At 46.4% G+C, this 576,716-nt stretch overlaps 1 protein-coding gene across 6 annotated transcripts; it reads right to left on the reverse strand.

Annotated features, from left to right (window-relative positions):
- Positions 1-31,209: 31,209 nt before the first annotated feature.
- On the reverse strand, positions 31,210-439,971 carry RARA (retinoic acid receptor alpha). 6 transcript variants are annotated; one of them, XM_086924234.1, is made up of 9 exons: positions 439,803-439,971; positions 267,985-268,742; positions 82,774-82,922; positions 61,178-61,319; positions 45,099-45,262; positions 44,077-44,253; positions 43,123-43,327; positions 36,912-37,070; positions 31,210-36,205 (listed from the first exon to the last, which is right to left on the reverse strand). In XM_086924234.1, the coding sequence occupies exons 2-9, from the start codon at positions 268,229-268,231 to the stop codon at positions 36,000-36,002; spliced, it is 1,449 nt and encodes a 482-aa protein (XP_086780360.1). In that variant the 5' UTR covers positions 268,232-268,742; positions 439,803-439,971; the 3' UTR covers positions 31,210-35,999. The 6 variants fall into 6 exon arrangements, with proteins under 6 accessions (XP_086780360.1, XP_086780359.1, XP_086780361.1 ...); XM_086924233.1 differs by having other exon boundaries at positions 439,711-439,924; XM_086924235.1 differs by having other exon boundaries at positions 439,799-439,915.
- Between the last annotated feature and the right edge of the window lie 136,745 nt (positions 439,972-576,716).

A 576,716-nucleotide genomic window follows, 5' to 3' on the forward strand; every position in this document is an offset into this window, starting at 1 on the left:
GAGGAGGATGAAGAGGTTGACCAGGGCACAGAAGGGGGGGTGGAGGAGTTATTCCACCATGAGGGGGAAAACTTGCTCACCGGACCAGTGTCCTATTCCAGAAAGGGCAGTAGCATTTCTGGGAGAAGCCTAACAGAAGCTGAGCTCACCGACAGGAGGGAGAAAAGACAACTAAAGTGGGAGCTGGCTAAGTTGGAACAGGAGAAAGAGGAGAGGAGGATGGTCCATGAGTTTAGGCTAAAGGAACTGGAGCTCCAAAGTCTACAACGGGGGTCCTCTCCTGTTAGGAATGGTGGCAGCGAACTGAAAGAGTCAGCCAGGGAGACCAAACCCTATATCCCAAAGGACCTGATAGCGAGCTTCAGTCAGGGGGATGATGTTGCTAAGTGGCTGGCCGCTTATGAGGTTTCTTTGAAGGTTCATGGAGTGCAGGAGAAGCACTGGGGGGGTAGTTTGTACAAGTACATGCCTCCTGCTGGTCGGGACACTTTGTTGGCCCTGGAGCCAGAGGAACAGACAAACTACCCCACCATGAAGCTGGCGTTATTGAGGAAGTTCGGGCTCACCCCAGAAAGGTACCGACAGAAGTTTAGGGGGAGCCACAAGATGGGAACTCAGAACTGGGTGGACTTCCTTGATTACGCCAGAAAGGCTTTAGAGGGTTGGGTCAAGGGCAGTGAGGTAAAAGATTATGAGGGGCTGTATGATCTGTTTTTGAGAGAACACCTCCTCGAGAAATGTTTTCCCGAGCTGCGCCAACACCTGGTAGACAGCAAGCTGACCAATCCCCGGAAGCTTGCAGAGGAGGCAGACATCTGGACAAGTACCCGGGTGTCCACCAAGGGGACTGGAGGGGAATCTCAAAAAGCCGGACAGGGCGCCCCCCAGAAGAAGGAGGGGGGGGAGAAAAAGAAAGAGTTCTCTAAAGGTCCCCAAAATAACTTCCAAGGGAAGGGAGCAGGTTTCACCCCTAGGGCAAACCCGCCCCGGAACCCTCATCCTGGCCAGAGCCAGCAGCCCAGGGTTCTCCACTGTTTTGAATGCGGTGGCGTTGGACATTATAAGGGAGATGTCAGATGCCCAAAGAGACCACCCCCTCCCACCGGAGGAAAGTCACCGGGAGTAGCTAGTGTAGCGCTCGGGAGGAGTTGCCCTTAGATAAGGGGGGTGAGTGGGCGGGTGTCACCTTAGTGTCCCTGGGAGAACGGGAGATGGTGCCAAAGATCCAGGTGCCCCCAAATACTACAAAGTATGGGCAATGGGTTACCATCAATGGCCAGAGAGGGGAGGCTCTGAGGGATACAGGAGCCAGCATGACTATGGTGAGAAGTCAGCTGGTGTCCCCAGAGCAGGTTGTTCCAAATGTACTCCACCCCGCCGCGATGGCTGACGGCAGAATGGGCCACTATCCAGTGGCTGAGGTTCCCTTTGAGTGGGAGGGGGTTGCAGGTTCACTTCGAGTTGCCGTAAGCCCTGCCGTGCCAGTCGATTGCCTGTTGGGGAATGACATGGAACACAATACTTGGAGAGAGGTGGAATACCGGACGCATTCTGCGATGCTGGGTACACCTGACTGGGCCTGTGTCAGCACACGGTCTGCGACTGCCCGGAGAGGGAGTTCGCCTGGGTTGGAGCCTGGAACAATGGCCCAACCCGCTGCTAAGAAGGGACAGACCCGGAGACAGAGAAAGCCTGCTCCGGCTTCCACACCCCATGAGACAGATCGGCCACCTGCGGTGGTGGACCAGGAGTCCGTGGAGGGGGAAGTAGACTCTCTGGAGGATTTGCCCATCCCTGCGGAGTGGCATGTGGAGGGAGGTCCTACCAGAGAGGAATTCTGTAAGGGGCAGAGGGAGTGCCCCACCCTTGAGGGACTGAGGCGACAGGCTGAAGCCCAAGCAGCAGGTGATGTTACGGGACATTACCATATTTACTGGGAGGATGGACTCCTCTACAGTGAACCCAAGGTACCCTCGCCTGGTTCATCGAGGGCCTTGGTAGTCCCGCAACAGTACCGAGCCTTTCTTTTGGAATTGGCTCATGCTATACCCCTGGCAGGACACTTAGGCCAGGACAAGACCTTCGCACGGCTTGTTCTCCACTTTTACTGGCCTCAGATGAAAGCGGCGTCCAACACATACTGTAGGACTTGTGTAACCTGCCAGGCCAGTGGGAAAACAGGAGTGAAGCTAAAAGCTCCCCTGGAACCACTTCCAGTCGTTAGCACCCCCTTTGAGAGGGTGGGCATCGACATTGTAGGGCCTTTGGATCCACCAACAGCAGCTGGTCACAGGTTTATCCTGGTACTGGTGGATCATGCCACACGGTACCCAGAGGCCATACCTCTGAGGACAGTCACTGCACCTGTAGTGGCAAGAGCCCTAATGGGAATCTTTACCCGAGTGGGATTTCCCAAGGAAGTTGTGTCCGACAGGGGGACCAACTTCCTGTCAGCTTACATGCGGGCCATGTGGAAGGAGTGTGGAGTGACCTACCGGTTCACCACTCCTTACCACCCCCAGTCGAATGGACTGGTTGAGAGGTTCAATAAGACCTTGAAGGGCATGATCAGAAGTCTGCCCGAGAGCCTGCGGAGGAAATGGGATGTCCTCCTACCCTGTTTACTTTTTTCCTACAGGGAAGTGCCCCAGAAGGGAGTGGGCTTCAGCCCCTTTGAGCTTCTGTATGGGCACCCTGTACGTGGTCCTCTCAGCCTGGTGAAGGATGGTTGGGAGAAATCTCCCAGGAAACCCCCCCAGGATGTGGTGAGCTACATGCTGGCCTTCAGGAGCCAAATGGCGAAGTTGTGGAAGCAAGCTTCTGACAACTTGGAGGCCAGCCAGGCAGTCATGAAGGAGTGGTACGACCACAACGCTCACCCGGTGGAACTGGAGCCTGGACAGAAAGTGTGGGTGATGGAACCTGGAGAGCTTAGCGCCCTCCAGGATCGCTGGACAGGCCCCTTTGAGGTGTTGGAAAAGAAGGGTAAGGCCACATACCTGGTGGACCTTAAGACCCCTCGACAGCCCCTACGGGTGCTACACGCCAACAGACTCAAGCCCCACCATGAGAGGCCCGAAGTCATGCTGATGATGGTGACTGACGGGGGAGAGGAAGCGGAAAGCGAACCTCTCCCAGATCTCTTTTCGTCCCAAGAGAAGGATGGGTCAGTGGAGGGAGTGAATCTCTCTCCTACTCTCACTCCTGAGCAACGGGAGGACTGCCGCCAGATACTGGAGCAGTACTCTTCTTTGTTCTCCCTTGTCCCGGGAAGGACCCACCTGTGTACCCATGATGTGGACACAGGAGACAGCCCACCAGTGAAGTCCAAGACCTACCGGCTGTCTGACAAGGTGAAGGCTAGCATACATGGAGAAGTTGCCAAGATGCTAGAGCTGGGAGTAATTGAACCTTCCAACAGCCCTTGGTCCAGTCCGGTGGTGCTCGTGCCAAAAGCCGCACCACCAGGCACCACACCTGAACTGAGGTTCTGTGTGGATTACCGAGGACTGAATTCAGTGACAAGGACTGATGCTCATCCGATCCCTAGGGCGGATGAATTGATTGACCGGCTAGGAGCTGCCCAATATCTGAGTACCTTTGACCTCACTTCAGGGTACTGGCAGATCTCCTTGACAGATGGAGCAAGGGAAAGGTCAGCCTTCTCCACGCCTGAGGGACACTACCAGTTCTGTGTGATGCCCTTTGGGCTCAAGAACGCCCCTGCCACATTTCAGCGGCTGGTGAACCAGGTCCTCTCTGGAATGGAGAGTTTCTCTGCTGCTTACTTGGATGACATCGCTGTCTTCAGTAGCAGTTGGGAGGACCATCTGCAGCATTTGCAGGCCGTTCTCCAGGCACTGAGACAAGCTGGATTGACCATCAAAGCCAGCAAATGCCAGATTGGACAGGGGTCGGTTGTGTACCTTGGACACTTGGTGGGTAGGGGGACTGTGCAGCCCCTGCAGGCGAAGATTGAGGCAATCATGGCCTGGGAACCCCCCAAGACACAGACTGAGGTCCGAGCTTTCCTGGGCCTCACAGGTTACTACCGTCGCTTTGTGAAGGGGTATGGCACTATTGTTGCGCCCCTCACAGAGCTCACCTCCAAGAAACAACCTCGACGGGTAGTTTGGACCAAGGCTTGTCAGCAAGCCTTTGAAAAGTTGAAACAGGCAATGTGTGCGGCACCGGTCCTGAGGGCCCCAGACTTCTCCAAGGAGTTCATTGTCCAAACGGATGCATCAGAGCATGGCATTGGGGCAGTGCTATCGCAACTCAACGAAGAGGGCCTGGATCAACCTGTAGTCTTCTTATCCAGGAGGCTGCTTCCCCGGGAACAGAAGTGGAGTGCCATTGAGAGGGAAGCTTTTGCGGTGGTGTGGGCTCTGAAGAAGCTGCGGCCATACCTCTTTGGCTCGCACTTCCTGGTTCAGACCGACCACCGACCCCTTCGTTGGCTGATGCAAATGAAGGGGGAAAATCCCAAGTTGTTGAGGTGGTCCATCTCCCTACAGGGAATGGACTTCCGGGTGGAACATCGGCCTGGAGTGGACCACGCCAATGCAGACGGTCTCTCCAGGTACTTCCGCCTTAGTGATGAGGACTCCCAAGGGGTTGGGTAGTTCTCCCCACTTTCAGCTGGGGGGGACGCATGTTAGACCTGTCTGGCTTTTTGGCGAAGTCCCTCCTAATTTTTATTTATTTTGTCCCCTTTTTGCCCCTCATACCCTTGTTAATTTTTGTGTCTACTGACTTTGTGTAGGTGTTGGTCAGGGGGATAGGTGTTTCCTTCCCCCCTCCTAATCTTTTACCTCAGGTCCAGAGGCCTGTTCTGACAGGAAAGTTGGCACCACCTAAAATGGTGGCCACCAACTGCCCCAACTGTCACCAACAGAACTTGGCCATAGCCTAGAATAGGGCATTCCAGAACCTTCTGGTCCATTCTGGACCACTGAGAGGGCAGCCTATATAAGGCGGAATGCTGGACAGCCATTTTGTCTGTCAGTGAGGAGCAGCTAGAGTGAAGGTTGAGGTCTAGTAGGGGTAGGATTCTGAAGGGTGGTTCCCTCTACAAGAGTAGCCCCCTGTCAAGACTTTCCCACCTCCTAGTCCTGTTGTCCTAGCCAGGTTAGCCCATCCTGCTGACCCTGGATAGAAAGGTTAAGGGGTTAACTTTAGTAACCTTGGGAGCTGTGAAGTACCCTGCCTTGGGAACTGACCTAAGAGTTCCCCTGTGTCCTGAATCTGTCCAGTAAGGAGGGTTAGGGGTCTAGTGCTGAGGAAGTGCCCTGTGGACTTGTTCTGAAGGAGCCTCTCCATCTGTAACCCCCCTCCTCGTCATAGTGAAGAAAAGAGGGTCTGTCATTGGACTACCTCAAGATCTGCGTTTTCCTAAATTGAACCTTTGGAGTGTAGCAAGTTCCCTCACCTGTGGGTCGGCAGAGAGAGCTGAGGAACCTGCATCCTGTGTGCCATCGATAGCGGGACCCCTGGGGCACTTGTCGCGCTATGTGGCAGCGCCCCCGCAGGTTCCACTGAGCCTGGGAAGCCTTGCGAGGCTTCCCTGTGGGAACGGGACCCCAGGGGCGCCTGCCGCGCTGTGCGTGAAGCGGATCAACTCCGTGTGCTGAAAGCGCCGTGTCCTGTCAGCGCTGTTCCGGTGATCGGAGCAGGTTTGCCGGTCGTTTGAGGGCGGGGCTGGAGGAAGCCGAGTGGAGCAGACTCCGGAGCCAGCCACTGCTCACTCGCGCATGCCCGCCCGCGCCACGCCTCTCCAGGAAGACGGAGGCGGGATTAGTCTGTGAGGCGCCGGGAGCGACTGAGGAGTCAGGCATCGTCTCTCCCTTTCCCCGCTCGAGCGCCTCGGAAAGGAGCCGGCGCGAGCGGGAGGGGAGAAGTAGGCAGAGTCCTTCCTCCACTCGGGCACCGCCAGAGGAGCTGGCCGAGCCCAGAGGAAGAAGCGGAAAGGCCCGTTAGAGGCTTGGGGGCAAGTGCGAATTTGGCAACCCTTCCCCTCGAGCGCCACGCAGAGGAGCTGGCCCGAGGGGGGAGGAAAGAGCAGGGAAGCCTGTTCGGAGCGTCGTGAGGCGTGAGAGCCTCGCTTGCCTTGGTTCCCCGCCCCCTTTGCCTGCAGTCCCCTACCAAGCCTGGTGCGAGGCGATCCCAGCCATAAACAAACAAGTAAGGAGTGGAAATACAGGGGGAGTGGCGCTAGTACCTACAAAGCAGTAAAGTAATTACTGGTCAGTTAATCCCTGCTACCCTCAGGTTGGAGAGTAACAGAAGGAAACCAGATCTAGCCATTGTGGTGAATTGATTAACTGAATTGTGTTCCTAATTTAAGTAAGCTGAGTACGGTCATTACCTAAGCGAATCTTCACAATTCAACTGTAAGAAACTGCACTGTGATTCTCTTTGAAACTGGTTTAATGACAAAAGAACTGTAATGTTGAACCTGACTGACTGAATTGCTTAACAGTTTAAATGTTATTGCTGTAATGTTATCTGCTCTTGCTTATAGTGAGGTGTAGTCTTCTCCCAAGATTCTAGCGGAGTATATCTAACCTAATTAATTCTAAAGTACAGTTATTCTACTGAAAAAGCGTGATCAGAATCCAGAAGTACAGTGACAGTTAGTACTGTAAAAAAGTGATTATCTGCTGGTAATTTAAAACGTGTAATTGCTGACCCTGAAAGTGATCTAAACTGATTTGAACTATTTATATGTGAGTTACTGATACTTGACAACCCAGAGCATATTATTTTTATATAAAGCAACACGTATTTTCATATAATTTTGGTGTAGTGTTTTTCTTTTTGAGTGCTATTGCGTGAAGTTACTTTTGGGTGGTCTGCAACCTTTACACTGTGCCTCTGTATGTTAGTCTTGCCCTAGGCCAGGCTACCTAATTCCAACAGGCACCAAGTCATGGAATGAAAGAATAGAGCGCAGCTACTGCAAGCAAGCCTACAACCAACATAACAGCCTCCCTGATGGCAGAAAGCGTGTGAAAAAGGGCACAGTAGACGAAGAAGTCTGCAATGACCGCCCGGAGCCAAGAGGGGGTCCAAGGCCAGATTGGAAGAGCAATGAAAAGTCATCCCCCAACAGCACCAACAGGGGGATCCCCTAAAAGAACCAAGGGTCGAGACCCAGCCAGGGGACCTCAACCCCAAGGACTGTAAGTGCAAGCAACGCAAGGAAGCAGGGCACAAACAAACCCTACATTGGAGACCAAATGCATGGGCACCGAAGCACCCAGGCATTCGTCACCCAATCACCAGAAAGAAGGAATGGAGCAACAATAACAACTAGGCAAGCATCCTCCTAGGGAGGGAGTAAGAAAAAGGCACTTGCAGAGGAACGCCGAGCTGAAGCATGAGAATGCAGAAGACCGAGAAGGGTCCTAGCAGAAACGGGAAGGAAGGGCGGGTCGTGAAGGAATCTGCGGCTAGAATCGTCTCTACCAGATGCATTGTTACCGATGGTAACACGTACATCTGATAGAGACTACTAGCCGCAGATTCCTTAACATAGAATAGATACCCTAGCCATACCCAAAGGGGAGGAGGGTCTGAGAGAAGACCTCTCCAGCTCAGACGAGCACATGACCCCCAGCAGGGGACCAGTCATGGGGACAGGGAAAATAGCCCGCCCACCGCAACAGGGGATGAGTCACAGGCCCTAAGCCTAAGAGAACCTCAGCATCGTGGAGGAATACATGCCCCTGAGGGGATGTATTAGAACAAAACAAAACAAAAGGGCAACCCAGCCTTCACCAACAGGAGAAGCAACGGTAATACGAAGGAGGCCAAAACACCTCAAGCCCAGTCAACGTCCCAAGGACCTCCACCGGAAGCCCCAAGGTACTGACAATGCAGAGGAAGAAGAGCCACATACAGACTCCAAGGAGAAGAGGCAGAAGCACGGCAAAGCCCTCTACCAGGAAACATACCCAGTGGCGAGGGCAGCCGAGCCCATCACAGCCTGAAGACAAGACAGAACGGCGTCTCGGCAATAAGGCAGGCGGAAGAATAAGAACATATTCTCACAATGGCCCACCGGACAGAAGCAGGAGAGCCAGGGCTCACGCCAAGGCCTCCGGCCACAGAACAGAAGAGCAGGTAGGGCAGCCAGCGGCTAACAATGCTACAAAACTAAACCCCCGGACCACGTCGGGCTCAGAACACAGGCAAGGCCAGTAAACCATCACGAACGGCCCCTAAAGAGAACCGCCCCGGACAGAACCGATCCACGAAGCAGTGTGATCAGCTAGAAGAGAAGAGGAGAAACAAGTAGGACGGACCAGGCCGTCAACACAGGAAATGGCAGGCAAAGGGCAAAACACCCTGGCACAATGCTGTAGACGGCCAAGCCATGCCTCAGTAAGGGCCAAAGACTGCACCATTGTAATACATACAGCCACACCAGGAAGGGCGACGAACACGCAAGACAGGGCTATACAATAGCTACATGTACCGCACATAGGGTAGGACACGTCTCAAGAAGCATGGGAACCACTCTTAGGGAAAAACAATCCCACATCAGAGGACACAATAGACCTGCGGCAGAAACCACAGAAGGTTTAGTAATCAGCCAGAAAGCACAGGCTTACCAACAAAGGGGGGCTGGACCAGCAGCCAACTGAAGAGTGGGGCAAATCAAGGACCCCGAGGGCACAGTAACCCTCACAGAAAGTGTAACAGCCACTCCAAAAACCAAATACCTGGAGCAAGTGGGATAACGCCTCCCACCGAGACCCGGAGGATCAGCAAACCAACTTACTGAGGAGGAGGAGGAGAAGGAGGACGGAGCCCCGCAAGAAGACGCTGAATGGCGGAGTCTGCATGAGTATTATACAGCAGGACCCTGTCAAAAGGGAGGTCGACCATACGTTCTCTAATATTTTCAGGAAAAACAGCATTGTGTAGCCAAGCATGGCAATGCAGAGCCACAGAAGTGGCCATAGCATCGGCAACAGCCAAAGCCGCACGAAGAATAAACGCAGCCAACTCTCTACCATTCAACACATGGCCCCGCAAATCAGCACGGGCACCCTCATGAGAGACATGAGAAAGAAGGGACTTCACAGAATTCCACAGGCTAGAAATAGCCCTGGTCAGAACACACAAAGTGTTAAGTGCCCTCAAGGCAGCACTGGAAGAAGCGAAGACATAACGTCCCCATGAATCTAACCACCTGGCCTCCCGAGACAGAGGGAACAACACCACAGGTAAACACGGAAAGGTACTTCACAGTAGAGCTCCTTGAGTAGAAGGGTGGAAAGAAAGACAGACCGGGTCGTGCAGAACAGGACGATGACGGTACAGTAGTGCCTGAGGCACCGGAACACCCATGGCAGGGTGCCCCAAACCTCCATAAGAGAATTGTGGAGTGACGCTTCAAAAGGAAGGTGGACTCCCGTCCACCAGAACTCTGGTGGAAAATCTTCAAGAGGTTATCTGTAGGAAATGGAGTGACAGGTTCACCCATCCTCAGAATACCAGCAGCCATGGAAATAGCCCGAACAAAGGCAACACTGGCCTCAGCTGGGTGCCGCGGAGGTGAAAGCAATTCCTCCGTGGGTGATGGTTGCAGACTGAGCCGCCCATCCCCAATTCCAGGGGGAAATGGCCAGCCCCGGCATAGAGGGGGATCCACAGAGGAATGAGGGGCCTCAGGGGAAGGTGGAGAGGCTGGTGGAGTAGCAAGCCGCGAGCCAGGGAAAGAAGGATTCGAGGATTTTGGCCGTGGGGATGGCGAAGAGCCCTAGCTGGAAGATGCCAGTGAAAAGGCAACTACACGGCGCCCTGTCTCTGGAGAAGAACACACCAACAGATGACGGACCTCAGGAGACGAAGGGGCCACAAGAGATGAATCCAGAACCCAGCGCCAGCGCGGCTCCGTGGAGTCTGCCATTGGCGCCTGATCAGCGTCGACCGGTGCCGGAATGGGCCTCCGTGGCGCCGGGGCCAACTCCTGCCAGCACGTGCTCTCTAGGAGAATGGGGCGAGGCAGACGCCGGACCGGCTAAGGCATGGCCCTGAAAAGGCACCGGCTCGGCCTCGGATGGAGCAGCAGCCCGCGCCGAGGACCGAGAGGGATTCGGGAAGGTGCCCCAGGTCCCGGCCTCCACCCACTACTCCACCGGAGATGGGGAGGAAGGTTCCTGGCACCAAAACGGTGCCAGCTCGGCCTCTGGTGACGCAGCCGCCTGCTCAGATGACCGAGGGGGCAAGCCCAGAGTTCCTGCGATCACCTGCGACGCCACAGGGAGCCCCGTAGGGATTTGCGGCAAGGCTGGGACTCTAGGTGCCGAAGAGGGGAGCCCCAAAGGACCACACCCTGACGACACCACTCTCCTACGACCTGGAGCCGAAACCTTCGGTGCCAGGCCAGAGCCACCGGCTACTCCGCGGAAGTCCCCACGTGAGGCAAGGGATCCGCGGACATCTCAGGAGGTGGAGGAAGGGCCAAAGAAGCCTGCAGAGCCGCAGCGTAGGCTGTCATTTGGGCCCTAGTCGCCTCCGCGACAGGAAACGGCGGGTAGGGAGGCGTCAGGCGTGGTCACCTGTCCCGGGAGGAGACGGCACCCACCGCAGAAGGAGGACAGGGCCTTGGAGACAAACTGAAGGACCTACCAGCCGGTGAGCCATGCCCAGGGGAGTGCGGCGAACGAGTAGGTCACAGACGAAATCGGCGACTCCTTGCCTCCGAGGTAGGGGACGGACGCTGTGATGACACCAACCTGGACAAGTGCGCCAACCAACTTCATCCGGCACTACTGCCGTGATTTAGACTTAAGGTGCTGGCAGGCGTCGCAACTCTCCGAGTCGTGGCGCTCACCCAGTCACCACATGCAAATCAGGTGTCTATCTGATAAAGTAAATCGGAGAGGTTCTGTATTTGTCTGTAAGAATCAGTAACCATAAAAAACTGGGAGCCTTAATTATATTATTCCCTCTTGAACGGAAGGTTGACTCTCATCCAGAAATGTGCAGGCTGGTTTACCACCTTGAGTTAGCTTAAAAGCACACAGATGAGCTGGAAAATAGAGAAGCATTCTAGAAGGAGTAGGAGGATGAGGAGCAACATTCTATGGAACAGTTCCAAAAACTACTTCCTCTTCTCCTAAAATGGTGCTTATGAAAAAGATCACTTTAACAGCATGCACGGGAGCTAGGCCGACTGTCCTCTAAATAACAAGCCTCTGGTGCAGCATTCTGGTTAGCAGAAGCAAACCTCGGTCAGCTGAAGAGGGTTTTCCAATGAAGAGCTTTGACAGTCTAGGAAGTGGCCATAGTGTGGGTAGGACAGCAGTGGAGCGATGCTAGGGGAGAATTATGTTGAATAAGTGCAGTGGCGCATCCAAGCCAGTGCTTTTGTGTGTGCTCTGAAAGCCTCAGAACGAGACAGCATGTATGACTTGCCTCAGAACGGAAAGGCTGCTAGCCCATAAGGATACATACTATGAATGAAGCCAGGGAACATTTAAACATATGTTTATCCTTTTAAATAGGGTATTTAAAACCCATGGATTGATGTCCTAGTGCTGTTGGTAAAAGAATGTGATTGGGTTTCTCGTTGATGCCAAATAAGTCTAAGTAATAACTAACTTAGTAATGTTATTAAAACTAGAGGTAGCAGGGGCACAGCACTGCCAAACTTGGCTTATGAAAGGAAAATGTGGTTACATCAAGAAGTTTTGAGGAATTTTGCATGCAAAAACCTCCACCAAGCTATGCTACCCAAGAAAATAAAAGAAACTAAGGGCACTCTCAATGTGCATATGGAGTCAGAAATCCCCAGTGAGGTGAGAAAAACAATAGTCAGTAGTGAGACTTTCTAAAAATATGTAGCAGATCTATCTGGGAGAGAGGAGACCACAGCAACAAGTTGTCCTTGATGAGGAAAATCCTTACTCCAATAGAATCTAAATTGTTACTACCTCATCCTGAATGATTGAGCAGTGCCATTGTCACAATAACTAATAGATGTAAAGAAGTTGGCTCTTCAGGAAGCTGATATAAGACAAGAGTTTTAGGGTGCTAGCGAGCGTTGCCATAAATTTGGCAAAAAGAAAAAGGTTCACACATTGCATTTGTTTAATGCATGGTGGCAATTTCAGTTGGCAAAAATCTATTTACCCAAAAGTGTTGAAAATCCTCACATGGTATCAATCAAGAAATGCGGCCCAAAATGGGTTCAAACTCAATATTCTACGGTTCATGAAGGACCTTAATGAGCTGAATCCGGGCTCGGGGAATAAGAATATGAAGACCAAAAACACAGCCTTACCGAATGGAATAGGAAATATGCCTTCCCAATTTTAGGGTTAAAAAAGTATTCACTAAACTACCAAAATACACTCCAAGAACAATGGTAGCCACCTAATATTCAAGTCTTCCTACTACCAACTCCAAGGGTGTCAGTCTCTACTCCCGCAGAGTCTCCCTAGAATATCAGCAGGATTGTGTTCAAAAACTGGAATACGCGTGCAAAACATAAGAACACATATTACGAGCCATTCTAACTGTAAGAACTCAAATTGATCAGCTTCGCAGTCCAGGTGACCATTGCAACACCCCCAAATGGTAGGAAACATGTCATCAAAGAATTTGCTTTCATGGTCAGCAGATGGCTGGATGGCTGTAAACCCTTCATTACTACACATATCGCCAGTAGGCAGTCAAAGACTATGTATACACACTGGAATCAGAAATAACTACACTAGTCTGTGTTTTATTGCCAGTGATACATCCTTAAAAGACTGTTTGAGTCTGAAATTAGCATGAACACTTAAATAATCCATCTTAATCGAAAAATCTGTCATTACAAAAAAAATTCTAAAACTTCACAAACAAGAAACAAAAAAAGCTCTGCGGGAATCATAGGGTTAAAAAGAGATGGTGTCGAGATTCCTTATTTCGATAGGTAATTGGTTCTATGTTGACACTGAACACCCTGAACATTTAAGACGCATTTCTTGAACTGTTTTCTATGGCAAAATAATATCAAAGCAATTATTTTAGTATTTGAGGAACTCCCTTGAATAGGCTGCCCAACTGTACCTTGTTCTGTGTTTTGTTTAACCCCTTCGATGCTCATGACGAGCTCAGCTTGTCATGAGGTACACCTCTGAATAATTCATATTCAGCACAGGATGGGAATACCATCAGCATTGATGGTGTTAAACTTATCTGTAAGTAAAACATGATTGAAGGTTATTCCTCTTGATACTTATTTTGTAAATTTAAGGCGGAATTTCTCTTTTTATTTACTGTTCACTAACACCCTTAAGTTCTTACAATTAAAATCTCTGTTACTCTTGCGCTCGGGTGGTCTGTCGCAGGTTGTCGGCCATTGCAATGAATGGGAATGCAGCTCTTAGATAGTTAATAGCTCACTGTTCTATATTATGATTTTAACTTATAAACTGCATGTAACAAAAGGGGCTCTCTGACAGAAGCAGTAATGCACTGACCTATTTACATTGCATGCAAATTGTGATCTGCAAGGTTCACCAGCTTTTTTACATCAGACATTTTAACCTCCTCTGCTACTTTATGATGAGTCAAAATTTCCACTAGACAAAACTCAGATCTCTCTGCAGCAGGTCCATCAATCTTAAGAATTATGTTGACATTCATTTTGGTGGTTGCCTGAAAATTGCTAGAGTCTTTATCATATTTTTTGCACACCACTGCCTCATCTTCAGGTGGGATCTTTTGATGGCTTGTGTGCTGCTCACTTCTCCTTGTGAATTTCCTTGTTCACCCAACTCAACCATTTGCACAGTTTGAATGCCAGGGAAAATCTGCATCACAGAAGGTGTAACACCCAATACAGATTTATAGACCATTTCAAGATAATGGATGCTAATAATCAAGCACATGGGCACGTGCCTGTTTGGCCTAAACTGAAATCCCTGGTAACTATTTGGTCATTTTTCCTACTGGAGTCTCTAGACGGGTCTCATTCATAGTTTGTAACTCTTCGAGCGTTTGCTAACGATCTTGTCTTCAATTGCAGGTTTACAGTCTGTAAGGTATTTGGATTTGAGTGGTCAGGAGCGAGTATCCACAAAGACAAGGTAATTCTGTTTACGTTTCTCGTTGGGTTGGGGGTTGCTGGGTAAATAGATTCACAATCTGCACCCCTTCTCTTTTGCAGGTTTGTGAGACCGTACTACGAATACAATTGCACAGGCTGACGGGAGTACTGGCAGAACAAACAGGTAATTGTTTGGTAGAGTTAAACTGATGCATCTTGTACATTGTAGTATAACATACCTTACCCATGTTTCTTCTGTTGCTGGTTTCGCACACAATACCCCACACATTTAAACAGGCGTACGTGAGTAGAAGCAGAACAGGTAATTGTTTGGTAGAGTTAAACTGTGGTGCATCTTGTACATTGTAGTATAACATACTTACCCATGTTTTCTTCTGTTGCAGGTTTTGGACAGTACCCTACACATTTAAATGGGTGTATGTGATTACAAGCAGAACAGGTAATTGTTTGGTAGAATTAAACTGTGGTGCAACTTGTACATTGTAGTAGAACAACATACCTTACCCATGTGTTCTTCTGTTGCAGGTTTCGCAGACGGTACATCACACATTTGAAAGGCAATACGTCAGTACACGCACAACAGGTAATTGTTTTAGTCGAGTTCCCTTATGGTGCACCTGGTATATTGCTGTATCACAATGTGCTGCATCACACTGTGCCATAACAATCTTTACTTCTATTGAAGGCTCTATGGACAGTGCTACATATAAGTTTGGAAAGGCAGAAAACAGAAAAATCCAGGTATTTAGACTCTATGTTTTGCCGGCGATGCCTCAGTACTACATTACAGTTTGCATTCATGAGCATAGGCGTCAACGTAAGCCATGTTCCATTATTTTGCAGGCTTTGAGGCACAGCAGGTTGAAACGGACAGGCATGGAAATGTTCAAGCGCAAAGCTGTAACTTCGGGAGAGTGCGGTGCTTCACCACAAAGGAAGAAATGTTGCCTTGCATTCAAGGAAGAGTGGATTAAAGAAATTGTGGAGGCTTAGACACCGAAGAAAAAACCTATAAACCAAAAATCATCAAAAAAGGGTAAAAAAAAACTGTAAAAAAGGGACTGAGGATAGCTCTCTTCACAGATCTGTAGTAGCTGGAGCGGAAAGAAAGAACTAAGTCAGCGCGCTGAGGTGGCGCTTATTTAGAGGATGCAAATGTGACATCCATGATGCAGATGACATCCAGACAAGCCAACCAACGCCACCAACCTGCGCACAAGTGTATTGCTCGAACAAAAATCTTCAGGATCTGCCCGACGCTTGGTATACTGGAATATGGAAGTGGATTTGTAGAGCCCGTAGCTACCCGTGGGCGTCCCAGCGCTGGACTCGTGAGATTATATCTGGAACAGAGTGACCTAGGGGAACAGCCAGGTCTTCAAGAGCCAGCGGAATTTTAGTAGATTGGTCTCCCTACGGATGTTGAGGGGTAGGAAGTTCCAAAGCTTGGAGGCATTGTATGAAAATAGGCGTCCCCCTGATCGTGCTTTCTTGATTCTGGGGACGCTTGCCAGGGAGAGGAGGTCAGATCTTAGCTTCCTGTTAGCTTTGTATGGTTTGATCAGGGATCTCAAGATTGGGGGTACCTTGTCTTGAAGGATTTTATGTGTGATGCAGAGGGTTTTAAAATTGATTCTTTCAGGGATTGGGAGCCAGTGTAGGGAGTTTAGGGCAGGCTTCGCAGAGCATCAGTGTTTTGTTCCAGTTAGCAGCCTGGCTGCCGCGTTCTGAACATGTTGGAGTTTGTTGATGACCGATTTCGGAGCGCCAAGGTATAGAGCGTTTCCGTAATTTAGTCTGGACATGATGAGGCCTTGAATGAGGAGTTTTCTGGAGTGAGGGGGAGGATTTTGTGTGCAGTGCGTAGGAGGCCAAAGCAGGTTCCCGCGGTTTTCCTTGCTTGTGTTTGGAAGTTGAGATCCTGGTCGAGTCAGACACCTAGGCTCTTTATTTCTTTTTTTGGGGTGGGGGTTAGTCCCATGCATGATGGCCACAGAAGTTTGGTGGGGAGTTTGGATTGATTGCTTAGCAGAAGGATCTCGGATTTGTCACCATTGAGTTTGAGGAGAGATTCGCTCATCCAATTGGAGATGTTTTTGAGACACAAGTATAGGTTTTCCTGGCAATGGGCAGACTGGTTTAGGGAGACTATGAGTTGGGTGTCATCGGCATACATAATTAAGTTTATGCCAACGGGGGCTACAATTTCCTCCAGAGGGGACATATATACATTAAAAAGTGTGAGGCTTAAGGATGAGTACTGGTGAACCCCACATTGGAGAGTAACAGCTCTGGATCGTGGGTTTCCTTAGGCGACCTCAAAGGTTCTGTGTTCTAAGAAGGATTTGAGCCAGGATAGGGCACAAGACCAGTGACCAAAATTCTGCTTAGACAGTGGACGAGGATGGCGTGGTCCACTGTGTCGAAGGCAGCACTGAGGTCCAGGAGGATCACTGCTGCCGACCCCCTGCGTCCAGGATCGTTCTTGCCTCTTCAACCACTGCTATCAGGGCGGTGTTGGTGCCCTGGCCTATTCTAAGGTAAGTAATCTGCAGCTAAGTGTCTCTATCAGATATCCTCAGTTGTGCATCTGGTCATACTTAACAGTGTGGACAAAAAAATTATACGGACCATACCATCTTCCACAGTCTCAACCAAAAAAGTCCTCCTCATCAAGGAGCTTGAATTTACGATAATCAGCCTTTCTATGTACAAAGCATGATAGTCTGTTGTGTAACGCTGTGGGGATGCCTTGACTGGATAGGGCTCTTGATATGTGTCATTCTAGGGTCAACATCGTAGTCCTGCGAGGGATACTTCCCATCTTTCGGTCGGAATGTGTCAAAGTAGGAGTACTTGGGTAGATATGACACTTGTGATCGGAGTAGTTTAGTCTGTGAACTGAATCCTATGGCGAAGGTGACATATGTTGTGACTGTTGTGTTGCAGAAGTGGGGTTCGGTAGAAGTGGAAGATCTGGGCTCAGTGGTGGCTGGTGACATTTGAAAGTGGTGGGGCGTAAATACTGCACTGTGGCGAGCGAGTGTAGCGCGCAATCCTCAACCACCTAAGGAGGGTTCAGAATTTTGTAAAATAACCATGTTTTAAGACTTACAAAACAGACACAAGTGTGTGCATGTGTGTTTTAGTCTGGGCGAATATTTTAAAACCCCAGATGAAATCCGAGCGACACCTTTCCATTCCCATCTGAAGGCTCCTGTACCCAACTATTTATTAAACAATACATTTATTAGGGGAGGTGTAACACCCCAACCTCCCCTCCCTGAAGCTACGCCCCTGTGTGCACTATTCTTTATCTCGCCTCTGTCATGCTGCATCTGCCACCCCCTCTCTCTCTCATGCTTTTTTAATGTATTGTAATGATTTTTAATAATTGAAAACAATAAATTTTGACTTGACTTGCCTTGACTTGACTCTCTCATGCTGTGCCTTTGAGAGAGCCCTATGCCTGCTTTCTGAGTCTGCCCCATGGCTGTGGGTATTGATGGCTGAGCCTGGCAGAGGTGCTGACTGCCCTATTTCAGGAAGGGTCCGGCCCTGGGGAGTAGGGCAGTACTGTGCCTAGGGATGACGTCAAGACGTTGCCCACTGGTGTTGTGTAAGGCTCAGATTGAAGCCAACACGTGTCTCTGGTCAAGGGTGGCAGCCTGCACGGATCTGAATTTAAATGTCCTCCTGGCAATATAGCAAAGTCAAAATAAAGACCACCAACATACTCCGAAAATAACTACATTTACCTTCTAGGCACATAGATTTAGACAATAATAGATCTAAACTTAGCTACACCTACCTTCACGGTATTCTGGAAGAGGGTAATTTTGCCAGGATATTTTGACAGGTTGATATTCTTTGCCTTACTTCTCTGACATTCAGACATTTGAGTAGGAGCAATGAAAGCTGAAGTCAGTCAATAGAAAAGTCAAATGAAAAAGAAATGCCCTTTTTGAGACGCTGCCTCCTGGTAAATCCATTTTAAATTGCTTTCATGTGGCTGATGCCCCTGTGATTGTGTGTGTGAGTATGTTGTGTTGGGCTTTGTGTGCTGCTCTGTCTGCATAATTGACCCCCGGATGCTACTTTTTCTCCGACTTCTCTGGAGCTGTCTCTGTGTATGGATGCTCCGAGACTGCTGCGTGTGTGGCTGCTCTGAGACTGGTACGTGTGTGGCTCCTCTGAGACCTCCTCTTTGTGTGGCTGCTGTGAGACGGTTGGGTGCGGCTGCTCCGAGGCTGACTGTATGTTCTGCAGCTCTGAGACTGGCTGTGCGTGACTGCTCCGAGAATGCTTCTGTGTGCGCTGCTCCTCTGAGACCGGTGTGCAGTTTGCTGGGAATAGCTCAGCTCCTCAAAGACTGCCTATGAATGTGGATGCTCTGAAACTCCTCTGGGGACGGCAGCTCCTATACTGTCCTTGTCTGCCTGCTTAGAGACTGTGCCTGTGCGCGGCTGCCTGGGAGCGTCCTCTCTGCGAGGCAGCTTAGAGACAGCCTCCTTATGCAGATGTTAGTAGGCGGCCTCCCTTAGCAGTTAGTTAGAGACTGCCTCAGTAGGTGTCTGCTTTAAAACTGACACTCTATGCTGGTGCATTGCGATTGCTCTTGCTCCTCTGCCTGTCCCGCGTCGCATCACTTCTCCAAGTCCTCTCGTGGCAAATCATGTGACTGGATGCGACTGGGGCAGATACTCAGCTGTATCCTGCCATTTGACAGGGCATGGGGCGACCATACGTCACCGCCCGAGCAGGATCCTATCTTTAGACTCCTGTACTACATTAGGCATGCGCAGCATGCCTAATGTAATGTCAATGGAGTCGGGGCTGAAATTAAAAGCGCCCCTCGCAGATGCGCAGTCGGAGTCCAGTTCTGGACTCCTGCTGCTCTCGCCTGCGTGCGTGCACGTTTATTGTTGAAGGACTGACTGTGCTCATGCGCACTTGAGGCTCTGAAGCAGCTGCCAGCACAGGCCAGGAAATGTAAACAGACGAATTGCGTCTGCTGTCTGTTTACATTTCCTGCTGCCCGTGGGCAGTTTTTCTTGTTGAATCTGCTAAGTAGGGCGCTGCCCCGACGCCCCTATGGACCAGCCGCCCCTGTCTGGGCTACATGTTGCTACCTCTGGTTTTTAGGGATAGAATAAGAGTTGCGCTCCTCCGTAATTGCCTCCTCAAAGGCGAGTGTAATGCTTTTGAGGGGTGTAGGGGTCTGACTCCTGTTATGCACATCTAACAGGATCTTCCCTGTGGGTGGGTGGGTGTAGAACTTGAGTTTCATGGCATCAGGCAAGCTCAACAGCGTATAGTTTCGTACCTGTCGGTGTAGTTTTGCAGCTTGAGGACTTTCTGGATTCACTATGCTGTGCATTATTCCTCCATCGAGTGGTTGGATCCGGAATGGTCTTACTACTTCCTTTTTTTTTTTTTCGTGGCCTAGGTGTGCGTCGACATACCACCTCTTCGGTACCTCTTAGTGACGTTGACGCGCTTTAATGGTCTTCCTCCGGTCTCATCTTTCTGGCGGAGGAGGGTGGGATCGCTAATTAATCCAGAAAGTCTATACATTTTGCAGCGTGAATCTTTCTGGATTCACTTTGCTGTGCATAGACTTTGTAGGAGTTAGCAAGGTTTGTGGTGGCTGGGTGGAAGATGAGCGTTGATTACTGAATATGTGTTGTAAGACCTTCTGTCCCACTTGTGCTTCCTTGTTCATCTGAATATCTACGCAGTAGTGCTTAGTGAATATGTGCACTGAAGACCATGTTGCTGCTTGGCAATGTCTTGAATAGGCGAATTTGCTAGAAACGCAATTGTTGCTCCGTTCTTCCTTGTTGAGTGAGCATGTGTTGCTTCTTGTGATTCTTGCCCTGCTGTTTGTGGCAGAATTGTATGGGTTGTGCAATCCATCGTGCAATGGTATTTTTGGTAACTGGTCGTCCCAGAAAACTTTCGGCAAAAGACACAAATAATTGCTTTGTTTACCTGCATTCTTTTGTTCTTTCTACACAGTGCATTACTGCCCTCCTGGCGTCCAGTGTGTGTAACACTCTTTCTGTGCTTGTGGTTGTTTTTTGGAGAAAAAAAATGGTATTTGTATTGTCTGGTTTATGTGGAACCTGGGCACCACCTTTTGCATGAAATGTGGGTCATTCCTCATTATGATCCTGCCTTTGTGTTTTTGTAGGTAGGGCTCTTGCAGTGTTAGCGCTTGTAATTTGCATACTCTTCGTAGTTATGCGATAGCCACTAGGAAGGCTGTCTTTAGCATGAGCATATGCAGGGTTGCTCTATGAATAGGCCCAAATGGTGTCTTCATCAATTGAATCAGCACTACATTGAGGTTGCATGCTGGAGGTGGCATTCTGTTTGGAGGTGCGATCCTTTTTGCTCCTTCTAGAAACATCTTTACTACCTGGGAAGCAAAAGGAACTTTTCCCAGTTTCTCCTCTTGTGTAAGCCACTATTGTCACCAAGTGCACTCTTAGTGATGTGTAGCTTAGTGTCTCCAGTATTGGGGTGTCTTTCATAGATTCACATGCTTGAATATTCCCCGTCGTCGGAGTGGGAGTCCCACGGTAAATAAAATAGCAATAAATACTAAATATATAATAATATATAATAAATATATATATACATAATAAGGAAAAACCCCAAAAATGCATACAAGAAGCATAGGGTACCTAACCAAAAAGTTCTCCATAGGAATGCATGGGAATAAAACAGTTCCAATGCAGCCTATCCTTGTCATTATGTTAGTCCAAACTGCAGCCAATCAGGCGCCAGCAGCCCTCTAGAACCTTCAGAGCTCAAGCCCTCAGATTTTCTACCGCACGTCGTGTGTAAGGGAGTCTCCCTGAGCTCTGCTCAGTTTTCGTCTCTTTTCAGAGCTTGTTCCTCCTGTGGAAAGCTGAGATTATTTCATGACGACCCTCACAGTAAGTGTATTTACTGCCTGTACCCGGACCATGAAGTGGGAACCTGTAAGCTCTGTAGAAAATTCTCAGAGAAAACTCTTAAGGACAGAGAAGGCCGCTTACTAGTTTGGCTTCAAAGGCTGAAGGACAAAGACAATGTACTTTCTGATGCTGAAAGTCTTGTTTCAGGCCGATCTAAAGCAGCTTCTAAGCGTGGTAGTGTGCAGGAGGTGCCTTCCCCATTTCTTAAAAAGAGGAAACTATCCCTCGCTTTGACCCCTGCGGTGTCTTCCCCATTACCTACCACGTCTGGGCCCACGAGACATGGCTCTCAGGCTCCTTCTGCTTCAAATTCCAGTTTTTCTGTGAAGAAAACGGATTTTCCGTCGACGACGGTAGTTTCAGCTCCGTCGACGAGAATGGCTGTCTCTGGATCAAAATCGACGACGACGCTGGCCTCTGGATCGTCGTCGGCTTCGGCGTCGACGTCTTAGTCGTCGATGAGAGTGGTTCTCAGTTCTAAGACCGTTTCTTCTTTGATTCCAATTTCATCTTCGTCGACGAAGAGAGTTCACTCGTCGACGACCCGGTCGTCGTCGACGAAAGGAACGAAGACTCTGCCCTCGACGACGAGCGTACCGTCGATGTCTGTCCCGTCGACGAGAGGACCTGTTCCATCTGTCCCGTCGACGACCGCTCCGTCGACGACCGCTCCGTCGCCGACCGCTCCGTCGACGATCGTCCCGTCGACGACGGCTCCGTCGACGAAGACCTTGAAATTGAAGGTTCCGTCGACGACGGCGACGACGACGATGCCCATGAAGATTACTCCGTCGACGGTCTCCTCGTCGGCGACGACATCCAAGCCAGTTCTCTCGCAGAAGACGACTGATGTCATGCTGTCGACGCGTACGCAGGACACAGTTTCCACGCCAGCCTCTTCATTTGCTTCAATGCCTTTATTGCCTCTACAGTCCAGCAAATCTGTCCAGTTCGGGACTTTTACAGAAGGAGAAATGGCTAATCCTCCATCTCCTTTGTTTGCAACTGATTCAGATCAAGAGTCTGATGACCAAGCTCATAGTCTTTCGGACTTGAACATAAAGTGCCAAGACTTCAGTAACGATGAAGAGGATCAGTATGGCCAACATCAAGCAACTCACCCTCAAGTACCAGCTGCGATGTTGCCTATATCAATGATATCGAACCTCCAAAGTATGTTGGAAGATTACAATCGACGATTCCCACCATCTCCACAGGTTGCCGCTGTCCCATCAGTGTTGAACCCAGTTACGGAGCCGGCACTGGCTCCTTCACACCCGGCGCCGCCTGTTACTGTTCACAGGAGTACATCAGTTCGAGTTCACACAACAATTTATCCAGATGATGATGATGACGAGAATCCTCCAGAGCGTGAGGATGGAGAAGTTTCTGATGTGGATGAGGATGGTGAAGAACATTTAGCGGAGTGGGATGACTATCGTGCTCAGACACCATCCCCTTCTCAGGTGCCGCCAGGGGATTCTCCTCCAGTGGATATTGCAGGCTTCCACCAATTAATGGACAGGGCGGCGCAACGGTTCAAATTACCACGAGCCCACAGAGAGGAAGATTGCTTCCTATATGATTTCAAGAACCAATCATTAAAACAGATACACACAGTCCCGATTATAGACTTCATCTGGACTGAAGGGGTGAAATTAATGAAGACGCCTAACTCTTTACCAGCACAACTGCCGAGGTTGGAAAAGAAATATAAGGCGCCAGTGGGATCTCCAGCATGCCTTACAGGTCAACCTAAGCCCAATTCTGTCGTTACGCAGGCAGCTCAAAGAGGTTCGAAAAATCCAGCATCTACAATCACCGCTCCTCCAGACCGAGAGGGTCGTCGCCTTGATGCTATTGGGCGTAAATTTTCCTCCATGTCCTCTACAACGGTTCGAGTAGCTAACGCTATGGCTATCTTAGGCCGTTATGATCGTCAGGCTTGGGCTGATATGTCCGCCTATGTGGAGTTACTCCCGGATGCTTCCAAAACAGAAGCACAGAAGATTCTGCAAGAAGGAGAAAGAACTGCAGAGGAACTCATTGATTGTGCAGTGGATGTGGCCTGCACTGGTTTTCGCCAACTCGCTGGAGCGGCCGTCCTACGTCGACAAGGTTGGCTACGCTCAACTTCGTTTCGACAGGAAGTTCAGACAAGAATCCTGGATATGCCATATGACGGCGAGTCATTATTTGGAGCGCATATTGATGAAGCGCTACAATCCATAAAAGGATACGGACACTGCACGTGCCTTGGGTACCCTTCAATTTAAGAAGCAGCCCTTTCGGGGTGCTCGAGGACGTGGCACTACATCCACTTTTCGTGGAGGAAGCAGTCAATATCGGTCCTATAACCAAGGAAACCAACGCTTCACCGGTAACCGTCAACAGTCTTCCCGTCAGCAACCTGCCAGAAATTACAGAGGAAAGTCCACTTTCAGGGGACAATCCAACAAACGTCAATGACTTGTCTGTCGAACGGAGAATTGGAGGTCAAATCTCTCTGTTTGGTTCTCAATGGTCCTCCATTACAACGGACCGTTGGGTACTCGACATTGTGAAAAAAGGCCATGCATTGGAATTTGTCGAGGTACCTCCTCCAACGCCACCTTCCGGACCACCACCTCCGCACCTCAAGGAACTATTTCATCAAGTTCGCCTTCTCATTCAAAAAGGTGCGGTGGAAGTAGTACCAAAGTCTCAGAGAGGGAAGGGGTTTTATTCCCGTTTTTTCCTCATCAAGAAGAACGGAGAATGGAGACCCATACTGGACTTGAGAGCACTCAATCACTATCTCAAGGATCAGACCTTCCGTATGCTAACGCTTACAGAAATCTTGCGTTTACTCTCTGTCGGAGATTTCATGACGACCATCGATCTCCGAGACGCCTACTTCCATGTCCCAATACTCGCAGGTCATCGAAAGTTCCTGCGCTTCAAGGTGGGGCACCTTCATTTCCAATTCAAGGTCCTTCCATTTGGCCTCCGGTCGGCCCCCCGAGTCTTTACAAAAATGTTGGCTCCGGTCATGGCTTTTCTTCGTCTCCAAGGCATCCAGATATTCCCATATCTCGACGACTGCCTCCTGAAATCGCAATCCCGCTCACAACTCCAACACCATACTTCCATTTGTCAGACAGTATTCCGTTCCTTGGGTCTGTCCATCAATCTGGAGAAATCTCAATTGCAGCCAACAACTTGCAAGGATTTCCTAGGAGCAACGCTGGACACCAACTAGCAAAGGCGTTTGTCTCCCGGGAACGTCAGCAAAGGATTCTCCGATTAGTTTCACTACTTCTGGCAAAGAGGTGCGCTTCAGTCCGTTTGTTGAAGTCCTTTCTAGGGATGGCTTCGTCGTGCATCGCTCTTGTCCCTCATTGCCGACTACGAGCGCGACCTATGCAACAGGCTCTGGACAAACAGTGGCGTCAAGTCACCGGTTCCTTCAACGATCAGGTTACCATCACCGTCCCCATGAAGAAAGCGCTCAGATGGTGGGCACAACAACATCAGCTAGCGGCAGGCACGTCCTTTCTGTTCAACACCCCGGATCTAACTTTAATGACGGACGCATCTCTGGAGGGTTGGGGAGCTCACCTCCAAGACCTCTCCGTCAAGGGGAAATGGGCTGTGCATCAAAAGACCTGGCACATCAACAAGTTGGAGCTCATGGCTATCTTTTTGGCCCTGAAGTAATTTCAACCAGTGCTGCAAGGGGAGTCGGTTCTCATACAGACGGACAACACAACCTGCATGCATTACATAAACAAGCAGGGCGGAACAAAGTCTCCGGTGTTATCCCGCCTGGCAGAGGCGATTTGGGACTGGTCCATCAATCATCAGATCACAATCACCGCAGTTCATCTTCCGGGGTTGTCCAACCTTCTGGCGGATTCCCTAAGCAGATCCTGATCATCCAACCACGAGTGGGAACTCCACCAGCCAACACTCAATATGGTCTTTCGTCGTTGGGGATTCCCGGAAATCGACCTCTTTGCAGCTCCAGAGAACCGCAAATGCCCCGCTTACGCAAGCTGGCATCCCCACAAAGGATCCCAAGGCAATGCCCTTTTGATGGATTGGTCGAATCTCTTCGCCTACGCCTTTCCTCCGATCCCTCTAGTGCCACGAGTACTTTGGAAGATTCGGAGAGAACCCTGCCACATCCTTCTGATTGCTCCCAGGTGGCCACGACAGGCGTGGTTCTCGGAGCTGCTACTCCTGTCTCAATGCAAACCCATTCTTCTTCATCCTCGAATGGATCTTCTCTCCATGAACAGGGGTCAAATCTACCATCCAGACCCCTCTTCTCTGAGCTTATCAGCCTGGAACCTGAACACTGTGAATTTGCACATCTAACCATCCCTCAGGAGTGTCGTAACATCCTTGCTCAGGCCAGGGCTCCATCAACTATAAAGACCTATAAGTTGAAATGGAAACGCTTTTGCCACTGGTGTGCAGACGCCGGAGTACATCCTTTGCGTGCCACGCCCGCTGAGCTCCTCCCTTTCTTTTTCCAACTGGCTCAGTCGGGTTTGTCACATGCTACTTTAAGAGTTTTTCTGGCGGCAATATCACGCTTCCGCCATGATGGCTGCCCCTCCCTATGTTCATCCAGGTTAATACGTCAATTTTTCAAGGGACTTCTTCGGACTTTTCCTCCAGTTCGGCGTCCCCCTCCCGAGTGGCGCCTCAACATTGTCCTATCACAATTAATGACTGCACCTTTTGAACCAATCCATAAAGCAGACCTCAAGTATGTCACCTGGAAGGTCGCGCTTTTACTTGCTTGGACGTCTTCACGTCGAGTGAGTGATATGCATGCATTCACGATCAAACCACCATTTCTACAGTTTAAACCGGATTCTGTGCTTTTACGCACTAACCCTACTTTTCTTCCAAAAGTGCCTTCAGACTTCCATATTAATGAGCCTGTTATACTGAAGTCTTTCTTTGTCACCCCGCAATCTCCTGCGGAACAACGCTTGCACTCTTTGGACATTAGAAGATGTTTAAAGTTTTACATCAGCAGAACAGCCCAGTTCCGAAAGTCGGATCAGCTCTTTGTGGCCTATGGTCGCTTTCAAAAAGGGCGGCCAGTCACCAAACCTACAGTAGCCCGCTGGGTGGCTTCGGCGATTGCTTTCTGCCATCAGAAAGCGGGAAAGCCTTTACAGACTGCAGTACGGGCCCACTCTACCAGGTCTATGGCCTCTTCGACTGCACTCTTTGCCGGAGTTCCATTGCATCAGATTTGCAGAGCAGCCACGTGGTCCAGCAGGCACACGTTCACAAAGCCCTACAATCTGGGTGCCATGGCTGAAGGAGATACCGCAGTGGGACAAGCTGTGCTCCGTAATCTTTTTCAATAAGGTGAGCCTCTATTCTACCCTCCTCCTAATAGTTTCCAGTTTTATGCATGTCTTCTCTATGTATACATATAGTTGCATAACTTCTATGGCATGGGTTATTACACCCGTTGATTCCAACCTTTTGTTTTTACATTGCATTCTGGAAACTTTGTGTTGGGATACGGACTGCTAACTATTCCATATTCAAGCATGTGAATCTATGAAAGACACCCCAATACTGGAGAAGAACAATTGTTACTTACCTGTAAACAGGTGGTTCTCCAGTATTGGTGTCTTTCATAGATTCACATGCGACCCTCCCATCCTCCCCTCAGAGGCTCTCTTCTCCTCATAGACTCTGTGGTCACTCTTGTGCTACGAAAATCTGAGGGCTTGAGCTCTGAGGAGAAGGTTCTAGAGGGCTGCTGGCGCCTGATTGGCTGCAGTTTGGACTAACATAATGACAAGGATAGGCTGCATTGGAACTGTTTTATTCCCATGCATTCCTATGGAGAACTTTTTGGTTAGGTACCCTATGCTTCTTGTATGCATTTTTTGGGTTTTTCCTTATTATGTATATATATATTTATTATATATTATTATATATTTAGTATTTATTGCTATTTTATTTACCGTGGGACTCCCACTCCGACGACGGGGAATATTCAAGCATGTGAATCTATGAAAGACACCAATACTGGAGAACCACCTGTTTACAGGTAAGTAACAATTGTTCTTATTTCTTAGTAGATGTGTTAAGTACTTCAGTACTGTTGATTCCTTTGTAATCCTTCTCTGTAGTTTCTCCTAATGCACCATTCAGAGAATCTTTTCCACTTTGCTACATAGCACTTACTTCTGGTAGGCCTCCTAGCCTCTCTTAGTACCGCCATTGTGCTTGCTGGTAGTTTGAGGTGTGCAAAGTCTTCAGGAGCCATGCTGCTAGGCTGAGGCTCTCTGGCTCTGGGTGTAGCGCCTTTCCGTTTTGCATCATTAACAGGTCCTTTCTTTTGGGGATACTTGTGCCATCTCCATTATCAGTAAGAACCAGGTTTCTCTGGCCCACTGAGGTTCTACCAGTATTAGCGTCATGTTGCTGATTCTGCAATTGTTTAGTACCCTGCGTAGCAGTGGTATCGGTGAGAAAGGGTAGGCAAATGTCCCTGACCAGCTTATCCATAGCACATTCCTTAGAGACCGTTTGCACGGTTGTCTGGATATGAAGTTTCGCCATTTTGGGGCTATTGCAAATAGGTCAGTTTGCAGAGTTCCCCATTTGTCGAATATCTTCTGGATTTCTTGTTGACTGATCTCCAATTGGTGGGATGCCGACATCTGTCTGTTGAGCAGGTCTGCTTCCACATTGTCCTTTCATGGTAGAAGTCGTGCTAGCAGGTCTATTTGCCTTGGAATTGCCCATCTCCATATTTCCTGTGATAGCACCGATAGTATCACTGATTGTGTTCCTCCTTGTTTGTTGATGTAGAACATTGTGGTTGTATTGTCTGTTTGGATTAGTACTCTGCTTCCGTACAGTTGCTTTGAAAGACTTTTTAGGCTAGGAACACTGTCTTCAGCTCTAGGTAGTTGATGTGTTTTATCGCATTCTGTTGTGACCACAATCCCTTTACCTTGAAGGTGCTTGTGTGTGCTCCCCACCCAAGCTGGGAGGCATCTGTTGTGATGGTCATTGTAGGAGTTGGTTGTGTGAATGGTTTCCCTCATTTAATGTTCTTCTTGTTCTACCATGCTATTTCTTGATGTACTGCTTGTGTGACAACCACTAGATCTTCCCAACTCCCTCTTGCCTGGGACCATTGTTGTTGGATCCATTCTTGGAATGGTCTCATGTATAGGCGAATATCTGGGACCAAATGTATGCATGACGCCATCATTCCCATCAGTTTGTCCACTGTCAGAGCTTGCCCCTTGTGGTAAAGAAGTGTCTCCTTCAATAATGCCAAATGTTCTTTTCGTGCTCTGAAACACCTTGCCCTGTATGGTGTTGATCTCCACCCCTAAGAATATCATCACCTATTCTGGTTCAATTGATAATTTTCCCCAATGGATTGAAAACCCTAGTTGGGCTAGTGTCTGTATGATCTCTTGCAGGTGCCACTTGCATAGGTTGTATGAGCTTACTTTTACCAGCCAGTTGCCGAGGTATGGGTATACATGTATTCCTTGCCTCCTTAAGTGTGCTGCTACTACTGCAATGCATTTTGTGAAAATCCTTGGTGCGGATTGAGTCCAAATGCCAGCACTGTGAACTGGTAGTGAGTCTCGTTGATCACAAATCTTAGTAGATGTTTGTTGTTGAGGGGGATGTGTAAGTAAGCGTCTTAAGTCGATAGTTGCTATGTAATCCCCTTCCTGTATCTGGGGTATTACCTCTTGAAGAGATGTCATTTTGAATCTTTGAGTTTATGACCTTGTTTAAGAACTTTAGATCCAGAATTGGTCGTAAGGTTTCGCCCACCTTTGGCATGAATAACTAGGTGGAGAAGACACCCTTGTTCTGTTCCTTGTATGGTACTCTTTCTATGGCCCTTTTGTTTAGAAGTTCCTGTGCTTCTTGTTGCAAATGAGAATGCTCCTTTGCAGAGTGTACCCTGCTGTTCGGTCTCTTGTTTGGTGGTTGTTTTTCTAGCTCAATACAGTAACCATATTGTATGAGGTTTAGTATCCATTTGTCTGTTGTGATCTTCTTCCACTCCTGGAAGAAGTGTTTTATCCTGCTTCCTACTGGTGTTATATGCTGGAGGAACTGTTCGTTTGGAATTCATTTTTGTTCTGGTCTTATTTTTTTGCTGCACCCCTAGAGATGCTGACTGGATGTGCGTTGGTCTTACAGCGAAGTCACTTGGATGAGGGTTGTTGACCCCCTCTCTGTGCGTTTCCTCGTCCTTGTGTGCGCCCTCGAAAGGATTGTCCTCGAGCTGGAACTGCTAGTTTTGCTGCTGCTGTCCCTGCTGTTGGCCCTGGTTACCTCGATAACCCTGTTGGAAGGTTTGGTGCCACAAGTTGGTGGCTCCCCCTACCTGCTGGTCTTCTTGAGGGTGTTCCTCTTCTCATTCCTCTGAACTGCAGTGCCCCCATGGACCTAGCCGTTTCATTTTCCTTCTTGAGCGGATTGAGTTTTTCATCAACTGGAGCACCGAAAAGCTGTTCCCTAGTGAAGGGTGTGTTAAGGATGTTTTGGACTTCCGTCTTGAAGCCTGAAATTCTTAGCCAGGCATGCCTTCTTTCTGTTACCCCAAGCATCATCTGCCTGCTCAATGTCTCCGCTGCATCCAGGGCCGACTTCAGAGATGTATTAACCATTTTCTTTCCTTCCTCTACCAGGTGGTTCGCCCTTCTTTGGTATTGCTCCGACAGATTTTTTAAGCATTTGCCCACTTACTCACAGTGCCGTTATGCGTGCCTGTTGATAAGCGCATTAGAATTAACAATGCGCCATTGGATCGCTGCACTCCTTTCCAGTTTCCTCCCTATTAAGTACATTCTCATGCTTTCCTTGTCTGGAGGTGGCCCTGTATTTGTGGGTATATTGGCCCTTTTCGTAGCCATGGCTGTTATGATTGAATCCGTTGGTACCGATCGTTTAATATTTATAGGGTCTTTAGATGAGTGCTTGTATTTCTTTTCAGGCGTTGGAGTTACTGCTTTGCACATAGCAGGTTACTTGAAGGCCTCCTTCCATTAGTCCAGCACACTTGGGAGCATGGGTAGGAACTGGCTTTTTGTCTGGGATGGCAACAATGTCTCCAACAGGAAGCAAGTTTGAGGTTTCTCCTCCTCTAGCTGCACTCCATACTAGTCTGCAGCTTCTTTATGAAACGGAGGACCCCATTATTAATTGTCCTGAGGAAGGTGTGACCCTATCCACGGTACCAACACCGAAACGCGTCGACGCACAGAAAGATAGAGAATCCAACAAAGCCTAGAAGATACTAACTATATGTAAATTTAACAACTGTGGTATTAATATACGAATTAAGTAAGGCTATTGGATCCCACAAATTGGTTGAAACAACATTCGAGCGAGTACTTTTACTGGGGTCTTTCTGTAATTCTGTACATTTTGTGTTATTGAAATTCATTGTACTGTACTGTATATGGTTTGCACTAAGGTTCTTATGTAGCTTTTTTAATTGAGTAAATGTCATTTATGTATTTTAATTCTTAAAGGTATGAAATGTTAATCTACATTGTCTACACAGTATGTTTTCAGAACAATTGATTTTTTCTGAAATTTTAATTCTGTAATATTATGTACTTATTTTAATAAAAAGACTGTAAACGTTAGACTTTGGTTTTTCGTCTGTCCCTTGACAACATGTTTATGGGTGTCTTGGATACAGAATAGTATTTATTCCTGTGCACACTGTGATCTCCATTACCACTCCAGGGAAATTCTCTAGACTTGCTTGGTCACTTATTACCCTGTTCCCTGGAACAAGAGGGGTCTTCTCTCTTACCTTGACTTTTGGGTGCAAATACTGCAGATGGCAGGAATATGTTTAGAAAATCTTTGAAAACATGGATGTTTGTAAGTAAGCCTTAAGCCTGTGTTTGTCCCTCTGCTCGATCACAAACACAGCCCTAGTGCTATGACGCCTCGGCACACATGCACTTTATAAAAGTTTCATTCATTCAATATGCAGAGCATGTGAGCTGAAGCACCACATGCTACAAATGTATTGTTACTGAAGTAATAGGTTTTTTCCAGGAGCTGATCTTGAGATGTTGCCCAGTTCTCACCCAGGCAAAGCCACTGGCTCCCGAAATGAACCACCAGAAACCAAAGTTCTAGAATAAATATAACTTTATTCTTTAGCCAATAGAGTTCATGAAAAGTCAAACAGTAACTTTTGCACATACAAAGCCTCACTGAATGCTTGGAAACAGTTTCATAGTATAATTTTGAGTGGATGCTTTGAACAAAACACTTTGAAAGGGACGAAGAGATACATAGGGGAGGATTGGGGGGGCACATAGAGCAGAGGTTTGCCCTTGGGGTGTAGACTCCATTGCTTATTTTGAAACAAACTGGCATTCTTTGAAAACTCTCTCGATGAACAAGCAGAGGGGCTATTTAGTGCAGATAGCGCAAATGGCAAAAGAACCACAGCCGTCAGGGACAGCAAAACGTGGCAACATTTTCAAACAGAAAAACAAACTTGGACATTTATGTTTTCAATCAACTTTAGATAGGACTTATTGCTATCCTGAACACTGTACTTTACAGGGCACTCGGCAGGAGATGGAGCAAGTGCTTACATGTACTTATGTGGCTTTCTCAGGTAGAAGACATGAAAGCACAACCAATATGTGGCTAACCTTTCCAGCCCTACTGGCATTGTACGATATCTACTGAACAACGAACTGCACAGCCTTCCTCTTACACCAGTCAGGTTAATGTATAGACTGGACAATGTTTTCTCCGCAAATGTCAATGAAGAAACTGAACAAACCGCATATAAGGACTAATCCGGCTGTCAATGTATCATCTCCTTGGCACTGTGATGTGAAACTTTGGGCTGTCTACTGGTCCTCATGTGCAGAGATAGTGGCCCTCTTTACCAATTACTCACTTGTCCACAAAGGGCGGACACTTATCTAAAATTGATGGAAACGGCTAGTGAGACTTAGCTGCTGGCCATCGACACAATCCCCAAACTTTTCATCCAACTTGATTGTTGGGTCAAAATAATATGAACCAGGAACCAAATCCAATAGAAGTGCATAAGATGTGGAAGATCAAAAGCAGAGATAAAAAGTCCCTGAGTGCTAGCAATGACAAAACTCTTGCTCAATTTCCAACCTTACATGGTTCACCAAGGAGAAAAAGTATGCCAGTTTGAAATCGTTTGCAAGAATTTGATTTTAGGTGCTCTTTATGTGCATTCGTTTTGCCAATGCATGTGCCCCACGATTCCACTCTACCCTAACCTCATCCCCCTCAGCTCATACACGTGCATCCGAGCGGTCATCTTGGTGTGCAGCACAAATCCTTCAGTAATGCGCCGAGAACAGAACAAAAAAATAACATCTTATGAAAAGAAAAAGGCATATAACAAGTGGAGCCTTAAACTCTCCAAACTTTATAGGAAACAATACATTTTTATATACATCAGTGACATCACGCTGTCAGTCCATTACTGTTCATGGGGTCTGGGCATTAAAGTCTTCCAGAAAAAGAAAAAAAACTTTCTAAAATTCAGTGAAACCCAGACTCCAGAAAAGATGCCAACCTCAACAAGCTTTGTAAAAACCTTTCCAACATTTTCTGAAAAAACGAACATTTTCATTTATTTTATTCAACTTGAAAAAACAAGAAACAAACGTGAAGTGGTTTTGCTGGTGATTGTGTCTATGTGTGGTTCATCTCATTGTTCGGTTGTCAAAGATTCCGGCGGCCTTCAGGGCTGCAAACAGTACAATTTCTTTCCTCATGAGAACTTTAAAAAAAATAAAAAACATACTGAAATGTAAAGTCGACAGAAACGGTTCATATTTTCCTTAAAGTACGTTCATTCACAGGTCTTTGAGTTAGAAACGTCTGGGAAGGGAGTTTTCCATAATTTGTGTAGGTAGAGTGGTGTGGAATACCCTAGCTCCTTTACCCCGATATCCTTTTTGCCATGTTTGCCGAAGAGCCCATTTTATCTAAGCTTTCCTGATGTCACATAATTTCTCTTGGCTTCTGTTTTAGTCCTCAATGTAAATGTCCTCGATGCGGTTCAAATAGAATCACATTTGATGGCAGCTTTTTTGTAACCTGTACAAAATAAATCTTTAAAACGGTTTCTTTCCAATTCAGTTGAAAGTAGTCCCTACCTCTATAAGAAAACAAAAATCTGTTATATTATTGCCCAAAATAATGCTTGCATGAGACCAAGAATTAATTTGACCACCCAAAAAGAAAAGAGATAGACAGTGTTCCAGATGACGAGATGAAATTACTTTTTCCTTTCCTACTGGCACAGTTTGATCATTTTAAAGTACGATATACTTTGGACTTTTGAAGTTGGGGTGTAGTTTACAGATTCACACGAGACCACAGACCCACTATGGAAAGTCCCTGAAGCATACCGAGAGGTTTCCGAAAATATTTACTACCCATAACTTGAATACTTTACAGTTAAAATGTTTTTATTACTGCTTTGATTATATGGCGCACTGTGCATAAAAATCCAGTTTCCGACATTAGACCCTGTTTTTTTTTAGCCATGGTATTAAGAGGCTGAACATCAGCCACGGATATCCTGAAAACTCTGCCCCGAGTTGACAAATCCGTCAGACAAAGCACAAGCCAGCCACAAATTTTTCACAGTATAGCAGAGTAGCCCCGAATGTACTCTCGTTGGGAGGTTCGAGAGAAATGCTTACATTGAGAACAATGAGCTGAAATGCCAAGTGTCTCGTTAATCCTGAACTCACTCTGGCAAAAGGGGTTTCGGGAGGAGAACTGATAAAATACAGGCTTCCCCGATCTCAGAGATGATTCCCTGATCTCAGAGATGAGACTGAAAGGACTCGATGCAATACCAGGGGGAATTGTAACAACAAAAAAGAAAGTGCATTAGAGGATCTCACAGTGGCATCCCCTTTAAGAACACCCAGTCCATTATACGAAATTAAGAGGTTAAGGGCGTGTGAAGTGAATGTTCAGTGTGGCTTGTGAGGTGTGTTGGAGATTGAGAGGTGTGTGCTAAAAGCAACTGGTTTTGGTAACATTTAAAGCACCATCAGCTAGATTCATCATTGTCCCGTTTTGCGAGTCCTTAATAGCGATTATTAAGGAATCGCTATTAAGGACTTGCAAAACGGGATTCATGTAGGAATCGCTAAATAAATTGCGATTCCTACACATTCCTTATTTGCGATTAGCAATTTGCTAATCGCAAATAAGGATGCGATTTCAAGGGTGCCAGGGGTGTCCAAAGGACACCTGTAACACCCCTGAAATGTAATCTAAATTGGTGTTGCGCACACACATGTCCAAAGGACATGTGTGTGTGCAACATGCAACTTAGAAAAATGCATTCAAAAGCAGTTTTTCTAAGTTTTCGCTATTTACCACAAGGTTTGACCTTACGGTAAATAGCGGCCTGAAATTGCGATTTCGCAATTCAAAAATGGTTAATGAATTGCATTTAAGGAATCTCAAATAGAGATACCTTAAATGTAATTCCTCGCAATTTACCGAATTCGCAATTACCGATTTTTGCATTTGGGATGATGAATCCCAAATGCAAAAATTGCTCTCGCAAAGGGCCAGATTCTCAGAATCTGGCCCTTTGCGAGCCCATTTTTTTTCAATGACGAATCTGTCTGCATGACCCCTCGGTCACGATCCTCCCTCCAGATGTGGGACAGTGGTGTACAGACCTGCCTCGCAGACTCATGTGTCTGTGTTCGGCTTCATTACTAATATTTATTGTTGCTAGTTCGTGAAAAATCAATTGCAGATCAATGAAGACAAAACATTACATTCTTCTGAAAGTGGGCTCAAAGTATAGCAGGAGTGGGTGTCACATTTTGAAGGTCTTTCCTTCAATTTCAGGTAAACCCAGGAAAATCTAAGTTTATGTTTACACACTGTGGGTTGGAACATCTGAAGCATTTATCTGTGTGGTCCCTGGAGTACAGAATCTCTCCACACCCGGCGGTGGGTACCCTAGGACAATGCAGAAGCTGAGAGAAATGGTGACCAGGAAAGCTTGTTCTAATTTTAGAAATGTTTATGTAAGTGGTTATAACAAAAAAAAAAAAGAAAAGAATATTGTTCTGGGGCAAGGTGTCTCTGAACGATTCTGTCGATATTTTGCTTCTCTCTATCCCTACAGAAAAATACTAGAAAGGGAATAGCAGCACAGTCCACAGATAAATCAGAGGCAACCCCCTCCCTACACAGCACCAGATCCAATTAGGAAACAGAAACTGACGGGACAGTCTGTTACTGTCCGGTAATGACCTGCTTGGGGACTTGAGAGTCCCAGTGCCATTAACAAACAGGAAGACACTGTCCTGTCGGTCATTACTGTTATTCTATGCAGCCAATTTATTGAAGGGAAAAAACTGATATTAGAAAAAAAATGGCAATGTCTTCAGTGGAGCACAGTGCGTTGTCCTGGCTACTCAAGCTGCAGCAGTCCGTGTGTGGGGGCGCTCTCCTGCCAGGCATGCCTCGGTAGGGAGCAGCAGATTCCCTCTCCTCAGAAAACGAGAAGAGAGGAACATTCTGGATTGTGCCAGCGTCCATTCCAAGCCACCAACCAACTGTATGTCGTAAGTCCAAAGCATCACCCTGTAGCCAAATATCTAGGTCAGGAGTTTGAAATGCCGGATGTTGTGCATTGAAAACGTAGGAACTCAGCTCCCTCATTCACAGCCCCCTGCAGGCCGCCCAGTTTCCGTTTGCTGTGCAGTGCTTTTGACACCGGCTCCAGTTTCTTTCGCTAGCCCGGACCGTCACTTCACCCCAACACTGTGTCCCGGTCTGCCCTGCGGAGGAGACTGGGGTCAAGGAAATGCAGTCTGGGCTGCTGCGCCGGGCCCTCTTGTCCTTCGGTGGGAACCACGCAGCGAGCGTCAGGGGGAATGGCTCGTGGGGCTGCTTCTGTTGGAGCTGGGGGACAGGCTGGGGCTGCAACTGCCGGGAGGGGGCGCCAGGCTACTGGCACGGGGCGCCTGCCCCGTCAAACTGTCCAGACCCTCAGAGTTCTCCAGCATTTCCTGGATGAGCGGCGGCATGGAGCCCGGGATCTCCATCTTGAGCGTGATAACCCGTTCGGCACCTGCAGCGGAAGAAAAGACATGAAAGACAGACTCAGTATGGGGCAAATGGCGGTGCATACAAGGCTTCAATACGAGGCTCTCACAAAGTTCACACCACACGAAGGGGGGACTGCATAGCTGCCAGGTTTCCCAGGGAGCTGCCCCAGGCCACTTCTTTTGTTTGAATTCTGGGACTATTGGTCCTCTTTTATAATAGAATAAGAAAGATTGCAAGTTCCAGCTTTATATACATTTAAAAAAAAAACTGGACTGGGGACAGCAAGGACCTGAGAAGCTTGTCAGAGCTCACTGAATGAATGTTACTTCTGATGAAACTTTTCTGACTTTCATTCCAGAAACGACCCCCAAAAGTTCCTTAATGTTGGTCTGATGTCTCATGTACCATATGTTTTCCAGCACATCTCTAGAGGGAGCTGGGCTGAAGATAATGGAGTACCAGAGGGCCAACAACGGCTGGTTTAGGCCTTCATCACCAACATGCCAAAGTGTCTCTTTCAATGTATCTCTGCTGAGAACATTACACCCTCTGCTAGTGTTTGTAATGACGCGAATCTATTCACCAAACAATTTGCAGATACATTGGAAAATCCTCCCCAAAGTCCTCCCCTTTAAGAAATATTGCCACAGAAGAGATGAACTGACTGAAGAAAAAGAATGGCTGTGCAACTCGAGATACTTTTTTATTTATACAAAAAAGGGACACACCCTTGGCGCTGATGCTGCGGAGGTCTGTGATCTTCATTAGCATCTTGGGGAACATGTGAGGCTTGTTCGGTCTCCTTTTCCGGACGTAGATTTTTAGCGCCTCCAGCAGCGGCTCCTGCAGCTTGTCCACCTTGTCAGGCTGCTCCAGGTCCTGGCGGTCTATAGGGAGAGGGACGAAAACAAATGTGGTTTAAAACATCAAAGCCTCACTCACGGCAAAGGAGGCGAAAACACACTATAAGGCTATTCAGCAAGATCGAACTCATTTCACTTTCACATTAGCCAACAAGATCCATGAACTCCCTTGGTCTGCAAATGCGAACTGGCAGCAAGGCAGAAAAGGAACACTCCTCGGCTGGCCACCGGGTGTCGCCCTAGCCTTGTACACACGCTCCTCCCGCTCGGTGTCTTGGGCCTCCCTCCCACTGGCCTTGTGCTTTGTTTTGTAACTCAGTAGAAAAGCTCGGGATCAGTTTCCTTTCATCCTCAGACAATCCTCCCTCTTGTTCCAGGCCCTTTCATCTCGGAGCTCAGAAACGAGGTGTACCTTTCCCAAGCCAGCCTTCCTGAGACCAAGGGGACGGGAGGCTTTCTCAAGCCAGGGAGGGGAAAGGAGTGAACGAGCAATACTGAGTCACACGTGAACACCGGCCAGACAACCAGTTGCAAAGCCAATAGATCTTGCATTGGAAGCCACCCTTCTGTCTTGTCCATACTGGTTTTGATATGGCATTGGGATGGCTGCTTGGCCCACATCAATATTTAAAAAACATTATTTTTTTTAACTGGCTGAAAGCAAAACCTTTTTGATCTCAAAAAGCACACGTTGCTGTAGTTGATCCTGGCACTGAAAGGAAATAAACAAACACGCCATTTCCCCTTGGTAATGCTCTTTCTGGTCGATATTCTATCTAACTGCAGATTCCTCCCCATGCGAATATCCCGAGGCGCCGGGCTGCGCGCCGATAGATGGTGCCGTGCGACTCCATGCGGACTGGACTGTGTGTGGACACTGGAGTGGCCGAGCAGCATACACGTGCCATCCAAACGCACAGACATCAGTTTCTTTCATAAGCTTTTGAGTACCTTTAGATGCAGAGTCCAACAGAAAACTGAAGTACCAGAATGCAGATTCCTAAACGGGCACCTTTTAGATGGGTAAAGGAGACCAGGTGGAAGGGCAGTGAGAGATCTGCAGTTAGAGCGAGTATCCACTCTAAAGAGCACTACCAAAGGCAAGTCAGTTGTTCTTTTGATGGACTTATAACTGCAGATTCCTCGCCTTGTGAAGAGATACCAAATCAGTACCTCCCAAGGTGGACAGGTTTGTGGGATGGCTCAGATCAAAAGGTTCCAAGATCAAAGGGACCAAATGAGCAAAATGCCCATCTCGACGAATCCGACTGTCAAGGTAATAATGCTTCATGAATGTGTGTCTCAGCATCCTGACAGATATCCAGAACAGGCACTACATGAACCAAAGCAGAGGGAACAGCCTTGGCTCTGGCGGAAATGACCCATCAGACATTTCTTAAATCAGCTCCCTAGTAGAACGGGAGCAAGACCTAGTGGCATGGTGACGTTCTTGCGTCTTCTCTGGATATACAAGAGTTGCAGAAGAGGCTGAGTCCCACTAAGACTTAAGTTTTTTATTAGACCTGGACTTTCTCCAAACCCTTCAACCAAGATGACGATCTGCTGTGGGAATGACTTGAGGAGTGAGTGAGTTCTCATTCTTGTCTTCAACCCGAAGCAGGACCCGCGTGGAGTTTCGCAGTGCTTTCCTACGGAAAGCTTGGTCTTGCGTTCTCGGATGGCCTTCAAGTGAGCACAGTGCTCACAAGGCTTAAAGTTGTGAGCCGAAGCGAACACCAGAGGCACAGCTCATCGGGATCTGTGAAATATCCAGTCTTGCGTTTATGGATGCTCGCACGATGAGGAATCTGAGGTTAGCGATATCGATCAGAATACGAGTGTAGATGAGCTCCGTGTGAAGGCAGCATTCCATCACTCAAAGTGAAGACAGCCAATGGCTGAACCATTGGCCCATGCTGTGTGCATGTGAATGATATAACAAACAATAGATTAAGAGGGCCGGCTGGAAGACTAGAAATCTATATATTTAATTTTTGTGAAATCAAAAGGTCTTGGCTAATGTTACCTACGAAATGCACAGAACCTGCAAAAAAATTAAAGTGTGCAAGTTTACATGGCACGATGATAAGCATAATATGGAAAAAATAGGGTAAGGAAATATGGAGTGAAATGGCAGGAAAACAGTGGCATAAAATTTGCAGGGTATAGGCTTGTGAAGAGGTAGACGGTCACATGGGTTTACAAAGGTTGGGTAACATAATGAACGATGCAGAGGGGAGAGTGGCTGATACAGAAGGGGTGGGCGACCAGATGCCTCAAGGTTATTTTAATTTTACACCCTAACGTAGTCTGGTAGCTGTAATTTTGATTCACATCAAAGTGCCTTCAAAATCACACTATGCGGTTGTGTGATACGCAGTTTCATGGCTCCTGACGGCCACACAATGAGGAGGCAAAAAAAGCTGGGTAATCTGGAAATTGACAGCTGGACACCCATGTAAACCGTCCCAGGTCATGGGAGGTGGCACAGATGAGCTCCTTTTTGCTGTGGGGGAGAGTAGCTGTGGCTGGTTAGGTAGAGCAGTAGCTCCAACGCGCTGGAATGGAAGGGCAAGATCACACAAGCAACATCTCTCTGAAACACAGTGGTTTTGGGTTCTCTGGGGAGACAACCAGGTTTCGACGAGAAGGCTCTTATTGGCCTAACCCGAATTGGCGATTTATGGAATCGAGGGGATGTCATTCCCTTTTTAGACTAACAATATTACAAATTGGCCCCCTTCGAGAACTTTCGTTACCCACAAATTGCGCACACACTTAAAGCGGGTGCCGAGAGGGGCGGAACTCCCTAAATCTTCACCCCTAGAAGACAGACTGCTAGATGAACATATGCTGCATAAAGCCACATTTGTGACATAAAAAGTTGATCAACAGTGCCCCTGATGTATTTACGGTATAGGTGGACTCCAGATTCGGAGGCCTGGAAGAGGACGAGTGGGGGAGGTCCTAGCGTACCCAAGAGAGGTGGCCATATGGGTGAAGATCCGCCATGTCCAACTAAAAATACTACAGCTCTATGTTCAAAATGGGTAGATCAACTGATGAGTGTTGTAGGCGTGGCTGTGAGCAGGTCGGAATCTTTTCCCACACTGTCTGGAAATGCCCACTGCTACAATGGTTTTGGAACCGGATTGTGAGATGCAGGAGTTACATATGCAGTAGCACTGTTACCACCTCTGCTAAATGGTGTTTAATCAAGATTTGGGGAGAATCAGACCATTATCGCATGGAGGGGACATGGGTTACCTTGGTGCCGAGTGTAGCCGAAAGAAACATTGGACGACCAGTGGGTGGACCAGGTGCCGCAACTCAGGCTGGCAGAAAGACAGACTAGTGTATGGTGGCTGAAAGGGTGGTTTACGAGGGCCCTGGCTGCCCACAGAAATGGGCTAAAAGGTTGGGGAGTTGGAACGAAAATCGAGGTTTTATCTGGGATTCCTTTCCTCTGGATGCTATGGAAAGATCTACATATGGTTATTTGGGATCAAATTCAGGTATTGTCAGTGCTAGGTGGGGGGGGCGGGGGGGACGCTGCTAACAATATTGTGTGCTGAGATGCCATCTACTTTGTTAATCATGCCCGCACACAACCATGTTTTTTCCTGTATTTTTAATACGTCAATAGTAAAATTACCAAAACAGTCACTAACTAGTGCACTTAATTTTTGTATATGATGCGCCGGAAGGTGTGGTGTAAAGGTTTTAAAAAAATATATATTTGAATGTATGAAATTAAATGTCATTTACTATTTGTGCTTTGAAAATCAAACAGCAAATACATACACATGGATTGATTTTAGGGGATGCTTCGGTCTCAGACAAGACCGAACACAATCTTTCTGCACAAAAACCGTCAGCATTGGGGTACTACACCAGCTAAACTTTAAAGTGCAAAAGAACTCTGAAAGGGGCAAACCCCTAGTGCGAGTGTAAACCACAGAGGAGCACCTGGCTCTCTGAATGCAGATGCAAGACACATTACACCTTTAGCAAGATGCACTAGTTTTGCACTGTACATTTACGGGCATCTCTACACGTACGCTGAAGAATGCTCGCCAAGCTAAGTGGAGCTATAGGACTCATTTCAGGTCAACAGAAAAGGCTTCACTTTCAACATCCAACTGTGACTCACCTGCCCAATAGCTATTGTTAGGAGATGAAACTAGGTTAGTGAAAGAGACCTGATAGATACAAAAGATGTCCTGCCATGGTCATTCCACCGTAAAATCACAGGCCAAAACAGTTTGAAGGCGACAGAGACCTAAACCTTTGCTCACTGACTTATCAGTGCAGCTGGCTTTGTTAAACGAGAATAGTAGACTTTTTTTTATCTAACATAGAACTCCACTGTTCAAACAGTTCTGCAGGTGTGTATTATCTTCGAAACTCTAAAAAAGGTTTTCTTTTTGGCTTTCCTAGAATTAGGTTAGACCTTAGAAGCAGGAAATGAGTGTCTGGTTGCTATAGATTAATAAAAGCAATCATATTAGAGCGGAATCTATTATTCACGCTTTTCATAACCATTGCTACTACCATATTATTTGTCTTTGTTGTGGTTACAATTCATATAATGTTCACTTGACTGGGATGTTAATGTTAAAATAAATACTTAAAATGTATCCTTTGTGTCTAGTGTTCATAAGAGTATTACTTCTTGATAAAAGAGGATTTGGTGTTCCTCCACTTGTCCCCGTAACATCTCATGTGATTGACTGTTCCCTAGAACACATCTCACACAAATATTGCTCAGTGTGTTGTGGAATGGTAGCAGTAAAACTGGTTTTCTAATTCAGATTGGGACATTAACTAAGAGACTAAGGGCCATATGTAGGTGGCCCAATACCGGTCGGTAACTCTGAAATTCGTTAAATTTCACCGTTACTGACCGGTATTTAGGCATTTGAGATGTAGGGAGGATTCGGTATTAAGGAATCGGAAATACCGATTCCTTAATACAGATTCCTTATGGCCTTGCATTTAAGGAACCGGTAATACCGATTCTTTAAATGCAATGTAGGTAGCACTTAAAACCGTGCACCTCAGCCTTAAGGAATCGCTATTTACCACCAACTCCAAGTTGGTGGTAAATAGAGATTTCCTTTCAAAAAGCACTTTTTTGCTTTTTGAAATGTTCCATGTGGCACACATCCATGCCCTTAGGGCATGCATGTGTGCCACATGTGCACACATGCACATTTCAGGGGTGCAACAGGGTGTCCTTTGGACACCCTGGCACCCTTGAAATACTTCCCGGTATTACAGATTCGGTAATTCCGAATCGGTAATACAGAATGTCTTCACATTCTTTCCTATGGGCATCCAAGCCCAAAGGAATGAATGGGTAGGTATTAGTTATTACCGAATCTCAATTACCGATTCCGTAATAACCAATATTAAGAATTTGGTATTTTTTAACGAATTCTTACCTACATCTGAAATACCGATTCCTAAATACTGAATCGGTAAATTTCGGTATTTAGGAATCGGTATTTCCAAGTTACCTACATCTAGCCACAAGTCCTTAGTGCCAGGGGGGCTAGATAACCAACCTTTGTGTCTCTAGAAAAATCCAGAGAAGGTATCACTAATTTTTATAATTGGCTTTGAGGAGGTTGCATATTTGGACGAAAAAGCACAGAGAGAGATTAACTCCTTTCGCATCTCTGAACCTGGACTGAGAATTTGGATCTTGAATTCATCCTTTACAGACAGACCAGAACAATAAATGACAGTGACTTCTGGGAAAACATCCACCATCTTACAAGCCATACCTTGCGTAACAAATGGCAGATGCCATGGTGAGAAACCTTGTATATAAACAGCAACTTGAATGTGCCCATAACATTTGATTGGTGCAGCACCTGATCTATTGTATTTCAGAGGCAATTACCTACTGGGAAACCCCTCAATTTCCCCAACACCATTTTGTCTATAAAGTATAAAAACTAATTACAGGATTACACTGTCACAATAAGGAGCATAGCATCTTTCCAGCCTTTGCTCATTTGATCATGCTACATATCACCACATGACATATATGTGCCCATATACGCACCTCCACAGATCAAACAGATGGCGCTGAGAAGACCCGTCTCTGCGTCATCCATTTCTAGTGGTAGCAGCTGATTGGCAAAGGCAAAGACCAGGTCCGTCAGTGGCCCAAAGCCGGCATTGTGCATCTGAGTGCGATTCAACGTAAGCCCATCTGAGAAGGTCATTGTGTCCTGGTCAGGCGTATACCGTGTGCAGATTCGCAGAATCTAAAGGTGGATACAGATAGAATCATCAGCTGTGACTGCACATTAAACCTGTAAAGCATGGTCTAGCATGACTGAGAAGTCGAAGCATACCTCTGAAGAACTTTTACTCAGCAAAACACACTCTGCACCTCAGAGGAGTAGCGCCGCAAACACATGCATCTCAGAGCCAAGAATCAGCACAACAGAGAAGCCGCAGCTTGTTACAACTCAGTGGGGCCACTACTTAGCCAAGCGGAGGTAGGCCTCAAATCAATACAATATGGTAGCAAAAAATAAACATTTGATCCAATTTTTGAATAAATGACTGGCTAGGACTTCGCTCTTGTGATATGCCTCAAAGCCAATGGCCACCGGGTGATTATTCTGTGATAGGCACTGTCAGGTGAAACTTTGGGCAGCCCATAAGTACCACGTGTGGAGGACCAAGATATTTTATGCATGTCCCCAGAGGCAAAATCTAACTGGACATTTCCTGGCCGTTTAAAATCAAGAGGTTAAGCACAGACCAGGAACCGATGAGCAAAAAATTACAAACCCAAGGAGGCCCATGCTCCAATAGCAGGTTTTGTGCTTGCCTAATTCGCTTTCCTGTACGGGTTTTCCATGGAAAGGTTCCTTTTGGTGACATTTGGGAAAAGTTAAGTGCACCTGAATTAGCAGGAGCTGCCGATGCACCGCACCGCTCACATCTTAAACAACCAGTATTTTACACAACACAAGTGAAATAGGGAAACCAGGCTTAAACATACCAGGATATCGAGGCAGGCGGCTTTGAGAAGGGTGATTTGGTCGGCGATGGTGAGTGTGGTGAAGCCGGGTAGTTGTTTTGCAAACTCCACCGTCTTGATGATGCACTTGGTTGACAGTTCACTGAACTTGTCCCAGAGGTCGATGTCCAGAGACACCCGCTCTTCCGCACTGTTATTCTGAAAGGAAATCAAGCAGGGATAGATAGACGGTCAGCAGGCATCAGGTACCGAGACGACAACGGGAAAGCAGGGAGGCAGCAAAGGGTTAGAAGGATTACAGGAAAAGAGGGTTTGGGATGCGGAGCACAAAACGGGTCTAATTTTCTAGGAAACGGCCCATGCCCGGTAAATGAGGCTGCCACAGTTGAATAATAGGTATTCGAATTCTGGAGGACTGTAATGAATAAGGGCAGACAGGCAACAGATATTGCACCCATCATGATCCGACAACAACCCATCATTAAAATTGTGGAACATTCTTAGTAAGGTTAAATAGGGAAAGCCAGCCATTCATTGTGCCAGTAGGACACGGAGCTAGCTTTAGTGGGCTTTTTTTCTAAGCACGCTTCGCAAAATATGACAAACTGGAGTCGTTTTAAACGTTGCCAATACGGTTAAAATGGGCCGTGCTTTTTAAAGGCATGCACTGGAGTTTTATAGCTGCTAAACTGGTTTGGTAAAATCGAAAACAATCTTAGTGATAGGCACTAGTATTTTTGTTTTATTGAGGAGATTCTATTTAGGAGAGAAAACGTTACCTTTCCAAGATGGCCGCCACCCTTGTAAGCGATAAAAAGAGGCTTAACTACCCAATGAATGGAGGGGCCAAAGGGTTTAATAAGTATTCAGGCCGACTATGGGGAAATGGACGGTACAAATGGTGGAAGGAAATAAACAAACATAAGCATATCAGTGAGGAAACAACCAACGAGACAGCTTTAGGTGTCCAGAATGGGAACAGTGAGGAAGGGAAGAATGAGAACGAAGTGAATAAAGCAAGGCTAGTGCTACAGCCAACTCACTGTAGTGTATTTCCCGAGCTGGCAGAGGGCTGGGAAGGTTTCCTGGTGAGCCTTGCGCACTTTCTCCACAAGATCCTCCACCTCCGGGGTGATGATGTAGCTCTCGGTGCACTCCTGCTTTGGGGCCTCCTGCTTCTTCTTCTTGTTCCGGTCGTTCCTAACGGCTGGAAAAAGCACTAGAATTACAAAGGCTTCACTCAGCGATCTGCTGATAGACGACAATGACGAATACGAATAGCCCTTCCGCCCTGCCCTTTACAATGCCCCTCTGCGCACATTTAACTAAACGACGATATGAAAGAAGGACAAAAGAACAGATGTGAAACTGCAGGACTAGTCTTGGTCCGGAAAAGGAGATGGGGTTGAACAGACCAATCTTATGCGCGTAGAATTTTTAAGTTTCATGCAGTTCCACTACAGCGTGCAGCATTTTTACGCCCAATTTAACATACTAGACATTTTTTTAATAAGCAAACACGCACATTTTGTTTTGGAAAAGAAAAACGTTTTAAATAATACCTGGTCTTGAAATAGTACAAACTAGATTAAACATTAAAGGATTCTGTCACGCACAAGAGCCAGGCACCTCGTTCCTTCAGACCAAGTGCCTGTTGCATGAAGTGATTTCCTTAATACTCACACCCACACATTCGCGCTCGTTCACAGTCCGGCCCAAGTTGTTCCCGCTTGTGTTTTTAGGTCGAGGTATATCCGGTGGATGTAAAGAGATCTTATGCTGTGTAGTAGGGCAGTTTAGACCCGCCTCTCAGCTCCGTTCGCTTTCATTGGCTGGCTTCCTAAACAGAGGCCAGCCATTGGAAGAGAAGTGAGTCATTCCAAACAAGCCCCGTCTTTTTCGGATTTGGGGGCGTCATTTTTGCTGTTCTTTAGCTCGTGACGTTGTCCGTCACTCAGGACAGCAAAACACGCCCCCAAATCCGAAAATGGCCGTGCGTTTCTCCAAGGCATTTTCTCCTTGCCTCGGAGAAACGTGGTGGTGTTTTTGGAGCTGCTCGCCTCCCTAGAAGCTGCTCGGCTTCGCTCCTCTCCTCCCTTCCCTCTGCCCTCCTCGTCGCGCTCTCGCCTCCCTCCCCCCCGCCCCCCCACCCCCGCAGCTCTCCTCCGTCGTGCTAAAAATCACATCGGACCGCATTTGGTCCACTTCTTCACTCCTCCCTAGGAGCTGCTCGGCTCCGCTCGCCTCCTCCCTTCCCTCTGCCCTCCTCCGTCGCGCTCTCGCTTCCCCCTCCCCCTCCCTCTGCTGCAGCTCTAAGCATTTCCCACGGGTCTTTTGCACAAAGCAGCGATGCTGATCAGACATCTTCTCCTCTTCCCCGTTTCATACTTCCATTACCCCTATCATGTTTCTTCCTGCCCATGCTTCCATCCGTTTCCATTCTTTAGTGGGCGTGGCTTGTATAGGGCCTCTTTCTTTTGCTCGTTGTGCTTTTTCCAACAGGCTTCTGAAGTTGGTATTTTATCTATAACGGACGGCTGCAAGTTGGGGGAGGCGGAAACACGTCACGGTACTATGCTGGTGCGCGTCCGCAGGAAGCAGTGGAGCCGGAGTTTGTAGCCCGGAGCCTGGGAGAGGCCGAGGCGGTTGCAGGTAGGGGAAAGCAGGAAGGTGGGAGAATGGTGGCAAGAGGAAAGGGCGCCCCTAGTTTCCTTGGTTGTAAACACTGGAAGGGACTCCTGAGCTTTTAGTTTATTTTCACCCTGAATCTCCTACCTATAAAACACCTCTCTACTTCCTATTTGATCCCAACCCGCTCTGCCCGAATCCAGGGCAGCTCCCCAACGAATACTCAGCGCTTCCTAGTTTACTCCCACGTTCACATGACAGCCCAGATCCATTCATGTCTGACACCTTTGTGTAGCTTCTTAAGTCACAGCCTCAGACGGTACACCCATACTTCAGATATAAATTCTAGATGCTTCTTTATACTTTGCTTCTTCCAGCCGGCTTTACACTTTTCACCTTCCATAATACTTCTGACTTTAACCTTCCTAACTGCTACATAACTCGAACCGCGGTTGCTTCCGTCTCATCACTATTCGTGACAATTTTCAGATTGCGCCATACCGGACACCTCCCATGCTGTTCCATACCACATCACACACTACATAGGCTGCTCCGTACCTGACACCCGCAGGCTGCTCCGTACCTGACACCCGCAGGCTGCTCCGTACCTGACACCCCCAGGCTGCTCCGTACCTGACACCCCCAGGCTGCTCCGTACCTGACACCCCCAGGCTGCTCCGTACCTGACACCCCCAGGCTGCCCCGTACTTTCACCCCTCGCACCTAGGCTGCACCGGACCTGGTACCCCAAATGCTGCTTCAGAAGTGGCACCACCACAACTTCTCCAAACTTCACAAGACGACTTGGTAGGCTGCTTCAGACTTGGCCTCCTTCCCTCCGGGCTATTCCATACTAGGCACCACCACCAGGCATCTTCGATTTGGTACTTAGTTGCTCCATGCTTGTACCCAATATCGGCTGCTCCAGACTTGGCGCTACATCCCCCCGGCTGCGCCAGATTTGGCCCGTCACCCACAGGCTGTTGTATTGTTTTGTAATGCAGCATTCAGTTAGCACGCAAGTCTTTACAACAACTTGCCTTAGGGAAGCAGTGGACTTTGAATAGTATCATTTACTATTCCAACTTCAGTCTGCGCAACATAGGGAAGGTGTTGTACTTAAACATCAACCCCACACCACAAATGGGCTCCCCTAAAGCAAGTCGTTGTAACAACTTGCGTTCTAAAATAATGCATGGCAATGACACGTTTGGTCTATTGCTAGCACTGTAAAGGCACTCCATGATTCCGGGATCATTTTAAAGGATGTTCCCCGGGTAGCACCCTACACATTGTAGGATGTATAGTTGGAAGGATGTGGTCTTTGTTTTGATCTTATGTGGGAATTGTTTCCATGTTGTGTGCGAGGACAACCAAGATGCGGTTATCATGTATTGGGATGCAGCGAGATAAATGAAGTGTGAGAGACAGATGCACATATTTAAGACTTTCAGTATGCAGGTAGCTTTGAACAGCTCTTCATGCCCCCTTTATATAATTTTTAGGTCGAGGTATATCCGGTTTTGCCGAAGGCAAAACCGGATGTAAAGAGATCTTATGCTGTGTAGTAGGGCAGTTTAGACCCGCCTCTCAGCTCCGTTCGCTTTCATTGGCTGGCTTCCTAAACAGAGGCCAGCCATTGGAAGAGAAGTGAGTCATTCCAAACAAGCCCCGTCTTTTTCGGATTTGGGGGCGTCATTTTTGCTGTTCTTTAGCTCGTGACGTTGTCCGTCACTCAGGACAGCAAAACACGCCCCCAAATCCGAAAATGGCCGTGCGTTTCTCCAAGGCATTTTCTCCTTGCCTCGGAGAAACGTGGTGGTGTTTTTGGAGCTGCTCGCCTCCCTAGAAGCTGCTCGGCTTCGCTCCTCTCCTCCCTTCCCTCTGCCCTCCTCGTCGCGCTCTCGCCTCCCTCCCCCCCACACCCCCCACCCCCGCAGCTCTCTCTGCTAATGCAATAGGTATCACATATGCAAAAAAAGCTAATGCCGATAGAAATGACAATGCCATTTATTTAGGGATACAAAAAAGATAAAAAAAATAATGAGCAATACCAATAGCTCTACCTATAATATTGCCGAGACCATTGCATTGTAAATGCTTGTTTCATAAACCACCCACAAAAGGCAACCTACTCTCGGCTGCATCCCCAGCAGCCCATACAGCCGTAGGTGGCCAAATCTATCCACTTAGGATGCTGCTCACAGGGAGGCCCGAGAGGACTGCTGAGTAACTGTCATTACTGAGCGGGCCTGAGAGGACTGCTGAGTAACTGTCGTTACTGAGCGGGATCGTATTCGCGCACACAGGTCTGCGGTGACTGCTCAGTAGTCGTCTGAATCAAGAAGGTACTGCCTTCTAACACGCGAGAGAGCTACCCAATAAGTGTGTTTTTTGCGCAATAGGAGTAAAGTGAATCAATTAATTAAAAATATAGTTTCTATTGTGATTGGTCTTGTGATTTTAAGAAAAACTGCATGCATTTACTCCAGCTACTTTGTGATATATTCATTCCAATTAAGTGTGATTAATAGTGGGGCTATTTGGTTTCTGGTGAAAGATTGGTGACAGATTCCCCAAACCGGTCCTGGAGGGCCGGATCCATGCCAGATTTTTAAAATAACTACATGTATCTCAATGGGGATATCCAAAAAATCTGGCATAGATCCGGCCCTCCAGGACCGATTTGGAGCCCCCTGGTAGATGGTGGAGATTAGGTAATGTTACTTTACAGGTATAGGCAGGGCCACTGGAATTATGCAGCAGGAAAGGGCCAAATTATACGGCTGGATTGAGTAAATTATTCGGCTAGAAAAGGCAAATTAGGCGGCCTAATGCAGCACATTTTGTAGTAGTATAACTTCATTATTTAGTCATTTCTAAACTTGGTAACACTGTCCGGGCATTGATTGCCCCTCATTAGTACCAGTGACTCAAATATAGCAATAAGCAACAGAAAGGTAACCATTCCAGTTTTGTAAAGGGCCTTCCAGCACGTGGCAACACTTGTCGCTATATTTTTTGTAACTTTTGAACAATTTGAGCTAAAAAAATGTTTGGGTTAGAATCTGCAGACTATGCAGCAGATGATATATTAAGTGGCAAATCTATAACTATGCGAAAATCGCCACAATCACATAATTCTAGTGGCTCTTGGTATAGGGTTTTAAAGAGGAGAGTTTGTGATCTATGAAATGAGGCATCAGCCTATTTCAGAATTACAATAAGGATTAAGGCACTAACAAGACTTTGAGAAGGCTATCCTCAGATATAGAAGGCATGCAGAGGATGGAAGGTTAGAAGAGAGTAACTGAAGAAAGAAAAGCGAGGAATCGAACACAAGTACATCATGGTCAATTTTTCATGCAGGGTTTCAGCAATATAGCTGGGTTTGTAGGATCTTTCTGAGATAGCAAGCAGTCAAGTGTTGTAAACTGTTGAAGGAAGGATGTAAGCTGTAGAAAAACATTATACACAGAGCTCCATATCCGGGGGATAAGGGGGCAGCATAACCTTGTGATTCTGAGTGTACACATCATTTAAAGACACATTAAAAGCGCTAGCCTATTGTGTGACAAGCCTAGGGCAGCCCTTTTAACCCCTTCGATGCTCATGACGAGCTCAGCTCGTCATGAGGCACGGTTGAGCTGTGCTGATGACGATGCTGAGCTCGTCATGAACAATGGTAAAGCATGGAAGGCAGCACAGGAGGGGAAAACCATCAGCAGCGATGGTGTTAAACATGGTCTATAGTATCCCACCCTGGGTACAGGGTTTGTACACTGCGTGATTTTAGGAAGGCTATTAAAACTTACCTCTTTCCTCTAATATAGTTTATTCTGCCACTGCTATGTTGAGCTTTCCGCCGTTGCAATCAGTTCTAGCTCTGTTGTTGGAAGCACCAGGACGCCCCTTTGCTGGGGCAGCTGAGCGCTATAATCCTCTATAACATAACATGGGGATTTGGCACAGAAAAAAAGGTCTCACTATTCCGTAAATAAAGGTTTCCGCTCGCTCACTAAATAAGAGTTATTTGGCACTGGCTGAGTGTCTCGTCAATGCGCAGTCAGATTTATACTTAGTTTTATCATCGCATCCCATGCAAATGTATGTTGTATGTGTTAGTATATGTGGCTATTGCAGTATATGCATTGTACTGATTATAAATGTTACACTGAGGTGTATGTTTCTAAATCTCCATATGCAGTGTGAAAGGTCTTGATATCAAACAAGAAAGCTCTATCGCAACCAGCTAAAAAGAGGATACAGACAAGCTTTAGTTGTCTAATGCTACCTTCTGGGGCTGCATAAAACCACAACCATTTTATCATAAACAAACCTTCATAGAAATGCAGTCCCCAACTGCTACTTCTTCAAAAGAAGGTTGTGCAAGCAGTGCAACATTTCACAACACCTTGGTTTCATCTCTTGCTACAGCAGCTGGCACTAGAACATAGGAAGTGGGGCGGATTTCTGTGGAGCCATGTATTGCGCAGATGAATCATCAGTAGAGGAAAGACCTGCACAACGACAAAGTCTGTCCCTAAGTAAACATTGCCCCTTATGTTTAATAGGTGGTGGCAATATCTTTGCTATATGTTTGGGGTCATACTGTGTGAACTCTCTAGGCTACAGATCTCTGGCTTTCACTTACTTGGATAATGGAAAATCAAATCCCTACCCTGAAGCAGAAAATCAGGATGATGGCCAACTTAAACACTTAATTTTATCAGCATGTTGTGCCTTATTGCACCACCTAGTAGTTGGGTATTGACCATCATGTTAATCCCGAGCAGACTCAAGCAGCCAAACTATGCAGTGTATTGAATCTGATACGAATGTTCGCACCACCGCCTAGGAGAACTTGACTACTCGCCGAAGTAAAGTGAAGGAAACTATGGGTTCCTGTCTAACTTTGAAAGGCCCAGTAGCAGACAGGTGCAGCACCAGAAGGCACAGCATGATACACCAACTTTGCAATGGGGAGACTTTTCGTTTAGATCTATAGGATGGGAAGGAGCATCAGACATCCTGATCACTAGGACAAGCTGTCCACAGTAACCCTGATGCTTTACTGCCAGGTTCCCATCAGGACAGTGGCAACCCACCTGAGCCCACTTACCCCTTGCAGCGAACACATCTCATCTATGGAAACTACTGTGCCCGAGCCGCTTACTGTAAATCAACCTCGCCCTTGATCCGCCCCCTCCCCCACAGCTTCCCAAAGACAGATGCTAATGTCTAAGGGCAGAGATGCTGAAATTAAGGTGGTAAATGAAATACTCCACATGGCTGTGCAGAGCTCGCTGCAGTGGCTGTTAATAACTCTGACAAGCTGGAGCCAAACAGCAGCATTAATAAAGTGGGAAGGCAAGGGGAGGGTGGGGAGAAAGATGGGGGAGTGAGACAGACCTACTGGATTTGAGAGAGAGAGAGAAACATACTTCCTGGGGGCTGCTGGGCACAGTCGGTCTGACCTTCTCAAATCGTGCCCCTTTTTCTAGGCATGGAGAAGAGAGTCCATTTCTTACACCAATTTGTGAGGTTGGAATCAAACTAGCCTATCTGCAAGGCCATTTCCTATCAATGCAATACAACTATGTTGTTACTCCCGAAATCCCACAACGGACACCATTTTTGAGGGCAGCGACGGACTGGACACAGGAAATTCAAGAATTTTGCTACACACCGGTAGGTCTGTGACAGAGTGAGCTAGACACATATTGCTCTTCACTGCTCACATGCTGGCCCGGATTTACCAGGTTTATTAAATCCTAATGGCGATCGTTTAGACGCAAGAGAAACACTCCGGGAAAACCTGCCAGACAAATATATAAGCCACGAGCGTTTGGGAGATCGAAATTTTTGGAAAAAATGACCCCAAATAAGATATAGTCCGGATAAATCTTAGTCACCCAGATGCATTTGCATAGGTGAAATATTGATTTTGGAGAAAGTTATAGACTGTCCTGAGGAAGGAGGCCATAATCATCAAAGGTTTCCGAAACGCGTCGACGCATTACAGAAGGGTTACATTTGGAGTTGTCAGCTAATAGTTGGGTATAAGGAATGGAAATCTTACCAATGTTGTCAAAGTGTCCAAATTAACAACATTAAGACAAAGTTCATTGTTTTGTCCCACATTTCTCCTATTCCATACTAGGTGGTTTTAACATGTATTGTGTAGGGTTTTAATGAAATTGTATACTGATTTATGTTTTTTATGGAAAATAAAAAGTATATTTTTTATAATATTTGTTTTTTTCTTTGCTGAGTATTTCCCAAATAATAATTGGATAGCTTATAACTGAGTGAGAGATTTTGACTGAGTGAGGTGACTGTTTGAACTGGAGACCATTTGACCTCCCAAAAGGAAAAATATTTTTTTACTTGACAGTATATTGGAGCTCTATTTCCCTTTGGGTTAGATTGAGCCCCTCTCTTTGGTTTAAGACAGGATTTACTAAGCCTTTGCATTGCCATAGCGCCACAAAGACTTTAGTAAGATTTACAAAGCCATGTAAGGGGCGATGTGCGCAGCCCTGTGTGACTTTGCAAAGAAATGCAACGCAGTGGTTAGTGGTAGACGTTCCATGGCATGTCCAGGCATCCACCAATGTAATCTGATGCAACCCCAGATTTACTGAAATTAGCAAACCTGGAATTGAGCCAAAACAGTAGACCACCTTAAGAATGGCGTAATGAGGAGAATTCGGTTTATTTCTCTTTGTTACTTCCTCTTTCAATGCGTGATGCACTCCACATCACACATATAGGAAATTGCCTCGGCGTGTTTCTGTGCAGGAAGGCAGCCAGCCCTTACTATACAAAAGCATTCCTGCCCGTAGCGCAGGCACCCTTGCACCATGGTGCAGGTAGAGAGCTGAAGAGCGTCATAGCTTAGGAGATATGGCACTGTTCAGCGCTCTCCCATTCATGAAACAGCGCAGCACATGTGCTTGCCCCCCTGCGTGAACTTAATAAATCTACCCCTCTGTTGCTCTGCTCTCCCAATGGAGACCCAACAGCGTAAACGTCATATCCTTCATTAAAAAAAAGTATAAAGACACGCTGCGATCAGTGCTGAGGCACACCGGGTCGAACAGTTCTCCAGGCAGCAAGTCCCGTCCTGAGCAGAAACTTACCTTTAGTTCCCCACACAAAGTTGCCATTGTGGCGCTGTTGAACTGAGACGTGGGGCACAGGGGCGCTTTTCTGGGGCCACAGTGATGGGGGATGCTGGGGCTTCACCCCCAGCCCCTTGAGGCGACGAGATTACCCGAGCTGGAGCCGCGGAGCGCTCTCCGTTAAAGAAGGGATGAAGCTATTACTAAACCATTACTCCAGACGCGTAATCAGTCACTCGCGGCCCGGAAAATTTAATAACAGAGAAAAGAAAGAGATCGAGGAAGAGGGGGGGAAAGGGTAGGAGAGGCAGGCAGGCTGGAATAATTCAGAAATCACTCATGTCCCCTCTGCAAATTCAATAAAGGGGAGAGGAAAAAAAATGCAATGATAATTCGGGAATGGAAAATTGCAGCCGTGACAAGACATCCGTCAATCGGGTGGAGGCGGGGGAGGAGGGAGCTTTAATTCTATTGAAACCAAGAAAAATGAAGCAGGATAAAAAGGAGGGGGTAATGGGGTACGCACAGGAAAAAAATGAAAAATGCCGAAAGCCGCCAGGCCAGGGTTAAGGAAAGAAGTGAGACAAGAAGGCGGTCCTAGGAAAGGGGCGGGGAGGCTGGCAGGCGCGTCACCCAGCGACTTTCCTGGATACTATTATTGTCTGGATGCTGCCAGCAGGGAAAGGAGCGCTACACCATTGCAAAGGAGGCGAGGTCGGGTTACTGCAAGTACAAACATTCAAGCGTGCAGCATCACAGCACGGTGCCCGATCCTGGCACCAAGGAGCGATGGGCACAGAGCCTGGTATGAATCTGGTAGGAGATGGGCACTTGCTTCGGCCTAGGCCCACACGCTCACAGCCCAAGTCTGATGCCCCGTGCAGCGAGGGGCACAGGGAACTAGGCAGAGGCTTATGCAAGACAGGCGGGGTACAGTCACCAGTTTAGTAAGAAAACAAGAGGGGCGGAGACCCCAAGGTGTGGGAGGACGAGGATCAAGGGATTTTGTTTGAGGATATAGAAAGCTAGCCATAGCGGTATGTAACGTTTACAGCGCGGTTTTTATCTAAGATGGACGTTACACCACAAGTCTTTACAGTCTGAAGTGTTCTACAAAGCAGGAAAGTCCGTGCTGAACTTGAGCTAGTAGCTCCCGGTGCTCGGCACTTAATTGTCAACACCTACACTTATGGCAGTCTGCCACATGGTGGAGCCGTTTGCCTAATTTAGAGACAAGAACATCAACAGTTGTTTATTAAGTCAATATACATTAAAAATGACATACCTGCTGCCAAAGCCATTCTTAGAACTTCTGGGTCCTGGAATAGTTAGGATTGTCACACTTGTAGGAGTGTGATGGTTTGTAGTTGTAATTGGCAGTGCTGACCACAGCAAAGGGCGGTGCAAGCAGAAATGGCCTTCTGAGAGACCCTTGCATTTATTTATCTATTTTTTAACGAATTAAGCATGAGGGTCAGCATTTTAAAATATAATGTGTTAAGAAAAATAAGAGGTGTAAGTAATTTTAAGGGTTCGGTGATGTGTAAAGGTACAGGGCAGTAAAGTTTTCCAGAGTGTTTAAGGGTTTAGGTGTAGAGCAGGGGCAAATAACGGGGTGTGGGGGTTTAAGGTTTAGGGAAGGTAAGAGTACAGAGTATTACGGGGTTTTGGAATAGGTAACTGCACAGGGGTATAAGCAGGGCACAAGTCGTAAAAAAAAAAAAAAAGAAGTGGGGGGACGTTGTTACCGGAAGTGACATCACAACAGGAAGTGATGTCACGAAAGGTGCCGAGCTCCTCGTCCCAGAGAGTCCAAAGAGTGAAGTCCAGCTGTTCGGCAGGGGGGATGGCATCCACCCGGTAAAATAAGTGGGGGGACACCGTCCACCCACGTGGTACCCCGACTCGAGCCCTGGGTATAAGGCGTATTTATGGTTTCAGGGAAGGGTAAGGATATAGAGTAGGAAAGGACTTTAGGGTTTAGTAATGGGTAAGGACACAGGGTTTTAGGGGGTTTTAAGGTTCAGACCGGGGTAAATAGCAGGTTAGAAAGAGTGTGAGAGTATGTGTAAGTAAAATGGGGATTAGTGCCGAACCAAAAATCTAAGCCTTTACAACAACAAATGCGTAGTAAAGGTACAACGATGTAAAAAAACGCTTAGTAAGTAAAGGTCAATGGGTTGTAAAGTCTAATATTCGACTTCAGCAGTAGGCGTTTTATAGCAGCACAGAAGGAAGAGTTTTCTAGAAGTGCACTCTACCAGCGCGGGGAGTGGGGGGAAAAGAAAGTTTAAAAAAAAAGAGAGTAGTTGAGCGCTGGGCCAGTAGAAAGAGGCCCACATCCTCGCATAGCATAGAGTGCACTCGTGCAGTAGCTTGCCCGAGTGCACTCCTACTACTACAGATCGGGGAAATCAGAGCATGGAGTTTCAGGAGGGAACTTGTTTAAGAAAAATCGCCCAGAAGAGAGCAAAAAGCTCACCCCACGCGATTTACTAGCCCAAAGGGTGCGCTCGTTTCAGTGCACTTTGCCTGCAGGAATGAGAAAGCACAAGTGTTCTCTTGCAGCATAGTGCCACAGAGAAGAGAGCGCCCACTTGACAGCACTCTACCTAGTGTACAATTTTTAGCACAAAGATGCGAGTGTTCACTCAAGTATGTACAACGTGCACTATTCTAGCACTCTTGCATGTGTATGGTTGGTAGGGCACTCTTGCATGCAGAGATGGGAGGGTCCCTCATGTTCACTTCTGCATGCACCGGAATGAGATGGGAGGACTCACTTGTGTGCACTCTTAAATGCAAAGAGATTGTAGGGTTCACTGCGGGCACAAAAGCAACACAGAAATGTAGGTCTCACTGAGCCCAGAGACTCGAGTGGGAGGTTACTCATGTACAATTTCTCAGCAGAGATGGTAGGGCTCCCCTTATGCACAGACAGTAGGGATCCCCACGTGCACGGAGTAGTATGGTTCGCCACATGCACAAAGGTATCACAGATGTAGCTCTCACTACCAGAGATGGAGGTAAGTAATGCAGGTGCACTTTGAAACAAAGATGGCAGGGCTCCCCGCGTGCACAGATAGAAGGGCTCCCCGTGTGCACTGTTGCATGCACAGAGGCAGAAGGGTTTCCTGCACACTTGCATGCGCAGAGATGTTGCATGCACAGAGATGGTACGGCTCCCTCCGAGCACTCTTACGTGCTAAGGTATGCCACGTGAACTAAGGCAACTCAGATACAAGTAGCACTGCACCCAGAGATGGGGGTGGGGCAGGCGTACTTTTGCTGCAATGTTCGTAGGGCTTCCACGTGCACTCTTGCATGCACAGAGTTGGGTAGAGCTCGCCGATAGCACTTCTGCATGTACAGAATTGTCAGGGTTCCGCGAGTGTAATTCTGCATGCGCAGAAATGGAAAGCACCCCGCCCCCCTTCCGCACGCGCTCTTGCATGCGCAGATGTGGAAGGGACCCCGCGCGCGCTCCCCCCCCAGCACAAGGAGGCGGCGGAAGGTAATCGCCTTGGCAGACGGCCGGGCTCGGCGCGGAAACATTCAGTCACAGGGCTTTATTCCTTCACATATCGCTCCAGGCCCCTCGGGAGCTGAAATCCAATCTCCTCGCCCAGTCACCGGGGAAGAGGGTGCGGGGAGGGCTCCTAATGAGGCCGTATTAATATAACGCGCACAGCGTGAAGTGCCACCGGGCCCCGTCTCAGCTAATGAGCGCGGAGCCCGCCGGGCACCGTGGAAGCTTCTGGCGGGCAGAGTACGGGAGAAGAGAAGGATGAGCGTGAGGCGGGCAGGAGGAATGCAAGGGAGGCGCAGCGGAGTGCAAGGGGTGTGGGGGGGATTGAGAGAGGCGGGCCACCCTTGTGCTGGGAGACAAGGGTGGCAGACTATATGAGGCGCTATGTATGGAGGGGGCACACTCCACCAGGAAGGGCTGAGAGGGGGCGGGGGGAGCATCCGATAAGGATGGCAGAATGTATCCTGGGTGGAGGGGGCAGAGGTGGCAGAATGTATGCGAAAACGGCGCAGATGGCAATACATTACTTGGAGGCAGAACATAGGGAAAATTGATAGCATTGTGTAAGGGTACGAAGGATGACAGGATGTAGGAGTAAGAAGGATGGCAGGATGTCTGAGTAGGAAGGGTGGCAGGATGTAGGAGTAAGAAGGATAGCAGGATGTCTGAGTAGGAAGGGTGGCAGGCTGTATGAGGGGAAGAACTAAGAGGAAGGTGACACTAGGATAGGATCAGCAGTAAAAGTGCATGAAGAAACGCATGGGGAGGTGTTCCTGACGACAATGGGGGTGTGGTCAGCGAGAGTAGAGGCGGGGTCACAGTCGGCTAAAAAGAACAAAATATTTAATCTGCCATGTTTAGGGTGGCTTTTTATCTACAGATAAAATGTATACAATATACACACACCTCAACATACAAATAAATGCAGCTTAAGAGTATCTGTGGAAATGCATTTTTCTGGTAGGACAGCTCGTTGGTTAATGTGATTATTTCAGACGTCTGTGGGTGTAACTGGACGGTCACCGATTTAAATCCCAGTGGCTGCACTGGGGAAAGTGTGTGTGTAACTGTAAGTGTGTATAACCCACACTGTGGGGACTGGCTCCACCCTCCGAGTGGATTGACCTTGACAAAAACAGACAAAGACTATCTCAGTGAGGGCAGGTGCGTTATAAGGACCCATCACAGTAATGTGTTTAGGTACTTTCGAGGAAGTGTATAAAAAAAAACCTAAAAGTGCAGTTAGACTTACTTCGGCACACTTCATAACCAGTGGTGGCTCCTCGACTAAGGCGGAGGAGCGTCGACCCACTTCTTTTTGCAGCGTAAAAAAAGGAAAAATAAAATGATAACATTATCATTTTTTTCCCTGCTGCCGCATCTTGTATGTGCGGGGTGGCTCAGAGCAGAGGGGAGGAGTGGTGGGCAATGACTGATTGGCCAAACAGTCATGCGTCCTTTGCATGTTCTTCACCCAGGCTGCATTAAAGCCTGGGTGGAGAACATGCCCAGGCTCCTATTCCCTGGCTGAGCGCGGAACTACAACACTCAGACCAATCATAACGCTGAAATGCAGAGTTGTGATTGGCTATGGGGAGCCTGGGCGCTTGCTGTTTGCACAGAAGAAGCCAAGAAGAGGACGGAGAAGAGGCGGCAGCCAAGTCAATTTTGTTTTTTAACCCTCCTCACCCCACTGCTGCTTCCCGGGAGCAGCCGCCACTGTTTATAACCTACCCTACTATCAAAGAGCACGTGGAGTTAGAATAGTAATTACACACTTCATTACGGTCCGTTGCTGGCCCTCCTAAGTATAGGTAGGTTGTGTGCATGTATGAGATACATACTTCACCTACAGCCAGGGATAAAAATAAAACAATTTGATTTACAAGTCTTGACCCATTCAATAGGTAGCAGACTAATGTACCGCACGCTAATCTAGAAAATATTTATGTTGCAAAGTGTAGAAAAGGTGCAGAAAAAAAGGCAATACAATCAGAATGTTCCCATATTCCACTGTTCTATAGGACCAATCAGCAGGTCTCCGACCCTAAAGGCCTTATGAGGTTGAACAAGTGACATATTTACAGAGTGCACTAGGATTCATCTACCAGGTGACAGGGATCCCCAGTTAACAAACAGAGCCTCCCCCCCCCCCCCCCCAAAAAGGATAACAAGTATCTTTCATAGAAAGATACAGGATGGTGGACAGGAAGAACTTTCTGCAATTATAAAAATAGTTCAGGAAAAAACAAATTAATGCAGCAATTTCTCAAATGTATCCGGTTATGTCCTTGGATATACAGTTAAACATGGTTGCCTATAAAGGCACCTCCATTGCTCCTGAGGGGAGGTATGTATTGTGGATCGGGCTGTTCAGGGCTGGCCGTACTGGGCATCGGGCGTTTCCCCAGGAGGCTGAAAGGGTGGGGGCCGGCTTTGCTGTGGTGGAGGTCAGTTTTGTTTCTGTGGGCTGGTTTTGCAGCAGTGCTGAAATATTGGTCCCCAGTAAGAAAAACACAGAAAGCAAGCATTTCCAGCGTCCCGAAGCCAGGCAGTGCCTCCTCCGAGCAAATTGCCAGGGCCGTTCTAGGTTCCCAGTCCTGCCGGCCCTGGGGATGTTCCTCCGGCCCACTTTTATCTGACCCTATAGGTAAACGCCACAGAGACTGATCCTGGATGCAGAATCGCTCCGAGTGCGTAGAATTTGCTCCTGAAGCAGGAGGAGGGTATTTCGCACCTTTTGGTGGGGGCTGCCATGCTTATGATGAACAGAAAGAACTGTAATGTGAAATCAGGTAAACCATTGAGCCACTGTGTACCATCGAGCCAGAGGACCAAATGTGCACCCTGAGTGTGTGTCTGTCCCCCCCACCCCCGCCTAGGCGGTCGATATGGGATTGGCTGCGCCGGACTCTGTCTGCTATCAATGCTAACAACAAAAATCGATTTAACCCACCGCCCCCCTTTATAACTACATCTCACGTTATTAATATAACCCCCGGCGACGTGGTCATTAGCGCCAAGACTTCTCATGCTCACTCCGCGACAACCAAGCGCCAGGGACCTGTCAGCGTCATTTATCTCTGACATCATCCATCAACAGTTTCCATGGCAACGCCTGCAATTCAATACCCGAGGATCCCGCCTTCCGCCATCTATCCTTCAGCGGTCTGTAAAGTTATCATGTTGAGAGAACATGTATACTGTTGGGAGGGTTTGTTGGGGTGGTGAGAGAATAATCGTTGCCTTAGATAACAACAAGATAGCTCTGGAGTGCACAAGGTGCACCAATTCAACTTCATGCCCTCTTACACTGTTCCAACGACCCCCCCTGCATCCATGCGCCCTGATCTGAAAAATCCTCACAAGTGCTCTTATGTGATGATCCAATCAACTGCCATCACATACCAATCCAAGGGACCTCTAGTATCTTTGCACGCCAGGTACCTTCACATACAGAGAAGCAAGGGACCACCTTAGTGTACTCCCACTGACCCTCAACTATCAACCTAGCAGCAGATCCAGGAGATGCGCAGTGCCCTCAAAGCCTGATCTCAGGCCCATCAAATCACTTTCACACACTGATCCAGGAAAAACCCCAAATCGTTTGCACACTGATCCAAGAGACTCCTCTAACAAGGATCCAATGGTCCACTGCACTCACATGCAGATTACCAGCCACCCCCATAGCGCGCACACACCAAAATAATTTGACAGCCAGCACCCCTGATCACCCAGACTCCATATGCTGATCAACAGGTTCTTATGGTTCTTATGCACTTTTGCACCTGGTCTCCCACATGGCTAGAATCTACTGTGCCCACAAGGCTTCACTTACACTCTTTGGACATGCCCACTTCGAAGCACTTCTGCAGCCGGCAGTACTGGCAGCGGTTCCGCGTCACCTTGTTGATGATGCACGTCTTGTCCCGGTGGCAGGTGTATACCATGTTCTTCTGGATGCTTCTCCGGAAGAAACCCTAAATGGAGGACACAGGAGTGTTTACTCAGACGGCAGATTCGAGGGAACCAGTGCACACCAAACACTTCTCTTTATATCGAGGTTTTCAGACCCCAGGTTCCCGGAACCAACCCACGGTGTGAAAATCATCATTTGTGGTGCTTGCTGCATGGCCAAGCAGTGCGGTGTTAATAGAAGAAGAAAAATAACTTTGACAAGCTTACAAACCGGATTGCAGAAAACTGAATTTGAAGAAAGAGGTCACATTGTGCGGCCTTGTGGCTTACAGAGCCCAACAGACTTAAGCCTTTTATCGCTGCCCAACATTTTTAACTTACATTTTATAAGATGTTATTCAAGATATCAGCCACTAGATGGCGCTATCATGGCTAGCGTGTACATCCAGGATAGTCTCAAGCTGCAAAACAATGTATTGTGTGGACTAGACTGGAAGTTTGTTAATATTTGAACAACTAACCCAGACACAAGGGGACTGCCATTCGTGGCCACACCTGCAAGGACAATGGGAAGTACAAGATAGGCTCTTCTGGTTAATTAACACAAGAGTGCAAACAGTTTCCCGATTAAAGAATTGATTACTTCAATTCCAACTGTCCTAATAAAAGTAATCAATAAATTAATAGGAAATGTGAAGAACCACTCGGAGATTTTTTTTAAAATCATAGCTTGGTGGAATAATGCACTTGCTGTAGGTGATAAGTGTGCAGCTTGAAGGCCAAAGGTCTGAATCTCACTGGGCAGACTCAACCTTTAATTCCTTCTGAATTAACTAAAACAAGTACCCAAAGAGAGGTTCAATGGTAACGCCCACTCCTAAAGCAGTAGGGTCCCACTCAGGTTGTAATGTGTCTTACATTAATGAGCGTGCACATCTCACAGTACTATTTGTTATGGGCTGCTCACAAGTTTCTCTCCTGCCCTCCAAGGGACCCCTCATTTCCATGTACTTAGCTCTGTGAGAAGGAAATGGGGAGGAAAGGGGCGGATATAAAAAGGAAGGAAATAGGACCATAGTAGATGAAAAGTGGGAAAAAAATGAAAAAAAGCAGCAGGAAGAAAAGTACAGGAAAAAGAAAAATCAACAGCTAAGAAAGAAAAATATGTAGAACCAAGCAAAAGAACACCCAGGCAGGTTGACAAAAGGGAAATCAATGAGAAATAAGTTAAAGTGGAATTTAAAGAAAACATAAAAAGTAGATAAAACAGAAATAAAGCAAGAACACAAAAGGGGATTCTGCCATACTTTACAAATGTCTGCATTTTCAAGTCGACTGGATGAGTTTTTGAATTAAATCATCAACTGTCCCAGTGACGCCGATGGGGGGTTTGTATAAAAGCACCCAGTATGACTGCGATGGTTTTATAAATACAGGAAGCGTCATGCAGTGGTGCAGGAGTCACAGTACACTAGTGCCGACAACAGCCTGGGTGGCCAATATAGAGTGCACTGTAGCTTTTCCACTGCAGAGGCAGCTGGAGTCCAACATCCTCTCGAAGGAAACTCAACGGCATTTCCTCCCTATGCAGTCTGCTTGTATTCTTCACGATGAGGGCAAATAACTGCGAAAAAAGTAACTAGTGCAAAAAAACCAAACAAACAGGGACTCGCAAGGAAATGAATACTGGCAGCAGACAAGGCTTGTGAGGGGCCAACTTGGGCCAGGGCTGGGATACATTTCAAACTTCCAGAGCCAAACTCCTGCTTAGGAACAACAAGGGGCCGGTCAAACCCCAGAGACTTCCCGCAGCACGGACCGGCTCCACAGTGCACTCTGCACCTTGGCCTCCACTGACTTCGCTTTACTCCAGCCGAAGGGGAGTTTTGCTTAAAGGGAACGGTGGGACTAGGTCTGCTACAAAATCAGTTTTTAGGTCTCGTCTAATCTATCCCGTAGGGACGGTGGGCGAGATTATAGTAAGGCTTTCGAAAAAGTATCCCCAAACTGCGGATTAGGTACAGTTGATGTGAGCTGGGCGTGTTCACATTGCCAGCCACATCGCACACCCACACCATTTGTCTGAGCCTTGGCATCAGACTTCAAAGAAAGCCGCTCCGCCACCCAAAGCCGCTCCCTTGCCCCCACCATGCAATGCAGAGAGCTTGTTCGTAGTGGCGGGAGGAGTAGGGGGAGGCGGCATGTAGCCAAAAGGTCGCCATGTCGGGACTTTTGTTTGCTTGGGTGGTACGAGTCCCCAAGATCAAAGGGCATTTTCCGTTGCAGTGTCAACTGCATTAGCCCTGCACATTATCAGCTTCTGGGGAGCTACATTGATAATATGGATTTGTTTCCCCCATCCTTCCTCCCCTTCAGGCAGTTCTTGCTTCCACATACACCCACCCTTCCCCCATCTTTTTATTGCTGCTTCCCCCTTCAACGCTGGCTGTAGTCATATCGCTTTTTTTCAAAGCAAAGTGTCACTTAATTACATTTAAAATGTTGTCCCAACGAATACACAAAGAGTGTTCGGCGAGACGGTATGCCATGCAATTTTACAGAGTTTGGTGCTTAGAACTGGCTTGAGCCACCTGGGACTGTACTCTATTATGTGATACGTCACTGCTCCATGCCTTCAGGGAAGTGACGCCTTGTTTCACTTTAACCGACCAGCATGGGTGTATTCTTCCACCACCACCTTTTCCCCTGTTTGTCAGCTCCTTGTTGCTACTACCTATTCCACCCTCCTGCGGTTGCCTCCCACACCCTATCTTTGCCCTGTTGTGCGTGAGGGGCGATTTTGCCTCAGTGGAATGCAATCATCAGGCACAGAATTTAGCACTCGGAGGAACTGCACGGCGCTTCCTCCCCCACCCCCTGTGAATCCCAGTGTCGTATCTCCCTCCCACACCTCCTGAGTGTCGGCTCCTCGTTGCTCCTGGCAGTTAGTCTCTCTTGTTGCTTTTAGTGTCTATAATGAATGTCATCCCTACTATGGACTGAACTGTCAACAAATTCATACCTGCCTACACCAACAGGCATAGGTCACAACATAGCAAAAACATTTCAAATACACATTTGCTGTCTGTACGGTTTCACCACTAATTTCTTTTAAAGCTGAACGTACCACCTTTTTGCAGATTGTAAGCGCTGTAAATAGCCAATACTGCTATTACCAGCTTTTAATCTTACTACTGGCTGCACATCATGGCAGAGGTGCAAACCAATCTTTTAAGTGACAGAGCTAAATTGGCAACAATTGCTAATCTGCAGCCCTCTCCCTCTCCCAGCCTGCTGTTCCAACTCCCTGCACTCTTCTCCTGTGCTGATCTGCTGTTCCCTTTTCACTTGCCTCCTTCTCTAACTCACTGTTCTCTTCTCCTGTGCCGATCTGCTGCTCTCTTCCACCCCACCTCCTTTATCGCCCTGTTCTCTTCTCCTGTGCTGATCTGCTCTTCTCTTCCACCCTGCCAAGAACGTAAATTGGCTCGAATTAAATTAAGAGCCCCCTAATAAGGTCAATAACAAAGGCACACAAAAAAATTAGGCAAAGTCCCTAGGTGGAGTCATTAACAACTAAAGCAGAGATTCGAATAAGATGGTGACAGCAACGAAAGCAGACAAATACAAATCGTCAACCACCAAAGTAGCATAAGTTGGTACAAAAAAAGGAAAACAAGCTTTTGCAATGCAATAGGTCTCGCATTTGCGAAAGTTTGAGCTATTGGCATTGTAAAGGACCATGCGTTTTATTTAGGCGTTTGAAAACCTGCAAGCTGTGCCTAAACAAGCACTTTGTACTTCTAGTCCTTGTTTATGAGAAGCAAGGCTGGCAGTCTCCTTTACTGCAAGCCTTGCTTCTCGTAAGCAAGGACTATAAATACAAAGTGCATGTTTATTCGCCGCTTGCAGGTTTTCAAAACAAATGAATAAAAGGCATTGTCATTTACAATGCCAATAGCTCCAACTTTAACAAATGCAAGACCTATTACATTGCAAATGCTCGTTTATTTTGGGCTGATTTTGAAGGGCAGACAGGATGGAGTGTGATTGGTGTAGTACAGGCGTTGACAAATGGTGAAAATAAAGTCCAGAAACCTAAATGGCATGTGTGTCAGTAACTGCATGCGGTGGTGGCTAAAAGAACATGAATGGAGATTTGTTGGTGGGGTTTAGAGAAAAATAATGGCCAGGATTGGTGGTTGTTTGAATTACAAATAACACAGATGACAAAAAGTGCCACGTGCCTGGGTCGATATCAGAAGCATGTGGGAGACTGAACAGTGGAGCACAAAAGGGGGTAGCACACGAAGGACACAGTTAAAATGTAAGACAAAGGCCTGGGGTGGGGGAGCCGTGAATCTTAGTGGGGGGCTGTTTCACGATGACCACTTTGAAATGGCATAGCTTGTACCTCAAACGGAAACCAGTATAAAGTGCGCAGAGTGGTTTCCAGTGTGCTGTTGGGCCCAAGTGCAAGGAAGGGAATAGGCCCCTTGGTTCCTGCCCAGTGTAAAATAAAGAAATTATCTGATTTAATGGATCCCTGAGGCCTGTGTGCCGTTGCCACTGCACCTGCTGCACGAACGGAAAGCGTGTCTCTGAAAGAGCGGGTGCAAGGGAGGGGAGAGGCATGGTGAGCTGTGGTTGGTGTTTACTTAGAAGCACCCTGTAGGACGTTGTAGGTGACAGCGCAAGTCACCACAAAATATATATTTTAAAAAAATACGCAGTGGCATAGTCAATGTGTCATGGGCTGCATGTAGTACAGGGAAGGAAATGGGCTCTTGAATCTGCTTGAATTATGAAATAAAGCGTTAATTTGGATTCAGTAGTTTTTTGGTGCACAGGGCCACTGCTTCTGCTGCACATAAGGAAGGTTCGGCCCAGGAAGTGCAGTTGAATAGGCTTAGACTTAGGGATGGGGAAAGGGGAACCAAAAGTTATGTTTGGGGTGGGAAGGCTGAGAAGAACACATCTTGCCCGGAGATGTAAGGAAAGGACACAGCTGTGAAGGAGCATACTTGGTAATTTCGAACGGGTTGGAAAGGCAGGCAGGATGGAGTGTAGTTGCTATCGTTGGTACACAATTCAACAAACAGTGAAAATAAAACCCAGGAACAAAGCAGCACGTGAATGTAGATTTAAAATGTAATTGCCGTTGTAGATTAAAAAAACACGAAGGGAGATTGTGAAGTTTACAAATGAAAAGGAAGACAGTGAGTCAGAGTGTGGGGGGCGGGCAGGTGGTGGAGAGTTTCTGAAATTCTGTGATCGGGGTTTGTAGTTATTTAGAAATAACAGGGGTGACTAAAAGCACAACTGGCGTGGATGAGATCAAAAGCACACCGGAGCGAAGCTGACCATGTGGGGAGTAAAAAGTAAGTGGTAAATTGTGAGGCTGGATGAAGAACAGACCATGAAAACAAGTAAATAAAGGCTCACGAGAGCGAGGCCAGTAAGTTCGGGAGCGCATTCCTTTGAAGTCTGATGGCAGGGGAGCGGCTTCCTTTGAAGTCTGATGCCGAGGCTCAGACAAATGGTGGTGTGCGAGCGGCTTCCTTTCAAGTCTGATGGGGGGAGCAAATGGTGAGCGCGCGGCCGGCGCACATGCACTGGCCAAAATCCGCATTCCAAGCCCTCTGGCAGGCTTTCCTGGAACCCCTACATCATTCTCGCCAGAGCAATGCGCAAGCGCATTGGCTCAGCGAGACCTAAAAAGAAGACTGACTGAAGAACGCAAACAACCAACACATACAGGGATCTACGATAGGCCACATGGAAAACACTTAAGATTAATGGGCGATTTCACTTTATGCTTCAACAGAGTTCACCTCTGAGGATTATCAGCTTCCCCTATGAAACGACACGTTCAGAGCAAGGCAACAGTTCCAGTCTCTACAGCACAGAGCCAAGAAATATCAGCAAGCAGGAGACCTTGCCAATTCAACAAAGAGACGGGGGACGAATCAATAGAAAGTCAAGGACGCTACCTCTGAAGGGCATGTGAAGATTGTACCACATCTGAACTCATCTTGGGTAGTGTGTGATGACATGGACTATACCCCAGCCCAGCAGACCTTTCGGATTAAAAAGACTTGCCACTAAATACATCCATTTTCCTAAAGGCAAGTTATTCATTGCTTCAAAGGCATACTGCTACCTCTATGCAATCTCTTATGCCATGGGTATGAGATATAAGACGGGTCCATGGGATACAGGCGAAAGCCAGCCTGCTGTTCTGCTGGCAGAATTTAAAGTTTGCTAATGCAGTGCCAGGCTTGTTTGTGCTTGCATCTCACGGTAATGGTCGGCTTCTATTTCAAGGCGTCCCCGAGGGCCGTCTGTGTGCACTAACGCAGAAGCAAACTGGAGGGTGGGGGCAGCTCACGTAATCAATGTTAGTTCAAGTTCTTTTCATGCCAGAGGTAAATATTACTGCATGTTTATATTGATTTGGACACCGATTAGAAAATCCTGAGCAAAAACTTAAATCTGTGCAGTGAGCTTTTGTAGACATAATTAAAATGGGCCCCAAGTGTGATCTACGTATCTTACCTACGAGCAGGCTGAATGCAGCGTGTACCCCTTCAATCAGTCTAGCTTAATTTTAACTGCAAATTGTGGTTTTCTAGTACTTAAACTTACATTATTTCTATTGCTGTGGCCCATAATTACTCATGATTTTCATTACCCAAAAGCTAGCAAGAAATCCTAAAGGAACCATGACAAGGTCACATTCCAAATGCCACACCTGCAAGAAGATACCATATATGCACCCACAGGCATCGCTTGACACATCTTAAATGCCATTTTTGCAAATTCGGAACTAGTTACCTTTTAAAAGGTTCTCCAGTCACAAGCTCAGACCACCATTTGCTAGCTTTCCAAAATAAAAACACCACAAAGCAACACAATCACCTTACATACATCCACTGATCGCCAATGGAACAAACTCAATTTTGAATACTTAGAAACACAACTAACATCCAACACAGAGCTAGACACAATAAAAACTGTTAAAAAACGGAGTGGCTGCAGGAAGCTTTTAATATCCTAGTACCACCCAGAACAGCAAAACAGAACAAAAGAAAACAGGCATCTTGGAGAAATACAGAACTAAAAAAAGATAAAAACAGAAAATTGGCTGCAACACACCTGGCTCAAAACAAACAGCAATCGAGACAAACTTCACCTACAGAAACGTAACAGATTATACAAGTCAACAGTCAAAAAAGGTACTATTCAGACAAAATTCAATTGCTAAATGTACAAATAAAGAATTTTACAAAATCCGCACAAATTTCTTAAACCTAAAACCACAGAAGGAACATATCCCATTACTCAAGAATTCACTGACAAATTGGCTAATCATTTCACAACCAAGGCAAAAACATTGGACTCCTATTTAAAACAAAGGAAAACCACCAGCACAAACCCATTTCCCCAAATCCCCTCAACAAATAAGCTATCCACAACGCTGCATTCCTTCATACAAATATCTCAAACTGAATTTATAGATCTGATCAAAGCAAGCGGGCCAGCCAGTTGCCCTTCCGGCCCTAGTCCACCACAAATATTCATTAACATTCTTTTAAGTACCTCGGCTGCCACACCAGTAAAAAGAAACATACATACTTAATTAACTATAGGAATCTTTCCCGAAAGCCTTTAAAAAGACATACATATGCCCATTATTAAAAAAAAAAACAACAAAAAAAACACACATACCTGGACCTACAGGACCAGACAACTACAGACCAATTACAAATGGCCTTTCCTGGGCAAACCGCTGCATTCCAACCAGATGTCACAATTCATTGCAGATAACTCCATACTTTAAGACGTCCAAATCGGTTTCTGCCCTGAAGAGGCACAGCATCTGCCCACCGCCATCTGGGGGGACCTTAAAAACACCATAGACTGCAATTGGGTCACTGCACTACTTGGACCTCTTAGCTGACTACGACACAGTTGACCATGATATTCTAATACAAAGACTCTATGGAATTGGCATAGAGGAGACTGATCTCAACTGGATTACATGCTACCTTCAAAGCAGGACTAATGTCATCTATACGCCACCTTTCTCATCCAAACAGTACTTCACAAAAGGAGAAGTCCCTCAAGGCTTTATCATCTCGCCCAATGCTTTTCAACATCTACATTAAGTAATTACCGGCAATGATCAATGAATTCCAGCTCGCATGCTATAACTATGCAGATGACACAAATACTCCTTAAACTAGAAAGCCCAAAAGACATTGAAAACTCCAAAATCTTCAGGTGCCTTAAAGCTGTTGATTGGTGGAGGACATGAAGTCATCTCAAATTGAATGCTCCCAAAACAGGAATACATGTGGCGACTGGAAAAATGATGACCCACTCAGCACCTGGCCTGACAATCTGGGACAACCTCCTAAAGTATCTAAGAAACCAATGAATTACCATGGACTTCAAGCTTTTAATGAACGCCCAAGTGGACAAATTAACAAGATCAAGCTTCATAACTAGGAAAACTCCACAGTGCATCTTCCCCCACCTGGGATTTCCAAAAATGGAAAAGGCTACTATCGCTCTTGTACGGTCTAAAATTGATTACACCAATGGCCTCTACCAAGGATCATCTTTATTAACCATGAAAAGAAAACAACAGATTCAAAACTCTGCTGCTAGACTACTCCTATATGTACAGCCACAAGCCCACATCACCTCTGCCTTGAGAGCCCTACATTGGTTACCGATTGCCAGAAGATCCACATTCAAGCTGCTTTGTATCACCCACATAGCAATACATGGAACAGGACCGCTTTTTTTCAGGTATAAAATCACCAGATACATTCAAAGGAATCTCGTGTTCAGATCGGCACCTCGCCTCAAAATCCCACCATACGAGAAAAAACCCATAGGTGCCACATCCTTTTCTGACCAAGCAGCCAAACTATGGAACTCATTACCCCAAAAAATAAAATCCACGTAGAGCGATCTTATCTTTCGAAAGACTACTCTAGAGTTGACTCTTTCCTACATAACTACCATACTCAAACACAAATGTACAGCATATCCCTGGGTTTATGAACATTTATTTGATTATATGTATGTATCTATATAGGTGTATTTGTTTGTATAAATATGTATAATAATTAGGTTTTAAATGTATAGATATTCTTTAGAAGGCCTCCAAAAACCTACTTAGGATGGGGAGAACTTAAACTGGAAAGTAACGAATAGTTTCTTACCTTTTGGGTATAGTTTTGCAGCTTGAAGATCTTTCTGGATTCACTATGCTGTGCATTATTCCGCGGTCTAGTGGTTGGGTCTGGAATCGTAGTCTTTTTTTTTGTAGCCCAGGTGGGCGTCGACGTCCCACCTTTTGGTGTCCTTCCGTGACGTCAGCACGCTTCCTGCGGAAGCTCCCACCCTTGGGCGCCATCTTCGGATTCTTTTTTTCCTTGTTTTGTGTTTTTGTGAATCCTTGGCAATGTTCAAGTAAGTTATTTAATCCGCTGTGTCATTTAAGGTATCTGTTTCAGTATTGACCTCGTCTTTTACCACCTGATTCTCCAGCCTCATCTTTCTGGCGGAGGTGGGTGGGTTCGCTAGTGAATCCAGAAAGATCTTCAAGCTGCAAAACTACACCGACAGGTAAGAAACTATTCGTTTTACAGCGTGAATCTTTCTGGATCCACTATGTTGTGCATAGACTTTGTAGCGGTTTGTTACTTTTGTGGCAGCTGGGTGGAAGATGAGCGTTGGCTGTTGAATATATGTTGAAGCACTTTTTGTCCTACTTGTGCTTCCTTGTTAATTTGTATATCCACACAGTAGTGCTTAGTGAATGTGTGCACTGAAGCACATGTTGCTGCCAGGCAAATGTCTTGAATGGGTGTGTTAGCCAGGAAGGCTATTGTAGCTCCCTTTTTCCTAGTTGAGTGGGCACGCGCCCCCTCCGCAAGCGCTTGGTCTGCTGGTTTGTGGCAGAATTGAATAGTCTGTGCGATCCATCGTGCGAGGGTCCCCTTTGTTACTGGTCTACCCAGGAAACTGCTTGCGAAGGACACAAAGAACTGTTTTGTCTTCCTTTGTTCTTTCCATGTAGTGCATTACTGCCCTTCTAGCGTCCAGAGTGTGGAGTGCCCTCTCTGGGCTTGTGGTTGGTTTTTGAAAGAAACTTGGTATTTGAACTGTTTGGTTGATGTGAAACCTCGACACCACCTTTGGCATGAAGTGTGGGTCCGTTCTCATCACCACCCTATCATTGTGAATTTGGATGTAGGGTTCTTGTAGCGTTAGCGCCTGTAGTACGCTCACCCTTCGCTGGGAGAGGATAGCCACCAAGAAGGCGGTTTTCATTGTTAGCATTTGCAGGGAAGCCTTATGAATCGGTTCAAAAGGCGCCTTCATGAGCTCTGTCAGGACTAGATTAAGGTTCCACGCTGGTGGCGGCATACTCTTAGGAGGCGTGATCCTTTTTGCCCCTTCCATGAATCTCTTTACTATCTGTGATGCAAAGAAACTCTTGCCAGTCTCTCCTCTTGTGTAGGCCACAATTGCTGCCAGGTGTACTCTCAGCGAGGAGGACCTTAGCTTTGCCTTCAGCAGGTGCGTGAGGTACCTTAGCACGGTTGACTCCCTTGTCATCTTTCTGCGTAGCTTCTTCTTGCTGTACCATTGTGTGAACCTGGTCCATTTCGCCAAATAGCACCTTCGTGTGCTAGGCCTCCTCGCCTCTCGCAGTACCCGCAGGGTGCTCTCCGGTAACCTCAGGTGCGCAAACTATATGTCTTCAGGAGCCATGCTGCCAGGCTGAGGCTCTCTGGTTCTGGGAGTAGTACCTCTCCGTTTTGCATGGACAGTAGGTCTTTTCTTCTCCCGAACTTGTGGGGTGCACCTTATGCCATTTCCATTATCTGTGAGTACCAAGTCGGCCTGGCCCATTGTGGTCCCACCAGGATCAGAGTCATGTTGCTGGTCCTGCACTTGTTGAGTACTCTGTGTATCAGGGGTATCGGGGGGGGGGGGGGGGGAGAGGCGTAAGCAAATCTCCTCGACCAGGTTATCCATAAGACATTCCCCAGGGAGCCTTCCCCTGGTTGCCTGGAGGCGAAGCTTTAGCATTTTGCATTCTGGTGTGTTGCAAATAGGTCTACAGCCGGTGTTCCCCACCTTCTGAATAGCCTTAGCGTTTCCTGTGCATTGAGCTCCCACTCGTGGGACGCCGATATCTGTCTGCTGAGCCAGTCTGCCTCCACATTGTCTTTCCCTGGTAGGTGTATGGCTAGCAGGTCTATCTTTATTATCCACAGACCCCTCACCCTGAGCTTGCTCATGTGCGCTCCCCATCCTTTCTGGGATGTGCCTGTGGTGATGGTCACCGTTGGGGTCGGGGGTGTTAGAGGCTTTCCCTTGGTTACGTTCTCCATGTTCCACCACGACATCTCCTCCTGCACTGTGTGCATTACAACCACTAGATCTCCCCAACTCCCTGTAGCTTGTGACCATTGTTCTTGCAGCCATTCTTGGAATGGTCTCATGTGGAGGCGTACATTTGGTACTAGATGTATGCATGACGCCATCATGCCCATGACCTTGCTCGCTGTCCTCACTGTCAGAGCTCGCCCCTTCTGGTAGAGGTGAGTCTCCTTCAGTAGCGCCTGTGTCCTCTTGTCGTTGGGGAACACCTTGCTCTGTATGGTGTTGATTTGAGCCCATAGGAAGACTTTCACTTGCTCTGGTTCAATAGAGGATTTCCCCCAGTGAATGAAGAAACCCAGGTCCATCAAAGTCTTTGTCACGCGCTGGGCATGTTCCTTGCATGAAACGTGTGAATTTGCCTTTATTAGCCAGTCATCCAGGTAAGGGTATACATGTATCCCTTGCCTTCTCGGGTGCGCTGCCACAGCTGCGAGGCACTTGGTGAAGACCCTTGGTGCGGATTTTAGTCCGAACGCTAGGGCTGTGAACTGGTAGTGATGTTTGTTGATGGTAAATCTGAGCAGATGTTTGTGCCGCCTGTTCATCGTGATGTGCAGGTAGGCATCTTTGAGGTCTATGGCGGCCATGAAATCTCCGTCCCCTATCTGGGGAATTACCTCCTGTAGAGACGTCATTTTGAACTTTTGTCTCTTTATGTTCAGGAACCTGAGGTCCAGGATGGGTCTTAGTGTTTCGTCCACTTTTGGTACCAGGAAGTAGGTGGAGTACATTCCCTTGTTCCTTTCTTGGTATGGTACTGGTTCGATGGCCTCCTTTTGGAGCAGTTCCTCCGCCTCCTTTTGAAGCAGTTGCAGTTCCAGTTCTTTTCCTGACTGCGCTCTCTTTTTTGGTCTTTTGTTTGGCGGTGTCCTTTCCAGTTCTATACAGTATCCGAACTATATGATGCTCAGTATCCACTTGTCTGATTTTATCTTCTTCCACTCTCTGAAGAAGAGACTTAGCCTGCCCCCTACTGGTGTTACATGTTCCATGGTATTTGGTCCGTATAACCCTGTGTTGGTCCTCTTGTGCTCCACCCTGGGAGGCGTTGTGTGGGTGGGCCCATACTGTGTGACGGCGTCTCAGAGGTGGCTTGATGGCCTCCTCTTTTGTTCTGGCCACATCCGCTTCCTCCCCCGCGAAAGGAGTGGCCCCTTTGCTGGCTGTGCCAGGTTTGTTTTTGGTGTCCCTGCTGTGCCTGGTTATCTCATTGGTTGGACTGCTGGAAGGTCTGGTGCGATGTTCCAGATTGGTTCCCCCCCTTCCGTTCGGTCTCCGTTTAGGGGTACCCCTCTTCATTCCTCTGAATTGCAGTGTCGTTTTCCTTTTTGAGCTGGGTCAGTTTGTCATCCACTGGCGCTCCAAACAGTGTCTCCCCATTGAATGGGGTGCTAAGAATTTTGTGTGAACCTCTTGTTTGAAACCTGAGATCCTGAGCCAGGCTTGCCTTCCTTCAGTTATTCCCAACATCATCAGCCTGCTGGATGTATCTGCTCCATCCAAGGCTGTTTTGAGGCAAGCGTTCGCCACATTCTTACCCTCCCCTCCACAAGGTGTGAGGCTCTATGTTGGTACTCTTGTGGGTGGGGCTTCGTCAGCTGCCCAATTTGGTCCAGGATTTGGTACTGGTGCCTATTCAGTAGGGCGTTTGAGTTCGCCATGCGCCAATGCATTGCTGCATTCCTCTCTATCTTTCTCCCAGTCAGGTCCATCCTCCTGCTTTCCTTGTCTGGCGGTGGCCCTGAAGTCGTCGGCACATTTGCCCTCTTCCTTGCGGTCGCCGTGATAATAGAGTCCGCCAGGACTGTCCCTCTTATGTACGGGGGATCTTTCGTGGAGTGTTTGTATTTCTTCTCCGTCCTCGTAGTAACGGACCTGCATGTCGCCGGTTCCTTGAACGCCTCCTTCCCCTGAGCCATGACGCTTTCAAGCATTGGGAGATACTGGCTCCTGGTCTGCGTGGGGAGTAGGGTCTCAAATAGGAAGTCAGACTTGTGTTTCTCTTCGTCAAGTTTGACTCCAAACGCCGTTGTCGCTTTCTTGATCACCATATTGTACACCCCAATGTCATCTGGCGGCGAAGGCCTCGAAGGGTACGTGTCTACGCCCTCTTCTGGACTTTCAGTGTCGAGGTCCTGCCATTCCAGGTCCTGCGTCCCCGAGGATGCCGACCAGAGGATCGTCCTCTGGTCGTCGTCACCCTCCTCATCATTATAGAAGTCTTCATCCTCTTGATGTTCTAGAGTTTCGGGGCTTTTCTGCGGCTCTACGGCCTCGAAATCCTCCTTCTCTTCTTCTTCTACTTCGACGATAACCGTCGGTGCCGTCGACGGAATCATGAACTGCTTGAGTCGTTCATCGAACTCCTTTCTTTGTAGGATGCTATCCATTTCGGCCTCGAGACGTCTTTTCTTCCTTTCCAGTTCGGCGGCCTATTCGGCGTCGGGCTGTTCTTCTGGTCTCTTTGCCGACTATTTCGGCGCAGACGTCGAAACGGGCCTCGTTTCCTTTGTCGACGTCGAGGCGGCCTTTGGGGCCTTCTCTTTCGAAGTCGAACGTTCCTTTTCGGGGATGTGCTTCGACGACCTTGGCTTTTCGCCGGTCTTCGCCGCCTGGGAGTCCTTCTCGAAGGATCCGCTGGGCTCTCTGTCCTTGGATGCAGCTGCGGCAGACGGAGTTCTCAGCGCCAGTGCTCCCTGTGAGGACTTCGACTCAGTTTTTCGAGAGTCTGATTCAGACCTTCGCTGGTCTGTCGGGGCTTTTGGGGTCGGCGACTCTCCTACCTCTTTAGAAGTTTTCTTATCGGTCTCTACGACCGTGTAGCTGTCATCTTCTCCGGTGACGTTGTCTTCTTCGTCGGTCGAGAGTCCCAGGTCTCGAAGGGACGTGGTTGGCCATTCCCCTTCATGGTGTAGTTGGCCCTTCTATGTCGCTCTATGATGCGGAGAGTCTTCGGTGTGAAGGCAGAGCAAGCGTTGCAGTCCTTGCTCTCGTGGTTGACCGGTAAGCGGAGGTTTCAAACCGGTGCTGGTCCTTCTGCGCGTACTTGTGGCGGCAGTTACAGCAGAATTTGAAAGGAGTGTTGTCCGTTTCTCGCGCTCAGGGGACCCCCTGTATGTACATCCTCCGTTGGACGTCGAAGTTCTCGAAGTTCATCCTTCTTTTTCGTCGTCCCGGCTTCTATAGGTTATTCCTCGTCGTCTCAGTCTTTTCCTGCAAAATTAGACTATTCTGCGTCTTTTCCCATCCAAAACTCTGGAGCCTCTCAGGAACGATCCAGACCCAACGGCGGGAAAAAGAATCTGAAGATGGCGCCCAAGGGTGGGAGCTTCCGCAGGAAGTGTGCAGACGTCACGGAAGGACACCAAAAGGTGGGACGTCGACGCCCACCTGTGCTACAAAAAACAAAACAAAAACAAAGAAAAGACTACGATTCTGGACCCAGCCACTAGACCGTGGAATAATGCACAGCATTGTGAATCCAGAAAGATTCATGCTGCAAAACTATTGTTCTGTTCATTCAGAAAGTAAAGGAGCACTAAAGATGCCACTGAATCTTGTTTTTCTCTTGACAATTGCGGTCAGTTCAAGGAAAAAGGTCAAATATTAATTTGTCTTTTTATTAATTGCTGCTTGGAAAATTGAGTTTATTAGAGGTTTTTGTCAAGTGAGCTATTTGAAGATGTTAATTTTTTTCTAACACAACATTTAACACCTTGGCTGCTATAGGTTTTCCCTCCCCCGGTGCTGAACTATGAATAATCCCCTTTTGCATGACGAGCTCAGCTCGTCATCAGCACAGCTCAACCGTGCCTCATGACGAGCTGAGCTCGTCATGAGCATCGAAGGGGTTAAATAGCTTGTAAGTGAATAGTACAACATTTATCAGGAATTACGAAAGCACACTTTTTTGTGATTAAGAAGTGTGATGCAAACAAAGATTTAAATAGGAGCAAAATAAATCAGAACTCTTTACTTGGTAGTGTGCAATGACACATTGGGGCAAAAACTTGATTTCCAAACGTTGTTTGTACACTATATATTTTTATCTATAAAACTGCATGCCAGTGGGAAATGTAATGGTCATTTCAATGTAAAATCTGCAGACTGCAAATTACAGTGTGCTACCACTTCATGCTTTAGTTATGTTTTTATTAAAAGTTAGTTTTCAAACATGATTCTTGAAATATTCCTGACCCTGCCCTTATGACAATGCTGTTAATAAATTTAGAGGCAAGTCAGGGGTCATGTGTAATCTATATGGAGCAATCAAAAGCGTTTTTGTACAGCAGACATGTTGAAGTCCAATATTTGAAGGTGCTTTCATATGTGAAAATAAAGAACATGGCAGCTCAATTAATTAAAATATATGTCCACGATCACATCATTTGAAACCAGTTTATAGGTCAAGAGTATTACAATGAGGTTGAGTAGATTATTTACGAGTCACGAGACCCTTAGGCCTACAACATTTTAATGAAATTTGAGGCCTGCTTTAGGTCTGCTTAACAAATGTACATAGTACTTTACATGTATATAAGTCACTGTGTAGTTTTTATATAAGTTACTTGATTAGATACTTCTGGTTCTCCACTTATTTATAACTATTTCATCTCCAATTGCTTCACTATTCAAAGTCTGGGTTTATTAAATACAACTTAATTCTTGATATATTTCCTTCTTTATACAGGTATACCCTCTATGTATCCATATATTTATTACTTTACTCCTACTGTAAAAAAAAACGGAGTCCTTCTATTGCACTACCCTACGTTTCACCCTAGATCTCTCTTAGTATATTATCTACCTCCACTCGGACTCATCCCAAAACTCATTCTACCACTATGATCTTCAAAATACCCCTTTCTAGACTCTTCCCTCTTCCATCCCTCCTTGGCTCACTCCGAACCTCATTTACTACTATGATCTCCCAAACAACCCTTCCTAAATGCTTCCCTCGTGTATCCCTCCTTAGACTCATCCCAAAGCTCATCTTACTACTACAATCTATCTAATCCATTACTAGATGCTCTTCCCACCTCCATATCTCCTTTACCCATCCCAAATCTCCTCTTACTACTATGATCGCCCAGTAAACACTTTCTAGACTCTCTCTTCTATCCCTCCACTATCCTTTTCAAGCCAACTAACAGACGCATTTCCACCACTCAAATGAAATCCTATTTCCCTATACTAATTCACCACTAATCCTTTTTGGGTTCCGGAATAGTGTGGTACTCGCCGAAAAGCGCTTAGACGCCTTGTCTGGGGTAGTAAGCACTCTATAAGTTCAGTGACAATTACAGCACTGGACTGCATTGCTCCAGGGGAGGAGCACTACCTTTATCCGAACACTGCATCCTTGCACCAGCTTCTCGCATGTGCAGTGCCTCTCACATGTTCAAGTGTCTTCAGCAGCGACACGCATCTGTCTCGAGGTCTGACCCTCTGCCTATGCAGAGATCTGCCAGTGTGCTTTCCCAACATGCACAGGTATCCGGTAGCAGTTATGTCGTCTGTTCAGCAATCTTCAACATCGAGACTTTCACTAATGCACGTGTTTTCAGCTAGGACTTCTAACCTGTAAAGGTATCTACAGGTGTGATCTTGTCACATGATCAGATCTGCCTATCTGCAACACTATCACTTGTGCAGCGGTCTCTAAATGTTAATTATGCAGGTGCACAGCAGTGGCCAGATCATCTGTGCAGCATCTACAGCAGTGGCTCGATCACCCGAGCAGCATCTACAGCTGTGGCCAGATCACCCGAGCAGCATCTACAGCAGTGGCTAGATCACCTGTGAAGCATCTACAGCAGTGGCCAGGAACAAAATATAATGATGGACCCTTCCTAGAGTCAGCACCTGACTAACTTTCTCCCCGTAATATTAGTTGACCTTGAATTAATTAAGGGGATTGTGTGCACACTGGATGGCACCCATCATCACTATGCCTATTCCCTAGGGAATTTTAGTGAAAATAAAACAACCGCAAAGGTGCACCACAAAAAGCAAGACAATAAGTGCAAATGGTATTCAAGCACAATGAAGAAATATTTCTCAAAGAGATGTTGATAGTCTTCTTTTAATCTTTATTTTCAGTTTGCAGTGAAACATATACAGCCGACGCGTTTCGTCCCAAGCTGGGACTTCTTCAGGGCTTTAAGTTTATGATACGTCGCTTTTGGAGAGAGTGTGAGAGGAACCGGGGTCCAAGGGGCGCCTTCCCGGATACTGTAATCCTGTTGTATATTAGTTCATTCCAATGTCGAATTAACAGAGTTGGACCTGAGTAATTTATAGAGCTAGTGGTGGACTGATGGTCCTATTTGTCCAAGGGAAGAGGGTGTAGGCACTGTGTTCCAGCAGGCCGTTCCTGGTAAAACGGCCGGCGCCCATCCACAGCCCTCGTCCCGCCGAAACACCCACAGCGACGTCGTGTTTGGCGGTGGCCAAATCAGCTGTGCAGCATCTACAGCGGTGGCCTTATCACCCGAGCAGCATCTACAGCGGTGGCCAGATCACCCGAGCAGCATCTACAGCTGTGGCCAGATCACCCGAGCAGCATCTACAGCAGTGGCTAGATCACCCGAGCAGCATCTACAGCGGTGGCCAGATCACCTGTGCAGCATCTACAGCAGTGGCCAGATCACCCGAGCAGCATCTACAGCGGTGGCCAGATCACCCGAGCAGCATCTACAGCTGTGGCCAGATCACCCGAGCAGCATCTACAGCTGTGGCCAGATCACCTGTGAAGCATCTACAGCTGTGGCCAGATCACCTGTGAAGCATCTACAGCTGTGGCCAGATCACCTGTGAAGCATCTACAGCTGTGGCCAGATCACCTGTGAAGCATCTACAGCTGTGGCCAGATCACCTGTAAAGCATCTACAGCGGTGGCAAAATCAGCTGTGCAGCATCTACAGCGGTGGCCTTATCACACGAGCAGCATCTACAGCTGTGGCCTGATCACCCGAGCAACATCTAAAGCTGTGGTCTGGTCATCCGAGCAGCATCTACAGCAGTGGCCAGATCACCCGAGCAACAGCTAAAGCTGTGGTCTGGTCATCCGAGCAGCATCTACAGCAGTGGCCAGATCACCCGAGCAACATCTAAAGCTGTGGTCTGGTCATCCGAGCAGCATCTACAGCTGTGGCCTGATCACCCGAGCAACATCTAAAGCTGTGGTCTGGTCATCCGAGCAGCATCTACAGCAGTGGCCAGATCACCTATGCAGCATCTACAGCAGTGGCCAGATCACCTGTGAAGCATCTACAGCTGTGGCCGGATCATCTGTGAAGCATCTACAGCTGTGGCCGGATCACCTGTTAAGCATCTACAACTGGGGCCTTATCACACGAGCAGCATCTACAGCTGTGGCCTGATCACCCGAGCAACACCTACAGATGTGGTCTGATCACTTATGCAGCATCTACAGCTGTGGCCGGATCACCTGTGAAGCATCTACAGCTGTGGCCGGATCACCTGTGAAGCATCTACAACTGGGGCCTTATCACACGAGCAGCATCTACAGCTGTGGCCTGATCACCCGAGCAGCATCTACAGCTGTGGCCTGATCACCCGAGCAACACCTACAGCTGTGGTCTGATCACCCGAGCAGCATGCACAGCTGTGGCCATAAAACCTGTGAAGCATCTACAGCTGTGGCCGGATCACCTGTGAAGCATCTACAACTGGGGCCTTATCACACGAGCAGCATCTACAGCTGTGGTCTGATCACCCGAGAAGCATGCACAGCTGTGGCCATAAAACCTGTGCAGGTATCAGCTTGAACTCTCACACCTACGAAGGTTACCTGCAACATTATTCTTTCATGTACAGGTATCGACAGCTGCCACCTCACCTGCGGAGGTGTATTTAGCTGCAAATTCATTAGTGCGGGCATGTCTCTCTCACCTCCCCTGCACAGACGTTCCTTGCTGTGGCAAACCTTTGCCGGCATTTCTTTCTGTCACCTCACCTGCTCAGGTGTCTCTAGCTTTAAATCCACAAGTGAAGTGAAGACACATGTCAGTCACCTCACCTGCACAGATGCTAGATTATGTGGCTAAACCTGTGCCAGCATCTCATTCTGGTGTCTCTAGCTGCGACCTCACCTGTGCAGGCATCTCTGCCAGCCACCTCAGTGTCTCAGGCTGAGTCCATACCCTGTATAAGCACATCTACTTGCATCTCACTCAAGCAGGCACCTCATACAGCTTACCTCACTCCTCTTTCAGCCATGACTTCAGCTGCTCTATAAAACAACCCTGGTCCGCATCCGGTCCTGCTCTATAGCAGACCCTGGTCAGACATAGGAACGCTCGTTTCTAGCTGGGGGCAGTACAGTCGCTTTTCTACTCCAGGCTCCCACAAGACAAGAGAGGTGCACTGACGGGGGATTTTGGAAGGGATGGAAAGGGCCAGGTCTCACACTAAGTACTTAAAGAATTACAATGAAACGAGTCTCTGCCAGGCACTACATTCACGTTTTTAACTTTACAGAAAACACTGATTCCTCAAAAATTAAGTAAAAACATACAGGGTAATTCATGTCATTAAGCAGTTCTTGTTTACAAGTCATGTTTTACTTCATCTGGCAGTCTCGAAGAGCATTTGCTTTCTTCCCAGATTATATATTTCTAGAGCTTTATTTCATGGAAAATCGGGCTCCTAAACAGAGCATACAGTGAACTGAGCGACCTCTTGGTGGCCTCCATTCGGATTGTGGGTGGGTGTTCATGCTGGGGCAAGCTGAGAGCGCTGGAGTAGGGGTGGGCGGAATACTCTGCTCCGCTAGCGGACTTCGCTGAGTTTTCCCCACTCTGCGCTCAGCTTGGAGCGCGGAGTTCGGCAAAAACTCTGCCAAACCACTGCGTAGTGAAGTTTTTCTTGCGCACGGCTCATCAGCGTTAAGTTGGTTGGGCACGAGCGAGAAAAAACGAGCACTAGACCGCTTCCCGGCGAGACTTCTTAATGCAGGCAGTCAGTCGCAGCAGGTCAATGCTGCTTGCGCTAAGAAAGTTGCTGCTCGTCCTGCGAAAACCACCGCTCGAGAAGAAAATCTACTCCAGTGGCAGAAAGAAGCAGGGCCCTCTGGCGCACCGCCTGGTGCAGTATGCGCTGATTTTAAAGCGCAGGATAAGCTCTCAATGCTAAAAGTGAGCAGAAGTAGGAAACAGACTGGAATTCCGCCGCTCGCGGAACCCCGCTGAATCTCACAAAGTTGTTATGTATCCTCGCAGAATTCCGAAGAGTAAAATTATGTGGGGTCTGCTCTACGCTTTTTTGCAGGTGAGGCTGAAAGCAATGCAAGCTTCTCACTATGTCTGCCAGAGGGTTATGAAGGCATTCAAACTACATACATATCCGATCCTTGGCCACAGTGGTTGAAATAGTCGGTGTCAAGAGCAAGAGAAACAAAAATGCTGTTGACAGGTGAGGAAAGAGAGCAAGAGTGTGCTTGTGAGAGAGAGGGGGCATAGAGAAGGGGAGTAGACACAGGAAATTACATGCAGAAGAACAGAGTGATGAAGTCAAGGAAATGATGCGAGATATTCAGAAGAAGGATTTCAAAAAGGTGTTTAGAGGAGGAGGGTGTAAGTGTCTTACAGAATGATATCATTGGCAGCGATTAAGACACTATGCAGGCCACTACCCTGTACACAGACCTTGGCAATGTTTAATTCAAATTTTCTGAATTTAAACATTTCAATTATTAACATTAGAGTCATTGCTGTTACCTATTTAGCAAATATCCCTAAGAAGCATTGGCAAAGTCAATATGTCGGGCTTGTTTTATGCGTATGTTTGTTGTTCTGCAGTGGGTCTGGATGCAATAACAGGAAATTGAGAGACACCTGAATACTGGTAAGGTAGCATGCACCCTTTGTGAAGCATAGGATTTGAGTTTATATGTAGTAAGCTATACCCTCTTTGATGGGATGTCCAGTTACACTTCTTTGTCCAAGTCCTTTATAGAGACCCCCGCAACCCCAATTCTTTCATCCCACTTAAGCACTGGCCAGTGGCATCACCTACCTTGCACCCTTCGCAGGCACTGACTCCATAATGGTACCCAGATGACTTGTCCTGGCACACAAAGCAGGGTTTGTAGATGCGGGGTAGAGGGGGAGGCGACGGGGGGCTGGGCACAATCTCTTCCGAGCTCGTACTCTGAGTCTCTATTGCTGAGGAGACAAAAGGCCAAAAGGTTACTTATACAAGGGTAGATATATAAATATACACACACACACATCATCTACAGCAACACACACACACTGCAAAAGTTGTGATGTATTATTACCACATTCACTGTAAGATATCCACCATGTCAGGCAGGGCCGGATTGGTCATAGCGGGCGTTGGGCGTTTACCCAGGAGGCTGGAAAGGTGTGGCCCGTTTTGCAACAGTGCTGTAATATTGGCCCCCAGTAACAAAAGCAGCAGTGCTTCACACATCAACCGTACCCCACCCCCTCCCAGGGCTGGTCCAACAAAATTGCCAGGGCTGCTTCTGGTTCCCAGTCCAGCCCGATGCCAGGACGTCTAGGAGTTACTAGGTAACATTAATGTGGGTTGCCTACTTCAAGCAGCATCTGCTGTAGTGACAGGATGGAGGGAATGGAGTGTTGCGTGGAGGGTGTCACACGCTGTGACAACTACCCTACTTAACCTCCATCAAACCCATAACTCTCCGCTGTATTGGGTAGTTAGACACGATCTACAGAGGTCCAGATGGGGTTTGTTAAACAGGCTATAATGATGATAGCGGAGACAGGGAGCACATGGAAGGTGAGAAGAGGGTACCCATCAGGAAAAGACCTTATCCTAATAAAAAAAAAAGAAAAAACGAAACGCAGCGTCTACAGTGAGGAGGCATTCGGGAATGAATAAACAGACTCTTAAAAAGTCTCTTCTGTCTGTGGGGATCCCTAAAGAGACAAGGGCCTGAAATGACGATAGAGCGATGTTAATGTCAACAAGGAGGAACACCTCTCTCGAGGTCATTATCGACACTTTTTCAAGTTCTAGACTACCAGTGGGCTACACTAATGCACTCTGGCTGTTGTGGACTTGTTTTTTATTCCACTGAATTAATTAGACTAACTTGCATGAAATCAAGGTTTTGTGTGTGAACCGTTCAGGACCGTAGGTAGTGTGTTCCTAATGACCTGGAGTGAGGAGGTGGGCTGAACCTCTAAAAACCACAACTGCATGAAGAGGTCAAGCACTGAATGGTCACGAACTACTCTCGCTCTCCAAAAAATCAGGAGAGGATGGGGCGGGCGGGCGTGGGGTTTGGAGCAGGTGTCTTCCCCGATAGCTTCAGCTGTGGTGCAAGACGTCCAAGAAACTTCATTGCAGGGACTCGTCTTGGGCTAAATCTAGAGCCTAGAAGAAGCCTTTCCCATCCCCGAAAATACAAACAAACCCTGCTAATAATAATGAGGGGGGAATTATATCAGAGGCAGGCAGGCTGCATAATGCTCTTTGTAGAGGCAGCCTGGGAGCCGCAGCTGTGCCAGCACTATCGGCTTTCAGCCTGACCCAGTTCTGCTTCTCCCCGGCTCGAGGCCTCTCTCTGAGCTTCGGCTCAGGAGGCGGCTGCAAGGAAAAGGAGAGATTTGGTTACTTACAAGCTCATTATATATAGCGCTGCAGAGCAGTGCATCGGGGCACTTTGCAGTGCAGGAAGAGGGGGGAGGACAAGGTCTCAACTTGGATGTAGCAAATGGGCATCTCGTACATGCCTGGAGTGTAGATACATGAACAGACGACAAAGCCACAAACCAGACTCAAGTCATAACAGTGGGAACCGTTTTACTGGAAGAGAGTGGCTGAATGCCTCTACTCCTCAAATAACACACAGTAACCTCACATTCTATAATTAAATGCTCCGTGTACAAGCAAGACATAATTATGGTAGGTGTAATGGCGAAAACATTGGCACGGAGCCTGGATTTCTAGAATAATGTAAATAAAAAGAAATGCCAGGGGAACTTCATGTTGTAATAGTGTTCAGACCGTGGATGTGTCCTCGTTTAAAATACAAAAGTAATGAAAAAAAACTGCAGAACAGACTGAATTACTGCATTAATATATTTTATGTTTTAGAAGTAGTCGCTAGGCCTGGGCATAGCAAAATTAACACTAAATTATCGAGATTACACCCATTATACCACACCGTGTCATTTTGGGGACATTTTTTAACAATAAAACGTAGCATTCAGTTAATTTTTTTTATGCGAACAGCATCTCAGGTAGATTTTTTTATCCATTCGGGTAATTTTTTAGTGCGAACCTATTAATTCAAATGCAAACTGCAGTGTTTTCAATGCGAGCAGCAGTTCTTTTAACCCGTTCCGTGCTCGGGCCGACACGAGCACCACCTTCGGGGTGCAGCACACGACCGTTGGCCGATGCAGCCCCGCCCACCCATTAGAACGGCCGCACCACGGCGGAATGTCCCCTGTGGTAAATGGGTTAACATGCATGGCCAACAAACATTACAAAATGTTTTTTTTACTTTTTAATACGAGCAGACCCTTTAGGTAATTGAGCGTAAACCTACAAATCTGAACCCAAGCAGCAGCATTTTTAACACGAGTGACGAACTCGAAATTACATTGTCAAGTTTGTTTTAACTATACGGACCATTCGGGCAATTGTTTGAGTGTGAGGCACATTTTGTGCAGTTACACATAATTTTGCGGTCATTTTTCACTAAATTAAGATAATGCAAACTAGGCCAGTTTTACATATGCCTAGTAGTAGTATATGTGCACTCATTTCCTCAGGTGGTAAATCTATCAGAGAAAAAAAAACACAATATGCAATAAGAGGTGTCAAATACTGCATTCCTCAAAAACAATAACAGTACTGCCCAAGTCAAAATGGCGGCAACAGCAAATACAACTATTCTTGTTCAAGATCTGAATGATAATCCAGTGAAAGAAGTGATACTGTTCCTCACAACGCACAGTACAGGTAAGTCCAGAGGCTTTAATTACCATGATTAAAATACTATAAATAAAACAGTGATGGATGGTCTGCTTGAATTAATCTCAGCCACTGGTAATCACTCGATCCGCGTCCCAATCCATTGTTATTTTGCAAACCATGCCACCTCAGTCTGGACCAAGCTGTATGCAAATCAATCTTGGCCCTGCTCCAATAGGACCGATCCAGTCCAAACTGCCAAGCGAGGTCCTCCCTGAACATGAACACAAGCAATCCAGAACCGGTTTCGCCCTAGTTATGGACTTATGATTGAAATGCTGTCCTGCGATAGTAGTTATTGTGAATCAGTACAGACTAAAGATCAGGTGGTGTTAGCATACCTGCTTAATATGTGGTAAAGAACTTGTTGCATTTACATAGATTGTGGCACATCCTCAAGCAGGGAAATATCCATTACAACGCAGTCATTACAACAACCTACCTTTACAACGCAACTGCCTTTACATCGCATGTCACTACAAAGCATACCACTACATCGCATGCCACTACAACGTTTTATAAGGTAAGTAATAGCGATTTTTTAGTATTAGGATGGGTATGGGTTTTGGGGTACATGGGAACAGTAATTTTTACCCCTACACTATCCATCACTTTCCCTACTGTTGCACTCACTGGAGAGGGAATAGTAATTTTTACCCTTACACAATCCAACACTTACCCTACTGTTGCCCTAAAAGTATTATGCGCTGTAATGGTAGTTTTCAAAAATGTGTAGTAATGACATGCATTGTAAAATCATACAATGTAATGTCATATGTTCCTCAAGCTAGGCCAGAGCATTAAGTATAAATACAGTGATTTGTGCATATCTTTCTGATGTGGTAGTGATGTTTACACAATGAGAAATTTAACTCTGTGTTGCATTAAACTCTTTACGGGCCCATAGTACCCAGATCTTTGCTCCACATTAAGAATGCCAACCCCCGCATCAAATCCAGTTATTCATTTTGCCACCAACCCCCGTGCTAGAAGGCTGTTTTATGCAGTGATTCCTCTGGTTCTTCTGCTCCAACTCCGGCAGAGGACATCTCTTTAGGGTGCTTATCTTCTTTTCTACCCCTTTCATTTCAGGAATTAGAGAACCTCCTAAATAAGACCAGGTTGGGCTCCCCTTTGGATCCCTACCCTCTTAAGCTCCTTAAACAGTGCAAGGAGACCTTTTTGCCTCCCCTCCTGGATAATATGAATAGGGCAATGAGGGATGGTATTTTCCCCTCGCAATGGAAGTGCACTGCCAATGGAATGGCAGTGGTAAAGCCATTGCTTAAGAAGCCAACATTGGACCCAGGGGTTCTTAAAAACATTTGTCCTATTTAGTTGCTCCCCGCTCCTGCTAAGATGCTGGAAACCCATCTCAACCAGCATCTTGCAGTCTTCCTGGAAAACTCTAGTCATTTGGATCATTCGCAGCATGGATTTAGGAGGGGGCACAGCACCGAGTCGGCCCTTACCATAGTGTTGGACAACATCCGCACCCGAGTTGATAGGGGCCAGACCACCCTCCTGATCCTGTTAGATCTTACAGCAGCGTTTGACACCCTCTCTCCCTTGGTGCTTACATCTCGTCTGAGGGAGATTGGGGTAGAGGGGTCCGCACTTAGTTTGCTGACCTCCTTTCTTGACCAGAGGGAACAGAGAGTAAAGCTGGGGGAATTTCTATCTCCATCCCTGCCTGTGCATTGTGGGGTCCCGCAGGGGTCGACACTAAGTACGACCCTTTTTAACATCTATGTGACCCCACTTGCCAGACTTATTAGATCTTTTGTGATGGACGACACCCAGATCTTGGTCTCTCTCTCCCAGCCTGTCAGCTTGGCTGCCTCCAATTTTAGACTCTGTATGGAGGCAGTCGCTCAGTGGATGATTTGCAATTCATTGAAACTAAATGGTGAGAAGACGGAGATCCTGGTGTTCGGAGGAAAGGAGGACATTTGGTCGGCAAACTGGTGGCCCGCATCATTGGGAGCATGCCCGGTACCTGCTGCCTTGGCTAAAAATCTGGGAGTCCTGATCGACCCTACCCTCAGTATGCGTCAGCAGGTGAATAGAACAATCTCTACCTGCTGGGGCTTAATCTACATCTTGAGGAAGATTAAGCACACCTATCTCAGCAGGCGAGAAAGCAAGTCGTGGTCGCACTTATAGGCTCCCGACTTGATTATTGTAATGCGCTGTATGCAGGACTCAACAAGGGGCTGCTGCAGTGCTTACAAATGGTCCAGAACGCGGCGGCCAAGTTCGTGCTAGACCTACCCAAACGTGCGTCAGCCACCTCTGCAAGGAAATCTCTACACTGGCTCCCGATTGAGGACAGGATTTCCTTTAAAATAATGTGTCTGACCTATGGGGCCTTAACAAGACATAGGTCAGGGGGGATAAAAGACCTTTTGGTTCCTTACACCCCCTCCAGAAATCTGCGTTCCACTAATAAATCTCCGCTATCTGTACCCCGCGTGCGCAGAGTCAAATGGGGTGCCAGAGCTTTTTCTAGCCTAGCCCCGAAAATGTGGAACGCTCTACCTGTTGAAATTAAGTCCCTCCCCACTATGCAGTCATTCAGAAAGGCCCTGAAGACTCAGCTATTTGCTAAAGCCTACCTGTAGTTTTGTTTTGCCTCTTTGAAATTTTTTGATAGGCGCCTTGATGCCTTCGGGTTTTAGTTGCGCAATATAAGTTACTTTTTCATTTCATTTCATTTCACCGCTGTAAATATGTTGACTTTTTTAAATGTATTCATTTTTTTACAAAAAGGGCGGAGTGGAGGGTGTTGGCAACATTAGGCTAGATGTGGTCTGAGGACAGTGGCCATAGGGCAGATCAGAGTCTGTATTATTGGAGGCTGAGGGATTTACAGGCTGGGAAGTAGTATGGGTAGAAAGTCTGCAAGCACACCCTGTTAATGCAACTGCTTAAGAGGCTCGTTAAAGACCCACCATGGCCGTTTGTAGTTATCTGTGTGGGGTTTGCCCAAGAACGGGAGGGACTGGGTGGTGGCCTCATTGGGTGGTGGCCTCATTTAAATCACTGAAAGGCGCACCATTTGGACTCATTACAATAAGCAGAGTTTGACCTCCGGAGTCCTATGCATTAAGGAGTTACACTAGTCAGTCCACGAGAAGTGCCCAAGAGCGGAGGCCAGGAGACAACTAGTGAAGAGCCTTTCACTATACAGAAGTTTTGGGGCTATCAAGTACAATCTTTTGAGGCTGAAACAACAGCAGGATGGCAAAAAAGTAATTTACTAGAAGACTGGTTAGTGGAAAACACAGCTTCAGGCTTGCTAGCGACCCACAAGAACCAACACTCAGAAGTGTTAAAAGTCAAAACTGTTTGGAGACTTCCAGTAATCAACGTCTGTGTTTAATAAAGAATACTTGAGGTCCTTGGATTTTGGAATTCGCACAGTTTAATAAAGAATACTTGAGGTCCTTGGATTTTGGAATGCGCACAGTCTCAAAATGGCTAATGCAGGTCTTTACTCACAATGAATGTCAAATGGAGGATATCTTTGAGGACACTGGTGTTGCCTGGGCTAAGAGGTCACAGTGGTCAACGAAGACTTGCAAGGCCATCAAACACTTCTGCAACTGATGTATTAGTTCCTGGCCAAAATAAGACTTCCTATTTGGTGGTTGTCAAAGGTGAACGTCTTCTATCCCACAGAGATCTTCCTGCCTGAGGGAGGCCTTCCAAAGGACACTCTTTTGCGTTACAACTGAAGCTTCTGTAGACAACTGAGAACTTCTAGGCCAAGTAAGCTGCTCTTGGTCTACAATAGCTTTCTATGTTAACAGATGTCCTACCCACTGAGGTGCGGTGTGGTCTCTGTGCCAAAACCCACCTTCTGGGTCGACGGATGGCTTCCCCTGGTTGAGAGAGATCTTCTGTGACAATTTGGAGCGACAGAGTAGATGGAACCCTTTGGTTACATGCCTTGCACATACAACTGGAGTTTTATTACGACAAAAGTCACAAAGATTCTTCCTACAATAGAGGCATGGTTGGGGATACATTTCTCGAAAGGAACTTCCCTTTGAAAGACAGGAGCCATTATGGCCAGCGGATCTATCTGCTTGTTAGTGACTTTACCCAAGGCCTATTAATCCGATGCACCAAGCCATCTAGAAATCTATAATTTTGATACATGCTGGTAAACATCCGCAGGACACTTTACCTCGGTATATGTTAAGAAACCTTTTTGACTTGCATCAAAATAAAGGACCAACCTATTATAACATCAAAGCGCCTGACTTTACACTTTTGTATGCCAAAAGGCATGCAAAAGTGTTAAGTGGAATGCTTCATTAGAAGGCACATTTTGTGTTGAAGGTACAGGTAAATAATAAAAGGAAAGTGGGGGGAATGCAAAACTAGAATTTCTTCTTAAAGGCGTCCTTCACAAGTTAAATGGTCTTCATTAAACAGAACACATACAGGAATGGAAAGCAGCGGAAGTCTCATGGAAACGCAAACAAACAACTCACGTTAAGCTTTCTCAATTCTTTCCCGTTCAAAATGTTTCACAACCACTTATTACTACATAATGTAATCGGCACCAGCTGCATACTACGCTTCTCGTATACTCCATAACTTCCCCGATGAGACTGTTCTCTTTAACATGATATCTATAATGAATAAGAATTATTTCGTTGACATCAGCATTGTCTTCAAAAATTTAGATAACCACTCTCCCCAGCCATATTTGCTGGTAAGTGCTTTGATCTGGTCACGGTTTCCGCCTTACCAAAACTATTTGATATTATTACGCTCACTATAATGCAATTTGTTTACTAATAAAGAACTGATTTCTATTATGCCTACATTTGCTGATAATGTTTTACTTGTCGGTCTTTAAATTGTAAAACACGGTGGCGCCTTTTTGTTTGGGTCTGGTTCGCGCTCTACAAGTACTAACTAGATAAATAAAAATATACAGAAAAGCTTGCCCACGGCAGTACAAACCTCCTACCAAAACACCTTTTGAGATCAATTAAATTTGTATAATTGAGGGGGGAGCAATATTAACCCTTGACATTACAGCGGTGCGATGTCACAAGTGACCGTCATAAATCTCTAATTAGAAGGGGGAAAGTTGTTACTATGATTATCTAAAAACTGCGAAGAGCACGCGTTACCTGCGTTTTCAGCTATGTGGCGCTGCAGGCAAGCTCTAGCGCTCTGAGTTAGGAGAAGTCAAAACTGTGACACCAGCAGCAAATTACAAGGGTTTCGGACATTACTGTAGTAAAGTGGCTACATGGCCATCTATCTAGTAGAGTATACAGATGCGTCTATGCGCGCTGTTAAAGTGGGGACGTCGTGCCAAAACCAGTATACAAGAGTAGAGTATGTTTTTAGCTTAATGTGCTCTACGAAAAATCGTTATAACCCTGTGAACCAAACATTGTCCGTGTCTAGAAAAAGAACAAAAAAATAGGAATACTCCGTCAACAGGATTACACAATGCTCAAAACAAGCGTAAATCGAGCAGAGCCAAGAGCTCGTCGCAGTCCCAATGAGAGTGCTTCACAGAAAATATTGAATGCGTTCACAAATGCTCGTCGGTCAATAAACAGTATATTAACTACCTAATAACGAAATATAACGTTCGTTTTATTGGTTTGAGACGGTTATTAGCATAGCAAAAAAAAAAACGGTTATTAGCATGCCACGGTGGCAAGGGGACAGGGCAGTAGTGTCTAAATCTCAAAAGTCAACTAAATTTGGGGGAGTGGCAATTTAACAGTCGGGCGACTGCTGGGCTGACAGCTCACCGATTACAGGGAAAGGCCCTCGTGTGGAATGGTTCAGACCAGCGTGGCATGGGCAGGCTGCTCCCTGTCGAATACAGCAGGGGAAACTATAAAAACAGCGATGACGGACAAGCGCCCATGGGCCACTATGGTGGCTCATTCCGCACAAATACCGTAGCTCGAAAATGGCGCCAGTGAATAAATAATGCCCTCACGTCACTCTGCATTTGCTGATTGTCGGACGTCCATAAACCTAAAAGCTAATTTCGCTTTCGCCATCAAACCAGGACTCTTGGCATGTTAAACAAATCCCTCCACTGGCAACAAAATGCACTGTGGCAGAAAGACTGCAACATCTGCAAGGCGGGTTGGATCCCCCACAAGAAGACTCTAGCGGCCACTGTCCTACATCTGACATAAAAACAAATAATGTCAAGAGCGCCCAAAAGACACCAAAATACTGACAGTAATGTCAAAAAAATTGTAGGTAAGGCTTTCTCAGACTAGGCACCAATAATCTGGTACAGCATCTCACCGTGTACCTAGCACACCCCTCCCCATATTACATTAAAAAACAAAATAATATTTCATCAATGAAAACCCTTAAAGTATCCGTCTTAGAGCACAGGAGATGTTACTTCTCCCAACACAATATGTTCTTATTAAATGGATCAACATTGACATTCGGATATGTTGACATTAAATCTAATCTGTAAATCCTGTTTGTGATACCAGCAAGCTGAAGCTGAATTGTAGGCTTTTGAGGTCTGTAGAGTATCACCACACTTGGTAACAGTAACATCTGTTAAATATAAGGTGAAGAAATGGCAAACAAATGCAATATCAAGCGCTATTTGTTTTTCTGGAAGAGCAGATAACCTTGCAGGCACTAACACTACTGCTAATGCCAGGAGGTCGCAGACTGATATCGCACTTATATCGCGCGCTGAGAGAGGATTCGCCAAGGATAGTGCCCATGGGAAAGGGGAGGAAGTGTTAAGTGAGACCGTGTCCATGCGGTATTTGGAGAAGGTCCACATGGGTGTGCGCACCATGCTCCAACCCACACTTCAAACTGATGCAATATAACTACACCCACCAGGCGTATTTCTTACCCAAGACTACACAACATATACACCACACAATCAGTCCAGTGTGCTATATGTGAAGCTCCTGCTGTGGATTTTGTACATGTGGTGTGAAGCTGATCCGTTAGCGCCCTACTTGGAGGAGGTGCCACACACCCCACAGGCAGTAGGTACTGGTGGAACTGATTCTGTCCAATTTGAAAAAGAAACTTAGCCACAAGTTCTTACTGTTGAGCTTGTGCTTGCAAACTGGGGTATTGCTCTGAAATGGATGGGATCGCAGTCCCTCCGTTATGCCCACGGGCTGCGCGATGTGCCCAAATGGGCGGTGGCGGAAGAAGTCAGAATGAAACATGTGAGGAGAGATGAGCGTCTGGGAGATGGTTTGGCTGCATGGGCAAAGATGCTGTCTGACCTGCGTGCCACAACAGCCGAAGAAGCAAAGTCAAGGAAATAGTAAGCTGAGAAATGGTGTGCGTACGGGATGAGACATTCTCTTTGCGGGCTTCCTGAATCGCGTGCGTCAACAAGCGCTATATAAATACAAATCTTTGTCCTCCTCTATTCTTCTGCTATCATTCCAAATCCAAATAACTGACTAACCTATCCACCACTTAAAATGTATTTGCATGTTTCACTATACTAATTCAACACTAATCCTCTATGGGCCCCGGAGTAGTGTGCTACTCGACGAAAAAGCGCTTCAATGCCTCATCAGGGGTAGTAAGCGCTATATAAATGCAATTACAATACAATACTTGCTGGGGCAGAGGAATGACTTCTGTGGAACCGGGAACCCATAGAAACGAACCAGGGTCTGAAAAGGGTGGCTACACAGACCGCAGATAGAGACACCAGAGACTACGGCAATTGTTTCCAAGTAGGAACAAGCATTTGCAATGCAACAGGTCTCGTATTAGTTTGAGTTATTAGTGGTGAAATGTAATGTTGCTTAATGGTGTCGTTTTGTGGATAGTGTATGTATTTGACATGTAAGTACTGGTATGTATGCGTGTAGTAAGTATGTGGATGTATAATTTATGTTGCAGGTTGTGATGGTGGCAAGAGCATTAAGTAGCTTTAGTGTGTAGTGTTCAACTACTGCAATAAATAGTTCCTGCGGAATATTTTTTCAGCATGGCACTTACAAAGTATATCAGCCATCCTTCATTCCAGGTGGTAAATTTCTGCTAAAATCTTGGTGGTGGTGGGGGATAAAAAAATAATCAGAATTCCACCATATAGCTTATACCAGAGAGAGATGTGGGTGGGATTTGCGAAGTAGTGTGGCTCACTGGTTAGAGGCGGCAGACCCGAGAGCAGAGGACGGCCCGGGACCAGGGTTCGATTCCCGGCGCGGCAGGTTTCTAGACCAGGGTCAGCGGACTCGATTATTCTCTCGCCTCGGTGCCCACTCTGATCAGCGATCACACTCGGCAACTCTGGGCATTAGCTTGCCTCATCTTCACTAACGGCCCCACCAGACCGACGGGGATGCCTGGTTTCACCCTGGAGATACCCATTAAGGGACCAACTCTCAGGGAAGCCAGGAAGGGTTTCGCAGCGGTCGAAGCGCCTTGGGACCCTACGGGTAAGTAGTGCGCTATATAAATGCCAATACATTTTGATAACAAAGGGGCATTTGAAATGCATCATGGGGGTTTACCGGAGTATTGAGGGGGAAAAGGAGGGGTGGGCAGAGATAATGTTCTGGGAGAAGTTGAGATACTTGCTCCACAAAATGAATAGTACTCAGGTTTATAATAACTTCAGAACAACATTAAAGGTCAGTGCTTTGAAAGTAGAGCAAAGTATTGGTAGCAAACTTCCTCATATCGTAAAGCAGGGAATACAAATTGAGGCCCGCAGGCAGTGAGTTGCAATAATCCAATTTACTAATTACTTGAAAATGTGTGTCATAGTGTTTTAGGATATGTGACATGGCTTTACGATTATATATTTTTTTAATCTTCATTGGTACTGTACTGCAGAGACGATGGTAGTAAAACAATTACATGCACATGGAATTTTTTAAGCACAAATATAGATTTCAATAACTCAGTAGGGAAGAGGAGACAATTAGGTGAGACAATGGGAGCAGAAGTGGGTGAAAAGCACGTTATCTCCAATTTGGAGGAGTACAAAAAGGTACCCGAGGGCAATCCAATGTCAAATTCTGATGAGTGTCAGAAATGCCCAAGAGACGGTAGAAAAGGATAATGGGGTGTGCTGTTAATATAGACTATGTATAGTCCCACTACACTGAGAAATATTGTCTAAGTAGATACGAGGCACACAATCTTTAATTCCACATGATAGAGGGAAGTAATGCGGACAGCCCTGGTGTCAAACAAGAATGCGGTTAGACAATGAGTGATTCTGGTGAACACCGGTTTAAAAAAAAAATGTATTATGTATGTTATGTAGAATCAATCCTTTTATATGTTTAGGCCTCCACAGCAACGTTTACCCTTCATTAATACAGGGCTCCTTTCGGTTTTGCTTATGCAGTGCACTACTAAGCTCAGAGCGTTTTGGTTTCCCTGCTACAGTGGGTCTTCTTGATCATGTCAGGACGATACTCCTCTGGTGACCACAAATGTGAGCAAAACATGCCAGGAATCACTTCCTCTTTTGTCCATGTTAGCTTCATGGCTTCTTATTAATTCATCAACTGCAAGAATGTACCTGGAATGTTGAATGTGCATGTTATGCTCTTGCTAGGCGTGGATGGAGATACACTAATCTTTAGAGTTAAAGAATTTGCACGAACACAGATAGTGAGTCACCCGTGAATAAATTCACTAGGAATTATCTGCCTAACAAAGGGAGTCTCTCCCCCCCCTTCTCCAAGACACAGCATGCTTCTCTTTCTCAATCCGACTCCAGGGAGTCCCACATTCTCTTATAACACAGCGGCTGACCCATGAGACAACCCTGCCATTTGGACACGGAATAGGACTTGTGCCACATTTGGCTGCACCTCAAAGCTTGTTGTCTTCCGCAGCCGTGTTGCGAGCAACGCTTCTCATATCAGTACCACACCCAAACCGGAAGTAATTCTAGCTGGCTATGTGAAAAAAACACTGCATCTTGATAAAATCACTCACTATCCTCAGACGACCCAAGGCTCCCAAAACACTACACCACTTGTCACAAAGAGTAATTCACGTGGTCCTAGGTAATCCCCGACAGATCCCTGGCGGCTCTACTCTAAAGACTTTGGAAATTACACAATAATCTTATGTCTAAAAATAGCCATAGAAAGGAATCCAGGAGAGTGGGCAGTAGGGGTTAAACAGTGTCAATGTATTACGCTGCAGATAAGTAGGTTTGAGTACACAGCAAATCGGCAGGAAAGAAGTAAACTGGCGAGGGCATAAGCCGGAGTGGAGAGTAGCCATATACATTGTGCTACCAAGAAACGTGCACTGGTTGTTGGTGAAACCCAGAATAAAACCGAATCGTCTTTGTTTGATTCAGGCGTGATTGTGTTCGTGTCAACAGAAAACGTCCCGATCCGTGTCCAGCACCACACAAAGATGGCCCCTAACAGGCTGGCCAGGTGTCAAACTCTGCAATGCCCTACACTGCAACGCTCTCTCCCGCACTTTGGGACCGAATTTTCACACTCCAGATTTCACGAACCCTGAAAATATATTTTATTATAATTTTAGCCCATGACTCCTTTCACTTGAAACCAGCAATTGCAACAAAGTGCCTTTAATCCGACCATTCTGCCTAGAGTGCTCACTGGTGACTGGTTAAATGGTCAGGTCATTGGATAAAGCCTCGCGCTGCTCAGAGGTGCGACTGGCCAGCCGGGTCCAAAGAGGACTGACACGGTCTGGAGAGGGGGGGGGGGGGCAAGAGGGTAGCCAACGAGCCCTACCCGAGGTGCCTGGAGAGGTGGGCCCCGAGAGGGCACTCGATAAGCCATTCCCACGGGGCACAGAAAGGTACGGCCAGAGAGGGCCCTCGATGAGCGCGGCTCGGGGTGGTCTGTCTCGGGGTGCCTGCATTGGTGGGGCCAAACAGACCACCCGAACAGCCTTGGGTCTTGGCAAGGTTGATCAGGAAGCCTGCCCAGAGCACTCCCGTGATTAGCTCCGTGACCCACGCCAGTAGGGTCCGAAGCCCCAGGTGGCTGTGTCCAGCGAGGCGGGCTCAGGTGGTGCAGAGTCGGGTCAGTGGGCACTTGCTGCACAAGCGAGCCCCGGGGAAGCAACTCATACACAAGCCTTCCTGCTTTCCAACCGCTGTGAGGAATCCGAAGAGATCACAGCATGCAGAAACAGGGAGGTTATTCCAACAAAAATGCTAATTGAGAGAAGGAACGTCATATTAGTACTAGTTGTATTCAATCAATTATTGAATTCTGGCGTCTGGACTGGACCTTTAAGAATTCAATAATTGATTGAATACAAAGAGTATTAATCTGACGCTCCTTCTCTCAATTGGCATTTTGTGTAACTATGGTGGTTCAATAGCGGGTCTCCACAGGAAGAAGAGCGTGATCTAAGGATTGAGCATATTTTGAATTGGACAATAAAGAACACTTACCAGTGCACACATGTGCTAAGCCCTCACCGCTTAGTCTTGTATCACTAGGTTATTCCAACAGCAGTTTTAATTTTAGAATGCTTTTCATGGGTCAGCGCAACCTTATTAAAAGGAGAGACGCCCAGGACCCTCCTTTCTCCACCCTTTCATTTAGTTTTACGTTTCTCCTCCTTTTAATGCAACTTTTCACTTAGCTTTTCACATTACTCTCAATTTACGCTCTTAATATTTTTATTCTTTTACTCTTTTCGTCTCCCTGTATCCCAGCACTCTTTTTTTTTTTTTTAATATTTGTTCAAGGTAACTTGCTCTATTGCCTTGTACTTTTTGCTGGTTTCGAATACATTTCTCATTATTATTACCACATTCATTAATTCATATTTTCTTTCTCGTTTAAAATTCTGCTCTTCTCAAACTTTTCCCCTCTCCGTTTCCCGTTTTTATCTTTTCTCTGCTTATTTATCTTTTCAACTCAGCACTGTTTCTTCAACTTTACTCCACATTCCACCGCTCCAATTTGTTGCTTACATTCCTCGGGGGGGGGAAAAACAAGACTTTCACTGAACAATTTACTTAAGTGCTGGGAAAAAGAGATTGCAGCTGATAACACATTCCTTTTTGACTTCAACTATACTGAGGTGATCAGAACGACCTACCGGTTTCTCTTCCCACCTCATACTTCGGTAACATCAAGATCACTCAACTCTGCTTGAATCCTATGCACACAAATGAATCCGCATTGGATCCTTTGATAGCTTAAGAGATTAAGCCATACTTTCAGGACAGTGTTCACACCATTCCATAATCCTCTTCTCGCTCCCCTCTATGAAAATTACAACCGACGGCCAACCACAAACGCCAACATATTGGGGGGCGTGGCTTAGCAAGCCACGATGGCGGCTGTGTCCTGCTGAGGCTCCGCGATCGGGCTAGCATCTTGCCCAGTTCCTGGATCGCAAGGAGCCTCAGCTTACCCGATTCAACACTCGGGATCCCCCTGCACACCGGGGCACCCCTTGAGTGACCGGCAGCTTCTGTGGAAGAACGGCATGAGCCAAACTGCTTTCCACCACGACCGAGGGACGCCTACCCTAGGAAATGGCGGACGCTACTGAGCCCCGCGGACCCGTGAATCGCCGAAATCCGGCTTGCTAGAAGACGACCCCAGAAGCCATTACCAGAGACGCCGGCAGTGAGCCGGCGGGAAAGCCGGCGACGACCCACCGAGATACGCGGTGCACAGCGTCTCTCTGAGCTCCGGAGCCCCGACGCACAAGATGGCGGCCGCCGCCCCGGGGCTCCGATCCACCGAGGCTGCATTTATGCCAGAAGCCTGATCGGCTCCCGGACTCGATTTCCCTGCCACCACGCATCACAGGGAGCCAGCGGGCACTACACTTTCACGGAGCCGACAGCCCCAGACGCCCGGCACCATTGTTGGGAGCGGTGAGTGGAGATCTCCCCATCCCCCCCTCCCCCTCTCCCGGGGGTCTTGACTGTGACGCCCCGGCCTCGGCCCCGCAGGCCGCCATCCCACAGAGACTGCGCTGCCATACGGCGCCCTCCTCCACCCCGGAGCTCCGGCTCGCAAGAGGGCGGCGACCACCCCGGGACCCCGGCGCCTTGACGCCGGCTCACTGCCAGGAGCCTGATCGAGCTCCGCGAGATCGGACAGCTGGTCATCGCGGAATACTTCCCCCCCCGAGGACCTCCTGCCGGTGCCCCGAAGTTCTCCATCTCACGTCCACCATTGTAGGGAGCCATTGGACACACCGCCACCTGACCAGGGTGCCTGGAACGCGATCACTCCCACCAACGGTGCCTGACCCTAACATGGCGCCCATAGGAACCTGACGCCAAGAACGACCGCTCTGGGGATAGAAGCGCCCTACCTACACTCCAGCCGGCACCAGCCCATGCCTCCTGGCCCTGCCCTACCAGTCAACGCGGGCCCCTCCACGCAGAGAAGAGAGGACCCCCACGCGACCGGAATCGCCGACCCCGGCAACGGCGCACCGCCCCTGGCACCCCTGGCAGAGGCCCCTCGAGGTAGAACAGGCCTCGCATTACACCCGACAGGGGCCGGAGGACCTGACTGGCACTCAACTACCGCTCATCCGGGGTTACTGTTTGGCCTACCGCCCTCGAGACACACGACGACCACAGGGGGAACCCCCTCTCCCGTCTAGCAGCACCCATGGGGAAACCGAGGGCCACCCAAACAGTCCCGGAAACAGCTGTCGAGAAGATGCCGCAGACGAGGGCATGGACGCAGACTAATGCATCGCAAACCGACCCTACGCTGTCAGCAAAGCTAGATCAAGTGCTGGCGGCAATAGAAATGTCCCGCCTCTCGATGGAAGAGAGATTGGGCACCTTGACAACAGACATCAGCCTGGTTCGAGATGAACACCGAAAACTGGCAGACAGAGTGAAGGAAGGTGAACGGAACATGACTGAAATGCTACCAGCGGTGAAATCACAGGAAGCAGATATACAGGAGATCCTGCGACGCGTGACGACCCTGGAAGAACGCACAGTGGATTTGGAGGGACGCTCGAGGCGATGTAACATTCGCGTACTGGGCCTGCCGGAGGGGATCGAAAACTCTGACCCCCTGGCCTATATGGTATCCTGGACTAAATCGTTTACCCCAGACTGCGACCGGTCGCCGTACTTCTCCATCGAAAGGGCTCATAGAGTCCCAGCCCGGGCTCCCAAGCCTGGTCTCCCACCACGGCCCATGCTAGCCAAGTTCCTGCACTTCCGAGACCGGGATGCGGTCCTCCGCGCGGCCCGGACGGCGGGTCCCCTGCAGGTTGAAGACCAACATGTTATGGTGTTCCCAGACTATGCCCGAGAGGTCCAACAGCGACGTTCCACGTTTCTGGAAGTCAAAAGGCGCCTCCGCGCGAATGATCTTCAATATTCCCTGCTGTTCCCTGCCCGCCTTAAGGTGATCCACAAAGGGAAAGCTCTCTTCTTCGACACGGCAGCGGACGCACAGGACTGGACCGAATTTCACTGCCCGATTATCCCTAAACCAGGACCCCAGAAGAAACGCAACAATGACTCCGGACGATCAAGGAGACGGGGCGCAAGCCGCTCGCGAGCTAGCCACTCCAAGAATCGAGCGTCCTCCCAGGCGGGCTCGCCCGATCTTGCACAAATCATGCAGGAACGACGAGACGCTATACGGGCGGCCACCGGACTACATCAGTCACCCCCGGCTTCGGACCTGGAAGGTCACCCGCACCTGTTCACCCCAGAGAAAGACCGGGACAGTGATGGGACTATGTCAGGATTTGGCCCAATCTCTTCCCCCCTTGTGGTGACGCACACACTGGACGCTGCCCTGGCCAGCCAGCCTACCACCTCTTCGTGAACACCTGGACTGTCAGCTGACATATCCTTTTCATGATTGCCTGCTGTAATGCGCGACGTCTAGACGCCTAGACTGCTCTACCAGATAACTGCGAGCTCCAGCGAGCGATACACACTTCTCCTGCTAGAGCCCGACCCGCGCACAGGCCCAGCAGCGACACACGCTGCCACCCCCGCGACTTTCTGTTGGTTTTCTCCCCTAGTGGGACACTAGTTTGGATATGCCACCCCCAGTGACGTATCCCCAGAATTGGGACAGTTGCCCACCCAAAGTTCTAGTTGTTGTTAACTCCCCCAGTCCCCCCCCCCACGTTTAAGGAAGCTTGGCGCGCAGGAACATACATGACACGCACTCACGGGCGGCACACGGGAACTGCAGGGGTGCCCCTCCCCCAACCACGTCACCCTAGAAATGGCTGTCCCCCACTCTGACGTTAGTATCCTTACACTAAATGTACGGGGCCTCCACACGCCCAGCAAGCGCTATTCTGTATACTCCTACGTACGGCGCATGGCGGCCAACATAACGTTCTTGCAAGAGACGCACATTAACGCCACTGAACTCATTCGCCTACAGGCCAAATGGCGAGGGACCATCTGCGCCACACAATATTCAGCGTTTGCACGCGGCGCATTAATCTGGGTGAGACCTGGCACTCCCTTCCGGGCGCTCCGGCGAGTAGTTGATAGAGAGGGCAGATACGCGCTACTGGAGGGAATTCTTGATGGGCAGGGGGTACTTCTTGGCAGCATATACGCCCCTAATACGGATCAGGACCGGTTTTGGGATCACCTTACGGGCGTCCTGGCCCAGTTCACCACAGTCCCATGGGTGCTGGGAGGCGACTTTAATTGCACACTAGACCCCTCGCTAGACCGCTCACATCCCCCCCGCGCACTCCCCAGCCCCCCGGCAGGCGGCCCTTTTCAGGGCATGGACCACACACTGGGCGCTCACCGATGCATGGCGACACCTACATCCACTGGCACGCATCTACTCCTTCCACTCGATACCACACAACCTTCGGGTCCGCCTAGACCGTTTCCTCTGCTCTGCTCCGATCCTTCCTAAGGTTACATCTACAGATTACCTGGGACGGATCCTCTCAGATCATGATGCCCACATAATACGGCTTACCTGGCGCCCCCCGCATCCACCGGTCCCCACCTGGCGCCTCCCCAGAGACTGCCTAACAGACCCGGTCTTCACGGACGCGCACAAAACCAGCATACGCGACTACTTTATACACAACGAGAACACAGCGTCATCGGTACTAGTGGAGTGGGACGCGTATAAAGTGGTGGCGAGAGGAGAATGCATCAAACAGATAGTGGGGGTCCGCCGCACCTTAGAACGGTCGCTCTTAACGACGGAACAGGCTCTAGCTGCTCTCACCAAACGGCCGGACGACTCGGAGGAGCACGCCGTACTCACGGCGGAGGCCAAAACGGAATATCAGTCTGCCTGTGCTGACCTCCGTAAGTATAATTTCAGGGCATACGCCTCTCGGGTACACAAAGACAGAGACAAAACCGGGGCGCTTCTGGCCTGGATGGCGAAGCAGGACACCGAAATTAAGCCGATCACGGACATTCTCAACCCGGAGGGTGTACTGGTGCAATCACAAGCTGAGATTCTCCTAGCATTCCACCGCCACTATGCACGAGTGTACGAAGCCCCGGCATGCTGTACCCTGTTTACCGCGGATCAGTTTTTAGACCCTCTAACGCTGCCCACGATATCGGATTCCGACAAGCGCACACTAGACGCCAAGATAATTCCCTCTGACATCACCCGAGCGATACGCGCCATGTCCCGAAATAAAGCACCGGGCCTGGACGGCTTCCCACTAGAATACTACGCAACATTCTCTCCCCTGGTGGTTCCCCGTCTGTCACGGATGTTTGGGGCGTCACTACACCTGGGGAAACTACCCCAGTCGCTGCGGGAATCCGTGATTATCACCTTTCTTAAGCCCCACAGAGATCCGCTTCACATGGGGTCATACCGGCCTATCACTCTCCTGTCGGCTGATTGTAAGATACTGGGGAAGATCCTAGCTGATCGTTATGCGCAGATCATACGCCCGCTGGTCCACCCCGACCAATGCGGCTTCGTCCCCGGGAGGAATACCTCCCAGAACCTCCGCCGAGTCTTCCATATTCAAGATCAGGTACGCGACAGATTTCCCCGCGCTGCCTGCCTTATTATGGACCTAGAGAAGGCGTTCGACACCCTCACCTGGCCCTACCTGTTTTCGGTCCTGCGACGCCTTAATCTCGGCCCGACGCTCATGGCATATACCCGCCTCCTATACACCGACCTCACTACGCGAGTTCGTATTGGGAAACGCATCTCACCGGCGTTTGCAGTCCGACGAGGCACACGACAAGGCTGCCCCTTGTCGCCCCTCTTATTCGCACTAGCGGTCGAGCCGCTGGCGGTTCGACTGCGTCGGGAGGGTGTGGCCTGGGGAGTACCGCTTGCAGACGGGACCCATTGTGTATCCATGTACGCGGATGATCTCCTCATATATGTCCGAGACATTGAAATGGACCTAACCCCCATAGGGGCCACATTGGCGGACTTTGCGACTGCCTCGGGTCTACAGGTCAACTGGGACAAGTCCGCGGTTTACCCCCTACACCCGGACCTGCCCCCCCGGGACATCGACCTCGGACCGCATAGTCTTTCATGGTCCGCGGAAGCTCCCCGATACCTTGGCGTCCGCTTATATCATTCTCCGGCGGACATCCTTGACGGTAATCACCGCACGGTACTCGAGAGTCTGCGCCCGACGGTCGCCTTCTGGAATAAACTACCACTGGCCCCGATTGGACGGATAGCCCTCGCTAAAATGGTGATGCTCCCCCGGCTCCTCTACCATTTCACAAACCTGCCGGTGATACCACCCAGGTCCTTCTTTCGCGACGTTGATTCCCTCTTAGGAACTCTCATTTGGGGAGCGGGCCGCCACAGAGTCGCCCTGAAAACTCTTCAACTCCCCACAACACAGGGGGGACTCGGAGCTCCATCCTTCGAGGCATATTTCCTCGCAGCACAGCTCCAGTGGCTGTCCTACTGGACAGCGGACCGTTACCCTCAGGAGACGGTTACTCCTACTGGTAGAATCACAACTCCGGAACTCACCCGTCTGCTTCTCCCGGGCACCAAGCCGCAGCGCACTTACCCTCTCCAGGTGACGATAGCGCGCCGATGTATGCTGCGGATACACCGGCTGTCCCCCGCTAGACCCCCATACTCCCCGCTGCTGCCGTTAATAGGCGGCCCCAAGCAGGATTCCTACTTTGCGGCCCCACTACTCGCCGACTGGTCCCGCTGTGGTATCACAGATCTAGAATCACTCTTCGAGGAGGGTCAACTGAAACCGCTGGACCGCCTGATCGCAGAATACGGGCTCTCCCCAGGCCAATTCCTCAGGTATAGGCAACTACTCGACGGATACCGACCCCATTTCAATCTCCAAAATGGCGAGCCAGACACGCATCCAGTAATACATACTATTCTACATATGGGGGTGGGTCGCCACCTGGTCACGTGGCTATACAAATCCATCCGGGAACTCTCATACACCCCCCTGGCGACCCTTCGAGCCACTTGGGAAGAGGACATAGGCCGTGTTCTGCACGACTCGGAGTGGACTAAAGCTCTCGAGGCCCCTAAACGCGTCTGTAGGAACGCCCGCTTCAAAAATATTCAATATTATATATTACACAGGGCATATCTCACCCCAGCGCGATTGCAGAAGTTCTACCCCTCCACGCCATTCCTATGCCCCAGATGCTGTTCCCCGGCTGCGAACTTCCGTCACATGTTTTGGGACTGTCCCAATCTTCAACCTTTCTGGCAGGACGTACATAACACACTGCGGGAACTCACGGGTCTCACTACACTAGCCACCTGGGAGTCCAGTGCATTAGGCATCCTCCACATATCTAAACGTGAACCGGTGCATAGGCGCTTCGTGTCCTTAGCGCTCCTACTAGCCAATAGATGTATAACCATGCGCTGGCGATCCCCAGAGGGTCCCCCCATAGCACACTGGAAGGGAGCGGTTAGCAAATGGGCGGCAGCGGAGGAAGACGCTTTAAGGGAAGAAGAAGCCAAGGGCGCGCGCAAACTTCCCATCTCCATGGAATGGGCCATGCTCCTTCACAGCTTCCGCCAGTCCACGCAGGCTGGAGACCCGCCTGACCCTTCCCCCCCCCCCCCACCCAAGAAGACCGGTAGCCTTCCCCTGAAGTGAGTCACCCCAGAGTCGGGCCCCGATAACTCCCTACGTCCAGGGCGACCTCTCGCATGCCCGGCCATCCGTGGGCTTCTCCCCCCCCCCCCACCCCCCCTCGACACCCGCCGCCATCATCCCCCTGCTTAGACCCTGCTAGCGCCTGCATGCTTCCCTCCCACAGTTCTGTTACCCCCCTGTTCACTGGTAACACTTATGTGCACTGTGCAGATCTAGATCCGGCGCTGTTACGGCACGAGAGTGCCCATCTGATCTTATCCGTCGCCCCTATGGCGATACCGTCCCACCACCCCTCAGCCTGCAGGAGCCTTTCCATGATTATACTGCACTGATTCACCGAAATCATGTTTATGTGTACCAGTTCTATATAGCCAGAAAATGTTGCACACATAGCTGTTCGTGGCTGAATGTTGAGGCCACGTCGGCGGACTGTTTAAGCTGTACTGAAATACTTTACTGCAACAATAAAAACAAATTTAAATAAATAAAAAAACGCCAACATATTGGGTCAAGGAGTTCAGAAACCTAGACAAAAATCAATCCAACCACCAATGTGGCCATAGGATATTTAACACCACCCAACACACAAGATCAATGATCTCACAAATTATTACACAGAGAGACCATGAACAAGACTGCCCCAAAAACCTTAAAGATACAGAAATTTAAAAAATATCTTACCAATCGGTTTCGAAGGAACTCAACTAGGAAAAGAAAACCCTCAAAGAGAAAGATCTGGTGGCAGAACCCTGCACCACTAACCCTATCACTACTCAGTATAATCTGACTTACCGCAGTTCTTAACCCATTCAGTGCTGCGAACGTCCAACGGTCGTCGCGTGCACTACCTCGCTAGTGCTGCGCACGACCGTTGGACGTCCGGATCCCGTTAGCGCAATCGAACGTCGCACTGGGGCGGAATTTGCGGCGCGCTTAACGGGTTAAAGGATATATCAGCAAAATTGCTGCCTACCTTAACAAATGGTAGTGTGGCTCTAAGTGGGAAAGATGCTGTGACCATTAATAATGCAGTATTTTTAAAACCCTCCTTAATTTGCCTAATAATACATCCCCAGCACAAGTAAGGCTGGAGTTTGGACTAACTAACCAGCTATATGCGAGAAAAGGGCAATTTATTAAAGTATGGAATAGAATAAAAAATGACCACGAAAACCAAATGTCTTAATTATAATGGCAGGAAATAAGTGAAAACAGGAAATCACAGGCCTGGAAATACTTAAATGCAGTGTTAGAATAATTTGCTGTGATTCCAATCTGGGGAACTACAATAACCCCAGAATCATTAAAAAAAAAAACAATCAATAAAATAACAAATCATCTATCGCTGGTAAGGCATAAAGACATACTAACAAAAAGAAAACACGAGTGGCCAATAATGAATGGGTTTTCAAAAACAGAAGGTACACGCATACTTAGAAACTCCATGGTTGTTGAAAAATAAACACATTTTTTTTAAAAAAAGCTTGTTTTGGCGTATTACCGGGCCTATGTAATCTCCCACAGTGGATAAAGTCAGAAGATACATTATGTAGATCAGGAGAGGAGAACATTATTCACCTACTAGGTCTCTGCTCAGAACTGAAAATTGAAAGAAAAATCATACTCCGGAAACTTTTCAATGCTCGAGGAGTACAGACATGTAGGCACGCTTTGAGAATATGTCTACACTTCGATGATATACTAATGAATTCTGCTTTTGCAAAGTTTTTTGTAAGAATAGGATAAAAATTAGAAGAGCACAAATTAAATCTTAAAGTACTGTATGATCTATATTAAAATGGAAATAGCAATATGAAATAGATTTTATCAAACTTTACTCAGTTAAAAATACTGCACTATTTATTCTTGTTTTTATTTGTTCTACATTTATGTATTGGATTATTATGGTTGATTATGTATATTGCCTCATTGTAAGATTTTAATTAATCAAACAAAAAAAATAAAAAAAAATACTCCGGATAAACAGAAAAGTTCAAGAAACATGTCTGAAGTAAATTAAGCCAAGAATTGGATGAAAAAACTATTTGGAAAAGTTTAATAATCCACAATGCCAGCTCTAAAAGCGAACGCAAAGTCATACAAAAAGCAAGGATTTCTTTTTCTTCACTAAGCGTCAAAAACATAGTTATTCCTATCTCCACGACCAAAGGACCTGAAGCACACAACCCTAATATTTAAGTCAAAAACGTTGTGGTCCACATTTATTGTTGTTACAGAAGAAGCCTAATCAAGGCCATTTCTTGTCAGTGGATCTAGGAATCAATAGTGGTAGAAACACCAAAGTGCCACCGTTTTAAAGGGGGTCTCTTTTCTTTTTGTTTTTTATCTTTATTACATGTGTTGTCTGTAGTAACAAAATCTTTGTGTTTATGATATGCAATGTAATGTGAATGTACTCATATGCTTTACAGTTTTATATTGTTTACTGATATTTTGCTGATTAACTTTTATCTTTCAGGGAAAAGTTCCTTTGAAATTTTAAATGTGTGCATTTTTATTGTAAACTTCTGTTTTATTCTAATAAAAAATCTAGATTGTTAAAAATATTTTTCGTTGTGGGAATCATTGTAAAACTCTGTTCTTCTGACGGTGTTCTATAGCAACCTGTTATCCGGGGGCTATAGTGTAACCGTGTGGGTATTTATACCAGTGGTTAATTGATACACTCCAGGGAATTCCTTTTTGACTTTTTGAAGCCTAATCAAGGCCATCGCCAAGACAAGGCCTTCCACTCTCTTCTCAACAGTAAATAAATAAATTGATACTTGTATAGCGCACTACTCACCCGCAAGGGTCTCAAGGCGCTTGTACGAATACCGCTGTGGAACCCATCCTGGCTTTCCCTGTGAGGCGTGCAGTCCTGGGCACCCCCAAGGTGGAGGCCAGGCATCCTTAGCGTTGTGGGGGCCATTGTGGAGATTAAGCAAGCTATTGCCCAGAGTTGCAGAGTGGGACTCCATGATTGGAATAGGCACCGAGGCGAGAATTATCAGGTCCGTGGAATTTTGAGCCCAAGACCCGCCGAGGCGGGGAATTGAACCCTGGTCCCGGGCTAGACCTCTGCAGCAGGGTCTGCCGCTCTAACCATTGAGCCACACTTCTCCACCAACAGTCCATCCCATCCGCTCTACACAAGAAGGTAAGTAAATCCGTGCTGCTCTATTGCTTGTACTGCAGAAAAATCTCCATGGAGATTGGACCTGCCCCGGACTGGCTACAAAAACCTGAAGATTGTTCAAGAGGACTAGCCAATCTCTAATTTACCATCCCTTGCCCAAATTCTGGAAAGCTGTGTGTGAATCTCAACTCACAGTAGACCTTGAAAAGAATGATCCGCTAGATAAACTTCAATCTAGTTATAGAGAAAGCCACTGCACTGAAACCTGAATCTTGAAAATGAGGCCACTTCAGACACACAACTAAACTACATCAAGTCCCACGTGGCATCAAACTCTCGCTCACTTTATTCGATATATACTTTTGAACCACATGCTTCCGTTGTTAATCAGTCGAGCATTGTCTATCCCTCCTACGCTGGTGACAATCAGCTCCATCAGAAAACGTAATCTCTAATGATAAGATTATGTACTGGTTTTGCAAATTCCCCAACGAAACGTAATCCTAGATGACTCAACACCATCTCAAGTTAAATCCTCCAGTGGCCACCCCCTCAACTGCCACATATATGCTCAAAGAAAAAATACTTCACAACAACCCAAACAGTTCAGAATCAAATCTATGGACTTCTTCCGAGACAAACACCTAAACCGACAACACATCAATAACCGCGCAAAAGGAGCCCAGTACCAGCCCAAACTCCTATGAGGGGCGAAGCAATACATCCCAGAACCTAATTTTATACAGGTTGTAAACATCTCGCCCATTTGTATCTTCAGGAAACTGCTTCCCACTGAAGCAAAAACGTATTCAAACATGTCTGTAAACACTCATAAGGCACTACATGGGAATTCCCCAAACTACTTAAAACAAACTCCTGTTCACTGGAGGGCAGCGCCAACTGAGAACCACAGGCCCTCTGCGTCGAAATCCCAACCTTGAAGGAATCTAGAACACAAACAATATTTGTATGGGAGCGCTCTACCTTCAGCCATCATGACTGTCCCGTCCAACGATTTATTCTCAAACCAGATGAAAACCCTATTACTGGAAGATTACTTTCCACAATAGTCACCGTAACTAAATCTCTGAAACCATCCTTCTGTTCACTTCTAACTCCTTTAATGCAAACTGTCCCAAGCTCGGATTTTGCAGAGTGTGTGTATATATATATATATATATATATATTTCCCCCTTCCCAAGAAGGCAGACTGTAGCCAATTCTCCCCATGATGCCTTTACATATGATGGTTTTCTATATGTTGTGGGAACAATCGTCTGTTAAAGTCCGGGCCACTTACATTATGCAATTCTGCGGCCGCATTTTAACCCGCATATTTATGGATCTACATAATTTGCTACATAATCCATCATTTACCAGCACTGGTATGCCCGCCTTGTTCTCCTTTTCTAAAAGTGTAAGAATGTTCTGATATAACAGGCTATCATTGTATGAAGAGTTTTCTTTCTTCTGTTCTCAGAGCTGTTGCAATTAAACTCGCTACAAAAAACAAAACTGCAGAAGGGAACCAAGAAATGCGAAGGGTCTCGGGGAAGGAATGGGTTAAAGGTGCCTCAGGATGCACAACTTCTGGTTTGATTTAAAAGCTCAAAGAGCTGGGATGAGGGGCGCCTGAAGCGAACCATTCCAGGAGGATATTAAATCGATGAAACTATGCGAGGTCAGGCCCCACCCAGACCCTCAGGTTACACCAGTTTCGAGATCTATCCTCCTTGATAAACCAAAGCGGTGCAGCCTCTCCTGCCCATGCGTGGGATGGCACCGTGGGCACGACATTATGCTGCTGCGTGTAGATGGCATGGTGTGCACACCTGGGCAGAAAGCGTCACATCAGAATCTATTGAGGACATGGCTTGTCCCCCTGGACACAGAACATCTCATAGGGCATGGTGTGTCGGTAGAGCAGGACACATGGTGATCTGGAGTTACTACCATTTTCAATTGGTCAGCACTTTCCACTGGGGCCACAGCACATCTCGTGGGTACCAGAGAGCTGCATTCACTAGGCATGGCACCGTCAGCTATGGTGCTGCGCCCACAGTGCATGCCTTCCGTTTAGGAGTGTCAAAGTAATTCTAATGTCCCTTTAGCCGTAATATGGCGCTTTCGCCAAGGCGTGGTGGCATTTCATTACATCCATCGGTTTTTTGCTTTTCTCAGAGCAACCCTAAGTGACCAGAGGACTGCACTGTACCTCCCTGGCGAGGCCTATCTAGGCTGAAGCCGGCCTGGATATGTTCTTGCTCAGAGATGGCCTACCCTGGCAATTCGTGCTGCATTGTTCATACTGGAACAACCTCAAGGCTAGTTTACATACGGCTGGTTCCGGTGTGAAGACAAAAACGGATGGCCTTGGATGCATCTCCGAGCACTTACTGGTGGCTCCGATTAATGCAAGCATTTAACCCATCAAAGATTTTATTCTTCCCATCTCATTGGATATGGAGTGTTTGATAGGCTATGGTCTTGAGGCACATAGTGGCTATAGCACATCTCCCTGTGCATTATATATTCTGTTTCCCTAGGGGTGACTCATCGCATGGCTCGAAGCTATGCATTTAGGTAATGCATATATCATCTCAACCGTAATTCCACTCCTGTCACAGCACACAATACAGATACCTTAAGACAACACTCTGCCCCTAAGCCCACCCCTGATGCCGAGCAATAGACAACCCTGAACCCCAGCAAAATGAAGCCAACAGCAATGCCCTTCAGCACATGCATCTATGCAACGTAACACGCCACACAGGCCCAGAAGTGGATCTACCCGTCCACTGTCAAACATGTTCCTGAACTACACAATACAATTAATCAACTCCAACCTTGCGTACCCCAACCCAACACGATGCACTTGTTAACGACGCGAAACCTGACCAAAACATACCAACAGATCACTCCAGCTCAGAATCCCAGAACCGTAAGGCCATCCAAGATCCTTAGAATGGGGGAATGCGCTATATATCTACAATACTGGGTACGATATGGCAAAAAATGACAAGGCCAGCATCGATCACATCATTCGATTTTGATGCCGGCCAAACGAACTTCTAAGCACTACAGCCAACTGTTCAAAATGACAAAGATGGGCATTGAGAAGCAAGGGGAAAACCAGACACCACTCTAGGTTTTAAAGGTCGCTCATCTTCTGAAGTCCTGAAGTCCTGCAATGTGATACAAACCACTCGAATAATCGATTCAATGCATCGGCTGTTCGCTCATCAAGTGAGGGCATCTACTGTACAAGGCGCTCATCCAATCAGCGTAAAGACCAGCCCGGGCAGAATCCCTTGGCTCTGCCCTCTTCACAACACTACAGCTTCAAGTGTTCTTCGATGACCACTTCTGTCTGTAGTGCTGGGAGGAAGGGTGCTGCAGACGGAGCGCTAAGTGATGCCGTGCCCTCTGCGGCCCAAACTCCACCCAGGAGACAAATGCCAGCCCTGCTGAGCTACAATGGGCCCACTGATCAAGCCTCAATGGGTGAACTGTCCACACAGCCCTTGCCGCGCGCCTCTGTTAATTCCGGAAGGAGGAATGGCTGCATGCACAGTCCGGGTGACCCGATGCCACTGCCGACAAGGAAAGGATTCTTCCCAGCATCCTTGGATTACCCGGAAGAGGCTCCAGTGCCAAATGTGCACCAGAAGATGCCACAGGGTCGACTTTCAGCCAAGCAGGATGTCGGACTCCATTACAAAGGGTTGTCCTCTATTAAGTAACCAAATACAATTATTAAAAAATGACGCGAGTGCTGTCATGACCAGGCTCATAAATCTGCAGAGAAGACTGATGCATGTGACAGAGCGAGTTTGGACTGAATCTATAGCAAGAAGGGGGATGGGGCGGGGTTGTCCCTTCTGTGAGTACTATACGGTGGCCTTGCCCTGAAGGCACCCAGCGCAGTGAAACTGGAGATTTTTTTTTTTTTTTTTTGCACAAGAAAGTAAGGCAACAAACACAATTGAGTATGGAGAAACAGTCTGCATAAATGAAGACTCCTAGCTCCTTGCTACAGTGGTAGTTTTTCTTCTTTCTTTACGTTTTTTCAACCACACTATAAGCACGCAGCCAACGCGTTTCACCTTAAAAAGGCTTCATCAGGGCAAGATTGTAAATCCACCTTTTCGCCACACACTCGTAAGGGCACAAGGGAAAATATTCCCAAAAGTTTACTGCAATTCGCTGCTGTCAATCATAGGAATATTTCAGTCAGAACGCCTTATTATTTAGATGTCTTAAGAGTCCAGCACTGCACCGCGATCCACTATCCACAAGCGCAGTGTACGGCATAAAAGGAGTGATGGCCCACAGTCCTCTCCCATCTTCTCTAGGTCTCTGAAATACTTTGGAACTGTGACAATCACTGCACTCCTGCGCGTGTGACAGACAGACTGACCCACCCACTCACCCTCTGCTGGGAGGGGAGGTAGCAGGGGCAGGATATGGGAGAAGTATCAGGAGCTGGAGCAGTGGGAGGGGAACGGTATTTCTGAGCAGCGTGAAAGGCAGTGGTACTGCGTGAAGCAGCCACTGGCTGGCAGTGCCGGGAGTTCCTACTGCTACGAAGGCCTCCGGTCAAACTGGCGTTTTTCACGGGCACCAAATTCACGCCCTAATTTCTGCTAAGTGTCCAGAGGCAACTCAAAACACGGGAATCATGGAGCCCAAAGGGCGAGGCCGTCACTGAGGTCAAAGGTCGGCAGTTGCTGAACAACAAAAAACAATGGGTGAAAGGATTTGGAATCGGTCAAAGTTCGTGCATTTTGTCCGGGGTGACCTCGAGTTGTAGGTCAGAGGGCGGTCACATAATTAGGATGCCCTTCAGGGAAAGGCTGCTACTTGCTGCACCCTTCTATGGTTTTGGCGGGATATCATCCCCAGTCCTACAGGACACAGGTTCGAATCCCGCTGAGCGTTCCGCCTTTAATCAACAGGTTCAAGGCCCTATCACGCGCTGGTCAGAACTGAGGAGATGTTACGATTTAACAAAAATCAGTCTGGGCAAATAGGAATCAAACCACATTTTCAATCATTCTCAACACACTGACCTAAAACTCGTCAAAACAATTATAGGGTACCTTTCCTCAGTACTGGTCACATCTTAAACAATACCTAGTCCAAGTCCCTGCAGAACAACCTATAAAGAGTACATGACAGAGGGTACTGAGTAAACACGGGCAAAGCTGAAGTCCATTGCTGTGTGCCTTGGTAAGTAAGGGGACTGAGCAGCCTGGAGAGGCCTGGGGGCTATTCAAGTCTCCCCAGAGACTAGGATTGGGGTGAGGGGCGGCTCAGACAGTCCTACGACCAAAACGTATGTCAATACTTTCATATTCGCCAACTGCGTGCAAACACGTAGGGGCAACCCCATAAGCAGGGCCACTGAAATTATTCAACATGAGTGGGCCAAATTATGTGTCAGGGTTGAGTAAATTATGAGGCAAGAAAAGCCAATTTATGCAACATAATGCAGCACATTTTGTAACATTTTACCTAATTTTTTCATCATGGTATACATTTTGTAACATTTTCTGGGCCTTAGATGCATTACATTAATACCAATTTAACACTGACCAGTCCAGCTATGGAAAGGTCCTGCCACTGCGCAGCAACGTGTTGTTGCATTTATAGTAACTTTTCAACAGTTTGAGCTAGAAACACATTTTTTGTTAAAATCTGCACATTTTGTGGCAGATGATTGATTACATAGCAACATCAGCATATTTATGATTATGAGAAAATCGCATAATTCCAGTAGCCCTTCCCTTAAGTTAAAGACAAAAGTTCAAGCCAGGGCGCGGTCCACCAAATGCACAGTATGGAGGTCAACAGCAAAAAGAGAAACTTTTTTGCTGGCTTCCTGATGGGGGGGGGGGGGGTCTCTTATTATCGGCCGACACCTCCTTCAGGATGACCCAGAGCCTCTATCCAGAAATATTAACATTTCAATCAAGGTCCAGGCCAGATTTGGAGTACTCTTTAGGCCTACTGTGCAAAGCCCCTCACCACAGGCACTCAAAAAAAATATAGAATAGAATCCAACCGAGGCAGACAGGAGAGACAATGTGATTGCTCTATGAAGCAGAAATATCACACATTACCATCACAGGCTAAAAAGAGAAAACTTCACAAAGTACATTTATTACACTAAAACAACTTGAATCCTATCATACTATAATAGGATATACAATAGAAACAGTCCTTAAAACGTTAGCGCTTTCAGAAAAGTGGGGCTCGCTCAGATAGCATTAGCGCAATATATAACATTAGAGTGCATTTTCCTCGGGCTATAACGGATATTAAGGGCCTTGTAAACCGCTTTAAGAACCAAGCCACCAGCTCCTAATAAAGTTAACAACTGGCATAGGGTTGGAATGGGGTACATACAATGTGACTTTTATGACTGGAACAAGAGTGTGGAAGGAAGTTTGCCTAACACAAATCACTATGGGAATCTGCCCATTCTTTCACTATATTGGAGTGTCTGGCAGCCACATTCATAAGTATTAAAGTACGCTACCCCAGGCCCCACTGACCTCATACACTTTTCAGGAGGTGGGCATAGTAAACTTCTAAAATAAATTATTATTGCTTTTTTCAGCTATAGGGAGGGAGTGGGCAGACAGTCACCTCACTAGGATGATAGTAATTTTCCAGGCATGACACAGTGGAAAGCAGTGCCCAATTTAAATGATGTGAGGGAGCCGCTGGGGTCAAAGGAACTGATCTCTGAAGGCAACAGCCGTAGGCAAATTGATATTCTATAAAGGCACCTCACAAGCGTTATCCTCGCCACATCCCACCACCCCAGCGCAAGTGTGACTTCCCAAGTCCAAGGCAGGAGGGCCAAAGGATGGTGGAGCAACAGCTGTCACAGGGGACGGGAGGGGGCGCGGCGTGGGGGCACAGAGCATTAAAGGAGGACGCACAAAGGGAGCAGGCTGCATAAAGGCCCTTTGTCATGTTAACGTTTCCAGGAGGCTGGAGAGGAGCAATGGGAGGGGGAGGGCTTGGCCCCCACCGCGCCTGTCCTCCCCATTATGAAAAATTAAGTGGGCTGAAGGAACAAATGGCGCGGACGGGCGTTGTAACTCCATCGGTTAACCTCGCCTTTGAAACGGCCCTGACTCGGGGGGAAGTTAACATTCCAAGACGGCCTGACGTGAAGACGGCAAGACGTCAGCCGTGCTTGACCCGGAAGCAGTAACATTCCGGCGAAGATGGACCTGGGATGGGAGCCTTTAGTTTCCTTGAATCCGGGTAAAGGACCTTCGATACACCTGTGAATGTCGCTGCCCCCAAGCTAGGCCTTGTCGGAATGTTAGAGCACCAATTTGAGATTTATGAAAACAATTCCTCCTTGAGGCAATCTCTATGCCCTCTGCTACTTGCCCCGGAGCACTGCTTAGAAAGGAGGGAAAGGTCAGGGTGCGAAGTATTTGAATGTTTTTGTCCCACAAGATGACCTTTCCTATTTGAATGTTTTTGCCCTACCAGACGACCTTTTCAAGTGCCCTTCTAACCCTGCCCCCGCCCTTTCCCCATTCTTTGCAGTCTGTGGCCTCACCCCTCACCTCTAGGAGGGAGGCTGATCTGTAGACACCCGAGGAGCAAGAGCTTCGAACGGGGTATGACGGATCGGCCGACTCCGGAAAGAGAGGTGGGGAGAGAAGCAGCTCTGACACACCACATCATCACCGGGCAGCGTTGTGCGCCCCCGTTCGCCTCAGCCAGTGGTCAAAGTGCAAAAATGCAACAACAACAAAAAAATGTGTGGGAACTGTGATGCTGTGCGCAATGGAAGGGGTGAGTGAGAGTGGGGGCGGGGTCAAAGGCGTGGCTACAAAAAACCAAAATATTCTATCACTTTCTTCGGTCTTTTACCTTCAGATAACTTGCCTTTTTTATGTGTAGTTAAGCCAATCAGTGGGAAAATCTCTATTAGCTAATGCACTGCAGAAGTCTGTGTCTGTAAACACAGAGCCACAGAATTAAATCCGGGTTGGTGCAGTGGAGAATAGGGACTGGTGTATGTTTTGTGCGACGAGGAGTCAGTCAGTCTGTGACAGAAAGCACTGTCATTATTTTAAAATTTAATTAACACAGTATAAAATAGGCTTCTGGCAAATGCCCAAAAAGATTTAAGGTAAAAAGTGCTTCCAAAATATAGATTTAATACCCAAACTGTACATAGAGCCATTCTTATAACTGTCCTTTAAAAGCACACTTCACAGCTCACCCGGTAACTCCCTTGCAATGCCAATCATTAAGAATACATCACTATCAGGAAGCTTCACGTGGTTCCATTAATTAAAACCAATACCAAGTACTGTTTACATTTGCAGATTAACCAGTTGTGCACAGCTACATTTCTTTGAGGCAAGCAGGCACCCTGTCAAGAAGGCTTATTTAGCTCACTGCCCCTCCCTTGGTTTCACAACTAAAGCATTTCAACTCTAAGAATTAACTCTCCAAGGATAGTTGTCTTTACACAAAACGGAGAACTGTTTTTCTAAAGTAAAAAAAAGCATAGGCACCAGGGCTTTAAGTGGGATGAAAAAACTGGGAGGTCTCTCAAAGGGGCGCCACGTGGCTTATGTAATGAAGGGCGTGGCTTAAAAACACGCAAGCTAAAAATCTGTGCTTAGCTTAGTGTGCCATCCGACTTGTATTCTGCAGTTTCTGTCATTGCATTTAGATAAATTATACAAGTATCATCATACCTACAAGTTAGGACTATTGGCTTAGTCTTTGTTTGGCCAATAGGTTGTTAGTTGCATAAGATAAATAAAGCAACAACTATGGCTTGTATATAATATTGAAAAAGCTTCCACTTAAAGCTCTGGTGACACCACGACAATGTTGCTGCTCCTGAGTTTCAAAAAGAGAAGGGAAAGCCAGAGAGAAAATGGCTCTTTAAATGATTTCCCTTCCCCTACAATTCTCGCCTGGAATGACGTCATGCCGTAACATCTCCACTAGTGAGAGGTGAGGAGTGTGAGCACGCGCACATAGATGTGCCTGCGGTCACTGCAGTCCGGAAAAAAAAACGGGCCGCCTGTGCCAGGGCATCAACAGAGCCCGATAGAGACCAGTTTCAAGGCCTCCTTTTAAAAACTGCCAGTGCTCAGCACCGGTGAGACATGGCCCACTTAAAGCCCTGATAGGCACACCGCTTCCCTCAAATCCTGCCCACTTCCACCACCAGCCTCAGCAAGCACAGTTACTCAGGAGGAGCGTGGCGTGATGGGAAGTTTGGAGGTAGGACGGTTGTAGAAGGTCAAGCACCTTCAACGCAAGACGTTTGGGTACAAGAAGCTAATGTAGGGAGGGAATGTAAGTGTGGCGGGGAAGAATAAGAGCTAACGAGTAGGACCTTAAATTCTCTCCATGCGTGTGGTGAGCAAGTTAAAATACCATTATAGAAGAATTGACAGTAACCCAGAGTATACAATAGCTGCAACTTCCAACAAAAGAAATGACCACCACTGACAGAGTGGCACAGTAGCAGCCAACAAAACATCCACCACTAACCGTGAAGTCCATCTCCTAAGGATCAATGGGTGCTCAAAACCTCTCAAAAGCAACAAAAAAACAACAACAAAAAACAGTGACGGTTGTCAATTCCTCTAAAACTAACCATCCTGAAGGGAGCAATTTAACATCTCCCCCAGCTCTCTCCAGTTGACCCAGAACAATCACCCTTTTGGTGGTGGTGGTGGTGGTGGTGGTGGTGGTGGTGGTGGGGGGGGGGGGGGGGGGGGGGGGGTGTTCGCTCCTAACTGAAACAGCAATTTCTCAAAGGGAATAAGGATCAATCATCCAGGGGCGCTCAACATTTTCCAAAAGAAAAGCCATAAACAGGCTATCAATATTGCTAAAATCCGCCATTATCATAAATCGGCAGAAATGCTACTGTTTGCCTCCCCTTCTCCAACACCTTCAATACATTCATGTACAGGACGCCCAACACCTCTAAACCCAAACCTATTGGCTTTGCCAAGACTTGTTTTTGAACATGCACATTATCTTATTGAAGCGAGACAGATGGGAGGGAGTCAGCAGGAGCAGACAGTGGACAATAATTAAAGCCGTCCCTCATAAAAAGAAATGCAAGCAGTCAGACTGAGGTAGTAGGACACACCTAACAGCCAATAACATCAGGTGAAATGAATAATCCACAGTGCCGGGCCAAGACACGATTGGCAAACGTTCAAGCTAACGACTGAAAGATGCAGATCAAAGAAGGCTAATGGTTGAAAGGGGCGGACTCAAAGCCCCATCTACCAACAGTGAAGAAATAGGTCTTTTTAACAGCAGCACTGCCAATAGTCCCCTTCCCACTGTAAACATAAAGACCAAGATCCAAATACAAAGACTTATTTATCGAGTTTTGTAGAGCGCGAACTTGACTCGAAGGTATCAGGACGCTTTTGCAGAGTTAGTACAACAGCAATAACACAAGCTCTATAAAGAGTAAATAAAATTACATTGAAACAGTATAAAAAGGAAAAGATATGCAGTGGAATATGTAAATGAAATCGCAGCAATTATTCGAGTTACATAAAGAGTAAATGAATACACAGTAACAATATATAAAATGAGTATATGATAAGACAGTAGGGTATGTAAACGATAGAGAGTTACAAGGGTGGGAAGAGCAGAGTCAGAGTCTCCCCCCCAACCCCCGAGGTAGTGTTGCTCAAATTTACATGGAGGGTGTAGGGTAACAGCATCACCAAGATGGTTGGGTATTTATTGAGAAGCAGAAGTTTAAGTTTCTTCCTGACACGAAGGAATGAATGAGCGTCACGCTAATCTATACTACTATTATAAAGAGAGAACAGAAACCTTTTGGCAAGGTAAACTCGGGAACCACAGCGCCAATCCACACACCCAATACATTGTTGTAATCCTCAGGGTGTGTAGATGGACATAGGCTGCATAAAATTTTAAAAAAACGTAAATTAAAAAATTAAAAACAAAGTAGTCTCCAAAACTAGCGCCGGCCGCGACGTAGCGCGGACCGCGACCTACACCTGCGTGATGACAACAGGCGGGGAGGAGCGGTGACGAGCGGCGAGGAGTGGCGCGGCGGCTCAGGTAAGGCGAGGCGGGAGGCGGTCCAGGCAATGTCGGGGCGGGCGGGGGCCCGGGAGTGGCGTGAAGTCCGGAGCGCGGCTGAGGTAAGGCAGAGGCGGGAGGCAGGCGGGCCAGGGGCGGTATAGGCAATGTCGGAGCTGGCCGGTATAGGCAATGTCGAGGCGGGCGGAGGCCGGTATAGGCAATGTCGGGGGAGGGGCGGGGGCCCGGCCGGGACTAAACAAAATGCTGCCCCCTGCCCCCTTCTGCCCCCGTGCAACGCCGAGGCGGGCTGCTAGCCCAATATACATAGACCATCATCGCTTTCTTTGACTGTGCGGCACTGTGCATAGTTGACAAGTTGTCTAGGTCCATGTGTGATATGCTATTCCGGTCCAGGTTTTTTTCCTTTGAATTCTGGGACTTGTGGTCCTGTTTTATAAATAATTAAACAAGAGTATGTGTCATAGAATTAAAAGACAAAAACCTGGACTGGGCATAGGGCTGTTAGGTGTCTGCATGGGCACAGCGAAAAGATTAAGTAGCTGCGGGGTCCGGAACGGTGTCTGTGGGCTCCAACAGGGGGTGGGAGTGCCTGTGGGTGTCTGGTAAGGATGAGAAGGGTCCATGCGCCGCCCCGCCTGGGAGGCATCTCTGCATTGAACTGTGAAGGCAGGCAGGTTGCTCGGCATGCGGCACTACGCACTGCGCAGGGAGGGGGAAGAGGGATCACAGAATCGGACATCTTTCTTCCAGACGACGGGAGGCGGGATCCACGCCACACGCCATTTCCTGGCCGGCTCCCGAATCAGACGGCTCTATCAACTTTGGGGAAGGAAATAACCGCTTGCAGCAGCGCGTCCTCACGCCGCTCTTCCTACCGTGGGACCCCGGGGCCCCTGCCAGGTGGGCCAAGGAAAATCCGGCTTAAGCTACATCATACACTATCTGACATGGATGCTGCGCTCTAGGAAACCAAGGGAACTGGCAGGCCCAATATCACGTCATTGGCTCCGAAGAAAGAGAAATAAATTCTCCTAAATGTTGCTGGGTGGATATTTTTGCAAAAAAAAAAGCTTCTTCCTCTTAATTACAATTTGTCAAGAAATTGGTGTCGACAATATGGCCCCTTTACCTTTACTGTATCTCCTCCCCCTTTTTCAGGAAAGGTACTCATGGCTTATATAAACTGAATGGGACAACGTCTCTGAAAGGCCAGCAGAACTGAGACAGCGACAGTCATGTCAGACATCAGCTCAAGGGCTCTCCTATGTGAATGGTCCCAATTTACGAACAAAGCAGGTCGGTCTCCGGCCTCCCCGCTGACCCCTGCCGCCACACTATAGCACGCTGAGCTATCTCGCACATTGCTTTGTGCCAATTATTAAAAGACCCACAAGTGCACTGTTTCTCTGTCTCGAACAAGTGCCCAGGGGCTGATGATGAAGACTTCCGGCTTCTTGGCACCTTTCCCCTGGGCCTGACTAGCACGAGGTACCTAGGGGACAGACACACATTGCGACATCGCGTCATAACAAGCAGCTAAAAGGCAGCCAGCAACGATATTCCGGAATGTAATGCAGCTCTGAGCACCGCCAGAGGAATGTGATATTATCTACGTATGTAAAAAGACTTCTCTGCACGTTGCTCATCCTGCTCCAAAGGCAAACTGAGGCAGGTGCAGAACTATCACAGAGCAGGCCTGAAGCAAGAGACCTCAAGCTTCATGTCTGGCCTTAGCCAAGACCTTTAGTTTTTCATCAGAATATATATTACAAGTTTACAAGTCTGCCCCCTTCCTCCTTTGCTGCTGTGTCATTCACATGTGCTTCTACCCACAACAGTGTACAAAACGAGGGACAGGGTCAGCTCACTTCAGCCATTGGCTTATCTGACCGCCAATTACTGCATTCTGCTCTAGCACCATCTGCAAATATTCACTCTCCTGGATTATCCGAGCAATGTGTGCTTTTTCATTTCAAAGTAGATTTTGTTTTTTAGCCAATGCTTGCTTTACTTTAGGCGAGGCCGCCCAGCTTTCCCTACGCTGCTACCAGGATTCTTTTGTGTCACACAAAAACATTCGCCCACAAAGTAAGCACTGTAGGACTCAAAAGGTCAGCAGCCCAGGCCAGGCCTACTGGTTTTGCCAATGCTCGTTAGGCATTGTGAGGTCATTCCAATGGACGGTAGGAGGACCCTGGACACGTGGGCAGTAGGATAGCCTAGAACAGGTGAGCGGCGGAAGGCTGTTGAGAAGTGAGCGGCATGAGGGTTGAGGAGAGATGCAACATAGGTATAGTTACCTTTTTTTATTTACACAGAATGTCGCATCACACTTCTGCTGTTTAATAGATATTACTGTTGCAATATTTAATGGTTTTCAATTTACTGGAAGGAGTAGTAAGACATGGTGAACATCCAACTTCTGACTTCCAAAGTTATTAAAGATCCATATTGTTTTATTAGGATTCCACTAATGTTTATCCTATAAGTTTCTGGAACTCCTATTAACTAGACTAGAGTTCCTGAAACGGGCCCGGACACCTTGAATGATTCCCCAGAACAAAGACCAGGACAGTTTATGTAGAATTAAATATACAAGTTTATGTTATAACCAATTTTTGCATCTAGCAAAATGAAAATTCCGAAAAAATGCAGTGTGATTAACCTCGATGTTAAACGTGTGCTCTATTTTGTACATTTCTTCCTGTTACATATCCAGATGGTTCTCTTAACTCTCAAGCCATTGATACAAAACCGAGTGTACATTTTCTTTCAATATTTTGAGACACTCTGACACCCCAGGAGACTTGGTACATAGGAGAACCCTTGCCATGCATCAGGATGTTGCATGTCACTGAGGAGTGCCCTGACCATATGCAGTACCGCGGAGTTACTTTGTAAGGTCATAAACCTTGAAGGTTATTTGCAATTCTATTGAAAGCCCAGCAGAGGGTATTTTATTGCGTATATTACACGGTCACACCATCACTAAGCACAAACCTCTCAAATCCTTGGGTGTTACTCCTTCATATGAAAGAAAGGGTATGGTCCAAGACACGAAGAGTAAAAGAATCTAAAAAGACAGTGAAAAGAAGTATTTTGTTGCAAAAACTTTCAAATCGGTTTAGAGTGAATCAGATTTAAAAAAATAAAAAATTACTGTAGCTCAAAACGAATATTGAGAATCGTGCTTTCCTGACCGATGTGCACAAAATAAACATGATGGCCTAAATCTACCCTTTCTGCTGATCACTGCTCATTTTAGATCAGATCAAAATGAAAAGCCAGTTCTTGTATTCTTTAAATTATAGCTGCAACAATGCTCCATAACCGGCCTTTTAACTTGGCTGCTGGTATTAGGATGTCATAACTCACCTGTAATAAGTGATTACATTTGAGCAGCTACGTCATTTTCTTATTACGGGTGACTAGCGACATCACAACTCACCTGTAATACGGAAGTTGGAGGCTTTTACATTGTGAATACAGGCTCCCACGTATTATAAATAGGGCAAATGGGCACAGATAGAATACTTTAGAGAGCCCCACCGCAGGTTGCAAACAGTCTAGGAAGCTGCCCCTCTGGAGCTGATAAGGCAGGTATGGGCACCTAGTGCCAGCGGACAAGAGCAGGCGGCACTGGTGCCCTTTGGAGCCGACGAGACACGGAAAGGCCGGCAGGGAACAGGTGTACCACCCTAGTGCCAGCATGTAGCAGAAGGCCGGGCCGGTATTCATCGGAGCTGGTATGTAAGAAAATGCCAGCATTGCCACCCGGAGCTCCCAGGACAGAGAGGGCGCAAGGAACGCGTATACCGATCACCTCGACCCTCTCTCCCCCTCCCAGTGCCGGCGGTGCCTAATCTCTGTGGCTGGCAGCGAGAGAGGAATGCGAGGATAGAAGGAGCGGCCGGGAGAGGAGGGCTCCGAGGGCCGGAGTGGGTTCCCGATGCCAGCAGGCGGCAGTAGGCAGGGCCGGTGCCAGGCGCACACTGGGAGACACCCTGCGCCGATGACAGAGCGCTGGCATTTTTAACAAGTGACAGGCATGAAGCAGAAAGCACGCCATAATATCCCCCGGGCGGCCATGCTGAATAAATTAGAGGCTGCACTTGTGGTAAAGGAGCCATTAAAGTGAAGGAGCGGACGCCTTCTATAATTTACCGCCTTTCTTCTATATAATTTAAGAACTTCCTTGGTGCTGGAGAGGAGAGGAGTGAGAGGCAGCCGCGGATTCTTCAAGGATTTTCGCGCCATTGTCTTGCTGCCTAGCCTCTCCTTCCTCGCTCTCCATTCTTGAAACCCTCTGGCTTTCTTTTGTTTACTCACACCTCACCCACATGCCACCATCACAAAAGGCTCGTAAATACAGGATTATGGCCTACGCCGATCTCAGACAGAGGCCAAGCCAGAACCCAGATTGTGGCGAATGAAAAACACCGATCGAGGCCTGCCCAAGACAGATAAAGGCCTATTCAAAGCACATTTTGAGGGCTACCCTAGATACAGGCTGCCACCTACTGAAGCAAGTACTAAGGCCTATGAGGCCAAGACAAAACACAGCCTGAGGCCTACCCAAAATACTGACTGAGGCCTACTAAAAAAAATACACTGAGGCCTACTCAAAACATACATTGAGGCCTACTCTAAACGAAGACTGAATTAAGTCTACCCAAAACGAAGAGTGAGGCACAACCTAAACTCAGCCTGATGGCTTCCATAAACACGGAACAGAGGCAGACGCCTAAGCAAGAAGAAGGCTGAAGCCTTCCAAAAACACACAGACCGAAGCCTACTAAAAAAACCACACAGGCCTTAAAAAACCACACAGGCCGAAGCCTACTAAAAAACACACAGGCCGAAGCCTACTAAAAAAACCACACAGGCCCTAAAAAACCACACAGGCCGAAGCCTACTAAAAAACCACACAGGCCGAAGCCTACTAAAAAACACACAAGTCGAAGACTACTAAAAAACACACAGGCCGAAGCCTACTAAAAAAAACCACACAGGCCTTAAAAAACCACACAGGCCGAAGCCTACTAAAAAACACACAAGCCGAAGACTACTAAAAAACACACAGGCCGAAGCCTACTAAAAAACACACAAGCCGAAGACTACTAAAAAACACACACAGGCCGGAGCCTACTAAAAAACACACAGGCCGAAGCCTACTAAAAAACACACAAGCCGAAGACTACTAAAAAACACACAGGCCGAAGCCTACTAAAAAACACACAGGCCGAAGCCTACTAAAAAACACACAAGCCGAAGACTACTAAAAAACACACAGGCTGAAGACTACCCCAAAAAAAAAAAAAAAAAACCCTTACGCTGACGCTTCCTACCAAAAACAGATTAAGACCTATCCTATTCTCAGAGTTAGGTCTTCTAGTAGAGTAGCTTGAGCACTACCTGCACAACACACACCTACCCGCATAGCACACCCAGACTTACCAGCACTGAAGGCTAAGATTCACCCACAGATCAGATTTTCAGGCCTACCCGGATCGCAGGTTCAGCGCCACCAAAATTGCAGTTTGGGGCATAACTGAATTATACATTTTAAAGTTTACCCAAATACCACTGCAGCCTAAATTAATCGGATTATTAACACTAGTTGAATTATATTTTCAGGCCTACCCGGAGAGGGAATTTTGGACTTTGCAAGTGCCGCCAAAAATTCAAAATCCAAATTACTTCCCTTTATACTACTAAAGGCAACACAATGGAAGCGTTAATACAAAAAAAGTGCGTGCACAAGGCTGCTCGAGGCAGAGGCACTCTGCTTCAAGGACGCCCAGATATATTCATTGGTTTGTCCGGGCAGCTTTGTTCGTCTCAGTTTGGGTTCCTCCACTGTAGATAAAGCCAACTTAAGTTACCCTACGTCGTGTTACGTATTCACGGGATCTCGGTGTCCACTCTGGGATGCGGTTTCAGGGCAGCTTGTGTGGCCCGAGACAAGGGGACAATTCTACGTCTATCAGGTGGGTACGTGGGGGAGGGAGAGAAAAGAAGGGCCCGAGGGATCATTTCTCCGGAAACACCAGCCTTTCTGTCCGGAGCTCAACCTCGGATATGCACAGAGGGCAGTGAGTGCAACAAGCTGCCGGGGTGCGTGGGCAGAGCGGAGGCGGCTTGTGCACTTCGCCCTGCCTCGTATTAGACGTGGCTGCGCAAAGGCGCATCTTTTCCTGGCAGCTCAAATAATATAATAACAATGCTTGGGTGTTAAACTTTGCTGGTGCATCAGTGCTAAAACTATTGTAGGGACGCGTGCTAAAATGTATCATTCAAACAGTTTAAAGTGAAACCAGTAATAACTGTCCGTAAGTACTAAGAGACTGGGGTACAGCAGCCACACCGCCATCTTCAGTCCACTTCCGGCTTCGCTGTGCTGTGCCCACTCCGGCCTCCAACCTTCAGAGCGCGGTGACAAGACGACCAATGTGATGGACCAACAGGAACACCGTAGAAGAGCAAAGCTGCGGCCAGGAGGCAACCAAAGGTACTAGCAGGGTTCCTCAGTCAGTGCACAGACCACTGCCACTTGCTGTATTTGCTGTGTACAGTTCATGGACACCTGCAGTGCTTGCAGTGTACCTGCACCAGTGTAAAGCTCATTGACACACAGTGCTTGCAGTTTACGGTTTATTGGCACATGCAGTGCTTGCAGTGTACAGTTCATGGACACATGCAGTGCTTGCAGTGTACAGTTCATGGACACATGCAGTGCTTGCAGTGTACCTGGACCAGTGTACAGTTCATGGACACATGCAGAGCTTGCAGTGTACCTGGACCAGTGTACAGTTCACTGTCCCCTGCAGTACTGTTGGTGTACCCGGCCACATGCAGTGCAGGTGGTGTACCTGGACCAGTGTACAGCTCATAGCCACACGCAGTGCTTGCAGTGTACTGTTCATTGACACATGCAGTGCTTGCAGTGTACCTGGACCAGTGTAAAGCTCATTGACACATAGGGTGCTTGCAGTTTATTGGCACATGCAGTGCTTGCAGTGTACCTGGACCAGTGTACAGTTCACTGTCCCCTGCAGTACTGTTGGTGTACCCGGCCACATGCAGTACAGGTGGTGTACCTGGACCAGTGAACAGCTCATAGCCACATGCAGTGTTTGCAGTGTACCTGGACCAGTGGCAGGTGGACACATGTGGTACTAGCGGCGTACGATGTACAGTCTGGCTTCATGCAGTGCTTGCAGCGTAACTGTGTCAGTGTGTAGTCTATGGCCACATGTAGTACTCGTAGTGTACCTAGCCAATGTACAGTCCAGGACCATATGCCATGCTTGCAGTGTAACAGGAACAATGTACACACCTTGGCCAAATTTAGTTACCTACAAAATGTCTGCATCATTTTTCAAAAATACAAACATTCATAGCGTTATATCCTCAAATTAAAATGCAGGCAAATAAATCCAGTTATCTGCACGTATACACTAACCTTTTCTAATTTTATTTTTACAAAATGTGCCTAAAAAAAGGAATGGGTTGATAGGATTAGAGCCCACCCACTTTACGCAGTGTACCTAGCCAATGTACAGTCCAGGACCATATGCCATGCTTGCAGTGTAACAGGAACAATGTACACACCTTGGCCAAATTTAGTTACCTACAAAATGTCTGCATCATTTTTCAAAAATACAAACATTCATAGCGTTATATCCTCAAATTAAAATGCAGGCAAATAAATCCAGTTATCTGCACGTATACACTAACCTTTTCTAATTTTATTTTTACAAAATGTGCCTAAAAAAAAGGAATGGGTTGATAGGATTAGAGCCCACCCACTTTACGCAGCAATATTAAATTAGCTCAAACGAAACCAATCCTCTTTAGGAGAGGAAAAAAGCCTCCACCTTTGTAAAAAGGCGGTGATCTAAATGGTTGAATGATAAATTCAGCAGTTCTACTACATTCCACATGCTGGGTAGGGCATCTCAGGGCAAACACGCAACCATGACCAGGAACGACCTTTCACAGTGAAGAAGAAAGCACGTCTCTGACAAAGGGTGTAACAAACATGAATGACCTTGAATACCCCTCGGAGCGTGCACCACATGACAGTGTACGGCAGCACTGAGGGCCTGCTACATCAGGCTAAGAAGAGACTGAGGTCTGAGTACAGGGACTTCTTAATGATTCCGAACAACTTTGAATGTCCAATGATGCAATTTTATGTCTTTCATGTCCTTTCGCAGCGTCACTGACGGCACAGAGGCACACATATTCAAATTCAAAATGTGTTTTAAATCGAAAACTCAGGCATGGTGACGGGTTTAAAATACTGTAATAGAGCAGCTGCTCATCAATATTGTTGCAAATAATCTCTTTGACGCCCTCCTAATTTTCAGATGTGAGGTCCTGTTTCGATCTAAAAGACATTTCTTGTTGAGAGTGCAAGGTGTTGAAAAACATACATAATATTTCTCTGCAAAATGTAAGGAGGAGTCCCAGAGATCACCTATATTAAAAAAAAACCACAGGGATTTAAAACAATTCTGTATAAGAATCACTCATGGTCACCAGGGAGGACTGTCTGGTTAAGCGCTTTCTTTTCCTACATAATAGGGCTCAACAATTACAACTTACAGCAGTACAGAGACCAAGATACAAAAAAAAAAACAGAACCCTTTAGCTTAAGCTACAGGCCACAACAAACCATGTATCCCAGAAGAGGAAACTCCAATTTTAGAGGATCCAGTCAATCTCAGAGGAACACCCAAAGCAAAACACCCAGAGACTTCAACAGACTGAGTTTCACTAAAAGAGCGCACAGATCTCTCTACCGAAATAGATTTGTGTTTGCATACATAAACATTGTATATGGCAGCACGTGGCATGTATGCATATTTGTGCACCAAGGATATGTGTGTCTGCATATGTAAATACTGTGTAAGTAGGTACATCTGTGTGTGCGCGAACACACACATATATATATGTGTGTATATATATATATATATATATATATATATATATATACACACACACACACACACACACATACATACATACACACACTCCACCACCCATCCTGATTGCGGCCTACGTTTTACATCCGCTCTCATGCTTCGATCACAAATCTCACTTTCTCCGCTCTTTAGCTCATTCTAAGCTTTTCAAACTCTTAGAACTAGTTTCAAACCTCTCCTACATGAGTAGATCTACTCATTCACCTAACATGGACAGATATCACCGTTTTCCACCAATGACTTGCATTTCCACTGTTATTTTTACTTCTACTAGTCCTCTTCTGTCATAAAACTGGAGGAAATACGGAATGTCTCGAGAGCACAGGCACAGCCCAATCAACCTTCAGTGAATGAGGAAAAAACTAATTATTTTCTACAAAACTTCCTCTAACCCCTTGGGTTCCGGGCCAGCATGCTACGCACCACAAAGAATTACAATGTCTCGTCATGGGTAGTGGGCGCTACATAAGGGAAATTACAATGCCCTGGAGGAAAACCTGCCGTTTTCTGAAAGAAAGCAGAGATTGGCTCGTAGTCATGATGAAAGGTGACTCTTTTCCACAGGAAAAAACATCTAAGTAACAAAAGGGTAAGTACCCTTCAGTGATCTTTTCAGATGCCTGCTCCTAAATTATTGAAAATGTGTAGTGTGTCTGCAAGAGGTCTCCCAGGGAACTGGCTATAACTTGAACTGTGTGGATAAAATGACTGAGTAAATATCGCCAACGGAAAGTCGCGCAAAGTTTGAGATGTCACACTTCTTAATGATTCATCAAGTATTAACTATGGGGATGAGTACTTACCCAGTGAAGATATTTCAGATTTGCCTTTCTAACACTCCTTATTTCCACAATAACCTTAAATGTGTGTAGATGTGGCGTGTAAAAATTGTCACCCAACTAATGAAACGTTATGGAACTGACAAGAAGATGTAAACAAATATCTGAAAAGGTGTAAGTAGACTTTCTATTGCTGGGTGTCCACCTCACGAGGAGTGTCGAAAGAGACTTCAGGTTGAGTCTCAGTCTGACGTCAGTAACCTCACCTGGCATGACTGACGTGTGCCCAGCTCTACTGGGCTCCTACAGAGGAGTCAGACCCTCTAGAAAGCGCCAACTCGAGACTTTACACCTCTCCTGGATGCACCTGGCTTACACCCAAGCTAAAGGCTCCTCTTTCTCCTCCATCTTAGTTGTTTTGTACAACGCAAAACACGTGGCCACGTGCAACTGCTTGGTTAAGAAAGTTCAGTGACCTATCCACCTGTAGCGGTCTTACCGCACTTTTAGGGGTTTGAATCCTGGCACAGGCTACTTAGCCAATCAATCAATCAATCAAAAATCTTTATTCGGATTTCAAAAATCCATAAAAGCACATTTTAAAAACAATTTAACATTCACAATTACAACTACAAAGGTACAATAGATACTATCAAATACATTATTAGGGCATTTACTAAGTCACGCATTTCAAAAGTGCAAGAGAGGAACAATAATCATTAATAATTCAAGGGTTTTCCATACTTCTACGTACGTTAAAAATGACTTTTAAAAAGCAACTTGTCCTAAATATAAGTTCATCATCCTCCAGTTTTAAAAGCATCAAATAAGACTGATTCAGTGAAATGGGTCTGCGTTTTTTAAAATATGGTGCTAGGAACCATTTAATGTATTTCTTATAAAACTTGCACATGAAGAAGAAATGTAGATCATTTTGTTTGCTTGTTCCGTCACAAGGACACAGAATCTTGTCATCTACGGTGTGTCCCAGAGGAAAACAAAGTAAAAATTTTACCGTTCCTGCTTTCATTCTAAACAATAGAGATCTTTCCCAGTAGCACATTGGTAGTGTCAAATACAACGGAAATTGCTGGGTTAATAAGCCATTGTTAATATAGGACACAACAGTTTGTTTCTTCATCTCTTCTGACAATCTTTTTTCCCTGTAATTGGCATACAGTTCAAGTTGGACTACTTTTTTGTCAGTCCTCTGTATTTGAGATGGATTCTCAAAGAGGTTGCCCCTGTCTATACTAGACAGACTCTCTTGTACGCCACGGAACCATGGGATCTTATTCCATTTATCACAAGCTAAACATTCCCTCAAAATATCATGTGTTAGGCTAGCGTATTCATTTACCCAGATGGCTAACCAAAATAGTGCAGGCCTGGCTGCGATAAAGTCACTAATATATGGTGCATACTTAGCATTTTACCCACTTAAATGCAATAAAACGAGTGTCCTTGCGGGGCGAAAAGCTACTATCAACACAATGACACAAATAATTCAGTTTGCATGTGCAGTGTTCTCTCAATGCTTTATGTATACAGTCGATCAGACTGCTGGTCCATCTGTTGTGAGGAGAATATACAATTGTAGTTGGTAAAAAAAAAAAAAAGTCCGTTCGTAATCTGCTCTTAATATTTTTGTAAATTATATAATGGTGTTGACGTCTGCTGGACTAAGTGGGATTAGCATCAACTGAGTAACTGGTCAGTGGCGCTACCCCAGGTCGCCACAAGAGGCCGCTGTTGTGTCAGTCCTCTCTTGCAGCGCACCCCCTTTTCATTATAGGTAATAGTCACCCTCTCCCTAAACCCACCATTCAAAGTGTACCTCTGTTAATGCACCCAGATAAAGGACTGCTACGACCGCCCCGAAAGACAGCATACATATCTTTATTATATGTCTGTCAACAACGTGCCTTGGTTCTGCAAACCCCTGGGGTCCAGCAGTCTGCCCGGTAGCCCCCGCCTGATATATTTTCATGGACCCCCGGAGCGCTACCAAGGCAGAGCAGGAGACACAAACAAGAAAGGGGGAAGCCTGGGGAGGCGGGGGCGCGGGGGTAGATATTTCGAGACAGTGATGGAGCGAGAGCGAAAGAAAACACGACTAAAGATGGATGGAGCCCGGCTGGGGCCGTGGGAGGGGTAGCGAGATCGGAAGATCTCCAAATGTTTTGGGTCAGATAAGGATCTTTTTCTCTTAGCGGCCTCACATGTTTCGCATTCCACGCTGGGCTGGGAGCAGATAACCTCCGTTTGGCGAACAGCAGCTTCAAATAAGCCTCATGGGCCGAGACTCTGCAAAAAAACACGCTAAAAGCCTTCGGCGACTCCCCAAGGACTCGCAAAAGTAAACATTTCCACTGGGAGCGATTTGAAGGGATGCAGACAGAGCCAACTTGGGGCTCTTTCAGCCAAATGCACGGCTTTGGGAGAAACTGTTTTTTCCACTCCTCCAACATGAAAATACTGCAATAGCTTGCTTGAAACTGCCTTCTAGCTTCACTCTCAGAGCCCACCATGTTACATCGGATTTCACGTCACCTTTATTTATTTTTTATTTTATTTAAATGCTTATAGAGCGCCAGAATCGAACCCAAGGGTTATCTCCGCGCTATGGCTGCAAGCACAGGTGACAGAATAGCAACAGTACCGGTGAACTGATGATACGTAGTGAGGAGGTGAAAGGCTTATAAAGCAGTGAACAGATTGGTTTTTAGTGCTTTCCTGAATGTAAGGTGGTGGGAGATCTGTCTAAGGCTAAGGGGCAGATTGTTCCACAGAGTTGGCCCCACTGAGGAGAGGGCGCGGCTACCTTGTCTGGTCTTTTTAATGAAAGGAGAATTAAGCAGGAGCTGGTTGCTGGACCGTAGATCACGTTCCGGTCTGTAAGGATGAAATAGTTGGGCTAGGTAGCTGGGGCCATTTCCAAAAAGGCATCTGTGGACAGTACAACAGATCTTGAATTTGATCCGTTGGCGTACCGGGAGCCAGTGAAGTTCTCTCAACAGGGGTCCAGAAGGAGTTCTAGGGGGGGCGTTCAGAATCAATCTGGCCGCCGTGTTCTGGACCACCTGCAGCCTATTGATGGCATCCTCATTGGCTAGTATCAGGAGCCCATTGCAATAGTCAAGACGACTTATTACAAGGGTCTGTACCAGTGTCTTCCTATAGATGTCAGGTAAAAGAGGGAAGATACGTCTGAGTAAGCCAATGGTATGGAAACAGGCTCCAGCAATCACGTTCGCGTGATCCTTTAGGGTTAGGTTTTGATCCAGTTTCACTCCTAGGTTTTTTATAGTAGACTTAGGGGAAGGTACTGGTCCCAGGTCTTGGGGCCACCAGTCGGGAGACCAGAGCATGCTAGCTTTACCGAAAAGCATCACCTCCGTCTTCCCGACGTTGCACTGGAGGTAGTTGGAGGCCATCCAGTTAGAGATGGCCCTCATGCCTTCCGCAAAGTTTTCCCTAACATTAGCATTGAGGGCATGGAAAGGGAAGAGGAGTTGGGTGTCGTCGGCATACGACACTGGTGTGAATCCGTACTTCCTCACAATCTCAGCAAGGGGGGCCACATACACATTGAACAATGTGGGGCTTAGGCATGAGCCCTGTGGCACCCCTTTGGTGAGCTCCCTAGTGATGGAATGATAGGGGCCCAAGCTGACAGATTGTGTACGCCCAGATAGGAAACTCTCCAGCCATGCAAGCGCCTGGCCACTAATGCCCACTCCTTGTAGTCTGTTCAACAGGATCTTGTGTGACACAGTATCAAAAGCTGCTGACAGGTCTAACAGCACCAGAATCATTGATCCTCCTCTATCCTGTGACATCTTGATGTTGTCGGTCACGGAGAGGAGAGCAGATTCGGTGCTGTAGTTGGGCCTGAACCCAGATTGAGATTGGTCCAGGCCCCCTGTCGCTTCTATGAAGCTGGAGATCTGAGAGTTAGCAAATTTCTCAGCCAACTTAGTCAGGAGGGGCAGCAGAGAGATAGGGCGAAGGTTGGAGAGTTCCGTCCAGGGGGAGGTGGTGTTTTTGCGTATCGGATTCACAACTGCCTCTTTCCACTGTTGCGGGAGTTTACCCTCTGTGAAAGAGAGATTGAGGATCTTCATGATGATAGGACATAGTAAGCTGCTCAGGTTATTAGTTACTCTGTTGTGATCGCAGGTTCTGGGTTAGGAGCACCAGGAGACGGAAACCCCCTTCGAGTGCTCCAGATTCCTAAGCAAGGTGCTTTTATAAATGATGGAGCTGCTGAGCGATTCATCACTGGAACTCAGGCCACAAGGACACTGTTGATGCGTGTGCAGGGCTGGAAGCAACTCGCGCGCATCCTACCATGCTGCCTCACTAGAACCACCTGTGTGGATGCATCGGAGAGCAAAGGGCTCTACAGAGATACATCAGGATGCTGCTGTTCTAATCCCCATCAGACGTGGAAACAGGACCAGAATCATCATGTTAATCCGCTAAGAATAGTTGAATCAGGAGGCTCCTCACTGCCCATCCTGAAGGTGGTCTGATAACCCTCAAGCAGTAAGAATGACGCTGCGAAAATCAGAGAGCAGCTGTAATATTACAGAGCCCATCACATAGGAGCGGTTGTTGTTGCATGCTAACATGAAGGCGAGCGGCATTCACGGTCAGGAATTCATTCAGGTTCATTTGGAAATCTGCGGTGCGACTCAAACATCTCAAGAGAGACATCCAGACTACTGACTTTGCACCATAAACGCACTATAGACAAATGTGCATCTTGATATACAGATGTATACTCCTCCCTGCACACATACACGATTTTGCGGCCACATCGGAAGCCGTGTAAGAGAAGCAGGCAATACGGATAGAGTGCAGGGTCTCTGTCTGGTGCGGGGGAGCGGCCTTGGCCAAAAAGCTAACACTGTGGCTGACTACCAAGCCAAAGAAAAGTTTCAGAAAGAAGGGTGAAAGTTAGTAGTGTGTAATTTTTGTTGACATATTGAGCCCACGTGAGGCATGCAAGTAGGGAGTGGGGAAGATGCAGTCACCAACTAACACTCAAAGCAAGACCGGCGGCGCAGTGTGTGAACCCGTCTCCGACACAACATGAAACAGGCTGCTCCTGTGCGGCTCACCATCACCAAACACCACTACAAGCGGCTACTGGGCCTAGGTGAGACAACTGCGAAAAGATGCATGTTCGGAGGCGCTATATAAATGCGATTATAAACTGCAGACGGCTGCATAGTACACCTTTTATGCAGGAACAAAAGCCATCATGGCTGCACACTGTCACCAGAAACCAACACGCACAAGCATTTCTGCATCTCGGTGCATGCACTTGAAAACCTAGCCGAGGCCAAAATTGAGGATCTGCAAATCCCACTTAGATCACTGGAGCCCAGGGTTCAACATTACATGTTTATGTAGGTCACGTCCTCACAATGCCATGTCAACGTGACAGAGGGCAGCTGCTGTTCGCAAGGCCAAGGAGAACAAATATGGAAATGCTTGTGTCGGTATGAGATGTACCCACATAGTGGGCCCCCGGACCAACAGGAGTCCCAAACGTCCACCATTGGGGTATCTCTTGGACTGACATCCATCCATCCATCCACTCCGACACGCGTCGCAGTGAATGGGAAGAGTAAGACTGGCCGTGCATCGCCAAAGGCTCTCCATAGCGCGCGCCTCCTACAAATACCGACAGAGGGGAATATCAGGGGTCCCTACTGACTCACCCCCCAATCGAACACACTAAAAACCCCTTCCGTTCTTTCTACAGGAGGAAGGACACATTTCCTGTACTTAACCGGAATTGTACTCCCTAGCACGTGCCCCTGCCCAAACAAAAGTACAACAAGCAGCAACAGACCTAGAAACATCCAGAGGGAATGCAACCAAGTGCTCAGGGGGCGGGGGGTACGGGGTGCCTTGAAAGTACGTGTTGAATACAAAGGTGTATTTTATTTAGGCAAGATAAATACTGTGTGAAGTAATTATTTGCTTAATGATGCTGAACGTAATACAACAATAATCAGTTAAAACCGGTCAGTACTTGAGGGCTACAGCATGGGCAGCAGATTCACTGCCAAGATTAGAATGTGGGGGGCGGGTCACCGGAAGAGACTACGAGAGCATCATTTTTGACCAAGTAAGGAGAGGTGTGAAAAAAAGTATCCAGCTGTGCCTCGTTTTTAGTGAGATCGGCTTTGTGTGGGCAGTGCACACTGACATTACCCAAGGGCCACTGCAAGTAAGAGATCTGAGGTCTTCTTTGGCGGCCATCTTGAGATCAGGCCAATAATAATACAAATTGGGTTTGCATCACAAAGCACAACTACTTAGTGAGTCTTAGTTCACACAAGATTTAAAGAAAAAGAGGTCCTTCCAAGCCATCACTAAGTCTACCAGGTTCCACATTCAAAAACTCAAGATAAAACCTCCTCCCACTGGGATTTGAAACTCGTGGTTTTAGCCATGGTAATTTCTCAGTGCGAGACTATGGCTCATCCTTCCTCAGTGGCTTAAAAAAAAGCACACATCCCCATTAATATGTGTTCATACTGCTGCTTCTCTTTCAATGTAGAGAACAGGAGGTGCACTGTAATAGCATCACTTTTATTATTACCATCACCCTTGGCTATTGATTCGCCATATATTTTATTCCTTCCCTTGGTTCAAAGAATGAGAACTTCACTCACAATATTTGAGTGTCCATCTGTGGAATGGAGAAAAAAAAACATCTTTTGTTGTATGGGCAAACACAACGGATTTACCCACCGATTTTCTTATAGGGAAAGTGTCTGACAGAAACCACAAAAACTTTCTGTTGTAAACATGCAGCGCTGACATCGCATTAGTGACCTATCAATGTGAGCCAGACATTTTTGTGCTATGCTAACTGCACGAGGATCCCCCTCTCAATGGGAGGCACCAATAGGTTTATAAAGATAGTTCTAAAATGTATCAACAATTATTTTTAAGGCCAGTATCCAAAAAGGTTTACATTCATTTCAGAACACAGGGAAGCAGAATAGTCGCCGGATGCGCTCCCTACTTTCCAATTACCTAACTCTGCCTCAAAACGCTTGGTCAGTGGAGTGAGGGAGATACGAATGGGGGCTCCAACTGGACCCCTCTATTCCCTTTTCCCCCCAGGATTAACTGGTGTAGGCCTGTTCCTGCCAACATCACTCTAAGAGGCATACTGTACCCCAACAATTACAGGAGTGGTAATCTATGTGACATTTTCTATAATCTTATGTAATTCCGCACGTGGGTGAATTTCTAATCTTCTTCTTGGGTGAACACTGTGTCCCTTAATGTTAAGAGTCTTAGCCACCGAGTAAAGTATAATAAAATCCTGCACTACTGTTCCTGGCTGAAAGGGAGAGAAATGAGTGGAAATTAGATCCTATGATACTTTCTACTGAAGGAAGAACATTTATCAATTTTCAGATTCTTGCGTTTTATGGAATTGAGAGTGAGATGACAATGCAAGATCTCGGTAAACTCCAGACCGGTCATCTAGACTTACAAGCCATTCGGCATACAGTCAAGTCACCAAAAGAGTACGAAAGGCTTTCACTCAAAAAGGCTTTCACCCACTCCGTAAAGCCTCACCCTTGAGGAAAATTCCTAACAAAACTGGTAAACATGTATCTTTACTCTTACCTGCACCAAAATTATCCTTTTCGATCACAGAAAAAACACATTGAGCCTAGACGTCAGTGTTTCACAGAAAATAAATGAACTGAAATGTGGCCAAGATCACCTTGAGACACAACCTCATTTAAAAGCAGCAGCTTAACCAGTAAACAACTGTCAGGAAATGGGTTCATGAAAAAAAAAAACAGACTTACATTTTAGGAACAAATAAGAAAATCCGAGGCTAAGCACCTTCCTTCAAATTTTACCACAGTTTCCAAATCTTAAAGACTCAGACATAATGGACCTGGTGAAATCTGGTACCAGGAGGGCCCCTCCTAATCTGTTCTACAAAAAAAATGTGAGTGACCCCCAATCAAAAGACAGGAAATTGCCTCCATTTCAGCAATTTCGATGAAAAGTGTGATTTATGCAACTGCAGCTGAAGAGAGTGATAGTAATTCCTACATACAACTGAAACATTTTACCAAAGCTCTGCATTTCTGCGACATCCAATCTTCTCCAGAGCGAACAGGCCGTGTCGAGACCAGACTATCAAATGATAACACAACGCTCTTCCAAGTATTAAACAATGTTGCTCCACAGCCCCTTGTGCTGTGATTGTTTTGACACAGAGAGGTGTTTGACAATGTGTCAAAGCCGTTCTTTCAATCCGCCATGGAGGAATTCTAATTAGCTCTCCATGTGTGAATGGCGCTAGATGATTCCCCGAAGGCCTTCATTAGAGTAAACGGTTGTTCCTGTGCACACAGCTTCACCAGGCACGCGGCACCGAGGCCTCCGCTTCCGTCTTCTCTTTTTACTATCCCCAGAGGCCCTGCCAGGTATGCTCCGTAAAAGCAGAAGGTGGGCCATGGTTCTCAATCTTGTAGGATGAGAAGGGCAAGATCAAAGATACAGGATTAGACTTGCATCTAGGCCCCTAACAAATGTGGGCCCTTTTCACAAAGGTAAATTTGGTCATAAATGTACATTTAAGACACAATGTACCTGTTTTACACCAGACAGGAACTCACAGCGAGTACTCCGCACCCATAAACCCCACTGAAGTGGTGTGCAAATGGGCATTTTAAGGCATTTCAATGTCTGGTTAACCTCGAAAGTTGCTGTAGACTAAGATACAAATACGTTAGGTGGCATACACAAACACCGACCCTTCCCCATTGCTACCCTGCAAAGGGTTGGATTTTTACTTCAGCCAAGGGCTTGCGTAAATCCCATCCCAAGGTGAGAAGGGGAACGGATCACCCCCAAATCTGGTGGAGGTGGAGAGGAAGGCGGTTTCTGAATCGTAGAAAAATAATTCTCCATAGATAAAAGAAAAGAAAAAAAATGCTGTGTTTTGCACAGAGGAGTCTTAATCCAATTCCCCAAAAGGAGGACGACGCCCACAATTCCTGATGGGAATGTCACCCCCCCCCTTCCCCATAATCTGTATAGAATACTGAGCCTGGATTGGCTGGGCACCCTCGTCTTTTTCCCTCCTAGACACTATCACCTTATATACAGAATGCCCATAGCTTCAGACAGGCCACTAAGGTCAGAGACGGACAAGATTCCGCAGGTAAACCGGATTCACGTACAATTCTCAAGATATCACAACGTTGCCCGCTACCCTTCTATTTCTTTATTGCTCTTCTTTGGGTTTGTACCCAAAATGAAGGACACTTTTCGAGTGGGAGGTCTCTGGATACTTTCCGCAACAGGGTTGCAGACTGCTGACAGAAAGGTTATCTTAATTACAGTTGTTGAATAAATTAAGAAAAATTCTCAATGAACAAAAATGTATCTGCTCCAAACACAGTCAGTCCATTTTATCTACTCCCTTGGCCTTAAACCTGAAGAGTTACTTTAAAAGTTCTGAAACACCACAATCAACCACACTAACTACTTTTGCTAAAGCTTGCACCCCTAACTCAGTTAGTAAGAGTAAAGTACTACTGCCGCCACTAGTATTACCATTAGGAGTAGCTTCATTATTATTACTACTGGTGTTACTAGTTCCTCTATTAGAGATAGTACTGCCAAACCAATAACTTCTACAAGTAGTGTTCAAACTACTACCATTACTTCAATTCAATGTATAGCATTGTCACTGCTGCACAATGTTTTTAATGATAATATTGGTATTCATGTGTACTTGTCTTTTATGATCTGTATATACCGAACAAAGAATGCTGAATTGTATAATTGAATACCACCATTACCAGTGAATGACAGTACTTCAGACAGACTCCTTCGTGCACATTTGGCCATCAAACAACTTGTAGACAGGAGCCCGGGACCCAACCATGTTTGGCCTCAGCTTTAGGATTACAGAAGCTCTAGTGTCCAACTCTCCAACTAACAATGGCTGTCAGAAAGAAACAATCTGTGAGACCTGGTCTGAGAACATTGACACTGGAAATGTGGCCCTAAGGGGCAGGATTAACTTTCCCCACTCTTACGACAGAAAATAATGATGATTGCCAAATTATGGATTTCAATTTCTACCATGAGAAAGTAAGTAGCAATTTTACTCACTACCAGCAGAGTTCGCTGTTTTGTGGTAAGGCCACCAATCAAGTAAACAATGTAGGTACAAAATTAACATCACTTTCACAGAGGCCATTGCTACCTAGAACTGCTCTTAGTATCTATGCAATGGACTAATACTTTCAGTGGGAGAGGGGCGGTCCTGTTTGGCTTTCATATTGAATCCCTTTTTATTAGATTTATTTGCCCCCACATAGCCTATGAAAACGTAACTTTAAAGAAACAACCAATAAACACATCACTCTATCAAACAGATTTGAAGTTAGATGTTCTCAATGAGTTGACTGAACACCATTTCTTCATCTGCCGCTAATAAATATTTTATTCATATTCATTAAGCGTGGGGCCGGTACAACTGTGTACATTAGGCAAGAGTTCTGCAATATGTCCATCAAAGTTTATTTTTTACTCTGCACAACTACATGAAATGTTTTGCAATTTCAGTGATTCTTTGCACTATTACACAACTTGTGTTAAGTTGGTGGAGGTCTCTAGGTCAAAGGTCAGCAATTCTGATAAATAAATCTAAGAAAACGGTCTAATATTTTTTTGCTAAAATATTTCAGGCAAAGGATGCAAGACGCTAGCTCAACGTGCTCTCATGACGTATTGTTAACATTATGCATTTAATAAAGCAATTTTTCAGCCATGCCCAAATAACAAAATCTATTTCTATTAAAATTAGGGAATTCGTGAAATAAGCCCCCCTGTCCAAATGTTGATTCAATGAACATGAATCACAATGCAAATACTGCTAGCACCTAGCAATAAACACACTGCAAATACTAGTACAGCCTTCAGCAGTAAACAAGGATAATACTGGCTTCACTGAGCAGGAAATAAATAATGTGACACTGGAAATACCGCCGGAAGTGAGTAGTAAACAACCTGCTAACATGGCAACCAATGAACACTAACCATAGTGCAAACACTGCTAGTACTCAGCAATAAACACGCTGAATAAAACTGTTTGCCCCGAGTAGTAAATACTACTAATACTGCTAGCTCTGAACAGTAAACACACTACTATTACAGCAAGCCCTAGGGAATAAAAAAACGCTGCTAATACTTCTAGCCCTGAGCAGTAAATACACTGTTAACACAGTGAGCAAGGTGCAGAGGTCTGCTACTAATGTAAAGCGCCGAGAAGTAAGCACACTACTAATACGACTAGCTCTAAGCAGTAAATACACTGCCAATACAGGAGGAAAACAGACTCCTAACGCGGTCAGCGCCAACAGGCAAGCATAACTCTTTACTGCTAAGTCTGTTCAGTAACCACACCAACGAGCACAAAACACACGCACTGTGACAAACGGTCAGCACTGGGCAGTGAACTTATTGCCGATTCAGCACCAAAACACACTGCTAGTGCTGCCTGCACCGAGCAGTAAGCACACTGCTAGTACTGCCTGCAGTAAGCACGCTGCTAATACTGCCAGCATTAAGCACACTGTTAGTACTGCCTGCACCGAGCAGCAAGCACACTGCTAGTAATGCCTGCACCGAGCAGTATGCTGCCTGCACCGAGCAGTAGGCACACTGCTAGTGCTGCCTGCACCGAGCAGTAAGCACACTGTTAGTACTGCCTGCACCGAGCAGCAAGCACACTGCTAGTAATGCCTGCACCGAGCAGTATGCTGCCTGCACCGAGCAGTAAGCACGCTGCTAGTACTGCCTGCACCGAGCAGCAAGCACACTGCTAGCAATGCCTGCACCGAGCAGTAAGCACACTGCTAGTACTGCCTGCACCGAGCAGTAAGCACACTGCTAGTGCTGCCTGCACCGAGCAGCAAGCACACTGCTAGTAATGCTTGCACCGAGCAGTAAGCACACTGCTAGTAATGCCTGCACCGAGCAGTAACCGCACTGCTAGTGCTGCCTGCACCGAGCAGTAAGCGCACGGCTAGTGCTGCCTGCACCGATCAGTAAGCGCACGGCTAGTGCTGCCTGCACCGATCAGTAAGCGCACGGCTAGTGCTGCCTGCACCGATCAGTAAGCACACTGCTAGTGCTGCCTGCACCGAGCAGCAAGCACACTGCTAGTAATGCCTGCACCGAGCAGTAAGCACACTGCTAGTACTGCCTGCACCGAGCAGTAAGCACACTGCTAGTACTGCCTGCACCGAGCAGTAAGCACACTGCTAGTACTGCCTGCACCGAGCAGTAAGCACACTGCTAGTGCTGCCTGCACCGAGCAGCAAGCACACTGCTAGTAATGCCTGCACCGAGCAGTAAGCACACTGCTAGTAATGCCTGCACCGAGCAGTAACCGCACGGCTAGTGCTGCCTGCACCGCGCACACTGCTAGTACTGCCAGACCTGAGCAGCAAACATAATACGAATATTGATGTAACTGAGCAGTAAACATGCTGCTGCTGATACCGCCTGCGCCGAACAGTAAGAACTCGGCCTGCACTGACAGTAAACATGCTGCTAATAGTCAGTCAGTCATGTACAGTAAACATACTGGAAATGCTGACGAAACTGAGCGATAAACACACTAACCATAACGTCAGCACTGAGCAGTAAACTCCTGCCGTTACTGCCAGCAGCAAATACTCTGCTAATACCGTAAGCACCGACGGCATGCGCATGGACATCGTGACTGGGAAGCCCGCGACGTCCTGAGATACTATACGAGTCACTAGTGGGGAAAGGCCCGCCCGTCTCGCAGAGGGAGGGCCCTGCTCTCATCTCTCCTTCCCCCACCCCCCAAGACCCTGGGAAGCTACCACACACTAGACGCGACATACCTTTTTTTGTCGACAACGTTACAGAATATAGCGCGGTACCGTACATTCCAGCATCCCTTCCTCCCGGGGGTGTAAAACCTGCCCACCGTCCCGGGCCAAAGCATGGCCTCTGCTCGGAGCTAAGGTAGCACGTCAGCCTCTAAATGCACCCCCAAACAATATGCATTATTATTACACACGGGCATACGACACAACATGGACTACCACTGAATGGCACTTTCCACGTGGGCAAACTGCCCCCTCCCCAAACACAATCCCTTCTTCCGCAAGGCATGTCCTTACGACGTGGACAAAGCAAGAGAGCGCCCTGCCTCTTATACTGAGGGACATTTGAGCTCATCTGACGCCAAGGGCAGATATGAAGGGGGGGGGGCGATCTACTCAGACCCCAAGGCCCTACCTAGACCTGAGGGAAACTGTGGCCATGGGAGGGAGGGGGTGTCTTCCTCACACACAATATTGTACCAAATATAAATGGCTTTACTGTTGTTGGCAGACTCAGCTGAGAGGCCAATCACTGAATGGGTGCGTGCGAGGAGTCAGGCCTCACCTTCCGTCACGCACTTCTGTTTCTAACGCTTACTGTGCTGCTCCCCCTCCCACATTCACACCTACTCTAAGGCTCTTGTGTTCAGTACCCATGTGTCCACATAGAAATCCAGAAGCCTACGTGCAATACAAGAACGCACACGTGTAGGTACCCGCTGCCCGAAAGCCTGCAAGCAGAGGGTCCATACCGCCAGCCACGACCCCCACGTGATATACACAACTAATGCAGAGTTCCCACTCGGCGAGCACATCTGCTCAAGACGGCACTTGCGGGCAAAGTTAGAAGCGGACTTTGGAGGGCAGTGTGAGAATAAAGCGAGGGTGGGCGATTTAAGAGGCAGACCCCGCGGAAAGTGCAGGAGACGGACTTTCGGACACTGGTGTGTGTGTGTGAGAAGTAGACGGCGAGCAGCGATGGCAGTGTGAGAAGCAGACACGAGAGGGCAGAGGCAGAGATGGGCAGTTGTGGGGCCTGGCACAGAAGCTCGGCGTAGCGTGACGTGAGAGGAGACAGTGGTGGGCGATGTGTGGAACAGACAGTGGTTAGTAGTAGTAAGTGCAGATGTCGGTTCGAGCGTGAGAACCAGGCACTGGTGTGCGGTGCACGGCGAGGGCGGCTGTTAGACGTGTGAGACAGCCTGAGGTGGGCCGGGTGAACAAGCGAGAAGCAAATGTTGGTGGGTAGAATGCGGTAACGAGACACCGCGGGCAATGAGAGGCAGACCGAGGCGAGCAAAGTGGGGAGACGCTGAGCAGGGTGAGGAGAAACAGCAGTCTGAAGAGACAACGTCTGACTGCCCGACATGGAAACCAGGCTGATAGAGGAGTGTCCAGGCCGCCTTGCCTCTTTCCGGTCCTGTTTCAGAGTCTAGAAGCAGGTTTCCACTGCTATGCGCCGCATATTACTAGAAACATTGCCTGCAGCCAGTCTCCCGTGCACCTATATACACAGACATCATGACTTTACAATGTCAAACTGCCACTGTGGGCAGTGTGAGAACCAGCCCTGTGTGAGGTGCCAGAGGAGAGGCTGGACAAGGGGTACCTACACAGCGGCACGGTCAGCAGCAGGCGGAAGTGAACAGTGGCAGAGATACCGGCGTGAGAAGCAGGCACTAGTGAAAAGCAGTCAGAGGTGAACATTGGTGAGAGATACCGATGGGCAGTTTGAGCACCACCGCAGGACAAAGTGGGGAGGGGGTACCGCTACGAATGTCTCTAAACCCCCAAGACCCTCTCTCCAAACACACTCACCAAGGCAACACTTATACACATTCGATCAGGCGTTTTGATGGCACAAAATGCGCGGCAGAAGGAAACTCGGGAGGCGCACTGTAATATACATAAAAATAAATAAACTGTAGATTGGGTGGCACGTGGGCACTCCCCCATCATCCTGGGCCCAACACTGAGGGAAACTCTCATCGCAGTCGCCCCATCAATGGGAGAAGTCTAGCTCACACAAACAGGACAGCGAGGTACTCACAGAGTATTCAATACTCGGTGACAGTTGAGAGCTACTCGCATGCCCATCAGTACACACAATGGCAAATGTGTTCACGGGTACTAACAATACGATAGTCAGCGTCATTAGAACTTACAGTGGCAGGCATGGACAGCGAGATACTCACTCGGCCATCAGTAACGAGTCACCAGTACTCGCAATGATTGACATGATCACAGGAACTGCGGTACTCACACCAGGAGGCAAACACTTACAGATCCATACTACGGTGCTTCGAGTAAGATGTACTCGCCTGGCACCAGCACACATGTGCCCACCCGGCTCCCAGTTACCCCGGTACTCACAGTGGCTGGAGCTGCTCCAGTGCGGGTTCCGAATGGGGGACCCGAAGGGCACGGGGTGCCCCATCCCCTTGTCGGCCATCAGGCAGGCCCGGTTCTGGCTGTAAAAGTCGATCATGATGTACGGGCTGGGGCTCGACACATCCACGCTGTCGTACATCCTCAGAGCCCCCGAGCCCTTGCGGGGGAGGGGGTGCGGGCGTCCTGGCCCTCAAGGGAGGGACCTTTCAGGGCGAGAAAAGTCCAAAGAACAGAACTGTCCACAGCAGCACAAACCCAAAAAATCGAAAGCAGTCCTGTGGGCCCCGGTCGGCTTGTGTTTTCTCTTTCAAATCCAGTGTCGAATCCATTCAGATTATTGTGGATTTCCAGTCCCCGGATATCCGGACAATCCAAGCTAATTTCCTCACTTTCAAGGAGAAGGGCCTTCCATTCTCTGCCGAGGAGGGCCGATCCGCTTCCCTCCAGTGGCCCTCCACATCTTTCCGAAAACTGGGGGAAATATAAAATACTCTGTTTTTTTTTGTAAACCCGGGGTTCTGGTTTGTAATATGAAGAGGGGGCCCTCTTGTCCCCTAAAACCGGGGCTCCCTTGCTCCTACCGCAATGGCAGAGGGGTACTCACCCTAAGGACCTGGGTGGTGGTCTTTAACCCTGGGGACAGGGGGTGGCACTCCCGCACCCCGGTAATACGAGCCTTCTTGCACGGGCCGAGTCTTGCAACGGGCAGCCTCCTGCAGCAGAGGGGCAGCGGGCGCCCAGGGGCAGCCTCCTCCAGCAGACCCTTCTCCGATCAAGACCCCTCCACCTCCGCTGACAGGCGGCAGCAGCTGCCGGATCCGAGCTGCGGACACTCACCGTCGCCCCCGCGCAGGAATGAACCCTTCCACGGGCGAGGGGGAGCTCCGGGTCCGGCCGTTCCTCGAGCCTCGGTAGAGGGGTGTGCAAGAAGCACAGCACGGGCAGCGGGAGGCACGGGGCCGGCAGTCAGTCGGTCGGTAGAGTCAAGAGCTCAGCGCACTGCCCTCCGTGCGAAGAGCCGGGATCAAGTGTTGAACTGTTGGTATCCGAGCCTCCTCTCTGATCTCCCTCTCTCTCGGAGGTGGGATCTCCCCCCGCCTTCCTTCTCCTTTCAACCCCCCACTGTGGGATTTTTCTTCTGCTCCAGCCTCATTTGCCTAATGAGATGCGGGTGAACTCTCGCTGAACCCTCCCCGCGCACGCCCCCTTCACCTTCCAATGACCCACAGACGGCTGCTGGTTGGTGACTGTGACGTCACAAGTCAAAGCCACGCCCCTAGTGGGCTGCCACTCACCCGCACTTAGCAGGGGCAGGGCATTGCCTGGCCGAGATATACCAAGTGTCCCTGCTGGTAGGGGGTGTCCCCATTCAACACCTCCTATCCCCTCAGGGTATGCAGACCTGTGATCCTCTAAGCCTATTAGGATCATCATACAGGAGGAGCAAAGGGCAGGGAACCCCCTGCCCCCACCCCGGAAGGTGAAGCCTCTGGTCCGCTTTCCTATAAATAACCGGAGTAAGCATCTATGTATACTTAGTGTGCTTAAATCCGCAGGAGAATTAAAGCGCTATACAACTATATATAGTGCATAGGTCTGCGTACAGGTATTCTCCACTAAAGTATACTTTACTGCTCATGTGTTGTTGTAGAAATGTTTCTCCTTGCTCCACACTTCCTCTGTACAGCACTTTAATATCCCCGGAGATAATGGCGTTGCAAATAAAACCAGAACACACACAATATCTATCTATCTATCTATCTATCTATCTATCTATCTATCTATCTATCTATCTATCTATCTATCTATCTATATCTATACTACTATTATAAAGAGAGAACACAAACCTTTGAGCCAGGTAAACTCGAAAAGTACACCACCAATCAAAACACCCAAGACATCTTTGAAAACCTCAGGGCAAGCAGAAAGACATAGGCTATTAAAAATAAAAAATATACGTTGTTTAAAAAATGTCGAAATAAAAATAAAGTAGTCCCTTGCAAGTAGCGCCGGCCGCGACGTCTGCGTGATGACATCATTTGCGTTTGCGCTCCCTGGCAAGACTTCCGGAAATGGCGCCGAAGATCGCGACCTGCTGGGAGGACTGCCGCGGCCCTGCTTGCTGCTGGGCGAAGTGGCAGCCTGTGCGGGCGGGGCGCATGGAGAGTGGCGGCCTGTGCGGGCGGGGTGCCTGGAGAGTGGCGGCCTGTGCGGGCGGGGCGCCTGGAGAGTGGCGGCCTGTGCGGGGGGGCGCCTGGAGCGGGACCCGCTGCTGAGGTAAGGATCAGGCTCTCCGGGACACGGGCGGGAGGGGCCGGGCCGGGGCAGGAGGGGGCCAGGGGCAGAAGTGCACGCAAGCCTCAAATGCTGCCCCCAGCCCCTTTCTGCCTCAGGCGGGCTGCTAGTATATATATATATATATATAGAGAGAGAGATACACACCCACACCAGAATTCAATGGGTGGGATGGAATATTATGCAATGTTATTAGATATTATTATAGTGCTGGAAGTGATATTTTGGGTACAAATATAGTGTTCTGTGTTGCAGGTATGTGTTCATGGACTGTCACAGGATATTAATATAGCACACAGTGTTGCTGGGTTTTAATTACTGTACACATTACTAGGTGGGATACATGTGCATGTTATATTTTCTGCATATCAGGACAGTGCTATAGATAATATAGCTAGTTGTTAATATATGGTTACATGCTTCTCTTTAATAATATAATACTACATGTTACTGGATAATAATAGAATGCCCTGTACCTCTCCACTCACCAACCACTTCTCAACACTGCATCCTACAATGCTCATCTTTTCAAAGACCTCACCAACATCCGCCTTTGTCTCAAAGCCACCTGTGAAGATGATGTTTTTTACCAATATCCTTCATTAAAGCTCTCTGCAAAAGTTCTATCACCCCCATTCACCCTTCTTCCCTCAGGCGCTTCCAGAAAGCTCTCAAGACAGACCAGGTCCTCCCATTCATGAAGAAACCCACACTAGGCCTTGAGGACCTTGCCAACTACTGAACAATCGGTCGTCTTCCCTTCAGCAGCAGAATAACCCAAAGAGCTGTATATGCAGCACTTCCAGAACCCTCTAAAACAATGTTGCCTTTCTACCAAAGGAAGCGAAACCATTCCTCTCAGAAAGCAACTTTAGAACTGCTGTTGAAGCCCTTGTACTTTCACATCTGGATGGTGGCAATGTCCTATTTCACGCTCTCCGAGACTCCACAATGGCCCATGTAATTTAATTTTGCTTGCAGCACCATGCCTCCTCCAGGGCTTGAAATATAAGACCAGATCACCCCCAACCTTAACTGATCTCCACTGGCTGTCCTTGCCAGCCTGCACGAAGAAGCAATTACAACTGGCACCACTGCCTATCTGGCTGACAAGTACCATCTCCAGAGGATATTTGCAAACCTGCAGCCATAACACCATCAGACTGGAGACGAAGTACAAAAAAAGAGAACATAAGGTAACTGTCCATCTCAGTTCATACACCCAGGATCTGGAATGACATCCCAAAACCCACAGGACTGCACCAACACTGATCCGATTTGAGACCCTCCGGGTGAGTAGTGCGCTATATAAATGCTGTGATTGATTGATTGATTGATTTAAAAAAAAAAACTTTTTATTGACCATAAAAACAAGCTTCAGATCATCATCAATTACATGTTTGTGGTATAGGATAAACATTATTACAGGCGTCCCACAACATGGCAAAGAACATTTACACTTGCTTGCTGATATAATTCGTGCCATCTATAAACAAAGAAACATCTCACCTCTTGGCAACTGCAAGCAAAGCCCCTAGGCCACTGTCCACTGGCCTCAATATTTCGCCCATTCCCCCCATATTTTTTCACCTTCACGTGGGCAGCCCCGACTCTGGTATATCACCCGCTCCGCACCCTGACACCAATCCAGATCTTTTTTCCAGGCTGCCAGTGTGGGGGTTGTCACTGCCCCCCACGCCTGAACAATGTTTCTCTTGGCCTCCCACACCAGCCAAGGCCAACCAAGTCTTAGCCCATTGTGGCCAGGTCGTATCTCCCCTTACTCCCAGAATATGCCACCTCAGCTTAAGCGGGACGTCCCCTCCCGCCACCTTCGCCATCACTCGGGTAATACCCTCCCAGGATGTTTGGATTTTGGGACAGGTCCACAAGATATGAAAGAAGGACACAGATTCGCCACAACCCCGGACACATTCTTCTGTTGTACATTTACCCATGCTTATGAAAACCATGCGTGAGGCATATGCTCTGTGAAGAATACGGAGCTGGTCAAGCCTAGAGCGTGCCCGAATGGCTATTTCTCTGGGGCTCTTTAAAGCTTCGGCGCCCAATCATCGCCCTCAAGCAGGCCCACGTCCGACTCCCAGGCCTCACATAGGAGGCCCAAGCAGTCTGGGGAGTTGTACATAAGCTTCGTATACATGAGAGATGTAGCCTTGTCAATCATGGGCTCTAAGAGGAGGCGGTCCTCCAGTGGCGAATACTCCGATATCAGGGTGCCCTCCTTCAAGTGATAGTGAAGTGCGATTCTAAGCTGTCGGTATCGGAGGAACTCCTCCCTCCCCATTTCGAACTCCTCCCTCAATGTGTCAAAACCCATCATTTTGCCCCTCTTCCAGACATCTCCCAATAAATCAATCCCAATGAGGCTCCATTTCCGAAAGCCCTTTAGTCTCCGCAGCTCGCCCATGTAGTCTCCATCCCATAGAGGGGTCTGTTGCGTAAGCTTAGTCTTCCACTTGGTCATTTTATTCGCTTTATGCCATACTTCAATAACTGTGCGGGTGTGTACCGGAAGGAGTGGGTTGGTTACTTCTGCGTTTCCGGTGCAATTCCGCACAATAGTTACCATTAGCCATTGATAGCCGGTCCACTCTGTACGCCGGCCTCTCAAGCGACGAGAAGGCCCACCCATTACATTTAATGATTTGGGAGGCCCAGTAATTGTATCTAATATTAGGAACTGCCAAACCCACATCATATATCTGTCGCTGGAGTTTCTTGAGCGCAATCTTGGGTCTGCCACCCCCCACAGCAACATGCGTTGTTGGGATTCAACAGAGATGAAGAATGTCTCCGGTATCCGAAATGGTGTATTTTGAACTATATATAACAGTCGGGGGAGAGCCACAATTTTAAAGAGAACCGCTGTGCCCGCCAAGGAAACAGGCAGTCCTCTTCAGTGAGTCACATCATCTCGAAAACACTGCTCAGATTTAGGAAAGAGTTCAGAACTCACCTTTTTAAACAGAACTATATCATCATGATGCTGTAATAGTCCACATTCACTCCTGGACATTGCGTACACTCCAATCATATGTGGGCAGTGTGAATGGATACAGCATCACTACATTGCCCTTCTTGCTAGGTTTGTGCACTGAGGCAGAGACCCAGGGTCTTTGGCATCAGAACTGCATTGAGCTTTACACCAGCTGAATGACAATGGGGAGCAGGTGTGTTCTTCCCAGTGATCTTCTTGAGAAAAGGAGGCAGTCCACTTACACATGTGTGCACCAGTTATATAGTTTTGACCTGACTCTGTCCTCAACAGGAAGCTAATAAGGATAGGAACATGGCAAAAGTGTGGCATAGCAGGACTGCTGGGCACCAAGTGTCATTCTGGCTGCAGTACTTGCATCGACCAGAGATGAGTAATCAAATCCTTGCATAAGCCCAGGTAAAGGGAGGTCCAGTTATCCAGTCGCTATCTAACAACAGAAGAGACAGCTGCTTTCCTCCCATTTAGTGTAAAAAAAGGAATGTAGGTCTCAGTTATTCCATATGGAAAAAGCAAGCAGAGCTAACTATATCGCGTTGTGCTGCCATGGTCAAGTCTATGGTAAATTGAATGCATAGGTACTCAAAAACCACTGCTGGAAAGGCCCAAATCCAAGGGATGGAGGTGGTTACGGTCATCGAAGGGCCAAAGTAGCTATGGCCATCCACAAGCAGGACCTCTGTTTATATCGCGTTGTGCTGCCATGGTCAAGTCTATGGTAAATTGAATGCATAGGTACTCAAAAACCACTGCTGGAAAGGCCCAAATCCAGGGGTTGGAGGTGGTTACGGTCATGGAAGGGCCAAAGGTTGCTATGGCCATCCACAAGCAGGACCTCTGTTTTCTCCATCTGAACCGCAGCCAATCGGGTCCATCCATTCCCACACCTTAGGCATACACGTCTGCAGATGAAAAACTTGACCATCGTACCAATCCAAATGTAAGCTGATTTGGATATCGTAAAGGTTCATAAAAAGCAAAAGGTTGCTGAAGTGGTATCCTGGACACGCACACAACCATTTCCCCTTTGCAATAGGTGCTTACAGTTCAGAGAGAAGAATCTGCGTTTTTTCGAAAACAGAGGAAGCATACATTTCCACAAGGTGCACATTATTCATGGTTTACCCTGACTATAGTGAATTTATACCTCACTGCTTCTATATGATCAACCTCAACTCTATGAAGTAGAACATATATACTGCTGTGCAATGCAGCACATGTGCGCTCCAGGTGTGCACGTCCATGACCCTATATAACATTTGCTGGGCCCATATAATAGATATTGAACACACAGGAAGTCAGTGATGCACCCTGAGGTACCCCCATAACAATGCCATGAAGTGCATCAAGGAGAAAAGAAAAAAAACCCTTGTGGCTCACTCATCTCACAAAGAGCTTCACCAGTCTGCCATTTTTCCTACATCTGCTTAGTGACACCTGCCTAGAAGAATGACACGGCTGACTGTGAAATGTTGATCAGCGATCAAGTAAACTAAGAGTGGTAACACCACTGCCAACTTCCATTACCAGCTGTTCTTCAAAAGCTATCGGGGCCCAGCAACAGCACTGAGAAGATTGACCATGGAGAACTCTTATGGAGGAACCCTTCCACTGCTGCAGAGATGGTCAGTTTCTCATAATTTAAGTTTTAGACGCCTTGCAGTACAGTGGATCACTCAGACTGTGCCAACTTGGTCTGGACTCAACCAGGGTGAAGAGAACTCAATTATGTTACAATCCGAATCCCCATACCTATGGAATTAGGAAAGGAGAGCAAAGTCTCAGGCACTGAGTGTGAGCGGAATGGTATATAAATCCAAGAGCAGCAATACGAACCTTTGGCACAACTGCGATCATGCTATCGGTTACATCTAGAGCGCTCAATCCAATGTTTTTTTCCGATGATGGTAATTGCGAAGTGCTTAACAATATTGTAAAGATCCAATTTCCAGTCAATTTGATGAAGATCAGATAGCTTTATTTGAGAATCAAGGCAGATACCTCCAGCACAGCTTCACAGCTCAAAGATCAACTCCTATAATCAAAAGCTAACATTCTATCCTAGCAACATAGCTAGCATTCTTATGATGACATGCAGATGCACTCAACTCTACACATCTCCCTACTTAACATACACTAAATAAATTATAAAAAATGTTTTCTTCATATAAATCATATTTAAGGAATACAATACATTTCCATTTTTTATATTCAAAAGACATCAATCTTCAGAAACATGAACCGGAGCACGGCATTTGCATAGGTTTCCAGTACTCCACGCTGATCCATCGGCTAGGATAACAACATTTCTTTTTATAGACTTCACTTGAATCGGTGCAGAAAATTTGCTGCCACCCATTGTAGTTACACCACCACGTTTTATGGTCACTCAATCACCAATCTCAAATTTTATATCTTTCACACTCTTCCTATCATAATAATATCTAGTAAATTTACTTATCTTCCACAGCAGTTCTGTCCACCCACACCAATCTTTCAACCAACCAGGAGCCTCTTTGACACAAGGTTCACGTCTCTTTAAAGATATAAATGGAGAAACCCATGTTATTGAATACGGTGTAATCCTGTAAGACCACACCGATTTTTTTTAATTCTTCACGCCAAGACAATCCATTAGACAGAGACAACTGAATATTATCCATAATCAATCGTTTAATTCGCTCCACTAAACCATTAGCTTGTGGCCTAAATAGAGCAACCCTCTCATGAATGATCCCAAATTTAGAAAGAAATGCCTGCGTTTCTTTCGACACCAATTTCACAACATTATCTGACAATAGTGTCTTGGCTATCCCTTCATTCATAAACACCCTTTCCATAAAATCAACACCTCTTTGAGTATTTATAAATTCTGTGCTTTCCACTACAAACCATTTAGAATGGTAGTCAACAATGACCATCAAAAACTTGCTACGAGTACCAAGTTTAACAATTGGCCCAAGAAAATCAATCGCCACTCTTTCACATGGACGTTTGGGAAAAGTTGTAGATACCAATGAAGGCTGCATTACAACTTTAGTTTTATCCGCTTGAGCACAAGCGTAACACTCTCTTACTGAATCCGCAATCTCTCTATCCATTCCAGGCCACCAATACGATTGTCGGACCCTTCTCTTAGTCATAGTCCTGCCTAAGTGTCCCTCGTGAGCAATATTTTATAATTTTCCCTCTCAGACTTGCTGGTGGTGCAAATTGATATCTCCTCAATAGTTTCCCTTCACTTACACTCAGTTCAGCCTCAACATGGTAGAAACTTCTGAATCTTACATCTTCAATAATGTTTTGACGCTACCCTTGAGAAACACAAGTAATCACTTGTTGTAAAAGTTCATCATTTGACAATGCATTTGTCCATTCCTCCTTGCTAGAAGCATGTTCAACTCCTTTAACATCATGTACTACATCAATCATGTTGTCCATATTATTTTCCACACCCTCAATTGGCCTTCTAGATAAATAGTCTGCTACTACATTCCTGAGACCCTTAACATATTCAACAAAAAAATTGAAATCAAGGACAGACAAGATCCACCTTGAAATCCTAGGGGTAACATTTCCTTCTAATCCTCTGCCTCCTTTGAAAAGATGAACTAACGGTTTATGATCAGTTCGCACATGAAAAAAGGAAGACCCCATACAAAGTACTTAAAGTGCCTAATCACCCAACAACACGCTAAGGCCTCCGTCTCTATCAGAGAATATGATAGTTCCGCATCTCGCAATCTTCTGGAAGCAAATCCAATGATCTTTTCCTCACCATTACTCAGCTGAGTCAAAACAGCTCCAACCCCTACTGCACTTGCATCAGTAGTAACAAAAGTCTTATACTTAACATTAAAATGCCCAAGAGTAGGAACACTAATGATGCTTCTTTTAATGTTATTAAATGCCTTGTCACAACTCTCATTCCAAGTAAAAATAACTCCTTTCTTCATCTGCAGTCTCAGTGGTTCAACAACTTCTGTAAAATCCTTGACAAATTTTGAGCAATACTGAGCAAGTCCTAAAAACGACTTAAGCTGATCCTTATTTTTTGGAATGGGAGAGTCTCTAACTGCAGCAATGATACATTTTTTAGGCTTAATACCATCTTTGCAAATGTTGTGTCCAAGATACATCACACTATCTTTTCTTAACTGACATTTTTCTTTCTTTATGGTCAGTCCATTATCATCCATTCTTTTCAATACCTCATTCAGAACAATATCATGGTGTACACTGTCTTTTCCTACAATTAAAACATCATCCTTAAAACACAAAACATCATTCATGTCTCCAAAAATCCTCTCCATCACTCTCTGAAATACCGCAGAGGCGGATGCTAAGCCAAAAGGCATCCTACAATACCGATATGCCCCTAACGGCGTCACAAAAGAGGTAAGATGTCTTGATCCACTTTCCAAATCTATCTGATGATATGCCGAAGACATATCGATCACACTGAAAACAGAACCACCACCCATAGCTGTTAGCATTTCAGAAATATTTGGCAAAGATTGTGTATCTACCCAAATATTTCAGTTTAAATCGCGTAAGTCCACACACAAACACATTTTGTTTCCATCCTTTGGCGCTACGACAATCGGGGTCAACCACTCGGAGGCCTCGATTGGTTCAATAATTCCTTGAGCAAGGAGTTTTTTAAGTTCACATCACAATGGTTCTCTCATTAAATGGGGTACATTTCTAACTTTGTGTACTACTGGAATAGCATTTCTCTTTAAAATAATTTTGTGAGAGAAGTTTTTCAATTTCCCATGGTCATCAAAGCACACTCTTGAGTACTTTTCAAATAAATAATTTTGATAGATAGAATTAATATCGTGCACAACAGCAGACATAACAGGTTCTTCAGCATTAAGGTTGAGGACAATACTTAAATACTTTTTATGGCGCCAGCCCAACAAATTCGAACCTTGTTTGGTTAAAGACACTCTTCCATATATTTTCTTTCCTTTAAAGAATATTAACATCCATTTGAGGCCAATTATATCAATAGTTTTTCCTCCATGCCCGACAGCTCTGATGTCACTCTTATTCCACGAGTTAACATTAGATTTACTTTTCCACACTTCATTACACGTTTCCATGGATAACAAAGTGTAAAGACTCCCTGAATCTACTAGCATATTAACATCATATGAGTCTAATTTTATGATGCAGTGAGGCTTGGTCAAAAATTCTGTGCTTTCTCTAACCACATCACAATCCAAAACTGAATTTTCAGAATGTGATTCTAAATCATTACTGTACACTTTATCATATTTAGTAGTCACTGTAACCATCAACACATAATATAAGCTCCCACATGTTATCAGTAACATCACCCACTTCATGTACTTGATCTGATTGCGTCTGTCCCGACTGGATCTTGGTCCTACACGCTTTGGCAAGATGTCCCCTTTTTCCACAAATTCTACACAAGGCATTCCTCGCAGCACAATTGGGACTAGAAGCAATGTGACCAAGTGCCCCACAACGGTAACACTTAACAGTCCTCATGTCAAATTTTGGAATATTATTATTATCTACAGATCTATCAGTTTTGACAGGATTTTTTATAGGATATTTCTCTATTTGCTTAACTAATTTAGTTTCATTAACATAGGCTTGAGTTTCACGTTTCTTATTATTCTGATCTCTATTAACGAATCACTACAAACTTCCATTTCCTTAATCCGTATCCGAGTATGTTCTAGACTTTTAGCGATTTGAATTGCCTCTTCTAGAGACGGATCTTTAATGAGAAGTTTTTCTTGTATTCTCTTATTGTTAGTACATCTTACTATCTGGTCTCGAATAAGAGAATCTGCTAGGTTTTCAAATTGGCATGTAAGAGATAGACCCCTTAATGCAGACAACATAGGTACCAATATCCTCATCAACTTTCTGTTTGCGACTAAAAAATGTATGCCTCTCAAGGACCACATTCACTTTAGTAGTAAAGCGTAACTAACATTTTCATTGACAATCATATAGATTAATTGGTTGAGCATCTCCCATTCCTAGAGATCTCAGGCAGATCTTCATATAATCGATTCCCTTCAGCTCCAAAATGATGGAGTAATATAGCTTCTTTTCTCATGGGCCCATATTTATCTGCCCCAGTAGCCAAAATGTAAGTCAAAAATAGTTTTTTCCAATCCTTCCAAGGGATCGCCGGATCACCTGGAGTAGGAAGGAAACTTGGAGGAGCAGACATGGATTGATCACCCATAATGATAAAAAAAAAAAAGGATTAGAATATATATAATACAATGTACCTGAAGGGAAAGTGTTTGTTAAGAAAACAAATCAAAACAATAAGTTAATATAAAAAGATAAAACAATAGTTTAAAATAACAAACCAGAATATTTGATGTCTTCTATTTATAATTCCTTTCCAGTCCTTCTATTTATAATTCCAAAGAATTCTAGTTCAATACTTCCAAACTATAGAAAACTACTCATCGCCAATGTAAAGATCCAATTTCCAGTCAATTTGATGAAGATCAAATAGCTTTATTTGAGAATCAAGGCAGATACCTCCAGCACAGCTTCACAGCTTAAAGATCAACTCCTATAATCAAAAGCTAACATTCTATCCTAGCAACTTAACTAACATTCTAATGATGACATGCAGAAGCACTCAACTCTACAAATATCCTTCAAAATTAGAATCTTTACAGAGAGCCACAATGTTTTCCTTTTTCGGCAAAAACTTTTTTAGAAGGGGTCTAAGTCAACAGGGACTAAATCACCACGGTTGCTAAGTCGGTGGCGTCACTGATGACGTCGCTCGTATGGCACCATGAACAGTAAGTGGAAAATACTTGTTTTTCGGTATTTTAACGGAAACGATTTCACGGTGGCTCACTTGGACTGCGCAATGTTGTGGTACTTCCCTAGTTGCAGTGTTTCTTCAGAGGCAGGGTGTTTCCCATCGCTTACAGTTCACAGGGGACATGCTGCTGTTTCCCTGATAACAGAGGAAGCACACTTCTGCTTCAGAAAATATAAGGCATATATGGTCTTTCCTGTGGGGCTGTACTGAATCGGGGCTTCTGTTGAGCCCTGCTTCAATGAATGGAACTTATGTTCTTAGTGGCGGAACACATTCGTCCTGTAGTTGTGCATATCTATGATCCTATTACAATTTATTTATTTATTTATTTAATGCAATTTTATTTAGCGCAAAAATTACCCGAAGGTGTAAGAGCGCTTTACAAAAGAACTAGTTGCGTTACATAAGGACTTTGGATTACATGAGTTACATACCAGATACAAACAGAAAAAAATTGCAATGTACAAGTTGTAAAGTCACTCCAGGAGGAGATATAAACAAGAACAAATTGCAAATGTACAAGTTGTAAAGTCACTCAAGGAAGAGATACAAACGGAAAAATCTAAAATCACATAGGAATGGTAGTAAGTACAAAGGTCTACTATATATATACTAGTGGTTAGAGTTCTATAGATACAAATAGTAAGTTCACCCAGGATTACATTTTAGCAGCGATTAGGCTAGGACAATTGTATATTACATAATTATATATGTAATTATGTAATATATATGTATTACATATTTCTAGGTCTGAGCCGAGCCCTGCAGGCTACATGTTTTTTCCCAGAATGCTGTGTTGGCCGAGGAATACCAGCACTGAACACTGAGGCCTGCTGTTCGAGCCAGTCAAGGGCTCTGAAGTGGCCAGGTGAACGCACTACCTGTCCACAGCAGAAGTCGCGTGCTGTTCGAGTATGAAGAAAACTTCTGCTGATATTGGCTAGAAACAGCAGCAGCTCCTTGCTATGGCGGAGGAGCGTCGCCCCCCTGCCAGCACCTGAAAACCGTGAAAAATAAAACAATAATAAAATGGGGTTAAAACTCGTTTTATTTTTCTTGTGCCAAGGCTTGGGGGCGGGGCCAGTGTAATAGCCTTGAGGGGGAGGGTTGGGCACTACTATTCACTGCGCATGTGGATTTGACCGACAGTCTCAGGCCAGCCAAACCCACATGGCAGTGAGGCTCTCTCCAACCCCAGCTGCAATGCTCCTGGATGGAGGGTCCAGACCTTAAGCAGCCTTAAGATGTACTCAAATCTTGAGGAAATTTGCAGCATCAGAAAGAATATGTTCGTTTGGATGGAAGTAAAGAAATGACGACAGAAGAAATGTGTCGGGTCAGAAAAAGTTTGCTTCATGATAGAAGGCTTGTGCTAGACCTGTAGGCGTTATCTCATGTCTGGATCGGGAACACGTTTTTTACTACCTGAATGAGCACACAACACAGTCTTTTTCCATGTTAAAAGTAATGTTTAAATTTCCACTGACACCTGTGCTCCCGTTAAGTCTGAAGAACGTTTTCTGTTAAATATAATCTTCCAGGCTACATCGGAAGCCATGTCCTTTGGTTGGAGAAAGCTTCACCAATTCAAAATCAATATTCCAGACCCCATTGACTCAAAACAAAACCCATGTATGTTTGTAAAGATCACGTTCAGCCCTTGTTTACTGTCAAGCCAATAGTAGTCACTGTGACAAGCTCACAAGGATGAAAGTCTGACAAAAACCCGCCTCAACTCAAACCTGTGATCATGAGGTTACGTTATGCATATTTGTAGAGCGCACTATCACCTGCCAGTGTATTCTGGTACTGAGCAGGTGTGAGTCTAGACACACCTAGGACCTAATGGGACTACTCAAATAGCCAGGTCTTCCACTTCTTGCAGAATTCAAGTGTTCTTTTGTGTAGTGGCAGGTCATTCTAACCCTTTAGGAGCGATTCCGGAGAAGAATTGACCGCCTGAGCTGGTTTTAAGTATATGTGGGAGTCTGGACGAGTGGAGGTGCCTGGAATGTTTGTGATAGCACATGCGATTGTGGAAGCATCCGAGGCCAGTTATGTAGTGCCTTGAAATTATGGGTGAGGAGTTTGAATTGTGCGTGTTTTTGGTGAATTGTCCGTAGCCAAGCATGCTTGTGACCTGGCATGCTTGACAGTTTTCAGTGTGCTGATTGAGAGCTATTTCAAAATCTTTCTCAGCATTTTCAAGCATGAGGCGGAGTCGGCACGGACTTGAGCGGTCATGTAGAGTTTGCTATTGATGATGATCAGAAGGTTATTGGCGTGGGTGGTGGGGGTGAGTGTTGATCCTAGCTTTGGTGGACACCAGGAGGATTCCCACTGTGATGTGCGCTTCCCAAAGATCATGATTTCGGTCTTGTCGATTTTTAGCTTTAGACAGTTGTTTTTCATCGAGTGGGCAATAGCAGTCATACATGCGTTGAACTTGATCCGGGTACTGGGAGTCTTGTCTGTGAGGGAGATATTGAGTTATGTGTCATCGGCGTAGGACAGGACGTTGAGCGGAGCAGATGATGCAGGCTAGAGGTAGAGGGATCATGTATGCGTTGAAGAGGGTCAGGCTCAGTGACGATCCTTGCGGGAGTCCTCAGATGAGGTCGCGGGCGTCTGAGGTGGATGGTGCCAGGCTGACTGACTGGGTCTTTCCAGTAAAGAAGGAGCAGATCCATCATATTGCCGGTCGTTTGGTTCCAATGTTGTGTAGGCATTGGATTAGGGTGGGGTGAGAGACTGTCAAATGCTGTAGAGAGGTCCACTATGATGAGGGACACCGTGTCTCCCCTGTCCAGAAGTCATGTGGATGTCAACCATGGCAGCAGTGAGGACAGTTTCTGTGCGGTGGTTGGGTCTGAAACCAGACTCAGTGCTGTCGAAGAGCAGGTGGTCATTGAGATATTTGGTGCAGTGTCTGTTAATCATTTTTCCCTAAGACCTTGGCCTGGAATAGATGCATGGGTATCAGTCTGTAGTTGGCGAGCGTTGAAGGGTCGGCAGAAGGTTTCTTCAGCAATGGGAGAATAGTTTCATTTTTCCAAGCATCTGGTAAGATTGCAGAAGAGGTGGAGAATTCAGAATTGTTGTGAGCATGGAACTGATAAGCTTCGGCCCTCTGGATAAGGCGAGGTGGGGGCATAGATTCAATGGGCATCTGAGTAAATGGGCCTCATGGTGGTGATAGTTTCTTCCAGGGTGATGATGGGCCATGTGGTTAGCAGAGGTAAACGCAGAATCCGCTGAACAACCAGAATCAACTCCATACGCTTTGATGAGTCTGGAGAAAGCTTGCTTCTTCTTAAGAGGAATTCCCCAGTCCACCTAAGTTTGGTGTTCTGTTCTATTATAGGATTTTGTACAAATCATAACTTTTGGTATTCTAGTGTTTACTGGCCAAATGGTTCCAAGTTTTCCATACCATGACCAGAGACATATCTAGCATGTGTTGCTATGCTATTAGCGGTGTGAAAAGGGATGGTTCAATGTCATGTGACGTGTCAACTTCAGTGATCTCTGAGTGGGCGTTCATGGAGGTTGATGGGTTAGACTGGAGGGATACACTGAATCACAAACACATGTATTGGGGCCAATTTACAACAAATATGTGCTGTTGTGTCCAGTCTTGTTGCTTTTTGTTGTAAAACAGCGCACATTGTGCTGTGGTCGAAGGTGCTGTAACGTGGACTGAAACATGATTTGGGGCAATATGTAGGAAAAACGCATTTTGCGATTCTCAATTTGGGATTTTAAGGGAATTGCAATTAGAGATTCGCAAAACGTTATGTATGTAGGATTTGCTAAATATTCTGCGAATCCTACATATTCCTTGTTTGCGAATCGCAAAATGGGATTCTTTAAAGGCATTCGCAAAATAAGGAATCGCTAATTTTCCAATTCCTTATTTTGTGAGTGGGTTTTTTTGTGTGCTACATTGCACACTGCCTAAATTGCGATCGCAATTTGGCCTTCTACATATGGCCCTTGGTCTATCAATGCTGTGTTGGATGGGTGTGCATGTTACATCTAAAGTATGGTGTTGCATGTTGTAAAATGCTGGTGTGTACTTCGAGATGTGTACTATTGTGAGCAAGGTGAGGTCGAATTAAAGGGCAAAGTTGTGCTGTTCGGGGTGTGTGTGCAGTGTTCTATCTAACGGGTCCAGTTGAGGGAGAAAGCTTTCCTCGTGCTAAAAGATCATTTTCTTCTTGAGAGGGGATTTGTCTGTGTTTAGAGAAAGTGGTTTAGTTTCAGGAGAAGTAAAGTCTTCCTTCTCTGTGAGGAGCTGCTCTGCACACAATGGAGAAGTGAGTGATAGGGTGGGAGACACAAGTCAGGGAACTACATTGAACACTCCTAACAATATAACAAACACTGTTTACAGCAGCTGCGCATGTGAGGGGCCTCCTGAACAGATGGTTTCAAAAATAGCCTATTATGCAAGTGTCCAGCGCAGGACTGCTGCCTCGAGATAGGAACCGCACCCAGAGTCAGGGCAGCCTGGGCCTTGGGAAACAAAAACTCACCAAGGAGAAGGAAGAGAGGGCGCAGAACAGCCCCTCCGCAGCTGGAGTACAGGAGGCAAAAAGTGAATTCATTCAATACTGGCTCTCAGCATACAGAGCAGGGCAAACCTGGAGAGGGGACAATGCATGCCGAGGGGGACCATGAATGCCAAGGAAGACCATGTATGCCAAGGGAGACCATGCATACCAAGGGAGACCATGTATGCCAAGGGAGACCATGTATGCCAAGGGAGACCATGCATACCAAGGGAGACCATGCATACCAAGGGAGACCATGTATGCCAAGTGAGACCATGCATGCCAAGGGAGACCATGCATACCAAGGGAGACCATGAATGCCAAGGGAGACCATGCATACCAAGGGAGACCATGTATGCCAAGGGAGACCATGCATACCAAGGGAGACCATGTATGCCAAGGGAGACCATGCATGCCAAGGGAGACCATGCATACCAAGGGAGACCATGTATGCCAAGGGAGACCATGCATGCCAAGGAAGACCATGAATGCCAAGGGAGACCATGCATACCAAGGGAGACCATGTATGCCAAGTGAGACCATGTATGCCAAGTGAGACCATGCATGCCAAGTGAAACAATGCAGGCCAAAGGAGATCATGAATGCCAAGGAAGACCATGCATGCCGAGGGAGACCATGCATGCAGAGGGAGACCATGCATGCCAAGGGAGACCATGCATGCTAAGGGAGACCATGCATACCAAGGGAGACCATGTATGCCAAGTGAGACCATGCATGCCAAGGGAGACCATGCATACCAAGGGAGACCATGAATGCCAAGGGAGACCATGCATACCAAGGGAGACCATGAATGCCAAGGGAGACCATGCATACCAAGGGAGACCATGTATGCCAAGGGAGACCATGCATGCCAAGGGAGACCATGCATACCAAGGGAGACCATGTATGCCAAGGGAGACCATGCATGCCAAGGAAGACCATGAATGCCAAGGGAGACCATGCATACCAAGGGAGACCATGTATGCCAAGTGAGACCATGTATGCCAAGTGAGACCATGCATGCCAAGTGAAACAATGCAGGCCAAAGGAGACCATGAATGCCAAGGAAGACCATGCATGCCGAGGGAGACCATGCATGCAGAGGGAGACCATGCATGCCAAGGGAGACCATGCATGCTAAGGGAGACCATGCATGCCAAGGGAGACCATGCATGCCGAGGGAGACCATGTATGCCGAGGGAGACCATGTATGCCGAGGGAGACCATGCATGCCGAGGGAGACCATGCATACCAAGGGAGACCATGCATGCCAAGGGAGACCATGCATGCCAAGGGAGACCCATGAATGCCAAGTGAGACCATGTATGCCAAGTGAAACAATGCATGCGAAAGGAGACCATGAATGCCAAGGAAGACCATGCATGCCAAGGGAGACCATGCATGCCAAGGGAGACCATGCATACCAAGGGAGACCCATGAATGCCAAGGGAAATCATATCTCCCAAGGGAAATCATATATGCCAAGGGAGACCATGCATGCCAAGGGAGACCATGCATGCCAAGGGAGACCCATGAATGACAAGGGAGACCCATGAATGACAAGGGAGACCATGTATGCCAAGGGAAACCATGTATGCCAAGGGAAACCATGAATGCCAAGGGAGACCATGAATGCCATGGGAGACCATGAATGCCAAGAATTACTATGTATGCCAAGTGCGCAGACTGCCATCCTGTCACCAGGTTCTGTTGCAGTCAGTGAGTGTTCGGCAGTATCCATGATAAACACTGCTTGACACCAGTGTGCCATTGCCACAGGCAATATTGCAGCCCAGACGTAAAGGCGAATTTCGGCCTTTACGAATGCGAATTTGCTTGATACATATGGCCCTTAATGTTTTAAAAAGGCCTCAAAGATGAAAAACTCATTTATTAACTGGTAGGGCTTTAAAACCTCCTAATACAACCAACGTCCCATGGGTTGGAGACACAGAAGAGCGGGGCTTCGGGAATATGTTAGTAGTAGGACCTTCGCTGGAGGAACATAATTACAATTGTGAAGCCCACTTTTAAAATATGCTCTCCTCCAATGTATTTCCACTCAGAGCCTAGCCTGGGCCCTCTCTCTGACCCCATAGTTCCTTCCAATTAACTCTGTAATGCTGGCCGATAACGTGTTAAATTTGGGTGCTGGATCCTGGTCTGAAGCATTTACAGTTCACTATAAAAAAAAATCAGTGTCTCTAGGATTTAGGCATAAGGTATCTGAACTTGAAGAATTTTGTGTGACTGCAAGACCATCACTTTGGTCAAAGGGAGATTTCTAAAGCACTTGCCTTTTCAGAACATAACATGTACTTTTGATAATTCTCTGCCAGGTTCAACACAAGGGGTACAATTGCCAGCCGTGGAGCGAAAAGTGACTGCACATCTATCAATGGCAAATTACAACTACACTAGAAGTAGACGAATCCCTACATTCAGAAAACCTAAACCTCTACCAGCTCAACAAACACTCAATAAAGAACAGCATCAAGCTGCGGTACGGTAACCAAGTAGAGGTACACCATCCATCACACTAAATTTCCCACCTCTTGTAGCAGTAACACTGTACATCAGAAGAGATACTCTGTGCTCGAACAGGATTGATCAGGTCCAGCATGGTCAGGTACCAATGAGCCATGAAGAACTAAACCTATTACAAAAAGTGCTGATGGGCTCCGATGAGCCAGCGGCCTAGGGCAGCGTGCTGACATTGCCGCTGTGATACAAAAATAGAAAGTACACTTTGAACATGAGTCATGATCTATTGAGCAGCAGTCATTTTCTAACTATGTATACTGTACTCTGTTTTTCTATAAACTTTACAGCCATTCCTCTTACAAATTCAAATTAAACTATGGCCATTTTATGTACACAGTTTCAGATTCCAATTTCTAAAACAAATACAAAATGTTCACAAGTGGACATTTTCAGCATTCCACATAAGTATACATTACAACGTAAAATTTGGGGACCTAATAAGAATTCCATTTGATTTCATCTCAATTTTTTATATCAAAATGCAACAAAAATGTATTGTGAGAACTTTAATGTCATTCTATTTTAGCACCATATTAGAGTATTTTTAAATTAGGAGTCAGCAGCACGTCAGCCGTGCTCTAAAACAGTCAGCTCTGTGGCCTTACGAAACAAGCCAATCGAGTATCAATGGCGATCTTGACAAATTTCCATTGAGAATTAAATGCGCAGATATCAATACGACTAATGGACAGATTAACAACTCCTAATCCATATCTCTGATGAAAATCATCCACCAATCTCTTAAACAATCAGCACTTGCAGGGAAAGATCAATTCTAGGCTTCATCCATGTTTTCCTAGGTTACTGTCTATTTCTGTTTTAATCATACAGGGGTCGATTCTCTAAGCTAAATGTGCAAATTCTGTAATTTCTCTTTTCCTCTTATGTTATGTTATGTTATGTTATGTTATGTTATGTTAGAGACATTTTTATAGCGCACGGCTGCCCCAGCCAAGGGGCGTCCCGGCGCTTACAAGAGTAACAAACACAACACAGCAGCTACAGAAAAGAAGAACTACAAGACGGCTAAACTAAACAAGAAAAAAGACGGGTTTTAATGGCCCTCCTGAACTGCAGGAGCTCACCCATTTCGCGGATATGGAGCGGGAGAGAGTTCCACAGTTTTGCAGCCAATACCCTAAAGGACCGACCGCCGGCTCTACATAACCTGAACCGAGGGACAATTAGGAGATTCTGTCTCAGAGATCTCAAATTCCTGGTAGGGACATAGGGCCCCAGGAGATTCAGAAGATTCTGGGGGGAAGCCAGCTTGAGGATCTTAAAAGCGAGGCAGAGAATCTTGAAATGGATCCTTTGTGCCACAGGCAACCAGTGTAGCGAACGGATGGTACTGTCCGCCGAGCAGAATCTAGGTAGGCCCACCAGAGCTCTGGCTGCGGCGTTCTGGACGCATTGCAACTGAGTAATCTCTGCCTGATTGGCTCCCAATAGGAGCGAGCTGGCATAATCAAGCCGAGATAAAATAGAGGCCTGTATTACTAGCTGCCTGGTGGAAGGATCAAAAAACCTCAAAATAGGTCTTAACCCACGCAGAATGCCAAAGCAGGTGGCCGCCACTTTTTTTAGTATGCCCAGAAAAGCTAAGGGCAGGGTCCAGCCAGACCCCCAAGTTTTTTAGCTCCAGGACAGGAGTGGGAGTCGCACCCAACTCCGGGGGCCGCCATATGTCACCCCAGAGGTCGGCCCGCTTGCCCACAACCATGACCTCAGTTTTTTTAGCGTTCAACTGGAGACAGTTGGTATTCATCCAGCTGGCAACTGCAGAGTGTCCATTCCGGAATCTGGGAGCATCAAGGTTAGAGTTACCACTTAGGACGACCGCCAGCTGAGTATCGTCAGCGTACAAGACCATAGTAATGCCCCATTGCTTGATGACATCAGCCAGCGGTCTCACATACAGATTAAATAGAGTGGAACTCAGCGACGATCCCTGTGGCACACCCAGCTGCTTATGATTTGAGTAGATGCCCAACATTTCCAGGGAGTACTGTTAAGAATCTGACTCATTTGTAGATTAAATAGTTAAAGAAGTACTCCTGATGTCACACTCTAAGTGTTCAGAATTGTCTTCAGAATGGGCAATCCTTGAAAGTATGTGTGGTGGAAATGTATCTATTTGCTTTCACCAGCATAATATTTTTCCTGGTATAGAAATCCATTTCCTTACATCAACCCCTTTGGAGTGCTTTGGAGTTTGATGTACACAATTTTAACACATTCCCTGACATTTTTGGCATTATGTTGAGGTGTGCAAATTGTGTGTGTAAAACAATTAAAAGGTGTATACATTCACAGAAGTTTACAAGTTTGTGTATCTTCATTATTACCCTCTCATTGGTTGCCTCCTGCTACCCCCTCGCCTCTGAACATCCCTGATTCTGCCCCACTTCTACACTTAATACTGTATAAAATCAGTCATGTAATGTTTTTTCTGGTAGTGCATTATGATTGTAAGACCAGTGCTTTGAATGGGCCGGAGTACCGCCACTTTTTAATTTTGAGAGGGAGGGTACCTGCACTTTTCAAGAGAAACGTAATACTTTTAATTGGCGAGTACCAGCACTTCTCAGAAACAAACAGGTACTCTGCTACAGAGTACCTGCACTTCTATTATTCCATTTCAAGCACTGTGTAAGACCATCCAAATTAACATAACTTTGCAAGTATTTCATGAACACATTAGCCAATCAGGAAGTCAGCAGACAGCCCTAGTGGAACTCACTCTTAAGCCGCATAAAGAGCACTGACTGTACAGATCGCCATTTCCATATTGTGGTGTCGGAGTATTCTGTGTTGGAATACTGGGGGCATCACTGGGAATCTGGAGTGTTGAGGGTGGAATGTACGGGGAGGCTGGAGAGACGGTTGAGGAGTCGGGGATTTGAAGAAGTGGATGTTGTTTTCCCCTGACTGCAGAGTTGCCAATAAAGTACTTAAAGATAACAACTGACTGAGACCAATCTCTACACATATCTATCATTTGGATTGGCTTCAATATGCTGGATGGGATCTTTAAATGTGATCATTGAGACCACTGTGAGGCTCTATGAAATTTACTGAAAGTATATATGAAGTTGATAAAAGGACTACTAAAGCTATGCTTTATATTCATTCTTCCTTCAGTTAAGTCCTTTCTGGATGTTCGCAAGCCCAGGAAAAGTCAAGAAACCTTCAGAGATATGAAATGGCCGCCATGGACTTCCATATATTGCGCTGTGTTAGGCTTACGACTTCAAGAATCACCCACTGCATTAGAACATCTACAAATCTCATTGCCTTCTCTGACTTAGGCTTATCTCTCTGAAATAAAAACATAAATCCAAATGACTGCACCAGGAACTTTATTTAACTGTAGACTTCTAGGCTTTTTTTTAACTGGCTTTCATTTGCACCCAGAACCGTAAGCATAGACATATGTAGACTTCCAAAAATGTTGACCTACTGACAAAAAAAGCTTGGATTTTTAAGACTTTTTCCAAAACAGTTTACTGCAGCCCCGCTTACACCACATTGGCCATTATATAAACACTCGCAAAAGTGGTTACAAACTTTTGGTTTCTCAGAGGACAACATTTTCCAGAGTCATACACTTTCAACCTTGATGAATCGTGTCATTTAAAACCGTCAGTACCACCAAGGAACCCAAACACAGCAATAGAAAGTTTTCCAACATCAAAAAAAAGGTTGAAAACATTTGCCAGAAAGCAAGCATGCTGGTCCATACCTGCCATTCGCCACAATTAGGGCTCCTGGTGTAATGGTATTCAATTTGTTTTACATTTTCGCCTGTATTTACTTTTTTTGTGCTAATTGTATTTGCGTCTATCCATATTTATTATGAGGACTGGGTTAAGAACCTAAAACTAGCATATTTCAACAGTTATTCAACCGATAAATGTACATTCACACTGGACTGCCCCACAACCTTCAATGATATGAAGACCCGCAGATGACAAATCAATGCTCTAGTATGAAAACACCAAGCAGACTTTCATATTGCATCAGTCTTGAGCACACCCACAGCTGTTCAACCAATAAAATACGTTCTCTCTTTGATTTACCCGCATGCCTACTGGCCTGGCAGTCGTGACTGACAGCATTTAGAATTGCTAAAAAAACACAACATACGTTTTAAACCACATTTTTTAAACAATACATGCAGGAAAATATATAAAGACAAGGACTCACAGAAACTGGACCGTAGTAGACCCACGGATATTAAGAGAGACACTGAAACCCTGGGACAAGGACTCATACATTGGGATTAAGACTCGCAGGCATTGAAAAGGACAGTGAGACACGAGGGTCACAGACACTGAGACAGAGCTAACAGACACTAATAGGGCAGTGCCACAGAAATGGGACACACACTTACAAATACTGAGAGGAACTCTAGGACAAAGACTCACAGACACTGGGACAGAGAAACACAGACTTTGAGAAAGAACCTCACAGTGGGACAAAGATTCACAGGCAATGAGCAGTACTGTGTCACAGACTTACGACAAAACCCCCACAAACGCTGAGACAGACTCTCTAGGACAAGGACTCACAACAATTGGGGCAAGGGTTCACGAACATTGATGCACAGAATCATAGATTCCTGGACAGACTCACGGACATTGAGATAAACTCTCTTAGACACTTGGACAGAGGCACAGACATTGTGAAAGGCAAACACAGATGTTAGGGCAGGGACGTACTGCACCCAAGCTTTGGGACAGGGAGACGGGCAGTGGAAACAGCTGATATGAACACTGAGACGATAAAATGAGAGCTGGACTAGAGAAACAAACACTCCGACAGGCACAGACGGGCACTGGGACAGGGATACATCAACACTAGGACAGGGAGAAATGAAGGCACTAACACCACTGGGACAGAGAGATGCTAAAGTACACGTTGGAACCGAGATACACGGATAGGCACAGCCCCGCTGGGGCAGCGTGACGTGGCATTAACAAAAGTGACCAACATGCACACCAAGATAGGGGCACATAATTTAGTACACAGAGAATTTTGCATCTGTCGGACAGAGACACGCAATGAGACACCCAGGCCAGGCAACGAGCCTTCCAGACCTAACAAAAACAGTCATTTCTACCTCTCTAACCACCTCCAAATCCCAACCAACCACAATATACAGCAGATGGCCAAGCCACCCACCCATGTGTGACTGGCTACCCACAAGGCTATGATGGGGAAAAAACAAGCAACAGAGGGAGGCCGCCGACTTGGAAATGGGCAACCAGGTCCGAGTCTCGGCGCCGCCTCAACATCTTGTGATTCTGGGCACATCCGTACCTTAAAAACAACAAAAACAAAAAAAAGACGTGTAATGCAACTTGTGCTCATCTAAAAAAAAAAAATATTATACAATCATCTTCGTCATCGATTTGGGGAAGCCACGATTCGAACTCGTGTGCACCCAGGATACACAGATGAGGATGTAGCTGCTGACCACACGCACCTGATCTCGGTCCACTTTCACAACTGTCGACAACAAGCTGTGGCGGTGGGTAGCAGAGGTCAGTCCGGGGTTTTATGCGTCGCGCTTTACATCACAGGTCATAACGCATGATTAATTAGGGCGCACGCGCGCTCAAATTGAATCACATAAGAATGGTAAGCGGTATAAATCACGCCATATTGGATTGGGTGACCTGGGCCGCCGCTCTGTGAATCCTGATTAGAAGTATTAGGGCGCGACTGGAAGACTAACCCAGTTAGGCCTGCAGCACTAATGTCCGCTAATAAAATCAAAGGTCTTGGCTGAGGCCGGAAGACAAGGCCGCAGTGAATTGGTAATGAGTTGGACGTAACCCATTGTCTCGCGAGGCCATCAGGCATGCAGGTGCCCCCCTGGACTGCCCTTTGGTACCCCTGGCACTGTCCTTCCCACCGATGGTCTTAGACCAGAAAGTAAATGTGGTTGTGAGAGCTCAGTCTGTAGTTACCAAGCAACAAGCCGGAAGCTGCTGTGGACAGGTGTGAGTCAGTCAGTCCAGAGGTGAGAGACGTGATGTCATCAGTGGGTTAAAAAGAGCGTGATGTCACTTTTACTCTTCCTGGAATATTGGTCCATCGTTGCCCATGCAAAGATAGTCAGAGTTACTATCATGACCCTATGAACCTTCAGAAATCTTCAGAAATAAGCACAAACCCACCTCTTCTGCCAAGCCGGTTTCTAGTCAAGAAAGCATCTTTGAGAAATGGGGCACAGCTGCTCCATCGAAAACGATTTATTCTTTCCAATACTTTGTGCACTTATATTACGCAATACACTTTATTTTGCCACATTACATCATTTTTGGGTCTCACTTACAAAAACCTTTTAGTTTGTACTTCAGTGCCAGTTTTGATCTCTATTTTTATTTCATTTTCCAATTACACCTTTTTTTTTCTAAACAAAAAATGCTATTTTTGGTGAGGAACCAGCAGCCCTCAATAATAATTTTTATTTGAAAAAAAAAGTCGTTTCGATTACTTCTGCTTGCAAACAAAATTCGCTTCAGGCTTGCCAAGTTGCATTTGCCAATGCTTGTTTCTTTTTCTCAGAGAACCTAGGTCATTCAGTAAGCAAAGCATTGCAATAATCCTCTAGGATTTTGGGCTCAAGCCTCCTTTTGTGCAGAGAAGTGCAGTGAGCTCTGGTTTAAACATCATGGTTACCACTGCCCCAGATATTCAACAGCCTTCATCACGCCAAACAGGGACCATTCTTGAGAACTGAAATTTTGAGGACTGACTTAGGATGAAAGCGGCCTGGTAACTAAGCACCCGTTTGTGCTCAAATATCGAATCTGCTTTAACCCGCCCATCAGGTTATCTTTCTGTGGAATGATGTAAAAAAACAAAACAAAGAATGTGTACCTGCTGGCCACCGCAATCTTTTCTTTCTATCTCTAGGGTCAGAGTCCTGCAATGGTTCATACTTATCACGTTCCTGTCTTAGGATAAGCCATTGCAAGGAGGAAAGTCCAGGGCTGTTTTTTATCAGCTGTCCTACCATGTGATGTTCCACCCTTTTCCTTAAAAGTCGTCTGCCGGATATTTTTACTCTGTGGGCTTGACTGATCCAAAGGCATCCGATGGGCACACCAACCGAGGGTGGGGTTGGTGGTTAATTATGTGGCATCAGGGCCTAATTTGAGCAGTTGATTTAAGGCATCAGACACATTTCTAGGTTATGTTATGTTATGTTATGTTATGCTATGTGGCGATCCCGCCCGGTAAGTCGTCATCCTACCCGTTAGACCAGGGAGTCCCACAGGGGTCATCACTGAGTCCCACCCTTTTCAATCTGTATGTGAGACCGTTGGCTGTGGTCGTCAAGCGGTGGGGCCTGACCATGGTCTCTTACGCAGATGACACGCAGCTGGCGGTCACACTGAGTGGGGACTCAGACCTGGAGGCTCCCAGGTTCTGTGATGGTCTGCGGGAAGTGGCTAACTGGATGAACTCCAACTGTCTCCAGTTAAACACCAAGAAGACGGAGATTATGGTGGTTGGTAAACAGGTGGCTTTGTGGGGTGACAAATGGTGGCCTTCGGAGTTGGGTGTGACTCCCCTCCCAGCAGCAGAGATAAAAAACCTGGGGGTGTGGCTTGATCCTTCTCTGAGTTTCATCTGTCATACCAAGAAGGTGGCGGCTTCTTGCTATGGCATTATCAGAGGACTTCGACCCATCCTCAAATTCTTTGATGCACCCACAAGACAGCTGGTGGTCCAAGCATCAGTGCTGTCCAGGCTGGACTATGCCAGCTCCCTACTGGCGGGGGTTAACCAGTCAGAATTTCTGCGGCTCCAGCGGGTTCAAAACACTGCGGCCCGACTGGTGACAGGTCTGCCTAGGCGGTGCTCGGTGTCCAATGCCCTGCGCTCTCTCCACTGGCTCCCTGTGCAGCAGAGGATTAGATTCAAGGTTCTCTGCCTTGCATTTAAAATCCTCAAGGGTACTTCCCCACAAATCTTGGAGAAACTGCTGATCCCCTATGTCCCCTCTCGCACTCTTAGATCGCTGGGCCAGAACTTAGCAGTGGTCCCGCGTTTTAAGTTGAGCAGAATTGGTGGCCGCTCCTTTCGAGTCCTGGCAGCGAGCTGGTGGAATTCTCTTCCTCCACAAATCCGGGCCATCAATGAGCTCCTTCAATTTAGACGGGCTATCAAGACCTTTTTATTTGTTTAGCTCATCTGTTGTGTCTCTTCTCCTTTCTGCCCGCTTTTAATGCTGTGTTGTGTTTACCTTCTCAAAGCGCCAGGACGCCCCTTTGCTGGGGCAGCTGTGCGCGGTACCAATAAAAATAACATAACATAACATAACATGTTATGTTATGTTATGTTATCAGGGACTTATAGTGCACGGCTACTCGATTGAGTGTCCTGGCTCTAAAATTCTGGGCGAGGCTAGCCGTGGGCATTATCATGTAGAAGTCACACTATTGCTGAAAAAGCCAGGTCTTAAATGACTTTCTAAAAGAGAGAAGATCCTGCAACTGTCTGAGTGTCAGGTGGAGACTATTCCAGAGTCGTGCTCCTTGCACCTGGAAAGAGCGGGCCCCGACTCGAGCATAGGAAGATTTAGGGATGCGAGCTAACTGAAGTGCAAGAAATGGGATTGAATGTTTACTGAGGGCTGTGGTAAGAGCCTCGGCTGTGATTTGGTAAAAAGGTCTTGAACTACGAGAGGGTGGTCTTCCCTGAGAATTGCTAAGGTAGGGCACCTTCTTAATCATAAAATCGATCATGGCGTAGTCGGACCATACTAGCGGGACCGGAGCTGAGGTCACTAGTGTGTCTGTGGCGAAAATCTGGTCCAAAATATGTCCTTTCTCGTGCGTTGCTGAATGGAGAGACAGTGACATTTTAAAAAGAGCTAGTGAGGTCTTGCTTGCAGACAGATTCAGCGGTTCTCCTCAAACCCATCAAGTACAATACCAGCATATATAGATATTGAGTGGGCTTAGGGTCAATCAATTCATTGGCTGACTTCCTGTCAATCCAATTTGCTTACTTCCTATTAAATGGGGTTCCTTCCATTTATTATGTTTATCTCACCCTTGGCAGCATATTTTTTTTAATCGTCTTTCTCACTGGATGGGATGATGTATATCCTTCCACTGCTTACATTCGGGTAACTACTTTTTATTTGGAGTTGAGTTTCCATGAGACTGCATGTCTTTCCTTGCTCTCTCCTCCTCTGCCCCTTTTGGAGTTTGTCCATTCATAGCCCTCTGCACTCTGTCCTTCAGCTCATTTTTTAGTTCCCCTAATACTCCCCATCTGCTGAATCCAGATCTTAGCTTTTTTTTTTTTTGCTGATGCTGTTCAGCAGCGACAACAAGCATTTTATTATTTTTGCTGATTTTTTTTAGCATCATCAACAAGCACTAGCAAAGCTAAAAGGTTGGCTAACATCTTTCAAAGGTGAGATGTATTGGCTTTGCCAAGGCTAGTTTGGGACCTGTGATTTATTTTTGACCCAGAGCTTGGCAGTGATAGGCTGAAACGGGAGAAGGATGGAGAAAGAGAAAGATATAAAACCATGAGGAAGGGAGGAAACAGGAATAAAAAATAACATTTAGGAGTAAGGAAGTGTAGGATGATGGAACAGAGACTCGGCATCCCTTGGTGGCTGCAACCCTCAGCATCTTGCAGCAGTGGTGGAGGGCTCCCGAGAAAGGCTGTGGGCTCCAGACTTATTTTTTATGTATTTATCTTTTACAAATTAAGCATTGGATCTTCAGACTTCCTCCACGGTCTATGGTAGCCTGTTGAAGTCAAGGCACGGCTCAGGCGCAGTGGTGTTAGAGTTTAGCTAGATTCGACTACGCCCCAGCTTCATCAATTGCTAGCCTTAGAACGCGCCATCTTCTTCTCCAAATGTAAAGATCATTCCTGAGTAAGAGCTGTTGTTCATACTCTCAGTCAATGCATTAGTCAAAGGGATCTAGTAAAAACAGCTTGCAGTCCTCTGAAAAATCCCCGTCTTGTCTGGATCGATCACGGTGTATAGCAAATAAGTACGCTGGTCACGGCACAACCGGACTTTGTAATGCCGTCCCCACAGGACTCCTAAAGAAACTCCTCTACAGACTACAAAAGCTGCAACACCAGGCAGCCATGATGTGTATGGAACTTTGAAACGTGATCCTATGAACCCAGACTAAAAGTTCTCCACTGGCACCAGGTTCACTGAATGTAATGTAATGTAAAAGGCATTTCTAAAGAGCACTGTTACTCCGAGGAGTGTCCTGGTGCTCCGCACCACCAGTGAGGCGTAGCTGAGATAGGCACCAAGTGCAAGGTCTTCGGCACTCTGCACCATCCACTAAGCCTACTGGGGCCAAGGCACAAAATACCGGCAGTCTTGCACCCCCCATTATGGGTCAGTGAGGAATCCTTGTTCATCAACTGCACAGCTCATCGCCCAACAAACCCAACAATGCCTGAGACCTGGAGCCAAACCCCTGGAGTTCAGGGCACTGGGGCTGTGGAATGACCAGAACCCAAAGCCCAGGTCAGAATTAAACTGCACACTGTTAAATCTCAAATGTAAACTTTTCAAACTTGCCTTCAACCCATTTCTATGCAGGGAACGGGTGGCGATTGAAAAACATCCCATGATGTCGCAGTTCACCACGCCCTACTGAGTGGCCAAATCAGTTAATGAACAAATCACCACACATTCTCTGAAGGGTTAATTTACTACTACACAAATGGCACAGATTATTCTGTTTTCAACTCTTATTTGAGGGTTGTATTTTAAAATTGCAAAAACAGTGTAGAAGCCTGCACAAGCGCAGCAATTGAGTGTTGCCATCATTATTGTCCATTCTTTCATGAAGAGGCGTGTCAGTGGCGATTAGAAACATTGCATCCTATTGTGCTGCATCCGGACTCATACACCCTTCACCCCCCACCCCAATACCCCTTCTGATTACCTAGTGTGTCTACTGTGTGTCTGTGCTCCCTGGTGCTGTGCTCTGCCTTGTGGGGCATGTCTGACTGTGAAGCTACTGTCGTCAAGCTGATTCTTAAGTGAAGACCACTGAACAAAGAGTTGTGTAAACAGCGATGGATGTCCGACAGCGGTAAGCTACGGAAGGGGCTTAAATAGGTGATGCCCACTGCAGGTCAAGGAGAGGCAGACCATTAACAGATTTTCTGGACAACCACCAATTATGTAAATACATTCAGAATCTGGAAATTTATCTTAAAAATATATCCTGAAAAATCTCTTCTGGTCCCGGCTGACCTGAACCTCTCTGGTTTAAATTGTTTGGAAACAGCCCTCCTAGACTGACCCAGCGATGGTTGTAGGAACGGAGATCGGGCAACTGAAGTAAGACCATCCCTGGTTTTTTTTCTTAGTGGACATCCTAGGATTTATGGTGGAATCGGAGTCATCCCTAGTGCCTTGGAGAGCAAACGTGGTGAAGGCTACTAGATTAATCTTCTAAAAGGAAGGGGTCCACCAAACACAACTAGGGGAATCGGGGACCACCATGCCCTTTTGAGAGGACCGAGAAAAACCAAATGAGGAAAGGAAGGATCTCCTAGATGGCAGTCACCGTCATTCCCAAAATACCAGGCAATGAAGGCCACCAAGACCTACCAGCAATACAGAATCACAAAAGCCTACCAGGAGGGTGGTGTATCAGAAATGCTACTTAGAGGACAGACTAAAATACAAGCTACCAGGAAAACGGAGGGCCACCAGGTCATTAAGATGAAGGTTGAACAAACCTAGTCAAGAGGATGAAGCTGACAAATGCCCCCGCATCGCGCCAGTCCTTGTTTTCAGGTAACACAACTTTTACTTCTGATACTGGTAATTTCACTTATCCCACCGTAAGTGTGAGAGCACAGGCGAGCAAAGTGCAGCTGACAACAAACAAACCCATGACTAAAGGTGTCACGACCAACACAAGGACTCTTGGAAGTCCTAATGAGATGGAATGGTGGCCGAGGAGAGGGTATTTATTGTATTTTAGTTTTGTGCAGTGCAACCAGGTGGATGTCAGAGCAATTTACATGGATGGGGCACAACATAATTTTGGCGAGTGAATTTAAGACTGACAGCTAAACAATGCACATAAATGGAGCAGAAAAGTAATAAGTATAATAGATGGGGAAACATGCTCGAGTCACGGGCATGAGAACAGAACATCAATCCCAGCGATGCTTAGGACAGATTTGTAACGGGAAGAGATAGCACACTTCAGTACAAGGGCATCCGGTTAGAGTGTTAAGTGTCCAGTTGTTGGAAACACAATATCCAATGCTTGAAAATGAATCTCTCGGAGAACCTTTTTACTGTCGAGAGGTGCTGGTAGTCGCCCATTAAAAGCATTGCATCCCTACTGAGAGCCTGAACTTCCTACTGGGGCAGGATAAAAGCTGATTGTCACATGGCTGGTTCCTGACTGGGGTGGCATGGGGGACAAAAACATGTCTCACTGAAATGCAGCTCCAAGTAATTACCAGTGGCTGAGATTTACTCAAGCATCTTTGCTGCCCTCAGTGCGACAGTATCCCCAAACAGGAGTCCTGTGTTCACTGCCCTATAGGACTCACCCTGCATCTTATGGACTGAGCCCAATCAGGAGGGACTCAGTCTGGGGTTGCTTGTATTCCTCTTCAGAGGGCACCTTGCTGGATAGTTTGGGATGGACTGTTACTTTTGGAGGAGGACCAAGGCTGCTTTGCATATGGCTTGTACCGGCCTAAGGAGGCATGATGGACAAAAAAATGATAGACTGGAATGCGAGCTCACGTAATCACCAATGGCTGAGATTAATTCTATCATTCCACCAATCACTGTTTTGTTGTCCTAGGTACCAGTACTCTTGTTGCAACTGAAGTAGTGCAGGTACTCAGTACCTGCCGATACTCACACATTTAACACCTTGGCTGCTAGAGGTTTTCCCCTCCTGTGCTGCAAAGTGGGATTTATTATTGCTCATGACGAGCTCTGCTCGTCATGAGCACACGAGCAGTGTACTGCATGACGAGCTGAGCTCATCATGAGCATGGAAGTGCTTGGGGATCCTAGCTTTCCGGGTAGTGGTCTGTAGAGCTGAGAAGAGCATTGTTGAGTTAGTTTACCGAGATCTGCGCTTCGGCAGATGGGAGAGGAAGAAGGAAGACGGGAGGCTGACAAATGGCTGGGGTAAGGGAAGAAATGCTTGGGAATCAGAGAGAAATAATGAAACGAGAGTGCCCTGATAAGGTACAAGAAAGGCAGGAGATCCTATACAGAGGTCAGGTCAATTACTGTAAAGACTCAAGACATCAATGGGGCTTGGAGGGGAGGGGAGGGGGGGTGCGGTGTTCGCTGACCTTTGGGAGGTAAGCCCCCTCCGCCCCTGCGGGGATATTGGGCTAATGGTCAGCCCAAGACCATGTGGGCTATGACAAAAAAACACCAGAACACATCACGTTTTAGTTACTCTCGTCCTTGATTACGAGATATATTTTTTATATACAATTTGCAGCCTTGAGGAAGCCCTGGTAGGGCGAAACGCACGTCGGCTGTTGGAAGTTGTGCTGTACAAAGAAATAAAATCTGACTGATCTACAGCTACATGATATTTATTGATGGGGAACTCTATAACACGAGAATAACTATTGTAGAAGAGTGCTTAATGCGCGAAGGATGAGAGTAACTAAAACCTGATGTGCTCTGGTGTTTTTTGTCATAGTTAGATCTGCTTCACTTATTGTGGATTCAGAATTTGGCGCTCTAGGTGGATGAGCATTGGAACCCAAGGTTGCACCTGATATTTGATCTATTTTACTGTTGCTGAACTAATACACTAAGGAGACATTTTGATGTGCAGGCCGTTCAAGGCATATCCACTTTGCTTTACATGTTGTATCATGTGGGCTATATTGGGTTATACTAGGTTGGGGTTTCAGCCCAATATATATCCAGGCATTTTTGAGGTCCTGTCATCATTTTGGGAAGGTGCCACAGAGGTCGGATAGTGCCAAGTATTTTCTGTGTAATTGTAAGGAGTTTAGCGAGTAACATTAGCAACGTAGGACGCAAGGGTCCTGGAAGCCGTGCGTCCACTCCCTGAGGCAGGATGCATGGAACTACTTACACCAGGCGCGTGTGTGGTGGCGTGCCGATGGAGAGCGGTATTGACCTTAGGGGACTTAATGTATAGTGAGGTTTCGTTTTGTAAAGCAAAGGGCAAGGATTTTGATGTTGTGATGTACACCTGTCTACAAAAAAGCAGCCTTTTTCACACAATAGAGTGAGTATGTGGTTTGTGCTGCTCCCCTTTGGCCAGATGGGTGTTTGGGGGGCAGCCGACCGTTGGGAGGTGTGCCCCACACGGATATTGGGCTAAGGGGTCAGCCCAGGCTCATATCAGGCGTGCAACACCCTTTGGACTCAAAGAGCTTCAGCCCCCCCTGTCGTGTGTGGCAGCCCGGGATGAGAGCTTCCCGGGCACACACACAGCCACACCCGAGCACTTCACAGGTCTTTAAAAGACCATTTGCATGTTAATGAGGCCTTGCTGTTGTTTCACCCCCTCTAAGAGCGCCTGTAGCTCCACTCTGCATGTCGTTTAAGGATTCAGCCCCCTGAAAAAAAAATTCTTAGCCCCCTCCCCCCCGAAATTTGGCTCTAATTGCGCCTCTGGCTATTATGGGCTATACTAGGGCGGGCTTGCGGTCCAATATATATCCGACCATTTTAGAGGTCCTGTCACCATTTTGGTAAGATGTCACGGTGGCCAGATAGTGGCGCGTATTTATTCCGCCCCCCCCCAACCCCCCCCCCCCCCCCCCCCCCCCCCCCCCATTGATTTTTGGCAATCCATTTCATGTTATTGGACACCCACAGGCTGTTTTTTTCCCAGCAGAAGTGCACAGAGTGGGTGTTTTGTCTATGGTTGTCGCTTGGAATAGGTGCAAGGAGCTTGGCAGTTAAGTTGACATGGTTATAGATTAAGAGAATGGTTGTGAACATAGGTGAATCAGGACAAAGGGGGTGGTAATAAAGCTATGCAAGGACGAAGCAACAAATTAAAAGTTAAGAGTTAGGCTACTTAACTAGATTAGATGTGAATAGATACAGGTAAAAGTGTTAAGGAATTTAAAGGTCAGCAGTTCAACACCCGGGTAGGAGTTACACAGTTGCAAGATTAGGATGTAAGGGGCGTGGGGATATCAGGGGCAGCGGGATAGGTGGCCGCCGGTGACTTATTGTATAGCGAGGTTTCATTTTGTTAGGCTAAGGCCACGGTTTTTAATGTAGTGATGTGCACGGATCTTCAATAAAGCGCCTTTTTTTCACACAATAGAGCGAGTAAGTCGTTTGGCCCACATACATTGAGAAGATGCTACTTGCTGTGAAGGTTAGACCAGCAGACAGGTTTGTGAATACTCGAAGAAACCGGAAACGCCACTAGGAGAGCAATAACATGTAACAGGTGTACCCCAGGGATCAAGGCTAAGCCCGGTGCTGTTTAATCTATATATGACACCTCTAGTTGAGCTAATAACATCATTTAACATCAATACAGTATCATACGCAGATGATACTCAGCTCATCTTAGTCTTAGACAGCAAATCTACAAGAGCGGAGGAGAATCTTGGAAAGTGCCTCACCGCTACCTTTAACTGGATGAAGACTAACCATCTGAAATGTAACACGGGCAAGACTGAAATTCTCCCTGTGGGTCCCCAAAATCTGTTCTCCCCCCAGCTATGGTGGCCCCCAAAGGAGGAAATCCCGCCAAAAACAGTACTATCCGCACGTAACCTGGGAGTCAGATTTGATGAAAAACTCTGTTTTAAACAACAAGTGAATGCAGTGGTAGGATCGTGTTTCAACATCATACGTGGTCTTCGAAAGTTTTTCAACTTCATCCCTTTGGAAGCAAAGAAGACAGTTGCAGTGGCACTAATTTCATCACGTTTAGACTACTGCAACAGCATATATGCAGGAGTGAACAGATCTACCCTGCACAGGTTGCAGGTTGTCCAAAATGCTGCTGCACGCCTGGTGCTTAATCTTCCAAGGAGATCTTCTGCTTCTGCTGCCTTAAAGCAGTTGCACTGGCTCCCCATACACAAGCGAGTGCTCTTTAAGATACTGGTAATTACTTTTAGAGCATACCACAAAAAAGGGCCTAAATATCTGCTCCCACGGTTCAAGCCGTACATACCAAGTCGGAACTTGAGGTCATCAGACATGTGTCTCCTAACAGTCCCCAGATTTAGATTAGCCACCAAAGGAGGAAGATCTCTTGCCGTCCTTGGTACTAAAGCCTGGAATAAACTCCCACAAAGCCTACGGCAAATCCCCACTGAAATCGAATTCAGGAAAGCCCTGAAAACCTGGATTTTTAATCTACCAGACACGGCTAGTAAACAGTTAGTCTAGGCTCAAATAAACCTTCAGGTACTTTGAAAGTGATGTGAGTAGTATTTCCGGCCCACCATTCTAGGCTACGGTTTTTACAGCGCCAAGATGCTCCGTGGAGCGATAGCATGCGCTCTATAAAAACTATTTTACAATTACAATTACAATTACAATAAGTAGTGCGGGTAAAGCAGGAGGCCACCGCAGACTGGATTGCTTCCACTGCAGACCCACTCCTGTCCGGCCCTTTAACCCGAAGGACCCTCACACGGTCTCACACTTTAACCCTTCGTTCCCCGCCCGGCAGTCTGTAAACAACGCAAGATGATATGCTCCTTAGAACATAGGGTGTAATCCCGTGGCCTTCCCTGCATGCACTGCGGCTGCAGTAATGGCGCCTTCTGTCAGCCCCTGCCCCGCCCCAGGCTTCAGATCTTCCACACCCGGTCTTTCATCCGGTAATCAGGTAAGGCCCTCTATCCCTGGGCAGCTAATAAGGAAGGGGCCGGTGCGGGCTGCCTTTGAAGGCCCCAGTGGGTCTGTTTGGTGCCATCTCGGTGGGAGGGAGGCGGTGGGACCCCTTAACATGGGAGCTGTGGGAAGGCATTTTTATAACCCTCGCCCCACACCCCGAGAGCCCCGGAACCCCCGCAGCATCACAAAGCGGAGCAGGGAGGCCAGGGGGCCATAAAACCAAAGTGCCTGCGCTCTCTTTTGGAAAGCAGGGACAGGGCAGGCTGTTTCAACACAGCTGAGATATACGGCCTCCGAAAGCACACAAGCGCTTTATGGCCGGGCGATTGTGTGCAAAAAAGCATTCCTGTATGTGTGAGGGGGGATGGGGGTCCCCGCAGCATCATTCTTCAACCAGGTTTGGGCCCTGGGACAATGCCCCTCGGCACTAAAACGAGGGAGGAAAACGTCTCTAGGCCAGCACGGGTTGTAAAATTGAAATCCAGATACAGAGCAGTGATAAGGGTCAGGGGCGCCACGCCCCCAGCTCTTTGCCTTTAGTGGGGGCTCACTGGGATGCATGTTTGATATTAACTCTCCCTTCTCTCGGTTTCTGCTGATAACGGGTTTCTTTTCTTCTTGAAGGGGATCAAACAGCAGGCCATATAGTGTTGTGGCCCTCTGATGCTTTAAGAGGGGGAGGGGGGCGGCAGTGAGAGAAGGAGAGAAGTGTTGACAGATCCCATTCAATACTTGAGTGGCCGTGTGTGTGAAAGAAGCCAGGTTTGTCTCCGGCCTGGGTTTTATCTGCCCCTTCCCTCCCTCGAGGGCCTCTGTTTTCCTTCCTGCGCACCTCTCATCTGACACCACCCCTACCTCCCCCCCTCACCGCCACCTCTCACGCAAACCTTTTCAATGTGAAGATTTATTGAGCATTTAATAGAAAAAAATATCCGGTGGGGCGGGTGCATTCAAGGCCCCGACTTCCTAAAGTACTTTAGCTGTTGATATATTTTCTCTCTCGGTTTTGTGAGCAGTCCTGGGTCTGGCTCGAGGTCGCGTGTGCATCTTTCTGGCTGCGGGGGTCGCTCTAGAATCCCAGCCCTACCGCCTAGGTCTATGAGCCACTCTAGGATTGTTTCACTATTGTTGTATTTATTTTATTTATTTGCAATTTTATACAGCGCGGACACGGCCCAAAGGCATCAAAGAGCTTAACAACACACAGGATACAGGGTTACAGCGGGTTACACAATGGACAGTTACAATGATTGGGCAGCAGACATACAGAGTTAAAGCATCGATTTAGATGGTTGGATAATATAAAGGAGGCAGATCAGGGCTCAGCAGATAGCGGACTTAATTCTGGTTGAGGGTGGGTTAACCAAGATGTCCCCACAACCTTGGCCTTGCTCCCAAACCCCCTCAAACAGCCTGGAATTCAATCTAGAACTCCTGAACTAAAGAGTCGAACTCTAGAACATGCATATACGTTCTCTAACTACTCTGTACAATCTGCACTCTGCTATGACATCACGGCCCTGTCTGTAGACTCTGGGTGACTTTACAAATGGTGTTGAGGTTTACACCTCCGACCGGAGACTTATGGGCTGGTTGGCACGGCCATTGCCTGGCAATATTGAATGTGTGTGTATTGGATGCACATTTGTCATGTGCTAGATGATTGTTAAGAGTTGTGTTAAGCTGTGCTGTTGTAAAGCAGTGCCTTGTGTGTGCTGGTGGAGAGTAGTCGTGAGCCCGGTGGCACCTTGCTATGTGATATATCTAGGTTGTGTTGTATTTATGTGTGCAACGTTCCGTCTAAAGTGTACTCTTGTACGCGGAGGGGGCCTCAAACTAGAACTGTTATTTGTATTCTATTGTTTCACTTTAAAACATTGTACAGATTGGAGTCTCAACTCTACAACTGTACCCGTTGAGACATGAGGGATAAAATCACGCCTGACATTCAGTTACCCGAATAAGAAAAATTGATCCACAATGTGATTTACAAATCAGTGGTTACCTGGAAATCAAAGCCATGGATGTTGCAAACACCCAACTCCAAATGACCTGGGTGCACAATTATGGTGATCAGATCACTACAAGTCACTGAGACATCAGAATTCCAGGCCTGAACATCCCTTCTAGAAATGAAAGCTATCCACTGAGCTAGTCCAATTGGTTCAACTAAAGAGAACAGAGACTACAACTCCCAGAGCTCATTACTTTAAAAAACGGAAGCAAAATACTGGAAACATGATGCGCAAGTCTTATGAAGTCACCTGGCCACTCGGCTTTACCATTATACACATTATGTTAGGTTATCGATTTGAGATCACAGGTTCAACTCTTAGGGCTTTCTAGGTGCTAAATAACATGTTTATGGCTACCCATGAGGTAGTCATCTGTGATGGAATACAGTGTGTGGTATCACTCTATTGCACAGGACACAGTCCTCAGTGTAGAAAACTGCACTGTCCGGGTCTCTACTAGAGTTGGGTAGAATTTGCGTAGTCGCTCTACGCAAACCTCCACGAAACGGTAAAAAATTTCCACGAGCACGCAAAAGTTCAGTGAACACACGGAATTGCTTGTTGCACCCGTTCGTGATTCTTTTTTCCTGTTTGCAAACGCTGTTTGCGTGCTCGGGAAGAAATATATTTCGAACACGCATTATGAAAGCGCAAACAAGCAAAAGATTCCGCAAAGCTGCGGGTCGCAGACTTTTTGGCAATTCCGCGTTCTCCGCAGAACGCAAAATTACCCAAATTCCGTGAGAGGAACGGAATTTACCACCCAGGCCTAGTCTCTACAACACTCTACGCACTCAGGGCATTACAGCCACACCATGCAGAGCACAGGGTCAACTCTTCATCGTAACACTCTATGCCGTCTGAGAACTATAGTAAATGGCTGAAGGTTGTAATGTGGTGCTTCCAGTTAAAGTGAAAACTAATTGGTCGGGCAATGACATTGCAATTTTCAATACATAAAGGATATGCAAATTATTCAAATTAGATTAATTGTACGTAAATGTATTTAATGAATGTTGTGAAACTGACCAAGCCCCGCGTAGACAAGTTAGGTGGCCCAGTAGACAGACGGCGCAGTATCTAGGACCAGTTAGTAGAACCGCCTAGAAGTGGATTCTGGAGAAGGATTGCATTGGACTCAATCTTTTTTTCCTCCTGGATTATCAATGGCTAATTGAAAAAAAAAAGAATATTATACAAACGTCTGCTACCAGGGGAACAAGAACGGCTCTTGCTTTGAAAAGCCAATGTAATTACAATTGATTAAATGTCTATGGCGTGAGATTGATACATGACACTGTTTCCAAAATGTGTTGGGTCCTTGTGAGAGATGAAGTCTCTTTGTCACCCATCGACCTTTGTCAATAAAAGCCTCGTAACAAGTTGGTTTTGATTTGCTGGAGAGCGTGAGCGAAAAACACAGTAAATAATTCAATAACTGAGAGGCATAATTCTGGTTTGAGCCAGGAATGAAAATCTAAATAATATGTGTTAGATTGTGCCGGCAGGTCTCACTTCAAAACCCTTGTCGCGAGTAAGGGGATAACACGGTTTTAAAATGTTTCGTTTGTGTGTTTGAAACATGCTGTGTCGTTCTATGCAAGAGTGCATGATACCGCCCAAAACAGACACCTGCCAGGACAAGAAGACGTCCCCAAACCTCTATCGATGTATAAGGCAACGTAGTCTGCAGTGGAAAGGGGGCAGCGCTGTGCCTTAGACGGACGATTGGCCCTGTGGAGAGATGTTCTTATATAGGAAAGAGTTCCTATATGAGAGCGTAGCTTTATAAAGAGGGAGACACAGAATGTAATTGTATTTATATAGGGCTTACTACCCTTGACGAGGCATCGAAACGCTTTTCGGCGAGTAGCACGCAACCACGGAACCCAAAAAGGATTAGTTGTGAAATTAGTATGGTGTAAAATGAATTAGTCTGAGCGGTGGACATTCAAGTCTATTACTTGGATTGAAAGATTAATGGAGGGATAGAAGAGGGAAGGGCTTAGAAGTGTTCATTTGGAGATTATAGTAGTAGGAGCCAGTTTGGGATGAGTAAAAAAGAGATGGGGGGGGGGGGTGGGGGGGTCTCCAGAAGTGGTATTAGGTAAAAAGAGGTCTTGAAAGAGTTTGAGGAGGGATATATGCTGGAAGGGTTTAGAAAGGGTTGCTTGGGGGATCGGAATAGCAAAATGAGGTTTGAGGTGGTGCAAATAGGGATAGAGGGGAGTCTAGAAAGGGTTATTTTGGAGAATCAAGTAGAGAGTGAGCTCTGCGATGAGTCAGTGTGTGTGGAAAGAGGTTGTTCTATACAGGCTGGCCCTGTGGAGAGACATTCTTACTACAGGGAGGTAGTCTAATGACAGGCTTACTTCTATAAAGAGGGACACACAGGGTGTGAGGCGAAATGGTGCTCTGTACAGGCTGGCCCTGTGGAGAGATGTTCCTATAAATCGGTTTCTTCAAAACAGAACTTATTTCTATAAAAAGTGACTGAAATAAAGAGGGTTGCAGTGGACTAGTATGGGGCGAAACATAGAGAAGGAGGATAGGCATTATAAATGACTCTGCAGCACAGAAAGGCAGCCTTGTCTGACATGGGATTCATGCTAAAGGTGTCCACTGTTTGTCCACGAGAGCTTGTGGTACTCTGAAGCGTGCCATTGTCATCATGCCAAACAAGGCTTCAAAATTCTCTGCTTACTTCTAGTAAATACAAGGATTAAACTGAAGCCACGCTGCATCATCCACGCGGCCTATTGGGAAAAAGGCCCATCGGACTTACAGAGGCTGGCACAATGCTACTACCCCACTAGAAACCTCCAGTCAGCATCATCACACCTGACCCCACCTTGTTGCTTCTGCGATCAGAAACTCAGTGGGTACCCCCAGTAGTAATCGACCCTAAACTGTGGAATGGGCTGAACCCCATTCCAAGACACAGCTAACCACCCCCAAGTCTGAAAACGGGTTAAAAAAAAAACATGGTCCATAAATGAAGAACGTGCGAGGCTGATGCCTTCTACCAGACTGTACTCAAATATCTATACTTTGTTAGAGTTTGTGGTTTGCGTGCTCATTTCTGTACAAAGTAGTACCCCGACAAATACATTATAAGAGAGCCTGCACTCTGGGGGCCCACATGGAATACTTTACATTTCAAGCATGTAAATATCAATGAATTTCAGAGTCATTGGTTACTGTGGAAATCGGGTATGGGTCCAGTGTTCAAGCACCAATGCTGGAGAGCTCCAGCCCCAGGACGAGTCGGATGAAATAATATTGGGAAAACTTGTCTCAAAATGTAATATTTTAGTAAACCCTTCTGAGATGATTTTAACAATTAAAGCCTGTGTCAGCAGTGCCGGCATTCCAACACGTGCCCGACGCTCACGAACCCGGATAGCTAACTTGCTGGGTACCACGGGGTCATTGAATTGTAGTCTGCAAACAACAACAGGCTTGGGAAGGGATCTACGCATGCGTGGACTGGGACAATAGAGCGCACGAACCACTGCTGCGCCAGCATTACTTTTCTTTCATTTTGAAACAGAAGGGACTAGCATTCCAGGCACCTCGTACATGACAAATGCCCACCAGGCCACAACGCGCAACAGCCAGGCCAGTGGTGGGGACGTGGCGAGTTCCCGCCGCTAAGAGTGCTTACCGCCAGCAAAACGTTCAAAAGGCAGCTAACAAAGGCTGGCGCGGCCCAGTGCTGCTGGGGCATCTGCCCTCATCCGTCACCCGCGTACGGGAGCCGGCAGGGAACAATACCCGTGTCTAGCTGAGTAATTGTCAATCGCCGGCTGCAAAGGTGGGGGCCCGAAGATCCTTCCAAAAGGACCGGTCCCTGGGAGCCAGGCCAAAAGTTCAACTTTATCTATTTATAATTTACCCAAAAAAATATTCAAAAATATTTCAACATTCTTAAGCACTGGGATGCAATTCGATCACATGGAAGTTGTCAGTATGCAAGGGTATGCTGGTCCAGCCTTGGGGAGTATCTATGTATATGGTATTTGCATTGGTCGAACTCCATTGAAAAGTATGGGAACCGTGGTTCAGAGTACAATCCCTTACCAGTCAAGCCATTTCTTCCCTATCACCATGAAGCTTAAACATATCAATACAAATCCCAATACGGACTTCCAAGCAGCCTTTAGCTTTGCTGGTAACATATTAAGCTACTTACCTTCGGCAAACTTCTTTTTGGTGTATACTCTAACTGCAGATTCCTCTACTTCTGAGTTCTCCAGGAGTCCGGCTGGATGCTGAAACTTTTTCAAGCAAAGCCTCCCGCTCAGTAATAGGGGGCGCCATCAGATGGCGCCGTGGGCCTCATCCTGCTCTGAACATGACAGCGCAGAGGTGTATACGGGCACCACCCGTGCACGCTGAAATCATTTGTTCTGAGTGGACGCAGAGAGTCAATAACATAGTGAAGATCATGGAATCTTCGTGGAGAAGTGTGGCTCAATGGTTAGAGCAGCAGACCCTGATGCAGAGATCTAGCCCAGGACCAGGGTTCAATTCCCCGCCTCGGCGGGTCTTGGGCTCAAAAATTCCACAGACCTGATAATTCTCGCCTCGGTGCCTATTCCAATCATGGAGTCCCACTCTGCAACTCTGGGCAATAGCTTGCTTAATCTCCACTAATAGCTTGCTTAATCTCCACCAATAGCTTGCTTAATCTCCACAACGGGGGTGCCCAGGAGTGGACGCCTCACAGGGAAAGCCAGGATGGGTTCCACAGCGGTATTCGTACAAGCGCCTTGAGACCCTTGCGGGTGAGTAGTGCGCTATAGAAGTATCAATTTATAATTTTACATCTCATATAGGGCTTTATTAGCATCTAAAAGTCCACTTCATTGAAGCAACGAAGGGAGAGCGGGAAGGAATTTGCATTAGATGGAGTACCCACCAGCATGAGCGTTACTGATGGCGAGTACCCTGTTCCTTAGATGGATACTTCAAACTTCAGATTCGTCACCTTTTGAATCCTGAATTTCAAAGCACTGCCCTCCAAAAGGTGGTGGTTCTGAGGAATGGACTTTACATCAGGAAGTCTTGCAGTACCAACTAGGCAAAATGGACTTCCCTGCAGATTTCAGAGTCAATGCAGTAGTACCTAGTAAAGGTATAGACTGATGACAGACCTAGCCAACGTGGCACTCTGACAGATGTCCAGCACAAGAACACCCATACATAAAGCCATAGTGGTGGATATGGCTCTGATGGAATAAACCCTAGGGCCATCAGGAGGTTTCTCCTTGGCCAAGGCTTAGCACACCTTTATACAAAGGAATAGCCATCAAGACAAGGTTTCTGGACTTCCCTTCCCTTCTTCATGCTGGAATCCTACAAAGAGCTGGTGGTGCAGCTGTGCCCCTTAGTCCTGTTTACATAGAAACTAATGATCCTCTTTGGATCCAGACTATGAAACCTCTCCTCTGCTTTAGATGGATAAGGAAGAGAAAAGAAAGCAGGGAGCATGAAGGCCGCCCCACAGAAAGAATGCCCTAGTCCCGAGTACCACCTTGCCCAAAAAGATGACATAAGGTAGTTGTACCAACCGCGGCAAAAGTACAATGATGCAGAGCGCGGAAGTGAATGCAATGAGGAAAACAGTCTTAAAAGTCAGGAACTTCAATGACCAAAATGTTCATAGGATCAAAAAGTGTGTCCATCAAGAACATAATAACCGAACAAAGGTCCCACTTTGGCATGAAAAACGGCGCGGGAGGAAACAAATTTTTACGCTCCTTCAGAAACACATCAGGTGACTAAAATCAGGCAAATGTAGGAAGTGCCCTACAAGTAAAGTAGGCTTTAACGGTGCCCATGGCAAAGCCTTGGTAAGACAAAGACAGAACAAATAAAAGAACATCACAAAGCTTCACCTGAAGCAAAATCGACCTGCCGCTCTTTGCACCAGGCCACAAAGTTTTCAGAATCTTTAACTCTTGTGTGGCTGGCCAGCAGGATCAATGCTAGTCCGCCTTCTCCCCCTCAAGTGTTCACGTGAAATTCTAAATTTTTGTTTCAGAATCAGAGGTGGTTTTGGAACAATGAATCTCTCATCCCCATCAGCTGTGGGTGGAGCTATCCACAACAAAGCATCAGCAGTGCCATTCTCTGGGCCTAGGCGACGGCTAATGGTAAAACTATAGTCTACGAAGGAGAGCACCCAATACAGTAGATGTCACTGAGCAGCAAGGCGATGGATGGAATGCTTGAATTAATCTCAGCCACTGGCAATTGCTCGTGCCGCTACCAAGTCCATCATTTATTTTTCCCCACCGTACTATCTCAGATTAGACCTAGGCTACATTTGTGAGGTTTCTGGTGCTCCGCATCGGCACATAATTGTCAGGGGCTTGTGAAAGTATGCCATAAGGTGGCGCTGTCTGGCTAATTTACACAACAACAGTTAATTAATAATGCAATATACATTAAAAATTACTATTAGCTGCTACCCAAGCCATTCGTATAGCTTTGGGGCCTGAAATAGTCTGAATTGCCACACTTGTGGAGTGTGATTGTTAGTATTTATTTGTCAAGTTTTGTATAGCATGATCTTGACCTGACGGTATCCGAGCGCTTTACAGCGTTAGTACAATAGCAATAACACAAGTTACATAAAGAGTAAATAAAATTACAAAGTAAGGAAATGATATACAGTGGGATATGTAAATGAAATAGCAGTAATTATACAAATTACATAAAGAGTAAATAAATATATAGTAACAATGAAAGTATGACGTTACAACTCATACATTAACAATGCATGCCTTTACAACGCAGTTTTTACACCGCAACATCCTTTACAACGCATAATTTTACATAGCATGCCATTCCATCGCATTTTCAGAAACTACCTTTACAACGCATTCCATTACATCGCATTATACCTTTACAACGCATACCATTACATTGCATTTAAGGTAAGTGTTGGATAGTGTAGGGGTACTATGCGTTGTAATGGTATGCGTTGTAATGACTTGCGATGTAATGCCTGTGTTGTAGTGACATGCATTGTAGTGACATGCAATGTAATGGTTGCGTTGTAATGACATGCGACGTAAAGGATTTTGCGATATAAGGACTGCTATGTAAAGGTAGTGCGATGTAATGACAACGTTTTAAAGGTTATTTCCCAGTAACAATACATAAAAGGAGTATTCGATAGACAGTATGATATGTAAATTATATAGTTCTGAGGTCGTTATGGTAGGGAGAGTAGAGGCACAGACCCCCCCCTCCCCCTCCAGTAGTGATGCTCAGATTTACATGGAGGGTGTGGGGTAAGAGCATCATGCCAATCAGGATGTTTTGGGGAAGGGGTTTAGGTATTTGAGAAGCAGAGGTTTAAGTTTCTTCCTGAAATGAGGGAATGAGTGATTAACATGCAAATCCTGAATCAGCAAATTCCAGATTCTGGGAGCGTTTCCAGAGAAGGAGTGGGATTTTTCTTTCTTAAATTTGGGCGGAATCAGGAGTACACTGTTGGAGCTTTTTGTCCAGCTTTTAATAGTTTGTTAGCGTGGTAGATGGATTTTTGTGTGTAGCTTTGTGGGTTATGCATGATGTTTTGAGTTTACATCTTGTCTCAATTGGTAGTCAGTTGAGATTCTTGAGAGTGGAAGTCGTGTGGTCAAAGTGACTCTTCCCCGACAATAGTCTGCCTGCTGCATGGAGTGTAGCTTTCAAAGGGTCTAAATGTGTTTTTGTGATGCCTATGATCGTTGTATTCACGTAGTCCAGCTTGGACACGACTAAGGATTGTACCATAGTCTTTAGGTCTTCGATAAGAATGGATGGTTTGATTTTAAGGTGTTTCAACATGTAAAAGGCACTTTTAGCTGAGTCATTAATATGCTCTTTCATGTTCATGTCTTTGTCAAGTGTAATCCCCAGAGATTTGACAGAGTTGGAGATGTTTAATGCAGTGAGTATGACGAGCCAAACATCTACAGGAAAGGACTTTTCTTTCGGTTGGATGAACAAGAGTTCGTTTTACTGGGGTCGAGCTTGAGATGGTTGTTAGTCAGCCAGGATTGAACCATGGAGAGCGTACTGTTTAGGTGCTGGATGCCTTTCCCTGACGTTATTTTAATGTAGAGTTGATTGTCATCTACATAGAGATGTTAGCCAATTCTAGCTTGTTTTAGGATTATTTCAAGAGGTTCCATATAGAGGTTGAATGGGGCAAAAGACAGTAATGACCCTTGAGAGACTCCTTGTGAGACTGGTGTTGCTTTTGAGGGGGAGTTGTTTAGTGTGATTAGCTGTGAGGAAAGAAGCAAACCACTGAAGGAGAGCCCCATTGATGCCTGCATGCTGTGAGAGTGTGTTTAGGAGGATGTCATGGTTGACAGCATCAAAGGAGGCTGAGAGGCCCAGGAGGATTAGGAGGCAGGCCTGGCACTCACCCAGAGATCTGTGTAGGTCATCTATGATGTTCAGTATTGCAGTCTCTGTACTGCAGCCTTTCCTGAACCCAGATTGGAAGGTTTTGTGCAGGTTGTATTTTTCAATGTGGTTGTTGTGTTGTGAAAGCACACATTTTTTGATGGTTTTGGCAAGGAGAGGGAGGTTAGTTATAGTTCTGTAGTTGTTAAGATCGTTCTAGTCAGAGTCTCGTTTTCTGATGATATGGGGGTGACTTTGCAGAGTTTGCCGCTAGATCAGGAGGAATTAATGATTTTGGTCCATGTCGGAGAGATGATGTGGCTGAGATTTTTGACAACCGCAGCTGGGAGGGGGTCAGAGATGTGCGATGTCTGCTTCATGCAAGCGAGTAACTTGAGGACTTCTCCTTCAGGGATATAGTTGAATTCAGTCCAAGTTGCATAGCTTTTCAATTGTAAGGGGTTGAAGTTGGTGTTTTTGATTGCGGAGTGTGAGAGATTGGGGAGACAGCCATTAGTCGGAGGTAAGGACTTGGATGGCCCTGCATTGCAAGGGGGGCATTCTTGGTGTAGGGTGGGGAGATGGGTGGACAGGAGAGAGTTCGATATTAGGTATTTTTTCAGAGAAGAATGTTGCAAACTCTTCACAGCGCTTGGTAGTCATTAATTGAATGTTGAGGGAACGAAGAGGTTTGCTGTTTGATGATATTAAAAAGGTCTTTAGCTTTGATCCAAGACTGGTCAAGTTGGGCTCGGAAGAAGGAAGATTTTACTCTGAAGATGTGTTTTTTGCATAAATTGGGTGAGGTCTATACATGGGCCGACGTGTATGCACAAAAACGAAGAAACCGCCCATATAACTCCAATACAGATACCTCTTCAACAGACAGCGAACCAACTCAAAGACCACGTAAAAGTCAACCCACAAGAATACCACAAGAACAAACCTCAACTGTGGAAGCTACCACCAGCCAAACACATGATAGCAGTCCTTTTTTAGACCAGGGCCAAGCGCAAAAAGGAGACCCAGGAGAGGGAAAGGAAAAAGAAAAGGAAAAGGAGAAAGAAAGGGACCCACCGACCACTCGGAGTACCACAGCAACAACCAAGGTGACGGAGAAAAAAACAAAGAAGAATTGACCACAGAACATTTAGTGATTAACATCAGTGACCAACACTTTGATGCACACGAACTCAAACTATTGGAAAAAGGAACTTCATTTGTACCTACCACCCACACAGATCTCCTGGAACAAGAAGTGAGCTTCTTTAAATTAATGCGGAAACTCAAACTTAGACATTTTTTTGATAATATGGTACCAGAACGTCCTCCACAAGAGAAAGACCAACTATTAGGACTACGTCCACAGAGCTCGTTTCAAGCACCCACAAGTCACAAGACTTTGGACCTTTTTGAAAATCTTGTCAAACAAGACCTCCACAAACTAAAATACAGTAAACCCAAACACAGAAATATCACGCAAAAGGATCTGGATACATTGAGAAGAATAGCAACCGATGGCCAAATCACCTTCACCAAAGCAGACAAAGGGGGAGCGATTGTCATTATGAATACCTCAATGTACAATGAAAAAGTAACTGAGCACGTCATGGATAGATCAATATATAACGAATTGGATTCCAATCCCACCGTGGAATACGCTAAAACGTTAAAGACCATTATTGATCGGGCACACAAACAGGGAACCATCACTGAAAGGACAAAGAACTTCCTTATAACTAGCAACCCAAAAAGCCCCACATTAAGAATGGTGCCCAAAATCCACAAAAACCTCAGAAACCCCCCCATGAGACCCATCGTTTCCACCAGAGGGAGCATACATCAACCAATAGGACAACTCATCGACAAGTATCTCCAACCATGGGTACAATCTACCCAAACATACATAAAGGACACCACGCAATTTTTGCTCAAACTACAACAAATCCAACTCAACCCCGACGAAAAAATATTGCTATGTACTGCCGATGTTAGTAGCCTATATACAAACATACCCCACAACATGGGGATTGAAGCAATAGAAACAGCCATTTTGAACACGGATGTAGACCACGATTTTCAATCATTTCTGATGGAACTCATGCAATTCACCTTATATCACAGTTACTTTAGAGCTCAAGACAAGTGGTACCAACAACTTACAGGGATGGCAATGGGCAATTCGGCCGCACCTGTGTACGCGAACACGTTCATGCATTGGTACGAAACCCAACACATACTAAATGACACCAACTGGACAAATCATCTGAGAATGATAACAAGGTATATTGATGACTTTTTCATCATATGGACAGAATCGGAGGAGAAATTAAGAACTCAACTCAACACTTTCAACTCCATTGATCAAAGGATCCAAATCACTTGGGATATCTCTGAAACATCTGTGAATTTTCTAGACGTTAAAGTCACAATAACCCCAGATGGATTCAATACAGACCTTTATGTCAAACCAACGGACAGGAACAACATGCTATTGCATTCTAGCTTCCATGAACCAAACCTGATCAGAAACCTACCTTACTCGCAAATCGCAAGGGTCAAAAGAATAACTTCAAACCAAACCACCCCCAACATAAGACTTAGAGAAATGTCAAACAAGTTTTTGAAAAGAGGGTACCCAAAGAACCTAGTGGAAGAAACCAAAAACAAAATTGAGAACATGGAAAGAACAAAACTTTTGACACCAACCCCAAAATCTGAGCAAACCCAGATAGTTGTGGTCTCCAGATACTCCACTAACAGCAGAAAATTCAAACAAATAATCATGAAACACTGGACTATTCTTAACTTGGAACCAGATTTCAACAAAGCATTCAGTCAACCCCCGCTATTTGCTTATACAAGAGCCAAAAACCTAGGTGAAATTCTACAAAGCAAACCAGAAGATCCCATCATATATCATGGAACTAAACCTTGCCTCAATTGTGGCAAATGTAATAACATTATCAGAGGACACACCATCAACCATCCAACACAGGGTTACCCAATAAAACTACGAGTTAATGCTACTTGCGACTCCAGTAACCTAATATACGGGATCAAATGCCCGTGTGGAAAAATGTACGTTGGTAAAACGGAGAGACGCATCAAGGTGCGACTGACAGAACATAAATCGAATATCAGACTAAAAAACTTGAAGTCAGCGCTTTCTGCACATTTTGTAGAACAACAACACAATGTGTCCCAAGTTAAGTTTATCGTTCTAGAGACTGTGCACAAACACGAAGGGACAAACAACAACAAAATGCTCTTAAGACGAGAGAACCAATGGATCCATAAACTGTCAACCCAGAAACCCATGGGGTTAAATGAAAGAATAGAATTTTCTTGCTATTTGTAATAGAATTGCTCTGGAAATCGATCTTTATGTTAATGTGTTCGCTCCCAACACTACTGACACTACATAACTTTGTTTTCCACCTGACTATATCACGTCCACGTTAGCTCAACCATTAGCACACCCCTCTACATAACCACCTAGCAGGCAGTTCGATCCCCCAAATTTCACTTCTTACGTTTATTTTCAGAATTATTTCTACCTTCCTCTGAATGTTAATTTTTTCACTGGAAGATTGAGAATCTACACAGAAATTATTCTGACGGTTTTTAGCATTCACCCGACACTATACTCATCGGAACCTGACTACCCGGCGTTTTCTAACATGAAGAAACTAGACCGTAAGTCTTTCTTCACTTGCGCTATCACATGACCACGGAAGCCTTGAATGTAGCACCGCGGGAAGCTTCTTGCTTTACCGGCGAGTCAAAGAGACGAGTATTGGACAACACGCCAGTTTGCAAACCGTTCAGGTTAGTTTCGGTGCACATATTAGCATATATTGGAGCGCACGGCCAAACCTTGGGCGCTTATCAGCTAGGACGCATTTTTTATGACGTATATTTATTCTTTACAGATTTTCGACCACCGTGTCACTACAGGCATGTAAGTTAATCTTTGAACCCTGCAGTAATTTAACGCACGCAGCACAATCACAATCCCCGACATTTTTTCCACATTACTGTTCACTTTTAATAATTGCATGACACGCATGTGATGTAAATTATGCAACTTTATTGACATATGATTATTTTGTGGTACTTTAGAAGTGAATATGACGAACAGCACATGGACCGCTTATTCTAACATTTACTTATACTATTGTTTTTAGTGTCAAATTCCCTGATGAAGGGCATGCTTTTTTAATGCCCGAAATGCATTGGACACGCCTTGATATTGCCTGATTATGTATGCGGACAATCATGAAGAGATTTGAAATGAAATGATCTAAACCTAATTTGAAATTACGCAATAAATGATGAACTTGAATGAATATGGAATGAAAGTGTTTTCTTACACTAAGGATACACAACATCAGTGTGTGCCAATTTGGGATGACACCAGAGTTCCTCTGGTCTCACGTATCAAAGAGTTTATCTGACGTCGTAGGGCCCTCGACGCCTCCACATTGAGCACCACGAAATCTAATAAACAATTTTTCAACCAAGACAAAAATTGAATTAAAACTAGCTGTGCATCAACCGAAATATTACTATATTTTTTGTATTTTAGGCATTCAGATCGGAGGATCGAGAGATGAGTTACCAGTTGTCTCTAGTTTCTTTCAGCCAATTTGAGTTGTTGCCTCTCTTTGTTAAAGTCTTTGTTAAACCAGGACCTGGAAGGGATACTCCTTGATTTCTTGAGGTTCCGAATGGCGACTGTGTCCAGGAGTTCAGCCATTTTTGTGTTGTAGTGGGTGGTGAGGTGGTCAACGGAGGTGAGGTCAGGTGGAGGTAGAATTTGGGAACTGACTAGTGCTTCTAACTCTGCCTATGGGATTCAATGTGAGTTTCTCACCCCGTGCTTGGGACAGATAGTTTGGGGTGGGCCTTAGGTTGGAAGCATTGAGATTGAAAAGGATTAGGTGGTGGTCAGTCCAGTTGGAGCTTAGGATAGAGTAGAGTGAAGGGATACGGTGTTAAGCACACTACTCATTTCAAAAGAAAAGGAGGGCCCCACACAGACTTGTAAGGGACGGGGGGGTAAAAGTTTGTTATAAAAAGAAAGAAGTCCTAATTGTATGGACAGTACAGGATATGTCCAATTTCAATATTCACTAATAGGGGTATATTTATCAGGACAGCATGCCATCAAGTGTTAAGTTTTAAAGCACACTACTCACCCGCTAGGGTCTCAAGGCATTTGGAGGGGTGGGGGGATGTGCAGATCCATTTGGGTCATTTAAAAAGCCAGGTCTTGAACTGGAGCAGTGTTGGGCTTTGCTGGAGGGGGAGGTTGTTCCAGGTCTTGTCTGCGAGGTAGGACAAGTCAAGTCAAGTCAAGATATTTATATAGCGCGCTACATACCCATAGGGTCTCAAGGCGCTTGAGGAAGGGTGGGGGAATTACTTGTCGAATATCCAAGTTTTAAGTTGCTTTCTGAATGCTAGGTGGTTCTGAGTAAGGCGAAGGTGAGTGGGAAGAGAGTTCCAAGTTTTAGCTGCCAGGTAGGAGAAGGATCTACCTCCCATGGTGCTTTTGTTGATGCGAGGTACAGTGGCAGGGGCTTGGTTGGAGGATCGTAGCTGACGGGAGGGGGTGTAGAAGGACAGTCGTGTGTTGAGGCATTCGGGTCCAAGTTCGTAAAGTGCTTTGTGTGCGTGGGTTAGGAGGCGGAAAGTAATCCTCTTATTTACGGGGAGCCAGTGGAGGTTTTTCAAGTGACCAGAGATGTGTTCTTTACGCGGGATGTCTAGTATGAGCCTGGCTGAAGCGTTCTGGATGCGTTGGAGTTTTTTCTGGAGTTTTGCGGTGGTACCGGCGTATAGGGTGTTTCCGTAGTCCAGGCGGCTCGTGACCAGTGCGTGGGTGACCGTTTTACGAGTTTCGGTGGGGATCCAGCGAAATGTTTTTTTGAGCATGCGAAGAATGTTGAAGCAAGATGATGAAACGGCGTTGACTTGTCTGGTCATCGAGAGTGAGGAGTCCAGGATGACGCCCAGGTTCCGTGCGTGGTCTGTCGGGATGGGTGCTTTTCCAAGGGCTTCTGGCCACCAAGAGTCACCCGCTCTGTGCCTTTAGAAGTGTGGGACGGTTGTTAGGGAGAGGTTGGCTTAACAGAGGTTTCTCTTGGGGGCGTGGAAGGAGAGACGGTTGTTGAGGTATGGTCATCAGATGTTGTGAAAGGCCTTGTACGCGTGCGCGAGCAGCTCGAAAGTTATCCTTCTTTCGACAGGGAGTCGGAGTTCGCAGAGGTGTTAGGTGATGTTGAGGATTAATCTGGCTGAAGCGTTGTGAGTTTGCTTATTAGAGTGTTGGGTGAGATAGTTTGCTTCTAGGAGGGTGGATAGGGCTTCTACTATTGGATCTTCTGCATTTTTCAGGGGCAGGTTTAGGTCTCCCAGTATAAGGTCTGTGTTGACTTTTAGGGAGTTGTGTTGTTACTATAATTGGCGGCATTACGGAGGCAATGTGTGGTGCATGCTGCAGTCGCATTCTGGCAAATATATATATATTTTTTCTTTTTACACATTTAGCACTGGGCCCAGCCATATGGAAATCCGCTTTCGTTCTGCTCTAACAGGAACAGTCCAGCCCAAACTACCAAGCCATGTCCTCGCTTAACAGAATACAAGCAACCTAAGACCAGTTTTGGCCTATTTTGGATTTGCATACTGCTGGATGTCTCAGAGAAATTACTCACCAATAGCATACTGTGATGCATCAACCTTCACAGTAACATAATGTCTGGATGTCTCAGTAATGGTGCAGAGTTAAAACAATGTATTAGCTGCAGTATGGTAATGTTGAAATCTGCTAACCATGCAAAGACGGTTCTTGTACACAACAATCATATGACAGATTGCACTGTGGTGGAAAATCTTTGTATAAAATGTGTATGAAATTGGGAAAACCTAGGAAGCATTGGAGAGCTTTCATTTGCCATTTTGTGTTAAAAGATAACTTTGTCATCTATGAGAATCCCTGAGGGACGATGACATACCCTAGGAACTCAATAGTGTCTGTACAGAAGAAGCCCTTTTCAACTTGGCAAAGAAATGGTTTTCAGCTACAAGATTGCCTTGACATGGTGTATGTTAATGATTGGACTAGGAATTTGCCATTTATTTACACTACAAAGAAATGTGCAAGTACCCGTCTCAAAATACCATACATGAAATGTTGGAATACCGTCAGGTCATTAAAGTCCAAAGCACATGGCCTGGTATTCAAAAAGACCGCATTTGGTCCTAAACACAGTCTTCCATTCATCGCCCTATCAATCCCTGACTAGGTGGTAAGTGCCTCAGAAGTCCAATGTCGTAAATAGCATAGCTCCTCTGACCTGACCGGGCAACAAAGGTATCAAATCAAGTGGGTATTAGATTGTTATAGCGAACCTGTTAAGAACCTGGAAATGTATACAGGCATCTAATTCAGAACAAAGAAGAGAGGAGTCAAGAGACTGCAACAGTCAAATTAAGTCAATTGAAAGACTTACAAGGAGATACTGTCTCTAGGGTTAGATCTTTGGTTCAATGACAACGTAAAGCCACTGCCAAGGGATAGGAGACTCAGGTTGCAAGTAGATTCTTCAATCATACTCCCGATGGCGAGGGTGGATACTCACTTTTTGTCTATCTAGGACATCCTCAAACTCAATAAAGCACTTAGACATTGTTACTACACATCTATAAAAGATGCCTGGGTTACGGTCGCAAGATACTGGGCTGCATTGTCATAGTTTATCATGGAAACTGGTCTGAAACAACACTCTCTATAATAAGTAGATGCTATTCGAATTACCTATCCACTCAACTGGTGGGTCGTGTTGTGTTAGTCAGGTTATCACTAAAGTGAGTTTGAACTGAGGTGCATCGATCAGGTCAAAGCCGATCACTTCACTATAATGTCCAAAAGACATACTTTGAAGTTGGGTATATATGATACCGAACGGGACCACAAAATAAAGCCATTCCATTAACAGCTTCTGTGCTGGCTCAGGATTGCTCTTCTCGATAAGAAAATATGCAATAACTTGACAAACTTCAAGTCCTTAACATTACCAGGGTCCCCTAAATCAAGGGGCTTGCTACTTCCTTCTTTACTCGAGAGGGTAAAATTAAGTGATCCATTGTATTTGAGGACCTCTGTAGGTTCTTGAGTATCGGCTAAACAGCTTCAGACGTTTGTGATCAGTTAGTTATCCGACACAGTATAGGCAGTGGTCCGCTTTCTAGATGTCTGACTTTGTCTTCTTCCCCTGCACCAATTACAGCCTGAACTCTGACAAATGTTGCAGTAGTGGTGGGGCGGCCACCGTATCCAGGATATACCTTATAAAGGGAATCCTGTGCATTCACGGAATGTGGGATTTCAGCATACTGATGGAGCATTCCACTGAGGACATTCGTCCGGAGGCAGTCCGCGATTGACTCGGGTGAGTCTGCCTTCAACAACCAATCGTTAATCTGCGATGATGGGTCACTACCAAACCATCACCTGTGTGAATATCTGGGGCTGGCCCTGGGGTGCTGGTTGTGAAGGCCTTGTAATGATGCTGCTGGGTTTGAAGATAGGTTGGGCTTTCAAGGGGCTCATTGGGAGGGGGGGGTGGGGGGGGAGTAGTCCTTTATTAGGATGGAGGTGATGTGGTGACTTAATAGAGTAGTATACTGGTCCTGTCTTGTGTAGGCCCCTTATAAACATAATCTATTGTGTGTGCCGCAGAGCAGCAGGGTGTCTGTACATCAGGGTGAGCAATCCTGTGTGATGCAGAACATCTCCGTTAGGGGTCTGTACACCCTGCTGTACACGCTGAGTGTATGACGTGTATGTTGGTCAAGTCTAGCACAGCCATCCGGGGCTGGCGGTAGGTTCACAAGTGTATCTTTGTCATACCTAGTGAAGCCGCGCTCAGTGTGCTGTATGTAAAGAGGGGGAGGCTGGCTCTGTCAAGTGCAAGTAGTGTGTCAAGTAGTGTGTCTCTACTAGACGGCGCTTGTCCTTTCAGCACATTCCCACCAATGGAGACAGGTAAAGGTGGTCCTGCGAGACTCCCACCAGTAACGATATACATGAACACAGCATGCTGTCCCTGTCCTGTGCAGTCTCCTTTGTGGTGTCTGACCAGAGGGGGCGCTAGCCCTCTCTGGTGAAGGGTCCCCAGAGTACAGTGTCTGTAGAGAGGGGTACACTGACTCTATAAAAGCAGGTTTCCCTCCTGAGCACAGCCTGTACACAGTGGTTCGATGGCCCTGCTTGCTGCAGGGTTCCTGGAATACAATATGAGCATATTCTGGGGTTGGGGTCTCTTGAGCACAGTGTCTGTATTAAGGGGTAAACTGGACTTTCCAGTATAGGGTTCCTGAATACCTTGTAAGTACACATGTGCACTCCAGCCCGACAAGACGCTGGGTCCTCCGAGTACCATATCTGTATGAAGGGGTATCCTAGTGCTACAGGGTCCCACGATTGCAGGGTCTGTATCCAGAGGTAAATTAGCCATAAACAGTACAGGGGATGAGTACGGAGAACACTCAGGCCTAGTCAGCTATGCGTGGCAGAACTCTTCCTCCACAAGGTCCCCCGCCCCACCCGTCTGGCCAGGGACTGAATTTCCTCGTTAGTTTTATTTAATGTACTTAAGTTATTTATTCTGGACAACATCCACGGGGATGTGAGGACCCCAGAGCAGCTAGAAACAGACACACAGCGAAAAACAGGATATTGCCAAGCCAGGCTGACCGAAAAAGCACTTCCATTCAAAACAACCACACGAATTCCCAGAAAGACTAGAAAAACAGTTATCAAATATTTAAAGTGTGATGCTTTTCCTCTGGGTTAAAGGCTTGGTAAAAATCTGAAATATTACTGCACAGCCATTCCCCACACCACTAGCCCCACAGGCTCCAATAGAAGGGGAGGGCTTGCGTCACTCAACCCACAATAAGTCCATAACTATACGCTTCAACAGGGGTTGTTGCCTATTTCGCTAAAAATAGTCCCATACACTTCATGACAGCAGCCCCATACACCTCACTGGGGCATTCGGCTTATCCTCCAAGCCTAGCCACATACAATTTAATGGGTGGCTTGCTGGTTCCCCACAACACACCATCCACTTCAGTGGGAGGGTTGCTTATTCCCCCAAACACAGTCCAATATCCTTATTGGGGGATACAGACTCATCACAACATGGCCCCATACACCTCAATGGGGAGTCGAGGAGCTTCCTCATTCCCCAAGCAGTGGCCACATCCATTTTATTGGGGACAGGCTGTCGCTGATTCCCAACAACACTGGCCATATACAGTTCAACAGAGGGTTTGCTGATCCCCCCCCCCAAAACTGTCTCCCTGCATTTTTAACCTGGTTTCTTTTTACCAGAGATCAAGGTTGATCTTTGACTAAAGCTAAATCTCATGAGCGATACTTGGAAGAAAACCATAGAGACTCAAATAAAGATGGAATGTCCCACAGAACACTGAACTCCGCACCACTCAAAATCCATCCTCTTTAGAAAGCTGCTCCACAGAGGGATAAGCAGTATTCTCTGTCTCTTTGGAAATTAAGATGGAGTCCGAAAATTAGCAACAAGATTTAGTTTTGAGACAACAAGGGATTCCAAAGTATAAATTGTAATAATGCACACACTGTACCTACATGAAACTTGCTTTGTAACTGTCCACTGAAAGTACAATTCCAAATAAGCTGGTAACACCCTAACAATACCTCCGAAAAAGAAAAAATTATTGTCACGAATTGTCAAGCGGCTCCAGCAATGAAAGCTAATAGGGGCTTCAAAGCAGCCTTTCCATTGACAGATTAACCAAACGCGCACATGTACAGTTACTGATATCTTTGAGAAGCGCTGTGGGTTGGTGCCTTCACCAACCTTCTTGAGTTCGGTCAAAGCGGTGATGGCTGGGATTTGCGTGGATGGATAGGTCTTCTTTTACCGGTCACTCATGCCTTGGGGCAACCGTGAGGCTGGTGTCTTTGAATGCAAGAATGTAACAGACTGGTCGAACACTTTAAAAAAAAGTCTATATAAGGCTAGGTGTACATGTTTCGGCCGCAGCCTCCAGATGCTTCAAACATACATAATGTGACCTTCCATCATTGACATAAAACAACGATTCTTCACTCGAGTGCCAGGAAAATCGAGATATTAGTAAAAACACAGACCTTCGTTATCTTAACCTACCCATCTTCAGCAGTTGTTTTGAAGTTAGACATTTTTAGAAAAAGGGAAATTTGGATATTGGGCAACTTAATTTTTTTTAATTATAATGTGCCTTTTTAGCGTGGATTCTATGATTATACGTACGTTTTTGGAGCATGTTGGTGGTCGGTATTTGTAGTGACTGCTGGGGGTCTTTTACCGAGGGATAATTTCCTGATGGTCGGTCAGGAAGTTGCCGGAGGGCTGGATAAATTAATTTCAGGGTTTATGGTGAGCAGGCTGAAGCTGAAGCAGCTTATCTGTGTTTAGAACACTCCAGAGGATGGATTTGGAGTGAAGGAGAATGATAAACTGGTGCGGGACATCAGCCAACGACTGGCATATTTAGAGAGTAATTGATAATGCTAAGTTGCATGCTCGTTCACTACCTCGGGGACACCCTGCATCTATTCTCCCCCCTCTTGGCAACTTCTCCCTTTTAACTACCTTGTAAACTTAGGTCCGCACATCCTACTGTCTTTATGATGTTTCTTTTATATATGTTGCTATGTATTTTTATTCACACTTGATGTAACTCGTGCACCTGCTATTGTCTGTTGGATTCTTCTGTTATATAATGATGCTATGTATTTTATTCACGCTCATGTAACTCATGAAATTGCTGCTTTTTTGCTTACAGTTCCCACTGAATACTGTTGACTCTTTTTACTGTTACCATATATTTGATCTACTCTCTATGTACCTCTTTCTGCTGTTGTGATTACTCTAACGCGCTCTAATACCTTTGGGTCAAGTTTGCGCTAAATAAAACCCATGAATAAATAAATAATAAAGAAATGCCAGTGTACTTTTATTTTTGTGGATGGGAGGGACCTAAATAAGGCCATAATGTTCTGTGGGACAGTATCTCGATTTGTTACTCCACATTTCTTTTCTACATGATGATGATTAGCATTAAAGGGATCACTACATATTGCTTGATTCCGCATCTTAAGTAACATTAAGATTCGCCCGGCAGACATTTAGAGAAATGTCATTCTCCACGACATTGGCCCGACCAGCATAAAACAAGCCTTGTTTACGCCCACAGCTCTGCCTACAATTAAGATCTCACTAATTCTCACACCACCGCCCCCATGCACATCCATGGTGTCTGGTGCGTGCTTACATCGCTTGCCCCGGACAGTTCAATAGTCATGTGTGTCCCTACGTCATTGGCCTCAGACACTCAGTGGAGTCTTGTGTTCCTGCGTCATTGGTCCATACAACTCGATGGAGGGTCATGCCGTTCTGTTATCACTGGCTCTTCCCATACACTTCAAATGGAGGTTCACGTATTCATACATAATGTGACAAATACATGTCAATGGTCTTCCGCGTTCATACACCACTGACCCTATGCTCTTCAGTGGAGTTTTATGCGTTTCTAAATCATGGGCCCTGTGCACATCAATGGAGTCTCATATGTTTCTACATCGCTGGCACCTATACACTTCAACAAAATCTTGTGCGCTCCTACATCACGCGTGTCTATATGCTTCAGTAGTCATGTGAATTCCTATATCACTGCCCCCCCCCCACCCACCATAGAAACAAGACTTATACGGTGTCCTGCACTAAAAGACACACACTAGATAGTTTACACTTCCATAATTTATACAGCCATCCAATAACTCAGTCTAATTAAAGGGATCATGTGGTCTCTAGCAAAACACCATACACCCATTTACCACTGACGCAGTTTAAAGTGGGAAATGCAGATTCCAACTTTCTGAGATGGCAGTCCGCCCATTTAGCAAAGACCTGCAGCTATGCACGCCAAACACTAAACACTGAATTAGATTATGAATTCAAGGATTCGAGAAGCTGAACGCATACTCATGCATTTCATTGTTTTTTTAAATTACATTCAGTCATACTGAGCAAAATTGCCTCCATTAAACCCACTGCATGATTTGGAAGACTACTGTGAAGTTCAGAAAAATAAGTTTTTAAATCGAGAGGGATGGTCTAGGCGTGGATAGTCCCAGGTACCAATCCACAGCAAATTGCTTACTTCCTACGACTTTGGACATTCTCCAAATTTTCCCTTGCAAACAATGAAACTAGGTTATGGTTCAGTGACAGACAGAGAGTTTCCTAGGGTTTGGCTCTGGTTTTGCTCATTAGGGATTCAGCTTTTATCCTAGAAAAGGATCCCACGTCCATTTTTAGTCTTGAGGAAGCAAGGGGGTAACAGTCAGAAACTGGGATAGAGGTTGATCTGAGGAACTGGAAGTAGAGCCGGACCTGGAGATAGGGAGTAGTCGGAGATTCTGGAGTCTGGGATTAGCGTGGACCTTGGGATTAAGAAGGAGGGAATGGTGAGGAGAATGAGATCTTGGGCACAGAGGAAGAGGTCTGAGAATGCTTGATTATGGTGCACCTTGGATATCAGGGTACAGGGGAAGACCTTGGAGTTTAGGGGCTAGAGATAGATCTCGGAGATAGATAGTCTGTGGTAGACCTTGGACATTGTGATATAGAGCTATACCTTGAAGTCTGAAAGCTAGAGGTCGACCTCCGCGATTGGGGTTTACATACCAGGGCCTTGGAGATTGGGTGCTAGAGGCGATGGGGGGGCGTGCCTTGGAGGATGGGAACTACTTACAGCAAGAGGACATAGACAGACCTCAGATATTGGGGGACAAAGCTAAACCTCATTTCACACACATGCGTCCACACAACACGCACCATACCCTTTTTTCAAAACACTCAGATGAATCTCGCTCAGTCGCTAAACACCAAGGGCCAGATGTACAACCATTTTTGCATGCGCAAACGGGTTTGCGAACTAGTTTCGCATGCAAAAACATCATGGGGAATGTACAAACCCTATTTTGCGGGTCGCAATTTTTTGCAACTCACAAAATAGGGTTTTGCGACTCGCTATTTTAAAGTGGCATTCCCTTTCTAATAGTGAGAGTAACCCTATGTAAGAATGATTTGTGTCCGCAATTGCAGGCGCAAAACACTCGCCGATTACCACCCTCTTCAAGAGGGTGGTAAAGGGGTCGCAAAAGGGAAGCGGTCCCCAGGGACCACTGCCTGCCCTTAAAAAATTAAACAAAAATGTTTCCTTTAATGAAAACTGGTTGCATTTAAAAAAAAAAAAACTGCTTTATTTAAAAGCAGTCCCAGACATGATGGTCTGTTGAGCCCAGCAGGCCACCATACCCGAGAGGGCCTGCTATTCCCAATGGGGTCGCAAATTGCGAGAGGCTCATTAATATTCATGAGCTTCTCTATGTGCGACCCTGGGAATCGCTAAAACTGTGTTACACACTGTTGTACATCCAAAATAGCGCCTCGCAAATTGCGAGTCACAAAAGATTCACAATTTGCGAGGCGCTATTTCGGCCATCGTACATCTGGCCCTAAGCCTCATAGTTCATTCTCACTTTAGCTTTGCTCTCACTTCCTTCACCCCCACTCCTTCCTTCACACCTGTCCTTTCCCTCTTTCACAGCCACTTCTTCAATCCTTCACGTCCATATATTCCGTCCTTCACATCGTCCCTTTCCTTCTTCTTTGTCCTTGCCACCCACCCTCTCTGTTCTTCCCACCCACCCTCTCTGTCCTTCCCACCCATCTCTTCCCTCCATCCTCGGCACCCATCTCTTTAATCCGTCTTTGACATCCTGCTCTTCCATACTTTTGACTTCCTTCCTCAAAACCATCGCCTTCTTCTTTCAGTCCACCTCCTCCATCCTTCACATTCAACCATCCCTTCTGCCCTTCACTCCAGCTCTTCCTTCACACTCGTCTCTTCTTTAACATCTGTATCTTCTTTCCTTCACATCCATCTCTTGCTTCCTGTATCCTACCACTTCCTTCCTTCACACCATTCTCTTCCTTCATTTATCCCATCATTTCCTTCCTTCACACCATTCTCTTCCTTCCTTCACACTATTCTCTTCCTTCCTTCACACTATTCTCTTCCTTCATTTATCCCATCACTTCCTTCCCACCATTCTCTTCCTTCCTTCACATCCGTCTCTTCCTTCCTCCACACCCGCCACTTACTTCCTCCACACCCGTCCCTTCCTTAGTTCACACCCATCTCTTCGTTGAGACCCATCTCTTCCTTCCTTCACACCCCTCACGCCCAGAAGTTGTCCGTGGGGAGAGATCGGACCACCAGGGGCCGGGCCCCGCTGGAGAATCCTAGAACTTCCCCCATACCTTCCTGCGCCATCTCTACTCGGCACCTCCCGTTAGCACAGCCGCCCAGTAGGGAGTAATATTTAACCCTTCAGGCTACTGAGGAGGGCATCTGTTGTCCTCCCCCACCACACGCACACACTGAGGTCGGGGGCTATTGTCATGTGTAATTCTGCCCTCCTCAGGGCTTTATTTATAAAGCGTTTTCTGATCAGATATTTGGGCCTTTGTTCTCTCTCCTTTCAGCCCGCAGCGACCCCCCCCCCCCTTGTCCCCACCCGACTTCAAAAGAGGAGGCCCATTTATTGGGGTTTAAAGGGAGGGAGTGCAGCCCTGGAGGTGCCCCTCGGCCCTGCATCCTGGCCCACTGACAGCATGACGGAGGAGCCCTAATGGCTTTTCCCATCCCTTCTGCCAGGGCAAGCAAAACAGCTCATAATTAATCTCTGGCTCGCTGCAAAAGGGAGACACTACAGGGAGTGGGGGTGAATGAAGAAGATGGGGGGCTGACCCAAGCATGTGGGGTGAGAGGAGTGGATGCTAGGTTGTGATGTCACACGAACTACTTTCACTCCAAAGCCACTATGCATTCCATGCTGTTTATGTTACTGAGGGATGCTCAGCAACCTGCTTTGTCACTTCCTGGTTTAATTTCAGTGCTTTTCAGTATTGCTCGGTAACTTTACATCTGCAGGTTTTACTACAGGGGTGTACCCCAGGCCCCTGCAGTGGAAGGGGGGCAACCACTCAAGCCACCCTCTTCAAGCCTAAGGTCAATGAATATATGTGAAAGAGGAAGACACAGGGCCTCTTCTTTACATTGTGAACGGGGCCCCGTCATTTTGCTGTACACCTGAGCGCAGGGGGTTGGGCCACATGGGGAAGTATGAATCTTAAAATACACAGAAGAGCTCATTCATACAGTAGTTTTTTTTGTTTTGTTCTGGAGTCTCCAGCATACTACACCTCTGTGTGTCCACCAGCCACTATCCAACATAATCCATCACTACACAGACATGTCCTTCCTACCCTATGAGTCGACTTTGAAGCGTTTTACATAACACAACCTACTTATGCGATATCTCGGGCCACTGGAATTATGGGATTCTGCGGATGCAGCTTTTTTCACATAATTAAGGATTCGCTGCACGTGCCACATAATCTATAGACTGCTCCATACTCTGCAGATTAAAAAAAAAGTTGTTTATAGCTTAAATGGATCAAAAGTTACTAAAAACGCGGTCACATGTGTTTTCGCACTTTGGAAGAACCTTTGCCAAGGTTAACTGGTCATCTTTCAATTGCTTATTCATAAATTTGTTTTTTTTTTTTTTCATAACCAATTTTATTATGAGTTCAGGCAAAGTTCAGCACAGCCCTCCACAGTCAGGAGGAGACTGCCAACAACAGATAGAAAGAGATACATCATCAATATAGCATCGAACTCAGCGTTATATAGAAAATGACATCAAACTACCCCCCCCCCCCCCAACCCCACAACTACCCACCCCTTATCCCACCCTAACCCAGTGCACGTGATCACAGTCTAGCAACATGAAAAAGCCTACCAAGGTGGAGCCAGCCATTGGCCTAGGGTGCGGGATCCCCATCCAGCCGTAATGCATCATCAATGTCCATAGGGGGGTCAAGGAGCAGGCCCCGGTAATCCGCCCACCGTTTCCAGATTTTGTAGTGTTTGCGGGGACATCCCCGGGCTTCAAAAACAGGTTGCTCTAGACCCATGAGGAAATCCAGGCCCGCCCTCCAAGCCCCGAGTGGGGGGGCGCGCTCGCTCTTCCAGGCCTGTGCCAGGTCCCTCTTCGCCACCACTAGCCCCAACAACAGCAAATGGCGTTTGTAAATATTGCCCCCAACGTTCTCGAGAACATGGAGAAGGCCCAGCTTGGGGGTACGGGGCAGTTCCCAGCCCAACACTTCTGACAGGCAGTCCCAAACCCCAGCCCAGAATCGAGTCAGTCTCTCACAGGACCATATCGTGTGAAACAGGGTACCCTCTTCAGAACCACACCTCAGGCATTCCGGGGACGCAATAAGGCCTGCCCGCCATAGGCGGCGTCTAGTATAATACGCCCGGTGGAGGTATTTGAACTGGATGAAGCGAAGGCGGACAGCGATAGCAGCACCTCGGGGAGATTCCAACGCCTCACGCCAGTCATCATCATCCAATGGACCAATATCACCCTCCCAGGAGGCCCTCAGCGCTGCGAGTGAAGGGGAACAGTGTGTGACCAGAGTGCGATATATCTGCGAGACCTTCTTGTCACCCAGGTCTCCCATAAACAGTTTAGCCTCGATAGGACTAAAGTCAGGGAGCTGGTCCAGGCCCACCAGACTAGGGGTAAGGGCGTGGCGAAACTGAAGATAGCGGAAAAATTGTGTCTTGGGCATGCTAAATTCGGAGCTAAGTTCCTGAAAGGACTTTAGGGTAACACCAGAGAGGACATGGCCTAGGGACGAGATCCCAATCGCATCCCAACCGTCAAATCCGGATAGAGATGCCAGCGCCGGTAACAAGCCATTGCGCCACAGCGGGGTCTCAGCTGTAAGCCGACCCCACCAGCCCACCCGATGCAGAGCCCGCCGCCAGACAGCGAAAACCACCTGGGTGACCTGCGGAAGCAGTCGTCTCCGCCTAGCCGAATACAGCAGGGTGTGAAGGGAGGCACCACCCATCAGTGAATGCTCAAGAGCATAAGCCGGATCACTACGGTCTCCATACCACCACTCGTTGAGCACAAGGAGATGAGAGGCCTGATAGTAGGATAAAATATCCGCGGCCGCCAAACCGCCGCAGTAGGTTGAGAGGAAGCACGTGCGCAGCGCTACCCTGGCGGCACCGCCAGCCCACAGAAACCGGCCCAGCACAGAATTAACCGTACGGAACCACTGCGGGTCAATCTGGAAGGGATGGTTCTGCAGTTGATATAGCAGACGGGGCAAAGCCACCATCTTGAAGATGGCCGATCGGCCGTAGATATTAAGTGGCATGCGTGTCCAAGTCTTAACGTCCAGCTGGACCCGGTCCCACACCGGCAGGATGTTCCGGTCCCAAGCCACTACAGACGAGGTGGAGAGGTAGACACCCAGGTACCTCACACCCTCTACAGCCATCCGAAGGGATGCAGCCCAAGGGCAGTCCACCGTGGCACTCCCCAGCACCCACAGGGTCGATTTGCGCGGGTTGAGGAAGAGTCCCGATGCCCGGCCAAACTCGTGCATCAACTCCAGGACACGAGGACCCGTACGCTGCAGGTCAGTCATGAAAAACAGCACATCATCCGCGTATAATGCTATGCGGTCGGAGTGATCCGCACCCCAGACGAAGCCACGGTAGAGCTCATCGCGGCGCACCCTGGCGGCCAGCGGCTCCATGGCCAGCGCAAAAAGGTAGGGGGAAAGTGGACACCCCTGACGCGTGCCCCTGGACACCGGAAAGCGAGCAGATGCCGTTCCCGAAATACGTACCGAGGCCGTGATCTCAGTGTAGAGCAGCCTGACATAGGATAGGAATACCGGGCCAAGATTCAGCAGCGGCAACAGAGCAAAAAGAAAGGTCCAGCTGACCGAATCGAAGGCACTATCAATATCAGCCAGTAGGAGCGCCGGCGGGTCCTCCGAAGACTCGATCGCTTGTATCGCAGCCTGCGCCCGTCGTATATTGTGTCTCGTTGCCCTGCGCGGCATAAAACCGGCCTGATCCGGGTGGACAAGGGCCGAAATGTGCGGAAGTAAGCGGTTCGCTAGCGCCTTTGCCAGGAGCTTGGCCTCGAAGTTGATGAGGGATATGGGGCGATAAGAGTCATGGCGATCGGGGGGCCTACCCGGCTTCGAAAACACTACTATTTCGGCATGACGCCAGTCCGGTGGAAGGTGACCACACTCTCGTGCCTGTTCCAGAGCCCGCAAGTAATGCGGTCCGAGCTGTAGAAAGTACTTCTTATAAAATTCGTTGGGGAAACCACTTGGCCCCGGCGCCTTGCCTACATTCAACTGACCCAGTGCATCCCCTAACTCCTCAACCGACATGGGGTGGTCCAGGGCCTCGCGCACCTCATCGGACACAGCCGATGGGGGAACCGATGCAATATAATCTGTGATAGTGGCAGGGGAGAGAGTCTCCCGTGAGGCATACTGGCGCTCATAGTAGCGCGCAAAACTCGTTGCGAGAGTTGCCGGGTCCGTAATCGCCACTCCGGCACCATCAACAAGGCCCGGCAGAGTAAGAGGCTGTAGGTTCTGTTGACACAGCCTATGGAGCATGGCGCAGGACTTATCGCCCCACTGGTAGACCCGACTACGAGTGGCCAGCCACGCCTGACGAGCCTCATCCAGCAGGACCGAGGAATAAGATTGTTGCGCCTGCAGGAGTAGGCGCAGTGCCACATCATCGGGTGCCTCGCTGTGCCGAGCCTCGAGCTCCTCCACCCGCTCCGCGGCCGCAGCAATGCCTCCCAGCCTAGTCCGGCGAGCAGACGCACACCAAGCAATATCAATGCCCCGCAGAGTGGGTTTCATAGCCTCCCAGACTGTCACTACATCCATCCCCCCGGTAAGGTTGTCCTGCCAATAATGGGCGATCGCGCTACGCAGATGCTGGGAATAGTCAGGGCGCTGCAGATGCCACGCTGACATTCGCCATCGGAAGGGGGATCGTGCCCTGCACAGGTCTATTTGTACCGCCACTGGGGAATGATCAGAAAGCCCGCGAGGCCGAATCGCGGCCCCCGTCACCCTGGCCAGGAAGGCCCTCGGGACAAACACATAATCCAAACGGGACAGGGAGCCATGGACCGCTGAGACAAAGGTGTACTCTCGCCGTTCCGCATGCATATGTCTCCACACATCCACCCAGTCCAGCCCATCAGCCATAGCCCCCAACCGTGTAGGGGAGGATACAAGTGCCACTCCCGGCCTCCTCTGCCGGTCCAAAGCCACATCCATCACATCATTCCAGTCTCCGCCAATCACAGCCATGGAGCGGGGGAACTCAGCCCATAGGGCAAACAAACGTTCAGCTAAGGCCCACTGCAAGGGGGGGGGGGCATACACACAGCCAAACACAACCTGCTCCACCCCGACCTTCCCTTGCACAAAAACAAAACGTCCCTGGGGGTCAAGCCACTGACGCTCATGTACATATGCCAGCCGTCTATGAATAAGAATGGCCACACCCCTGGAACCCCTGGTAAAACCGGCATGGAACACTTGATGGAAGCCAAAGCGCTGCAAACTCAGGGCTTTCGTACCTAGCATGTGTGTCTCTTGAAGGAGGAGCACATCTGCCAAGTCCCTCTTAGCCCAGCGAAGCACTGCCCCCCGTTTAATCTTGTCCAATAGTCCTCGTACATTCCAGCTAAGGACACGTATGGAAGCGCCATTAGGCGCCAAGTGAGGAACATCAACCATGATCATAATTCTCCCAGTCCCACTCACCCCGGCCCCCGGCCCATGTCTCAGACCCCACAGTTGCAAAAAACCCCCAGACCACGTGCACCCCCAGAACCAGAACCCCAGACCCCACAAACCCAATGACCCCAACCCCTACTACCCCTCCGACCCTTACCCAACCCTCAAGCAACCAAACACCCAGGTCCCCCCCTCCCCCACCCCTATACCTCAAGGAACAATGAAGTATCTGTCGCGGCATACGGTACTTCAGGCCCAAAACACAGCGCCTAAAGCCAGCCATACCAATGGATCCCAACTAGTCCCCCCCCGAACTAATCAGACACACTACCAGAACCACCCCCCGGTCCCAACAGAAGGAGGCAGCCCAAAGTACGTGTCCTGAACCCCAACAAACATACAGTAGAGTTATAGGCAGAGTACCACAAGAAGGTTATAGCCCATAAAGGCCACGGCAGTTGCCAAAAAGGAGTCAATACTGCACCAGCCAAAGTACATCCCACCAACCACGGTTCAGCTTCTGCCAGGTGTAGTCCCATATAGAAGGCAACCAGCAGGCAGCTCCCACGATAGGCGATCAGGAGCCTCCATCAGATCCATCCGCCTCAGGCTGTGTGTCCCCCAAGAGGGGGTCCCGGGACAGGGACCTCCTCCGGGAGCGGGATTTGCGATGACGTTTCCCCTTGCCAGACGAGCTGCTCCTGTCCTGAGACGAGCTGCGCGATGATTCAGAGTGCAGCCCCGGTTGGACGTGAGGTCGGATTCTGACTGTTTCATCGGTCCAGGCGAAGACGGCCTCCGGTGTATCAAAGAAGAGGGTCTTGGAGTTGAAGATCACTCGGAGGCGGGCCGGATAGAGCAGCGAGTACTGAATTTTCAGACCACGGAGCTTGGCCTTGGCATCCAGGAAGGAGTGTCTCTGTTGGTGGACCAGCTTGGTATAGTCCGGGAAGATCATTATTTTATGATTGTCATACAACAGAGTGTCCTTCATCCGCGCCTCTCGGAGAATGACGTCCCTGTCGTGGAAATTAAGGAGCCTGGCGATGATCGGGCGGGGCCGCTCCCCGACTGGCGGCTTCTGAGTTAGGGCGCGATGGGCACGCTCCACTATGAAGCATCGCGACAGGGAGTCCGGTGGTAGCCAGCTCTCCAGCCACTGGGACAGAAAAGCCTCCATAGGCCCCTTCTCGCAGTCCTCCGGAAAGCCAACGAAGCGCAGGTTGTTCCGCCTCGCCCGCCCCTCGGCATCCTCCACACGTAGCGCCAGGCCCCGTTGTACCTGCTCCATATCGGCAATCTTCTTCTTGAGGGTGCCAACATCTCCCTCCACCGTCGTGACCCTGGTCTCAGTCTCAGCAATGCGGGCGACTGCATTGCGAAGATCTTGACGCAGCAGCATCACATCGGCCCCCACCGCGCCAATTTTCGCATCCAGCATGTCGCGGGACTGTGTAATGGCCGCCATCAAAGCCGCATTGTCAGGTCCAGCAGGATGACTACCCCCAGCCCCACCGGCTCCTCCACCGTGGCCCGTGTACTTGTCAATGGGTCCTGTCTTAGCGGCGGCCGAGCCCCTCGTCATGGCGGCCGCCCAGAGGGTAGAACGATGACACGCACCTGCAGTTGGGCCGCTTCTTGCAATAGTCCCCCAGCTAGGCCCCGATCGAGGCGTCCCGAACACACCAGGTCGCGTGAGAGTCCCTCGCCACCGGTCCACAGATCAGGTACACCCCAGGCAAAGCCGCTCCGCAAATGTGTAGGATACGTCGACGTGCCCACCGGTACTCCTGGCACGGCGCGGTTATGGGCCAACCCAGCGCAAACCACAAGTTCTCCAGCCGCCGCCCCAGGCACCACAGGAGCAGGATAGGGCAATTCTCCGGGTCAGGCGCCCGCCTGACCCCTCAGTACCCGGGGGGCCCCCTGCCGTGTCCACCCACCGGGGCAATGGATCTGGGCCGGGATCGCCAACTCAGAGGTCCGACTGCACCAGGGCCCGGTAGGCCGTAGATCTTCCAATATCCCTTCCAGTCGCGGGCCCCGCCGCTCACACGGTGAGGAAAGCAGGGGATCCCACCGCAGAGTGTCAGGAGCAGGCAGCCCCGGAACGTGGCCGGTCCCGGCCGTAAGGATCAATGTCCCGGCCGCGCTCGGACACACCAGGCCGCCCCGGCCGCTCCGGCCCCTTCGCCGCCTCCACACCACCTGCAGGTCCAGCCAGGCCCTGGGGGGGACAATCGGTATTCAGATGTCCAATGTCCGCAGCGACCCCCTCCAGCACATCACTCCACAGCGCCGGTCAACAAGAGCGGAGGATGCAGCCCTCACCAGCAATGGAGCCGCCGCCAGTCCCAGCAGAGGGCACCGCGTCCGCCGGCGGCGAGGGGCGCCGCGCCCCCGGAAGGCGGAGGGCGGCGCAGACAGCCACAGCAGAGCGAATGCCCTCGGGCGGGGGCCGCCAAACTCGAGGCCCCGGCTCCGGCAAGTCCAGGTAGGCCGCAGCCCCCCAAGGGCCTCCCTACTGGCCCAGGCCCCCACCGCCGGCAACGCAAGGACAGACAGGGCACCCCGCTGTGAGTCGCCGACAGCAGGGAGCCCCAGAGCACGGCCAGGGAGCGGCAGCGCCGGCTCCGGGTCAGGTCCCCGGTCGGGGACGTCAAAATCGAGGCCCCTGCTCGGCCGGCGGGCACCAGGCCGCTCGCTGCACCAACTCGTCTCACAGCCTCCGATGGTCTCGGCGCGGCAGCTCCAGCACCGGACGGCTCCCGGTGTCCTCCGCTAACACTCCCGTAAGTGTGGTGCACTTTGCAGGGTTCAGGGCCAGGATAAACGCAGGATAATCGGCGGGCCGGCGGGAGCTCTTAGGCAGCCACGTCCGCCATGCTCGCCAGCTAAGCCCCCATCATATAAATTTGTTTTTTTTTAAACTGGTACTTATAAGGTGATACATTTGCCCAGACAGCATTACCATGTGTGAAAATTACAAAATAATGAAGTAATACTATTAAAAAATGCGTCGCGTTATGCCAGATAATTTGCATTTCCTTGGCCCATAATTTAGTCACACTTGCAGCATAATTTGGTGCTCCCCTGCTGCACACTTCCAGTGGCAATGACTGAATCCACTGGCCTATGTAAGAAAAGAGAGGGCCTTGGAGCACATCAAGGTGCAGTATACATGCTCCAACTGACTAACTCAATTCAAGGGGGTATGCAGTTTCTAATCAAGGGAGCGGTCTACACAGGTCAAGTAAGTTCCACAGGGTATGCCGGGAGCATCTCTCTGTAGGAACAAAAGCCCTCACACACCTGCATAGGTGTCATGCTTCATCATAGGGCTTTTGCTCCCCGTCGGGCCGGGCTGCAGTGCCCGACGGGCACCCTCAATGGGGGAACATTAACGGAGATCTTTTCAAGTAGGATTGAGTCCTCCTGCCTATATTAAAATCTGTCGTGCTATCTACTAGAACTAATTATCTACGACAGCTGTAGGTCAAAATGTTTAAGCCTAATTCAGTCATATAAATGACCTAGTGGCTCTTCCCCAGGACCAGTATAGCCTAATCTACAAAGTGACTGGAGTTTCAAAACATGGGTTCCTATATCTATTTCCAGTCACATATACCTCTCTGAGTATCAGTTAAAAGTTAGATTATTGCCAAGACCCTGATTGGGTATATTTTTCGACTCCTCGAGTCATGTGAAGGGGCACACTCATTAGTGTGAATTTGTATCGGGTCAGCGCACTGGACAACCTGCTCCCGGTGGCAAACTCGGAAGTTAAACACTTAACCAAACGGCTTTTGAAAAGATCTCCAGAAAAGAGCCCCTATTGAGGGTGCCCATTGGGCATTGCAGCACCTGTCCGACGTGGAGCAAAAGCCCAATGATGAAGCATGACACCTATGCAGGTGTGTGAGGGCATTTGTTCCTACAGAGTGATGCTCTCGACATACCCTGTGGAACTCACTTTACCTGTGTGGACAACTCCCTTGATTAGGAACGGCATACCCTCGTGAATTTAATAAATCCACTGGCCACCTGGCTCCAGTCCACGACCACCCTAGAACCACAAAGGGCAGCCATATTTTGAAAGTGTTAGAAGACTACATCAAGAGACATATGCACCACACAATGCACGTAATATAATGCAACCCTCTAATCCACAGAGCTCTTCACCCATCACAACCCACCGCCTGCTTCCCAGACGGGCACTCTCCACCTGAACTACAGGCCTCTTGATCAACTTAGACTTCATTTAATAACTATCACAAATACTAAAACAACCTACTAGATGTCTGCCATCCCGGGAACATCCAACAAAAGCAAAAACATCTTGAAAGCCACCATACACTGACTCAACCCTCTTCCTCACTGGCCAAAACTCCAAAGGCAGATGCAATGCAAGGAACCAGTCCTTCACACAGAGATAGAGATAACTAAATCACCACCCTGACTTGTATGCCACCAAGAAGCACCCCAAAGTGGACACCCTTCAAACCACTTAAATATGGACATCAATAACCTGCACAAAGCTTCTCAGAACCACCCCCTTTGAGGACAGTGCTAAAGTCCCGTGCTCCTCAGCATTGTCAAGGTCTCCCTCCCTCAATGGCATCTTCAACTACACGCTCTAAACTAGACAGTTCCTAAAACTCATAACAACCTCAACCTTTTACACCAGCACTAATCAGACTTATTACACATGCACAGGAAAGATAAGGGAGAAACCTTCCTTCCACCAGATGCATGACCAAAGCATCTAGCCTGGCACATACCATCCAAGGCGTGCTTGATCCCTGTGGTCATCTATGACAAGACAAAGGCAAAACATGTCAGTTGACCTCGCTCAACCGCTCTGGTGCCGTCAGCCATTAAATGCTGAGACACAAACCCTGGAAACTTATGTAGGATTTTCGTACAGAGTATTTGAATGTATCACCTCCTACCTATCAATCGGTCATTAATCCGTCCAGATAGACACAGCAAGAGCCCAGATTTTGCCAGCCCCTTGCAGAGCACTCTAACCCTCTGCCATTCTTAACTTTATAGGATCCTATTCACAAAATTAACCAAATTGTAGGTAAGACATGAATGTACCTAAAAGTCTGCATCAGGAATGCTTTAACTCAAGATATGGGTCTCAAATGTACAAATTCATGTCGAGTGGCTTTCTAAAATCAAAGCCTACCACATCCAAAGGTCCTTTACTTCACTCACAACAGACAAGCAAGTCTCCAGGACTGGCAAAAGGACAAGAAGATGGATAGTATCACCCCATCAGCTCGCCATAAACACCGAATCGCTTTGATTTACTCCTTCAAGACGCTTATTTCCAAGGCATTACAACCTCTCACACTGCAGAAGAAACTGAAGCCCCTCCCCTCACCAAAGCTAACTCCAGGGTGACCCTCCAAGCCCGGGCTCTCTCCCTCACCAATGGGGTGGCATCATCCCCCCTGGAGCCAATAGCTTCACTCTGACTCCTCTCTACGCACCACCACTTGTCGGAAAAAATGCAACCCACTGCCTCCTACCTTGAAATACCCACATTGTGTTTAAAGCTTTTGTGCCACCTATAAAGCAGAAATCAGGAAGTGAAAAAAGGGTGGAAAAACAGAAGTCAGGACTTCACACGCGACAGCCCGACTGCGTAGAACAGCACTCAGTCTACGCCCCACTGTCAGCTCGCACCATCACTCCTGTAGTTCACGAAGGAGAGTGCAACCCACCTCTTCAAGAAGCACGTCACCGAATCTTGCTCATCCGGCCTGAACTCTATGTACCCAGCACCTTCACTCTATAGAAGAATCCGAACCTCAACTCCCACATGTGTTTGTCATCGTCCTGGTTGCTATGCTCAGTGCTCTCTCGCTTACGTTTTTAGAAATGTATCAAAACATTTGCATATGAAAAGTACTGTGAAAGACACAGAATTGTTGTTGTACACTGGATGGCTAATGGCGAAGGCGAGAATTCGCAGAGGACATTGTTCAGTCACTCACAGGGGACTGCGATTGCTTTAGACCTGCAAAAGACAGGTTATTTCAACCCGTCTGATGACGTGTTTCTGCAATAGCATTCATTAAGTGAGCGACTGAAGCATGTGATGTCACAACACCGATCGAGCCACCCCAAAACACACTGTTAAACACCTATCTTAAATCAGGGGCGGGCCCCATGTCATGGTACTCCAAAGTCATCCCCATTTCCACACTCTCGGGGCATCACCACCACCAGACCTCCAGCCCTCTGCAAGGACCTGTCCCGGGGGTTAATAACAATAATTCGCAGAAGAGGCTGACAAACACCAGGCCTCGCAGGGGTCCTCCTCTGGTGATAGGGGACAAGGACGTCCAGCGGGCCCGGGGGTGACGAGACCTACACTCTTCAGTCAATGGGTCTAAAGACAGGGGTGAAGTTCGTCAAAACAAGGCCGCAGCTGCCACACAGACCTGCATGGGCCTTCCCAGACAAGGAAGCCTGCTTCCTGGTTCAGACTCACTGCTCCGAAAAAGACTGCAGCTCCCAAACAGAGACAACTCCCTAAGAGTTGGTCATAAAAACTTGGCTGACGCCTGACCCAAACAAGCAGTGGCAAAGCCAACAGCTGTAACCTTGGCAAGCGTGCAATGTTTTCATGTCATTATATATCTTTTTTTTTTTTTACTACTTGCACTATTCCAAAAATGTGCTAACCTGCAAAAATTAAGGAGTGTCCCAGCGCTTCACGTTCAGCAGCCCTAACACTGAAATGCGCTCCTTTTCAGGCGCCTGTCCACGTGATCAAACAATCAAAATTCTGACATTCGCAGTGAAAGATAACCAATGGATGAAATGGGATGGTCCACTTCCCCAAGATGTATTCTGTGATGGACAGAGACAAAAATGAGTGTCAACTGAGCAGATCAATGGATGTATGTGGCTGAACAGAAACCGGTCTATGCATGTATTTTTATTATGATTTCTTTTTTAAAACACTGACTAGCAAGACCACCAAAGCAGTCTCTAGGCCAGACCTAAACATGCCTCCATGCCAGACCTACAAATGCTAACTTGTTCTAATATGGCGACTCTGGCCACAGCCCTTATCAGAGCTTTCCATGGCAGGTGTAATATTCCCAAATTAATGTTATCGACTTTAGAAGATGAAAGAGTGAGTCGGTCTTGACATGAATTTGGAACTGAAACCTCTGCCGAAGGCACACAATCCAACGAGCTAGTTTACCATAGATTGAAAAGAACACACACACTCACCCCATTACCCCAAGTCTCATCCATCATGGGATTGTGGTGAGGATGGGGGTGTTAAATGGGGCTGTGGGGGCCACCACAGAGCTGGAGGAGGAGAGTGCCCTCTCACAAGGTTATGCCGGGAGCTAAGGCACAATAAGTTTGCTGCAGGAGGGCCCGCACAGCTGGGTAGGGGGGAATCAAGACTGCTGTATATGAAAGACTGGAACAGATACCCCTTAAGCCAGTGCTTGGTGTCTTTCTCATGGAAAGAGTCGTCCTAGGTACACAATTGTTATGCATTAGCCGTGAAACAGAGAAGCGGGCGGCAGGGAGGCACCACTTCTGTTGGGGGAGGGCTCAACGAGGAGGCAACGGCGAGAATCAGAAAAAGAGGGTTCAGGGCACCAGGGGAGGTACAAGGCCTGACACCCAAACCTTATATATGATCGCATTGCCCGCTTCACCCTGCGCTGTCACGCCAATAACACATGCACAGATACAGTCACTTTTCCAGCGTTACTGGTTTCTCCCGCCCCGGAAGGATGAACCTTCGAATCCGTGGGATCCGCAATAGTTAGTTATCCATTCACTGGACGAGCTTACCAGCTGCGTTTCAGCACTGAGGGGTGAGCCAGCGAGCACTGGAAGGCAGTGCAGCCGGGGGGAGGGGTGGGGGATGCTGTGGGGAGGAGTGAGGTAAGTTGTCAGACTTTCAGCTGCAGACCGTACTAGCATGGCAGTGACGTCAGCTGCACTGGGCAGGGCTGCTAACCGTACTGGAATGAGGTCACTGACGGAGCTGCGGGTTGACTACAAGAGCTGCAATGACGCGCACTGACAGAGCGGCCCGTGCGCTGCAGGCTGTGCACGAGGGCCTTCGACGGAGCTGTGTGGCCTGCAGGGCTAGAATGACCCAAGTTAACGACAGGGGGGTGGGCCACGGTGCAGCAGCCCCAGGCTGCAGTGCTAGAATTGCTGCTTATCAGGAACGAGGTCCATTGGCGGAGCCGGGCAGCAGAGGGTGGAGTAGACCAATGGCTCTTCACTGTCCCTTAAAGGTCAAACGAATAAGGTGTTTCGAGGGGTGGGGGCGGGTATAGGGCAAAGAGAAGGAGAGAATAGAATGTCGAAAAAATAACCGAGCGAAACGTAAATATAAAAACATAATCTTACTTCTGAGATTAGCTAAACCGAGAATAAAGCCCATTCACAGCCCCGAGGCACTGGAACTTCCATCTGTTATACCAGTTCAGCGGGTGGGGGCTTCTGCTGGCTCTGCGCTGCCCCCCTCCCCCCTCACCTCATGGTATCCCCCACCTGATAAACGATGGTGTCAGTACTAATGTAATCAGAGGAGCTGTAATGATATTCATCACTTTAGCTGATGGGGCTGGAGGTGCGGGAGGGTGGGAAGGGGGTTCGGGGATGAAACAAAGAACTCCAGTGAGAGACTGGGGGTGCAGAGGGGGTCTTTTATGTTTATTTTTTATGATTATTTTTAAGATGTCCCTGCTCACCTGAGGGTTGGGCACTCCCTCATCCTTCAACGAGAGATCATTATGTAGACCTATTAATGGACACTGGCCATAAGGAGTGCCTCCCTGTGTAGTCCTTCTAATTCTAATGGTCCCGCACTCAGCATTACTGCATTACGCACTCCTATTACCGACCGTGCACGAATGAGAATGACTTCATTAAGTTGTATTGATGGCCGTGCACTCAGAAGATTGCCTCATTATGCAGTCCTATTAAGAGGCCGGCCCCCAGAGGAGACCCTCGTTATGTAGTCCTATTAATGGACACGAACCAAGACCTAAGTTGAACAAATCTGTAGTCGTGTTAACCCGGCAAGCACCTACAGCATTACTGCACGGTGTAATCCTATTACTGGTCTAGGACCCACTGTAATAAAGCATTTTACTATTCCGGAACTCACAGCATTACAACATTGTGTAGTCCTATTACTCATTTTGCAACTATAGGATTGAGGTGTTCTACTTTCTATTGATAGCTTTGTATTGTGCCATCCTATTACACTGTCTGTATTCTATAATGCGGCATCATTTTTCAACCGACTCATTCAATGGGTTCTAGACCCCATGTGCTAGAAGACAATCCGCCCACACTAGGCGCTAGAGGAAAATAAATCTCTGCTGTTTGTTCAGCCGGCCCCTGTCCTGCTGTGCAGTTCGGCGTCCCCGCTTGGGTCCTCATTACGAGTTGCACAGGGCCTCGCACACATTTTCTGGTTTCTTCGGGCCCGGCAGGACCAGATCTGCAAACCCTGGCCTCGATCGTTCTTGCTGTGTAGTCCACTGACTGGACTTGGCTGCTGCAAGGCAGTGTGAGGAGAGAAAAACATGCTCCTCCCAACCCCTGGGAAGACGGCAGTCCATCCAGGCCCCCTTCACTGCCTCAGGACACTCCTGCTGACACTTTCCATCTGCTCAAAAAGGCGAAAGATTTCAGAGGTTTTCTTCACAGAAATTGGTAAACCCGCCCTTGAATGAACCCTGCATTTGTGTTTCCAAGCTCTTGTCAACCTTGCTGGAGGAAAACACAGAATAGCTGGAATTTGTTGCAGGGATGTTGGCTCAACCGGACATTCCGGCCCCAGTATCTAGCACTATATTCTGGCCTACTCGGAATATTGTAATTGTATTTATATAGCGCTTACTACCCCGGACGAGGCATCAAAGAGCTTTTTGGCGAATAGCAAACTACTCCGAAACTGAAAAAGGATTAGTGGTGAATTAGTATAAGGAAATATGAGTTAATTTGAGTGGTGGACGGACATGCAAGTCTATTGGTGGGATTGAAAAGGGTAATGGTGGGATAGAAGAGGAAGAGGAAGAGTCTAGAAAGTGCTTTTTGGGAGATTTGGAATGAGTAAAGGAGTAATTGAGAGATGGAGGAGGGGAGAGTCTCTAGGAATGGATTAGGGAGGTCCCAGTAGTAAAACGAGGTCTCAGATGAGTCGACGAGGGAAGATTTTAGAAAGGATTGTTTGGGAGATCTTAGTAGTAAATTCAGGTTTTGGGTGATGCAAGGAGGGAAGAGAGTCTAGAAAGGGTTATTTTAAAGATTCATTCCTCCCCACCTCGCTCCCCTACCTCTTCCCAAGCACTGTCTGCCCACCGCTCCAACTCTCCGTTCATCTGATCTAACTCTGCCCCTCTCCTCGCTGTCTCAACACTCTTACCTCTTCCCCTGCTTCCCTTCCCCCTCTCGCCTCTACATCTTCCCACCACTGAACCACCCTCACATCCTCTCCACCTCCTTCTTTTCCTTGTATTTCCCCACCCACCTCCTTTCCCTGCTGCCTCTTACCCTACATTCTACGCTGCCTCGCCGCCTGTACACACTCTATCTTTTCCTCTCCACTCTATATATTCTCCCCCCTGCATCCTCTGCACTTCTGTCCCCCTTTTCTCCCCCCTCCCCTGCGTCCCTTGCCCTACTCCATCCTCTGCAGGGCTGCCTCACTCCCGGGACAGTCTACATCTTCTCTCTCCCTGCTAAAGCCCTCAGAAGATGAAGCTTGCATCATAAGTAGTGAACTTACAAGGATTACAGAGCAAAACCACTGGATAGTAGATATGTTTGACAATGGGACAGTATTTGTCTTGTAACTTTAAGGATGTCTGTATGAATAGACATCTTTATTTTGAGAACAAAAAAGGCGAATCCATCATGAGATCATGACTGCAAAGTGGAACACATGAGCAAGCGGGGGTGATTAGCACTCTGCACTTCCTAAACCAAAATGTCTTAAAAGAGCAACTAAAATGTTGTTGTCGACAATGTAAATATATCAAATAATAAATGCAGGGTCTCAAGCTACACGTTCCATTTGCAGTCTAACACGAGCATTTGCAATGCAACAGATGTCAAATTTGCAAGAGTTTAAGCTATTGGCATTTTAAATGACAATGCCCTCTATTTTTCTGTTTTGATAATTAACACATAAATAAAAGGGTTTGTCATTTACAATGCCAATATCGCAAACTCTTCTAAATGCAAGACCTATTTCACTTCAAAGAAGCGTCCACCATTGACCGGGCTGCTTGGAAAGTGAAAGCACGCATGCACACTGAATGTTGCAGGAAAGCATGGAGTGCCTGCAGTAGGAAAAACTCATTAAAAAAAATAGTACCTAAAAGACTAAATAAGACCTACTGTGTAACAACCAAAGTAAAATGGCCAGTCCTCATGGGAGGTTACAAATGAAGAAGAGGTGGTGCTAAGGAGGGACTAACAAGCCTATTAACGAATCAGAAGCCAGCATTTACAAAGGACAATGACACAAGCCAATAACAAATATGGGCGGAGAGTGGGCTGGGCTTCAGGTCCATACTCCAATACAGCATGCCTCACAGGGTAGTGCATGCACTGCCCAGGCTGGACCTAAAAAGGACTACTGGAGGGCTCTATAGCCAAAAACTTAACGTCAAAACAAATGGGACAATTTAACCAAGCGCAGTATGCCAGGGCCTTGATAGACATTCGATCCAACCAGTGGCAAATCATGAAAAACAGGAAAACACACAAAAGCCAGTGATGTAAAGGGGACTGGCTCGAAGCCCTCTCTCCATGTACTACTTCTTATTGTACTTTTCTTAAGAACTGAAAGCATGAGGAATTTCAAAATGCAACACTGTTTGTAGCCAGACGTAGAAATGAGAGGATTCCACAGGGGCAGGAGCTTTGTATATCCAAATAATAACAATGTGTTATTATTAAAGATTAAAGATTAAGGGATCGAAATAACAGTTGGAAAGGAAGTTGGTCTACAACCGAGAATCAACCAAAATGCACTTCTATAGCCTTCTCCTCTGTAGTTCATACACTTTGTCAATTCCAGAACATTCTCTACCTAGACATAGTACTGTCCAAAACGTACCCATTAATCATTAACATTAGTATTCACAACCTTTTAATGATAATTGAATTTGGAAATTAGTAATTAAACAGAGGCATACATGAATTACGCCTAAAGCGTCTGGTTTCGCCTCATTAAAAGCCATATTAAGACCTCTTACTATACAGCTAAGGTTAATTGAATGGAACAAATGCACAAAAATGAGCAAAAACAAAAACACACAAAGAGGAAAGAGCACAAAAAACATAGAATGAAAATAAAAACTCAGGAAATAAATCTTATCTTCTCTCTATAGAAAAACGAACATTATTTATGAAACAAAGGAAGACGAAAATCAAAGCAGCATGAAACAGCCAGCACACATCTACTGACAGGCAAACCAACTCTACATACAGGAAAATCACGACTACATACAAGGTGAGTGGCCGTGGACTAAAGGAAAACTGATAGATTGACAAAACTGACAACCCTTAAATGGCCAGTGACAATGAGCACGCACAGACGAGATAAACGCAGGCTGGAGACACACCGCAGAAACCAAACACAGGAACATATTGTCCAAATATAAGGACATGGACGATGGGATCTTTGGATACTATAAACGGGTACATATATATTTTGGGCAAATAATGAGAATAAGTGCTAACTATCGAGTGGCAGAAAAGAGGGTGGAGAGCGTGAGATCTAAGACACACATTTATAAAGATGACATACAAGCTGGTGGTTAGCCGCCATAGATAAGAACATGCAGACATAGGCGGACATTGGGATCCAACATACAGGGGCATGACGATTAAACACAGGATGAAGGGTTATAGGACAGAGACAAAACAAGCATTTACAATGCAACGGTCTCGTCTTTGCAAAAGTTAGAGCTATTGGCATTGTAAATGAATCATTTTTTATTTATGTGTTAGTTTTGAAAACAGATAAATAAATGGCATTATCATTTATAATGTGAATAGCTTAATCTTTCGCAAATGCGAGACCTATTGCATTTGCACCCATACACACACACACACACACACACACACACACACACACACAGATACACACACACAGATCCACACACATACACAGAGCCACACACACATACACACATAGATGTGGTGGATGTGGTGGTGTTGGATGTGGTGGTGTTGGATGTGGTGGTGTTGGATGTGGTGGTGTTGGATGTGGTGGTGTTGGATGTGGTGGTGGTGGTGGATGTGGTGGTGGTGGTGGATGTGGTGGTGGTGGTGGATGTGGTGGTGGTGGATGTGGGGGTGGTGGATGTGGGGGTGGTGGATGTGGGGGTGGTGGATGTGGGGGTGGTGGATGTGGTGATGGTGGATGTGGTGGTTGTGGTGGTGGATGTGGTTGTGGTGGTGGATGATGTGGTGGACGTGGTGGTGGTTCAAGCTCCCATGTGCTTTCTCCACAGGCCTCCTTTTAGAAACTCCTGAAGGATGGAGGAGCAAGTGAGCGTGCAGGCAGCCTTCCTGAAGAGGGCAGTCTGGGAGCTGGATGACTACCCCTCCAAACGTCTTCACACGGGCACCGGCCCCGAGAAGCCCCCGTCTCTCCCGGTGCTGCGCGTCCGCCAAGACCTGTACGACGCCAACTTCCCCTTCTACCAGCAGCCTGTGGAGATCGGGGTCTTCTCGCTGGACGCCGAGCGCCGCTTCTTCAATGACGCGCGGAGGCTGCGCTACTACCGGCCGCCCGCCAACGAGAAGAAGCCCGACTTCGACCTTCGGGACGGATACCACGACCGCTACGTGCGGCGCAACTAGGGCGTCAAGGAGCAGCTGGCACACCTGCTGAGATGGATCACCCACACCGGCACCTCCTCCAGTCCCGGAAGGACGCCACTGTGGCGGCATCGAGGCGAGGCGCACACGCAACAACCGCTTTTGGTGGAACACTTTTAGTGACGAATCTGGGCATTGATTGTGTGACAAATGAGGGGTTTTCCTTCTTATTTTGTCGTTTGTTTGATCCCAAGCATTACCCGAGCTTTGTTAACAAACTGCATCAAAGCAGGGCAAACAAAGTCTGTGTTTGCTTAGCAGCTATGAGAGGTGTTTGAAGTCATGTGTAAAGTGACGTTCCCAAATACATGTACTTGGAATCCCTGTAGCTTCATGGTGAGCGTTCCATGTGAGAATTTGCATGCTCGTGCTTGTATTTTTTTAAATCTTGAATATTGGGGTGAAGGTCCGCGTGTATTAAGCAATTTAGTAGTGGCACACCATGAGATTTAGTAAATGACATGCTTTATGGTCGTTAAATCATTTATTTGTACAAAATCCATTTCACATTTTTGAAAACTTTTTCCAGTTTGTAAAATTCTGCGGCGTGGAATTGACTTTCTTTCTAGATTACAAGTCGGTATGATATGCATTGGTGTTGTCCGACTGTCATTGATCTGTTATGGATTCCCACATTGGGGTGGTAACTGACTTGCAAAGGGGAGACATCCCCTTGGGAATCAGGTTGGAGCCCACATGGGGATTGTGCAGTGGTCCAGGGGATACGCTGCCTCGTTGCAGTAAAGTTTTAAAACATTGAACACTTTTATTTCTCTTTAAAGAAGCCCCTCGTGCGTAAAAGCAGAGTTTTCCATTTTGGAATTTAGTCACAGAGATGTGCTCTGATGTCCTCTGAATGCCACACCACCATTTTAGCAATTCGGCAAATGTCTCTAAGCGCCGTCCCTTTCAGACTGGGGGGCGTGTTTTTGACTTTCTTTCTAGGATGTAAACAACAGTCAAAAACACCCCCCCCAGTCTGAAAAGGACGGGGCTTAGAGACAAATGGTTCTTCTTTCTATCTAAGCCCCGTCCTTTTCAGACTGGGTGGCGTGTTTTTGACTGTTGTTTACAGCCTAGAAAGAAAGTCAAAAACACGCCCCCAATCCGAAAAGGACGTGGCTTAGATCCAAAGAAGAACGTCACTGGGACCTCTTCTCCAATGGCTGGCCACCGTTTAGGAGGCCAGCCAGTGGAGAAGAGGGGCGGGGCTTAACCTCGCTACTCCAAGTCATTAAATCTCGCGAGCTCGAGTGCGCATCCGACGCCACGCGAGACCTAAAAAAGGGAAGAGATAGAGACGAGCAGACAGACCTTCTGATCTTATATACAGATACATGATAAATACATATAGGGTGGAGGGTCAGAAGAAGGAGATAGAGACAGCTGGCGATGGAGCAGGAAATGGACACAGGCTCACATCTTGGGATACAATTTACATGACCATAACGATTACATTAAGAAGCAATTAATGGTCAAATGTACGGTGATAGGCAGGAAGATGCAGATGGAGACGGTACACCCAGGAATCCAATACAAAGGTACACAACGATTCAATGCAGGGAGACAGATGTATAGACGGAGATAGGCAAAGACAGATCACAGGATCCAATATATATGGGTACATAATGGATATAGTGTGGTTGGCCAGGAGACCGAGAAAGAGACTGGCAGACACGCAGACCGTGGGATCCAATGCACAAGGACAACATGATCAAATATAGGGCGACCAGAATAACGAAGAGCAAAACTAAGAATCGAAAAGACGGTCATGATCTCAATATTTCGACGCGTGATGTCATATCATTAGGTTTGGATACAAAAGCTCAGTCTGATATTTATTCAGTTAATGAGAACAAAACTCTACGTACAATAAAGATTTGCACAAAGGAGTGTACAATGAGAGATGGAAAGGGAAATCGGCCACCTTTCATACTATCTAAATACAAGCAGCGATGCAATCTTATGCACATGTTGACTATGCGAGTCTCAAGCTGAAATGTAAATATTAGCTGCTTGGCTAAAGACCTAATCTTGACAGAGAGATAATTCAATTCATCATAGTAAATAAAGAAGTTTGACATGTTTGCCAGAATCCCCCCGTGTGAGTTGTGCACTACACAAATATACCTACCAGAACACAGGTCATGCACTGTCAAGAGAATTGCAGGTTATATAGCGTCACGGAGCAGTCCTCAAGGGGTCCAAGAGCAAACTGTTCCAAAGAGGAACTACAAAATGAACAATTTGTATATTACCCGTCTGTCACCAAGAACAGAAAATTACAAATTCATCTCAGAGTTGTGTTGTATAAAGTTTTGAGCCTTCATTCTGTTACTTCAAAGTGCTACTAGAAATAACAGCCTTACAGTGGGTAGCTCGAGTCCAATTGGTACTAGGGGCTGGAGAAAGAAAGACATAGTCCAATATTCTTCATAGCAGTTCATCTGAAAGCAAGCCAGACAGTGGTTTTCAGGATCTTGCATGACCACGTGTAGTTGGGCTCTGCCCTGAGACCTGGGCTCTGTCTCTTCCACAGTATATGGCCGGAACACTCTGGGACCTGCCTCCATGTTTGACCCTAGTGAATGCTCTTTGAGTTATAAGACACGAAGATCTGGAGCGCAGGGTCAAGTGCATTTAAGCGATGTTGGTGGTAGTGTTTGTAGGTATCTTGGTTCTCTGGATCGGTAGGCCTTAAGGACGTTGAAGAGCGCCTTAAACTTGATCTTGGCTGCGACTAGGAACTAGCGTATGGCTGGCTTTATGGAGTCACACCACTTGCGACCCTGGCAGAGTCTGGCAGACTGGTTGTGGAGTCTTTGCATCCCTACAAGCTTTTCTGGGAGTAGTATGTACACTGTTGCACGCTGGGCTAGTCTTGCCATCAATAGGAATCTTGTCGGCTCCACAAGAGGGTCTGGCCAGAGGACCGGAGGGGCTTGCGGAGGGAAGAGTTCCAGGAATAATCTCCTCGACCACGGTATTCATTTAGCGGAAGAAGCAAATTAATGCAACAAAGATCTCTCCCAAGCTCTGAACTTTAAATGCAGGGGATGTTGAGCACATACTCTTGGAGGCTAATTTAAGCCTGCGGCCCTGATTTATGTTCAGCCCAACACCAAAATCTCATGTTTGCCTCCATTCAGACAGAGGACCCTCCCCTTCATCCTTTTTAATGCTTGATACAGACACATGGAAGTGCCGACCTGATCTGGGGACCTGTTTTCCAACTGAAAATGGGCGTGAGTATGATGGGCGCATATCTGCTGGCTTGCCTCATACTGTTCTGGGTGCGTATCTGCAGGCTCACCTCATAGTGTTCTGAGCGTATACACAGTGAAAGGTGTGGCGCAGCGGCAAGAGCGGCTGACTCCGGAGCGTGGGGATCACAGTTCGATACCTGGCAGCAGCCCAGCTCAGCATCACGTGACACTGGGCACAAGCTCATTTAATCTCCCCGATGACCCCCCACCGCCTGGATACACTTAGGGGTGATAGGTTCGCGATTTTCAAATGTGGAATAATATCTGCAGGCTCAACTCATACTGTTCTAGAAGCTGGGCCTTGAGATGCACATATATGCTGAAAAGGAGGCAGGATAACTAACCTAATGGCACTCTGCGCGCACTGGGTGAATTGAGGATTCTGTTAATCCTCTTCGACCTTGTTGGATGCAGCTTGGGAGGAGTGATCTTATTTAGTCCAGAGATCCAAGTCCATCGCTCAATTCTATTCCGCAAAATGGTGCAGTCCATAAAGTCTTAGGATGCTAGGAGGTCAACAAGTAGGAGTGCAGGCTCCAGGTTTTGTCCATTGGAGGAAAGGAGTTATTCTCAAGTGTAGTTATAAAGACTGGGGACCCTTTTGGGCCTTCATCGCAACTGGTGATCGGGCAGTATGCGGTTGTGCTCAGTGCATCCCTGAAGCTCTCAGCTTTGCTTCCTCTTCCACACTCCTGCTGTGAAAAGTAAGATGCAGTGGTGGGTAGTTTGAAAGGACCTTTGAGTCCTCTATGAGTTTCACAAGGAGGAGTTTGAGGATAGTACGTTTCCAGGGTTCTGGGTCCACTCCAAGATGAAAGAACTGTTGATCAAAATAGTAAGGGCCTCCTCCAGAACTTGGAGGCATTGTTTCATGCATTCAGAAGGGAAAAGATCTACCTGTAGATTTGATGCTTACATTTCTTGTGCAAATCTGGACCTATTCTTCTAGGTCAGTGCAAAGAAGGTGGGGAGGGAATACTGAACTGGAGAAGGAGAGATATGAAGAACAATTGAAGGTATTATACTGCAAGAGGTGGAATTTCAAATTTTGGATTTGAAGAACACAAATAGGCCCTTGGGATGCTTAGTTGGCTGGTCACGCCATATTTACATTTTTGGCCTTGTGGCTTGGTGAGTGCAGGCATTAAGTCTCCTTTGGAAGCAACTCGATGTTCTTTGCAAAATATGCCTGCTTCTCTTGCTAGTCCGCTTTGCATCAACATCTCCTCTATTCCTTACATTGTTCCTGGGCAGGGACCAACAATGCCTTGCACCAATTTCATCCAGGGTACTGCAGAGTCTTCTGAACTATGCCCGTCTTCTGTACAACCACTTCCCGGAGGTTTGGATTCCTGTTTTAGGTTTTCTTATTCTTTGGGAGACCAATTTATCCACTATGGATGAAACACTGTTGTAGAGGTTTCATGGTTGGAAATGTTGAGGCAGGTACTTCATTGAGGTGTCTGCTGTGTCAAACTAACCAGCACTTACAGTTGTATAGACGCCGTCAGAATGGGACATGCAACAGCTCCTTACATGAGGCAGCCATACTGCAATCTTAAGAAATGAAAGGAAATCAGACAATGGTTCGACCAGGACTCAATGCGCATCTACGTCAATAGTTTCTATACTGTGAGTGAACGCTATGTCTAGCATATGGCCCGTTAGTTCCATCAGGCCAAGCACTGCCTAGGTGGTACCTAGCGCCTGAACCATGTCGGTAAGATGAAAGAATTAATTAGACCTTGGTACGTCAACCTATCAATAGAATTTGTTTAGGATTAGAATTTCCTGGAAAATGGATGCAGATGCAACATAAGTGCTATTAATTCCTAATTGTCGTTACTAACCAATGTGGTAGTGATGCTGGGGCCAGGAGCAGTTACAGGAATGCATGACAGAAATACAAGCCCTGTAAATAAATGGCAGAGGCTCACAACGTATGGCATTCAAGAGTGTTACCTACCTTCAGGAAGAGAACAACAGAAATTCCAGCTAAGTAGAGTGTAAGCGAGATGGAAACTTAACTTGAAGGGGACAGACAGGGATCAACCGGTGCTTTGAATGGGCAGGTGCTGTCCGGGACTGAGTAGTACCTGCACTTCTTTCATTTTAAATGGACAGTATTTGCCTTTCTCAGCAGTTCTGCAATACATTTAATGGGAGAGGACCCACACTTTTCAGGAGCAAAAGGGTGAGTATCTGCACTTCTATATTTCACTTTAAAGTACTGGATTCAACCAACAGCTTCAGTGGGAATATCAGGGGCCGTATGAGTATAGTGCCCGGTGTGGGGGGGAGGTGGGTGGGGGGGTTGGGCATGTGCACCCTCATAGCAATACCCACCAGATAGTAAAGCTCAGCTTTTCCTGATAGAAAGGTTGATGGAGGTATTTTAAAAGCGCTAGTGCTGCAGTCCTAAAGGTGGCCCTTTCCCCCTTGGGGGGATACTAGAAACTTTTGTTCAAAGCAAGGTCTCTGTGAAAGGATCTCTCTGGATTCATGAAGCAGAGTGCTACATAACCAGGTGTCTAATTGATTAGTAAAATAATTGGACCAATGGGTTAATAAGTGTTTTGTGCATGGAAGACAAAAACCGATGCTTTCAGCGGACTGAGCCGCAGAGCAGTGCAGGGGTTCTGGTCTGCACGGCAGCTCTGCATTTCTGTTTTACGCGGAGGACTGAAGGAGTAATTCTGTGACTCAAAAATGTTCATTTCTGAAATTGCAATCCATAAATGTCTACTGACAATATTAGTGATTGTTTTAAGCCTTTTCTTCTTCTGGCACGTTTAAAATGATGAATGCTTTTACCGGGGATGGCGGCAAGGGTACATTTATTAAAGTACATTTGGAAGTCCAAGCAAATAAAGCCTATTGATTGCTGGGAGTCAAAATAATGAACCGTAATTAAAAGAGATGGTGAATTATGTATGTTCGGTATGACTAAAAACAGCTAATGGCTGCTGTTTTTGTCCTGTTTGCAAATTGTTTTCTTTTTGTTCGGAGTATGCAACACCTTAATTTATAGGGCTGGCTCGTGAAGACCAAACAGAATGAATGCTTTATTAGTCCAGCCTGGGACAGTACAGAACGCCTCAAACACACGGACGAGCTGCAGAACACCGGGCAGCCTAGGACAGTTTACAACGCCTTACACCCTCGGGCGAGCTGCAGAAAACCTGGCAGCCTGGGACAGTATAGAGCGCTTTACCCCCACAGATGAGCTGCAGAAAACCTGGCAGCCTGGGACAGTACAGAGCGCTTTACCCCCACAGATGAGCTGCAGAAAACCTGGCAGCCTGGGACAGTACAGAGCGCTTTACCCCCACAGATGAGCTGCGGAAAAACAGCCAGCCTGGGACAGTACAGAGCGCTTTACCCCCACAGATGAGCTGCAGAAAACCTGGCAGCCTGGGACAGTACAGAGCGCTTTACCCCACAGATGAGCTGCAGAAAAACAGCCAGCCTGCGTCAGTACAGAGCGCTTTACCCCCACAGATGAGCTGCAGAAAAACAGCCAGCCTGTGTCAGTACAGAGCGCTTTACCACCACAGATGAGCTGCAGAAAAACAGCCAGCCTGCGTCAGTACAGAGCGCTTTACCCCCACAGATGAGCTGCAGAAAAACAGCCAGCCTGGGACAGTACAGAGCGCTTTACCCCCACAGATGAGCTGCAGAAAACCTGGCAGCCTGGGACAGTACAGAGCGCTTTACCCCCACAGATGAGCTGCAGAAAACCTGGCAGCCTGGGACAGTACAGAGCGCTTTACCCCCACAGATGAGCTGCAGAAGACCTGGCAGCCTGGGACAGTATAGAGCGCTTTACCCCCACAGATGAGCTGCGGAAAAACAGCCAGCCTGGGACAGTACAGAGCACTTTACCCCCACAGATGAGCTGCAGAAAAACAGACAGCCTGGAACAGAACAGAGCGCATTACCCCCACAGATGAGCTGAAGAAAACCTGGCAGCCTAGCACAGTACAGAGCGCTTTACCCCCACATATGAGCTGCAGAAAAACAGGCAGCCTGGGACAGTACAGAGCGCTTTACCCCCACAGATGAGCTGCAGAAAACCTGGCAGCCTGGAACAGTACAGAGCGCTTTACCCCCACAGATGAGCTGCAGAAAACCTGGCAGCCTAGCACAGTACAGGGCGCTTTACCCCCACAGATGAGCTGCAGAAAACCTGGCAGCCTGGAACAGTACAGAGCGCTTTACCCCCACAGATGAGCTGCAGAAAACAGGCAGCCTGGGACAGTACAGAGCGCTTTACCCCCACAGATGAGCTGCAGAAAAACAGGCAGCCTGGAACAGTACAGAGCGCTTTACCCCCACAGATGAGCTGCAGAAAACCTGGCAGCCTAGCACAGTACAGAGCGCTTTACCCCCACAGATGAGCTGCAGAAAAACAGCCAGCCTGGAACAGTACAGAGCGCTTTACCCCCACAGATGAGCTGCAGAAAAACAGGCAGCCTGGGACAGTACAGAGCGCTTTACCCCCACAGATGAGCTGCAGAAAAACAGGCAGCCTGCGTCAGTACAGAGCGCTTTACCCCCACAGATGAGCTGCAGAAAACCTGGCAGCCTGGAACAGTACAGAGCGCTTTACCCCCACAGTTGAGCTGCAGAAAACCTGGCAGCCTAGGACAGTACAGAGCGCTTTACCCCCACAGATGAGCTGCAGAAAAACAGGCAGCCTGGGACAGTACAGAGCGCTTTACCCCCACAGATGAGCTGCAGAAAAACAGGCAGCCTGGGACAGTACAGAGCGCTTTACCCCCACAGATGAGCTGCAGAGAACCTGGCAGCCTAGGACAGTACAGAGCGCTTTACCCCCACAGATGAGCTGCAGAAAACCTGGCAGCCTGGGATAGTACAGAGCGCTTTACCCCCACAGATGAGCTGCAGAAAACCTGGCAGCCTAGGACAGTACAGAGCGCTTTACCCCCACAGATGAGCTGCAGAAAAACAGCCAGCCTGGGACAGTATAGAGCGCTTTACCCCCACAGATGAGCTGCAGAAAAACAGACAGCCTGGGACAGTACAGAGCGCTTTACCCCCACAGATGAGCTGCAGAAAAACAGACAGCCTGGGACAGTACAGAGCGCTTTACCCCCACAGATGAGCTGCAGAAAAACAGCCAGCCTGGGACAGTACAGAGCGCTTTACCCCCACAGATGAGCTGCAGAAAAACAGCCAGCCTGGGACAGTACAGAGCGCTTTACCCCCACAGATGAGCTGCAGAGAACCTGGCAGCCTAGGACAGTACAGAGCGCTTTACCCCCACGGATGAGCTGCAGAAAACCTGGCAGCCTGGGATAGTACAGAGCGCTTTACCCCCACAGATGAGCTGCAGAAAAACAGCCAGCCTGGGACAGTACAGAGCGCTTTACCCCCACGGATGAGCTGCAGAAAGCCTGGCAGCCTGGGATAGTACAGAGCGCTTTACCCCCACAGATGAGCTGCAGAAAAACAGCCAGCCTGGGACAGTACAGAGCGCTTTACCCCCTCAGATGAGCTGCAGAAAAACAGCCAGCCTGCGTCAGTACAGAGCGCTTTACCCCCTCAGTTGAGCTGCAGAAAAACAGCCAGCCTGCGTCAGTACAGAGCGCTTTACCCCCATAGAGGAGCTGCAGAAAAACAGACAGCCTGGGACAGTACAGAGCGCTTTACCCCCACAGATGAGCTGCAGAAAACCTGGCAGCCTGCGTCAGTACAGAGCGCTTTACCCCCACAGATGAGCTGCAGAAAAACAGACAGCCTGGGACAGTACAGAGCGCTTTACCCCCACAGATGAGCTGCAGAAAAACGGCCAGCCTGGGACAGTACAGAGCGCTTTACCCCCACAGATGAGCTGCAGAAAAACAGCCAGCCTGGGACAGTACAGAGCGCTTTACCCCCACAGATGAGCTGCAGAAAACCTGCCAGTCTGGGACAGTATAGAGCGCTTTACCCCCACAGATGAGCTGCAGAAAACCTGCCAGTCTGGGACAGTATAGAGCGCTTTACCCCCACAGATGAGCTGCAGAAAAACAGCCAGCCTGCGTCAGTACAGAGCGCTTTACCACCACAGATGAGCTGCAGAAAAACAGCCAGCCTGCGTCAGTACAGAGCGCTTTACCCCCACAGATGAGCTGCAGAAAACCTGGCAGCCTAGCACAGTACAGAGCGCTTTACCCCCACAGATGAGCTGCAGAAAACCTGGCAGCCTGGAACAGTACAGAGCGCTTTACCCCCACAGATGAGCTGCAGAAAAACAGACAGCCTGGGACAGTACAGAGCGCTTTACCCCCACAGATGAGCTGCAGAAAAACAGACAGCCTGCGTCAGTACAGAGCGCTTTACCCCCACAGATGAGCTGCAGAAAACCTGAGAGCCTTGCTAGAAGAAAGACAACCAATACTCAATGGGGTTGGCTGTTGGGATTGTGTATAATGTATAAAAAGGAAAAATTGTTCCTTTTTTAGGTGTCCCCTCACTCACCGGGGTTGCCCCACGGTGACATGCTTCATCATTGGGGCCATCCCAGTCCTCTACGGGCTGGGGCGTGCTACGACTTGCGAAGTTACGTAGGAGCACTTAAATGGACTATGTGTGGTGCATGTGTATTTGTGGGGAGTGGACTATGTGTTGAGTTAAAAAATACCTGCCCAGTAGGTTACTAATAAACTTTATTCTGGCCTCTAGGTGGTAGTATTAAAAACGGGGTAGGGAGATAGGCTGTCCTAAACTTAATGTGTCCAGATGTACCTATCAACTCCTAAGTCGACATGTTTCGTGCATACCCCAAGCACTTCTTCGGGACTACACAGGGACCAGCCCTGTGTTCGCCACTCCTTAACTCTTTCACTGAGATATTTACAAAAAAGTCTTTCGACTGCAGCAAACTCTGCTAAGTGCATGCATTTATACCTACGTATTTTGTTCCAAAAACACGTGGTTCCTGAAAGATAGAAAACAACTTTAAAAGTCAAGGGGTGATTAGCCCCATTAGTTATCACACACAGTTTTTTGCAGAAGTGATGTACTCTGTGAATTCGGAAGCGGACTCAATGGCCGTGCTTGTTTTCATGCACAAAAACGTGATTCCTTTCGTGCATTTTTGAACGTGGTTTTTAAAAAACACCTTTCTCAGTGTCACACCCATACATTCATCAGTCATACACACTCATACATACTTTTTACGAGACCTAACTGGGCCCCATGGAGTCGGAGGGGTATCGGTATCCTAGCAACTCTAATGGGAGAGAAATAGAGTTGTTAAGTCACCCAGCACTGCACGTTTTCTTGGCGATGTTCCGTTTCCACATCGGCAGTCCTTAGTGCCCTATTTTCACTTACTTGTGCTCTGGTTACCTCCTGCATTCAGGCACCTACTCTGTCTCCCTCCGGTCCGGATGTTATCGGACTGGGGGTTCCATGATGTTTATATGTTGATGCCGTTCGCGGTTTCCCAGTGCTGGCGTGGGAACGCCCTTACGCACGCTAGAGCGTGTAGTTCTCTACCCGTGTTCCGCCTACATGGCGGCCATCTTAGGGGTATCGATCTTCGCTCTTTGGTTTTATAAAGTGTCTAGTGTGACTATTTTCACATTAACACACCTCTAAATAAATTTGGGCTGTTATACAGGGTACTTGGAATATTATCAGGGTGTTAACCGGCCGAGTTAGAAATTCGAAAAAAAGGTGGTAATTAGTTCAAAATTAAAGCGACGTACCGGGCTCGCTAGTGCTACCCTCAGAGTTGGGTGCAGAGTATCACAACCATCCAGTGATAGTTTTAGCTAATAAGAACAAACTTCAGTATTTCATCAGGGATCATAACTATCCAGTGATGGATTTAGCCTATAAGGATAAACTTCAGTATTTCATCAGGGATTGCACAGTTAATACCAATAAATGGTAAGACTTATACTCGTGAAACTTCATGAGTTTTACACATTATGGGTCTGGTTTCATGTTGTCTACATTTGTCATTTATGTAAACTGTCCCCAGGGAATGTCATCATTCAGTCCCACGATATGTGAACGAAGTCTAAACACCCAACGTTGCTCCTTTTCTAGTAGTTTCTTTTCCATGTCAGCATGGGGTGGTTGGGTTTCCAGCACTACCCAGCGCATGTAAACGACCCCTGATGTATTGCAGTTTGAGAAGTTTTTTAAATCCCATGTGAGGCCTGTGTTACAAATCACCTGTTTTGTGGACTTCTCAAACTGCAATACATCAGGGGTCGTTTACATGATCACATGCGTGTGCAATTTGCATTACATAGGAATGACAACCAGAAAGGTTAATACGAGAATGGTTGAACATCGCAGTAACTTCAGGTGCAAACACTCGAACACCAAAATGACAACACACTTTTTGGAAAAGGCACACACACCCAATGATATGCGCTGGGTAGTGCTGGAAACCCAACCACCCCATGCTGACATGGAAAAGAAACTACTAGAAAAGGAGCAACGTTGGGTGTTTAGACTTCGTTCACATATCGTGGGACTGAATGATGACATTCCCTGGGGACAGTTTACATAAATGACAAATGTAGACAACATGAAACCAGACCCATAATGTGTAAAACTCATGAAGTTTCACGAGTATAAGTCTTACCATTTATTGGTATTAACTGTGCAATCCCTGATGAAATACTGAAGTTTATCCTTATTGGCTAAATCCATCACTGGATAGTTATGATCCCTGATGAAATACTGAAGTTTGTTCTTATTAGCTAAAACTATCACTGGATGGTTGTGATACTCTGCACCCAACTCGGAGGGTAGCACTAGCGAGCCCGGTACGTCGCTTTAATTTTGAACTAATTACCACCCTTTTTTTCGAATTTCTAACTCGGCCGGTTAACACCCTGATAATATTCCAAGTACCCTGTATAACACCCCAAATTTATTTAGAGGTGTGTTAATGTGAAAATAGTCACACTAGACACTTTATAAAACCAAAGAGCGAAGATCGATACCCCTAAGATGGCCGCCATGTAGGCGGGACACGGGTAGAGAACTACACGCTCTAGCGTGCGTAAGGGCGTTCCCACGCCAGCACTGGGAAACCGCGAACGGCATCAACATATAAACATCACGGAACCCCCAGTCCGATAACATCCGGACCGGAGGGAGACAGAGTAGGTGCCTGAATGCAGGAGGTAACCAGAGCACAAGTAAGTGAAAATAGGGCACTAAGGACTGCCGATGTGGAAACGGAACATCGCCAAGAAAACGTGCAGTGCTGGGTGACTTAACAACTCTATTTCTCTCCCATTAGAGTTGCTAGGATACCGATACCCCTCCGACTCCATGGGGCCCAGTTAGATCTCGTAAAAAGTATGTATGAGTGTGTATGACTGATGAATGTATGGGTGTGACACTGAGAAAGGAGTTTTTTAAAAACCACGTTCAAAAATGCACGAAAGGAATCACGTTTTTGTGCATGAAAACAAGCACGGCCATTGAGTCCGCTTCCGAATTCACAGAGTACATCACTTCTGCAAAAAACTGTGTGTGATAACTAATGGGGCTAATCACCCCTTGACTTTTAAAGTTGTTTTCTATCTTTCAGGAACCACGTGTTTTTGGAACAAAATACGTAGGTATAAATGCATGCACTTAGCAGAGTTTGCTGCAGTCGAAAGACTTTTTTGTAAATATCTCAGTGAAAGAGTTAAGGAGTGGCGAACACAGGGCTGGTCCCTGTGTAGTCCCGAAGAAGTGCTTGGGGTATGCACGAAACATGTCGACTTAGGAGTTGATAGGTACATCTGGACACATTAAGTTTAGGACAGCCTATCTCCCTACCCCGTTTTTAATACTACCACCTAGAGGCCAGAATAAAGTTTATTAGTAACCTACTGGGCAGGTAATTTTTAACTCAACACATAGTCCACTCCCCACAAATACACATGCACCACACATAGTCCATTTAAGTGCTCCTATGTAACTTCGCAAGTCGTAGCACGCACCAGCCCGTAGAGGACTGGGATGGCCCCAATGATGAAGCATGTCACCGTGGGGCAACCCCGGTGAGTGAGGGGACACCTAAAAAAGGAACAATTTTTCCTTTTTATACATTATACACAATCCCAACAGCCAACCCCATTGAGTATTAGTTGTCTTTCTTCTAGCAAGGCTCTCAGGTATCTGGAAACAGAAACCTTTTTTGTTTTTGACTTGTATGACTGGAGGGGGAGCCTAGCTAGTAACCCTCTAACTCCCTTAGTTTTTTCCTGCAGAAAACCTGGCAGCCTAGGACAGTACAGAGCGCTTTACCCCCACTGATGAGCTGCAGAAAAACAGCCACCCTGGGTCAGTACAGAGCGCTTTACCCCCACAGATGAGCTGCAGAAAAACAGCCAGCCTGCGTCAGTACAGAGCGCCTTACCCCCACAGATGAGCTGCAGAAAAACAGACAGCCTGCGTCAGTACAGAGCGCTTTACCGGCACAGATGAGCTGCAGAAAAACAGCCAGCCTGGGACAGTACAGAGCGCTTTACCCCCACAGATGAGCTGCAGAAAAACAGCCAGCCTGGGACAGTACAGAGCGCTTTACCCCCACAGATGAGCTGCAGAAAAACAGCCAGCCTGCGTCAGTGCAGAGCGCTTTACCCCCACAGATGAGCTGCAGAAAAACAGACAGCCTGGGACAGTACAGAGCGCTTTACCCCCACAGATGAGCTGCAGAAAAACAGACAGCCTGGGACAGTACAGAGCGCTTTACCCCACAGATGAGCTGCAGAAAAACAGGCAGCCTGGGACAGTACAGAGCGCTTTACCCCACAGATGAGCTGCAGAAAAACAGCCAGCCTGCGTCAGTACAGAGAGCTTTACCCCCACAGATGAGCTGCAGAGAACCTGGCAGCCTGCGTCAGTACAGAGCGCTTTACCCCCACAGATGAGCTGCAGAAAAACAGCCAGCCTGCGTCAGTACAGAGCGCTTTACCCCCACAGATGAGCTGCAGAAAAACAGCGGCCTGGGACAGTACAGAGCGCTTTACCCCCACAGATGAGCTGCAGAAAAACAGCCAGCCTGGGACAGTACAGAGCGCTTTACCCCCACAGATGAGCTGCAGAAAAACAGCCAGCCTGCGTCAGTACAGAGCGCTTTACCCCCACAGATGACCTGCAGAAAAACAGACAGCCTGGGACAGTACAGAACGCTTTACCCCCACAGATGAGCTGCAGAAAAACAGCCAGCCTGCGTCAGTACAGAGCGCTTTACCCCCACAGATGAGCTGCAGAAAAACAGCCAGCCTGCGTCAGTACAGAGCGCTTTACCCCCACAGATGAGCTGCAGAAAACCTGGCAGCCTAGGACAGTACAGAGCGCTTTACCCCCACAGTTGAGCTGCAGAAAACCTGGCAGCCTGGGACAGTACAGAGCGCTTTACCCCCACAGATGAGCTGCAGAAAAACAGCCAGCCTGGGACAGTACAGAGCGCTTTACCCCCACAGATGAGCTGCAGAAAAACAGACAGCCTGGGACAGTACAGAGCGCTTTACCCCCACAGATGAGCTGCAGAAAAACAGCCAGCCTGGGACAGTACAGAGCGCTTTACCCCACAGATGACCTGCAGAAAAACAGACAGCCTGGGACAGTACAGAGCGCTTTACCCCCACAGATGAGCTGCAGAAAAACAGCCAGCCTGGGACAGTACAGAGCGCTTTACCCCCACAGATGAGCTGCAGAAAAACAGCCAGCCTGTGTCAGTACAGAGCGCTTTACCCCCACAGATGACCTGCAGAAAAACAGACAGCCTGGGACAGTACAGAGCGCTTTACCCCCACAGATGAGCTGCAGAAAAACAGCCAGCCTGCGTCAGTACAGAGCGCTTTACCCCCACAGATGAGCTGCAGAAAAACAGCCAGCCTGCGTCAGTACAGAGCGCATTACCCCCACAGATGAGCTGCAGAAAACCTGGCAGCCTAGGACAGTACAGAGCGCTTTACCCCCACAGTTGAGCTGCAGAAAACCTGGCAGCCTAGGACAGTACAGAGCGCTTTACCCCCACAGATGAGCTGCAGAAAAACAGCCAGCCTGGGACAGTACAGAGCGCTTTACCCCCACAGATGAGCTGCAGAAAAACAGCCAGCCTGGGACAGTACAGAGCGCTTTACCCCCACAGATGAGCTGCAGAAAAACAGCCAGCCTGGGACAGTACAGAGCGCTTTACCCCCACAGATGAGCTGCAGAAAAACAGACAGCCTGGGACAGTACAGAGCACTTTACCCCCACAGATGAGCTGCAGAAAAACAGCCAGCCTGCGTCAGTACAGAGCGCTTTACCCCCACAGATGAGCTGCAGAAAAACAGACAGCCTGGGACAGTACAGAGCGCTTTACCCCACAGATGAGCTGCAGAAAAACAGGCAGCCTGGGACAGTACAGAGCGCTTTACCCCACAGATGAGCTGCAGAAAAACAGCCAGCCTGCGTCAGTACAGAGAGCTTTACCCCCACAGATGAGCTGCAGAGAACCTATCACCTGCGTCAGTACAGAGCGCTTTACCCCCACAGATGAGCTGCAGAAAAACAGCCAGCCTGCGTCAGTACAGAGCGCTTTACCCCCACAGATGAGCTGCAGAAAAACAGCGGCCTGGGACAGTACAGAGCGCTTTACCCCCACAGATGAGCTGCAGAAAAACAGCCAGCCTGGGACAGTACAGAGCGCTTTACCCCCACAGATGAGCTGCAGAAAAACAGCCAGCCTGTGTCAGTACAGAGCGCTTTACCCCCACAGATGACCTGCAGAAAAACAGACAGCCTGGGACAGTACAGAGCCCTTTACCCCCACAGATGACCTGCAGAAAAACAGACAGCCTGGGACAGTACAGAGCCCTTTACCCCCACAGATGAGCTGCAGAAAAACAGCCAGCCTGCGTCAGTACAGAGCGCTTTACCCCCACAGATGAGCTGCAGAAAAACAGCCAGCCTGCGTCAGTACAGAGCGCTTTACCCCCACAGATGAGCTGCAGAAAACCTGGCAGCCTAGGACAGTACAGAGCGCTTTACCCCCACAGTTGAGCTGCAGAAAACCTGGCAGCCTAGGACAGTACAGAGCGCTTTACCCCCACAGATGAGCTGCAGAAAAACAGCCAGCCTGGGACAGTACAGAGCGCTTTACCCCCACAGATGAGCTGCAGAAAAACAGACAGCCTGGGACAGTACAGAGCGCTTTACCCCCACAGATGAGCTGCAGAAAAACAGCCAGCCTGGGACAGTACAGAGCGCTTTACCCCACAGATGACCTGCAGAAAAACAGACAGCCTGGGACAGTACAGAGCGCTTTACCCCCACAGATGAGCTGCAGAAAAACAGCCAGCCTGGGACAGTACAGAGCGCTTTACCCCACAGATGACCTGCAGAAAAACAGACAGCCTGGGACAGTACAGAGCGCTTTACCCCCACAGATGAGCTGCAGAAAAACAGCCAGCCTGGGACAGTACAGAGCGCTTTACCCCCACAGATGAGCTGCAGAAAAACAGCCAGCCTGTGTCAGTACAGAGCGCTTTACCCCCACAGATGAGCTGCAGAAAAACAGCCAGCCTGCGTCAGTACAGAGCGCTTTACCCCCACAGATGAGCTGCAGAAAAACAGCCAGCCTGGGACAGTACAGAGCGCTTTACCCCCACAGATGAGCTGCAGAAAAACAGCCAGCCTGAGTCAGTACAGAGCGCTTTACCCCCACAGATGAGCTGCAGAAAAACAGCCAGCCTGCGTCAGTACAGAGCGCTTTACCCCCACAGATGAGCTGCAGAAAAACAGCCAGCCTGCGTCAGTACAGAGCGCTTTACCCCCACACATGAGCTGCAGAAAAACAGCCAGCCTGGGACAGTACAGAGCGCTTTACCCCCACAGATGAGCTGCAGAAAAACAGGCAGCCTGGGACAGTACAGAGCGCTTTACCCCACAGATGACCTGCAGAAAAACAGACAGCCTGGGACAGTACAGAGCGCTTTACCCCCACAGATGAGCTGCAGAAAAACAGCCAGCCTGGGACAGTACAGAGCGCTTTACCCCCACAGATGAGCTGCAGAAAAACAGGCAGCCTGGGACAGTACAGAGCGCTTTACCCCAACAGATGAGCTGCAGAAAAACAGGCAGCCTGGGACAGTACAGAGCGCTTTACCCCACAGATGACCTGCAGAAAAACAGACAGCCTGGGACAGTACAGAGCGCTTTACCCCTACAGATGAGCTGCAGAAAAACAGACAGCCTGGGACAGTACAGAGCGCTTTACCCCCACAGATGAGCTGCAGAAAAACAGACAGCCTGGGACAGTACAGAGCGCTTTACCCCCACAGATGAGCTGCAGAAAAACAGCCAGCCTGGGCTAGTACAGAGCGCTTTACCCCCACAGATGAGCTGCAGAAAAACAGGCAGCCTGGAACAGTACAGAGCGCTTTACCCCCACAGAGGAGCTGCAGAAAACCTGGCAGCCTGGGACAGTATAGAGCGCTTTACCCCCACAGATGAGCTGCAGAAAAACAGCCAGCCTGCGTCAGTACAGACCGCTTTACCCCCACAGATGAGCTGCAGAAAAACAGACAGCCTGGAACAGTACAGAGCGCTTTACCCCCACAGATGAGCTGCAGAAAAACAGACAGCCCGGGACAGTACAGAGCGCTTTACCCCCACAGATGAGCTGCAGAAAACCTGGCAGCCTAGGACAGTACAGAGCGCTTTACCGCCACAGATGAGCTGCAGAAAAACAGCCAGCCTGGGACAGTATAGAGCGCTTTACCCCCACAGATGAGCTGCAGAAAAACAGGCAGCCTGGGACAGTACAGAGCGCTTTACCCCCACAGATGAGCTGCAGAAAAACAGCCAGCCTGGGACAGTATAGAGCGCTTTACCCCCACAGATGAGCTGCAGAAAAACAGGCAGCCTGGGCTAGTACAGAGCGCTTTACCCCCACAGATGAGCTGCAGAAAAACAGACAGCCTGGAACAGTACAGAGCGCTTTACCCCCACAGATGAGCTGCAGAAAAACAGACAGCCTGGGCTAGTGCAGAGCGCTTTACCCCCACAGATGAGCTGCAGAAAAGCAGCCAGCCTGGGACAGTGCAGAGCGCTTTACCCCCACAGATGAGCTGCAGAAAAGCAGCCAGCCTGGGACAGTACAGAGCGCTTTACCCCCACAGATGAGCTGCAGAAAAGCAGCCAGCCTGGGACAGTACAGAGCGCTTTACCCCCACAGATGAGCTGCAGAAAAACAGCCAGCCTGGGACAGTACAGAGCGCTTTACCCCCACAGATGAGCTGCAGAAAAACAGCCAGCCTGCGTCAGTACAGAGCGCTTTACCCCCACAGATGAGCTGCAGAAAAACAGCCAGCCTGGGTCAGTACAGAGCGCTTTACCCCCACAGATGAGCTGCAGAAAAACAGGCAGCCTGGGACAGTACAGAGCGCTTTACCCCCACAGATGAGCTGCAGAAAAACAGCCAGCCTGGGACAGTGCAGAGCGCTTTACCCCCACAGATGAGCTGCAGAAAAGCAGCCAGCCTGGGACAGTGCAGAGCGCTTTACCCCCACAGATGAGCTGCAGAAAAACAGCCAGCCTGGGACAGTGCAGAGCGCTTTACCCCCACAGATGAGCTGCAGAAAAGCAGCCAGCCTGGGACAGTACAGAGCGCTTTACCCCCACAGATGAGCTGCAGAAAAGCAGCCAGCCTGGGACAGTACAGAGCGCTTTACCCCCACAGATGAGCTGCAGAAAAACAGCCAGCCTGGGACAGTACAGAGCGCTTTACCCCCACAGATGAGCTGCAGAAAAACAGCCAGCCTGCGTCAGTACAGAGCGCTTTACCCCCACAGATGAGCTGCAGAAAAACAGCCAGCCTGGGTCAGTACAGAGCGCTTTACCCCCACAGATGAGCTGCAGAAAAACAGGCAGCCTGGGACAGTACAGAGCGCTTTACCCCCACAGATGAGCTGCAGAAAAACAGCCAGCCTGGGACAGTACAGAGCGCTTTACCCCCACAGATGAGCTGCAGAAAAGCAGCCAGCCTGGGACAGTACAGAGCGCTTTACCCCCACAGATGAGCTGCAGAAAAACAGCCAGCCTGGGTCAGTACAGAGCGCTTTACCCCCACAGATGAGCTGCAGAAAAACAGCCAGCCTGCGTCAGTACAGAGCGCTTTACCCCCACAGATGAGCTGCAGAAAAACAGCCAGCCTGGAACAGTACAGAGCGCTTTACCCCCACAGATGAGCTGCAGAAAAACAGCCAGCCTGCGTCAGTACAGAGCGCTTTACCCCCACACATGAGCTGCAGAAAAACAGCCAGCCTGGGACAGTACAGAGCGCTTTACCCCCACAGATGAGCTGCAGAAAAACAGGCAGCCTGGGACAGTACAGAGCGCTTTACCCCACAGATGACCTGCAGAAAAACAGACAGCCTGGGACAGTACAGAGCGCTTTACCCCCACAGATGAGCTGCAGAAAAACAGCCAGCCTGGGACAGTACAGAGCGCTTTACCCCCACAGATGAGCTGCAGAAAAACAGGCAGCCTGGGACAGTACAGAGCGCTTTACCCCAACAGATGAGCTGCAGAAAAACAGGCAGCCTGGGACAGTACAGAGCGCTTTACCCCACAGATGACCTGCAGAAAAACAGACAGCCTGGGACAGTACAGAGCGCTTTACCCCTACAGGTGAGCTGCAGAAAAACAGACAGCCTGGGACAGTACAGAGCGCTTTACCCCCACAGATGAGCTGCAGAAAAACAGACAGCCTGGGACAGTACAGAGCGCTTTACCCCCACAGATGAGCTGCAGAAAAACAGCCAGCCTGGGCTAGTACAGAGCGCTTTACCCCCACAGATGAGCTGCAGAAAAACAGGCAGCCTGGAACAGTACAGAGCGCTTTACCCCCACAGAGGAGCTGCAGAAAACCTGGCAGCCTGGGACAGTATAGAGCGCTTTACCCCCACAGATGAGCTGCAGAAAAACAGCCAGCCTGCGTCAGTACAGACCGCTTTACCCCCACAGATGAGCTGCAGAAAAACAGACAGCCTGGAACAGTACAGAGCGCTTTACCCCCACAGATGAGCTGCAGAAAAACAGCCAGCCTGGGACAGTGCAGAGCGCTTTACCCCCACAGATGAGCTGCAGAAAAGCAGCCAGCCTGGGACAGTGCAGAGCGCTTTACCCCCACAGATGAGCTGCAGAAAAACAGCCAGCCTGGGACAGTATAGAGCGCTTTACCCCCACAGATGAGCTGCAGAAAAACAGGCAGCCTGGGCTAGTACAGAGCGCTTTACCCCCACAGATGAGCTGCAGAAAAACAGAGAGCCTGGAACAGTACAGAGCGCTTTACCCCCACAGATGAGCTGCAGAAAAACAGACAGCCTGGGCTAGTACAGAGCGCTTTACCCCCACAGATGAGCTGCAGAAAAGCAGCCAGCCTGGGACAGTGCAGAGCGCTTTACCCCCACAGATGAGCTGCAGAAAAACAGCCAGCCTGGGACAGTGCAGAGCGCTTTACCCCCACAGATGAGCTGCAGAAAAGCAGCCAGCCTGGGACAGTACAGAGCGCTTTACCCCCACAGATGAGCTGCAGAAAAGCAGCCAGCCTGGGACAGTACAGAGCGCTTTACCCCCACAGATGAGCTGCAGAAAAACAGCCAGCCTGGGACAGTACAGAGCGCTTTACCCCCACAGATGAGCTGCAGAAAAACAGCCAGCCTGGGACAGTACAGAGCGCTTTACCCCCACAGATGAGCTGCAGAAAAACAGCCAGCCTGCGTCAGTACAGAGCGCTTTACCCCCACAGATGAGCTGCAGAAAAACAGCCAGCCTGGGTCAGTACAGAGCGCTTTACCCCCACAGATGAGCTGCAGAAAAACAGGCAGCCTGGGACAGTACAGAGCGCTTTACCCCCACAGATGAGCTGCAGAAAAACAGCCAGCCTGGGACAGTACAGAGCGCTTTACCCCCACAGATGAGCTGCAGAAAAGCAGACAGCCTGGAACAGTACAGAGCGCTTTACCCCCACAGATGAGCTGCAGAAAAACAGACAGCCTGGAACAGTACAGAGCGCTTTACCCCCACAGATGAGCTGCAGAAAAACAGACAGCCTGGGCTAGTACAGAGCGCTTTACCCCCACAGATGAGCTGCAGAAAAGCAGCCAGCCTGGGACAGTGCAGAGCGCTTTACCCCCACAGATGAGCTGCAGAAAAACAGCCAGCCTGGGACAGTGCAGAGCGCTTTACCCCCACAGATGAGCTGCAGAAAAGCAGCCAGCCTGGGACAGTACAGAGCGCTTTACCCCCACAGATGAGCTGCAGAAAAACAGCCAGCCTGGGACAGTGCAGAGCGCTTTACCCCCACAGATGAGCTGCAGAAAAGCAGCCAGCCTGGGACAGTACAGAGCGCTTTACCCCCACAGATGAGCTGCAGAAAAGCAGCCAGCCTGGGACAGTACAGAGCGCTTTACCCCCACAGATGAGCTGCAGAAAAACAGCCAGCCTGGGACAGTACAGAGCGCTTTACCCCCACAGATGAGGTGCAGAAAAACAGCCAGCCTGGGACAGTACAGAGCGCTTTACCCCCACAGATGAGGTGCAGAAAAACAGCCAGCCTGCGTCAGTACAGAGCGCTTTACCCCCACAGATGAGCTGCAGAAAAACAGCCAGCCTGGGTCAGTACAGAGCGCTTTACCCCCACAGATGAGCTGCAGAAAAACAGGCAGCCTGGGACAGTACAGAGCGCTTTACCCCCACAGATGAGCTGCAGAAAAACAGCCAGCCTGGGACAGTACAGAGCGCTTTACCCCCACAGATGAGCTGCAGAAAAGCAGCCAGCCTGGGACAGTACAGAGCGCTTTACCCCCACAGATGAGCTGCAGAAAAACAGCCAGCCTGGGTCAGTACAGAGCGCTTTACCCCCACAGATGAGCTGCAGAAAAACAGCCAGCCTAGGTCAGTACAGAGCGCTTTACCCCCACAGATGAGCTGCAGAAAAACAGCCAGCCTGGGACAGTACAGAGCGCTTTACCCCCACAGATGAGCTGCAGAAAAGCAGCCAGCCTGGGACAGTACAGAGCGCTTTACCCCCACAGATGAGCTGCAGAAAAACAGCCAGCCTGCGTCAGTACAGAGCGCTTTACCCCCACAGATGAGCTGCAGAAAAACAGCCAGCCTGGAACAGTACAGAGCGCTTTACCCCCACAGATGAGCTGCAGAAAAACAGCCAGCCTGCGTCAGTACAGAGCGCTTTACCCCCACAGATGAGCTGCAGAAAAACAGGCAGCCTGGGACAGTATAGAGCTCTTTACCCCCACAGATGAGCTGCAGAAAAACAGACAGCCCGGGACAGTACAGAGCGCTTTACCCCCACAGATGAGCTGCAGAAAAACAGCCAGCCTGCGTCAGTACAGAGCGCTTTACTCCCACCGATGAGCTGCAAAAAAACAGCCTGCCTGGGACAGTACAGAGCGCTTTACCCCCACAGATGACCTGCAGAAAAACAGCCAGCCTGGGACAGTACAGAGCGCTTTACCCCCACAGATGAGCTGCAGAAAAACAGACAGCCTGGGACAGTACAGAGCGCTTTACCCCCACAGATGAGCTGCAGAAAAACAGCCAGCCTGCGTCAGTACAGAGCGCTTTACCCCCAGAGATGAGCTGCAGAAAAACAGGCAGCCTGGGACAGTACAGAGCGCTTTACCCCCACAGTTGAGCTGCAGAAAACCTGGCAGCCTAGGACAGTACAGAGCGCTTTACCCCCACAGATGAGCTGCAGAAAAACAGCCAGCCTGCGTCAGTACAGAGCGCTTTACCCCCACAGATGAGCTGCAGAAAAACAGGCAGCCTGGGACAGTACAGAGCACTTTACCCCCACAGATGAGCTGCAGAAAAACAGACAGCCTGGGACAGTACAGAGCGCTTTACCCCCACAGATGAGCTGCAGAAAAACAGCCAGCCTGCGTCAGTACAGAGCGCTTTACCCCCACAGATGAGCTGCAGAAAAACAGACAGCCTGGAACAGTACAGAGCGCTTTACCCCCACAGATGAGCTGCAGAAAAACAGACAGCCTGGGCTAGTACAGAGCGCTTTACCCCCACAGATGAGCTGCAGAAAAACAGCCAGCCTGGGCTAGTACAGAGCGCTTTACCCCCACAGATGAGCTGCAGAAAAACAGCCAGCCTGCGTCAGTACAGAACGCTTTACCCCCACAGATGAGCTGCAGAAAAACAGCCAGCCTGGGACAGTACAGAGCGCTTTACCCCCACAGATGAGCTGCAGAAAAACAGCCAGCCTGCGTCAGTACAGAACGCTTTACCCCCACAGATGAGCTGCAGAAAAACAGCCAGCCTGGGACAGTATAGAGCGCTTTACCCCCACAGATGAGCTGCAGAAAAACAGACAGCCTGGGACAGTACAGAGCGCTTTACCCCCACAGATGAGCTGCAGAAAAACAGCCAGCCTGGAACAGTACAGAGCGCTTTACCCCCACAGATGAGCTGCAGAAAAACAGCCAGCCTGCGTCAGTACAGAGCGCTTTACCCCCACAGATGAGCTGCAGAAAAACAGGCAGCCTGGGACAGTACAAAGCGCTTTACCCCCACAGATGAGCTGCAGAAAAACAGACAGCCCGGGACAGTACAGAGCGCTTTACCCCCACAGATGAGCTGCAGAAAAACAGCCAGCCTGGGACAGTACAGAGCGCTTTACCCCCACAGATGAGCTGCAGAAAAGCAGCCAGCCTGGGACAGTACAGAGCGCTTTACCCCCACAGATGAGCTGCAGAAAACCTGGCAGCCTGGAACAGTACAGAGCGCTTTACCCCCACAGATGAGCTGCAGAAAACCTGGCAGCCTAGGACAGTACAGAGCGCTTTACCCCCACAGATGAGCTGCAGAGAACCTGGCAGCCTAGGACAGTACAGAGCGCTTTACCCCCACAGATGAGCTGCAGAAAAACAGCCAGCCTGGAACAGTACAGAGCGCTTTACCCCCACAGATGAGCTGCAGAAAAACAGCCAGCCTGCGTCAGTACAGAGCGCTTTACCCCCACAGATGAGCTGCAGAAAAACAGCCTGGGACAGTACAGAGCGCTTTACCCCCACAGATGAGCTGCAGAAAACCTGGCAGCCTGGGGCAGTACAGAGCGCTTTACCCCCACAGATGAGCTGCAGAAAACCTGGCAGCCTGGAACAGTACAGAGCGCTTTACCCCCACAGATGAGCTGCAGAAAAACAGCCAGCCTGGGCCAGTACAGAGCGCTTTACCCCCACAGATGAGCTGCAGAAAAACAGACAGCCTGGGACAGTACAGAGCGCTTTACCCCCACGGATGAGCTGCAGAAAAACAGCCAGCCTGCGTCAGTACAGAGCGCTTTACCCCCAGAGATGAGCTGCAGAAAAACAGGCAGCCTGCGTCAGTACAGAGCGCTTTACCCCCACAGATGAGCTGCAAAAAAACAGACAGCCTGGGGCAGTACAGAGCGCTTTACCTCCACAGATGAGCTGCAGAAAACAGCCAGCCTGGGACAGTACAGAGCGCTTTACCCCCACAGATGAGCTGCAGAAAAACAGACAGCCTGCGTCAGTACAGAGCGCTTTACCCCCACAGATGAGCTGCAGAAAAACAGACAGCCTGGGGCAGTACAGAGCGCTTTACCTCCACAGATGAGCTGCAGAAAACAGCCAGCCTGGGACAGTACAGAGCGCTTTACCCCCACAGATGAGCTGCAGAAAACAGGCAGCCTGGGACAGTACAGAGCGCTTTACCCCCACAGATGAGCTGCAGAAAAGCAGCCAGCCTGGGACAGTACAGAGCGCTTTACCCCCACAGATGAGCTGCAGAAAAACAGCCAGCCTGGGACAGTACAGACCGCTTTACCCCCACAGATGAGCTGCAGAAAAACAGCCAGCCTGGGACAGTACAGAGCGCTTTACCCCCACAGATGAGCTGCAGAAAAACAGCCAGCCTGGGACAGTACAGAGCGCTTTACCCCCACAGATGAGCTGCAGAAGACCTGGCAGCCTGGGACAGTATAGAGCGCTTTACCCCCACAGATGAGCTGCAGAAAAACAGACAGCCTGGGACAGTACAGAGCGCTTTACCCCCACAGATGAGCTGCAGGAAAACATCCAGCCTGGGACAGTACAGAGCGCTTTACCCCCACAGATGAGCTGCAGAAAAACATCTAGCCTGGGACAGTACAGAGCGCTTTAACCCCAGATGAGCTGCAGAAAAACATCTAGCCTGGGACAGTACAGAGCGCTTTACCCCCACAGATGAGCTGCAGAAAAACAGCCAGCCTGCGTCAGTACAGAGCGCTTTACCCCCACAGATGAGCTGCAGAAAACAGCCAGCCTGGGACAGTACAGAGCGCTTTACCCCCACAGATGAGCTGCAGAAAAACGGCCAGCCTGGGACAGTACAGAGCGCTTTACCCCCACAGATGAGCTGCAGAAAACAGCCAGCCTGGGACAGTACAGAGCGCTTTACCCCCACAGATGAGCTGCAGAAAACAGCCAGCCTGGGACAGTACAGAGCGCTTTACCCCCACAGATGAGCTGCAGAAAAACAGCCAGCCTGTGTCAGTACAGAGCTCTTTAACCCCACAGATGACCTGCAGAAAAACAGCCAGCCTGTGTCAGTACAGAGCGCTTTACCCCCACAGATGAGCTGCAGAAGACCTGGCAGCCTGGGACAGTATAGAGCGCTTTACCCCCACAGATGAGCTGCAGAAGACCTGGCAGCCTGGGACAGTACAGAGCGCATTACCCCCACAGATGAGCTGCAGAAAACAGGCAGCCTGGGACAGTACAGAGCGCTTTACCCCCACAGATGAGCTGCAGAAAAACAGGCAGCCTGGAACAGTACAGAGCGCTTTACCCCCACAGATGAGCTGCAGAAAAACAGGCAGCCTGGAACAGTACAGAGCGCTTTACCCCCACAGAGGAGCTGCAGAAAACCTGGCAGCCTGGGACAGTATAGAGCGCTTTACCCCCACAGATGAGCTGCAGAAAACTGCCAGCCTGGGACAGTATAGAGCGCTTTACCCCCACAGAGGAGCTGCAGAAAACCTGGCAGCCTGGGACAGTACAGAGCGCTTTACCCCCACATATGAGCTGCAGAAAACAGCCAGCCTGGGACAGTACAGAGCGCTTTACCCCCACAGATGAGCTGCAGAAAAACAGACAGCCTGGGACAGTACAGAGCGCTTTACCCCCACAGATGAGCTGCAGAAAAACAGCCAGCCTGGGACAGTACAGAGCGCTTTACCCCCACAGATGAGCTGCAGAAAAACAGCCAGCCTGGGCTAGTACAGAGCGCTTTACCACCACAGATGAGCTGCAGAAAAACAGCCAGCCTGGGACAGTACAGAGCGCTTTACCCCCACAGATGAGCTGCAGAAAAACAGCCAGCCTGCGTCAGTACAGAGCGCTTTACCCCCACAGATGAGCTGCAGAAAAACAGGCAGCCTGGGACAGTACAGAGCGCTTTACCCCCACAGAGGAGCTGCAGAAAACCTGGCAGCCTGGGACAGTACAGAGCGCTTTACCCCCACAGATGAGCTGCAGAAAAACAGCCAGCCTACGTCAGTACAGAGCGCTTTACCCCCACAGATGAGCTGCAGAAAAACAGCCTGGGACAGTACAGAGCGCTTTACCCCCACAGATGAGCTGCAGAAAACCTGGCAGCCTGGGACAGTATAGAGCGCTTTACCCCCACAGATGACCTGCAGAAAAACAGACAGCCTGGGACAGTACAGAGCGCTTTACCCCCACAGATGAGCTGCAGAAAAACAGGCAGCCTGGGACAGTACAGAGCGCTTTACCCCCACAGATGAGCTGCAGAAAACAGCCAGCCTGGGACAGTATAGAGCGCTTTACCCCCACAGAGGAGCTGCAGAAAACCTGGCAGCCTGGGACAGTACAGAGCGCTTTACCCCCACAGATGAGCTGCAGAAAACAGCCAGCCTGGGACAGTACAGAGCGCTTTACCCCCACAGAGGAGCTGCAGAAAAACAGCCAGCCTGGGACAGTATAGAGCGCTTTACCCCCACAGAGGAGCTGCAGAAAACCTGGCAGCCTGGGACAGTACAGAGCGCTTTACCCCCACAGATGAGCTGCAGAAAAACAGCCAGCCTGGGACAGTACAGAGCGCTTTACCCCACAGATGACCTGCAGAAAACCTGGCAGCCTGGGACAGTACAGAGCGCTTTACCCCCACAGATGAGCTGCAGAAAACCTGGCAGCCTGGGACAGTACAGAGCGCTTTACCCCCACAGAGGAGCTGCAGAAAACCTGGCAGCCTGGGACAGTACAGAGCGCTTTACCCCCACAGATGAGCTGCAGAAAACAGCCAGCCTGGGACAGTACAGAGCGCTTTACCCCCACAGAGGAGCTGCAGAAAAACAGCCAGCCTGGGACAGTATAGAGCGCTTTACCCCCACAGAGGAGCTGCAGAAAACCTGGCAGCCTGGGACAGTACAGAGCGCTTTACCCCCACAGATGAGCTGCAGAAAAACAGCCAGCCTGGGACAGTACAGAGCGCTTTACCCCACAGATGACCTGCAGAAAACCTGGCAGCCTGGGACAGTACAGAGCGCTTTACCCCCACAGAGGAGCTGCAGAAAACCTGGCAGCCTGGGACAGTACAGAGCGCTTTACCCCCACAGAGGAGCTGCAGAAAACAGCCAGCCTGGGACAGTACAGAGCGCTTTACCCCCACAGATGAGCTGCAGAAAACCTGGCAGCCTAGCACAGTACAGAGCGCTTTACCCCCACAGATGAGCTGCAGAAAACCTGGCCGTCTGGGTCAGTACAGAGCGCTTTACCCCCACAGATGAGCTGCAGAAAAACAGGCAGCCTGGGACAGTACAGAGCGCTTTACCCCCACAGATGAGCTGCAGACAAACAGCCAGCCTGGGACAGTACAGAGCGCTTTACCCCCACAGATGAGCTGCAGAAAACAGCCAGCCTGGGACAGTATAGACTCGAGCTACCAGAAATAAAGATGCAGGAGAGGCATAAAAGCAAAAGAAGACAAAATGTACTATTGTATTAATACCCACTAAATGACCACACTGCAGTGGGGCACGAAAAGTAAGACTACTGAAACCTACAATCATGATGCAACAAATTAACTGTGAAATCGACAAACCAAAAAAGAGACAATTACACTCATGGTAATGCTGGACAACAAGTTGGAGGGTAGCCTTAACAGTGCTTTGCGGTCTGTGCAGCTGTCTGCCTACTACTGTTACCAGTTCTATGCTCTATAAACAGAGTGGGCTTTGGCTAGACACAAGAGTATATATGTCTAACCCACAACATGCTATTTCCTGTTTAGTGTCAAATACAAACCGTCGCTCTTCCAGGGAGTGATTGCGCTGCAGTGCACGAGGCACTGTTTTACATTCCTAAACCCTGCCGAATCGTCACACTTTAAATTATGTATGGCACGCCTGCAATGTATAAACAAAACCAACTTTGACATCTTTTTTCACTGTAGCAGGCTTTTATAAAAAAAATGTTTAGTCAGGGCTCGCATTTTGCCTGCCGGAGCGTTCCAAATATACTAATAAACAAGCATTGGTAAAATCAACATGTATGGCTTTAATATGCATTCGCGAATACAGTTTGTATCCTTGTACACATTAAAGTCAGACTGGTTGGCTTTGCCAATCCTTGATGTACAGAGCTGCAGAATACCTGGCAGCATGTGCCCATGTACTGAAATCCAGCAATATGCAGCATAACTAGATACTGCTGAGATCCTAGTATCAGCCCCTCCCCTATACGGTAAAATCAGATGAATATATGGTCGAATCCGCCAATACACGAAGGACACATCTGTCCGCCTCAGCTTCAGCAGCGCGTGCGCTTGTAGATATGCTTATCTAAGACTATCTAAAAGTACATCCATTCTCGGCCATTCGTCCCCGTGGCTTACCAGGGTGCAGCGCTTCCTTTGTTTACATATTCAGAGTGATTTGTTATCTTCATCAACATCCCACGCGGGCCCTGTGCTTTGGTGCCCCCTTGTGGACACTAACGTACCTGCAAATAATTGGCTGCAATAGGCGCATTCCGAAGCACTGTCTCCCCCACAATGAAACGTCTCCTACGCAATGTAACCGCACATGTGCTAAGAAGGACATGAGAGTGACAATAATGCTAACCAATGGAAAGAAACAAACCAGCTTTAAGCCTACTGTAGGTTTTTGGTACGGCCCAAAAGAAGTCCGTCGCAAAAATAAAGGTAAAGGGTCTCTATATGCGAGGCCTAAAAGCCGATGAAGAAGCAGATCTACCAATGCACATAGACACTATCCCGCAGCGTCGTGCTAACATGGCAGGTCACCCCCAATGCACCCCAAGCTGCACTGCTCCAGCCCCTCCAGGGGCAGTCTCGGGAAACGACCTATCCACCCCCCTCCCCCTCCCACACACACTCACCCGAGTCTACTATCGCAGAATTTCCACCCACACAGAAACCACCTAAACCCTGCCATACGGCCCCGCCCCCTACAGGCCACCATCAAAGAGCTCCAGACAGACACGGCTCGCCTGGTCCAGAGCCCAGTCCCGTGCGCCCTGGCGCCGTGCCCGCGCCTGAGCGGGCACCACTTACTGCCCGGCCCTGTCCCCACACTTCCGCGAACACCTATCGAGCGGGTCCCAGAGGCGGCCGCTAATTAAAGCAATACCCCCTCTTTTAAACTGGAAACAGCTGCTCTGGTAATGTTCGCGGGGCATAAACACGGCAATTATCAAATCAACTTGGCCAATTTTATGGCGCGAACAGGGACCCAGGGAAGTGCTTAGCAGACAGCCTTTATTAACTGGCACCGCCTTCCCCGTGCACCAGCCGACCGGGGCGCGGTGTGAGGGGAGAAACACCCCCGCGCTGCCAGGGGCGCATCCACGGGGCTCACCGAGGACCTTTCCTAGCGCCGCCCAGGGCGATCTCAGGGCTATGCCCAGGGCGTCAACACCCGCATCTATGGGAAACTGTACTCGGCTAACCCATCACCACAGCAACCAAGGGTGACAACTTCTGCCATTCACAACTTCTCACCCACCTGTCAGATGGCATACTGGAATTTTTCAGCCACCCTCAACTCTGGGCAAAACTAAAGTAAAATCCCTAGAAGTTATAGTGGTGATAATGATTAAAAAAAGCAGAAGTGAATAAAGGTGCAACACGGATGAGTCCACCTGGTCGGTACACATGGACCCCTGCCCTCGGTTGTGCTGCACAAGTCATGCTGATTACGCCACATGGTGCGCTCCATTCTTTCAAAGTATTATCTCTCAACTGTGACATTTGTAATAAACATTAATACTATCTGGGCAAATAGCCTCATCTTATCAGTCCCGGTCATTTGGATACAGCCTTGAGTAAGTACAAAGTGACCATTCAACCTTTCCAACAGGCCTGACTCTAAACAGCGAAATATATGATGCACTTTTTGGTAACTTTTTAAATCTATTTGAATAAAAAAAAAAAAAAAATCTAGAAATCTGCAAATTATGCAACAGAGGGTGGATTATGTGGGAAATGAATCAAATACTGTGCAGAAAACTTTGCAGCTGCAAAATTATGGTCATATTAGAGTTGCTGAAGGTTTCGTCTTCGTAGTAGCGACAAGCAAAGCATTTGATCCATATGCCAGCCTGATTTCAGTGCATGCAGCAGCCACACTCCAGGCCTATGCCGCATACTGGAAGGCAGCGGGCCCCATGTCTACAAGAACGCAGATTTGGAGCTGACAATGCTGCCTACAGCAGAGGATTCCATGTACAGGAACACACAAACCCACGCACACCATACTTTACCCCCTCCCATGTCTCAAACTGAAGCTAATATAAGTTTAGTATCCCAGTAATGGCACCCACTCAGGCTGGGGTCCCTATGTACACAGATCTGCACACTCCGGTATATAAGTCCTATTTGTCCAGTCTGGGGTAGTAGTTGTCTCGAGACCCAAAAACACTAGACCTAAGCTGTTCAAGCCTATGCTGGCTCTATGCTCCCAATACGAGGCACACCCGGCCTATGCGGCACAATGGAGCCACTACTGACTTTCGATTCTAAATACTATACATATACACGTGGCCTATGCCACATATCATGGCTGCTGCAAGCTGTGTGTTCTCAATATTATAAGTGCACACATAATACCAGCCTATGCAGCATGTAAGAGGCGCTGTGAGCTATGTTATCAATACTGTGAATATACACCAGGACCCTGCACATACCACCCTATGCAGCATGTAAGAGGCGCTGTGAGCTATGTTCTCAATACTTTGAATATACCAGCCTATGCAGCATGTAAGAGCCGCCGCAAGCAGTTATCTACACCAGCCTATGCAGCATGTAAGAGCCGCTGCGATCGGTTATCAATATATATCAGCCTATGCAGCAGGTAAGAGCCACTGTGAGCTCTGTCCTCAATGTTGTGCACAGACCAGCCTATGCAGCATGTAAGAGGCACTTTGAGCTCTGTCCTCAATTCTGTGCACAGACCAGTCTATGCAGCAGGTAAAGAGCCACTGTGAGCTCTGTCATCAATGCTGTGGACACACATTCCTATGCAGCATGTAAGACATGCTGTGAGCTCTGTTATCAATACCGTGCAGACCAGCACAAGGGAAGCACCAGCGGAGCTGCACACACGCGGCCTCCGCAGAAGAGTCGAGCCGCTGCGAGCTCCACGTCCCCAGATGAACCTAGCAGGCCTGGTCTCGGCCTGCGTGCCTCCCATCTGCTCCAATTCCCCCTTCTTTGGCACGGTTCCTGTTCTCTATTAGTCTTTATTCACTATTGACTTCCTGCTTCCTGGCTTTCTTCCTCACTTGGTTATTCTTATTCAAGTTCTATTCGTTTTTATTTTCTCTTCCTCCCACTGTCTCCCCTATTCCACGTCGCCCTCTCAATTTTCTGGCTTTCTTTTTCTTAAATGTTGCCTTCTATCGGGTTCTCCTCTTCCTTGGCTCGCCCTCTGCCACCGGCTGATGTTTTTTGAGGTACCCTATGGTTCCCAGTTTTTCGCCTCCAGTTGCCCTCATTCCCGGTTCCCCACGTTTTTCAGGCTCTCGTCCTTTGACCAGTCTTACTTCCGGTCCTCTAATTTCCCATCGGTTGCTCCTCTTCCCTGCTTCTCCTCACGTTTCTCTTCCCTCTCGGAAGTCCTTTCTGCTTAGTCTTCCTGTGTTTCTCATCTCCCGCCTTCTCTCATTTACTCCTCTGATCATCAGCTAAAGTGCGGGATAATGTTTCTCACACAGAACTTAAAATTTGAATGTATAGGTGACATGTAATGCCGCCCCAGCCGTCTCCTACTTGCCCCAGCCATGAAGAGAGCACCGCACAGGGCTGAAACTGCCCTTTGGATTCCACTGATAAAAATACTTCTAATATACACAATACATGTAGTAGTTCAGGGGCAATGCTCACATGTCAAGAGTTCTGTTGCCCTTGTTACTTGACAATTTTGAGAAAAAAACACAACTTATGCATAGCAAGGATTCTACTATAAAAACGTCTGTACATGTTTGCAAAGTCTACTGGCAATTTGGAACGGTAATAGATGATTTAGAAACACATGGAAGCAAGATTGGAGATGGTTTGCTTTCAAAATAAAATCTGCACAAAAAGATTTACAACTTGAAAAAGGTACCTGGAGGTTGCGGACAGTTTAGTTAAACTACTGGGAACTTTTTATCGATAACATTTAATACAAATCACTAACGCACGATTTAAAAAAAATGTTTGATGCATGGAAATAGGTTAAGGTTAGATATTAATAGATACGCTGTGTGAAAATATTATGATTAACATGTAAAAACACACAAACCCGGACCCCATTAAAGTCACAAAAGTACACCTGCAGCTTGCATGGGTGCAGATGTACAATTTTCAGGAATTAAAGGAACTTTACAGAAAGAGGCAAGAAAGCGTGAAATAGTTGCAGGTTTCCAGGTGTACTTCTAGCAAACATTGGTGAATCCGGCCTGATGCGTGCTTCAGCTGCTAAAGGTAGATCAGCTCACACTAAAATCTTCAACCGAGTAAACTGTAATCAAACTTCATAAATAGCCTTGAGAATGAGGCCCATAGCGATTTCTAGGACTAGACTCTGAAGAGCTCATCTAATTGTAAAATGGAATTCAGCCATAGATAAAACACTTGGTTTATGGTCACAAACATGGCTATCAAGGGAACTGAAGCTAGTGAGAAGAAGGATTTGCCCAAGAATTACAGTGTTTAAGTGGAGACATGCAGTCTCTAAAAGAATCAGAAAAGGAAACAGAAAAGGCATTAAGTTGGGAGGAGTCTGAGTAAGCAGATCAGTCGTGGGGGGATCATATCTCGCAGAAGCAAAAGACCCCCCACACCCATATGGGTGTCATGCTTCATCATCCCGCAGAGCCTCCTTTGGTCGGCACCGCACTGCCCAACGGGCCCCACGAGGAGGCTCTTTGCCGGAGGTCTTTTAAAATAAGAGGCCGGGATGAAGTGGAAGGGCTATGTGTGTAGATTGTTGTAAGTGTGGTATAAAACAACTGAGACCCTGAAAGTTTTAATAGGTGGGACCTCTTGTTATAAATAAAAAACAAAGGGTGGCTGTGTTGGAGACAATGATCAGGGACAACTCACAGAAAAGTGAGCATGTCGGCAACAGGTTTCATGCCATGGAAAGTCCCTGCAGATCCGGGCACTTCGTCAGGACCATGTAACCTAATCTATCAATGCCCGATGATGAAGCATGATACCCACCTGGGTGTGTTAGGGCTCTTGCTTCTGAGCAATCAGATACACCCTGATCTGCTTGCTCGGACCCCTCCCGACCTACCGCCTTTTCGGTTTTTTTTTTCTCAATCTTTTAGGAACGGCATACTCCACCTTTATACATGTTCATTTAGGGAACTTGTATGCTGGGCCTAGACACGCATCCAGTCCCCCCCTTGTTCTGTTTTTTAAGTGGAGACGGCCAGACTGTGAGCAGTCTAGCTGGTCCTCAGTTGGCAACCTAGGCACTGGACCACACATACAATGTGGATTATTTACGGTAACATTTTTCAAAATGAGTGAATGCTTGATAGTAAATTTGTCAAAGCATTTGTGAAAACTCTTCCTCTGAAACTAAAGCAACAAAGAGCAATAGTACAATGAAAACAGTGATATATTCTGAAATCTGCTATAATCTGAACTCTAGCACAATGAAAGTACTGGCATATTCAAAAGCATAACATGATCAGAAAGCTGGCCTAAGCAGAGCCCATGGACAGACCCTCTATTCGCAGAACCAGCGAATATTCCAGGATTTGAAACAAAGAGAGCTCTGGGAAGTTCAGAATCTGAAAGGTGGCACAATCACACCTGGTTAAAATCCAAACCACAACATAATAATATGAGCCGAGGCATAGTCAGAGAGGCGATTATCAGATCTCTGATACAATGAGAATGCTGCTGGAATTGGACATCTCACTGCATGGAAATTTGTCATTCACTCCATGGAACTGCTTAGAACAAGTGGATAATTTCTACCGGGCAAGTAGTTTTCTAAAGCATCACGCCCCGCAGACAAGTATAAATGTTATAAAATTGCACACCCAGCATAGTAGCTATATGTACACTACCAAGTCAGCAGGCAGTATGTTGTTTTTACCTACATAGATTTAAAAGTACAAAATAATCAATTTGGTTACACTTTAACTGCAACAGAAAGCAAAGATATGCTTGGCAAATGGCCGAATTGTTTTAATTGCCTTATTTTGGCTAGCAAGATTACGTAATAATTTTTAGAAGAAGACACTTGTGTCAAATACTCCAATTACATGGGCATTAATTAGGTCCTCCAGAGCAGAGGATGTTCTAGGCTGAGAAATCAGACTTTATGCTCTCTTGTCCCACATGTTTAGCCCTCCTCCCTGAACTAAAGCATACCAAAAGATCCCCTAAACACGGAATCAGTTGTTGCCTTTTAGGATGGGCATCAACCCAAGCAGCAGGCTATGGATCTGTAATAAATCATTTCAAAGAGCTGCCCACTGTTTGGAAAAACAGCCTGGTCATCAATTGATATCAAAACCCAGCAATCTGTGGTAATACACGCAACAAATCTAGCAGTGTATTTGACTTGTACAATCTTCAGATAGTTAATTAACATCTTCAAATTTCTTGAAGTAACTTTTTTATAATGATTTTCTGTTTGCTAATATTTATCAGAATGTATCAAGTATCCATGGGGTACCTTCTCACTGAATTCCGGGTTCATTCTTTACGATAATCCTCAAACCACGGGTGTGCAAGTTGTCAGGATCTGCTGATTTTTCAGAGATGTAAAGCAAAGGCAGCTTGGGAGACTTTACCAATGATATCACAGAACAAGGCGCAACACTTTCTTTGGTGATCTGTCTCAAGAAGACAACTGATGGGGACGAGCGGGATGAATACCGATCCTCTTGATGCTCCCTCCCCTTCTATCGACAATTCCTTCAATATGATCTGTCAGGATCTGTTTTCCCTGACCAGAGATAGCTTCCAATTTCACGGCGAGAGGACCACAACCACTTTTGTTCGTCGGGTAGACATAGATGTGTTCTGCTATTTAAGAGACCACAGTTCAGGAGGATGTAGTTGATCATTCATGACCTTTCACCAGGAAAGTAACTGAGGCTTAATCATCATCACAGCAATAGCCATGAGTAAATTTATCAAACTGAATGTGCCTATATACTCAATTCACAGGTATGCAGTAATTTTATAACGCAGTTCAAAAATCATCATCATCATCCTCCTGAGGGCGAAAGCTCTTCGAAAACCTGGCATTAAAGTCTCCTTTGAGTCCAACCACCTGACAGTTCCGATTTTAAAGGGTGTCAACGATCTCCAGAATCAGGGGTATACAGAGGGAGTGTCTCTAATGTCTCAGGAATCAGAGTATTCGATTCTACAATTTAAGTATTCTAAATTAATCATAATCCACTTCAGTTTTAGCAAGACTCAAGGATTTTGACATCTTAACACAACAGATCAAACGACTTTTCGATGGACGTTGTATACGAGTAAATTCTTCGTAGCCGGGAACTCAAGGTAATCATGAACCCCGTTTTCTGCATCACTGTAACATCAATATTAGAGGAAAATATACACGTAATATGTGAAGTCCATACAACCTAAGTATGTAGATGCATACAGGCTTGAGATAAGTCTGACAAGCAGGTCTTCTCAAGTTTACCATCAATACAGGCGGGGATCTCTCGTGTCTGGCCTGATGCTTAGCTAAAGCAGAGTTATTGTATGTATCTTTAGGGTCGAGTTCTCTACATGAGTTAATGATGTGTTTTAAACAGAGTTCTCTGCACATATTGGTGTGTGTTAACGCAGAGTTCTCTGCCGTGCTGGTGTGTGTTAACGCAGTTCTCTGCCGTGCTGGTGTGTGTTAACGCAGAGTTCTCTGCCGTGCTGGTGTGTGTTAACGCAGTTCTCTGCCGTGCTGGTGTGTGTTAACGCAGTTCTCTGCCGTGCTGGTGTGTGTTAACGCAGAGTTCTCTGCCGTGCTGGTGTGTGTTAACGCAGTTCTCTGCCGTGCTGGTGTGTGTTAACACAGAGTTCTCTGCAGTGCTGGTGAGTGTTAACGCAGAGTTCTCTGCCGTGCTGGTGTGTGTTAACGCAGAGTTCTCTGCCGTGCTGGTGTGTGTTAACGCAAAGTTCTCTGCCGTGCTGGTGTGTGTTAACGCAGAGTTCTCTGCCGTGCTGGTGTGTGTTAACGCAGAGTTCTCTGCCGTGATGGTGTGTGTTAAAGCAGAGTTCTCTGCCGTGCTGGTGTGTGTTAACGCAGAATTCTCTGCCGTGCTGGTGTGTGTTAACGCAGAGTTCTCTGCCGTGCTGGTGTGTGTTAACGCAGAGTTCTCTGCCGTGCTGGTGAGTGTTAACGCAGAGTTCTCTGCCGTGCTGGTGTGTGTTAACGCAGAGTTCTCAGCTGTGCTGGTGAGTGTTAACGCAGAGTTGGCTACTTTTGTCAATGGTGTGCATTAAAGCAGAGTTCTCGATATGTGTTGATGGTGTGTTTTAAAGTGGGGTAGTGCTTGTGTACATGCATCAGATCCGCATGCTGAGTCGTGCCTTATTGTTCTGCAGAGCACGCACTGTGCAAGGCTGATGCACACATATCTGCGCCTCCTGACAGTGGTCGCATCTTTTTACCTGCTTAGCACATCTATGCTGCTTGTGCTTTTCCTCTTTGAAGGGTGCTTAGATTAAAACTCTTACAGAACATAATTTCGGTCAGAAGCGAAAGCCACTGCGGAGAGCCGGGTTTGCTGTCTGCTGGTCCTGTTTTGTTCCAATATTTTGCACAAAGAGCAATGTCTGTTTTCTTCTGTGTACTGTGTGTGCCAGAAGCGCTGCTGTTAATGTATTATAAAAATAGATGGACGGGCAGGAAGCGTAGTCTGAGACAAACAAACCTCTTCAGATGGATAAGGAGCACTCGGTGACCTGCGAGGAGAAGCCTGCCTGCATGCAGGACGCAGTAAGGGCCCTTGTCTGAGCGCCAAGCTAGGAAGGGCCCCGTCTGTGCGCTAGACGCAGAAGGAGTCCTACCCAGAAGCAGGAGCGGTCCTGCCTGTGCGATGGACGCAGGAGGCCGGCTCTGTCGTTGCGCTGGGAGCAGGAGATGTGGACTCTGTATTGGATGAACCAAGGGTTCCGTATGTGCGCCGGAAGAGGAAGTCTGTGAGCCGGATCCCGAAGGGGGCCTGTCTGCCCTCAACGCAGTAGGAGCGCTGCCTCTGTGGCAAATGTAAGAGGAGAGCTCGGTGACTTAGGAGGGGAAGCCTGCCTGTGTGCAGAACGCAGTGAGGGCCCTTGTCTGAGCGCTAGACCGGGGAAGGTCCCTGTCTTTGCACTAGGTGCACAAGTAGTCCTACCCGGATGCAGGAGAGGTCCTGCCTGTGTGCTGGGCGCAGAAGGCGGGTCTGTCTGTGTGCTGAGCGCAAGAGATGGGACCTTGCCTCTGCACTGGATGTACCAGGGGTTCTGCATGTTCGTCAGAAGCAGAAGGGAACTAGTCTGTGCAATGGCTTTCGGAGGGGGCCTGTCTGTGTGAAAGATTCCAGAGTGCTGTCTGTTTGACGGATGTCAGAGGGGGCCTGTCTGAGCGACGGACGCAGGAAGCGCCCTACATTTGCGCCAGACCAGTAACAAAGGGCCCTGTCTTTACGCTAGTTGTAGGCTAGAGGCCCTACCTAAGCACAGGATGCAGATGGTATTCCTTTTTAGGTCTCGCCTGAGCCAGCGCATGCGCTGCTCTGGTGAGACTTTTAGTAAGGGGGCTTCAAAAAGCTGACCACAGGCTTTGCTTGTGGCCTAATGCTTGCGGTTACGCGCACAGGCACCATCTGGATTTCCTTTCTTATTCTTCCTGTGTCTCACCCCTCCCACAACACTGCTAGCAGGTCCCTTGCCTTCCTTTAATCTCCCCGTGCACCCCCCTCACACCTCCCACCTCACCACCCCTCCGAGGCCAAATGTCCTGGGTTTATGTGGTGTTTATGTTGTGAAGGGCGGGGCCTCTGCTCTTTCCCTGGATATCTTCTATGCTCTGCTTCCTCTGGCCTTGCCCTTTAACCCCATCTTCGAGTTGCAATTACTGGTTTTGCGATAACTTAAAGAGAGGTACTTTCTAATTATAATAGGCACCATCTGTTTGATTTTAAAGAAATATATTGAAGATCCTATCATTTACTGTGCTCACACCGGGTCAGCAGTTGGTTTATTGGAGTCAAACCAATCATATCCTAGCCACAATGCACCAATCTGTTTAATTAAATTGCTGTACTGAAAACCTGTTGTCCAAGTGACATTGATTCCTCTGGTTACCCAAATCTTGATACTTACACCATGTGTTTGGCAGTATGTGCCTGCATACTGAGGCTCTCTGTGCATAGTTCATCCATGTATGTGTAATTGCTGTGCAGACTAGATTTGCTATTCTTCAACCTGTGAGATGTTTTGCATGTCATTATATACACCCTGTATGATGCTTGTTATAAAGGTAGATTCAGTGCATGCTCCCATTTGTGTGTCATTGTCTTTATTTTCTGTGTGTTACTATTTTTTCCCAGTATGTGTCACAATCACTACTCAGTGTGTCACTGTTCCTTTTGAGTATCTCTGTTTCCAGTCTGGACTGAGCGCGTGCATCTTTTGAGTTCTTGGTGAGATACAATCTCTGCATCCTTTGCGTGTAATTGCGTGCATTCTAAGTGCTGTCACTGTCCACATTCTGTTTCATTATATTCTTAATTAGTGTTTTTTTCAGTATTGTCTTCTTGTGTGTCAGTTGTGAATTTTCTGTGTGTCACTGTTTGCATTATGTTAGTATGTTGTACTTTCTATGTGTCCGCAGTACTCTGTGGGTTCCTATCACTTTATACAGGCTATATATCAATTTGTTTGTGCTTTGTGTGTCTGCTGTGCACCCTGAGTATTTTTGTGTATTTGTAGTATTTGTTTTTATGTATTTATTAATGAAGAACCTCTACTGAAAACACTGGGGCCCCTAGCATGATCGTACATTAGATCTCTGTCGCCAGAAACGTTTGGCACATCGTCAACAAGTGGCACACCATCAACAAGAGAACGCTACTTTATGGCACACCATCAACAAGGGAACTCTGCTTTAAGGCACACCATCAAGAAGAAAACTCTGCTTTAAGGCATTCCATCAATAAGAGAACTCTGCTTTAAGGCACACCATTAATAAGAGAACTTTGCTTTAAGGCACATTGTCAACAAGCCTAGAGAACTCTGCTTTAGGGCACATCGTCAACAAGTGGCACACCATCAACAAGAGAACGCTGCTTTAAGGCATACCATCAATAAGAGAACTCTGCTTTAAGGCATACCATCAATAAGAGAACTCTGCTTTAAGGCACACCATCAATAAGAGAACTCTGCTTTAAGGCACATTGTCAACAAGCCTAGAGAACTCTGCTTTAAGGCACACCATCAATAAGGGAACTCTGCTTTAAGGCACACCATCAATAAGAGAACTCTGCTTTAAGGCACATTGTCAACAAGCCTAGAGAACTCTGCTTTAGGGCACATCGTCATCAAGTGGCACACCATCAACAAGAGAACGCTGCTTTAAGGCACACCATCAATAAGAGAACTCTGCTTTAAGGCATACCATCAATAAGAGAGCTCTGCTTTAAGGCACGTCATCAATAAGAGAACTCTGCTTTAAGGCATACCATCAATAAGAGAGCTCTGCTTTAAGGCACGCCATAAATAAGAGAACTTTGCTTTAAGGCACACCATCAATAAGAGAACTCTGCTTTAAGGCACATTGTCAACAAGCCTAGAGAACTTTGCTTTAAGGCACACCATCAATAAGAGAACTCTGCTTTAAGGCACGTTGTCAACAAGCCTAGAGAACTTTGCTTTAAGGCACGCCATCAACAAGAGAACTCTGCTTTAGGGCACATCGTCAACAAGCCTATAGAACTCTGCTTTAAGGCACATTTTCAACAAGCCTAGAGAGCTCTGCTTTAATGCACACCATCAAAAAGGAAACTCTGTTTTAGAACACATAGTCAACAAGTGTAGACAACTCTGCTTTAAGACAAATAGTCAACAAGAGAACTCTGCTTTAGGGCACATCGTCAACATGTTTAGAGAACTCAGCTTTAAGACACATTGTCAACAAGCCTAGAGAACTCTGCTTTATGGCACATTGTCAACAAGAGAACTCTGCTTTAAGGAACACCATTAACAAGAGAACCTTGTTTTAAGGTACATCGTCAACATGTGTAGAGAACTCAGCTTTAAGACAAATTATTAACAAGCCTAGGGAACTCTGCTTTAATGCATACCATCAACAAGAGAACTCTATTTTAGAGCACATTGTCAACAAGTGTAGCGACCTCTGCTTTAGGGCACACCATCAACAAGAGAACATTGCTTTAGGGCACATCGTCAACTAGCCTAGACAACTCTGCTTTAGGGCACATCTTTAACAAGCCTAGGGAACTCTGCTTTAGGGCACATCATTAACAAGCCTAGGGAACTCTGCTTTAGGGCACATCATCAACAAGCCTAGGGAACTCTGCTTTAATGCACACCATCAACAAGAGAACTCTGTTTTATGGCACATCGTCAATAAGTGTCGAGAACTCTGCTTTAAGGAACATCGTCATCAAGTGTATAGAACTCTGCTTTAATGCACACCATCAACAAGAGAACTCTGTTTTATGGCACATCGTCAATAAGTGTCGAGAGCTCTGCTTTATGGCACATCGTCATCAAGTGTATAGAACTCTGCTTGGCAGTACACCATCCACATGCCTAGAAAACTCTGCTTTTGCACGCATCATTGCAAGCGTACGGAGCTCTGAATCACGCACGCCATCAGCAAACGCACGGATGCGGTTTTACAATCGGGAATGAATTACCGCCCTCTTTAACACACTCAACATTCGCACCACTCAGATGTGCATTAAACTGATGTCATCACCCAGATATGAATGAAACTATGCTCTCCCAGGAGCCTTTAACTGCATTATAATCTGCCTCAATATACAACACCATTAACAGTTGCATTAAACTGTGCTTTAACACACACCTCAAGAAGTGCAGTACATGCTGCCTAAACACACAGCATCAACATATGTATTTACTCTTTGCTTTTACCCACACCACCAGGACCTGCATTGGAGTTGGTTTATGCATACAGTGTGACATGCATTAAACTAAACATCATTACACAGCATGAGAAGCATATAAAACTGACATAATCAAATGTGACTATCCGGATTTTGTGGAGGGCGGGGAGTTTTTGCCAGTTATAATATTCCACAACATATATTTAGGTGATAAATATAATAGGAAGAATAGTTGCATTTTAAGGGAAAATACTGGGCTTTCAAAAGGCCAGGAACCCCAAAGAAAGACTGGTGCCTCGTGATTTCAAAGATCCCCAGATAGAGGCTGGAGCCCTGGGCTGGCTAGGAAGGCTGTGGGCGAGTTAGTCATAGTCTGGGCTCCGGCCTTAACCTCTACGCACAACGTGGGCTTTGGACACCCCACTGCCTAAGGCGTCAATGGAGTCATGCAATGCGCGGTTGTATAGATGGCCAGACCCGTCAGCAACCGCAGGGCACTGGTATCTCGCTGACCTGTTCATTACAGTGGTGTAACTTACAATAAGGCCTTACAAAGCAGCGCGTGCGCCATGCTACTTACTGGCTGGCGAGGGGGTGCTGTACCCGCTGACCGGCAGCGGGTGTGGAATCCCTGCCAGAGATCCGGGTGGGGACAAGCCCCCCAGCATGTGCGGAAAGAAGAAGGCATAATGGGGCACTGGGTAGCCGTTCATGTGCCCTCCCGACGAAGGGCACGAGCCCCCGTTACTCGCCATCGACAGAAGCCCTTGTCGAACCCCCTTATCAGTTCCTGTCGCGCAATCCAGGTGAGGGTCACGTTTGTACATTTGGGGTGTGGAGGGGGGAGAAATCACCAGTTAGTTGTGCCCCCCTCCATTCCCGAAAATCCAACTCCACAAGGGCCAAATAAATGGAGCAAGCAGAAAAATGTATAATCACATTCCTCAATTTAAGACCTTCTGCTCATCCAATCAGGTGCCACCATCCCTCTAGGTGCATGGAAAGAAAAAAAAGACCATCCAAAGAATGAGGGCTAGAAATCCAGAGTAAACCACAGGGCTCCCAGATCCACGGACATGTGCTCCAAAAGTAAGAGATCCCACCAGGACCTCGATCCTGGGCCAGGATTCTAGGCCACAGTTGTAGGCCACGCTTCAGGGTCCCGAGCCACCATTTTAGATAACGACTGTGATCCAAAATCCTAGTCTGCGCCCCTCTCGTGTAGAGTCCTTCCCACTTTCACCAGTTCCGTTCAGTAAGGATGGTGACACTTTGCTGATGCGGTGCTGGCAAAAGTGCTATCCCTCCAGCTCAGATATGCTAGATCTTCTTTGCGACCTGTAAGACAAAACAGAAAAATGTCAAAGACGAGAAAAAGGAATCTAATTAATTTGATAATTATACAGCAGTCCAGTTTTCACAAGGCGGTGCCATAAAAAAACTCAAATATAAAGATTAGGTCAGCAGGTAAGGCATCAGGCCTCATTTTATCGACCTTGGAAGGATGAAAGTCTTCCAAAAGTGATTATACCCCGGAATCTTCAATCCAGCAGAGTGCTCCGTCTAACAAGAAACATATATATATATATATATATATATATATATATATATATATATATATATATACAGTGAGTACCATAAACTTATGAAGAAGCTTAAAGCAAACAAACATTTGGTGGTAAGACAATCTGATAAAGGTGGCAACGTGGTCTTATGGCCGCGTAAGATGTATTTGGATGAAGCTCTTAAACAGCTCAATGACAGGGACTGTTACAAGCGTATTACTATGCAGGATGCCCATACGGCCAGGAATAAAATCTACTCCAAACTCTCAGCTTGGAGGAGCAAAGGCCTGCTGACTATGGATGAGTTCAGATTCCTGAAAAAGGATTACCCAGTCACCCCGGTAATCTATTTCATACCAAAGGTGCATAAAAACTACCAGCAGCCACCGGGCAGGCCTATCATCTCAGCCTGTAGCAGCCTGTTGGAAAACATGAGTGAATACATCGACTTTTTTCTACAAGAGTTTGTGAAAGGGCTGCCATCCTTTATTTTGGATACAAGTGACTTACTAAGGAGACTTATTGATTTTAGATGGAATTCAAACTACATCTTGGTGTCTATGGTTGTTACCTCATTATACACCAGTATATTCCATCAAGATGGACTCAAAGCTACTCAACATTTTCTTGGGAAGAGAGAGGAATGCTTCCAGGAACATTTGAAAATGTTGTTAGATATGATCTCTGTATGCTTAGAGAATAATGTCTTCTTGTTTGCCAAACAACTATTTTTACAGACCAGGGGATCGGCAATGGGGGCCTGCTTCTCACCCAGTTACGCCTGCCTACACATGGGGGACTGGGAGGAGCAGGTCCTCATGACTGATTATGCTGCCACAATGAACACCAAAGTGAAACTCTGGTTAAGGTACATTGACGATCTTTTTTTATATGGGATGGCACCGAGACTGAAGTGACGGATTTTATAAAAAGAACTGAACGTTAACAATCTTAATATTCAGTTCACTAGCAGCGTCAGCACTCAATCCATTGTGTTCCTGGATGTGGAAATCTTCGTACAGGATGGTAGCCTCCATACTAAGTTGTACCTCAAGCCCACAGCGGGTAACACACTACTGCACGCTGGTAGTCACCATCCAACACACCTGATACGGAGTATCCCCTATGGGGAGATGCTCCGTGTCAGGAGAATTTTCAGCAGTGAGGAACAATGCCGGCTGGCACAATCCCAATGTAGGGCCCGATTCCTCCAAAGGGGTTACAAACCAGAAACTATAGACAGTGCCATACAGAGAGCCAACAGAATGGACAGGACAGTACTCCTGGGCTCAGGAGTTAAACAGGTTGAGTCTCCCGCTAATAGATCCTGTGAGGAGACAAGGTTGATTATTGGATACAGCAATCAACACAAAAGTATTCATAAAATAATCAAGGACGATTGGGCCCTCATTTCTAGTGATCCTGTCTTCGGCCCTGTCATGCCCAAACGCCCTAGTATAACTTATCGGAAAGCCCGGTCAATGCAAGAAAGCTTGGTCTCTAGCAGCCCAGAGGTGGTTATGGGATCTTGGTTAGACGAAAGCAAGGGCTTCCTGAAATGTTTTACTTGTAAAGCATGCAAAAATGGCACCAGCAAGTCTGAGGTGAGCACGCCACTTTCCTCGTTTCCCATTAAAATCGAGCAAAAACTAAACTGCAAATCTGAATTTGCAGTTTATGTTCTAGAATGCCCTTGCGGGCTAAGATATGTGGGCAGTACGAGGCCACAAGTCCACAAACGCATTCTACAGCATCTGCGAGCGATCATCAACGCAGATCCTGGCTACAGGATGTGTCCTGTAGCCAGGCATTTTGAGAAGATTCATGGGAAAGATGCTTCCTTGCTAAAGTATTTTGTGATAGATTGTGTTCCCCCCCAGAGGAGGGGAGGTGACAGAGTCCCTGTTGCGAAAGCTAGAGACCCGTTACATTATATTACTAGATACCAAGACACCGCAAGGGCTCAACACTGGGGAGGACTGCCACACCTATCTATAGTATCTGCTCATTCTGTGACATGCACATTGCACTTTCTCATCAGTACTGTGATTGTCCTGTAAACTTGAGTTTAGGCCAGGGAAATGAAACTCTAACATGCATCATGGACTCTCCTGTCCTATTTGTAACTGTTTTCTTATTTTTATTGATTTAACAATTTTGCACTTTTCTCTGGTAGCACTTTATTGCCATCATGACATGCTTGCACTAATTACGCGTATTTGCACAGATTCAATTTCACCTTTTACCTCAGTGCTAGTGTATAGCCCACTTGGGCATTATTTCCTTTGATCAGACATGAATGTGCGACAATCAGGATTATTTGTTATCCTTTTGCATTTATCCTCTGTTGCCCTATTCGACATACAGGAGGGTGCTTTGATCTGAGGGATTTTAAATGGCAATATTTATATGTGAATATTAATAGGTTTTAACATTTATACTCATTTTATAGGTTTTAACTGTATATCTATATAGTGTTGCCATCAATTTACACAATGTTATTTGGTCACTGAGGTTTTACATTCGGGTTTGGAATATGTATTTTACAGATATTTTAGCCATCCATTACCGATTTGTATTCTCTGTGCAATACCGGCATTTATGCAGTTATCAACTTTGTGAAAAAATAGGAAACAGTATTTTTTCCCTTTCTATGTCACGTGATGGCACTGTTGCACTTTAAATGGGTGGTCAGCCCCCATGACATAGTAATGTGATCAAGGCTATCTCTAGCCGAAACGCGTCATGGCGGACTGGTGCTGGGCTTGAAACTTAAATAAACAAAAATATTGCACCATCCAGGGTCTTGCTGGTTCCTGTTTGTTTGTGTGGCTTCACCTGCTGTACTTGCGGACCTTCGGAGCTTTACATACCTCATATATATATATATATATATATATATATGTAACTGACGAAGGCGTACCGCCGAAACGCGTCTGAATCGTTAATCTGTGTGCAATAAAATCCACCTGGATTTGACCCCAGTGAGGGCAGTTTTTCTGTTTGTGCTGAATTATATATATATATATATATATATATATATATATATATATATATATATATATATATATATATATATATATATATATATATATATATATATATATATATATATATATATATATATATATATATATATATATATATATTATGCTACCTGGTCTGAGCTTACAAAACCTAATGGGGTGTGGATATTTAGCTACATTATTATTAAATGGCCTTCAGTTGTTTTTTACGATAATATAAGAGCTTTCCAAGAATCTCTGGGAGAACTGATTTCCTCACACTTAGACTTCAATGTGATATTGCTGCAAAGAAATACATAAACCCTGATGAAGTCCTTTCAGTGGACGAAACGCGCTGGCCGGCCTGTTTCATTGATGCTTTGAAGAATAATAAAGAGAATCGCTTTTAGACTCATACTACGGTTCCCATGTCATTTTGGTTTTGAAGAAGAGTATACTGGGATAGACACCAAAGAATTATATGTTCTTCGTGAAAGGAGGAGAAAAAAAGAGAACAAGCTCTATATTACAATTGTTAGACTCTTGAAGCACTCCCTTTTGTGTGTTTTTGACTGTTAGATTTGTTAATTCATCTTCACATGTTTTTCAAAGCCAGACAGAGCTACTGTACAGTCAGATAAGAGTTGAAAGGCCAGTAGGGCTGGTGTGTAAGGAAGGGGTGTTGGAAGCAGGCAGATTTCATCACAAGTCAAACTATCATAAACAAGTATTTCAAGTGACCGGTTTTCATCAAAGGTCATATTCATAAACAAATATGCAGCTTCAGTAAAAAAGGATAGGACGGAGGAACGAGTGCTTGGGGTAGGTAGCGATCACACAGAAGAAACAAGGAAGAAAAAGCGTTACTGCAGGATTGTAAGAAATAAGTTATTAAATCAACCTTTTGCAAGAGCAAAAAAATCTGTGCACTAGGTCACTGGAGTTGTCAATGGTGTTGCGACCTCCATGTGAATGCCAGGTCAACATCGCGTTTGATCGTACCACATGGACGTTCGGTTGCAGACTTTTTTCCAACTTCAAATCTGGTACAGCTGATCTTCAAATATAAGTGGACTGACTGTCAGATCTAATTCACTGCTTCGTTTAACTCGTTGCAAGTGTACGCGTGGGGCTATTGATTCATTTTTGCGCCCGACCGTATTGCCACTATTCGTGAGTACCGGTGCCACCAAGATTCTTTCATTGACACCGCCTCTACTTACAAAAAAGGGTCATCAACTGTATATACCACTTGTATAGTCCTGATGATGGTCTTAGGAGTAACCATAATAAGACCGAAACGTCGACCTGTTCAGTCCAATTCTGCCTAGTTTGTCTCAAGTCATCTTTTGATTTCCATCTGACTTTGAGTTAAAACCAACTACTGTGACGTAACAGTTTGGACTTAAATCTGGATATGTCCAAGGAAAAGTAACCAAGACCTTAATATCCACATTGTATCTATGTATGCACCCTATTTTTATGATTGCTCACTGTTTTTGTACAGATATTAATATATTTTGTCTCGAAGCTTAATAATAACTTTTTGACAATACTTCCTGGTTTCGTGTTTCATTGAGCATTTTTGCTAAATTTGGATGTTAGTGTGGTAACATCATATGATTTTTATTTGAATTTAAACAGCCACTGATTCAACTCATGTTTAGGTACCATGATTAAGTCTTGTTGAGTCCTAACAGTGCTGTGAATAACCTAGATAAATAAAACCCCTTGCTGGCCATCTTTTCTCTTACAAACCTTGCCCAAGCCCGCAAGGGTATATTGGGTTGCTCACCTTTTTGTAAAAAAGGTCATCATCAGGGCAAGGAAAAGAGCACCAATATGGCCATAGGGAATTGGCGCAAGCACTTGCGTATTCATAAGTACAATTACCACCCGGTCAGTATCTCCTGGACACAGATGGTTGCTGAGCATGCTTCGGCTACCCATGGCCAATTTTCAATTCACATTTCCTCTACACTTATTTTCTTAATTCTTCATTGCGACATGCGCACTTCCTGTTTTTGGCTACACTTCATCTTCTAAGTCCTTGACCTTGGAGCTCTTTTTCTCATTCTGATGATGACCCTACATTCATATAGGGGTCAAAATGGTCTAAATGAGTTGATTCACAAACTCTGGTCTTATGATCTGCAACAATCGTCAGCATAAGTGAAATATTCTTGATACACCTGTAATAACATTTAAGGAATGCTCTTACTTGCCTGTGAAATCAGTATGTACACCGAGCATCCCTTTCTCAAGGATGTGGAATTCCTATAGCCCAACGCCAGGGACATATGGTTTGGGGTCAAGGGCAACAAGTTTTAATGTGTGTTTTGTCCTGGGACGAGTAGGCCCAACCCAATACAGCACAAACCCTTTGGTTGCCAGTTTACAGAACCACAAAATGGATCAGGGAAAGGGATTGCCTGCAGTTAAGGTAATATTTGTGTCCGTTTTGTAAAGCTGTTCAAATTTGTATTCATGGTTCATTAATGCAAAGCCTTTATTTTTAGGGTGAGCGCTCTAAGTACATTTTTTTTAACTCAGACTCCAATACTGACAGTGGTTCCAGTGTAAAAATGTGTACTCACATTTTCAATATTTAGCAATATGAAGCTATGTATACTGCTCCCAGAATGCGCTCTGATTAGATGCAAATATTTGCAGAAGCTTGAAAGAAAGATTAATGACCCTTTGCTTTCAAAATAAATGATCACAAAAAAAATGCAAAATCATTTGGCTAAACTACTGTAAAATTTTAAGTACCATTTCTTTGCAGCATCATTTAGTAAAACGTGTTGATGTATGCTAGTATTTTCCAAAAATATTCATAATGAAAAGTCAGTGTAACCAATTTTAATAAGATTATGGGAAACAAAAATAAACAAGCATTGGTAAAGCCAGTAGGTCTGAAATTGTTGGTTAGCCTTTTGGTTTTTTCAATGCATTACTTGCTTTGGCATGGCTTTTGTAAAAACCTTTCTGGTGTGGGAGCTTCCGGGCCCTCTCCATTATAACAAACATTGGCAAAAGCAAAAAGAATTTTGGTGTCAAAATGCACACGTTTCCACAATAGTTCTTGGCACTGAACAGAACGACTGTGTCAATATGTTCCTTGTGAAAGAACAGAATGCGGTCACTCATAGTGAAGCCGACCGATGGAGATATAGAATTTTAATGAACACAAAATGTCATGGTTAACGCCAGACCTAATTAGAGGCCCAATTATTAAATAGTCTCAAAAGTGCACCCATGTCCTTGCATTAAGTGCAGATATACGACTTTCGTGAATTCACAAGACTTTACAGAAGTAAGCCAATAAATAGTACCCCTTTAAAATATTTGTGAACTGTATTTTAGCATGAGCAAATATGCAAGTGTAGATTTGCAAGTTCACTTTCCCTCCAACCACTTTTTCCCCAACCCTGGAAGAAGTTTTATGTCTACAATTGTCAGGAGTAAATTTCCAGCCTTTCTCAGTATGGGAAATGATTAGAGAAGAGTTGGTGAAAACCCTTAAAGCATGCTTATTAGTAGATTTGCACAGACTCAAAAGGGCAACCCTGGAAGTGTTTCTTACCATCACCTTCAGCCCCAGTATGCAGATCGGCGGAAACGTGGCAACATGAGGGAATTGCTAGTATTCAAACACTACCATGGTATGAGCCCTGGCATAATCAGAGAGGCTATTTCAGAACTCTTATATAATGAGACTGCTGCCATAATTTGTCGCAGCATTACATGGCCCAAAAGGGACAAGTGGATTTTGTTACAGGACAAGTAGATTTACGAAGCAACCTGCTCCATGGCCAAGTAGGTATTTTATTAAATTCCAGACTCCTGCTTTCTCTACTTCGTTTTCACTGAACCTCAATGTTGGTTTATGAGTAAGAGTATGTATATGATCTCCTATATAAAGGAACACAACTTTTCTACAGCAATTTTATATATTATATATAACTTTAATATATGGTGTTTGATATATTCTCTTTTTTCCGTTCAGTTTATTGGACTGATATTAAATGTAGAGCAACTCTATTTTGACAATTTTAAAATAATATCTCGATGGAACATTGTTCTTTCTAATATCCATTGCCCCTGTTTCACGTAGTTTTACAGGGCTGCTCCTGCTCTATGTTATGCATTTGGCAAATATCCACATAAACAAAAGAGAAGTATGAGTATTCAAATTCACACTCTTGTACTTCGTGGCACATGCTTTTTATTTAAAACTGTTCTCACCCACAAATTGTGGCATGCTTCATCATAGGGCTTGCAAAACAACACACATGAGCAGACCAACGCCTAGGGTGGAGCAAAAGGGAGGGGGAAGACAATACAAACATAAAATTGTAGGGCTCCAACATACAAATATTGGTGCAGAACATTGAATTTTAAACTCGCTCAGGAATATCTGCCTATATACTTTGTTCCTGGATTTCCCGGTCAGGTTTAAAATAAATATAGGATGGTGGTGCGGGGAATTTTTAGTAGCCCCTCACCCTTCCTAATTGCATGTTTGTCAACATGTTTCAGCCGATTGGATTTAGTCCTTACACTGGTCAGTATGCCTTTCGTCTGGACCCAAGATCCCCTATAATCCCCTTCTTTTCTCCATCACTTCAGTAAGTAGAGGATAGACCAAATCTGTCTGGTCTGGGGCTGCTGTAACACACTGGGGTAGGACTGAGTTTCACAACAGTTGAGGTTTGAAAAGGCGCGGGAGTGATGGCGGCTCCTTGTAGTCAAACATTCGTCAAGATGTGGCCTCTGTCCCTGTACTTCTCTCTGCGCGTCGTATAGGTATGACTGGCATTTGGCAAATCAGGAAGGGGCCTCCAGAACAGGGAACGATCCTCAACACATAGCTGCAACATCAGAGATGAGGTGAGGCCCCACCGCCAGTCAACATTTTGGTTGCTTATACCTCACTCTATGCAACATATACTCTCTCCCTTCAGTGTCACAATGTTTTGAAAATTGAGGGCTGTTCCGCATGTCACACTAAAACCCCTGTACTTCTTTAAAACCCAAGTATCACGTAGGATAAGCACACGAAACGTCACTAGAGAGTTCAGTGAGGGCTGTTTCTCAACTCTGCCAAAGGAAAGGCAGCGCTGGCCAGCATAGAGAGGGATGTATGACATTACAACGCATGGCTTTACAACGCAAGTTTTACAACACATGACTTTACAACGCATAATGTAAAAGGGTGCTGGATAGGGAATCGTTTAATTTACTATTCCAACTCCAGTCCCCGTGGACACTAGGGAAGGTGTTGGATAGTAAATTAAATCTATTCCCTATCCTAGAGCGCCCCCCAGCGCAATGCGTTGTAATAGTTTGCGTTGTAAAAGTTGCGTCGTAAAGGTACTGCGTGGTAAAAGTTGCGTTGTAAAGGATGTTCCCCCATAGGGAGTGACGTCAGATAATGACTGCTGGTTCAACCCTCACACCTGCCCGCTTCAAGAACAGACCAGGCTTACCCTCCATCCCTCACACCACAACTGCTGCCAGGAGCCGGTCACAATCATTCCACAATAACTTATGCCGCCTCCATCCCTAGGGAAAGGCAATTCTGTGTTTCACCTCACTCCTGTCAAATAGTAAAGACCAACTGCTAAAACTGCAACTCCTAGAAAACCGAGGTGGTACTCTTCGGTAAAGACTGCTCTCTCTGGTCCTTGGTCTAGTGATTTAGGGCCTACACTCACCCGTCAAACCAAGCCACACACCTACGGATCGTGATCGACAGTGTCAGCAAGCAAGCAGCCTGGTTAATAAGGTCACCTCCTCCTGCTGCCACTCCCTTAAACTCCCCATGAAAAGCTTCAGCTGGCTTCCACTAAACACCCGCACAGCCACCCCCAGCCCCTGATCACCAGCAGGCTGCACGACGGAAACGCACTGTATGTCAGCATCCCCGCACAGCTCAACAAGAGAGTGTAGGCTTTCCAGAAGGCATCAGCCAGGCTCGCGCTCAAACTCCCACACACATTCACATATCCACATACCTCAAAGACCTCCACTGGCTCCTCATTCACAGACGCACCTCTCCAAACCACGCACGCACGCACACACACACAGCCCCTGCATACCTGGGCAGCTTCCCGACACCTCCGCTCGGCCAGCCTGCTGCTCGCCCCGATCCCCCACATCCAAAGAGCTGCGCCTTCTCGTACCTGGCTCTTAACAAGCTCTCCCCACACATCAGAGCCGCCGGCGCAGTCCCTGAAACACACACAAAAGAGACTGAAAGCCTGGCTATTCCAAGAGGCCCCCAAGCATGGCAGCACCCCCTCCCTAGGCGCTAGAATTCCAATCCTGGTGACGCGCGTGCCATACAAATACAAGTAACATAACAATCACTGTCAGTCGGGACTCGTTTTATCTCATCAACAGTTCTTCTGGGGCTTCAAGTGCTTCCCTCCTGTACTTTATTTATACTGTGAAGCATGTCAGTGTCTTTCTTAAATTCGGTTCCCTTCCTGCACTAGGGTTAGTCTCCGCTTTCCCCTCCCTTCTGGATTCATAATCCAGAGATATTTCAGTGTTTGTGAACTCACCCTCCAGGACACTATTTATATCCGTGAAGCATTTACATGTCCTCCATCTCGCTCCCCTCCCTCCACTGCCTTGTTTTTACTCGTGCAGCATTTAAACCTCTGGTCTCTCTCTTTCCATCCTCCCCCCTCTAGACTATTGATACCCGTGACCTATTCACATCTAGCATCCTGCCTGCGCCTTCCTTCTTTGAGGCATTTAAATGCCTGCTAGCCCGTGCCTCCCTCTGACGTATGTTCTTGTACCATGCACAGTATTTGTTATACTCTGCGAAAGGGCTCTTTCATATCTCTCATGGTCATCTTTTATGTAACTCATGCACTCTGAAGTCCTTATGTAATAAAACTGGTTCTATTGTAAAGCAATCCTTCCGACACCTTCGGGTAAAGTTTACACTATATAACAAGCATTTGCAATGCAATAGGTCTCGCATTAGGAAAGTTTGAGCTATTGGTATTATAAATGACACATTTTTTATTTGTGTTGGTTTTAAAAATACCGAAATTAATAGCTTTGTCATTTGCAATGCCAATAGTTATAAATTTTGCAAATGTGACACCTATAGCATTTGTAATGCAATATGTGTTGTATTTACGTGACTTACATGTATTGATATAACAAACAACAATGGTTTTTTTTTTTTTTTTAATAATTAATACTCGATTAAAAGTTATTGTAATTTATTATGGCAATAGCTTAAACTTTGTAAATAACTTATGAAGATTATGTCCAGTGTTTTTTATTGTGACGAAAATGCAAGAACAGAAGTGAAATATTAACATCTTTTTGTGACATTTGTAATAAAGCAAGAAAGCTTGAAAACCGCTTGAAACATTGAGATAACATATTTGAACCAGTTGTTGTTGAATGGTTGCACAGATTGATTCTGTGGTATTGCTGAGTGATGCTGTGGTGTTGCGATAGAGTGAGGGCGATGGGTAGAGTGGGGGCGATGGGTAGAGTGGGGGCGATGGGTAGAGTGGGGGCGATGGGTAGCTGGGTAGAGTGAGGGCGAGAGGGTGTGAGGGTGAGAGGGTTGTGATGGTGAAGGTGTGAGGGTGAGTGAAGTTGCAGGATCCCCTCTGGTCACTCGTTTAGGGCCCCACAGCCACAGAACCCATCACACAGGCTGATCTCAAACTGCCCCAGAAATGTTATAAGTACCAGGGCTGATAAACTCCACCATAGTCCTGCCAATCCTTAATGGTGTACGACGAGCAAGACATTAGGAAGGGGATAGTGAACTAGAGAGTGCAAGACACATGGTATTTCTAAAGACCAGACGAAGAGCCGCTGCACTGAACTGTTCCAACGGTGGTTTAGTAACCCTAGAAGGCATCGCCGATATCTGTGTGCACCATACACGTCAGACGTGGAAAGCAAGGCAGGGCTGTGTCAACACTTCATCCTTCTGAGGCTTAAGATCTGAGTACTATTTAGTTGGGTCGATAAGCACCACACAGGTACAGTAGTACGAAGTGATAAACTCGTTGCAAGAAGTGATGACTACAACAGCCAAGCTACACAAAACAAATCATTGAAACCACACCATTGCCACAGGACATCTGCATTATAGCGCCAGCTATACACATCGAACTGCTCTTGCGCTATAGACCCGTCATCTTTCACTGGAGCGAGGACTGGTGTGCACACTGTGGAAGCCAAGAGAGGGAGCGAAGAGCAGCTGGAGGGTGGGAGGGAAAGAAGACGGAAGAGCAACAAGCTCTCGGCATTCCGTGGCGGGGGGCAGGGAATCAAAGGACAGCACGGACAGTAAACAAGCAGTGGTAAAGGAGTCACGGCCTGCGTCCGTCAATAAGTGCTGCGTGCTCAGTTGATTCCTCGAGGCCTCTACCAAAGCACTGGTAGAACACACAGAGTGTGCACACTATCTAGTTTTGATGACTTGGCCTGGGTGAAATTTAAATTACCCAATCGTAATTGGCATAATTGCAGAAGTTTGGTGTTATTCTGGTGACGTGAAATTTCCAGTTTCCAGAATTACGCTATTGAACTGAGTTGTGCTGCCATTCACAGCAAAATCATGGTGCAGTAACACCGTGAACAACCAGAACGCAAGTAGCTGTTGCTCACTGCACTTGGGTTTTTTACACTCTTTTTTTTGGTTAAAATACGTTGTCATGTCAAAAATTGACGTGAGGGTGCATTTTGCAATAAAATATGCAAAATAACAGATTTGCATTGCTCGTAATCATGCATGATTTTGTGTAATTTTCCCATTTGTGTATTGAAATTAAAGCAACATTTTGCAAACTGCTAGTGATGACAGAAATAAACGAGAAGCATCAGCAAACTTACAAGACCATATGTAATGTAACTGGTCCTAGCTCTCTGGTACCTTCGGGTAAAGTTTGCGCTATATAAAGTCGCATTAAAATAAATAAAAAACAATCCCCAGATGGCTATAAGTGCCGAGAAGGAGCAGCAAGCTTACAAGAGCATATGTGATGTAACTTCTCCTTTTGTAAAGCGCTCTGACACCTTCGGGAAAAGTTTGCACTATAAAAAGTAGCATTAAAATAAATAAAATAAAACACAATCCCCAGATGGCTATAAGTGCCGAGAAGCAGCAGCGAGCTTACACGAGCTTTACAACAGCAACAAGATTTAGAAACAGAACAGCATGTGTGCTTTAAAAGTTAAAAAGTGATGCAGCGTGCGGACTTTAAAAGTTAAAAAGTGGTGCAGCGTGCGGAGCGCTTTTATCTGCTTAGCTTGTTGTTTAAGTATGCAGCTTGGGAGTAAGCGCTATAGCGCTGACTTCCAAAATAGATGTTCATCCAGAAAGTGGGGCAGAATAAAGCAAAACCTCTCCCTTTCCGGAAGACCGAAGGGTAGGTACGGAGCAGTAATTATAAAACAAGGCAGCTGCAGGAAATGGAACTATGAAGCCACTCGAATTAAAAGTAGTGAATGCATACCAGCAACCTGAAACTCTAGCGATTCTGGCATGTCGGAATCCCAGCTATGGCTAAATGCACTGCGCGTACAACATCGCGGGCGCACTCTGGAAGTCAGGCAGCCTTTGTTTGGACGTGGGCGGGGCTCGTCAAAGAAACAGGAAGTAACCGCCGAGGAGGACGTCCGAAACATGCAGGCTCCACGCTGAAGTCCCGGGGCGCTTCAGAGACACCGGGCGAAAGAGCGAGGGCAGGCAGACTGCATGGCAACAGAGGCAACATGGGGCTCCCGAGTGGTGAGGAGACCCCTGCGGCGTGCCAAAAGACGGCCCAGGAACCTGCACACCGAGCCGGTAAGTGAGAGCTTGCAAGCTGTTAGAAGAAAAGAGTGCGCGCGCGCGTGTGTGTGCGCGAGTGTGTCTGTGTGTGTGTGTGTGTGTGTGTGTGTGTGTTTGTGCGCGTTTGTGCCTGTGTGTCTGTGTGTGTGAATGTATGCATGCGTGCGTGTGTAAAAAGAGCCGATGACTGGTGGTGGATGGAAAGTGAAAGTAACCAGCGCAAGTGTGTTTTAGTCTGTGTGGTGGCTGGCTGTGTGCGCACACGTGGACGGAGCCGACGTGCGCGTTCGCGCACCCAAATCCAGGGGAAAAGCGCGTGGCACCCTCTTGTCCTAATCCCCCCGAAGTCGATCACTATAGTTGTCGAGCTGGACTGGGGCATCCTACGGATGCTTACTCCAGCTCGACCTAAAAACGCATAAATAAATAAAATTCTCCAGAAGTATGAACGACAAGCATTTCCTCTCACTCCATGTCCTATGCAGGACTTGTACCATCATGGCCGCCTCTGCCCGTCCTCTAAACAGGGAAAAAGAGGGAGGCTTGGGTCCTGAAACTGACTGGCCTGGACCACTACAATTCATTAAACAAAAAAACAATGGCCAGACACGTTCGATTTCACACACTACCCCACCTAGTCTGAAAATTACTAGGTTGGACAACTATTTGATTAAATCAATTTATGCTTTATAAAAACTGTTTTCAATTGTTTTTCATATGTCATAAAAAAACACAATCATTGACAAATACATACATTCAAAGAATACACAAATGCAAAAAATGCATGCAACAAATTACTGTACAAAATCACATAGACAACTGTGCAATGCCTCTAGTTATTTCATTGTGAGGCACCAGTCCTTCATATTTATACCTACAGACAAGCGGACATTTAATTTATTGCGACAGCCTGCTTGTCTAAACCAGCCTGAGATTTTTTATTTTACTCGGTGGGGTCTGATTCAAGGGAAATGACCAGGATGGATTGTGCATTTATGGTACATTCTTTTGCCCTAGATCTGCCCCTTCTTTTTATCTCAGGCTGAAAGTCAACGCGTTTCGAACCCTAAGTTGTTTTTGGGTTCTCCTCAGGACACGGACTGGAGGTCGCTGTCACTGTGAAAAATAATAATAACAGTGGTATCAGTGTAAGAACACCTATAAAGGTTATTTTCTTACTCTCAGACTTCTCTACTCCTATCTAAATTTACCTGTTGAAAACTTCTCCGGCCACAAAGGTCGAAAGTTGTCAAAAAAACGCCCATACGAATTCTGTAGGTGAAAAAAAAGATCGAAAACCTGCTGCAATTTCACCATTAAGAGCTGAATTATACCTTGATAGGTGCCGCTATGAAATAAAGCCTACCTTAATATGTTGGCAGTATGGACACGACGGAGGGATGCCGGATTGTATTCAACACTCTGTAATCTTACACCATAGTATTACTCACTGGTTACCAAGTGATGCTGTGGAGGAACGGGCATGCTGTTATTGAGCCTGTTATGTCAGTGTGCAGAAAGGTCTGAGAGCTAGGGAGGAGCTTCCTACTTTATCGAAGATTGATTGCGCCACGGCTGCGTGCACTGTTTGAGCGAGCCGCACTGTGAAAATCCTGACTGAAACAAATAAAATAAAATTGGAAATAGGTCGGATATTTAAGCTTTGCGGAAGGTTTCGGATTTAAAACGGGCGGAGTGCTTACTTGGAAAAACAACTGTTTGCTCCTATCTTCCAGCATCCATTTCCTCGCACCAGGCGTAACGCGAGGTTACGCTGGAGACGTATGTGCTCATATTTAAAGGGGCCGCGGTTCAATGAAAACATTTGTGGCGTTTCAGGTGTGTGCTGGGATATGTGGTACGATTAATTTCCTACGGTCGTCACGGCCTTGAGAGGCCCAGAGCAGCTGGCTGTTACAGAGTCTCTATGAAGGAGAATTATGTTAAAGGTTACTCAGTTCATTTAGGTCATTTAATCCTGTCATTGCTGTATCGAATTTGAGGATTAAGTAGGCTTCTTTCTGTGAGAGGCGTATATCTGGCACTCCTCCCGCTCCGGCAGGGCTTTTTATGACTGATAAGATTGTCCAATTTAGATCATTTACAGAATGTTTTTTTTGCAAAAAATGAGATACCAATGGTGCGGTGAGTACTTTGTTATTGATTCTGGATCGATGCTGGATTATCCGCGGATTATTCGCTGGCACACCTCCTGTGTAGTTTTACCAACGTAGACTTTTTTATGTGGACACACAATAGCGTAAACTACGTACTTCGTTTTGCAGTTAGTGAAATCATTGTGCCGCCAATATTTCTTGCCATCAGTGAACAATGAGCCTTCCATTGTTAGACTACACACCGAGCAGGTTGCACATTTGTGGTGTCCCTTGACCGGACTGAGATTGAACAGGGTGCTCTGTGTGTCTTTTTTAATTGCAGGACGTGTAGCTGTAATCTGCTGTCCGACACTCCGGTTCTTTTTTAGCGCAAAAATTGGTGACCCGATGTTAGGGATAACTTGCTCCACTAGATGCCAACTGTTCCGAATGATTTTTTCCACTGGATGCATGTGGGGTCCGCAGGTAGATACGCACACCATACGTTGTGTGGGTGCTTTTTCCTTCTTTTGCAATAAATGCTCTCTTGGTATTCATCTGGCTCTCTTCATGGAGTGTCCGGAGGAGAACCCAAAAACAACATAGGGTTCGAAACGCGTTGACTTTCAGCCTGAGATAAAAAGAAGGGGCAGATCTAGGGCAAAAGAATGTACCATAAATGCACAATCCATCCTGCTCATTCCCCTTGAATCAGACCCCACCATAGGTAAAATAAAAAATCTCAGGCTGGTTTAGACAAGCAGGCTGTCGCAATAAATTAAATGTCCGCTTGTCTGCATGTATATATATGAAGGACTGGTGCCTCCCAATGAAATAACTAGAGGCATTGCACAGTTGTCTATGTGATTTTGTACAGTAATTTGTTGCATGTATTTTTTGCATTCGTGTATTCTTTGAATGTATGTATTTGTCAATGATTGTGTTTTTCTTTATGACATATAAAAAAAAATTGAAAACAGTTTTTATAAAGCATAAATTGATTTAATCAAATAATTGTCCAACCTAGTAATTTGCAGACTAGGTGGGGTAGTGTGTGAAATCGAACCGGTCTGGCCATTCGTCCTCTAAACAAGCATTTATAAGGTGCAGTGTCCAGCCTACGCATGACCTTCCAGCTATGGTCTACTCTAGATGCAGATACTCTACATGTGGGCAACTAATCTCCATACAAATGCTCGCTAAGTAACCTAGTAACTTGGACAAAAGTACTCCAGATGTTGGCAAACAATCTGGACACAGCACTGCAGCTGTGCCTACTAATCCTGACACAAATACTCCAGACACTTACAAATACTTCAGATGGTGGCTACCAACATCGACACAAATACGGCATAGATGAAATATATCAGATGTATGCTACCGATCTGGACTCAAATACTCCAGATGTGAGTTACTAACCTGCAAAAAATACTCCAGGCGTGATCTACTAAACCAGACACAAATTATTCAGATATAGGCAAACAACCTGGATAAAAAATATTCTAGATGTGAGCTACTAACCTGGAAAAAAGACTCCAAATGTGATCTACTAACCTGGAAAAAATACTCCAGATGTGAGCTACTAACCAGGACACAAATTCTTCAGATACAGGCAAAAAACCTGGATACAAATATTCTAGGTGTAGGCTACCAACTCTACCATGTGGAGTAAAACCTGGACACGGATAACCCAGATGTGGCCTACCAAGCCGGACAGCTGACATGGCAGATCAACCTGAACAAAACACTCTAGAGGCAGCTTTTGAACTTGAACAAGAATACCCTAGATATGGCGCAGACACCTGGAAACAAACAAGGCAGATGGGTTGTACCATTCTGTAAATGTATGCCGCAGATGTGGCCAGCCGACAGACAAATGCTGCTGATGTGGTCTATTAACCTGAACTCAGAATATTGCAGCTGCGACTATACAAAAGACACGTATAAGACAAGTTATTAAATATGCTTTCCTGAACTAGAATCAATAATGACGTAGTCTAGCAATCTGCATACAATGTACCAGATGCATCTATCAGAGCTGGGCACGATGTTACAGAACTAGTCTCAAAACTGAGCGCAATATTGTTGAAGTGACCTCTGACACCGGATCAGGGGCGGGGCTCAAACAGCATCGAGGCCTGTGACGAAAATGTTCACATTTTACGGCAAGACCACTGCCAGCGCCGAGTGAGGCCACGAGACCACAGAGGACCAACTGGCCCCGCCCCCACTTGCGATTTCACCAATCTGGGATCACCTGGTCCTAGGCGCGCCCCAACACCGAAGACTAGGGCTGGGGGGGCTCACAAAGGGTCCCTGTCCCGGACCCCCAATCTCACGGTGACCAGGGTCGGACTGAGAACAGAACCCGGCCCTGGCAAACTGCCCAGCTGACCCCCCCCCCCCCCGCCCCCCGGTTGGGGGCAGTGCAGGTGAGCAGTTTGAGACAGCCAGTTTCGGCCGATTTTGTTACCGGGGACCGACATTGCCGACCCCCGGTAACAAAAACGCCCGCCCAGGGGCCCAAAACCCGACCCCACCATAGCGGCCTTACCGGGGAAACGCCCACTGCCCGCTATGGCCAGTCCGGCCCTGACGGTGACCCTCCGCGCATTTCCCACTCCTTGGCTGGAGTCTCTGGAAGGTCAGAGTTTGGAGGGTGGGGGCCCTTCTGCTGCCCCCCTACAACAGCTCGCCAGGGGGTCCACATGCAGATCTGTTTTCCTGAGGCCAGCCTCACTATTTCCAGTGTTTTCGGAAAGGTTTGCAGTAAGCCTTGAGAGGTTGGGTTTCCTGGCAGGGTCCGCCCGCCTCCCCAGCCCCAGATCGGATGAAGAGGAACGCAGATAAGGCACATCTGTTCTCACTTAAACAAAATATTAATAATAATACGAAAACCCCTTGAAAAGCCATCGCTCTGCGCCGCTTCCCCCCCAATCTCTGCCCGCCTTGGGCTAGTGTGGCGTGCACAATCCCTGGACCCCAAAACCAAATCCAGATGTGGAGGGCAACTCTATAGCGAGCCACTGATCCAGGGGCACGGAGACAGATGCGCAAGAGCATGGATACTGAGACGCAAGCGTGCAGGGACAGAGACGCAAGTGTGCAGGGACAGAGGCGCAAGAGTGCAAGGGGAAAGGCGCAAGAGTGCAAGGGGAAAGGCGCAAGTTTGCAAGGGCAGCGGCGCAAGCGTGCAGGGACAGAGGTGCAAGCGTGCAGGGACAGAGGTGCAAGAGTGCAGGGACAGAGGTGCAAGAGTGCAAGGGGAAAGGTGCAAGTTTGCAAGGGCAGCGGCTCAAGTGTGCAGGGACAGAGGCGCAAGAGTGCAAGGGGAAAAGTGCAAGTTTGCAAGGGCTGAGGCTCAAATGTGCAGGGAAAGAGGTGCAAGGGGAAAGGCGCAAGATTGCAAGGGCAGAGGCGCAAGCGTGCAGGGACAGAGGTGCAAGCGTGCAGGGACAGAGGTGCAAGAGTGCAAGGAGAAAGGTGCAAGAGTGCAAGGGCAGAGGAGCAAGTGTGCAGGGACAGAGGCGCAAGAGTGCAAGGGGAAAGATGCAAGTTTGCAATGGCAGAGGCTCAAGTGTGCAGGGACAGAGGCGCAAGAGTGCAAGGGGAAAGGTGCAAGTTTGCAAGGGCTGAGGCTCAAGTGTGCAGGGACAGAGGTGCAAGGGGAAAGGCACAAGTTTGCAAGAGCAGCGGCGCAAGCGTTCAGGGACCGAGGTGCAAGCGTGCAGGGACAGAGGCGCAAGAGCGCAGGGACAGAGGCGCAAGAGAGCAAGGGGAAAGGTGCAAGTTTGCAAGGGCAGAGGCATGCAGGGACAGAGGCGCAAGAGTGCAAGGGGAAAGGAGCACGTTTGCAAGGGCAGAGGCGCAAGTGCAAAGGCGCAGCCGTGCAAGAGCAGGGGCGCAACCGTGCAAGAGTAGAGGCGCAAGTGTTCAGGGACAGGCGTGCAAGCGCAATCGTGCAAGGGCAGAGGCGCACGCTTGCAAGGGCAGAGGCGCACATGTTCAGGGAAAGATGGGCAATCGTTCAGGGACAGAGGGCAAGGATACCATAATAGTGGTGCAAGCACCATAGGCTAGAGGCACAAGGCGTAAGCACAAAAGTATGGAGGATGGGATCACCAAGATAGAGGCAGAGGGGCATAAGAATGGACAAAAGGACTGAGAGGTATGAGCACAAACAGAGATTAAAGTACACAGTGACAAAGGGGCAAGCGCACAGTGATACTGGGGCAATTGCACAGTGATACTGGGGCAATTGCACAGAGATACAGGGGCAATTGCACAGAGATACAGGGGCAAGCGCAAAGTGAGAGGGACAAGCGCACAGTGACAGAGGGGTGAGCACACAGTGACAGAGGCAAGCGCACAGTGACAGAGGAGCAAGCTCTCAGTGACAGAGGGGCAAGCGCACAGTGACAGAGGGGCAAGCGCACAGTGACAGGGGCAAGCGCACAGTGACAGGGGCAAGCACACACTGACAGAGGGGCAAGCACACAGTGACAGAGGGGCAAGCACACAGTGACAGAGGGGCAAGAAAAGAGTGGCAAGCATGCATAGAGAGCGAGATAAAGACACATACTTGGAAGGATAAAGGTGCAGGAGCAGGTCCGAGACCGGTGCAAATATATATACATTAAAAGGCACAAAAAAACAGTAAAAGAGCTAACTGGTGCTCAATCGCTTGGAGATAGATGTGCAAGGGTTCAAGAATAGAGGCTCAAGTGAACAGGAGAACAGGCATAAGCAACAAGTCTATAGGCACAACTGCAACCGGTTAAAGACGTAAGATCGCGGATCCCAAGGCTATCATTAAAGAAGCAAAAGAACACATACACTGAGTCACAAGAGTGCAGGGACAGTGGTGCAGGAACACAGGGAGAGAGCCTTAAGTGCACAGGAAAAGAGGCACAGACATAGAAAAATTACGCAGAGCCAGAGCTCATGAAACAAACTGCCTCTAGCATGAAAACATGCTGCGGGGTAATGCATGTGGGTTACATAGATTTCAATTTATAAAAGGGGTGTTTCTAGAAGAAACAGTGAGTAACACTAAGGTGAATGATGCATTTATAAAAGTCGTTTCAATAAGTGGTAATTGTACTTTTACAGTGTCAAGTCATTAATCGTTGTTTCACATTTAAATTCAACATGTTTCTGCATTAAAGTGGTCTTCTTCAGGACAACTGGAAAGTCTCAAACCGGTGAAAAAAACAAAGAAACACACGCAAGTTCACATTCAAATGTGCGCCTAGGGACACTCAAACAAGTCTATACAGAGACGGCCATACACATAGAACTGGAGCTGAGCATACAAGCTTTATGTAACAAAGGTAGATATAAAAAACATACATAAACATATACTGAGATGAAATAAGCACACGCCCATTGCCAGCCTCTGCCTGTGTGCTTGAAGAGCATCCTCTATTCACACTAGCCCCCCGCCCCGTGCATGGTCAACTAATACCCCGCTTAGGGGGTTCCATTTTCGAACCCCTGTGACACCAGAGAGCAACTCATTTGGGGCACTGCACCAGTTTCCCCTATAGCCTACTGTACCAAAGCACAGCAGTCCCTAGATCTAGGTAACGTAACCCCTTACCATCACTAGACGACAGACAAGTCGCCCCGTGTTTAGACCCAGACACTAACTGTGAAAATGTCAATGAACGATCCAATCAGCCACAACTAGAGACTTGGGGCCATTCACCTTTACAGCAAGTGCCACACTGGCCATACAGTCTGTGGCGTGGCCTTCACTACCCCTCCCATGTGCTAGCCCTTGAGGGCTCCACCAAGCTACCCAAGAGAGCCAGCAGGCCTTTAAAGCCAGCTTTACGTCTTAGTTCCCATACCCAATATCCTATAGGGAGCAAGTTCAGTCTCACGTTTGCTATAGGGCCTCTTTACAATTTTAGGATCTGGGAAAACACCGGACATCTCGTTTCTTGAAAAAGAGCTCTAAGGAATAAGTAATTTCCCACATGTCCTTTAATGACCCCATCAGGGTAATTTCAGACTATCATATTCACATCTTGTACCCAATGTACCCCTTGACACCCCAGCAGATTTTGGTATTAAAGACTTTCAGTTCCCTGGACAACACCTGATCTTCTCATGATGCCAAACTCTCTTTGAATACCACTGGTCTTGTCTTCCTAAGAGACAGAATACACAATAATCGCAAAGCAGGGCCTAGAAGCTGAACTCTGAAACATTTTGAGTAGGCTAGAACCTTGTGACCTCACCATTCTTTCTCATTCTACTTAATTGTAACAGGGTTATAAAAGTTATTTATTTTTTAAAACCCTAATTGGTCTTTAGGGCACCGATGTAGCATTATCTTTCATTTTGCTACGGTGGTCCCCACAAACTCAGAGGTGAGGAAATGTAATGAGACCGGTCAGTTGGAAACAAAGACAAAGATTGTACCCTATAAACAGAAGCAGTATCCCACTAAAAGATGCAATAACAGCCACCACTCTTGCGTTAGAGAATGTTCAAATTCTCCAGCCGTATTTATTACACTTCATAAATACATCAAAATTCGACTGTTATCTTCATTGGTGATAATTTTTACAGTATAGACAAAATTCATATGTTCTTCATTTTTTACTAAAACAAGTCTCCTACCGACATATTCTCAAATTCCATTTAGAGTCATGGTTGAAAAGAAACTCTCTTTGTATATCCGGGGCAGCGCGCGACCGCAGCCCTCAGGATCAGTCAAGCCGCAAGGTGTCTGATAGGGTAAGTTTGCACCTTTTTAACCTGTTCTGCCGCCCCTGTTGGCTCATCATTGCCATCCACAGGAAACATGCGAAAATTCAAATGATGCGGCCACTGATGGGCCGCAGACCATGACCAGGTCCCAAACCTGTATTCGGTGCCGATTGATGGTGCCCCTTGTCAAGAATCTCAGAAAAGATGTGACATCTGTATTTAGACCTGAATCAAAGTACCACCTCCACCTAGACCTAAATACTGCTATTGATGGTGACAGCATAACACCTCAATTGTAGGTGTGGACAGGCTGAGGCAGGATACATCAGCATTAAGGTGCAAGCGTTATGATAAGGCTGTGAACCTGTCTAGTGGACCAGAAGGTCCTGACCTAGTTAACACCTACCCAACCCCAATGAATCCTACTAATACCACTGAATCCTATGCTGCCCTGCATGCACCCAGAATTCATCCGGGCCCAGAGACTTCCTTCCCAATTCGACCCTGGAAGTTAATTTTTGAATATATTTTGCAACACAAAACTGTCCTTCTGTTTGTATACAACAGTCGGCCGAATGCTACTGCACATTCTGAAACCATTCTATAATCAGAGCCACTCGAATTATGCAGCAGGGTGGGTCAAATTATGTGGCAAGGTTGACTAACTTATGCAGCAAGAAAAGGTAAATTATGCAGCATAATGTGGCCATTTGGTTACAGTATTACTTCATTATTCTTGTCATTTGTCATTTTTAGGTCTCGACTACTTATCACTTAAGTGATAAATGGACGAGAGTATTGTGGGCCAAATAAGCTTTGAAACCAACGGCGGATTTGCCACAGTGCATGTGCTCCGTGCGCGTTCACAAACCAGCTACGTCACAAACCACGATCTGTCTCTCAGTTCCTCACACACTTCAAAGGCTCCGCTCCCCGCCCCCCGCCTGCACTTCGCACTCTCCGACTTCCCCTCCCACCTCCCACGGCCGCTCTTCCCATTCATGCGCTCGTAACCATTTGTTCCCAAGCAGCATTTCTCCTCCCCCCCCCCCTAATCACAGCAATGCCAAGAGCTTGTTCATGATGTCATCTGTCAGAAACTACAAGTTAATTTCCTCTAATCTCACTCGCTTGCCTTGCATGTAATTTCCTATTATGTCATCCTTGGAAAAGACGTCATATGATGTGATTTGTAGTGATATCTTCATGCTGCTCAATGGATCGAAAACCTGTAACATCCTACCTCTTTTGTCATAATCTGGAGGCAAGTAGTATGCTAACCATGTCGGAATCCTTTAAGCATCTTTTGAACGTGTGCCTGCACAGTAACACTCAGGTCTTTTCGCTTTCTAGCTGTTGGATTGGATTACATATTGTCCCATTCATCTGTTCTTCTGACATCAGGGCGATTAGTTAATAGAGTCCTTTGTTTACTTCTAGCTTAAAGGGAAAATGGCTACCCATGTATGGCGTCCTATTTGTCATGGTACAATATGTTTGCTCTTTGTTAAGACGTTGACACTGTAACCGTTCTTCATTTTCATCAGTTCTGAGTTTGACACGGCAGCAGTGGTAGCTAGCCCGGCGAGAGGGCTTGACTACATCAAACTTGAAAGCCCTGGATGGAAAATCCCAGTATGTTCCGTTGTCTTGAACAGGATCCTTTCACGGACTTACGTGGATGTCTCAGTGCGGTGCACTTTCGCCGCACTGTTGACTGTGACAATTATTTTACAATATTTAACAGACAGGCTTGAAAGACTGGCTGGTTTCTGATTGTCAGAGTCCTGCCCAACAGTTAATATTTGCACAGAAATCTTGCATGACGGTAAACGAAACAGGTGCATACCGTACAAGAAAGCCCATAATGTGCACAGGAAGAGGTTTTATTATGTTTTAAAGTGCTGCTTTCTTACTGTAACTTTCGCTTTTTAAAAGTAAGGACGTGCCATATTTATTTAATGTCGGTGCCCGATTTTGAAGCCTGTATCGTTATTTTATTCCTGAGAGGGCCGCACTGAGACAGTAAAGAGGGAGGCCCCACCACCAAAATAAATGGACCCGGTTAGTAATCATAGAGCTAAAAAAGCAGCCACGTTTGCAAACGGAGGCAGTATTGAACTTGTTTTGTGTTTGGGTCTTAAAAGTAAATGAAACACGAAGTGTGCTTTGGGGTGCAGGCATGCCGAGAGCGCCACTTCCATGCTGTTCTCCTACAATGGGCCAATTAACAAGTGTTAGAAGTAAACAGACCACGGAGCCAGGAGAGCACAAACTAGACATTACTCCTCTTTAATCCTGCATCCTTTCGGCGGGGCGCGCGCCATGCTCTCTCTCTGCTGCCACACGCATGACACTTAGTAGGCAGACCACCCCCTCCTCCCTAGGCTCGCTCGAGTTGCAGGCAGCCCACCCTCCCTGTCCATATGGTCGCTCGACTTTACTTTTAGCTTCGCCGCGCGTTCTCACTGGCTCCTCTCAGACCACGTATTCCGCATTTTACATTTACTTACATGCCCCATAATTTACGGACAAATAGTCCTTCTTATGTTTTGATATGCAAGCATTTCTCATGTGCTTTACATTCGTTTACTTAAAATACATTTAAAAAAAAAATGTAAATGACTCAACTAGAATAGTTTCTACTTTTTTATGTAAACATGCTGACATTCACAGTCACCTTTTACAAATCACTTTCACAACAAACATCACTCTGGGGCAACACTCATGGCAAAAACCGCATTACTTAGGCACACCCTAACCTCACTCATGGACACCGGCACACTACTTAGGGACACCACCACCCATCAATAAGGGACACACAATCACACTCAACTACACACACACAACTACACACATAATGCCACAACCACACACACACAAACACACACACAACCATCTATCTATCTACAAAAGACAATAACACACACAAAGAAAAAACTTACAACAATGAAATCCATCTTCTAATGCCACAAATCATTAGGAATAACAATAGTGCCACTTTTGTGAGGTCATCCCATAACAATAACCAAGAATACATAATTTGCACATTACTGTCGCCATGACCACACAGATGCACCAGCTCGCAAGAATAATGGGAAAAGTGAGAATCTCGTAATTGGTCATGTCTCAAAGTAAAATAAGTTATGCCCCATTCTGAGTCAGAAACAAAATTGGGCTCCAAAAGCACATTTCGGAACACGGAACATTGCTTCAGATAAGTTACAAGCAAACTGTGCTTCCCGGAAGTGAGCTCGAGCATGCTCTAATGTTTATCAGGCGTCATGACAGAGAGAAAAGTGAATAGCTCAATCGAATACAAACAGAACTAAGAAAATTATCTGACAGGAACCGAGGAGGAAGCTTTGCAGTCAAAAATGTTAAACAGCCTATTTTTTTTTTTTACAGGCGTCCTCAATAATCGGCCGGATGATGAAACGGATTGAAGACAATGTTTAACACTTACAAAACATGGCGTTTGCTTATACCAATCTCAGTGTCACAGAAGTCAGCTTTTATGGGTGATTTTAAAAATATATATTTTCTGGTTCGTAAGCACTGTCTAAATCAATGCACAGAAGGAACATCAGGACCAAATTAAATATTACACTGTGGCATCACAAATGGTTAGGGGGGAAATGTGTATCAACTCTTTAATCAGCTGCATCACAGCAGGTGATTTCAACAAAGACAGTAGGACAGGCAATACCAAAAGCTATTGCCATTAGAAATTACAATAACTTTAATTTACATATTATTTATTTAAAAAAAAGAAAAATTATTTGTAATAGAAATACATCTAAGTCACGTCAATAGAAAACATATTGCATTACAAACGCTATAGGTGTCACATTGGGGAAACATTATAACTATTGGCATTGTAAATGCCAAAGCTATTAATTTCTAAATTTTCAAAACATTAATACAAAATGTATCATTTACAATGCCAATAGATCAAACTTTCCTTTTGCGAGTCCTATTGCATTGCAAATGCTTGTTACACTTGTTAATAACACTGTCAGGGCATAGGTTGCACCTCCTTACTACCAGTTTAACACCCAAATATAGCAATTAGCAATAAAAAGGTGACCAATCAACCTTTGCAAAGGGCCTTCCATTGCACAGCAAAATATGTTGCTGCATTTTTATTCACTTTTGAACCGTTTGGGCTAGAATCATATTGCTTTTGTCAAAGTCACAGATATACAGCAGATGATGGAATGTGTGGCAGATGCAGCAAATCCATAAGTATGTGAAATACACCACAGCCGCACAATTGCATAATTCCAGTGGCCTTGTCTATAATGTAAACACTAGACAGCTAACCTCTTCTGCAAGGTGGCACAAAAGGCTGCACCTCCCTGGGGTGCTTAAGAAACGTTCCCTCCACCAAAAGGCGAATTCTAGCACTCCCTTGCCAACAATAACACACGTGTGCAGGACTGGCAAGTAAATCCTCTTTAGTGCAGGAGTGTCTCTGTACCGCTTAAGGATAATGCCAAAGGGAAGGGCAATGAAAGCTGCCGCCCCCAGACCGGAGGCTCGGGGGAATCGCTGGTGACTCTATACCCAACGACAACTCACAGTGATAAGGGGAAAATACTAGTTATCAATTTGCAACCTGCAGTATTGTAGATTCACATGCTTTGTACACTTCTGCCACCTCCCCTTCCTCCCCTTGAGCCCATATTAAAATAGGGTACCAAGCTTTGCCGTCTGATTCTAATAACGGGGCTGCTTTAAGGTCTCCTAAGGGATCCCCATATGACTAGCCATATCCTTGCCTCTCTGCTCACCTTGTACTTGGCAGCATTGCCGTTCGACATAACGACAGAAACACCAACGAACATAGCAGCGTATAGACATATGAAAGAGAAAAAGTGATAAGGACATAGAGAAAAAAAAACTAGACAAACATTCATGAGCTCAGCCAGTGAATTCCCTTTACAAAACCAACATTTCCTAACAGAGGTGGAGAGACACTTGGACAGGTTACAGGCAGAGGTACAGTGCAGGGAGACCACACGTATGTACACAAGAGCACACAGACATTCATACCACCAATACTTTTATTCTTACTGAGTAAACAAAGTGGGAGTTTCTTGTTTGCACAGCTGCCATAAAGAACAAAAAGTGTTGACTAAAGAAAAATGCCTATAAAACAAAGTATAATTCAATTGCAGTGAGCATAGCTGCAGCAAGCCCATGTTTGAGAAAGTGGGGGTTGAAAAATGAGGAGCAAACCTGAAAAGGACACAGCACGAGGTCCCACGGAGAGAGGAGAAAGAGAAATGTAGAGCAGGGAATTAAACGAAAGAGGAAGAAACGGCAAAGAAAAGATAAGACCTCGAGAAGAGAGGCAGAGGAAAGAGATTTGAAAAAAAGCACAAAGCAAGACAACTCGGCCGTGAAAAAAAGGTGAAAGAAAAAAGAATAAATAAGCGAAAGGGGGGGTCGCAAGACACACTGAGAATAAAAAGACAGAAAGTATGTACAAAGAGTAAAGGAGAAGGGAGCAGGGAAAAATACATCAACATGGAGTCCAGGTGCAAGTATAGTGATACGCTTACTTTGCACACCCGTGCAGAGGACACTAAACCCTACATCTTTTTGTGGCACTGGACTCTGCCATAGTGCGCACTATACCCTGCGGAGGTGTAGTGGTGCCAGTGACCAGAGCCGGCCAAGTGGGCTATTTGCATCACAAGAAGTGATGGAGGGATTCCACAGGAGGCCAGTCAGCAGTACTCTGGAAGACTGGGTCACAGTACCAGAGTATGGGAGTAAACTGTACCCAGGGGGATAGCCGAGGAGTACTTGGGCAGGTGAGTGAACAATACCTGCGAAAGCAAGCCAATAGTACTCGCAAAGGCAGGCGAATGTGGGAAGCAGGTAATGTCCAAGGATGTAGTCAAGCAGTACTTGAGCCTGCGAGTTGTACCTGGTGAGTAGGATGAGCAGTAACAGAAGAAGAGGATGAGTGGTACCCGCTCAGACGCGGAGCAGCGGCTGAGGCAGCGATCCAAGAAGTATGTACGGCAATGGAGTATAGTATGTAAATAAGTACCCAAGGAGGAAGCCTACACGAAGCAGATGAACAGTACTTCGGAGATGGACAAGAAGAACCCGAAGAGGCAAACAGTAGGGAAGTAGAGAAGCGCATGGAGAGCCAGGTAGCCGTGTCCAAGGAGGGCATCAAAGAGTTAGTAGGAAGGCAAGAGGAATGGTAGCTGGCAAGGAAGACAAATACTATCTGGCGAGCTCACCCCGGCTAGGTGTTGAGGAGTACCCAGGAAGGCCAGGGTTCAGTACTACTACACGCAATCGAGCACTATCTGGCGATGCCGATGAATTCTACTGACGAACGCGCTTGAATATTATTTTTCTCAGAGGCGGAAAAACAATACCTGGGAAGGTCACTGGAGGAGATGCATCAGATGAAGGATATTTGGGAGGCAGGGAGACAGAGAAACTGCTTGCCTACTTGGAATCAAATACTCTAGGAGACAGAACCCTAGAGATGCTACTGAAGCGCTGCATCAAACCTGGGCAAATATCATACTTGCCCACACTTACTCCTTCAAGATGTAACTGCACTTCTCACATCTAAAGCCTGATCTGAGCAAGTCTTCAGGAAAGAAACTCTCCTCCTCACACCCATCTAAAACTAGATCACCCAAAGCTATCCTCTCGTCTTACCACTGATCTGATTACGCAAAACACCACCAACTCAAAACCTTTTTACTATACAACGGGCAATCGTCGCTGAAACGAGGATTGCCCACAAGGAACCAGAGACTGACAATGACTAACAAGCTGATGTGTACTGTAGTAGTCTGCCTACAAGCCCACTGTCTCATTGGAGCAAAGGAAGAACTCTGAGCCAAGCTCCAAATGTATTAGTAAATTGCAAATCAGCTGTAGCTCATGCACACATGATCTTACAGTTCGATCTTGGGATCCTCTTAACTAAAACCTGCTCTCTCAATCCAGACACCACCTCCTGAAACTGATGGTTCCCCGGGATTATAAAACTGTGTCACAGACACAGAATTATAAAACTGTGGTTATTAACACAGAACCCAGGAATAGAAAACTGTGGTTAAAAACACAGAACCCAGGATTATAAAACTGTGGTCACAGAATCCAGGAGTATTAAACTGTGGTTACAGACGAAGAACACAGGGTTATAAAACTGTAGACACAGAATGACAAGTCACTTACTTTTGGTAATGCCTTATCTGGTAGAGGCTCTATTTATCTAGCCTTAGATTCCTTACCTTAGAATATTTCCCAGGTGTCAGAATGCATCCAGAAAATCTTGGGCAGTACTTCAGCAGTAAGTGGCACTGATCTGCTCCTCATTGGTGTCGTACGTGCCTGAAGTGAAGTGTGCAGTTCGTACATAAGTGCCTTCCGAGCACGCTAACATCAGATTCTTTACAAGACTATTTCCGTGCCCAAAGCACGGACCCAAATCAGAAGGCTGATTGATCAGTGTGCAGATACTATGGACTTACTGGAACCTTTTAGTTAGAAGAACCAGGGAGGATCGGTTACAAATTTGTAGCTAGATAGAGTCTCCACTAGATAGCACATTACCGAAGGTAAGTAAATTCTTCCTCTGGAAGAAATTTCGAACTGCAGATTCCTTACCTTAGAATACATACCCAAACAATACCTCCCCAGAAGGGCGTCTGCAAACTTGCAAAGACCAAAACATCCTGGAGGACCATACAGGCAAGGTGCCCATTACGACAGAACTGGCTGTCAAGGTAGTAATGTTTGGTAAACATGTACAAGGATGCCCACATAGCAGCCAGGAACGGGATTCCACGAACGAACGCAGTGGTCACAGGTTGGCTCTGGTTGACTGAGCCCGCAAGCCCTCAGGAAGCTGCTTCTTGGCCAGTGCTTAGCATATTTATTTTTTGTAAACCGATTTATATTGAATCAAATTACACACAGTAGCTAGGTGTTCTTACAGAATAATCACCACAGATGTGGCTGGTTTGAGCACTTAAGGCAAGACACAGTAAGGGTTCATTAACCGTACGTCATTTAGGATCAAATATCCAGGTAGTCAAAGCAATTGACACGAAATTCAAACACGTCATTGAAATACAATACAAAGGAAGAAAAAGGAAGCTCAAGGCCTTGACTCGATTCAAAGTCCAATATAGGACAATTACAGAAAATGCTCAAAACCATCAGCAATCAAAGAACATCAATCCAATAAACAAAACTCCCATTCCATCCAGATCCCGCGGTTCAAGCCCCACCTCCCCCAACAGAACTGTCAAAGGTGCAACCAATAGAAAATTATAAAAGGGGACAACAGTCCCCGCTCCTAGCGGAATGAGAACCCGGCAACAATGCTCCTGACTAGCAGGGGCACTGGGAAAATGATACCCAGAAGCATAACAAGAAGTCGGGGAAACTCAAGAGGGGGACTTATGATAAGGGTGGGAGTACCATCTGAGCTGGGGGATCCTCAGATTTGGCCTTCCTCATCACACTCACTCCCACCTCCCCGGAAATCGGCCAACACTGTGTCTCATGCCCTGGCGAAGTCCATAAACTCTCTACCTTGAAGTGCGTCTCTGAGTAACGTCACTCATTCCCATGTCACCCAGCGTTGGAACATCTGCCCTCCAGCCCTCCAAACGAGGTGCCTCGGACCATTCCCAATCATAGTCATTTTCCATTTAGCCAACGCAAGGGCTACATCAATGAAACAAGTAGTGGCGCTGTATTTAGCAGGGAAGAGATCCAAGAGGCAAAAGCTGTGTGTGGGTGTACGTGTGCGGTCCATGGCTTATGCCATGTGGTTTACCACTTCAATCTAGAATTAGGTGAACTGGGGGCAGCTCCAGCGCATATGAAGAAGGTCCCGCTCAGCAACATGGCAACGCGGACAATTGGGAGTGGTTGGTGGAAAGTAAATACTGAGTTTCAGAGGTGTGAGATAAGCTCTATGGAGGACATAAAAATGTGTCAACCTGAAGCAAGTACTTCCCAGCGATCTCGCAAAACAGCCTGAGGGGCAATGCGCTATATAACCCTGACATTAGTCGGCAGGAATTATCCACAGCGCATAAGTAGCAGCAGCTGTGGAAGAACCAAGGCTCCACTCCACATCTACCCCAAAGCTCATGTACAGCTGCAGTCAGGGCACCAGATTACAGGAATTGACCAGCAGGCATACTGAACTCCTCACCCAGATCGGTAAAGGGTTTCAACACACCCTCTGAGAACAATGCGCCCACCGTCTCTAGCCCAGCCACCTCTCTGGGGTCTATGCCTGTCCAAGGGCTTGGTTCAAGCAAGTTTGCAGAGCAACAAGGTCCTGGCGACCGCCAGTATCTTCCCACCTCGGGCTAAGTATAAGGGTCCAAAGTTGGAATGCTGTGGGAGGGCCTGGCAATCGCATCAGTCCCAGTGCCTACTTCTCCAGACACCAGCCCATACAACACTGCAGCTGTGCATCCAGATAACAGGAATAGAAATCTGGGGCATTCATATCAGTCGTCGCCCGCTGCTACTTGACTAAAGCAATATGTCGCCGCCCCTTATTCTATGAGATCTGCAAGTATGGAATCAAGGTCACAGAAAATAGATTGCGGCATCACTAATGGAAGTACTGCAAAGAAGTATAGCAGATGGGGCAACACACCATCTTGCCACATCTATGCGACCCACACAAGATAGGGCAGGGTCTTCCAGAATGCCACACTGGCGCGTGTAGCAGCCATTGCCGTGCCTATGTTACCATCTAGGAGGTCGGGGATGGTCCAGTATATGTGGACACCGATGTTTTGTACCACTGCCCATTCCCATTGTATGTCCCCCAAATCAGGGGGTTTCTCATGGTCGATACGAAAGATGATTAGGCTAATTTTACGCCAATTCACCCGTAGGCCACAGGCCTCACCAAAGGCGGCTAGAAAGTCTGTTGCTCTCTTAGGGTCTGTGTGCAGGTCGTGAAAATATAGCACTGTGTCATACGTGTACAAGGAAATAAAATGGGATACATCCGAGCCCGGATGCCATCATGAGATAGGCCATGCTGTGCAGCGCACGCCAGTGGTTCCACTGCTATGGCAAAGAGCAACGGGGAGAGTAGGCAAACTTGGCATGTTCCAGGTCCCACACCGCATTGCTAAGATATTGCATGACCAGTGTGAATCCTGGCAACAGAGCAGTTCATAGCAGATCTTAATGCAGAGTAGAATCCATCTGGAGATTGTCCACTTCTTTCCCTTTCCTCGCACCGGTGAACTCCCACAAGGAGCTGATTGTCTAACTGATATTCTTTGGTACGATCAATATAGGAATATGCACTTTTTGGGTTCAGATTTTGGGAGTCTCTCTTCCTTCTTGAAAGGGTGTGGTGGAGAAAAGGTGATCGGCAATCTGGGAGACATGGAAATAAGGCACTACCTTAGGTAAAAAATGAGGCGCAGGTGCAAAGAACCAGTTTATCTGGGAAGAAGCTGGTATGGAGGTTGGACAGACATGGCCTATAACTCGCTGACCCTCCCAGCCGAACCAGTAGAACCATGCCCTGTTGCTGCGACTGGAGGTTGTTCTGACGGATTAACCTGAAAGGAGGACCAATGCTCAAGCTCAAGAGTTCCGACATACCGCACTCTCCGTGCTTAATCTACAGCCACTATGATGACTTGGGACTCTTGACTTGGGACTCCTGTGTGCTTTTTAGCCAATACTACTTCTGCCCCGAGTTCTGAAGAAGATCAGAAGAGACCGGTCCGATTCCCACTCAAGTCAAAATACATTTCAGAAACTCCAACATGCAGAAGTCCTGACATTGTGCATTATCGGCAGCGGCAAATAGATCTAACCAAGGTTCTGCCCAGTCGAAAAAGAGACCATGCACCACCTCCAGATGGAGACACTATTCGTGATTTGCAAGGCATTGACAGCTGAGTTTGTCTGCCCTGATGTTTAAAGAACCCGCCAGGTGTTGTATGGCCTGGCGGTCCAGCCATGTCATAAGGTGCGAGTCTCCTAGCACAGGGTCTAAGACCCCACTCCACCCTGTTTGTTGCAGTATCACATGTCGGTAGTGTTGTCGATGAACACCTGAACCAGTCTCACCTTGAAGGATGCAAAGAAAGCTATCAATGCCAAGCAACTCCAACAAGTTGACGTGGAACTAAGGCTCTGCTGCAGACTAGAGTACTTTGATCTCCACCTCTCCCAAATGGCAGTCCCAAACAAGGAGCAACGCATCCATCACCACTGTGAGAGCTGGTTGGGGAAGGAAGAGGGGTCTGCTGCTGACCCAATCCCGCCCCATCAGCCACCCCTGCAGATCTTTTGCAATTCACTTTGATTCCTGGACCAGGTCGGAGAGATTCCCCTGATGCTGCACCCAATGGACTTCAGATCCCACTGTAGAGCCTGCATAAGACAGTGGCATGCTCTACCTGCAGGGTGCAGGATGCCGAGAGACCCACCGGACTCAATGTCAGTCTCACCGGAATTCAGGATAGAGGCTGAAGCAACGGAATCGTAGCCTGAATATCCTGGACTCGCTGCTCCGAAGGGTAGGGGTAGAATTGCACTATGGCTCAGATGAAAGAGAGTGGCTGAGAGGGAGTCAGGTGCGACTTGGCACATTACAGTGAACCCTAGACAATGCAGGAGGTCCGCCGTAATCTGGAGGTGAGCGACGAATGCCTTTGACAGCCAGTCATTGAGTTAGGGAAAGACTGGATTCCCTGACCTCTTCCGGTGGCCTGCAACCACCACCATCACTTTTGTGCACACCTGAGGGGCGTTGGCAAAGCCAAAAGGGAGAACAGCGGATTGAAGTTGCTCATGTCCTACCGTGAACTGCAGGTAACGTCTGTGGGTTAGCAGGACGTGTATATGTAAATATGTGTCCTTCAAGTCCAGTGCTACCCTCCAGTCTCTAGGATCCAGGGCAGATAGGATCCGAGCTAGATTGAGCATTTTGATTTTCTCCTTTTTCAGGAAGAAGTTGATAGGTTGTAGATCTACTATGGAGTGGAGGCCTCCGTCCTTCTTCTGCACCAGAAAGTAGCGGGAATAGCACCCACAAACGTTTTCTGGTGTAGGCACTCTCTCAGTGGCCTCTTTGGCCAAAAGAGCCTGCACTTCCTGAGGCAGCAGGCAGAGATGATCCTCCAAGAAAGATACAAAGTTAATGGGAGGAATGCCTGGCAGCCCATGCTGGGCTGTTCCTATGAGGAACAGGGTCCAGACTGATTTGCATATGACGGGGTCCGAACTGAGGTGGCATGGTAAGCAAAAGAATGATAAGTTGAAGTGCTACCCTGAGCTATTGCCAGTGGTTAGACTTATTGAAGCAGCCTCTCATCACCTTTTGTGTGTTAGAGTTGATCCTCAGTCAACCGATCTGAGAATGGTGGCATGGGCGGTGGGGTTTCTGTGAATTGAAGGGCATAACTCTGCTGATCAATTCGAAGCACCCACTTGTCCAATGCTATGGCTTGCCAGTGGCACAGGAGGCCCCTGATGTAGATGCCAATCGGTTATCACTAACAAGGGGGGGGGAGAGAGATATATCGATATGGATTCGTTCTCCCTGGTCAAATGTACATAAACAAAAAGAATCCACTTCTTGAGTGTAGAGCGTATCCTCCAAATGTGGGGAATACCCTTGTTGTGTGTTTTATGTTATATGTTAGTGAGTCTAGTCGGTCTTTTTTCCACTATAGGCACAATGGACACCTATAGTCTGATACTTTTACCGCTATCATGTCACCGCAACCTATGGTTTTGAAAAGTAGACCACCACAAAAAAATGTGTCTATTTCTCTCAACAGGTCGAACAATAAGCGCCGTTTTTGTTAGGTACATTATTACCTGCACTCTTAAAATCTCACTTTTATTAGAAATACTGATATAAGATAGAAAAACGTGAGTACGGTGGGGATTTGTGTACCCCGTCCTGAAGAAGGTGTTTTCACCGAAACATGTTGACGCACACAGAGAGGAGGTAATGCACATTGTTTGCGTTATTAACCTCCCACACTCTATTTTAATAGCACCAGCCTGGGGGCCCATTAAAAGTTCTGTTACCCCACGGGCCAGGTTCTTTTTTAACTTCACTCACTTAGATCTTAACCCCACTATACACTCACATTCAAAATACCCCATCCACACCACACATAGTCATCTTAAGTGCTCCCACGTATCCGTAGGTCGCAGCACGCCGTACCCCGTAGAGGGGTACGATGACCCCGATGATGAAGCATGACACCAAGGGGCCTGTTGGTGTGTGAGGGGACCAAAAACAAGAAGGGTGTTCCCTACATTTGGAGGATACGCTCTCAAGAATTCGATGCCAATCGGTTACCTGTGATGTTGCGAGAGCATATAAAAGGGGCTTGGAGGCTGCGGCTGCTTGAGGGGAAGGGGGCAGACTAGGCAGTTCTCTGGCCTTGGGTCCCACAAGCTGCGTCCTCAGCAGTGAAAGGACGGGGCAGACTGTTGTCTGCGATGGTTGGGTGGAAATGGACACGGCGAGTAGGCCCTACCGTAGATACAGAGGGACTGAAAGGCAGAGTGTGCCTGGCATGGAGTCATGTTTAGTCCCAACTACCGAGTTGTGTCAATACTACCCTTGAAGCACTTGAACGCTGAATCAGCCTGGTCACTGAACAGACAAGTGCCATCAAAGGGCATGTCCATAAGGGATACCTGGACATCCCCGAGAAGCCAGTAGACCTCAGCCAGGTGTGACAACGAAGATCCACTGACAAAGCAATCGCTCCTCCCAGCGAGTTTGTTGTGTCCTCCACAGCATATCGTGAATTCTGCGGCATCCCTGCCCTGGGCAATAGCCTGGGTCAGGATGGCTGGGGCCTTCTCTGAGACCATGGGCAGCACTTGCACAAACGAGTCCTATACTGTGTGGCGATACCGGCCCAAGAGGCATATGTGTTCACTGACTGCAGTGCAAGGCTGGAGGATGAGAAAATGCTATTACCAAAGGTATCCAGCCTCTTACATTCCCTGTCCATTGGTGTGGTAGAGAATGAGCCAGGGTTACCTTTGGACTTTGAGGCCAGCACCATTAGGCTCTCTGGTTGGGGTACTGAATGAGAAAAGCTGGATCCCCAGGAGCAAGGCAGTGGCAGCGGACCATAGTCCTGTGCACAGGAGCGCCTGTGCAGAGCTTGACCCAGGCCCCGAGCAGAACATCAGTGAGAGCTTCATTCAAGGGGAGGAATGGTTCTGTGCGGGATTCCCCGGGTTGCAGCACCTCCATCAAGACATTGGTATTGGCCTCCACTGAGGGCAGTGTAAGGTTGAGGACTTTAGCTGCCCTCTGCACCACCGTGGAAAAGGAAGCCCCTTCTTCCATAGCCGCACTAGGAGGAGAGACCAGGCCAATGTCCACTAAGGTGTCCTGACTACGGACATCAGCCAGTTCCTCATACCAGTTATCTGCGGCTAAGGAGAGTCAGGCTTACCATGAGGATCCCAAGATCCACTCCAAGGATCCTCACGGGCCTGTCAGAAACCCGAGGAACTGTCTCCGACCCAGAAGGTCTTGCTCCGGTCAGCGATGGTATCGACATCAGACAACACCCATCACCCGGCTCTGTATCAGATTCGGGAATCTCTATGCCGTCTCCACTGCTGAAGGGCTATACGGGCGCCGGTAACCGCGCCACTGGAATGAACTCCGGTAAAAGTTGTGGATTTGCGACAGCAGCCGGAACCTGGAGCTGCGCAGAGTCGTTCAGTGTCAAAAGACCAGGAGCTTCAACGCTCACTTCCAGACCGCTTAGTTGATTGCACAGCAGTCAGGGAAGGCCTTGGATTCATGGTCCGGCTTCAAGCACCATAAGCAAACCAAGTGAGAGATTGTCACAGACATTTGCCTTTAGCAGGCTCCACAGGATTTTAAACTCCCAGGATTCTGAGTGGTCATCCCAAAGGCTTACTGGTAGCAAAAGCTCAAAAAGGGTCGACAAAATGTCATTAAAAAACCTGGTCAGCGCTACCTTCTGGCGCACAGTTATTGCTCAAGATTATCTGGATCCAATCTGATGACTGGAGAATATTCTAAAGTAAGGAATCTGTGGCTATACGTCTCTATCAGATCCCAACTGTGGTAACAGATGGAGAAGCTAGTGTTTTAAAACTGTGGTTACAGACACTGAACCCAGATTAATAAACTGCGGATACAGGCACAGTATTCAGGATAATAAAACTGTGGATTCAGACATAGGCTACTAACTCCATATTGGATGTGGATATAGGATGTTTGAGGTAAAGCTACCAGATGACTCTTGTGAGCAGGGAATCAAATCTGCAACCCTGGGCTTTTCGTTTTAAAAATCATTAGCATGTATCTTAGTTCAACTGAAGCAAATGAAAGGAACCAGGACTTCAACTCCCACAATGCATTAGGTTGTTAAACTATTCCACACCTGTGTGGTACGGGGACTTTGCAGTCAGAGAGTCTTCGGCTAACCTAAGTTTGGGGCTGAGAAAGTACACAAACATTCAGACATCTCAACATTACTGCATGAAAATAGACCGTCTCCTCTCAGACAGGGGCAGATGGCATGTACAGCTGTCCCGCAAATAACCAGTGGTTGATTGACGAACGTCGAAGGCAGCCCACTCGGGTTTAAATGGGAAGGTAGCTTGCTGGGTTTGACGACCCACACGTCAGAGATGTGTGTGTGTATAACATGCAAGTGGCTGGTTCGAATCTGGCAGTTTCCAGTTTTAAAAATGCTTCACTCAATAAAATAAGTAAGGTTAAAGTGATTAATAACAAAGGCTTTATGCAGATTTCTAATCTGCAGGTGCCCTGTGTTTCCAAGCCTCGGAGGTTTCCTTGGTGGCAGGGAACTTGAGCGATGCCAATACTGACCACTACCAGCCTACATAGAAAATGTGCATGCAGTGCCAGTGGGTGTGGGCACGCTCTTTGAAACAAGCACGTGTTCTGTGCACAGTGGGCATCTCTCCTTCTGTATCGAGGCAACTGACAAACTTCCATTACAGATACACTTTACTGTGCGCACTCAATGTGTGAGCAAGCACACTATGCACGCATGCATGTAATCACATGGAAAAGGGCATGCACGTGATTCGGCAAAAAGAACTAGCTACGCTAAGGTTGTATGCACTCGTTATGCACAGACGCATTTGCAGACATACCGTCTGTAGATCGCGTGACCAATTAGCACGGATGTACTCTGCTCGGACAGACACGTACAAGGGCTGTCTGTGCGAAGACGTTGAGGGCACAGAGGTCTGATGTGTACAACACATCACGTAATCACGTTACAGGGTTATTGAAAGAGATTACTGCGTGCACTAGATGCACGTGGGCAAAGGGAAACGTAGTCACAGTATGACCAAATATAGAGACTCGCCCTCCTTTAAAGTCTAAAACGATGCAAAAACATGTTTATCTTAAAAAACCATGACTCCCCTCCGTATGCATTCTACAAAGGGTCGGTGACAAAAAATATAGACATCCCCAAGCCCCCTCCCCCTCGGGCTCACAGCGACCGGTATTGACGTCTAGCAGCACCTGTAGGTACTATGCACAGGGTAAGCGACAGAAGCACGTTCAACCGTGCACGTAAAACGGGGAATATTAACCATCAGTGTAAAGGGAAAGCGTCGTATATGTTTAACGATATAACACGCGAGACTAGGGTAGAGAACCCGATCATACCCGGCGCGCTCGTTGCACAGAACAAGCACTGAAGTTTTCCAAACGAAAAAGGCCACATTGCTTGTATTTTGCAAGTTACATCTCAAACAGACATTCGCACTCACTCACGTACCAAACACATGTTCCGCGCACAAATGATACAATAGTTCGTGACAGACTTATCCGCACGCATTAACACCGTGCATGTAACATGCACATGGTCTGTGTACAAGCTCGGCAATACTCCGTGAACACAGTCAAGCAGAGCGCGTGGACACGAACACCCCTATGCAAAATGTGCACAGGCCCATGTCATGTGCACAACCGAATCTTGCACGCCCACTCGCCCTGCACAGGGGTCCCTCTTGCAGCCACCCAGTTGCTAGGCCCTCTCTGCCCGTCGTCCTCGGGGTCAGCACAGTGCAGGGGTCGCGTGCACCCTCCTCCACCTGGGTACGAATGTTCCCTTGAACCGGCCCCTCCCCACGTGGCATCCACCAGGGACAGTCGGGTCGGTCCTTGGAGGCACCACGTGAGCAGAGCACAGGAGAGCTGTCAGTCAGGCCGGCGGATGAGTGAGTCAATGCGGGCAGGCTGGGCGCGCAGTGGATGAATGCATGGATGCAAGCACCGACCACTCACGCAGACAAACGAGGGAATGCACAGATGGAGGGTGAGTGGATGCATGGTTAGGCTGGCCCTCACACTGGACTGGAACCCCCTACTTTCAAAGCGGAAGCCAAAACAATACTTGCTCTCCTTCGCTGGGGCCTCTTTGGACAACGCGGAGTCTCCTCCTGAGACCGAGGGACGCCATTCCCTGCACACACCTGAGACGCAGCGGGCAGCAGCAGCCTGGTTCGGGCTCCCCCGGCCGAAGCCCGGTGCCCCTCCGCACACTGGCCGCGTGCCAACATGTGGTCTGCATGTGGTGAAGCCCAGGCCCGAGGGGCCTGCGGAGGAGCGAGGGTGGAGGCGTTGACAGATTAAGAGACTCCGACAGCGCCAGACCCTAAAACTGAAACAGTTTCCAAAATCCTGTACCTGGCCTGCCCCTCCCCCCACGGACCCCAGACTGAGGCAGCCATTACCCACAGAAACTTCCACGAGCTCTCTCACCTGCTACTCAAGGCCTTGCCTGCAGACAGGCACGCGCCTACGTGCAGGGGGGGGCTCTACTCCTACACCCCCACCCCCCAGACATCATGTCCACACATATGCACACACGTCAAAACACAAGCCAGCCACCCAGAGATAATTATGTCACCACCACAGACAGTGACTGCCCCCCCCCTAAGACCGCCGACCACCCTTGGTCACTTCACTCAAGAAGTCTGACAGACACAATGGCGAATTAGCACAAGAAATCGCTGACAGGCAGGAGTGTGCCTTAAGAGGAGGAGTCACTACCAGGCGTAACGTTAACTTCACACAAGAAGTCACTGCTGGCCACTATGGGAACTTTACACAAGAAGTCACTGCTGGCCACTATGGGAACTTTACACAAGAAGTCACTGCTGGCCACTATGGGAACTTTACACAAGAAGTCACTGCTGGCCACTATGGGAACTTTACACAAGAAGTCACTGCTGGCCACTATGGGAATTTTACACAAGAAGTCACTGCTGGCCACTATGGGAACTTTACACAAGAAGTCACTGCTGGCCACTATGGGAACTTTACACAGGGAGTCACTGCTGGCCTCTATGGGGACTTTACACAAGAAGTCACTGCTGGCCTCTATGGGGACTTTACACAAGAAGTCACTGCTGGCCACTATGGGAACTTTACACAAGAAGTCACTGCTGGCCACTATGGGAACTTTACACAGGGAGTCACTGCTGGCCTCTATGGGGACTTTACACAAGAAGTCACTGCTGGCCTCTATGGGGACTTTACACAAGACGTCACTGCTGGTCACTATTGGAACTTTACACAAGAAGTCACTGCCGGCCACTATGGGGACTTTACACAAGAAGTCACTGCTGGCCACTATGGGAACTTTACACAAGAAGTCACTGCTGGCCACTATGGGGACTTTACACAAGAAGTCACTGCTGGCCACAATTGGAACTTTACACAGGGAGTCACTGTTGGTCACAATGGTGAGTTTACATAAGCAATTGTAGCAGGCACACTGACGAGTTACACGTGGGATGACAAGCACACACAATGGCGACTTCACACAAGGTGACACTACCAGGCACAATGACGACTAGCAAAGGGAAAATGTATTTATTGGCATAACGCAGAGCGCTACTACAAGAAACGTTGTTCCTGCCCTGCAGGGGCGAGTGTAGGATGATAAGTAACCTTTTCCAGGAAGGGGCTATAATCTAAAGTAAACGATAATTTCACGTGCTTGAAAAAAAAAATGGCCTCCAATATTTCCAACCCAGACCCTGGGCGCTACACTACACGCCCGGAAAGAATTAGCGTCCATTAGTCCCCTTTCCCTGTTTGAAAAGTTGACCCTACTTATGGGGCCATGAGGCCCCTGATATTTAACCCTTTCCAGATAAGCAGTGAGAACATTTATGGCACACAGTGCGCAATGTACACAGACATATTCCCCCAAAGGGGGTCAGGTTATAAGGTGATGCATCTGGGGCACCTATCTCCTGCCAGGCTGGGCCAGATGTTTCCTTTGATGCTCACGTAGTGCTGGCGACGTGGCCAGGCCGCTGACACTTTTATACATATTTGGAAGACCTGTGATGTTCTACAAATCTACAAAGAAATCCTGGGTAACTTCAAGGGGATATTAGGGTATCCAGTTCTGGCAGATCCAAGCACCCTTCTTCTGTAATTACAACCTGCACACTGAGAGGGTATGACAGCGGCGGCCGGGGGCCTCAGCCAGCATATGTTGGGCGCTGCGAAGGAACTTATCCCTCCATACTGGAAATAAGTAAGAGCCACCACTCCTCATTTTGGCTCAACACTCAGAATAAGGCAGCCATCACCCATGGAACAGATTAACTATAAAATAGCCCCTCTGAAAAGAAATGTACAACTAGTTGGAAGCCTCTACTTCACTAGCTAACCCTGCAGGAATTGCTATGTTTTAGGCAGAGAGACTAAGCGCTCCTCGACTGTTAGAGAGGAGATGGGAAATTATCTATGGTTTAATTTTTATTTTACCCTTAGTTTTTTTTCGGGGGGGAATAGGGAAGGGGTCAATGTCTTCTATCCTTTGCATGTTTTTTTCTACTTCCTAAGCATTTATTTGGGAGTAGGGGACAACACTGTTAGTACATAATAGCTTACTACAAGTTTGAGTTGTCAAAATCAACCAGTTGGCGACCTTGTCTCCGATTTATGCAGACTTCTCCATATTTGAGAATTTACAAAAAATCCCCAAGATTACACATGGAAGTCTATGCTTATCATTGATTTCTCTGTGCTCTACAAGTATTCACCTGCCTTAGGAAATGTATGTTTTTTTTGTTCCAATGTAAACATTTTCACAGCGGTGAAAACCCTTGTCCTGCTCCACTGTCGAATATGATGTTACTCGGTTGTTTTACACACCCAGTTTGCACATTTACTGCAGTTTTTTTTTAATTACATGGTGTAGGTGCACAATTGGGTGTGAAGTGCCAGAGGATGTTTTGCAAAAGCACACTACTTTAAGAGTGTATGTGGGTGTATATCGCCTTCCCAATGGCCACAGCACATATGTCACCTCTGGCAGCCCCAAATGTATGAGTGAAAAATCCAGAAGTGGAATTACCGTTCTGAGAAATTGTTGGGATTGCTTATGTTATGGTCAGCAGATCAACCATTTGTACAGGGACACTATATTCCAATCCAATTTTTCCTTTTAAAAGACTCAATTAACTAGGAGTTCAAAGCAGAACCATCAAGTTCATTTGCTACTCAACTATAATTTCTGAATACACAGTATTTTTGTTTTGTGGAAGCCAAGGATGTAGACGTTGTGTTCCTGGTGTCATTAAGGCATTAGTACACATAGAAAAGAACACTCTGCCAAGGTAGATCATAAGAGGTCCTCTACAGGATCCGATTCTGTTAGAGTAAGAGCAATATTAACTGTGTATCAGGTCCCAAGACAACAGATAAATAGGGTTCAGATCATGTTTTTTATAGAAAATATATATTTTTATTGATTTTTATGCAATTAGTCATTTCTAAAAAAACATTCAAAACTTGCAAATTCAGTGATTGATAAAAACAATCAGTACAGTTGATCATTTCATGTAGGGAAAGAAAATTCTTCAAGAAGTTAGGTGTTCCACTCACTCTGGGTCATTTCAGGGGGCTCAACAGACACTCATACCTTCTGGGGGTCATTCACGCTCATGCGAGACATACCCATGTGAATTGATTGAATGTGCATGAGCCTGAATGACCCCCAGAAGGTATGAGTGTCTGTTGAGCCCCCTGAAATGTCCTGGAGTGAGTGGAACACCTAACTTCTTAAAGAATTTTCTTTCCCTACATGAAATGATCAACTGTACTGATTGTTTTTATCAATCCCTGGATTTGCAAGTTTTGAATGTTTTTTAGAAATGACCAATCGCATAAAAATCAATAAAAATATATATTTTCTATAAAAAACATGATCCGAACCCTATTTATCTGTTGTCTTGGGACCTGATACACAGTTAATATTGCTCCTACTCTAACAGAATCGGATCCTGTAGAGGACCTCTTATGATCTACCTTGGCAGAGTGTTCTTTTCTATTTGTACTTTTTGATCCCCCCCCCTTCCTGCCTACATCCTTTATTGCCTTGGGGAACCCCCTTCTATTGTATACTGTCATTAAGGCATTAGCTGATGGCGTTAGAGTAGCCCAGGATCCCATAATTTGGAGCATGCTATATTTAAATGGAGAACCCCAGGTATGACCAGACCACTAATTTCGTCCCTAGACTAACAGCGTAGACCACTTTTTCTAGTAATTCAATTCAATTCAATTTTTTTATTTGATATGGAACTCCAACAGAGGTCTACAAATATACACTAATACATTAAAAAAGACATACTTTGAATACAATACAATTATTTTTTTTTTTTAAATATACCAGTAGATTAAAAAGAGGAGAAATGGAAAGACATACTATATATATAGTACAACATTTTTAGGTCTCGCTGAACCAACGCGCATGCGTTGTTCTGCAAGAGTATAGTAGGCAAAACAATCTCTTGAAACCAGCGAGGATTGTCCCCAATGCATGTGAGGTACTCAAGCGCGACGCTTCCCCAGCGCGCGCTTGGCCTCACTTCTCAATCACACCCCATATGGTGTTCCCTCCCACTCGCTCGCACATCAAAGGCTGCTGATCCCCCACCAATGCGCCCCGCCCCGCCCCCCCACAGCAATGCCAAGAGCTTGCTTTTTTATTGCAGCGCAGCGTCACTTTTACAGCCGCGCGGCGCCAATGCTTGTTTTTGTTGTTTGCTTTGTACCTTTTAGTAAGCCTCAAATGCTGCTATTGTAGGCGTGTGTTGGACACAAACATGGTACAGCTGCCTCGTACGCTGCCATTGTACGCCCGTGTTGGACATAAACACCGTACAGCTGTTCATGTGCGCATGTCACACATACACACTGGCCGAAGTTACGATCGTTATGTTGGGTTTGTGAAAGTTGGAAGGTCTCGTACGCTGCTATTATAGGCCAGTGTTGGACATAAACATCGTACAGCTGTTCATATGCACTTATAATCAATAATAATTTAGCTCTGCTTAAATGTGTTGTTTATGCCGCTCGGTTTCAATGCCATTAGCTGCGCCTGGAGAGCTAATATTACAGGCGTTTTTTTGTTTGCTTTGCACCTCCTTAGTAAGCCTCGTACGCTGCTAGTGTAGGTCTGTGTTGGACACAAACATTGTACAGTTCACCACATTATCACTCAGCACCACCACATTCACTCAGCACCACCACAGCACCACTCAGCACCACCACAGTATCACTCAGCACCAACATATCATCACTCAGCACCACCACAGCACCACTCAGCACCACCACAGCAACACTCAGCACCACCACAGCAACACTCAGCACCACCACAGCATCACTCAGCACCACAACATTATCCCACAGCACCACCACATTATCACTCAGCCCCACCACAGCGCCACCACAGCACCACTCCGCACCACCACATTATCACTCAGCACCACCACAGCACCACTCCGCACCACCACAGCATCACTCAGCACCACAACAGCACCACTCAGCACCACCACAGCACCACTCTGCACCACAACATTATCCCACAGCACCACCACATTATCACTCAGCCCCACCACAGCGCCACCACAGCACCACTCAGCACCACCACATTATCACTCAGCACCACCACAGCACCGCTCCGCACCACCACAGCATCACTCAGCACCAGCATCACCCCAGCATCACTCAGCATCACCCCAGCACCACTCAGCACCACCACAGCATCACTCAGCACCACGACAGCACCACTCAGCACCACCACAGCATCACTCAGCACCACCACAGCATCACTCAGCACCACCACAGCATCACTCAGCGCCACCACAGCATCACTCAGCGCCACCACAGCATCACTCAGCGCCACCACAGCATCACTCAGCACCACCAAAGCACCACTCAGCACCACCAAAGCACCACTCAGCACCACCAAAGCACCACTCAGCACCACCAAAGCACCACTCAGCACCACTCAGCACCACCACATTATCACTCTGCACCGCCACATTATCACTCAGCACCACCATAGCATCACCACTCAGCATCACTACAGCATCACTCAGCACCACTACAGCATCACTCAGCACCACCACAGCACCACTCAGCACCACCACAGCACCACTACAGCACCACAACAGCAGCACTCAGGGGCACCACAACATCACTATGCGCTACCACAGCATCACTGAATGCCACAGCATCACTCTTCGCCACCACAACATCACTCCGCGCCATCACAGCATCAATCTGTGCAACCATTCAACAACTGATTTAAATATGTTCTCTCAATGTTTCAAGCTTTATTACAAATGTCACAAAAAGATGTTAATATTTCACTTCTGTTCTTAGATTTTCGTCACAATAAAATACACTGAACATAATCTTCACAAAAGTTATTTACAAAAGTTTAAGCTATTGCCATTACAAATTACAATCACTTTTATTTAAGTATTAATTATTTTAAAAAATTAAAAGCCATTGTTATTTGTAATATCAATACATCTAAGTCACTGAATACAAAACATGTTGTATTACAAATGCTATAGGTGTCACATTTGCGAAAGTTATAACTATTGGCATTGCAAATGACAAAGCTATTAATTTAGCTATTTTCAAAACCAACACATAAAGAAAATAAAAATCATTTACAAGACCAATATCTCAAAGTTTCCTAATGCTAGACCTATTGCATTGCAAATGCTTGTTCAATGTCCAACCATCAGACGTTACAGCATACAAAGTAAACGTTAAAAAATGTCCTAATAGCAAGAATTTTTTTTAAAAATTGATATATCCTATGGCAAACCATTTCATTTGGTGTGAAAAGACTTTTTCTAGTACAAATATTGTTCTGAAGTTTAGTGTATTTTAGTTACTGCAGTTGTCGTTATTATCTCTGCAGGTGTTTTTCCATGTTTTTACGAAAAAGCACTGTGAGGCGCCCAGGCGGTATGTGCCATTACATAAGAGAGATATACTATAAACTGAAAATAATTACAGATATTATTATTACTAGACATCTCATGCACCAGCCACCCTTGATGCCTCTCTCCGATACCAAGCCCCGCGAGGCGCCCTCCGCAAGCTTCCATCGCTCAGTGCCAAATCCTGGCACGGAGCGAGCACGGGTGGAGGGGAATAATTTCATTTACCAGGCAGCGCAAGGGCATTCATCACCCTCATTACTCCACGCTTTGGGGGGATTACGTCTGCCTTCTCACATCTTACACTATGCTTCGAGGCCTCTAAATCTTCCTCAGGGCATTAGAAAGGAATAATTTTTTGCAGTTCCCATTACACGCCACTAATGACCCTTCCAAGATGTATTTCAGGCTCGAAAATCAATATGAGTTTCAGAAAGATAAGGTGGTGGAGCTTGGGAAGTGTGGGGGGGTAGGAAGTAGGGGGGCAGTCTCTAAGGGGAAGATAGCTCGGCTTGTAATGAAAGCAGCACAGGGTGTCTGTGCATCAAATCTGGGAGCGAGATATAGGGGCTTGCAAGGAACAGCTCGTTCATTGCTCTCTTTTCATTTCATTATTCTTCTATTTATTTATTTATTTCAATTTATATAGCGCATTATCACCCCAAGGTCTCTAAGCGTTAGAATATTTTTTTGCACTTGAATTCAGTCCTGGCAAAAATGGCACACAGGAAGAGGCTGGTTAGTTGAGAATTTCCTGCACGCAAGTGTGTTGCGCCTAATAATTCATTGGGTGCACAGAGCAGGGCAAGTATCTTCATGTATTAATTTAACCCGAATTTAGAGAAGAAAGACTGCAGGTCAACTTTACCTCTTTTACCCGTCAACGATGTTTGAGGGAATCTTCTGCCCCCACACAAAATGCTATCTAAGCAGCAGGTGCTTCACTCACTGAGCTATCTCATGATCACCTGGGCAGGAGAGATAGGGGACATGGGAGCACCAGTTGTGATGGCAGACGGATTAGTAGGTGGTACGGGGTGGCCAGGGACATGAGTTGAGCTCCATGAGGGTGGTTGTGATGTGGTCATATTTCTTCAGACAATTGTTGAGGCACGCTGTGGAGTGAAAAGTGCCCTTAACCCCTTCACTGCGGCGGCTATTCCGCCGCGGTGCTAAGGGGTTAGGGCGGCCGAGCGGCGGGCGCATGCTGGTGACGGAACCGCTCCGTCACCAGCGTCGGTTGCGCTGTGCTTATGACGGAGCGGTTCCGTCACGGCCCCGCCCGCTCAATAGAACGCTCAGCACAGGCGTGGAATCCGTGCCGCGAAGGCATGCCGAGCGGGCCGTGACGGAACCGCTCCGTCATCAGCACAGCGCGACCGCAGCTGATGACGGAGTGGTTCCGTCATCAGCAGGGGAGGGGTTAAAGGAGTTTACAAACACGAGATGATGGAGAGAGAGCTGAAAACTTTTCAACCACTCACCCAAAGTCAAGAGTTATGGGTTTAATTAATCGTTCTTCGGCTCACTTCGTCTCCCAAGTTTGAACCCAGCCATATGCAAATCAGTCTTGACCCTGTGCCTCATGAGAATAGTCAAGCCTGAACTGACAAGCCAGGTCCTCCCTGTACCGGAAACAAGCATCCTGGGACCAGTTTCAGGGAATCACTGCTCATCAGCCAGGCTAGCTTGAATCCAGTGGCACAGGAAAGAAAGGGACCCTAGTCTGGACATACCCAAATGTAGTCAAGCTAGACTCTTGATGAGGGGTGATACCCCGAAACTGGCCCCAGGATGCTTGTTTCCAGTCTAGGGAGTTTTTGGCCTTGCAGTTCGGGTTGGACTGTTCCCATGGAGAGCAAAGTCAAGACTGATTTGCATATGGCTGGATCTAAACTGGAAGGGCATGGTGTGCAAAAAAAGAATGGATTTAGGCCCAGATCTCGGTACTGTGGGTGAATCGTTGACTCGTTCCAGCATTCCGTCCATCAATTGTTCTTTTTGCACGTATAAAGGAGTTTAGTATGTTATGTTATGTTATTTTACGGTGATTTGTATAGCGCGCAATTAACCACGGGTGTCTTGGCGCTGGCTGAACATGAACATGCAAAAAGCTGGATCAACTTAGTTGGTAAAGATCATGGTCTTGATCCCTTTCCTGGATACGAGGAGGGATGGAATGGCTCTGATGTCAGCCGGAAGGCTGTTCCACAGTTTAGCTCTACTGACAACAAAACTCCTACCTCCCCGGTTGACTTTCCTGACTCTGGGGATCACAAGTGTTTTGAAACCCGCAGAGTGCAATTGTCTGTTAGGGATGGTGGAGAAGTGTGGCTCACTGGTTAGAGCAGGCAGACCCTGAAGCAGAGGTCAGACCCGGGACCAGGGTTCAATTCCCGACGCGGCAGGGTCTTGAGCTCAAATGTCCATGGACTCGATAATTCTCGCTTCGGTGCCTGACCTAATCATGGGTTCACACTCTGCAACTCTGGGCATTAAGCTTGCTTAATCTCCACAACGGCCCCCCCGCGGCGGGATGCCTGGCTTTCACCTTGGGGATGCCCTGTAGGGGCTATCTCACAGGGAAAAGCCAGGACGGGTTCCCAAGGCAAGCGCGGAGATACCCCTTCGGGGGTCGATTCAGGCCCTATGTAAGAAAGATAATAATAATAATAATGTACCACTGAAATGAGTGCCTCAAGAATTCTGGTCCCGAGTGGTGGAGACCTTCTTGGGCCAAGCAGAGGGCCTTAAATTTAACCCAGCTGCGGACCAGGAGCCGATGCAACTTTCGGAGACCAGGGGAGATTGAGTCAAATTTCAAGAGATCCAAGATGATTCTAGCTGCGGCATTCTGAACTACTTGAAGTCTACTAGCAAGCGTTTCTTGTAGAGTAGCCATTGTGTAATCTCCCTTCACATTTACGGAATAAATATGTGTCCACATCAAATTTCTTCGGTACGGAGACTGAATCACTGAATCCACACATTCTGTTTAGGTCGATCCTTTTCTGCAGGGGTAGGCCCTGCCCTCACCCCGTCTACTGGAGGGTGGGTGCTCAATATTGTGTCCCCAAGATACACAAGATGCCTTTCATTGGTCTGGGAAGTCTTTTCACCAGGGATAAAGAACATGGCAACAGTTCTGCATGAAAGGAAGCTTTAACCAATGCATGCTTTTTACACGAGCAGGAAAATCTAACCTATGAAAGTAGTAAATGCAGTGCTGACAACCACCGGACAGATTCCAAAAGACTAAAATAACACAGGTGCCCCATGGTTGCAGCAGCAGTGCAAGCTTCCCTTTCATGGAGGCGGCACAGCACAGAGAGCTTCCAGCAGTCAAAGGAAGTGTAAAGTGCGAGCAGGAGCAGAGCAAACTTTTCACACAAAAAGCAGGTGCCGTCTAAGCGCCACAAAGTAGTAAAGTGTATGTAGCAGTAGTGTAAGTTCTCATTTGCACACAAAGCGGGTACAATAGGGGCACCACAAACATAAATAAAGCCTAAGCAGCCGTAGTGCAACTTCGCTTTCACACACAACGCAATAAAAGTAAAGTGTATGTAGCAGTGCACAAAAGAGAAGCAACAGCAGCATAGATCCTACCGTTGCGCAAGTGATTCGTACCAAACATCTGGTACAGTACAGGCATCACAGGATAAGTAAAGTGTATGCAGCAGGGGTGCAACTTCCCTTTCACTCACTAAGCAAACAAGTAAAGTGAAAGCAGTTGTAGTGCAACTTCTCTTTCACGCAAAGCAGGCACAGTATAGGCAGCAGGGGGCGCTTTCCTTACAAAGGGGCAGATCAGGAAAAGCAGGTGTGCAAGCCTCCCTTACTTAAACAGTACAAGCACCAGAAGTGCGAGCGTCCACCTCACAGAGGTACAGCTTTCAGTGGACTCTTCCATCACACACGCATCAACAGTGCAGTAAGAGGGGCAGCGCTGGCAGCATAAGACGACCCGGAAGGTTCCACCACAAAAAAACCACAGGTAAAGCAAATGCAGAGCATTGCCAGCTTCCCTTCCACGCGCAGAACCAAGCCACGTGCAAACACCCCAATGCACATAGTAAAGGCCGCAGTAAGGGTGGGGGGTGGGAGAGAGACTCGTGTATAAGCTCTGCACAGGCATAAGCAGTGCAAACATTGAACATAGGTTCGAACTACCTTCCTTGAGATGCAGCAAAGGTGCCAGCAGTGCTAGCATCCAGTGCAGGTCGCCTAGCAGTGCAAGCTTCCCTCGCGCAGCCGTGCAAGCTTCCCTCGCACAGCCGGGCAGCCGTGCCAGCATCCCTCCACCCAGACCTGTCCGCTGGGGCCTCGGACTGCCAGACACGCCAATCCGCGACACCCTCGCGGTGCTTTCAACTCCACACACACCTGCCCACGGGAATTTTAACTCCGACCTCAAGTTTATTTCGCGCGGCCGAGAAAACATCCGGCCATGAGGTCTTTATTTCCAATTAACGTGGGACTGAGATCGGATTTGAACCCGCGACCTTGGAGGTGAAAGGCTGCCCGGTCCGTCTGCCGCTTCCCTTTCATTCATTACTGCGGCGGAAACGGAGCGGCTGCAGTCTAGACTGGCTGAGCCGGTAACACGCATCAGATGTCCAAGAAGTCAAGTGCACCGACGTGCACGTGGGGGGCGGGAGCACGTGCACGAGGCGCGACCCTAGACCAGGGCCCTGTACATGGCGCTCTCGGTGAAGCTTGCAATCAGCTCCCCTGCAAACTGCGCCCAAAGGCTAATGTAGAACCGTGAGCTGCAAACCAAAAACGGAGGCTCCCAAAGACTTCATGCCACCAGGGAGACTATTTTCTAGCCATGGGTTTCCCCTGTAACGAACTGATGCATTCTGGGAGTTGTAGTCTTAGTTCAATGCAACTGAACAAATTGGTTGACTAACCTGAAAACAATGATTTGTAAACGGTGAGCCCATGACTGGAACCTGGCTTGGCTGATGAGGAGTCATCTGGTCACCTTAAAACTAGGGCCCACATAATTTTGCACCAGAGGCGAGCGCCTAGGTGCCTGCCTGCATATTCACGCACCATATCACCTTCACAGTGCTGTACAACTTTCTTTTTTATTTTTATTTGACTTTGTTGGCTCCCACTTTTAACAGGAGCAAAAACCAAAACCCTCAGCTGGTTCCAATACAAGCCCCAAAATCTAGAACAAGTGTCTGAGTGGCAAATATTTCCATGGCAAGTGAATGTACACAATAGCGGTGGGCTCTGGTGAGCTAAAGCCCAGCATTGGTCTTCAGGCAATATAAAACTTTGATCTTTTGAGACAAGTGCCCTGTTGTAGTAAATCCAATACACAGAATGTAGGTTCCAAGAAGATTTATTCCAGATTCTGTAAAACATAGGATGGTTCCAAATGACATATGGTAATTCCAAATGACATCAGGTCATGGAATACCACACCTGTCAGCAGGACACTTTTCCAGGCAGTGCTTCCTGTGGGTTGGAGTCATGGCGGACTGCATTAGAAGCAACTTCCATCAACGCAGCAGGACGCGCACACCTGAAAACAGAGCTGTCCTTAACCAAAGATCCAGGCTTGAAACATGGGCCTAGTCCCAGTAGGATTTATGAGTACAGGCAGCAGTACCACAGGGGCACACCTACATTTACAAACCTGTGAGTATCAGGCCAAAACGTCAACTCCCAATAAGTAGAAGTGAAAAGGGGCGTGCTGCTGTCAGTGGCGAGGGGGAACTTATGGTAAGTGACGTAATATGCGAGTATATTGTCGCACATCGAAGTGAGTGAGGCTTTGGACCTATGTACGGACAGACAGTTTGAGGAGCTGGGCACATGGGCAGGTGGAACTGTGAGTACGTGTCCTGACAGCGTGGGGAACTCTGGACACACAGGTAAACAGTGTGAGCAGCATAGGGCCCACAGGCAGTGTGATATAACAGAGCATAGACACCAGCGTGATGAGCCAAGAGCGTATCGGCAAGTGTGAGCAGCGTATGGCTACGGTGAGGCTTGAGGCTACCGTGTAAAGAGCTAGGCACATGGACAGAGGGTGAAAAACTTTGACGAAATAGACAGTATGATGGGCCCTGGACCCAGGGTCAGATAGTGCATGGGGTTTGGGCACATGGACAATGTGCGGAGACTGACTTTTGCACAAAGGGAGATAATGTGAGACATTTAGGGCACGTGACCAGTATGGGCAGCCTCGCGCACAGTCAAGCAGTGTGAGAGCTTTAGGGCACGTGGACGGTGTGCCAAGGCTTGTGCTACAGAGCCAGGCAGTGTGAGAGCTTAGAGCACATGGACAGTGTGGGGAGGCCTGTGCACAAGTCAGACAGCGTGGGAGCTTTAGGGCACATGGATAGTGCAAGAGGCTTTGAGGGGACAATGTGCGTGGTGTGGGGTTCTTGTATAAGAGTGTGGAGAGATTGAGGCACCCGGAATGGCTGAAAGGTCCTGCCTTAAAGGACGCTGCCCTTCTTTGTCTTCATTCCACTGCTCGACGTCTTCTCTTTACGAACCTCAACATGTGCTCTACGCGTTAACCTGTGCTCTATACCTCAATCTGAACTCTACATATACCTCAACGTGTACGCTATATGTTAATCTCTGTTCTATACCTCAAAGTGTACTCTATACATCCCTCAATGTGTGTTCCGTACCTTAACCTGCGCTCTATACATATCACGAGTGATCTATATAACCTAGGCTCTATACCTCAATGTGTAACCTATACATATATACATACCGCAACATGTGAGATATATATTTATATATATATATATATATATATCAAACGCTCAAAACTTCGAACCAATTTCCGAAGGAGACGACACAGCGTAGTGAAAGAACCTTCTTTATTCCAAAAGTCGCTTACGACGCGTTTCGCCTGACCCAGCAGGCTTGGTCACGATAGGTTTTGTGTCAACACATACATTCATTTAAAGTGCTCAATACTGACGTGGTGCATCACGTGACAAACAAATTCATAGAAATGGAAAAGTTATTTACACATGTTATCATCGTGCACAACATTCGAGTAAAAAATTATTATTTTTCAGTATCATTTACAAAGACGCCTCAAAATGCAATTTACATAAATAAAGCCTCTAATCAAAGTGGAAAAGAACGGTGAAAGAATGAATAAGAAACAATACATATTTCTTTTATAAATATTCATTCCTCTACCCCAATTCGGGACATTTTCACACAGTTTTTGGTAAAGCCAATGCAGCCCAAGTGGGCTTATTTTAATTCACCAAAACCACCTTAAACGGCAATTTATGAGCAGTAATCAGCTTCTAATTTCGATATTATTTGACTGGTATTCTCATTGCGCATAGATGATTTGCTGGTACTTTTTCCAGAAAAAATATATATATATATATGCTAACCTGTGCTCTATACCCGAACCTGTTATCTATACATACCTCAACATGTGCTCTATATGCTAACCTGTGCTCTATACCCGAACCTGTTATCTATACATACCTCAACATGTGCTCTATATGCTAACCTGTGCTCTATACCCGACCCTGTTATCTATACATACCTCGCTCGACATGTGCCTTATATTCTAACCTGTGCTCGATGCCTCAATGTGTGCTCTATATACCTCAACGTGTACGTTATACGTTAATCTCTGTTCTTCTATACCTCAAAGTGTATTCTATACATACCTCAATGTGTGTTCTATACCTGAGCCTGTTATCTATACATACCCCAACATGTGCTCTATATGCTAACCTGTGCTCTATGCCTCCATGTGTTCTCCATACCAGCCTCAGCGAGTGCTCAACACCAACAGCACGCTCTGGCGTGCACCCTGTCCCCTCGCACTGTACAATCCAGCGACGCAACACACGAATACAAGAAATACATGTAGTATATGCTGTATGAACAGCAAAAGGCGCCTGTCGGGGTGAGAGGCTGAGGCCTAAGCCGGCGCCTCGTGGCACATCCGTCTTACGTGGCCCCCGCGGGCCCCGGCCATTCCATTCCTGTGATGAATGCTGCGGCCTCCGGCTGGTTTCCTCAGACGGCCGGAGCATCCATCACGGCCGCCATTCCTCTCGGTGTAGCGCCGCCCGAGGACTAAAACAGCAGCAAGACAGAGAGGCGCTCAACACGCACCCTCGTGTGCCCTCCGCAACCCCGTCGACACCCCCAGGCACTCCACCCTGACATCCCTCCATACGTCAGCAGGAAATATGGAGCTCATAAAAAGAGTAAACAAACGTGCGACAGACAGTGGAGTCTCGGGTGACGGGGGAGGGCTGTGATCATAGGGACCAAGCGCTATATGGGGATAGATAGGATAACAGTGCCGTGAACATAGGGGCAAAGGGCTGTGAAGATAGGGTTAAATAGATGTGAGACATAGGAGCGAAGTTCACCAAATTCTTGGTGGGAGCAGTTGATATGCACAGCTCCATAGGGATGCGGGAGGAAGAGCGCTTTATAGCCAGATGCACAGTGATTTAGGGCCATATGTATCAAGATACCCATTTGCGATTCTCAAATAGCGATGTTTAAGAAATCGCTATTTGAGAATCGCAAATGGGTATGTATGTACAAAATCGCATTTTTTTTGCGATTCCTTTGAAGTCCTTAATTGCGATTAGCAAATTACGAATCGCAATTAATGAATACTTTCCCATTCATTTCTATGGGCCTGGAGGTCCATAGGAATGAATGGGAAGTAATTCTCAATTTGCGATTCGCAATTTGCGAATCGCAAATTGAGAATAATTTCAAGGGTGCAGGGTGTCCTTTTGCACCCCTGAAATATGCATGGGTGCACATGTGGCGTACATACATGCCCTAAGGGCATGTATGTGTGTCACATGGCACTTTGAAAAATGCAAAAATTTGAATTTTTCAAGGAATTTGCAACCTAGTTGGTGGTAATTTGCGATTCCTTAAGGGCATTTTGCTAATTTTTTTTATACATACATTGCATTTAAGGAATCGCAAGATTTGCGATTACTTATTTTGCACCAGAATTTACTTCATACATATCATTTTCCTAATTCGCAAAGGCTGAAATTCTGCGAATTTCGGCCTTTGCGAATGCTAATTTGCTTCAAACATATGGCACTGAGTCACCACGAACCCTGCATTACAGGATTTGTGTCTACTTAATTACTCTTACTTAGGTTCTAACTCTATTTCGTAATTCAAATTTTTTTCCCGAATCACAAAATCGGTTCACAAACACATACCGAACGGCAATTTGTAAGTGGCCTCCTAAATGCATTCAATCCAAATTGCAAGTTGGTAAGGTATGTATCAATGGTTTGCCATTGTAATTCCGGTGGCAAACCATTCATCTGTTACAGGCTCCCAAGTTGGGGTGGTCACTGAATCGCACCCTTCTCTTAGGCAGTGGTCCTGTGGAACATTGCCTGCTCTCACTGAAGTTTTCCAAATTTTCTTTTTAAATCAACCGTTCCTTAAAAGGAATTCTGAATGCTATTTAAAAAAAAACTGTTTTGTAAAAAAATCATATTGGTAGAGGTCTGCTGTCCCTTGCAGGATACCCATTCCTCAGTCACAGGGGGTTGAAAATAGTGACATAGGACACGCCTAACTTATATTAAATAGGCAGGACGTTCAGTGACCCCCTTGCGATTCTGCATTTTGTAGACCAAGGATGGTTTGCAATATCAGACTGCAATCACAAAAAAACATGGTGCGCTATATGGGACCACTTTTTGGGAATGAATCTATGTGCATCAGGCTCTGACATGTCAAGTTTCTATAGCGCCAACCAGCCATTGTGTGGATGCCCAGGTGTTGTGAAGGGTGGAAAGATGTACAGATGATGTCCGCAAATCAGGATTATTCACAAATTGTATGTGTATCTTGCAGGATAAAAAGTGTCCCAGGCCTCCACCGCCTCCCAGATCCCTCGGGGCGCTCGGCATTCCATTCTAGATCCTAATGACATAAACACTCAGCACACTGACTGGCTGACACCTACAACTCACTGTACTGCACGAAGTTTACCATTCCTTGAGCCCCCAAAGCACCAAATCATAATAAAAACAGTGTGTCTGCGTGTGAAAGAGAGTGAGAATCTAAAACAAGAATATAAATGACAACAACACACCCAATGGATGAAGAGGGGTGGCTGAACGTCCTTATAAGTAAGTACATTATATATAATTTTAGTAAAATCAAAGGGTTCTGGCTAAAGCCAGATATAAAAAATATTGTCTAAAAGCCAAAAAATAGCAGAACGCGATTCCTCACAGTTAGACAATAGCTGAAGTGGGCTGACCCATAATGTACTTACTTTTAAGGGCTTTCAGCCAGCCCTCTTTATTCATTGGCCTGTTGTGACATTCATGTTTATCTTGCACCCACTGCAGCACTCAGCATGGTGGAATGGGTTAGCCCGCCTATGTAACTGGCTAACTTCACTGTCAGTGACAGCGTTTTGCTCTTTTACAAAAAGCATTTCTTAACAAAGTAGTTCCCTTCACTACCAGGGCCTGCTATTGCAAAGTGAGCTTTGTGAAATCATTCATTCATTTTCCTTTTCCGACAATGTTAATTTTTTATATAGGCAAGGGCAGAGCAGCACCTCAAACGAAGCTTTACAGAAATCATAACAAAACAAGAATCAACAAATCCAAAAGGTTGCCAGAAAACATCTGACTTATTGGCTTTGTAAATGCTTATTTTATGTTGATGAACGCCTACCAGCTTTGCAAACAATAGCATTTTACATGACAAAAAAAATCTGCACTGACAAAGCCAAAAGACTGGCAGGTCTAAGTCAGACCTAATGGCATTGCCAGTGCTTGTTTTTTATTCATTTTTGTCTTTGTATTGCGGCCATTTTAATGTCAGAGCCTTCCTTCATTTGTTCCCACTTCCTGTTAAGGACAATGGAGGAATACAGCAAGTATATGTTGGTCAGTTGGTGTGCGCTAGCATCCTTGTTAATGCCTCGTTTCAGAGCACCTCAGCAAGATGGCACCTCTGGGGCAGACCCCTCGCCCCTGAAGCCTACCTGGGATATTTTAAGAACATTTACAGAACTGGGATCTAAAAACAGATTCCTTCTCATCGACCTCATCTCCTGACACTGGGCAGGAAGGGCCTCTCTTCAATTCCTTCAGCACCAGGCATTCCTGGTATATCTGTAACCTCACAGATGTGACTTGCCAGAGGAATGAAGCCGGCTAGCTTGAGTGAGGAGGGTAAACTTGTAATCTCACAGATTTGACTCACCGAAGGAATGAAGATGGCAAGCTTGAGTAAGGAGGCTAAATTTGTAATCTCACATATGTGACTCGCCAGAGGAATGAAGCCGGCTAGCTTGAGTGAGGAGGGTAAACTTGTAATCTCACAGATTTGACTCACCGAAGGAATGAAGATGGCAAGCTTGATTAAGGAGGCTAAATTTGTAATCTCACGTTTGTGACTCACCGAAGGAATGAAACCGGCTAGTTTGAGTGAGGAGGGTAAATTTGTAATCTCACAGATATGAATCACCAGTAGTTTGAGTGTGGGCAACTTTGTAATCTCACAGATGTGACTCACTGAAGGAATGAAGCTGGCTAGTTCGAGTGAGGAGGGTAAACTTGTAATCTCACAGATGTGACTCACCGGAGGAATGAAGCCGGCTAGCTTGAGTGAGGAGGGTAAACTTGTAATCTCACAGATGTGACTCACTGAAGGAATGAAGTTGGCTAGTTCGAGTGAGATGGGTAAACTTGTAATCTCACAGATGTGACTCACTGAAGGAATGAAGCTGCCTAGTTCGAGTGAGGAGGGTAAACTTGTAATCTCACAGATGTGACTCACTGAAGGAATGAAGCTGGCTCGCTTGAGTGAGGAGGGTAAACTTGTAATCTCACAGATGTGACTCACTGAAGGAATGAAGCTGGCTAGTTCGAGTGAGGAGGGTAAACTTGTAATCTCACAGATGTGACTCACTGAAGGAATGAAGCTGGCTAGTTCGAGTGAGGAGGGTAAACTTGTACCCTCACAGATGTGACTCACCGGAAGAATGAAGCTGGCTAGTTCGAGTCAGGAGGGTAAACCTTTAATCTCAAAGGAATGAAGCCGGCTAGCTTGAGTGAGGAGGGTAAACTTGTAATCTCACAGATGTGACTCACCGAAGGAATAAAGATGGCTAGCTTGAGTGAGGAGGGTAAACTTGTACTCTCACAGATGTGACTCACCGGAAGAATGAAGCTGGCTAGTTCGAGTGAGGAGGGTAAACTTGTACTCTCACAGATGTGACTCACCGGGGGAATGAAGCTGGCTAGTTCGAGTGAGGAGGGTAAACTTGTAATCTCACAGATGTGACTCATCGGAGGAATGAAGCTGGCTAGTTCGAGTGAGGGGGGTAAACTTGTAATCTCACAGATGTGACTCACCGAAGGAATGAAGTTTGCTAGTTCGAGTGAGGAGGGTAAACTTGTAATCTCACAGATGTGACTCATCGGAGGAATGAAGCTGGCTAGTTCGAGTGAGGGGGGTAAACTTGTAATCTCACAGATGTGACTCACCGGAGGAATGAAGCCGGCTAGTTCGAGTGAGGAGGGTAAACTTGTAATCTCACAGATGTGACTCACTGAAGGAATGAAGCTGGCTAGTTCGAGTGAGGAGGATAAACTTGTACTCTCACAGATGTGACTCACTGCAGATTATGAAGGTTTGCTTCCCTTCTCCCCGAGGAACGCAGGCTTCTAATGGCCCATTCCGGGAGTCCTTCCTTTCTGGCTGTTCCCAGCTGATTGTGAAGGGCCCTTGTACTCCCCTCATGTTTTAGGTGGAGACCCACGAGGACCTCCTGTCACCAGTATTACGAACTCTCTCCCTCCACGCCCCCCGCACTCAACAGGCTGCACGACCAAGGCTAGGACGAACAGCTCTGTACTTATAACACTTGGCCGCCCAAGCAGACCCCAGAAATCACTCCTGGAGGCAAACACAATTTACAGTACGCAATTCTGAACACACCGCCAGCCTCTCGCTAACGCAGACTACGGTACAGCTGACATGTATGTGCCACGCACTTTCCATTAGTACATGCTTTATTTCCGCACACTCACGCACACACCGAGCAAGTGTGGCAGTGACAGTATAGGCCTCTGTCATGCACGTAAAGCGGCGGCGCCCTGGGCAACACATGCTCCCTTCACACTCGGCAACTAAACTGTCGTGTCAGTAACGGGACAAGCTTCCTTCACACACAGAGGAGGGCGCAGAGGGCCAGGACAGGCTCCCTTCCAGGACACGCATGTACATACAGGCACACCACGTGGTGCGGCTGCCCACGTTTCCCTCGTGCGGGTGCACTAGGCAGCAGTGTGGAGAGACCCCTTACACACAGATTAGTGCCTTCAGGTCAGCGACAGCACAAGCTTCAATCATATGCAGTGTTCAGGCGCACCATGGGCAGCGGCAGCACAAGATTCTTTCATATACAACGGTCAAAGAATAGGCGCACCATGGGCAGCGGCAGCACAAGCTTCTTTCATATACAAAGGTCAAATAATAGGTGCACCAAAGGCAGCGACAGCACAAGCTTAATTCATGTTCATACACAAAGGTAAAAAACAGGTGCACCAAGGGCAGCGGCAGCACAAGCTTCTTTCATATACAAAGGTCAAAGACCAGGTGCACAAAGGGCAGCGACAGCACAAGCTTTCATCATTCGAAGTGTTCAGGCGCACCATGGGCAGCGGCAGCACAAGCTTCTTTCATATACAACGGTCAAAGAATAGGTGCACCAAGGGCAGCGGCAGCACAAGCTTCTTTCATATACAAAGGTCAAATAATAGGTGCACCAAAGGCAGCGACAGCACAAGCTTAATTCATGTTCATACACAAAGGTAAAAAACAGGTGCACCAAGGGCAGCGGCAGCACAAGCTTCTTTCATATACAAAGGTCAAAGACCAGGTGCACAAAGGGCAGCGACAGCACAAGCTTTCATCATTCGAAGTGTTCAGGCGCACCATGGGCAGCGGCAGCACAAGCTTCTTTCATATACAAAGGTCAAAGAGTAGGTGCACCAAGGGCAGCGGCAGCACAAGCTTCTTTCATATAGAAAGGTCAAAGACCAGGTGCACCAAGGGCAGCGACAGCACAAGCTTTCATCATTCGCAGTGTTCAGGCGCACCATGGGCAGCTGCAGCACAAGCTTCTTTCACATACAAAGGTCAAAGAGTAGGTACACCCAGGGCAGCGGCAGCACAAGCTTCTTTCATATACAAAGGTCAAAGACCAGGTGCACCAAGGGCAGCGACAGCACAAGCTTTCATCATTCGCAGTGTTCAGGCGCACCATGGGCAGCGGCAGCACAAGCTTCTTTAATATACAAAGGTCAAAGAGTAGGTGCACCAAGGGCAGCGGCAGCACAAGCTTCTTTCATATACGAAGGTCAAAGACCAGGTGCACCAAGGGCAGCAACAGCACAAGCTTTCATCATTTGCAGTGTTCAGGCGCACCATGGGCAGCGGCAGCACAAGCTTCTTTCATATACAAAGGTCAAAGAGTAGGTGCACCAAGGGCAGCGGCAGCACAAGCTTCTTTCATATACAAAGGTCAAAGACCAGGTGCACCAAGGGCTGCGACAGCACAAGCTTTAATCATACGCAGTGTTAGGGCGCACCAGGGCAGCGGCAGCACAAGCTTCTTTCATATACAAAGGTCAAAGACCAGGTGCACCAAGGGCAGCGACAGCACAAGCTTTCATCATTCGCAGTGTTCAGGCGCACCATGGGCAGCGGCAGCACAAGCTTCTTTGATATACAAAGGTCAAAGAGAAGGTGCACCAAGGGCAGCGGCAGCAAAAGCTTCTTTCATATACAAAGGTCAAAGACCAGGTGCACCAAGGGCAGCAACAGCACAAGCTTTCATCATTCGCAGTGTTCGGGCGCACCATGGGCAGCAGCAGCACAAGCTTCTTTCATATACAAAGGTCACAGAGTAGGTGCACCAAGGGCAGCGGCAGCACAAGCTTCTTTCATATACAAAGGTCAAAGACCAGGTGCACCAAAGGCAGCAACAGCACAAGCTTTCATCATTTGCAGTGTTCAGGCGCACCATGGGCAGCGGCAGCACAAGCTTCTTTCATATACAAAGGTCAAAGAGTAGGTGCACCAAGGGCAGCGGCAGCACAAGCTGCTTTTATATACAAAGGTCAAAGACCAGGTGCACCAAGGGCTGCGACAGCACAAGCTTTAATCATACGCAGTGTTAGGGCACACCATGGGCAGCGGCAGCACAAGCTTCATTCATATAAAAAGGTCAAATAATAGGTGCACCAAGGGCAGCGACAGCACAAGCTTTCATCATTCGCAGTGTTCAGGCGCACCATGGGCAGCGGCAGCACAAGCTTCTTTCATATACAAAGGTCAAAGAGTAGGTGCACCAAGGGCAGCGACAGCACAAGCTTCTTTCATATACAAAGATCAAAGACCAGGTGCACCAAGGGCAGCGACAGCACAAGCTTTAATCATACGCAGTGTTCGGGCGCACCATGGGCAGCGGCAGCACAAGCTTCTTTCATATACAAAGGTCAAAGAGTAGGTGCACCAAGGGCAGAGGCAGCACAAGCTTCTTTCATATACAAAGGTCAAAAACCAGGTGCACCAAGGGCAGCGACAGCACAAGCTTCATTCATATAAAAAGGTCAAAGAATAGGTGCACCATGGGTAGCGACAGCACACGCTTTCATCATTCGCAGTGTTCAGGCGCACCATGGGCAGCAGCAGCACAAGCTTCTTTCATATACAAAGGTCAAAGACCAGGTGCACCAAGGGCAGCAACAGCACAAGCTTTCATCATTTGCAGTATTCCGGCGCACCATGGGCAGCGGCAGCACAAGCTTCTTTCATATACAAAGGTCAAAGACCAGGTGCACCAAGGGCAGCGACAGCACAAGCTTTCATCATACGCAGTGTTCGGGCGCACCATGGGCAGCGGCAGTACAAGCTTCTTTCATATACAAAGGTCAAAGAGTAGGTGCACCAAAGGTAGCGACAGCACACGCTTTCATCATTCGCAGTGTTCAGGCGCACCATGGGCAGCGGCAGCACAAGCTTCTTTCATACACAAAGGTCAAAGACCAGGTGCACCAAGGGCAGCGACAGCACACGCTTTAATCATACGCAGTGTTCGGGGGCACCATGGGCAGCGGCAGCACAAGCTTCTTTCATATACAAAGGTCAACAAACAAGTACACCAATGGCAGCAGCACAAAAGCTTCATTAATATACAAAGGACAGTTCTCAATTGAAGTGCAGAATAAGCTTCCTTCATACACAAAGTGAAGTGCTTCTTGTCTCAAGACAAGCTTCATTAGTATAAAAAGTAACCGTGTCAATGTAACACGAGATTCCTCTAAACATTAGGTAAAGCACTTTTAGCAGGGGCAGCACAAGCTTCATTCACACGCACAGGGCAAACCTTTTTCGGTACAGAGCGCAAGCTTCATTCACACGCACAGGACGATGCTTTTTTGGCAGAGACAGCGCAAGCTTCATTCACACGCACAGGACAATGCTTTTTTAGCAGAGACAGCACAAGCTTCATTCACACGCACAGGACTATGCTTTTTTGGCAGAGATAGCACAAGCTTCATTCACACGCACAGGACGATGCTTTTTTGGCAGAGTCAGCACAAGTTTCATTCACGCGCACAGGACGATGCTTTTTTGGCAGAGACAGCACAGGCTTCATTCACACGCACAGGACGATACTTTTTTGGCAGAGACAGCACAAGCTTCATTCACACGCACAGGACGATACTTTTTTGGCAGAGACAGCACAAGCTTCATTCACACGCACAGGACGATGCTTTTTTGGCAGAGACAGCACAAGCTTCATTCACACGCACAGGACGATACTTTTTTGGCAGAGACAGCACAAGCTTCATTCACAGGCACAGGACGATGCTTTTTTGGCAGAGACAGCACAAGCTTCATTCACAGGCACAGGACGATGCTTTTTTGGCAGAGACAGCACAAGCTTCATTCACACGCACAGGACGATGCTTTTTTTGGCAGACACAGCACAAGCTTCATTCACACTCAAGGGTCAGTGCACAAACACAGCAATGGGTAGATCGGTGAAAGCGACCTAACCTCAACCCACCTGTGGACTGCCACTTGTTGGTACCTGCATCTCTGTATGTGCTACCCCCATTCATTCATTGGCCCCTCTTCTCCAATTACCGACCACAAGAGCAAGACCTCTCAATTAGTACATGGGTTAAAGAATAGCTGACAAAGTATACAGTGGGGGAAATCCACGAATCCAAGGCTCAAAATGAGCAGCGAACGACCAGGGGCATAAATGTGTGTCTTGCCATGACAAGGCGGGCATTGTGTAGCTACTGGCTCCATGTGTCACTCACTGTCCGCCCTGAAAAGCCTCCGACGCACCTTGGCATCTCCTTGGAGCCTGGCACGGAGGAGGACCGCCTGCCCCTTTAAATCAGAACTTGCCTCGTGAAGGCCTTCACTGGGAACTGCCACATTAATAATTTCACGCCTAAAAGCCCAACTTCAAAGGGAGGAGGCCGAGGAATCCCTCCGAGGAACAGAGAGACGGGGGAACCACTGGTTCGGCTTAATCTCGGCTCTGATAGTAATTAGGTCACCAGGCGGAGGCGGTGTCGTTTCAGGCTCCTCTTCTGGTAGGAAGCAGGGGACCAGCCTTTCAGTGCACAGGCGGCAAGGCGCCTAAAAAGGGCTGTGTGGTGACTGATGTACAAGCGCTTGAAAATAGGAACTCAAATCGTGAAGGTGGATGGCACTTTATTTACAGCCTGGCTCGGGGGAGGGGGGGCGGCATCTCAGGGTGCCCTTGGTGAACACAGAGGCGCCGGCCACATCCGAGTCGTCTAGGTGTGAGCCCGTAAACCTGTGTCGGTGTGAGCCCAGACACTGTTCAGTATGTCTCGATGTGTTTCTAGACTCCTGTGTCGGTTTGACCCCAGGCACTATTCTGTATGTCTTGATTTGCTTCTATACACCGATGTCATGTGAGTTCAGACCGTATTCTGTGTCTAGACTTGTGTCCAGACACTTGGGTCGGTGTGACAGCAGACACTAGTTGATATGTCTAGATCTGTTTCTAGACACTCGTGTCGGTGTGAGCCCAGACACTATTCAATCAATCAATCAATCAATCAATCATAGCATTGGTAAAGCGCACTACACACCTGTGAGGGTCTCAAGGCGCATGGGGGGGAGGAGGGGGTGAAAGCTGCTATTGTTTGAAGAGCCAGGTCTTGAGGTGTCTCCTGAAGGTTAGAAGGTCTGCGGTCTGCCGTAGGCGGATGGGGAGGGTGTTCCACAGCTTGGGGCGAGGTGGGAGAATGGTCTGCCGCCGGCTGTCACTCTTCGGATGCGGGGGTCGGTGGCGAGGGCGCGGAGATGGCAGGTGGGGGTGTAGAGGCTGAGTCGGCTGTTGAGGTACGCTGGTCCGGTGTCATGGAGTGTCTTGTGTGCGTGGGTGAGGAGCTAGAAGGTTATCCTCTTGTTGATGGGGAGCCAGCACAGGTCTCTCACGTGGGGTGTGATGTGGCTGCGGCGGGGGATGTTGAGGATCAGACGTGCGGAGGCGTTCTGGAAGCGTTGGAGCAGTTTCAGGAGTGTGGCCGGGGCTACTGCGTAGAGTGCGTTGCCGTAGTCCAGTCTACTGCTGACGAAGGCCTGGGCGACCGTCCTCCTAGTTTCGGTGGGGATCCACTCGAAGTGTATGTCTAGATTTGCCTCTACACACCCATCTCATGTGAGTTCAGACCATATTCTGTCTCTAGACTTGTGTCCAGACACGTGTCGGTGTGACAGCAGACACTATTCTGTTTGTCTACATTTGCTTCTACACACCTGTGTTATGTGACCTCAGACCATATTCTGTGTCTCTAGCCTTGTGTCCAAACACTTGTGTCGATAGGAGTTCGACCTCATCGCGTATATCTAGATTTGTTTCTAGACACCTGTGTCGCTGTGCTTTTTTCGGACACCAATGCATATGTCTAGCTTTATGTCTGGAGACCTGCTGATGTGAGTTCAGCCACATCATGTATGTCTAGACTTGTGTCCAGACACCTGTGTCTGTGATTTCAGACACCAATGCATATAACTAGATTTGTGTCTGGAGACCTGTTGAAGTGAGTTCAGCTACATCATGTATGTCTAGATTTGTGTCCAGACACCTATGTTGGTGCGAATACAGACACCCTTCTGTATGTCTGCATTCGTTTTCCCGACGCGCACTAGACACTGCTCCACATTTGTATCCAGACAATGATTTGCAAATCTAGATTTGTGGCAGGCGCTGGTCTTTATTTGTGCACAGGCACTACTTTCCCATTCTAGTTGTGTGTCCCGATATTGCGGTATGTCTGTGTCTAGAGACGGGTCAGTGGGTCCAGAAGACACTGTCTCTAGGGCTCGGTTTACACACACCATCAGTATCGGAGTCTAGATTTCCATTCAGGCGTGAGCTCGAAGGTCCAAATTGTGTCCACCCGAGTCCAGACACCTCTCTGCATGTCTAGAAATGTTCCGGGAGCCACACCATGTCCTGCTCTAGGTTCACACCCAGACACTGGTTTGCAATACTGCATTTGTGGCCAGACACTGATCTCGATTTGTGGCCAAAGAGCGTGGTACCACCAGTCGAGCTGTTTCTAGACACTGCTGTAAATGTGTGCCTAGATGTTGCTCTCTAGGTCTAGGCACTCGTTTCTAGGTCTAGGGCCACACAAAGGTATTTAAGAGTCTTCATTGGTGGTCTGGATTTAGGTCCACACCGGTCTGTAGGTCTAGACTGGCGTTCCGATACATACCAGTCTGTACCTTTTGGGTTACAACCAAACACGTCATTAGGTTGTACCAGGCCAGCAACGCTGAAATTCCTAATTATGGGTTAGGCCACGCTCAGCCTCGGTTGTAACCCTGCATTTTGTTTGCTTAAAATATATTAGCTGCGCAGAGCTCTTTGCAAAGACTGGAATGCACAGAATGTTCCAATAAAACGGCGGATTTCCCTGGACTCCTACCGACAAGTTCATTATATTAGAATTTGGTTCACAGTGATTTTCCCTCCAAAATCCACGGCCGCTCTCACAGACACAGGTTCGGCCCTGTATGAGGGGCGCTCGGCCTCCGGCCCTTCACTCGCAGTAGCCTCGGGCCCTGCTGCCTGGCACGGCTTGGGTTACGCGGGCCCCAGCGGCCGGCCTCCTCTCCTCCACAAGGCCTCACTCACTCAGCCTCCTGCCTCCTGGAGCTCCGAAGCGCTGACCTGCGCTTTTGGAGGTAATTACCAAGAGGCGCTTTATCATGTCTCTCAGACAGGAGGTGACAGTCTCCGCTGCTCCCAGGGCCCCCGCCATGCTAAACAAATGATGCGGGGGTCGAGCGGGTCAGCTACCTGCGGGCCCAACACTCTGTCACAGGTTAGCCCTCACTAATGGGGACTCCAGCAGCCGCCCCCGGGAGGGGCTTCCGTGATCATTAATCAGCCCGGGCCGAGGCTGCAGGGGGTGCGGGCCGGAGACAGAAGGAAACAAAGGGAGGGGGGGGGGGAGGAAGGAGGGAGAGACGGTGCAGGACAGGGAAGAAGGGGCGAGGAGAGCCGAAGGAGGGAAAGGGGCACAGAGAAGAAATGATGGAGGGGTGGGGGGAGGAGGAGAGGGTGCTCAAAGGTAAGAAGAAGTAGAGGAGGAGGGAGAGACAGGTAAGTGAAGAAAACCCGGGGAAGGAAAGAGACGAGAAGAATAGAAGGAGGAATGGCGAAGAGATGAGTTGCGGAGTTGGCTTAAGGATGTGAGACAGAAAAAAGTAGGGAACGAAGAGGAGACGAAGTAAGTGGGGGACGAATGGAGAATAGGCAGGAATTGAAAGAAAGTAGCGGCAGAGTGTGAGAGGGGGAGGAGGGTGTACTAGGGAGAGAAAGGAGGAATAAGGAAGAAAAAGAAGGAAGAGACAGAGGAATTAGCGAGGGAAAGGAGGGATCAGGGAGAGGAAGAAGGAATCGAATCAGCGAGGGAAAGGAGGGAGAGGAAGAAGGAATCAGCGAGGGAAAGGAGGGATCAGGGAGAGGAAGAAGGAATCAGCGAGGGAAAGGAGGGATCAGGGAGAGGAAGAAGGAATCAGCGAGGAAGAAGGAATCAGCGAGGGAAAGGAGGGATCAGGGAGAGGAAGAAGGAATCAGCGAGGGAAAGGAGGGATCAGGGAGAGGAAGAAGGAATCAGCGAGGGAAAGGAGGGAGAGGAAGAAGGAATCAGCGAGGAATCAGCGAGGGAAAGGAGGGATTAGGGAGGGAAAAGAGGGATCAGACAAAAATAGACATCAATGAAATAAAGGCGAGCTCTAGGAGAATGGGCGGGAGAAAGAAGAGTCGGCGGGAATGGGGCACACATGCTTTTGTTTACACGGAAAGGGCGGGGCCTGTCACGGGCAGCTGATTCTGCTCAAGACAAACGACATTAGCAGAGCGGTCCGTGCCCAGAGGAAGCGCGGTCCACAAGCAGGGGTCACCAGCGGTCACCCAGAGAGGCAGAGTCTGGATGCCTGAGGGGAACCAGAGACAAAGTAAACAACGCTGGGAGGTCCCCCCTCCACGCGGCCCCACCTCGCCTACACACAAACATTTACAAACAGTAAACATGGACCAAACAGAATGGGGCCAAGCACATGCACACGCCCCCTGCATACTATGCTATTTTACGTAGTGTTTTACTCCCCCATGTAAGATACCTTTGCTGCACCCTCCGCTGGCTTCCCATCGAGGCAAGAGCTATCTAGAAGACTGCCTGCATCACCCACAAAGCCTTGCACTCCTCCTCTCCGCGCTACCGAATAAACTGAAACTCTCTGGCGGCTCTAGACCATCACGAAATGCGGAAAATCTACTGCTTGAACAGGCAACTTTCAAGAAGGAAAGATCGATGAACCGCCAACTTTCAAGAAGGAAAGATCGATGAACCGCCAACATTCAAGAAGGAAAGATCGATGGCCCAATCCTTTTCAGGCAGCGCAGTGAGAATCTGGAACTCACTTCCGCTACAGACCACCACCACCTCCTCCCAGATCTTCAAATCTGACCTCAAAGTTCTCCTCCTTCAAAGACACTTCCAAATGTAATTCACGCCCTCTCTATTATCTGAAGGAAGCTCTTCCATTATAGAAAAATCTACTTTACATGACTATGGAAGTGTCTTCCCAGTGTGTTCTTGTGGTTTGAGAGTCTGCCATTTATTGCAGTATTATCCTTCTACCTGTGTATGGGACTCATGTGTAACATGCAACCGTCACTTTCTCTTGTAACACACTGTTTTCTACCTCTTACATTTGTTTGTTTTCGAAACCTGCACAAGTGCCACCAGTGCCTACGTAACGTTTGTTCTTGTGCTTGAGTGTCCTCCATATATTGCAGTATTATACCTCTATGTTCACTTTGTACGCTTTTGTAACCTGCACACTTCACTTTTTCCTCCTGTAATGCACCGTTTGCTACCTCTTGTATTTTGTTGGCTCACGGTTGTCATTTTTGCTTCATTTAATGTAACGTTTGCTTTTGTATTTTGCTCACTTGTAATGTTCTCATGTATCAGTTCTGTTACTATTGTGAAGCGCTCTGACACCTTCGGGTAAAGTCAGCGCTATATAAAAACGCATAAATAAATAAATAAATAAATAACCACTATCCTTGGGTTCTGGAGCAGTATCCAGCATAAAGCGCTTCAACGTCTCGTCAAGGGTAGTAAGCACTATATAAATGCAATTACAATTAGTCAGTGGTTGGTTGAAGTGCGTAAAAACAGGTATGGGTTCTGTGATACAGAGTCTAATAGGAGCGGGGCAGGGAGTCTGTGGGCGGGATCAGGGATATAGCCAAAAGAGTACAATAGTTTGCAACTAGTTTTGTTGTCCTTTACTCTTCAGGCAAATATATATAAAATATCATTCATACCTTAAATGAAAAATAAACGGAAGATAAACTAATTAGTGGGAAACGCACTCGGTTACATTATGAAAGCTTGACCGGTTAATGTGATAACTCCTGGTGCACCCAGTGTAAAATAGTGAGATTTATATTTAAAGTGCTATGAGGTCCCAACCTGTGACTGAAAGCACTGTGAATGTGCAAATCATTATTTTACAATTGTATTACGCACAATATAAGGTAGGCTCACACAAAATGTGCAAAGACATTTCTCTTTTAAGATAAATGCTTTAAAAATACGTCTTTTTAGAAGTAACAATCTGACTGTACCTAGTGCAAACTTTTTTTGTAAGTTTCCTTTAAAAGGATACATGCTAGAACTCAGTTGCTAGAACCCTTACATTACCTCAAAGAAAATAATACATCTTTGTCACCAGGAAGCCTCAAACAACTCCATTAATTAAAGCTTACACTGGCTCCTAAGCAGCCTTTAGATTTGCTGTTTAACCAATTGCACATATTTAAGTTTCTTTCAGACAGAAGCCCCGGGATATTGCGGCATAAATTAGTAAATTTAGCAGCACAAAAACAAGGATTTTGGGGCATTTTACAGCACATTATTTTAGTTTCTTTTTAAAAACAAAATAACAAAAATTGACCACAGTGAGTCGTACAGCATGTCCATGGATGGCCGGTCCAAATTCTTTATTTATTTAAAATATTGCCCCCAGCGGCAGTGCCAGCTTTAGTGCTGATGGTGCCTGGTTCGACAATCTTTTTTGGCGCCCCTCATGACCTTCTCCTGGGATTCCCTCACCATCACACAACAAAAGTGCCCCTCATCTCTCCATATCCCCTCTCTCATATACATTTAATATGTTTTAAAGTGCCAGTAAAGGCTGGCTTTACTAATCCACTCAGCTATCCATATATAATAGAGATCTGTTCTTTGCAGATGGCATATTAACGCACTGCACTACTTCATGGCGAGTCAAAACGACCTTTCCAGCAAGAACACTAATCACAAGAGTTTTCCTGACAATTTTATTGCTACCTGAGAGCTGGATGCACAAGAAACTCTGCAGCAGGTGCTTTTGATGTGTGTTATTGCTAAACACAGTGACCCCCCCCCCCCCCAACCAGGTCAGCGCCCAGTGCAGCCTCACAGTTCGCACCATTCTAAAGCCCGCCCTGCCTAGCGGTCCCACCACATGCCTATGGGCGGCGGGCCCGAATTCTGTCTTTAAAAACAAAAACGTGCCCGGTGTGGCGCGCAACATGCCTATGGTCGGTGAGGACGAATTCTGCCTTTTTATATTTAAATTGTGCCCCAGCAGGTCCTGCCGCATGCCCACCATCGGCGGACCCGAATTCTGTCTTTTAAAAACAAAAATAGTGTCCCAGCGGGTTCCGCTGAATTTTCCTTTTTTAAATACAAAATGTGTTTTCTTTTTAGTTTAAAACGTGAATGACAAATTCACTTAACTATAATGTTACTGTAGCCTTTGTTTTTTTCCGTGAAAAAATATATATATTTATGTTTAAATGTACACACACACACACATACACACACCTAAAGCCAGACCTAAAAATGACATGTGAAGGTAACACCCGGAAACAAGCCATCGACTAACAAAAACATTGATATCTTTTCATTGTCTAGCGTGATTTCAGTTTTTTGTTCCGTTCAAAGTCTTTTGGTCCACATGTGCAGGAATTGTAAGTAAAGTATGAGGAAGAGTATACAACATCCCACCCTTTACCTTCTCTGCAACGCGCCCGCCGCTGCCGGTAGCTGTGTGCTCAACGCACAATATCATTCTCTCCTCTCTCCTCAGCCTGCACTTTTGCTTCTTGTGTTAACTTCCCTATCTTCACCAGTTTCGCACTAAAAGTTCAATATGAAAACACACTTTTCTGTTTCTATGCAGAACCGCACTACAGTGTTTTCTTATAAATGTTTTGGGGCTTTTCAGCAGCAGCCGAGCCCCTGACAAATTTATCATGAGACTTCTGCTGACCCGTGCAGGTCACATAAGACCAAGAGGACAGTACTGGTCATACCCTTGTTGCTAAAGCAAAAACAAGCACCAGCAATGCCAATAGTTCTGGTCTATGAATGGAAGTCCATTTTGTGTCACTGATGACTGTAGGCACTCAATCATGCACAATGTCACTCATCTTGGCACTCATGCATCAATTCACAGACTCATTTTCGCATTTCCCCTCTGATGCAAACATAATAAAACAGACACAACCTCAACAACATATGCACACGTACAATAAAAGAATACAAGTAGGAGAAGAGAAAACATGCTCCAGTCTAAACACAGGAGGCAAATGTTTGCATTAACAAAATGAAACGTACCGTTGGGTATCTGTCTTGCAATAATATTGCACTTAGTCTATCGTTTTAAAGCTCCAACACATTTAGAAACAATGTGTTGGGCATCTCGGAATTGTGAAATAACGACACACTATAGACAACAATCTTCCATAAGGGTAGCTTGGTTTAGATGAAGTGGCAGTTTGGATTTGGTGCACTACAAATTAATTTAGCGGCAAGCAAGCAGCCTTTTAGCACGGTCTAAAATAAAAAGAGGAGAACCAAATAAATTAAAGGGGAAATACAAGACGAGAACATTGAAACCAAAGAATGGGCCAATCGCCCTGGCACTGAAATACATTACTGCCATTCACAGGGCAAAAGAGCCACTGACTGATGCGGACTGAAACTTTACTCTCTAACATACTCAGGCTGACTGTCTTTGTCGTAACCTTTCATAATAAGCAGGTCAGACCGTACTACATTCAATGTACCTTTTGCTATTGAACCAATCAGTCCTATAGCTGTTATCATTGACTCGTCACCATAACCAACTGAGGCCTACTGTAGTCAGCTTACGCTTTCCCACAAGGCAACCATAAGGCACACAGTTATTACTAAAGTATGCACAATTAGAGTGGGCAGAGCAAAATGCTATCTCTTAAGAGGGTCTAATAAGGATTCTCCAATACCCACAGTTTTTCAGACGGGGCAACCACCACCAAAACCCTTGCCTACCACAGTCATTTCTCCCATTCCATGTCACAAAATACCCACCTGGGGCTTTAATACAAAGTAATAACAATACACCCTTAAATCCTATGGTCTTTATCAACTGCTTTTCACAATCAACATGCCAGGCCTACTGCCTTTATCATAACTTTTCATGAAAAAATAGGCCTATAACCTTTATCACTGGCTTGTCATCATATACCGAATAAAATTACAAATATGTACCAAATAACATTTATTAAAATAATACAAACTCCTAACAGGGCCTAATAAGGAGTGGTAAAGTGAAAATCTTTTATTCCCATGTTTTTCTCGGGTAGGTAACCAACACCAAATCCCTAGGCTACTACAGTAAGATGCGAGACTCCGTGTAACATAATACCCACATACAGGCTTTATCGCAGTGCGATAACAATCCACCCATAAACGTCTGCTATTTTACCACACGCTTTCCACAACAAGCCAGTCATGCCAACTTGTTTCATCATAACTTTTCCTTATGAACAAATCACTCCTAAGGAATGAAATAATAAGGCCTATACCCTTGGTCATTGGCGTAGCACTATAACCAACTGAGGCCTACTGAAGAGTGTATAAACTGGCAACCATTGTGCATTCCCCTCGCCCTGTCATTTCCTTTTTGAGCTGAGCTGCCCAGCATCATGTACAAAGTGCCACACCAAAGGCGGAAATGCTTGGGGGTGGGCGGGACAGCAGAGTGATAACGGATAAATCCCAGACGCACCCTCAACAGCTCCAACCCCACACCGCAGTGACGTGGTAAACCTCACCCATCCGAGGGAGCACCTACCTGCACCCAGGTACCCTTGGAGTGTGTTTACTGCGTGGTATAGCAACCCCTGCTCTCAACCCCTCCCCCACAAAAACCCTTCAGTTGATGCCAACTATTTGCTTGCACGTGCACAGTGACTCATAAAGATAATGGCGCGAAGACATAGCTGTGGGTGGGCACCATGCCAGGTTCCTGCTGGTGGCACCTGTCTGAGACTCAAAGCTGTAAAACACTGGATGTCGCCTTTTGGCGGGTTCGGCTGCTTTAGAAGGCGCCAGAGACAAGGAATGACAACACAAACATATTACAGCGCACAAGGCAAAACGCAACGCACCTGAAGCCCCAAATCCATGCACTACAAACAAAATTAATTAAAAAATAGGATTTCATATTTCGGCTTTCTGCAGTCACTAAGCAGCCTTCTGGCTGCGAGTGAACGTAAGAGAGACACAGCGTTCTGCTTGGAAACGACGGCAAATAGCTGCACAATTTTGATGTGTTTTTTTTGCTGCTCATTTTCAAACTGCAGCAGGTGGAGAAGGGTCGCTGTGTTGCTGCTGAGCACCATCCAAAACCAAAGGCGATGATGGACGGAGTGTTGAACATTGCAAGCACTCACCCTCAGTCAACTGATCTGGGTTTAATCCATCATCATTCTTTAGCTCACTCCGCCACCCCAGTTCAGACTTGGCCATATGCAAATCAGTCTGACCCTGTGCCTCATGGGAACAGTCCAGCCCGAACTGCCAAGCCATGTCTTCCCTGGACCGGAAACAAGCATCCTGGGACCGGTTTCTGGCATTACAGCCGTCTTCAGCCAGGCTAGCTTGAATCCAGTGGCAAAGTGAGCAAGGGACCCACGTCTGGGCATACCCTGCCAACTTAAGGCCAACAAAGCAAAACCAAAGGGGTTTATGGACGTCATCATCCAGCACGTGCGTTTACCCAGCCGCAGCAAGAGACTCGAGCCCAATCCTGCCCCACCTCAGTAAAGCACAGGAGGAGTTCAACCTGCCAAGGTGGCCTAACACAGACACCCGAGGTGCGCGGGGAAAGCTCCAAGGGCCTCCCCTTAGCACAGTACTCTGGCCGTACAACTCCACATTGAGTCTGGTGGGGGGCCCTCCACGTACATTGCGGGGGGGCTCAGGTTTCGTTATGGAAGCTGCACTCTCCTAGCTCACGTCACTTCCCCCCCAGCTCTTCAGTGGGACCCGCCCTCTCCTTTCCTTGGTTCTCCCTGGCTTTTTAGATCACAGGCAGTGGGCAAGGCCCCAGTCTCCTTTGTTAAGCGCCACCGTCGTCTTAGTTCAGCAGCCGCGCTTTCGTCGTTAAACACCTAGCTTTGAATTAAGAACCACAAGCAACTTCGGTAAGTGGTTAGCTTCCTTCACTAACCTTCCTAGCTTCCTTCGCAAAGCGCCCTAGCTTCATACGCAAAGTTCCCTAGCTGCCTTCGCAAAGGACTCTAGTTTCTGTCACAAAGCACACTAGTTTCCTTCGCTAAGCGCCCTAGCATCCTTCGCTAAGCGCCATAGCTTCCTTCAGTAGGCACCCAGGCATCCTTTGCTAATCACCCTAGCATCCTTCGTTAAGCACCCTTGCTTCCTTTGCAAAAAACACCCTAGTTTCCCTTTCTAAACACACTAGCTTCCTTCAGTAAGCACCCTATCTTCCTTCACGAAGCACCCTAGATTCCTTCGCAAAGCACCCTATCTTCCTTCACAAAGTGCCCTAACTTACTTCCCTAAGCACCCTAGAATCCTTGGTTAGAGACCACATTCTCCTTTACTAAGCACCCGCTCTACCTTCGTTAAGCAGAGTCAGATATCCGACGCAATGACACGCGATCCTCCAATAGCGCAGATGGCCCTAGATTATCTGGTGGCGATGATCATTACCTGCAATCATCTGAGCAAGACAGACCCGGTAGGCTTGGACAGGAGCCCTGGGCTATGTGTGGTGCAGCATTTGACTGCTATCCACAGCATCTGACTGCTATCTGCAGCACTTGAATGCTATTCGCAGCATCTGACTTCTATCCGCAGCATCTGACTGCTATCCGCAGCACCTGACTGCTATCCGCAGCATCTGACTGCTATCCGCAGCATCTGACAGCTATCCGCAGCACCTGACAGCTATCCGCAGCACCTGACTGCTATTCACAGCATCTGACTTCTATCCGCAGCATCTGACTGCTATCTGCAGCACCTGACTGCTATTCACAGCATCTGACTGCTATCCGCAGCATCTGACTGCTCTCCTCTCGGTTGAAAATACACTCAAGCAGATCTATTACCCACTCATCTCCATTAAGGCCCAAGGCAGGGGTTTTCTGATTACTTCTAATTCAATCCTTAACATTCTGATCCTCCTATTGGGCTGATGGAGTTCCTGGTTCAGACTAAGAGCTGCCGAGTAAAAGCAAGGCCTAGATGAGGGCATCACAGCTGCCATGCCGCTGCTAGGAAGATGTACCACTGACCAGGTACAGGTGTTCCTGCCTTGTCAGTCAGAAGATGGCCCTAAGTACTTTAACACAGCGGACCAATCATAACCCTGGGACGGCCAATTTAAGCCTAAAAGTGAGCTGGGTCTTTTTGATTTACAATGCCTATTTTAACATGCCTAAAGGTTCAGTTACGACACAACAAGCAGTGAGAATACTTTCTGGCCTTGGGACTTCTTTAGCACTTTGCCTCTGCACTGCACCATAATTTAAAACAAAAACAACAACAAAAGCAGTCAGTTCAAGACATGATTTTATACACCAATAATGAAGATGGGTATGGGGTGGGTTTAAGTGGGGATGGCAAATAATTCACTCAGAAAACTCCAGGGCACAATCCTTCCTTCACACATCATCGCTAATACCACCATTGGTACTTTCAAACCTCAATAACACCAACAGAATGATGGCGGGACTCAGGAAGAATGCTACGGCTCTTCTCAGAGCCATTTTAAAAGCAGCAGGAACATTTCTTACTGGCGCAGAGAAGCCAGACATCTCAGCGCCATTGTAAACCACCCTCAGTGTTTCTCCCTGGAGGCTAGAATGGACGTTATAGTGACGAGAATCAAGCACACACCTGTGTTCCGCTAATGCACCTGTGTCCACACATGCAAGCCCATTTATACTAATCCTGGGACCCACACACTGCTCCACCGATGCACCACACAGAAAGGCCTTCCAACACACTTTATTAGTGACTTCCGGCAGCCTCTGCTACGCTACCTATACCCTAAACCAAGCGCATTCACATAGCGCTTCATGCTGCATTGCAGGGCCCTGAGCTGGGTGCACCCTACACCGTCGAGAAATGCATGGTAGGCAAAGTGTTGTATCTGCTCTGGTCTGATCTACTGTTAACATTAATTTGATGTTGCGCATGCCCGAGAGGTGCTTTCATCATGGATTGCAGCGCCTCGCAGTTTATGGAGAAGGTATGAGGCGGGCGCGCACATTCTACCTGTAATTAGCTGGTGGTTATATATAATTCACGCTGCAGGTACTGGATTGGGTTTCCTGGTTTCTACCGAGCCTTCAGCCCATTTCCCATGCTGGCTGCAGGAGTTTGGTCAAACAATGTGCAACGTTTCGTTGTGTCTGGGACGAGGACAGGTAGAGGGAGGAAGAAAGGGTTAAGAGGGCAAAACTCACCTGGGTGGGTGGGTGGTGTGTTTATTGTAAGTACTTTAATTGGGGGAAGGGGGCTAAAGCATATAGGGCCCGGATCCCCCAGCCTGCTCCCCGCCAGCCCAGACACCCTACAACCCACATGTAAATCATCCACAGAGATTGAGTGGGTGTAAAACGGCCAAGTTTAATAACCATATCTCATAAACATGACAAACATTTCATCTTCATTATTAAAATCAATGACACACTTTTAATAATGACATTCCAAAATTCTTCTGTAAGATCCTTTTCCTCCTAGCACTAAGGGACCCCCTGGCATTCCACACAAGGCGCAACCCACCTGCGCCCCTGAGCGGTGGGCCCCAACCCTCTGGTCCTTGTCCACCATCTCCGGGCCCCCCCCTCGACCACCCGGCTGCCCAGGAACCCAGGAGGCTCCTACTGCACCACAGTTCTGGTCTGCAGCACCCCCATTCCAGAACTGGGACCTCCAAAGGGTTCACCCAATGCACATTAGCACTGACCAATAGAACCGCCTGTGTGCTGCTGAATACAGCCCAGTGCAGGTCACCACTGCCGCCATTCTATTGACCCTTGAGACTCACAGGCAGTCCGCCCATTCACCCCCGTCTAGGCCCGAGGCCCACTCTTTTTTCAGTCCTGAGACCCACAAACAGGTAGGACTGTGCCTCTCAATCGTGCAGTATCTGATAATAATGTATGCCCAACATAGCTCCTCGAAGTACCTCTCGGCGAAGACCATCACATCTCTGCTCCAAAGCGCCGCCTCCTACGTTCCAGGCACTGTAATATCTGGACTGTACCCAGAAAGGGGGGGTTGTGTGGGCCCTCCGCCCCCGGTGAACCCAGAGGCCACCTGCTGCCAAGCAGGCCGAAGAGCACGCTGCCCCACGCCCACTCTCCCCGCCCCTCGCAGCGCTGGACGAGGCCCGCGGCTGAGCAGATCTAAACATTAACATTGCCCAGAAAAAAATAAAAATAATAAGCCCACGCAGCACAAGGGGAAAGAAAACTTGAAATCTTAAAGAGAAGGAAAATGTGACTTCTGGACTGAGTCTAAATCTGCTCCCAGTGCTGTCCGAGAAAAGACCGAGCGCAGCACATACATGATTCATAACGGAAAGGGCCTGTGCGGCCTACCAGGAAGCGGTCGAGAGCAGGGCCCGTCTGCCGGGTGACACCGGGGCCTGGGCCCGCGCTGCTGGCCTCCTGGGCTTCCGGAATTCCGCGCACACCTCCTGCGGACCCCACCCGGCCCCCGGGGCCCACCCAGAATCAGACAGCACCGCGCAGAGCTTCCTTCCCGCCCGACTGCGGGTCTCCCGGGCCAGACCGGTGTCTCCGCGCCGCCTTCCGTTTCCGCAGGGAGGCTGGTGCCGGGCGGCAGCGCGGGGTGGTCTCAAGCCACGGGGAGGAAAGTTACTTACCTGCAGCACAACAGCGCGCCTCAGATGCAATCCAAAACACGCTGCTTGCGCATTACAGGGCCTCCGTCTGCCGCAGCGCTGAAAGGAATCAACTTCCTCGAAAGAGACTTCGCAGCGCTTGATATGCACAGCCAGGCCGAATAACTTTTTTACAAGACGTCTAGAAGGTGGAATAGCATACCTGCCAACTCAAACGGTCTCTCCGTGTGACACAGGATATCGCACCCATCACACGGCATCCCAGTGAGAAGCCAATATCACACGGTGGCAGGGAAAACAAGCTGAAACCCACTGTAAATAGTGGTTTTGTCGTTCGTTATGCAAGCCTTTGTACTGCCCACGTACACTGGCACAAGCCTCAGCAAGCTTATTTTTTGGGGGAGGAGGGTGATTGGTGGCGGGGTCGTAGGTACACAGTGAGATTGTTCTTCAAGTTGCCAGGTATGAAATATAAGCAGGCATTCAAAGACCACATGCAAATCAACAGCAGGTGATAAACAACAGGAAGTAACTAATGGCTGAAGGTCTCCCGTACCACTGAGAGGTCTATGGGTGGACCCATTGGTGCTTGGTCATGATGAACCAAAAGTCTCTCCAAAGGCCAGAACTATTGTCTTTGCCAATGCTTGTTTAACTTACGCCATTGGGGTATTGAGTCCAACAGAGGATCTATCAAGTATCAAACACGAGCAACCCAGACTTTGCGGGGTTTTTCCACCATATATACTTTTTTGGTATTTGGGGCCTGAGAAAACTTGTGTTTCTGGCTCTGCGCCACGGGCTCTACGTTGGGACGGTCTCCAAAAACCGACTTGGAAACCGGAAATTGGTCTCTCCTCTTTAATAAGAAGCGTTCCAGTATTGCATCTTGGCGCCTGATGCTCTAAGGGGTGATCCAGCACATTTAACATAACTTGGGACCACTCCATGACGCACTATTTATATATAGCGTCGACACCAAGGCAGTCTTCCACTACACAATATTTACATGTGCTACAAGCCGAAGCTCGTGCTCAGTCGTTAGTAACACGCAAATCACTGTTCCTTTTTACTGTAACCTGCAGTGTACCATGATCAGGGCACACGTTGTAAAAAAAGATGTGGGGGGATGCGGTCACCGGAAGTGACGTCACGACAGGAAGTGACGTCACAACGCACAGCAGATAGATCATGGGGACGATGCTATAACCATGTGATAGCTTTTACCCACACGCAGTCATACGTAAATCGCTCACAAGTTCTTTCAAGGAGCGGCCTATATGCCACGTTCAAGGCCAGAGAGGATGTTTCCACCCAGTACTTCCCACATAGGTCATGGTATAAACATACACTCTACCAATCATGCCCATTTGCAAGCTCTACTGCAAACCAAAGACTGCTGAGCACTTTGAAGCCATAGCAAGGTCAGCAATGAGCTATACGTAATCTAATAACTAAGGCAGCCAATGTAACCTACCTATCCATCAAGCAGTGGCTAAACAAATAGGCTAGACTTGTATTTTGAGTCCAAACACGCACTGGCAAAGCCAATAAATCTGGTGTTGGCTGCCAGGTTTTTGCCTTTATCAATGTTAGTTTTGTCATGATTTTTATAAAACTTTATTTGGGGGTGGGACCTGCTGTGTCCCTGCCAATCTTAAAAAAAAAAACTCACTGGCTAAAAGCATCAATATTTTGTTGTCAACAAAAAAAAAAAACACTTGCCCATAGTAACCCCTGGCAGTAAAGGGGACAACTTTATGAGTGGATGAGCTCCGCGTGGAAGAGCGAAATGCAATTACTCACAGTGAAGTTAGCCAGTAGATGAAGTAGGTTGACCCGTTGCTCCATGCTGTATGCTTTCGTAGAAATTTCAAGTAGGATGATTGACAATACCTTTGAGAGAAAGCACCATTCCGTAGGAGGCGGAATAAAAAACTAAGCAGCCAATAGCAGGTGGTGAGAGTCATCCTACTCTAGATGACGCCAAAGCCCACAAGTTGTATATTTGAAAGAATTGTCAGCAATAGATAACGGCTGTGCAGTCAAGTAAGACCTAAAAACCCTCAAAGATGCATCTAAGTGAGGTATGATAGGTCTACTTCAAACTTACTATCTAACTGGAGGTGTTGGAGGAATCAGTGATACTTCAGAACATCCCTTGATAGGTGCTCTTGCTGTCAGACAGGTGCAGGCTGACCAGGGGCCTAATAAGGCGAATGGTCTGGAGAGAGCCAACTATTGCATCTATAGCGCCCTGGGCGAAACCAGATTAGGTTACCAAATAAACGTGGTTTCTGGAAGACATTTTGTTCAACCATCTATGCTGCTCCTAGTCAAGAAATCCCCTAGCAAAGGCCCTACAGGAGGTGCTTAACCACCAACAAGAAGGGTAAAAGCATTGCTAGGGCCAGGCTGGGTATGACGCCTACTGCAAATTCCTCCCACAGACACTTATAAATAAATTGCTGCCACACCGGTGCTCGTGAAGAGGTGGTTGTGGTATGAGTTTCGAAACTAGACTGTGGTCACATACAACCGGGGCTGTAGATGGCGTCTCTGTCTAGCCCCGTACTGAGATATCTCTCAGTCTATGTGGTGTCAGGGACAGGCACCTCTGGTTTTGAGTGCGGTGTTCATCTGGGCGGTGTAAGTAGCGCCTCCCCTTTCAACGCTACCGGAGAGAGGCACCTCCCACTGCCCTAGCTGTTGCACCTCTGGCATGCCCTGGAGCTTTAGTGAACCAATGGTTATGGCAGCTGGAACAATGGCATGATGACATCACAATGTGTGCCACTCCCCCAACCTACCAGGCGCAAACTGTCTGGGTATATCGATCAGAAGGGAAGGACTTGAACTAATATGATTCAAAGAACTTACAATAAGCAGCCAAAAGGGACCCGATATATGAAGACAAGAAGCCTTGAACCCTAAAATTCTTGAACCTTTCAATACCTTGAACACCCACATTTCCAGTTAAGGTTGCCATGAAGGACACCATTCTCCCATACTGGTCTTTGCTGGAAACTGAAGTCCTGATTGGCCTCACTTGAAACATCTGGACTTCAGATCTGGATCATGATAGGTTGCAGAAGGAAAAACTGGACTGAAATCTAAACTTGATCCCTTCCTCCCCCATCAGGGTCTCTCCATAGTAAATCTGATTAACTGACCCTACAAGCGTGACTCCTAAACAATGCGTAATGCGGATTACTAATGACAGTCTAATAGCCCACGAGTTCCGTGCAGCCTTAACGTTTGCATCAGGCTGGTGAGATGAGCCCAACTTAAATAATATCCGTCATAAGGGCAAACAATATGGAAGGACTGAGGCTTATTATATACTAGTAAACTCCTCTCACCCCTTAGAACAAGACATTTTAGCAACTTAACATCGCTGTAAAATGGTGCTCCTTACCAGCGGCGTAAAGTGGGTTGACAGAGCCCAGGGCAAGCCATGTATCCTACCACTTTTCTTTCAAAGATTTGCGCCCCTAAGAATTTTGTGCCCGGGGCAACCGCCCCTGTGGTCCCGTCCATGCTACACCACTGCTCCTTACCAGCCCGCTCAAGCACGCAACCACCCATAATTCCCTTTATAATTGTATTATCTGCTGCCTGCTCTGATAAACAGCTCTCTGCACTTTGTACTCTGAGATCTCACTAGCTCTCTAACTTGCACTGCACAGTATAGTCTAAGCCACGCACCAGGACCAATAATGGACTGAAATAATTTGATATCAGGAACTGTCTTTTAGACCTTTGACAGTCTTCTTTACTGTTTTGAGTGTAATAGATGCTGTTTACTTTGTGTATATGCATTTTTTAAAAACTCTGCAACATAACAGTCTAAGACTGAAATTGTGTAACGAAGAATTTAATTGGGCGGCTCAATGGGGAGAAGTGTGGCTCAATGATTAGAGTGGCAGACCCTGATGCAGAGGTCTAGCCCGGGACCAGGGTTCAATTCCCCGTCTCGGCGGGTCTTGGGCTCAAAATTCCACGGACCTGATAATTCTCGCCTCGGTACCTATTCCAATCATGGAGTCCCACTCTGCAACTCTGGGCAATAGCTTGCTTAATCTCCATAATGGCCCCAACAGCGCTAGGATGCCTGGCCTCCACCTTGGGGGTGCCCAGGAGTGGGCACTTCACAGGGAAAGCCAGGATGCGTTCCACAGCGGTATTTGTACAAGCGCCTTGAGACCCTTGCGGGTGAGTAGTGCGCTATACAAGTATCAATTTAATTGCATTGTGAGTGTATCAACTTCCAGTTAAAGACAAAAAAAACATCTTTTTTAAATTTTCTCAACCAAATCCCTTCTATTGAAAACTTAAGAAATGTTACATTCACAGCAGTAAATATGCTTTAAGTTTCACTCATTGCGAGTGAGAATCACACATTTGGATGTCATGTTGCGCTCTCCTCACTCAAAGAAAGCTAAATATCAACATGGTGAGAAAGATTTGAATTTGAACTCCAGAGGCTGTTTTCAGGGCAGCTTGTTGGGCCTGCGGAGGCTTAAGCGAGTGACCCCTTCTCAGGGGAGCCCTCCTACAGATGCCTTAGTTTTAGAGGAGCCGCTGAGGGTATTTCGGAGTAGTGTCCCACTACTTTTTAAAGTTAGCAACCTACTTCAGTGAAGTTTTGGTGCTATTCTTTTAATGTTACTGACAAGATTTTTGTTGTAATTTTTTTTAATCATTTTGCCTATTTCGCTCCATGTCGTTATTGGTGTCAAAGGTGGTGAGGCATCACTTCCTGTGATGTCATCAAACTAAATAGCTCTCACTCCTAAGAAGTTTATATTACTTAAAAGCTCTTGCAACTCATTCCACAGCAATCCATCGGATCTGATTATGAAAATATTTACAGGCAGAAATATAGAAAAAGAAAAGAAGAAAAAAACTGATCGAGGGTGGGCCCGGGAAGAATTAAAGACAAAAAAGCAAGGCTGCGTCTGGAGCCTAGAGAAAGAAAAACAGCCCAAAATGAGCAATGCCGCTCCTCGCTCCACGAAGACGCTTTGCATGTACAATAATAATATTTTTTTATATTGCACTGTTTATATTGGCCAATGCCAGAATCCTGCCGGGCAGCAGTCCAGCGTCCTGTCAGAGGATACTGGGCCGGTTCAGCTAGGATAACGCCCCTAAAAAGCGCAGACAGGCCGAGAAAAAAGAAAACACCACGAAAACAGCAGCATTCACGCCTGGCACAAACTAGCAAAGAGCTCACGTCAGCAAAGCAGTGATTTGCTCTCTGTAAACATAGTTTTGCACTTTTGCGACACCCCAGTAAAATAAATACCCCACATACTTGGGTCTGGCTAGGGTGAGCAGAATTTTAACGCTTTTTCACAACAATAGAAGAAGGACTATAATTATATTTCAACCCAGAGCAAAGAATGACAGTCCTCCTTAGCAGAGAATTACAGAAAAGGCAGTATGAATATACATAAAATGCCGTCTATAAAGCCAGTAGCATGCCTGTTAATTAAACTGCTTTCTTATGACAGCTGATAACTATCCCTTCTTTGCAAAACATAAAAAGATACATGGGCTAAATTTCCTGTAAACTGCCGGGACAGCTGGCGGAAACTGGGACAGTCCGGGCAAATCCGGGACACCTGGTCACCCTAGCTCTGGCACAAGTATGAACCTTGTGTATCCTAACTGTGCCCATCGGTCTCTGCTGGGCCCGGCAGCGGTGTATCCTAACGCCCATCAGAGACCGATGGGCAGAGCTGCCAGGCCCAGCAGAGACCAATGGGCAGAGTTAGGTTACACCACTGCCGGGCCCAGCCTCCAGCAGGAACAGGAAGCAGGCAGCCTCCCTCCCCTCTCCTAAGCCAATCACAACGTGCCAGTAGAGCATTGTGATTGGTCGGGACGCCGCCCAGCCAGGGGCTGTAGGGGATTTCCTGTTCTCCATGTAGGCTGCAATACAGCCTGCATAGAGAAGGGCAGAGTGCGCATGACTCATTTGGGTGTCCCGCGAGGGCCGACCAAACTAGTCATGCGTACTCAGGTGAGGGCAAATCACTCCTCCAGCTCTGCCCACCCGCCCGCAATGCCGAAAGAAACATAAAATGGTAATAACTAAAAGTTATTACCATTTTATGTTTTGGCTTTCTCGCACTGCAAGAAAGCAGTGGGGCGACGCTCCTCTGCCCTGGTGGATGAGCCGCCTCTGGAAGCTTTGAACTGTTGCTGATGGCTATTAAGGTGTGTGAAAACACTCCCAAGACATGGGCACCAGCCTCAGCAGGATTTTTCTTTTGGCGGGGGGGGGGGGGGGTGGGGGGCGGGGGTTGGGGGCAAGGTGGGGCTGAAAAGTACCTCCTAGGTACTGCTGGGCAGGCCCCTCCAAAGCCCCACCCTCTCTTCACACAGTGAGATTTTTGTGCAAGTTGGCAGGTCTTTGGTCATCTTAAATATGGTAGCCACTAATGGAATCCTATCCGATGCAGTCACTATTACAGCACTTCAGATATCAGAAGCTCGTGGTGGTTTTCATGGAGCATGAGTAGATCTTATTACACATCATATACAATCCCACTCCAGAGTGTGTAGGAGGTGTGCCAGGAGGGACTTGTAAGAATGCTAGGGGGCCATAAAGACACCCACCGGGACGGCGCATCGCCACTCACGGAGGGAGGAGTCAATTGGGAATAACACAACCACTGGGAGAGTGTTTCCAAAAAAGGATTCAAGCCAGATCAGTGCAAGGTCATGAGGCCCAATGGGGTGAAGCCTTTACAATGGACACTGACACCTCCTGAAGAATCAGGGCTCTGACGCGCCTCCAGGCACCTCCTGAGGAAAGTCCCTGGAGGCTGAGGGGTCCCTGGCTGGGATGCTTCCTCGGGTCTGAAGGAAGGTTCACCTGGAGAGTACTCCCAACAGAACTCGGAAAACGAAACCAGGATCTTGGAAAGACAGACAGTACGGATCTCAACTGACAGCTGATCCCGGCCCATGGATATGAGACAGTTGCTACTTTCCATGAACGATTCCGGAGGTCGTAGGGCAGCCCAAAGTGACCCTAGCCCGTCCACTAGTCCTTGCCGAGCCCTGACAGAAAGTGCTTCTTTAATCAGGTGTACTAGCCCCGTTGACTCTCAGCCGCCTAGAGGAGGGTCTCTAGGCGCGGCACAGAGTCGAGCACTCGGTGCGTACACTTGGAATCGGTCCTAAGAGTTTCCTGCAGTGGGTCGGGGTGGGGTCTGGGTGGGGATCCAGTCACTGGGAGCCCCATCCACATGGCGGGCCTCTGCTCTCTTTACTCAGTCCCGCCTCGAGCATGGGTTACGTCATGTCCGCCCCCGAGAGCCTCTGGTGGGTGTGCTGGGCCCAGCGCCGGTGCCTGCTCCCAAGCTCCCTGGTGCCAGACATGTGCCAAAACCACAAGCAAAGAAGACGGTGTCTGCGCTCAACTCCGCCCCCATGGGCGTGTCCATCGGCATAAGAGGGCAGGCAAGGCCTGGCCTGCTGGCACCTATCCAACACAGTACTGGCGACTCTGATGATCCAATCACACCTCCTTCGGGCAACAAGAAAATCAAACTATCAACGAATCCAGCCAAAACCACGAGTAATTCACAGACTGAGCGGAAAACTGGGACTGTTGCAAAACCCATACGGACTTAGATTATCAATAGATGCACGCACTGATCAATACAAGCACTGGCACGTGATCAATAGGGCACACCATCACCTGGCCACTGGACCCAATGCACCCAGTGCACCTAAAATGCCAAAAGAAAACCACAGCCAATGCACCCGAGCAACACAACCCCTGTCATCAGGGATCCTAATCAAAACAACAGCCCAGTGCCTAAATACAGCTAAAACAATCAAATACTCGCCAATCACTATAAAAGGCTCGCACCATGGCACCAACATAGTACAATACAGGAGTCGATTATTAAATGACAAAATCCAGCGAGTTAGTAATAAATACCTAATCAATAAGACACTCAACCAAAACACCTAACAACAATTCAAGATTCGGGTCCATGGCCGCATCCATCAGTACAGCGAGTGCACCTTGTAAATAAAGACCCCGCTCCTTTACACTCTTTTCCACCACTGGTGGGAACTGCTCTAGTTTCAACACAGGATGGATCCCTTCTTTTCCATCACAGGATGGATCCCTCATTCACACCACAGGATGGATCCCTACTTTTCCATTACAGGATGGATCCCTTCTTTTCCATTACAGGAGGGATCCCTTCTTTTCCATTACAGGATAGATCCCTTCTTTTCCATCACAGGATGAATCCCTGCTTTTCCATCACAGGATGGATCCCTCATTCACACCACAGGATGGATCCCTACTTTTCCATTATACTCACTCACGGTGATGTTAGCCAATGGCTTGAGTGAGCTGACCCACTGCCACATGCTGCAGTGGGTGGAAGAAAAATGAGAATTACACAATACCAGGAGAATGGATTAGGAGGATATATTTATATTTCTTTAGCTGTCTCAAGGTCAACAAATGGGAGACCAAAGCAGGGATATAGGGTAGGTAAAAAACAAAAAACTCAACTTTTAGATGGACTCAACTTGAGAATGTCGGCATGCATCCATCTCACCACTGCCACACACTTGTTGGCATGAGTCCATGTATTAGTCTCCTGTTGGATGGTGAGAGTCGGTATACAGTATTTGTGTCCTGGGTCATGCCCTCTATATTTCTAGTGTACGATGACATCCTCGACATGCGGCTGATGATGCCGGGTGGTCTAAGCCTGTGCATTAGTGTTCGTGGTGGCTGGAGACAACCTGTGTGTGGCTGCTGATGCCGGGTTGTATGAGCCTGTGCATTAGTGTTCGTGTTGGCTGGTGACAGCCTGTATGTGGCTGTCTGATCCCGAGTAGTCTGAGCCTGTGCATTAGTGTTCGTGTTGGCTGGAGACAGCCTGTGTTGTGGCTGCTGATGCCGGGTGGTCTAAGCCTGTGCATTAGTGTTCGTGTTGGCTGGAGACAGCCTGTGTTGTGGCTGCTGATGCCGGGTGGTCGAAGCCTGTGAATTAGTGTTCGTGCTGGCTGGTGACAACCTCTGTATGGGTGCCGATGCCGTGTGGTCTAACCCTGTGCATTAGTGTTCGTGTTGACTCGTGACAGCATGTGAATGGCTGCTGATGCCAGGTGGCCTGAGCCTGTGCATTAGTGTTCGTGTTGGCTGGTGACAACCTGTGTGTGGCTGCTGATGCCGGATGGTCTGAGCCTGTGCATTAGTGTTTGTGGTGGCTGGAGACAGCCTGTGTGTGGCTGCTGATACTGGGTGGTCGGAGCCTGTGCATTAGTGTTCGTGTTGGCTGGTGACATCCTGTGTGTGGCTGCTGATGCCGGGTGGTCTGAGCCTGTGCATTAGTGTTCGTGGTGGCTGGAGACAGCCTGTGTGTGGCTGCTGATACTGGGTGGTCGGAGCCTGTGTATCAGTGTTGGCTGGAAACAGCCTGTGTATGGGAGCTGAGGACGAGTAGTCTGAGCCTGTGCATTAGTGTTTGGGTTGGCTGTTGATAGGCAGTGTGTGGCTCCTGATGCCGGGTGGTGTGAGTCTGTGCATTAGTGTTCGTGTTGGCTAGTGACAGCCTCTGTATGGGTGCTGATGCCAGATGGTCTAAGCCTGTACATTAGTGTACGTGTTGGCTGGTGACAGCCAGTGTGTGACTCCTGATGCCGGATGGTGTGAGTCTTTGCATTAGTGTTCATGTTGGCTGGTGACAGAGTCTGTATGGGTGCTGATGCCGGGTGGTCTAAGCCTGTGCATTAGTGTTCGTGTTGGCTGGAGACAGCCTCTGCATGGGTGCTGATGCCAGGTGGTCTAAGCCTGTGCATTAGTGTTCGTGTTGGCTGGTGACAGCCAGTGTGTGACTCCTGATGCCGGATGGTGTGAGTCTTTGCATTAGTGTTCGTGTTGGCTGGTGACAGAGTCTGTATGGGTGCTGATGCCGGGTGGTCTAAGCCTGTGCATTAGTGTTCGTGTTGGCTGGTGACAGCCAGTGTGTGCTGCTGATGCCGGGTGGTCTAAGCCTGTGCATTAGTGTTCGTGTTGGCTGGTGACAGCCAGTGTGTGCTGCTGATGCCGCGTGGTCTAAGCCTTTGCATTAGTGTTCGTGTTGGCTGGAGACAGTTGTGTTGTGGCTGCTGATGCCGGGTGGTCTAAGCCTGTACATTAGTGTTCGTGTTGGCTGGTGACAGCCAGTGTGTGCTGCTGATGCTGGGTGGTGTGAGTCTGTGCATTAGTGTTCGTGTTGGCTGGTGACAGCCAGTGTGTGACTCCTGATGCCGGATGGTGTGAGTCTTTGCATTAGTGTTCGTGTTGGCTGGTGACAGAGTCTATATGGGTGCTGATGCCGGGTGGTCTAAGCCTGTGCATTAGTGTTCGTGTTGGCTGGTGACAGCCAGTGTGTGCTGCTGATGCCGGGTGGTCTAAGCCTGTGGATTAGTGTTTGTGTTGGCTGGAGACAGTTGTTCTGTGGCTGCTGATGCCAGGTGGTCTGGGCCTGTGTAATAGTGTTCGTGTTGGCTGGTGACAGCCTCTGTATGGGTGCTGATGCCGGGTGGTCTAAGCCTGTGCATTAGTGTTCGTGTTGGCTGGTGACAGCCAGTGTGTGCTGCTGATGCCGGGTGGTCTAAGCCTGTGCATTAGTGTTCGTGTTGGCTGGAGACAGCCTGTGTTGTGGCTGCTGATGCCGGGTGGTCTGGGCCTGTGTATTAGTGTTCGTGTTGACTAGTGACAGCCTCTGTATGGGTGCTGATGCCAGGTGGTCTAAGCCTGTGCATTAGTGTTCGTGTTGGCTGGAGACAGCCTGTGTTGTGGCTGCTGATGCCGGGTGGTCTGGGCCTGTGTAATAGTGTTCGTGTTGGCTGGTGACAGCCTCTGTATGGGTGCTGATGCCGGGTGGTCTAAGCCTGTGCATTAGTGTTCGTGTTGGCTGGTGACAGCCAGTGTGTGACTCCTGATGCCGGATGGTGTGAGTCTTTGCATTAGTGTTCGTGTTGGCTGGTGACAGAGTCTATATGGGTGCTGATGCCGGGTGGTCTAAGCCTGTGCATTAGTGTTCGTGTTGGCTGGTGACAGCCAGTGTGTGCTGCTGATGCCGGGTGGTCTAAGCCTGTGCATTAGTGTTTGTGTTGGCTGGAGACAGTTGTGCTGTGGCTGCTGATGCCAGGTGGTCTGGGCCTGTGTAATAGTGTTCGTGTTGGCTGGAGACAGCCTCTGTATGGGTGCTGATGCCGGGTGGTCTAAGCCTGTGCATTAGTGTTCGTGTTGGCTGGTGACAGCCAGTGTGTGCTGCTGATGCCGGGTGGTCTAAGCCTGTGCATTAGTGTTTGTGTTGGCTGGAGACAGTTGTGCTGTGGCTGCTGATGCCAGGTGGTCTGGGCCTGTGTAATAGTGTTCGTGTTGACTAGTGACAGCCTCTGTATGGGTGCTGATGCCGGGTGGTCTAAGCCTGTGCATTAGTGTTCGTGTTGGCTGGAGACAGCCTGTGTTGTGGCTGCTGATGCCGGGTGGTCTGGGCCTGTGTATTAGTGTTCGTGTTGGCTGGTGACAGCCTCTGTATGGGTGCTGATGCCGGGTGGTCTAAGCCTGTGCATTAGTGTTCGTGTTGGCTGGCGACAGCACCTTCTAAATATGTTCTAGTTTTCTAGGTATTATCTTGTCGACTTGGATTGGTGTTCTAGTTCTAGTATTAGTGCTGGTGTCCGCGCAGCATCTTGGTTTTGGTACTGGTACAATCAGTAACATCTAGTGTGCTGTTGGCAGTGTGTTAGGCCTCATTTCGGGTGAGCCAGGTCTGATGGTCAAATCTTTTTCTCTGAACAGATCAATCATATTACATCTTTATGTTTTTATCTCATGAAGATTCTCAAAGAAGACCTCCCATTTATCCCCCTAGTCACGCAAAAAAATGGTAGTGGTTGCCCTGGTATTATCCAAGATTGATTGTTGTAATTCTCTCTACTTGGGATTTTACAAACATTCTATCAACGCTACAATCCCTGCAGAATGTGGCAGCCCATCAGCTCCTAAAAATTCCCAAATGTAGTTCCATTTCAAAAAGCATTTGCAATCTTCAAGGGCTGCCTCTTAGCGAAAGGGCAACATTTAAGGCCTTGTGTATGGTGCACAAGGCACTACATGAAGTTGGCCCTCTCGACTTTCAGGAGACCTTTTCATGACTGGTCCCCCAACGTGCCTTAAGATCATTGGGTGCTAAACTACTAACAATCCCAAAATAAAGAAGGCTAATTTGGGTGGCAGAAGCTTCTCCTACTTATCTTGCAAGCTCTTGAAAGCTTTGCCTCTCTCACTGAGATCTCAAACTAATAGGTCCCTCTTTAGGAAATCTCTGAAGACGGCTTTTTGTACCCAGCATTAAGTAGGTCTACTTTTGGTCGGCCCAGCTTTTAGAAAACTAGTGTCAAGACGCCTCAGCATTTGCGCACACTATAAAACTTTTACTTACTTATTTACTCATATTGTATATTGTGCGTTCGTGTTGTCCAATGCTCTGTGTTATATCCTGTGTATTGGTGCTGGCGTCCTGGGTTATATCCTGTTTTTTTGGTGCTGGTGTCCTGGGGTATACCTGTGTATTAGTGCTGGTGTCCTGTGTTATATACTGTGTTTTACTGCTGGAGTCCTGGGTTATATCCTGTGTATTAGTGCTGGTGTCCTGTGTTATATCTGTGTATCATGCTCGTGTCCTGTGTTATATCCAGTGTTTTATTGCTGGTGTCCTGGGTTATATCTGTGTATCATGCTGGTGTCCTGGGTTATATCCTGTGTTTTTATTTCTGGTGTCCTGTACTGTGTTTTATTGCTGGTGTCCTGGGTTATATCCTGTGTTTTTATTTCTGGTGTCCTGTACTGTGTTTTATTGCTGGTGTCCTGGGTTATATCCTGTGTTTTTATTTCTGGTGTCCTGTACTGTGTTTTATTGCTGGTGTCCTGGGTTATATCCTGTGTTTTTATTTCTGGTGTCCTGTACTGTGTTTTATTGCTGGTGTCCTGGGTTATATCCAGTGTTTTATTGCTGGTGTCCTGGGTTATATCTGTGTATCATGCTGGTGTCCTGGGTTATATCCTGTGTTTTTATTTCTGGTGTCCTGTACTGTGTTTTATTGCTGGTGTCCTGGGTTATATCCTGTGTTTTGGTGCTGGTGTCCTGGGTTATACCTGTGTATTAGTGCTGGTGTCCTGTGTTATATCTGTGTATCATGCTGGTGTCCTGTGTTATATCCAGTGTTTTATTGATGGTGTCCTGTGTTATATCTGTGTATCATGCTGGTGTCCTGGGTTATATCCTGTGTTTTATTTCTGGTGTCCTGTGTTATATACTGTGTTTTATTGCTGGTGTCCTGTATTATATCATCAACAGGAGATCTCCGCTCCCTTTGAAAGGATTGCTGACACCCTATGAGCCGTCTCGATCCTTGAGATCTTCCGGCTCAGGACTCCTGGCAATTCCTAAGGTGTCCAGAGCCCGGATGGGTGGAAGATCTTTTAGGTTCCTCGCAGCATCAAGATGGAACAAACTACCTATGGCCCTGCGATTAGAACCTTCAGAACCAATCTTTAGAGCCAAGCTGAAGACTGCTTTATTTACACAGTAGTTCTTTCCGCACTTGTAAGTTCCAGCAGGTATTAGCTCCTTAGCGTGGGGACACGTCGCTGTGCGTCACCAAGCGCTCTATAAAACCCCCTAAATAGAAAATAAATAGAAATATACTGTGATTTATTGCTGGTGTCCTGTGTTATATCTGTGTATCATGCTGGTGTCCTGGGTTATATCTTGTGTTTTATTTCTGGTGTCCTGTATTATATCCTGTGTTTTATTTCTGGTGTCCTGTGTTATATACTGTGTTTTATTGCTGGTGTCCTGTGTTATATCCTGTCTTTTATTGATGGTGTCCTGGGTTATATCCTGTTTTTTATTGCTGGTGTCCTGTGTTATATCCTGTGTTTTGGTGCTGGTGTCCTGGGTTATATCCTGTGTTTTATTTCTGGTGTCCTGTGTTATATCTGTGTATCATGCTGGTGTCCTGTGTTATATCCAGTGTTTTATTGCTGGTGTCCTGTGTTATATCTGTGTATCATGCTGGTGTCCTGGGTTATATCCTGTGTTTTGGTGCTGGTGTCCTGGGTTATATCCTGTGTTTTATTTCTGATGTCCTGTGTTATATACTGTGTTTTATTGCTGGTGTCCTGTGTTATATACTGTGATTTATTGCTGGCGTCCTGTGCTATATCCTGTGTTTTATTGCTGGTGTCCTGGGTTATATCCTGTGTTTTATTGCTGGTGTCCTGGGTTATATCCTGTCTTTTGGTGCTTGTGTCCTGGGTTATATCTCTGTATCAGTGCTGGTGTCCTGTGTTACATCTTGTCTTTCATTTTTGTGGTCCTATGTTATATCCTGTGTGTTAGTGCTGGTGCCCTGGTTAAGACCCGCGTGACAGCGCTGCTGCCCTGGGTAGCATCTATTAAGCCTGCCCAGGCACCCTCAGTGACACCCTATGTGCTGGTGCTGCTGTCCTGTGTGCCATCCAGCTGTAACATCTCGTGCTGTTAGTTCTTTCCAGCTGCGCTCAGTTCCTGTGGATGCGTTCTCTAGTCCCTGTAGGTTTTCGGGTGCGCTTGATGTTGATGCGCTCTGACAGTGAGGGGTCTATCTCGGAGTACCCCTCCCTCGTGTTCCCGCCACATCGCACGCGCACACTTCCGCGCCAACCTCCTGAATATTGCATGAGCCTGGCTTCTTGCGGCTGAGGCAGAGTGAGGCAGTGAGCAGCGCAGTATTTGTATGGAGTTCCCACAGTTTCACGCACAAGCAACATGGCGCAATAGTCAGGGGTATGACGTGGGTGCTTTCTTGCACGGGGTTTGACTCAAGGGATTTGGTGCAAGATTTTGGCTTTGTATTTGGAGCTTGTCCTTAGCCCTGGTGTCTGTTGCGTGTGTCTGAACGTGCCTTGCTATTGAGGGGTCCAAAAAGCTTGCATGGCCAGTCGGCAGCATATTTCATGCATTGATGCTTCCGGTCTCAGTGAGAGAGCTCCTGAGGTAGCAGAAAATCAGGCACTTAGGTAGAAGGAAGGATGGGGTAACCGTCTACCGACGAAGTTTGCTACCTAAAACTACTCCTGCTGTTTTGCTACGCAGTGCTTAATTTGTAAAAAGTAGTTGCAAGGGCCCTCACCATTGCTTCTGCCGGGGCCTCCAGTAACCAAACCAGCACAACTACTAACCATCACACCCTACAAGTGTGACAATTTAGATTATTCCAGGCCTCCAAAGCTATAGGAATAAGTTAACTGACAGGTATTAGTCATTTTTAATGCATACTGAATTAATAAAATGTTGTTATATTCATGTATAATTTAGAGAAACAGTGCCACCATGTGACATATTGTCATAAATGCCGGTGATGACAATTTAGTGCCAGTGCCGAGCACCAGAAACCACCAGCTCAAATCAAGCACTGTTGCTGAGTAACAAAAATTAGAAACTAAGGATGTACCATGTCTCAAGTCAACAAGTATAGTTACTATCACTCTCCCATACCTCTTGGCAGAAACGGTGTATTAGCATTTCTAAAACACAAACCTCAAGCCCCAGTGGCGAAACATACAGGGAAGGGATTGAAAGAGGAGTCAGAACTAGTGAAAGGGGTGAGAAGTCCATCTAGCCACGGCTGTGTTGCTTGAAGAGGTGACTTCTGAGTTCATTCCTAAATTTAACAGGGTCGGTGCTGTTTTTTTATATCGGAGGTGCATAGATGGCTTGTTTTCTTCATCCCGCAGTGTTGTGTCTCTAACCTTGCTATGTCAGGTACATGGTGCATACTGTTAGTTTGTTAGCGAGGTAGACCGAGGTATTGGTGCACAGGGACATGTATGGGATGCAGCTGAACCTGAAGCTGGCACCGGGAGCCAGTGTAGATCCTATAGCCAGGGAGGGATGTGGTCAGATTTCTTCAGCCCCTTGGTAAGCTTTGCTGCTGCATGGAGGATGTCTTTCAGGGGAGCAAGGCTGGCTTCTGACTTGCCGTTGAACCAGGGTCAGACTGGGAAAGCGCACCGGCCTTGGCAACGGAGTCAGACTGGCCACGCGGCCTTGGCAACTGAGTCAGACTGGCCACGCGGCCTTGGAAACTGAGTCAGACTGGCCACTCGGTCGGGAGGTTCTGGGGGCTGTGCGCGTGGAAAAAACTGCAGCTGCTTCTGTTACCGGCCCCCAGTAACAAAAACAGCCCCCGCCCCCCCGGGTCAAAACTGCCCCCCACCCTGGCGGCCCACTGGGGAAACACCTGGTGCCTGCTACGGCCAGTCCAGCCATACGTTAAGCACGTCCGCAGGTAGGGGAGCAAGGACTAGTGCTTCAGCTGTCAATCTTAAGTCAGAAAACTTCTCATGGGAGCAAAGTTTTTTTCAGGAGAGCGAGATGGGTCAAGGCCCTTTTGATCTTCTTGGCGGTGTGTTCTTTGAGTGAGAGATTGGAATGGAGGGTGGATCTGAGAGAGCTGGCCTGCTGTGTCAGTTGGGGTGGGCAGCCCGATAGGTTGAAGTTGGAGAGGCATGGCCGAATCAGAGAACGTCTGGCACTGTTGACATACGAGAAATGCAGTGCTCATGGGGGCTAGCATCAGGTAGACTGGTGAAGTACAGTTTCTACTCTGCCAGGACAACAACACTAGGCACTGCAGCTGCCCCAGCAAGGTGCCTCCAGCAAACAAGCCCCAAACATGCTACACGCAACTGGATTCAAGATAGTCTGGCTGATGAGGACTGTGAGCCCGAAACCGGTCCCAGGATGCTTGGGTCCGGTTCAGGGAAGACCTGGCTTGGCAGTTCGGGCTGGACTGTTCCCATAAGGCACAGGGTCATGACTGATTTGCATATAGTTGTGTCTGAACTGGGGTGGCGAAGTGAGCTAAAGAACAATGATGGATTCCACCCAGATCTGCGACTGGGGGTGAGTGTCTGAAAAGTTTCAGTGTTCCGTCCTTGTATTTGCTTTCTTGAAAACCACATCACAGCAAAGAACGAAGACACACACTGACATCACAGCACATAGGTTCAAGGCCAGTAGTAAGTCTTCCCATACATCCCTGAGACCAAAAGATCAGTCAATGAACATTCATCAAACATCTACTAAACTTTACTAGCTCACTTTGCTGCAGTTAGATATAGAAAAACACACATAATTCACATTCCCAAGCATGGAAAGCAGCAGTGTGTCCTTGCTCGAGAACAGACCAACAGAGCGTTCAAGATGCCACCATGACTGGGTATGCAGCGTTTAGAACGCAAGCATTACCACGGAATACCTTTACAACGCGGGCGTAACAACGAAAGTTGTTACCACGCATTGCACTGGGGGGCGCTCAAGGATAGTAAATGATTTAATTTACTATCCCAACACCTTCCCTGCTATCCACGGGGACTGGTGTTGGAATAGTAAATTAAATTAATCAATTTTGCGCCCCCCAGCGCAATGCGTGGTAACAACTTTCGTTGCTACGAACGCATTGTAAAGGTACGCGTTGTCAATGTATGCGTTCTAACGTCATACATCCCCATGACTGCCTTCAAGGAGCTAACAGTTGATGATGTAAATCACGTTCAGGTCGAACCATCGAACGCAGATCTTTTCAGAGTATGAAGGCCTGCGTTTCAGTGGCCTCAGATCCCAATGATTGCCCCGTGAGCTGTGTTTCACTTCCCTCCTACAGAAAACACCTCCGTGTAAAAGGGGAAGGAGCTTCCAATCAGAAACGCTTTACCAAAAGCACGTTTGCACCAACCTCTTCCGATTCACTAAGAAACTCGCAACCAGGTTATTCCAACACTCACCCCTTTTTGAAGGCCACTCCCACATGGGGTGGTAACAAGCATAGCGCTTAGATGCAATCTGATTCACAGGGCACGGCTCTCACAAAAAGGTGAGTAAAGTATAGAAAATGGATAAATATAGACGGCATGGCTGAACCTCCCCAATCCACAGACCTTGCGGCAGGTGGGAGCACCAGCCCTGTAATCTCCAGCAGGCACTGACCCACTATTCACTATAAATGGGCACTATGGATCAATGCCGACCAGTACTTGCTTCTTCCTATCAACAGAGCCTGCGGTGGGTGGTGGCCCCAGCCCCGCTATCACAATAACCAGTAACTAGGTGCGACTGGTGCGGAGGGTGGCGGCCCCAGCCCTGCTATCACAATAGCCAGTCACTAGGTGCGACTGGTGCGGAGGGTGGCGGCCCCAGCCCCGCTATCACATAACCAGGTACGATTGCTGGACCTTTCCCTGCTGCTCCCTAGCCACAGAGCGTGCGGAGGGTGGCGGCCCCAGCCCTGCTATCACAATAACCGGTCGCTAGGTACGATTCCTGGGTCTGTCCCTGCTGCTCCCTAGCCACAGAGCGTGCAGAGGGTGGCGGCCCCAGCCCCGCTATCACATAGCCAGTCACCAGGTACGATGCCTGGGCCTGGGCCTGTCCCTGCTGCTCCCTAGCCACAGAGCGTGCAGAGGGTGGCGGCCCCAGCCCCGCTATCACTTAGCCAGTCACCAGGTACGATGCCTGGGCCTGTCACTGCTGCTCCCTAGCCACAGAGCGTGCAGAGGGTGGCGGCCCCAGCCCCGCTATCACAATAACCGGTCACTAGGTACGATTCCTGGGCCTGTCCCTGCTGCTCCCTAGCCACAGAGCGTGCAGTGGGTGGCGGCCCTAGCCCCGCTATCACATAGCCAGTCACCAGGTACGATGCCTGGGCCTGGGCCTGTCCCTGCTGCTCCCTAGCCACAGAGCGTGCAAAGGGTGGCGGCCCCAGCCCCGCTATCACATAGCCAGTCACCAGGTACGATGCCTGGGCCTGGGCCTGTCCCTGCTGCTCCCTAGCCACAGAGCGTGCAGAGGGTGGCGGCCCCAGCCCCGCTATCACAATAACCAGTCACCAGGTACGATGCCTGGGCCTGTCCCTGCTGCTCCCTAGCCACAAAGCCAGCAGCGGGTGGCTGACCCAGCCCCGCTATCACATAGCCAGTCACCAGGTACGATGCCTGGGCCTGTCCCTGCTGCTCCCTAGCCACAGAGCGTGCAGAGGGTGGCGGCCCCAGCCCCGCTATCACATAGCCAGTCACCAGGTACAATGCCTGGGCCTGTCCCTGCTGCTCCCTAGCCACAGAGCATGCAGAGGGTGGCGGCCCCAGCCCCGCTATCACAATAACCGGTCACCAGGTACGATGCCTGGGCCTGTCCCTGCTGCTCCCTAGCCACAGAGCCAGCAGCGGGTGGCTGACCCAGCCCCGCTATCACATAGCCAGTCACCAGGTACGATGCCTGGGCCTGTCCCTGCTGCTCCCTAGCCACAGAGCGTGCAGAGGGTGGCGGCCCCAGCCCCGCTATCACATAGCCAGTCACCAGGTACAATGCCTGGGCCTGTCCCTGCTGCTCCCTAGCCACAGAGGGTGCAGAGGGTGGCGGCCCCAGCCCCGCTATCACATAGCCAGTCACCAGGTACAATGCCTGGGCCTGTCCCTGCTGCTCCCTAGCCACAGAGCGTGCGGAGGGTGGCGGCCCCAACCCCGCTATCACAATAACCAGTCACTAGGTGTGAATGGTGCGGAGGGTGGCGGCCCCAGCCCCGCTATCACATAACCAGTCACTAGATACGATGCCTGGGCCTGTCCCTGCTACTTCCTAGCCACAGAGCGTGCAGAGGGTGGCGGCCCCAGCCCCGCTATCAAATAGCCAGTCACTAGGCATGATTGCTGGGCCTGTCCCTGCTGCTCCCTAGCCACAGAGCCAGCAGCGGGTGGCGGTCCCAGCCCCGCCATCTCCTGCGGACGGTGGGCCTCTACCCTTCACAGTAGTACACAGCACTTACCGTCGAGCCACAGGCGTCACCCTCGGGGCACCACTGTCTCCTCAATGAATGCACATGTCAAAGAGTCTGAGTTATTATCCGGAAATATGGATTGCTGGGGCCGCCCCAATGCCCAGGCCGCACCGATCCATATTTCATTTTCCAGGAACCCTGGGGAGCGTCCTCCTGCCTAACGGAGTCAAGCACGAGGCCCGAGCCGAGGGGGCGGGAGGAGCTGGCACCGAAGCGGACAGATGCAGGGACAGCAGTAGGTGCTAGCAGCGAAGCGGACAGATGCAGGGACAGCTGTAGGACCTGACAAGGCCTAACTGTGCCCCAGGTAATCCATGAGCCTGGTTATCAATACTCCTATAAAAAGTGTAATCAGAATCAGCCTCATCAGGGCAACTATGGTGGTCTCAATATAGTATTAAAACCCACCTGACAAGGGTTGTCAATAAGCTTTCATCAGGATTCTTGCTAACTAGCTGATCGACAATATTGATAAATGAGGATCACTTATCAACGTCCACCAGCAAGGGCTGATACTGTGCGTTCTGGGTTATCAATACTGGTCTGACTTGACCTGTCAATACCAGAGTGATAAGGGTCATTAGCCTGAATGGAGCTTTAAAACCACCCTGATCTGGATTATCGACAACCAACCTGATCATGTATATTAATACTGGCCATATTAGGGTTATCAATACCAGTCAGTCTCATCAAAGTTCTTGAGAAAGAACTTGATCAGAATGCTATGCAACGTCCCTGATCACGATTATCAATATCAGCACGATCAGTTATCAATACCAGTGGGATCAGAGTTATCAATACCAGTCTGATAAGTAATCAATACCAGCCTGGTCAAAGTTATCAATACAGCCCAGTTATCAATACCACTACGATCAGTTATCAATACCAGCCTGATCAGTAATCGATCCCAGCCTGATCAGTTATCAGTACCAGCTTGATCAGTTATCAATGCAGCCCAATCAGAGTTATCAATACCAGCCTGGTCAGAGTTATCAATACAAGCCTGATCAGAGTTTTCAATACCAGACTGATCAGAGTTTTCAATACCAGCCTGATCAGTAATCAATACAAGCCTGGTCATTTATTAATATCATCCTAAGCAGTTATCAATACGTCTGATCAGTTATTAATACCAGCCCGTTCAGAGTTTTCAATACCAGCTTGATCAGAGTTTTCAATCCAACCTGATCAGTTATCAATACCAGCCGAAGAGAGTTATCAATACCAGCCTAATCAGACTTATCAATACCAGCCTAATCAGACTTATCAATACTAGCCTGATCAGTTATTAATATCATCCTGAGCAATTATCAATACCAGCCTGATCAGAGTTATCAATACCAGTCTGATCAGTTATCAATACCAGCCCGTTCAGAGTTTTCAATACAAGCTTGATCAGAGTTTTCAATCCCAACCTTATCAGTTATCAATACCAGCCCCAACAGACTTATCAATACCAGGTGAATCAGAGTTATCAATACGAACCTGAGCAGTTATCAATACCAGCCCGTTCAGAATGTTTAATACCAATCTGATCAGAGTTTCCAATATTAGCCCGTTCAGAGTTTTGAATGACAGCCCGATCAGTTATCAATGCCATTCTGATGTTAGTCAGAACTCTAGACTTGATTGGGGTAATCAATAACAGCTTGATCGGCCAAATCAGAGTTATCAATACCAGGGCGATCTGTGTAGTGGTCAATAGTAGAGTGAGCTATGTAACCAACGCTAGCACCATGGTCATTTTAATGTTGACAATAGTTAGCTATCGGTGATCAATACAAGCCTGGTGTTGATCATTAACAGTAGCTTCAATGAGGTTATCAACTACCAGAATCCACGCGACACTTCACTACACTACACTACGAGGGTTCACAGCATGTCCAGCCGCCCCCTGCAGTGTACTGAAGCAGAGCCTGTACGGCGCAGGCTCCCCCCTGCCATGAGGCCCACCCACTGCGGTGCCAGTGCACTGGCATGACCACCACCAATCCCTGCAGTTGGGCAGAACCATCATCCTCTTCCCATAGAGGGTATTTCCATATATACAACCAGGGAACTGCGACGAGCCCTCCTCTAACGCCCCCCGCACCTCCATCCACCCCGATACCGTTTTAGGTCTGGCTGACACCAGCTCTCCACCAGAAACAAGCATTTGCAATGCAATGGGTCTTGCATTTTCGAGAGTTTAAGCTATTAGCATTGTAAATGTGAATGCCTTTTTATTTATCTGTTTTAACACATACATAAAAGGCTTTGTCATTTTCAATGCCATTAGCTGAAACTCCTGTAAATGTGACACCTATTTCATTTCAAATAAGCGGCCGCCATTGTCCCGGACTGCTTGGAAAGTGAAAGTGCGCATGGTGCGCTGAATGTTGCAAGAAAGCATGTTATGACTGCAGTTGGAGAAACTCATTGAAGAAAATAGTGCTTACAAACGAAATAAGACATAGCTTGTAACAACAGAAGTAAAAGGACCAGTGCTCATGGGAGGTTACAAATGAAAACAAGGTGGTACTAACAAGCCTATTAAGGAATCAGAGGCCAGCATTTAGGAAGGACATTGACACAAGCCAATGACAAATATGGGCGGAGATGGGCGGGGCTTCAAGTCTATACTCTAATACAGCATGCCTCGCAGAGCATGCGCTGTCCAGGCTCGACCTAACAAGTGATCCTGGACTATATGCTTAATCCTACATTTTCAAGTGCTTGTGTCTTTTATCTTATTTTAACCCTGTTGGTTAGCATCATAAACGGTCAAAGCACGTTTCGTGTCTTCTTCTTTCATACATCCATCTTCTTCAGGACCACACTTCACTGGTCTGTACATCAAAACATGTAGAGCTTGAAGCAATATGGATGATTAGGCTCTTCTGTACCTTTGACCCATTTCGCCAAGGGATAGAAGTACAAATCTATGGATGATGCGCTGATTCTTCTCTTGCCGTCTGTCGAAATCCCCCCCCAACCTGGCCCTACCGCTCATACCTGCACGGGCCGTGGCTGGCTTACAACCCCTCAATCTTACTGATCAAGCTACAGCCCTGATCATAAGTAATTTATCCCAGGTGGATATCCTAAAAATCTGGCAATGTTATAGCCCTTGTGGACACCCATGTACGAAACTCCTGAGGTCACTTCCTATTTCGCTCTGATCTGCCCATCTCAACCTACCAAGAGGTGAAGAGGGCCATCCTCTAACCAGGGCTAACATGGCTTCAACGTGTAACATGCAGTTTTATATTTGTCGTTATAAAGTCAGCTGCGGAGATGAAGGATGAAGGTCTGATAGGCCCTCATTGCCTGCGAAGAACAGGTCAGGTCAGGTGAGAGCCCACTGCAGCTGGGTCTTAACCTGGGGTCTGCCATGCCTAGTAAGGGTGTGCAACTATAAGCAGATTAATTAAGTATATATCCATAAAAAAGCAAATTTATAAAAATGAACATTTGAAAACACTCTGTAAATGTGAAGGAATTTGAAACTGCAGGCTGAACATTAAGTTCATACTCTTAGCTTGATTTGTGAAAGCAGCACAAGAACCTCAAACAAAATCTAGAAAAGACAGCCTTAACTCACACACTAGTGTGCGTTGACAAAAAGAGAGAACGCAATATGAGTGAAAAGATACATTGTGATATATTAGAGTCTAGCACATCGCTTTCTCTTTATCAAATAAAACACATTTTTTAAAACGCTTCAACCATCCCAATAAAATCTCAGATTTTTTGTTTGTTTTTTAATTAAATAAAATATGTCATAATGTAATTTTGGTTGCCATTTAATGTATACTTAGGGTTGGGTATTGTTTCAAGGGTGTTTTAAATCGTAAAAAATGATGAGGCGGGGTCCCCTGCTTCCACTAATAGTTCAATGGTGGTGCTCAGCAGTCACAAATGTAAGATCAGCAGTCCTGCAGTGAGAATTTCAAAAAACAGGATAGGGGGGAAACCTTTACACTCACCATATGTCAGCTCTTGTCTGTTTGGGTTGTTACAAAACAAAGTCCAGCACTAGACATTTTAACACCTTCAGCGTGGCGCAGATTCCTGCGCTGTGCTGAACGTTCTAATGAGCCAACGGGCTCATGACGGAACGGTTCCGTCATGAGCACAGGCCAACCGACTCTCATGACGGAACCGTTCCGTCAATAGCATCGAAGGGGCTAGGGCTCAAGAAAGAAACATGTGCAAAGATCAAATATCTCTCCAAGCACTGGCAAAGGTCTCGCCTATGCATAATCTATTGACTTTTTAATGGGGTTTTTTTTGGTCACCCGGCTGCTGTGCAGCATGGCTGAAAGTTTTTTAAAAAAGTTATGACGCAGTAAACATTGACTAAGCAAATCAGCTCTGTTATTTGCTTTTGTCAATGTTTCTGAAGGCATGTTGTTCAGCATTGTGGCTGCAGCTACCCCCACCCAGGATTTCCACACAAGGTCCAGGCTACAACCTCCGACCTAGAGTGGCACCTTGCCTCAAAATTCCAACATACAAGAAAAAAGCCATAGGTGGCACATCCTTCTCTTTTCAAGCAGACAACATATGGAACTCTTTACCCCAAACATAAGATCCACAGATACCCACCTTATCTTCAGAAAACTATTCAGGAATTGGCTCTTCCCCACACAAACACCATACTCAAACATAAATATACAGCATATCCCTCTGTATGTAAGCATTTATTTGGACTATAGATGTGTACCTACATATGTATATTGCTTTGTATAAAGTTGTATAATAAATCTGTTTTTAAAGATATAGATATTAGTCAGTTCTGCTAAAAAAAAGTGTACATATTACTAATAGTTACATTATTCTATGTTTAACATGTATATACGTTACTGCATAAATAAGTCAATCTTATATCATATTATTTATCTACAATTGCTTCACTATTGAATTACAAAAAAAAATTAAGAAATGAAAGTACAACAGCTGAAAGTCTGAGTTTCTAATGCAACTTGAATCTACATATATTACCTTACTTATACATATATATACCTTCCATGTACTTATGTATCTTTATATTTATTACTTTGCTTCTAATTCAACACATTCAATGCTCTACCATATATCCCACTTTATATGTCTCGCAATATATCCTATACCTCCACTCTGAATCATCTCAAACTTCATTCTACTACTCTTTCTAATGCACTACCCCATTTCACACTTTATGCCTCTATCAATATATCCTCTACCTCCACTCTCTCCTTCATCCCAAATCCCATCCCACTACTAAGATCCCCAAAATAAAAATATCTAGACTCTGCCCTCCCCTACCCCTCCCTGCATCATCTCATACTTTTTTTTCTATTCAGATTTCCCGAACAAGCCATTCTAAAACTTCCCTCTAACTCTTGCCCCCGACCTCCCCTTTATGTTATGTTATGTTAAAGTGTTTGTAAAGCGTATTGCTGCCTCAGCAATGGGGCGTCCCAGCGCTCGTTTCGGAGAAGAGATTCACGGAGGAACAGAAGATTAGACGGAGAATACCCAGGTCTTCATGGCCTGTCTGAAGGCCCAGTGATTCTGGATGCTCCTAATGGACAGAGCAGTGATTCTGGAAGCTCCTAATGGACAGAGCAGTGATTCTGGATGCTCCTAATGGACAGAGCAGTGATTCTGGATGCTCCTAATGGACAGGACAGAGCAGTGATTCTGGATGCTCCTAATGGACAGAGCAGCGATTCTGGATGCTCCTAATGGACAGAGCAGTGATTCTGGATGCTCCTAATGGACAGAGCAGTGATTCTGGATGCTCCTAATGGACAGAGAAAGAGCTTTCCAGAGGGAAGGAGTTTTAGCTAAAAATAAGCGCCCTCCTGCTCTCGCTTTTCTAATCCGAGGAACACAGGCTAAATGAAGATTAGCAGAGCACAAGGCTCGAGAGGGGACATGAGGACGAAGCAAATTAGATACAATGGGAGGACCCCGACAGGTGAGAACTTTTATAAGTAATGCATAGGGCCTTGAAGAGGATTCTCTTATCCACCGGGAGCAGTGCAGTCTGTGGATGCAGCCAGAGACTGGACAAAACTTCAGGAGGGTGAACAGAACTCTGCCGCAGCATTTTAGGCTATCTGAAGTCTTTTGATCACTGTCTTATTGGAGCCCAAAAACAGCGCACTGTAGTAACCCAGACTATAAAGTGTAGTGGAATGAATAATCATCTGGCAAGTGTGGGAGCCGAAGTATCCCAAAATGGACTCATAGGCGTCTGTAACGGACGCCTACGACCAATTTCGCCTGGGCTTCAAAGGACAAGGTATTGTTGACCCAGACACCTATGTTCTTTACCGCCGTTTTGGGCTGCAGGGGTGGTCCTGATGAGGGGGTCCATCAGTGATCGCCCTACTGATGGATATCTCTCCCTAAGAGAAGAATTTCAGGTTTGCTACAATTCAGCTGAAGGCAATGGGCCCCCATCCACTCTGCAATAGCCACCACGCCGTCTTGAAATTTGGCTAGGCTCTGTGTGGAATTATTTGAGAAAGAAATCAGAAGCTCCGTAGCTATCATCAGCATAGGATACCAGTGGGATGCCATGTGATTTCGCCACCTGAGCTATTGGGAGAATGTAAATATTAAACATGGTTGGGCTCAGTGCGGAGCCCTGGGGGACCGCATAGCGTAGCGTTTGAATCTGGGATTTGTAGGGAGAGATGACCTGAAAGGATCTACCGGTTAGAAAGGAGGTGAGCCAAGTTAGTGCCACACCGCCGATGCAAATCTCCTGCAGACGACGCAACCGGATGTCATGAGATACGGTATCAAACGCGGTGCCTAAATCAAGCAAAATCAGAGCAGAAGATCTGCCCTTATATAGCGAGTCGCACAGGTGCTCTGTAACCGCAAGCAGTGCGGATTCACTAGTATGTTGAGGTCTGAAGACATTTACTCATCCCAAACCCCCTCCTAATGCTATGAACCACCCCCCAACAAAATGTCTAGACTCTTCCCTCTTTTGTCTCTCCACAATTCCTTTTTAATACAAATAACAGACAAACATATCCACCGCTCAAATTAATTTCAGATTTCACTATACTAATTCACCACAAATCCTTTATGATTCTGGAGTAGCGTGCTACTCGCTGCAGAAGTGCTTTGCTGCCTCGTCAGAGGTAGTAAGCGCTATACAAATGCAACTACAATACAGTACAATCGTGTTACGACGCGGACATCGTTGACCCTGTCATAGCACTTAAAAAAAAAATGTACTTTCAACCAAGCTGCACTGCAGTTGCGTTGCTGTACAACATGGCTAAAGGCAAAAGAAAATGACAAAGCCAATAGATCTTCCATAGACAAGACTTATTGGCTTTACCAATGCTTGTTGTTCTTTACATGTCTGCTGAAAAGAGCCTGTAATAGCCCTTCAGATCACATGCCTCGGACGTTCCAGTTTGTAGATCAACAGTTTTACTAATGATTCTTGCATCGATGCAGCAGTTTTGTGAGATCTCGTTTAGAACGTTATCTGGACTGTAGGACTTGTTTTGCTTTTCGTTTTGTATGCCCAATTTAAGCCCCACACCATTGCTGCTTTGTCCCTGGGTATCTGAGGGCCACTAATGATTCCTTCCAAAGGGCCGGATGTCTTTCTTCACTTCTGCTTGCACGACCTGTCCAGATCTAAGGCTCCACTGGAATTAGTTTTCTGGTGACATTATTGATATGAGCTAGCATGGCCTGTACTGTTGTTTCTTACCAGGATTTCTATTTATCAGCCTTGGAAGGATGAATGGCTGAGTAGGCGGGACTACACCTACCCAGTTCACATGCACGCGCTTCACTCACTAAACATCTGATCGGCTGCAACAGGGCCTGACTGGCCGTAGCGGGCACTGGGCGTTTCCCCGGTGGAAGGCCAGGGTGGGGGCCTGTTTTGGACCCCTTGGGGGGGGCGTTTTTTGTTACATAGGGACAGTCTTATTAGCTCCCTGTAACAAAAGCAGCTGTAGGGTTTTCCACGCCCAGAATCTTATCTCTGCAGCAGTACCACTGCTCAAAGCCTTTGATGTACCTTCAAAGAGAATCATTATAGTTCTTTCATAGTCTCATAATTTGAGAGCGGACACATTTTATTATATTATACACAACAAATCTATTGTGGTTGCTTATTTATCTTATGCAACTAACAACCACTGACAAAGCCAAAAGTCCTGGCTTGTTGTAGGTGTACTGTTACTTGTAGTACACAGAAACAGCAAAATACCAGACAGGCGGCACACTATGCTAAGCACAGATTTTTAGTGTACCTGTTTTAAAGCCACCCCCTTAATTACATCAACCCGATTACATTTGACACATCTCATAGGCCAGAGAAAGCGGCTTTGGTAGCAGGAAAAGCTGCACAGTGATGGAGTGACAGAGCTGAAGGTACGATGCACTCCTTTCTTTCAACAGAGTGCTGACGTGAGCTGCTGTTTCGGCAAAGTGGCTCAGTGAGCTGAACTCTTATTCTCAAGAATTGTGGATCAGAAGATCAAGTCACCGCAAGTTAAGATTAGCTTTTCTTCCTCCGAAGTCAGAGATTGTCTAAACTGAGCACCATTACATCGGGATATATGGCATCTTTTCATTAAGGTTGTTAGAACTTGACCAACAGAGGCATAAAGCGCTGCAACAAAAGTCGTGTATTAGTGATAAGCCCAGTCTTAAAGGAGAAGAGGCCTGCCAGTTTAATGAATCGATTCATATAGAAGAATAGGATATATGATATATATATATAAGAAGTGAGAGTGACGACACACCCAACAAATGGTCACTAATGGGTGGGCTCTAACCCCTCCACGCAGCGACAGCGCTTGCACTGTCTCAGGCAAGACCTAAAAATGACAGATATTTACAAGGAGGATCGAGTAGAAGAGGAGAGCAGAACAGACCTGGCTGAAAATAAAGTAACCCACCGGAGGGGGTTCAAAAATGTATGTCAAGATAGAAACTGATGGTATAAGGAAAAAACATGATGTCTCTCTGGAGGTGGCAGAGATAGTGATGATGAAGAGGTTCACATTCTGTAATCAGAAGAAACCATAGAAGGGGAGAGGTGTGGCGCAGCGGCCAGAGCGGCTGACTACGGAGCATGGGGCTCGATGTTCGATCCCTGGTGCCAGCTCAGCATCATGTGATTCTGGGAGATAATTCACTTAATATCCCCGATGGCCCCCAGCACCATGAAACTCTTAAGGGTTGACATGTTTGCGCATTACAAATAGGAATTATTATTATTAATATGATAGCAGAAGATGGACAGACAAACAGGAAAAGAGCAAAGAATGCAGTCAGAAGAGCACAGTTACAAAGAGAAGAAAACTTCCAACCACCAAAGAAAGAAGGAAAACGTGTTTAGGGCGTTGTTAATGAAAAGAGGAAGTGCAGGTGCAGGACTTTTTCAAAAGATTAAACACATTTTCAAACAAATATAAAAGCAAAAAAATGTTCATCACTCCAACTGGGGCAGCTTGGTACACACACACCTTAAGGACAAAAAAAGACAACTAAATACATTTCACAGACTTTTGAGAACTCAGGGCCCCCAACATGCCCGAGAGACTTTGACGACAATCGAACAGATGAAAAGAGACCTAAAAAAGGATATCAGAGCGGCAAAGCGATCTTACCAGGAGTAATTCTGGACGAAAATGCTTTATGTAAGCAAGCAACATAATTCAAAACAGTTCTGGGCACTCATCAATCTCCTAATAAATGGGAAGAATAGGCACTTCAATTCAGAAATAACGGAACATACGTGGAGAGTGCATATAGGGGCCACACTTAACACTCAGACCCTCTCAGGGACTGGTGTAAAAAACAAAGTATCGAAGGAGACAATGATCTATAAGACCACTTTAAACAAAGGGACCCGGAGAACCATCACCCAGGGATCGACCACCCAGGCGCTAACATCAAGAAGCAATCAAATACTACAGCCTATGATCTATACATCCAGACCGAAATCCCTCCCCCCACCCTCAAATCAACCAGCGAAAAGGTAATTCGCTTCTATGCCTGGTTGAAACATCAAGGCCCGAACCCCCAAGACTACCAACTACAGCTCACACAAAAACAGGTTTTGTATGCAATTAAGAAGCAAAGATCTGATGAAGCCCAGGGACCAAATAGTCTACCCAACACTTTATTAAAAAAAGATCCAGAATTCTGGTCAGTCGCTTAACCTCGCTGTTTGCATATACACTAGAGACCAGCACCATTCCAGATTCATGGCGAGGAATCATCCTACAACCAATACAAAAATCAGGGGCTCGTTCCGATCCTTCTAACTACAGATTAATTGTACTTATCGATGTTGAGGCCAAAATGTACGCAACGAATCTACTGAAAGATCTAGAGGATTGGGTCAACCATACAAAACTGATCCCTAATACCCAAACAGGATTTCAAGCAGGGATGGGCACCCTAACAAACGTATCAGCTGTCACGCTGCTGGCCAACCAGGCAATAGTTAATTCAAAAGTTTTGTATACCTGCTTTGTAGATCTCAAAGCAGCCTTTGATAAGGTCCCTAGATCCTTACTATGGGCTAAAATGAAATCTTGGGGAGCCCCCACGAAATTGTTAGACACAATCAACCTATACTCAAAAACATGGGTCCAAATCAAAATGGGGGATGGTCAAAGTCTAACTAATAAAGTCTCGTCTGTAAATGGCTTAAAACAGGGGTGTGTTTTGGCTCCCTGCTTATTCAATATCTACACAGCCGACCTAGACAATAACCTTCGCCTAGCACAAGGGGACCCCCCAAAACTGGGCAATGTTCAAACAACAAGTTTACAATATGCAGACAACATAGTGCTGCTTTCACAAACGCCCAGAGGTCTACAGCGCAATCAAATCAATTAGCACTATACACAGCTTCAGTTCAACTAATCACAAATTTTCAGAAATCGAAAGTTATGTGCTTTTCAAACTCACATAAAAAACAACCAAAATGTACCTGGACGATAAAAAGGACCCCCTGGATCAGGTGGGAAAATATAAATATCTGGGGGTACTGTTAGACCGACACCTTAGTTTCAAGCAACATCTAGATTTAGGGAAAGTCAAAGCAAAACAGCTATTATTCGCATTTAAAATTTTGCAAAAAAAACTACGGGATATTTCAACAACACACTTATTGACAGTCGTGGCGGCAACATTTTTGCCATCAATTACGAATGGTTCTGAACTTCTAAACACAAAGGATGATACAGTTTTAAATACTGCTCAAACTAGACTCTTTAAGAATCTATTTTTAATTCCTCGCCATATTCCAGAAGCCTTGATTAGACTGGCATTCAGGTTAAAAAATCAGATTCCAACAAGACAAGGGGCACTTATCAAATATTATTGGAGAATGAGGGCAGCAGAGGAAGATTCTTTAACACATAATTGCTGGCTGGAGCTTGAAAAGCAATCCAGATCGACTAACGGAGTTTGCTTCTCCCTTAAACAACCCATTGCAGCTCTAAAACTAGAGGACGCTTGGAATACAATATTGTCCTACCCTGAATTTAAACAAGTAGTCAACAAAACCATCAAACTACAATCTCAAGTAATAGACAAAGCCTCCCTGATTTCAAAAACCAACGCCTGGATGGTAATGCCAACATACAAAAAGCTAATACCTCAATCATACCTGACAGAGCATTTCGCAAATCAAAAAAAGCGAACATTGATCTTATTGAGACTGGGTGTGTATTCATCAAAAGATCTCACTCCAAAATGGAAACAGGTTTGGCCCACAATGGATTGCTGCCTATGTGGCCAAGGAGAAGAGTCAATACTTCACTTACTATGTATGTGTTCGGCATTATTACACATACGGAAAACCCTTCTACGGCCACTATTGAATAAAGAACAAATAAGGACCTGCAGAACTGCTGTAATCAATTGCCTATGAGGCTCAACAGTAAAACTGGCGTGTAAGGCAATAACGTTTTTGACTATCGCAGCAAAAGAACTGGAAAAGAGGGACTGCCAGTTAGAATTAAGTGGGGATACAAGGAGATAAATTGCGATTAAGAATTTGAAGACCATTTATTACAGCCCCATATACTTCACCCTGGCGAAATAATAGGAAATCAACAACTGTAGTAGTCTAAAGTATAATTGAGCATGTTTTTATTGTAGACTATTAGTTTACAGCACCAAGCACTTTATCCTGGAATGACTCGATTTGATCTTCGGTACTAGTCTTCTTTTAGATCACCAACCCACTTCTACTCTTTTAAAATTGTTTTATTGTAAATTTTAATGAGACTCATGTTAATTAATGCATTGATTTAATCGTTTTAGTAAATTTGATGAGATTTATGTTAATTAATGCATTGATATAATCGTCCTTGCACATTGTGTATATTGGTTGATGTGCCACCCTTTTATGATTTAAACTAAATCAAATAAAAGTAATTTAAATCATGAATCAAATCAATCAATCAATCATGACTGGAGGGCAAGTGAGAATCGTGTGCAATGTTGCTAGTTTTTTCTCATGCAAACTTTCCAGAATTATTGCAAATACTATCACCACCACCCAAGAAAAAAAATGATTGACAATATCCATCCGGTTCAAAGTCGCAAGGGAAACCGGGCCTCTACGTTCATCTTCAACTAGCACTCACTGGAACTACTCACAGTAAAAACAGGAAAGTGGGAAACTGTGAAAAAGAGTAGAAGTATTTAAAACAAATAAAACACCCAGAAATGTGTGGCAAAAGGTCACGACAACTCAAATACACAATCAAAATGGTGCCCTATTTAACGTCATGGTAAGTGTATATAACTGGAGTGAATTGTATAGTTGAAGTGTGTATGTTTTTTGTAATGAATATATTGTCTTGTATTGTAATTGCATTTATATAGCGCTTACTACCCGTGACGAGGCGTCAAAGCGATATGAGTGGGAGCCTGCAATCTCTGTACAAAAGCATGTCTCTAATTTCCTTATTACAGGCGGCCTGCGACGTCCATAGTTACCTGTAATAAAGAAATAACGTAGCCATTCAACTGTAATAACTTAATTACAGTTGAGTACTGAAGTCACAGTACCTTAGGCCAGGGTCCCCGGCTTCCAGTGATGACTCAGTGGGGGTCCACGGATTCCAACAATGATTCAGTAGGGGTTCCCGGGTTCCAGTAATGATTAAGTGGGAGCCCCACGAAGTAAAAAAAAGAATAAGAACCACTGTTCTAAATGAAAAGTGATCAACAGAAATTACATATTTATAGCAACATGTTAATGTTGTCCACTCTTTAGTTAAGTAAAGGTAAGAAAGAATCTCTCTGCATGATTCTAATCATTTTAAAGTCTGACCTGTATTAGGTGGACTCTAATATCCTTGCAACAAATATGTAACTGCTTTTTGTTGTGTTTAATTTCACCCTATTTTAATTGTATATTTCATGTTTACAAACATCCTATCGCTTTCATATGCAAGAACACCACACCAATCATGTAAGTTGTTTGTGGGAAGGGTAATGGTGTAACTATGTGTTATAAGCAGCACCACTGGAATTATGCGATTGTGCAGCCATTGCAATTTTGGTGTAATTATTATGGATTTGCTGCGTTTGCCACACAACCCATCATCTACCGCATAATCTGCAGTTTTTAACAACAAAAAATTCTAGCGCAAACGGGTCAAAACTTACTAAAAATGCAGCACCGTGTGTTGGCGCACAATGGAAGGCCCATTGCAAAGCGTGACTGATCACCTTTCTGCTACTTATGCTATATTTTGGTGTTAAACTGGTACTAATGATGTGCAACCAATGCATACAGAGTTACTATATTTTTTTTTTAATTACGTTATTCTATTAAGGAATGTGTCGCATTATGCTGCATAATTTGCCTTTTCTTGCCTGATAATTTATTCACCCCGGCTGCATAAATTGACCCTTTCTAGCCGCATAATTCCAGTGGCCCTCGTTCTAAGGAATAATGCACTCCCTGTCGTACATTATAAGGATTTTGCAAGTCACCATTACCGTAGAAAAGAACACGGCCTTCGACGTAGCTCCTCCGTAAGGTCACTGAACTCCTCTGTGACTTATAATATTCTTTCAATGTACGGTCGGGGGTATTTTATCTCTAACATTATTTGTAAATTAGCTCAAGAATGTGAAGATGTGGAAACTATAGTGAAGGAGGGCACTATGGGTACAGTAACGCTCCAAAAGGAAATACATTGTAATTTCCACTGAATCAATATAAAGGTTCCCAGAACCCTTTTACCCCCTGCAATCACTTTTCGTCTACAGCACTTCGGTTTCTTTTCAACCAGGTGAACCCATTTACCCCTGCAATCACTTTCTAACCTACAGCGTGTCCGTTTTTTTCCACCGGGGTGGGCCCTATAAACATAATTCATACACCCCTTCAACAGCAGCGTTGGAGATGTTGTGACACAAAAAGAAGTCAAATTAAAAAACACAACTCTAGCGTGGACAATGGCGGCAGACGCAGCTAGAGCACAAGAGTCTGGAAAAGAATGAGGTAAAATAACTTTAGCTGATGGGTAAAGCTATAAATGTAGCCACCCACTCGTGTGCCCGAAGCTGCTCCACACTGGGACGTGCCCATCCCTCGTCACTTCAGCGCAGGCCCCGAGCGCGCTAATCCGGCAGCGCAGGCCTCGGAGGCCGCCCCGGCCTGACCTTTCCTCGCAGCCGAGCAGCGGCTCCAGGGCGGAAGGCCCCCGTGCCAGCCCCGACAGCCGGCGCGGCCCCTGCCCTGCCCAGTTATTTACAGCTGGGAGGATTTGAACCCGAGTGGGTCACATGTCTGTGGTAAATCCGAGGAGACGAGCCACCCATGGGACCCTTTCGAGGTATGGCTCAGAGACCCGTGCCACCTCCTGGGTCCCTGACCCCGCCCCCCATGTCATGGCATAGTTAGAGAGTGTAAAAATAACGCGGGCAGCCGGGCACCACCACGCACACGTTGGGCCAAGAGCAGCCTGTGCGGGTCTCGGGCGCTGCGCACCTCTGCTCGCTCACGTGTATTTTTAGCCCCGCAGAGCGGCTTCCCTGCCCCTCCACGGAGACAGCGAACCTCGGCGAGGCTCGTGCACGAGTCAGCGCCGCGAAGAACACCTGTCTAGGCGCACCCGCTAATCCTGCCCCGGGCTGGCTCCACCGGGCCCCGCCGCTTCCCACGCCCGTCGCATTTAGCCTGTGGTAATCGGATCACCACAATTTCATAAGAGGTAAAGCACATAATGCCACTCGACCCTGATTGACCCCCATGGATGTGCACTCATGCGCTATTTCAAGGCCGTGCATACCGGGGCTCGACCTGAGGCCGCCGAGGGAACAGGGGCAGGTGGAAAGCACTGGGAGGGCGCTTCTACCTTAGATCACCCGGGAACCGCTTCTGTCGAGCGCCCCTCAAAAAAGTACCATACTCTGAGGCACAAAGTGGCACTTTGCCACGAGTTTGTGTCTGCCACAGTGCCAAATATTCAGGACAGTGCCACTTTAAAGTTTTACGGTTTCAATTCGGGGTAGGATGCCATGGTAAGGCGCACGGTTAATGAGTGAACAGTTAAGCAACAGTTCGGAACTGGCCTAAAATGTAAAAGTTTGAGTTCCAGGTTTGAGAATTTGAAGTTGGAGGCGGTTTAGTTCAGCTCTGAGTTGGGAATTAGGCTCTCGGCTGTTTACAGGCCAGTGGTTCTGCAAAAAAGGCCACCGCGCTTCTGCTGGTTGGAGGAGTCTGGCAATCAGATGCAGCGATGCTGGGCAGAGGTTCCCAGGTAGGTGGTAGCATGGATCCATCGAGCTGGGTTAGAGATCGGGCTATGCCCTGGTTAGCTAACCGGAGAAATCCTTTAAGGCCCAGCACTTCAATTGTTTTCATGTTGGATTCAGGACTGGAATAGAGGGCCTCCTGTTAAGGAGTTGATGGCGTGAGACAGGATTGGGCATCTGACTATTTGTCAGTGGTTTAGGGTTGACCGGAATTGGAGTTGGTTTAGGGATTCAGAGGTTTAATGCTGGATTAAGGTCCCGGAGCCAAGGGACTAGGTAGACAAGTTGACAGTTTGGTGCAGAATTATAGATGGAGAATAGGTTGATATGCTATGTTTTGAAATTCTGTTGGGATTTAATAGTCTGGGAATTGGTTAGGGATGTGGAGGTTTGGGACCAGTACAGAGATTATACTGTTTGCAGCTGGAATAATGGGTTGACCGTCAAGAATGTGTGAAGGACCCACCAGTTAGCAGAGGTGTTTGGAAATCTCAGTTTGGAGTCAGGTTAGTGTTTCAACAGTTCTGCATTAGTTTTGGAAGGGATGGTTTTGCTTTAGGAATTCTATTTTTTGCCGTTGTATTCACAGTGTTGGTGGTTTAACATGGAGTAAGGAGTCTATATGTCAGTTTAGCATTATGGCAGGAATTCAATGGTTGCAGTTGGATTAGGAACTTGGTGGTTCCACACTGAGAATAGATTTTGTAGTTTGTTGCACGTTTATTGATCCAACAGTGGGGTCGCAGATTAGAGATTCAACAATAGGGCGCTGAATTAGGAATTTTGGATCGGAAGGTCAGGAGCTGGATTAGAGATTCAACAGCTGGGTTAGGGTCTGACAAGGTGTTTGGGATTCATATGTTCATGTCGGCTAGACATTGATTTACTTTGGCTAGAAATTAAATGGCTCGTCCACTGGGCTAAGATTTGGATTGACTGGCACTGGGTTAACAATGTAACTGGCCACCTTTGGGTTAGGGAATTAATACGATGGTATCGGGGTTAAGGATTTGATGGTTCTCATATTTGATGATTTGGTATCAGGTTAAAGATTCACGGTTCCCACAGCACGTTATAAACACACATATTCACTGCTTTAGTACTGGGTTACGAATTTGATGGGGCAGCTCTCTGTTAAGGATTCGGTGGTTACTTTAAGGATCTAACAAAATTGAATCTAAGAAAATTGAGGGGGCGAAGATCCCAGCTGATGTTCGACCCGATCCGGTGTAGGCGAGGAAGAAGAGGCCGGGACCAGGGCTCCCAGCCCCTAAATAGGACCCTGGCTCCGCCTCCTCCTCGCCCCCACCGGATGCGGCCGCGTCGTGCTCCGGAAGTAAAAGGCGGCCGGTCGCCTATTGGGCCACCGGCCGCCTACCTGGTTATGGGGGCGTGGCGGGGGCCCGGGCCCTAGAGGCGCGCTCGACGAGCCTCACGCTCGACATATGCAGCACGTCACGTGGCATCTATGAATTCAGACACTGAGCACAGGCTGAATCTTGTCAGTTTGTCTTCAAATTCACCATATACCAGCACCGGAATGAGCACAACCTAGCATGGCACTGGCAGCCTCAGTGGGGATGTCAATGGATGTGACTAACCCCTCTCAAACAAAACAGAAGGAGTGAGTCAACCTGATACTGGATAGATGAAAGGCTTCTCTGAGTCATTCATACGTACCCTCCTGTGCAGAGCATCTCTCAAAGTCATACATCCTTCCTTTATTTTGCACAGATTAATGAGAAGTGACCAATGAGAATTAGAAGGGACCACGCTCAGAATGCTGAACACACAGAACACACACACACACTTTTCTCCTCTCTACCACAAAAATGGCAGGAAATGTGTCTGCAACCAAGGTGCAAATCAAAGTTTTGGTTGCCGAATTACTTCTTCAGCTTAATGGATTTTATATGTGGCTGACTCTGCCCGAGCTCTACTAGTATTAAAAGGCAGCCCACAAAGAAATGATGAGGGTTCGAGAAACTAGAGGATGCCTGGCGCTAATTGTTACTAGAGTAAACTTAAGCAATAAATGTGCACAAACACTGAAATGTCACCCTCTCAGCTCCACATATTCTAGGCCTATTAAAGAGTCTGAAATCCTTTAAAGTGGCATCAACTTAAGAAACTTACAGATGTGTCAACACATTCGCGCATGACAAAGATAAAGAGGACAGAGATACAAAGAACAATTTAAGAATCCATGGGGCACCTGAAGGCCTAACAAAGTGTATACCCTCGAGTTTAAGGACACTCTCACCACCTACACCCTCCCTTTTCAACCCTCCTAAAACAGTACGCCATCGGACTTCCTGGCGTGCATGAAATCAGAGAACTCCTAGCCGCAGGTTCCTTATTTCAATTCCTGATTTGAGGCTCACCCAGTTGTCACTTCAGCTAAAATGTAGAAACACAGGCAGGGAGGCCGGCAAGCGAGACGGTGAGAAAGTATGAGATGTCCTTGGCCTTACAATACTCAGGCGAGATGTGACTTGCTTATGACGTGGGCAGTGGTCTGCAATCCAGTAGAGGGTATCTGAAACAAATGTTTAAAGTGGTAGGGAAGGGGCAGTGAAGTAAGAGACAAATGCTGGGTACGTGCACTAAGGTTCTGAAGTAAAAGGGGTTGCAGGTGCCATGACAGTGTACAAGACATGAAACACACTAAAGGGGATAGGCAGAATGCTGGCAATTTGTCTAGCCACTGGCAATCGCTCAGGGTAGCAACCTAACCCATCATTCTTATGCTCACCATGCCATCTCAGTTTGAACCCATCCATCTGCAAATCAGTCTTGGTTCTGCTCTTCATGGAAACAGTCCAGTCCCAACTGCCAGGCCAGGTCCTCTCTGAACCGGAACACAAGCGACCCATGACCGGGGTTCAACCTAATTATAGGTTCATCAGCCTGGTACAGCTTGGTATCAGTAACACAGTGAGCACAGGACCCACATCTGGGCATACCAGTGCCACTTAAGTCAGTACATGAAACACGCAAAAGGCAATGGGAAGAAATCTTGAAATTTGCCTAACCACTGGCAATCGTTTTGGGTAGCATCGCAACCCATTGTTCTTTTGCCCACCACGACACGGCATCTTTTATGCGTTTCATGTACCACCCTTAGTCATCTACATTTTCCTTACATTTTCATCTACCCTCTCTCTTCCTTTGTTCTCCTTTCTTGTTTCCCAATCATCTTAAATTTGATCACCGTTTCACAATGTTAGCATTCTACTGTATTTATAAGATATTATGATTCATTGTAGTATTTAAAGTGCTACTTTTAGATGTCAGTTAAACATATTTAATGGGCGAAGTGTTATATTTACTGAAGGTATCCTAGAAAGTATATACAGAATATTACAAATTTAAAGGAGTGCCTCTGACTTCATGACAATGTAAGTGCACAATGACCGGGATATACCATCTTGGTGCAGCACAAACCGGCTGTAATGTTATGAGTATGTGAAACTCTCAGACGGGGCACAAGGAGAGAAAGTTAGGGATAATTCAGATTTCACGACAAATTACACACTTGGTGAGAGCTATTCAAGGCATCCTGGAGCACGTAAGGAAATACGTTTTCTTACATTACATTATGAATAGGCCAAAAATAGGAATATTCAAAATTATTCATATACAATTAGAACAAACAGAAAGGATTGTGCCATCTTTGGACTTTTAGTAACAGGGAGTTGGGCGTTTTTGGTCCAATTCACAAAGGCATGTAGGAGTACGTATGAGTTCTTATGAAGTACTAATGTAGTACCCGCTTCCCTGCTCATAAATGCTTTAGGGAAGCAACGCCAATGACTTTAGATGAAAGAGGGAGTGGGGTACCCCTTGTAGAAAAAAATATATATTTTCCATATACTGCTCGATCATGCAGCAATGCAACTTCCTACTTTTGTGAATACTCTCACCCCTTCATGGTGCTCATTTCACCGTACCCGAGAGAAAAGTTGAAATTCTGAGCAGTGAATTGTAGGCCGCGCACAGATGTCTGCAAGGAGTGCATCAACCAACTGAACCATTCTACCAGGTCCTTGGTTAGATACCGAACAAAGCAGCTTCCAAAAGTACACAAAGTACACTTTCAAGGTATTCAAGACTGGATTTACTCCTGCGTCTGCTGGTGCCACTCTTTCTATGCACCGATACACCAAGAGGAATACATTTCTCGCTCCTTCGGTGGCAGGGTCTACAAGAATTCTCGACCTTACCACGCCCCAGGTGGCATATGCGCCTACAAGGTAAAGTCCTATGATGCACAGTCCATACATGCAAATCTGACGTACACTACTCACAGTGCCGGTGCCAACAATGCATACGCTGGGCCTCCAAATCTCAGGCCGCATGCACAACTCAACCTAAAGGAGAAAGTCCTTCCATACACAGTCCTCACATATACGCTATAAGTGCACTCCCAACATTCCAATGCCTATATGCATTCCTGAGCCTGCAAACCCAAGGCCTGCATGCACTTCTGAGCATGTCAGAGCTTACTTACAATCTCAAGCTCCACAAGGCTTGCATGCACTCATGCGCATGTCAGAGTATAAACATACTCCCTGAATGCATTCCTGAGACTGCTAGTACCATAGCTTCCAAGCACCCTCCTTGTGGAAAAGAATACAACCTTTCTAAGACCTGTTCTGTCCTCAGGGATATGAATTCCACACTAAGGAAGTATTGTTTGGGGTCAACACGCGTGCATGTTTGTTTTCTCTATTGAAGACATAGATCCAACAAATTGCAGAACAAACCCTATAGTTGCCTGTTTACAGTAGCATAGGGTGGATCTGTGAAAGAGTATCGCCTGTAACTAAGGCAAAGTACATTTTGCAGTCTTTAATATATGATTCATTAATACAAAAGCCTTTAATATTAATGTGAGTGCTCTGAGGGAAAACAATGACCTGTAAACTCAGATTGCCTGCCTACAGTGGTTCCAGTATAAATACGTGTACATCTTCACAAAGTGTTACAATTTGAAGCTACTTCTCATGCTCCCAGATTACTCCCTCAATATATACCTTCAAAATAAATACCTAAAAATGTCAACTTGAAATAAAGTTTTGCTACAGTATTGTGCAATTTGAATACCATTTCGTCTTGGCACTATTTAATAAAACTGTTTGATGCATGGCAATTGGAAAAAAATCCAACCTAGTGCACCCGCAGGCAGACTTACTTGTTTAGTGAAGATGTTCGACTTTGAGGCATTCACACAACTTTGTGGAAATGAGCCAGGAAACCGTATTCCTAGCAAACTCTTGTAGTATCCACTTTCACATGAGCAAATATGCACATGTTCAGTAGGGTCATGCTAAAATCTTCTAAGCAATTGAAAATTCACTCTACCTATACACCCTTTTACCACTATAAAACGCATTTTAATCCTGCCTTAGGAGTACATTTTCAACCTTTACCTATGGGGAAAGAGATTAGAGAGGAGTACCCTTAATTTTGCAAGTTTGTGGGTATGCACAGACTCGTAGGGTATTCCAACCCTGCAACTATCACTTCCCGCCTACTGCCAGCTTCTGTATGACCCCCGATTACGAGCTGCACAATATGGGCAGGGTGGAAAATCCACACCTGTAAAGATCGGTATAGTGCGCTTACACCCCAGTGCCATGCCTTTACGAGTTTATCCCACTAGAATGGGGACTAACCCTCTATAACTGGTTTTAGCGGCAAAATTACACACAGTATTCACTTTTTGGGGATGTCAGGAGACTATAGTCCGGTATGGGGAGCATTATACGCTCTCAGGGTGCCATGGCTGAGGATTCGACGGGGCTAGGAATCCAGGTCCCGCCTGCGTGTAGCCGATTCGCAAAGCCACTTCACCTGCTGGATTTTCCTGCAGCAAAAATCAGGCCGTTGTTCTCGCCCCGGTAAATCCAGGTCTAGGAACAACGGCCAACTCATGATTGAGCAGAGTGGTTTTCCACACGGGTCCGCTCAACTCTTAATCCGGGCTTATGGGGATTTACAGAAAGGTGGCAAAATCAAAACCTTGCTGGAATCCAAACCCAGATATTAAAGGACCCATGGCATAAACAGAGGAGTGATTATCAGCGCTTTATACACTGGGAATACGGACATAATTTGTTTCCTCTCTGCATGGCAACAGATTTTTTTGCAGGATAAGTAGATTTCAGAAGCTGCCCGTCCCTTGGACAAGATATTTTATAGAATTCCACACCCCTGATCTTCTACATACATCTCTGTGCATCAGGGCCGGACCGGACTGGGAACAGCAAACAGCCTCGACAGACTGCTGCGAGACCGATCGGCCCCCATCCCTCTGGCTCACCGGGAAATGCCCGGTGCCCACTATGGCCAGTCCGGCCCTGCTGTGCATGTGTAGGGTCCTGCAGGTCAGGGTTATTTGGGGTGATCCAAAAAGTGGCATTTTTCATTTTAAATTCTATTTGGAATCTTACGATTTCGTATTGCAAAAACTGAATTACACCAATCTTGGTATGAAGATAAAACTTTATTCAGAATAAATGCTGCTTTGGTTTGGCGTAAACCCATTCTGTAGTTTTTCCGGGTTCCCTTAATTTTAAGTGTAAGCCGGCGGTGTAAGGGAGCTCTTCAGAGAAACAGGACACTTCCTAGAAGAGAGTGTACAGCAGATTCTGGGAGTTTGGAGACAGTCACACCTGCCAACATGTAAAAATGATTTACCATGTGAGGATGGGTGAGGCCTTGTGCAGAGCGCTGCCTATCGAGCATTTCTATCCTCCCTCCCCCATCCAAAATATAAAACCAAAAAAAGAAAACGCTTCGGAGCAGCCGCGGCCCGTGCATGTAAGAGCGGTGGTGCTGGTTTAGGGTGGGGGGGGGGGGGAAACGGGGGTGCGGGGGTGGGACGGCGGGGAGGATTCGACAAACGACCACGATGGAAAATTAAATAAAGAATTCATTTTCGCTCGTCGTCGTCAGTCACACACCCGGCCCCATCACTCTTACCTGCACGGGCCAGGCCCGGACTGGCCATAGTGGGCACCGGGCAATCCCCTGGTGCGCCGCAAGGGTGGGGGCCGGTTTTGAGCCCCTGGAGGCCAGTTTTGTTACAGGGCCCTGCAACAAAATCGGCCGAAACCCGGCACTAGCAAAGCGCTCAGCGGCACCTCCAACCCCCCGAGTGGGGAGGGCGAGGGGGGGCTGGCCGAGCACTTTGCCAGGGCCGGTTTTGGTTCCCAGTCCAGCCCTGGCATGGGCCATGGCTGCTTCAGAGGCAGCACCAGTGTCCTCAGGAGGTTTCAACACTCATAAGGAACATCGGCTGAGGCTCCAAACACGAGTCCGGGTATTTCAGTCTGTTGAGGGTGTGATATCAGCTCCTCACTAGGTGACCGTGCGAAAGGAGCAGATATGGTGTGACACACAGCGCCGTGTGAGTTGGCAGGCCTACAGGGCATGGCTGAAGGCCAAGACCAGGATACAAAGTCCAATGCACATGCAATGAACTCTTTACCACGCAGCCTTTACCGTGCATGTCTTTACAATAGCCGGTCAGTTTATTTTTTTATTTTTTAGGATACCTGGGTGTGTATGGGTAAAGGGAGGCAAGGGTACATTTTTGGGTTTAGGGGTGGACAGTAGTAAAGGAAGGTAAAGTTAATTTTAGAATGTAGGGTTGGGTAGTGCTAAAGGGAGGTGAGGGTAAATTTCAGGTTTAGGGATAGTGGTAAAGTGTGGTTGGGAGTAGATTAAAAACATTGGGGGGCGTGAGGGTTTTCCCCTCCACCAATAAAACTTACTTACATATTAAATTAAAAAAATATACATATATATATATATCATGTGGAGTGGTGTAGCTCACTGGTTAGAGGCGGCAGACCCGAGAGCAAAAGTCGGCCGGGACCAGGGTTCAATTCCCGACGCGGCAGGGTCGTGGACTCGGGTCAGCGGACTCGATAATTCTCGCTTCGGTGCCTACTCTAGTCAGGGGTCCCACTCGGCAACTCTGGGCATTAGCTTGCCTAATCTCCACAACGCCGGGGATGCCTGGCTCCACCTTGGGGACTCCCAGCAGGGACCATCCCACAGAGAAAGCCAGGACGGGTTCCCCAGCGTTGCACAGCGCCAGGAAACCTCCGGGTAGCAGCGCGCTTTACAAGTGCAAACATAATAATAATAATAGTAATAATAATATCAAAATATATATATACATATATGGTTTGGCTACAGAATTACATAGAAAATCAACTGAGGGCAATAATGTGTTGCATGCGGCTAGTCAACACCTGCATCATCTGATTCGTAGTATCCCCTACGGGGAGATCCTGCGCATCAGAAGAATTTGTAGTTCCGATTCGGAATGCATTAATGCCCAGGAAGCAAGTAAAATGCGATTTTTGGAGAGAGGGTACTCTGAGGAGTTACTCAACAAAGCTATTGAACGTACAAAAAGCTTTACGAGACAGCAGGCTTCAATTTCCAAAAACGCAGATGCCAAGTCTAACACCACACAACCAAAGATTCAGCCGAGAGTCATTTTAACTTTTAGCAGACAGCCCTCTGAAATCAGGAAAATCTTCTACAAAAATTGGAATTTGGTAAAGGGGGATTCTGTGATAGGTAGTCTTGTTGCTAATAAACCTGAACTTACCTTTAGAAAATCTCCCTCTATGGGCAGTGTCTTGGTAAGCAACAGCCCTGAAGTAGCCATCTCAAGTACATGGATGGCGTTTAGTAGAGGCTTCAAAAAATGCCCAACATGTAAGGCTTGCCGCTATGGCTGTAATAAGACTCACTATTCCAGTCCTTTTAAAAGTGAACCAGTACCCATTAACAAGAGATTAACCTGTAAAACGGACTATGCGGTCTATGTGCTGCAGTGTCCGTGTAGGTTAAGATATGTGGGCAGCACCCGTCTGCCCGCCCACAAAAGGATCCTGCAGCACATCAGGGCCATTTCAGGAAAGGACCAGGCTTACCCAGTGGCACGCCACTTTCAGTTAAGACATGATAGTGACCACAAGCATCTCCAATATTTCTTAATTGATACGATATTGCCTTTAAAACGTGGAGGAGACAGAGAAGCTAGGCTGCGTCTCCTTGAGACACGATATATATTGGGATTAGATAGCAAGAACCCAGAGGAACTGAATGCCAGTGAAGACTTATACACCTGTCTTTAGTGTTGAACTGGGAAACCTAATTTTTTGTAGTTGGATTGCAGATTGCCATATTGAGGTGCCTGGAACGAAGGTCACTATAGAAATGAATAACAACTAGGAGAGTGTGACACTTTCATTCCCTGATTTTATTATGCACAATTAATTATCATGTTTACACTGATTCAGCACTGTAGGGTTTTATGATTATTATGCACTAGCACTAATTTACCTATTTTTGTCTACAGCACTATAAGCAGGGTTGCTAATGAGTGCTTAACATAAAGTTTATAATTAGTTGGCTCAATATACATATTGGCCCACTGGGGCTTTATTTTTATGGAAACATGAAAGATTTCTTGATCAGAGGTAAATTAGACAATAAAATTTACGAATCTGAATATAACTGTTTTTAACATTGCAATTTTTGTATGAATATTTATACGTATATATTTATGTATTTATTCATTATCATGTAAATAACCTCTTATATATTTTGTACATATGTATATGTTTTTACAGATGATATTTTCGTATTACATTTCACAATTGTTTTTAGACACTATGTCTTTTATTTTATTCGAATGTTAAGATATATAAGAATATTTCTTCAGTTTCTATTGAATGTTCAGAGTGAATTGAGCAGCTCTTCATGCACTTTTGCACTTTAAATACCTTCCTCTTTGTCGATGTCATGTCATGTGATCAAGCCTCTTGGAGGAGGCGAAACGCGCCATGGCGGACTGCTGGGCGAGAATTTATGCACAATAAAGCACCGAGAAATTGCACCAGTACATGGGTCCACTCATCGTCATTTTTCTTTGAATGGGATCGTTTGTATGGCGAGAACTTTGCTATATATATATATATATATATATATATATATCTTTTTTTTTTTTTTTTTAATCCTCCGTATCTTGGAACAGACGCCGCACTCCTAACCAACGGGTGCGTTGTGGCAAAGGACCGCCCAAGCTTGGTCCACAACATCGACCTTCTCCCCACTCACAAAGTATGGGTCCACGATGCTGTGTGCTGGCCACAAAGTTTTTTAATGGTACAGCTGAAAAGGACACGTTTCGACGGCACAGCCGGCTTGTTCACCAATGTGCCGGCGAAACGCGTCCTTTTCAGCTGTACCTTTAAAAAACGTTGTGGCCAGCCACAGCATCGTGGACCCGTACTTTGTGAGTGGGGAGAAGGTCGATATATATATATATATATATATATATATATATATATAATAGCCGCAGTCCTTAATTGCCGAATCCACAGCAACAAACAGGTACGGACCACAACATAGAGTTTCCATTTCAGAGCTTTTATTGCAGAAATATGAGCATCCAAACAGTTAAACAGCAAGTGCCCAGCCTATATATAATTTTCATTTAATATGCAAGTACATGTATATATACATGACATAGATGACTGCAGTTTTAAAGTCATGTGAAGTCGCCATTAATTTAGTTGATTATATGTGATGACGTGTGAGGTCATGAGTAGTGCATTTTGGTAGGTAGTAGATTAGCATCTAACTACAAGTGGGTCATTTCAATTGTTATTGGGCTTTGCGTCACAAACATAACAACCCTTCAACTGAAGTTGTTTCAAGAACATTTTATGTTTGATTAGTAACTAATGTTAGTAGACAACCATATTTTAACAACGTTTTTTCGAACTAACATAGGTTTTGGAATGATGTGCCTTTGTAAATGCTTAGAGTCTGCCTGGACACCTATTCCCCTTTCATGCCAGGCCTGCCATGGGCAGTATCCAGCAGACACTGGGCAAAGGGTGAGCTCCAACACCTTGCGGCCAGCACCCGGACCTTGCAGCGGCTAGGCATGGGGTGCATCCTTGCTCTGCAGCTCCTGGGCACAGAGTTTGGTCTGTGGACAAACTCCTTGCTCAGCATCATCATTCTGGTCCATTCTGCTGACTGATGTGTGTATATGGCCCTTGGCCACACTGTGTCCAGTATCTATGCCCTCCATTGTTGGCCTCAGGACCTAAGTCACTTCTTGAGCACAATACATTAGCGTTGGACCCCATGGGGACCGCCTAGGTCTGTGCTGTAAGCACAGAGCGTGACCTTTGACCTCACTGTGCGCCTAATACACACTGTCCTGTCTGAACAGGTCCTTCAGACACGCCTTGGGCACAGGCCACTGCCTTCACTGCCCAGTGAGCATGTTCCAGAGCTGTGCCCTGTGGGTAAAGGGCACAGGATGTATCCTTCCAATCAGTACTAACTGGGCATTAAATCCAAATATGAATGTTTGTGCCTTCGCTTTCTAGGCGTTCCCTGTCTGAATTATTATGATTTTACATACCACTTTGGGCCCTACGACTAATTGCCCCTCCTGAACCGATCTACACCAATATTGCAACATAAAACGTAGGTTGAAAATTGTGTGTCTTAAAACATAAATAGATTTGTCGTGCATGGAACAAAGTTATAAGCAACCTAAAATGGCATTTCTAATATTACATGTTATACCAGTATGTATCAGTACAAGCTGGTACTGGGCACAAGGCATGGCACTTAACCCAGCCTGGTGCACAGTACACGATGTATCTGTGCATAGAAATGGGCATCAGTCATATGATTTGTGAACATAAAGATGACATTTTAAACCATGTTATCTAAGGAGGCTATTTTGTCTGCAAAATCAGGGCAGTGTGTGCCTAACAGCCTCTACAGAAATATTTTAAATACAAAGATTTGCAAACTGAAGCACGGTCCAAAAACAAACAAAAAATGACTCCCGGGGCTAAAATAATCAGATTTTCAAAGCCAGTCACGTTTCATTTCGTGAAACAGGTCATTACCACAAATGCAAAAATATATCTCCAAAAATTAGTTTTTTAAGTTTATCAAAGACCTCATGCCAGGAAGGCAACTTACAAACAAGCGACCGCCGGGCAGGTGTCTGGCGGTGGAGTTGTGGCACAGACTCACAAGCGGTGGAAAGAGAAACAGACACCAAGAACCCTGCTGTGGGTGGTAACCAGACTTCCAGGGCTCAGTGACTTTTGAGGGAAGGGGTCTAGTCTAGGTCACTGAAACACCATGGGTGTATCTCAATGCTAGGTCAGACGTGACGCCATCAACAACACTGAAAACAGACTATGCTTTAAGCAACACCAGGATACACCAACACTTGCAAGCTAAATACGATAGTGGAAGGATGTTGACTCGAAACGACTCATGGATATACAAAAGCAGTGTCCCGCACATACATGACCATACGTTCAACATGCAGAGAACACCTAGAACATCTAAAAGCACATTAGGAAAAAACATGGGTGTACCGGGGGAGGGAGACTTGGAAGAAACTCGTCTCAATTGGATCACATTTTAGACTAATGCTGTATAAGACCCTGCTCAGGGCCTACAAGTCGAGGATCCAGATTGCAAAGTGAAGTAATCACAATGGAGATTGTTTGAATCCAAAGTAAGTTTATTGTAGGAAACAGCTTAGACATCCACAGTCCACAGAAGCGACTCTCTCTCTCTGCCCAACTCCCACATATGGAATGTAGCCAGACAGAGAAAACATAACAAGACTAGAAAACATTCTAAATGGGAATACTACACAAAGTTCTTGAGAGCAGGTAACGATTTGAGGCTACGGGGCAGTGGGATGCAGGACACCTTTAACCACCCTGTATCATACTATTACAGCTAAATACTGGATAAATATTCCGAGGGGAATGGAAGAGGTGTTGGGAATGCAATGAAGTCTGGAAAAATCTGCAATACTACGTGGAATATGGGGAGCTCAGAACCCCAGGAGCGATCAGAAGCAGTACGCTAACCAAGGCCTTGTGGTACCGTAAAGAGATGTGGTGCAAAAATGGACTAGACCAAAGTCATCAACGACCAAAAAGTGAAGGAGTGTTATGGACTGGTGCTTGGCAGAAGAAAAACTAATATATGAGGGAAGAGGCAGCCCCAAAAAACTTGAAGAGGGTTAGAAGGGACTTGGTTGGCACACCAGGGGCTCAACTAGAAAAACTATAAGACAAATAGCATGGGTCAAAAGACAGAAAAGAAGACTGAATCCAACAGCTACATGGAGCCAAACACTCTATGATGGGCCCCTGAATGCTTGGGAACTCTGGACCAAATAACAGAATATACCTTTTAGGACCGCCTTTTCGGTAAAAAAAATATCACTTATATGGTCTATGCTCAAAGAATGTTGTGTAGAAGAAAAGCAATGATAATTAATGTGTTTTAAAAACTTCACACCATGTTTTTTGCAATTCTGACTAGCAATTTTTGGTTGTGTGAAGAACAAACACCCTTATGACAATTATAATGGGAAATGCCATGTTTAAGACACTTCTTATAACTTTTCCCACTGACCGATCTGCACACAATTTTGCAAAAGCAAGCTTGGCTGCATGCACAAGAAGAAAAATAAAATAAAGGAAAAAAGGTTTTGTGCAGGTTCGTCAAACAGGACCGAATATGTTTATGATCTTAAATGGATTAATGAATTAATGAATGAATCCTTTAAACCGTCAATCAAGAAGGCCCATTGCAGCCTGTGGAATGTGCAGAAGCATCTCCCTGCTAAAAGCACCCTTTCACAGGCTCGGCTTGCCCCCATGGAAGCAGGTCCCTCTGTGAGCCGATTTCACCTGACATCAATACACACTGCCCTCTGAAGACACTAACAAGGCTCAAATTCCAGCAATAAAGATGCCAGGTCAGATAGAACTGCACTTCAGCTCTTAATTCGTATCAAAGGACCGCATCAAGTTAACAGTTTCTAAGAGGACCGCGTGCTGGTGGAGGTCAATGACCCGGGCCTCTGCCTGGCAAGGGGGGCAGGAGCCCAGGCTGGCCCCCGCCATCTCTGCCATCAGCTGCCGCCCTTTGCTCCTGGGCTCAAAGGCCTTGGTTTTAAACCAAGGCGAATGCTTATGCGCTCAGCCATGCACGGATTTCAATGGCACCCCTTCCCGGGCGCCCCTCTTTAAAAACCAACAAACAGAGAATTCTCGGGAAGATCCAAAGAATATCAAGGACGTGGCATAACGGACAGAACTGCCGACTTTGGAGCTGGGGAACCAGGTTAGAACCTCGTCTCAATATCCTGTGATTCTGGGCAAATCACTTAATCTCCCCGTGCCTCCCAAAAATGAATGTGGCCTTGTGTAAGTAACTGGTGCTCATGTAAAGCGCTCATACCTTCTGGTCGAGTTTATGTTTATGTTTATGGATTTATAGGACGCATAGCTGCCCAAGGGCTTCCCAGCGCTGTGAGAAATTGACTGAGGTGGTTTGGAGGAATACGGGAAGAGCCATGTTTTGAGCTTTTTCCTGCATGTCTGTTCCTGCGTTGTCATGCGTTGTCATGCGCATTTCCCTGGGCAGGGAGTTCCATGGTCTCGGGCCAGATCGGAGAAGGATCTTGCTCCCCATCTGGCTCTCTTTATCCTGGTCTGTTTCAGGAGTAGATCCGTGGAGGATCTCAGATGTCAAGTTTTTTAATCAACGTCGGGCCTTTGTCCTTCATGGCTCTGTGAGCTATGCAGAGTGCCTTGAACTCTTTTCTGGCCTTTATTGGGAGCCAGTGAAGTGTCCTCAGGGCTGCCCGAGCTGACTGGTGTCTGGGGATGTGGAGTAGTATCCTGACTGCTGCGTTTTGTGCCACATGTAATCTGTTTATGACATATTTGGGTGCACCAAGATACAGAGTCCGCGCTATATAATGATTCACGGCCCGTGACTACTGGGCACCAAGAGATGGCTGGTAATCTAACAACTGCCAGCGGTTAACTGCCCAAGATCAGAGAGGCACGGTGGGAAGTTGACTAAGTCTGGGAAAGATAAAGAAGCTAATAAGAATAAATAAAGGATTAAATATGAGATAGCATACCCCGAAGTGGATTTTACAGGAATACTGCAAGTGGCCATATAGAGTTATGAAGACACGGACCTAGGGCCTTTACCATGTCACCGAACTCAAAGGTAACTTCCAACTTACAGAAGGGGGTACTACGTTCCATCAATGCATGGTACGGTATGTGTGACTTATAGCGCCAACCAGCCTCCAATCGGAGCGCTGTATAAGGGAGGTGGTTTATTAAAGAGTAATTGGGGCAGGGCCGAAGGCAGGGGAGTCGGGGGCGGCAAGAAAAAGGAATGAAAGAAATGTGTAAGGCCAGTGGGCAGGGAGAGAACAAGCAGGCAGAGGGGTTGTTGCTACAGTAGGTGTAGCTACAGTAGGTCTGAGGTTTCTACAGTAGGTCCGAGGAAGGACAGGATGGATGGAATCTCTTCAGGGGAGTGCTGTGTCCGAGCAGCCGCAGTGTGAGGATGTGTCTTTAGCTCCTTCCAGGAGGGAGAGTGGGAGGAGGCCTACACCCCTGCCCCGGCTGGGGGTCCCAGGGGGGCCCTGGTCTAGAGCAGGAGGAAGCCACCCATCTCGTCTTTTCTTGTACACACTTTATAGCCTCAAGCCTAGCCGGGTAGCAGTCGTTGAGCAGACCACAAGAAATCTTCATTTTCAGAGCCAGGTATGGTGGGGTACCTGGGCGGACTGCCTTGTAGACAACACTGCACAGACCTTCATGTAATGCAGGGGCCAGGGGGAGCCAGCAGAGGTCTCCCAGGATAGGAGTGATTCTATCATACTGTGGAAAAGTTGGGGGTCTCTGAAAAGGTCATGGCCAAGGAAGCTGAATTAAGCATCTCTTCAGAGAGGCGGTCCTATATAATAAAGGGTCTGGGCTAAACCACATGAGCTAATATTCTGTGCACCATACAGCGAGCCTTCGACCAATATTTGGGTGTCTGAGGGTTTTCTGTTATGGCATTCAGACGACAACAGTCAAATGTAAAAAACAAGCCAGCCCCTTTAGATTTGCCAATTCTTGTTAGCAGTATCATAAATGAGACACAAAAAATCAGTTTGTAAATAGTTCGAATTTTAAACGCTGAAACTATGAGTCTGTTTAATAAACATGACCCAGGTCTGCGGAAGGTTTGGTCGCCTTTGGGGTGTCATCAGCGCAAAAATTATACCCTTCACAACATTTTCTCCTGCAGTCTCCCATTCTGTTAAGACACTTTCGCCTTTTTTTTGGCCCTAAATCTTTCTGAAATCTGAAATTTACCACAATTACAACTGGCACATATGTGACCATCGCTTTGTGCAATGTAAAGAGAGGCCAAGGATTGTATGTACATGAAGGCTGGACACTTTAACGACCCACTGACAAGCAAGAGAAGCTCGCACAGCCTTCAACTCAGCTCCAGAGCTCCCAAGGGTGTTCTACCACAAACACCCACAACCTGAAGTCACGCACACCCCGGGATGTGGCTCAGTTCACAGTGTGCATGCCACAAGTGTCAAATGTTGCACGAAAATGCTCTTAAGGAACGCATGATGAAGTAAAACATGAAACGTAAAGAGGGACTGCCTTGCTGACAGGATGTCAGTAATGATTTTTACAGGCTTAGTTGAACAAATTATGTGTTTTTGCCTGAAGAGTAAAAGACATGAATATAGGGCCCAACATGGATCATTTTAAAGTCAAGTTTTAATTACTGCCAGGTCTTAGACCGAGAGGGACCCGCCACACTTAAAGCCCCAACAATACTTCTGCCAATTTTTGATCAGGTTGACCGCTGGATGTAAGACATTCATCAGCAGGGTCAGGTGTGTGGCAGAGATGGCTGTTAGGACAGCATTGCCTCTGTCGAGGTGGCCAGAACCAGTCTGAAATCCAGCACCGGAAGAAAGGGCTTGGCAGCAGCGACATTTGATGCCTGGTGGCTTCTGTTGTGTCTGGATTTCAAGGCAGAGATTGGTACCACTTATATTATACATTACTCGCCATGGGCATGGTAACTCTCCATTAAGGGGTATATTGGCGATTGGGGGTGTAAGTCCCAAGCACCAAAAGTTTATTGCAAAGCGCTTTACAATTGTCCTCAACCTAAAATTTCATAGAGCATACAGTAAATATTCGTTGTCTTTTGAGGCTTAGATAATATCTGTTACTTAAACTGAATGATACTCCTTTCTAGTGATCCCAGAAATGAGAAATAGCGAGTCCGTACTATCTAACCTAAAGACTGCGACTCACTTGCCAAGCGCAAGTCTAGAGGAAGCGCGCCCTTAGGACCCGGGCCCCCCGGTCCCGCCTCCAGTCACGTGGTCAGGACGGCCGGCTTGCCCAATTGGCGCCCGGCGGCCAATCACTTCCGGGTCACCAATGACGTATTTCCGGAGTGGCAGAGGGAGGAGTCCTTTGGCCTATTTAGGGTCGAGTCCCCGTGGCTTCTATCTCTTTTCCCTCTGCCACTCCAGCTGGACGATCTCGCCGTGCGCTCCCAATCCCCCCTCCTAGACTCCAGTTTATTAACTCCCACCCACCCGTCGCTTGGCTTAGTGGTTAGAGGGGGCGAGTTGCGGTAAAGAGACCTGCGATCAGTGACATTGACTAACACAATAGACGGGAGTCCGCCTTGCGTACTCCCTAGGCCAGCACTGAGGGGGGAGACGGTAAGCTCTCCGCTGGGAAGATGTGACCACCGGCTGGGGAGGCTAGGGTGACAGATTACGAGCCTCCTGGGTCCCTGGGAAGCCTGGTGGTCGGGGGTGGGCCCTGGAAATGGCGGACAAGGATCAGAGGTTGGGACCCACCACTCTTGGGCGCAGGTGCGCTGCACCTTGTGTGGGAGGTTCAGTTTGCGAGATACGAGCCATAGGGCCACCTTGGTGCTGGGGGCAATGATAATATTTTGCATTCATGAAGATCAATATTAAAAGTGTGTTGTGGATATTAACTATGCATGTTATTTGCTTTTGTCATGTTTATGAAATGTTGTGATTAAACATGGCCGTTTTAAACCCACTCAAATCTTTGGTGATTTAATTGTGAGGTTGTATGTCAGCTTAGGGGGAGGCGGGGCTATGCTGGGGGATCCGGGTCCTATGATATATATACTCTCTGCAACAGGCTTTCAACCCTCTGAGCTAACGGGAAATAGTCGCCTTGTACTGATTGAAACTTTACCAGTCCCGGAAACACGCTCTATCCATGATGCTTGGCCTCCTATTTTGGAGCCTCTCTGCAGTGATGACCATAGCATCCTGCCCTTATGTCAGGAAGCATAGCTGGCAACTAGCCCATGGCATCATGGTCACTTTCAGTCAGTCTGGGCTTTTTAGCCGCCACAGATTTGCATTCAGCGATTCTAGTTTTGGTTTTTCCCATATTAGATTAGAGGCCTAAAGTCCCAGCGCTGATAAAGCTATCTGCTGAAAAGCCACCCTCGCGCCACAAGACCAGATGGCATCGAAACTGGGCTCCACTTATTCCTATTGGTCAAACTTTCTTACGATCACAATAAGGAGGACAGTCACTCACTGACAGACTTAGCAGAAATGCCACAGATTGAATGGGCATGGATGCACAAAGCATTTCTAAATTAAAAGCTGGACAAAGTCTCTACTGGCCCCTAATGATGATACACCAAAAATACCAATGTATTAAGGGTCTTCCCATTCTGTACGAGAGTGCTACGAAGTCACGGAAAGGGCTCTTAGCGCTATGGAACAGAAAGACACACACCATGTAGATTCAAAGGCATTTCTCACACTACAAGGCTGTGATTGCAAGATGACTCCATATCCTCAGGACATTATGTTCCAGCCCAGGGCTTGCATTTGTATTTCCCACATAACGTCACCTGGGAGGTAGTTGCAGGCCTGGTTCACTTTAATGGGGCTGAAGATCCAGAATGCATTGGTTTATAGAAGGTAAAACTAGCTTGTCAAAGGGTGCCACTGATGTGATGGAACCCAACATTTGGAAAGTGTGCCTTCACCCCCTTAGGTGTCTTGTCACAGAATTACAGATGTTTGCTGTTCCCTAACTCAATGATACTCATTCCATTAACCTCGAGAGAGTGAAAGGCTAAGTGGATCTCCAGGGATCCGAACCTGTGATCACACACAGATTTTTGGGGTGGCATCATGGGTCCACTGAGCCCCCCACCATCACCCCCTTATTTAAGCCGCCATGCTAGACACCTCCCTTAGTGGGGCTGTCTACAACGCCAGGGGTCTCGTCCTCATTTTTTTTTGCCGGTGCTTTTATTCCTTGCCCTAATTTGTTTCAAGCGCCTCGAGGCCGAAGTTTACCATTTGTAGCTTTAGAACAGCATTCGCTTGGTCTGCCTTCTTCGTGGAAAGGTGGTGTCCTTCTTTTTGGTTGGTCTCCCCATATAATTGCGGGACCTCTCGTCTATTACGCCCCTCCCAAAAATATTCTCTCTTGCACATTACTAACCCCCCTGCCAAATGTCTCTGTATGTCTCCTGCAGATGTGCACGCGCGCGCAGCCATCGATGACGGCGGATAAATATAGCTGCCTGCACGGGACGCTTTCCAATCGGCTCTCACTGGTCGCCAGCTGAGCTCGCCAATTAAAACACGAAACCCGAGGCTCGCCAGAGACCCCCTACGACCACATTAATGGCGGCAGCGGAGGCGCGGGGCACAGCGTACGGCCAGAGCGCACTTAACGAGGATAAAAAAAAAAGAGTAGTGAAAGTGAAGGAATCGGCGTTTGCCTGTAGTGCTTAGATACGGGTTAAACCTTAGCCTTAAGCACTATATTATACAAGTAACGCCTGCACCGATTCCTTTATCAGGCTTACCTTCCAGAAGCCACCGGCTTAAAGCACTTACTCCGGGTGTTGTACCTTCCAACTCATTTGCAAATCCTTGGCACCGTGACCTCACTGTAAGGACGAGGAGGCGAGGCAGGGCTGCATCAAACCCGAACACTGTCTGCGAAATCAGTAGGGTTGGGGTGGATGCATTTATTTATTTACGAGACTTTGCAGGCAGTGCACCAACACTACAATAAAGCTTCTTAGCGCTAGCTCTATAGAAGGTGAAAGGCCCGAGGCAGTGTTACTAGAGGTCTGATTTGTATTGCTTTCTTAAATTTTCTTAACTGAGAATCTTATTCGAAAGGACTACGCCCTGGTCCCTGAAAGTTTTTCCAAGCCCTCTGGTAAGTTTGTTTTTTTGGGATCACAAATTTAGCTTTGCAACAGGATCCTAACATTCTAGATCAGTGGTTCTTAACCTTTTAGCTTCTTTGGACCCCCCCCCCCCCCCCCACTTAATAATTACTGGGATTCAGGGACCGCCACTGAATCATTACCGGAACCGGGGACCCCCACTCAGCCATTACTAGCAGTGGAGTAGCAAGGTCAGGCGGTACCTGGAGCTGAACATTTCTTGTCACCCCCCGGCTTGACAAAATGGCAAAAATATGTATTTAAAACACAAATTTTTGCCATTTTGTCACACCCCTCAGGGATGACACCCAGGGCGGCCCACACCCACCGCACCCCCCTTCCTTCGCCACTGATTACGAGAAGATGGGGACCCCAACCTCAGCAATTTCGAAGATTAAAACCACAAAACAATGCAAAAAATACAAAAACAAGCATTCATCCAACAATTACACAAATTATGAACATTTTTATAAAAGTCACAAATATAATAATGCAAATTGTAATTTAATGGAAGTTGGGGCTTTTCTAAATTCAATTGAGACCACCCATTATCCAAACTATATTTTGTTTGGTACGCTTTCACTGCTCCCATGAATCAGAGGATAACAACTTAATTTTTAGCCTCCAATTTCATATTCCTTAAAATTTACAGAACTTTTTAAAAATGTCATACTTTCATTTTACATTAATCTGTTAATATTATTTATTTTTCTAAGCTGTTGCGGAACCCCAGTAAGTGTTGTGGACCCCCAGGGGTCCCTGGACCACAGGCTAACAACCGTTGTTCTAGCGGACACATTTTTCTTGAATTTTTTTACCCACGAAGCCAGGAGCTAGGCCGTAGTGGAGTGCATTTCTGCCTGGACAGCCAATGCAATTGGAGGTGATGAGTGATGTCAATATTTTTAAGACTAAACACTATTCTGACCAGGGCATTTTTGATCTTTTGCAGATGTCCAATGGCCTTAATGGGAAGACCCAGGTACATAGAGTTACCACAATCCAGCCTATTCCCGACAAAGGCGTTGGAAATCATAATATTGTGTGGAAAGGTCAGAAAAGGCATTCTGTGTCTGAGCATTATGAACTGCAGAAAGCATTTCTAACTCGGAATTGTATGTCACATTGGTCACCTGAATGTGGAGGCTGAGGCTGGTCTCTAATATTTGTCCAAGCTCACAGACTGACGCGAGTGGCTGGGGTGGTCGCCAAGACTGGTTATCCATAATGAGATCTTTTAATGACTTAGGGCCTCGGTGGACGGGTTACTCCGTCACAATAGTATATCCTATGGGATTCATATTACGGCGGATGGGCTATACATCACCGGTGTGACAGTGTAACCCATCCGCTGAGATGTAAATCGGGCCCTTAGTAAGTTAAAAACTTGGGGGATTTCAGATTTAATGGGATTGAATTTGAAGTAACTGCATTCCATCCAGCTTGTAATGGTACTCAGGACAGCCCGTAGGCCTTTTCTGAAGTTATAAGCGTCATCCTGCCAGTTAATGGTCAACAGAGTATTATCTGCATAGAGGGAGGTGGTTACTCTCAGGTTGTGCAATAACTTGGCAAGGGGGTTCCCACCTGTTGACGGGCTTAAAGTGCAACACGACTTTAAGTGTGATCTTTTGATTCTGGTGACATAGCTCGGTGCAGGGTGGAGCGCCCATATAGAACTAGACAGCCTTCTAAGTACCCAAGCTAAGTTGGGAGTCAAATAAAAAATAAAAAATGACTTCAGAAAAAAATTAATTTGAGAACCAAAATGCTGCAGATGCCAACTGCATGGTTTGTCTAGGGCACTCCTTGCTGACAGCTATTTTAAAGCCTGCCCAGGCTCTGTGAGTCAATGTGTCCACTGCAGTGAGGTGTGTAACCTACAGGTTTGTATGAAAGCAGGGCTCGCTCAAGCCTTCACCCTCCCAAGTATGATGAAATGGGCATTACTGAGCTGAGTATTTTTAATAATGCCATTATCAGTCTTTAAATGGACTCTACCCCGTAACATGTACTGGTGATGGTACTCACGTGATTGAACCTTTTACAATTTATGTTTCTTAAATAAAGTGATGCTCCTATGTCGTCGCTATACCTCAAGAAATAGGTCTTCAGGCTTAAGAAAGTGTTGAAACAGCACCAAGGAAACCACACCCCAGCAAAAGGGAACAGGCCAGCCCGCAGTGGTGACATCACTGCCTACGATTCCAGATTGGTTTAGTGCATGTGCAGGAAGCGATGCTGTCACTTCCTGCAAGACACTCTGTCCTGGTTTTGAAGGTGGTGAAGCGGTTGCCAGCATTTGAAAGCAGTGGTTTTGAGAAACGGTCTGAAAAATGGCTTTCACAGGTATGCCAAACACCCTGACACCACTAAATCACAAGTAGTTGTGATCAAGTAACCATGATTGTGAAAAACATGTTGGAAGGAGTTACCATATAGAGGTAAGATGGTCATTTGTAAAGCCAGGACACCTGGGTTCTAATCCAGATGTCTCGACTCAAACAGATTGTATAATTTGGACAAAAATAAATGATATCACAGTGCCTCTGTGCCAGATGCGTAAAGAATTAAGCGCTATAATAGAGGTTGAACGCTGATTTAAGAACTATTAAAAAATAACTAGAATGGTACACAATGGTAATTATGAAGGAATAACTAAATGGTTAAACAACAAAAGTCGATGTAAGACATAATATTGTTTACATTTGAAAAAGTAATATTATATTTGAATTTGCAACCAAACTTCTAAAAAAATTGAGAATGTTGAAGGTTGTGGGAACATTTATTGTACTATCAATAGATTAATCTAATTTATAAGGACTGAGATTGAAGCCACGCAGATCAGATCTGAAGGCGGGAATGAGCCCAACCCCAGTTGCTGCAGCGGCATACATGTAATAAAGCACTGGATGAGCCAGGCTGTGTTGTCTTAGGCAAGTGGCCAGAGTCAACACTAGAGAAGACACCAGAACAGCCTGGGGTGCTGGCCAAACAACAAACTGAGCAGTGGAAGAGTCAACCCTCCAGGCCACTCTGGTACCTCTGAGTCTTAAAGTCTTATGTACAGGCTGTTTGACCCATGGTGTAGACCCTCGTGTGCCGCGACCTGCCATGAAGCTGTCTTTATCGCTAAGGCTTCGCAGTACAGAGATGATGGAACAATTTCCAGATTGGGGTGCTCTTATCAATGTGTCAGCAGTTAACTCATAAGTATTTGCAAAAATCCAAGCATCATTTAAAGGGCAAGTGTCACCAATGAGCCACATCCATTCAGATGGAGAGTTGCAAGAGTGCGTTCTTTTGTTTGTGTTCCATTTAGAGCAGGCCATCCTAAAGAGATTACCAAAGCATGGTGTGGTAGCCACTGTCATTTACAAACAACATTTGTTCCATTGCAATGACCATTAATGTGCGCACGTACAATTTTACTAATATAACTACATTGCGCTCAAAGGATTATGTGAGGAAATTGGGTTTCAGTGAATATTTGTCATTTGTGCATCTCCAAGTAAAGTGTCTTGATTTATTTTGATCATAATTAAATCTTTATTTCCATCACACTTCACAATTAGGAAAAAGTGCTGCACGAAAACGACATCCTACACCATTTACTTTTACACCGGCAAGATTGTCACATAAGGCCTCATTAAGAGTTTGGCGGACGGGTTACTCCATCACAAACATGACAGACATCCCATCCGCCGTATTACGGGTTCCGTTATATATCCAGTGGAATATAATGGAACATAATGAAACTAGCAATACGGCTGGCGGGTTAGCCGTCACGTTTGTGATGGAGTAAACCATCTGCCAAACTTGTAATCACCTTACAAAATCATTATTCATTTTACAAAATCCTTACTTTGCAGTAAGAGAAAGAAAAGTAATCATCAATCCTGGTGTTAAAAGAATAAGCAGCAACTTGTCAGAAGACTACACTGACATTGGACCTCTGTCTTTCAATGCACTGCAAATGTGACAATATAAAAAAAAAATTAAAGTCATTTTTAATGCCCATTCTCATTCAAAACTCCAGCATGGTTATATTTTTGGGTGGTGGTGGGTGCTCCAGCACCCTCCATACCCCTACTCCCAGCGCCCATGTCGCAATAGCAGCGAACCAACCATGTGGTCTTCAAATCTCATTTACTAAAGAATATTTCTCCTTCTTTTGCTGTAATATTCTTGTGGTAATAAAATTCGGTTGCAAGTTGGCATTCTGATATAATCTGGCCAAAACCCTTGGATACTGCCTCATACTTTTCTTAAATTGACTATGCAAAGTTGTTATTGATCAATCTTCATTAGGGTTAAGCAAATGCACCCTAATTAAGAAATTAGGATTTAGATAATGAAAGTCATACTATTGCTCAAAGACAATATGTACTTTTCTGCCTCTCGCGCACGCCGTGCATTGCGGTGCTTGTAGTTCACGCAGCTGACAGCAGCTAGGCCTTAAATCGCTGAGCCATTCCTCTGTTCATGCAACAGCCTTATTTTGCGGCCTGTAGAACATCAAAACACATTGTTCAGTCATCTCTGTGGATTCAACCTCTAAGATGCAAGAGATGCTATGAAATGATCGAACCTTACACAGATGATCCCAGATAAGTCTGTGCCACCATGCGAGCGGAGAAAAAGAATTATGGGATGCGCACCATCAAGGACGCACTTTGTAAGCGTCACACGTTCATTTCCAATACGACAGTGTGCCATAGTAACTAGGCCTTGGTGAAATTTAAATTATGACAGTATAATTCCCGGAATTTCGTGCTACGCTTGAAACGCAAATTAATAAAATGACGCCACATCATGTACTAATGCCTCTCTTGCTGCAAAATTTTACCGCAAGCGTGCATGAATAACAAGAACGACCAGATCATGAGTGCTTTTCATGCAACTTGTATTTTTCCAGTTATTTTATGTTATCAGAAATGCGGCATTGCATCAAAAACTGATGGGAGAACTCAATCTGCGCTATGATCCTGCGTTACATGACGGATTTGCATTTTGATCATTTCGCATAATTTTCCTGAAATTTTGCCGAATTACGCAAAAGCAAATGATGCACATTTCTCACACTCTTTACTGGTAAAACGAAGCTGCAGTTCCTCCTTTATAGGCCTCACTGATCTTTGGTTATCACAGCCACCGGCCTAGTCCTATCCTGGGACAACAGACAGTATTAACCTGTCACAGTTAATTGTAGAGTAATTGCATTTATAAATCACTTACTACCTCTGACAAGGTGTTGGGGAGCTTTATGGGGGGGGGTGGGCAGTATCCCAGGGTTAGTGGATTGTCTATTATTTAATATTATTTTCATTAGTATTCTCAAATGTGGTTGAAAATCAATACTTTTTAGTATCGTGTTTTTAAGATAAAAACACAGTACACTTACACTTAGGTTCTTTTAAGGGAGATTAAAAATAGCGTAATAGAAAATCCTTAAAAAGCATGGCTTGTTATTATTAGAGACCCTGCATCTCTCACACAAAAGAGAGATCAACAAATCCTACTGGCTACTAATTATTCTTATAAATACATTGTTTCCTTTCAGGGAGATATTTTAGTACACATTTCATACCAAACACAATTCACAAATATATACAAAAAAATGTATTACTAGTTCATAAATACATTTTGAATAAAAACAAATATTCTACAATCTGAATACACAATTATAAGAATACAAAATTCCTCAAAAGTGTTATTTATCAGTCTTTCTTTTCAGTGTTAAAGAGCTGACATCATGAGGGTCTAAGAAATCAAAATTGTTGTTGATCCAATGAGTATGTCCAATAATACTTCATATCCAGCAGCACAATAGCTGTATCAAATCGCTCACGCTAAAATGTACATCTACTTTGACTTTTGATGACAAATAACGAATGTTTAACCCCTTCGCTGTTCGGCACATTCCCCTGCTGTGCTGGGGGGAGGGGGGGCACGTGCAGCGCTCCCATGCTCATGACGAGCTCAGCTCGTCATGAGCTACAGTGCTCCTGTGCTCATGACGAGCTGAGCTCGTCACGGCCGCACCCGTTTCTTTAGAACGCTCAGAAGGGGAATTAGCCCAGCGTGCGAGCGTTCAAAAGGCCATGACGAGCACCGGAGCACTGTAGCTCATGAGCTGAGCTAGTCATGAGCATGCAAGGTGTTAAAAAAGAATGTTGTTGTAGGGAACATAAACGTGGAAGAAAATTAGCCTTGAAGAAGCAGGGGTGCCCGCGAAACACATGTTGCCTGGCTGCAGACTTCCAAGTCCTGACATAGGCAATGGAGCAGCAAAATAGTCTGCAGTGATAATAAGAGCTTTGAACACTGAAAAGAAAGAACTAAGAAACTGCACTTTTAAGGAATTCTTTACTCTTATAAACAGACATTAAGATTAAGAAAAAGTTGCTTATGATTTTTAAATGCGTTTAAGAGTTCAGTTTGGTATGAATCAGTGCTAAACGCTCTCCTTGAAATCAATCAATATGTTTATAAAAATAGTTAGTGATATAAAAACATGTCCTCCACGTGTGATTAATTTTCCGCAGCAAGCAAACATGCGAGCAAGTCAAATCATATGAAGTAGCAGTCCTCTGTTTATGTTCAGACTCGCCCTGACATATTTCTAATATACACCGTGAATGATCAAATAATATTAGGTACAAAGACATGAGTTTCTCTAGAAATACAATTGCTGTTATAATTTTTCATGATTATTTATATTTCAATCATATAATGTAAAATTCCACTATTCACTTTTCTTACACGAAGGAACACGAATTATTAGACAATGGATTTCATTCTGAATTTCTAGTGCCAAATTACAGTACCACATTACGGATCAGCAGAGTAATATTTGTGTCCATCTGTTAATGCCAGTTGAAATTGTATTTATGGTTGATAAACAGAAAGACTTTATTATTAGGGTGAGCGCTCTAAGGAAATATAAGTTCAAACTGCACTACTGGGGGTGGTTCCAGGATTTTTAAAAAGTGCACACACGTTTTAAAAGTTTTATATTATAAGGCGACATATAATGCTCCCACAATGCTCACTGAATATATAGTATAATATAGTAAATATATGCGAAAGCCTGAAAGCAAGATTGGTGTTTCTTTGCTTTCAAAATAAAATGCTCATTAATAAAAACACAACTGGGGAAAAAAAACGTTTTTCTAAACCACTGTGATATTTTAAGTATCATTTCTTTGAAACATCATTTAGTAAAATGTGTTGATACATGCTAGTATTTCCCAAAATATTCATAATGGAAAATCAGTGTAACCAATTTCAACAATAGTATAGGAAACATTAAAATAAACAAGCATTGGCAAAGCCTATGGGTATGACATTGACGGGCAGCCTTTTGGTTTTGTCAATGCCGATCTCATTTTGACATGGTTTTTGTAAAACTTTGTTTTGGAAGCTGCCAGGCCCCTCATTATAACAAAATTGGCAAAAGCAAAAATATTTTGGGTCTCAAAACCACACATTGCCATAACAGTTCCTGGCACAGGAAAAAAAATACATTTTGTGGCGATATGCAAAGAACAGACTGCTGTCTCTCACAGAGAAGCCAGCCTGTAGATATAGAGAGACACATAGATTAATATCAAAAACAAAAGTTCTTGGTAACACCAGACCTAAATAGGGGCTAAATTCTTAAAGAAAGTCACAGAAGTGCACCCATGGTATATGTCCTTGCATTAGTACATATTTACGGCTTTCTTGAAATAACAAATTTACAGAAGTAGGTCAGGAAATCATACTCCTAGAAAATATTTGTGAACTGCATTTTAGCATAAGGAAATATGCATGTGTAAATTTGCTCAGTTGAGCGATAATAAGTTCAAATTCCCACCAACCACTTTTTTCCCACAAACTATGAAGAAGTTTTACTTCTGCCCTTGTCCGATGCTAATTTCCAACCTTTCTCCGAATGGGAAATTTTTTAGAGACGAGTTGAAGAAAAACAATGAAACATGCATGTTAGTAGGCTTGTACAGACTCAAAAGGGCATGCCAACTGTGGGGAACTACTGCTTGCCACTACCTCCTGCCCCAGTATCTAGAAATCTGCAAAGGAGGCAAAATAAGGCAATTGCAAGTATTCGAACCCTACTATGGTATGAGCTATGACATAATCAGAGAGGCTGTTAACAGAGCTCCGATATAAAGCGATTGCTACCATAATTTGTCGTTGCACTACGTGGCACTAACAGGGCAAGTGGATTTTGTTACAGGACAAGTAGATTTATGAAGCAACCTTTCCCATGGACAAGTAGCTATATTATTAAATTGCACACCCCTGAGTTGTAAACAGGAAGTCATGTGATCAAGACCCGCTTGGGGTCAAAACGTGTTATCAGGTCTCTTCTGCTGATAATAATAAAAGTACAACAGCAATCCCCAGTGTGGCTTGGATTATTTCTCCACCGATGGCATGGTGTCATTCAAAAACAATGAGTGTAAAACATTTATATATTTTGGTGAAATATTTTCTGTATTTCACAAGTTATCTATGAATTATGTTTTTTTATATTCATGGGTCGCTTTTATACATACACCACTAAAATAATCCTTCTCTGTAACGTTACTGTAAGAGCTACATAACCAGCCTGTATCCGTCAGGCCTGCCATTCTAGAAAAAGGAACCCCACATGCATATAAAGAAAGTAATAACTACTGTGGCTAGTAATTGTGGAGGTGCACGCTGAGGTTTGTTGGAGATCGAATTAATTGTGGCTTGGAAGAAGAAAATACAACCATGTGTTTATAAAGCACTAACTACATTTAGGCTTCCATGCACTATGGGACAACATATTATTTATTGTCAAACTTAAGAGTACTCAATAATTCATCCTCAGAAAGTGATGGGTTGAGATGTAGCTAGTCACTAGGTGGCCTCAGTCAGGCTATCTAAGGTTCTGCAGCAGGCACATCAACTTCTTGGGCTATTTTCCCAGTTCGTTTATTCCGCACCTATTGCATTCCCACAGGACATGCCGTAACAACAGGCAGGCGCTTAGTTTAGGGGCCTTCTTTCAAGGCAGACCTATACTGATCTTCAGAAGAAGACAATTAGCCTCAGTGTGCCTACTACTATACACTCCAACAGGTTACTTGCTGTTATTACTTTGAAGCTGGTCTGCTAAAATTAAATAACTGGTTATACATTAATGCCACTTAGACATTGCACCTTTCTTAAAGATACAATCTGTTAATACATTTCTAATAAACTCCATTAGATATGACAAGTTCAAGCCTCTAAGATCGTCTTCTGATAATTATTTATCTTAAATGCTTCAAATTGTCTGAAAATGTTTTTCTAACTTAACAGTGCTGATTTGTAAATGGTTGCTAAAAAGCCACGATTTTAAACACAAATAGAACAGTTTCTGTCCTTCATCCTTGTCTGAAATCAAGATTTTTTTTGTGACTATAGTTTATGTTTGCTCTCACTTTCTCAAATCGATTTTTAGGTTCTGACTAGAGAGTGAATTTTGCTAAGAGGAACCCAAAGTGGCATGCATGAGTGACAGCCCCATTATTTGTCCAATAAAGAAGCAGTGTTCAGTAGGTGGGAGCTAACAAAATGCCAATGCAATGCTGAATATTTAACACACGGAACATTTACTTCTTCGACATGTTCTCTCATCCTGGCACTGAGATTTATTCCCTAGTGTTGGTGTGCTATTCTGGCGAAAAATAATATTTCCACCAACTTCACACTTATTTAGAAACGAAAAACAAGCCACCTTCATAAAAAGGGAGCTAAAATTTGGTTTTGAAGGAGAAATAAACAAGCATTTGCCATGCAATAGGTCTTGCAGTTACGCAAGTTTAAGCTACTGGCATTGTAAATAACAATGTTTTTTAAAAACCAAAACATAAATAAAAGGCATTGTCAATTACAAAGCCAATAGCTCAAACTCGCATAAATGCGAGACCTATTGCATTGGAAATGGCAGGCATCACGGACAACGGGAGAGAGGGCGGGGGGAGAAGGCACAGACAACTGGAGGGAAGTAAAGTAGCCACAACAACGGGAGGGAGGACAGGGGTAAGGAAGGCACGGACTACGGGAGGGAGGGCAGGACGGGGTTGTAACTAAGGCCCCAAAGCACGTCATGCCTGCAGTAAGAGAAACTGGGTAGAGAAAATAGTGCTCACAGTCTGAATAACACGTACTGTGTAACAACCGAAGTAAAGAGGCCTGTCGCCATGGGAGGTAATAAATTAAGAGGAGGCGGTACTCAGGAGGGACTAACAAGTCTATTTACGTATCAGAAGCCAACATTTACAACAGACAATGACACAGCCAATGGCAAATATGGGCGAGAGTGGGAGGGGTTTCTATTCCCTACTCCACTACAACAAGTCTCGCTGAGCAGTGCATGCACGCTGGCTCTAGGCTCGACCTAAAAACAGAGGAACCTACTTTTTTGTAGGAGAGATAGCAGCTAGTAAAAGTGTTTTATGAAAAATTCTATGCCAAAACCTTTTCGTCGGAAATATCTCCATCAACTTATAAAGTCTACAAACGTTTGCAGCCTCAAAAAAGAGGGGTAATTGTGTACTTCGCCATTGTAAGTTACAGCCAAAGTACTGACAAAGGAACCAAATCTTCAAAAAATATACATCAAATCTGCTGTGGGGTCATTGTATTTTGGCTCTGTAATGACATCAATGGGTGGGTGGGTGGTTCTTGCTGTGTTTTTATGTTATGGAAAAATACACCTTTTATTATGGGCTTCAATGCTTGATATTCGCAATTTATAGAAATGGCATTGTTCCTAAAACTACACATTTGGAAATTACTGCTGCTGATGAAGAAATGGAGAAGGAAGGAAAGGAAATGTGTTATGATATTTTACTTATGGCATAAATGATAAATCTACCTTCACTTTTAATTTTACCTTGCAAAAGCATTGTTGTATAAATGTTCTTTATGTAGGACTCACTTACCTCCCCCTCCAGCAGTTGGTGGATGTGTGGAGATACATGTATTAAACTACGCTGTAGTGGTCAAAGGAGCATGCATGCCCAGATGTGGGTCCTATAGTTCGCTGTACCATAAGTACTCAAGTTACACCTCGCTCGCTCAGCAGGGTCAACACAAGTCCAGGATCCCTAGTGTTCTCTTTCAGAGGAGACAGGAATTAGCTGTTCTCGTGGCCAGTCTTTTTAGGTCCAGCCTGGGCAGTGCATGCGCTGCTCTGCGAGGCATGTTGTATTTGAGTATGGACTTGAAGCTCCGCCCACTCTCTGCCCATATTTTTCCTTGGCTTGCGTCATTGTCATTTGTAAATGCTGGCTACGGATTTGTTAATAGGCTTGTTAGTCCCTCCTTAGTACCTCCTGGTCTTCATTTGTAACCTCCCATGAGGACTGGCCCTTTTACTTCATATTTAATCTGTAAGTACTATTTTTTTTAATGAGTTTCTCCTACTGGAGGCACGACGTGCTCTCCTGCAACATTCAGCGCACCATGCAAGCTTTTACTTTTCAAGCAGTCCGTGAAAATGGCGGACGCTTCTTTGAAATGAAATAGGCCTCGCATATACAGGAGTTTGAGCTATTGGCATTGTAAATGACAAGGACTTATTTATGTGTTAATTATCAAGACAGCTAAAGAACAGGCATTATCATTCACAATGCCAATAGCTTAAACTCTCGCAAATGTGAGACCTATTGCATTGCAAATGCTTGTTTGAAAGGGGACTAAGTCTGGGTTGCATAATGTTCGTCCTAACCTGTGATAGAACATGGAGGAAAATATATAGAATGGCATCCGGCCTAGGGTAATTACAAGTAGTTAAGATCATTGAAGGGTTTCTCATCTCTCTTATTTTCACAAAATAAAAATAGTGGGCTCTAGAGATCTGCAAACTATGGGTTACGAGAGGCAAATACTTAAAATATAATAGTTTATGGTAAATGAATGCAGAGCCTAGCTAAGGACCATTGTCACTCGGTAACTGTGGGACAAGTGAGCATGGTTACTGGAAGAAAGGGTTGCCTAAGGAGGTGCCATCTGTATGGTACTCCAAAAACCAGCTGCCACCTGCTGATGCTGAAGCCAGAAGTAGCGTTTAGAAGGCAAGCCCTTCTATGCAGCGCTTTGGACAGTAAACAATGTATGCCATTACAAAGTCCACGCAACCCACTAAAAACTTTGCTATGGGTCTCCAGTAGACCTCATCAGAAGAAGACATAGAAATTGCTTGAATTACATTTCTTAGAGGGAGGTTAGATACTCTGAATGTTTAGTATTTTATTGTTCACGGTTTGTTAAGTATAAGGTTTGAAAAATGTTCCCTAGTTGTCCCAAAGTGCAAGGATATGTATGCTACTTGTATGTATGTGTAAACTATGAACAGCCCTTTCCATATACGAGCTACGTTGTGAGCCGAGTATGGAAAATTAGATCTTTTCTATGCAATACCCAATAAAAAAAAACTACTGGGGAAAAAAGGGATGTTATACTTAGAATTAAAAAACTGAAAATAAATGAAAATTGCCAGTTGTGGTTAGTTATGCAAAGAAAATTGTCCCAGTGAGTTTCTCAATGGTCTGTGTGTTCAATGTCCCTCTACATGGTACGCTCATGGCATAGCTGAAGGCCATACCCGGTGTATACTACACACATGTACCATGCCCGTAGTCTGTGCACTGTAAGTGTGTTGCATTGTATGTAGTGGGCATAGCACTTGCACCCACATTGTGATATGTGCTATGTATGTTGCACACAAAAGGCATTGGCTTATGGCCATGCCCTATGGCTGGTATATCCATGTCATACAGTCGTTGTCTGTCAGATGCCACTGTAGCAAGCACAATGCCAAGGCATGCCTCAAACTACATTCCGCTGTACTGTGAATCTACACATGTAGTGTGCCGTATGGAGGTGACGGCTTCAAACAAAGTTGTGATAGCCCATGATTCTGCCTGAGTGCAGTGGTAAAGGGTATGAGTATGACCAAAGGCCACGCTTGCGGGCCTTGCACACAGGTGTATGTCCGTCTAAGTCCTGCATTCTCTGTGCACTATGCGGTCATGCTTCATGTGGTGTAAATCCTTGTATGCATTAGGCCCAGACCACAGACGAGCCCTGCGCGCGCACAGTCTCGCGTGCAGTTGAAGAAACTCTTAACGTAGAAGTAAATAGGAGCTGTCGTTGCGCTTTGGGAAGATGGCGGCCTGCGTGCCCCCAGTGATGAGTGCTGACGGCCCCCCGCCAGCTCGAGACAATGGAGTGAGCGCTGGGAAGGAGCACTCGCGTGAGTTGGAGAGTGCCGGGGAACACAGCCCTCCGGCCCGAGGTCTAATGCTCAGGAAAACATAAACCCATAATGTTCTCAGACACGCGGAAGCGAGGGGAAGCGAGGCCAAGAGCAGGGGTTGAGCGGCGAGGGGGACATTATCAGCAACACGGAACATCCTGTGCTTAATCTGGCACGCAATCACTCTCGCCCTCCCCTACACGGAGAGCAAGAGGGGCGGGGCCCAGCCGCCCTCCGGGGAGGGGAACTGGTGTGCCCTGGGTGGGTGGGGCAGTGTCCTGACACACGGGGGCAGCCATGCGGGCAGGGGCGGTGCTGGAGGGCTTAGAGGTGCATGGTACCAAGGGGTCCCGTGGCTCGAGGATGAGGAAGGGAGGAGCAGACTGGCGCGAGGCGACCCAAGTTAGCAGTGACACTTGTCTGGGTGGCACCTGGGGTGCAGGGGCAAGGTGGCACCGGTGACGGGCACGTGGAGCCGGCGCGGGGGAAGTGCCGCCCAGTAAATATGAGGGGTCCATTTCCCTAGCAGTGGTGGGCCTCAGGGAGCCTCCCAGGCCTCGTTTTCCCATGGGCTTCCTTTTCGGCATGCTGCTTGTGGGGTTCCCAGGCAAACAAGCCTCCGCCAAACCCGGCTTCCGGGGTAGGTGACACCGAGTTTGAGAACCTACCCCGGACCTATAAATAACTCTGCCTCTTTTTTTTTGTCTGTGCCAAGTTCAAAGCTGGGCCCATGCGAGTGGGAGGTCCCCGCATTCCTGGAACCGCTGTCAGTGGCTCCCAGGGGGGAGGGGCGCACATACGGGGCTGTAACTCAATTAGGAGAGAAGTCAGCGGAGCAGCTGCCGCTGCAGATACTTCCAGAGCCGGGAGGGCTGAGCAGGCCCAGCTGGAAGGGAGAGCGCCGAGAGGGGCCAGAAACGTGCACCCCACGGCGGGGACAGGGGGTGCATAGGGCGCAGACCAAAGCAACGAGTCCAAAACTACAGGGGGGGGGGGGGGGGGGCTGAAAGTAAAGGGAGGGGTGAAAACAGTGGAGAAGGGGGGAATTCGGAGGGTATAGAGGTGCAAAAAGAAAGAGTTATAGGTGATGCATATGGAGGAATGGGGTGAAAACAGGGAAGGGCCGCAAAACGGAGGGGAGACGCTGAAAACCGAGAACAGAGGGGAAACAATGAACACCGAGAACGGAGTACAAACTGGAGAAACAAGAGGGTCAACATGGAGGGATATGGGTGACAGGGGAGAGTTTATGAAAATAGACGGAAAGGAGATAGGAAATAATCTCAACACAAAATCAAACGAATGGCACACAAAGGGAAAAGAGCGCAACTCAAAGGGAACAGGTGGTGGAAATCCAAAGACAGACTGAAAGCTGATGGTAAAGATTGAAACGCTGTTAACTGACTGAAGAGACAACAGCAGCCAGCCCAAAACAAATATCCGTTTCTCTGTTCCACCTCTCATCTACTCCTAGCCCCCAGGATCCCGCCTTTACCTCTTCTGGTGCCCTTTAGCTTTTAAAGTCTAGCGTTATTTAAAAAACTGCATGACATAACATTCTCTCCTCTAAATCCTCCTTCCCGACGTGGTCCCTCCTTCCTCGCCATGCCCCCGGTGCTTTGAAGTAGTCTTATGGGGGAACTGGGATGATGCCTGATCCATCATCATATCATGTAACCTTCTGCTTCTCCCCATAATCTTCGTTTCCCCGGTTATTTTTAAAATATTACTTTGAAACAGTGAATTGGCGGCATAAAGAATTTCCAAGCAACTAGAATGTTCAGGGGTCAGAAACAAAAAGGAACAAACCCAAAACAAAACGAACACACCACAAACAAACCAAGCCAACCCGAAAAAATGGCACAGGATAAAAAAAGTGGTGACTGGGCTACAAGATACAAAAAGATCAGCTGATTGTCGGAATGCTGAACAAATCAAACATTCACCCCCAGTCACAGATCTGGGCCATAACCATCGTTCTTTTGCTCCCAACGCCTACCCAGTTTAGACCCAGCCATATGCAAATCGGTCTTGACCCTGCTACCTATTGAAACAGTCCAGCCCGAACTGCCAGGCCAGGTCCTCCCTAAACCGGAAACAGGCATCCTGGGACCAGTTTTGGGGTATCACCCCTCATCAGCCAGGCTAGCTTGAATCTACTGGTGTAGCGAGGCTGCTGTTTAGAGGCAGCATGGGCTAAAATTTAATTTAAGCCCAAGATCTATTTGGGGGTCTGTCTGTCAACCAAACAATATCTGCACGGTTACACATCAGTGTTTCATTAAACCCAGGGCACAGCGAGAGTACTCGCAGGTAGTCTGCGTCTACTCACTCTTTTCACAGGGTGGACCCTGCCAATTAGTTGGGGCCCACAGAAATATGCTTAACTCGTCCTGGTGTCATTTTCAGGCACCCAGTCACATTCAGTAGCCCCTACACGTTATCTGCTTTCGTTATGGGCAGCAACGTGCAGACAGCAAGGGGGTTTCTTCTAAATTCCAGTTGTGCACAAAACAAACACTGAAGTTGAGGGGCCATCAGGCCTTTGTTTGTAGGAGTAACCTGGCTGGGAGCAATCTAGAGCCTCACACCGAGATGCCAATGCAACGGAGGGGATACCAAGACACACAGCTTGTTATTATTTCCTAAGTACTTAAATTAGACATGGTTTTGACTTTGTTCAGTCCCTGTATATAAGACATATGCATGCACTGTAAGAATGTCAGATGTGTTGGTCTGTTCCAGTATTTACACAAATAACAATTTAAGTAGCACTATTTTGCTTTAAATCTTGTACAGTGCTACTCCTCCCAATACAGGGTGTTGGAGCGCTTTACATCACACGTACACATTATACATTGACAATAAATCATATGTATGTACATCAATGTACAGGATGTGCTACATAAGACAGTGGCGGTTACAAGGTGTAGGACCACATGTCCTCCATAGCTCAATGTGCTATATTGGAAGGATTACAGTTATGAAGTGCAAAAAACTAAAGGATCTCTGTATTAAAACCAGTCACCCTCTTCCCCAGCTACATAAACAAAATCTGTTATCGGTGTGTGGCATGATGTGCTTTGCAGGAGTCGTAATAATCCTCTATGCATTTTGATTCAAAACTGGGACTAGACGAAAACACAGATCTCTCCAGCAAACGCATTAACCTCCAGACTTATCTTTCCATTATTATGTACTCATGATAAACCTACTAAATATATGCGTGAGGTCTTAACTCTTTCTATGCTAATGACGGAACGGTTCCGTCATGAGCATCGGTCAAGATGTGCTCATGACGGAACCGTTCCGTCATGAGCACACCCATTTACATTGGGGCCCAGCACCGGGGGTAAATCTGCACCGCACGGATGAGGTTAAGAGCGAATGTCAATTCTTGTGATGCCACTTGCGATGTCATGCACTGTGATGTTACTTGCATACTGCCTAACTTGGTTAGTCCCTCCACTTTTTTTTAGGACTTTTGCCCTAATTTGTTTAGACCCCTGCTGCTATCGTGCAGGTCAGCTTGAGGACCCCGCAGGCTCATGAGTGACTTCTAGTCATCATCATCAGGCTATAGGCCCAGGCTGGACTCCACGTCCCTCTCAGGCCCGGGTCAAGGCTTAGCTCAGGCTACTTCGAATCGTGGTTAGTAGAGTGACCAGAATTTTAAAGCCCAAAACCGGGACATTTCACTAAAATAGAAGAAGGACTACAATTTTACTTCAAGCGATGACAGCGCTCCTCAACAGAGAATTACAGAACAGGCAGTACGAACATACATAAAATGTAATTTTTAAACCCAGTAGCGTGCCTGTTAATTCAATTGCTTTCTTGAAACAACTGCTAACTTTCCCTGCTTAGTAAAACATAAAAAAAGATCTCCTACTGTTTTCAGTCGACCCTCCCTAAAAACTGAGACATGAGCTAAATTTCTTGAAATTTGCTCGGACAGCTGGTTAAAAACGGGGACCACCCTGGCAAAACGGGGATGCCTGGTAACCCTAGTGGTTAGGCCATGTTGGTCTCACACCACAAACCAGCAGGAGGCCCGTTTTTACGTGGTGGTGCACTGTTCTCTACAGACTGCGCCCGGTCCGCTGCTACAGGAGCAGACCCCACCCCGAGAGGGTTAATGCTTTGAAGACGGTCACCGCGCCTGCGCACATGCGCCGCGCGCGCGGCCCGGCCCTCATTCCGGAGCAGGGGCATGTCAGGATAACGCTGCGTTGGAAGCGGCTGAACACCAGTTCCTTTCAACATGACATTGTTCGGGTTTCTGCCCCGTGGGCGTCTTGTTGTTGTGACTGGTGTGTCTTTCTTCTCTTGCTGCTGAAGTGGGACCAACAATGCGGCCTCGAGAGAAGTGTCAGGAGCACCCGTTCACCCCGTCAAGTTCACAGCCTATCGCCCCCAGGCTAGCCGCTGAGATAGTCAAGTGGGTTAATGCACTGACAGCAAATGGCCTCGCCGGGGCAGAGTCCGCCTTTTGTCCTACCACAGGCTTTAAAATCAATACGATTAAAGTGGGCGATTACATTTATTATTTAATTACCATGTGATATCATGAAGTAGCTAGCCTATGATCTAACTTCTTTTATTTGAAAGTCTTTGTCTAACTCTAGTATGTATAATAAAAACTACCACAACTACACGCCAATCCGAATCTTTCAACACAATATAGGCAAGATAGCTCAGTGTGTTAAAAGCTCGCCGTCATTGATGGGCAGTGGCAGAGCAAATGCAGTGGGCACTGGGGCCCAGCTAGCTGAAGGGCTCATTGGGCCACATTATTGGTGTATTTCGCAGTAACAGCTAGGAGGGCCACTTCTTTCCGTGCACTAGGGCCCAATAGCACACGTTACGTCACCGGCGATGAGAAAGAATTTTAATTCTGGCAAAACCAAGCGACCCTTCCATCTTTTCCAGGTTGGTATACTAAGGACAAGTCGATTGCTTATTTGCAACACCTTTATTATCAGCGCCTAGAAACAACAGAAGTGCCGGCTGAAGTGCTTTACAGAAACAAGTAGTCAGGGCGATTGGAATTATGCTGGAGCGGTTTTCGCATAATTATCAATTTGCCACACAATAATTTGCTGAATAATCTGCAGATTAAAAATAAAATGTTTCTAGCTCAAACGTATTCAAAGTTACCAAAAACGTTGTGAAATGTGTTCACACGCCGTGGAAGGCCCCTCGCAAAGGTTAACTGGCAATCTTTCAGTTTCTTATTTCTGTATTGGGTTGTTTAACTGGTACTAATGAGGTGAAATATTTGCCCAAGCAGCGTTACCATGTGTAAACATTACAAAAGAGTGAAATTATACTATAAAAATATGTGCCACCTTATGCAGCATTATTCAATGTATCTTCTTCACACCTTTTGTTTCACAGTATTAGCAGCACTGTTCAGTGCATATTTATCCAGATCACGTCAGTTCTATTTTCATATTATCAGAGTTAACAAACCAGTTTTCTAACAACCGCACTGACTGCAAAGCTGAAGAGAGTTTCTTAGGTGCAAAAAGTAAATGTCTAGACTTAGTGGTTACTTAGTCACCCAGGAATATGGTCAACTCTGGACAGTCTTTCAGATCCCTGTACTTTCCAGAGGTATTATGAAGTGGTCTTGAAACAATCTTTGCACTCTGTCACACTTTCAGGTAACTGAGCTTCAATAAAGTTGCCTTACACAACAGGGACAAATTATACCCTGTTTTTAAAGAGACCCCGGGGCTTGTGGTGAAAAGAATTGGTTTGCGAATGCGACCCATGAGAACCCGGGAAGCCTCAGAACGCGAACATGAAACTCATGCACTGAAGATGCCAACAAACTCTCAAAGTTTACTTTAAGACGCATCTGTGCAAAGCCCTTGTGCCCTTCATGAGGGTTGTTCATGCCCCCTCACATCACACACTAAATTGGCAGACTCCGCCAGTCATGTGCCCAGAACTCTTCCAGAGGACATAGCCTCTTGTCCATCTAAGCAGTAAGAGCTCCTTTTTAAGCACACTTTTAGAAAAGCGGTGTGTCCAACATAAAAACGTGTGTCCTGGCCTACCGACACCGACAGTAACCCGGGAAAGAAACGTACCATCCCACGAGGAAGATATCTGCAATGCACCAACAATGTCCACCTGGAAACCTAGGGATGTAACAAGACCTCTATATTATCCGACAGCTATGATCAAGTTATCTCCAACGCCTTTGAATAATATACCTATAAACATAAGGCAATGCTCTTCAGTCACAATCTCATCAACTCTTGAATCAGTTAACACATCATGAAACTCACTCTCACAACAGATTTTAAATTGTATTTTCATGGCAGTGGTAGTGTAATTTCATCTAAATGTTTTATTGCAAATATGCTCAAATGAGACTTCAAAAACGTCTTTAAAACTATGAAACCTTTGAGAAATGTTCTCATATTGAGGGGCATGTGATTTTCAGAAGATCATTTGATATCTGTTGGACTTCAACGGGTGCCAAAGTTACAAGAAAAAACATGTTATTGTATTCAGTATGGAAAATGCAATCTAGCCTTAACTGAACTGTTGCTAGTCAGACACGCTCTTACAAAAGCACGCAGAGGCACAAAACACAGTCTCACTTTAAAAAAGACTGCTATCTACACAGATCCATCTGCAGACACATGTATTTAATCTGAGAGACAACTACAAAGAGCAAACGGTGCACCCAGATTCTTGAGCGCGATTGTCTGCACAAATGCATCTATGCACACATCCGACTGTATGGGACAGAAGGACCTGTGGTTGTGCCTACACATACACATCACACAGTGTTACGAGCTGGGATATTTGCAGACCTATTAATGCACATGAATTTACACACATCTCTCTGTGAGTATTGGGATACCCACTAAACTAATCAGAAGTTAAGTTCTCGGTTATCACCATATCACAAAAACAGCTCTAGCAGTGGTAACAGGGGCATTCAACATGGTGACCCCTCTCAAAACAACATGGCTACAGCCTCACATGTTGAAGGGGGAATGGTTCAGCTCGGATGGAAACTTAGAATCTAGACTCTGCACACAACCACAATGACAAAAAGCCCACAAGGGCACTCAACGAACATCAATCACCACCTTTCCAGCCAAAATAGACAACCCCGAAAAGACAACCTAAACTATCAACCCAGCTGAGAGGAAAGGAAACCAGGGATCTAATTAAAGGCATAAACATGGCAGACTCCCCCCCAGAAGGACCCTGTCCTCCAAACACCTTCTAAGCCACGGTCCTAGAATCCCCCGCAGCCACTTCAGTGTGCAAAATCATCAACTCCTTAAATCAACTGGTGAATTCAGATGTAACTTGAAAACATCATTAAACCAGTATCCGACCCAGGCTGACCGAGTGTAATGCACACCAATATCAAACGGACCCTTTCCAGGTAAACATATTGAAGAGACAGCATTTTCCTGGACTCATTGACTGGCTAATACCTGTTGAAGAATGAACCCCTCAAAAAGTGAAAGACTCACCTGTGCATCCTGGTATAATCATTACCCTTTATCGTCCTAGCCTATCGGAAAGTGTGATTAATCAACGGCGGGACAATTCTCTGATGTTAATTTCACGAACAACAGAGAAGAGCCCACGCAGAGATGGAGTTGGAGAGACAGGCATTACAAGCAAGTAATAGCATCCGAAAAGGATGGGTGGGGACAAAGTAGTACATTAAAAAGGCTACGGACGACAGAATCAGGGGAACAGTAGCATAGACCACGCAGGGCCCTTGCAATTGGATAAGTAGGGTATATTGCAGTAAAAGGCCAGAGGCACTGTAGCATGATGCTCAGAAGTTACTGTTTAAGAGAGATAAAAAATATGAGACTAACTCCAAGGGCCTTCCTAAACCCACTGAATTTGTCCTACCTGATGACTTGAAGAAGGGGGTTGACTATCAGCCAGATATCCATGCAAAAAGTGTCTTTACTTGCATCCTTATGTTCACCGTACTGTCTTTGGATTACAATGATGACCTCTAACACCCAACACTCTTGAAGTTGTCGCAAAGTCAATATCAAATGGATCAATTTACTTGCGCCTGTGGCCATGCGGTCTGCTTGCATCTAGATATTCTGAGGCCTGTGAAGAGCTCTCTTTGGAAAGCTGATAAACACCATAGGCTTCGAGCCTACAGTAGCCGCAGTCAAGGTTTCTACAGGAATCTCAGATGGGAATAGACGATGGAAGATATCCAATTGAGCCCTTCGGTAGAAACTCAGCGTTTTACGAAGGTGCCACAGGAGTTTGGTCTATGCTCGGTGACCCCCTGAATAGTAAACCCCATTCTGATTTTCCAGGACAATGGCTCAATGATGGCTTTGTGATACAGCCCTTGCTTCTGACATCAACGATTTACAGTTATGGGGGTAAATCACACCAAGGACAGACCTTCCGTTATCAGTAAACTGAGTACTATCAAATCGGGAATGGTAACACCTGTCATTTAGATATTTGTAAAAGTCAGACCTTTGGTGTTCAGGTGATAGATTTTAAAACCGATTTAATATGATTAGAATATTCATAATGAATATGAATGAAGCATATTTACATGTAATGCATTTAAGTGAAAAATATTTGTGAGTGAGTGAGAGTGGATACATGTAGAGCGCTATGTAGGCATTGGCTCATCTTGTTGCTAGTACTGACAGTGCAGATGATGTACCTGTAATAACTCAGTACTTGGTGGAACAATACCTCAATCAATCATGAAAGGTGGCTGTTGAAGGCAGGGTGGAAAGTACCATGACAACCTCTCTACTGCAGCACAGAAGAAGTCCTGCCACCCAGTCCGGCTGGCTCAAAGCAGAGACGCAACAGGAAGAGGAGCAAACAAGAATAAAGAGAACCCAAAGGAATAAGGAGAATGGACCTAGATAAGGTGCATTTAGTACACAGCCCACAAACAGCTTGATGGGCTAGACAGAGGAGAGCACCTCAAAAGATCATATGTTTGGGAGTTGGATGCCGGTGTAGCCTGAGGGGTTGCTCAGACTCATGGTCAAAATTAAGTACCCAGAATACAAGCAGAGGCGCAAAGTTCCATACCCTCTGCTGCTCTTTGGTTACACAAGAAGGCAGCTCCAGGTACATATGTTAGCAGAGTCTGATTCTTGACAGAATACTCGCTGACACCAACCATGGTCGTAGATGCTGAGAAATGAAAGGGCATCTTTTCCTAAGAAGCCTCCTCTGCTAGAAGCAGGACGGGAACACAAAGTCAGCCTGTTCCTTGCAGATGGGAAGCCAAGGTTTAGCAATATGTTTTGGCAAAGACCCATCTCCTTTGGCTATAATCAGTGGGATTAAAGGCTTACTCGGTCAATGATCAACACGCATGTCGTCTTATACAGCCTGGCTTTCAGGTGAGTAGTAACCATGGGGAGCTCAAGGTTCCAACACGGTGGACATGAAATTAGAACGGGGCTTGGTTACATTGTAAACAAGAAGTAGATTGTAGATCACACAAGGTTTCAGCTCAGTGCTTTTCAGAGCTACACGCTGAATCTTCTACACCTGCACTTCATCCAGTGGCGACCAATGACTGAAAAGATGCAGGAGAACAGTGTGAGAGCAAGTCCTCAAAAGAGAGGAAGAATGAATGTATTAGTCATGGGAGAACCTCCACGGTACCAGTGTGTATGAAGTAGGACAAGGTACAATAATGTCAAGAGAAAGCATGCAAGGTTTGTTTCTTGGTGTGTGCAAGGGCATTTGTCACATAATATTAGAGCCTTGAGGTAAGTGTTGCACAAGACTGTACCATGAGTGATGTTCATGTGAAACCCTACATATAAATACTGCAACATCCTTTAAACAAACTAACCCAACACACAATGGAGGGGCAACAGGGCATGCACTTGGCATGTACTTTGGCACGCCCACCATTGCCTAATCGGCATCTGTGAGGGAGTAGCTTTCAGGGGGTTGGTTGATCTTTGAATTCAAATTCACTCTACATTCATCATTGGATTAAAGGTGGGTGTCACTGCGAGACCAAGTTCACCCTAGACCATCTATTTCTTTCTTGATTTCTGGGCAAAGCTCTACGATAAAGCCTCCAACAGAGGACGGGGGTGCAGGTGGCAGGGTAGATATAAAATATAGTACAAAATGTTCCTTCTTTTGTGCCCAACATAAAAATCTTCTTCAGTCCGGCGCAAAAAATACAAATATTCTCATCCTACACTTAATGTGTACAAGCTCACACAAGCCATCACCTGGTCCACTGAAATCTATCAGTATGGTATTGAATCAGTTGCTGGCACCTGTGTACCACCTGCAAATCCCAATTGGGCCATTCCTGCCTTTTATTCCACCGAGGTCAATAAAAGAGTGCTTATGGCTTGTACAGTGACATTTATTTACGGCTACCCCAGCCCACAAGACCCATGCTATGTAAAAGCACCCTGCTATTAGGACTACGCAGGCTCTTACCGCACTCACTCTTGTAACCACCACAACTCCGGTTACTGCCAGCACATTCCAAGGCACAATTTGCTTTTAGAATTTACTAACTGTCAGTCCTGGAACATTTGGTCTCCCTACTCAAACACAGCACCTTTTCAAGAGCTTCCCAACTAATAATTACTAGGGAAAGTACCTGAAAACTCATTAGCAAGACTTTGGCAGAAAATACTCAAGAATTTCAGAGCAGTATTCGAGAGCGAAAGCACATCTACGAGAAAGTACATTTGTTAAGGATTTCTCCACAAAACACAGTCCTGCAAAACCCCACAAACTGCACTAGCACATGAATGAAGATGCCACAATGAAATCAAAAACCTCGTGCAAAGTTCTCAGCAGGGATGTATGACTGCAGATTCTCCTGAAGTGACTTCGAAATACCAATAAATAATAGATACAACACCACATAAAGGCTGCTGCGAAAACTCCAGTGAATAGATGGATGTTAAAGCGTTCTGTGCTGTGCACAAAGAGTACTGCTAAAAATAGGGGGATGGGGGTAGCAAGGAAAGTCCCTCGCTCCTTTCATACCAGCCAGGCATCTATGATTGCTTTGCTGATATTACTAACAAGGCCTTCAAGCGACAAAGCGTGGAAACACATCTCAGGACAAAACAAAACTACGTGTGCATCAGGTAACTAGTACAAACAGAGTTAGACTAGCATTTCACTGAGTTGAGCAAGGGATAGCCGCACTGTCCCACATTTAGACTCCTACAGCCTCAAAAATGTTCACGTTCATTTTAACGTAAAGCGCTCTGAAGTAGCCATGAGGCGCCGAACAGCACTACATAAACTTGTTAAAATCGGAATCCGAGTCACAAGTGCCGTTGTGATCTGGTCTAGAAAACTGCAGTCGATTCCACGTGCAATGTTTTGCGATAGGTAAAGTGTCACACTACGTATTATCCCAATATCTACGGCATGCAGGGTGGAACATATTTCAGGAAAGACAATTATCCGCGGATATTGCTGCACAGTGTGTTACGCTGATAATCATTTCAGGACTCTTCCCCCCCCCCCCTCCCTTGTAGCCATCAGAACTGGGCATCCAGTTCCTCTGAGGCCTGAGCGCGCGCCTGCCTGCGCGCCCGCCATGAGAAAGCAGGGTCAGCTTAGGCCGGCGCCCATTTCCCGAGCCCGTCCCCTTTGGCATTAACACCGCTTCCTCTTGTTAGCTCCGCGAGCCAGCTCTCGTTTTTAACGCGAAAAGCAGAGTCCCGAAAGAATGGCCCTAGCCGGAAGCGAAGCAGCGGCCCGACCGAACCCCAGGCGTAAGCGTTGACACGGTTAGTCAGCAGTTAATGGATGTAGCAAACACCGTCCCGAGGGTCGGGTTACCAGATTCTGCGGACACCCAGGGGGAGATGTTCGAAGCGGGTTAGGGTCTCAAACACTCTTACCAAGAGTTTGCTGGCGCATAAATGCTTTCTCCTACATACACATCCCATTTCAGGAGTTGGTAAACTTTTACCTCTCCAACTAAGACTTTATTCACAAAATATTGAACATCTCATACCAATTGGTTTTCTGAAAGGGGTGCTTTAAAAAAGTCCCTTCCAAATACTTAAAAAACGTCCCTTCCTAAAACCAATTTAGTTTGGGGTATATTTTTCACTACTCTTAAAATGGAATTGTGACCCCCAAACTGAATTGGCATTTGGAATGGACGTGTTGTAAGCCCCCCTTCAAAATACCAAATTACTAGGAGATGTATCAATGTACTGCAACAGAACTCCAGTTTAGGGAGTGCTAATCTTCTAGCTTTCAGTTACAAAACATTGACAAACTACCTGTTCCAGAGTTGGGTTGATAATGTATTTGCAAAATACAAAAGGGTATCTATCCCTGGAACCCCTTCCCCTATGTGAAATAAAATAAAACACGTGTGTCGGGGAATAGACAGTAGCCCTGGTGACCAATACCAACTCTCAAACATTTTTTTTAACATAGCTCCGTTTGCTTTAACAAAAACGGTGCAATTAAAATAAAATTACGTTTTCTTAAAAATGATCACGGACATGTTGGTCTTCCAACCCTTGTAGGCTAGCATCCCAGCGATGACCTGAAATGGCAGTGACTGGTGGCCATAAGGTAATGTATTGCAACATTTAATTATCGCTTACCACGCCTATCTTGGGCGCTGAAGTACTCATTTATGTGAGTAACACACTACAACGTGTATGGTCTGTGGTTAGAAGGATGCTGTTTTGATCCTAGGTGGGGAGTATTTCTATTTGTGTGTGATGACCACAGAGGTGCAGTTATCGGGTTAAAGGGCGCAGAGCGTAGCGATGTGTTGGATGATGAAATGTGAGAGACAGATGCACAATTTTACACTTGTTAACACTGTCTAGACATATATTGTCCTTCAGTAGTACCAGTTTAACTCCATGCGCGCTAGCGGAATTCCGCTCCTGCGCTGAGTTTTTCTAAATCGCACTTTGCGTGACGAGCTGGGCTCGTCATCAGCGTGCGAGGAGGCTACGCCATGACGAGCCCAGCTCGTCATCAGCGTCGAAGGGGTTAACAGCCAAATATAGTAATAAGCAACAGAAAGGTGACCAATCAACCTTTGCACATGGCCTTTCACTGCGCTGCAACATGTCGCTTCATTTTTAGTAGCTTTTGAACCGTTTGAGCCACAAACATTTTTTTTGTTAACCGCATCGCTGCGGCGGTTATTTTTCCGCTATGCGGCTTTTTTCAAAAAGCCGCGTTAGATGACGAGCTCAGCTCGTCATCCGCACATGGCCACCGTGGCTGATGACGAGCTGAGCTCGTCATCAGCATCGAAGGGGTTAAAATCTGCAAATTATGCAACGGATGATGGGTTATGTGGCAAATCCATAACTAAGAGAAAAACGCCACAGCCTCAAAATCGCATAATTCCAGTGGCCCTGGATATAGTCTGCCGATCTGGTTGCTGTACTGGGTTGTCAGGTCTGAGATTTTGTCTCTAGTTATTGTCCTTTTGAACCGTTCATATAGCACACACCTGCTGATGACTTGACCTTTTAGGGATTTTCCTTGCAGATGTGGGTGTTTGCAGTTGTTGGATTGCTCACGCAGCGTCATTGGCTTTGGTGTTTGCACACAGACATTAGAATGTTTGGGTCTCTCAAAAAGAAGCGTGATTTTATGAAATTGCAATACATGGAACTCCATCTTATACGATTAGTATTTCCCTATCAATGTGGCCCATCCAATATACAATTTTTCTGACCTAGTAATCTGCCTTTGAAAATAAATCCCACATACAAACTATCAAATCAATAGATCCTCCTTTCACATCCTGACTAGATGTGGATTCTTTTGTTAAATCCAGCACTCCTCGACTTCCAATAGTCAAAAACTGATAGCGGATCACAACCTCAACCCTGCAATTGATAACTGAGCGATCAATAAACAGTCAAAGATTCTACGACACACTGTGCCCTAAAGAAACAATTACTTTTGTGATACAGTAATCTGTTACAGAGTACTGATTACTGGATTACTTTAGTAATCCAATAATCAACAACCTACATCTGCCTGCATCTCTCGGCTCGTACTCCGTTACCTTATAATGACGGAGTAGTGCGCTGTGACTCACACATTCCTATTAATCGATAAGCATGATGGTGTGAAAGATGACATCACAGACCCGGTTACTTTATGGATGCAGTAATCGGGGAGGTATCATACTGTACACTCAGTAATCAGTTCCTTAGGGAAACGGTGACATTACATTCTAAAAATGTTGTGTCAGGTGACGTAGTAATCAGCTACACTTTACTGATGCAGCGTTCAGAAACACAGCACTATAAGAAACTGGCAGCTTTTATAATACATTGTTAATTGAGTGTCACAAAAGAGGGCCCGCTGTTTATCCCCATCGCCAGAATCTTCCCAATTGCCTCATGAGAACTTGAGATTTGGAACCCTCAGCACAAGTAGGAAACTGTGTCAAGTGATTGACCGACCAGGCGGCGTTTCTGGCAACTGCCAGCATGTCACGAGGGCTACTGTCAGCTGGTCTTTCTTTTTTTTTAATTATATATAAACAGGCACCAGGCCGATGCGTAATACTGTGATACGTGAAACTACAAGTCCCAGAATTCAAAGTTCTAAAACGGAAGGAGAGGGTATAGTCTGGGTTACCAGAGGAGGGTTAATTTATGCGGCAGGGTTGAAGAAAAGTACACGGCGAGAAAATGCAAATTATGCAGCATAATGTGGATTATTTTGTGATAGTATTACTTCATTATTTGGTCATTTATAAATTTAACACTGTCTGAGCAATGGTTGCACCTCACTACTACCAGTTCACCACCCAAATAAAGGAATAAGCAACAGAGAGGTGATCAGTCATCCTTGCAAAAGGTCCTCCACTCTACAAAACTATTGTTGAGAGTTGTACAGAGGAGATTAAAGTTTGCATGATTAAGGGGGATGACCCCAGGCTAGTACTAGAATCTTATCAAAATGTGTCGGAGAAGGTGTCAGCGCTTCTTACTGTCCCTAATAAAAATCAGGCTAAAACAGGTCCGAAGTGGTTCAGCCATGACTGCACCAAAGCTGCACGCAATCTAAGGATTGCTTTGTCAGCCTCACCGAGGAACCGGGAGGAGGTGAAGGCCTGCAGGAAAGAATATAAGGCTATTACCATCGCCCGTAAGGAGCTCCTCAGGAAGGAGGCTTGGCAGGAATTACTTGATCCCTCCACCCTGAAGAGCAGCACCAAGTTCTGGGCACTGGTTAAAAAACCTTTTTTAACCGATGACCCCTGTAATGAACTTGCTTGCTGCATAACTAAAGCAGAATGGGAAAGCCACTTCAAAAGCCTGTACTTTCTAGAGGGTGCTGGTACTAGTGCTCCTGCCCCACTTCTGGGGAGCAGTAATGTAACATTTGAAATAAGCGAGGTTCGGGTTGCCATCTTGGGTCTTACAGCCAATAAAGCACCAGGTCCCGATGGAATTCCGCCGGACCTTTATAAATATGATCCAGCTTTCTGGGCTCCAATTCTGGCTGCTGTATTTAATGCTGCGGCCAGGGTAGGCTGTCCGGAAACGTGGGGATTATCAACTATAGTCCCTATCTTCAAGAAAGGCGACAGGGGAAGTCCTCTTTGTTATCGACCAATATCCCTTATCGATTCACTGGTTAAAATTATGGGGAGAGTTTTACTTCAACGTCTAGTAAGCTGGGCGACCGATAATAACATTATGTCAACTTGCCAATATGGTTTCTGTGAAGGCCGCTCTACCATAACTCAGTGCCTTAATTTGTTTCTTATTTTGAATAAATATACTGTTGTTCAAAAAGGAGTAATTCACTTAGCCTTCATGGATCTGTCATCAGCCTTCGACTGTGTCAACAGGGGGAGGCTATGGCAGACCATGAGGGACAAAGGCGTGGACATGGGGATTGTGGATTTCCTTGCGGACCTACATAATGATACAAAAGCCAATGTGAGGTTCTCAGCGAATGGGGAAACCACAGGCAAGTTTAGCACCAACAAAGGAGTACGGCAGGGTTGTATTCTGGCCCCATTTCTTTTTAATTTTTATATAAACGACCTAGAGTCTGCATTGCAAGAGATAAAATCAGATTGTCCAAGAGCAGGAGAGAGGGGCATTCCCCTGCTTCTATACGCGGATGACGCAGTTTTAATATCACGAACAGAGAAGGGTCTTCAAGCACTGCTGAATGCTTTTAATAATTTTATGTCTGACAGGGATCTCATGGTCAATAATTCGAAATCCTACATTATGCATGTTGGCCGTCAACCAAAAAAGAAGTTTGTTTTTAAATTAAATGATGTTGTGATCCCTGTTACCAATACATTTTCATATTTGGGTGTTTTATTTGATACTAAGCTCAACTGGGCTCCACATCTGGCCAGAAAGAAGGGTGAAATGACCAGAGTGAATGCCTCGATTTTTAATTTTGCCAGTAAATTGGGGAAAAAGCCGATGGTTGCCATGATGCAACTATATAGTGCTAAATCCATATCCACCGCAGTATATGGCAGTGAGATATGGGGCTATACAAATGGTGAACAAATACAAATAGCCGAAAATAACTTCTTAAAGCGCTTGCTGTGTGTCCCAGGTAGTACACCAAACTTAGCTGTACATGAAGAGCTTGGCTGTCAGTATGTCTCAGACATTGTCGGTCTGAAACCACTGTTATGCTGGATTAAATTATGGTTAAGCCAGGATATACCCTTAACCCACCAGATACTGGAAGATCTTGTTTCAATGGATTATGCCATGTGTGTACCCTGGCTCAAATATCTGAAGTCCCAATTTTTGAAGCTTGGGCGCCCAAATTTGTTTGAAAACCCGGGGGATATAGTCAAGGGTGATGTTGCAGTAATTAAGAGGGCCTTTTTTATGAATCGTAGTGCCCTAAGAGATGAAGTGGAGCTCATGAAACCAAATGTCAGAAAGTACATTATGTTGAGAACATGTGACAATATGGAAATGTACTTAACAGGCTCCTTCACCTCCCATGACAAGTTTCTGCTGACCCGATTTAGATTCAACATCTTCCACCACATTTTAATTAGACCAAAGTTGGACATTTTTAAAAATTCGGCAGCACCCTGTGGCTGCGACGGGAAGTCTCCACAGGACATGCTGCATTTTATATTTTTATGCACATTTTATGAATATCCCCGCAGGCGGTATCTTGTTACTCTTTTAAGAAAATTAAATTTTAAACAAATCAGACCCGCTCTTGTATATTTACAGCTATTGCATTCTGACTGTGTTCTCCAGGTGTTAGAATATTTAAAATTATCTGTGAGAATAAGAAAATGCTTAGATGAATAACTGTGATTTTCTGCCTGAAGTACCTTTTTGCACTATTGCTTATGGGCTCGACTTGCACTTGCACTTTGTTTGTACCGATCTTGTTTACTCACTCTGTCAAGAAACTCATATGTCTTATGCACCTATTTTATATTGTCTATGTAATTTTGTGATGTTTTTTCTTTTTAAATGAAATGTATAATGTATCGTACTTTTATGGATTGCAATATATCCGAAATAAAGTCTTTTTGAATTTGAATTTGAGGTCCTCCACTGTGCGGAAACATGTGTTGCAGCATTTTAAGTAACTTTTGAACCATGTGAACTATGAACATTTTTTTAAAAAAAATTGTTAAAATCTGCAGATTATGCCGCAGAAGTAATGGATTATATGGCAATTCTATAACTATGCGAAAATCGCCGCACAATTGCATGAATCCAGTGGCCCTAGGTATAGGAGTCAAACAGGACAATGAAATGGGCCCGATAGCAGCTACTGGAGATGAAGGGTGAGGTAGACCTGAACTGGGCCCTAGTGAAGAGAGGCATGTCAGAAAACGCATACTTAACATCTGAAAAAGATGCAAGAAACGCCGGCTTTCTTGTGATTGGTGGAATCTTGACAGCGTTCTATTGCCGTAAGTGAAGGGGGAGGGGGTTTCAAAATTGATCACCATTGCTTCAAAGTTGTAACAAAAATGAACAGAACAGAAGAAACGGAGGCCACACGTGTAACATATGCATGGAGCCTGTTCCGTAGCAGAGCACGTGAAAGACGCCTACTCCGGGCTGGCTGTTCCACTCGCCCTCCACAGGGGTCTTCTTAACGTTCTGAAAGGAGTAGGCTCGTCACGTAAGCACGGGCGGTCCCTTATAACGACCCTGGCAGTGATCTCACGAACAGAGCAGTGAGGAAGGGAGGCCAAGCCAAGAGCCGGCGGCGGCCCTGGGGAGAGCCAGGCCTCGCCTGTGAATCACCCCCAGGCAGACCGCGAAGCCTGGAGTCACGAGAAGCAAGCAGGCAGCTATGCACAGGCGTCCCAGAGAAGGCAGAGGAAGAGAAACTAAAGCAAGGCAAGGAAGAGGGGCGAGAGGGAACTGTATGACAGGGTGCACTCTAAGGCAGAGGGTGCACTCAAAGGCGGAGGGTGCACTCAAAGGGGGAGGGTGCACTCTAAGGGGGAGGGTGCACTCTAAGGGGGAGGGTGCATTTTAAGGCGGAGGGTGCACTGTGAGGCGGAGGGTGCACTCAAAGAGGGAGGGTGCACTCTAAGGTGGAGGGTGCACTCTAAGGTGGAGGGTGCACTCTAAGGTGGAGGGTGCACTCTAAGGTGGAGGGTGCACTCTAAGGTGGAGGGTGCACTCTGAGGTGGAGGGTGCACTCTGAGGTGGAGGGTGCACTCTGAGGCGGAGGGTGCACTCTGAGGTGGAGGGTGCACTCTGAGGCGGAGGGTGCACTCTGAGGCGGAGGGTGCACTCTGAGGCGGAGGGTGCACTCTGAGGGGGAGGGTGCAGTCTGAGGGGGAGGGTGCACTCTAAGGCGGAGAGTGCACTCTAAGGGGGAGAGTGCACTCTAAGAGGAGTGCACTCTGAGGAGGAGGGTGCACTCTAAGGCGGAGGGTGCAGTCTAAGGTGGAGGGTGCACTCTAAGGGGGAGGGTGCACTCTAAGGGGGAGGGTGCACTCTAAGGGGGAGGGTGCACTCTAAGGCGGACAGTGCACTTTAAGGCGGATGGTGCACTCTGAAGCAGGGTGAAGGGGGTGCACTCTAAGGCAAGGACCAGAGAGTGTACTCTAAGGCAGGGGGACAGACATAGGTTGCACTCTAAGTCAGAAGGGGCACTCTGAAGCAGGGTGAAGGGGGTGCACTCTAAAGCAGGGGTGCACTCTAAGGCAAGGGGCAGAGAGTGCACTTTAAGGTAAGGGGACAGACATAGGTTGCACTCTAAGCAAGGGGACAGACATAGGTTGCACTCTAAGGCAAGGGGACAGACATAGGTTGCACTCTAAGGCAGAAGGAGCACTCTGAAGCAGGGTGAAGAGGGTGCACTCTAAAGCAGAGGTGCACTCTAAGGCAGGGGGCAGTGTGTGCATTCTAAATCAGGGGGCAGCAATTGCAAGGGCCTCTGAGCAGTATTTTCACAGTAACACCGGAACAAAGAGCACTGCACAACACTATACAAAAATAGGGCGCAGATGGTGCCTCGAAAGTCATGGAAGAGCAAACCATGCTCCGTGGGACGAGTTTATAGGGAAAGGGTCTCTGTCTACCACAGGGGCTGGTGGAGGCGCTCACAACAGATGCCAACCTGTGCACTACTGTGAGTGAAGAGCGTGAGCCGTCCTGTAAAAGTGCTCAACCAGTGCGCGTGGGCAGATCGCACACACGCACACTGTAGCCTGCTAACACATTGCCATGCTGTGTATACACCCTGCCCTGCATTACGTCTGCAGGCTGCACCCCTGTGGCATTCAACAACCTTTGCCCTACTGTAAAACTGCACGTCCTCGTCTCTACTGCACAGCACGCGAGCTGCTGCCCTCGGCTCTGCAGCAAACTTGGAAACCTGTGCCCTTCCCATAGCCAGCACGAATAATGCCCAGCTGCCATAACACACTGTCTGGACACTCTCTGCAGCAAAGGTATAAAAACAGCGGTAAAATATGGAAAAGGAAATGAACACTGGGAAGAGAACGACAGAAAGCAGGAAAGGAAAGAAAGGCTGAAAATAAAGGTAACTTAAATTGTGCAGTGGTAACAAGGAGCGACAGGACAAGCGTGGCACGGAAATGGGTGGACTACACGGCGGTGGAGGGAGACGAGTTTACTTCAACAGGGGAAATGTGCATTGTAACACCAGGAGACGTGTGCACTTGGCGACAGGACACATCAACTGCACAAGGGGCGCGTGCACTATACATCTGTTGGACACGGGGACCGCCATTTACTAGTATGCCGAGAGGTGCACTTACTGTCAGACGTGAGGGCGGTACTCACTGCAGGGCGGGGAACAGTCAACTGGGGGCACCGCAGGAGGGAGGAGGGCACGCCGTGCACTTCAACGACCTCGTTTCATACCCACACAGGCTCGTCCCCACAGACAGACAATATGACTGTCAGTGATAAACAAAGCATGCGCATGCTAGCGATCACACAAGTCCACACAGTGACACACTGGTTCTTCGCCGACAGAGTTCCTTTGTGACAAACACTCAAGTTCGTCGCACAGGCGGGTACATTCATATCTTCGTACACGTAAGTACATCCTCGCAGACGCTGTAGATTATTCATCACAGGCACTCAGGTTCATCAGTAGAGGCACTATTCAGTCATTACAGGCACATTCGTCATCAGAAGGCAACCAGTTCATACTCACAGACACACAAGTGCATCCTCACAGACAGACACACAAGTGCATCCTCACAGACAGACACGCAAGTGCATCCTCACAGAAATGCACGTACATCCTCACAGACACGCAAGTGCATCCTCGCAGACACGGAAGTGCATCTTCACAGACACACAAGTGCATCCTCACAGACACACACGCACGTTCATCCTCACAGATAGACACGAAAGTGCATCCTCACAGACACACAGGTTCATCCTCACAGACACACACGTGCATCCTCACAGACACGCAAGTGCATCATCACAGACACGCAAGTGATGTCACAGACATGCAAGTGCATCATCACAGACACGCAAGTGCATCCTCACAGACAGACACACAAGTGCATCATCACAGACACGCAAGTGCATCCTCACAGACAGACACACAATGCATCATCACAGACACGCAAGTGCATCATCATAGACACACACACAAGTGCATCATCACAGACACGCAAGTGCATCATTACAGACACACAAGTGCATCATCACAGACACGCAAGTGCATCATCACAGACACGCAAGTGCATCATCATAGACACACACACAAGTGCATCATCACAGACACGCAAGTGCATCCTCACAGACAGACACACAATGCATCATCACAGACACGCAAGTGCATCATCATAGACACACACACAAGTGCATCATCACAGACACGCAAGTGCATCCTCACAGACAGACACACAATGCATCATCACAGACACGCAAGTGCATCATCATAGACACACACACAAGTGCATCATCACAGACACGCAAGTGCATCCTCACAGACAGACACACAATGCATCATCACAGACACGCAAGTGCATCATCATAGACACACACACAAGTGCATCATCACAGACACACAAGTGCATCATTACAGACACACAAGTGCATCATCACAGACACGCAAGTGCATCATCACAGACACGCAAGTGCATCATCACAGACACACAAGTGCATCATCACAGACACACACACAAGTGCATCATCACAGACACGCAAGTGCATCCTCACAGACACGCAAGTGCATCCTCACAGACACGCAAGTGCATCCTCACAGACAGCCACGCAAGTGCATCATCACAGACACACACACAAGTGCATCATCACAGACACGCAAGTGCATCATCACAGACACGCAAGTGCATCATCACAGACACGCACGTTCATCCTCACAGACACGCACGTTCATCCTCACAGACACACAAGTGCATCATCACAGACACACAAGTGCATCATCACAGACACGCACGTTCATCCTCACAGACACGCACGTTCATCCTCACAGACACACAAGTGCATCATCACAGACACACAAGTGCATCATCACAGACATGCACGTTCATCCTCGCAGACAGGCAACTGCATCCTCACAGGCACACACTCGCCTCTTAGCCGACAGTATGTAATCCATACAAGTGCACAAATTCATCCCTGTCGTCACAGTACATAATCATTACATGCCCACGTGTTTGCCACCAGACATACGGTTTTGCCCTCCTACATTCCCCCTCGTAAACACACCATCAGAGCTGCACAAAGTCCGCTCCAACGTTCACCCTCAAGGTCACCGAAGCTCACACGAGTTCACTCTGATGGACCACCGAGCTCAGCTCGAGACAGGCGCTCGTCCTCCACGCGCCGTGTGATCCTCGCAAGCAGGAGATCCCTCCCAGACACGCTCCTCTTCACAGATGCTCGCGAAAACCCGGCGAAAGTGGCCAAGCACAGCGTCGCCGGTCTAAAATGTGAAAATGCTGTACTGTAACACTGCACAATCCTTTACTATGGTACCACAACCTCGTCGCTGCGGTACATTGCGTACTTGCATCTCCGGAGGGGGGCAGCCCCAATTCTGTTTATCCTGTCCCCACCACCACAGCTGCCAAATGTGTCATGAGGCAACATAAAAATAAAACAGACGCTGCACCTTGCCACAAACATGAACTTTCCCAACTCCCTCTCACTGCACAGCGATGTTGCTTGCTTACAATGTTTATATTTGACGTTGTATGCGTGTATATGCACACATATATACAAAGTCACGTTTAAACATTGCTGATTGAAACCTGACTTTGTACATATATGTGCATATCTCTATACACACATGCATAAATATACGCACACATGTATAATATATATATATATATATATATATATATATATATATATATATATATATATACACACTCTCTTCTGTGGCTCAGCATGTGTCCGCGGTAAAATTCGCTTCTACAGACGCTACTGCGTAAGCTACGCCATGCCCGAATGCCACCGCACAACCTGTGCACGCACTACTGTGAATGAACACCATGAGCCGTACTGTAAAAGTGCACACAACCAGTGCACCGTGGGCAAATCGCACACACGCACATTGTGGCCTGCGCGCACGTTGCCACGCTGTGTATACACCGTGTCCTGCAGTACAATTGCAGGATGCACCCACTATGGCATTCAACAACCTGTGCCCTACTGTAAAACTGCACGTCCTCAGCTCTACTGCACAGCACGCGAGCTGGTGCCCTCGGCTCTGCAGCAAACTTGGAAACCTGTGCCCTTCCCATAGCCAGCACGAATAATGCCCAGCTGCCATAACACACTGTCTGGACACTCTCTGCAGCAATGGAATAAAAAAATCAGCATAATATGGAAAAGGTAAAAAGAAAAACATGAACACTGGGAAGAGAAAGATAAGAAAGCTCGAAAAAATAAAGAGAATGTAAAATGTGCAGGCGGCAAGGCACGACAGGAAAAGTGTGATTAGAAAACATAAAAGGAGGACAGAACAAATAGGAAAAAGAAAGTCAGCATGACATAAAGAGAAAGAACATGCTAAAGGAGAAAGGAGGACATGAACAGAAAGAATAAGAAAGGAAGCGAGAGAGAAAAGAAAGATGTAAGGGAAGAAGAATGAAGGAGGAAACGTGTGCAAAAGGCAAGAACTGGACAGAAAAATTAAATTAAAACAGTAAAAAAAAAAAAGCGAAAGAGTGCAGAACTCCGCACCGCTGACAGCCACCTTCTCCTCACCAATGTAGGCAGCTGTGATCGGGTCTGAAGGCAGCCACGGAGCCAACCCTGCCCGCTCCCTTTTCCCCTCAAAGTCACGGCGCTGTACCTGCCTCAGGTCCCGCCGCCGCCCGGGCCTTCTGATCCAAGCGGCCGCTCTCCAGCTCAGGCTCCGCCGCAGCGCCCAGCAGCCATCGCCAGCCCCGCTGCAACGCTCCCCCTGCCGCAGCCGAGACAGACGGGCCCCGCCCACCACCTACAGGCCACGCCCCCTCCAGGACTAGCCTGTCAGATCCGCCCCTCGCGCTGGAGATGTCTCAGCTGCCTCGATGTAAGCCACGCCCATCTGAAATACACTGTGCCGGACTGAGCCAACCCGAGCAACTCTGGAGAGGTATGTACCCAAACACATGGCACACCCTTTCGAAGAGGCCACGCCCCCAAGAACGTAATTTGTTCTCCCTCATCCAAACCCGCCCTCTCCCCCGACAGGCAATCCAAAGCTACACTGACTGCTCCGTTGCAAGTTTTGGCTGTACAGTTAGTAACAAGAACAGCATCTGCACAGGCCACGCCCTTTAAACAGGACTCACGCCCACAAGACACGCCCCTTCCAAATAGACCCTTCCCATCCCGACCTAGGCCACGCCCCCTCATGTTAAGTCATGTTGCAGGAGTTTTTAGGACGCCCCCTTGGTCCGCTAGACAGGAAATGAGCAGCCTGAGAAAAGACACGCCCCTAAAAGGCGAAGTAGATCTATAGTCTTTTTCCGGGAATAAAGACACGCCTTCTGCTGCTACAAGACGCCCGTCAGTGCCGCGACCAATTGGAAGTCTTGTGAACGAACTCATTTAACCTTTGCAAATCCGACGCTCCATCTCCCAGTCGTACTTTCTGCTGTAAGGCTGCCAAGGGTGTGTTATTTGATCTGGGATCCCGATTGAGATGGGAGATATGGAAAAGTGAGTTACGCCGAGGCAAGTGGGGATAAACAAAAAGAAAAAAGAAAACATCGAAAACATATAAACATTGTAAAGAGAGTAACAATAGAGAACAGAGAGGTGAAATAGAGCACAAGATAAAGTAATACAACAATTGAAAGATGGGAAGAGAAAAAAAATGGCCACAACAAGAAGACGCATCAATGGCCTGGAGTTGTCTGCTCTCCTTTTGGCTTTGTTAGAGCTTGTTTTGTCATGGCTTTTACAAAACTGTATTGTTAGGAAGCTGCCAGACCCTCATTACTCGGAGGAACCGCACATGCTTCATCTCCCGATCTGCAATCTGAGTGAGTATCCAGTTATTGTGTCCCGAGTTATCAGTAGGCCTTGACCCCGGGCCTCATATCATTGGCTATGCACCTCCGTCGTATGATCCTGGGCCCATACAGTGAGGATTCAAAATTTGCAAACATTCGTGACAAGAATTTTCAATTCTATTAAGGACTAGGAGGCGAGGATTATGCTATCTCATTTCTTTAATGAAATGCCCAGCAGCCATAGAAACAAACTACAATACCCAGAAACACATGGGTAACAATCATAGAGTATGTGGTATAAAAGGTCATAGAGACAGTTACTCTTCCTCTTTCTTTCGTGAGAACAAATCCAGTAAAATAGAACAAAGCCATTCCGGAAAGTCAAACAAGGAGAACAGCATCACCAATCCAGGAAGGCCAAGGAACATCCCGAAGGCAACCAGGTGAAGAAAACTGAAGGCAGAAGACTCCGATGGAGCAGGAAGGTTGACACCAGACAGTTCAGAAGACTCTTCATTTGGGATCAGATCCTTAAAAGAAGACAAAGCCGTAATACCAAGGGAGGGTAAATAAACAGTATGCATATAAGGAAAAATACATCATGAGCATAAATGCAGAATATGACTAATAAGAAATGCATACAAGAACGGGTGGGATAATCCTCGCCTCCTAGTCCTTAATAGAATTGAAAATTCTTGTCACAAATGTTTGCAAATTTTGAATTCTATTGCAGGACAGCAGGCCCGTTTCTAGGTGCTGTGCCGCCCTAGGCGAGAATTGAAAAATGCCCCCCCCCCCCCTCCCTTTTTCTACCATCACTCTCTCCCCCGTCATCCAGGCTAGAAGAATAAATGCATTAGATATAAAATAACTTGTATTAACTTTGCAAACATGTGTACACATTTTTATACTGTAACCACTGTCAGAAGTGCAGTCAGAGCTTACAACATTTACTTAGAGCACTCACCCTAAAAATAAAGGCTTTCAATTAAGGAACCATAAATACAAGTTTGAACAATATGAACATATGGACAACAAATTACCTTAACTGCAGGCAGAGGCAGTGCCCTTCGCTGATCCATAATGTGGTACTGCAAACTGGCAGCAAAAGGGTTTGTACAGCAGGGGGTTGGGCCTCCTTGTCCCAAGGACAAAACATACATGAAAACTTTTTGCCCTTGACCCCAAACAATATGTCCTGGCCGTCCGGCTAAAGGAACTCCACATCCCTGATTGTATTTCGTTTTTAAATTTCTCTCTTCTAGCTTCAATGGTGTTTTGGGTTCTTTCTCTTAATCCAACGATACCTTCCTTGCCTTTAATTTCGCAAAGTCTTTAAGAAGATCTCTAATGTCAAGCTGGAAAGCCATGTCTTTTTCTACTGAAATTGTGGCTAGTCTCACAAGTCTCTCTTGGCTCATGGAACTGCGCAGATACGTTTTTATTAATTTGAGTTTTGAGAAACTCCTCTCCGCGCTTGCCACTGATATTGGTGAAGTCAAAAGGATACGAAGAGCTACGAACAAATTAGGGAAACCATTTTCTAATTTGTTTTGGCACAGATAGTTCAGCACATTTTCGGGATTCGCATTTTTTTGTATTCGATGACTTAATCCTGAAAGTTCAGAGCAGAGAGCTGCCGCATCAATGTCCTTTAGAAAAGATGGGGTTTCTCCAGGTCTAGGCTGTGTTAGAGCGGTTTCCAATTGGATACACAAATCCATGAGTTCTTTGGAAGTTTTCATCTTGAGGTCACTCATATTGTATAGAAAACCAAATAACCTTGCAATTTCATTTAACTGTGTGAATCGCTCTTTTACAGAACTAATTGCAGTGTCCAATATTTCAAAATAGTAATTTACTCTGAATTTCTCTTTGGGGTCAGCAATGGGTTCATCTTCTGATTCGTAAGCGAACAATTTCCTTTTCCTCCTTCTTTTCTCTGGCTGAAAAATTGGCTCAACATTGATTTCTTCAGCTACCTCTCGAGCATCAACCAAAACTCTCTCAAATTCCATGTCACTCCTCATGTTTTTTAAAAACTCCTCTGTACTTTTAAGCTCATTTACTGTTTTCTCAAGAGTAAAGTGCTTCTCCTGCATCAGTTTACTGGTGAAATTGATTTGAAATAATATACTGTGCCATGTTACAACTGCAACAACAAACTTAAATGAAGAGATACTGTTTAGAAGACCTTCAGCTTCAACCTTAGTCATGGTACCAGAAGAGCCTTTGAAAGTTGAATCTTCAGTAATTTCAAACAACGCATCATATACATGCGGTAACTGGTACCTAATGGGAGTTAAGGCATCGATCCTGCTTGACCACCGAGTATCACTCAGAGGTTTTATAGTCAAAGATGGTATATGACGTTTCAGTATATCCCATCGACGTGTTGACGCAGCAAAGAATACATACAATTGTTGTATAACATCAAAAAAAGGCTGTTGCTTCAGTGCAACACGAAGCAGCGTCATTTACCACAAGGTTCAGTGTGTGGGAACTGCAGGGGACATAGAAGGCACACGGGTTAAAATCCAGAATTTTCTTCTGCAGACCTATTTCCTTGCCTTTCATATTGCTCCCGTTATCATAACCCTGACCTCGTAGGTCTTCAATTGCCAATGAGAAGCTTTTGAGCTGATCTCTCAGAACATGACTCATTGATTCACCTGTGGTTTCGGTTAGTGGTACAAATCCCAAAAAGTGTTCTTTTATTTGCACGAGGCTGCTTTCTTGGAAATCTTCATCAGAAGACTGACATGGCTCTGTTCCTGAAGATTGCACAATGTCCACAAATCTAATGATCATGGTCATTTGTTCCGTACGGCTGATATCTGGGGTGGAATCAAGAATGATAGAAAAATACTTTGCCTTCTTAACCAATGAAATGATTTTGTCTTTGATACCGTTTGATAGCACCTGGATCAGTTCGTTTTGAATAATGTTGCCTAAATAGTGAGCATGTCTTCTACCCTTATTTTGTATTCTCCTGAGATGTTCATTCATAATAGGATCAAACATGGCGAGCAATTCCACAATTTTAAGAAAATTGCCATTGTCATGAGCATAAAGTTTATCACTGCTGCCACGGAAAGCCAAATTTTGTGCACCAAAGACTCGTACAAGGCATATTACACGCTCTAAGATCTGATGCCAGTATTTTTCTTCTGCTTTAAGCTTTTTTGTACTGACACTATCTATAGTTGCATCTTGTTTTAGACTTGTATACAGGCCCTTCCAGTTATGGAAGTTGGTTATATGTTCAACACTCTTTTCGTGCGAAGACAGAATTGCTGATATATTATGCCAATCGTTGCATCCATTCTGAGTGAGACTTGTACTTGAATTTCCGCCAAATACAGTACAGCAAAAACAGAAAACTTTATCGGTTGATACAGAATACTGGAGGTATTCACGGTAAACAACTTCTCCATTTGGAAGTTTTCTTTTATAATGTACAGCTGAAAATTTCCTTTTTTTCTCATCTAAAGGAAATTTTTTGCTCACTTGTTTTGGCCCATTTTCAACCAAAAGAGTTCTTAATTTGTCTCCACTTATTGGTAAGTGTTCCCAGGAAGCAGGATCTGAATAATCTATTTTAATGCTTTCTTCCGTTACTATCTGGCGTTTACTTTGATCACCATCTTCAGTGTCAAGGTTATCCTTTGCAGTATCCACTATAACTTCTTCTTGTTCTTGGCTGTTAACTTCTATGGCCTTGTCTGGTAGGCCTATATCTTCATCTTTTTCTGAGGTTGAAGTTGATGCTTCAACAATTTCAAGAGAACTCTTTGGAAAACGTAGACATTTTTCAATAGACCCTTCCAATTTGGATAGTTCTATTTCTCTATTCGCTTTTCTTTTTCTGTACTGAGCATCTGAGAGTTTTTTCCTGTCTGCCATTTTTGATCCTTTCTAAATTCTACCTGAAAAAATATAGGGCAATAATAAGTCGGAATATTGTATAGATTCAAAATGCATATTATACTTGTAAAAAAACAATACCTCATTTAATATCCAGAATGCTCTTTTTCCTTGTACATATGCCCTTGGAAATAAAACTCTGGAGGATAATGTATTTGCTGGAGGGATCCATGTTGTGTCTAGTCCCAGTTTTTCATTTATAGATAATGGCCAAGTTAAGGGTCCATCAGGCCTCCTTTTGATCAAGTGGCCTGGAACCTCACACTTAAATGTAAATGAAACCGAGGTAAACAAAAGTGCACAGCATGTTAGCTTTTCACAGGTACTTAAGAGAGGCATGCTTTTCACTTTTTTTCAGTCCCTTTATGCAAGTGCATGAACTGTAAAAATGTCAGATGTGTTTCTCTGTCACAGTATTTACGCACACTTTAATTAGCACTAGTGTATATCTTTTATAGCACTACTCAACCCAATGCAGGGTGTCGGAGTGCTTTACATAACATACACATTTAAAATAAATTGTGCAAGTGTGTAAATCAATGTACAAGATGTGTTCAGTGAGGGTTAAAAGATGTAGCATGTCACATAACCTACATAGCTCACTATGGTATATTAAAAGGCTTACTAATTATGAACAGCAAGTAATGGTGTTCAAAGCAGTAACCCACTTACCTGGGCTACATTAAAAAAAAGATTCTGTCATCTGCACATTACATGATGTGCTTTGAAGGAGACACACTAAGTTACCTTCTACTATTCAGATCTGGGACTACACAAAATTGAGAACTCTCCAACAAATACTTTAACATACATGATGAGTATTACAACACGCTATGTTCCATTTCTTTTAATGAGAAGGGCAACGTAGCCAGAGTGTTTGTGTTTCTTCGCGCTAAACTGAAGGACAGCCAGAAAACCCCATCACTAATAAGCAAAAATGAAGCCTGCCTGCTGCAAAATGACTGGGCCTCAAAAGCTTACTGGAACCAGAAAAGTAAAGCACTGCACGCGCCCTATGTTATGGACGCAAACGTATAATGGCATACAGACAGCAGGTGGCATTCAGGGGTGGCCAACACAAAGTCGGCTGGGGCACTGGCACAGGCCACATTTGGTCACTTTCTAGCTCCAGCAACGCCACTGCGAATCACCCACCTTCACATCTCTTCCCCTTAACATGCCTGGGGCAGTGCAGACTTATGCTTTCCCTGCCTGCTTGGGGAAGGAAAGGGCCTAGGGGGCGGGGGCCTCTTCTTCTCAAGGTACAAGGGCTGGCTGTGGTGAAATGACACCAGGCCCAGTTCCACTGTCCACGCACTGGAGGCTCTAGACCATCACGAAATGTGGAAAATCTACTGCTTGAACCTCCCACTTTCAAGAAGGAAAGATCGATGGCCCAATACTTTTCAGGCAGCGCTGCACAGTGAGATTCTGGAACTCACTTCTGCCTCAGCTCCGGACCACCACCTCCTCCCAGGCCTTAAAAACTGACCTCAAAGTTCTCCTCCTTCAAAGACACTTCCAAATGTAATTCATGCCCTCTCTATTATCTGAAGTCCTTCCCATTATAGAAAAATCTACTTTACATGACTAGGGAAGTGCCTTCCCAGTGTGTTCTTGTGGTTTGAGAGTCTGCCATTTATTGCAGTATTATCCTTCTAACTGTGTTTGGTACTCGTTTGTAACATGCACACGTCACTTTTCTCTTCTAACACACTGTTTTCTACCTCTTACATTTTGTTTGTTTTCGATACTTGCACAAGTGCCACCATTGCCTATGTAACGTTTGGTGTTTGAGTGTCCTCCATATATTGCAGTATTATACCTCTACTTGTACTTTGTACTCTTTTGTAACCTGCACACATGTCACTTTTCCTCCTGTAATGCACCGTTTGCTACCTATTGTATTTTGTTGACTCACGATTGTCACTTTTGCCTCATTTAATGTAACGTTTGCTTTTGTAATTTGTTCACTTGTAATGTTCTCATGTATCAGTTCTGTTCCTATTGTGAAGCGCTCTGACACCTTCGGGTAAAGTCCGCCCTATATTAAAAACGCATAAATAACAAGGTAAGGGGTCCTCTGCTCTTAAGTTCTGCACTGTGCACACAATTTTATGATGCATGCATCTAGATCATGAAAGAAATATACACTATTATATGGTATTTCCTGATAATATAGTACAGTCCCATACAATATCGTATAGTTGATAGCATGTCCCCCCCTCAACTTCCCACAGCCTCTCTTCCCACCTTGGCACTGTTGCTGCCTAGGACGAGCAAAGATCGATGATGTGCCTGTCAGACTGTACTAGTAAAGCAAGCCTCCCTCTCTCTCAGAAGTGCAGTATACCTGTCCATTGCCCGTAGACCAGATTCAGCAGGGCAGGCAGACTACAGTGACAGTGTTTTTTCGCGCGCCACTCTCCAGCCGACCCAGGGTGACTGAGGACTGAGGACTGAGGACGGAGCAAGCAATTCTCAACTGCATGTCTCCTTGCTGTGACAAGTGCTTAATTTTAGCAAATGGTTGAAAGTGGGGCCCAGCTGCACTAATTTTGGAGAGCAACATTTTGTTTTCCTCGCAGATATTGACTGAGAGCAAGACAGATAAAAACACCCAATCAGGAAAGAAGGGCGATGACAAAGATGGAAATACCAGCGCAAATGGAGAAAGCAGAGACCAGCAAAGTGAGATAAAGGGCATCAGTGACTGGTAGTGGGTTAAAGAAGCCCAAGATGAATTTAAGGCTATGCAGCCTCGTCATTTGGTGCGTCATTTTTTAATAATACCACTGGCGCAGAGCTTTGGGCACCAGCGCTCATTCTTTTATCAATTAAGCACTACCTGTGAAACCAGCTTGGTCCGGAGTCAGGCCGCAGTCAGGCCGCAGCGGAGTCCGGAGTCAGGCCGCAGCGGAGCGGAGATAACAACAGATAAATAATTATGAATGATTCACTGTCCTCACCGGCCGTCACCCGCCCGCCTCCGCCTCATTTACACAACATGCTCAGTGTAAGTGATGATGAACATTTACACAGTGACAATTACAATACATATTAAGATGATTGATTCATTTAAAAAATATTCGATTTTGCAGCATGCAAATGCATCCGAATTGGATGGATCCGAAATATATATTTTTATATTTATTTTCGCAGGCAGCCAGGCCCAGCGGCCTTCTGACTGACTCACCGGCGGGCGGTGCGTGCACTGATTGACTGCTAGTGTAGTGCGACAGTCACTCGCGATCTGCTGCTTTCCTTGCTGCCTGCGTTGCGTACCGTCGTAGGACACGACCAGTCGACCACCACACGGCCAGGCCTGACCAGATGGACCACGGGTCAGGCGGCTATGCTGTTTTGCCCGGCCCCTCGTGTGAGTCGTGGTGCTGGGGTGGGTCGGGTTGGGAGAGGGCCGGCGGCCGGCGGGAGACGGAGTCAGGACGGAGACCCAGGAAAAGACTCCCTGTGTGGTGGCACTGGCTGGCAGGTGGCAGCTGCAGACCAGTGCAGTTACTAATTAAATTTTGGTCAAAGGGGCGCAAGGCCAGGCCCAGCCAGTGCCGACACGACACACACAGACCGTCCCCCGCGCTGCACGCGTCGAGAGAGATGGTGGCACTGGTGCGCCGTACGTCACCGCCGTCACTGGCCTGCCCTCCCTGGCAGAAGCCCTGGTCGTGGATTGGTCCTGAATGTTCCCCAGGGCCGTCATTGGTAGCGCTATCCCAGCGCTACAAGATTGACGGCCCTGGGGACCCACAAGTGTGTCCCACAGTCAGACCCGCAACCCGCTCTTCTACACACACACACAGACACAAACGTGACGCCGTCACGCCATAATAATCTAGGGTGTGCACAGTGCACGCACGCGCACCGCTCGGCAACACAACAAGCATCAGCAAATGCAATTCAATTGCAAACATCAGCAGGCCACAGGCCAGCCCAGGTCAGGTGCGTGTGCTTCAATCACTTGCACAGACAGTGCACTGAGTCCAGACTAAAATGCCGCCCCCATCATTTTGCCGCCCTAGGCGGCCGCCTAGTCCTGCCTAATGGCAGAAACGGCCCTGCAGGACAGGAGGCTCCGATTATGCTTGTTTAAAGCTGATCCACCACAACAGAAGCAACAGTAGCAATAGGTTTAAAATAAAACGTCTTGAAAACAGAGTCCGAGGACCAATCAGCGGCTTTCATAATGTCAAACAAAGTGACCCCCATAGAATAAGCCTTAGAAGCCATGGCTCCACGAGCTGAGTGTGCTCCAAACACAGAAACATCAATCCCAGCCTCAGCCATGAGCCAACGAACCCATCTAGCTAGAGTAGCAGGGGTGACAGGTCGGAAAGTCTTTTGCAAAGCAATTAACAACTGACCCTGCATATCTGAACGAAAAGAAGCAGTACTTACTTCATAATCCTTGAGGTATTGGACGACACACAGATTAGGACGAGCAGGGAAAGCGGGATAAGAAATAACTGTAGTGTTTGTCTTAGTACGCCTGGTAAGGTGAAAGGTAACGCCATCCGGCGTGAACCAGCGGCCGGCCAGATCCAAAGCACGGACATCAGACACTCGCTTGCAAGAGATCAGACACAGCAACATAGTCAATTTGGCCGACAGTTGCTTACGGGACAGCAAAGAATTAACAGGCCAGGCCTCCAGAAAACGGAGCACAACCGGCATGTCCCATAAAGGGACGTATTTAGGCCGCGGAGGGTTCGCGAGACGAATACCCTTTAGCAGCTTAGAAACCAGCGGGTGTTCACCTGCAGGCTTACCGTCCACCGGGAGGTGGCCCGCTGAGATGGCAGAACGAAAATTGTTCACTGTGCGATATGCCAAACCAGAGGAAGCCAGGGAAGCCAAAAAATGTACTATGACAGAGACATCCGCTGAAGCGGGATCAACTTGCCGTTGAACACACCTGTCACACCAACGCTTCCAGGATCCCCTGTAGCGTTTGTGGGTGCTGGAAGACCAGGCGTCAGTAATGAATCTGGAAGCGTCTGCAGAAAGGCCTGGGACTGACCAGCGTTCCCCGAAATCCGCCACGCTAGCAGGAAGAGAGAGCCTGAGAGAATCAGGGGATGCGGATTCCGAAGATGATCTAACAGGAGATTCCACTTCTGGGGAAGAAGGAGCGGCACTGCACAACTTATCTCCAAGAGAATCGGGAACCTAGTTGAGCCCGCCACAGCGGAGCAATCAAGATGATCTCCGACTGGAACCGTTTCGTGTAAGCCAGAACCCTGGGTATCATCATGAAAGGGGGAAAGGCATAACACAGAGCCGATGGCCACTGCTGAAGAAAAGCATCCGTGGCCAGGGCCTCCGGATCCGGTCTCCAACTGAAGAACAGAGGGAGTTGAGTATTGAGGCGAGAGGCAAACAGATCCATGTGACACTGACCCCAAGTCCGGAGAAGAGCGCGAAAGGCGCGGGGATGCAACCTCCAGTCGCTGAAGTCTTTCAGGTGTCTGGAGTGCCAATCCGCAATCTGATTGTCGCGGCCGGGAAGGTATTCTGCAATAACTGTGATCCTGTGCTGAAGACAAAAATGCCAAAAATCCTTGGCAATCTCCGCCAGAAGCTTCGAGCGAGTACCGCCCAGCTTGTTGATGTAACGGACTGCTGACACGTTGTTCATGCGGAGAAGAATGCAGCATTGGGACTGAAGGGGAGAGAAGCACTTGATCGCAAAGGACCCCGCCAGGAGTTCCAGGCAATTGATGTGCAGAGAAAGCTCCTGAGGAGACCAACGACCCCCCGTCGAGACGGAACCGCACCAGGCTCCCCAGCCCCATTGACTAGCATCTGACTCGATCACTAACTCCGGAGAAGCGCCGAAGAGGGCTCGACCATTCCAGGCCTCCATGTGGTCGAACCACCACTGCATCTCCCATTTCGCTTCCTCCGAAAGAGGAGTCTGGTCCGAGTACCGAAGACCTTTCCGGAGATGACGGATCTTCAGGCTTTGTAATGCCCTGTAATGCAGAGGCGCCGGGAAGATCGCCTGAATGGAGGAGGCCAACAGACCGACGACACGTGCTAACGACCTCAACGACACAGTCGGTTTGGAAATAACAGTAGTCAGCTCTCTCTTGATATAACGTACTTTCTGAGCGGGTAAGAGAAGTTGACAGGTAAGAGAATTGACCTGGAAACCCAAAAAGTCCAACACCTGAGTCAGAACCAAAACAGACTTCTGGACGTTCACAAGGAATCCCAGAGACTGCAAGAGATCTATGGCCCAGTCCAGATGGGACAACACCCGAAACGGAGAGTCCGCCAGAATGAGGATATCGTCTAGATAAATTATTAGACGGACACCCCTCGAACGGAGAGACTTCACCACCGGCCTCAGAAGCTTCGTAAAGCACCAAGGTGCTGACGATAGGCCGAACGGGAGAACCCTGTACTCGTACCATTTCCCCAGCCATTGAAACTGAAGGAAGCGCCGATGAGGGGGAAAGATCGGGACCGACAAGTAAGCGTCCTTGAGATCCAGACGAACCATCCAATCCTTCTCCCGCAGAAGATCCCTCAACAGATGGATGCCCTCCATCTTGAAATGCCTGTAAACCACTCCCCTGTTGAAATCCTTTAGGTTGAGAACCAAACGGGATCCCCCGCCTTTCTTTTCCACCAGGAAAACCGCGCTGGCGAACCCTTGAGGATGACGCACGGTCGGAACTATGGCTTCTTTCAACAGAATTGATACAAACAAAATGGTCCCAGATAGACACACAATTAACTCAATCGTAACAAGAATGGGTACATACAAAGATAATTATGACAACATTGTTTTTAATCACGTGTATTACATAAGATTCATTCATAAAAATGAGTACATATTAAATCACATATGATGCCCCTAAAAGAATGAAGTAGGGAAGGGTAGTGCTGGAATAGTGAAAGTATAGAAACTAAGACAAGGGTCACTAAGACCAAAATGCAACAGAAATTGTAATAAATTGACACAATGGAACAATTAGTTAATCAATTAATTCAAAAATCATGCCTCAAATAAAATCACGAATGATAAATGATGGAGGAGGCTGAACACAAAAGGAAATGTCGACGTTTCGACCCAAATGGATGCAGGAGTGGTATAAACCTTGCTAGAGGGTCTTCATCAGGACAGGGGTTGCGGGAGGTGGGGCAATGGATCTGTGTAAAAAAATAAACATTAATTTTACTGTGGGTCACAAGGGATCCCAAAGAACCTAAGAATTAGATAAAAGGCCAGGGAGGGAACATGCTCACAAATTGAGAAAGGAATACATCATTGGTAGCAGAAGAAATATCTTTTGAGGCAGGATGATAGGAAAAACCTCAAAGGCACAGTCAATCTTTAGTCATTAAGAATCACCGGATGACAAACTCTGTATATAGGTAGTTAATACATGGTATACTTGTCCGGGACACGGGCTCAAGTATGAGACAAAGAAGGGGTCCAGGAGGATGTAAATATACAATAAATCCATGAGACTTGTACAAAAGCATACGTACAAGTTAATGACTAAAGATTGACTGTGCCTTTGAGGTTTTTCCTATCATCCTGCATGATGAAGACCCTCTAGCAAGGTTTATACCACGCCTGCATCCATTTGGGTCAAAACGTCGACATTTCCTTTTGTGTTCAGCCTCCTCCATCATTTATCATTCGTGATTTTATTTGAGGCATGATTGTTTGAATTAATTGATTAACTAATTGTTCCATTGTGCCAATTTATTACAATTTCTGTTGTATTTTGGTCTTAGTGACCCTTGTCTTAGTTTCTATACTTTCTCTATTCCAGCACTACCCTTCCCTACTTCATTCTTTTAGGGGCATCATATGTGATTTAATATGTACTAATTTTTATGAATGAATCTTATGTAATACACGTTGTGATTAAAAACAATGTTGTTATAATTATCTTTGTATGTACCCATTCTTGTTATGATTGAGTTAATTGTGTGTCTATCTGGGACCATTTTGTTTGTATCAATACTTCGCCCAGGTCCCAGTGACTTCTTGGGTTAACCCGTGTTTTTGTAGCACTTCTTTCAAGAGAAGAGCTTTCAGTTCCGCGGAAATGAATTCCTGATCCTGCGTTGAAAAGGAAAGAGGAGAGGGAGGGTGGGACTGATTCGGGCGATGATAGAAAACCCTGAACAGTCTCCAGAACCCAAGCATCGTTGGAGATTATTTGCCAATTGTCTAGGAAATACTGTATCCTGCCCCCAAGAATCACACTGCATGCAGGAATTAGGCTCACCTGATGTGTTGGAATCTTGGTATCCACCATAGGATCCTCCAGAACGGCCTTTCTGGTACTGGCCACGTCCTTTCTTTGAAGGGTAGAGCTTGGACTTGTTTGAATAACTGGAATCCTGCTGATGGCCTCTGTGGGACTGGGTTCCCCTTTGGGCAGGTTGACCACGGCCGGACGGAAGTCCCCTACTACGTCCGGCCCTGCCAAAAACCAGACAAAAGGCCCGGCGTAAAGAGGCTTGAGCTTTGTCCAAGCCACTAAAGGTGTTTTACAAATTTCGTGAGCCCTTTTAAGAAAGGTTGGCCAAAGAGCAAACCTTGAGCCTCCGGACCTGCTTCAGAAGTGCACAGCTCAGCAAGCTTGGGATCAAGTTTCAACAGTATCGAACGACGATGTTCGCTAGAAATGGCACAATTTGCATTGCCGAGTTGGCAAATGGCCCTCTGAGCCCCTTCGATCAGGTCGTCAGGATCTACCATTGTGGAGGACTCTTTCGCCACAAAGCCAAGGCCAAGGATCTTAGTGAGGGGACCCATAAGGTCTAACACCTTATCCTGGCAAGAGCGCCAAGAACGGTACAGCCCTTTCTTAGGGTCTTTTGCAAATTTGCGAAGGTATGTAAGCATCGTGGGATCTACTTCAGGAGTATCTGCAAGGTGATCTGCTAGGTCTGGACGCGGACACTCAGAACGAAGACGGGCTCTCACATCTTTATCAAAAGGCTGGCGTATGTGAGCCTGCACGTATTCTGCCACTGCAGGGGAAGGAAGCCAGGCAGAAGAGTTAGGGTGGACAATGTCCGAAGGCTCAAAAGATAGGACAGGGGGTTGCGTGGGCGCATCCACAAAATGTTCCTTGCAGACCTTCTTTTTAGGAGGAGGACCTGCAGGGTCAGAGGAGGAGGAAGAATCTTGATCATCCGTATCCGCAGGGGAAGCAGCCGTAAATGCCTCAACTCTGGGTACTGGTTTGGCAGTTTGTAATGCTTTAGCCAACTTCTTAAAATCCGAAGAATGAGGGTTGTTAGGGGAGGTAGCAGACTTGCGCGAAGCAGGAACCCATTCCTGCTGTTGCGCATACTGGGTCAAATGCCGATTTAAAGGCGTTATGGCTCTCACCAATGCCTGATTGACCGAATGTTGAACCCTTGGTCAAGCGCCTCTACCAAATCGTACTCCAAGGGCTCACAGGCACCGAGCACCCGAGTCACCAGGAAGGCGAACACGCGCTTCCAGAAATAAACGCAGAGAGATGGACAAAATCGAAGCGCCGATAGAACGGGCAATATAAACAAGCGCGCGCAGTACAAGCAACAAAGCGCGAGTTAGTATAAACAACAAAGCACGCAATAGCAAATAACAGTCAGAAAATACCAGCAAAAGCGATAAGGTAAGACAAAATGCACTTAACTGGCTGTGGAGCAGCAAAGAAAGAGGAACAGTGACTGTCTCTATGACCTTTTGTACCACATACTCTATGGTTGTTACCCATGTGTTTCTGGGTATTGTAGTGTATTTGTTTCTATGGCTGCTGGGCATTTCATTAAAGAATTGAGATAGCATAATCGGAGCCTCCTGTCCTGCAATAGAATTCCCCCAAGGTGCAGTGGCTGATGACGCACCAACACGAAGTGTGCCTGTGGCCCACTGTAACGCATGAGCCCGGGAGGCTGGAAGTTGCTCTGGGGCACCGCGCCCAGCAGAAATGAAGGAGCGCCCCGCGAAGAGAGAGCGGTGTGTCAGACCCACCCCGCTCAGCAAAGAGCTGCGCAAGCCCCTGCCGCCCGTATGTGCTTGCAGGTGGTTCCTCTCCTACCAGCCCGCCCACCTGGAAAGCCTTGCCGGAGCACGCACAGCTGCGTTGCTAAATGTACAGAGCAATACGCTGACCCTGGTGTCACAGCCAGGCAACAATAAGGGGAAAGCAGGAAGAGTGGTATTAAAAGAGCTGAATGCAAGAAAAGGTAAAGGAGGAAAAAGTGAAACAAAGAAGGAAAAATATTGAGAGAAGAGAAAAATAACACGAAATAATGGCAGTCGAGCGGGAGAAGAGAGAAGTGATAGAGGGAGAAGAAGGACAAGGAAAAACAGTCAAGGAAAAAAAGAGAAGCGATAAAGAAGAGCAGGGAAAGATCCACAGACGACAGCACATGGCAAAGGATCAAGCCCAGCCCCAGCAGAGGGCCCCAGTACAGCATTCCCTCACAGGTGTACTGCCGCCATTCAGTCAACTAGAGGACCCAGCAACAGCGTCTACACAGTGGAAGATCTGGATTGAAAGATTAAACAACTACTTCATCGCCACGAGAGAGACTGACAGAGCCGTCAAGAGGTTGTTACTCCTACACCACGCCAGAGACAAAATATTTAAACTGTTTAAGCATCTGCCCAACACAGGCGTCGCCACAGATTACGACGTTGCTGTAAAAGCACTGGATGCTCATTTTGACCCACAGCTCAATCTGGATTTTGAGAGATTCAAACTGCCCCAAGCGCAACAACGCAAAGACAAATCCATTGATGCATTCTACGCCCTGCTACGTGAGATGGCCAGTACCTGTAAAGCAGATGACAAACCCTAAAGAGATCAGGGCACAGATCATCCGAGGATGCCTGGACAAAGTACTACAAGGCCTCATTCTATGCCAAATGCAAAAACAACAGTTGATTGACAGAATGCAGAACAATGTCATACATTCACCCCAGTACAGAGATCTGGGCCCAAATCCATCGTTTTTTTGCACCCACGCCACCCCAGTTCAGACATGGCCATATGCAAATCAGCCTTGACCCTGTGCCTCATGGGAACAGTCCAGCCCGAACTGCCAACCCATGCCTTCCCTGGAACGGAATCAAGCATCCTAGGACCGGTTTCTGGCTATCAGCCGTCATCAGCCAGGATAGCTTGACTCCAGTGGTGTGGAGAGCACGGGACTCACGTCTGAGCATACCCGTCCCACTCGGGGTGACAAATGCAAAAACAACAGTTGATGGACAGAATGCAGAACAATGTCATACATTCACCCCAGTACAGAGATCTGGGCCTAAATCCATATTGTATTTGCACTCCACACCACCCCAGATCAGACATGGCCATATGCAAATCAGCCTTGACCCAGTGCCTCATGGGAACAGTCCAGCCGAACTGCCAAGCCATGTCTTCCCTGGACCGGAATCAAGCATTCTAGGACAGGTTTCTGGCTATCAGCCGTCATCAGCCAGGATAGCTTGACTCAAGTGGTCTGGAGAGCACGGGACTCACGTCTGAGCATACCCGTCCCACTCGGGGTGACAAATGCAAAAACAACAGTTGATGGACAGAATGCAGAACAATGTCATACATTCACCCCAGTACAGAGATCTGGGCCTAAATCCATTGTTTTTTTGCACTCCACACCACCCCAGATCAGACATGGCCATATGCAAATCAGTCTTGACCCTGTGCCTCATGGGAACAGTCCAGCCCGAACTGCCAAGCCATGTCTTCCCTGGACTGGAATCAAGCATCCTAGGACCGGTTTCTGACTATCAGACGTCATCAGTCAGGATAGCTTGACTCCAGTGGTGTCCTGGCTGATGACGGCTGACAGCTAGAACTTTGTGTGTTAAATAGCATGGACTGGTTTTATGACCAAGTTGCAAAGGGAATTAACAGGTCAGCGGTCCTGTTGGCCTGTACAGAAACCGGATATGTACTGCACGTCATCCGTGGACTAGGCGTAGCCCACAGGGTGTTAATAAAAGGGGAGGAACCACACATGGTTCATCTCCCGTCTGCAATCAGTGAGTGTGTATCCAGTTATTGTGCCCTCAGTTATCAGTAGGCTTTGACCCCAGGCATATCACACAACACCTAACATCAGGGCTTTAAGTGGGCCAGCTCCCTCCTGGTCTCAGACTCGGTAGTAATTAAAAATGGACAGTGGGCCAGGTCCCTTATCAGGCACTATATTCATATCTTAACTTCACTGCAAAAACAAATCAATTTCTGATTCCATGTCAGCGAGTTAGTTTGTGTTTATATTTAACGTTTTACTTAATCTTGCCTTTTCTAAGAATGTTAGTTATTTTCAGGATGTGTTTTTGTATTTGTGTTTGTATGTGGCCTATTACTCTTGTGTAGTGTATACCTTCAACTTGTAGAAAAGTGGGTCTATTGTCTTGCCATTCACTCCGCCATTTTGTGATTCACTCCACCATTTTGTGCTGTGCCCTCTGTGACTGACCTTCTCTCTCTGTATCACGTATACTCTGGAGCTCCACTTTTGACCTGCCACATTCCTGCACGACACTCACACCCTGTTCATGCTTTGGCCTGCTACAAACTGACCAGCCCGTGCTCAACCAGTTGGACAGGGAGTTTCTCAGATGTTTATCGTCCTCACCCTGCACACTAGGCATCCATCAACAGACCTATCCCTGCTTGCTGTGTAATCATGCCTCTTGCCTGTGCCCTGCAGTGGTTCAAACAACTAATATTTGTGGACTTATTTATATAAACATGCTTTTCGCCTACACCCTGCAGGGACCTCACCGTTATCTATGCATATCAGATTAACCTTTGTTTGACATGTAATCATGCTATGCCCTGCAGTACCAACTAATCAGATTGACCTCTGTGTACTATATAATTATAATGTTTTGCCCATGTCCTGCGACAACCCCCAAAGGCTACTCACCTGCTGATTTTCCAGATTGACTATTGTTTAGGAATGTAATCAAGTATTATTGGTGCAACTCCCTTACAGACCTGGGGCAGAATAGAGGGTATGGTATATAAACTGTAAAGTAAGACCATTCTGCAGGCTGCCTCCTCAGACAGCTATGGGTGTCTGTTGTTGATGCACCTCTCAATCTCATGAGATTGTAATAAATATCCTTTTTCTCTGGCTCCAGCATTGGTCTCAGTTTGTATTCCTGACCCGTGGACAATAGGGTGACCCTGCACCTTTGGTGGTCTGCCAAAAAAACCCAAAATCCACAATTGCTGCCCAAACATGGCGCCGATCAGAGACGCGGTTGCCCGGTCGTGGGGTCCCGATGAGGAAGTTGACGGACGGTGGTGGGGCATGCCTACGCAAAAAAGACCCTCGTCCTTGTAGCCACCACCCAACCTTCACTACACCCGAAAAGAACCCCGCAAGTTGCTCCGGTCCTGAATCGGGCCCTCGATAGACTTGGATGATCTTTGCATTAAAGAGAGCACCTGGAGAACGAGACAAAGGATTCTGGTAGGGTCGCTGACTTGCGACACCTTTTTGTTTATACTTGGGTTTGGTTGTCTGGTTTGTTTAATTTCACTCTTTGCAAAGATTGAAGATAAACGGGTAGTGTGAACTTTTTGTCCGACCTTTGAAATTTTGCAGAAATATTATTTAAGATAACATAAATAAGCATGCCCGTACTTGGTAAATCCATTTGATAAGGTTGTTGATGACACCCTTTTTTGGTATTCTAGTTATCCAGACTTGGTATTTCGATATTTGCAAATAACGAAAGTTAATCGGGTAAAGTGGATTATTGGTCCAGTTTTCTGAAATTTGTAGAGACGTTTTTAAGAAACTAGAAAAACATGCCCACGTTTAGTAAATTTGCACAATGGTTTGGTTGTTGTATATCTCGATCGAGGGTGCTAGAAGATAGTCAGCCGGCTACCCCGGAAGGTACCTCAAGTAAGGATATGTACATAAAATACGGTATTTCTCCCATAATGTATAATTCATTATGGCATAAATGCACGTCCAAGGATAAAGAGACTCAGTGGCCCATATATGGTTCTTTTGAATCTCACAAAATTGCAGCTGTAGAGTACAGCTCTTTAAACGAAGGTCGCGACAAGCTATGTTTGACGGCCTAGGCCAATGGAAAAAGGAGGGAGCTGAAAGAGAGAGAAGGGCTCAGGCAAGGTTACAGAAAGAGGCTAGAAAAAGCGATAAACAGAAATTAATAGAATTACAACAGGGAAAAGTTGCATCCAACCTTCCGTGTACAGATAGAGAACACAGGTTGAATGTGTCTGGTCAGTATCCTGTGCGTCATACACCACTAGCGCGAGCAGACCCCCATGAAGAGGAGCTTCTCCTCCATCCATTACCACCACCATACCATGTCCCTCCCCATCCTATCCCACGGCTGGCCGATTGAAATTTACCCTCCGAAAATGCCCAACCCCTACCTCCCGATCCCACTGCCCCTCCTGCTCAATCTGACCCCAAGATCACATCTTCTGCTCGATCCCACACACCCCGCATCACATCTGCACAGAAACAGGCCTTGGAAGGTCTAGTTTGCACCTGCCTGGAGGATCTGTTTACCTCTAGCCAGATCCGTGCTATTTATAAGGCCTATGCACCACCTCAAAAGGGCTACTTCCTACAACAATTTGCTTATGAAATATTCTCTCTTTATGAGAAATGCCACGAAGTAACACCAGCAGACCATGTTAGAGGATTGTATCGTTAATTGACAGAGGGGAGAGAAAGTGCTGAGGAAAGCAACAGTTTGTTAGCGCTCACGCTACAAATGATGGAGAGTCTAAGGAGAGACCAAGAGGAAGAGGAAAAACCACTAGTATAGGAGGGTGCGACTGGAGGTCATATGGCACCAATAAGGGAAGCAGCTCCAGTTTTTGTCCCCGCTCGGGGGGCAGGTACTGCTGAGGGACTTGATAGTCCAGTCGCCAAAGGTAGGACGTTATATAATTTGGTGTACACTCCGTGGCTTCGAGCTGACATCTTAACTTTCAAAAAGGACTTGCCTGACCCCCGGAAGAATCCTACAGGATTCTACGAAGGGTTGGACATGGTTATTACTACCTATACAATGAGACTGACTGACATAGATCAGTTCTTTAGGTTAATTCTGCCCCCAGATATTTGGAGACCAATAAGGAAAGTTCACGATGAGGCCTTGTTTAAGCAGGGGCGTAGGAGACACTAAAATTCTGGGGGGGACAGGGACAACCTTGTGGACTTTCCAGTGACCCTATACAAATCACCGCCCGTGCAAATACAATTGCATAGATCTGAAATTAAATATTGAGAAAAGCAGGCATGTTGTCACAGTTATCATGTATGCTTTATTGTTATTTACATTCTTATAGTAATCAGACCAAATGTTAAAGAACCATGTATATGAATCTTGCTACACCAAGCAAACATAGGTCACTGACTTAGGGTGGGGGCGTCGTGTTTGCAAGTGCATTATGATTTGAAAAGTACCTGCTGCTGCATTCCTGGTCACCAGCAATTTTCAGGCAACAATAAAAATGTGAAGATAACTTTTGGTGATTTATGTCCTTTATTGAGAGAGGTTTGTCTAGCGGAAGTTTTGACTCATGGTAAGGTAGCACAGTGGGGTAATATGCCTGCTGCAAAGAATGTGTAGCACACAGATCACAAAATGCATATCATGTAAATTGGTCAGTGGTTACTGCTTTTGTCTGAGACATTATTTTGGTATTTGCAGTTTATAAGTTAAAATCCTAACATTAAACAGTGAGCTATTAACCGTCATCAAAGAGCTGCATGAAAACTGCAAGGTATAGATTAGAACATTAAGATTTTTCCCCAGTCTTTCCTTATCCTAAAGTTGGAAAATGGGTTCATTAGGATATAAATCAATTCTGATTATTAAAGAGAACCCCCCAACCATGGTGTTATGTTTTAAATTCTGAGTTTGTGCTTCTTTAGTGTTGCAAAGCCATCCTGTGCCCTCCCCAACGTTTTGCTGACTGGTACTGGTAGTACCTGACTCTGACTGACCCTGGCCTCTGCCTGAACAGGCACAGGGCTAGTACTATTCTGAAAGAGACACTTAAAGATACTGTGAAACACCTACATACACTAGGGTGCTTTATGGATTACGGTACCCCTATGATTGACTTGACCTCTCCTATAAGCCCCTAGTTCATAATAGGGCAGGGAGATTAGAACTACCTTTAAGTCCCTAGAATATAATAGAGCATGGCAGTTTAGAGGCCAGCAGCCCTTTCTGCGTTTGCATGTGTGCACTGCTGAAGCCTGAGGTCAGTTTAAAAGTAGCCCTGTGTTGTAGGACTGCTTTTAAAATGCAAATTGTGTCCAAACTCGACTTTTGGGTTTGGGGAACTTATAAATTGATTAACTACAATGCTGGGGCAAAATTAAGTTAAGTGGAATTTCTTTTTCAACTTAACTATGACTGTATCATATTTGCCACATAATACATCATCTGCTGCATAATCTAACAATTTGACTCAAAACTATTTTGAAGCTCAAACGGTTCAAAAATCACTAAAAGAAATGTGACTTATGTTCTGTGAAGTGCAGGGTCCTTTGCAAAGGTTGACTGTCACCTTTCCCACTGCTGCATTTGTATGTTACACAGGTACTAATGAGGCAAAAGCTTTTCAGAGGCTGTTAGTATGTATAAATATGTTAAAATAATAAAGTATCATAAAATGCACCGCATCACAATGCAGCCTTTTTATTGTTGCCTCATTTAGTCAACACTGCAACATAATTTTGGCCTCCATTGCTGCATAACTCCAGTGGCCCGAAAGCAGGCTGCACATGTTAAAAGTGTTTGTGCATGAAGCAGAGATCATGAAGTTTGCAAACTTAGGGGCTGATTACGAAGGCAGGCGGACTTCAGTCCGTCCGCGATCGAATCGGGGAATGGGACCGCTGGACTTCAAGGTGGCGGTCCCACAATAGGCATTACAATGTGACCACCACTATGGTGTTTGCCGTGCCTATGTTTTACATTGCAGCAGGTGGTGCTGGCTGCATCATCTGCCGCAATGTAAAAACTGACATGTTACATATATCACTGCACTATGTGGCAGGCATAATGCGGTGCCTGCCACATGGTGCAGTGATATGTAGGTGGGCTTCTTAGATGCCCCCCAGGTCCCATGTCTGGGTGCCGGGAGAAAGGGGCCCGCTATGGGCCTCCAATGTCCCTTTCCACCAAAATGTCATGGTGGGTCAACTGCCATGGATAGGCTGGTGGGTAAGGGGTATTGTAATCCTTACTGTGGTACCTGGTAGGTATCACCAGCATTGTAGGAACCACGAGCCCCTCTGCCACATTGGCGGTCTCAAGGAGCCAGTCGGGTGCATGGCGGTTGGTCTATCCGACCACCAGGGAACCACCCGTCATTGTAATATGGTTGGCGTAGATGCAGTCACCGATGGCGGTGGGACCGCCACTGACGGGGTGATGTGGCGTTTTCACCTCCATTATAATCACCCCCTAGGTTTGGTGTGCATGCAAATCCTACATTGCCAACCCCTGGTAAGTTGCACCACTACTGCTGAAAAAGGCCAATGGAGGTACCAATGGACGAGGTGGACTGGCCTCAAGGATCTTGTGACCTCAGTGATAGTCACTGTCAATCTAGGGTGTGCTTCTTCGTATGCCTGCTCGCAAGACTGGAGGTGAACTGCAGTATGGATTGTGGTGGACAGTCCTTCAAGGTTAACTCACACTTGCCACCGTTAGGGTCCACCTGCGGGTGCTAAGACACCAGGGCTTCTAAGGTCTATTGGGCCTTCTAAGATGTAGCATCGGAATGAGCTCTGTCAGGAGTGTGGTCTGGTGGACTGGTCATGAAGGCTGAATATGGTGCTCCAGCTCCAAAATCAGCAGCTCTGGCCAGAGTGCCACATCCTCTCCCACACTGAACACCATAGTGCCCCACTGAGAGAAACTTACATTGCCTTCAGCTACAACTCAATTGTGCTGCAACTAAATTCAAATTATGCACTAGACAACAGTAAAATGCTGCCTGAAAAAAATGAAGAACACCCTGAAAAAAGCAAACACTCAGGAATGCAAGAATAAGCAAATCATGTGAAATGTATTCAGGAACAACATGGTTACCTTAACAGTTTTAAACTCATTATTCAGAAATGCAAATGATTTTTCCTGAAAAATTCAGGACATGGCTACAGGACCAGGAAGGGATCCGTTTCAATGCCCATTGCGTATATCCTTTAAAAATGTAAGCAGTGTGGTTTTTAAAAAAAATCACATCCCGAACACAGAGCCGTGGTACACATTTTATAAGCTAAAATAATTAAAACAGTTGAAAAGGATTGTATTAAACTTTTCCACTTCACCCATCAAGCACGTATTGCTGTCCCTTTAGGAATTGAGAACTTCCCCACCTTGGGAAAACAATGGTGTTCAAAGAAAGAAGAAAAAAGAAAGTGCTTTCACTGGCAAACTCTGTAAAGTGGCGCTAATGTGTGTGGATGTAAATAACAATCTGGCCTGTCTGCTGACCACTCTGTATTGCTTAATTTAGGTATTTCATTTTTTTCTCTCCGTCCTGAGGTTTTTCTTTGGAATTATAAAAACGGTCAGTAAATGGGGAAATATCCAGCCAAAGTGTCCGCCTATTTTGGATCCATTTCACAGAGAAACAAATAAAGAAAAAGGAGATGCAAGAGAGAGTACATGAGAGCTCTTGAAATCAGAACTTAAGCAGGAGCGAGACAGAGACAGAAATGGGTATGAAGGAAAAGAGACATTTGTTTTCCCCTTCTCTGCCCTACCCAGAACACTGAGCCTTCCTGCAGCATAACAAAGGGCAGAGGGCGGGTGGCCTCTGACTCCAGGCAGGTCAAGTACAGGGCCATTAGGTAGCGCTTTCATGTGCTAATGGCCCTGCCACAAACAGGAGAGAGAGGGGAAATTCTTTTGTCCCCTTGTCCCCCCCCACCCTTGTCCCCCGTGTACCCCCACTCCAAAATCTGGGGGGGATATATCCCCCGCGTCCCCCACACTTTCTACGCCCATGTGCTCAAGCATAAGTGGGAGGATTTGACGACAATGGATAGGGATAGAAAACCAGGTGTAAGGCCTGCAGAAGCTATTTTTGAGCTCCCAGGTAATATATTATAATTATTATTATTATATTTAAGCTTATAAAGCGCTCAGCTACCCGTAGGTTTCCCGGCGCTAAAACCAAATGAGAGGGGAGAGTCAGAAGGAAGGCTGTTACATGTTGAATAACCAAGTTTTTACCTGTCTGCGAAACCTAAGGTAGCAGGGTTCAGTTCGTAACTGGAGAGGAAGGGAATTCCAGAGTGAGGGGGCCAGCCAGGCGAAAGAGCGGCCACCCATTCTGGATTTTTTGATTCTGGGAACCCAGAATAAGTGCTGATTAGATGATCGCAGAGTGCGGGGGGACAGTAGTACTGTACCAAGGAGTTAAGATAGGGTGGGGCCAGGCCAGTATTTATTCTGTGCATAAAGAAGAGGGCCTTAAATTTTGTGCGGCTTTCAATGCGAAGCCAGTGCAGAGTGCGTAGGGAATTGGAGGTAGGGGATGTATTGGGTAACTTCCAGAGCAGTCGCGCTGCCATATTCTGGACTGTCTGTAATTTACGAATCACCTCTTTGCAGGCTCCCAGGAGAAGAAAGTTCCAGTAGTCCAGTCTAGAGGTGATTAAGGCCTGGACCACTGTTTTCTGAGTATCCTGGGGGAGCATCCAGATGATCTTACGCAACCACTTAATGATAGTAATGCAAGTGGAGGAAGTTTTAACCAAGTGGTTCTTCATAGATAACTGGTCGTCAAAAATGACGCTGAGGTTGCGTGCTGTTTTAGATGGGGTGGGTAGAGTGCCCATTTGAGAGGGCCAGTGTTGGGGTCCCCATAAGGTGGTGTTATGGCCAAACAGAAGAAGTTCTGTTTTCCCCCCGTTCAGTTTCAGTTTGTTATCATACATCCAGGCTGCGATGTTACTCAGTCCTGTGCAGAGGGAGGAGGAAGAGGAGTGAGAACCCGAGGAAAGAGAGTAGATGACCTGGGTATCATCGGCGTACGAGTAAATGGTGGGCCCAGCTTGCTCCGCAATAGTAGCCAAAGGTCTGACATACAAATTGAAGAGCAAGGGGCTCAAGATGGAACCTTGCGGGACACCGTACGCCGATGTATAGGTTTGGGAGGCTGATGAGGAAGAGAAAACTTGGAAGGTGCGGTCCGATAGAAAACTAACAAACCAGTTGAGGGCTGTGCCAGTGATGCCAGATGATCTAAGGGCATTGATAAGAATGGGGTGGGAAACTGTATCAAATGCGGCACTCAAATCAAGCAGAATGAGTGCCACGGTTTCCCCCCTATCCACTCGGCATTGGATGTTTTCAGAGACCCCCAACAGAATAGATTCTGACGAGAAACCAGACCTAAAACCGGATTGGGATGGATGTAGAATTTCCCTAGATTCAACATGGGATGAGAGTTGAGAGTTGATGTGTTTTTCCATAATTTTTGAAAAGACCGGAAGAAGTGAAATTGGACGGAAGTTAGATGGAATGCTAGGGTCAGCATAAGCCTTTTTTAGCAGAGGCACTATCATCGCATGTTTCCATGCAGAGGGTACTGTAGCTTCTCTAAGGGAGGAGTTTAGAAGGTCCATAATGAGTTCAAGGGAAGAATTGGCCAACATTTTTAATATTTGGGGGGGAAGAGGATCCAATGGGGAGCCGGATTTGAGTTTACTGATAATGTCAGAGACAGTATTGATGTTAAGAGGATTCCATGTGTCGATCAACTGTAAGGCGGGAGGACAGGTATCCCGTGGGAACCCTGAATCACAGGAGATCGTAAGGTTAGGTGATGTGGGGGGGTCTGCTGAACAGGGGTAAGGAACCTATCCTCTGAGGTCACTCGATCAGAAGATGAGATTGGGGCTGGTAGGTATAACAGAGAAGGGGGAGGGGCAAGTTTCTCAAAATCAGAGTAAATGGTATCAATTTTGGCGATAAAAAATTCAGCCAGTGAGTTGCACTGTGCAGTATCAAGACATGGTGGTTTGGGCTGACACAATGCGCCCGAGAGCTTTTGTACTACCTTGAAAAGTGCTTTAGGACGATTTTGTGCCTCAAGGATAGTTAGGTTGACATGTTCAACTTTTGCAGTTTTGCATAGAGAATGATATTTTGTTAAGGCAGCTTTGTAAATTTGCTTGGAGCACAGATCATATTTTATGCGCCATTTGCGCTCAAGGTTTTTGCACATGGTTTTTTCTTTTTTTAAGGCAGCTGTAAACCAGGGTGCAGGCGGGTGGTGAAGGTTGTGCTTTTGCATGCGCTGAGGTAGGCATGCATCGGCAGCCTGTGCAAGCCAGGCATTTACAGCATCATCTGCTTCAATACTAGTGACTTCCGTGAGAGGTCTAGAATTCTCAAGACAGGAGTTGAGTTTCTTAAAGTCCAATTTGTTCCAGTTTCTGGATAGTTTAGATTCTGTAGAGTTAGAGAGGGTGTTCGGATGACGACCAATTGTAACAGTAAAAGTCACCATATAGTGGTCAGACCATACAATAGGTGAAGGAGCCTCACATATAATGCCTTCTAAGTTAGAAAGAATGGGGTCCAGAAGGTTCCCTGCTTTATGAGTAGGACCAGAATTATGTAAAGTAATATTTAGAGCAGCCAAGTCCTGTCAAAGATTGCTGCTGGTGGAACAAGAAGGATCATTCAGGTGCAGATTCAGATCACCAATAATTGAGAAGTTTGTAGAATTCTGAATTAGCGGTGCTACATACTCAGGAAAAGTGGCGGTCCAGGAACTCGCTGGGCCGGGGGGGCGATAAATGAGCATCCCAGAAAGAATTAAGTTGGGAGATAGCGAAAGTTTAAAAAAACCGGCTTCGCTGTTTGGTAGTACAAAGTCTTCCCATTTGCAGGAGTACAGTTTATTGTAAACTATGGCTATCCCTCCACCATCTTTCATCACTCTGTTTTTACCAACATAAGTGTAATTGTCAGGGAGAGCAGCAGCAATATCCGGGCCAGAGTAGTCTTTTAGCCATGTCTCGGTGAGGAATAAGGCTGCGGGTTCCATCGAGACGAGTAGATCAAAGATTTCTCTCTTATGTTTAACTAATGATCTACAGTGTAAGCTGATCAGCGTCCGAGTCTGAGGCAGGTCTGTAGCTGTAGGTTTGGGGCGTGATGGAGGAAAGTCAGATGAGGCTATGTTGGTTACGGAGGGGAAGGATGTAAGGGGGAAAAAGCAAACTGGGCAGGTTAAAGGAACACAGTGAGGATTCATAGTAGTACAGTGTGCACACTGTGATGGCCTGAGGCTAAGGAGAGCCTCCCTAGAATAAGTATGAGGTAGACCAGAGAGTGTAAAACCAGGGGTCATAGCCCCTAGTCCCGCCCCGTCGCGGACGGGCGCAGACGGGCTTGCCTTAGGCGCGCAAACGGCGCGCCCGCTGCGCTCGTCCGCTGCGCTTCCTGAAATTACACATTTATATATGTGACGGAGGATGGTTAGGGGGGCGTGGCCTCGAAAGGGGCGTGGCCAGCGGCCTCGCCGGTGATGGCGGCGGGGTGATCTGTGTGAACGCAAGGTCCCGTTGCAGCGCTAGATCCGCTGCACGGTGACAAGTTAGATCCAATCAGGTAGGTTTGTTTTTAAAAATATAGCAACACAAGTATTAAAAAATAATGATCGCAAGCTCTGCCTACTCCCGGCTTTCCGCCTCAGGAGAAATGGTTTTAGGAAGCGCTCGTATTCAGCGTTGTTTAAATACCAAGAGGCGGGGGGCGTGGCCTCGAAAGGGGCGTGGCCAGCGGCCTCGCCGGTGATGGCGGCGGGGTGATCTGTGTGAACGCAAGGTCCCGTGGCAGCGCTAGATCCGCTGCACGGTGACAAGTTAGATCCAATCAGGTAGGTTTGTTTTTAAAAATATAGCAACACAAGTATTAAAAAATAATGATCGCAAGCTCTGCCTACTCCCGGCTTTCCGCCTCAGGAGAAATGGTTTCAGGTAAAAAATTGAGCCCACAATTCCAGCTAGGAAGGTAGATTGGACAGCCATCACCGCTTGTATACAAAAATCTGAGGAAACTACATCTGACTACTTCTCCCGCCTCAGCCAGGTGTTATTTGACTATAGTGGACAGAACACGACGACTGAGACAGGTCGACTCTTACTAGTTCAGACTTTTGTTAAAGGATTGTTGCCACCCATCTCCACAAAGTTACAGAGTAGCGAAAGCACGTGGCCTGCTGCAACACCCACACAGATCTTGAATATGGCCCAATAGTATGAACAGCTGCAGAATAAGATAGAGGAGGAAAAGGATAAGAAAAGAAAAGAACTCAAAGAAAAAGTAATGCTTTCCCAAATAAGCATTAGAGGGGGAGGAAACGGTAGAGGTCCACAGTATAATTATATGCCCGTACCTACTGGAACACACCCACCCCCACGCCAACTGTCCCAGGACCAATGCGCGTATTGTAAGGAAACAGGCCACTGGCGCGCAGATTCTCCTCTTTTACAGCAAAATACAATGGTTCCAGGAAGGGGATTGAGTAGAGGAAGAGGAAGAGTCCCACCCTACAACAGACAACTCTCCAATGTCTTTGATAACAATAGGCAGGCTTTTGCACACGATTTTTCTGGTGTCCCTGTGGTTCCCCGACAATGAATTTGCATGAGACAGCCAGGGACAGGGAAAGGAACCAGTGGAACTTCCAGTTGATCAATCAGGCCCCGATGCAGTGGTTGGAACTCAGGGAAAATTCTTGGTCGACACAGGGGCCTCTAGAAGTGCCCTCTCACATAAGCTGATTCCTAGGGCTGCCTGGCTTATCGGTCACATCTGTAGGATTTGAAGGTACGCCCTCCACCAACGCCCTTTCTACTGAGGTGCCCCTGGACATACAGGGGAATGCAGTGATGGCCTCTTTCCTGCTCTCCCCAAACTGCCCAGACAATTTGATGGGCATTGATCTCTTAAAGCATTTCAGAACCACCATTTGCTGTTCTCCTCAGAATGTCCGAGTCATACTGTTTAATAATGATTGCCCCCTTGGTTATGAATCCCGCCTTTATTGTCTCACTGATTCGGAACAGCAGGATTTGTCCCAGCTACCTGATACCCTGTGGGCCATCACAGACTCCGACGTGGGGGAGATTGTGATTGATCCTGTCCACATAACAGTAAAACTGGCTGCACTTCTTCCCCGCCTCCGACAGTATATAATTTCTGCAGACGGCGAAAAGGCTCTCATGACTATAGTACAGGATATGATTGCAGCTGGAGTAGTTGAGGAAGTTCAGTCTAACATTTGCAATAGCCCCATCCTTCCAGTTCTGAAACATATGTGCACTTCTGAGAAAATATACCGTTTTGTCATTGACCTCTGCGCAATTAACAAAATAGTGGTCCCACAATATCCTGTGGTGTCTGACATAACAACTATATGAAAATGAAATGAATGAAATGAAATGATCCCCTCAACTGCTACTACCTTTACAGTAATAGACCTCAAGAATGCCTTCTTCTCCATATAAATACATCCTGATTCATGCTATCTTTTTAGTTTCACCATAAAAAACAGATCGTACAGATTCTGTCGGGCTCCTCAAGGGTATACTGAAAGCCCTAGTATCTACAGCCAGGCCCTTAAACAACAGCTCGACCAGATACATTTACCACCCGGCGCTGTTCTCATCCAATATGTCGATGACATTCTGTTGGCTGCAGACACTCCACCCTGGCTCGCACTGCCTCTCTTACTACACTACGCTTTTTGGCTTCACAGGGCAATACAGTATTGTAGACAGCAGGTGACCTACCTCGGCCATTTATTTTGTTTCTTATATAGTACAGGAATTCGACCCCCGAAGGGGTATCTCCGCGCTTGTGTTCTTGCCAGAAACCAGAAAATAAATCAGGAAGATGCGGGTTTAGACTGTCGGGAACAGGAATGTCTTTAGGGATTTCCTAAATGCCCCAAGGTTGGAATTTTGCCTGAGGGTAAGGGGCAGAGTGTTCCAGAGAGTGGTGCCCCTATAGGACAGTGCTCGACCACCCTGCCTTTCCCTTTTAATCCACGGAACCTGAAGCAACGATTGGTTCCTGGAGCGTAAAGAGCGACATGGCTCATAGAGTTTACATTTTTCCATCAGATATTTGGGGCCAGTGCCAAACAGGCATTTATGGATTACGCAACATATTTTGAACTTAACCCGCTGGCGGATGGGCAGCCAGTGGAGGTTGTCCAAAAGAGGGCGTGACGGAGATCTGGCAGGGGCGTTGAGGACCAACCTAGCTGCCGTGTTCTGGGCTACCTGTAGCCTGCCCAGTTGTTCTTCATTGGCAGAAATAAGGAGCCCATTGCAGTAATCTAACCTGCTGATCACAAGCGTCTGAACCATTGTTTTCCTATGGCTGTCAGCCAGATACGGGAACACACGTCTCAGGAGCCCAATGACTCTAAGACAGGATCCCGTTTCCTGATTTACATGATCTTTTAATAGTAATGACTGATCAAGCTGTACCCCTAGATTTTTCACTACCTGTTTGGGGCAGGGGGCAGGTCCTAGGTCCAAAGGCCACCATTCTGGAGATCAAAGGAGAGGGGCCTCTCCGAACAGCATGACCTCCATCTTGCCCACATTGCATTGTAGGCAATTGGAGGCCATCAAGTCGGATACAGCTCTCATACCAGCAGCAAAGACATGCTTAACCGCCGGTGTAAGAGTTTGGAAAGGAAACAAAAGCTGGGTGTCGTCAGCGTACGATATAGGCGTGAACCCATATTCTCTTACAATGTCAGCCAAGGGGGCCACATACACATTAAAGAGTGTTGGGCATAGGCATGAGCCCTGAGGAACCCCCTTGGTGAGCTCCCTAGAGGTGGAATAATTTGGGCCCAGTCGGACACTTTGTGAGCGGCCCGAGAGGAAACTCTCCAGCCAGGACAGAGCAGATCCACCTATCCCCACCCTTTTCAGACGACTGATTAAAATATCATGTGACACCGTGTCGAAGGCAGCGGACAAATCCAACAGCACCAGAATCATGGAGCCCCCTCTATCCTGTGCCATCCTGATGGTATCGGTCACGGAGAGGAGGGCTGATTCGGTGCTGTGGTTAGGTCTGAACCCAGATTGTGAATGGTCCAGACCACCCGCTGCCTCGATCAAATTAGACAGATGTGTGTTCACATGCTTCTCAGTCATCTTACTGAGGTGGGGTAAAAGGAAAATCGGGCGGAGGTTAGATAGATCTGACCATGGCAACGCTACGTTTTTCCAAATATGGTTCACTATAGCTTTTTTCCAGTCCCTAGGCACTCTCCCTTCCTTAATGGAGAGATTAATCACAGTTTGAATACCTGATGAGAGCAGATTGCCCAATGGAGCAACCATTTTAGCTGGCATAAGGTATGTTGGGGACCCTGTCTTAATTTGACTGTAAAGGGAAATAACATCAGTTAGACTGACTTCCGGGAATGCAGTGAATAAAGTACTTTCGCACCTAGATGTCCTAAAGGGGAGGCCGTCAACATTACTCCTGTAGTTTGCGGCCTTAGTGATTTTTTCATATATTAGCTCAATTTTGTTCTCGAAAAATGCAGAAACATTATCACACAAGGTTTGAGAGAAGTCGTCTGGGCTTTCACAGGCCACAGGCTTTACAAAAAATTGAAGGATCTTGTAAAGTTCTCTGGAAGAATTGCCAGCCTCAGCCAACTGCCAGGATAGTTTCAACAATGGCTCCATCGGGTATGAACACAATTGCTTTAAATCATGTATTTATCTTTAACTAAAGTATCGGCATAACATTTCTACTTATTATGCTGCCTCTATTAGGCCATAGAAGTGCAAAACCAAACACTAGAGAGGGTCAGTACGACATTTTAATCATTGAATTATTTTTCATTCATTGTTTTGTTTGTTCTTCTCAACTGACACCTTCGAATATGCATTAAAAATTTACAAAATACGGCGCAACAATTCAGTTTAGTGAGCAAAGTGACATAGTGTGAAATAAATGTGACACAGTGACATCAAGTGATCTATATACACGTGCGTGAGGAAATATTTAGAGGGAAAAGAAGGAATTAGAAAGGCCGATTCTTATTTTGCTGACACTCAAAACCAACAAACTATATTCAATAGATGTGGTATGTTGGACATGGTTGGCTGGTCCTTTGAAAGAGTCTGTCGACGTTTCGACCCTGGGACACCTTATTTATGGGTCTCTAGCGGGTCTTCTTCAGGACGGGGGCAGGTAAGGGTAGTTGCGCCAGATCTTCAAGAGTCAGACATCCTGATGTTCTATTCAGTCAGGGGGTCTTCTTTTGTATTTGATGAATATCTATTTGAAATTAACCTTTGGCATTAGTCCTTGTATAATCCTATACAATGGCAACTGTTATTAACACCTTGGCTGCTAAGGGTTTTCCCGCTGGGTGCTGGATTCCCACATTTACCATTGTTTGTGACAAGGTCAACTCGTCATAAGCACAGGGCAGGTAAAGCCCATGACGAGTTGACCTTGTCACTAGCATGGAAGTGGTTAATTATCAGGATCCCTTTGTATTGTTTTCCAATATCCAATACTAGGCTCTAAAGATGTCTCCGTTAAATTAGTTTGAGCAACGATGCCTCGTATCCTCTTATGGGGCTATCCGTGCATAATCAGATGAATTATGCGATCATCACAAAGGAGTTAAAGTTCCCAATACGCGTCCGCTCTGCTAGGCGGCTTCAGTCTTTGAACGCGAGCGAAACCCGGCGTTGTATTCTACTTCCGCATATCGAGGCAAGACAGTTCTTTCTGGCCAATTTTAAGTTTTTATGGTAGATAGCCAGAGCCTCCGAATACGACTTCCTCCTCAGTTTTGTCTGTGATTTCCTCCAAATTTTTTCAAGCTTTCTACACCCCTGCTTCTCTGCTCTCAACTCTTCAGTATACCATGCTTCCTGTTTAGATCTAAAATATTGTTTGTGAAGTTTTAAAGGTGCTAGTGAATCAACCGCCTCTAGCAGAGCCTTATTGAACTTGGTAAGGCCAGTCTCCACATCGGCATTCTCTGGAATAGAGGGTTCCTTCCAAACCTTCTGTAACCCATCTAGAGTCACTTTATGCCATTGTCTTCGCCAGACTGCTGGGAGAGACTTTTGGCTTGGCAAATGGAGGCCTAGAAGATTAAATTCAACCATAAAGTGGTCAGACCAGCTTATATGGGTTGGTGGTTGACATTTTATTTTGTGGCAATTGGAAAAAAATAGGTCCAAGGTGTGTCCACAAATATGTGTTGGACCACTATTCCGAATTTCAAGTCTTAATAAGGAAAGATCGGAAAGCAGGGATACTGTGTCCGGATGATTAGGGAGGTCTATATGAGTGTTAAAATCTCCAAGTAGAATAAAGTCTTCCTTTTTTTTTTTTAAACTCTTTATTCGTGACTGTTTCAGAATGACATAAATTTCTGTTCAGTTGCTCATCATATCACACATCAGTCTTTTCCATTTTCTTAACCATTAATTGTTGGGAGTATAACATTTCAGTTGTGAGTTACTTGTCATAACATTCCCCGGATGCATCCCAATTATGTGTTGCAAACACCATAATCATGGCTTTCATTATTGGCAAACCCCAACTGTCCCTCCCTCCCCGCCCGCCCACCCCCTGTCTCCTGGTTGGTCTCTCTCATACACTCTATATCCAGGGCCAAGGTGGCTCTGTCTATCTGGAATTTGTTAAAGGTCCTAGGTCTGGTCTAACCTCTGTGAGTTGCCCTAGTGCCCGTGAGCCTCAGCCCCCCCCTGCTACCTGTGTAAGTTCATCCCACCGGGTCTCCTGGACTGTCCAGGTCTGTCTCTTCCAGTTCTATCAGCATTAAGTCCCATTCCTGTGCTATGGGGTATTTGCGAAGGCCCTTGCTCTCCTCCTCCTGCAGAGCTGCAGATTCTGCTTTACCCCATTTCAGCAAGTCGCTGCGCCACACTGCTACTTGCAGGGCCCTGGGCGACTTCCATCTCATAGTGAGCACCCTGATCGCCAGCACTAGTGCCAGGTCCGTAAATTTCAGTTGTGCCTTGCATGTTTTGGGCCGTTTCCTGTTCCCTAGTAGGCAGGGTAATGCTCCCTCCGGGATCCGGAGTGTTGTTATGGAGTGCAGCGTGTATTTGATCGTCCCCCAGTAAGTATGTAATTTCGGGCATGCCCATAGCATGTGAAGAATATGTGCCTCGTCTTGTTGACATCTCGGGCAGCAGTGTGCAGCGGTAGGGAACATCCTGTGCAGTCTCTGGGACGTAAGGTAAGCTGTATGGAGAATCATGGCTTGTATGAACTGAAATTTAACATTCCTAGATACCCTTCTATGATGACCTAGAATTATCTTCCACTCTCCGTCCGCTATGTCTTCACCCGCGTCTACAGTCCAGGTCTCCCTGAGTGTGGCGATCGGCGACGCCACATGTTCTCTGATACCAACATACAGCCATTTCACTAGGTGTCCCCCCGTGCCCATATAATGCATGAGGTGTACTAACTCGTGTTGATCTGGTTTTGTACGTTGTGGGGCCCAGGTCCGTCGCACGTAGTGCGTTACCGAGGCGTGTAGGAGGTATAAGCGTGAAGGGGCTCCCGTGACCTGCACAAACGAGGCATGGTCCAGTATGGTGTCGTCGCCGAACAGGTCTCCCACCCTGTCCACCCCGGCCTCCGTCCAGGGACGTAGTCTGCGCTGTGTTAGAGTCCCCTGTGGTGTCGGGAGCCCCAGTAGAGGTATATTATCCGCATATGGAGAGGTCCCCGCCGTGTATGACAGTGTTTTCTTCCAGCAGGTCAGGGCCACATGCAGGAGAGGGTGGCAGTCTCTGGGGATCCTAGCGTTGGGCAAGAGGAAGGAGTGTAGGTCTCCACGTGCTAATTTGTCCGTCGTGTAAGCGATCTCATGCAAGTCTCTACCCGCCACCCATGGGGGTCAACCATTGGAGCTGGCTGGCATAGTAGTAGCCTCGCAGGTCCGGTACGCCCAGGCTGCCCCGTCTGGTGTTCAGTTGCAGTTTTTTAAGGCTGATTCGTCTTCTCCCCGAACCCCATATGAGGTTGACCAGTAATGTATTGAGTGTGGTGAAAATCTGTCGCGGGAGCAGGACCGGCAGGTTTACAAAGTAATATAATATGCGGGAGAGCAGGACCATCTTGGAAACCGCCACTCGTCCCATTACCGATAGGGGTAGGGACGTCCAGAAACCTATGCTACCTCGCAGGCCAGTAATGGCCTTACGGATATTACCGTCAATTTGAGCCTCCGGGTCCCAGTAGACCTGTATCCCGAGATATTTAAACGTGGTTGGTGCCACTTGAATTTCAGAGGCCCCGAACTGTATGTGGGGGGGCTGTTGGCCCTCTCGGAAGAAGAAACCCAGGGACTTTCCCGGGTTTATAGCCAGTCCAGATATGGTCTCAAAGCGTCTGAAAACAGTCGCCAGGGGCGAGTGGTCCCCTCGTAGGTTCCGGAGAAATACCAAGATGTCGTCAGCATATATTGAGACCATGTGGTCGGTGCCCTCCACTGGTATGCCTTCCTCCGCAGCTCTATTGCGAAGCGCAATAGCCAGGGGTTCCAGGGTCAGCACAAACAGCAGTGGCGACAGTGGGCAGCCCTGTCGTGTGCCCCTATGGACCTCATAACAGTCAGATGTGTGTCTTCCCGTGCGTGCCCTAGCCATCGGGCCTGTGTACAATAAGCGGATCCATTTTATAAGGGCCTCTGGGAAACCAAAACGATGCAGGACTTCGAACATGAAGTCCCACGTCAAGGAATCGAAAGCCTGACGGAGGTCCAGGGCTATGCAGCCAGCGTGTGGTAAGTTGTGAGGTGTAGTTGTCATGAGAGCGCGGAGTCGCCTCGAATTCTGCGAGGTACTCCTCCCTGGAAGGAAGCCACATTGATCAGTATGGATCAGGCCAGGGAGGTGGTGCTGGATCCGCATGGCAATAGCCTTACTAAGGATCTTATACTCCGTGGAGAGCATGGATAGGGGCCTGTAGTTACCCACATCTTGAGCGTCCCTGCCGGGTTTCGGAATAGAAATCACCAAGGCCTGCATGGTGGTAGTCGGGAGATGGCCAACCTCGTAAGCGGTGTTGTATATTTTCTCCAGGACGGGGGCCAGCACATCAGCGTAGGTTTGATCAAATTCGCCTGGCAGGCCATCCATGCCCGGGGTCTTGCCCCGGTTAAGTGTATGGATTGCTACCTTTATTTCATGTTGTGTTATAGGCCCGGCTATAGCCGCCTGTATTCCCGGGGTCAGCACTGGGAGCGTTAGTTCATCTAGGAATCCCGTCATGTCCTCCCTGGTCCCTACAGAGGGGGGGGGCGTAGAGGTTCTCCAAGTGAGTCATAAATACCGTGTTAATCCCCATTTGAGTGTGCACCTGTGCACCCGCTGCGTTCCTAATCGTCGTTATTGTAGGGCACTCAGGGGCATCCCGGACCAGCCGGGCAAGCAGAGCGCCGGATCTGTCCGCCTCCGCCTGTTGTCTTTTCAGATAGGACCCATAGTCCATCACTCTCAGGGTTTCTAGCAATTCTGCGTGGTCAATATTATACTGCTGTAGCTCAGCTGTTCGGCCAGGGTCCTGCCCCACAGCATTTTCTAGGTCCTCAAGCGCTGTTCCACCTCGCATAGCTTACCGTGGATCTCCTGTCTGGCTCCCACCTGTCGGCCTATAGCAGCCCCCCGTATTACAGCTTTCATTTCGTCCCACACCACTAGGTTCGAGGATGCAGAATCCCAATTTGTATTGAAGTAATCAGTTAAGGCGTCAGCTATATGTGATCGAAACGGGCCATCCTCGAGCAGCGCGGGGTTAAGCCTCCAGATAGGAACTGGTGAGGGTATCAATCGCCAGCGGCCGGTGGTCTGAGAACGTTTTAGCAAGGTAATCCGCTGTGGCGCACCTAGTCACTACAGAGTTAGAGCATACAAACCTATCTAATCTGGTATGTAGTTTGTGTACAGGGGAGTAGCATGAGTATTCTTTGTGTGTCGGGTGCAGTGTGCGCCAGATGTCCGCCAGCCTCCAACCCTGAAGCCACGTCCCAAATGATTCTGACAGTTTATGTATTCCCGCCGCCTGGAGGGAGGGGTGTGATCTGTCGAGGGTCACATCTAAGATCATGTTCCAGTCACCTCCCAAGATCCAGGGGACGTCCACCCAATCCGCTAACGCCCGGCCCACTGCAGTAAGGAACCTATCCTGGTCAAAATTCGGGGCATAGATACTGCCCAGCACTACCACCTCCCCGTCCAAGGTGCCCCTCACCAATACATAGCGTCCCTGTTCGTCAGTCCGCCTTTCCAGTTCCACAAATGGAGTACCATGGCGCACCCATATCGTGGCCCCTCTTGAGAAGGCAGAGTATGTTGTAGAGAATACAGTACCCCTCCATTTCTTTCTTAGTAGGAGTGCCTCGGAGTGTGTCATGTGTGACTCTTGTAGGAATACTATATGTGCCCGTTGCCATAGCAAGAAAGCGTGTACTCTGTGTCTCTTCTGCACTGCTCCCAACCCTCTCACATTCCAGGTGACCAGCCTATACTTTCCTTGTATGTCAGCCATAGCCCCGTGTTGGTGTCACAAGGAGTGTTCCCATATGTCCTATTGAGTGATTCCTCCGTGTCCACCAGGAGACAGTACCCTCCCTATCCCAAACCCCAACTGTGGAGGCGCAGCCTCTAAACCCTGCTGTGCCGAACCATAAACTTTGGAACGTAAGTAAACAAGTAACAGTGCATATGCTAGTGGGGGGTCGGCCAAGCACTTGCCGTGTCCATAGTGCCATGCTCGGTCATGTCGCCGGCTCAACGGCGCTGCCGGGAGAGTTCTTTCGGAATTATTCAGTGTATGTAGCCACGTCTCGTGGAGGGGGGGGGAAGCAAAGGGTCAGGGGAGGGGAGGGGGGAACAAGGGTGGTCTCATACTGGCAGAACCAGCCAGTTGCAGCTATGTGCCGTAGGAGCACAGGAGGCGCAGGAATCGCATCTCACGATCCCCGCATCTGAGTCTCTCTCCCCATCCAAGGTCAGGCCGTACAGTGCTCGCCAGCAAATAAAGGGCCACATACATATTCTGAGCAAGCATATTTCCCCTCCTCCCCCATCCCCGCCGCCCCCCTAGTTCATACGGAAAAGGATATCGTGTTGTACTCAAGTCTCAGGTCTGGTTCATAGGAGGTATTACTCTTGGGCATTGTCTATAAGTTCATCCGCGGCTCTAGGGGTCACCGTCGGAAATAGGACCATACTGCTATCCGAGTCCGAGTGTACAGTGCTATCCTCAGTGTCCGTGTTGATTGTCGCACAGTCGTCTCTGAAGGAGCCCACCACTGCCACTGCATCAGCCTGTCCCTGCTTTTGTTGGTGGGCGGTCGGTTTGCGCTGCTTCGGATGAGTGCGTCGGGCGCCGTTCTCGGTCTCCCCTTGAGTCGAGCTTTCCTTGGACCCGTTGTCTGTGGAGTCCTGCGTCAGGTCCAGTCGCTCCTCAATGTCCATCACTTCCATCCATTCCTCCACGTCTGTGGGGCTTTCAAAAAAGTGAGTCTTCTTGTCGTGGATCACCTTTAGGCGTGCAGGGAACAATAAGGCGTAGCGTAGTTTAGCCTTTTGGAGCCTCTGTTTCACTTCATAGTATGAGGACCGTTGTTTTTGCACTTGAGTGGTATAGTCCGGGTACAGTGAAATTCGTTTATTCTCCCACGGTATGACCGATTTGATTCTGGCCTGATTGAGCAGCATGTCTCTATCCCAGTAATTTAGGATCCGGACAATGAGCGGCCGTGGTGTCTGTCCCGGTTTTGGTTGGCCAGTTGGGATTCTGTGTGCCCTCTCTACACAGAAGAACGGTGACAGACCCTCAGGGGCGACGTTATCTCGGAACCACTGTTCCATGAACTCTGCTGGCCGGGACCCCTCGCTTCTTTCCGGCAGGCCAATAACGCGAATGTTATTGCATCGATTGCGCCCTTCTGCATCTTCCACGCGTTCCAGCAGGGTTTTGACTTGACGTTGGATCACTTGGATGGAGTCCGTGTGTTCCGCCACTGTCGGGGCGAGTTCAGTTATTGACAGACCTTGATCCTTAACTTTATCCGCCAATTTCTCATGATCCGCCTTAAGCAAGGATAGGTTAGTGGTGAGGGTGCCCATCTGCGTCTCCATCACGGCCCTAGAGTCTCTGATCTCTTTAAGTATAAGGTCTAGTTTGTCGCCTTGCTGGCTCTCTGAGATGGTGGAGGTCAATGTCAGCGGTGCAGAGCCCCCAGGGTCCGTATCCTGGGCAGGTCCTATGCCCGGTCCCTCCTTGCCCTCCGTGTTCTTCACGCCTTTGCGCACCATATTAGAGAAGCGTGGCTCAGTGGTTAGAGGCGGCAGACCCAGAAGCTGAGATCGGCCGTGGATCAGGGTTCGATTCCCCGCCTCGGCGGGTTTCGGGCTCAAAAATTCCACGGAGTCGACAATTCTCGCTCTGGTGCCTACTCGACTCACGGGGTCACACTCTGCGACTCTGGGCAATAGCTTGCTTAATCTCCACTACGGCCCCTCGCGGCGGGATGCCTGGCTTTCACCTTGTGGATACCCTGCCGGGGTATCTCACAGGGGAATACCAGGACGGGTTCCCTAAGCAAGCGCCTTGAGGCCCCTGGGTTAAAGCGCGCTATATAAATCGAAGCACATTTACATTTACATTTACATATTAGACGTCAGGTGCCCGGTTGGCGGCAGGAGCGCGGTTCAGGGCGAGTATCGGCCGCCTGGTGTGCGTCTTATGTCCCAGTTGTTTTCCCGCTGGCCTCTCCTGGCGCTCCCACCTTGGGGAAGCTGTTGGTAATTTCCGCGCCTCCGCGGGGGGGAGGGGCCGCTTTCCACCTCACCCAGCGTATAGGGGCGCCGAGGGCTTCCACTGGGCCTACCACCCTGAAGCGCTATGTCCCTCTCCTCACCAGGCTATCTGCAGCGGTTCAAGAACGGCAGTAGGAGCAACTGGGCGCCGCCCCGCCTGGGCTCCCAGCTATGTATGGGCAAAATGCAGTTACGAAAGGATTGGTTTGTAGCGCAGTAATAGTTCCGCTTTGGGGGTGTTAACTGTGCTGCTGCATGCTTCTCCGGCGCCCCAGTCCTCAGCCCACCGCGTGGGGATAGTCCCTTCACCAGCGTAGCTCAGCCTCATCCCAGCCAGGCCTTCAGGGCGCCCCAGCCCGATCCGGTCCCTAATCCAGGGGTCCCTGCCTGTCTCAATCCGCCCTCTCAGGAAGCAGGGCAGCTACGGCACTCGAGACCCCGGCTCGCCGCCCAGTGCAGGGCCTCAGGGGTCCGCCCCGCACTCTCCCGGGGCTCCTCACCTTCAATTCAACACGGGCAGGCAGCAAGCCAGGCGGGGGGGCTCTCAGCAGGTAGGCACTGCCGGCGGCGGGAATGTTCGGCCCTCGGCGCTTATGTCTCAGCGTCCTAGCCTGCAGCGCAGGTCCGCCCGCAGCCTCCGTTCCTCTTCCCGACGCCCGGGTACACAAGGCGCCGTCCTCGCCCCTCGGCAGCCGCAGGGTCAGGATCACAGGTGCAGGTGTCCGCCTCCGGGTTCAGAGGCTCCGGTGTACTGTCGCCTCACCGTCCTCTTTCTCCGGGCACCCCTGTCACTCGAGGCCCCGGTCTGCAGCGTGACACTAGGCCCCGCTGTCAGCCACGGCGTAAGTCCGGAACCCCCGTCGTCAGAGCGTCCGGGTTTTCAGCAGAGCAGTCGGGGGATAAGCGCCTCCGAAAACAACCGTTTTCAGGCGGAGACGACCCCTCGGCGTAGGCTGCAGGATCTTTTCCTCTCCCAGCGGCACCAGAGCACTAGCAAGCTCCGTCCGCCATGTTGGCCTGCTAGCCACCGAATAAAGTCTTCCTTAGCTTTAAAGTGAGGAGTTAGTAATTCCATTAGGGAAAGCGAGAAGCCCGCACTCGACCCAGGGGGGCGATAGACTAAAGCTCCCTTCCAGTGGGTTTTCGAAGTGGAACTGATCTTAAAGATCATGACCTCCAGCTCAGCACAGCATCTCTGGTCAAGTAAGGAGACCTTCAAACCCTCTTTATATACCACAGCAATACCGCCACTGGTTTTGATGGGGCGATCTAATTTGAGAATCTTATATCCCATGGGAACCCCCGTTGCAATGGTGGGCACTGTATGGGGCTTCAGCCAGGTCTCCGTAAGTAAAAAAAATGTCTGGTGTAACTATGTTTATAAGGTCCCATAAGTCCTAATGGTGTTTGGGTAGAGAGCGAATTTTTAAAAGAAAACTCTTTAACCCAGTTCGTATCGGGTTTTCTCCAGTATTACTACAAGAAGAACTAGTAGTAAGGGAATCCTGAGGGCGACGTCCCTTAAGTGCTAAAGTGCAGCTACCAGTGTGAGGTAGTATAAGGGACACCTGACAGCGACAGATGATACAGGAAAAAGGGCCTTCAGGGTATGGCCAGGAGTCTCGCATACAGCCTACAGGAAAGGAAAGGGTGTAAGTCTTTCAATACCTGTGCTGAATAGCGGATGATATTACTCTATAAAGATCCAAAGAAGCTTTAAGTTGGATTTCATGAAGAATTTAATACATGAAAAGGAGTTGAAGCACAGCACATCAGCACAGGTTCAGGTACAGATATTGTAATACAGTTGGTCTGGAATCTGGAACCCAGGATGTAAGATGCAGGCACGCATCATACATTCCAGGCAGCAGATCCAGACAGGGAAAGGCATAGGGAACAGAACAAAGCAGTATGAATGTACAACAGAATGCAACACATCTTACCCCTAAAAAAAAAAACAGGGAGCGCATTAATCTAGATATCTGCTGGGAACATTCTTTTGTCTATTGCAAGCCTTAACTCTAGAAGCAACAGAGGAATCTACATGAACAGCATTGGGAGAAGACATAGCGGGAAAAACATCAGATCTCCTCTGGCTATAATCAAGAGCAGAAGAAGGAGAGCTACGTACATTTTCAACATTGCAATACTTAGCCACTCTGCGGACATTCCAGACTCTACCATCTTGCGTGACAACGCTATTTTTAAAGACTTTAACAATTTTGATAGGAGGGTAAAACTTAGAAAGACCCTTGACTAGAAAACCAGGTTTTCTAATTCGTACCCATTCCCCTACCACAAAATCACTATCTTTGGTTTTCATTTTGGAATCAAACAGGGTTTTCATTTGTAGTTGTTTGTTTTCAACCCGTTTGGCCACAGCAGCAAGGTCAAAAGCAGAATTATTTACATCAAGTTTTTTTATCCACCAGGGACATATATCAGAAGGAGGCTCCCTACCCTTAAGGAGTCTGAAGGGACTAACACCAGTAACAGAGTGAGGGGTGATGCGATATGTCCACAATCTTTTCCTCACAACATCCACCCAATCATCATCCGAAGTCTGCACAACATTCAAACAATCCTTAAGGACACGGTTAAAGCGTTCAACTTGGCCGTTTTCCCTAGGCTCATAGAGAGAGGTGGTGTAATGTTTGATTCCACATGTACTGAGGAATTTCTCAAAATCAGCTGAAACAAGCTGAACCCCATTATCTGTGACACAGGTTTCAGGAAATCCCTCCCTAGCAAAGACTTCCTTAAGAAAAAGAATAACCGATTGAGAAGAAACAGAGCTGACAAACTTTACTTCGGGCCACTTGGAGTGGTAGTCTACCAGAACTAAAGCATACCGAGCATTGCAAGGCAACTGTTTAAATGGGCCAGATATATCAAATCCCACTTTCTGCCAGGGAAAGGTGGGCCAAGACACAGGCTTGAGGGGAGCTGAGGTCACATGAAGCATTTTATCACTGTTAACACACAGCGAACAATCTCTCACTAGCCTATCCACCATTTTGTCCACTCCCGGCCACCAAAAGCTCTCTCTAATCAGACGTTTCATTGATGACATGCCAATGTGACTCTGGTGAGCGAGAAGCAGAATCTTCTCCTGTAAGGATTGGGGCGGGATTAATTTACCAGCCTTGAAAAGTAGACCAGAAAATTCTTCAATTTCCAATGAAACTTGGCAAAAGGGAGCTATATCCGGAGAAACACCCCTATAGGGTGGCCAGCCATTCCTAACAAAATCAAACAGATGTTGACAAACCACATCCTTGCCAAGTTCAACAAACCATTCTTCTTCCGACAAAGAAATGAACTCCTTGGAAACACAATCTCCAACAGAGGCAACAACATCAATGTCATTATCCACCTTTGGAGGATCCTCACAAGGGAACCTTGAAAGAAAATCTGCAGTCACATTACACTTAACAGGAACATACACAATCTCGAAATCATACTCCTGAAGGCGTGAAGACAAACGAGCTATACGCGCTGTGGAGTTCCATCCACCTCCAGGAGATAAAATCCCAACCAAGGGTTTATGGTCGGTACGTAGTACAAATCGATTGCCCCAAACATAATTCCTGAAGTGTTCAACAGCCCAAATGCAGGCCAGAAGTTCCTTTTCAATTACGGAGTACCTTCTCTCCGTAGGAGACAATGTCCTCGAGGAGAAGGCAACACACCACTCATCCTTACCCGATGACTGACTTAACACACTACCAATGCCATAAAGGCTAGCATCAACTGTAATAATGCATTTCTTGTTAACACAAAAGGACTTCAAAGTAGGAGCATTAACAATTTCCTCTTTGATTTGTTTAAAAGCTTGTTCCTGCTTCTCAGACCAAATAAATTTGGCTGAACTCCTTGTTAGTTCTCTAAGAGGCTCCATTTTGCTTGCAAAATTTTGGATAAATTTGCTATAATATTCGCAAAGCCCTGCAAATGAAAGCAATTTTTCCTTGTTGTCCGGGGAAGGGGCCTTAACAATAGCATCCACAAGATTCTTTTTTGGTACAACTCCATCCCCTGAAAGTGAATGGCCTAAATAGTCTACTGTCTTGCAAAAAAACTTGCACTTACTAGCTTTGATAGTTAAACCAAACTTCTCCAACCTGGAACAAACCTCCCTAAGGTGACTATCATGCTCAGAGACATTTTTAGAAAAAACAAGAATATCATCCTGAAAGCATTTGACGTAGACACTCAGGTCCTTGAATATGTGATACATTGCCCTCTGGAAAACAGAAGCGGCTGACGCTAGGCCGAAAGGCATCCTTTTAAATTGAAACAATCCATGGGGAGTGATGAAAGCGGTGAAGTGCTTTGAGTCTTCCGTGAGCTCTATCTGGTGGTATGCAGACCTAAGATCTAATGTGGAAAACACACAGGCTCCGTCAAGCATGCACAACATTTCATTTATGTTAGGTAACGGGTGACAGTCTGTGACCAAACATTTATTCAAAGCTCTCAGGTCTACACACAACCTAATTGTTTTGTCGGGTTTAATCGCCAAAACAATAGGCGAAACCCATTCAGAGGATTCCACCTCCTCGATGACACCATCTTTGACCATGTTGTCAAGCATGACTCTGAGCTCCTCCCTGACACTAATGGGAACACCTCTCAACTTCTGCTTCAGAGGCACAGTATTCGGTTTGACTTTGATTTTGTGCGTAAAACCATTCAATCTCCCAAGTTTCTCAGAAAAGACATTAGGAAAGGAGATAGATATCTCTTTAGACATAGATGGCAGGTCATAGTCCCCATCAGATATAGCTAGAACACACACAGGATCTTTCAACCTAGGATTCAAAGAGATCCCCAACTTAGCTTGGTCCCGCCAACCTAGAACATTTACACCTTTAGATGCTACATACATCTTAATAATTGCAGAATTGTTTTTTACAATAATAGGGACTTCTTTAAAACCTATAAAACTGATCTTGGAAGTGTCAAAATTGTAGGCATCAATATCTGGTTCACACAAAGAATTTACATCAACCAGATTACCAAATGACTCTACACAGTAATCACGAGTAATTATGGTCCACGGAGAACAGGAGTCCACCATGAGTTCAAGAGTTTTACCTAGTATGTTCACTAAACTCTTTGGAGAAGGTAAACTATCTGCTAGTGTCATATCGAACGAAGTTTGTATAGAAATTACGATACCAGATTCTCTAACAGAAGAATCATTACCCTCTCTCTCAGCAACGTAAGATACATTACTATTAGTACGTCTGGGAGTATTAGAAGAAGGCTTCTTGTAATCATTAACTGACTTAACAGAAGTTTTACAATATTTAGAAAAATGTCCAGTGCGATTACATTTATTACATTGTCTATTCAGAGCGGGACACTGTGGAAAAGAAGCTATATGATCTGGGCTTCCACACCTAAAGCAGTAAAACTGTTTACCCGTGCCCTCGTATTTATTAGAACTTTGAGTTTTCACATTCACTGTGCTAACCTCACCAGTGGATGTGGAAGGAGTGGTATGAACAGAGGCTTTGTCTAAAGATTTGATCCACTTGTCGGATTGTTCTAAAGCTTTAGCTGTACTAATAGCAGTCTCTAAACTTGGATCCCCTAAAATCCATAACTGCTCTTGTACCTTCTTGCTTTTCACATGCACAACAATTTGATCCCTAATCATTTCGTCAGTTATTAGACCAAAATTGCAATGGAGGGAAAGTGCACGTAAAGCAGTTAAGAAATCATCAAAGCACTCATTCTCATCTTGTACTCTGGTATAAAACTTAAACCTATTTAAGGCTACACTGGTCACTGGTTTAAATCTTCCCTCTATTCTGTGTACAGCCTCATCATAAACATTTGAATCACCTCCAGGTCTCACAGGAGGTAAAGTTCTAAAGACAAGTTGTCCTTCTGATCCAAGACAATGTAAGAAAATGTTCTTTTTCCTTTCCGCTGACATCCTCTCACCATCCATAGCCTTAAGGTAAGTAAAAAATTCTTCCTTCCATCTAGTCCAAGGGATGGGCGGGTCTCCTTTGGTTTGCAAAAATTTTGAAGGTGGGTCAAACTGCATAATGGCAAGAGTAAGGTAGAGGTACTCTCTCTCTTTTTTAAAAAAAAAAATTGTTTCTCAAAAGTAATAATTTACACAAAATGAATGAATCAAAGTAGGTTATAACGTTTCCCTTTTTAGTAGTAAAATAGTAGCCAAGTGTTTGAAAAGGAGGGTGAAATCCCTTGATGTCTTTTCTTTTAAAATGAATGTAATTTCGGTAAAAGAACCTGAAAATTGAAGAACAGCGACAATATAGTCTATTCTGTCTTCCGGCGTGTAAACATAGTTTATTTTACCTTCCGGCGTGTGAATTTTGCTGAGGAATACATCGACATCGATTTCTCAGCGTCTCCGGTGACTGTGTATCCTGTTGCTATGGATACACAAAATGGCGCTGAGACGTGCAGCGTGATGACGGCAGGGACGTGTCACGTGATGACGCAGCGCGTAATGATGACGCAGCGCGTGTTGACCAGGAGATGCCTCGAGCTTGCTGATAGCCTCGCGCACTGCAGACAAATATCGGAAAAGTCTCAAAATTAAACGAAAACAGTTTTATACATCACCGATCCGCCGGAGTAGAAGCGCTGGAAACACCAGGACATGCGCCAAACACGAAGGTAGAAGAGGTGCTTTTCATGTACCGCTTGTCGTTTTCTTTTTCCGTTGATAAACACGAAAAGCTTTGAAAATATGTAGGAAAACACTGGTAGGTCGTAAATCTTCGCAATTACGACGTAGGAGGATTATTCAGTGTTGTCATGAAGAAAGAGAGGATGAAAATGTATTTTCAGGTTTCTTCTTTTGTAACCCAATCTCAAAAATAAAAATTTCTGCTCCTGTGCTTCAAGGATAGTGGCAGAAATAGCAGGGTTTACCTCGTCGCCAATATAAAGATCCAAAGAAGCTTTAAGTTGGATTTCATGAAGAATTTAATACATGAAAAGGAGTTGAAGCACAGCACATCAGCACAGGTTCAGGTACAGATATTGTAATACAGTTGGTCTGGAATCTGGAACCCAGGATGTAAGATGCAGGCACGCATCATACATTCCAGGCAGCAGATCCAGACAGGGAAAGGCATAGGGAACAGAACAAAGCAGTATGAATGTACAACAGAATGCAACATACTCCCAGAAAGGTCCTGGTTCCTAAGTGTAGAGCTCATGGCCCCTGGCCCCGTCCAGTCACGGACGGGCACAGACGGCCTTCTCTTTGGCTTGTCTTAGGCGCGTCCTTAGGCGCATCCCTGCCCGCGATCGCTGCGCGCTCAAAGCGAAGACAGGGCTAAATAGCCCTTCGTAAGGGAAGACTAGAGCGCTAACCGCTGATCCAAGCGGAAGTGACTGGCTCTTACCTGTCCGCCCTCCGCTCAACGGCTCTAATTGACGAGTCGGACCAGGGCGGGCAGGCTGTATTATCGAGCACAGCCTTCCCTATGCAGAGATGGGCTCCTGTTATCCCCTAAGGCACCAGGAGTGCAATGTGGGAGGCAAGAAGGTCACCAACACTGTAGGTAGCAGTTCCAATTAAAATATTGCATATATTGCAAATACAGCGATAATTTTTAAAATACGTTGCCTGGCTTCAGGCAGCCCAACGCATCAATGCTCAGTTATTTCTGGCACTCAGGAACAGCTTGCTGGTGAAAAGCGGGTCGAGGAGACTCTGCCACCATCCTCCCTACCGCAGTCAGCTGGCCGCTCTTTCCTGTCTAAATAGCCCTTTGTGAGGGAAGACTAGAGCGCTAACCGCTGATCCAAGCGGAAGTGACTTGCTCTTACCTGTCCTCCCTCCGCTCAACGGCTCTAATTGCCGAGTTGGACCAGGGCGGGCAGGCTGTATTATCGAGCACAGCCTTCCCTATGCAGAGATGGGCTCCTGTTATCCCCTAAGGCACCAGGAGTGCAACGTCGGAGGCGAGAAGGTCACCAACACTGTAGGTAGCAGTTCCAATTAAAATATTGCAAATATTGCAAATACGGCGATAATTTTTACAATACGTTTAAAATACGTTGCCTGACTTCAGGCAGCCCAACGCATCAATGCTTAGTTATTTCTAGCACTCAGGAACAGCTTGCTATTGAAAAGCGGATCTCGGAGACTCTGCCACCGTCCTCCCTACCATCTTCTGTCTAAGGAGGGACGTACTCTCACACCTCACCGCATCCAAACAATACTACTCCTTTCCTCTCCCACCACCCAAAGAGATGTTCGTGCACTAATTGGTCTCACTTCCTATTGTCGCCAATGGATACCAAATTTTTCCCTCATAGTTAAGCCATTCCTTGCTTTGCTCACAAAAGATACACCCACTCCTCTTTCTTGGACACATAAATACGACCAAGCCTTTCAAGACTTACGCCACGCTCTTTGCTCTGCACCATTATTGGGCACACCTGACTACTCTCTGCGGCTACCCCCATGAGTGGTCAGGATGTGCTCTCTCAGTCCTGACCAAATTCACGGCACCATACAACGCCCATGCGCGTACTTTTCAGCAACCCTAGACCCTGTGGTCAGAGTTGTGCCCTCTTGCCTTAGAGCAGTTGCAGCAGCGGCCGTCTCTATCTGACAAAGTGAAGGGATTGTGTTGGGATCGAGAATGACGGTATTAGTTCCACACCCAGTCAACATATTACTGAACCAGACAAAGATACACCTCACTAGTGCACGACTAACAGGATACACACTTACGCTGTTAGCACCCTATATCACGCTAAAGAGATGTGCGACCCTGAACCCTGCCACACTCCTGCCCACACCAGATTCTGACATCCCACACATTCCACATGACTGCCTCTTTCGAACAGAAGAACAGACTAAGAGACGGGTAGAGTTAAAAGACACCACTCTCACAGAACAGGATGGGCAATTGTGGGTGGACGGGTCTTGTATTAAATTATCAAACGCTGCCTATGCCGTCACCACTACCAATACCATTGTTGAGACTGCACGCATACCTCAGAAATCAGCCCAGGTCTCAGAACTTATAGCTCTCATCCGCGCTTGTATCCTTAGCCAGGATCTCGCTGTCACCATCTATACCGACAGCCAATGCGCTTTTGGAGTAGCCCACAGTTTTTCGTATCCTTTGGAAAGAGAGAGGGTTCTTAACATCACATGGTACGCCCATTCAGCATGGTGATTTAGTCACTGCATTGCTCCAAGCCTTGACACTACCTAGAACATTAGCTATTGTTGAATGCAACGCACACAAGAAGGTCACAGACAAAATGGGGTTAGGAAATGCTTTTTCTGATGAGACAGCCTGGGCTACTGCACAGGAAAGAATACATACCCCTATGTACATAGTAAAATCCCAAGCAGAGAAATGGCATGATGTTAGACAACAGATCCGGGACATCCAGACCACTGCCACCTCTGAAAAACTTCAAAATTGGGAGAAGAAGGGCATGCTTGAAGAAGAAAATTGTTGGCGATCCAAAGATGCAAAACTTTGGAAATTACCAAATGCTTATCTCCTCCCATTGTTGAATATGACTCATTTGCCAGCACACACCAATGCTGCCAGCATGACTAAAATATTACAGGAAGTGTGAGATAACAACCAACTCTGGTCTACTGCCTCCAGGCTGGTCCAACAGTGTTTGGTTTGTCTCCGCTACAATGTAGGTAAAGGACTCGGGTACCACGAGCAGGATATGCCATCCCTACATCACCTTTCGCAGTCCTGCAGATGGATTATATCCAAATGGAACAATGCAACAACCTTAAATATGTTTAAGTGGTTGTTTGCGCGTTCAGCATATGGGTGGATGCTAACCTGGTCAGAGACAACACTGCCCTAACCACCGCCAAGATATTGCTGAAGGAATTCTTTCCCCACTATGGCCTTTGCCGGGTCCTATGGAGTGACAGTGGGAGTCACTTTATTGGAGAAATAGTCAAGCATATACTATCAGGATTAGGGGTTCCACAAAAATGTCATGCCGTCTTCCACCCCCAATCAGCAGGCGTAGTGGAAAGATACAATGCCACAATCAAATCCAAACTAGCCAAAATAGTAGAAACGACAGGGCTAAAATGGCCAGATGCGCTACCACTGGCCCTTCTATCAATAAGATATGTCCCGCATTCCTGCACCTCATTGACTCCATATGAGGTTGTCTTTGGACGCCCAATGAACATCTGGGGCGCACCCCCGCTACCACATTGTCTGATTCCCCTTGTGAATTATTGAGTGATTATTTGTACATACTTACTGGAACTTTGTCTTCTATTCATCAGCAGGTCCAGGAAGCATTGCCTGATCGATCCACCGGACTGGGACACGCCATATTACCCGGGGATTACGTGCTGGTAAAGAACTTTGCCCACAAAAAGACGCTGGAACCCCGGTGGAAAGGACCCCTGCTAGTCCTGCTGACCACTAGAACGGCCCTGCAAGTGGAAGGCAAGAAATCCTGGATCCATGCCGTACATTGCCGGAGGTCCCCAGCATCACTCAAACCGATTCCACCATGTCCACCTACAAGGAAGTTTTAACGTGCGACCCCCCTGTGTGTGGTAACCAGAACTGGAATCGTTCACGACCGGACAGGGGAGGTGAGCCAAAAGTCGCAGGGCGGTAGTATTATCTGGAAGGGTGGATTGGTATTCCAGGGTAGCAGGGTACTGAGAAGCCTAACCAGGGGAGGCAACCACCAGCTGCCTGTGATGCGTAGGGCTCACCTTCACTCTCCAACAGCTGTAGAGCTCAAAAGAAGACTGATTATGACCGACAATGAAACAATGAAACTTTCCAACAAGAAGATAGCACTATGTAACAAACTGCATAAATACAGGTCAATAGCTTTGACGACAGTTCTCCTCCTCACTATTATCTTCGCCATCTTCTTCTGGATCATAGAGGAAGGGGCACCAGCCAAGGATACCATATTGCCCACTGATGCCATGCCTCCTGAACACTCTCATGTCTCCTTGTCCCCTGATCTCAAAAATAGGCGACAAGAGTTTTGGAACAACACCTTCATCCAAATGTTGAATCAACATAATGAGGTATTGAATAAAATGAACTGTTGAGTCTGTGGTCTCCTGCCTCACTCCACGGAGAATAACATACCCTTCCTACCTTACTCTTACTCTATACATGCCTCTTGTGCGGCCTGGATGTTGCTCATCATGGGCGCCCATCGGTCCAGCGGCCTTGCCGACATCACTCTCCAACAATTGCAAGATGAGATCTGGCAGGACAAACCGGGCAATGCTGTTTGCCCAAAGAACAGTTCTACAAGCATGTCTAAGGACGAGAAGGAGGAAATACTGGTATTCGACTCTACCAGTAGAATACGCTTCTCCAGATTCAAAGCAAGGACACCCCCCAAGCGGACCCCACCGCTAGCTGTTGTTCGCATTTCTGGACTAATGTGTATCAGAGGCGTAGGAATTGAGTACCTTGGGGACAGCTCTTGTGCCATGACAATGACTCTGAATACGACATCTCCACCGCCCTTGTTGCCTCCCCAAACACCTACTTTGTGTGTGGAACAAAGGCGTACACTTGGCTTCATGAGAACTGGGGAGGCACATGTTACATACCTTTCCTCCTTCCCCCTGTCTACATTGCTTCTCCTCTTCTTCATCGCACCCACTGCAGCAACAATGAGGCAGAACAAACAGACACAACCTATCAACAATTTCTGGATGCCATGAAGGGCATCCTTCCCTTCTGGGGACCAATGGCAAACAGTGGAGCCATTCGCCACCTCACCAGAGTCATGGAAGCCACTGTCAACATCACAGCTGGTATTCTGGCCAACAATACTGCGGAGCTCCAAGCGGTACGCCTCGTCACTCTTCAAACTCGCATGGTCCTTTATGTCATCCTAGCTGACCCCGGTGGAGCATGTCGCATCATTGGCACAAGCTGTTGCGTGTATGTTCCGGATCATTCATCATCTGTGGGAACATCCTTAACAACGCGGTTAGTACACCGCAATGCTGTTACATCGCCGTCGTTACAACGACCGCAAGTAACAACGCTATGCCATTACAACGCAAGTCTTTACATCGACTTGCGCTAGATGGCGTGCTAACATTACAAATGGTATAGTTTACTATCCCAACACCTTCCCTACTGATAAGTGGACTGGAGTTGGAATAGTAAATTACACTTTTTTAATGTTAGCACGCCACCTAGCGCAAGTCGATGTAAAGACTTGCGTTGTAAAGGCATAGCGTGGTAACATGCAGTCGTTGTAACAAATGCGATGTAACAGCACGCGTTGTAATAACACGCGTTGTTACATCATACATCCATCATCTGTCTACGCGGCTATTTCCACACTCCATCGAATAGCCTCCGACCTCCATCAAGATACAGGCTCATGGTCCCTTGGTTCTTGGATATGGCAACTCCTACTGAAATGGGGATGGAAGATCCTAATGATTATCATAGTACCTCTTGCATTGATCTTCTTCTGCTGTCCTTGCCTTCAATGTGGCCCCCCACTCTGCGGCCTATGTGCAAATGCTATCAAACCAGTCCGCATGAATACCCATGTCAGAAACGACAAAATAATGACTGAACGTGAGACACAGCTATTCATGAACATTGTAATTGACTAAAAATGGTTTTGCCAATGGCAAAAGGAGGGACTGTGGAAAAGTGAGTCTATTGTCTTGCCATTCCCTCCGCCATTTTGTGATTCACCCCACCATTTTGTGCTGTGCCCTCTGTGACTGACCTTCTCCCTCTGTATCACAAACACTCTGGAGCTCCACGTTTGACCTGCCACATTCCTCCACGGACACTCACACCCTGTTCGTGCTTTGGCCTGCTACAAACTGACCAGCCTGTGCTCAGCCAGTCGGACATGGAGTTTCTCAGATATTTATCGTCCCAGCACACTACGCCCTGCAGGCATCCATCAACAGGCCTATCCCTGATTGCTGTGTAATCATACCTCTTGCCTGTGCCCTGCAGTGGTCCAAACAACTAATATTTGTGGACTTATTTATATAAACATGCTTTTCGCCTACACCCTGCAGGGACCTCACCGCTACCTATGCTTATCAGATTAACCTTTGTTTGAAATGTAATCATGCTATGCCCTGCAGTACCAACTAATCAGATTGACCTCTGTGTACTGTATAATTATAATGTTTTGCCCATGTCCTGCGAAAACCCCCAAAGGCTACTCACCTGCTGATTCTCCAGATTGACTATTGTTTAGGAATGTAATAAAGTATTATTGGTTCAACTCCCTTACATGCCTGGAGCAGAATAGAGGGTATATAAACTGTAAAGTAAGACCATTCTGCAGACTGCCTCCTCAGACAGCTATGGGTGTCTTGTGTTGATACACCTCTCAATCTCATGAGATTGCAATAAATATCCTTTCTCTCTGGCTCCAGCGTTGGTCTCAATTTGTATTCCGGACCCATGGACTATAGGGTGACCCTGCACCTTTGGTGGTATGCCAAAAGACCCCCAAATCCACAAACTGAGTTGCCTCAATGTGTTTATAATGGGCCACAAATGTAGTTGAGGCTGAAGGCAGGACGAGTTACTTAGAGTGCCTTTCAGTGGGTCAAAATGGTGTTCAGAATTAATGGACCTCCAATCTTTGGCTTTTCTGCAGAGCGCACATAGCACAGGTCATGTATTCCAGTTGCAATTGTGATTATGCGCAAATGCATGTGAGGGAGGTACACAGTTGTCAAAATATTGACAGCGTGAAAGTAAAAGAAAATACCATGCTTACAGGTGAGTGTGTATGTTGTGTGAGGTGGTGAAGTGAAGGAAGGGCAAGAAACTGCATTCAGGAGAGATTAAAAAGGGTACTGAAGAGGAAAGCGATGTGCGAGATATGCACATGGTGGAAGAGTGGAGAGAAAAGGGCATACTTGACTGACATAGAATGGACATAGCAAGAGTGATTTTCACACTTTGAAGACCACTACCCCTTCCACAGGCCTCAGAAATATTTCATTCAGTCTCACAATTTCAGAATTGAAAATATTTCAATAATATTTATAACAAAATCATTGTTGTTATACATTTATCTGAAACAGCTAACAACCATTAACAAAGCCAATGGTCCTGGCTGATTTTAGGTGTATATCAGTTGTTACTTTATATGTCTGGATGCAAAATAAGAAAGCTCAGAGAAGAACTAAAATGTCAGTCGGGTGGCTTATAATGGGAATTATAGAATTTTAGTTTATGTGTTTAAGCCTTGCTCTTAATTACATAGGCCATGCCCCTTTTACAGATTCCCCCCTTTTCATCCCACGTGAAGCCCAAACACAGAAAGAAAGAAAATAATAAACAAAACAGTAGAAACTCAATATACACAAATATGAGACAAGACATTGCGTCCAGAGACGACTTTTTAAGACAAAATATTAATATCCATTGAGAGGAAGTCTCAGCTCATAACGGCGTCTCTCGCATCATCTTTGAGAGAGTTCCAGAGCAGGAATCCTCAAGAGATATTTTTCTCCCTGAAGGAGAGAAGATAAATTCTCATGGAAGCTTCCTTCAAGATCAAATTCAACACTCTTTGTACTGAACTCACTGCTAGTGGCTAGCTCCAGGGGGAGGCGTTTGGGGTGCTACAACCCCCTAAAAATGAATGTATTCTGCGGTAAACAGTTGGGTACAGGTGCTTTCAGTTGGGTAATGTGAAGTGTCTTCCAGATTTCACTTGGTGTTATTACATGCCCACACTGACAAAATCACACACACGACCTCTGGTCTATGTTTTAAAGGCCTAACAAAATGTTGATTCGTTTGAATAATATTGCATTTTATGTACCCCTAAGTACCCCTCTCATGTCCTGTGGCTCAAATAATTCATTTTTACAAGATATCCCAGCGTCATTGTTGGGAAATCTGAAGCCTCTCCAACCCCCAATCATGTGCGCCCCTACTCATTGCCATCATGATCGGAGCAGGATCAATACCTCCATCCCAAGGGACCTTCTTGAAGAGTGACCAGTTTCTCGTAATGGCAGAACTGCCACGCTGGTCAGACCCTATGCTTTCTTTTACTTACTAGCCAAAGATGAGGTTCTAGCGACAGTCTAAACTTGTTCCTGTGTTGACATCTTGAAGAAGGACCCGACCCCTACCACCAGTCTTTTATCTTGATCTCTTCACCATTGGTTCATTCAGGCATGTGCTTTCCCTTCTCTGTCTAGTGTGACCTCGTGTGACACAAGCTCATGACGAGGAACAGTGTCTACTACGAGGGACCGAACATCACAGCCACTGGGGCACTTTGTATAGCAGCATGAAGGTGTCCAGTGTTCTCTTAGAAATTTGTAAATAACCTCCTCTACATTGCTTCCTTCCATTTTGGAAATTCAGATCATGTTGTTGAGTTTACCCATAGACCTTATAGCCTCACGTTTAGCATGCAGCCACCTTGGCATTATTTTATGATGAGTGATATTCCGAGGTCTTAGGTACTAGGCAAATTCTTTCGGACCATTATCAGCTGTTATCTCCTTTGGGAGGCCATGAGCTTAACATTTTTCAGATTTCAGGATTACTTCCTCATCCGAAGTGGATCTGACAACTACCACTTCTGGGTATTTGCTACAGCCGCCCACTGTGACCAGCAAATACGGCCATCTGACAAGTTTACAAAATATGGACTGATGTTCCCCCAGTGATTCACTCTTATTGTTTCCAACCTGATTGGAGTGGGATGCTACAGAGAGCCAGTAGGCTGGAGGGCTAAGCAATGGGACAACATTTGCTCCATCTGTTTGTCGATATCCGAGAACCAAAAAATCTATCTGCCTTCCATGCTTATTTTGACAATACAACATGAAGTATTTACGATGTCAAACGCTGTGGGACAACAATTCAGCTTCCTCTCAGCAGGATTCCTTGATCAGTTACTGAGTGATATACTTGAATGTTGTAGAATGCCCAAAGATGACTTTAGGTATCCTCTGTCTGATGCAATAGGGTACTCAAAATTGCCTTTCACCCACGTGTGGTCACAGACTATTTAACCAATTTGAAATACATCAGTCTGAATGTCCAGCACGATTTATTGGATTGTTAGTGGATTAGGATGAGACAGGCTGGTGATCAGTCATAATATGTTCGTCAATTTCAATCACATGGTCGGCCTCATGTTTGGTACTGTATCACACATGGCGGGAGTGCTAGTCAACGTGTTTGCCTGGTTTTGGTTTATACATGAAATTGAAGGAATAATCTTTCAAATGGAGAATAAAAAATTAGCTAGCTATCGCGCCAAGAATTTTGAATTCTATTAAGGACACGGAGGCGAGGATTATGCTTCTCTTTCAATTTAATGCTACACACAGCAGCCAATGAAATCTTTTGTAGATGTAAACACAATTACATTTCCCATGATGCCAAACCCACATCACTTCCTGCAATAACCCATAAGAACCAGGTGACAACGGATATTGTCCTCTTTCTTTGCTTCGAACATAAGTCCATAAATAACTGAAGTCCAACATAAACATCCTCCAACGTGGTGTAATCAACTGGATAGAATTCCTTTAACCGGAGACGTGCTCAGTCCATCTTCTTCTCAGAACCTGGAAGAATGAGAAAAAATGCCCGTAATATCTGCAAAAAACAAACTATAAGAAGGGAGGGCAATATTACAATACATGTAATAAACCGGTGGGATAATCTTCGCCTCCGTGTCCTTAATAGAATTGAAAATTCTTGGCGCGAAAGCTAGCTAATTTTTTATTCTATTACAGGACCAGAGGCTTCATATTATGCTAGTTTAATGTTCTTGAAATACCACAGAGGAAATATCACCCACCGGTTTGTAATAAAACTGCTTAAACATAGATTCTGAGGACCAATCAGCTGAATGCATAATGTCCTGAACAGTAGATCCTAACATGAAAGCCTTAGAGGTGATGGCACCTCGTACCGAATGTCCCCCAAACATTTGAATTTCAATACCTGGTTCCTGCATCAAATATTTAACCATCTGGCTATAGTAGCCGCAGTAACAGGTTTGAATGGTTTCTGTAAAGCAATCAATAATTGCATAACACCTGCAGGCCGTAAAGACCTTGTACATTCCTCATAAGCCTTAAGGCATTGCACCACACAAATTTTAACATTGCTAGGAAGGGCATGATACTCAATAATTCTAGATATTGTCTTAGTTCTGGCCGTGATATTAAAGGAAACCCCTTCCGGGGTAAATACTCTATCTGTAATGTCCAAGGCCTTGACATCCGAAGACCGCCTACATGCCGCAAGACATAACAACATTGTCAATTTGGCTGAGAGTTGTTTCCTTGGTAATGTATCATTTGGGGGCCAAAGATTAAACAGGGAAAGAACACGAGAAACGTCCCATAAGGAGGTATATTTAGGTTTAGGTGGATTCCCTAATACCTTTCAGAAGTTTACAAACAAGCGGATGCATACCCACAGGTTTTCCTTCAATCTGAGAATGACCCGCCAAAATCGCGGAGCGGAAATTATTAACCGACCGGTAAGCTAAACCCTCCGATGCTTTTAGGGAAAGGAAATTTACAATGCAGGGTAATCCCGCCCCCACGGGATCCACGTGTTGTTCCATGCACCAACGCACCCAGCTTTTGCAGGCTGAAGAATATCTCTTCCAGGTGGAAGGAGCCCAGGCTAGAATAATAAAGGCGGAAGCCTGTTCTGAAAATCCTGGCATTTGCCAACTTTGCCGGAAAGTCTCCAGGCCATCAGTGACAGATGCCCCGTCATTACTAGTGGATGTGTCTCTCCATGAGGGCCCTGGAGCATCGTCGGGGACTCTGGATTTCTCCTGGGGAAGTCGCAACTCACCTCCAGAAGACTCAAAAACCAAGGTTGCGACTTCCACAAGGGGGGTCACTAAGATCACCTTCGCCCCCTGGTGCAATATCTGCATGTACACCAGTGGAATTAGTATGAACGGGGGAAAGGCATAGTTCAGAGACTGAGCCCAGTCCTGAGTGAAAGCATCCGTAGCTAAGGCTAGCGGGTCCGGTCTCCAGCTGAAAAACGGAGACATCTGTAGATTGAGTCTGGATGCAAAGAGGTCGATCTGGCAAGGTCCCCAGATCGCCTGTAACCACTGAACCACCTGCGGTTGGAATTGCCAATCGCTGTAGTCTCGGAGATGGTGTGAGTGCCAGTCTGCCACCACGTTGGACTGACCCGGAATGTATTCGGCTTTGACAGATATCTGATGACTTAAGCAATAATGCAAAAAATCCTTTGCTATATCTACTAACATGGTGGATCTTGTACCTCCCAGTTTGTTGATATAGCGTACCGCCGAAATGTTGTCCATCCTCAGAAGGATGCAACATGAGACTTTTTTGGGAGAGAGTGTCTTGATGGCAAACGAACTTGCGAGCAGTTGTAGACAATTGATATGGAGTTGTAGCACCTGAAGAGACCATTGACCTGTGGAAATATTTCCGCAACGCGCTCCCCAGACCCAATGGCTGGCGTCGAAAATGGCCCGACAGTTCCACGCATCCATGTGGCTGAGCCACCTTTGAAGTTCTTGACGAACCTCCGATGACAGGGGAACTAAGTCCGTATATGAGAGGCCCGTGAATTTTCAACCTTTGAAGGGCTCGATAATGGAGGGGGCCCGGAAAAATCGCCTGAATAGACGATGCCAGGAGCCCCACTACCTGGCTATAGTTCTCAACGAGACCACTTATTTGGACAATTCTGCACGTTGTGCAGTTTGGAACGTGGAAGGCTCAACTGAGCTGACTGGGAGTCAATGACAAATCCCAGAAATTCTACCTGTTGTACCGGGCACAGTTCGGATTCGACTTTGTTTATCACAAACCCGAGGTTCTGCAGCGTAGCAATGGTCGTGCGCAGATGCTTTACCGCCATGTCCGGCGTTTGCGCCATTATCAGGAGATCATCTAGATATACTATCATACAAATCCCCCGCTCCCTGAGATAGGCCACCACTTGTTTCAAAACCTTGGTGAAACACCATTGAATGGAAGAAAGACCGAACAGAAGGTCCAAATACTCGTACCACCGGTCTCTCCACTGGAACTGCAGGAACCTACGATGCAGAGGAAAAATCGGAACTGACAGACAGGCGTCCTTCAGGTCCAAACGGACCATCCAGTCTCCTTGTTTCAGTAGATCCATTAAAAGATGGATGCCCTCCATCTTGAAGTGGTTGTAAACCATATAGTGATTGAATTCCTTCAAATTGAGTACCAACCTGTAACCACCGCCCTTCTTCTGAACCAGAAAAATATTGCTGCAGAAACCGCCAGGGCCCTCGTCGCAACATGCTATCGCATGTTTCTGCAGCAATTCTCTGATTTCTGAATCTATAAAATAGCATTCTATTTGGGAAAAACACAGCCGTCTGGGAGGACGGTATTGATAAAGAACCTGAAAGAAATCGAGATGAAAACCCTGAACAGTTTCTAACACCAAAGCATCCTGAGACAATTGAGCCCAATTGTGAAAGAAGTGAAAGAAGTGACGAATATGACCCCCCAGAGGAAGGGGGAAAGTATCCGGAGCGCTCACCTGAAGAGTCTGCTGCTTGGAAACCCCCACGGTAGTTTCCTCTGTTAAAGAGTTGTTTATTGAAACGCTGCCTGGTCGGAAAAAACGTTCCCCCTTGGGTGGAATCCCAGTCACCTCTGCCTCTGCCGAAAACACCTCTCTGGGGCCTTGGAATGACTGGCGGCCAAACAAGCGTCCCCGTCCTCGTCCAACCCTGTTAAAAACATCAGCTTGAAAAACTCTCTTAATTCCTGAATGGGCTTTGTCGAGGGTTGTGAAGGTACCCACGTACTTGGCTACGTCCTTCACAAAATGCTCACTGAACAAGTTGCCATCCGCTAGTGGACCAGGTTCAGCCGCTGCTAACTCAGTGAGGTTGGAGTCCATCCTCATAAGGAGAGACTTACGTCGCTCCGTTGTAATTGCACAGTTAGCATTGCCCAGGAGGCATATCGCCCTCTGGGTCCAACCTGCCAGAACATGCAGATCCATCGCTGCACCTGATTCCTGAGCCTCCAAGGCCATTTCTAAGATCTTTGCCAGGGGTCCCACAACGTCAAGGAGTTTATCCTGACACCCCCTCCAGGCACGGTCAATGCCCTTTTTCGGATCTTTCGCAAATTTTTTCAAGAAGGTCGGCATACTCGAGTCTATATCGGGAGTCTCAGCAACCTTATCGGAGATGTCCGCTCTAGGGCGCTCAGAACGAAGCCTATTCCTCACCTCCTTGTCGAAACTTTTATGGAGATTGTCATGTAGATAGGCGACAACCTCAAGTGCTGGTAGCCAATCAGACGACCTTGGATGCACAATGTCAGCCGGGTTGAATGTAAAGGGGGTGGACACAGGAGCAGCAGACTCCACATTCTTGGACTTCCTAGTCTTCTTTTTCGGGGGAGATTCGTCAGGGGTATCAGCGGACCTGGTGTCTGTATCTGTGTCAGTGTCCGTGTCCTTGAACTTCTGATGATCATGAGTAGGCAAAGAGGACAAGGAATAGGAATGAGGCCAAGTCTGAGCTTGAGAATCAGAGGGGGGGGCCGTCCTTGATAGGGACCGCAGGTTTAGAAAGACCAAGGCGCTTGGCAAACCTTTCCAATTGTTTAGTGATAGGTTTTAACACAGTTGCCAGCACTAGTTATACAGTTCTGGAACTGTCTTCTCCAGGGCCTTGTTGACGGAATCCTGGACAGAGGCGTCCTCAATGGAAGCACTAGGAACGTCTTCCTGATACTCAGCGACATCCTCCTCACAGGTAACCCAATCCTTCATGGTGATGCCAAATTTATGAATGGACCGTTTCATGAGGTAAGTAAAGGTAGATAGGGAGGAGTAAGGGTGGGAGTCGACCCACACCACAGTCTAATCACCGGTACCTGGCTCCTCAGCAAAGCTGTAAGAGAGTTCTTGCAGCCCAGAGGACGTAAGTGGGGCAAAAGCAGTCAGAAAGTATACAGGAGGTGTGCTCCCTCCAGGCCCTTAAAGTTTTTTCAGCCAGAGAGGCACAGGAGTGCTGCTTTACAACAATCCTAGCTGGAATGGGTAAAAAACGACCTAAAACGACATAAAAACGGGCAGTAGGGACGTTCGTAGCCCAATCCTACCAAAAACCAGCCCAATTGGGCTACACACGTCGAAACCTAGGGACGTGAAAGTGAAAGTATCTGCCCCAGCGCTCTCGGCCGATTAGGGAGGCCTCCGCACTCAAAATAACTATAACAAGCCCGCCGGAGGCGGGGCGGTACCGATGAGTTAATGTGTAAACTGAGGCAAATGCATATCAAATACCCGCATCGCGGGCAGACCGGCGTTCAGTTACCGGCGTTCGCGAGTCAGCGCGCACCTCCCAGAGAGTGGGGGAAGCGCTGAATGCGAACGCCTGCAAGCGACTGGGCGCGCTGAAGGCACCTCTCCGTCTCCGTAGAGACAAATAGAGTCGACGTGCACCCCCTAAGGCAGTGGGGAAGTGCGGCCGGAGAAACAATAACAAGCAAGGCAACAGCAATACAACCCAACGCGAACACGCGTATCAAGAAGCGCTACAGCGGCGCATAATAATAAACATTGTCATCATAGTATAAACAGTAATAAGTAGTAAGGCAAACAAGGCACTTAACTGGCTGCGTGAGCAGCAAAGAAAGAGGACGATATCCGGTGTCACCTGGCTCTAATGGGCTATTTCAGGAAGTGATGTGGGTTTGGCATCATGGGAAATGTAGTTTTGTTTACATCTACAAAAGATTTCATTGGCTGCTGTGTGTAGCATTAAATTGAAAGAGAAGAATAATACGAAGTCTCCGGTCTTGTAATAGAATCAATTTCTCTATCCATGGGAGTGGTTTGGACGCTATGAGTTTAAAAAGTGGAGTTTGCAGTTTGTGGTCAGTGAACAGGTGGAATTGACACTGGTAGAGATAAACATGAAAGTGTCTCCACCCCCACAAGATGCCAATTGCTTTGTTCTCTGTGTAGAGTACCTTTGTTCAGTTGCGCTAAGAGTACAATTGGCATAGGCCCTTGGGAGCCGACAGTTCAATGACCTATTATTGAAGTAGTATTGCTCCTAGCCCACTGGGGCTGCCATCAACTGAGATTTTGGTGGGTTTGTTGAGATCGTAATACTTCATGGTCATTTTGGCGCACAAGGCATCCTTGGTTTTCTGGAAGGCAAATTCTTGGTCATCTGACCATTTCAACTCTGTTTGCCTGTTGGAGGTCCCTTTGAGGCATCGTGAGGGATAGTAAGTTCTGAATAAGCGTCCTGCATTAGGTAACCATGCACAGAAATTTCAAACCTCAGACACCTTCGGGGGGCATGGTAGTCTTGATGTTTCACACTTAGGGGATTATTACGATGGAGGATTTTCCGCATCCTCCGTGCCGGCGGAAGCCACCGCCGGCCCGGAGGATGCGGAAAATCCTCTGCAGACCCACCAAAGACCCACCGCCACATTAGGATGGCTGGTGGGTCCTGGTTTCCGTCCGCAGCTTTTCCGCCGTGGTTGGCTTACAACCGCGGCGGAAAAGCTCTAATATGGTGACGGTGTCTCTCAGACACCGTCAGCCAGATTAGGATGGGCTGTGAAACATGCTTTTCCGCGGCGGCTTTTCCGCTGTGGGAAAGCATGTGTAAATTCACTGTGGGGGCCCGTTGGGGGCCCCCTAGGTGAAGGGTGGTTGGGGGTGCACATTTGTATGCAGAAAGCGGCAGGCACCGCGCGGTGCCTGCCACTTTCTACATACAAATGCAAAGCGTGCATTTTTAACATTGCTGCGGGTGCAGCTTGAAGCCGCACCCGCCACAATGTTAAAAATAGAGGATGTGACCGCCAGGGTGGCAGTCACATCCTAATTGCACAGGAGGGAACTCCGCAGCCCATGCTGAGGTTCCCTCCTACTCTATGGTGGCGGACGGACTCAGGTCCGTCCGCCATCATAATCGGCCCCTTACTTTGGATCAGGGGCCACTCCTGAAGAGAATTGATGTCCAAATAATTCTATCTCAGATCGAAGAGGTTCATATTTTCATTTGTTCACAGTGAGGTCGCTGTCTCTGATTCACGTCACCACACAACCTAGTTGTTCATGATGTTCTTCCACTGTGGTTGTGTACACCAAAATGTCATCAGTGACGCTCAGTACTCCTTCCTGAAAGCACATCCCAAAAGCAATGCTGAAAAACGTCTTCTGCGCTGAAGATTTTGAAACTGAAGCACACAAGAGGAGAGCGAGAGAAACAAACCAACAAACATCCTCCCTACCTTTGACAGACAAAAAAGGTGGGTGGATTCCTATCTGGAGTATCAATTATTTAGTCTCCCAATGCTTCAAATGTATCCAGCGATAACGGGAAAAGATACATCACCTACTTTTCATACATTGGATGCATTATTAGTGCTATGTACTCATATTGATTGTTGTTTGTTGAGGATGGTGGACATAGGGATAATGCCCTGATTACTTATCTGTAATCTTCGTCTTCCTTAGTCCAAACCATTTTGTCATTGTCATTACGGCACGCCCACCTTCCCATGGACTTCTGGCCTTGTTCATGGACGTTTGATAGTTCAGGAAGAATTATGGATAGGTTCTGTATTTATAGCACACAGGGATTGAGTAGGCCTAAAGCCTATTTACCTCCTTCTTCCTGATTTTTTTTCCTGTCATGAGGTGGGATCCACCTCCTCTCAAGAAATGACTGTGACGAGGATGATTTGGACAAAGGATAATTAAGATTACTGGTAAGTAACTGGGGCATTAGTGCTTTTTGCGATCTATGTGTATCCAGAAAAACATAGTAAACGGAAACGATGATTAACATGTTTCACTGATGTACTGAGAGCAATAACAACAGATATTAGAAAAATATGGCTAAAACAGACTTATAGCTGCTTGAATACGTACTTCTTAAATAAAGCACAGGTAACACTACATAAAAAAGTAACAAAGTGGTGTGTTTTTTTACTAACAAATACAGAATGTCGGCAACTCTGCTATAGACCTCCTTAAAAAACCATGAAAACGTAGCTAATCCAATTCTGATACATGTTTATAAAGACAAAGCACAAGAATGGGTTCAATAGATAAATTACCACTTGAGGAAATATAAAAAAACTAAAGCAAACAATTATTGTTGTTGCTCAAATCAGTAATTGTAGTTGTAATGTAGAAACTAAACATAAAGAAATAGATATTTTGTAGACTTTTAATTTCAGAGATTAAATCGCTAAAGAGACCTGTGGCATGATTTGGAAGTTAAAACTTACAACCTTTGCTTATGACCAAAGCTGACTATGCTAATAAAATATAATGAGAATAACTCTGTAGTGTAGTTCCTATATTCCCAATAGGCCCTGCGCATTGGAATAACATATACTATAGTTTAGACGTAGGACTGAGGTCGACTAGGTCTCTATTGTATATATTAAACTTCATTGTGAGTGCCAGCTAGCTCGGAGGTCACTAGAAACTTTCTCGAATAAACAAGAAGGGATTCGTTTCTGACAACCGCATAAACATGACAACTTTGTTTCCCAAAAATAAGAAATCAATCTCTAGAGTCGCGGAAACAATAGATAACTATTTTACTCAGTCAATCGTGCATGCTTCGTTTCACCAGAGGTGCTGAGAAAATAGAGAGACGGGCGTTTTTCAATAAAAGGTATTTATTGAACAGTCTTCTTTCTCAAGCATAAGAAAGGTACTGCTACAATCGTAATACTGGTTGTAAAGTACAAGGTATATAATACGAAAAGTATTATAAAGTAGTACTGTAACAGCATGATATGGTTTCTAAGCCATAAATTGCCTAAAACATATAAAATACATACAGTAATAAAATGATGACTAAAAGTGCTCAAATGGTGCTTCTAAAATACGCCTACCCCGCTGTACCTAACCTAAGTCTAGTATAAGGAAAGAAGTAAGTGAGGAGTAGCTTAAGTTTAGTATTTCTCTGCCAAGGATCTATCCAAGAATTCTCTAAGGGTCTAATCAGCTCCGTACCTTGGTTTTAGAATGAAGGAGGTCTTGTATCTCTCTCTCAGGACTCGATTTCCCAACAACCCGCAAGGGTAGCCTGGAAACACTGGAGCTGGATTTCTCGTCAAGAGAAAAGACAGCGTCTCTCAGTGCATCAGCTGTAGGGTCAGCTTCCTTCGGCACTTGCTGCTGCAGGGCGTCGGGCAAGTAGTTAGTCGATCTGCTCCAAACCACTGTGTGTTTGTCTGGGCAAATATAGGCATATTTATACTTTGAAGGTGTTGAGTTTGACGTATAATTGGACTTAATAACGTCACTCAAAGACCTAGTTCTGTGAAAACTCCATGATTTCCTAGATAAATTAGTATTCAGGCGAGGGGAAGTCCCTAGCTGCTGAAGGCGGGTTTTTCCAAGAAATCGTTGTTGATTCTCGGAACTTAGTGGAAGTAGCCATGCTGTATTTGGGCTGCATAGGCTCAGTCTAAATATGGTAATGATTTCTATGCCTATATAAGGATCGGGTAATTTATACCTATAAAAGGGCATGAATTGGGAAAATTACACTATGGTCCTAGATTCATTTACAACACCCACTCCTCGATATTAAGTTCAATAAACTAAATGTATAAGCACTGAACATATCTAATGCATGTGTTTACAATCCCTCCCCAAAATACATGAAATGCACTTGAAATGGTTGTACACAGAAAAAACGAGCATTTCTACTGTACGCATTTAAGGAAAATGATGTCATTCTAAGCATAAAGTATCATATCTGAAATGCAAACTGAATGAATGATGTAAATACATTTATGAAAATAGCTCTAAAATACAGAAAAAAGTTCGAGACCATTTCATAACATAACATAGCATATCAATATTTATAGTATTGAGTACAAGGCCAAATATTTCCTCTAGGAAGTGTTCAAAAATAATTTCTTGTTCTCTAAGAATAGTTCTACTTTAAGCAAATTAGTCTGTGCCAAAAGTTCAATGTTTTGGGGGAAAAAAGATGCAATTGTTTGAAAAAAATAGAGTTCCTAACTTAGAAGTCGTTGTTATGAAAACGGGAAGGCCGAATTTCAGAGTTCAGGGAACGCTGTGTGCATGAATCAAGAGTTATTCTCGATATCAGGAGAAAACATCAGATCGTCTAGGATGGCATAGAAATCGCCTACCACAGTAGGTGAAAGTGGAACTATTTCATCAAGTAGATCAAATGTGCAAAGATGAGAAGTATTGCCGTCAGCGCCAAGTGCCGCGTTAGCAATGTTCCTATCAGATGGTACCTGTGTGCCTGTTGATCCTCGTATCTCACACTCAGTTAGACTTACTGGTGAGACCTCAATGAATGGTGTCATCAGCAGGGGCGGTGGGTGACATTTGAAAGTGGTGGGGCGCAAAGTGATTTGCATACAGCACCGTAGCGAGTGAGCGCAGCGAGCGAGCCCGAACCCCAAAAGGTGGGTTTTGGGGGGTTAACCCCCCAAGAAAATTTTGAAGAAAAATCGTGCATTTTCAAGCAAATTTGAGAAAGCAGGAAGGTTAATAAAGCAATTGTGAAAGTGCAGTTATTACATTAATAGATGGCATAACATACGTAGCTGCTTATTCAGTATAACCACAGAGCTTCATACATTCCGTCCTATTATGCTCAGGTGCTGAATTCAGACTACAAGACTTTCATGGAAATCTCAGCTCTAAGAGTAGAAGATGTTGCAAAGCAGTTGGGAAACAGCCTTTACAAAGCATTGGGAACCACGCCTTACCTTTACCATTAGAACGCATGCGACTATCACGCATGTCTTTCCACACAGATGATAGTGTTAAGGTGAAATAAAATGTACTTAATATGCCATTTGATTAGTAAAATCTGTGTAGTCTCCAAATAGAACAAACACTACAAAACTTTTATAAACAGAGATAACAATGCATTTCTGAGTACCTCAATTAGTATTATTTTATTCAACAAACAAGTAGCAGCATTCACTTTTTGTAAATGAAATCAGCACGTCTGTCTTTTCAACCGTAAACACAGTACATTATGCACAATACTTACCTTGCATGGTATAAGACACATTTTTGGATTCAGCATTTAATGAAAAGCACGTGTCAGACCAACCAATTAATTGGATATATTGTCTCCCAAGAATCCATCTCCTGGATGACTTTGCACTGTGCTATAGCCAGGGCCACTGGAATTATGAAGAATGGAGGGCCAAATTATGTGGCAGCCTTAGTAAATTATGCAACAAGAAAAAGCAAATTATGCAGCGTAATGCTGCACATTTTCTGATAGTATTTCTTTATATTTTTTTCAATTTTACACTTGTTAGCACTGTCTGAGCATTTGTTGTACCTCATTAGTACCTGTTTAACACCCTAATATAGTAATGAGCAATAGAAATTTGACCAGTCAAGCTTGCAAAGGGTCATCCACTCAACGGCAATATGTGTAGCTCCGTTTTCAACTATTTGAGCCAAAAACACATTTTAATTTATTAAAATCAGCAGATTAGGCGGCAGATGATGAATTATGTGGCAATTCTCTAATTATGCGAAAATCACCACAGCCGCACAACACAATTCCATTCACTCTGACTATACTTAATAAAGTTGAATTAATTCGCCTGCCCATACCATTTTCCTTTCAGATTCCTCTGACAAGGTCCTAGTCACATCTGTCTTGTCGAGCATTGTTGATGCACACTGACGGTATTAGCATCCGTTCCCCATTAACCACAAGCTGCCCGGTGAACGGGTCCATCGCAACCTCTAACAAGGAGATGCACATTGGAGGCTGACAGTGGTCAGAGTGTATGACATGCAGGTGGGGCAGTGTGATGGATTCTGCTGTAAACTGCACACATGATAGGTACTTTGGAAACGTATGAGGGTTCAATGTGCATGAAATGCATAGTGGGTATTTCTAAATACTCTGTGCACATGTTATGCGCAGTAGACACTGCTGTAGGCTCGGTGCCTACAAAATGCACATTAACTACTACCAGAGACCCCGCCCCTCTTGTAGTCACATTAGCCGCTGCCAGTTGCCCTTTAACCATGATATGCACATTAGACACCTCTGTATGCTTTGTACACGAGACAACCTCTGGCTAGACATCGAAGTTCTTTGGTCTCTTGGTTGATTGTTGAGGTCTGAGCATGTGACACCCACCTGATACCTCTCCTCCTGAACCCGGGACTGCTTGCTCTCTATACTGTGGAAATCGGTTGTGGGAAGGGTTGCATTTGGAGCCTTGTATTATGAGTGGACTGTGGACTGGACTCGCTATAATCGAGTCGAAGCACTGCAGGTTATTGTGTTAACAATCGCTGGCCTTGTGCGGCATCAAGTGCCTAGAAAGACATGTTTTTATTCATATAGAGCTTCACAATATCGGAGATGCAGATGGCGCTGTGAGAAACTTTGAGGTTTTTGAACAGCCTGAAAAGTTAGGGCAATGTTGAACACATTCCAGGCTTCCAGACTGTTTGCTAATTTACCGTGAATAAGAGATGATGTGCGCCCTTCGCTCGAGCATGGAAGCGATATGATTGAGGGCAATGTTGAACACATTCCAGGCTTCCAGACTGTTTGCTAATTTGCCGTGAATAAGAGATGATGTGCGCCCTTCGCTCGAGCATGGAAGCGATATGATTGTGAACGGGTCTTAGACACTAGGACAATATGTTATCTAAATAAAGGTTTTAGGCAAGTATATTTGCAAACAGACATTTCATCCTTGTTTACAGTTTGTTTAAAAGTTGCCACTTGGCCCGTCATAAAAGGTAGCAGAAGATGCACCACATTCCTTCAACCGTCTGTTGACGCCGCAGGAGGAAGTGACATCATTATTCACAAGATATTTAAGTCCTTTGACTTCGAAATGAGTTATATCGTAAAAGCACTCAGCCTCATGAATTCTGATGTAATTTTGAAGCTTACAGAACAACATAAAAGGCGGGCATTGTGCCTTTGCAGGGTGATTATGAAATGATGATTCCTCTGACATTAGTTAAGGTGCATAATACCTGGCCATCCGTTCCTAGCTGATTCCTTAAAGTGATAGGGAGTTTAAGCAGGAGGGCAAGGTGTTGTGCACATTGCGGCACTCCTTAGGGTCAAGTTATGTGAAAACCGAGGATCACAGGAGCCTCTGTGAATCGGGCAACGCTGAAAGCAACGGTGCTGCGGACCCTCGCTGATGCCAGGAGCTGGAGATATCAGTGACCCACAAGTTCCCCTATAAATGCACTGGATACAATATACATATTCTTCATTAAGCCAGCGCCCCTCCGCGGCTTCCCTCCTTCACTGACTCGACTGACTCTCCCTCAACCTTATGTCATATGCACACACGGCTGCACCTACTATTCGATTCTTCTTCTTTGACTTCTGTCTGAGTGTCAGTCTAGATTGATGATTTTCAGTGACTAGTAGTCTCTCTCTCTAAGTGCAGGACGGCGGACGTCAGCTGCTGCTCCCTGTGTGCACGTGGCAACGACTTGAGACGAGAGCCCCCGCCCCCTACACTAGATCACGGCGCGCGCGTCCAGAATGGCCAATCACTGCATGGTTTCACATGCTGAAGTCACACAGTGATTGGCCATGCAGTGCTGAGCCTGAGCCAGTGTGCCACCCATGCACGGCATCCAATAATGGATTGCCAGCCCTTCGGCGTGGTGGACCAGCCAATTCTGGTGCTGCATGCAGCGCCAGGATTGGCTAGGGGGGCACACTGATTCCTCGCCCTGGCGCCTTTCCATACCACGGGGCCCGGCTACAGCAGCACCCCTCCCCCGGTCCCTTCATTCCGTCTAAGCATCTACTCTAACGTGCATGCTCGGGCTAGTTGCACCCCAGAATTCCTCATGCGCACATAGTACTTCCAGGCCTGCTGAAGTCTGCAGAGTGCAGACTGTCACTCAGCAGACCAGCCAGCCAGCCCCACCCCCTGTGCACTCCCTATTCAATCGGGTGTGTCCCGCAACCGCAACCCGGATTGAAGGATCATTTATTGTGTGTATGCTGGTAATGCTGCTGCTCTTGCGAGGTGCGTCCAGAGCTTAGTGGGGCTACACCCCTATGCCCCAATGGACGCACCGCGCCTGGTCATCAGGATTCGTAGCCGCTGGGGACAACACGATACATGAGTCGTTACTGGACCTAGCAAGGTGTCGACATCCGATGGCAGTACTGATGGAAGTGTAAGACAAATGTCCAACACGCATTCCTCTCCGCAAAGCAGGCATCGTAGAACAGGTAAGATGCAATCTTGCCAGATTGGTCGGAACAATAGAAACCAAGTTGTGTTCAGATCTCTTTAATGAGCCAAGTCAAGAATCTGTGTAATTCTCTCACGATACCTCATGGTAAGGAGGCATTGTTCCATGGTATTCTGGGTATCGCGGGTGACCGGACTTGCCATATCAGAGCAGAAGGAATAAAAATAGAATTCCTGCTACGAGTCCCAAAATGAGAGGAAGACCGCCGAACACAGAGTGCACGAAATTTGGAAAAATGCCGAGGACTGCTCCAAATGGTCCCCAAAAAAATCGTCTTAAATTCATATGCAATGCCACTGGTATCAGACATATATAAGATTTATCTTAACATTTCTGCGAAATGTAGTGGGCAGTTTGTTGATAATAATGCATGTATCTCTGCAGAAGTCCTTGCAACTTGCAGATCATACGTTTCTTTAGACGAGGTGAGTGGCACAGTTTCTTGCAAAAGAATGACTTTCATTCTGCTTAAAGTATCAATTCGTATAGAAGAGATATTCAGTGAAGGCCATAACTCTGTCTCCCTGTCTGTCTTGCTCTTTGGATACAATACTTGCATACAATAAGTGACCCTGGATGACACACTAACAACAGCTGTGGTCATTGAGCATAACTTGCTGCCATTGGATAGCTGCCTGAAAATTGGTTCTATCACTGTGGTGGGTGTACCGTGCAGGTGGCAAGAGAGGTTATTTGCAGATCCTTCGCAGGCTCCGTGTAAATAATACCTTGGCACAAAAGTGTGCCACTTAGTGAGTTCTTACAATTTTTACCACTAAGGAATACCTCTTTTTCCCCACTCCAACATTTGTGTGTGTATGGTAAAGTCCAGGTCGACTTAATGTATTCTTTACCCAAGCTTTCATACATATGTTGGTATATGTTGTAGACAATACTGAAATTGGAAAATCGTCACTGGTATCGTAATGGTGCCATGTATTATTCATTCAATGACAGGCTTCTCAGATATTGTCAATGGTAATCCTTCCAATGTTTCAATGCTCAGCACCGATAGTCTGCTCCTCTTTGTGCCAAAGAGATTTGTTTAACTGTAGGGTTAAATACAGCAAACAATGACGTTATGTTGATTTGACACCATGGCACGTAGCCTGAACGGAGATTTTGCAACGTCCAGCCTAACTGCATTATAAAACGTAATTGAGACTGGCCATGTTGTAACATTAGCAAGTCCTGTTCTATTATGTCAATTACAGAGGATACAATGCTGTCAAAAGAATATATTTTAGAGGACAGAGTCGTTAACCCATTGTCCACTACAGAGAGAGCTTTCTCTAAATTAATACAATCAATTTCTCGTATTCTTTCTGCAGTTTCCATTTGTGTTATTTTCCAAGCTTCGTTGTACGCAGCTTATATACCGGCGTATATGACACTTTTTGACGTGGTTTGTGAGGCCCCATTAAGAAATCTTGCAAATCATGGCTTCTGTAAGTAAAGATAAGTGTTTTTTTTTTTTTTTATATCCTCATTTGCGTGCATGGCTCCAATCTATCAAAACTAAGAACTGCCACAGAGCAAAAGATTAGGTAGTGTTTGTGTGCTGTCTCAGCGTATAGCTGGCAGGGAATTCGTTAGAGAGAGGGGAGACCAGTTCCCAGCAGCACATTCACACAGGCCATGCGAGATCTTGCTTAGGGCTGTTAGTTGGTAGATAGTGCCCGAGATACCGAGGCCCCTATGGCGCCATGACGATTTGTCATGGATACAAGGGTAGGCAATGCCCGCATTAATCATAGGACCTGGGAAAAAAAAAAACCCACGGTCATCACTACTACCCTAGCATGGACCAAAAAGCTCTCCTACTAGGATTCCCTCCCCTGGCCAGGTCAAGTTTGGAAATCTGAAGAAGCAATGACCGCCATTCATGCATAGTGGGTGGTTGAGCATCTTTCCAGTGCCTGCATATCTCCCTACGTGCCGCCAGGACGGAATAAAATAGCAAATTAGAAGCAGCATTACGGGCTTTGCTTCTCAGGCCAAAGATGACAAGAACAAGGTCTATGGAGATGTGTTCACCCAAGGACAGGGATAGTTTGTTTCCAATAGAGTCCCAGAATGTAGATATATTTGGACATTCGTAAAACATATGGATGTCAGATGCTGTGGCGAACTTGCACCTTGGGCATAAGACCGGGCCTGTTAGAGAAAACTTTGTCAGCCTCTGTGGGGAGTAGTATGCCCTATGTAAAAAGGTGGTTCCTGCGGAGCCACGCAGGTTTAACTAGGTCCCAAAGTACTACACAAGAGGCTGACCACAGCTCCTCCACGTCTATACCTGGCATTAAGTCAGCCCATAATGATGTCGGTAGGCAAAAGTTACTATCCATTTCCTCGATGATCTTATTGTACCAGAGTGATATTTCTTTCTTTGCCGTGGGGCTATCCAACAGGCTTGTCACTAATTCACTATTACCGCCTATAGATAAGCTACTAATTCGGGTTGGCTGCTCATTATATGTCTGTGACCAGCTTGAGATTTGGATGTATTTGAATCTCGACAGGCTTGGCCCGACTTTGTTGGTTAAGTAATCCCATGGAAGCAGAGATCCATCCATAAACAGGTCTTCCCAAGTGCTGATTCCGGCCTCTCTTAGTGGATGTGTAAGTGCATCTGCTGTCCATGCAGGGGGGACGGGTAGGTCCCATATAGGAGCCTTCCCTGAGTAATACCCCACTTTGATCGCTTGCCTCACTCTATACCACGTGGATGCAATCCCCTGTAAACCTTCAATTTTATTTTTTTAAAGAATTTAGGGTCTCCAAATTTAAACAAAAAACCGACCTGTCCTACTCCTTCACAATCCAGTAAGGTAGAGAACATGTGACCCACCCCTGTCGCTGCTGGTGTTTTTAGTAGCATGCGTGTATGCGAGAGCTGGAACGCCCATGCGTAGGCCTGAAGATCAGGTCCTGCTAGTCCTCCCTTCTCTCTGCGGCGTCTTATTTTTTTCCAAGAAATTCTTGGGCTCTTGTTATTCCAAATAAAACTAGTAATCGTGCTCTGTAGCTTTGAAATTAACTTAGAATAAAAAAAATGTGGAATTGAGTTAAACAAAAAAGAGATCTTTGGCAAAATACACATCTTCACCAAGTTAACCTTGCCTAGAATAGTAAGCGGTAGGTGTGTCCAGTCTCTCATAAGTTTTCGGCACTCTGCTGCTGTTTTAGCAAAATTTAATGAAGCAATCGAGTTAATGTCTTTAACTATATTTATCCCCAGATAACGTAGTTGAGGTCTTAATGTTTCATTATTAACAGTTGAATTGATGTTCCAGGATATTGACTCTGTCTTAGAGGCATTTACCTCGTAACCTGAGATTTTTCCAAATTTGAGAGCTAGGTCAATGACCTCTGGATATGCTTCGTCAAAGTTTGTCGTGAAAATCATAATATCATCAGCATAAAGTGCCACCTTTTTATCCCAGCCACCAAAAGCAAAGGGTTTGATAAGTATGCAATCTCTTAAAGTTTGGGCAAAGGGTTCAATATATACATCGAAAAGAAGGGGAGATAGGGGACAACCCTGTCTGGTTCCTCTAGTTAACCTAAATGGCTCCGTTAGGCCCCCATTTATCAGGATTGAAGCAGAAGGACTTCGATATAGCAGGTTTATCGCTCTTCGAAATCTATCCCCAACGTTAAAGTTTCATAAGGCCTCCGACAGGTACAGCCAATTCACCCTGTCGAAGGCCTTGGTAGCATCCAACGCCTCTTTTATAGCCATATCTATGGAACCTATTAGTTCATAAGTAAGCTCACATAGCTGTCTCCCTTTTATAAAGCCTTTTTGATTGGAATGTATTATATCAGGCGCTACATGGCCAAGCCGTTTGGCCAGTATTGTGGCAAAAATTTTATAATCGGCATTTAAGATGGAAATAGGCTGATATGAGCCACAATCCGAGGGAGGTTTTCCTGGCTTCAAAATAAGAGTTATAGAGGCATTGTCCCAGGATGCTGGTGGCAATACTCCATCCCTCAAAATTTGGTTAAATAAGGTTGCTAAAATTGGGGACACCTCTGATATTAATTTTTTATATATTTCGCTCGGTAGACCATCAGTACCTGCCGCCTTACCCTCTTTTGCTCCCCTTATAGCCTTCTCTACTTCAGCAATGCTTATTTCCTCTTCCAGGAAGCGACTCTGTTCTAGTGATAAAGATGGTAGGGAGATATCCTCTAACCAACTCATGATGTAATTATGCGTGACATTTAGGTCTTCGTGATATATTGATTGAAAGAATGTTTTAAAGGTTTCTCTGATTTCTACATCACTAGAAAAGGTGCCTCTCTCTGATGTGACGGAGGCTATGTTGTTTCGGACCCGATCTGATTTAATTTTCCAGGCCAGTCATTTTCCTGCCCCTTCTCCATACTGGAAATGAGAGAGTTTACTTGCCTCCCATTTCTGTAAGACACACTTCTCTAGGATTGATGATAGGCTGTTCTTTAATCTATCCATCTCTGCAAGTTTTAAAGATAAGTCTTGGTTATCTATTAATCTATCCTTATCAATGTCAGTCTGAACGGCTGAGATGCTATTCTCAACAGCAGATACTACATCCATATACTGCCTTCTTCTATAGGCCACCCTGTTCTTCACGATGCCTCTTAATGTGCACTTAAATGCGTCCCATACAGTGCCTGCTGGGGCTGTGCCCATGTTAGTAATGAAGAAATCACGTGCTTCAGATTGAAGAAATTCTATATCCTCTGTTGATGTGAGTAGTGATCTATCAAAGGACCACAATCTAGTGGGAGGCGTGTCGCCCAATTTTAATTCAAGCTTCATTGCGGAATGATCAGAAAGGTGTGACGGGATATAGTTTACTGAGATGATATCATCAACCAGAACTCTACTGGTAAGGATAAAATCTATTCTAGATCTATGTCTATACTTGAAATTTCTAAATGAGAAGTCCTGCCTCTGACCCTCTCTAAGTCTCCAAATATCGACATACCCATATTGGTTCATTAAACCTATAAGGCAACTTCTAGATTTAGAGGGAATTTTCTGTCTACTATTAGGAGATTTATCCAATAGAGGGTTCAAAGTGATATTAAAATCCCCAGTTATGGACGGAGGAGCCAAGCCAGCAACCAGGATGGCCGCCTGACTCCTCGGCTCCGCTGACCCGCCCGCTATCTGTCCGAAGCGCACCGGATCCTGTCGTCTATCCTGTTTAGAAGTGGGCGCTTCGGAACCGGGCTGAGCTTCCGACTCGAATGGTGTGCTCCCCGTCGGTCAGCTCGCGGTGGCCCCGGAGATCTGCCCTCGTCCTGTCCTCCCGTGGAGTGTGAGGTTCCGGGTCTTTGTTCCCCGAGGCGGCTGCCCCTGGACTCTGCGGCAGCGAGCGCCTGCAGCGGTAGGAACCGGCGGCTGGAGAGTTACTGTAGCAATAATTGTTGCAGTTTGCCGACCGGCCCTCCGCGCCTTCACGCTTGCTTTGAAGTTTGTAGCGGGCGCTACATTGTATCCTTCGCCTGCCTCGGGATCGGCGACGGACGGGTCCCCGTCCCTTGGCGCTGCGGCGGCCGCCATCTTACTGGACGCTCTGCACCTCGGCTTGCTGCTTCTGGAGAATTACATGGGTAGCTCTCCATCGCATGGGCAGCTTCTAGTGGAAGCCGGGCAGCTGGGACCTGTTTTGCAGCATTACCCCGTGAAAACTGTGCCCCATCATAGCGCTATCGGTATTCATCGGGATGGGCTCCGGAGGACGCACTAAAGGACGACAACATGGCGACGCCCTCAGGGGGCAAGACTCTGCTGCCGAGACATCCATTGTGCTTGCGGATGTTTACCATGCCCTACGCGACCTGCGATCATTTATTAGGGCGAGCGCCCGGGTCCTGGAGGACAGTCTGGATGCTGTGCTGCCCGGCGAGCCTTCGGATGAACGCACTGCTTGCTGCCCCTCGCCAGCCCCGCTACACCCAGTGATCGGTGATGGTGTCCTGTGTGTCCTGCCGTGGGTTGCACCGCGGAGCTCCCCAGATGACACGGCTGCCGGGCCCCCCACCCTGGAGGTGCTGAGACATGTGGCATTGGATCCTACTCTTCGGCAGGGGGCTCCCTGTGGGTCGACCTGCTTTGTGCCCACTTTGGAGTCCCCCAGAATGCCCCCCCGCTCTGCCAGGCGATTGTTGTGCTGGCCCTGGCCAGTCGGCCTTCAGGTACTGTTGCTGGGCTTCCATCCTGACTGGATAGCTACTGACTGTTTGGCGCACCGTGGGACAGTTCTCCGTGTGGGGTTTTTGGCTTGGTGGTGGTCCCTACACTTGCGCTTCTCGTCTAAGATGGCCGCTGCCCGCTCGGACTTCATTGTCGGGCTAGATCGACGGGGACAAGGTTGACGTTGTTCTAATGTTTTCCATGTGGTCGGACGCTGTTATGGTTGACGGAACAATAGTATTGTTGGGTTGATGTATGCTATTACGGTGTCGGGTCGGGTTCCGGGGAGGGGTGGCCATGGGTGGACACGTTGATTGTATGTTTCCTTTACCTGGGCCCTCCCCCGGTCTTTTGTGATTTCTTTTCTTTCTTTTCTTTCTTCTGCATTTCGGGTACTCTTTTTGGGGCGACAGGCACTCTGCTAGGGGGGGGGTAGGCCGTACCCTCTGCATGTGTGTAGGGTGGGTTGGGTATACTTATGTTTGTTTTTTGTTACTATGGGCCTTGGTTTTATTTCTCCTACTTTTTATTCTTTCTCTCCTCCTTTTTCTCGGGGTCATTGGGTGGATTATTGTGGTGTGGGGGGTAAATGCCGACCGTAGTACTGCTTGCTTTAGAATTTCTCCTGTTTGATAGCTCGCGGTCAATTGCTTCGCTCGTACTGCTTGCCTGATACTGATGCTGCTACTTGCCCACTTAGGTCCTGGATGATCTATTTTGCCTCTGATCCTCTTTAGCTTCTTATATGGACTTTTACAAAAAACTTTAAAATTAAACCTCACTTCTCCTGCATCCCGGTGGCACGTATGACTCCAGTGTAACTCAGTTTTCTCCTGTACTTTGCTCCATTGCTGCCGGGTTGTCGTATGGCTTGCTACTATGCTCGAGATGCTATCGAGGCCGGCCGGATGGTTGTAGGCCCGTAACTGTATGATTCAACATTGCAATAAAGGTTTTCAAAAATTTTAAAAAAAAAAAATAAATCCCCAGTTATGATCACTGGGTCTGGGAATCTTAACAGATGTTGAAATAGGGATTCTAATGCTGAAGGATCATCAACATTAGGTCCATAGTAGCCGACTAATGTTATTGTCATTCCTCCTATCTCTATTGCTACAATAGCCCATCTTCCTCCAGAGTCTACTTTCTGCTGTATTATTTTCAGACTGATGGATTTCTTGAAGAGAATAGAAACCCCCGCGTATTTAATGTTTGAGATGTTGAGATCGAGGATTCTATCCACCTATTCCTTTTAACTAATTCGAGCATTTCGCTTTCGATTAAATGTGTCTCCTGGAGGATAATGATCCCGGCATCGGCGTCTCGAAGGTATTGCATGATTTTATTAGCACGAGGCCTGGTGCGGAGACCATTAACATTCCAGGATAACATCATGAGCCTACTCATAGTGCTGAGGGTAAGGATTACTTTGTGAGACTGTCAATTTATGTGAATTCATGTTTTTTTGCCGGCAGTAAATAAAAACACTTGAAGTCAAGAACTTACAAAAGTGCTGCGATTGGAGCTCATTCAAGAGTGTATATTTTTTCCTATTTTTATTGTACCCCTCCACCCCCCGTGTCCTCCAAAACCCCCCCTCCTCCCCTGGGAAACCCTTGTACTCACTAACCGGAAGTTTCCGGAAGTAAGTGCCCCTAGCTCTTCCCCGACCCCCCCCTCATGTGCCTCTTAACCTTACGCAATAGCTCGCCTTTCAAATATTATTGCATGATTTGTAAGTGTATTTTATGTATATTTATTTATGTGTACATTTTTTTTTCTTTTTTTTTTTTCTTCCTGGTTTCCTTGTCTCTCATTTTATGTTCCCTCATTAATAGATTCTCATTATTTCCACCTCTTATCTTCCTCTTGGCAAAAAAAACAAAAACAAAAAAAAACTTTTTATTATTGATTTTATTATGTTTTGCCCCTTATCGTGAGTGTTTAAGTTATGTGAATGGGTTTTTTATTGTGATTTAATTATATTATTTATTATTTTTTTTTCTACCTAAGCCTAAGCCTATAACAGTAGTAGATTACAACTAAGAAGAGGTTTTGATAGGTTGAAGAGTTAAGTATATTTTACAACTTCTCTACTCAGCTTGCCCCCCTCTCTTTCCTGCTGCCGAAAGACAATAAAAGTTCATCAGCGGCCTGCACAGATCTAATGTTGTACATTTTATTGTCCAGCATTATCTTAAGGGATGCGGGGAAACCCATCTGCACCGTAGCTCCCATTTTGCGAAAGGCATCCTTTCTTCGGCCTAGCTCCCACTGTTTATCTAGGGTAAATCTGGACAGATCTGAGCGAATTTGGAATTTAAAGCCTTTGCATGTTAATGATTTTTGCTTTAACGCTAAGTTTAGGATATGCTCCTTCAAGGAGTAAGTCTGGAAATTTACGAGAATTTTTCTAGGTTTAGCCCGCTGTGGGTTGCGCCTGAATGGATCTCTGTGGATACGTTGAATATCAGTCGCTAACTCTTCATTGGAATGCGTGAGATTTAGAGATTCTTTTAGTAAGGCGATAGTGAAACTCTTGATGTCAGTGCCTTCACTGCCTTCGGGAACATTCAAAATGCGTATATTACTACGCCTTGCGTTGTTTTCTAAAACCTCCATTCTCTCCAATAGGGTCTGCTCTTCCTTTTTTAATTTCAAGATATCATCCTGGGTGCCCTCGGCCCGCATAGAGATTTGTCCCACTGTTTCCTCAAAGGCTTGGGTTCTCACCGACAGGCTACCTATTCTTTCATCAAGTAAAGATAAGTGTTGTTTGATTTCTGGAAGTGTGGAAGTCTGTAGCCACTCAAGGCATAGTTTTCATAAACTGTATGTTCTTACTAACCCTGGATGTTGTCTCTGGGAATATCTTTGATCTGGCCTGTTCATTTTGAACCCCTGTGTTTTGTTCAGGAATCTATCTTGACAGTTATTAGTGTCTGTTGGCCAGTTTAACCATTTTTTCCTATCAGGAATAGTTCTGGTGTGTTTTAAAATATATGGTACATCTACCTCCTTTTCTGTAGTGTTATTACTCTCAGATGTGGGTTTAGGTATAGACGGTTTATTTAAATCTTTTATCTTAGCCAGGCCAAGACAAGAAGTTTGTTGAACAGTGTCATTTAAAAACATTATTTGTTATGGTATAATGTAGGCTCTGAACAGGGCTTCTAAACCTTGCACCTTCCAGTCTCTCGTGCCCCAGACAGTTTTTGTCTCAAAGTTGTCTTTCCAAAAGTCAAAACCTAATGTAGACAGCTGAGCATACAAGTTTCCAGAATACATTTGTTTAGTATTGGTCAACATCGTTTTCATTCCTGTCTTATTTACATTTTTGAAAAAAAACGTTTCTGGATTTGTAACATTAAACACTGAGAAGTATGGAAACGTTTCATAAAATGTTTCCGAGCTGCCTTTGGCGGCGTTGGACAATGTTCCCATTGATTATATCTAAAAACATTCCTAGGGCTTGCAGATTTATGCAAATAATGGTGACCATAATGATTAAAACAATACATCTGTTCATAATCTGATGACCCTTCTAAATAGTCATGTTCCATAAATTTTGCAGACATTTCTAAATCTAACATCATATTATTAATAGTCTCAAAGTCCCAATCATCAGAAAATGTGCTGGGTGATACAAAGTCACTCAAAGAAACCTTGAATTGGTGTGGAATCTTCAGCAGCTCAACCGGGCCATAGATGTCATAATCAGTTCAGTCCCATGCTATACCACCAGGTATAGGAAAGGCTGTGATGTTCACTGATTTGTGAGGTTTCAGGACCAAGTTGATTTTCTTACTTGCTGTGTCCATTGTACTGTATTTTCCATCTATCATTTATCCCAAGCTTAAAACTAGAATGAGCCAGAGCAGGAGGAAAAGTACACCTAACACAATCCAAAATTCAATCCATGGTGAAACCAGTTATGTTTTTTCAAGTTGATGAAAGAGTTCTGTTATTTTTTCTTTGAAAGGTTTATTTGCTGGCTTATCTTCAGGTTAACTGGGATCCTCAGAAAATGTATCAAAGTTGATGAAGTAGCCAGAGGTAGTTCTGTCAATTGCTGGAATTGCATCAGGATTGTTATTAATCTTTGGAGTTGCTTCTTCCTTTGTCATATTGGTATAGTCAGATGCTATATCATTGTAGACAGGTGTTTCTTGACAAACTGTTATTTGGGTCTCAAGAGGCACACGTTCCATGGCTTTGTTGCATAGTCCTTCTTTTCTTACTGCAGGTTTATCAAAGGTGATAAGTCTTTCAGTTTCAACCTCTTGGATAGTGGCGATTTGGTCTTCTGCTACATCTTGGGAGTCCACTGGGCCTACTACTTATTATTGGCCACATGTTGTGGTTTGACCAGGTCGATGAACACAACTCTGTTCTCCCTTTTACCAGCAAGGGGCAGTAGTACTACTGATCTTGTTCCTTGGATTGCCAAGACCGGTACTGCTTTTCTGTAAGAAGGCCCAAATTCCTTCTTTACCGCAATCTTTTCCCTGACTAGATCCCTAATCTTTGGAATCCAGACAGGCCTTGCTGGGACAGGTGGTTTTTCTTCAGTGGTCGTTGGCTTCCGTGTTGTGTTACTCAGACTTCTTCTTGTTTCATTTAAGTCCTGTAAAACACTCAAACGATCTTTGACATCAAAGGGTTTTGTTCCACCACTGAAGTTTGACAATCAAGGTCTTCGATTATCATTCTAGTACCAAATAGTAATTCATATGGAGTGATTCCACCCAGAGAATTTCTTGGCAGATTGTTAAGACTACGTTGGACACTTATTAGATGTTTGACCCACCCATCACCCGAACCTAATACCTTAGCTGTTATAGATTGCTTTATGTCATGGTTTTTTCTCTCCACTACCGCATTACCCTCAGGATGGAAGGGACTAGAATACCGTAATGCTACACCCAAGCTAGCCATGCCCTCTTTGTAAGCTCGAGATGAGGTAATTGAAATTTTTATGGTCAAGTATGTCCCCTAACGTGTACCCCAACGTCTCCATGTACGTGCTTAAAGTACATGTAACTTCCCTCCATGGCCGAATATGAAGACGCAAATGCATTTGCGTCCAACGTTAACATGTCCTCTACCTGATCCACCATGAATGGATCGATAATTTAGTCTCTAAACATGCCATGCCAACGTCTTTACATGGTGCACTTTTACGTTTTTCCTGGCTCTGCCGAGCTAGGCCCTGATTTCTGCCTTCAAACCACTTCTGTCTCTGCCTCTGAAAACTGCAGCATGGAGATGCATCCCTGACCTCTGCCTTACTTCCTGCCAAGCGAAGCGGTGCCTGGCTCAGCCTGGCCTGCCTGCCAAAACAGTATTTTGCCTTCAAGTTATCAGTTCAGCCTCCTCGAAAACACATTCCAGTCTAGTGATATAGGTAAACATATTCCCGGCTGCAGAGCAAAGGGCCAAGCCTTCCTGTCTCCTTCATGTAATTCATTGCTCCCGTTACCATGGTAGGCACATGGCCCCGCGCATTACACTTAGACACGTATGCATCCAGTATAGAATAGCCTCTACCCGAGAGACCCTTTACTTCAGATTAAACATCCTCCAAACACAAGATATTAGATATGTTATAGGAACAGGTCGATCTGACATGCCAGACTTCTGTCTCTTCTACTAGTGCTAAAGTCAAGCCCCCAGCTTTCCCTAGTTCCACGTCAATCACACGTCATACTAATTGCGCGCGCACCCAGGTCAAAGGTTTCTGCTGACTCTGCAGAATCCTCTATGCATCCACCCACTTATGACACTTTCTGTGACGTTTCCAGCACACACCTCCGTGCACGCCCTTGTACACGCCTTCTTGCTACGCACATGTGTTCTTATCTTATTCTTTTCACTTGTCACGCCTACTGTATCCATCACCATTGTACAGTTTTACTATATATATTATGTACTGTTAATAAATCGTTGACATCTTTTGCCATCATTGCATATTCCCTCCTGAACCCTTGTATTGATGGATCTGATTTCCATGGCTCGAGCCATTTCAATTAAAGCCCGTATGACTCAGATACCACGGACTCTGCCTCTCATTTGATTGAGCTAATCTTTTACCTGTCATTAATTATACGGAAAAATTGCACGGTAATTATATTTACCACATAATTTGGCGCCCGAATAGGGACCCCTCCCCCACCCCACGCGCCGGCGATGCGTCGCAGGCCTTGCCCCCTACCACAGCCGTGACGGACTCCTATGCGCATCTGCAGGTTTTCCTGTATCTCCCTCAGGCCCACGGAGGTGACGGAGACTGCGGTTCAGCATCCAGACGAGGCGGTGAGGAGTGCGGAGGATCCCGACCAGAGCCCAGCCGAGAGAGCAGTGTCCGAGGTGTCCAGAGGCCCACCTGTCCGAAGTGTCGAGGCGCATGCGTAGTGCGTAGCAGTAACCAGACGTCGTAGCAGTCCAGTCCAGTCAAGATTCCGAGGCCTTCCGTTCCGTGCTTCCCGGTGAGTACCGTTGCTGGGGACGCATCTAGACGGGTGCATTAATTTGTGTCCGGTCAAGACGGGTTTGGGTACACAGATCCGGTCTGTACTGTTTTAGCAGTGCATCTGTACTGTTTAGCAGTGTATCTAGTAATTCAGAAATTCAGTGATCCAGTATCCTGGTCTTCTAGCATTATCTCTCGAGGTTTTTGTTTTAGTATGTTCTAGACAGTATCTGTTCGAAATGTTTCAATGTGTTTAATGTCGTGGTGTGAATGATTGTTTGCATTTTTATTATTGTGTTTATCGTATTTGCGTTCAGGTAGAGGTAATCATGCCTCTGTTCTCAAAATTACGTCAGATAGGAACTAGGAAAGGGATACTCGAAGAAGCAGTTCCCGTCCCACCTAGGGACACTCTAGGACATTTTATGTACCATAAACATGGCTTAGATGCCATACTGTACTTAGACTTATGGGTGGACTACACAAAGGATCTGGAAGAGAAACATAGATGGCCCGTTACAGGGACATGGGATGCCGAGTGCATCATGAGAGTAGAAGAAGCATTGTGGAAAAAGAAAGCCAGACAATCTCAGAAAGATGCCATAGAATTGTGGCGTAAAGAATCGCATAGAAGAACAGAGAAAGAATTCAGGAAAGCAGAAAAACATAGGGAAGATTCAGAAAAAGACAGAGAAAAAGAGCTAATAGAAGAAGGTGAACGAGTTAAAGCAGAACAAATAGATCAACAACGAAATGCACTTATGAACGGCATGTATCCTCTTCTGACCGAAGGCCTACCTAAGGCTACTCCGGATATGCCAAGTAATCTACCGCCACCATTGGTTCCGACTAAGCTCCGTCAAACCGCAGCAGACATATTCTTTTCTTCCTATTTAGATGGCGTAGCTCCAGCATATACCCATGTATCCGTTAATAATGTACAACAGCCTGCTCCAGCTGTTCAAGCCACGACCCCTCCACGTCACCAACTTCCCATGCATGTTGTCACTTCCCCTACTGCTGTTGCTACTACTACTGGCCCCCCTGCTACTGTTCCCCCTACTATTGGTCCTCATAATCCTTTTGCGACAACTGCAACCCAGAGTCCACCCCCATTACATATACCCGCCATGACTTCAACAGCTACAACTCAGTCAGGTCATGCCCATGCTTCCGTTTCAGGAGGTGCCACAGGAGGCCACCCCCGCACCCCGCCACAAATACAACGAATGACGATCAGAGAATTAGCAACGCAGCGTACTCCGAAAGCGAGCACATCTGAAAAGCTTAGACAGTATATTACAGATTGTAGATATGACCCCGTACCTGGCAAGCAAGGGGACATGATGTTAGCCTCGTTACGTTTACGACGAGTTACAGATTATTTGATGACATTACCAGGAATGCCAGACCATCTAGACAAAATATATCATTTTATTCAAACTGGGGAGAGACCAGAATGTATTCGTGAGGCCATGGCATATCAGAAAGCTGAGACACAAGGTTAATATTGCGATTCTTGATTAATTGTTTGATAAGGGAACAAGATCGGCCAGGTATTGTTCAAGAAGAGATGGAAGTACTGACAAAATGGAGTCAGAATATTGCAGATTGTAAACATGATAAGCAGAACTGTATAGATGCCATGTCCAGAAAGATCCGTAAAGAAATAGTAGCAATACATATCCGACAGAAGGCTGAAAGGACAGCCGAGTCAGACAAAAAAGATTCCTCAGAGGAGGAAGAATTAGAGAGTCCAGTAGAGAATCAAGATACAATAGCGTACGTAGGTAGAGCGAAGCTTCCTAAACAGTATCCTTTAGACAGACCTTTTGACAGACCCATTCGTCTAGAAAACAAGAAACGTTTCCTTTCCCCCATTCCAGAACAATGTTCTCTTGAACATCTATTTCAGAATACTGACAAAATACTGAAAGAAAGAATAGGTTACAACGAACTTCATACAATGCATGAACAAGAACTAGCACGGTCCGCAGTACAGTGGGCCGACATTAACAGCGTATATAATGATGATTCAGTAGCGCAAACATTTTTGAGCCTTTCCCCAGACGAACAGCGACTAGCTGGTATGTACATGATCCAACATCTCGTTACACTGTATGAAAATCAGCATTCTGATCCAGGTCCCCTATATAATATATTAGACGACTTACTTCTGAAAAGATGGAGAGGCCTAGGTACTGATTTGATTAATACCATTCTAGAACAACGTCACAAATACAGAACTTTCCTGACTCCACATTTTGTTTCTGTCCCACCCCCAGTGAGACAGCCATATCACCTAGACAGACAGAATCCCTTGCGAGAAGTACACCCAATCCGGAAGCCAGATGATACGCTTCAACGCGTATTCGTATACACTCCTTTGTCCAAAATGGAATTATTGGAAATGAAGAAACTAGTACCTTGTCACGATAAAGATCCTGCAGGGTTCCACCGTGAATTAAAAGACATGTTACTGATGGGAGATTACACGTATTCAGACATTCTTAAAATGTTAAAAGTACTGTTACCTGCAGGTATTTACGAAAAACTGAAAGAGAAAGAGTGGGAGGTGGGAGACAAAAAAGATTGTTTGGACTGAATTAGAGGACGAAGAAAAGGGACGTACCCCAGGTTTAGGTCTTGGGGACAAAACTAAAGCATTACCAGGATTATTAGTACAAGTTTTGCCTAGATTATTGACAGTTAAAAAAGAGGACTTGGATGCCATCTCAGCCTGTAAACAGAAACAAGACGAAGACACTAGTGATTTTTATTCTAGATTCGAGAAATGTTTTATTATTAATAGTGGCCTGAAAACAAGTAGTGAGTCATATCCACACCTTTTTGTGACCAAATTAGTCGAGAATTCCTTACCCCAGGTTAAGAACTGTGTATTGAAAGTTGAAAGTACATGGCAAGCAAATACGCCTTCCCAAATGCTACAAATGTTACAGTACCACCAGAACAGAATTAGAGAGGAACACGATCATGAACAGAGACGTATAAAAGACACGAAAATGAAGGTTTTAGTAGCTCAGTCAGTTCCAGCCGATGGTCAGAAAAGGGGTACGACACAGTCAAATAATCTGACAGCTCCTGTTAAAGGGACCTGCAACTATTGTAAACAGCCAGGTCACTATATAAATGAATGTACAGTTCTGAAACACAATATAGCTACAGGTAAAACGAAAGAAAGACCGCGTCCACCTAGACAGGATCAGGTCCAGCAACATATTCCGCAGAATGTGCAGCCTATGCAGATTCCACAACAGACCGTAGCGGTACCACAGCCCCAGCCCATTGCCGCAACGCAACATGTCACACAGCAGATGTACAAGTATGCACAGTCCGATTACCCCGATTATCAGCAGTATACATGAAACAGCCTGGAGAGGGAGGTTGGCTTGCCTCTTATTGAGGTTCCTGTGGATCAAGAGGGTCCTTATGTACATAGTCAGGTATTAGGAAAGGATAGAAAATTTTTGATTGACACAGGGGCAAGCAGAACTACCATTAGTCATGACGAGGTTCCAGGGGCACCCCTCTCAGGCTCACAGAATGTTTCCCTTGGATTTTCAGGAAAGCCTATTGTTAATGAAGTATCGAAACCAGTTCCCCTTGCAGTTGGTCCATTATCCCGTCCTACAGATTTGTTACTTACGAAATCATGTCCTGAAAACTTGCTTGGTATTAAAACGCTGAAAGCTCTAGGAGCTGTAATTTGTTGTTCTCCGGAAGGAGTGAGGTTGTTCCTACGTGATTTTAAGGGTCATTATGTGTTGAGAGATTTTGATCCCAGGTTACAGAGTGTTCTTGCACATTTGTGGGCACAAGGCCCAACTGATGTAGGTTGTATGCACATTACACCATACCGTGTCACACTCAAGCCAGGAGTTGTACTACCCCGAATCCAACAATACAAGTTACCACCTGATGCTGTAGTGGCTTTACTGGAAATCATTGACGAGCTCATTGCACAAGGAGTGGTTGTAGAAACCGACTCAAATGTTTGTAATTCCCCTATCATTCCGATTCTTAAACGCACTGATCCGAATGCACCTCCAGTCTATCGGTTGGTGATTGATCTGCGGGAATTAAATAAATGTATTGTACCACAGTGCCCAGTGGTCCCAGACATTTCGTCATTATTGACAGCTATTGATTCAGAAGCAACGTTTTTTACTGTAATCGATCTCAAGAATGCCTTCTTTAGTGTCCCCATTGATCCGGAAAGCCAGTACCTTTTCGGATTCTGTTTAAATGGCCGTAGCTTCAAATTTGCACGCGCCCCTCAAGGATTCACAGAAAGCCCTAGCATCTATAGCCAAGCACTGAAAAAACAACTTGACAGTATTCACATGCCTGCTAACACTGCCCTACTCCAGTACGTCGATGATCTATTGATCAACGCCCGAAGTGAACCAGAATGTGAACATGCATCACTGACAGTCCTGTATTTTCTGGCAGACAAGGGACACAAGGTGTCTCCTACGAAGCTGCAATTCTGTGCCCAGCAAGTGGTATACCTTGGGCACTTGCTGTCCAAGTGGGGTAGGCAGCTAACACCTGATCGTATCCAGTTAATTGCACACCTTCCGCAACCCAAGACACAAAAGGAAGTGCGAGCCTTTATTGGACTCACTTCTTACTGCAGACAATGGATTCCCCAATATGCATATTTAGCTAAGCCACTCATACAGTTGACAACACAGGAGGCAGCGTCTTCGACTGTCCTCCCTTGGACTCAGGAACATACACAAGCTTTTGACGAATTAAAGCAAGCCTTATGTCAAGCACCTGTCTTAGCAACACCATGTTACAGCAAACCTTTCACACTTTTTGTCACAGAACGCGATGGCACAGCGTTATCGGTTCTCACTCAGGTTCAAGCAGACAAACACAGACCGTGTGCTTATTTTTCAAGTACATTGGACCCAGTAGCCCAGTCTTTGCCTGCGTGCTTAAAATCAGTTGCAGCAACAGCTCTAGCAATAAGACAAAGTGATTCCATAGTATTAGGACATCAATTGACAGTACAGGTTCCACACTCTGTGGAAGTTCTCCTAAACAGAACACAGACTCAGCACTTGACTATAGCACGACTGACAGGATATGAGTTGACATTGTTTCAACCACACATAGAGATCAGACGCTGCAATACACTAAATCCTGCCACACTTTTACCGTCAAGCACAACAGATCCTACTCCACATGACTGCGTGGAAATCATTAACACAATCACGAAGCCTAGACAAGACTTGACAGATGTTGCATTACCCGATCCAGACCTGACACTTTATGTGGATGGTTCATGTATGAGAACAAGTACAGGAGAGTTAGTGGCCGCATATGCAGTGACCACTGAAACTGAAGTCATAGAAACACATCGCATTGACACCCTGTCAGCTCAAGCAGCAGAGCTCATTGCTCTGACCCAAGCTTGTATACGAGCCAAGAACCTTAAAGTAAACATATACACAGATTCACGTTATGCATTTGGAGTCGTACACGACTTCGGTGTCCTCTGGCAAGAGAGAGGTTTCTTGACCTCTCACGGAGCCAAGATCCAACATGGTCCCCTCATTCAAGCTCTGTTAGAAGCAATACATTTGCCTACAGCCATAGCCATCATGAAGTGCAAAGCACATACTAAAGTCACAGACACTATTTCCCAGGGTAACGACCTGGCAGATCGAACAGCGAAACATACAGCTCAGACTCATACTCATACGACTGATATGACGAAGACTGATGCAACTTCACTGACACATTGCATGACAGTTAGGGATCCCACACAAGATGTAATCGACATACAGACACATGCTACTCCAGACGAAATCAAGAAATGGACTGAACAAGGAGGGGTCCAGACAGAACAGGGATGGATGACGAAGGGAAAGACCACATGGTTTCTCCCCGACTCTATGGTTCAAGTTATCATCAACACAGCACACAGTCCAGCACATCTAGGAGAGAAAGCCATGTTAGACAGTTTACAGAACCTCTGGTTCAACAAGCATTTACGAGCAGCAGCAAAACAGAAAGTGCGTACCTGCATGATCTGTTGTCCGTTCAATCCAGGAAAAGGTATTCCCCTGGAACGAGCTGGATTTCATCCTCCTGACCATCCTTTTGAAGTCCTCCAGATGGATTATATCCAGATGGACAGATGCCGAGGATTCAAGTATGTCCTTGTAGTTGTATGTGCCCTGTCCAGATGGACAGAAGCATATCCCGTCCCAGATTACACTGCCGTAACCACCGCCAAGCAGTTGGTTCGTGAATTTTTCCCCCGGTACGGTTTGCCCCGTGTCGTGTATTCAGATAATGGACAGCCATTCTCGTCCGAGCTCATGAAGCAGGTTTCACTCCTGTTAGGCTATCAATGGAAATTCCACTACGTTCGACATCCCGAGGCAGCTGGTCTCGTGGAGAGACACAATCAGACTCTGAAAACCCGTCTTGCTAAAGTGTGTGCAGAGAAAGGTGTAGATTGGTTGATAGCTTTACCAGTTGCCCTCTTTTATATGCGAATGGTAGCCCATTCTAGGACAGGGCTATCCCCGTATGAGGTGGTCTTTGGTAGGCCTCCTAATATGTGGGGGACGCCTATGCCCCGTAAAATTACAGATGTTGACAGTTCTATGCTGACAGATTACCTTGCTTCCTTGATGTCTGCACTACTATCATGTCGTTCACAGGTCGCGGCTGCCTTCCCAGACAACACCGAGGTGAAACCGCATGAACTTGTTCCCGGTGACATCATTGTGGTCCGCAATTTTGACAGATCAAGCCCTCTGGAGCCCCGCTGGAAGGAGCCTAAAATCGTTTTGATGACCACAAGGACTGCAGTAAAAGTCGAAGGAAGGAAAGGGTGGCTACATTCGAGCCACGTGAAGAAGTTTTATGGCCTTCCGCCAAAGACTTTTTCCCAGGACTGCCGCATTCCAGACACTGATACTAAACTCCCCCTGTTAGAGAAAACTCCGCAGCAGGAGTACAGATTAAAATTGAGGTCTAGTAAGTCAGACAGTTTAATTGTTTAAGTCCCCTCCTGGGTGAAGCGGTTAGACAGGTTCCTGACATGTATAAGATAGACCCCAATAGAGAGAGAGATAGACAGGAGATCAAGAAACGAAAATATTGTAAAAGTCTCCGAAGTCGTTGCATTCTGACATTACTTATTATGTTTTTTCTGAGTCTTACGATAATCTGCATAAGTTGGATGTTACATATATTTTTTCCCATGGCACATTCTTTTTCCAATGACACTGCAGAGCACACGTTTAGTGATCTGCCCCCTCATGAACTGTCTTATCGACTTGCGCTGCGCAACAATACATTCATCCGTATGGTACACCATTCTCACCAGACCAACAATGCTACTAATTGTTGGATATGTGGCCGACTCCCTCCCTATCAGAACTACAAGGGAGCTCTGCCCCTCTTTCCTTATCCGTTTACACATAATGGTTTCTGTGGTGCATGGTTTAGTTTAATATCCTCTTTAGACACTGAATCCAGAGTTTCCCAAGGCAATTGGATATGGGGAAACCTGAACACAGTTATGAACAAAGCATGTTTCCCAGACGAGGAAGGTCTTCCACAAATGACAGGGACCGATCTAGAAAATGAAGTGTATGGATTAGGTAATTTTACACTTAACCTCATGATTCTAAATGTTCAGTCCGAGACTAGTCCAGACTTGCCATCAATATCAGTCTTACCAGTAAAAGGTGAATTATGCGTCAAAAAGAATGGTTCAGTACATCTAGGACACAGTGACTGTACTACTGTGGTCGAATTCAGTGATAAGGCAAGTCTACTTTCAAAGCTTCCCGACATTCCTATTTCATTTGTGGTGAGACAGCCTATAAACGTTTACCTCTAGACTGGGATGGTACTTGTTTTATTGCATTCCTATTGCCACCTGTTTTTCTAGCCCCATCTGATTATCACAGGAATTCCCGCCTCACTCATGTTAGACAAAAGAGAGGTCTCCCAATTGTCGATCAGACTGAAACTACATGGGAACAATATGTAGATTTCAATAAAGGATTTTTTCCTTATTTAGGCACTGTCTCAAATAGTAAACTGATACGCAAATTAACCAGAACCCTTGAAGCAGTAGTGAATGAGACTACTTCTGCTTTAGGTAACTTAACAGAGGAGCAGTCTGCTATGAGACTTGTTGTTCTTCAGAACCGCCTTGTCCTTGACGTCATCCTGGCCGATAGGGGCGGAGCTTGTAGAGTCATCGGATCCAGTTGTTGTGTGTTTATTCCTAATAACGCACCATCAGTATACAAAGCTATCACCAGGCTTCACAAAATAGCTCATCAGATACACCAGAATCCAGGCACCTGGACTTGGTCCGGTTGGCTCTGGAGTGTAATATCAGCCTGGGGATGGAAACTACTGTCATTCCTAGGGATCATACTGCTCATAGTATTCAGTTGTTGTCTATGCCTACAATGTGGGCCAGCGATTTGCGGCTTGTGTGCCACAGCCTGCATTCCACATCCAAGTTCACGTTCCAGTTCCCGTATGAGAAAAGATGAGCAGATGATGTTATATGAACAGATATATGATCTCATGAAAATAGATATATCCTGAAGGGAACGTAGGGGACAAGGAGGGAATGAGGTAATTGAAACTTTTATGGTCAAGTATGTCCCCTAACGTGTACCCCAACGTCTCCATGTACGTGCTTAAAGTACATGTAACTTCCCTCCATGGCCGAATATGAAGACGCAAATGCATTTGCGTCCAACGTTAACATGTCCTCTACCTGATCCACCATGAATGGATCGATAATTCAGTCTCTAAACATGCCATGCCAACGTCTTTACATGGTGCACTTTTACGTTTTTCCTGGCTCTGCCGAGCTAGGCCCTGATTTCTGCCTTCAAACCACTTCTGTCTCTGCCTCTGAAAACTGCAGCATGGAGATGCATCCCTGACCTCTGCCTTACTTCCTGCCAAGTGAAGCGGTGCCTGGCTCAGCCTGGCCTGCCTGCCAAAACAGTATTTTGCCTTCAAGTTATCAGTTCAGCCTCCTCGAAAACACATTCCAGTCTAGTGATATAGGTAAACATATATTCCCGGCTGCAGAGCAAAGGGCCAAGCCTTCCTGTCTCCTTCACGTAATTCATTGCTCCCGTTACCATGGTAGGCACATGGCCCCGCGCATTACACTTAGACACGTATGCATCCAGTATAGAATAGCCTCTACCCGAGAGACCCTTTACTTCAGATTAAACATCCTCCAAACACAAGATATCAGATATGTTATAGGAACAGGTCGATCTGACATGCCAGACTTCTGTCTCTTCTACTAGTGCTAAAGTCAAGCCCCCAGCTTTCCCTAGTTCCACGTCAATCACACGTCATACTAATTGCGCGCGCACCCAGGTCAAAGGTTTCTGCTGACTCTGCAGAATCCTCTATGCATCCACCCACTTATGACACTTTCTGTGACGTTTCCAGCACACACCTCCGTGCACGCCCTTGTACACGCCTTCTTGCTACGCACATGTGTTCTTATCTTATTCTTTTCACTTGTCACGCCTACTGTATCCATCACCATTGTACAGTTTTACTATATATATTATGTACTGTTAATAAATCGTTGACATCTTTTGCCATCATTGCATATTCCCTCCTGAACCCTTGTATTGATGGATCTGATTTCCATGGCTCGAGCCATTTCAAATAAAGCCCGTATGACTCAGATACCACGGACTCTGCCTCTCATTTGATTGAGCTATTCTTTTACCTGTCATTAATTATACGGAAAAATTGCACGGTAATTATATTTACCACAGAGAGCTAAACACAGGACCCTGGTCAGAATGTAGCGCGCCGATTGCGTATGTGCCGATAAAGACTTGCAAATACTTTATAACAGTTCTGGCGTCAGCCGAGCGATGGGGCCATATCCAAATAAATCTTGTCCTAGTAGTTGTGGGACCCCATCTGTCCATAGTGACGTCTGCGTGTAGATAGTCTAATGCTGTCTAACAAAGGCCTCTGAACTGGGCTGGCTACGCTGTAGTCAGGTATCTGGTGGTTGTCAAAGCTATGATATCTGTAACAGGTATCACAGTTGATTCCAAATTCGTAAACTTTGATGCTCATTCCTGGCCATCAGTACATCTCTTCTAATTCTATTAGAGATTTCAAGATCCCTTGATGTGTCAGACCCTCTCCCATATGTGCTTCTTGAACCAAATAAGCTCTCCGCTTCCTGTTTGGAATTACTCTGTCCCCCACTCCAGGGATTCGAGCAAAATGAACGGAGTTTGCATCAATTATGTATGTATACGTGAGTGGATAGTTTAGAGGTAACGCTGCATGATTGCCTTCCATTGAGGCTTTTACTGCTAGTAACGTTTCACCGTCTATTACTCTTTTTGAGAGAGCGGTTGTAGCTACGGCAGCCGTTTGCACAGCTGCCTTCGCGGCTTCATCAGCCAATGAATTCCCTGCAACGTGAACGCCATCATGCTGATGACTCAGTGTATGAATCACATGAGTCTTTTGTAGTTCTTTCTTTAAAAGAACTATTTGTTCCCAAAGCATTTTATGCTTGATTGTGCCACCATTTGTATTTTTGAACCCGTTTTTAACCCAGCTCTGCAAGTGTTCGTTGTACGATTCATAGCAGAATTACGAATAGCACACTATTAGTGTGGGGAATTCGCGATCGGTATTTTCAAGCGCCATCTTGAAAGCCTGTAGTTCAGCTCGCTGAGCTGTACAGTCTCCGAGTGATTGAGTTTTTGTGACCATAGGTCTGAATTTACCTTCGCGCCAGCGCCCTTTAACAATCGCACATGCAGCACTATAGGCTTGTTTACACCCAATTGCGGGCTGTGCTGATCCGTCTGTATATATTATATATCCGCAATGTTCTAGAGGCAGAATCTCGGTCGGCAGAGGAAATTGGTGCTCGTATTGTAAAAATTCTTGTGTCTTCAAATAGGGGTCAAAGACGTATTCAACGTCTGTTGCAGCAAAAGAGTTAACCCATTGTATCCATCTCGGATGTAAAGCTTTTGCATTTGGAATACTTGCTTTCGTCACTGCCTCCAAGGCAGGTACAGGTGTAACGATCATTATTTGTTTTCCCTGTGCGAGAACTCTCTCCTTTGCTACTGCAGTTTGAACCGCTGTCAGAATTCTTTCTGTAGAAGTGAATTTTATTTCTGCTTGTGTGTACAAGTGTGATTTGTATGCTATTGGTACCTTTTCACCTTCATTAAAGGTCAGGTACGTGAATCCACATCTCCCTGGGATGATTCGGATCACAAGATTGCGCACGTTTTCGCGTGTCTGTAATTGTGTTTTTGCTAACCTGTCTGTTTGCACTGAACGCAAAATTTCTGTGTGTGTTTGAGTCCAATTAGTTGGTTTAAAATCAGGTTTCATTAATTCGTAGAGAGGTTTAACCCTTTCTGCGTCATTCAGAACATACGTTCTTCCGAAATTCAGGAAACCTAGAACTGACTGTAAGGTTGTCAGCGTATTTGGAGGTTGGAGTAGCGCACATTTCTCTAGAGGCTTTTGCCTTCACTTGATAACTCGTAGCCTACAAATAGGACGTTGAGGTGGGCAATTTGTGATTTCTTAAAATTGAATTTATACCCTTCAGATGCGAACCCAAGTACTATGGTGATCACTCTTTTCAAGTGTACGTCCAAATCATCATCTGTAAGATAGATGTCATCGACATAAGATAATGCCTCATCATCGTACGTTTGTAGTAACTCTGTTACTATGGCTGAAAATAACCCTGGACTATTCTTGAATCCTTGGGGTAGACGGCAAAATTGTCGCTGTATCCCCATAATTGAGAAAGCGGTCAAATGCCTGCTTTCAGGTGCAATGTTTTGACAGAAAAACTCTTTCGAAATATCTAATGTGGTTTTATATTTTTTCCACACGATGTTATTCATCAATGCTGCACTATGTGCATTTTGTACTGCAAATGTTTTGCAACAGAAGTTTAAATGTCTGTAATCCAATACTAGACGATATGAATTGTCTGGTTTGGATACAAGAAACAAAGGATTGTTCATTGACGAGGTGCATGTTTCAATCACCTGACTTGTTTTTTAGCTTCTTGCTTAACTGGATACTGCCTTTCTGCAGTAGGTTGATTTTGTAACTGTATTTTATGGTGAGGAGAGTCCTCATCCCATCCTAGATGATTTTTATATAATGCTGGAGCCTGAGCTACTGCCCATTTTCGGGCATATGTGTCTTTTGTATGAATTGGAATGTGATTTGAGAAGGCTGGCATAATTATCTCTTCGCCATGTGGGCACGCCCTGACAAGTTCAGGTGGCCAGTCTTGTTCAGCTAGAAGAACGTCATAGCCCTTAGAGAGCTTCTCCCAAAAGAGTGCTCTTATTTTTCTAGTTATGTCCCCCTCCATCCGGAGTGTTACTTCATATAACTTGTGGCTTACACTAACCCTGGTGTCGGCAGTTTCAACTTGAATGGATTCATTCAAGTCCACTGTCTCCAGATGATCCATCAAGATCTTGAGAACTATGGTGACTTCTGCTGCGCTGTCTAGCATTGTCTGAGCCCACTCCCCGTTCTTGAGTTGTGTTCTCAAGATCCTTGGCATGTCTGATCTTTACGCTTGCTACCTTCTTCTTGGTGAATTGAGTTTTCTTATTTTTTGGAACGTGCTGTTCTTCTTTGGACTTCACGCGTTCCTCCTTCTGTTCTGATCGTCCTCTCCTCTCGGATTTCTGCGAGGAAGTCTGAAAGGTACGAGAGGAACGTGTATCAGTATCTTGATATCCATCAGGTTTTCTTAAAGTATCCCTATTTCTAAGGTTATACCTTTTTAGGTCTCGCCTGTCGATGCGCATGCGCATCGAGCAAGCGAGACTATGGGGGCTCATCGACTCTTTATCCAACTTGCAAGGAATCGTGGCGATTCCTTGCAGTGCACGAGAAATTTAAGCTCAATGCGCATGCGCATTGAGCTTAAATGCGCGTGCACATGCCCCCAGCCGCCTGCCTTGCCTACTCTCTCTCACAGCCTCCCCCAGCTCCGCCCCCTCACTACTTGATTGCACGGCCGCTAGGCCGTGCCTCCCCTACTCTCCTCCCCCCTCCTCCTCTCCTCCCCTGCCTGCCTGCCGCTAGGCCGTGCCTCCCCTACTCTCCTCCCCCCTCCTCCTCCTACTCTCCTCCCCTGCCTGCCTGCCGTGTCGCACCTCTCCCCTCTCCGCCCCCTCCCCTGCCCGCCGTGTTACGGTGAAAGGCTTGGAGCTAAGAGAACGCACTAAACCAGCTTCTTTACGCCCCCACTGCTGTGTGTGGGTTTGGTTTACATAAAGGCTTTACACTCGATGGGAGGCTTGTTAAGAAGTGTCGAGCAGACTCAATTAGCTGACATATCGGTGACGCGTCTACAGATTTATGTGATAGCTGCTGGCCTTTTAACAAAATCGTTGCTGTGCTTTCAGCATTGGCGGCTGTCTCAGCTTCTAAAACCTATTACTTTCGGTTTCATCATTGCTCCGGGGGACCTGCTGGACTGCAGCCGCCTGGGTGTTACCGAGCTGCCTGCCCCGCTGCCTTCCTGGGCTGTTAGCATGTAAGTACCGAGGGAGCTCTCTCTGCGTGTCCGTGGCACTGCCGCGAGACAACCCATACCAAACAACCAGCCTCCTCAATAACTCCAAATGACTTCTGAACACTGCCTCGCTGCATCTCCTGCCGTGCAGCACGTAATCTTTATCTCCCGCCGTGCAGCACCACTGGTATCCCGCAGCCTCCCAGCACTCCGTGGCATGAGTGACCCCGCGTACCTGTCATACTGCAGCACGCCCTGGACTTCACTGTTCTGAACGATACTGGGCACTGCTCCTCGCGGCGCCCCCTGATAAGCTACACATGTGTATGCTGTGCTGGAGCATGGGTCCAGACTTCTGAGCCATTCAGACTTTGCTGGGGCCCTTTCGTCTGCAATGTCTCGAGTAACTCCTAGGAGGTCTACACACAACGAGGAATGAGCTGCTCTTGTGTCCCCCCCCTTGCTTCCATAATGCCCATCAAGGTAAGTCTAGGATCCAGCGTACACTGGCCATGGATGTCCCCAGGGTGCTAGGTATCTCTACTCGGCCCATGGCACGTACACGTGAGGATGGACATCCACTCCTTCCTCTGTACTCTAATTGGATGATAATAGACTCAATGGAGAAACGTAAATTGGATTGTGGAAAGCAATACCCACTAAACATGGTGCGAGTTCTTAAAGGCTCCTCTCCGCACCCTTAATAGCCCTCCCCCTCCCCCTCCCCAGCACAGAGCACGAAAACCGGTTCTTATCCGCCTTTTAAGGGGTGCAAACTTGAAGTACAGGGCTCGTCCGGCAGCAGAGGTACATAATTGAACGTGTTCGGTGCCTGCATTTTATGCGCGAATGCACGCAATAACACAGACCGCTGTACTTGGTTGTCAAGCTTCGTAATGTAAATACAGGCAAAGCTTTAACCGATCGGCCTACAGGATATTTTCCTCAAAACACCTCGGTAGCTTTTTGTCACATTTTGAGCAGCAAATTCCGGTAATGGAAGTGTATAGCACTTTCTGGCGTATACAAATATTTCCAGATGCCAGTAAGAGCAAACCTGACACAATAGATTTATACTAAGCTGTGCATAAGATTCGTGCCTCTTCCTTTTATCATTCTACTTATGAGATTCGTGCCTCTTCCTTTTAGCATTCTACTTTGGTTTTGGTGGAAAATTGCAGAGTACATTTTAATATATAACCATTTTTAATCCGTAATGATATCGGAATGGAGACTAATTTTGACTGTTTTACTCTACAGCATGTCTTGAACTCTTGAGATTACAGTTTCTTTTAGGTCTCACTGAGCCACACACACCACCCCCACACAACCCCACACACAGACACCCACACACACCCCACACACACCCCCAAACACCCACCCACACCCCCACACCCTCCCCACAACCCCACACACCCACAGCACCCCACACACAACCCCCCACACACAACCCACACCCCCATCCCCCACACACACACAACCCCCACACACAACTCCCCCCCACACCCACACCCCCCCCCACACACACACACACAACCCCACACACACACAACCCCACACACCCTCAACCCCTCACCCTCAAACCCTCACTCACCCTCAACCCCTCACCCTCAACCCCTCACTCACCCTCAACCCCTCACCCTCACTCACCCTCACCCTCACTCACCCTCAACCCCTCAGCCTCACTCACTCACCCTCAACCCCTCACTCACCCTCACTCTCACTCACCCTCACTCAGCCTCAACTACTCCCCCTCACCCTCACTCACCCAAAACCCCTCACCCTCACTCACCCTCACCCTCAATCACCCTCACTCACCCTCACCCTCACCCACACTCACCCTCACTCACACTCACCCTCACTCACCCTCACCCTCACTCACCCTCACTCACCCTCACCCTCACTCACCCTCACTCACCCTCACTCACCCTCACCCTCACTCACCCTCACTCACCCTCACTCACCCTCACTCACCCTCACTCACCCTCACCCTCTCTCACCCTCAACCCCTCACCCTCACTCACCCTCAACCCCTCACTCACCCTCACTCACCCTCACCCACCCTCACCCTCACTCACCCTCAACCCCTCACCCTCACACAGTGCAATAGGTCTCGGAGCATTTGAGTTAGAGCTTTTAGAAATGTTTATGGCTTTTTTTTTTAATTCTTTAGCATTGGCTACAGGAAACAAAAATGCTAAAGATTTACAAAAAAACCCATAAACAATTCTAAAAGCACTAACTCTAATGCTGCGAGACCTATTGCATTTCCAATGCTTGTTTCATAGGGCTCCCGTTGCGGAGACCTACCTCCCCGTTGGGGAGATCTTCCACTGGACTGAGAATGTTTCTCTTTAGGAAGTGTCTGTTTAGTATTTTCCCACTTCTTTTTAGGAGTAGTGAGATTATTTTTAATAAACACTTTTTCAGGATTTTCTGTTACTTCGGGTTTTACTGGTTTTCCACCCAAATTATCTCTTCCTAGTTCTTCATAAGATTTTTCAATAATTCTAGCAAGCTCATATGGTTGGTCTGTTATATCTGTTTCTTTTAACTTTTGGCGGATTGCCACTGATGCTGCTTCACCTTTAATGTTAGCTAATGATATAGCTGAGACCTGTTTGAAATCTTTCAATAATTTCAAACCAAGATTTAAGGCCGGTTCTGGACCGTATTCATTTTGAAACTGCCTCAGAACGTCTGGTATTACCGCCATGGACGGTACATCAAGTGTTTTTGTGTAGATTGAAGCAATGACTGTACCCCAAGTGTCACATTCCTCCACATATGGTGCTATCCCCATTGGTAAACAGATTGTCAGAATTCTGTGTTTCTCATGAGGTGTACTATCAGGGAATACTGCCTCTATTTGAGTAATTTTCTGAGCTAACCAGAACGGAATTTGCTCCCTTTTTGCAGACAATCTACCAATGACTGATTGTATAGTCTGTGGTGTGATTTTGTTAGTATTCCCCTGGTGAGGAGTGTGCTGTGGAATCCTTACAGCTGGTTGGTCTGTTAAAGTCCTCATGACATATTGAAGCAATTGTCTGTGTATTTTAATTAACTGTTTTAGCTGAGCTAACAGTTCTTGTCCTGTCATTCCGTTAATGCCAGGATGTGGTGTGTAGCTGGCTAGTACCGGCCATGTTGCTCCTGGTCTACCTAGTGGACTGAGCCTGGTTTTGTGATTTTGATGTTTTAGGGCGCCTTTAAACCAGAGCTGATGCTCTTGGTAAGTTAATGGAATTTCAACGTCCTCGAAAGGAACGTATTCCGCTGGAGGTTCCTCTATTTTGTAGTAGTGGAACTCGTGTGTTACTGGATTTGCTGTAGGAAACAGAATCCATGAATAGAATACCTCTGTCTGCCGATATTCATGTGCCTCTATTACAAAGATTACTTTACCACATCTCGATGATACTCCATTTTCTATAAGTTTTATAGCTATAGTTTTCCTTATATTTGCCGGGATGATTATTGCATCCGGGTCATTTTGTTGTAAATTTGTGTCATCTAAGACCGCTTGAGCTGCTGCTGCAACTCTTTCGTCGTCTGTCATTTTATTGACTGAAAGTTTTGCAGATCAAGTTTCAAAGAGAAACAAAGATTAGGTGCACAATATTTTGGAACACTGTATCCTCCAACGTTGAATAAACCAAGAACTAATACATAGGATTTTCGTCCTACTCAGTTTTGGCGGATAGTAACCTATTACCCACTCCAGACGTCTATTGGAGTATTTTACGGGACAAAGGGGTCTGTGTGAAAAGCACGACTAATGACTAAAAGTACTCAACTGGTGCTCCTAAAATAGGCCTACCCCGATGTACCTAACCTAAGTCTAGTACAAGGGAAGAAGTAAGTGAGGAGTAGCTTAAGTTTAGTATTTCTCTGCCAAGGATCTATCCAAGAATTCTCTAAGGGTCTAATCAGCTCCGTACCTTGGTTTTAGAATGAAGGAGGTCTTGTATCTCTCTCTCAGGACTCGATTTCCCAGCAACCCACAAGGGTAGCCTGGAAACACTGGAGCTGGATTTCTCATCAAGAGAAAAGACAGCGTCTCTCAGTGCGTCAGCTGGAGGGTCGGCTTCCTTCGGCACTTGCTGCTGCAGGGCGTCGGGCAAGTAGTTAGTCGATCTGCTCCAAACCACTGTGTGTTTGTCTGGGCAAATGTAGGCATATTTATACTTTGAAGGTGCTGAGTTTGACATATGATTGGACTTAATAACGTCACTCAAAGACCTAGTTCTGTGAAAACTCCATGATTTCCTAGGTAAGTTAATATTCAGGCGAGGGGAAGTCCCGAGCTGCTGAAGGCGGGTTTTTCTAAGAAATCGTTGTTGATTCTCGGAACTTAGTGGAAGTAGCCATGCCGTATTTGGGCTGCATAGGCTCAGGTAATTTCTATGCCTATATAAGGATCGGGTAATTTATACCTATATAAGGGCATGAATCGGAAAAATTACACTAGGGTCCTAGATTCATTTACACCAACTCCATACCTTGTATTTCCAAAATTGTAAATCTGTCCCTTATATCATGACATAAAACCGAAGAACTCAAACAAGCAAAGATAATTCCATCTATTAAAAAGCCCATTTTGTATATCAAACATTTTGAGTAAAAAGTGTTAGGGTTTTTTTATCACTGCACATTGCAACATTTGTAATCTTGAAAAGTATGTTATGTTCTTATATAAACTTCAGAGATACCTGGTGGGAGCTGAGTCTCTTTCAGAGCCATGATCCTCTTGGAATCAGAGCGTATTCCTTTATCCAAGAATATTTGTCTGTAGAATTTCAGATGGCCTTTGCGAAATTCACACTTGCCGGAAATGAGGGCTGCCCCAATTACACTTGGCACACTTGGTTAAGTGTTTTGCCGTGTTCTTCCGTGGAGGCCCTGGCTTGAACACAGGGATATCATCCATGTAGTGTAGTACACTGACTATGTAGCTGATCAATCCCTGAATGACTATTTTGAATCTCTCTGCAGTGGATGACACGCCAAATGCAAGCATTTAAGGCAGAAAATGCACAATGCGTGGTGAATGTTGGGATATAACATGAGTCTTTGTGCAGCTCAAATGGAAGGTTTTCTTTATTAAGGTCTAGTTTGGAGAATATCTTGGTGCCTTTTAGAAGTATGATGTTCTCGTTTAAGTGATGTCCTAGATGTTGTTCTTGCTCTATAAATGTGCTTGGTATCCTCATATCGAAGACGGCTGAAATACCAGAAACCGGTCCCCGGTAGCTTGTCTCCTTTCTGGTGAAGAATTGGCTTGGTAGTTTAGTCTGCCCTGTTCCCATGAAGCACTGGGCCAAGTAGTGTGAAGTAGTGTGGCTCACTGGTTAGAGGCGGCAGACCCGAGAGCAGAGGACGGCCCGGGACCAGGGTTCGATTCCCGGCGCGGCAGGTTTCTGGACCAGGGTCAGCAGACTCGATAATTCTCTCGCCTCGGTGCCCACTCTGATCAGCGATCACACTCGGCAACTCTGGAAATTAGCTTGCCTCATCTTCACTAACGGCCCCACCAGACCGCCGGGGATGCCTGGTCTCACCCTGGAGATACCCATTAAGGGACCATCTCTCAGGGAAGCCAGGAAGGGTTTCGCAGCGGTCGAAGCGCCTTGGGACCCTCCGGGTAAGTAGTGCGCTATAGAAATGCCTATACATATACATACATACATACATATACATATACTGGGCCAGGGACAGACTCATTTGCATATAGCCAGGTTCTGAGCTGGGATGGGGCAGTGAGATAAATAACGGTGATGGATCAAGCCCTGATCTTTGGACTGGGTAAGAGTGGTCTGCTTAATTCAGACACTCTGTTCATCACCACCCCCTTTTCTGAATTGGTATCCTCATATCGACTCAAAAGCATACTTTATCATCTATGTTGCTGTTGGGCAATGATGCTGTTTTATGGCGTTTTAGGATCCGAGCGATTTTTCCCGATTCATGCCCTTATATAGGTACAATTCACATTGCCCTAATATAGGCATAGAAATCATATCCTTATTTAGACATAGCCCATGCAGTCCAAATACAGGCATGGCTACTTCCACCCATACCAAAAAGTCACAACGATTTCTTGGAAAATCGGCTTAATCAGTCAAGGACCTCCCCTTGCTTGAATATTGATTTGTCCAAGAACTCAAGTATTTTACAAAGAACTACTATTCCCTTGGGGTTCTTTACTGACGTTATTATGCCCGACTTTGCGTCAAACTAGGCACCTTCAAGGTATAAATATGCCTTCACTTGCTCTAGAAAGACACGGTGGTTCGGAGCAGTACGACTATCTACTTGCCCGACCCAGCTCGCTACAGCAAGTGCAGAAGAAAGCCGATCCTCCAGCTGACGCACTGATTGAGAAGCTGTCCTTTCTCTCGCTGAGAATCCAGCTCCAGTGTTTCCAAGCTCCCCTTGCGGGGTGTTGGGAAATCAAGTCCCGAGACAGAGATACTAGACCTCCTTCGTTCTAAACTAAGGTATGGAGCTGATTAGACCCTAAGAGAAATCTTGGATAGATTCTTGGCAAACCAAACCTATGCTACACAAATACTTGCTCCCTCCCGCGTACTAGTCTTAGGTTAGGTACATTGGGGTAGGCGTATTTTAGAAGCACCAGTTGAGTCATTTTAGCCATTGTTATTCATTTATGTACTTTTATATGGTTTGGAAACCATACAATGCTTTTACAGTATTATTTTAATATTTTGTTCTCTCTGTACGTGTTATACTCTGCAGCCTGCATTAAGATTGTAGCAGTTCACTTTACTTGCATGAGAAAGAAGACTGTTCAATTAATCCTTTTATTGAAAACGCCTGTCTCTCTATTTCTCTGCACCTCTGTTGAAACGAAGCCTGCACAATTGACTGAGTAAAATATTTATCTATTGTTTCCACGACTCTAGAGATATATTTCTTATTCTTGGGAAACAAAGTTGTCATGTTTATGCGGTTGTCAGAAACGAATCCCTTCTTGTGAATTCGAGAAAGTTTCTAGTGACCTCTGCGATAGCTGACATTCACTATTAAGTTTAGTATATTCGATAGAGACCTATTAGATGTCAAATCTATAAGATATATTATTCCAGTGCGCAGAGCATATTGGGAATATAGGAACTACACTACATGGCGCCCAACGTTTGGTAAGGCACTAATTAAACCTAGTTACTAAAGTAACTCAGTTGTGCTTTTCACAGAGACCCTTTTTTCCCTTAAAATACTCCAAAAGACATCTGGAGTGGGTAAAAGGATAAAATATATGCCATAACTGAATAGGACGAGAATCCTATGTATTAGTTTTTGGTTTGTTCAACGTTGAAGGATACAGTGTTCCAAAATATTGTGCACCTTATATTTGTTTCCTTCAAACTTGCTCTGCAAACTTTCATTGAACAATGCCGAATAACGACGGCAATAACGCAACCTGTGGAGCTGCAGCAACTGCAATCCAACCGGTTTAGATGTTACAGGTTTCCAACAAGACGACCGGATGCTATATTCATCCCAGAAAACTTAAGGAAAACCATCACTGTAAAGCTTATAACAAATGGCCTATCACTGAGAGGTGGTAGGGTAATTTTTGTCATAGAGGCACATGAATATCGGCAGATAGAGGTGTTCTATTCATGGATTTTCTTCCCTGAAGCAAATCCAGTATCACATGTGTTTCCCTTCTACAAAGTAGAGGAACATCCAACGGAATACACTCCTTTCGAGGATGTTGAAATTCCACTAACATACCAAGAGCATGCGCTCTGTTTTAAAGGCGCCCTACAACATCAAAATCACATTACCAGGCCTGGTCCACTAGGTAGACCAGGAGCAAGATGGCCGGTACTAGCCAGCTATACACCACATCCTGATATTGAAGAAATGACGGATGCAAAACTATTAGTTCAACTAAAACAACTAATCAAAATCCATAGACAATTGGTTCAATATGTCATGCAGACTCTAACAGTCCAACCTCCTATAAGGATTCCACAACAAACCCCTTACCAGGGGAACACAATTAAAATCACACCACAGACTATACAATCAGTCATTGGTAAATTGCCTGCAAAAAGGGAACAAATTCCATGGATAGCTACAAAAATTACTCAAATAGAGGCAGTAGTTCCCGATAATACCCCTCATGAGAAACACAGGATTCTAACAATCTGTTTACCAATGGGGATCGCACCACACCTGGAGGACTGTGACACTTGGGGTACAGTCTTTGCTGCAATCTACACAAAAACACATGGTGTTCCGTCTATGGCGGTAATACCAGATGTCCTTAAACAGATTCAAAATGAATACCGGGCAGAGCCTGCTTTTAATCTGGGTATGACACTACTAGGAGATTTCAAACAGGTCTCAGCTATAATATTAGCTAATATTAAAGGTGAGGCAGCATCTGTGGTGATCCGCCAAAAATTAAGAGAATTTGATGTAACCGAGCAACCATATGAACTGGCCAGAATAATGGAAAAATCCTATGAAGAACTAGGTAGAGATAGTTTGGGAGGGAAACCAGTTAAACCCCAACTAACTGAAAGTCCTGAAAAGGTCTTTATTAAAAACACTCTCACTGTTCCTAAAAAGAAGTGGGAGAACACTAAACAATCTTCTAAAGAGAAGCTTTCTCAATCCCGAGGATGGTCTCCTCAAAAGGAGCCCTCTGAAAAAAGATATAACCTCAGGAACGGGGATAATTTGAAAAACCTGATAGATATCAAGATTCTGATACACTTTCGTCTTGTACCTTTCAGACTTCCTCACAGAAATCGGAAGGAAGAGGACGGTCAGAACACAAAGAAGAACGTGTGAAGTCCAAAGACGATCAACACGTTCCAAAAAAAAGAAAACTCAATTCACCAAAAAGAAGGTACCAGGTTGTTGCGGGGGTGAAGGGGAAGAAGGAAGGGCACGGAGACTTGTCCTGGGTATTAATGGTTTTATTTTTATGAATGTTTTCTTCTTCCTTTGAGATAGTCTCTCTCTAGCTAATATTGCCGGATTAACTGCTCCGGTACGCGTCTGTGGTCTTCTGGGGTCTTCCCTTGGGTCCTCTGTTGTCCGCTCCTCCTCGGTTGCGCCCACCGTAGGACATGCGTGGGGAAGAAATAAGGACCAGTTAGGTATTGTCCTTTGTAGGCTATTCCCAGGGGGGAACCTGGAGTGTTGGGACACCGTGCTTTGTGTATAAACAAGTATCTACATGGGGTGAAATGAGAGTGAGGAGAGGGTGTGTTAGGTATACGGGGAAAAAGGGAAGGGTAGCACACAGAGTATATACAAGGCCAGCTTTACAGGCAATACTCGGCAACGCTCTCCCTACTACTGAAGGGCACCTCCCCTCCTTCCCAACCAGCCTGATACGCGCTGCCATACCTGGTTGAGCCACCCTCCTCCGTTAGTGTGGCTGGGCGAATCACGGTGACGGTGGCCTCCTGGCACTGGACCCTCCTCTTGTCGTCCCTCGTCTCGTCTTTCTCTCGTCTCCTCTCCCCGGTCTCGTTCTTCTCCCGTCTACACTGGTACTCTGCTCCACTCCGAATCCGCTCTCCCGTTGTCGTCACACGCCGGCCTCCTCACTTCCTCCATTTTGGCCAATCCTGCGCTGTACACGTCACTCCGGGGGTGTCCTCGTCCCCGACATACGCCCCAGGTTCTTCCTCGGCGTTGTCCCTCCACATAGACTGGGAGTTCGTACTCCAATCATTCTGATGTGAACGGAAAGAGGGAGGGGCAGTCATATCAGTGACCCACCAGTCCACGTTTGGGGACATCCCTTCTGTCTGCCTTTCCTCCCGGTCCTCCCTGCTACACAGGTCTAAACTAAAAATCAGACATGCAGAGGATCTTGAGGACACAGCTCAAGAACGGGGAGTGGGCCCAAACAATGCTGGACAGCGCAGCAGAAGTCACCATAGCTCGCAAGATCTTGAAGGATCATCTGGAGGCAGTGGACTTGAATGAGTACATCCAAGTTGAAACAGCTGATACCAGGGTTAGTGTACCCCATAAGTTATATGAAGTAATGCTCCGGATGGAGGGGGACATAACTAGGAAAATAAGAGCTCTCTTTTGGGAGATGCTCTCTAAGGGTTATGACATTCTTCTAGCTGAAAAAAACTGGCCACCTAATTTCATCAGGGAGTGCCTACATGGCGAAGACATCATTATGCCAGCCTTCTCCAATCACATTCCAATTAGTTTAAAATACACCTATGCCAGAAAGTGGGCTGTAGCCCAGGCTCCAGCATTATATAAGGGGAGATATTAGATCAACTTGAATACCAAGGGGTGATTGAAACATGCACTTTGTTGATGAACAATCCTTTGTTTCCTGTCTCCAAACCAGACAATACATATTGTCTAGTTTTGGATTACAGACATTTAAACTCTTGTTGCAAAACCTTTGCAGTACAAAATGCACACAGTGCAGCACTAATGAATAACATTGTGCGTAAAAAATATAAAACCACATTAGATATTTCTAACGGTTTCTCCTGTCAAAACATTACACCTGAAAGCAGGTACTTGACCGCTTTCTCAATTATGGGGACACAACCTCACTTCTGTTGTCTCTCCCAGGGATTCAAGAATAGGTCAGGGTTATTTTCAGCTAGAGTAACAGAGTTACTACAAACGTATGATGATGAGGCATTATCTTATGTCGATGACATCTATCTAACAGACAATGACTTGGACAGACACTTGAACAGAGTTAATACCATCATACTTGGATTCGCCTCTGAAGGGTATAAATTCAACTTTAAGAAATCAAGAATTGCCATCCTCAACGTCCTTTTTCTAGGATACGAGTTATCAAGTGAAGGCAAAAGCCTGGCAGCCAACTTTTTAGAAAAGTGTGCACTGCTCCAGCCTCCAAAAACACTGAAAAACTTACAGTCAATTCCAGGTTTCCTAAATTTCGGAAGAACATACATTCTAAACTACGCAGAAAGGGTTAAACCTCTCTAGAAATTAATCAAACCTGATTTCAAAACAACTAATTGGACTCATAAACATACTGAAATTTTGCGTTCAGTGCAAACAGACATGTTAGCAACCACACATTTACAGACACGCGTAAACGTACGCAATCTTATAATCCGAATCATCCCAGGAAGATGCAGACTCACTTACTTAACCTTCAATGAAGGGGAGAAAGTACCAATTGCTTATAAATCACACCTGTACACACAAGCTGAAATGAAATTCACTTCTACAGAAAAAATTCTGACATCGGTTCAAACTGCAGTAGCAAAATAGAGAGCCCTCGCACAGGGAAAACGCATAATGGTCGTTACTCCTGTACCTGCCTTAGAGGCAGGGACAAAAGCAAGCATTCCAAATGCAAAGGCTTTACATTCAAGATGGATACAATGGGTTAATTCTCTTGCTGTAACAGACGTTGAATACGTTTTTGACCCTTATTTGAAAACTCAAGAATTTCTACAATACGAACTAGAATGTCCTCTGCCCACTGAGATTCTGCCTTTAGAACAGTACAAATGTATAATTTATTCAGACGGATCAGCACAGCCCGCAACTGGGGGTAAACAAGCTTATAGTGCTGCATACGCGATCGTCAAAGGTCGCTGGCGCGATGGTAAATTCCGACCTATGGTAACAAAAACGCAATCTCTCGGAGATTGTACGGCTCAGCTAACTCAATTACAAGCATTCAAGATGGTGCTTGAAAATACTGATCGCAAAGTCCCCACACTCATAGTGTGCGATTCCTATTACTTCGTTCAATCTTACAATGATTACTTGCAGAACTGGATTCAAAACGGTTTCAAAGATGCAAAAGGTGGCACAATCAAGCATAAGTTGCTTTGGGAACAAGTAGTTCAATTACGGAAAGAACTACAAAAGACTCACGTGATCCATACACTGAGTCATCAACGTGATGGCGTTCAGGTTGAAGGGAATTAATTGGCTGATGACGCCGCGAAGGCAGCTGTGCAAACGGCTTCGGTAACTGCAATCACTCGTTCGAAAACGAAAATAGACAGCGAAATAATGCAAGCTGTCCCCGCTTCCAACAAAGACAGCAGTAAAACATTACCAAAAGGCTTTCCACTCAAATACTCGTATACAACCGATGCAAATAATGTTCTTTTTGCTCGAATCCCTGGAGTGGGGGATAGAGTAATTCCAAACATGGAACATAGATTAGGACTAATCTTAGCAGCACATGAAGGGCTTGCCTCTGCACATGCAGGCGTTTCCGCCACAGTATCATTATTAAAACAAAGATACTGGTGGCCTCGCATGAGAAAACAGATCAGAAATTATGTCTTGGAATGTGAAATCTGCCAAAAGATTAAGTTTTCTACATTGAAACGCCCAGCGCAGACGCCCCTGTTAATTTCAGATAAACCATTAGCTTGCGTTTACCTGGATCACTGCGGTCCCTTACAGAGGGATGGTAACTATTAATATATCATGGTCGCAGTGGATTCATGCTCGAGATTCATTTAGATGTGGCCTCAGCGCTCGGCTGACGCCCAAACTTTTATAAGAGATTTGCGAGTCTTTATCGGCACATACGCAGTCGGCACGCTACATTCTGACCAGGGTCCTGCGTTTAGCTCAAAAGCTTACGAGGAGGCCATGGCCAACCTGGGCGTTGTATTGCGGTATTCTAGTCCATTCCATCCTGAGGGAAAGTCGGTTGTGGAGAGAAAAAAACAGGACATAAAGCAATCTATTACAGCTAGGGTATTAGGCTCGGGTGACGGGTGGGGCAAACATCTAATAAGTGTCCAAAGTAGTCTAAATAATCTGCCAAGGAGTTCTCTGGGTGGAATCCCTCCATATGAAATCCTTTTTGGTACTAGAATGATTGTCCAGGACCTTGATCGTCACACTTCAGTGGTAGAACAAAAACCTTTTGATATCAAAGACCGTTTAGCAGTTTTGCAGGAGTTAAATGAAACAAGGAGAAGTCAAAGCAACAAATTGCAGAAGCCAACGACCACTGAAGAGGAACCACCCATCCCAGCAAGGCCTGACTGGATTCCAAAGATTGGGGATCTAGTCAGAGAAAAGATCATGGACAAGAAGGAATTTGGCCCTTCTTACAGACATCCAGAACCTGTGCTAGCAATCCACGAATCAAGAACAGTGTTACTGCCGCCCCTTGCTGGAAGAAAGGAGAACAGGTTCGTATCCATCGGCCTGGTAAAACCACATCATGTGGCCAATCATAAGTAGTAGGCCAAGTGGACTCCAAAGATGTAGCAGATGACCTAATCTGGCTACTATCCAAGAGGTTCAAACTGAGAGACTCATCACCTTTGAAGACTCTGCAGTGGGAAAAGAGGGACTAAGCAATAAAGCCATGGAACTAGTACCTCTTGAGACCCAAATAACAGTTCGTCAAGAAACACCTGTCTACAATGATGTAGCATCTGACTATACTAATATGACAAGGGATCCAGTGGCTCCAGTGATTTCAAGTAATCCTGATGCAATACCTACAATTGACAGAACTGCATCTGGCTATTTCATTAACTTTGATATGTTTTCCGAGGATCCCAGTGAACCTGAAACAACACCAGTAAATAAAACATTTAAAGAACAAGCAACAGAACTTTTTCATCAACTTGAAAAAACATATCTAGTTTCACCATGGGTTGAACTTTGGATTGTGCTAGGCGTACTTTTTCTCCTACTTTGGCTCATTCTTGTATTAAGTTTGGGAATGCTGATAAATGGAAGATATAGTAAAAAGGACACAGCAAGTAAGAACATCAACTTACTGCTCAAGCCACACAAATCATCTCATCGTGAACAAAGAGACTCGACATCAGTGAACATCACAGCAGTTCTTATACCTGGTGGTATAGCTTGGGATAGAACTGATTAGGACATCTTTGGTCCGGCAGAGCTGTTGAAGATTCCACACCAATTCAAGGTTTCTTTGAGTGACTTTGTTTCACCTAGCACATTTTCTGATGATTGGGACTTTGAGACTGTTAATAATATGATGTCAGACTTAGAGATGTCTGCAAAATTTACAAAACATGAATACTTGGAAGGTTAATCAGATTATGAACAAATGTACTGTTATAATCACTATGGTCATTATTGTTTGCACAAATCTGTAAACCCTAGAAATGTTTATACTTTTAATCAATGGGAACATTGTCCTATGCCACCGGAGGGTAGCTCAAAAACATTCTATGAAAAATTTCCATATTTCTCAGATTTTAATGTCTCAAATACAGAAACGTTTTACTTTAAAAATATTAATAAGACAGGAACAAAAAGTATCTTGACTAATACTAAGCAAATTTATTCTGCAGCCTTTTATGCCCAGCTGTCCTCATTAGGTTTTGACTTTTGGAGAGACAACATTGAGACAAAAACTGTCTGGGGCACAAAAGACTGGCAGGTGCAGGGAATAGAAGCTTTATTTCGAGCCTGCATTATCCATGAACAAATAATGTTTTTGAACGACACTGTTCAACAGACATCCTGTCTTGGCCTAGCTAAGATAAAAGATTTGAACAAACCATCCATACCTACACCTACACCTGATAGTAAAAACACTACAGAGGGGGTGGTCGATGTAAAAACAATTTTACTTAAAAACAGAACTGAACCTACTTGGAAGAAACGGTTAATATGGCCCACAGACACAAACAACTGTCAAGATAGATTCCTGAATAACACACAAAGGTTTACATTAGCTAGGCCAGATCCAAGATATGTCCAGAGACAACATCCAGGGATAGTAACAACATACAGTGTATGAAAACTGTGCCTTGAGTGGCTACAAAAATCCACACTAACAGAGGTAAAACAACAATTCCCTTTACTTAAAGATGGCGTTGATTTAAGGGACTTCTTACAAGGACCTGCTAAACTGCGTCATAAACATTTTATATACGCTGGTATATATGCCATTTATAATGAAGCTTGGGAAGCGACACAAGCAGAGACTGCAGAACGAATACAATACATTGATTGCATTAATTTAGAGAAATCTCTATCTGTAGTTGATAATGGGTTAACGACTCTGTCATCCAGAATGTATTATTTGGAAAGCATAGTATCCTCTGCCATAGACATAATGGAACAGGACTTGCTCATGCTACAGCATGGACAGTCACAATTGCATTCTATAATGCTGGCTGGATGTTACAAAATCTTCGTTCTGGATATGTGCCATAGTGTCTAATCAACACCACGTCATTGTTTTCCGTATTTAACCTTACAGATAAACAAATCACTTTGGCACAAAGACGAGCAGACTATACGGTGCTGAGCATTGAGAAACTGGAAAGATTACCATTAACTGTTTCAGAAAAACCTGCAACAAAATGGCTAATACACGGGACAATCACTCTGCCTGTCACAACTTTCCATTTTCAATATTGTTTGAAACATATACCAGCTGGCGTATATGAAAGGTTGGGTAAAGAATACATCAAGTCAACCTGGGAATTGCCATATACACACAGATGTTGTGGTGGGGGAAAAGAAGTATTTCTTAGTGGTACAAACTGCAAAATCGCACTAAGCGGTACACTTTTATGTCAGTGTATTAATTTACACGGGGCTTGCGATGGTTCTTCGACCAACTTATCCTTCCACCTGCAAGGTTCTCCAGCTGCAGTGATAGATCCAATTTTTAGGCAGCTTTCTAATGGAAGCTATATTATGTTGAATGATCACAGCTGCTGTGGAATGTTGCCTTGAATAGCCTATCACGTAACTGTGTCAGCCAGGGTCACTTGTTGTATGCAAGTATTGTTTCCTAAAACTAAGACAGATGGGGAGTCCCGTTATGGCCTTCACTGAACATCTGTTCTATACGAATTGATACTTCAAGCAGAATGTAAGCCATTCTTTTACAAAAAACTGTGCCACTGTCCCAAGAGACGTATGAACTACAAGTTGCAAGGTCTTCTGCAGAGATACATGCCCTTTTATCGACAAACTGCCCTGTACATTTCACAGAAATGTTGGGACGTATCTTAAACATGTCTGATACCAGTGGTATTGTACATGTATTTAAGACAGTTTTTTCGGGACTGTTAGCACCGTTTGAAGCAGTCATTTCCAAACTTCGTGCACTCTGTGTTTAGCGGCCTGCCTCTCATTTTGGGACTCGTAGTAGGAATACTATTTGTATTCCTTCTGCTCCGATATGGAAAGTCCAGTCACCAGCAACACCCAGATTACCTTAGAGAACACTCTCCTGGCAATGAAGTGTCGTGAGGGCATAATAGAGATTTTGGGATTGGCTCGTTTAAGAGATCTGAATACCACGTGGTTTCTATCATTCCGACCAATCTGGCAAGATTGCATCTTACCTGTTCCAGGATGCCTGCTATGTGGAGAAGAATTCATGTTAGACATCTGTCTGACACTCCCATTAGTCCTGCCAACGGATGTTGATACTTTGCTTGGATCGGTAACGGCTCATGCATTGTGTTGCCCCAGCGGCTACCAATCCTGATGACTGCATTCATTGAGGTCTCACAGACGCAAACTGCTGACGGTGAGATACTTGGATCAACAGGCACACAGGAACCATCTCCATCTCCTTCGAACATTGCTAATGCGGCTAACTCTGACAGCGAGGCTTCTCATTTTTGTGCAATCGATCTACTTAACGAAGTGATCCAACTGTCACCTACTGTGGTAGACAAATTCTTTACCAGCTTAGAAGATTTGATGTTCTCACCAAACAATGAGACTGACTTTTGAAGTTAGCACACAGTGTTCTATGGGACTCTGTATTCGACCTTCACTTTTCAAAACAAGTTTCTAACTTTGGAACTCTATTTCTCTACAATTTGACTTTTTTCCAAAATTAAAATTTTTTGGCACAAAGTACTCTGCTTAAAGTAGAACTATTCCTAGAGAACACAAATTCTTTGAATACTTCCAAGAGACAATATTTGACCTTGTCCACAACCAATCAAATATATTTTGTCTTGGAACGGTCTCGACTTTTCTTCTGTATTTAAGAGCCATTTCATAAATGTAATTTCGTGATTCATTTGGATAACATTTCCAATGTCATACTATATGCTTTGAATGAAAACATTGCTTTCAAAATGCGTACAGCACAAATGCCATTTTTTGTGTGCAACCTTTTTAGAATGCATTTTTTATGTATTTTGGGTGGGGTTTTAACACATCATGCTTTAGATATGTTTTATATGCTTAAAATGTAGTAATGTCGAACATAATTAAGTGGAGTAAGTGTTGTATGCCGTTTTAGGATCCGAGCAAATTTTCCCGATTCATGCCCTTATATAGGTACAATTCACATTGCCCTAATATAGGCATAGAAATCATACCTTTATTTAGATATAGCCCATGCAGTCCAAATACAGGCATGGCTACTTCCACCCGTACCAAAACGTCACAACGATTTCTTGGAAAATCAGCTTAAGCAGTCAGGGACCTCCCCTTGCTTGAATATTGATTTGTCCAAGAACTCATGTACTTTACAAAGAACTACTATTCCCTTGGGGTTCTTTACTGACGTTATTATGCCAGACTTTAAGTCAAACAAGGCACCCTCAAGGTATACATATGCCTTCACTTACTCTAGCAAGACACAGTGGTTCGGAGCAGTTCGACTTTCTACTTGACCGACGCAACTCACTACAGCAAGTGCCAAAGGAAGCCAACCCTCCAGCTGACGCACTGATCGAGTTGCTGTCCTTCCTCCTGCTGAGAATCCAGCTCCAGTGTTTCCAAGCTCCCCTTGTGGGGTGTTGGGAAATCGAGTCCCGAGACAGAGATACCAGACCTCCTTCATTCTAAACTAAGGTATGGAGCTGATTAGACTCTAAGAGAAATCTTGGATAGATTCTTGGCAAACCAAACCTATGCTACACAAATACTTACTCCCTCCCGCGTACTAGACAGGTTAGGTACATTGGGGTAGGTGTATTTTAGAAGCACCTGTTGAGTACTTTTAGCCTTTTATTTACTTTTATTTATTTATTTTAAAAGATTTATATAGCACTGGCTAGAACCAGAGGTATCAGAACGCTTTACAAGAGAAGAGAATACATAGCAAACATGGCAAACAAGTAGATGAAAGATAATGAAACATCATGTGAGATATACAAATCAGAATAGATAAACATAATACATAGCAAACATGACAACCAAGTATATAGAAGATAATGAAACATCATGTGAGATACAAATCAACATAAATATTCAGGTGCAAGAGCTATACATTTCCCACTGCAAGTATTTAGAAGGGATGCCCAATTTACCAATGGCTGCCAACATGTACTTCCAATTTAGGGTGTCAAATGCCTGATGTAAATCAAGATGATATGCACCTGGCTCCTTTGAGTCCAGTAGGAGCATCATCCATTAAAAGATGTAATCGCCGTATGTTGAAGGATGTATTGCATCCCGGTACAAATGTGTATTAGCTGTGGCTTTACTTTCTCTGTCACAACCCTGGAGCCCTCCCTGTTGACCTCAGACCCCCATTACTAATCTGTGTCAACAGACCCTTATTGTTACTAAAACACAGACGGCTGTTCTGCAGGTGGCTAGTGCTTGTGCTGGGGAATCCTGCACCAGCTTCCCTCTATCCCGTGTCCCCTAACTAGGTTCTAAGAGATGCGATGGATTTTTCAACTTTTTGCACATCATATGAAATGTTCCCTATGAGATCAAACTGTTCTGGGGTACATCCTGGGCGACGCTTTTGGTCATTTGCAGGCCGTTATTTCCAATCTGGTTAGCATGGCTCAGCTGGTTAATGTTCCTGCAGAGATCTGTACGTAACCTGCATGGTTAACACAACACAATTAATACTGCTGCTGCTGTAGATTGCAAAGCAGTCTGCCTGTGAAGGGTTTTCATCCGGTTATCACAGCTGAGCTCTGTCTGTAATCTGCAGGTTGCTGGTTTCAATCTGGTTATCACGCTTCATCTCGTTAAAGTTGTTGCCGTAGAGATCTATCTGTAATCTGCAGGTTGCTGGTTTATTTATTTATTTATTTATTTAAAAGGTTTTATATAGCGCTACAGGACCCAAGAGTATCAGAGCGCTTTACAGGATAAATTACACATCAAGAACAGATCAACATAGGGCAATTTGTTAAAATAGGATAAGGCATTAGTCTTACGAGTGTAAAAGGAAAAAGAATAATTCAGAGAGCAAGTAACGGAAATGAGGACTTTTGAATAAGTAGATAGACAGGGTTTGAATTGTTATATTGAGGATGAAAGGAGAATGAATATAGGAAAGGTAGTGGGAAGGAGTGAGTAGAGGAAATGCAAAGAGTAAATTGACAGTGAGTTCAATATAATTAAGGACCCCAGTATTTTTTGAGAAGAAGCAGCTTGAGGCTTTTTTTGAAGACGGGTTATTCTTGGGAAGCAAAGTTGTCATGTTTATGCGGTTGTCAGAAACGAATCCCTTCTTGTGAATTCAAGAAAGTTTCTAGTGACCTCTGAGCTAGCTGGCATTTACTATTAAGTTTAGTATATATTCGATAGAGACCTAGTAGACATAAGTCCTATAGGATATATTAGTCCAATGCGCATAGCCTATTGGGAATATAGGAACTACACTACATGGCGCCCAACAATGCTGGAGGTTGTGCCTTGTGACATTTTAATGATTTTAGCCATTAGGAGGTATTGTAGTTCATACTCTGTTTTTGTAAGAGGGATGGCATGCTCCTGTGAGGTTGGGCCACTCTTGATGACTTATTTTATGTGCAGGTGTACCTTATAGTCTTTCATTCTTCATAGTCCTGTGAATAGCTTCCGGTATTGTTGTACTACCGGTGGATCACTAAGAAGAGCAACTCATTTTAGTTGTTCTGCTGTGGAGAGACTGAGAAAGCAGTCAGCTGCGGTGAATCCATCCATTGCATGTATCTCAGCCTGCACTGTGTGGTCTTGAAAGATAAGAGTCATTTCATATTTATGTTGACAAAAACTAGGAACTCTAGTGCAGAATTCAACTATATTAAAAAGGAACCAAAAATCAGGGACAAAAAAGCACAACAATGGTTTTAGAACAAATGGATATATAGACAAACAAGGGAACAAATGTGTGGCAAGACATCCAGCTTAGAACATGATCTTGGCAGGAAATGACAGCCCAGGAACATAGGCTAACACCATCTTGGACTGGTCAGACCACATACACTGAAAAGGGGACCATTTTGATTAGGAATAGATTTAATGCTAGCCACTCCTGCAACTTCAGGAGAAAGGCTTCTTCCACGCACGAGAAGAAGAACCACCAGTTTGACATAATTCCTCTTCTCTGGACTCCTTTACTTCGGCCATCACCTTCTTAGTCCAGAACTCTGCAGGACATGCAGAACAACCTACTGGACATCTCCGGAAACGTCAACACTAACTGAGAAATCTCTTCATCACACATCGATAACTTCCTTCTACGTTATGAACACGAGGTCAAGCTGACACACTGCTGCCTCTAGTCAGTTCCATTCGCAGATGTAACAAAAATGGAAACAACAGAATACAGCAGCAACCTCATCTTGAAAGTATGGCTGTGTTGAAAACCTTTCAGTCAGGTTTTAGGCCTAATCATGGCACAGAAGGAGTCTTGTTGACTAGCCAGTCTAGAATTCTTTAAATATTTTATACATGAAATTACACTGTACTCATGTTGTTAGATTTGTCAGCAGCCTTAGACGCTCTTGACCACACAACCATGCTGCATAGACTAAGCGAGGCTTTCAACTCTTTTACTAAATGTGCTGAACTCATAGAGGTGCTAGTACATTTAAATCATCGCTTAGATCAACACTGTTCAGAAAAACTAAAGTGAAGGCTAAACTATTAGTTAAAAGAGATTAGATTCTCAGAAGTTCCAAAACATGTGTGTAAGAAATTGGATTATTAGTTGTTGCGGGCAAGTATCTAGAATCTAAGCATGACAGCGAGCCCACCAGCTCAAATGGCACCTAACCTGTGCATACCCAACTAGTCAAACACAACATATATCTGATATGTTCATTCCATATCAACACCTGCTGTCAAGGTGCATTCCAATAACAAAGGACTATACACATGCCATTTGGTGTACCTGACTGTGTCTTTACATGGAGGTAAGTATCTACCGCAGGTAAAAAACACAATCCTTATCAGGATGAACCACTGAAGTCACTAAATGCACGTAAGTTCAACCCCCTGGTATGTATGGCACAGAGCAGGCTGGCTTTACATAGAGGCAATGTGTAAAGTATTTATGCAGTACTAAAACAATACTAAAGTCGAAATGCAAAACAATAAATATCTCACAATGATTTAGAACAATAGAGTGAAATGTAATAATCAAAATTACATGAAAATAGCAAAAATCCAATAAGAGGAACAGGAGATATTGGGGCATATTATCAAGGGGGTTTATCTCCGCTTTTCTGGCTTTAAAAGCCAAGAAAGCGGAGGTAAAATTATCTCCCTATTACCTAGCTGCCGCTAACACCAGTTAGTGACAGCTAGTAGGAGATAGCGACCATCTTGGGCCCCACTTTGCATGTCAGTGATATTTATCACTAATGAGATGCAAAGTGGGCGTGCCAAGATGTTAGCGACTGAAAACAGTTGCTAACATCGCTATCTCCTATTACCAACTTTTGGAGATATTCACGCTAAGCGGGAATATCTCCAAAAGCTAACACCTGCCCTGAGCAGTTCTTAGCCATGTTATCCAATGGGAGGTGGATAACATAGCTAAGAGCATTAGCTCGCTAATGCATGAAAATCGCTGACTTTTCAGCGATATTCATGCTTTGCGGCGATTTTTACCGCATTTGCGTTAGACCTTGGTAATACCAAGGTTTATTTGCGGTAAAAATCGCCGCAGCGCTGCGGTAATTTTTTGTCTCTAACCAAGCAATAGCGATAATTATCGCTATTGCTTGGTAATATGCCCCATTATTCTTTAAAGTTTTAAGCAGAAATAGCACCAAGAAACACAAACTGCCAATGATAGTTGATGGTCATGGTAGAACAGGACCTGGGCACAATTGACGCTGACTACAATGGAGTGCGGGTCGGATACACCAACAAGGTTCAACCTAGGCAAAGGATTTTACCCTTTGACTTAGGGGCACATGCATCAAGGTAAGCAATTGCGATTCCTTAATTGCGATTATTAAGGAATCGCAATTATGGAATCGCAATTGCCTATGCATGTAGGTTTCACAAAAATATTAGCGATTCCTACATATTCCTTAATTGCGAATAGTAAATTGCGAATTGCAATTAAGGAATAGCTTCCCATTCATTCCTATGGGCCTAGAGGCCCATAGGAATGAATGGGAATTGCATGTGCAATTTGCGAGTACCAAATTGGTACTCGGAAATTGCACATGTAATTTCGAGGGTGCAAGGGGGGAAAAAGGCCACCCTGATGCACCCCCGAAATTGGTATGTGTGGACATGTGGAGCACACTCATGCCCCAAAGGCTTATTGCATCCCAAATGCGGACTCGCAATTTGTGATTCCCTAAATGCATTCACTATCTAGGTAATCGCACATTTTGTGATTATCTATTTTGCGAATTTGCATTTGGGTTGATGCATCCCAAATTCCAAAATACAGGTCACAAACGGGCCGATTCTGCGAATCGGCCGGTTTGCGACCGGTATTTTGGTTGATGCATGTGCCCCTGAGTCCTTTAAGTACCAATCCACAACAGGAATATACTTCTAAAGTCTTCCAGATCCTAAGGGAGGCACTTAAAGACTCACAAACTTGTGAGTAACTAAATAAAGCAGCATGAATCATCTTAATTAATTACAATACACAAGCAGGGGGAGGGGAAAAGACCTAACAAAGGATAGGAAGAATCTAAAGAAAGAGAGATACTTCCTATCACTCAGTATCCACCCAATTCATTCCTTTTCACAGATATTAAGCCTCGTAATAATCACGAAAAGCTCCCCAAATGTTTAAACCTAGTTGATGCTTCCTAGAACCCTTAACCCCTTCGCTGCGGTGGCTATTCCGCCGCAGCGCTAAGGGGGTAGGGCGGCCGCGCGGCGGTCATGTGCTTGTGACGGAACCGCTCCGTCACGGCTCACGGGTGAGCTGTGCTTGTGACGGAACGGTTCCGTCACGAACGCGCCCGCTCAATGGAACGCGCCGCGCAGGCGCGCCGAGCGGGCCGTGATGGAACCGTTTCGTCACAAGAACAGCTCACCAACGGCTTGTGACGGAACGGTTCCGTCACAAGCATGCAAGGTGTTAATAGAAAACAGCCCCCATTCCAGCTTATATAGGTTATACATTTTTGCTCGCCATTGTTGAAATACAGGTGGATTTTCCTGTAGCCATTCAGTTGATATACACAAATGGGCTACCGTCATAGAGAAAAAAACAAAATATCGATACTGATATAATGAGCTGTTTGTAGAAGTTTTCCCCAATAACATCATGGTGGGAGTGATAACTAAAGGCATATTAATAACCAATGCCAGAAACTTTTCTATGTCTGCAATAAAACTATGCAGTTTAACACAACCATAAAAGATATGTAAACTATCCGCGTCATCCTCCCCGCAGCTGAAGCATTTTCCATCATACCCACCCCCCATTTTGCCATTCGTGCCGGGGTGTAGTATAGACAAAATAAGGTCTTAAAAAAAATGTGCTTTTAAGTTTGCAGACATTAATGATTCTCTCGCCAATGTAATCATGTCTTCAACTTCGATTTATTTCAGCATTCCCTAAAGCAGTAACCCATTTCAGCCTGACTTTATCAAGATCGTCTGGCCTACCCAAAAGCAGCATTTGATATAAAACTACAATTCTAACCTGCCTTCTAACCCCTTCTACCACTGTATTTGATTGCATAACATTAGTACGAGCTAAAAAATCACAAATTTGTAAACATTTGAAAAAGTAGGTTCTAGGAAAACAAAACTGAGTCATCAATTCATCGAATGATTTACAAATCCCAATATCCCTGTACAGATCACCCAAATATCTAACCCCTTCCTCTGCCAGTCTAAAGAAATACCATCTAAGAATATACCTGGTAACACCCTATAAGCTTTAAAAGGAGTATAATATGTGATCTTCCCCATTGCATTAGATTTGAAAATCCATTTCCATACTTTAAATGCGCTGATCAATACTTTAAATCATGTATGTTTAAAGTAGCTTCCGTCCAATTCAATAAATAAGCACTGCTTCGCAATTGGGCCTAATAAAATTTCAAAAATTGTAGGAGCAGTGGCAATACTAGCGACAGTCTCCCCCGTAATCATTACCCTCATTTTTAATAAAAAAAACATGTAACATAATAAAGAAAAAATCGGATACCGCCATACCCCCTCTTTCCAGAGGCAGAGTCATAAATGTCATTACCTGTCTAGGTCTCCCTGGACTCCATATACATTTACCACAAATTGATTGCAAATGCAATATTCTCTTTTTAGGTATTTCCAGTGGAATTGACCAAAATATGTACAGAGCTTTCGGTAATACATTCATTTTAACAATATTACAGCGGCCAATAATAGAAAAATACAACCGTTCCCACCTATCCAGAAAAGTTTTAATTTTAGAGACCAGGGCATTCCAGTTAACATCCACCAGCTCTGTCATTGATGCTCTGATTTGTATCCCTAAATACGTAACTTCTTTTACAACCCGATCATCCTTCCATACTAAAGTGTCCGAACATAAGATTTGCGTCTTCGATTCATTAAGCTTATAGCCCGTTATCCTCCCAAACTCTTCAGCCAGCTGCTCTATTTCTTTAATGGCAAGTGAAGGATTCTCTGTAGCTACCGCTATATCATCCGCATATGCGAAAGAACAAAAACAATAATCAAAATCTTGAAACGGTGGAATAAATACACTCTGTAGTAGTTGTTCAATAAAAGGGTTAATATATAAAGTAAACAAAAGATGGGAGCAGGGGCATCCCTGTCGGGTACCCCGAGTTATACTCAAAGATTCAGAGAGCATTCCCATTGCCGATATCTTAGCCTTAGGGGCTACGTATAGCGACTGTAAAGCTACAATAAATTTCTGACCAAACCCCATTTTACCCATAAGCCGCCACATATAGTCCCACTAAACGCGATCAAAAGCTTTCTCTGCGTCCGATAAAATAAGTGCTAGATCCCTTTTTTCAGACCCTGCAATATCAAATAGGGTTATTACTTTGTTTACGTGATACAGCATTCCTCTTTTCGGATTAAAACCATGTTGATATTGAGAAACTAAGGGCGTTATAACTTTCGACAATCGGTTGGCCAAAATTTTAGAATAGATTTTATTATCACTATTCAATAATGATATTGGGCGGTAAGACCCTACCAAGTCTGGGGCTTTACCCTTCTTACAGAATACCGCAATCGTGGCATCCAACCATGATTTAGGAGGATAACCCTACTGTGCCAACTGCATTACTTTCAGCAACTCATCCTTGAAAATATTTAAAAACTGCCTGTATACCTCCCCGGGAATTCTGTCCGGCCCTGCCGCCTTACCTAGTGCTAAACTTTTCACAGCGCTTTCCAATTCCAACATAGTGAACGGGGAGTCCAATTCTTCTAAATTAGAGGAGTCTAGTTGTTTCGGACCCTCTTCAAACAATTCTATCCAGTCACCTTCCCCCTCTGAACTGCTCTGCTGCGTATACAATTCAGAATAAAACTGCTGAAAGATCTTAAGAATCTGATGAGGGTCAGAATGCGATACCCCGTTCACATCTCTCAGTGCCTGAATATTTCTGCCCGACTCCTTCATCCACAATCGTACCGCCAGCCGTTTCCCAATGGTTTCCCAAAATTCGTGACTTTGCATCTTAGATAATAAATATCTTCTGGCGTTCCCTGTGCTCCAAAAACCCAGGAGATTAGCACGCTCCTTTGCCACCTTATTCTCTAACTCAGGTATATCATTTGTGCATGTCACAATCCCCATAGTTAGAGAGATTTCTGCCTCAATCAGCAGCTCATAAAGCGTTGCCAATTCTTTTTTAAGTTTCCTTTGTTGCCATAAACTAAAGCATTCACCCCGAAAACAAGCTTTAAAAGTGTCCCAAACTATACTAACAGTTGCAGTCCCATTGTTATACCCAAAAAAAACCTGAATCCAACTATCCATATGCTCCTTAAATTCCACATTTAGACCTAATTTCCAATGTAATGTAAAATTGAAACATTTAGGTCTGCTAACGCACCCACCTAATTCAAGCACAATTGGAGGGAAACATCCTTTACAACGCAACTTTTACCACGCAGTGCCTTTACGACGCAACTATTACAACGCAAACCATTACAACGCATTGCGCTGGGGGGCGCTCTAGTGTAGGGAATAGATTTAATTTACTATCCAACACCTTCCCTAGTGTCCACGGGGCCTGGAGTTGGAATAGTAAATTAAACTATTCACTATCCAGCACCCCAAAGCACTATGCGTTGTAAAGGTTTGCGTTGTAATACTTTCGTTGTAAAAGCATGCGTGGTAAAAGCATGCGTTGTAATGTCATACATCCCAATTGGAGCATGATCCGAAGTGATCCTTGGGTATACCCGAATTGTTGCCCCCCCTACCCCCCCAATAAAGAAACAGGTGAGAAAAAATAATCGAGTCTTACCAATTTTTTGTGGGGATGCGAATAAAAAGTAAAACCACTATCATGTTCTCTCATCTTACCCCACACATCCACTAATCATTGGTCCTTAACTAAATTGTGAAGTGCCTTGAAAACTCTAGGTTTTCGCCCCCTATATTTATCAGGGCCATCCTGTAATGCTTGATTTGTCAAATTTATATTAATATCTCCACATACCACCACCGGTTGCGGCCAAGTAGCCAGTTCAGAATTTATTTCATTTAGGACCCCCGCATCGTCCACATTGGATCCGTATACCGTACAAAGCGTAACCTTTCGCCCTTCGAAATTACACTCTGCTATAGCCCACCGCCCGTTCTTATCCATTAATTTATGGTCAACGTTAACATAATTTCGTCTAGCGAGGATGGCTACCCTTCGTATCATACTAGATTGGCCTGATGCGATAATTAAAGAAAATCCTAATTCATTTAATATACCCCTCTTAAACCACGGAATATGCGTTTCCTGGATACCGACCAAATCTGGCCGAATGTGTCTTAATTCTGCTGCCACCTTTTGTCGTTTTAACACATTATTCAACCCAGACACATTCATTGAGCAAATTCTAACTCCTGTACTTAACATTTTAATTAAAAAAAAAAAAACTTAACACAAAAAACCTATCCTCACAAAATCCGATCTGCTGCTTAACCCCCAAAACCCAAAACTGTCATTTGTAATAGTACAAAACTCTAGTATTTGTCGCTGTGAAATATTTTTTACCCTTTTTTAACTCATAGTTTATCAGACAGAGTTCAGTCCAGGTCCACTTGCCACTGATCAGTATGACAGCTGCAAGAAAAACTTCTAGTAGCTTGTTGTATCCCTGCAGCTTTATGACACTTGGAGTCCACATCTTTGTCCCAGGACACAAGAGGGGGAGCAGGTCTAGTCCTTTCAGGTCTCATCTCATTGAATGAATGAATATTAGTCTTATAGCGCAAACTTTGCCCAAAGGCATCAAGGTGCTGCAGATAGAACTAGTGGTCACAGGAAACACAGAAGGGAATCTAACTGTTAAGTAGTGAAGAGCCAAGTTTTTAGGGCCTTACGGAACAGAGAATGAGAGTCTTGTCCAGCAGAGATCGACAGCGGGAGAGTGTTATAAAGCTTAGAGGCAGCAACAGAAAAAGTTCTTCCCCACCACCTGGTTCTCCTAAAACTGGGAACTACCAGACAGTTTTTACTGGCAGATCGTAGTTGTTTGGTAGGAACATACCATTGAAAAAACCTTTTGATAGCTTCGAAGCCTGAATTATGAAGAGCTTTGTGGACGAGGCAAAGGGCCTTGAACAAAATTCTCTGGCCTAGAGGAAGCCAGTGCAACTTGCGAATAAATGCCAAAGTAGGGTGGAATTTAGGACGATCTGGCCACTGAATTCTGTACAAACTGTAGTTTGTGAATGGATCCCTTATTGATGTCCAGATAGAGGGCATTACAATAATCCAATATGTAAAGGACCAGAGAGACAACTGCCTGCTTTCGAGAGGAAAAGGAGAGACATGGGAAGATCTTCCTCAAGACCCTGATGATGCCATAACAGGTGGAAACCATTCTGTTGATCTGAGGGTCAAAGGAAAGAGAGCTGTCAACAATGACACCAAGATTATTTGCTGTTGGAGCTGGACAGGGGCATGAGCCGAGCCTTTCAGGCCATCAAGAGTGGGACCATATAGATTGTTGACTACCAAAAATAAAGACTTTTGTTTTGTCACCATTGAGTCGAAGGTAGTTATCTACCATCCAGGAGGCCATAGCCTGCATGCAGTTTTAAAACTTTGCTGTGGACGCCTCTATGCTATTAGTAATTGACACAATAATTTGTGTGTCATACGCGTAGGACAAAGCCTCCACCCCAAAAGATCTAATAACTTTGGCCAAGCGGGCAACATTATTGTTAAACAGGGTTGGCTCAATGATGAACACTCTGGGACTCCGCAGAAGGTGTCAGTGACATCAGAGTAGAATCGATCCAATTTTACTTTTTGTGACCGATCCGTAAGAAAAGAGGACAGAAGCATCAAAGCAGAGCCTTTGACACCAATTTCTTTGAGAAGGACAACCAACCTCGAGGGTGAGATGGTATGAAAGGCTGCTGTTAAGTCTAGGAGAATTAGTAGAGAGGTGTACCCAGCATCAACTTGGATGCGGATCTTGTTTATTGTAGAGGTTAAAGCACTCTCCGGGCTATGGCCACTTCTAAAGTCATGAAGCAAATTATGTTGTTCCAAGTGGAAGCTAAGATGGAAATGTAGATGCTTCTCCAAGATTTTTGCAGAGAGATAGGCCAATAATCTTTTTATTCAGAGGGATCTAAAATAGCCTTTTTAATAATGGTTTGACCTCTGCAGTTTTCTGAGTGGAAGGGTAATGTACCAATGAAATAGATACTTGAGCATGGAGATAAGTTGAGGGACAATCATCTCCCTTCCTAATTTCATGATCTTCAGAGGGCAGTATTCCAGAGGGGATCCAGAGGTGATTCCCCCTAGATGACAGTCCGAGTCCTCCTGAGATTAGGGGAGAAGACAGATAAATTAGCTACCCTCTTGTGGAGTTTAGGAGAATTAAGGAGAGCGGGGCTAGTAGTAAGAATTGTATTGGACAACTCTGACTTGAGATTGTCCAGGGAGCAGTATATTTCTGAAATCTTCAAATGAAAATGTTTAGCCCTTTTGTCGCAAAGATCCTGAGAGCTATCCATATAGGCAGAAACCAAAGGAGAGGAGCGAGAGTTAATTACACTAAAAAGTTCCGGAGAGGATCTGAGAGATTCTGTCATTCGAGAATAGAAAGATGATTTTTCCTCTTTAATAGCAGTTATGTATTCCACTAATTTGTGTTTATGTAGAAAGTATTTTTAAAGAAAAGTATATTGCTTGATAGGGATCAGAAGATCTAGTTAACGGCTCAGTGTAGCAGGCGTTGGAATCCTTGAACAGAATGCCACCCCCTCACCCATTCTCCTTACCCTATCAAAACGTGATAATGCATATCCCAGAGGGATTTCATTAACCAGATCAGGTCTGGAGCAGTCCCTGGCCCAGGTCTCAGTGATAAAAACCCAGTCGGGCTTTTAAAGAGAGATAAAGTCGCAAAACTCCACTTTGTTTTTAATAAGGGACCTGGCATTAATAAGATAGCCCAAGAAGGTCTTCTCAAAGGGTGTAGAAAGGAGAGAGGGATCCTCAGCGAGGATATGGCAAGTATTAGCCAGTGGAAACTGAAGGTTACAAATGAAGCAGACATGCAACTGGCTGGATATATCAGCTTCCAGGTTTATGGTATGGCAGTGGAGATCTCTATGCCTCTGTAGCCCAAGAAGCTGATCTTTACGTAAGGTGAGGGGCTTAATGAAGTCTCTTACGGGATGACCAGGGGTCGTATTTAATTTTAAATAAGGTGGTCCTAAGTCATCGGTCCACCTTATTTTTGGGCCAGTATACAGTTGTACTAGGGAGATACCCCTTTGTAGCACCTATAAACTTATTAGAGGTGCACATTTTTCCTTTCACCATCACTACATTCTTCTTTCTTTGTTTTTTGATGTGGTAGTGCTGATGATGAGAACCATAGTCCACTGGTGAGAACCTACCAGTGGACCCCCATGGTGTTGCTTCCGTGAGGCACTTCACATCTTTCCCTCACATTTTTGCAAATTTTGTCACACTTGCAGTGATTTCTTCTTGCTTGTTTATTCATGCATTACACCACATTATAGGATGTACATCAAGGGAACAAAATATTTTAAATTGAACAGGGATTCAAGACAAGGGACAGAGGAAACAGATCAACTGCCCTTGTAGCACGCTAAAGACAAGGTGCCACAATAGACATTGAAATCCATACAGAACTGTTCTAAAAATAGTGTCAGGTCATACAGTGTGTTGGGTCCTGGCACAAGGCCCAGTCCAGGCACGGACAGGCTGACCTTTGGCACGCCTGCAGCGTTAGTCCGCTGCACATCCAGCCCAGCATGATCTTAAGTAGGCTGGTCAGGAAAAAGCCTGGAGCGCCCACCCCACAACAGAGAGAGCAAAGCCAACAGGAAGTGGAGCAGAGAGAGAAAAAATGCACACTCCGCAACAATAGGCAAAATGCTGCGGCGGACCAAGGAGGTGAAGTAAAACAAAGTGCAACACAATCCAATTTTCACCAAGTTAACAATTAAATTTAAAAAGATTCAAAATAATGCCGAATCAGCGTTTCAGGGAAAGCTTTCACAGGGTAAAATACCTGACAGCCTGTAGCCATCTATCCGCTGCGCATCCGGCACAGCATGATCTTAAATAGGCTGGGCCAAAAGAAGACTAGAGCGCCCTCCCCACCACAGAGAGAACAAAGCCCACAGGAAGTGGAGAGAAAAGAGAGAAAACGCCCACTTCCTTCCGCAATAATCGGCAAATTGCAACGGCGGATCGAGGAGGTGAGGTAGGACAAAGTGCAACACAATCCAATCTATCACCAAAGTTAAAAACTAAATTTAAAAGGATTTAAAATATTGCCAAACCAGCGTTTCAGCAAAAGCTTTTACAGCACGAAATACCTGGCAGCCTGTAGCCGTCTATCATTGTCGTAGAGAGCATGTTCAGTTCTCTTCTGATCCTTCTCAGGTCAAGGAGTCTTATGAAGTGGGTGCCTGGAGATGCCACATTTATGCTTGGCATGAGATAATGGTGAGAATGACCCCTGTGTCCTCCCACATCTAACACTAAAGTCTGGTTTGGGGCAGTCACTGTATCCAGAACAAACTCAGAGACAGAAGTCTGGGTGAACAAAGCTGAATTTTCCAGCAACAAGACAGTAAATACACAGGAATTGTTTTGGCATCCTGTCTTTTCCCCTTGAAATGCACCCCACATGTTATGTAAAACCCCAGAAGACCTGTCAAGCAGGTTTGAGACTTCAGCTGGAGTTGACAATAATGTAAAAAAGAGGCCCGCTGTGATTGGAGTCTGCATGGCTGGTGGGGAAAAGAAGGGGGCACACCTGGGTGTTAGCAATATCTGCTTATGACGTGTAGGCCTTTCTGAAGTTATTCAAGTTCTTCAGCACTGTTCACAGGCCATCCTGTTATGGGTGCACAACACCCTTTGACTAGTGTCAAAATGAGACCTAATGTGATAAGAGTCTGCATGACTGGTGGGACCAAAGAAGGGGGCAGGCCTGCGCGTGAGCTACATTTGCTTGTGACTGGGTAGGCCTCTTTAAAGTTAATCAAGTTCCTAAGCACTGCCTACAGGCCATCCTGTCAAGGTTGCCAACACCTCCCCACACTCAAGGCTTTTTGTCCCTGTCCTGGAAGTCACTTCACACCACATTTGAAGGGGCTGTTCTTGTCGGATCGTCCTAATCCTCAAACGAACGCTCGCCAGAGTCAATGTGATGCACAAAGGGGTCCACCTCCTGTTAGCCCCAACTCTAAGAATTTTCTAACACAGAGCTAAGGGAGAGCAGGTGATGGAAAGGGTATATGGGGAGAGGAGCTGCAGGGTATTAGACATCTGAAAGGAACAAAGAAATATATGTTAGCATATTCAATATAGACTACTCTCATGGAAGTCTCGCAATAGATGTAGATATACCTGAAATATCCCAGACAGATCACAACTCTTAGAAATCAGCAGTATACAACCTGCTTTCTTAAAGAGTCTAATGCCTGCTGATACCTGCAATCATGAAAGTAGAATAAGTCATACAGTTCCTTACTGACACTCTTGAAATTCATATGTACATCTAGCGCCTCACCCTACATACCTCATGTAACATAATTAACTGAAGAAATCAAAAGCTCCTCTAAATAGTTAAATGCACTAATCCAGCCTGAATAGAAGAGAGGGAAAAAATGAAGGGTCTCTTCTATTGCGCACAAAGTCTCGTAATACAGATTTTCACGTTCACTCTGAACGCTAATCCAAGGACAAGAACAAAGAGGGAACGTAAAAGAAACAAATCCATAATGCCCTGGAATGTCTTGCATCCCACCAGGATGTTGCAGGCATACCCCGGTAAGCCCTGGATCAACGCAAAAGGAAAAACAACTTTTCCACCCTTAGATTCAAGGTGGACGGATAGTCTCAAAGGTAATCCTGATTATAGAACACCCAGAACAAAAGCATTCGGTTCTAATCGGAAGTGTGCCAAACAAAGCAGTTTCCAAAATCCTGTGGACTTCCACATGAAACCAGAGTGCGGACTGTAGTCCCAATCCTCGCAGCCCCCCACAGACTGCCTCAGGGAAAGTTTAGGAAAAAACACCAGTCCGGTGTTTAATGCCAGAAACGGAGCGTAGGATACAACAGCTTATTTCCTTACCTCAGGAAATATAGGAGGCTCGCCGGTGCACAGACGCTCTATCTCCTCTTTGCCGCAGACTCTCTAAACGAGAGGATCCTTCCTCCGACAAGGTCCGGGGCAGACGTCTCCCTGCTGGAATCCAGGAAGCACAGGAAACCAGAATTACGCACGTAATTCTCGACGCGACGTCCGTTTTTATCCCATGAGTCTCCAGCGGGGGGCTCATGGAAAATGTAGTTTCTTTCCATGTCACGGCTTCAACGCTGGGTAGGTGCTGAGTGCCGCGTAGCCTAACAATTCAGCTGACAGTTGGATCTCATGCACATGGGCCTACAGAAGCTTTAAGCAGGGAAAAGGAAACTTTTTAAAAGTACCCTTTCCTTAATAGTTATACAAAATCCAATTTCACTATTAAACTGGAATTGGAATAACAAATAAAAAGAGTCTTGGATATATATTTCTAGCTACTTCCAAACCGAATTAGCATTATTAAATTTAACCATGTGACCCAGTGTTTTCTTTTGAAAAAGTCAGCCTTGCTACAGTAAAAATAGTCTTTTTTTCTTTTTCATTGGAAGCACATGCTTAACATTAAATTCCTACAATCATGTTTGCATAGTCATGGGAGTGAATGGCACAAAAGGGGCTGCAGTCCGATATTCAACGTACAGTCCCTGAGTATACTTTGTACCATATACCAGGGACTTGAAGGCAAGTCAAATATGCCAATTAAGGTTATATACATTTTATCATGTTGAATGGGGGAGTATAGGAACTTTACTACTGTTTAGCAGGGGTAAAGTGCAGAGAGTTCTACAACCATCAAAAATAGGATTCAGCTAAATCCAGGGTGACCCTACAGAAAATATGATTATACCAATGAAAATTACCTTTTGAATGGACAGGAAACGATTGTTTCAGAACATAAGATTGTTTCAGGACCTTTTCAAATCAGAAGCCTCAAGGAATTATCTAGGAATTAAGGTTTCTCAATTTTCACATACCACTGATTAAGAAAAAAAGTTTTAAACGACGTAATAGCGTTAAACAGTGCTATTTTGCATTCAGGCACAGCACATTTTATGCACATATAATTTTCTTTGTCTGTTTGGGAACCATTATGAAACAATGTATTTAGAATTATTTAATGCTTTTCAGTTTAATGTGATTTTTGGTAGTCTGTGATTGGCACTGCATAACATCAGTATTGACCAGGCTTCATGAACCTTACAATTGCACTCTGATGATTGTATCAACAGCTGTCTGATATCTTGTGGATCATTCAAAATGCATTCTTCCAATGTTATCCCAGGAATCGTGATGCATTCTATCAAGGTATTGGCAGGAATTGTGATACCTCACGGTATTGGTTGTGCGTCTACTTATCATCTTGTTATGAAAGTTTCAATTAAGTATTTTTTGTGAAAAACTCTATTCTATTATCTCCACATAGTAGATATGCATATAAAATTAATTACAACCTGGTACAGCCATAATCTGAAGTTGACTATATTCACTTAGAGAATCAGACACTCAACACCTAACAGATGACAGTTTGTCCAATGGGTTAAACAGAACATCACATTTACCAGCATCCTCTCCAATATTTTGTGTTCCAGAGAAAGTAGGTAAGTTAGGTATATGTACAGAATATAGAGCAATAAACAGGATCACAATAAAAATCAATATCCATACATGCCCTACTAGATTAGATTAAACGTACAAAAATCTTCCCCAAACTTGACGTCAGCGGAACATATCATTTAGATTGAGTGTGAGAGTTTGATGAGTGGCAACCACTTTCCAAGCAATGTTTGGACTATTTAAATAGTTGGTCATGTTTTTCGGACGCTCTAACACTCCAGTTGCTTTTCAGTGTTTCACCTATGACACTTTAAGAGGGCTTTTTGGATGTGTTCTTCATAATGTACCTAGATTATATGTTTATGGATTTCGTTTCTTTGAAGACACAAATACAACATGTTAGGCTCTGTAGCACTGAATTTACATTTATTTCTTGGACCACAAAATCATCATGCTTGAAAACCATAACTCTATGGAACAAACATATGCAGTAGATGCCTTTTTATACAGAACTGCAACCTATCCTTAAAATGTGTTAGGAGTTTGCTTGGCTTATTTGAGTTGTATATTCAAACAGAATTACATAGGCATTATACAACCTTTAATAAAGCTTCTGTGGAGAGGTGTCAATTTGAAGTGAAGTGAACCACAAAAGCAAACAGTAATTTAGCTTAAAATCACCATGCGTGGCTTATCTGGAAAAGAAGAAGGAGTTTGTCCTAGAAACAGGACCCTCTGACACTTAGCTCACAGCAGTGTCATTCTTAAACATGACACAACAAATGAAATAATCTCATAAAGTTGTTTTTTGTTCATACACAGATGTACTATAGTTGTGAGATATGGCCACTTTAACAAAGTATCCCATGTCTCAGAGATTAGCCCTTCTCAATGATTGTGTACTAGATATAGATTCCAGACAAGATTTCGGGGCTAGTAATGGCTTGGATACGTTCCTTAATAACACATAGAAAGCATACAATTAGAAAACAAGTCAGAGGATGCCCTCACAGATTGATGGATGTTTGTTCACCATCTCTAAAAACATTGGGGGTGCATTTGTGTTTTGCGTTAGAATTGCATTGCTGGATAAATATTCCTGACTATAAATTGCATTAAAAACTGACTATAGATGTAACCAAGTTACAGATCCAATGGTCTTGTATAAAACTACCTTTGCAGTTGTAGATCAATGCAACAGATTTCAGGGATGTGCACATAGTTTGTTGAATTCTTCTCCAAACGGCAATCCAGAGGTAATTTATGTGTAAACAAAAATAAAACTCTTGGAGCATAGAATACATGTCATTGATGGCTTAGTTCAAACGAATGACTCATTGTAACTAGGAGAAAAAGACTAATGGCCATTCTGGGGTGAAGGGAATTAGTAAAGTTAGATATTACAATGGAGATCAGTAGGCTAATCACAGTGCTCTCTTTCGGAAATCTATTTACATTCATTATGTCATGAGGGAGTATCACACATCTGCAAGTAATCTTAGCCAAATAGAGAGTGATACCTAGAATTGGTGTAATGGAATCTTAGATGTTCCAGATGATGATATGATCTTTTCACAGGAAAGTATCCAATTCTGAGGATATTTTATTGTCATACTGAGTATTGAACAACTTCACCTTTTACAACTGTGGTTGAATAGATAAAGAAGAACCAAGGGTCCCATTAAATAGAAATGATGGAATGATAGTTCTGCAGCTTCCACGTGGACTAGTTCAATAGGTGTTTCCCGAATTTTACCCAGCTTACCAACAAGTCTAGATGACATATTATTTTGAGAGAAGTTCCAACATCTCATGGATAACAGTTTATAGGATGGGTGGGCATAAGAACTGAAAATTACATCTGCTTGAGCTCACAAGAGACATATTCTAGCATCACATGAGAGAAGACTTACAGGGCATATACTGGAGGATGAGGCGAACATATCCCCTCTACATTCCTAGACCAAAAGGGCAGCAAGAGGATGTACTGTATGTGTTACCTAACATTTGGAGGAAATTACATACTTGCAGTATTTGGTGCATTAAATTGGCAACCCCCTTTTTTTGTATCTCTGTTCACCAAACGTCATTTATTTCCTATGTAGTAAGAGGTAAATAATCGACCTGTAAACCAGTATAGCTCTTTTTCCACAGCAGGACATAGTTTTGGTTAGGGACTAACACATCCCAGATGGATGTTCTCTCTGGACCCTTGTCAAGCCAGGTTTTTCTGCTCTGGCCCTCGTCAGTCTCTGTAACAGCACTACAGATTCTGTCATTATTTTGCAAGCTTGCAAAAGGCTCTTGTTATCCTGCTCTTTAAACAACCCAAAGCTGAGCCCTTGGTTATAAGACATGTTCACCATATTTCTCTCTTGTGGTATCTCACCAAGCTTTTGGAGAAAGGTATAAACAGGCAGATCTCATACTTTCTTGAGTGCAACAGCTTTTTTAATGAGTGTGTATTGCATGGAAACAGCATTAGTCTCTGTACTGGATGACCTATGATTACCGGTGGATCAAGGCAAATTTTCTGCCTTGGTCCTTCTCAATCTTTCTGTGGCTTTCAATGCATTCTCAATTGATCTGCTGTTTTTTGCCTTTCTGAAGTTGGAATCCAAGCCTTTGGGTTGGTTTGGGTCAAGCCATGCCTCGCCAATCGCTCTCAAGTGTTTTTCTTTTCTCTCTTCTAGTCTGGATTTATACCTCTGGGGGTGTTTAAGGCAACTCGCGACCTGGGGCCAGCTTACTTAAGGAAGAAGACGAGGCCTTATGTTCCCGGGCGTCTCCTTAGGTCAAGTAATCAAAACCTGTTAGTGCCTTGCAAAATTAATAAATCCAGAATGGGAGGGCCTGCATTTTCCTATCTGGCCCCCTTCCACTGGAACAGGCTGCCGGAAGAGATACGTCGTTGTACCTCTCTGGGACACTTCAAAGAAAGCCTAAAAACCTGGATGTTTTAGGGGTTGCATTGCTCTTGGTCTCTGTCTGTTGTCATGCCTAGGCGCTGTGAGATCCCCCGGGGATGATACGATGCCCAATACAAATGTTAAATAAATAAATAAATAAAAATAAAGAATGGATGTCTCTGAACTCATTTAAACTCACCATGGACAAGTCAGAGATTCTGCTCATTCTTTGTCGCAACTCCCTAGGTAGGTTGCCTGGTTGCTTTCCACCTTCTTTATTTAGCCACACCTCCACCCTGGTCCCAACAGTAAAGAACGTAGGCTCCCTGAGCATTCTGTGAATTGCTAAGTCAACATGTCTCATCTGCTACTCCTATGACACACATTTCTCCATCTGCGGTGGTCCATGCCACAATTTTAAGTCGCCTGTACTACTACCTTACCCTATCCATGGGAGCACCCAAATACACCATCAAATGTCTTCAGTGCATACAGAATGCGGCCACTTGACTAGCATTGAATCTTCCACCTAGACCAGTGGTTATTGACCTTTTCACTTCTGTGAACCTCCACAGAATCATTACTGGAATCCAGGGACCCACCGCTGGTTTGCTTTTGGAAGCTCGGGCTCCCGGCCTAAGCAATTTCTACAATTTACAGCTCAAAAAAATAAACAAAAATACAGAAACAAGCATACCTCAAATAAGTACATAAATATTGAAATGGTTTATTTAATTCACAGTCAAATATAGAAAAATTTTAATTTTATTTTACAAGTAAGTTTTGCGCTTTTCTAAATTACTTTTTTAATTCTTAAAAACTCTAGCATGTCACTGTCTTTTTTTCTACTAATTTGTGCTCTTTCAGATACTGTTTCGACCGAGGTCACCCATCACCAATACTATATTTTGTTTGCTGTCCTAGTGCTACTCCAACAAATAAAGCTAAGGATATCAACTTAATGTTTAGCTTTCAATTTCAAATTCCTTCGCATTTAAAGAACATTTTAAAACTTTAAATTCTGCTTCTTTATTTATATATACTTTATTAATCATGATAGTTAATTTTCTACAAAGTCATAGACCCCCTGTGTAAGTCTCAGCAACCCCCAGGATTCCTCAGGCCACAGATTAAGAACCACGGGCCTAGATCTTTTGCTACTAGAACACTGGATGTTTATAACTAGCTTCTCATTCTCCAAAGAATTGTGTTCAAATCTCAAAAGAAATCCAGGTCTTATGCTCCATCTTAAGTTCTCAGGTCCTTTTCCTCGATAAGACTGGTTGTCCCCAGATTTCGTTTGACCATGGCTGGGGATCACAACTCATCCACTGTGTTCTTTAAGCTATAGAATTCCCTTCCTGTATATATTATGTCTCAAGCTCACCTTCTTCATACAAAAAGTTAAATGCTGGTTATTCCTAAACCCTATTCTCCCCATCTAATTCTGTCTACCCTCTATTTCTCCAGTTTCCCAGCACCTGGGCACCTTTTAGGTAATTGCGCGCTTTACAAAACCCCACATAACACGACATAACATTATATAACGTAACATAACATTATATTAAATTAAATTAAATGGGCAAGCTGTGTGGTGATGCTGATTGGCCTCAGGGGTGGGGTTGTTTGGGGTGTTACACATCCCTAATAAATGTATTTTCTGATTATTAGTTGGGTACAGGTGCATTCAGCCTGGTATGGCGAGCTGTCTGTCTGATTTCACCTGGGATGTTTTGCATGCACACACTGACAACACCACACACTCTCACACATTCTTTCTCATCTCTGTTTTGAAAGTCCTAAATCTCTTGATTATTTGACAAATTATTGTGTACCTTTCACTTAGTATTCCTACCAATCTTCAATCCTCTGCCCTTCTGTGCACCATAATATTAGATTCCAGGGTCATTGTTGGGAAATCTGAAGCTCACCCCCCCAAACTTACTGACCAAGCTAAGCCCATAGCGATATCTGGCCATGGTAAAATGGATCCACTGCCCACGAGGGCGCAGGGGCTGCCTGGTGCCTCTCCAGCTCTGAAGGACAAGAGGTGTGTGCACTGAGAGTAGTATGTAACAGACGTCAATACTGATCGATTAGTAGGGTGGAAGCTCAGTGCTTTGAACTCTGTCTCTAGGACCACCTCTGGATCTCTGCTGACTCAGACTTTCATCTTTCCAAGAAAAACAATAGGAGCATCATTGTGTTGTATAAATAAAGCACCTACTATGCAAGTTCCAAGAGGCCATTACTAATACAGTGTGTGCTCTACAAACAGACCGGGTTTATTCCTCTGTTCATCCTGTTAGTCCTCCGTGTTTTACTGGTGCAGGAAAGTAGTTATTGCAAAATGTGGCATTTGTTTGTGAACTTCTTGTAATATTCACTATGGTATGTGTATGGATTTTACGTGTGGGGGCATGGCAACATCTATTCTCCAGGTCCCGTATTAAAACATTACATCCCCCTCCTGCCACATTATTGTACACGTTCAGTATGGTCAGATTAAATCCTTTACCCATGAGCCGCACCTCTTGGATATCGTGAGAGTGGCAATCGATAGTTGACCATGTACCAGGGAGGTTCAAATTCACATATACAGCTAGCCCACCCATTGCTCTGCCCGATCTGGATTTTCTTGCTGGGACAAAAAAGCATTTGTATCCTTGTAAATGTAAGGACTGGTTGTCAACAGCCCAGGTTTCCTGAAGGCAGATTATGGAGAATTGGTGTATGAACTGGCACCATTCTTCATTACTAATTTTAGCGGCCAGGCCAGCAATGTTCCAGGACACCATTCTAACTGCCTCATTGTCCACCTTGGCCCTTATGCCATCCCTACCTAAAGCATGTACGTC

The sequence above is a fragment of the Lissotriton vulgaris genome, chromosome 5, assembly GCF_964263255.1.
Source record: "Lissotriton vulgaris chromosome 5, aLisVul1.2, whole genome shotgun sequence".
In the NCBI taxonomy this organism is placed as follows: domain Eukaryota; kingdom Metazoa; phylum Chordata; class Amphibia; order Caudata; family Salamandridae; genus Lissotriton; species Lissotriton vulgaris.

Coding starts and splice junctions, on each gene's coding strand:
- RARA (XM_086924232.1), bottom strand. CDS start 268,231: ATGTACAAACGTGACCCTCACCTGGATTGCGCGACAGGAACTGATAAG. Junction 61,320..82,773: donor GTGCCTGCGAAGGGTGCAAG/GTAGGTGATGCC, acceptor TCCTCCATTTAG/GGTTTCTTCCGGAGAAGCAT. Junction 37,071..43,122: donor CATCTGTTTGATCTGTGGAG/GTGCGTATATGG, acceptor CTCTCCCTATAG/ACCGCCAGGACCTGGAGCAG.